The sequence below is a fragment of the Poecilia reticulata genome, chromosome 21 (assembly GCF_904066995.2).
Source record: "Poecilia reticulata chromosome 21, P_reticulata-male-v2, whole genome shotgun sequence".
Classification (NCBI taxonomy): domain Eukaryota; kingdom Metazoa; phylum Chordata; class Actinopteri; order Cyprinodontiformes; family Poeciliidae; genus Poecilia; species Poecilia reticulata.
Genome location: NC_088850.1, coordinates 5854810 through 6431525, shown reverse-complemented (window position 1 = coordinate 6431525; position 576716 = coordinate 5854810). Strand labels below are relative to the sequence as shown.

Here is a 576716-nt window from a genome sequence, read left to right as displayed (position 1 = left end):
TGTGCGCAGCAATCAGACCCTTAATGGTGCTGCGTTTCCTCTCCCAGCGCCCACCCATCACATCTCTGAGGCATTTTCACCTCTCTGAGAATGTCTCAGAATATTTCAGAACTCACATTTTCACTAATATTAGAAATTAAGCTTCTAAAAATCAGCCAGAGAACGCAATGAGTTGAACAAAATCAGATTCAATAGATAGAAATCTCAATTAAATATATTTTGTTAATCTTCAACCTTTGTTAAAACTGATTTGTTATGGATTTTTGGTATTTTTTTATCTGTTTTAATTTGATATTATGTTCTCTAATGGACTGGGGAGCTTCAGTTTCTGGGATTGACTAGTTGCAGTTCCAGCTCCCACCACTAGGAGCCGACGTGAGTTCACAGCAGAAATGCCTGAGGCTTTTCAAGGTGGAGCTGCATAACACCTGGACTCCTGTTTAATTTATGATGAGTTCATCGATATTTTGGTGCATATTAAATACTCTACTGCACAGAATGTTAGATTTGTAATATTTTATCCTTATTTAGTGGGAAAGGACACATTTCACACAAGCATCCATCAGTTTTCTTTAGTTAAAGCTGTTCCAAATCAACAAGTTCTTGTAATATTTTAGGCTCATTTTGAACAATAGAGTTGTATTTTATGTAGTTTATTGGGTCAAACGTTTTGGGTCTCCTTGTTGATGCCTGCGGAGATTTGATTTGGTGTCTCAAATCATTTATCCCTTAGGGAAATAAAATGTACAGATTTCTAAAGAAACCTTTATAAATACATAACACTTAAGAAGCATGAATTAAAACACAGGACTAGAATAACGAAAGACATTTAGCAAACTCAAACCATGCAGGTTGAATGATGGATAGCAGCCGTTAACCATGACTGGCAGCCTTCAGCGTAACCGCGGATTTGCAGCAAACACTTTTTTATAAGGTAAGAATATTAACGTTCATATACTTTATAAGTAAGTGTGATTAGAAAGATATTGTCGCTTTAGGGAGAAGGTAACTTAGTAACCATGGAGACAATGCCGCACCGTCATGTAGCCTAGCATGTTTGGTAAAAAGCTAGTTAGCATCTAGTTAGCGTCTTTTGTACGTTCCGGTTTAAGGGGAAGCGGTTTTTATGACAAAGTAGTGGTGTGTGGTGTGGCGTGGCGTGGCGTGAATTCAGGCAAAGTCGGTAATTTGATCAACACGTCGCAACTTTTGTAAATCCCGCTGTCTGTGAGCCCCAACCAGGTGTGTCACGTTCACAGACAAATTAGCTCGACTCGAACATGTAGAAGCCATGAATAAACTAACAAAAACAACTTTGGAAACAATTTCAGTCGCTCTGTTCAATTCTCCCGTCCTTCACTTTCGATGTCCATCATGGCGCCTCCAATGATTTAGTGACGTAGCTGCAAAGGGTCAATATGGCATTCTCCTGGATATGACAACCAAATTTAATTTGAATAAATATGTTTAAGCTATTTAGAAGAAAGTGACATAGATAAAAAGGATTAAAGAATATAAAGAACAAGAAAAGGATGAGCACCACCTTTCCTGAGTGGCATCAAGCATTGACAGGTATTCAGAAAGTGAAGTTCTTTGAGTTGATTTATGACACACACTGTGCTGTAATATGCTCAGAGCTTTGTGCTTTAACAGAGATGGAGGAACTGGATGATGCTGAAGGCTGGTTCAGATGTCCTGGGATGGAGCGGTACCCTGAGGGGTCCTGAGGTCAAAGTCAACCTGACTTCTTTGGTGCCAAAGAGTCTGTCTGGGATCAGCACCCTTCATTGAAGGCGCTTGTTTCAGCCTGTGGAGGAGAAAGTTTTACTCCTACAGGTATCTTGATATTTAACTGGTCTGCTGTGTAATAAGAAAGATTTATCACAATGGATAAGTGTTAAGCAAAAGTGGCAATTTGAATCTGGTTTATTTCTTAATCCGAGCTTCTGCAGATGTCAGCTTTTTGGTCTGTAAACCTGCAGGTGGAAATTACCATGTTTTTTGTTATAATCGGGTATCTCCGCATCTCTCATTTTAAAAGATTAATGAAATGTTGTACATTGTCTCTATATAAATAGATTATAAACAGCATAAACAGTATTAAATTTATCCAAATGACAAACTGAATGCAAACTGTCTTCATAAGCGCTCAAAAGTTTTAAAAAGGAACGCTGAGACAATAAAGTAAATTAGAACACAAATTGTGCTTTAAATGGCAAAGAAAAACAACAATAAAAAAGAAACATGAATGAAAATTAGCGAAAAGTAATAACACATTTTAGGCAGAAAAAAGGAGTAAATATCCACCAACTTTTTTTTTTTATTAATAGAAATTTTCTTTAAAAAACAACAAAAAATTATATTTCTGAGACTGAAAAGTCAAAAATTTGCTATAAAAAACAGAAACTCTCTAAAAAAACTTGAAAATGCATGAGTTTGAAAAAAACTGCTAATTTTCTAGAAAACAACTCAGAAATGTTAAGATTAATATCAGACATTTTCTAGAAAAAACTGGAAATTCTGAGCTGCGAAAGTTAACTTTTAAAACTCAGAAATTTCCAAAACTTTCTGAGATTAATCTAGAAATTTCTGAGTCCTTCGACCCCAAGAAATAGGTCAAAGAGGAAAGGTAGAAACGACAAGAAGAAAGAAAAAACAGTGAAGTACAAGTATCTGCATGTTATTCCAGCATTCAAATTTACGTACAGGAAATTGATGAGCTACATTTTATGACGGCTGAAGAAAATTTTCCGTGACCTCCACCCTGCTCTCTTCCTTGTTGCTGCGGAGGTTCTGCTTCCCGACAGGTCGTGACCCGGCCTCAGGCTTCTTTCTGATTCTTGATCGTTTGACACGCCTGCCTTACTGCTGTAAGTCACCACCTGGTGTCAAAAAGAGGATGAGTAAAGATGAGAATTCACTGGAAAAGCGCTAGTGCCTGATTGGCTGTGTTCAAGCTAAGAGGAAGTGGTAGCAGGTGAAGTAATTCGCTTGTTGACTGGGATGAATTCCAGCACCGCTCACAGAATACAGAGGAACTGGGCTGATGGCGCAACATCCAGTAAAACCTATCAACTTTAGTGTGTTTCTGTTTTACTCTAGAGTCCCTCCTTGCAGTTTATCACAGATTAGATTACCCTTTTTTTGTCAGTTGCTCTTACTTACGCTAAATCTATTAACGTTTTATATCATCCTCATAAAAGAAAAAAAAGGAGAGTTTGTTTTAACAAAAAAATGAGCAAAAATGGAGCAGAGAAGAGAAATACAGACATGGACAGAATGAAAACAAACATAAAGCTGTTCTCTAAATAGAGAAAATTATCTGGAATGTTCTCCCCAAAGCTCAAATCTTAACTGTTCCAAAAAAAAAAAAGTACAGACTGCAGATTTGATGTGGCACAAACTGGATGCAAAAGAAAGAAGGACTTTTTCCAACTGTTTAAAATTTTAATAACTAATTCAGGGCTCTGCAGCCTGCAAGTCTGGAGCTGCAAGTTACTCTTTGGTCCGTTCACAACGACTATTCATATGTTTGATATAATAACAACAACATGCAGTTCTGATATAAAAAAAAACAGAAATAAAATGTTTCACTGCAAAAAACAAAATCTTACCAAGTATTTTTCGTTTAGTTTCTAGAGCAAATATCTTAGTACACTTTAATAACACAAAACAAATTTACAAGTAATGTTTCATATGAGCTTGTTTCAAGGTGATAATTCCTTAATATTAACGAAAGAGTTCTAGTTATTATTAGTGAAATAATCAGCTAGATACAATCCTTTAAAAATGTTTTGTTCTACTTGCAGATTATTTTACTTACAACTAGTCAATTTTAAGGATTTATTGCCTTGAAGTTCTTATATCTTGCTGAAAAGTTACTTGTAAATTTGTTTGGTCTTCTGATATTTCCACTAAAATTAGAACAAAAGACTTGGTAAGATTTTGTGAATTTCCTGGAGTAGATGAGAATTTGTCTTTTGTCAAAATTTAAATGAGTTGTTAGTGGTCAAAATTCCAGCCGTGACCTTGTTTTTTTGTTGTTTTTTTTGCATTATATTGGACATTTAACCAAATTCTAATGGCGTAACCACATTACCTTCAAACTTTTACTAAAATCTTGAATAATCTCCTATATCTAAGCTTCTAATATTCACTGTGGCTGCACTTTTTAAATGTTCCACTTGAATTCATGATGTAAAAACAGAGACATTTGCTTCCAGCCTGTACTTGGGCTTCGCTTTTTTCACCCTGAAAATATTTTGAAAACAGCTTAAATCTTTAAAAAAGACCAAAGTTATTCTTTCCAGATGAGCTCGAAGAAAAAGAACTGACCTAGATTTCATCATCTCTCATTTCCATCACACCAGTTTCTGATAATGGCCAAACCTTTGACCACATGTGCTGACAAATCAATTACAGTATCCATATGAGTGTGCGGCATAAACGGGGATTCATGTTGCACGTGCGTCTGTTTCCGTCACTTTTTGGACCCGGTTTAAAAAGAAACTCAAACCTGGGCTTCGTTTACTTTTTGCAAAAACAACATTTCTCCATTTTGAATGGGAATAAGAATGCATAATTGGGGAAAAAAAACTCTAACATGATTTGAAATAAAATAAACATTTTAATTCATGCCTGACTTGAACCAAACACAGAAGCTAAAGCTAAACCAGCTGAACAAGCTGAGCAGCTATGACATTTTGACGCTTAGTTTATGTCTAATTAAATTCCTGTTTTCACCTGTTTTGCATCTTTTTATTCCTGGATTTTTGATTTGTCAAACCTCAAATATGCCTAGATGTTTAGCAAACTGCACATTTAAAATTATTTATCTGGCACTGATTGGTTTCCTATTGAGGTCATACGACTGCAGCGGTGTTAAACTCATTTTGGTTTTGGGCCAAATCCAGATCATGAACGCTCTTAAAGGGCCGGTTGTGCCAGAATGTATTGATAAAAACCTGATCACAAACTGTTAAAATATCAATGAATCCTTAAAATTAAATAATATTATTGAACATCTTTTCAGTTCCTCCAGGATTTTGTGATTCTTTTTGTGATTAAAAATCAAAGTGTTAGTGGTACTAATCTGGAAAAATTTGCGCTTATGCAGTTCCATCATCACTCTATCCGGCTGTTATGATTTGATCCAGCTTCTTTTCATGGATTTCTGTGGGCAGTGTAATTTTTATTTCTCAGGGCTGAGGAGGAAAAAGATGCTCAGATGCTCTGAATTATCTAATAGTGGCTGTGAGAGTAACTGGAAAATGAATTCTTATGGGGCTTTCAGTAAAATGTTTTCCCCAAATTTGGTCAATTAACACAAAAAGTTGTTCAACATCTGTTTGCTACTAGCTGTGGAGTTGCACCACCAGCAGCCTTGACATTAAAGCTTTTAGTTAGCCTGCGATATTGCTCTTGCGTAGAGTGTATTTATTACATTTTACAGCAGAAAACAAAAAATGTGACATTGAAGATCCCAATTTGTGCATAAAATGTAGAAATAAAGCAGTTTTGTTTCTGTTTTTTTAAATAGCCACATGGTATGGAACTATTAGTTAGCAATTAGGAATTTCCAAATATCAATAACATTAAGTAGCTCCTGCCACATATTTTGCCAGTGTCAGTTTTCCAAGAGCAGCAACTACGGTACTCATGAGTCTCCATGGCAACCAGTTCAGTACTGGCTCAGGACATTAGCTTAGCATTCTTTATTTATAGCCGTGAACAAATTCAGTGACTGCATCCTTCGAAGGCCAGATTTCTACGTCGATACGTCACCGAATTCGAAGACTCCTCCAAATGCGTCCTTCTTTTCCCCAGATTTGAAGGACAGGTCCAGTTTATCCTTCACGGCCCACCATATCCCATAATTCATTGTGAGTCGGCGTTCAAGCGAAGCGGCAATGGCGGTGAAAAGCGGCAAATTATTTTGGTATATTACACTTTTAGAGACACAAGATGATTTTTACAAAGTTTTTAGGCGAGAATGTAGCTGTGTAAGTCTCAAATATCTGCCCGGTTCATCAATACATCACCTAATTGCAATATTGCTGACATTTTCAGAGATGTCTGCTCCCGCTGCATTAACAGGACCGCCCTCGCCAGCTGCCCACTGGCTGGGCGGTCCAGGTTCGGACTCTCAGGACATTGTTATAAAAACTCCCGCTAGCTTTCCGTGATGAGTGGAAGTTAAATATCGATATTATTTACTCGGGTATTATTTACTAGGTATCTAGTTGTAAAATGTTTAGTTTACTAAAGTACTTAATTTATTCCTGAGCAAATCGGTTTGACTGATTAAAGTTAAGCCTTCAAACGTAGTAGCTTTATTAAACTGTAATGTCTTATCTGAGAGCTGGAGAGTATTAAATTTGTAAATGAATAATTTGAACATTTTAGGATCAAACTAACAGATTTCTCGTTTTACCATGGAACAGCCATCATACAACATACAGAAACATACGCTGTCATGGTTGCTAGGCAACATGAGTTACGCTGAGGCGGATGCTAGGCAGCTAGCTGAAGGCTATTCCTGTCTCAGCTTTTCTTTTCCAGTCGTCGCTTATTCACTGGCTTCCTACTTAATAGCCGAACAATTGACTAGTAATATTTTTTTTTTGGCCATTGTTGGTCATATTTTTCTGGATCTGTTTCAGCTTTGGAAATAAATCTTTCCTTTTTGAAAAATTTTTTACATCTAGAAAGTGTGCTACAATACAACCAAAGAAGAACAAAGAAAGCATGAAGTTCCTGAAGCCAAAAATATTTCCCCCAGTTTAAAAAAATGTGGTGTATGCATTCCTAAATCTACATTAAAATTTGTTTCTGTTCTGTTGACCCAATTAAATGTAGCTGGATAATATTGAAGTCAGATCAGAGAACATCAAAGGCATAAAGCGGCACGCTGACTGAGTTGAGGTTGTTTTAATAGATGTTAATGAAAGCCCGCTGGTCTGGATTCGGTCAAAATGATAAAGGGAGTTATTTGAATATTCGATTTCTTTCCTGGTTTTACTCTCCCAAAAGCCTCTCACGTTTGGACGTCATAAAACGAATCATGTTTGGAAGTTTAAAGAGTTCAGTCTTTGTTCTCGCAGGCATAACTCTAGGAAAACGTCAAACTGTGGACGGCCTTTTGTGGCTCCACATGGCCAGAAACAAACAAACTGTATTGACTTTAGCGAGAAGAGCAACAGACATTGTCTACAACATTTTTCAGAACATAAAGTAGAGTAGGTCACCTTCTGCGTCAACATTCTTGACATACCTTGGCAATGCACATAAATATTCCCTTCTAAACACCATGTCTTTCACTGCTTTGTCAAATTTCAAATCATAAAACTAAACAGCAGATAAAAATAATTGTTTTCAAATGTTGAGTTAATTTGTTGAGCAAAAAACCAAAATCTAAATCCACTTGGTCCTCTGGTTGAACGATGATTAAACTGTGATTAACCACATTTGTTATACAGTTGTGTTCAGTTTTACCAGCCACACACAAAACTAATAATCTGTAAAAGCAACAATTCAACAACTATTGGTGGGTTTTAGATGACGTAGCAGATGGGGGTCAGGAAGTAAATTCAGCCCGTGGATCCAGCTTCAAAATGCCTAAAATCTGAGTCATGTTTGGTTGTTCCAGCCGTTTTAATACAGAGAAAGATAAACGTCATTTTTGTGTTTCGAAGGGAGTTGATTTTAAAAAACTTACAGAAAAAAGACGGGAAAAGTCTATCATCAATCTACGACTAAAAATAGGAGGTGCAGAAAATAATGCCAGAGTTTAATAAATATTGAGCGATATTTTAAAAATTTCTGTCAACTTTAACTCAAAAACACGACGAGCCGCTGAATGAATTACTGCCGAACGCCCAAACACCGGGCAGAAACCCTGATGCTCAGAGGTGTCAATGCTTTTCTGCTTTTCTCTTCACTTCGACTAGTTTCCAGTGCTGCCATTTTCCCCAAAGATAATTTCTAAGTTTTTTATTAATATATGTTAAAAAAGGATGAGCAGAAGTGAATCAGTCCAGACTTGCTGAGCCAAATAAAGCAACACGGTTGGATGAGTGTTGCCAGTTGCTTGGAGTTGGGCGTGGATCGAATGTTGGCAGTGACACGCACAGTTAAAAATGTATAGAAAACCAGCGTCTTAATAAGAGTTATGCGTGCAGTGCTTGCAGGTACAGGCTCTTTAAAAGCTCGGGGAAGCAAAGGTTACTCATCGTGGTATCTTAGGAGATGTAATGGTTTTGCTGAAAGATATTTAACGTGCTTCATTTATTCATTGTGTCTGAGCCTGCGGTCGTTCGCCGTGCTCTGCTTTGAAGGTCAATGCTTCGGCGGCAGCACCGGATCCTCAGTCTGAAGGGAACATTATGTGTTTAACCTGCAGCTGTTCAGATTAGTTTGTGCTGTATTAGAAATTTGTTTTCTTTACGTTACTTTTCTCATGTGTGAGAGTTAGTGCACTATGATGAGTTTGTAATGAATTATCGGTGAACAATGAGGCGTTATGACTTGAGACTCTCACACCTGCATTCATTCACATAAATTCAAGCACGGAAACCAGATTTATTCTGTAATGTAGCACACAGTACTTTACAAAATGATTCACGCTCTTCATCAACTTTTTTCACATTTTGCCATGTTTCAACCTCAATGTCTTTTGAGATGTGCCTACAGATTTTTTGCACAATCTTAGAGAGTTTCCATAAATATGCATTTTCAAGTTTTGTCATGTGAATTCCTAAAAAAAACAAAAAAACAAATACATTTAAAACCAGGTGTTTAAAGAAATAATTTTGTTAATCTTACTTGACTTAAAACAGGGAGTTTAATGTGAGACAATGAGGAAAAAAAGGTTTTAAATATCTGGTTTCAACTAAATCTATTAATTAGCCACAAATTAATTATTTATCACTCTGATGAGCCATTTGGGAACTACTAACTTTTATCTTTGATACTAAAATAACCCGACTCAACAGGGAAGGAAATTTAAAAGTTTTCTACGGTGAAAAATTACAGTGTTTCCTTTGCGTTACCTCGCAGTACTTTTGATTTCCCAGTTTATGTATACTGTCACAAATGTCAATTTGAAATTTCAAATATATAAACATTTAAAGCGCCTGAGTGAAAACATGTTTATATATTAACTCTTTGGTGCAAAAACTGATTAAAGATCGATTTATTCACCAAATGTTTGTTTGTGTAAGACTGACCATTAGTAGCCATTCAGACGACCGACACAAACAAAACAATCAAAACTGTCAGATATAACTTTTAGTATCCAATGAAAATAACTCAGAAATAGTTTGGATGTTTCTTTCCATCTTACAGAAAGTTTGTTTACATCTTAGAAGGGATGGAAAGAGATGGAAACCCCATGTTTGGCCTATTGTGCTTTGCACTTTGCACATAGGCTTTGTGTTGCATTTCTATCCTAAAGAAAAAAATATAAACCTTCCGATATCTCACAAATGGGATGGAAAAACCTCACAAAAACCTTATTATGGTAGAAAGTACGGTGGCCACCATAAGAAAGACTTTAAGTGTTTCTTAGACAGAAACACTTAGACTTTAAGAAACACTTTGAGTGTTTCTTTTTTCACATTACCTGAACTCTTAAGTGTTTCTTAAAGTCTTTAAGAAACACTTAGAGTTCATGTGGCATGAACTGATCAGTACATTATTGCGAGAGAACGCAAAACAACACATTTTCCCCCATGTCACCAAAGGAGGGTTTGTAATAACAAACATACAGAGAGGGAATGGGGAAAAAAACATGATGGATTGGTAATAAAGGTGTTTGTGGGTGGATAAACGATGTTTTGATGCATGTTTTGTTGGCAGAACCAACAAAAATATGTAGACTACACATGCTAATAAACCTTCACAGAGATGCTTTGTTTAAATCCTTGTAATGTTTTTTCAGTCGATTGAGCATCTTGTTATGTTTGTTCATGTGAAGATTCGCTGATAAATTAGCAGTTACCTGCTCTGGAGCTCAGTGTCTTTACAAAAGGCTTATAAGACGCCCGTTTTGTTAGGCCGAGAACCCGCTTTCAGAGGGTTTGGTCTCTGAAGGACAAATCCTTTGTTTACTAAATCTGTCTGACAAAACAGATGTTAGCATTTCTGTCACGCAGACATTTCAGTGTTTATTCAAAGCCTTTTCGTTTGCAGGTCCATGTTTGACGTTTTATCCCCTGGCTTTAGCGTAAAATACCCGGTTGAAGAAGACTGCCTCCTCCAAAATGTGTTGTTTTTAGTCTCTGTGAGAGTTATGCAGATACAAAAAGGTAGATTCTGCCTTTTGTAAAACGTTTTACGGAGCTAATCTTTAAAACATCTGTGTCTCTGAGAGAACACTGGAAGTCAAACAGAAGCATTTGTGCTGGCTAACAAGCAGGCTTACAGAAAACGATTCATTTGCCTCCCATTCAGTTTAAGCTGCAGTTCTCAGCAGCTTCTGTTTCCATATGATCCACCTGAATCAAATTAATGCTTCATTAGGCCTCTGCAGAGCCTTATATCAAAAACAGAGTAACTAATTAAACCTTTCAGGTGCCTTTAAGCAGAAATGCATTTATAATCTGCATTGTAGTGGCTCTCAAAAACAGAGCTGGTGACTTCTGGTTTGGGTTTTTAATAACCAGCGATTGGAAATAGAAAGTATGGGCTTGATTTTGATCTTTAGATTCAGATTAGTTTTGTTTGTTTTGAACCATTTGTTTTTGTCTTGATTTACCGAAAACGACTCGAAGTTTTCAAGATTGTTGAAACCACTGACTCTGTGGTTTTTAAAGTTTTGTTTTTAGTAACTCAATGGATTTGATGAAACGTCAAAATGTTTTTACACTGAATAAATATTTAAGATTTCATGTTTTATTAAAGTACTAAATTTTATGATTTTTAAACCTTTTTTATTTCTTTTGTCTTCTTATGGCTTGGTGATAAATAAAATTTTGGTTTTGAAAATTTTATTAGGGTATTAGGGTCACTGTAACAAAATAAACATTCTTAAAGTGACTGCTATTACGTCTAACTTTCCCCACTATGGAGAGTAAAGGATATTTTTATTCTGTTTTATTTATTTATTGGTAATTTATTTAGCTTTTTGATTGACCCTATATTTTAAAATAGCTTCTGCAAACTATTGAGTCAGCCTTTTAAACCGATTTAGTTTAAAACAAGTTGGTAAATGCATCATTTATTTAAATTTTTCTGTTTCATTACATAATTGAGTTGCAGGTGTCACTGAATATAATAAAATGTTTGATCATAAACGATTTCTGTACGCTTAAACCAAAATGTTTGATCATTTACATATTGTTTGTTAACTTTTTAAGCAGTTCAAACTCATACCTCTCTGACTCAGGAAAACCCCTTTGGTAAATATAACAACTTCAGATTTTTATAATTGGCTGCAAAAATGCACAGTTCTTATTTAGGGGGATTTTGGCTAATTCTTCCTGCATAAGCTTCTTACGCCACCTGCACACGGCGCTTATTCTGTCTGGGGTACACACTGAAATTTCCTTTGTGTACTTTGAGAAGTGTTTATCTATCAGCCCACATGTGTCAAACATAAAAACCTTTGGCGGGCCATATTTGGCCCACGGGCCTTGAGTTTGACACATGTAGTTTAGAGGAAAGGTTATCTTCTGATAACTCAGAAAAATGCAAAATAATCGCTATTGTAAAGAAAAGTGCAAGTTTAGTTGGTTTCATTTTCTGTCGTTGGCTTAAACTTAATCTTGACACCTGTAAATATGTTCTTCCTGATTCCTGTTATTCACAAAAATATCTGACGTGTTTCTGCATTGGCATGAGCTGCTGTGAGATTCTCACAGACTGACTTTCGCTAAGAATACCACACACATCATTTATTCAAAAAAAAGTAAGGCAAAGATGCCTCACAGGATTTAATTACTTAGTTATTGGCTGTTTGAGTAGTAAAGCTGTCTGGCCGGTTAACCACGCTGCAATTAGCTGCAATTTTAAAACCATCATTTTAACCTGAAGAGTGAAAGGTGGCTCTGACTTGTTTTTTCCCTGCTATCCAAGATTTTTGTTACTAGAATAGCTTCAAAACAGCCAAAGTTTCTATCCCCTAAAAGAGGGAAAAGTAAATAAATTCTTGCAGTCAGATGAAAAACTTCTTGTTGCGCTCTATAGCGGCAGAGAGTATGCAGAAATTGTACTCAAGTAAGAGCAGCACTACTTCCACAGATTTTTACTCAAAATTAAAAATTACTATTTGGCAAAATGTTTGCACTTAATTTTTCCTCATTATGTTTTCCTACCGTGTTGCAGCACTGGCTTTTGTCCAACACACATTTCTTCTATTGACTCTTTGCACCTACGTCACTTAATCATTCCAGGCGCCATGATGGACGTCGGAAGTGAGGATCGGGAGTATTGAACAGAGCAGCTGAAGTTGTTTTCCAAAGTTATTTTTTGCCAGTTTATTCATGGCTTCTACTTGTTCAAGTTCAGCTAATTTGTCTGTGAACGTAACACACCTGGTTGGGGCTCATAAACAGAGGTATTGACAAAAGTTGGAAACAGCTAGCTTAGAAACCGACCCATACCTCCTCCCTCCTGACGTGTTGATCAAATTATCGACTTCACACCACATGATTTATGTCACTATGTCATAAACAGCGTTTCCCCTTAAACCGGAGCAGCATTAAAAACGTACAAAAGACAAGATGCTAACTAGATTTTTTCCAAACATGCTAGGCTACATGACGGTGCGGCATTGTCTCCATGGTTACCAACAGTTAGACGAGTACCATTCGCTATAATGCAATATATGATATATTTCTAATCACACTTACTTATGAAATAAATGACCGTTAATCTTCTTACCCTGTAAAAAGTGTTCGCTGCAAATCCGCTGTTACACCGAGGGCTGACAGTCATTGTGATTAACAGCTGTCACCGCTGCGTCTTTTAAAATTCATAAGATAAAATGACATGTTTAGCTTTTCCTTGTCTGTTAGTTGATTAGTGAAATCAACTAAATTAAAGCAATATTGCATTTCCACATGTGTGTTTTTGACAGGCTTTAGAGGAGCGCATTGGTTGTTTTGACGTCCGTCATGGCGGAGCGGGAACAGTTTCAAAGAGAGTGACGTCACGTGCAAAGGGTCAGTAGGAGACTAATAAAATTACCTTGACAGTGGATCAAACATTTACATTCCAGTTTCTGGTTCTGTATCCCTTTGAGTGGAGATGTTTTCTCACTGGCTCAACAGTTTTAATGTGTTTTTTCTTTTTGTTTGATTCTTCTTTTTTATTTATTTATTTAAGCAGTAAAACTGACATTGGGACAACAGTTTGTTCCAGACCGACAGTACGGGTTAAGAGAGGGCGAGAAACAGCACAACAATCAAATCACATATAAAAAACATTTACAGCCAGATGCTTATTCCTCAGAATAATTAAAAACACTTGGAAATTGAGTTTTTATAGTTTAAAATTTACTCAATAAAACTTAATGAATTTTGGGATTAATCTTAGTTTTTCTAGAAAAATAAAACATTGTAAATTTCTGAGCTTGAAAAGTCTTAAATAGCGAAAAATATTTTTTTTAAGAAAAAAAGAAATTTCTTAAGAAAAAAGTGAAAAATTATACTTTTTTTTAAAGTATGAATATTTTTTAAAAGTGTGTCAAGGACAACATACTCTTATTATTTAGATTACTTGCTAGGCTGAGGAGTTTGAAAAAGCTACAGAAATGTTTTGAGGTTCTGTTCTTCATCGTTTGCACACTTCATCAACAATCGGAAAAAATGTGCTTCCTGGAACATCTCGTCAAACTACGCAACCCAGTAAACACACGATAAATGTAACAATATTTTAGACAAAATATTCCCGGGAAACGATTTTTTTAATTCCTCCGTTGTCAGAGTTGAGCCTAACCAGGCCTGTGTTGATGGGGTAACCGAGCAGCATGGCTACAGAATAACAACTAACAAAGGGAGCCATTTCAGGGTCATGAACCCAGAAGAAAAGGACCTAAAGTCCAAGGAAGAGGGCAAAGATGTTTCTGCTTGAATTCATTAAAACTCTACAGTACAACAGAGTTTAAAGCAGCTCTGACGTCCATTTGAAAGATAGTCAAAGCTAGGTCACTCACATGGACACTGTCTTACAATGCTTCAAAGATGGAGTAGTTTTTTCCACTTCTAGAGTTACAAACATGCCATACACTTTCAAAAGATCATTATTTTTGCAACTTTTTAAGGTATTGCAGGTGTAAACACACCATAAGGTATTTGCAGTAAAGGTACATCTAAACAAACATTAGATCAGGATGTTGGACTCATTTTCATTTTGGGCCAAATCCAGATCATGAACGCTCTTAAAGGGCCGGTTGTGCCAGAATGTATTGATAAAACTTGTTCACAAACTGATAAAGTATCACTGAACTCTTAAAATTAAATATTATTGAACATATTTTCAGTCTCTCCACGACTTTATGATTCTTTTGTGATTTATTTGCAATAAAAATCAAAGTGTTTGTGGTGCTAATGTGGAAATATTTGCTCTTATTTATGATGGTAAATATGACTTTATTCCTCACTGCATAGATTATGGATTATAATCTGACTTCAGTTAAGGCTGAGGTGACTGCTTAGAACAAGTAAGAAAGTTTTTGACAATTTTTCAGTAATAAACTCCCAGTTATGTATTGGCGCAAAAAAGTGTAGGGATTTTCACAATAATTCTCAAGAAACTGGAGGGACTGATTGATGTAATTTGGCAGCAAACAGATAAAAACTGCATTGATCTGATTGATAACATAATATTTAAGCACATTTAGTGTTTAGTGTAGAATCTAGAGGGCCACACAGAAAGCTATGACGGGCCAGATTTGGCCCCCGGGACTTGAGTTTGTCACATGTGCATTAGAATATCATGGTAAAGTTTGATATTTTTTGTGTCTTGTTTTAAAAAAATTTTATTCACACACATGTAGGAAAATATTTCAAGCCTTCATTTCATGTAATTTAATGAAGACCCAAAATTCAGAACATTTGGGCCTTCTTTTGCTTGAATTACAGTATTGGTAAAGCAGTACGGGGGAATTTCTCTGCCATAATTTGAGAGCACATGTTTTCAGTTTTCATGTCTTTCTTCTCAAAATTTGTAATGCTTACACTCCGAACTTCTGCTCCCTTTCAAATATTCACTGTGCTCTCTCAAACCTTTCTCCTCGCACTCAAAACTTGTCTCTGCTCGGATCAAATCTACACTTGCAAACCTCTCTGCTGGCTTGCGAATCATTTCATTCTCCTTTTTGGAACAAAACAGCAACGTCGCCTAGCAACCTCTCAGCCAATAGAATGCAAGTGCTGTATTGGGTGCGTTTGTTTCCTTCTCGTGGGTGTGCCTTCTGTCGATTGTAGCAACCTGCGCTACAATCGATATCCATCCATTCCTCCCTCTCCCTTACTCGTGTGTTTACTGAGATGCAGTGAATTTCCACTAAAATGAAAACGTGTGCTCTCGAATTATACTATTCCCCCATAAAATGGGGTTGAATCAACGGAAAATCTGTCCTTGCTTAAATCGCTGTGTTCCAACAATATGTCTAATAGCAATGAAGCAAAGCATAACAACACCTGTGGCCCAGCTGTTCAGCTACAGCATGCTTCAAAGCATCTTTTTTTTTAATTTATTATCTTAGAAAGATATTTTTAATGAAACTATTTTATAGTAAACCTGCGATTTTGAGAAGCATTTTTTGACTGAACCCTTGTGCATATTTTGAATAATGAATAGGTACAACGCATGCAGCATAATCATAACTTTATGTGTAACTGGATGTAAAGGTTATGTACTTTAACAAAGCATTAATTGACAAAGTAGGCAGCAGAGCTGAGCTGATACATGTTTACTAAAAACGTTTAATTTATGGGCAAAGAATTTTCCAGAAATCAAAAGTGTTGAGACGTTTCCAGTTACGTATTTGTTTGCATGTCCAGAGCAAAAAAAACAATTTTTGGTGTTTTTAGTAGAAAAAAAGGTTCATCTTGGACAAAATACTTACAGAATTTTATATTAACTTTTTGACACTGAATAACTCTGTTTCGTAAGGGTTTTTTCAGTATGTAACAAATTAAAATCAGATTTAGATCAACACATGAAAGTCTAGCGGTGTTAAAAACAGCAGTAATGTACTTTATACCATGTACCTCTAAAATGGACTAAACTCAACAACTCGATTTTGAAGCGCGTACTTTAAAATCGGAACTTTTGTTATAGTCCTGGTGTCTTCAGGTTTTGGTTTTCATGTGTCTTTGTATCTTCAATATTTTCTTGGTATTTATTTGTATCACATACTGCCATTTTCTGTTCATTTCTCTGTTATCATTATTGCTAGTAAGGTATTGCCATATAAATTAATTCCTTTGTGTTTCTTTAATTATTCTCTGTTCGTTTGCATTTGAATTTTGTTTGAATTAGCGTTTTAATTCTTAGTTCACCTCTTTTGTTTCAATCATTCACTTTCCCTCAGCTGTCTGACAGAAACTTAGTTTTTTTTTAATAAATTGTTTTATTTGAAGACCTTAACAAGATGGAAGTAACTAGAGGTAATAATATCTGTTTAAACCATTTTTAGCTCTGAGTTTTAAAGAAAAAGTATAAACTATCAGCTTGTTTTCTAAAAACCCATCACGATCAAACTTATGTAGGAGTCTCTTTAATTAACTATTACACATTATATATATATACCCAGGCATTTTAAGTAAATGGCTAGAGGTGCAACTGTATGATTATAACAGAAATAACATACAAAATAACAAATTTTCAATGCAGAATTTTACTAAAGTTTTTAAAAACAGAGCTCTTAATGTGACAGCTTTTTACGTTTTATGTAACGGAGCCTTTAATTCAGAAGCAAAATCTTGATCCATATGATATTAAGTGGTTAACTACGCTAGTTTTTGGTGTACAAAAGTCAAATTATAACTGCAAAGTACAGCTTAGGAATCCAAACAGTTTTCCCATCCTGTTGATGACCTTGAACTTCTTGGATTTAGGACATAAAAAAGACATAATTGCAAAGCACAGTGTGTGCTGTCTGCACCAGATTACTGGTTCAATTCGTATCGATATCGGGAACATTCAAATGTTTGCATCAAACAGCACAAACTTTACTCGCTTATCCTTGCAGATTTATCTCCAGTCACAGCACGTTTCATGCATCCAGCGCGGCAAGATTTGAACCGTTTGGAGCTTTTGATGCATCAAGAGCGTCCAACAAATGGACCAGCAATGGAAAACAAAGGCTAGAGAGATTTTGACGCGTTTGACGCACCGCCACATAGACTTTGAATGTAAACCAGGCCGCGAAACGGTAGGTGTGAAGCAAAATGTTAGGTGACTGCATTCAAAGTTGATGCGTCAGACACGTTTGGTGTGAACGGACCATTAGGATTTAAACATTTTTAAATGATAGCTTTTCTTCTTTCCTTGCAAGTCTGCAAACGCAGACATCTCATTGAAGCCATCATAGTGATGCCAAAGCCAGATTTGGTGAAACTGTGGCTTAAACTGGTTGATATTAATTAGGAATAAAAAAGGGAAGTGAAGTCGACCCAATTAGATGAATGTTAAGAATTTAACTTCTTTTATCATACATCAAAAATCTGTGTGTCAGGAGACTTTCTTTGTAGTTGCAAGAAGAAAAGTCGTGTTAAGCTGCTGCACCCTTGTGATTTACTACAAGGCCTTCGGGCCTGTTAGTCCAACAGTGAGTAAGCCTTTTTCCTGCCTTTTCTTTCTCCAACCTGCTATTACATGCCAGGTGGATAAGCTCCAGGGGTATGCAGGGTATTTGTCACAGTGATCGAGCATGTAAAGACTGTATTTTCTGAATTTATTACATATGCACCAATGTCTGCTGTACTCTGAGCGTAATTTACTGGGGCACAGACGCATGAATTTGGACCAGTGACTGTTATATAATTACTAGTCCATACAACAGAAGAGAAATAATATGTGTGTCTTCTGCAGCATCTTGTTGGGTGAATAAAAGAGCAGCACATGAAAGAGGCATCAGCCCAGACAAACCAGATGACTCAATTGATAGGTGAAGTTGCTGATGGAGAAATAAAAATAAAAGCCTGGCTTTTGAAAACCCAACAAGTGAGGAAGAATGCAAAGAATGTCTGCCATCAGAGAGAAAGTTGTTCATAAAGAAAATCCCAAATAAACCCCTTAAACTGTCTTTATTTCAAAAGTAGGATGTTGGAAATCTCCATATTTCAAATACATTATTTTACAGCGGCGCAGTTGGTAGAGCTGTTGCCTTGCAGCAAGAAGGTTCTGGGTGGAACTTTCTGCATGGAGTTTGCATGTTCTCCCTGTGCATGCGTGGGTTTTCTCCGGGTACTCCGGTTTCCTCCCACAGTCCAAAAACATGACTGTCAGGTTAATTGGCCTCTCCAAATTGCCCCTAGGTGTGAGTGTGTGTGTGCATGGTTGTGTGTCCTGTGTGTCTCTGTGTTGCCCTGTGACAGACTGGCGACCTGTCCAGGGTGACCCCGCCTCTCGCCCGAAACGTTGGCTGGAGATGGGCACCAGCACCCCTCCCGACCCCACTGAGGGAAAAAGGGTGCAAGAAAATGGATGGATGGATGGATGGATTATTTTACAGCTAAGCAAACAAATACATGCCCAGATTTACTGGTTAAAGCTTTAATCATCTTTGACCAAATTACAATATTTGCTTTTAATATTGAATGAAAATTCACCAGGCTCAGATTTTCAAATTTTAACCTACAAACAAATGATGTGTGAGGAGGAGGATGGAGATTCCCGGGTTCAAGTGGCGTGTCAGACGTCCAGAGGAGGAGAATGTTTGAGTAACGTTTCAACTAGATTTAACCGTTTAACCGGCAGCCTTAGTGCAACGCTCAGGAAGAGTGCAGCAGATGTCACGGTCAGCTAACCAGGTGACCCGTCAGCTCTTCAGTTTGCAAAACCACACAGAAAAAAGGCTCATAGACAGGCGACCCCGCCAGAAGCGCACACGGTAAAAAGCTCAGGTGGGATCCACAGGAGGGCTCATACTCTGCTCATTCATTTTTAGCTCACAGACAAAGCTCCAAGCTGCCAAATAAACATAAGTAATCCTTTTGATAACATTTAAACATTGGCGTTTCCGCCCCCACAAACTCACACAGATGTCCGCTACGTTCAAGATGCTTTGACACAAAAGATTTTTTTCTCTTCACAATTTTAACAATAAAGAGGGTTAATTAATAACAAAAAAATTCCTAAAACTTGTTTTACTTACAGGAAAATCTCAAGGTATGCACAGTGCATACAGTCGTACAGCTGCAGGAACCCCCGTCCATTTAAAAAAAAATAAATAAATAAATAAAAATAAATAAATAAATAAAAAAATAATAATATATATGTGTATATATATATATATTAAAACAAGAATCCAGTTTCCGTTATGCTTTTTGGAATTAAACTTTCAAGTTGTAATAGTCTTATTCTCAGTTTCACCAACTTTATTTCTAAATTCATATTACCATTGATCTCTGAAACATTTTTTGTATTTCATATCACCAACCTTAATTTTCAGAGTTCAGAAGAAAAAGTAGAAAACTCTGAACATTAAAAAAAAGAAAGATTTTCACTTAATCTGAGAATAAACGATAATTATATGGTATCTGATCAAACTGCCAGCTGGCATCTAAAAACACAGAGTTAGAATGCAAATATTCACACCCTTGCTTGTTTTGTAAAGAGAAGCTACGAGGGAACTCCCTTATAATTTGCATTTTTCAGGCATTATGTGTTTGTCACCATGTGTTGCCTGTACCTGCCCTGAGCGTGCAGCTTGTGGTGAGCTCTCGATTACCAGGGAATCATCCTCTGCTCTTTCATGTTGCCAGAAGCAAGTTAGCTCTGACTGTTAGAATAACCATACATGAGCCAGAGTTCAGGAAATATCAAAACCCGATACATCCAGGATCTATCAGACGTCCAGAACCTGGACAGCACCCATGTTTTCTTAAGTTCTGTGGTCTTTTTTAATTTGCATTCCTTCTAATATTTCCCTCATTCTTTCTGGATTTTAGAGATGATTGGCTTCCTGAAATCACAGCTGCCACTCACTTTTTAGCAATAAAAAGCCAACTTGTCACAGTTCTGTAGCTGTTTTTCAGATCCCCACCACTAATAGTAGCAGCGGATCCCGTGTTTATAATTGTATTTGTATTAAAATTACAGCTGCGTGCCACTGAAGTGTTGGATTATTGCTTCTAACTCGCTCCAGGGAGCAGCGGGACACCACAAGTTCTGGGAGAATGCTATACGCAAACATCTCAATTTGGGATTAAATATAAACAGTTACACATGTGTTGCTTCTATTTATTGCTTGTCTAATTTATGCTTGCTCTATAATTTTCCATTTAGGTCAATGACCACAGGTTAGCAGCTCGTTTGAATGTTTGAATTCATTTCAAGACTTGCCGCATCCGCTGACTGACCAATCATGCAGTGGATAAAAGCTTGGGGGGAAAAAGCATAAATCTCTCAACTTCAGCAGTTATTGCTGCTAAGGTTGATGAACGAAACAGTGCAAAAACACAACTATTACTGGTCTAATTTCTTAAAATAAGACAAAGTAACTTACAAGTAACTTTTCAGCAAAATATAGGTGTTTGTTTTTTAAGTCAGACTTTATTTTTTCATCAATATTAAGGGATTATTGACATAACCCCCTATCTTGGTGAAAAGTTACTTGCAAGTTTAGTTTTAGTGTCACCACAAGTCATGTGATCAACAACCGGATGTTACTACTGGTGGAAACGACAAAGAAGACAACAGGAAGTGGTAGGAGGAAGATGCTTGATGAGCCATGATTGTTTTTTTTTTAATGAATTATCATGTGAACGACCTTATTCACATGTGATTTTAATCACGTTTTTTATTTAGTGGAAACACTGCAATTGCGAAATTGAGTTTTTTGATGTTTTTGGGTTTTTTTACATTAGTTGAATATTAACAAACTTTTGCACACATTTAATGGAAACGCATCTTCTGTCATCTTTTAAATTCCTGATGAAATCTTTATAATAACATTTACAATAAATTTGAGTAGAGTCTGTTTTAATTGAGCATCTTTCAAACATTTTACTTTGCTGTGAAGTTTCCTCAATTCGTTTGGACGCTAATCACAACCTGTTGATCTTCTGTTAGGTCCAAAGTACTAAATCATGTAACTTAAATATCTAGTGTAAAACTGCCCCTTTTCTCCTTTCTTTCTCCCATCTGGTATAAAGCTACTTTATTAAATTAGATTGTTTGCCTTCTACATCAGGTTGCAGTCATTCAGCACTTTCTAACCACAGTAATTGGTTTCTCTCTCTCTCTCTCTCTCTAAAATATTCCAGTCTGTCTTCATCTCTCTCTCTTCTTGTCCTGCCATGTCTGGAATCAGTGCGACTTTCTCCCAGCGGATCAAAGCGGCAGTGACCGAGTCAAAGGAAACATTGTTAACAACGCTGATACCGTGCCGTCGGCCTATTTTGTACAGTGTTCCCAATAACAGGAAGCCAGGAAAAATGAGTTCTCCCATAATTACATTGAGCTTGTTTCCTTCCCCCACATATAGTGTTGTTGCGCCAAGATCAAACACTTGAATGTTGAAGGCTGATCTCATGTAAGAGGAGGTTTCCAGAGCACAGCAGCAGTAGTTTAATAAACCCAAAAGCTGCTTTATAGGTGGGACCATTAGTACCACACACTTACAAGGGTTAAAACCTCATTTGGAAAAGATGTTGTTGACATTTTCTGCACAAATAGATAACGGTGCAAATGTTTACCTGAGGGTAAACACTGGAGAAATGCCTTCTTTTACTGTAGACTTTCTGGAACATTTTACCTGATTTCTTTTATCTTTACACCCTTGTTTAGTGACGAACTTTACAACAGTCCCAAAAACACAAAATCTCAGGTATTTGAATTTACTTTTTATTACAAATATCTTGGCAGACTTGAAATAAGCAACTAACTTACAAGTAGCTTTTCAGCAAGTTACAGAAGCTTGTTTTAAGTTGCCAATTGCTTAATATTGGTGAAAAAGTATTACTACTTATAACGGGACATTTTAAATCGCTTCTTAAAGCATATTTTTATTTGTTGGGATTTAATTAACCAGGAAGCATGACCATATAACACCAACTCTGGCATCTTTACACTGGCTGCCTGTTTCTTATCGAATAGATTTTAAGATTCTTTTGTTAACTTATAAAGTTTTAAATGGGTTAGCCCCCCCTTATCTTCGGGACCTTTTAAATTTCCGGTCTGTGTCCAGAACCCTAAGATCAAATAATCAGTTATTACTGACAGTTCCTCGGACTCAACTTAAGAGGAAAGGAGATCGAGCTTTTTCTGTTGCTGCTCCTATTTTATGGAACAACTTACCTTTCCAGATTAGATCTGCCAACAGCCTGGATCATTTTAAATCGCTTCTTAAAACTAATTTTTACTCTTTGGCATTTAATTGATGTATTGTTTTGTGTTCTGTTTTGTCATTTGTGTTGTTGTTCTTGTACAGTACTTTGGTGTCGTTTTATACCTGTTTTAAAGTGCTACATAAATAAATTTGACATTGAAATTGACATAATTTTCTGTTGTGATGTTTTATTTTTATTTTATTTCTCTTTAAAAAGTTTTGCATTATTTTTTTTCTCTTTTCATCAACTTATTCTACTGTTATCGTTTTTGTACAGCACTTTGGTGCATTTTAAAGTGCTATATTAATAAATTTGACAATGACATTTTTTCCATGTTACAAGAGAAATAACCTACCAGTGAACTAGTACATTTCCATCTTTTTCATGCTTTTGCATCTTGCTGAAAAGTTGCTTTCGTAATTATTTTTCGTATTTTTTTAAGTGTGCTAAGATATTTGCACTAGATAGAATCTAGACAAAAATACATGGTAAGATTTTGTGTTTTAGCAGTGAACTCCTTTACTTTTAACTGTCTGCAATAAATGATGCAACTTTCCTGCAAAACAACACGACATAAGAACTTAATGTTCACTCCATTAGGTTCAATTGATGCTGGCCAAAAATGAGTAAATAAAGTGACATTGCAAATCAATGGTTCATGAAGAACAGCCTTAAAGTTGAGACCAAGTGGTCCATATAAATATTCTCTCTGGTTTGGTTTAAGGCCAGTCAGCCAAAAATTTATGTTTTAGAGAATTAGATTAGAAAAGCTGCCAACAGATCAGCATCAGATAGGGATTTTTTGGGGGAAAGATTCAGCAGTTGAAGTTGCATTGATGCCTTCTGACACTTCTTACATGAACTCTGAGCAAACCACTCCTCTGCGTTTTAAAGGGAGACCGGGGACATGATGTCAGAATGGATGCCGTTCAAAACCACCATCTTGAAAACAGCTGCAAAAATGCAGGGCCACAAAGTGGTCATTAAATGTCAAGGCAGGCACCCAAGAACCTGCTGTTAGAGGTTGTGAGCAAATCTGCTGTAAGGAAGAGTCCTTCTGAAAGTAGCTACTATAAGTAAGTGTTGAAAAGATCCAGAGAAAGGTTAACGCAGGTGAAAGAGATAAACCTCAAACGTAGAAGCAGAACTCAGTGACGTCTTTTAACAGCTCACTGTTAAAATAAACTTAACAAAATTATATCTGTAAAAATCCAATACAGCGAGGTTAGAACTACTGGCTGCTTATTTTTATTTGGAAAGTTCACATTTGGTGGGGCTGATATAAATACCTTACAAACTTGAAAGTAAATGCTTATTTAAATAAATCAGAGTAAGCAGTAACCAACATACTAGCCACGATATTAGCACCAATGAAAGTGAATAACACAGCTTCTTACGTTAAAGGGGATCTATTATGCAAAATTCACATTTTACACGTTTTTATACTTCCATTTGGATCTCTGCTGCTTATTAAAAATCACCAAACTGCTTTTTTGGCAATAAGTTTATGTTTTTTGGTCTGTGGAAAATTAGCCGTTTCAAAAACCTTTGGAATGTTAAGCCCAGCCTGTTGCCTAGCAACCAAACCAGAGCTCCAGCACGTTTGGTCAGCTGGTTTTACCTCTGGAAAAGACAAGTGTTTATTTTGTTGATTTGCAGTTCATAAACCACTTGCTGCATTCTTGTTGGTTATACAGGAGGCGTTACTTCTGCTTTTCAAAGATGCTCAGTTGTAAAAATCTGTTTGCAGCCATTTTCTCGTACGAGTGTAAACGTTGAGTTGGAGAGACCTGGCCAGCAGCAGCTTACATGGATTTAAAGTGACAGAGACCCTAAAAACAGCTCATTCTGAAAGGAAAGAACTGAGCAGAAGAATTTTGTGCTCAAAATGTCACAAACTTGTTTTTTACAGTCCATCGATCTATCCTAGCCTGTTTTAGGAAGCGTAATACTAAGAGGGCACCTTTTCAGTGTTACTCCAGGTAAATCTGAGTCTTGGCTGTGGTAATTTTTGATTAGTGCAACATAATTGGGTGCCACAGACTTCTTCAAAGGAAAGAATCCCTGCTTGTGTCTGAAAGGACTTAAGTTGTAGCTTTTGTTATAAGCAATGTGAGCAAAGAACTTGGGTTTGTTAGGCGTCTGACGTTTTTTCTTTGGTATTTAGTTTACTGTTTTGCCATTAAAGGCCTTCAACATTAGTGTTTTATATATATTGTAAGTATTAATCATTAGCTTCTTGTTACTAAGATCATTTTATGAGCCAATCCCTGGCATTAAATATTGACAGCCTTTCTTCCTATTTTCAAAATGCACTCGAATTGTTTTTATACAGCAGATTCGTACATCACTCTATAGCAGGGATGTCAAAGTCAAATACACAGAGGGCCAAAAAAACAAATTTGCTACAAGCCGAGGGCCGGACTGGTTTAATGTTTATTAAAACATATTGAAATGATTGCACATAGCCTATTGAACCAAGACCTAACACAGTGTATATTATTTAACGATTAAATGAATAAAGCAATATTTTGTTACGTCTCTGTCAGTAACTTCAAGGGAAAATATTTTTCAAGAGGCAAACAGCAACAAATTTAATTGTTTTTAAAAACAAAATATGTTTCTTAATATCAAGATAAATGCATAAATCAAAGTGCATGCATTATAAACTGAAAATGCATTACTGTGCTGCTCTATGATCCTACCGATCAATGCTTTCAAATAGTAAAGTAAAAAAATAAATCAGTTGTATTCTTTCTCATGGCTTTTATCTGCAATTTTACCTGAATCCATTCAACTGAAAAATAAATAAAAATAAAATAAAATACAAAAATATATGGCACACAGACAAAACAATACTTCATTCAAAGAAAAATCACGTCTTGTAGAAACAAATGTAAAAATTTAACTGAAACTTATAAACTGAAAATACGTTACTGCTCTGTGACGCTCACTTGTCTGAGGCTGAGCCTGATACTTGGAGGTGTCTCATCTTTTGTACAAGTTCATCAATGTTCGGGGTGAGGCTCTGAGCTGATGAATAATGAAGCCGTGTGGGCGCGCTGTAGTCACTTCGCGGGCTACCGTTGCATTATGGGAAATGTAGTGTTTGCGGGCAAAACACGAGCGGGCGGCTCTGGCTTGCGGGCTGGTTCTCATAGTAATTAAATATCATTCAGGGGGCCATAGATAATTGATTTGCGGGCCTGATGTGGCCCGCGGGCCTTGACTTTGACATATGTGCTCTATAGTATTTAGATATCATTTGTTAATCATATTTTTTTTTGTCTCACTTTATCGGATTATTTTGAATGTTTTCCAAATGTTATGAAACTGGAGCCCTGGGATCAGAGCTCTAATGAAAGACTTACACCCTGAAATGCTGGCGTTTTTATCCCATCAAAAGCTCCATGGGAGAATGTCCTTTACCTTTGATTCAACTTTAAAATTGCGATCAGAGAGGTTTTAATACCTTTAAATCTGTGATTACACACGTTCATTAATGCCAAAGGTTGTAGGGGTTCTCTTTGAAATCATTCATGCTCCTTGAGTCATTAAGTCACTTAATGGCCTATCAAAGCAGCTGAAGGAGAGGAGAATAGAGCTGTTGTGTAGCTAACGAGCATGGGAGAGAGAAGCGACAGGAAACAAACGGAAAGCGAGAAGATCTTCTGGATTTCTTTTTCCCCCAAAATACGGGAAGGAGGAATCAGAGGTGAATAGCAATTATCTGCCAGTGACTGTAATCAGGTACAGTGTGAGTGACGCAGTGATTGGGCCAAAGGAGGAAGACGGTGACAGTAATCCTTGGGAAAATATGGACCACAATGAACAGGTTGTCCTTGCAGATGACAGCAGTGACTCCATCATTTATAAGTGGAAAAGGCCAAAAATGATGTTTATGTAGCAGGGAGAAAGATTCAGCTACTGATTAAAACGTGCAATACACAGATCCTGATGTGTTTTACCACTCACATAATGGAAAAAAACATTAAATCTTACTAAGCATTTTGGTCTAGTTTCTAGTGAAAATATCTTAGTATAATTGAAATAAGACAAAACTAACTTACAAGTAACTAACTTTTCAACTCAACGTAGCAGAAAACTTGTGACAGGATTTCTTTCCCCATGTTTTAAGTGAAATAATCTGCCAGTGGAATTAGAACTAGGTTGCTAGGTGACGGGCTGGACTGGCGTTGCTAGGTAACGACGGCAAAGCAACTGGCACTTTTTCATCAATATTAAGGAATTACTGGCTTAAAACAAGCTATTTCTGAAAAGTTGGTTGTAAGTTAGTTATGTCTTATTTCAAGTGTACTAATATATGTGCACCTGAAACTAGACCAAAAATACTTGCTACGGTTTTGTGTTTTTAGCAGGAAGTGGAAGTATAAAAGAACTCGAAGGCCACATTTTTTCAAATTAAAAACCTGCCTGTAACATGGCTGCCTAAAAGAAGGGAAAAGTCATGGATTGGTATCTTTTTCTTCATCCTGATACAAAAAGCATTAAAGAATATGATGGTTTTTAGCTACGAACACAACTGAAAAAGAAAAGTTTTAAAATTCACAACATATGCCATTTAATAAGCAATTTCATGAGAGTTTGTGGTGAAGTTATCCATTTTTATTCCACATTCTCCCACATTCAGAAATAAATGTTCTATTTGCAGTGTGTGGAGGAAACCTTCCTGCTCAATCTCCTCTGGGATCTGAATTGTACTACTTTACGTCACCGCCTGTAAAAAGTGATGAGATGAGCCCTGACATCCTTTAAACAATAAGGGAGACTGTTGCAGACAAAATTATGGCACAAAGAGGGATGAGTTTTTCTGTGTTTTAAGGGTCTGTGGTAAGTCGGCCATTTTCCTGTCAGTTCTGATGGGCTGTAATCCGCCACAGCAACCACACATCGAAAGACAAGAACCCTTCAGTTTACAGAACGACTTCATGGAAGACAAATTCCTGTTTGTTGTTTACTGACGTCGTATGTTTTAGTCTGAAAGAACATTTTGAGTACAATCAAAGCGGAACAAGTCAAGAATTTGCCACAAAAGCAGTTTTTCTGAATGTTTTTATTCAGGTGTCCTATATGTTCCTTTTTCATGTGTCAAACCCGAGGCTCGTGGGCCAGATCTGACCCATCACAGCTTTTCATGTGGCCCTCTAGATTCTAGACTAAACACTAAGTGTCCTTTAATATTATGTTATTAATCAAATCAATGCAGTTTTTATCTGCTTACTGCCAAATTATATCAAACAGTCCCTCCAGTTTCTTGAGAATTATCCTGGAAAGTCACGTAAAAATCAGCAAATTGAGCTAAAAACTTTGAGTTCATTGCAGATTTTTCTCAAAAATTGTCAAAATCTTTCTTACTTGTGCTAAACAGCTGCCTCAGTTTTAATTGACGTCAGATTATAGTCCATCTATACAGTGAGTAATAAAAAGTCATAAATAAGCACAAATATTTCCAAATTCGTACCACAAACACAAAAAAAATCATGAAATCTTGGAGGAACTGAAAAGATGTTCAATAATATTATTTAATTTTAAGAATTCATTAATATTTTAAACGTTTGTGAATAAGTTTTATCAATACATTCTGGCACAACCGGCTATTTAAGAGCGTTCAGATCTTGATTTGGCCCAAAACGAAAATTAGTTCGACACCGCTGACTTAAATAATGAGTCCAAACTAAAAGAATCATATTTTTTCTTTTAATATTTAACTTCTTCTTCCTAAATTTGAAACCATTTTAAAGTCATTTAAATACTCATGATGCTGCAAAGTCACCAGTCTTTTACGAACTAACTTCATAAAACGTTTTTAGCTAAACACTGGATTCATTTCCCACCAGAATCATCTCTCTTGACTGATCCACTTGTTCTCTGCCAGGGTAATAAAGCGGTAACCTGATTAAATGAAACTCTTTTTGTCGTTCAGGAACCTCGGCGTCTAACAGTTCAGCTGACCTGGTTCCTTCGCAGCACCTGAACACATCCTGCATGTCTTGCATGCTTGAAGGATCCCAGGTGCTAGCTTGCATAAGAGGTCTGCTGACGCTTGCCAAACCCAGTTATGCCCGGAATGGGTTTTTAATTAACTCATACAGACACTCTTTATCTATTTGCCTTCCCTTTCCATGAGAGGCCTTATTTCATTACAGCTTATGAAACATCGGCGGGGCATTAAGACATGGAAAGCAAACAATACAACGGATCTATATATAATATTTTTCTACTGTCTTGTTCGGTTGGTATTGGCAGTCAGTGTCTCACCGACAAAATCATTTTCTGTTTTTCTCAGTTGTTGAGCCAACAGAAACTCAAGACTGCTGTTTTGTTAAAATCTGTTAAAGTTAAAGCAACTGCTGTTTTATAATTTTACACTTTTGTCGCTTTTGAAATAAACAGTTATTTAAATGAAACCTATTGTCCAGGGGCCAAATTTGACCCGAAGTGGACGACTGATGCAGACAGACTTTTTTTTTTTTTATTATAGTGACAAATACAATCTAAAAATAAAAAATGTTGGGTACAACACAACTTATTTCTCATTCACAAGCAAGGTTTACATGTTCATTTTAATTGTATGCACTGTAAAACATCTGAAGGTGGTGTTGAAAATGAAAATCCAGCTGCTGCCTTGAAAATGCAATTTAAGTTAACAAGAAAATTGTTTGGGCTTCAACTTAGAAGTTAAAGTTTATGAAGTTGATTTAACAAAAGACAAATTGTCTAAGCATTGTTTTTTAAAGTTCATTAAACTTGAATTGTGAGTTTTAACTTCATGCTGCAATTTAAACCAAATAATTATTTCACAATATGCAAGAAAGAAAAAAAAACTTACCCTCAACAAAATAAAGAGCCACATTTCTCTATTATTTTACTCAAAATATCAAGTTAAAATAACGACTTATTTTACTTTAGAATAATTTAAATTATTGTTTCAAACTGCATGAACAAAATCTCTGATCTGATAATTAATTTGATCAAATTCTGACCAAAAACATTTAGTGTGAACAGGACATTATCCTCAAACTGCATTAAAATAAACATTTATTTAAAATAAAACAAGAGTCAGATCAATGTAGCGCACTTCCGCCTCATAATATAAAAATATGCCGCTAAGCATTCTGGGAAATATTCCCACTCTTTTTCTTCATTCAGTTTTTTAAGTGCTAACCTAAAAACTCTAGTTTATTCAACAAGTAATAAAAAGTTAACACAACTTACTACTGTAAGTTTGTCTTTCACAAACTCACACATTTAGGTTCAAAATCTAATTTGACTTAAATAGTACAAGACGGTAGACGGTAGGCTCAAATGTTTTACAGTGTAGTACCACAAACTTCCAGCAACTTTCACTGACACAGGTAATGAAATCAATCAATTATAAGTTTAGAAAACTTTAAAACCAACCCTGTTTGGTCTGAATTTTTTGTGCAGGTGTGATTACATGATCTTTTTAATGTTTTATCTTTACTTTTCATCTAGTTATTAACTTATTTTTATTTCTCTTTCACACTGTCTATGTAAAGCCCCCCCGGAAAACGTCCCAGTTAAATGAATCTATATCTAGGGGTGTGAGAATCCTTGTTAAATGGCGTTTTAACTAAAACTCTGAGGTGTGAGAATCCTTGTTAAATGGCGTTTTAACTAAAACTCTGAGGTGTGAGAATCCTTGTTAAATGGCGTTTTAACTAAAACTCTGAGGTGTGAGAATCCTTGTTAAATGGCGTTTTAACTAAAACTCTGAGGTGTGAGAATCCTTGTTAAATGGCGTTTTAACTAAAACTCTGAGGTGTGAGAATCCTTGTTAAATGGCGTTTTAACTAAAACTCTGAGGTGTGAGACGTTTAACTGAAGTCCTACAAGGGGTGCAGGTTTTAATGTTTTTATCTTTTTTAACCTTTTTTCTTTTTCTTAAAAAAAAAGTCTTTCTAACTGTTTATTCACTGTCACATGCTGTTTTTATTTTAATTATGTAAAGCACTTTGAAATGCCTTGCTGCTGAAATGTGCTATACAAATCAAATTTGATAAATTGATCGATGCGAGTGAACTCTAAAACTTTACCTCTGCTACGTCTTGGACTAAAGGAATAATCTCAAAGATAGAATCTCGATATCTGGAAAAGGTTCCCTTAAGCAGAAGACGCGTCTTAAAAGTCGTAGCTATTTCAGTTCTGAAGATGTGAGTGAAATAAGAGACACACACAGGTAAAAAAAGAAATCTTTTCAATTCCAGTCACTCCTGTAGTTAAACGTCATGTAATATTAACTTACAGAACAAATTCATGAAACTGTTAATTTGTTAAATAAAAAAGGAACAGATTCAAATTCCAGTTGTCTTGTTAAAATAACAACTTATTTTACTTTAGAATATTATCACAATAACATATTTTACTGGATAAGTTGTCCCAGAAGTTATTGCGATAAACGATAATATTGTTGTTTTGAGACAATTTTCAAGCAATATAAAGGTAATGGCAAAATTCTCAAAGAAGAATAAACTCTAAATTTTAGTGACATTTTAACACTGGAATTTTAAATATTCAAATAAACAATAGAAAAAAACAAAGTGAATTATAAAGTCTTTGTAAACAAATTTGTCCTCCAGGAAAAGGGATAGTTAAGACCAAAACGACAGACTGAAAACTTTTATCATCCAGTTTTTGGCAGAAAGAGAAAAACGATAAATCATGCAAATGAAAATGATTGAACTCGTTTTAATTCTTCTTGCGATTAATTGATTTATTGCTTGTTGTGACATCGTCATGTGTCATGTGTTGGTCACTTTTTGAGAATTTGGTGAACATATTTGCATTCTTCCAGTATTAAATAAAAGTAAACGCCTCATCTTGTGCTCTTATTAGTTATTAAGGTAATCTTTTCGGATCGCAAAGATAATTTAGCATTTTTGAGGAATCTGAAACAGATGCTGAGCAACAACAGGCTCTCTGAAATAACCATAAATGTTAACTTCTTATCAGTCCACTGGGAACTTATTTCCTGCCTTCGTCGGTCCTTATTTGCTTCTTTATATTCAAATATGATTGGTTTTGTAAAATAAGAGCAGTGGCTCCTTTGGGAGCTGTGGGAATTTCTTTAATACCATAAATGAGCAGTGCTGAAATTAAATATTATCTCACTTCCTCTCTCTGATGGAAGTAAAATCTCTGACATTTTACTTCCATCTGTAGTAATCCAAACAACCTAATTGAAGATTGCAAGAGAAGTTTGGTCCATTTTTTAAATTTCTTTTTCTTTTTTTAACCAAGTCTTCCAGAAGGATAAAGGTTTGGTTGTTTGCTGAAAATCCCACATTGAAGAGAAATCAAAGGATATTATTAGAACAGGTGCTCAGCTGTGAAATACCTGAATAAAAGTGTTTCCTTTCCAGAGGAAAAAAAAAATCTAATTGCATAGAAAGACATAAGCTGAGGTAGATTTTTAGCATTCTTTGAGATTCAACCAAAGAATGCTATCATATGTCAATATGTCTCATATTTCTTTTGTCGCATGTTGTTTTCTTCTGTCACGTTCCTCTCTGTTGGAAAACTTTTCAGAAGTGATAAAAATTTTAAAATGCTCTTCTTGTGTCTTACCCCGACACATACACTGCAAAAATGTAAAATCTTACCACGTATTTTTGGTCTAGTTTTCAGCTGAAGCATCATTGTTCTCTTGAAATAAGACAAAAATAACTTATGAGGACCTTTTCTGCAATATACAGGATTATTTCACGTTTTTCCCATGTTACAAGTGAAGTAATCTCAGTGGAACTAGAACTTTTTCATAGCTATCAAATAATTATTGACTTAAAACAAGCTCCTATTTCTTGCTGAAATGTTACTTGTAAGTTAATTTAGTCTCAAGATATTTTCACAACAAACTAGACAAAAAGACTTAGTAATACTGAATAATGCATCTATTTGTTAAATGTCTTCAGTTTATCTGAGATTTAGCCATAAGGAAAACACATCTTGAAGGGAAATCTTTTTTTTTTCTAAACATTTATCAGTTTCTGATTGCTTAATCATCTTTTTATAATACACTTTAACTTTCTTTAGTACCACAAATTCTCGATATGTACTGTCTGTCAGTCCTCCACTACATGTGCACCTGCTTCAAATCTGCATCCTCTCTGCAGCTCCTCCCAGCACGAATCAAAGTCAAAACCAACTCCAGATAAAAGCGACAGCTCCATTCATAAAGATGAGTAGTAGGAAATACATCTGAGAGTTTCAGCCGCCTTTCTCCTCGCTGTCTCTGAAAAAGAATGAAAATCTTCAGCATTTCTGCCAAACTTTACACCTCAGGTCTGAAACCTCACCAAGTCTGAAAACATGAGCAGGAAATTAACGACATTCAAAATGGCCTTTTAGAAAGAAATCTAAAGAGTTTTGCTTAAATCTCAGGGTTTTTCAATGAGCTGGTTTACGATATCCTCTTTACGATATCTACTGTATGGATAATCCATCAGTTCCTCTGTTCCTGACTTATGTGGAAAGAAGAAAAACGCGCACATGGCTGAGGTCAGGAGGTCACGGCATGAAGAAGAAACCGATGGAATCAGATCTTCTTTGTCGGGAAGGAAAAACTCCCGACAGCCCAACCAACTAAATGAAGATGGATCTCACTCCATACAGACACTTACAGTAATCTAACAGTTGTTTTATTGTTCGATTTAGGATTATTAACAAAGCTGAAATGAGAAATAATTCAATAAACCCAAATACGAGAGGATGTCACAACATCCTGCTTCAATCTAGACACTGAGCAGCTGCAAAGCCTCTTCTCCACTTGTTCTGGTAATGATTATCCTCCAAGCATGCTGCATTCACCTGTAATTATCTGCTGCACATCAGGCCTTTAAACGGCAGGCATGCTCTGTCTGCTGTTTGCTACCAGACAGCCGTCTAGCAAGTCATTAAAATGTTTTGTACTGGAGAAATCTAGCAGACTTCTCATGCCAGATCCAAAAAATGAGCCCATTACGCTGTCAGCCGCCTGACTGATTCGATGAGCGCGTTTCCTAGCACCTTTGTTCCCACAAGGAATACAGGAAAACATGCATGACGGATTTGGACATTATTGAACTCAGCTGGCAGCAAAAACACGTCCAAAAAAACGTATTTATGAATTCGGTTTGACTGTAGGGTATCCGACAAACTGTCCCATTCTGGACGCATTGCATATCTGTTTCATATTTCTTGGTTTAAAGACAAAAATCTGGTTGAAAATAACGTGACATGGGAGGCTCTGATTTCATGCAGTAATGCATTTCAAGCAAAAAATGAAACCTTTTATTTTTACTTTTTGGATAAGTGTCGGCTTTGTAAGAATAAGTAAGTGATCGTTTTCATAAAGAGAAAGTGATTTCTGAACATACTTCACATCTCTGATATTAATCACAAAGCTTTTAGGGAAACCAGAGTTTATCTTTTCCGAATGATGTCACAGCTCTTTTCCTCGTTTTTCTTTTAAATTGAATAAAAATCATAAATGCCTTGAAAAGCAAGAACAGCCTCGAGACAAGAAGTGTCACATCCTCATCTTTAGCGAACGCCAACAAAAGCCAAGAGATGTTTTCTGAGCTCGGAACATGTCACTGCTGAAATGATTATCCTCTGCCTGGCAGGACAGTAAAAATTCAATAAAATAGTGTTTTATACCAAGTGTAAAAGGTTTAGGAATAGTAGCAGTAAAATGTTGAAGATTTAAGGCTTGTCTTCTTTTTTTATTAGTTGAGTAAAAATTTCATTAACATTTAATTGAAAGGGGTGTGTATAAGACTGACATAAACATGACATCACACCTGTCATGGACATGAATGACTCTTCCTAAGTGTTTACAACTGTTGCCATGAAGTGTCATTCGGTACAAAATGACACTTTTATTGCAAAGGTCAATTAAAACTTGCATTAAAAGTTAATTAAAAGTGTCCACTTTGCATCAAAAATGTCATTATTTACCGAATAACAGTCGCAAACATTTATACAGACTTCTTGATGCTCATAACAGGTGTTATATCATGTTTATGACAGTATTATGACAGTATTATGACAGTATTATGCACATCCCTGCCAATAAAGTTCTACCAACATTTCTGAAGCAGCCAGACTTTAGCAGAGCTTTTGTTTAAAACTGTGTACACAGGACAAGTTATGCGAGCGCATAATAAACCGCTGCGAGTTAATCATCAGATTGTTAAAGTGATGGCGTGAAGGCACCGAGCGGAAAGTAAACGCTGCTGAGTAATGACTGGAGCGCTGGTGGCTGTTTGGGTTTAGATGGAATCACATCGGGAGTGTTGAAAAGAACACATTCCTCCACTGCTACTTGTCTGCCGCCCAATCGGACGGCTTCTGTGATTCGAACTGCGCCGGGTGTTATTAGCTTTATCTGCACCAGGCCTGCCACTGAACTATGCGGCTCCTCGGTGCTTCCGCTGCCTCGTTTGCAGATGGGATCTGGGCTAAGTTGGCCGTACGTCTGCAGCAGGAGCATCACACCAACAGCAGGGCATCCTGGAATAATCTGAGAAAAGCTGCACTGCAAAAACACAAAATTCCTGGTAAAACACTTGAGCCTGTGTCTACTGTCTTCTCCTCTTTAAGTCAAATAAATTTAGCAAGTTTTAGATTTTGAGCCTAAATGTGCGATTTTGACTTAAAACAAGCTGTTATATCTGGCTTGATAAGTTACTTAAAAGTTAGTTTTGTCTTTATTCAAGTGTACCAAGATATTTGCACCAGAAGTACTTCTTAACATGTTGTGTTTTTGCAGTGTGGATGTTGATGTTAGAGCGCATACAAAGTATTGACCGTTTGAAAGTGACGTCACTATTTGAAACTCCGCCCTCCCCGCCATGATGGAGGTCGAAACAACCAATGCGCTCCTGTAAAGCCCGTCAAAAAACGCACATATGGTGGCCTAATGTCGGTTTTATTTCATTTGTTTTCGCAGTAAAAATGGTCACAAGGTGCTGCGCAGCCGGCTGCACAAAGAGACGAGGGTGAAAACCAAGCTTGTCATTTAATTTTAATAACTTTTAATGAGGAAAGATGGAGAGCAGCTGTTAATTATAATGACTGTCAGCCCTCGGTGTAACCGCGGATTTGCAGCGAACACTTTTTACAAGGTAAGAAGATTAACGTTCATAAACTTTATCCGCAAGTATAATTAGAAATTGATTAAGTATTGCGTTATGGCGAAGGTACGCGTCTAACCGTTAGTAACCATGGAAACAATGCGTCACCGTCATGTAGCCTAGCATGTATGGTAAAAACTGGTTAGCATCTCGTCTTCTGTACGTCTTTAATGTTGCTCCGGTTTAAGGGGAAACTTTGTTTGTGACATAGTGACTTAAATCATGAGGTGTGAATTCAGGCAGTCAGTAATTTGATCAGGAGGGACGAGGTGTGGGTCGGTTTCTAAGTCCAACTTTTATAAATACATCCGTCTATGAAGCCCACAGGTGTATCACGTTCACAGATAAATTAGCTCGACTCGAACAAGTAGAAACCATGAATAAACGGACAAAAACAACTTTGGAAAACAACTTAAGTCGCTCTGTTCAATACTCCCGTTCCTCACTTCCGACGTCCATCATGGCGCCTCGAGTTGCAAAGGGTCAATATTAAAGAATTTAAGAATTTTTTTTATTTTTTTTTTACAGTAGCAGAGAAACTAACCCCCTCCATAAAATGTGTTGATGGTGTATAGTGCAATGAAACAGGTGGCTCATTAAAAGTTTATGCAGCTGCTTTGCTTGCTGGACTTAAACCCCTATTCATCCGTAGGGAGGAAAGGAAATCACACAAACAGTAACCCAACACATTCCTGCTACAGATGCAATTTGAGCTGCAGCACTTTCACAATACACTTCAATCAGCGCTTTTTATTCTCCCAATCTAAAACATCTCTTCTACTTTGTACCAGGGGGGAAACGCAACTTTAGTCTGCTTGACAGATACTTATTTGTGGACAAGGTTTTAATCATGTTTTTGTTTTTCACACTGTGATTCTCACTATGTGCTGCATGCAAACCTCAAACCTCAGCCTTTACTCAGCGCTCTCTTGCAGTCTTTACTCGCTTTGATCGGACGTTGTTGAAAGAAAGATGGAAAAAAAATGTTATAAGTGGTACAACGGGGGGAGGGTAATTATTCTGATGTGGTTTTGTTCTAAATATTTGATCTGTGTTGGTGCAACAGCCGGAGAGACGCAGCAGGCTGTAGCAGCCGAGATTTTCCGGTTACGGTAAATGCGATCCAGAAGAAATCATTAGAGCTGTGTTGTGTCTGCTGGTCTTTGAGGGTGTTTATCACAATTCATTTCTGCTTTGAAGAGAGGAGAATAGCTGGATTTTTATTTATTATTCCTTTTACCAACACATTTTTACAGGAACAAGAGAGAAAACAATCAAAGTACACTGCAAAATCACAAAATCTTATCCAGGTTTTTGGACTAGTTCTTGTGCAAATATTTTAGCACACTTGAAACAAGACAAAACTAACTTAAAGTAATTTTTCAGCGAGATATAAGAGCTTGTATTAGTAATTATTTAATATTGCTTAAAAAGCTTTATCTCCACAGGCAGATTACTTCACTTATATCAAAACATTTTTACATATTTTAAGTGAAATAATCTGCCGGTGGAACTAGAGAAGAAGATTTTGACATCTTCATGGAAAAGAATCATCTTCAACCATTTGAGTTCATTACAGTTCAGCTTTTATGTCTTCAGTGATGAGCATCTGCTGTGTGAAAGAATCAAAAATAGTTTCCCTCCATATGTTTCAAATTTATCTATAAAGACGGATAAATTTGACTAGTTATTCTGCCTTTAACCTTTTTTATTATTATATCTAAGTCTTGATGATGGTCATATTGTAAAGGTGGAAAAAGAGGATTTTTGAGCATCTGCAGTATCTTTATCTTTAAAACATCCAAATGTTTTTATTGTTTCAGAAATATCAGTCTCTGGAAATATCCAGAGTTGGGTTGTAATTTGTTACATTTACTCAATTACATTTACTTGAGTTACTTTTTTTTAAAACGTACTTGTTACTACACTGTACTTTTTACTTTTACTTGAGAGATTTTATTATGAAGTATTTTTACTCTTATTTGAGTAAAATTTCTGGATTTTCTACCCACTGAATGAAAACAAACATGTTTTAACCAAAAATTCACCAGACTCAGACACACAGCTGCAGTTTTGGTTAAAATTTTAAAAGTTTTTTAATGAAAGATTTGGAAAATTTATTTTGCCTGATTTTGTTACTTGTATGAATTTTTGTCATTTTCATCCTTAAAATGCCAAAATTTCCACTTAGCTTTATAATTTACATTTAATTTTAAACTTGAGTAAAATTTCTGGATTTTCTCTCCACGAATGAAAAACAAACGTTTTAACCACAAATCCACCAAACTCAGACACACACCTGCAGTTTTTGTTAAAGTTTTACAAGTCTTTTAATGAAAGAAACTGATTTGGAAAATTTATTTAGTCCGAATTTTGTTATTGTTTGTTACTAATATGAATTATTGTAATTTTAATCTGTAAAATACCAAAATTTCCACTTAACTTTATATTTCATTTTTACATATTAAATTATTGATAATCTGACCAGTTACTCAGTACTGGCGTAGACTTTTCACCAAATACTTTTTTACTCTTGCTAATTTCTTCTATGGAAACTTTTTACTTTAACTTGAGTAAAAAATATGTTGAAGTAGTTCTAAACTTACTTGAGTATAATGTTTGGATACTCCGACCTCTCGTAATGTGTCACACATGTAGTGATGAGGATTATTTTCTAAAAACCTGCAGCACTGAAGGACTCTTTGTAAGTCACATCTGGTAACGTGATCTGTGTTTGGGTTTGCATTGTTGGCATTCCTCCGCGGCTTTCGCTTACTGTATGTCAGTGTTTCACACCGCCGCTCTTCACACACGTCGCTTTGTGCACCGACCCAGCCTGGTAGGAGGCAGCGAGGGAAACTTCTGCGTGTGAAGCTGATGCAATTTATAATCAAAACTAAGATGGATGGAGAGTTTGTTTAAGCTACTGGATGGTTTCAGTAAATGTGAGAGATCTTTTCTGCAAGAATCAAGTTTCTTTGGCCGAATCGCAGCTATCCAAATATTTGCATGGGTGTGTTTTTTGGAGCATTTTAAGTTAAAAAGAGCATCAGGTTTTTTTTTCCCTCCAAACACTCAAAGGGTTTCCTAAAATATCTCTGTAAAATAAGAAGTGTCAAAATCTTTCTAGATCTGCAAAATGTGCTAAATTCTGGGGAGGGAGTTTTGTTTAATTTCCCATGACCCACTGTCAAAGGCCAATTGGGTTTCAGCTAGTCTGCGATCTTGACCCAGAAAGCTGAGAGCAGTGAAGTCATTATTAAACCGCTGGAAGAGCCAAAAGCAGCCTCACTCACTCAGTCAAGCCAGAAAGATGTGAAACAATATCTGAGGTCTCAGTTTCTCCAAAGAAACATGTTTTTCCACGTGTTTATTTAGTTTTCAGCTGCTTTATTAGCAGAAATGAAGATAATTTAAAAAGGTGTAAGAGGAATTACTTCATTTTGATTGTAAATAATTCCCAGGGGTTTGGCAGGGAGATGCATGCTAACTTAACAGCTGGTTCATGAGGTAACAAATCTGGACTACAAAAAACATAGAAAGTTCAAACTTATTATCTAAAATATATGTAAATCATTCTTGTTTGGATGTAAATATGATAAAAAGCATATTACAAATGAGAATCCTTAAGCAAAACGACAAAGTAGCCCCAAAACATGTACACTGTAAAACATTTGAAGGTGGTTTAACTTGAAAATTAAAGTCCACCTGCTGCCTTGAAAATGCAATTTAATCCAACAAGAAAACTGCTTTGGTTTTAACTCCGAAATTAAAGTTCATGAGGTTGATTTAACAACAAATTAAGGAATTGTTTACACAACAGGAGCTCTTATATCTGGCTGAAAAGTTACTTGTAAGTTAATTTTGTCTTAATTGAAGCTAGTCCAAAATTCTTGGTAAGATTTTGTGCTTTTGTAAATTAACTCCCGAGTTCTGTGTTTGTAGCAACAAAGTGGTGTAACATAAACTACTCTATACACACACGTACACACCTCTCCTTTCAGTTTTAACTTCAAGGAGTGAAGTAAAAACACTGGAATGGTGAAACTAAAAATCCAGTTAACATAAATCCTCCAATACCTTGTGATTGTACATTTACAAACTGTCTCCAGGCAAACACAGAAGCTAATTTGAAAGGATGTGCAGGTTGTCATTGGCTTTGACTGCTCAAGATTTATTGGAACTGAAAAATGTGGAGCAATTTCTGACTGCCTGATGATGGCTGTAGCATGATGGGGTAATAAAATTTCTGGTGGGCCAAACCCCGCTGCAGTCCCTTGTTAGCTCATTAGTGGTTGTTTCTTGGTGACTCTTTCAATGTTTGATAAAAATGACTGCCTTGGGGATTTTGTCACAATTTTAAGCCAAACAGTGACATAAGGCTTGGTAAAAACCCACTTTCTGCTTTTAGGTGACTGCAATGAAGACTTACCATCTGTGATTCAGTAACTGAAGCCATTTGTGACTTTGGGAGAAGCTTCACTCAAAATTAAATCTTCTGAACTCTGCTTTTCTGGGCATCATTTCATCTTTTTCTGTCATCCTCAGATGAACTCTGTTGGAACATGCTGCTGCTTATTTCCAGTGGAGGTTTACGTTAAAGGGATCCATGAGCAGTTGCAACAATAGACTTTATATGGGAAATATTTATTTTAGATGTAAAAGCATTGCAGTAATAATAGGTTGTTTAGTTTTTATAAATTTTAATAAAATATTGTCACACAAATGTTGCCATGTTGTTCATGCTCCAATACATTATGGGTAAATGACGTCAAATGGTACGGACTGTGTGATCCGGTAAGTACTTCTAAAGCTTTGTGTCCAGTTTGGCAGCAGCTGTTTAGGGTTTGATCTTCGTCTGGTATTGGTGGTGGTTTCACACTGAGCATCAGTGTTCTAGCTCCGTTAGCATGTCAAGTAGCAATAGTTCTGTTAGCATTTCAAGGAGCAATAGCTCCGTTAGCGCTGCTTGTCTTTGATGTTTCTCCCAGCGTCCGTAGCATTGTGTCCAATTCGGCAACAGCTGTTTAGGTTCCTGCCGTGGTCAAGTCGGATCGGTGGTTTCATATTCAGTACCTGCGGCAGTATAGCTCCGTTAGCATTACAAAGAGCCTCCAGCTCCACCTGGCTCAGCACGGCATTTATTTTTAGCTCATTAAGGTAATGATAACCTGTTAGAGGCTTTGTCAGTTTTGCTCATACAAATGACTCAAAGCCTTGTGGAGAGAAATGTTGAGAGCACAAATGTAGGTCCTTCGGACGTTGTTTTCTTCTCCAGCTCCTCCCACTGTGCTCAGCTTACAGCCAACAGTGACACAGTGTGGCATTATCTAAAATTACAGCAGTCAAACACAATATGAGGTAAAATTTGCCTTCCTGTGTTTACAGATTCCAGTACAGAATGGACCAAAAAATGTCATCAGCCGAGGGGGTGAAAAAAATGGCAACCTCCATGGGTGAAAAATATAACAAAAGATGTACATTTTTAAAGTAATTATGAGTTTTGGCGTATCACAAACATAAAATTTTTTAGTTGATAGGAAAATTACTACACATCTAGGCCAACATGGTCAACTAATTCACGGGTTTTCACTGAATCACAGAGGTGGTCCAACAGTTCATGTGTGCAATGTAACCTTTTTGGACGGAGAACCGTGAAGTCAACCAGACAAGCCTATTTACAGATGAAGATTCCTGGCACCAAATATTGACTAAGTGTTGTGTCAAACTCTTTTAAGGTCACGCCCTACAAAACCCCACTGCCTTGTTTAAAATCCCAAAATGGACCTTAACTACATTATTGTGTCTCTCCTCAAACAGAAAATGTGCAATAAGAGTAAAGAGTTTGTTTATTAAAGATTATGATTACATATTTAGTATCAACACATATGCTTGAACTCTGATACGCTCTGCCTCTAATTTAATGTTACTTAAGTGTTCAAATTTTCTGGGAGTTTCTGGAAACTTTTAATGTCTGTAGCCGCCGCCATCATAAACTGAAGCTCACAGTCAACACAGCAACAAACCAATCAAAGAAAGAGTGAATCAGCGTGAAAAAACTGCACAAATAACTCCAAAATCCCCACCTCAACCTCGTTTTAATAATAGCAGCTGTGGGTGTGAGACATCCAGCGCACAAGACAAGACAAAACATGATACCAGGTTCACAAGAATAAGACACGTTTTTATGATACTGATTCAAGTTTTCATAAAACACAAACTATCTAAAAAAAAGTGCAAAACTAGTTCAAGGAGTTTCAAACAAAGTATTCACTCCATGCCACAATAACTAATTTTATCCCTAATTCCAGCATATTCAGAACATAGCCATTTTTATACCCTCTAAATCTTGTTCGGCTGTATGGAAGAGGATTAGTGCCACTGAAAAACAAAAAATAAATCTGACTTTTTTCTCAGAATTTTTACTTTAAGTGTGAAATTACAGTCAGAATGCTGAGATAAGTCTTTTTTTTTCAGTGGCTTTAATTCTCTTTCATACAGCTCTCTTCTTCAACAACACAATGTTAATTGTTCAGGTTACTATTGGTTGCTTTCACATAACATCCCATTGCTATACTGGGACTAATGGATTAGCATAAGTGGAGCAACCAGTAGCCAACGAGCAGAAAGCACAGAGCAGAAGAGCACCATGAAACACGGCAAGAAAAGGGACATCATCACAACATGCATGACTTTTCTTGAATGAAATGGCATGTGTAACTACAACAGCATATTAGGGCTATTGTGGGCATATATAAAAAGAAGAGTACATATCTGCCAAAGATCTCAGAAATGTTCCCAAAGAAATTTCCTGACCATTTCTGAGTTTCATATTTAAACAAAATTTCTAAGATGAATCTAAAAAGTTTAGATTTTTTTTTTTTTAGCAAATTTTAAACTTTTCAAACTCGGAATTTTTTTTCTAGAAAATCTCCGAGCTAAATCTCAAAAGTTTTTTTTTTTTCTCAAAGTTTTTGAATTTCAAACTCAAATTTCCATGTTTTCTAGAAAATGTCTGAGATTAATCTCAAATGTAAAAATTCTTCAAGCATTTTTTTTACTTTTCAAATTCACAAACCTTTTTTAGATTAATCTAAAAACTATTTTTTGCAGTATTTTAACTTTACAAACTCAAACTTCTGTGTTTTTCTTGAACATTTCTGAGATGAATTTCAAATTTTTTTCTAGTAAATTATTTTGACAGAAATGTGTTCCTTTTTTTCCATCTATAATGACCCTAAAAGGCTGTGGTATAAAACAGCATCATGAAAGCTTAAGCCAAGATATTAACTACTGCCTTGCCATTTTACTTCCAATGAATAATTAAAACTCCAACAGGCACAGCCACTGCGGTAAGTTGATTTGCAGCCTTGTTTTTCATTTAATAATAATCTTGGCTGTCAGCACATTATTTGTCAATGCTATGAACTAATCAAAACATTGTAATAACGCTTCAACAAGTCACAGCAAAAAATAAATAAAATCATTAGTCAAAGGAAAGAAGAAAGACATGCACAGTCTAGGAGAAAATCTCGCCTGCATTCAGTCATCTGTGAGGTTCAGGCCTGTCAGATCATGTCCAGTTTCTGATTTGCTTTCTCTTTGCTTTTTCTCTCTCCAGCAAACTTGTTCTTGGAATGGTTTTCAGAAAAAATCATTAGCAGATTGTGTCTGTCTTTGCTTGTCTACGGTTTCCTCTTAAGTTGGGCTTTTGTTAAGCTTGTCACACTATGATGTTGCTTGTTGGAGAGAATAGTGGAGAATTTGTGCCTGCGGGGTCAGCATACTTCTCGGATTTAATATGTCCCTCTGAACCTGGAAGATAAAAGGATTTAATCATGGCTGAAGCAGCTGGGAAATAATCTTCATAACTCCGCCTTATTAATGCAAACAGTGAGTGTTGGCAACATTCACAAGATTTCAAGATTGTTTGGGCATAACCCAAAACAATTGGTAAAAAAAAAGACTATTCATTGCACACGTTTATTTTTTATTGTTTTGAAATATCTATTCTCTGATTTAAACTTCCAGTTGGTACCTAGAATTAGGAGATTAAAATTATAAATTGAATCTTAAGTTACCATTTTGACTTGATCAAAGTTTTTATACAAAGTTGAGTAATAAATGGGTTTCAAACGTTTTAAACCAGATATCAGATCCTGAGAATTACATTTTAAATGAAATGGAACATAATCTTAGACCAGTGGTTCTTAACCTGGGTTAAGAACCTCTTGCATATTTACCTGCCGCGGAGGTAAAGACACACTTGTGTAAAGTCGTGATGACGCCCCGCTTTGCCATCACTTGCTGCAGAGGATCACGTTACATTGCTGAGCCAATCAGAGCTGCGGAGGAGCCCTGATTGAAGGAGCTCCACTCTGAGCATGGATTTGAACTTGTGTCTTTAATTACTTCAGCAAAACTCACCGTTTTTACCAAATTCTGTAGCTTTCGGTGAGCTTCTAAATCTGCTCCTTAGTTGCATCTTTTCGGGGTTGCTACTGCCTCTAGTGGCATGGGGGTGGTAACGCAACTAATATAATTACATTCCTAAATCAAAATACCGCAAAGTCTTTATTATTTATTATACATTTTTCATTCTCTTAAGAATGTAGAGCTAATTAAATGATCTAAACAAGACCTTAAAGTGGCTCCAGTTTCTCTCGATGGCCAACCTGTTGAAACTGTGGCACATTTTAAATACCTTGGGTCGTTCCTGGACATTCAGCTCAACTTTGCTGAAACACTGACTATAGGTGTTTTCGCACTGCAGGGAACGGTACAGTACGGAACGGAACGATTCCAGTCCTGTTGTGTTTGCATATACACCGAGGTCGCCATCGAAGCTGTACCTGACGTCATTATTTTTGAAACTAAACAATGGTTTCGATGTAGCGGCCGAAGCCTTTTCCTCAGAGATGCGGCGGGAAACTTTTTTGGGGGCGTTTACACGACAACGATCCAACAAAAACGGCACTTTTGTTCCGTTTTTGTTGGATCGTTTACACGATAACGTTCTGATTACGATCTGTGTTTACACAGTAACGGTGCACATCGAAAACGTGTAATGCTCTCGCTGCGCCTAGTTGGTGCTAGGTTCTTTGAAACTTTGAAAGTGGGCATGTGTTTAAAAAAAAGTTGTACTTGAAGGCATGTGGATTTCCGTGAAAGAACACGCATTGTGTGCGTCTGATTAGGGCGCATGCAGTTGGAAAAAGTAGGATAACTTTGCCGAAAAACCTTGTTTGAGCTTTCACGGTGTCTGTAGCGGCCCCGGACTGGAAGCTGTTTATTGTTTTTACCTTGGAATAGCCAACAGTCTGTTACTCCTATATCAATTTGATAAAATAGGAGTTCCCGCACGTCCCATATCCGTGTCCTCTGTTACCTTTTTCAGCAGTTAAAACAGTTTTATCCGTCGCTAACAAGTCGTAACCTGTTTTTCCGAGCCGCCTTCAAACGCAACATGAACGCTGAGACGCTTGCGCTGGGTTTACACCTGTGAGGCAGCGGGAGACCTGCTGCTGCTGCGCAGGTGTGTTAGAATCATGGCAGCAAACCAGCAAAACGTAAATAACTTGGCACAGTTTTGCCCCCAAACTAACCGACTGAGTTTAGTAAAGCTGTTGGATGCAGGTGATGTTAGCTAAAAGATGACTAGCTAATATCAATTCACTACAACATGTGGGTTTCCCTGGCGGGGGCCGTCCTGTGCTGCGTCGTGATGTTTGTGATCAACTGGTGGGCCGCCCTCGTCACGCTGCTCATCATCCTCGCCCTCTACATCTACGTCGGATACGCTTGTTAACAAGTAGCCTGTAGGCTGCTGGTGTTGTTGTCTATGTTCAGCTACGTAGATTCATTTTGCCCCCCAAAATAAGTCGATGCCCCTCCTGTTAAACTCGTCTGGAGCCGGGCTGGTCCTGGTCCGTAGTTCTCTAGATAAGAGCGCTGAACAAGCAGCCGTGTATTTTGCCACCTGGGCGGTGCGGAGCGGTGAAGACACGCTGAGGGAACCGAATCTGATGGGGAAACAGTAACACCAGCATTGTGAGTAGTTTCTTCTTCTTCTGAGGATTGTAGGAAGCAGCTATGTTTTGCCTCATACTATGCATGATATGGTCTGGAACCCGTTTTCAATCTGTGCCGTTGTTAGAGAAAACATTCGGTGGTTTCGTGTAAATGCACACTACAAACGCAACAAAACTCTTCCGTTTTCCCCCAAAATCGTTGTCGTGTAAACGGGGCCTTTGTCTTTCCTCGTTGACCGATCTAGCTCATTCTGTATTCGTTCATCAGCGAGTAAGGGGAGGAAAAAAAAAACCTCATCATTAGACCAGGTGATTGCACTATATTGAGACGAATCTATTGCTATTTAAAACTAATAATAAAAATATTGAAAAGAGCACTTTTTACAAAATACAGTTTAGTGAGAGCCAGCTGTCAACGGAAAATCAGCGTCTGACTCCATAACAACCAGCGGCCAATCAGCTGCTGGTTCTAAGCAGAACCGCTTGGCCGGCCCGATTGGAACCACAGCTCTTGTGGTTCCAAGGTGCCGGGTGGAACCGGTCGGAAGTTGTAATGCAAACACGGTCGGAACCGTTCTGCACCTATTCCCTGCAGTGCGAAAACGCCTTATATTTTAAAGAACTGTTCTCAGAGACTCTACCTTTTAAGAAGACTTGGTAATCATGGGGTGACCCAACTAGATTCTAATTGGATCATCCAACTAGACTCACCCCTATGTCTTGAATTTGGGGGGAAAAATCATATTTTATTTATCACTACAAAAGGGTTCAGTGAATGCGCATATGAAACTGGTGGGTTCGGTACCTCAGAAAAGGTTAAGAACCGCTGTCTCAGACTGTTTCAACTTTTCTGGCTTTCACAGTTGAATTGTACAGCACACACCAGTTTGTTATTCAAAACAATCTCAATTTTTCATGACAATCTAAGTGTTTCTTACAGCAGACGACTGTATCGGCTGCTAAAGCTTTCTTCAGTTTGTTCCAGAGAATGAAGCAACAAGTCATATCAAAACAAAGGATAAAAATGCACAAAGCAATTAAGAACCTGAGACTTTTACAATCATTGTTGAGTTTTGAAACTGGATGTAACTCGTTATTCTGATGCTCTAAAATGTATTTTGAAAAATGCTGCCTTTTTATATTTATTCTTGCTCATTTTCTTTGCATTTTAGGTGCAAAAACAGTCATATCAATCTATCTTCAATCTTCTATGTGATGCTAGCACACTTAATCTTGGGAATTGTGTTTAAACCAGTAAAGCACTTGGTTTTATTTTTGGTAAGGTAATTATGTATTTCAGTGATTAATAAATAATTTTAGTTTTTTTTACGTATTCATGCTCACCTAAGATTTGTAGACTCCATCAAAACAGCAGTTATTTAAAGTGCGAGAGCCATTCAAGCCTACATTATACTTTATTGCTACTCCTTGGATACCATTAATCATTTAAACATCTCATCATAAATGCCCTTAACTGAGTGGTTGTAAAAGAGCTACAGATGGAAAATGTTGGTGCAGAGCTTTATTTAATTCCTCTTCCCATAAATTGTGATCAGACGCTTGAAAAACAAGCTGTCATAATAGAAAACGCCAAAAGTCAACATAACAAGTTACCCCCCCATATTGTTCTCATCCTAATTGGCAAAGGGAACACACATCTTGCTAATTGTTCCAGAGAGGACCTCGTTTACGATTTGCCCACACATGATTACCAACCGTCACTCCTTATTTTCTCTTTTATAGATATTCTGACTCTGAGCTGTGTGAGACCTCGTGTCTCTCTGAGAACGTTTGGGTTTCAGTGTGAGTGATACTCTTGGGAATAGCCGCAGCTCTTCGGCACATGAAAAGCGTCGTGTCGCTGCGGCGATGCTCAGACTGTCTGGCTCTGCCTTTGTCCTTCTGACTCACTGTCATCGCCGGCGTCGAGCCTCCTCTCATCCACCGGCCCTCTCCAAGCTCCTGTCTGGAGCGGCGCAGTAAAATCTTTCTTGGGTCGGACCGCATCACGGTTGTCAGAACTGAGAACTCCAAGTGCTGACTTCCAGTTGAGTCCTGAAGTCTTTCCCACTGCCTGAGCCAATGCATAAGCAAAATATCTGACGTAGATTTGGCAGATGTCGACAAAAAAGTTCTCTCAAGCTGCGAAAAAGTGCAGGATGTTTTAAAACTTTCAGTTCTCATAGATGTCATCATTAGTAAGGGATCTAAAGGCGGAATAAAACCAACATTAATGTACAATTTTCTGTTATCTAAGTGCTTTTTTTATGCAGTTCTCTAAACTTGTCCATGTGAATCATTAAGCAGTGAAAGCACATGATTCTGCTGTATATTTTCTGGCAAAAAAAAAAACCAACTAATATTTTTGTAAATATCTCTTGAAAATTTTTCAAAAAGAGAAAAATGTCAATACCAAAACTTTTTATTTATTGAGACGCTCATATCTGTTGAATTTAATCCATCTCATATATGTTATGTAATCACCCACAGCAGCACTGCACTCACTGTTCCCTACTGTCAGCTGAAATGATGAACACTGGCTCAGTTTAAAAAACCAAACCGTGACCATACAGTATCCTGGTTACAGTGTTCATCGTGGCTCAGTATTCTTCTTCAGCACAAACTGGGAAATTTCTGTTCAGCTACGGCAGCGGTGTCAAACTCATTTTGGTTTTGGGCCAAATCCAGATCATGAAGCTCTTAAAGGGCCAGTTGTGCCAGAATGTACTGATAAAACCTGATCAAAAACTGTTAAAATATCAATAAATTTTTAAAATTAAATAATGTTATTGAACATCTCTTCAATCCCTCTAGGATTTTGTGATTCTTTTTGTGTGTTTTTTATTTTTATTTTTTATGTGTGATGAAAATCAAAGTGTTCTAATTTGGAAATATTTCCACTTATTTTTGACGGTAAATGCAACAGTAATGCTTAATTTGACTGGATGTGCATAAGACTGACATGACCGTGTCATAAACATGAAGGAGTCTTTATGAACGTCTGACTGTTGTCATGAAGTGTCATTCGGTAAATCATGACACTTTTAGTGCAAAGTTGCTTTAAAAGTTCAATTAAAAGTCCATTAGAAGTGCCAACTTTGTATTATTTTGTATATAATGAAAGTAAAAAATGGTCAATTTAACTCAACATTTGGTTAGTTGCTATAACCCAGTATGCTGGATCAAACCATCAACCCAACCCAGTTGAGTTAAAATAACCCAGCGTTGGTTTGGTCCAAATTTGACCCGAGTTGGTTTGTTTTTAGTGTGCATCCATACAGAACATTAATTTAACTTTTTTTTAATACCAGCTGGGTATAGATGCTTCACATTCCTTTGCTTGTAAGTTTAAGAAATTGGAAAGATGTGGTTCTGTTGTTTTTCAGAGAGAGAGGAACTGTCCTTCGTACCAACTGCTACATGTCAAGATAATAAAGCTGTGCACCTAAGTGGACATTGGTTGGACTTTTGGGATAAAGGAGAACAAGAGTCGCTGGCTTATGTTGGCTAAAGCTTTTAAGTTCAACCTGCTCCTGCCATTTTAACGAGATTAACATCTTATTTTCGTTAGTGGAGGTATTTTACATAACGGAAGCCGTGTCAGACAAAAACTGTTCCCAAGGACGTAAGACTGAGACTGTGGTTGAAAATGGATAGAAATTCTCTTAACCTTGCTAAAATGTTGCGTAATGATCTTTTTATTGCGTCTCATCTCATGGATTTCACATGTGAGCCTTTATGATCCAAGCACAATCAATCTTTCTTATTATTAATGATGATTTTATGGAAAAGCAAAATACAATCTTGTGATTGCTCTTCAAATGGCATGCTTAAAACTATTTAGATTGGTTCTTAAATCCACTCTGACTCATTGATTTAGATTTATGTCTCAGTGAAAATACTCATGCCCTTTGACTGACTTGACTTCTTCTGTGGATTAGCTGTTGAAAGGTTCGCATCTGTCCTAATCAGCTGTTTTTCTCGCTGCTTGCTCTCTGTGATGAAGCGGTAATAAACGTGACTCCCTGCTGAGCCTAGAAACCAACACAAAAAAGAACTCCGGTAAGCAGATTTCACTCACTTTGGCCTCAAATCACAGGCTTTTGTTCACTTTCTTTGTCTGAGCGGACGCTGTGGACCACTGGGGAACCGTTTAACCATGAGGAGGAAAAAGAGAGAAGTGTACATGTTACATAACTTTTTCCAAACTGCAACAGATTCCTGGCAAATTTGCTAATTCCCTTTTTTTCTATTTTTTAATCCACTTCCCAATCCATTAAAAGTTGGACAGCTTTGATGTGATTTCCCCTAATATAGTTCAGGCCCATTTGCTTCTAATTTGATGGTTTGTAGCACACTCCATTTCCTCACTCTGAACCATTCACATAGCTTTAATCGGGCACTTTTCTTAAGACTTTGAACCAAAGTCTTGGAGCACGGGGCGTGATTGTGTTGAGAACAAATTCCTTGTATAACTCTGAAATTGCTAATAATAGGGCTGGGAATCTAGATTAAGCAGAGAAATGTGTTTAATCATGGACTCGGGTTTAATAAAAATAGATTTGTTTGTTACCAAGCCATTGTTGTGAATACGCCACAAATTTCAGCAGATCATCAAAATAAATTATTGAAAGCAAGTTCAGATTCAAGCTTTTCCAATTTTAATGAAGTGGACGAAAATCACTAATGTGTCATTTTCTCAATTTAGTTTAAGTTGCACATATTAAGCCGGTCCAAAGCAAAAGGCCTCCACATCTGGCTGCAGTGATTGCTAACTCGGCTGTCTTCTTGTTGCATGACTCAAACTTTTTACTTTCAGATGAAACTCAGCACGCTTTGTGGTTTTTTCACCGTTCATTTGGACAAAACCAGTAAAAAAAAATAGCGATATTAGAATGTACATAGCATTTATTTGATACAACTTCTCCTCAAATTTGTCATTTTTCTTTCTGTCAAAATTAAGCAACTCTTCTGAATTTTGACCAATCTCTATAGCCCCCCGTCGAATTTAACTTCCTGTTTCTTGACGTCTCTTGGTAAAATGCGATGCTACACAGTAAAATTAGCCGTGTTCTTCCTCTCTTTTTTTGCAGATTTTCTGCAGGATTTGCTTATCCTGTGCACACTTTTCATTGTTAACTCTTCTTTTGCACTTTCACAACTCCTCAGGACATGATTTCATTTAAATTTTGTTTCTGTAACTCACCTGAAAATGTTGTTTGCACTTTAAAAATCCTGTCATTTTGGGAAAGCTAAGTGCAGCAATTTCAACTTCTTTGTCATCCAGGTTATGGCAAAAACAGAGTTTAAAAAAATCTCAACTTTAACCGACACTTTTTGAGAAAGGTACTGCAAACGATCACAAAAAACCCCAAAACATTGCAGCACTCTACGGCGCTATGCTAAATATTTCCAAAAACAACTGTGACTCCAGTTTTCTTGGCCTCTGCTCACATCTTTTCAACTCATCAACTTCTTCAGCTTCCATTTGAAGTTAAATTAATATTCAGCTCATAAAAACGGCTTCGTCATTGTTGTGCTTTTTAGCACAGATGGTGAAAAGGCCATTTTGGCAAAACCATTTCTAAGATTTTTTTTTAATATCTACAAAGTTGTGCCTTTTTTTTATTATAATTATTTTCCACCTTGTACATGACACATTTTGCCTGTTTGTGTGACTCGGACATATGAATCACTTGGCCTTTAAGCAGCTCCTGAACTCAACTTGTGAACCAGTGTTGTTTTGAGACATAAGAGCATCAAATAACTGTACTGTGAATCCCTGATACTTCATTCGCATCACATTTCAAGCCTGAAACTTCAGGAAATACGATTCATTCATATGTCTGTTGTGTCGTCTTTGCTCATTTCACATCAGACGCTCGGTCCACTTCCTCTCAGCAGCTGCCTATAATCCACGCCATCTTCGTCTGGCACACAAGCCGTGAGTCATCTTACCTGAGGCTGTTTCTTTTTAGCAGGAGGAATCCACCAGATTAACAGTTTTTGGAAAAGAGGATCTCTGGCTTATGGAAATTGTTTGGACGTGCTTCCATAAAAATAAAAAACTTGCAATTTTAACTGTAAAATTATGAAATAATTATTCCTTCAGTTAATAACTTGATCAACAGTTTGGCATTTGAAGAGTTATGCGTCTTAGACATGCGTTACTGAAAAATTAGTTTAAGATAATCAGCGATAAGAGAGATGAACTTTGAATGAGTTGAACACCTTGTGCAGACATTTCAATTTTACTTATGATCTTTTGACGCCTAATAAAAGTTAGAAGTATTTTTACTGTCTGTTCTCGTCTTTCTCAGGACAACGCACCATAAGCATGCTTTTAAATAAATTAGAATGATTTCATCAGATTTTACAGGATAAGAACAAGAGAAGCCCAAATCTTCGCCATGCCAAAACACATACATGCAATTTATTTGTACTCACTGTTTATTTTTTGCCTATTTTATCTGAAAAAGTATATTTCCAAATACTGTCTGGCTTTTTCACATGAACATTTTTTAAGCTATTTTTAAAATTGTTGCCTAACCAATAACATGGTGACAATAAGACCAAACTTGTTAGTCTCATCTTACTTTATTTTTCTGTTTTTGCATTTTACGAGTAAATATTAAGTGAACTGTAGATGTCTTTTTCTCATATCTCCTCCCATAAAACAAAATGGACCAGTTCAATCATGTTCGATCATTAGCCACATCCATCAAACATCATTGCATAAACTGAAAACATTTCGTTTTTACTTACCTTCCTGTTCCTTTAAGATGCCACACCTTTAAAAAAAAATCATAATTAGTTAATTTTTTTGTGAATTCATGTATGCCTATCTGAATCGTTTTATGGCATAACTTTCTGCAACAGTAAAGTCTTTGCTTCCTGTACACAGACGTGTCTATTTCCCCATGCTGAGATAATTGGCGCTTGCGTTCCTACGTGGAGCCCAGAGCAGGAAAACGCCACGCTGCTACCAGCCTCTTACAGAGCTGGGTTTGTTCGGCGGCGGCGGTGGGTGGCCTGAGCCTCTCAGACTGCAGCAGCGGGCCAAGGGAGCTGATGAGGTCAATGCCAAGCAACACAGGCAGAAGATAAGACTGTGTGTTTATGCAAACCGTGTGAGAAAAGTCACACACAAGTCTGGAAAAGTTGCCTTTTGAAAGCATTCGCCGTTCTTTAAATCGCTCGCTTTGATTGGTTAAAGTAATGAGCAAAGTGAACATTACAGTCAGTAATTTGAGCATTAGAAGGTTTCTGATGGATGATGGGTGGATGGATGAAACCAAATGGTGGACAAAATGAATCAAATTAGTGGTGAGAAAACATATTTCTTTTAATTGAAACAGTACAAACTGTAGCTTACAAAGTTCACCTAGTACCTGCTCTGAATAGTTTGATAGCTTTTTAACCTCGACACTTAACATCTGAAGGAATCACTCTCAGCCTGATGACCGAATCACTCTCCCGGCGAAGCAAGCAGTGAGTGAGCCAGGTCACAGTTGGATGTTACGATACTTGCGGATGAATATCGATTTTTTTTAATAGGAAAGAAAATATCGATATATATCGCAAAATTGATAATATTACACCGCCCTAAAATTTAGCTGGCTAAATATAACTAAACTTCATTTATGTTAGTAAACATTTTATATTGGTAACACTTTAGTTGAAGGGGCGTCTTAAGGCTGACATAATACTGTCATAAACATAATATAACACCTGTTATGAACATAAAGGAGTCTTCATGAACACTTCTGACTGTCATTCAGTAAATAATGACACTTTTAATACAAAGTTGACACTTTTGATTGACTTTTAATGGAACTTTGCAACAAAAGTTTAATTATTTACCATGACAACAGTTCATGACAGGCGTTATGTCGTGTTTATGACAGTCTCATGTCAGTCTTATGCACACCCTGTCAAATAAAGTGTTAACGAATTATTTTTATTATCTTAGAAAAAGATATCGACTGAGTTCTCACACATTATTCCTTACCAAATACTACATGCTTCAGACTCAAATTTGCAGTTTTGCAGTATAAATTATCCGTAAATTTAAAGAATACATTTCTGTCGAGGTCAGGCTCACCCAGATGAGATGCAGATTGGAGAAGCAGATGAAGTAATGGATAGATAAATGGGGAGAGATGAATGGATAACCAAATGAGGAGGAATAAAATCTGAAAATATAAAATACTTTTCCATGCTTGTTCAGATCTGGGAAATACTTAAAGGACTCTCATTTTTATAGCGATACCATCTGGGCATTGAAAAGGGACCTGCTGTGTGCCAAAACAGGTAAACCCTCCTTTCATCCAAATCCAGCATTACACAAGTTTTTCTCATTCAAAAGTTTTTCTATGGATCTAAAAGAAATTATGAAATAGTGTCCAACGTTTTTCCCAAGTTTTATTAATACTGTACACTTTAAAAAAAGCCAAATAATTTTTTTTCACTTTCACTCTTTAAAATTTCTCCCTCAAAGCAAAGTAACTCCTATATTTACTTTAAAAAAAATGCATTTTTCTTGCTCTGACTGTGTGTGCTCCTGTTTTCTGCACATGCCTGTGTACGTTTTCGTTTAGTCTCTAAAAACATTCCTGTCTTGTTCTGCTCTCTGCACTTTCATAAACTGCTCTGAAGAAAGTGCAGGCCTTGTCTCAGCTACGTGAGAATCTAGAGAACTGTTTTATTTGACCAAACATCCTGCGAGAACCGGCAGTGGCAAGCATAACCCTTTCTTCCTTTTGGTGAGGTTTCCTCTCGCTGCGCTCGGCTATCCCTGGCCGACACGCCAATGGAAAGAACGAGGTGGATGAACTCTTGAGATTATCAGTGTCTGTCAGCGCGAAAGGAAACACATGCTGTTTTCTGCGTCTGTTTTAACACGGGTCCATTTACTGTCAGGAGAATTTTCTCTCTCTGTTTGATGGATTCAAGGAGAACTGGTGAGTTTATTCCCAGGGATGGAGGCAGGCGCCTTACTGCTGCTACCTTAAAGTTTTACTCACCTAGGCTGGAGTAGACTACTTTGATGACATTACAGCAGACTCCGACTTTACTCGTCATTAACAATTTACTAAATTGTAATGTTTAAGGACTTAAATCTTGGCTTTCCTTTCACTGGGCATAAAAAAATAATCTGCAAGCCTTATCTTAAATAATTAACCGTAGTCAAATGAACACGCTTTGCAAAATACTTCTCCTTAACATTTATTTATTTGCAATTGAATAAAACACATTACACAGCTTCACAAAGTGTGGAGAAAAACCAATCTGTTCCACAGTTTAACCTGGTGTCATGCCTTCGAGACAATACGCAGGGCAAACCTGACCCACCCACCTCTACTGGTTGCCCGCCTATCAGACACTGAGAAGGGCAAGTTAACCCACGAGAGCGGCGGAGTGAAACGAGACTCATTTTAACGTTAAAAAAAACTGTTTATCAATCACATTATGACTTTTGCTAACATCCGCAAAACTTAGCTACATTCTAGGGAACATTTTTGAGTGTTTGGCTCCAAGATACATTTCTGTAAATATGTTGTTTCATGCCCAGATTTGGACAGATTTTGAAATAGTTCCGGTTGCCCAGCAACACCCATCAACTGTATTTTGTCAGTCGGAAACAGCTAGATAAAATTTTATAACACTTAAAGGAAATGACTCACAAAAAATTATTTAGTAGCTTAAAATCTGTTAATGTCTTGTGTGCTTTCTGACCAAAACCAAAACCTGACGCTGGCTGGACCCAGCTAGCATGTTGGCATGCTAGAATGTTCAGATTACGTGAACGTCGTTTTGAACGTCCACCGAACGTGCGCGATGACGTCTTCTGGACGTCAAAATAAAACACCAGTAGAAGTCCAGCGGACTTTCAGTTGAACGTTCGCTGTAGGTCAAAATAACATGCTATAAACGGTTCTGCCAGTTGTGTAAAAATGCGAACATGGCAGCAATTTTCATTGGAAAATTGCTGCCAAATTGCTGCAAAGTTTTCATGCAACAAATTGGAAACTTGATTACAGCTACTTCAAACACTTGGCATAGAATATATTAATTTCACATTATTAGCACTAGACTACCAAGACAAAATATGACAACCAAAAAAAATCACACTTATTCATGTACTAAAATGACATTAATGAGACTTCCTTTGAACAAAGTAAATTGGTACAGTGTCAATTTTAATAAATCACGGCAAAATCAGCATTTAAAAACCAACCACTGCTTAGAGATAAAGATTTAAAAGAGATATTTACACCAGAACTGCACCAAACTAAGGTTTTTGGTTGAAGTTGGATTTGTATTTGTTTGTTTCCAAAGGCGTAAGTTCGGTTCGTACCAGCGTTTTATTCATTTAATGTAAATAAATGCAACTCTATAACTAGAATATCCCTTAAAAGAGATTGTTTGAAATTGATTTATTTTCGTGAAGAATAAAGGTATATATATTTAATCTTTCAGGTTATTTAAAACACAACTAAAACAAAATGGAGCTTTGTATGTGATCAAATACAGGAAATGATTTGGCACCAGCCATCCAGTGCAGCCAAAACATCAACTTTACCCCCTGATGCTTCTGAGAAACCCTCAGTCATCATCCCAGCTTTATCTCCTGCTGCTTGGCTTAGATGTTGGATGTGTGTCGCATGTGTCTGTGGTAGATTTCAGCAAACTGCACAAACAGGAAAAGTTGGTTTCCTTCCACATGGAGAAGATTGGCACAGGAAGTCGTCGTTCACACTCTGACAGAAGCTGTTTGTACATATTTGGTTTCTCAATTCAGAGTTTGATAAAAACTATTGTGCAGCCGAGAAACCACATTGCAGAAAAACTGAAGGATCCGCCTTTGTTGTGGTCGGACTGTCGGCTCATCGGCCTTCATGAGTGTGTGAAGTTAAACGCTCCTTAATGTGGGAATCAAAAATACTGAAAACACTCTCATTGAAACTCAATTAGGGACAAAGTGCTGGGTTCAGATGTTCTGGAAATTAAGATTCAGTCCACAGTTGTGGTATTTTAGAGAAATTAAGAGGAACTGAGCAATTATCATTAAACACTGATGGCTGACTAAACAAAAGCCTTGATGATTAAGAAGGAACCAACAATAACTTAAAATATTCAGTCAGGACTTTGGGGTTTTATGCATGTTTATCACCAGATTCACAGTTTATTGTGACTTACAGTAGAATGGCTTCCTTTTCTTTTTATCTACAATCTGCCAACTTAAGTATTGGTTAAAATATGGATTATTTTGACTGCCTTACTGTTTTAAAATGACATTAGGAGTTTCATATTGATCAATAACAGATGTGTGCCTTCATGGATAGAAAACAAAGTTCACTCATGACACAAACCGTAGCTATTTTATGTGTGAATTTGTTTTATTACTCACCTGTGAACCTTTGGCCTCCAGCACCAGCCTATCCAAAACAAACATCCTGCACAGGTAAAGGATTAGGTTTAAACCCAATTAACATCATGACATAAATATAAACAACACAATTTAACGTCAACATTAGGAGGCAGTCTCAGCAGGTCCAGATAACTGAGTGACAGCAGTAAGTCATAAGGTGAAGATATTATTATTGTGTAAAAACCTGCTAGATGGTCAAACCCAGCGCTGCTTTACAACTGGTTCAAGTTTGAGCAAATGCCATATAAGCTGCATTCATGGCTAATGAGAGCTTTCCATTTTGTTGGGCTCAAGCTTTTTGGGAACCCAAAGTGAGGTTGAGGTTTTCTGTGTTGACTTGTTGTGCAGTGACTTTAACATTTAGGGGATATTCTGTCGACTGCCAGATTTAGATTGATCAGAGGATAAATATTCTATAGTCCTCTTTGTTTCACCAAAAAGACAAAAAAAAAAAATTGAATCAAGGCTTGTGAAAGTACACTACGTTTCTCAAGCCTTTAATAAGGTCATTAAAATATTAATGCTCCTGATAGATTACAGGAAGCATGTGCTAAGAAGCTTCGACACGGAGCTTTGTGTGTTTCTAGTGAATCACCATTTAGCTCACCACACAACAATGAAACTCACCTTTTAGGTTTTTCTTTGGACATGTCAGTAATTAGTGCTGATGTGATAATTGTAAATAATTAGGATCTCCACATCGGAGGTTCTCACAATGGAACCAAAACCCTCCGTTACAAAACATGGGAGTGTGGAAGGCAGCAGCTAGGACCAGCGCCAGCAGGAACAATAGTTGCTCTGTGTTTCTTTCTTGGCTTTGAAAGCATCACTGGGTTCCTACGGTCGCCTTCTTGTTTTGGAGGCATTCCTCGCATTCTGCAAGTCCACAATTTGCACGGTGGAAACTGATATTATGGACGTTTATTTTTTATTTAACTTTAAAACGAGTGTTAAAAACTAACATTTTGATTTGGACTGTAAGGATTTCACCCAGTTCTAAATCTAAAGAGAAAACTGCTGAAACCAAGAGAGGCCAGTGCACTGTAAAACATTTGAACCACATTTAGTTGTGTCTACTATCAGCGGTGTCAAACTCATTTTCGTTTTGGGCCAAATCAGGAGCATGAATGCTCTTAAAGGGCCGGTTGTGCCAGAATGTATTGATAAAACCTGTAAACAAACTGTTAAAATATCAATGAATTCTTAAAATTAATTATTACTGAACATCTTTCATGTTTCTTTTTGTGATTTTTTTGCAACAAAAATCAAAGTGTTTGTGGTACTAATCTGGAAATATTATTTATGATGATAAATGTGACTTTTTATTACTCATATAGATCGTGAACTATAATCTGACATCAATTAAAACTGAGGCTGCTTTTTAGTACAAGTAAGAAAGTTTTTGACAATTTTACAGAAAAATCTGCAATAAACTCCTAAATATGTATTGGTGCAAAAAAGTGCGGTGATTTGTTGATTTCCACGATAATTCTCAAGAAACTGGAGGGACTGATTGATATAATTTGGCAGTAAACGGATAAAAACTGCATTGATTTGATTGATAATATAATATTTAAGCTCACTTAATGTTTAGTCTAGAACCTAAAGGGCCACATAAAAAGCTGTAGCGGGCCGGATTTGGCCCTCGGCCCTCAAGTTTGACACATGCTTTAAGTCAAATAAATTTAGCGAGTTTTAGATTTTGAATCTAAATGTGTGAGTTTGTGAAAGATAAACTTACAGCAGTAAGTTGTGTTAACTTTTTATTAATTGTTGAATAAACTAGAGTTTTTAGGTTAGCACTTAAAAAACTGAAAGAAGAAAAAGAGTGAGAACTATTTCCCAGAATGCTTAGCGGCATGTTTTTATATCCTGAGATGGAAGTGCGTTACATTGATCTGACTCTTGTGTTTTATTAGCTAGAGGATAATGTCCTGTTCACACTAAACGTTTAATAAAATTCATTATAATGTCAGAAATTCTGTTCATGCAATTTGAAACAAGAATTTAAATTATTCTAAAGTAAAATAAGTCGTTATTTTAACTTGATATTGTGAGTAAAAAATAGAGAAATGTGGCTCTTTAACTAGGTGAGAGCAGGTTTTTTTTTTTCTTGCATATTGTGAAATAATTATTTGGTTTAAGTTAAAACTCACAATTCAAGATTAATGAATTTAACAAACAATGTTTAGACAACCTGTCTCTGTTGCTGAATCAACTTCATGAACTTTTAATTTCTGAGTTAAACACAAAACAATTTTCTTGTTGACTTAAGTTGCATTTGAAAGCAGTTGGTGGACTTTTATTTTCAACTTAAACCACCTTGAACTGTTTTACAGTGTACTGAATTTTTTACTTTTTTTTATTAGCAGTGACTTGCTATTGGAACTGAAACGGAGTGATTCAGAGAAAGGAAACCACCTCATCTGACCTACTGCAGGCACTATTAATTATCCTTTCTAAGCTTTTCCCCTCAATTAGAACTCAGAGTTCCAGGTTGTAAAACTCTTCACTCTGAATTACTTTGAGCCTGTTAAGTTCAACATTTAATTACCCCAAATCGACTTGTGAAGATTTAATTTTGTGGGATTAGTCTGTCCAATTTTTTTCTTTTTGATCTGTGTTCTGGTTCTCTCACTTAGGTTGTCATTTTCATCAATTAGGCAGATAAATACGACCCAAATCAATCAATACAGTCCATATCTTGTTTAATATCACATATGAATGTATTATTCTGAATGCTCATGTTGCATTTTATCTGAGTTTTACGTCACTGATGTGAGACATGCATCATAATTTTGCACCAGAGGAAGCCAGGCGCAGTAAATCTGGACGTAAATTGAAATTTATAATGATAAAACTCCTGAATTTCTGAAAAAATCTGTCTCTGAATCGCTGCTCTTGGCTCTGACTGCATCCCCAAATAGACTTCCCTGCTGAAGTTGCAGTCAATGTTCCAGAAAATGCCCCAACTATTAGTTGTGCTTTCTTTTTATTAGCTTCCTTCATGTTGTTATGAACTTGTGAAAATCACGTCGGCTGCCATTGCTCGACGACTCCATCCATTATTACGTCCGTAAACAATATGCTGCTTTGATCCTTTGTTCCCCTGCACATGCAGGTCGCTCTGGCGCCTTAAACTGGTCACACAGAAGTCTGATTGTGGTCACATTTAACAAGTTGTTTGAATAAACATTGGGATTTCAGTAAAAAAATCTAAACTGAGTAACAATCCCTTCTGTTTTGCTCTTTTTACTCTGAGTTTGGACTGTTTATTTTTGTGCTTTTCAGTTTCTAATGTATTGTTTCCGTCATAATAAGATCTGATAAGCTCAAAAAGGAATAAGAATCACAAACAGTTGAAACTCAAAAAGTGACCATAAAGTGCATTTTCATTTGTCAAAATGCTGAATATAAATAAGCTGTAAAATAAAAACCACTAACCTGATAAGTGAGGTCTAAATTTAACATGTTTTTGTCTAAATGAGTTTTCCAACTGAGCGAAACTTAGAAGTCACGGCTCAGCTTCTCGGTTGGATTCCTAATGAAACCACATGGTTGCTAAACGGCATTAAAAGAAGTGCTGACATGTTTGTGGGATGAGCAGTGGAGCGTTTGTGCCTCTGACAGCTTCCTGTTCTTCATGCAGCTGTTGTGATATGGGGACGTTACGCATCACATCTGCAGGAAAATAAGAAGTTTGATACAGCGTTCTTATTTAAATAGGCATTATCAGCATATCTGTGTGGAAAAAAAGGGCATAATTTCCGTCTGTAACGCGACTGATGTCCATATCTGGGCTCTGGCAGCTTTTTATTTGACGACAATGACGGCCTTCCAACAAACAAAGCAAACTAAATATCTGAAAACCTTCATGCCTATATAAGGACAGAGTCAGTTGTTTAAAAAAAACAACAGTTTTTTTCCCATGAATGTCTCTCAGCTGAGAGTGTTTGGCCTCATGGAAAGTATTAAGACATAAGTTACAATTTGCACAAGAATCTGAATTAGTTTATTAGTTTATTCTGAATGATAAATTGTAAAAAGTGCAGTAAAACCTCAGCCAACTGCTCCAAGTTACCAATTTTGCAGCAACCCAGACTCCTGAGCAAGCATGTGGGGACAGTAGAGAAGAACAACTCGCTTTCAACAAGAATCTGCAAAAATACCTAAATACAAAAACAAGTAAGGCACTGAAGACCTGAGAGGAATAAAAAGCCTTTTTGTTTTAGGGATCCTTTGAAAAATTGTGATTTAAAAAATCTTTTTGAGGAACTTAAAAACAAAACATTCATTCATATGGACAATGTTTATATTGTAGTAGTGGAACAAATGTATTTTTTTTATGAGCTTTCTAAAAGAAAACTAACTTTGTTTTATTAAAAAATGACATTTTGTTAATCCCTCCTAAGCAGATGTCCACCAAATGTTGATTTCTGAGTTAAAACATTAGTATTGTTGTTTCTAAATGAACATGAATTTGTTCTCTTTGCGTTATTCTGCATCTCTTTTGTTACTTTGACCATTTCTCATTTTCTGCAAATAATACAAAATTTTTGTTTGCAATTTCAGAGACATGTTGTCCGTAGTTTACAGAATAAAAGAACAATGTTCATTTTACTCAAACATAAACCAATAAAAAGCTAAATAAGAGAAACTGATCATTTTAAGTGGCTTCTTAATTTTTTAATTTTTTTTTTGCGGTTTGCTTTCAGATCGTTTGGTTTCTGCTGAGACTGAGAGTGAAAGTTCACCTTAGATAAAATGTAACCAAAGTGAGAAAAGCTGTTAGCAGCGATACCCCACACAGCGCTGACCCGTTTCTGCTCCTGCAGGGGATTACATTCCTAACAGGTGACTCAGACGTAAAAATTTAATTCGTCATATTCACCTGGCCGTATAACCAGCCCAGAAACGGTTCCGCCGGTCGTCTTGTTTTCCATCTTTGCACACATTAATCACCTTAAGCAGCCGGTTAGCTGCCTGATTCATGCTGGCGTTTACACCAGTATCTGTGCAAATACACGAGAGGCGTTTGATGCCTCGCCAAATCCCAAATAAATTTATGAAAGCCTAATTTTGAAGCTCATTTAATCATGTTTATTTTTATTATAATGTGCAGATGTTTGAGCTGATTAGACATTAATCCCTATGAATTTCCCAGAATGCTGCTTTAATGAATTACTTTGAAGAGTTCACCTCGTGATTTATCGTCGCCCTCAATAGAATAAATAATTAATGACTAGTCCAGCGTGTTATTAGAAAGGTGGCAAAGAGGAACGGGCGTACATTCACAGAGTTTCTCTACAGACTGACGCAGTATGGCAGGGGTGTCCAAAGCGCGGCCCGGGGGCCATTTGTGGCCCCTGGACTGATTCTGCAATTCAAAAATGATAGATGCAGATGGAGACTTTTCATTTGTAATCGAGGTAAAAATTGTTACCAACATAATTTTCTTTGTGTTTTTGTAAGCAAGCTTATCCAGAGACGTTTACTGAAAATCCAACGTTGCTGCACCCCGTACACTTTTGCCCAAAACAACTAATCTTAAAAAATTTATAGAAAAAAAAGGAAATTTGTTAGAAAAATAATCAAAGTTTTAGATTAATGTCAGAAATTTTCTATAAAAAGTGGAAATTTCTGAATTTCAAATCTCAAAAATGTTCTATTAAAATTTGTCTTGAAAATGTACAAGTTTTCTAGACAAATTTCTGAGATTAATCACAAAATTTCTGAGTTTTTGGAGGAAATTTACTCCTTTTCTTCTATCTACTATGGCCTTAATACACCGTCATAAAAAATCCCTTTTAAGGTTTGGATCTACAAACTCTGTACTCAAAGTCTTACCCCTTTTGCCATATTTTTCCTCAAATTTCATAAAATTGATTATATTTTGCCTGGAAACCAACTGAATTTTAAACTGGAGAAGAATTGAGTTTTTACAAGATAATGTTTTGGAAGCATGTAATCGTCTTCACATCCATTTTCCGATTTAAAAGAATAAATTGACACCATTTCCAGTAGATTGATTAATGACAAGAATAAATGTATCGGCAAATATGATGTAGTCATCATATTTGTTAGCAACAATTTGCTCAAATTCAGCAACTGAGGGTAAAAAATTGATGAAAAAACCATTAGGAAAACTGTGATGAGCTCAACTTTACAAGTTGCTTCGTAAAATTCACAATTTCGCTACGGCTGCAACCAGAATCGTCTTTGTTTGCCCCAGAGGAAAAACCCTGCAGAGGAAGATGAATATAAGCTTTAAAATGTTTTTTACTTGTAAAAGAAAACACTTGGAAATGCTTAGCGGATCCTCCACTGTGTTTAGGTCAGTAAAATATGAGAATGATGCTCTTGTGAACGTCAGGAACTCTTGGGAGTAGAAATATTTTTATGTTAATAAGCTTGCTTTTGCTTAGACAAATTCGGAAAAAGATTTTCACATGAATCTTTTGCCAGGTGTAACCTAACCTTGTTGGGTACCAGGTTGTGGGGTCAGATGGTTTTCCTTTTCAGCACCACCAACCACCCAGAAGAGGGCGCCAGTGGGTTGGATCTTGGCAGGAGGGTGTGCTGACAGGCTCTACAGGACACACCTGATTGGCATCATCATCTCCCAGGAGGAGTATAAGAACAGTGGGCTTCCAACACTTCTCTGCCAGAGTGTTGCCTTTAGTGGTACATCAGCCTGCTGAGTTATTTCCTCAGAAACGTTTTGTTTCAAGTTGTTTCTCCTGGTAGCCTATTTGACCAGTCTCTTGTTACCTTTTTTCCAGGACATCTCCAAGGTTCTCTGGGGAAGCCTTCCCCTAGGCCAACTAGCCTTGGATTACCCCTTCCTGTGACTCCTCTAGTTGGAAGCCCTCCGCTGTTCCTCCGAGTCTCCTCAGATCCACCTGTCCGCCCTCCAACGCCATAACCACCGTCGGTCTACCTACGTCCTCTCCACTACTCCCTCTCTTGGCACCCACCCCCTCCGCTGCACTTTATCTGCTTCCTTCGGTAAGCACAACTTTATCCTGTAGTCAAGTCAATTCCCACCATCTTTATACTCACCATCTCCATTTTGCCTGCAGTCGCCCCCGAGAGTTTCCTGGACCCAACCTTCCTTCCTGTGGCAATCTATCTCCTTGTACATGTTGTAAATAAATTATTGCACTTACTGATCTCTTCGTGTGTGTTCCTGCATGTGGGTTCGAAACCTCAAATCCACCATGACAGAACACTCTGGCCAGACCGAGAACCCCGCAGAAACCATTCGGAGAGCCCTTCAGCAGCAACAAGACTCAATCCAGAAACATGAGTCTGCCCTTCTTGAACTGGGTAACCGTCAAAATGAAACCAACCGCCAATTAGCTGAACTAACCAGTTTTCTTCGTGATCGTTTTCAACAGCCTTCTGCAGCCTCCTCAGCCCGAGAACCGGCAGCACAGTCAGCCCCGAATCCCGCTCCTCGAGCTCCGATCCAGTCCACCTCTTCCGACTATCCTCTTCCAAGTCCGCCCAGGTTTGACGGGGACCCCGGAGGTTCAGGGGGTTCCTCATGCAATGCAATATCCAATTCAATCACACTCCTCATAGATTTGTACAGGATTCTTCCAAGATTTCATTTATAATTGCACATCTCACTGATCGAGCTCTGGATTGGGCAGAAGTTAAATTCTCCTCTTCCACACAGTACGACTGCACCTTTGATGAATTTTTATCTGAGTTCAAACAAGCCTTCAACCAAGACGTGGATAAAGCGCTGTCTTCTCGCGATCTATTAAAGTTGAGGCAGGGACAACGAACCATAGCAGAGTTTTCTATTGACTTTCGTATTCAAGCTGCAGCTTCCGGGTGGAACAGTACCGCCCTCAAGAGCGTGTATGTAAACGCGTTGAATGACCAAATCAAAGACGAACTAGCTACCCTAGATGAGCCGGCGTCGCTAGAGGATTTGATCAAATTATCGATTCGCTTGGATAACAGAGTTCGATCCCGAGCAAAGGAAAGAAGTGGAAGAGGTCCTCCATCTCGGTGGTCATCTGTCTCTAACCGTGCCTCCTCAGCCGAGACTTCCCCGCTCAGTTCATCTGAACCCGAACCGATGCAGATTGGTCACACTCGGTTAACGCCGGAGGAAAGACAACGCAGACTGCGGGCTAAGCTTTGTCTCTACTGTGGGGAGGCCGGGCACCTGATCGCCCAATGCCCCACACTGTCAAAAGCCCAGGTCCGCCAGTAACGGCGAGGGCACTCGCGGACCATCAGGTAATTACCGACTCACCTCGCCTGCTCATTCCAGCCTCCCTCCTGGTTAAGAACCAGTCTATTATTTTGTCGGCTTTAGTAGATTCCGGTTGTGAATGTAATTTGATAGACGCCAGTTTTTGTCGACAGATGGACATAGAGACTGTTCCTCTCCTCGCTCCTCTGCGTGTTTCCGCTCTTGACGGCAAGACGCTGCCTCTGATTACACATCAGACTAAAAGCCTACAACTCATTGTCTCAGGAAATCACACAGAGTCCGCTGCATTTTACGTTTTTCCTTCGTCTAGCTCGTCGTTGGTTTTAGGGTTTGATTGGCTCCAGAGACACAATCCTAATATAAACTGGTCTGACAGGCGCATTGAATCTTGGTCGCTAAACTGTCATTCCTCCTGCCTACGTTCCGCCGTCCCGTCTAACCAGTCACCGGCAGGTCGCCATGAAGCAGACCCCCCAGAGCTCTCCACCGTACCGGTCGAATACCGCGATTTGGCTCAAGTCTTTAGCAAAATAAAAGCGTTGGCCTTGCCCCCTCACAGGCCGTACGATTGTGCCATAGACTTACTACCTGGAGCCCCCTTACCCAACAGTCGTCTTTACAACATATCTAAACCAGAAAGGGAAACCATGGAAAGATACATACAGGAGTCCGTCGCCGCAGGCTTAATTCAACCCTCGGTCACCTTTCTGGGCTACATCCTTGAGGGCGGACAGGTAAGACCTACTGAGGAGAAGATCAAGGTGGTTTTGGAATGGCCGACTCCTGAGACCAGAAAACAATTACAGAGGTTTCTAGGTTTCGCTAACTTTTACCGACGTTTCATACGCAATTACAGCCAGACTGCTCAACCTTTAACTGCATTGACCTCCACCAAGACCCCATACAGCTGGTCTCCAGAGGCTGAAGTAGCTTTCAACAGATTGAAGACTCTTTTCGCTACTGCTCCTGTCCTTATCCAGCCAGATCCCTCTAAACAATTTATTGTCGAAGTGGATGCCTCGGACTCGGGGGTGGGGGCTGTGCTTTCTCAACTCTCTGATCAAGATCATAAAACCCATCCCTGTGCCTTCTTTTCCCGCAGACTTTCCCCGGCAGAGAGAAACTATGACGTCGGGGACCGTGAGCTGCTGGCCATAAAGCTTGCACTGGAGGAATGGAGACACTGGCTGGAGGGAGCGGAACACCCAGTTGTCGTTTGGACAGACCACAAGAACTTGGCCTACCTGCAGTCTGCTAAGAGGTTAAACCCTCGTCAATCCCGGTGGTCTCTATTCTTTTCTCGTTTCAATCTGTCCATCTCCTTTCGTCCGGGCTCCAAGAATGTTAAGCCTGATGCCTTATCTAGGTTATACTCACCGGATGACTCTGAACTTCCAGCACCCATCCTTCCCCCCAGCTGTTCTGTGGCCGTGGTGACCTGGGAGATTGAGGATCTGGTTAAACAAGCACAGCAGTCTGAGCCAGATCCTGGTACAGGTCCCCCCGGCAGAAGCTATGTTCCCACTGCTATGCGAGCTCGCGTTATCACTTGGCTGCATTCCTCCAAATTTTCGGCCCACCCCGGCATTAGCAGAACCATAGCCTTAGCTTCTCGCCGTTTTTGGTGGCCGTCCCTTCACAAGGATGTGAGGGAGTTTGTCTTGGCATGTTCTGTTTGTGCCCGTTGTAAACCCACCCATCAGTCTCCAGCAGGTCTGCTGCAACCGTTGCCCGTACCTAAACGGCCTTGGTCCCATGTAGCAGTGGATTTCGTCACCGGCCTCCCATCCTCTAAGGGGATGACCACCATCCTCACCATTATTGATCGGTTTTCTAAGGCCTGTCATTTGGTTCCTCTTAGAAAATTGCCGTCAGCTCTCCAAACTGCTAAGCTCTTGATCAAACATGTGTTCCGTTTACATGGTATTCCCTGTGACATCCTGTCAGACCGAGGTCCACAATTCTCGGCGCAAGTGTGGAGACATTTCTGTTCAGCGTTGGGGGCCAGGGCCTCGCTTTCATCTGGTTATCATCCACAGACTAACGGCCAGGTCGAGCGCATGAACCAGGAGATGGAGGCCACTCTCAGGTGTCTTACTGTGTCCAACCCCTCTGACTGGAGCTGTTACCTACCCTGGGTAGAGTATGCCCACAATTCTCACACCTCTGCTGCTACTGGTCTGACCCCCTTTGAGATCTCTCTAGGCTATCAACCTCCTCTATTTCCGGCTGAGGAGGCGGACATCGCTGTCACGTCGGTGCAACATCATGTCCGCCGATGCAAGGCCATCTGGGACAAGACTGTCGCTGCCCTTCATCGCACAGCCGAGCAGAATCGTCGCTGGGCCGATTGCAAGAGGAGGGCTGCTCCTACCTACGAACAAGGTCAGAAGGTCTGGCTTTCCACTAAGGACATTCATTTAAAATCTGTCTCCAGGAAGTTGGCCCCCCGCTTCATCGGTCCATATGTTATTGAGAGGGTCATTGGTCCATCTGCCGTCCGCCTGCGCCTGCCGACTTCCCTCCGTGTTCATCCTACCTTCCACGTTTCCCAAGTTAAGCCAGTTTGCTCCAGCCAGTTGTGCCCACCTGAGGAGCCTCCCCCTCCCCGCGAGATTGACGGCCACCCTGTGTATACGGTCCGCCGTATTGTGGATTCTCGCCGGCGTGGGCGGGGCTGGCAATACCTAGTAGACTGGGAGGGCTACGGCCCTGAGGACCGGCAATGGGTGCCTGGCTCTTTTATTTTGGATCCCTCCCTTATTTCTGATTTTCGCTCCTCCCAACCTTCTGGTTCCTCTGGACCGCCGGGTGGCGGTCGTTGAGGGGGGGGTACTGTTGGGTACCAGGTTGTGGGGTCAGATGGTTTTCCTTTTCAGCACCACCAACCACCCAGAAGAGGGCGCCAGTGGGTTGGATCTTGGCAGGAGGGTGTGCTGACAGGCTCTACAGGACACACCTGATTGGCATCATCATCTCCCAGGAGGAGTATAAGAACAGTGGGCTTCCAACACTTCTCTGCCAGAGTGTTGCCTTTAGTGGTACATCAGCCTGCTGAGTTATTTCCTCAGAAACGTTTTGTTTCAAGTTGTTTCTCCTGGTAGCCTATTTGACCAGTCTCTTGTTACCTTTTTTCCAGGACATCTCCAAGGTTCTCTGGGGAAGCCTTCCCCCAAGGCCTACTAGCCGTGGATTACCCTTTTCTGTGACTCCTCTAGTTGGAAGCCCTCCGCTGTTCCTCCGAATCTCCTCAGATCCACCTGTCCGCCCTCCAACGCCATAACCACCGTCGGTCTACCTACGTCCTCTCCACTACTCCCTCTCTTGGCACCCACCCCCCTCCGCTGCACTTTATCTGCTTCCTTCGGTAAGCACAACTTTATCCTGTAGTCAAGTCAATTCCCACCATCTTTATACTCACCATCTCCATTTTGCCTGCAGTCGCCCCCGAGAGTTTCCTGGACCCAACCTTCCTTCCTGTGGCAATCTATCTCCTTGTACATGTTGTAAATAAATTATTGCACTTACTGATCTCTTCGTGTGTGTTCCTGCATGTGGGTTCGAAACCTCAAATCCACCATGACAAACCTAACCTATTTGACAAATGCCATGAAAACCACTAAATTTGTTCATTTTCATGCCAAGCTAATAACTTAATGGGACTTTTTGTGCCGCATATGCTTGGCCAGTTGGCGACACTGAACTCCTCTCTTTAGGCTTCCTATGCCAGTGAAAGAGTAGTCACCAAAAATGTTTTCCTTAAAGATCTGACTGCAAGGAGACAGAAAACTCTCCTAGATGAATCAGGAATCTGTTTAACTCCAATCGGTTCTCGCAGTAAGACTGGTCTTCTTGCAGAAGAAGTCTAGAAAACAAAGATCTGAGTGCAAGGAGACAGAAAACTCTCCTAGATGAATCATGAAACTCCAATCGGTTCTCGCAGTAGGACTAGTCTTCTTGCAGAAAACAAAGATCTGTGCCCTGATCTTTGTTTTCCTCAGCGATTTGACTGCATGGAGACAGAAAACTCTCCTAGATGAATCATGAAACCCCAATCGGTTCTCGCAGTAAGACTGGTCTTCCTCCTCGTCTTCCAAGGGCTCCAGCCTGATCCACTGTTGATGAGACAGTTGTGATGACACCCACTCACCCTCCTGCTGTTGTTTGATAGTAAAGTAAGGGCTTTCCTGGAGAATATCCCCAGGCAGAGCGCTCTGTCCTCGTCTTTGAACATGCAGCGGGTTTACATTAGGAAGACGTGAGAACAAAGGAGTCCAGGGGACGGTGCGCTCCGCTTTCTGAGGCCCGCTTCTCGTCGTATTGTTTTAAGATGAGGAGGGAAACAGCAAGGTGTTATTCAGGAGAGGCAGAAATAAAACAGATGCAGAAAATTCCTGAAGACTGGAGAAGTTTAGACTGCAACACGTGGGGAAGGATTTCATAAGTTTCTCTTTTCATTTCCTTTTTTCTTTGATTTTTTGTATTATAAAACACAACATTAGCGACTATTGGTTGGTCCTGAGCTGAACATTATTAGTGCTGGAAGCTAAATTAGGAACTGAAAACCTTAAAGTTTTTGTAAGTAAATCTATTTTACTGTTGACATGAAATTCACACAGATTGCGAACAACAAATACAGTTAGCAAAACAACAAATTGATCCCCTCCAAAAATGTTATGGGTAAAAGATTGGATTGGTACGGAAGCCCCTATGGGACATGGGGAAAATGTTTCTTTTGTGTTCCCTTGCAATAAGCAAATACACCCTGGTCTATTTTGTATACAGTCACTAATGTCAATTTAAAATTTCAAATATATACACATTTAAAAAGCCTCAGTGAAGTACAAAAAACTGACTGAAAATCGATTTATTCACTGCATGTCTGTTTGCACAAAGTTGACCATTAGTTACCATTCAGACGACCAACACAAAAAGACAGTCAAGACTGTCAGATATAACTTCATTATCCTGTGAAAATAACTCAGAAATAATCCAAATAGTTTGGATGTAGTTGTTCTCTCTTTCTTTCCTTCTCACAGAAAGTTTCTGTTTATATCTTAAGTGATGGAAGGAGATGGAAATCCCATGTTTGGCCTGTTTTGCTTTTGTGTTTTGCACATAGGTTTGGTGCATTTCTACGCTCAAGAAAAATATATAAAACTTCAGATATCTCACAAACGAGATGGAAAAAACTTTAAAAACCTGATATTATAGCAGAAAGTACAGTGGATACATTGAGGAAGACATTCAGTGTTCAGCTATGCCTCATGAACTCATCACTACGTTATTGCGAGAGATTGCAAAAGAAAAAAAAATCCTCAGTGTCCCTTAGGGGGCTCCGTAGAATGGCACAGGTGACAATAAATAATCTACACATTTACTAAATCCTTTATGGAAAAGCCTCTTTTTGGTGATTTCTAATCAAAGGAATGTTTTGCTCTCATTTGACTTTATTCTTCTTTGTCCAAATCTTCTGAAGGGAACTTTAAACAGGCTTAAACATCCATTTTTCTTCAGCAGTGGAGTCTTGTGTAGTGATTTTGCTTGCTATTTCTATGTTTGTGAAACTCTTATGGTGTTTTACTGCAGTTAAGTGCAGTAAAACATGAGAAACTCTCTTCATAGACCATCAGTTAACATTAAACCAGCTGATATTCATTTGAACAGTGGGAAAGCGTTCTAAACACAAACAGACTTCAGCTGATTTAATGGCTTTTTTTCCACATGCTTTTATTCAAATGTATTCCTTGTACCATTCCAATTTATTACATATTACGTAACATGTGACACAGAGCTGATTTGTTTGATAATATGCTTGAGGTCATAGTAGGAGTATTCACGTCCAAGCCCAAAGTCAAGAAACGTGCAGCGAAAGGTTGACGAGGAGTTACAGAAGTACGTATGGATCAGCAAACCTTTAATCAATTCATAAGTGTTTACTTCAAACTAGAGATCATTCAATCAAGGCAGCTTGTTTTCTGAATCAGGGGAAGTCAAAAAATATACTAGACAGTAACATAGAGATCTAACAGTGTGGCACCGTATCTAAAGATTAAAAAGCTCCAATGCCAATTCAAAAAACATAAATGGATGATCAGATGCAACTTTTTTGACAATCAAAAAAGAAATGCAATCTGAAAACACATATTTTTCCTTTTTCCATACTTATGTCCACCTCTATAATACTTAAATTTGATAGTTTACCAGAATAAATAGTAACCATTAAGTTAATTGTCTTATACAAAACCTTTTGTCCCAATTAGGTCAATTCAAGCTAACGCTATGCATGATATACAGACAGCAGCACCGTCCTTCATTTGGCTCAGACATTGTGGAAAAAGGAAGCTAAAGATGTAGAGGTAAAAACTGTAAAATTACTGTGCTTTGACACAACTACAAAAGAAAACACATCTAAGCACTCTAAGAAACTTTTATAAATAAACCCAAATATCTTTTGTTCATAGCTCCTGGCAGAGGACAGAGTTTCCTCCGTTCTGCATTTTTCATCAGCAGGTCTCCCAAGTGAAGATGCAGAAAGCTCTCCTGGAGAGAAACCGCCTTCAGGACGACCACTCATACCAAAACACTGAGTGTGAGAATAAAAACAACTGCGAAGTCTGGCTTCACATGACAGAAGTTATCCACTGCTACTCTCACAGCAGCAATTACCATCCATATGAAGCTCATAAATAGCATCCAGATGTTGAATTAAACATTCCCAGCCTTCTTTTTCAATTGCTTTCACATTCAACTTTTGCAACTGTTCAGCCATCGCCTCTCACAGTCGTCTCTCGACAGCAACATCGTGTTCCTGCTTAGTCATAGCAGAGGATTGCATGATGTCACATGAAGGAGACTGACAACAGATGCAGGCTGAAGTCACTTTTAGATATCTGTCTGCTGGTGCTTCTTGTAAAGGTGAGACAAACATCCATCCTGTTTGTCCAGAAGCTTTTCTGATGTTCACAGCTTCATATCACAAACTGCCTGACCCAAACAACACAACTGGCAAGATAACTTAAAATTTCATAATATTTTTCCAGAGATGTTGAGAGTTAATACTACACTGTAAAACATTTGAAAATGAAAGTCCACCTGCTGCCTTGAAAATACAACTTAAGTCAGCAAGAAAATTGTTTTGGTTTTAACTCAAATTAGAGTTCATAAAGTTGATTCAGCAACAGAGACAAATTCTCTAAACATTGGTTTTTAAGTTCATTAATCTTGAATTGTGAGTTTTAACTTAAACCAAATAATAATTTCACAATATGCAAGAAAAAAACCTGTCCTCATCTAGTTAGAGAAACATTTCTCTATTATTTTCACTCACATTGTCCAGTTAAAGTAACTTCTTATTTTACTTTAAAATGATTTAAATTCTTGTTTCAAATTGAATGAACAAAATTTATGATCTGATAATGAAGGTTATTACCAGAAAAGAAATATTTATTTAAAATAAAACCCAAGAGTCAGAGCAATGTAACGTACTTCTGACGCTAAGCATTCTGGGAAATAGTTCTTACTCTTTTTCTTCTTTCAGTTTTTTTAAGTGCTAACCTAAAAACCCTAGTTTATTCAACAATTAATAAAAAGTTAACACAAGTTACTGCTGTAAGTTTATCTTTCACAAATTCACACATTTTAGTTCAAAATCTACAACTCGCTAAATTTATTTGACTTAAAGGGTAGAAGACAACTAAATGTGGCTCAAATGTTTTACAGTGTACAACTGTGATTGTGAGCAGCTAAGGGAAGTTGATGTGTCACTTTATTTTGAAGATTGTGATATTTTATAGTGCTTTATATTAACAGAAAGGGGTTTTTATTTGTTTTAGATGAGATGCAAACACTAGTGAGGCGTCAAAGTTGTGCTAACCTAAAAACTCTAGTTTATTAAACTCTTGGAGGTTTGACAAAATTAATAAAAAGTTGACAACTTACTGCTGTAATCATAGAGAGAATGTGAGATATTTACCGGTCCTTCCCTCTCAAAGCTCCACCTCTGCGGTTCCTGGTCATTTTGAAAGCATTACTCAGGTAATCTGGTTTTACCCTGGTAGATTCACTGAATCAGAGGTTTAATAATAGCTCAAGAAAACTACCCTTCTTCCTGAAAATACTTCCTGAAGTAAAAAGCAGCCAGCGGCACTATTCCTCTCTATGAAATGCTTATGGGGCCCGTTTTAGTCAGCACCATTAGCACCATCTGCTTCTATACTCACATAAAGCTATTTATTGAATTTCCATTGCGTATCCTCAAATGAAATAAATCTCAATAATTATTTGCAAAAAAACAAATAACTTGGTGACAATTTAATTTATTAGTCCTGAAATAGATGGTGAGAGAATCTCCTGTAGTGGTCAGTATCACAGAATATCTGAAGAAGCCTCTGACTGACACTTGGTTGTATGAGCTGAATATGTTTAACTAATATCTGATGAGCTAAAGCTAAATGTGTTAACTACTTTCTTTTTTAAAAACAACTGACATTGTAGAAAAATAACCTGCTTGTAAATTTAAGTTAATCAATGTTCCTACCATCATATGTGTCAAACTCGAGGCTCGGGGGGCCAAATTTGGCCCGCCGTAGCTATTTATGCGGCCCTTGGACTCCAGAGGAACGCATAAATAAAACCTTTAACATAACATGTGTGCTTAAATATTATTGTATCAATCAAATCAAAGCATTTTGCTATTCTACGATCATGGAACATCAACACTTTTTTACGATAATGATTAAATTGTGAGTTTACTGCAAATTTTCCACCTACATGGTCAGAAACATTTTGTTTTATGTGATATGAACTCCCCCCTGCGTTGACGTCACATCTGCACGAGCCAATGCGGCTCACCTGTTTCCGCTTTGAGTTACCATGACAGCTAGAAAAGACTAAGTCGTATATCAAAAAAGAGAAACACTATGAACATTGTTGTCTTCCTAATATAATGGGCTTTTAAGTTTTCATTCATTTCCAAGCGATCCTGAATTAAGAAGATGGTGGCTTGTAAATATTTGCCACTACCAGTTTAAAGCTAACGCTGCACAACACAAAGTTTGCAGCCTTCACTTCACTCCGGATCAGCCTAAAAATACCGGAGATACGGATGGTGAATAAAGGAGCCTCCCTGAGTTATTTCCATGGAATCACTTCTGTATTCAGCCTGAAAGAGCGAGTTTATGGGAACAGAGCAGACCAGAGCCAGACAGCCGAGCACCTAATCCGCCTGTAAACACTGCTGTAAACACCGTCCTATCTGAGCTCTGAACAAGAAACATGTTTTATGCAAAGGTAATAGAACAAAATAACACGGAGATATTAAGCAACACGGTCATATTTTTCTAAAAGCAACAACTTTGAACCTGAACAGTTGAACCAGAACTCTGACACCAGAGCTGCGCTACAAGCTATGAGGCTTGTTGTGCTTCGTCAAGCTTCGGAAGTAAAAAGCCAGAACCGTAACCTTCCCCATTAGACTCTGACACTAACGACAATAAACACAAATAATATACTTGAATATAAGGTAAAAACATTGTCCGTTAGAATGTTTAGATACTTAAATGGCACATCTTTACAAGAACAATGTCCGAGAATATTGCCTGCTAGCATAATGTTAGCCACAAAGTTTAAGAAAGTAAAACTCACCTTTGTGTCAGTGGCTGTATAACGAGGCGTACATCTTAAAACCGTTCTCCAGCTGATTTGTTGGGGCTTCGGATCGATGTAAAAACTTTGGCCAAGTCCTGCAAGCACCTATTGTAAAATGCCATTTTCAATAGATCTGAAACAACTGAGCCGCTTTTCCCTGAACGCGGAAGCTGACGTGCAAAGAGCCCATAGTCGAACAAAAAGTCACATTTACCGTCATACATATGCGCTAATATTACAAAATATTTTGCAGATATTTCTAAATTAGCTCCACAAATCAGTGATTTTGATCGCAAATTTTTTTTTTTAAATCACTAACTCTCAGAGGGACTGATCAGTTTCAAAACATGTCCAATATTATTTCATTTTAAGAAGTTCTTATCGGGTGCAGACAGAGTTATTTATTGATACTTTAACATTTTAATGGGTTTTTATCAATACATTCTGGCACAACCGGCCCTTTAAGACCCAAAATGACCTGTGGCCTCAAGTGACCTAAAGATCCTAAAGATGGTGAGGAACCACTGACTCAAATTAGTGTCCAGGTTTACATTTACAGTAAGCTCTAAAAGAGCTTCGGTGCTTTATGAATCTGCGCTGCTGAGTCATCCATTTAGTTTACTCGTCCAACCGCCAACATTGATTTATTGCAGTCTACTGGACTCTGAAGCGTTCAGTTTCATATTTAGCATCCCGCCGATAAAGACAAGCAGGTCACTGTGAGATGTGAACCCTGTTTTATGTTCCTGGTTGGAAATAAATGTTGACTTAAAGCTGCAGAAGGTTAGATAAATACTTTTTCTGAGCATCAAAGGGGAATAACTGTGAATCCAAGATGGAATAAGTCTGGGAATATGGGCTGTGTGGGATGATAGCGGGATTAGAGAGCATGAGTGGAGCTGCTGCTGAGTTATATCTTACAAATATCTCCATCCTGTCTTAAATCCTAATACATAACAAGGTTTTTACTGTATGTACAGTCCTGAATGCTCTATTTATTCATGGTAAATGGGGATATTTGCTTTATAAGTACTTCAGTGAATGAATATTACATCCAGTTTATCTGGCTCAGAGTGAAGCCAGAGATTACCTTCTATAAGTAGTCTGAAAAATGCACAAAGAGTGATTCACTTATTGAAAAACAATGCATGCTGTGAGACATTTTGAATGTGGAAAACAAACTTTCTTTACGTCCAGAAGATTATCCTTAATATAAGAGGAGCAGCTGGCAACATAAAGTTAGGCAAAAACCCTAAACATAATGGTTTGGAGCTAAAATGGTTCACGCAAAGCAAAATCATGTGCTGCTAGGATGGTCCAGTCAAAGCCCAGACCTAAATAACATTGAAGACTGACTTGAAAATAACTGTTCCTGATCCAGTCTTTTCAAGCATGTATGTAGTTTATGTTGTATATCCTTTTTTAATTGTATTTTAATAAATACACTAAAATAGTGTAAATTTTACAGCATTCGTTAAAATACACTTTATGTGTTATTAAAGAGTAAATACCTTTTTTCCACCCTCTGGGACTAAAAGTTTAACGCTTTTAGTCTGAGTGGTGAAATAAATATTAGGTGAATTATTCAGAGAATAGGTCTGTGTATCAAGCGTTTGGCATGATGAGGTGAGTGAACCTTCTGGAACACTTAAATATTTTAGTTCTATAATAAATTAACTAAAATACTTGGTTGTTTTCACTTTTCTCAAAACACCAAAACAGTTTCCAAATGAGCTTTAAAACTTCATGTGTGTGTTTGCAAACACTTATAAATCGGTAGCTTATGTCCTTTAAACCGAGGCACGTTTGAGGGAAACTATTTAAATTTATGCGAGTTAAAGGTTTGGTGTCGGGATGAAAGTAAAACATGAACAGGTCATAAAAGAGGAAGATGCATTACGTTCGCTGTCTGTCCAGATTGTAGATTCCTTCTGCGTCTGCCAACCCAAGTATTTTTGACTTTACGGTTAATAAATCTTCCGTTCTCTTTCACACACACTGACATGCCTGTTATGCTAATCGGTGCCATTTCCCTCTCTGTGTCCAGTGAAAGGCCAGCTTCTCTGTGATATTACACACAACCTTTCCGTGTTCAGGTTTTTTTGGCTCGGCGGCACCAGCTCTGTGCCCACTTCCTGCAGGATCTTTCTGCTGCCAGCACATCATTTGTGCTGAAGGTCCAGACCTCAAGTTTGGACATGGAAACTCCACGATGTCAAATGTGAGCTGGAAAGATTTCCAACATGGACTCAACTCATCCAGAACCGAATCAGAACATGTTTAAATGTGAGATTTCTAACAGTGGAGGAACTAAACACTAATCACAGATGATTTTGTTCAGCACTGAATTCATTAAAAGAATATTGCTAGAGATTTGGAAGATCAAGGATAAATAATGTTCCTAACATTGAGTAAAGTAAAAATGTGAAAAGTGTGCTGTGCATTTGTGTTGAGGCCCCTTAATTAATGCTGTTGAAACCAGAAGTTTACTTGCACCAAATTCACACAAATACCTTTTTTTCCTGCTCCCTAAAGTTAAATCCTAACAAACTTCTCTTGTTTAGATTTACCCAAATTGTTTCTATTTGCAAAATGCCACAACAATGAAAGAATTTCTCAGAAATTTATTCATGAATGTCCTCAAAACCAGAGTTTTTGTGCCGTTGTGCTGTTTAATTTGAGTCAAACCCTTCGAAATCTCATCACAATATCTTCCTGGAGTTCTCTGACAGTGATTTAATGCAGTGCATTGTGGGATTAGTAGTTCCTATACCAATCTATTTCTTTCCTGTATGAAGTTCAGTTCTTAACGCCTGGAGGCATAACATGAAATGGTGGAATATGTATTGTTGGATTTTGCAATCTTTAAATCAGATTAAAGTAATTTTAAAACCTGCTTAAGATTAGATGACCTTTTAATGTTAAAGTTGACAAAGGATGGACTTTAAAACTACTTTTATAAAAGAAAACTAAATCAATATAAGGGAAAATCTAATTTTGTCCACGTCAGTGTCAATCATTTGGGTTTAAATTTTGACATTTAGTTAAAAAAATAAAACTTTCTAAATTACATTTTCAAATAACATGCATGTGTCTTATTACCAAAAGTAATTTACAATCAGTATAAGTTCAAATATATAGGTATTAAATCTCAAAACATAACTGTAAAAAACTGAGCCAATTTTTGGGCTCAGTTGGTGGGCTGATCAGAAGCCCACCAACATGAAGCTTCTGATCAGTACAACGTGAAAATCCATCCCAGAATGCACTGGTCTTACAGCTTTTACTACACATTTGATGAATCTACGATAGCAATCAACAATCTTATAAATTTTCATCTTCTCACGTCGAGTTCTGAAGTTCTGAAACTATTTTCTCCTTCAAACAATACAGACTATCAGACTTGAGATTACAGAAACCCAAGGATGATAAAAAACAGAAGTTAATCTATTTGAGATGTGCAACTAAAATACAAAATAAAGATAAATTAGAAATCAGAAAATAAACGACCTCATGCAGCTGCAATGTTGATGAAGACGCATTGAGCTCTGGGGAAAGATTTGAGGAGCGCAGAGAGTTTAGCAGACAGGCCTAATTTGTCTCGGTCTGTGTGATAAATTTAAAATGTCAAAGCCTCGATTCACTGTTGGCACTCAGCTTTTCTGACAGTGGATTCAGGAATTTATCAACCACTCAGCAAAACGGGTACCATGAAACAAAAAGTAGATGGTAGTGTTTCAGTAACTGTGATCGGTTTTGTGATCGGCAACAAGAGACGGTGATCGGCGATCACCGATCTTACACTTTTTCACGGAAATCTGCCGATTATGATCGGTGGCTGATTGATCGGCACACCTCTGATATTTGTATTTATTTGCATATTATTGGATGCCTGTTGCTCGGTGTGGTGCATAGTTTTTGCATTGTCCTGTGTATTGTTCAGGTGTAGTTGGCATCCATTGAAGGCCCTGACTGAAACCCTATGGCAGGCCACTGCTCTCAAATATAAGACTTCCCCTTTCTTGAACTATCCAAACAGCGCCACTTTACTGCATATTGCTGCACACACACTGTACAGCAGATCTCCCTGCAGTACTTGAAGAACAGTGCGTCTCCTCCTGCAGGTGTGCATCAGCCTCATAAAGAGATGTCTGTCTGCGTCATGTTTGCCCTCTGCCCATATCATCATTAATGAAGTGGGATGAGAAAATAAGCGCCGAGGGGGGAAAAGCAACCGGCAGCCGGCCGTCTCAGCTTACCAATTTATGAAGCAGCTTTCATGAGCGCACAGGGGCCCCTGCTGCAGTGCCCGCCGAACACACAGCTATCTGTTTGCGAAGGGAGCTCTCGCGGTCTGCCTCTTCTGGCATGCAGCCTTGCATCCGCGCACTCCTCCTTTGCAAACCCTCGTACATACCACTAGCTGCACTTTCCACCTTTTAACCATTCATACCTCTCCGCAGCCCTACAGCCTCTTTGATTCCCCCTCATTCTTAATCCGTTGCTTGGCTTCGCCCTCGCCTGGAATGTTTTTTCCACAGAGAAAAAAAATATACCGCCATGCATCAACACCAGACACTGAAAATCTCCTCAATTTAGAGTGAGCCAGAGGTGAACAAGAGAGGCAAGTGCACAGAAGTTTACATGCAGATGTAAGTCGATCCGCCTTGGAAATGTTTACCTGAAAATCCCGTGTCATTTTTTCCTTCGGGGCTGCTGTTCCTCTTTCAGTCTCTGCAGAATGGGGCCTTTGTAAGCGAGAGGTTTGCCCTTAGAGCGCCTTCCTGGATACTCTGCTACTTTCTATAGCAAGTGCCTCATCAAATCACCTCCACAACTGCAATGGCTCTAACCTGCAGACCCTCTAAAATCCAAACGATGGCCACCATTCCCATATGAATGTGTCACGCACACTGTAAAACAGTTGAAGGTGGTTTAACTTGAAAATGAAAGCCCACCTGCTGCCCTGAAAATGCAAATTAAGTCGACAGGAAAATTGTTTTGTGTTTTACTCAGATCATGAAGTCAATTTTAACAACAGAGACAAGTCGTCTAAACATTGTTTTTTAGGTTCATTAATCTTGAATTGTACGTTTTAACTTAATGCTGCTATTTAAACCAAATAATTATTTCACAATAAGCAAGAAAATAAACTCTGAAAACTCTGAAAAATAGTTGTTTTAAACTCTGACATAATTTACAGTTCTGTACAGTAAGGTCACGGATTATTATGGCCATCAAAATCTGTGACCAGTGTGACCCTGGCTATTTGGACATTAAATATTGCTACTGTAGGTACGACTCCCTCAAAATGCTCGTATGTGCTTATTTGAATGGTTGCAACACTAAATATACCTTGATATGCATTAACACACATAGTGGAAACCATCTTAGCACCACAGCAGAAGCAAACATCCGTTGTCTTCCATGTTTGACGCTCTTGCTTAGAATTAACTGCTTTGCAAATGCCAATCAATAATGTATGAAGGAAAACTTCACTTAGACATTTCAGCTTCTTGACCTGCAGTTTTTATAAAAATTTCTGCAAACATGGACATTTTTCACAAATAATTCAGTGAACGCCTCTCAAGATGACGCTGTGTTCATTGCATTACAAGCTCTGGTTATATGAAGTTTAGAAAGTTTGAAAAGGCATCAGCAAGCAAAACATTTGACTCAACAAAGTAGTTTCACAAATTTTAACTTCAAATTAAAGAAAAACAATAATGATAAACTTTTGCTATGCTAGCATTAAGATATGGCCTAATGTTGTAGATTCAAGCAGGAAACACTGAAACTCGGTCACTTTTCCGCCTCTAAATCAGATCCTAAATGACGTCTAAACATTTGCAAAGACGCAGCTGTATGTTAGGTGTGACAAAGTTTCAGAGAGCATTGACTGCCTCAGTCAGTCTGCGTCCTGAGGGACGTTTAGTGGTACAGACTGTCCCCAGGACCAAAGGCAGGTTAGGTACTGTAAGTTTACCACGCAGCAGCACTGCTAGAGCCCATCAGATAAAATGTCCCAGGACATTCCTGAGTGCCCAACCGGAGCAAGAATTCCCGCAAAAGCTGGAATGCCTGGACTGGACTGATCCACCAGAGGATTACGTTAAACCTGGTGTAGCCGAGCCAGACGTAAAGGAAACACTGCAGCTAATATCGGAGAGAGATTAATTATTCTCATCTGTATTAACATACCACAAAATGTTCTTTGTGTTGTTTATTTCAAAAGATCAAACGTGGAAATTTGACAAACATGATCCAATAAACTTTATATAACTACACATTATACAATTCCGAGAAAAGGGGAGAATAGTTTTTACTTTTTGTGTAAATCTAGTAATATTCAAGCGTCAAGAACAAGATGCAGCTTAAACCACGTGTCAGACACGCCGTAGCTTTTTATGTGGTCCTCTAGACTCCAAATTACATCAAGACGCTCTTCCAGTTTTTCACAAATCTACATAATTCTCAAAATCATTAAATCTAAAAAAAAAAAGTCCTATTTTACCGCAAATTTCTTTCAAAATTGGTCAAAAACATCGAGTTTAAGTGACTACTGCTTCAGCCTTACTTGATGTCAAGTTGTAGTTGGTAATTGATACGTTGAGTAATAAAAAGTCACATCTAACATCATTTGTTAGCGCAAATATCATAAAAATTCCTTACAAATATTTCTAAATTGGCAGATTTCCAAATCTGCAATTTAGATTCCAAAAAAAGCCAACAAAACACAATCACAAAAAACCATCACAAACTCCTGGAGCAACAGCTATTTATCAATATTGGTTTAATTGGTTTTAGCAATATATTCGCACAATACCTGCGCTGTGAGAACCTTTGGGCTTTTGATGAGGCCCGAAACGAAAAGGAGTTTGATACCCGGGACTTAAAGAAACTTCACATCTATGATATTGTTCAAATAAGACCTTGTTATAGGAATGGTGGGATTGTGTTGTGATGCGCTTCAGTGGAACAAACTTCCGTCATAATTTTGTGATAATAATTTTTTTCAGCCATTGTTTACGTCCTGCAGAGTAACGATGCACGTCTTGTGTCAATGATGTTTTTTAGTGACTTGACGCATGAACAAACTTATTCATGGGTGATTTTAATTACACTCCTTATTTAACCGAAACACCGCAATTGCGAAATTGTGGGTCTTTTTGACATCAAAGGAATATTGACAAAGTTTTGCACACTTTTGTGATGGAAACAGACAGAGATAACCAACGCCATCACTTCAGCAATGAACTCGTGGTGTCCATCCGATCCCCTTTCTTTTATTTTCTTATATTCCTCTGCTCTCAAAAACACTTTTAGGTGAAGGAATGAGTGAATATGATCTGCTGTATTTAAAAAGTTCAGACCGAGACCAGAGAAAGTGCCAAAAATCTGAACTGCCAAAATACTTGAACAGTGTCATCAGCCATTCGTATGTTAGAGTGTGAAACTTCACTTCTAAGAAATGCTAATAAATATTTTAAGATCAAACTCTTCCCACAATGCTCTGCAAGGAAATGGGCAAGCAGTTATGCATAGCAAGCAATTACTTTTATGGGACATTTTCCACATAGATGCAAACGATACAGAGAGCTTGTATTCAAAACTGATGGAAGTTTTGCAGATGGCAGCAAAAGTGGAATATTAACTTCAGTACCTGCAGCCTCTACTGTAATATTTTATCTAAAAAAAACGTCAATTTGTAAAGGGAAACAGAAGTCTTCCTTCTCTGTAGTGTATGCCAGCAACGTCTGGCCCTCAAGCATCAACAGCACCATTGTTTGTGAGCCATGTAGCAGAACTGCCTTTTTGATTTGGCCGCTATCCTCTGCAGTTGCTCCTGCGCCACAGGTAGAGTAAACATAGTTGGTGTGAGGTAGTTTTAGCAGGACCTCAGTGTATTCTACTGAAGGTCAAAGTGCCTGTGAACAAGCTGTTCCCACTGTGAGGCAGCAGTGGATCCTGGCATTGTGACAAGCCAGGATTTGGGTCTGGACCTCGAAAAGAAGAGAGCAGAAACTCTCCTATTTGGCAGCTAAGTTCACTGCTGATTTATCTGAACTTGGGCTACAATTACCAGTCAATAAACTCTAAATTCATATGAAAACTGAACCTAAATTTGATTTAATTTGATTTAACCCATTTAATTGCTTTTCATGTCTCAACAAATAAAAGTTGTAGATCAATACATAAACTGAATATAAAATGTAAGAGTTAAACCACTGCTTGTGTCTAGCTAGGTCTCTATTACATTTGATTATCCCCCCTCAACAACAGTTGCTATTGTTCTAAAATATTTTAATTTCCAAATAATATCAGTTATAGTTGATGGTTAAATAATTGTAATTCATTGTATTACAACAGGTTTGACTGAAACATGAGCAGTTACTAGCTGTGGTCAAGTTGTCAGTATGAAGTATGTTTTTTTGATGCTACATAACAAAAATAAATACATTTTACTTCTTTGAGTCAGCTTCTGTCTGTATGTTTTCCATTGATTTAATCAACAGAATTTGGTAACATTACCATGATTAACGTTTGTTTGACAAGGCCTTCGTGGTCACAGCTAAACATGCGTGACTGACAGCTACTGAAGCAATTTCTATTAAATTGCAGTCATCTGGATTTAGACATGATACACTAATACGATTAGTCAACAGTCAGATGTGCAGAATCGGCCACACGTGTCATGTTCTACAACCAAAGATGGCCGCTCTGATTAAAGGCTGACCCACACAAAGGCTCCTGAAATCAGAACGAGTACAGTGTGTTCTTCGGTTGAAGGGATTGTTATTGTTATAATCAGTGAAATACAGTCATTTTTTTAAATCTCCTTGCCAAACTGAAGACCCTCATTTAGCTTGATTTCTGTCGGGTTTGAACAGACAGCCACATGTTCGTGGTGTGGCTTCACCCCCAGTTCCGCCTACATCTGCTTCCTGTGGATGGTGTGAACAGAATATGAATTAGATTCTGCTACTTATGAGGACTTCTGTTTCGGATTTGGGTCAGCAGCGCCGGTACTGCAGCTCATATCACTTCAACAAATTTGCTCTCTGGCTCAGAGCCAGGACATCCACCCACAATGCACTCCTGTTCTGCAGTCTCCTTCTCCATGTTTGCAATACCGGTACTACAATCTCACATGCGTGGGAAGTTTCTAACAGTACATATTTTGTTGGTATTTTATGTAAAAAAAATAAAAATAAATAAAATGCACATAATCATAGGGGGCATCCGAATTATTTTTATAAGTAAAAATGTGAAATGCTGGTGTGTATTTTGGATTCATCTTTGGTAAAACTAAGCCTGAAGTTTTGGAGTCTGATTTTTTTTCTTCTCTGCAAAGTAGCTCAAGCTCAGTTAGATTGCTGTAAACATTACATTTACACATCTTGCCAAATACATTTAATGCTTTTTTTTTTTTTTTTGCTTAATCTGTAGGTGTCAGAATCTTTTGCTGTTCGGGTTTGTTTTGGTTTTTGCTTCCCCACTTTCTTCCTTATTCATAATTAACCTTAGTTTCTGTCTTTACATTTGGTCAGTTTTTAGTAGTTGTTGTTTATTTAGGTTAAATCTGTTGTTCATTCCCTGTGTTTAGGTATTCTTTGTTGTTGTTAGATTTATGTTTTCCCCAGCCACTTCCCCTTACTACTCACCTCCCTCTCCCTCAGCCTGCCTTCTTCTCCACCCTCATAGCTGCACTTAGTTTGTAGTTAGTCTTGATTGTTCACACTTCCAGTGTTTAACCACCTCTCCTTCACTCTCTCCTCTCCATTTCTTTAAATTTGCTTCACGTTTCCTTACATTGAATGGTCAATTAAGATGGACAGCCATATCTTGGTAGGTTTCCAGCTATTCCATACTCTCTCTGTTTTAGATAATCAGTTGAAAATTAATTTAAGATGTTCAAATCTTGGGATATTTTTGGATAACCTAACCCTACTTAAAACTTCTCCAGCCTATCTGTATCAATAATGCTTTTTGTTCTCCAACAAACTAATCAAACCAGGACAGAACCATTTTATTTAGAGGTGTCAGTGTAAACGTGGATCACATTGCAAAATTTTATTTGTAAAAAAAAAATAAATCCTCCAGTCCTCTTTCGTTGGTCTGTCACATAAAATCCCACTATAATTTGTTTATTGTAGTTAGAATCTGAAAAAATAAACTGAAAAGGTTCAAGTGGTGATAATTTTTTCAAAGTTCTGCATGACACAAAAATAAAGAAATTTTTGTGCTGACCACTTAATGCAAGTTCTAATGTTTGTTTAGTGTGGCAGAAGAATCTAATTATTTGAACAACGTGGTAAGACAGGCTTCAATAAAACAGACAAGTTTATTTTCACCAACTTATTGAGTAAATAAAAATGGCAACCTCATAAACCACTAATAAAAACCACAAGAAAAGCATCTGCAACAGTTATATCACCCGTTCACAGATCCATTTATTTTCTCACTTGCTTGCAAGATTCGTTGGGCAAATATCCCTCTGCCGGCTGACAACCACAGGCCTGTCTCACAGCTTTACCTACTAACTCCCTCCGCCTCCTTCCACTCAACTTATTTAATTTTCCTTCTTCTTGATTAGAGACCAAGCGGCCTCCAAAAGCTTCAGTGTGGCGGGTTAAAAGCTGGCCTCTATTCCCTGAACCCTCACCTCTTGTACCAGGAAGAGATGGAGTTTCATTTAAAATAAATTTATGGTGTTGAAATGAGTGAAGCAACTGCAAAAATACAGCTTTTTCCATCAGATTTATGAGTTGTAACTTATTTTAAGCTAATATTTGTGGTCATTACAATGTGACTCATTTTATTCTAACAGCTAATTAAACAGAACTGCAACAATAAAAATTAAACTGGTTTAAATGCATGCTTCGTGAGGATCAATGCCATTAATTTGAGGCATTAATGATTGATCCAAGTTTGAATTTACAATGATTTTTCTTTAATACATGGATTGCAGCTGCTATCCATTGCCCTCGTATCTTTCCTCATTAAAAGGTATAAAATAAAATGACAAGTTTGTCTGTTTGTGTCCCATGACCATTTTCAAAGTGAAATCGAAGTGATATTAGGTTACAAATGTCTGTTTTTAGACTAGCTTTAAAGGAGTACATTAGTTGTTTTGACACCTGTTATGGCGGAGTGGGCAGAGTTCTCGATAGCGTGACGTCAAAGGGTCAATAGGTCTATTATGGAGACAACAATGTGTTCTGCCATCATCTCTTAAGGTAGCAGTGGCAGCTAACATAGAAGATTTCTGCACAGAATTATCTTTGTATCTTCATACAACTGTACACAACTCTGAGTAGGGCAAAACAGTAAACTCCCATCCCGGTTGCCACATACGCTTGCAATAATATGCCACTTCATTGGTGTTCTGGCATGTCTTTGCTGAGCTTACCAAAGAGTTTCTCAAATTCACAGAGGCAGGTGTGCCAATGCTAGTGCGCTCCTCATTCGTCTTCTGCACAGCACTGCTCTGTGTGAAGCCCCAAAACCGCAGCTTCATTAACGGTTACATAACGGCTCAACAGATGCTCAGTGTGATGGTCCCTTGACCGAGCACTGACGCCTCTCTAGTAGACACTGATGTATGACCCTGAAACAGCTAGGCCCCGAAATCTTTTTCCGATCAAACACATGTGGGAAATTTGTCCGGACTGCATCAGCGTCTCCAAGAAAACAGAGCCTTACTCGTACAGCTTCAATAACGTCAAGCTGTACTTAAAGCAACATTATGGACTAAAAATATACAGAACTCTGAGTAGCTTTGGTGTGTCCTGACCTGACTGCTGCTGCTGCATTTTCAAATATTAACTAGTAAGCTCTGAGCAATTGGTGCAGATGTCTGCTTAAAAACACAAGATTGGAGAGAAAGCTGACATGGTTGCCATAGCAACTCACAGGTGGAGAAAATATGAAGTGGAACTTTTGAAATGAACAACCCGTGAAATCCACACTGAACACAATGCCATGATCATTCCTATTCCACATAGATGCAACAGATTTACGCTAATAGCCTTGTTGCTAGGAAGCTGACAGAAAATTTGGTTTTCTGGCTACAGTTCAAATGCAATATGTATTTGTTACACTGGCATTATATGCAGTTACAATGAGTAATGAGGATAAAGAAAAATTGCAAACCGTTATAGGGTATCGTAGGATTTTCATTCATCCGCTGCCTATGCTGTGTAGAGCAGTGTTTCTCAAACCTTTTCAGGCTGAGGACCACTTGCCCCATTTAACAAACACAAACTTGAATTTGCCCCTGCAATAGCACAACATCTTAATATACAACCTGAAATGAAAATAGTCTCTTAACTCATTGTCTTTGAAGGGTGGCACTGTTTTGTAAATGTGATTAGCCACAGCTAAACCATGAATACATCTACTCAGAGTGTTTTGAGTTATTTCCATAGTCTGAAAGCATGGATTATAAGCTTTCCAGTGATAGAAAACGCAAAAAAAGTTCCTTACTACAAGTGTTGTGGGCACTCATAACATTTTAGGGCTATTTGTAATTTAGAATCATAATGAAAGAAAAATAGACTTGACTTGCGTTGGCAAAAACAGTATTTAGCCCAACATAAATAATTTTATTTTAAGTGTTAAGATGCAGTTAGTCAGCATGGGGTGCAGCTCTGCTCACTACCTCCTTACTATCATATGGTATTCAGCACGGCCGCAGACAGAGATCTGCATGCAGCAGTGTTCAAAAACTAATGTTCTGAAACTCACCCTGAGAAACATTCCTCCGGCATCTTTGGGCTTGTGTATGACTGCCACACACAGTACAATACAGGTTAATAATGTTCCTTCTTGGAAGGATGTAGCTCTATTCCCCAAACATAGGAAAGGTAGATTTGATCTCAAGGTCATCAGATGGAGTTAAGCTTGGAAGGTAAAATATGCTGAAGTCCTGGGCCCCTCTGTTTCTGCAGCCTCAGGGCATATCTGAAGAGTTATGTGAGCAATATCAAACCGTACCTTGCCGAGCAGCCCAGACAGAGAGGGTCATTGTAAAACTACCTGACTCAAGTCCTAAAGGGTCACAGCATCCGACACCCTCCAGGATCACCATGTTCTACTGTAGCCCACCCAAGATGACCCTTAATTCACTATTCAATAAACTGAAAAATGAGGCTTTGCTTAAAGCATATTTGGTTTTTGTTTGTCTCCCTTTCCCCTCTTATTGAGCCCTAGTCATTCACCCTAAAAGGATCCATGATTAGTTGTAACAATAGACTTTATTTCAAAAATATTTATTTTAGATGTAAAAACAATACAGTAATACTGTGAGTTGTTTAGTTTTTATAAATTTTAATATTGTCACACGAACGTTGCCATGTTGTTTATGCTGCAATGCATTCTGGGTAAATGATGTTTAAAGGTCAGACTTCTCTAGCTCCGTCCTTTGTTAGCATTTAAAGAGCTTCCGGTGCTGTCTGTCTGTTGTTCCGCCCAGGGTTTTTCGCTCTGGCGGCAGCGGGATTTAGGTGCTTTGTGGCTAAAAACTGGTATGGCATTTATTTCTAGCTTGTTAATGTGACAATCACCTGTTGGAGCCTTCATCAGTTTTGCTCGTACAAATGACTCAAAGTCTTCTGGAGAGAAATATTGAGAGCACAAATGTAGGTCCTTTGGAAATTGTGTTCGGCTTCAGCTCTCTCCCACTGCGCTCTTTGTTTTTTTCGTGTGGGAAGCTATCCAGATTCATCTCACTGTTTTTTTTATTACAGCCAACAGTGACACATTATCTAAAATTACACCAAACGCAATATGAGGTAATGTTAGCCTTTCTGTGTTTACTCTGTAGATTCCAGTACAGAATGGATCAAAACGCGTCATCAACCCAGCAGGTGGAAAAATGGTGATCTACATGAGTGAAAAATATAACAAGATATAAATTTTTTGAAATAATTATGAGTTTTGCTGTATCACAAACAGAATTTGTTTAGTTATTAGAAAATTAGAACAAATTTAGGCCAACTTGTTCAACTAATCTTGGATCCCTTTAAGGTAGCAATCACCTGTTGGAGCCTTCATCAATTTTCCTCATACAAATGGCAAAGTCTTTAGGAGAGAAATGTTGAGAGCACAAATGTAGGTCCTTTGGAAATTGTGTTCGGCTCTTGCTTTCTCCCACTGTTCTGTTTCTTTTTTTGTCACAAACAGCTATTCTTTTTAGTTAATAGGAAAATTACAACATGTTCACCTAATCTTGGATTACCTTAAATAAACCACTTCTTTCTCAAAACACTGATCTGACTATGCGGTACTGATAAAACTGTAACTGATCACTTTAATTTGAAATGAAAGAAGGTGAAAGAAAGTAGGTCATAGCTTAAAGTGACTCAGAAAGCCAGTGTCAGAATGAACTTTGACCCATGGAAATAAAACATAATGAACTTCTGCAGGCTGTTTCACGGCTCCTGCTTGCAGATTTTATGTACAGAAGCTGCACTGCCAAACGATGCAAAAGGGTGAACAGCAAACCATCGACAAAACGCCCTGGCTGATCTCTAACAGATTACCTCACATTACCCGGGAATCTGTGAAGCAGCTTGTGATTTTGAGGGAACCAAAAATAGGCTAGTAAAAATTTCATTGCAGAAGCTCTGACGCATGAGTTTGAACTTCTTGGTATCAATCATTTGATTCCACCATGTGTTGAATTTATCACATGAATTCAGCTTTTTGATGTCTGTTTCCAACAAAATATTTGCTTCTGGAAGTCTTCATAAAAAAGGACAAAAGAGAAATTCAAACTGGAAAACAATTAATCTAATCTAGGGTGCGTTCACACTGCAGCCTGAAGTGACCCAATTCCGATTTTTTTTGCCGAGGACGTTCACACTGCCAGTAAATGTGACCTGTATGTGTTCTGCAGTGTGAACGGACAAACGATCTGAAAGTGTCCCGCATGCGCAGTAGAGGGCGCAATAGAGTCAGTGTTCTCAGTGTTCTGCCAACCGCCATAAAAAGAAGTGCTCAGTGTTTGCGGAAGTAAACATGGAGGCTAACGGTGGAGCTTAGCTTACACATTTGAAGTTGTTGTCCGGCAGCATATTAACAACTTAATCCTCATATAGTCCGTCATGATTGTTGTTTTTCTTCCCGCTTGCTAGTGAGATTTGTTGAGAATCAGTGACGTTCAGTTCGGATGAATGCGGCCTGAACGTTAAGTCACATTTGAATTGGATACGTATCGGATATGGGTCACATTCGTAAAAGAATCCGACCTGTGCTGTTCACACTGCCATGAAAAGATCGGATACAAGGTCGCATTACGTCAAAAAAATCGGAATTGGGTAACTTCAGACTGCAGTGTGAACGCACCCCTATTCACATCTGCATCAAATTAAAATACATCCTTTCTAACATTTTATGCAAATCACTTCCTCGTTACCTAGGTAGGAGCAGAGTTGTATAGTAACTTGAGTAACTTTTTAAAAATTACTTTTAGCAGTATTTTTACTGCGATGGACTTTTTACTTTTACTTGAGTAATTTTATTATGAAGTATCGCTTCTATTATTTGAATAAAATTTCTAGATTCTCTAACCACTAATGTTTTAACCAAAAATTCACCAGATTCACACACCTGCAGTTTTGTTAAAGTTTCATAAGACTTTTTTTTTTTTTTATTGATTTGGAAATGTTTTCTTTTTTGTTACTTATATGAATTGTTGTCATTTTGGTCCTTAAAATACCAAAATTTCCACTTAACTTTATAATCTGGCCGTCTGTTTATGTAATTTTTAATATTAATTTATTTGATAAACTTTTTACAAAATACTTTTTTACTCTTACTTGAGTAATTTCTTGGATAGATATACTTTTTACTTGAGTAAAAATATGTTGAAGTAGGGCTGCTCTTACTTAAGTGCTATTTTTGTTACGCCACCAACCTCTGCCTAGAAAAGGAATTTTCGTTTCAACCTATGTAACAGATATTAACTATAATAAAATGTTTATTTTCTCAGTTAGCTTTGTTAAAGTTTACAGAAGCAAAAACAGATGATGCTGCTCTGTGGGGTTGTGGTAGACGCATTTAACGGGAAAATAGGCTTTTGTAAAGTCTTCAGAATTTTTTTTTCACTTATCTCACCTGAGCAGTTTCAAATTACTTGAGCATCTGCAAGCTTCATTGTAAAGATAGTAGCAAGATCTAAAGCAATGAGCTTTTTTTGTATCCTTGGCTGCAATGCCAGTCTGTTTTGCCTGTTTCAGTAAGTTTGGCCCCTAATGTCTTCCATACTTTGTGCCTAAATTGAGATTTGTTTCTGGTTGGACATGCTTGTAATACCTCATCTGGAAGCTGTCTGCATGGAATCTCAACAATCTTAATTGCTTCAGATAGAAACAAGCAGCAGCTCTACAGCCATGTCTGCTCCTCACTGCATCTCAAAGGGTTATGGCCAGACACCCTTGAGAAAAGGCTCATTTTAGTGGGTCTTATCTGTAAAATTGTTTATTCAGTTGCAGCCTACAGCTTGTCACCAACGACTGGGCAAAATTTTTTATTTATTATCCTTATAGTAGTAACTTTATTTTATTTTATTTATTTATTTATTTATTTTTGTAAGTTTTAGATCATCACCAATTTTGAGTCTCAGAAAGTGAACACCTTAATTTTTTTTATGCATTTAGATTTATTTTGGACAAGAACAAACCTCCCTTGCTATTCAACCTGGATGTTTTAGAGGCTCTCAATCAAGAAGCAACTCAATAAATATGTTTTACAGGTACCATTATTCTGATCCACAGTTAAAATTGTTGCACAAAAAGAAGAACTTGGACTTTCCCAGCTTCTTGTGTGTTGCCATGAAAAAATACAAAAAATAAGAACATGTTTGGTTAAGGACAGTAAAAGGTCTTGCACAAAGTCTGTCCTGTTTGAACTGTTTCCTCTACAAAATTACTCATTAAACACTGCATGTTATTGAAATTGTCTAAAATGTATGTTAAAATATAATAATAATAATAATAATAATAATAATAATAATAATAATAATAATAATAATAATAATAATAATAATAATAATAATTCATGGTTTTGAGGGTTTGAATGTGCCTAGGCCTTATACACGGTACTCAGTGCTAGCGTGGCTAACACGATTACAGTTTAGTAAAAAGCCTTTTCAGGTAAAATAAAATCTTTAATGTATGTCTGATACGGTACACATTGCATATTGATCTGTTTAGCTAACGTAAGACTAACAGACAGGCTTCAAGGTGTAGAAGTTGTATCGGTACTGCCATTATGCTGTACTTGGCTAAAAGGTTTTCATAATGGATGTGCTTATTATTGACTTTCTTTTTTTTCATTCACTAAACACAAAGAAAGCAAAGCAATAATACTTACGCCAGCACACAGTTCTTTGTTCTTATTGATCCTACGATAGTTGAGTTGCAAATGCGGTCGTGCACAAGCTTTGATCCAAGCAAGGCTTTCCGCTTCAGATTTTGGAAAACTGTGAATTTTAGTTCCACAAACACGATCAGGATACCTGACATCGCCTGTACAGATACCCCACGGACGGTGGAGAACCATTCTTTTGAGTCCTGACGCAAAAACTTTCTGTCGGTCTGCTAGTCCACAATGTACATTAGCATGTGTTTACTACAGTAGCTTGCGTTTGTGAGACAGTCACGCACGTAGTAGCTGCGCGGTGACGTAAAATGGGCATTAGCCAATGAAACGCGGCCCCTGTGGTAAGGTCCATACATAGCACAGTTGTAAAGAGCAACAGAAAAAAGGAGGGGAGCTATCTGTTACTGGTTGCTATGGTAACCAAAAACTGCCAAGAGCAGAGCTGTCAGTTACTGGTTGCTATGGTAATGGCCAACTGTCAAAAGCAGCATGACAGAACTTAAAGCACCAAGTCTGGAGAAAACGTCTTGACTAAACAAAATAAATTGAAAGAATAAATAAACTAACTTTGACAAACTTCATGCCTGGTCAATGAAAACCTCATCGTATAAAAAAAGACAAAAAAGAGTTTACTCACTAATTTTCAAGTTTTCCTTAAAGTATTAACACCTGTGCCTCAATCTAACTCAATTATCTAGTGAATCCTACTAATCCATGGCATCATCAATCAATTTCCCAAGTTGTTTAAAGGGAAAGTAATGTGAGTTTGTCCACTTCTCACCTGGAAGAAAGTATAGAAAAATCCTGATTATTTTGGCAGTAAGCAAATAAAAATATTAGCTATCCTGTCTGACCTACAGGAAAAGCTTAGTCTGATTTAACGTCAGAACATGAGGAATAAAGTCTTTTTGTACAGTACGTAAATATCTGGGTTCAACTTTGTACGTATATTGAAACCTACATATGTACAGTAGTACAGAATGCAAGTCGGTTCATGTTTGTCTTTCTCGTTGCGCCTAAGCTAACATAGCAAGAAAAAAAGTGTGCTGCTTTCAATACATCCTTCTTTAACCTTATGAATGAATACAGTCAGTGCAGAGTCACGCAAACCACTGAAGAAGAATGTTTACACAAGAAAAAAACATTTAAAAAACTCAGGTCTGTTTGATCATCTCGCAGTTGTAGGTGATTCTTTGATGAGCGGGTTGTGCAGGTTTTTGCTAATGCATGCTGAATCTCCACTGTAAGGTACACAGCCTGAACTGGGACATAAGCGAAGCTTTGAGTCGATTCAGCAGCAGACAGTGAAGATTAGATGTGCAGACAGATGAGGATGAGGAAGGGATGTCTTTTCAAAGTGGTTTCCTCATGGGAAAGGAAACACAACATTGTGCAGGTAGCCTTAAAAGAACGCAAGTTGTACTTTTATTTTTCCAATATCACATTTAGCTAAAATTTAAAGATGTTACATAATATGACAAGATAAAACTTCAAATGTTGTAAGAAGAAACATACATAAGCTGCACCGGGCTATAAGCCACTAATATCTCCGCCGCTCTTGGTTTTTCACATCAGTCTGTTATTTATTAAGGACGCAGCCCTCCGTCACCAACGCCAAACCGTGGATTTGTTCATGGTGAGCTTACGTGCAGGGCTTTCGATTTGTACTGCCAGATCGATATCCCTCAACTTAAAAGCTGCATCATATGAACTTCTTCATGTGGTTTCCTTGATGAGGGGGTATGAGTTTGAAGAAATTTCTTCTGATGAAAATTAGCGCTTTCTTCTTTCATTTCCAATTTTGACTTCCAATGATTCAATTCCGGCTTAAGAGCCCCCTGGTGGTGGAAGAAAAATCCACATAAAGCCGCAACGGGCTTATAGTCCAAAAAATATGGTAGTTAGAATTACCAAAATTATTTCTATTTGCAAAATGCCAGAAAACCTAGCGAGAACATTAGAGATTTTTTTTTTTTTTTTTTACTTTCTTTTAATTCAGAAGTTTACACATTCAGTCAGTATCAGGGATAATTGTGTTTCAAACTGTATGACTTGGGTCAAACCATTTGGTTTAGTTTCCTTCTCACAGCAGTTTGCTGGAGATCTGGCCCATTCCTCTTGACAGAATTGGTATAACTGAGTCCTTTCTGTAGGCCGCCTCATTTGCACACACTGTTTCTACCCTCTACTTCTCAGTACTGCTCATTGGTCTCTTAAAGATTCAAAAGTCTTTAGGAAATTAACTAAAATTCAGGAAAACCAAAACAAGTGGGAACCAATAAACCTGACTGATAATCTGAACATGAGTTAAACTGAGGTACCATATCTTCACTGAGAGGTTCAAGCTGAAAATATAAAAGAAATTGTTTGGTGCTGATATATCAAACAGAAATTTTTTTTTGAAAAAACATAATGTAGACTGGAACCAAACACGCACACACTCCTCCATACATTCTTTGAAGACTAAGAAAAAACAAAACCTTCAAATGTCTGTTTTACTGCTAGACATAAACCGTAATCAAAAGAAAATTTCAGTGTTTGTGTTGTATCTGTAAAACTTCTGCGGTCAAACCAAAAGCATGTATGTGGTTTAGCTAAAGAGAAGAGAAAATTACTTATCACAATATTTGAAATTATGTATCAATTTCAATTATTTTAAACCTTTATTTTTAAGTCTTTTCAGCATCCAAACGTCTATGAGGTTCTGTATGGACTTAAAATGTGATAGAAAGCAAACATTGCCCCTCCTTTTGGATGATGTTCAACAATATGGCCATTTTAACTGAATATTCCTGAAAATCAGAAACGGTTGGCACAAGGCCATGTTTTAGGCAAAAGCAGACTTACTTTTCCCAGCAACCTTCCTCAAAGGGTTCTGCTGTCCCAGTCCTGAAGGCACATCGTCGTTTTGGTGGGATGTACCTGAAAAATATCCATAATTAAATCATCTGACTCCTATTTAAATAATAGTAGTAGACTAAACTTTAATCATAAAGTTTGCTTCTGTAACTTTGACTTTTTATTGAATTTCTTTTAAAATCGAACTAATCGGGAGACACCATTGCTTGTTTCACCAACATTTTTTGTCTTCTCTTGAATCCGACTGCTGGATTCGACATCTGAAAAACGTTTTTGAAATGCAGTCGATGCAACTTATGAGACACTTTGTGTTTATTCGATTTCTAATAGTGCCTGTGATTTGTGCAAACCACCAGACGTGTCTACTTCGTTGATTTGGTTTTTTGTAGCTGGAATCACTACATGTTGGTGAGAAATATTTCTCTGTTTTTGCTATCAAGTGTGCACATGTGAGTCCATAATTTTACAAAATCCTCCAAGCATGTGATTTTCTGTCCTTTGTATTCAGTAAGCTAAACATTGCGCTCATACTGGCTGATTGTTGTTAAGATTTCAGGCTTATTTCACTTTGTTGTGCCCTAACCAGTGGTATTTGATGTGGAAGGCTGTTGACTGGAGTTCTTGTGTTTCCTCCCGATCAAAGAAGCATGCAGAACCTATTTGGGTTTATTTATCCTGAAAGTCAACAAGGAGCTACTTCTACATCTGTGTTGATCCCATGTTTGCATGTTGCTGTGTTCATACCAAGAGTTTCATGTTGAGAAACGCTCTCCTGTGAAGATCGAATGTCACGTTAGAACGCAGTAGTTTAGTTTTTGCAGGTTTGTGCTTCATCGTGTTGTCTCGAGAAAGGAGCTGTTATCAGTTTCATCATGTTTATACCTCTAAAAGGTCAGCTTCTCAACAGGTTCTGGTTGTGAGCTGAACAACGAGCTGAACGTGTACAGTATATGTCACATTCCTCCTGGCCTGATGTGGGTAATGTGATCCTCTATCCTTTCAATCAAGGCTAAAAACACATGTTTAGCGATGCCTTCGATTAAAAAAAAACTGGAACATTATTTAATGTATTTGATCAATATTTGATTAATATTCTTGATGATTTTGATGGTGGTGTTTGACAAAGTGCAATGTCTATTGCTCTTTTCTTTACTGTATCGTTTTTTTGATCTAAGGTTTGCATTTAAGTTGAAACAAAACTAAAACCCCTTAAACAGACAGATTTTTTTTTTTTTTATTAAATGTTTCTATATTATGAAACCACAAATTCATAGGTTGGTTATGAAGTATTTATGGGTTTCCCTGCTAAATGAACTCCCAGATAGTTTAAGCAACCGCAGAGCATCCACCCTGCTCTATCAAGGTTTGAGCTGTATATAATTTAATAACAGGCTGGAAACCACTGAACGGTGACTGCAGCCTTTCGACAAGCCCACGTCTGGACACCCATTCTTGTCATGCCTGGAATCGCTCAGTAACTCGGTATTAACAGACAAAACCTGGCAAGAAGGACGTCGGGGTCCAGAGGCCAGGCATTTGCTGGTGTTAAAGTCTTATGACCTCAGATACTCCAGGAATTAAACATTGACAAGCTTTGAGAGCAATCTGGCAACCTGGAGCAGGCAATGTGAAAGAGGGGAACAGAATGCAATTTACTTGCAGCTGAAGTGGTGTGTGTGCTGTTAATCTGTTCCTAAAAGTTAGCAAAATACTGTTTGATTTAGCTACTACGGCCTGCTTGGGATTGGTATCATTTTGAGATTTCGTAACTCTTTTCTTGCCTCTGATTTTTGTTTTTTTGCCCGGAAAACAGTCCAGTGTTCAGTTAAATTAGTTATGCTTACTTGCAGATAATCTATTGACTGCTTACAACCTCTTTGTGGAACCACATCTGAGCAAATCTGTGCAATTTCTTCAACATCTGACATTCAAAAATATGAAATTTCTTAATGCTGAGCATTCTAACAACACTCCCAGAACCTTTGAAACAGAAACGAGCCCAAATATTTTTTTTGTGCCCGCAGCATCACCAGCTCTCCACACCTGAGGGAAGATATCTTCAAATCAGACAAAACTGGTGTAGCACATTTGTGCTAAGTTTGTGCAGCAAAAAATGTCATCTGTGCTGCTATCATTTTAAAGATATTAAGAAATGTTTCCAGAGGTCATGAAAGGTCAACCATCCCTCCCACCTTCTTCAAACCAGATAAAATTGGTGTCAATCAACTCGACTGCATTTGTGCTGGTTTGTGCAGCAAAAATGTTTTTGTGCTGCTTTTGCTTTGCAGATATTAATGAAAGTTTCAAGGTCATTTTTGATTTAGTAAAAGTGTGGGGCCGGTTGACCTTTTGACCTTTAAACTTTCATTAAAACCAGCACAAACTTAGTCGAGTTGATTGACACCAATTTTGTCTGATTTGTGAGGGGCTGGTTGACCTTTCATGACCTCTGGACACATTTTTTGTGTTCAAAATGAGAGCAGCACAACTGAAAAGTTTTGCTGCACAAACATTTGACACCAATTTTGTCTGATTTCAACAGCAACTTAACTCAGGTGCTCTTCCACCATACTTTTTCTTTTCAATACCTTCCTGTAGTTTAAAAAAAGAAAACAAACAACAAAAAACTTAGTAGAAACCTTTGAAACACTTTATATTTTATAGAAATTGGTAGGAGGGTTCAATGTAATTTTTTTCTAAAACAGTATGTTAGAAAATGTTTTAATAGTTGTGATATTATTCACACAATAGAAACACAAATATTATTTCTCTGACTTCCTTCTTGTGTCTTGAGTGACTTTAATTCAAAGAGCTGGACGCTTATTACTCCATGTTTGGTCACAAGTAGCGTGACAGCCCACCCTGGAACGTGATGCAGACTTCAACTTTATGTTCATAATGTTGTTTTTTTCCACTGGGCCATTAATTTTCTGTTTGTGATTTTTAGTCCTTTAACTTTCTCACCAGGCTGCATACATTTCCTGTGGAAAATCGGCATTATAATCGATTTTCCATTTATGCTATGGTAGTCTGTTTGCAGTCGTAACTCTTGTTTTAAATGTTTCGAAGAAAGAGAACAAGTTCAAACGTGCAGCTGAAAAACTGGGTCTGGAAAGTGAAAAGAAAAGAAAGTCTGAGTGTGCTGTTTTTGTAGCAGCAGCGAACCTTTTGTTTAGAGTCCATTGTGAAGACAAATACTCGCGCAAACACATTTAATAACCTTCCGTCTTTTTTTCATCAGCTTTTAATACACAAATGACAGCTTCAACCTCCAACCTTTTTCATGTAATCCTCGAAACTGAGGCTGTTCCTCCTCTAATGTCAATAAGATGAAGATTTAAAGGAGAAAAATAAAAGTATTGCACTATTTCTAGGAGCTTAAATACGACTTTTGTTGGGCTTTTGTCCAGAACAGTCGGTGTATTCTGTATTCATAGTTTCTAAGAGTTATCAGCTGATTTGACCACAAACCCAACATAAACTTTACATTCAGCTCTGGAGTTTAAAGAACAAGCAGATGAGTTCATTGTCCTCTCCACCTGCAGGACGACAGAACAGCATGCTGCTTTTCTTCTTCATAAAGCCATTTATTGATCAGTATTCCAGCAGCTTTAAAGACAGGTCTACCACATCTCTCCAACATGTTGCATCGTATTTAGTTTCCGTAGAAAAACAAAATAACCCCAGTGGATTGAGTTGGTGGTCTTGTCCGTGGACACATGCTTTCCATTCAAACACTCTCATGGTTCAACACATCATCAGGCTTGTGGCTCATTGACAGACATGTTTACCTCTTCATGGATTGTGGAGGAAAATGTGCCCCCTCAGCTCCTTTCAGCTCTGCATATTTGATCCAAAGAGTGGTTGGATATTTTTTTGGTGAAGTGATCCGTGATGCATGCCAGGTGTGCCTCATTACTACTCAAGTGGGAATTGAAGGGTGAGTGAGGGAGCAGCTGGGGCAGGATGGTGCAGTTTTGAGCACCTGCATGGAAGAACTGGAAGAGATAGAAATCACTGAGACACGGACATGTTGACGAACCTTGTACATTCACCCTCCATGTTTATCTGCAGCTCAGGGAAAGATAAATATATAATCCCCCCCAAATTTTCATTAGTTTATGTAGTACCCTCAAGGATTTACGCACGATGTAGAACAGTGTTTCTCAACCTTTTTCACTTTTCACTTTCACTTAGGAAGCAACACTGATTGACCCTCGTCGGGTCAATCAGTGTTGCTTCCTAAGTGGACAGTTTGATTTCACAGAAGTTTGATTTACTTGGAGTTATATTGTGTTGTTTAAGTGTTCCCTTTATTTTTTTGAGCAGTGTATATTATTTATATATTTATATTATAAATAGCAATCTTATAAGTAATAATATTACTATTTATAATAAATAGTATATTATTATAAGGTTTACAATAGGTTTCTCCCTTAGAAATAGGCTGAGAAGCTCGGTCATCCGGGAGGGACTCAGAGTAGAGCCACTGCTCCTTCATGTCAAGAGGAGCCAGTTGAGGTGGCTCGGGCATCTGGTCAGAATATCTCCTGGACGCCTCCCTGGTGAGGTGTTCCGGGACACGCTGGAGGGACTATGTCTCTCGGCTGGCCTGGGAACACCTTAGGATTCCCCCAGAGGACATGGAACCAGTGGCTGGGGAGAGGGAAGTCTGGACCGCCCTTCTTAAGCTGCTACCTCCGTGACCCGCCCCAAGAGGAAGAAAATGGATGGTTGAAATGGATGGACACTTGTAATTACAACTCCCTTACACTTTATGCAAGTTTTTCACTGTTCATTAACATATCCATCCATATCCATATCTCTGCATTCATGTTAGTTCCTAGGGATGATTGGAAAAATCATTACCTGGAAAGTGGTCTCTTCAGGGGTCCAGTCTTCTAATACCGTTTTCATCAAAGGAGTAGTTGAGTATTCAGTCTCAGCTGTCGCTGTTTCACAGAAAACTTCCCCGGCCGGGGAAGTTTGTTCTTTGAAATTAGAGAAAGCATTCCCTAAGACAGATTTCTCTTGATGGGTCCAGTCTTCTAATGCCACTATCAGCGGAGAGGTTGAGCTTTTAAACTCAACGGTCTCCTTTTCAATGCAAACTTCCCCAGCCGGGTAAGTTTGTTCTTTAAGACTAGAGAAAACGTTCCCTAGGACGATTTCTCTTGATGGGTCTGGTCTTCTAATGCCGCTTTTGTCAGAGTAGAGGTTGAGCTCTTAAACTCAACGGTCTCCTGTTCAATCCAAACTTCCCCAGCCGGGGAAGTTTATTCTTCAAGACTAGAGAAAACGTTCCCTAGGACGATTTCTCTTGTTGGGTCCTGTCTTCTAATGCCACTATCATCAGCGGAGAGGTTGAGCTTTTAAACTCAATGGTCTTCTTTACAATCCAAACTTCCCCAGCCGGGGAAGTTTGTTCTTTGGCATAAGAGAAATCGTCCCCTAGGTCAGATTTCTCTTGAAGTGTCCGGTCTTCTAATGCCTCTATCTTTAGAGCAGAGGTTGAGGTTGAGCTTTTGGATGCCTCTTTTTCCTCCTTATCGCCCCAACCCTTCTCAGTCTATGCACTTTAGGATGATTGCAGAAATCATCCCCTTCATCATCAGTATTCTCTCCATCATATATATTTTGTTTGCTGTGGCCTGATGAGCAAACTGCCCCAGCCGGGGCAGCTTGCTCTGGGTTTTGCTGTGAAGTATTATTCACAGCTCGGGAAGGTTTAAAGAGGCATTCATCAAACTCATCGTAGTCATTCTCGTCCTGGTAACTATTAATATCAAATGTAATTCCTGGAAGTAATTTGTTAAAAATCTTTCTCACTCCCGTGGTTACCAAATAACCTACTCCAAATGAGAGGGGGAAAAACAAAGTTGTGATGCCGATTTGTTGCATTTTAGTAATGTTTTTCAAACACGCTGTTAAAGCTCTAAGAGATCAGTGGATATAAATAGAATAAAGGATGATCCCAAAGAAATGATGCTGCCGCTCCATATTTGATGGGTTGTAAACGACCCACTCGAACACATTTGTTCTGTATGGTGCGGAAACGTAAACAATAGACAGAACGTAACGTCTTCCAGCTTTTTCTGTGTAACTGAGAGGTTGACAACAACAGCAGCACAGCGTCAGCAGCCCACATTGCTGATAGTCGGGAAGGAGATAAATGAGTCCATTTACATGCTTTCCTGTAAACTGGTTATGAGTCTGTTGGTTTTTCACTTTTCTTGTATTTTAACTATTAAACCAACTGGTAAACAAATGTTTATATTTGTTTTTAAAAGAATCTTAGCTTCTCTCTCATGTCTCCATCAGATGAGCAGCATTAGCAGCTTTTAGTGACATTATTATTAATAATAATTTGATTGTTTTTGAATACGATGCAGGATTTAAAATGAACTGATGAAGATGGTCTATGTGTCTTGTCTGGCCTGGGAGAGATGTCTGCGGTTCCCTTCTGGACCTGTTGCCCCATCAACCCGATGTGGAAGGCTATGTTCAGAATTTAGGTCTCACGGCATCTCAAGGTGTCAATATTGCAGCCAGTGGGCTGAAGGAAATGCAGCTTTATTTGTAGCAATTCAAGAGCTACACAGCTTTTATCGCTTCGCAAAAATTCCATCAGCACAGAAACTCCAAAGGACACAAAGAAGCAATTAGCGGGGGGACACAGTACCTGCAAGAGAGGGGAGCGGCTGACTGCTGACTGTTTATCCAGGTCCCTCACCGCCCCCCCAGCCTTTATCCAGGTCCCTCACCGCCCCCCACCAAAGAATTTTCAGGCTACTTTGCACTGACCATTATTTTATTATTAATATTACTATCACTATTGTGGATGTTTTGATTTTTATGCGTGTTTCTGTATTTATCATCAAAACTAATTTCCCAGAGAACAAAAAAGTCATGGGAATAGAAATTATTTTCACAGGCGTCTATGAAAAATGCAATGAAAATTCAAGTTAAAAATCAGTAGGCCAATCAGCAGCCAATCAGAGTGGAAAAATATTCTTATGTGCCATTTTCTAGTTATTAAATATTCCACAAAATGACCAGATAAAAGATGTTCAACATGCCAGTTTAAACTTTGAACGATTTGCAAACGACTGAGCTCTGCAACATTAAAACATGGATAGAACTGTAACTACATTAATCATAGCTCTTCTTCTCTTCAGTGTTTCTGTCGGTTTCTGGTGGTGCAGCTCTGTGCTGCCTTCAGGAGAATGGGACATCAGAGTATCATCCATAAAACTTCACCCACATGGCATTTATTGTTCAAACCAGAGCTTTCAGTGGAAAAACTAAAGTTCCAGGTCCTTTTAATGCTATACAAATATGAGACAGAAACATGGATTATATCTTTATATAGACATGTCTATTGATTATAGATTAATAGTTTTACTGGACAGAAATTACAAAGAACAAATCTGGTTCTTATTCAAATCCTAATGAGTCAAATTGAAAGTGTCATAACAGCCTCATGACATTAACACTGACATGAAAAATAATATTAAAGAAATAAATATCCATCCATCCATTTTCTTACACCCTTGTCCCTCAGTGGGGTGAGGAGGGTTGCTGGTTCCTCTCCAGCTAATGTACCGAGCGAGAGGTGGGGTCACCTGGACAGGTTGCCAGTCTGTCGCAGGGCAACACAGAGACACACAGGACACACAATCATGCACACACACACTCATACCTAGGGGCAATTTGGAGAGACCAATTAACCTGACAGTCATGTTTTTGGAGAACATGCAAACTCCATGCAGAAAGACTGGGGCCGGGAATTGAACCCAGAACCTTCTTGCTGCAAGGCAACAGCCTTACCAACTGCGCCACTGTGCAGCCCCACAAATAAATATATCAAATCTAATTAAAAACATAAATAAGTGATGCTACTTACTCTTATGGTCTGTAAGATATATTTATTCTCTCAGTACTAGATGTGGTTTCAACAAACCCATGGCACTTCAACAATATTATTTTACCTTTTATGTGGAAATAGTGTCTGTTTATTCTTGCCATACGGTCCTCTGTATTAATTATTGCTCGAAAGGTCTTGCCATACCAGTTTATTCCTCTGTATTTACTTTAGTTCTTAGTTTATTCTTGCATTTTGTTCTTCATTCATTTCCATTTAGTTTCATTTGATTAGTATTATCCTCTCTTGGTTTATTGCTATGTCCACTTTAGTTCCTGTTGCTACATTTATTTGATCATTTATTGACCATCAGTAATCTTCACTCATCACCTGCTGCGCCGCCTAATCATCATGTGTTTCACATCATGTGTGGATTTTTCACTGTTCAGCGTCAGATTCTCTGTTTTTATGCCATAATTCACATCTAGTTCGTCGCTCCGTTTTATGTCCCGCTTCTCCTGTTTCAGAGTTTTGCGCAATGTGAACGTCTTTATTTTAACCCCCTAAGGTGCAGGGCGGTCGGGAAGCGTATCGATGGGGAAAAGGCAGACTGACGAACCTTTTAAAACAACGGAAACAATTTCTGCATTCTGATTATTGAAATTTAAAAGTGCTGTGTTGTTCTATCACCCCCGTTTCATACCGGACCACTTACAGCTCCGGTGTTAACGCTATAAAATGAACGCTCTCTATCGTGGCATCACCCATGGAGGGATTTCTTGATTTCTTTATTTAAATGGGTTCATTTTTCAGAGGGATACTCAGTGAGGGTATCGTGATTTTAGCTACCAGTAGCAGGAGAACGGAGCTGCGCCAAGAAGCTAACAGAAGCTAACAAACACTGAATAGAAGAAGAGCTGCCATCGATATAGTTGCAGCCAAGCATGGTTTAATGTTACACAATACATTTTTACCAAGTTGCTCAAAGTCTAAACTGGCATTGTTGTGCATTTAAGGTGTAAAGTTTACCTTTGACCAAACGCCCCCCAAAGGCATCCCAGCGCCCCCCTTTTTTAAAAATGTCCACCAGCGCCCCCTGCTGTCCTCTGAACGCCCCCTGGGGGGCAGTACCGCCCACGTTGAGAACTGCTAGTTTAGAATCATAAAACAGGGTTTATTCTGGCGTTGACAACCCGTGAGAACTGCTCACGAACGAAACCGACAACAAAATAATAACATATCAGAACTGATTCTCATACTTTGTATCTTTGTATTGTCTCCTCTATCATTTCTCTGGCGTATTTCTAATATTTATCTTCAGTTTTTACATTTCTTTCTTTCTGTGTGCGTCTCACGGCTTGTATGTAACTTAAATATAAACTAAATTAACTTCTACAATTTACTACTAGGTGGTGCAAAAGTTGGGATGTACATCTCAGTGGAACATTAAGTGTAAAAATACTGTTTGTCAGTTTTCTACCAATTAGCATATCAATAATGTTGGCACCAAGCATGATACATTTTTGGCAGGAAACTTGTCTGAAGCTACAACAACTACATGACATTTCAAACAGAGAATCATCAAGTTTCAAGAACACTTACTACATAAAATGTATTTGTTTATAATAAAGAACCACAATTTCATACCTAATGCTAAGTTTTAGAACCAGAAATTTCTTACAAAAGAAAATTGTGATGTTTTACAATCCCAACACTCAAACAAGTCTATTTCTGGCCACATCAGGACTTTTTATTGACTTCCAGTTAGTTTAGTTTCTCATTTTTTATGTGAAATCAGATTTAGAACCCAAACTTTAACCTAAACCTTATCCCAACTCCAACAAATGAGAGTTTGCCACGTTAGATTGATTGCTGGCATCGCAGCCATCACTGCATCCGCATCCTGTTAATGTCCGGATTGCAAAATTAAAGATTTTTGTCTGTAGTCAGCAATGCAGATCCTTAAAGTTTATTCATCTATACCTACACTCTACTGTATACTGACTTCATTCCTGGATGCTGGAAGTGGCACAATGAACGTCCTGTGCCGGGTCACTCTTGCATGTCTTCTTTTGGCTTCTTTCAGGTGAGCATCTTTAATTTCTGGGCTTGCCAAAATACAGCAGGAAAGAAGCAAAACAAAAAAAAAGGCTTGTGGTAGAAGAAAAATGTTCTTCTCCATCATCAAAGAATCTAAACCGGCTGGTTCTTCTTTGATGAAGGGAAGTTTCTTATTTGGACGAGTCGTGTGGGTGGGGCAGTGTGGCTAAAGGTTTAACAGGGTGGACTGTGTCTTACCTGGAAAATGCTGCTCCTGTGATGAATAAATCCAGATCTTTAGGTCCTCTGAATGTGTGAAACTCTTGTTTCCTAACATTTCTAACGTTATGACTGCCTTGTGTAACCCCCATTTGTTGGTTGAGCTTCTACCAATATTGTGCTCAAAAACTAAAACTCCAAAGCAAAAGCGATTAGGATAATCAAATCTGTTTCTCAGACTATTCTTTTTCTTTCTGTGAAACATAAAACTTCCTTCTTTATCTCATGATAATTTATTTTGTTGTGATATTGCTCTTTGTAGGTCACTATCCCAGACTGAGGAATATTTTTTGGAGATAAAAGATGCATGTTTTTGTTTTCTTGATCTAGAAATGGCAAAAACTGATTTAAATTTGGCAATCAAGTGAAAAAATTTTTACATATGCAACTGGTTCAAACTGAATTGTTTTCCTTTTGTCAGCATTACTATAATCTTGCTATTTTATTTGGATCTTACCAACAACGCTGGCTTGTTCTGATCAGTTTTAGCTGTAAGTCAGCATAAATACTCTGAACTTTATCTGCTCAGAGTCTAAATGCCCTGCATACACATTTAAAACAAGGTTTTTCTAGGTCACGTGTGTCAAACTCGAGGTCCGTGGGCCAAATCTGGCCCTCTATAACTTGTGTGTGCTTAAATATCAATCAAATCAATGCAGTTTTTATCTGTTTACTCCCAAATTATATCAATTAGTCCCTTCAGTTTCTTGAGAATTATCATGGAAATTCATGCAAAATCAACAAATTCCTGCACTTTTTTGCACTGATAATTGGGAGTTGATTGCAGATTTTTCTCAGGAATTTTCAAAACAGCTGCCTCAGTTTTAATTGAAGTCAGATTATAGTCCATGATCTAAACAGCGAGTGATAAAAGTCACATTTACCGTTATAATTAAACGCAAATATTTCCAAATTAGTACCACAAACACTTTGATTTTTGTTGCGTAAAATCACAAAAAGAATCACGAAATTCTGGAGGAACTGAAAAGATGATTCATTGGTATTTTAACAGTTTGTGATCAAGTTTTATCAATACATTCTGGCTCAACCGGCCCTTTAAAAGCGTTCATGATCTGGATTTGGCCCAAAACGAAATGAGTTTGACGCCCCTGGTCTAGGTGACCTGTTAACTTTTAAAACCTCTGAGAGAAACAAGTCCAAATCTAAATCTAATAAAGCATTTTATAATCCTGTTAAACAAAATATGCAACCGTGTTTTCCATGCCAACTCTTTTGACTCTGTAATTGTCTTATTTTGGCGTGTGATTTAAAAACTTCTCTGGGACTTTGGTAATCATTTGGCAGTCTAAAAATCCCAGTGAAACCATTAAAGGAGGTCTGAACAGCTGGATCTGCCAGCTTTAATCAGTTACAGACAAACGCTGCCATCTAGTGCTGGAATGTGCATTTAACAATCTCTCAGTGTCTATTATTCTCATCTGTTTGCTGTGATGGGCCACCTACTGTGAGATTCGTCTCATCAGACTATCAAAAAGAGATTCTCTGCTCCATTTTGATGGTCTGAAAAAGCTTGAATGTTGATGCAGGAGGTTCAAATGTTCTTGAACTTTTGTGTTTTCTCTTTTTGTCAAGTTATAATCGTCACTGTATTTTATTTAGATTTGACGTGGTTGACCATCTCACAGTAGCATACCAACGCGAGATCAAAGAAAATGATACATGGTGATGATGATGCAAAAATTAGCCACGTTACTCTGATGCCCCTAAATGAAACTACAGAAGCCTATAGTTCGTAAATATGACAAACTTTTCATATTTTATTTGTACAATTTTTAATGATTTTTCTCTCCATTTTTGTGTCAGTCACACAAAACACATTGAAATATACTGAAGGTTGAGGTTAGTTACATGTCAGATAAAAAAAGGAAATACATTTCTGAGAATCTTTTCACCGTTGAGGTGTGAATAGTTTGAGGTGTGAAAAGTTTGAGGTGTGAATAGTTTGAAATCTTGTTGTTTTATTTATCCATGGATGGTAAAAGTCTTTCCTTTATGGAATCTCATAATTTTGACTTTAATCTCAGGATTCTTCCTTTTTGTTCAGAATTCTGAATTTTTCTCAGATATCTGTTTTGTTTTTTTGTTTTTTTTTTTGTCAGAATTATGACTTTAATCCAAGAATTCTGATTTTAAAATTAGAATTATTGTTTGTCCTTAATGTTGACTTTAATATTCAGAAATCAAAGTTTGATTTCTTTAGTTTTTTTTTTTCCAGTGGTACTAATCATCTTCCATATTAATTTAGAAATATGGCACTTATTATTCCCACTCAAAGGCATAGTTAAAGTCCAGTCCTGTTTTTTACTTATAATTACATGCAGAGCCTGGTTCTGCGTGTAATTATAATCTGAGATACAGATGAACTTTCTGAACAGTGAAAAGGTTCCCAGGCTGACGCATCCAGCTGGTGGCTTTTATTTCAGGGAAATTGCATCAGTGTGTCTCCTGCTGGCTTTCTGATGATGCTCTCTTGCTGGCAGATGAGAAGAGGAGCTCCACCAAACACAGGATCTGTGGGGAATAATGGAAATGTATACTTCAGCTGAGGTTGGGCTAAGAGGGAGTTTTATGTTTTTGGAGCTTCTACATTAAAATTCCTCTGAGATTTTTAATCTAAGCCCCAACGCTCTCTGTCTGCTTTGAGATATTCACCCAGGAATGTTGAAATCTCTGCCTCCGCTGCTCTCTTGATGTCTTTGTCATCTTTTTCATTTCATGTGGGTTTGCACTTTGCAAACAAGAAACCTTTTGTTTATGCACTGAGCTGATTGGACAACAGAGATGCTGTCATTTCAAAAAATATTTCCAAATGATGTCAATGCAATTATTTACTGTATATGGAGCTCTGGATGCAAAGACAGCCGATTAAAAAACATTTCTAATCCCCGATCAGACGGTGTGACATGGACAATGTCACGCAGGCAATAATTTGTTTATTTGACAAAGTATAGAAAAGCAAAGTGTAGAATAAGAGAAATACGGAAGAGGATTAGGGCCACTGACTTTAATCTCAGTCAGAGGCCCTCACTTTAATCAGACTTATTCCTCAGAATTCTGAGATTTCAGTCGGAATTCTGAGAAAAAAGTCGGAATTCAGAGATAAAAGTCAAAATTCTATTTTTTTTCCAGTGGCCCTGCACTCTGTAGTAATCTGTAAATTGAGTTTTTTCTCCTTCCTTTTTTCGATAAAAGAAATCTGATCGGCATCATTTCAAGATTCTCCACTTTTAGACCTGAAATATCCTCATATTTTATGAGTACTTGACAAAAATGTCATGTTTTATCTGTTTATTGTAATATACTTACCTGTGAAAGCGAAATGCAAAGCAGGAAGGGTCATCACTTAGATTTCCAGAGGTTTTGTCAAATAAACTGGTGAATTTTAGTTAATTATTACATCAGTGCTACAGAATTATTGGTCATGTTTTTCAGAAAGTTGGAGTTGATTTCTTTGAGCTTCGTTTAAATAACAGTTTCCTTCTCTCGGAGCCGGAAGAGATTTTTTCTGCACTCTCAAACGTCCTGCTTAGCAGTAAGCACATCCTGCTAAAAGAGACTAAACAGCCTTTCACAAGTATGGTGGGGATTTTCTGCACCTCAGCCAAGTTCCAGCTTAAATTTCCAACACCCACAGACTCCAGCAAACACTCTGCTTTTATCCGGGTGAAACCTTGTAATGCAAATCCTTCCTTGCTGATGTAAATCTGATAATGCTCTTAGTCTCTTTCTGGGTGGTTGTTTTTATCTGAGAAGATCAGACACTGAAATCTTTCCAAGTTATTACTTAAAATGTTTCCAATAAGCCTAAAGGCAGCTGGAATAAACAAGGTCTGTTGTGATATAATTGATTTATATCCGCTAGATGTTCAGAACTGCAAAAGAATGGTCAGAAAATGTTGAAATATTTTTTACAACCTTATAACATTATTGATTTAGATTCTACTTTTTTATTTGAGCCCATTCACAACCTGCTTTTACCTAAACTCATCATAAGACATCAATAAAAATGTCTGAAATCTTAAAAACACTCCATTTACCCTTTCAGATCCCCTCACTGTCATCTGCAGGGCCCTCTGGTTTGCTATTTTTCAGTTTAATCAGTAACTTTTGCTGTTATTTATTACAAAACTCCTACAGTGAAATAAAACAAGCACCTCTTATTCTGAATAACTTACAGCCAAAAATGTCACTAAAAATGCTTGGAGAAGTATAGTTGGATCTAAATATCTTCCAGACAAAATGGAAATCAAACGACTTGGACTCTTAATGCACCACAGATTAAGCTTAGAAAAAAAAGAAAAACTTTAATCAAATATAGACATTTGTTTTGGAATATTGATCAGTTTGTCTGAAAAGAGAAACTCATAATTTGGTGTTTTTGTCGTGTATGCAGCTCAGATCACCAGAAATGTTCATTTTTGTGGTTGTCTGGAGACAGAAACGTCCACATTTTAAATGTGCAAGTTTCTCCAAAACAAAGCCCCGTCGGTATGTGTTGGTTCATTTTCAATTTTTCCAGTATATGTTGGCTGGATTTTACATGCGTTACCATAATGAATGGACCGTTAAACCTTCCAAAGAAAATTGGGTCGCTGGTTTGTTATTGTTCCTATTGTCTTTGAATTAAGAGAATCAAAATGTCTGGCATCCAGATTGCCAATTAAATAAAAACATAATCTTTTCTGGGGAAAATGTCAGATATTTCCATGTTAATACTTAGAAGGAGGAGCAACAAAAATATGCCATACGAAGAAAAGCTTCTTTGTATGACATTGAAGGTAAGTATCATTGGCTTCCAGATTTATGTACTGAAGATTCTCATTAGTTTAATATACAGCAAATACATATTGAAATGCATAAGTTATATAAACACAGTTAAGGTAACATTAATTGGTGAAAGATTACATACACTCATCTTTTCATAAAGTCTAATTTTTCATGACTCTGTCTACACAGATCAGCATTAATGATAAAATCAGCATTTTAGATCAGCATTAATAATAAAAAATAAACATAAAAACACAAAATGTGTGGAAGAGAGTGTTTGGTGGCTGACTGAACATGAGAAAGTTGGAAAAGGACTGATTCTCTTTGTCATTAAAATCAAAACAGAAAACTGTAAGAAGAACCCCACTCACAAGACCAGGTCTATTTATTTATTTTAGACTTTTGTTGTTTTAACAACAGCTGTCGATTAACCTGAAAGTTACAACTTTGACATTATTATATGAGTCGTTTTACTTAGGAATCGTCCAGAACCCCCGTGAAAACGGTGCTCTACCTTTACCAAGCTGCAGTGCAGACTACCTACCACATGATGGCGCCATAGCGTGGCGTTACAAATGCTTGTTTGCCAACGTCCACCAGTCGTCGCTAAATCTACCCAAACTCCATTCCTTTCTTTGCCAAAATCAATCCCACAATCCCGCACACCGGTGGTGTATTCATTTGAATGGTTAAACTGTGAGGCGTTAACATCGAGGTGGAGTTTTTGGTCTGAGTTTAACCAGTTTTTCACGTATTTTTGGGATTTACACACCTGAGGAGCTCTTACTACAACCTACAAAATGAGTCGGTTGGTATTCGACCCCCGATGTAAATGGTGAAAACAGTAGCTTGTCGGAATTACCATTTGTTTTTATGTGAAGCCATATGTTCCCTGAAGGTGGCGAGGCTAACCTGTTAGCCAGCTAGCTCGTAGCAGCGGCCCAGCTCGTTACTTTTGACGTCTCCGTGTTTTCTTCGCAGTTGAGCTAAATGCTAAAAGTTAAAGCTACTTGTAGCGTCAGTTGGGTAGTATTAATTGCTGTTTTATCAGCTAATGTTCACTTCCTTACTTGGCCTGTTTTCATGATTATGCGAGCTAGAAGTGTATTCTGAACTTTAATTTCGACTTTTATTGCAGCTTAACGAGTCTAAATCGGGAAACGCCTATTCAATTAAAACGTTTAGATGTACCTTTTACATTCTTAGTTGATATTATGTTAAAAGATAGCCTTAATGTTAGTTGCCAGCTCCGGATATGTGAGTTATACCATCAATGATTATGTTTGTTCAACAGTGTCCCTTATTATGGCAGCTGGCAACCATTGTAAGCAACGGGAAGTCTTTAAGGTCAGCTGCAATAAATCCAATGGCTTTCTGCGGTCCTGCCTGCATGTTTCGATGTTTCGACTGAAAAGAACATGAAGAAGGTATGAATACCAAGAACTCTGGTTTAAATGCATGAAATACAGTAAATATGTGTGTTAAATCCTGGTGAAAGTGAAGTGTAGATCAGTGGTTTCTAGTAGTGGTAGAGCCCTCATCCCCTATCCTTTTGTTTTAGGTGGATTTTATTAATAAGGAAGAATTAGATAAGGACAGGTGAGTCCCTAATTTCACATCCGTGGGGTTTATCCAAATATAATCATTCACTCACCGTCCCACAGATTAGCCCTGGAATATTACAGGTAGACCTCAAGAAATTAGAATATCATAAAACCTTTTAAGTGATTGAAATAAAAAATGTAGCATTCACATGTTGCGTAATCTTTAAATGTAGAATTTGATAGTTCAAGATGATATCAAAACACAACATTCAGGTTTTAAAAGAATTGGTGTACATTTTTGATTTGCCATATCCAAGCATTTTCATTCAAATGAAGTAGCAGGAAATTGTTAGAAAAAGATTGAGAAGCAACAGGGACAGCTACAAATTTGAGAATATTTTTGAAGCAAAGTCCATTCAGATGGGGAGGTGTATAAGTCATTTGTTGTGGCTGACTTGAGTTCATTGTAAACATAAATCCTAGATAAAAATCCACCCAGTTACTGGAAAAATAATTGCATGTATTTTGATCCAAGCAACACAGTTTTGTGAAAAAGTTACAACTGGATCCATCTGAAGTTTTGGAAAATAAATAACTTTATTGTAATATTTTAATGAGTTTACAAGAGTATCTTAAAACTCTCAAAACATTTTCTGTGACAATTAACAAATATATTACTGACATAGTACTGAATAGCAGGGTTTCCCTCAGTGCATTACAAGCCTGGCGGGCCACCAGGTATTCCTTGTGCCCCCACCAGGCTTAGCATTATTAATTTATCTTAGATTTTTTTTAATTATTGACATTTTTTTAAGACTTTATAGTTGGTGTTTGGGTATTAATCTTCTGGTCTTCCAAAAATGCACACTTATCAAGTAATATTTTCAAATTTTATTTAAAGTTATTTCTCAACTTTAAATATTTTTTAACTCAAAAACATGGCAGCCATCTGGACAGCTGCCCTGTAGGAAACCCTGTATAGGTGTACATTTGAACACCTTTAATATACATTTCGGTATATTAAAAAAAGATTTTTCATTTTCTGCAACCTTTAGTTAAAAAAAAAAACATTTATAACTACAAATATTATGGGCTTTTAAATTTTGATAACCAATTTCCTGTAGTAGATATTTGTAATTTTTAAACAGTCCCCATTTTATTTCTATTTCTAGACTCCAACATAAGGACAAACATTAAACGTTTGCCAAAAATTGATGGGTAAAAATTTCTCCTTTGAAAATGATGAAAAATACCTAATAATTTTGAAACTCACAAGAAAAATAGATCCCCATAAAAATATGCGAACAAGCAGCTAAAACTTGATATTTAAATCTTTATTTAAAAAGATTGAAATATTAAGTTTGAATAACGGCCGTTTTTAGTCGGAAGTTATTAAGAAGGTCTGAAGAGCAGCAGATTGAAAATTCCTAATACTAATTGTTTTGAAAGCTGAATTTGGTGTTTTATTAGCTGTTGGTCATAATCTATAATTAATATAGTTAGTTTTCAGTGATATTCTAATTGCTTGAGATGCGCCTGTAAGTCATCTTCCCATTCCATCAACACAGAATATTTTGTGGCTTTGAATCTCACTTCCCTTCTGAACGACCGCTGCTTTGGCCCGTCTCCGTGTTTCTCCCCTCAGATTCCCGGTTCATCACACAGTGCAGAGTCTGGGCAAAACACAGCGGCCGTTGCCTTGCAAGAGGAGGAGTTGTTCATCGGTGGAGGTGGGCGCAAAGCTGCACCGAAGGTCATCAAATGTAGGCCGTCTCCGTGGCCCCGGCATGGCCAACAAGGAAAATGAGGTGACATGCTCCGATGACGTGCGGGGCGTTCACTCCAGGCCGCCGATGAACCCTGCTGAGGCTTCCAAGATGGCAGGGGCCAGCTCCAAGTACGCGGACTTTACCGAGGTGAGAAACAGACTTGTAAAAGAACGTTCACCGTCTTGGTTTTCTCTTACACAGAAGTATTTTTTCATTTTCACAAGTTATCAAAGGACCATGAAGCTATGACCCACATTCTCTTTGGAAGAGATCTCCGACTTAAAGTAGCCCTGACACTATGGCGAAGAAATGCCAGCGAGCTGGTGTCCTACCTTATCAGGTAAAATTATATCGTATTATTTGGTGCTTTGGGCTTTTTCTCAAACCATGTAACTCATTTTTAGTTGTTTTTGCTCCTCAGAATACAAGACACAGGAGTGCTGCTTGACTGCTTACCTGTCTTAACTAACAAGTGAGTTACCTTTCATTTTTATAGCCCAACTGTTAAATTTTTACGGGTTTTTTTTTCACAACTGGTGGTTTTAAAATGTAACATGTCCGTGATAGGATTATACAGCTGAAGCCATAAGTTTACATACAGCAAATAAAGACGCATACACATTTCTTTCTCACTCTCTGAAGCTAAATTAGACCAAATTTTTCTGGTTTTGTCAGTCAGATGTACTAAAATGATTTCTATTTGGTAAATGTTAGAAAACATATTGAGATTTTTTTTTTGTGACCATCTTTGAATTCAGAATATTACATATCAGGGAAATTTGTCTTCTAAACTTCAGGTTTCAACTGTACCTTGTCAATATATATTATAGTTATATTAATACAAAAACTGTATATTAAGCCTCCCTGGTAAGGTCTATTCAGGGGTCCTGGAGAGAAGGGTCTGTTGGATAGTCGAACCTCGGATTCAGGAAGAGCAGTGTGGTTTTCGTCCTGGTCGTGGAACACTGGACCAGCTTTACACCCTCAGCAGGGTTCTGGAGGGTGCATGGGAGTTCGCCCAACCAGTCTACATGTGTTTTGTGGACTTGGAGAAGGCGTTCGACCGTGTCCCTCGGGGCCTTGTGGGGGGGTTCTCCGGGAGTATGGGGTACCGGGCCCTTTGATACGGGCTGTCAGGTCCCTGTATGACCGGTGTCAGAGTCTGGTCCGCATTGCCGGCAGTAAGTCGGGCTCGTTTCCGGTGAGAGTTGGACTCCGCCAAGGCTGCCCTTTGTCACCGATTCTGTTCATTACTTTTATGGACAGAATTTCTAGGCGCAGCCGAGGTGTTGAGGGGATCCGTTTTGGTGGCCTTAGGATCGCATCTCTGCTTTTTGCGGATGATGTGGTCCTGTTGGCTTCATCGGAACATGATCTGCAGCTCTCACTGGAGCGGTTCGCAGCCAAGTGTGAAGCGGCCGGGATGAGGCTCAGTGCCTCCAAATCCGAGGCCATGGTCTTGAGCCGGAAAAGGGTAGAGTGCCTTCTCCGGGTCAGGGGGGTCGTCCTGCCTCAAGTGGAGGAGTTTAAGTATCTGGGGATCTTCCTGTTCACGAATGAGGGAAGAAGGGAGCGGGAGATCGACAGGCGGATTGGGGCAGCGTCTGCCGTGAAGCGGGCGCTGTACCGGTCCGTGGTGGTGAAGAGAGAGCTGAGCCAAAAAGCAAAGCTCTCGATTTACCGGTCGATCTACGTTCCCACCCTCATCTATGGTCATGAGCTTTGGGTCATGACCGAAAGAACGAGATCACGGGTACAAGCGGCCGAAATGGGTTTCCTCCGCAGGGTGGCTGGGCTCTCCCTTAGAGATGGGGTGAGAAGCTCGGTCATCCGGGAGGGACTCAGAGTAGAGCTGCTGCTCCTCCACATCGAGAGGAGCCAGTTGAGGCTCGGGCATCTGGTCAGGATGCCTCCTGGACGCCTCCCTGGTGAGGTGTTCATGTCCCACCGGGAGGAGGCCTCGGGGAAAACCCAGGACACGCTGGAGGGACCATGTCTCTCGGCTGGCCTGGGAACGCCTTGGGATTCCTGGAGGAGCTGGAAGAAGTGGCTGGGGAGAGGGAAGTCTGGGCCTCCCTTCCGAAGCTGCTGTCCCCGCTACCCGACCCCGGATAAGCGGAAGAAAATGGATGGATGGATGAAAAACACTTAAAAATATCTATAAATACCACAATAAGTGATAAAAATCAATGTATTTTTAGTGATCTCAACTTCTTTTCTTCAGTTCATTTAAATGAGTTGTTTCATTATTTTATGGCTGAACTGAATGTGTGACATAAATAGATGCTAAAGAGAGTTTACTGTTTTAATGGAATGAATTATTTTACTTTTCTACCTCTTTTATAGAAAATTCAGGTGTACGATCAGTAAATCCCCTTCAGTCAACTGTGAATTGTCATCCATTCATTATTTATGCTTCTTTTTTTCTGATTTTATTAGTCTTCAAACTGAAGCACCATGTCTGTCACTTGGTTGCTGTGTTGACCTGCTGCCCCAAGTCAAAGTCATTCTTTCCAGCAAATATGAAGAGTAAGTCCCTCTGATATCATTAATGTTGTATCACCACATCCATGCAAGAAGTTTTAGTTGTGATTTCTTTACCTCTCCCTGCTAACCATGTAGCAGAAGAAATGCTAGTTTTTGTGAAAAGGAGGAAGGTGACAATCTTGGACAGCTTTGGTCACTTTATTCTGTATTTTGGAGCGTAAACTGAGAGAAAATATTTTAAATATAATGGTCAAAATTTCTTAAGGACTTCAGAGATTGCTTTTCCTTCCATATTTGGGGAAACGCTGAAGCAGAAATTCCTTTCACTATAGTTTTTCAGTTCCACTTAATGAAAGTATTACAACATAAACTGATGTATTAAAACACTTATTCAGTGTTTTTTAACACACCGAATCATTGTGCATAAGATATGTTGTGTGGAAGTAAAAATTTAAAACTGATGTAATTTTGATGTTACCAGAAATTATGACAGGCAGAGGATGATATGACTAAAGTGAAGGAGTCGTACCGTTCGTTCACCACAATGCTACCTGCTGTTTTCTGATTTGGTCCAGGAAAAAACTTCCTAAAGTCCCTGCTGTGAAAACGCCACAATTATTTCCCTGAAAAATGAGTTTTTAGATCTGGCTTTAGCTAATTCTGCTTGCCATTACAGAACCAGTGGGGGCGCTCTTCTTCTTACATTATACAAACCTGTTGTTTACGTCTAAGAATGACTTGGATGGGGTGAAAACCAGTCAGGCCTAACAACTGCATTTATCTGTTAATTATTCTTGACAGACACATAACGGTGGCTTTACACTGGGTTCAGTCCATCATCAGGAAATGGTGGCCTGAACTTTCCAAAGCCGAGAAGAGACTGCAGGACAGTTGCTCAGAGGACAGGTGGGTGTGCCATGCTGATTACCATCTTAAAGAATCTCCAAAGTTGAACCTTTTGATCGTCTTGTGACGCTCATATTTCAGAATGAGTGAGGATTTCTAGTGGCCTTTAAGGTGGACATCTTTAATGTTACCGATTAATATTCAACTTAATATCTTGGCTTCATCACAACTAAATCTAAATTTAGTTCTGTTGACAGCAGCTGAATGTAGAATAAAATGTGTTCAGTTGAAATTAGTGCTTTCCTTAGTTCATACTAAAAGACGGTCAAGACTGTGGCGTGTGCACTTAAAAAAAAAAACTATCCAGAGGTTTTTTGGCAATAAGTTCATGTTTTGTGGTGTCTAGAAAATGAGTTGTTTCAAAAACCTCTGGAATGTAACGTCACAGATCAACAAGCACTGCCCCTCACCTAGCAACAGCAGGAAAGCCCATCCTGCTACTTAGCAGCCACAGCTGAGCTCCAGGATGTTTGGTCAGCAGGTTAAACCGCTGTACAGTGACAGCTGAACAAGACAAGTGTTTTGTTTTTTACTTGCCATCCCAAAATCACTTACTACATTCTTGTTGATTGTCCAGGAGGCTCTACTAATGCTTTTCAAAGATGTATGGTTGTATGACTGTGCATCTGTTTGCAGCCATTTTCACATGCGAGTGTAAATGCTGATTTTTGGGGGAATTTATTTGGATTTAAAGTGACAAGAAGCCCTAAAACAGCTAATTCTGAAAGGAGCTCAATAGCATTTGGAAATCTGATTATCTAAGATTTATTATGTGCAAAAAATTTATTAAACATGTTTTGTGTACCTATAGACCTATCCTAACCTGTTCAAGGAAGCAAAGTAGGCCATCTTCCAAGGTTTCTCTCAGAAAACTTGCTAAACCTGGTGGTTGCGCGCTAAGGCAGTCATTCATCCTGCAGCCCGTCGTGTTTTTGAGTTAAATGTTTAAAGTTAACGGAAAATTGGAAATATCACTTAATTATGTATTAAAAGATTGGAAGATTAATACCTGAACACCAACTATAAAGTCTTAAAAAATGCAAACATTTAAAAAAGACTTTAAAAAAATAAGCTTGGTGGGGGCACAAGTAAAGCCTAGTGCCCGCCAGGCTTAAAATACACCGGGAAAAACCATGGCTTTAAGTTTAAGTTCTGGTAGTTTTCCAGGTCCAAGTTAAAGAATTGGTTGGTGTTGGCAGCTATGAGTTGTCAGCCTATAAGAACCACTAGACAACACTTTGATAACACTTTTGTGTTTGTTTCAGGAATGTCGATGTCATGAAGCAGCGACTGAAGGACTTGTGGAAGGAAGGATCTCGATTATGTTTGGTTTCAGGATCAGTGGGAGAGCTGGCGAAAGTAAGTCCACTTCAACTGCAGTCTCTAAATATTTTTTTTCAGTTTTAATATTGTTTGATGACTTTAAAATGTGTATGTTTTAATTAATTATCATGCTCTCTAATTTGTTTTCCAGACCATTGAATCTCATCTCTCTCAACTGCCCTGACAGTTAATACATGTAGCGCTCTGAGGCATGTGACCACTACTGCTGATCATGGCTGTATTTTGAACTGATAATGTTTGCCAGAGAAATGGACTGGTTCACTCTGCGGACACTCAAACCTCTTAACTGGGACTGAACTTGATCATTCAGACAACTCTCCTCAGCTAGAGCTGGGGACTCCTCTGGAGAAGGGCAGCAAGCCTGCACAGAAAATGACTGCTTCACATTGAAGTGGACCGTCTTGTGAAGGGGCATGTTTAGTGGACCTCATGAGACCGGCCGTTATGATGCTCTATGAAGTGCCAATGTCTTTGTCTCTCACTACACCACTTGTCTTTGAAATGCCCTGTTTTTTCTTCTGTGTGCCTGGTTTCTCTGGAATCAGGAACTTGAATCTCCAAGAGTCTTTAAGTTATTAGTTGTCTTGCCTCTTCTTGTTTTGTTTGACCACCAAATGTCTAAACAAGTTATTCTTTTAATTTTCTTTTAAATAAATTTCCTAAAAAAAAAAAAATACAGTATTGCTTTTCTTCTCACTGTGATTTGTCTATGCATTTTTGTTGAACCAGTCTTCTGTGACATTCGACATCAGTTCTCATAATATTGGATATCTCTGCTCTAGTCAAGTATATGATTGTAATGGTAGAAAAAAACTGGTCCTCCTTGAGGAAAAAAAAAGTCCAGTTTGTGGTGACAGTTTTGGACAAAACAGCAAAAATATACTCAAAGACAAATTATAAACTGAGTAAATGCAACTTTAAATCTCTAAACTTAAGCTAGAAACATTATTGCCAAATGTTTACACTTTAGTAGATGGAAGTGCAGTGAAAGCATATGAGATTGTTCCCACCAATCTTTGGCAATTTAACAGATTACATGTCTAACAACAATCCACGATAGATAAAATTTTTTATGAAACTTTACTTTTTTTTTCTTCAGTCAGAGGCTTCACCTAGTTCGCTGTAATACTGACCGCTACAGGAGATCGTTCTTGCCAACAGCATTTACCTCTGAAGGAAATTAATGTTAAGATACAACTTAATTTATCTCTGTGGTTATAAAATAATTTTTGAATTGAATTCAGTTATTATAGTAAGAGTAATAAATAAAACAATTAAAAAAAAACATTTGGTACCGAAATGTGTATATCGCGTTTCCGGATGTGACGTCACTTCCCCGCAGAGACAGCTGATATTGAAATAAGCACTTCTCCCATAACCTGCCATCAAATACATGTCACTGCGAATATTATTTGAGGTCGCTTTAGTTTAACACCAACTGACAGCATGTCGCAGAGGGGAAGCGTACCGCTCTTATGGCTTTTCATTCATGCCGGGCTCGTCCTCGTTAGCTGTTTCACCGACATGGAAACGGGGCCTGGTGCAGGCGTATCGACGCAGCCGAACGGAGATAAGTTCAAAATCGAGGGAAGAGCGATCGTTCCTGGCGTGAAAACGCAAGACTGGGTCTCTACGGCCAGAGTCTTGGTAGAAGGCGAGGAATATGTGGGATTTTTAAGGTAAGAAATTACTAAAGACGCTCCAGCGGTTAGCTTGTTTGCTAAGTGTTTAGTGTTAGCAGTGCTGGTTAGCATCTCAATATCAGGCGACCGCACGGTTGATGCTGAACACAAATAATGGCTTAAAACTGGTAGATTACTTAAATGTTAATACACCTGGATATAACTATATTAACCATGTACACAAATTTGGTTAATTTCGACATAAACAGCAGCTAAGGCCCGCATGCTAAATGCTAAGTGTGGGCCTCTTGAGAGTAGTCTGTTGTCAACATAGTAACGGTTCAAACCAATGTTTTCTACAAAACATAACGGGTAATGGCTTCTTATTATACAAAACATTTCTCTGAAAAGTTGTTCTCAAATATTGGAGCTAATAAGAATAACATGTTCACAGTACAATACAATACATAACAGTCTTTTTAATTTCTTTTCTCTATGGATACAAACCAAACACTCGTTTCCAGGTGTAGTTCTGTGTTCAGATTGGAGTCGTTTCTCCTCCTCCCGTGACTTTCCCAAAAGCAATTTTTCCATATGTCATAACTCAAATGCAAAATGCACTTAATAGTCAGTTATAATTGAACACAACTATTAAATATGCAGTTAAATAATTACTGCCATGTATGCATGTGTTACCCCAGATACAACAGTTGTCACTCTTGTACAGGAGGTTGGTGTCTTTCAGAAAATTGTGTTCACATTACCTTTCAGTGTTATTTCACTCAACTATTTGGAATGTCTCAAACAAAAACAACACAGTTTTGATGCTATATCTTTTTATTGCTTTAATATTAAGGATACGCTGTGTTGTGGGTGCAGAATGTGTGATTTAAAGCTGTCTTTAATAATATAGAAATCTTTACAAAAATGACTATTATTTGCAAAAATGTTGCCCTTTTGTTTTTTACAGAACTGATGGGAGTTTTGCAGTAAATGACATCCCTTCAGGATCTTATGTTGTGGAAGTTGTTACCCCTACATATAGATTTGAACCAGTTCGTGTTGATATCACTTCCAAAGGGAAAATGAGGTAAGGCTTTACCATAATTTAATCCAAAAACACATTAGTTTCAGCCGTGACCCATATTGAAGCCACGTCTCCTCCACAGGGCGCGTCTTGTGAACTACATTAAGACTTCAGAGGTGATTCGCCAGCCTTACCCTCTTCAGATCAGAGCCAGCGGCCCTCACAGTTACTTCATGAAGAGAGAAACTTGGGGCTGGACAGATTTCCTCATGAATCCAATGGTAATAAAACTAATCAGTGGCTCACTTAGAAATGGCAATATCGGGAAAGCAATAATAGAGCTCAGATCCTGTAAAAGGAATATTAAACCTGTTTGTTTTTTCTGTATAATTAATTATCACTACTTGTGTTTTAGATCTTGTCACATTCAGTTTACATATGAACCTGTTTAGACTTTTGTCAGCAATGAATTGAGCTCCAGGTGAATTCCTCATTTAAATGTTGCTTCTGCAGGTGATGATGATGGTTTTACCTCTGCTCATTATTGTTCTGCTGCCCAAAGTCGTCAACACCAACGACCCAGAGATGAGGAAGGTAAGGAACGCCTTCAGGTCTCCGGTTGGGCGTTTATAACAAGCAGCATTTTTAACTGATGTAAAAGGTATTCTGGTGTGTAAATGTTGACCTGGTTATTCTGATTTGTAATTGAATAACTTTCTCTCAGAGAACTGTAAGGAATAAAATCAATTTTCTAGGCAACGACTGGCCAGGACGGGTAAAATTAGAGAATTGGGCATGAAGAAGAAGAGTGGTATAAGATCTGTCAGGAGACCAAATGTAAAGGTAGCAAGGCTAGAAGCTGAAGAGCAGGGCTCACACTGCTCTACTTCAGTGTAGATGAAAAGGGAAATGAGGAGTTTATTCAGGACCTTCTGGTAGTGAAAAGGGTTTCAGATAGACTGATGAACCTGAAGCTCGAAATTTGAAATAATCATGATCGGTGTTCAGAGTTTCCCTCAGAAAACTTGCTAAGCCCGGTGGTAGAGGCGCTACAGCAGCCCTCTGTGATTTTGTGTTAAATGTTAAAAGTCAGAAAAATTCAAAGGTGTACCAGCAGGCTTCATAATTTGGAAATAATAGTGTGAGGTTAACAGGGATGTGCAGGGACCGCATACTTAATGCACACCTCTTTGCTTAATCCCTCTTTACTGTCACTGGTGTATTAAAAATCCTATTTGAATTAAGCAAACAATGCTCAGTCTGGTGGGGAGGCAAGTAAAGCCTGGTGGCCCGCCAGACTTGTGATGCACTCGGGGGAAACGTTGGGTATTGTTGGTGGTTATTCCCCACAACTGGGAAAAAACAACGAGGGACAGATGGGGGCAGACTTTGTGAAAAGGATGGAAATGGTTCTGAAGAGGCAGGAACACAGAGGGACATATGATGGTGAACTTCAGCCTTTGTAGACATTATTAGTGACTTCAGCCCAGTGGTTTTCAATGTGGGAACACCTTATTTGACTTGTTTTGCATAAGTCTGACATGAGACTGCCATAAACATGGCATAACTTCTGCTATGAACATGAAGGACTTTTCATAAATATTTACACTTCTCATGAAGTGTCATTCAGTAAATAATGACCCATTTAATGCAAAGATTCAGTAAAACTTTGCATTATTCAGTAAATAATGGCACTTTTAATGGAAAGATGACTGAAAACCTGCATTAAGTGTGTCATTGCAACACTTCATCACATTCATGAAGACTCCTTCGTGTTCATAACAGGTGTTATATCATGTTTATGACAGTCTTATGCATGCCCCTAAATAAAACATTACAGACGACCAGAGGATGCTGGTCTGTAGTTTCTTAAATCCTTTCCATGTGTGCAGGAGATGGAGCAGTCCATGAACATGCTGAACCCCAACCCTGAGCTTCCAGACGTCTCTGAGCTCATGACCAAGCTCTTCTCCGGCTCCAAGGGCTCCAGCAAGGCCGGCAGCAGCAGCAGCAGCAGCAAGGGCAGCAGGCCCGCAGCCAAGCGGAGGTAGTACCGCACCAACCTGCTGGAACTGACTCACTACGTCAAAGCAACATTTTTCAAGTGTAACTTCCTCCCTTTCCCATTCGCCTGGGTCTGCTGTACAGTTTTCTCCATCAGTAAATGTTCGGAGCGCACCGTGGTTTTCAATATACTGTCTGAAACGGAGCTGAGTGTTTTGGTTTCAACCTGCACTCTGGAAAATGTTTGCTAAAGCTATTATTCCTACTTCCTGGTTGTATGTTCTACTTGTGTAGTTTTCCCACTGCTGCTAAATTCCTCTATCTAAAAAAAAAAAAAAAAAAGCCTATATACTTATTCAGAGTTTTTCTTTTCCTGGAACGTTTTGGTAATCCGACTGTGAATGAAATTGAAATTTTAAGATGAGTTCTTATTTAAAAGTATAGATAAATAAATTAAAATGCTATATAACCTTTTTTTTATTTGAGAAGATTTGATTTGTTTGGGAGTAAACACTTGACCTCATTCTATGAATTATTATAGTGCACTGTATGCTTACATACTGTACATAATGTGCCTGAGGTGTGTAAATTAAAGCAACGGCGGTTGGCAGTTAAAGAGTAATGGAGGTGTGGCTGATTTTGCTTTTTAATAAAGTGGGAAGTAAAATCAATATTAAAATCATTAACTAGGTTGTTTGTGTAAAATGTCCTTATTTCTTGATATTTAAGATTTTCCACATCTTTTCTACTAGGGCGTAACGCACGTAACGGTTAAGTAAGAAAATAAACATTTTCTTGCCCAAAATGCAACAGCATAGCATTTCTTTAATATACGCTTGATAATTTGTAGCAAAGGATGCTTCTACTGCAAAAAAAAAAAATACTTTCAATGTTGTGATTAATTGATTAATAATTGAATAGCAATTACAGAATTTGAACCAAGTGAAGCAAACACTTTTACTTGAGGAGTACTGAGTAAAATAGATTTATAAAAGTTATTTTTATTTATTTAAAATGCAAAAATGATATATATATATAATCTTTTTTTAAGTACTAACATGTGGTTGGGGGAAAACAACTTGTACGCAAGTGGTTATATGGCTGAAAAACATCACAATATAAGCATTTCCCATCAGTCGACATTGATAATTATTGGTTAGACTTTTGTATTAAATATCCAAAATACTGCTAGACTAATGATGTGACCTTTTCTCTTTTATCTGCAATTTCTTCATGAGTTGCTTTAATTTTCTCCTTTCACCCCTATTTGTTGTTTTTTTAAGCAGTTATGTGTATTTGGGATATTTTAAACAAAAACTAATCAGTAATTTTTGATATGAACTGATATAAAATGCACCCTGTCTCCCGTTTTTATCTATCGTCTTTGGATCTTGTACTGAAATAAATTTTAAGATTTGGTACAATAACAAAAAAGCATTCATTCATTCATTCATTTTATTTTTATACGTTTTTTCGGCCATATTGCCCAACCTTGGAGGAGATTATAAATATTTTTTGACATGCTATTTCAATTAAAAAATAGAACATCGTTTTTCAAAAAATATTGTATTTTTAAAGATGCCCGACTTATTTAGTTCTTGGTTGAATAAAACTGACTTAAAATCTAAATCTGCGAGGGATGCGAATAATTTTGACCCCAACTATAATATTTTCCCACCTGGAAAAAGAATGACCGAAATAAAGAACGTGACTTTCACGCTGCTGAGTCTTTATGAACGTCCGTCTGACTTTGTTTCTTTCTGCGTTTATTTGGATTGTAAGTGTAAAAGTTCAGAGCAGCACAGATTCAGTCACAAATATAAACAAAACAAAAGGCACAGAGTTTATAACTAAATTCAACAGGGACAGATTTACAGTTGGAGCAGTATCGACCCTTTGCGCGTGACGTCACGGTCTTCAGAACTCTTTCCGCTCCGCCATGACGGACGTCAAAACAACCAATGCGCTCATGTAAAAAACGCACATCTGGGGGCCTAATATCACTTTTATTAAGTCGATTTCGCAGTAAAAATGGCCACACCGTGCTGCGCATTCGGCTGCGCAAACAGACGTGGGTGAAAACCAAACTTGTCATTTTATTTTGTAACTTTTAATGAGGAAAGATACGGCTGTGGTGGAGAGCAGCTGTTAATCATAATGACTGTCAGCCCTCGGTGTAACCGCGGATTTCCAACGAACACTTTTTAGAAGTTAAGAAATTTGATGAACTTCATATGTAAGTATGATTAGAAAGATGATATTCAATATTGCATTATGTACGTGTAACCATGGAGACAATGCCGCATCATCATGTAGGCTAGCATGTATGGAAAGAAGTGGTTAGCATCTTGTCTTTTCTACCTTTTTAAGGCTTCCTCTGTGTAAAGGGGAATCGCCGTTTATGACATAATCACATAAATCATGTGGTGTGAATTCAGGCAGAGTCGGTAATTTGATCAACACGTCAGGAGGGAGGAGGTTTGGGTCGGTTTCTAAGCTAGCTGCTTCCAACTTCTGTAAATATCTCCGTCTATGATTCCCAATCAGGTGTGTTACATTCACAGATAAATTAGCTGAACTTGAACAAGTAGAAGCCATGAATAAACTGGCAAAAACAACTTTGGAAACCAATTTCAGTCGCTGTGTTTAACGCTCACTTCCGCCGTCCATCATGGCGCCTCGAATAATTTAGTGACGTAGTTGCAAAGGGTCAATACAAAGTCATCATTCAAACATATAAAGTCTTTTTTACATGATGGATACTGGTAGGGATGTTATCCTTAAATAATCTCACATGTACATTACTGTTCAACTACTGCTTTTTAAAATTCACAAAATGCACAAGTTAGCCCTTAAACACAAGATAAGTTCCCAAAAGCCAGAAGCAGAATGGAAGAAAACATCACCAAACCCAAACAGTGTACGAAATTTACATTTAATCACGGGTGTGAAACTTGGCATATTCTGGTAAATATCTTTATACATAATTAACCAGATTCAGTGTTATTTACTGTATGTTCGGTTGAGGAATGGAGCATTTCTCTAAAACTTAGCAACAGTCATTTTGAATGCATATAAAGAGTTTAACATTAAAACTGATGTGCATCTTGTACAAAAACCTTACAGAACAGTATAAAATAAAATTTTAGATTGGGAAATTTAAACAGTTAAGCATATAAATTATAAATAAACAGTAACAATGTCTATTGTTCAAAGTCAATCTCCCTGTTTTAACACTGTAATTGATGAAACTGCAGAATAAACAAACACTACTGCTATCTATATTTTGTACATGTATAAACACAAGTCAATATTGCTGCTCACTAAAGTCAGGTTGTTACAGATCAGTGTTTTTATATTCTAATTTTAATTTAAAGACATTCTTGATCTTGATGTGGCCTGAAATGAAAACGAGTTTGATATAGCATAAAACAAATTATGAACATCTGGCAAATAAACATGTTTACTGTTGAGTACAGTGGAGGATCCATGATGCTTTGGGCCTCTTTCGCTTCCAAAGAAATAAATATTGTAGCCTCTGCCAGAAACGTGAAAGTAGTAGGGCTTCATTTCAACTGGCTGATTATCCTAAACATACGACTGAATCAACGCAGAAATCATTCACCACTTTGAGAAAGTCTTCTCAGTCATCCAGAATATTCTCCAAAATTACTTAAAAGACGAGAAACAGTGAAGGAGCTGAATGAATTTCTGTGAAATGTTCTTTGTGTATAGTGGGGCAACAGTCTACTTTATTCTCTACAAGTCTGGATTTATGAATAGGATTCCATGACGAAATCTTTTTCTTTTGAGATTTCATCGAGGCCTGGATAAAATCTCCTAAAACTTGATGGAAGAATGTTTTCTGGTCTGATGAAACCAGAAAATAAACATCTGGGGCACAAATTGAAAAGGTACACAAATCAGGAACGAAACATCTCAGTGAAGCATGGTGTTGGCAGCATCATGCTCTGGGGTTGCCTTTATTCATACTGAAAAAAATGTTTTGTTGTGGATAAAATTAACAGCTGAAATAAGAGTTTCTTTTAGGATTAGTGAATGCCACTTTCATTTTTAAAATATTAAGTTGCTTTAAAGTTGAATTGTACAGGATTTTTCATATAAAATAAAGTCAAAAAAGCTTTATTTTGGTTTCATATCCCAAAACCTGGCTGGGTTTTGCACACCTTTGAGAACTATAGCAAAATTATTTGCAATTTTTGACATATTTAAATTCACAAAGTTTATTTTCTTCAATCTTAAGTTGAGAAAACGTGACTGAACTCAACTTTTTGTTTCTTTTTTTGAAAAGTCACAATCACAGATACCTAACATCCCATTGTTGTTATAATCATAGTTGGAATTTTATTCAGAAGACTTAACTAACAGCTGAGTTGTGAGTCTCAAAACAAAATACTTTTCCAGATAAATCACATCAAGAACCAACAAGAAAAGAAATACTGGAAATGCAAGCAGCGTTAGCAGCAATAAGCAAGTGAATGATGGGTAATCTCGTACTAAGAAAGCGCAAATGAATGTGGCGGGATGAAAAATAAGGAGATTTTTCAGATACGTCACCAAAAAAATGACATCTTCTCAAATCAACCTGTGTATCTGAATCAGCATTGAAAAAGATCAGTACAATGCAACAAATACATTAACAGCTGTCATTAACGAGCACTTCAAGCTTTTTGCACTTCTGTAACTTATGCTGGGCCCAGAAACACAGATTGAAGACAACACCTAGAAAAAAATACACTGAATTATCCTTGTTTAATCCGTTTTTCTTGCTGTGAATAGTGGCAGCATCATTAACCACCATGGTACACAAAGTACAGATTCTTCATTCTGAGGTTTGGAGGCATCATCAATCCGTTTCAAGAAAGGTTTTGGTTCCTTCATGCGTTCACATCGGCTCTTTTATACAAAAGTGTTTGAAAATCCGAGGTATGTTCATTCAGGGTAACTTTTGTAAAGCCTTTAACTCCTTCTAAATATGCCCATCTACTGAAAAAAGATGTGCAAATAGCCTTCAAATAAATTCATCTTTTACTACAGTTGGGTGCTTATCTACTTTAATATGCTGAGTAAACTTTCCTTCCAGTCATTTTGACTTTTTCTCATTTTCTACCAACATATAATAAATACAAAAACCACCACACTTCAAATGAATACTAGCAAATATCAGCAAATATCAACAAATATCAACGTCATGTGGGGATAGAACGCATTAACCACCACATCAGTTCATCTTATTGTTGCCTCGCCTCCTCTTCCTCCACTGGCAGAGCAGGAGCATGCGGAAGGTCTTCTGGAAGGTCTTGTTGCACAGAGCGTAGCACATCGGGTTGACGGTGCTATTGACGTAGCACAGCCAGTAGCCCAAGTGCCAAAGGGACTCAGGGATGCAGTTGGAGCAGAAAGCGGAGATGAGCACCATGATGTTGTACGGTGTCCATGTGAGAATGAAGGCCAGGAGGATGGCACTGAGGGTTTGGGCGGCCTTCTTCTCCTTCACAAGCACCATCCTCTTCCTCTTGGTGATCCTGTTCTTCATGGCGGAGTCTATGGGCTTAGAAGCGGTGGAGGATGAAGAGGTGGACGGCTTTTTGACCGGCTGCTCTGGCTCTGGAGGGCACGGTTTTGGACTCGGTGGATTGTCATTTTTACCCTTTGAGCTACCTTTGAACTTGTAAGAAATTAAGCTTTTATGGCTCTTCTTCTGAGGAGTGGAACAAAACTCCTCCTCTGGATAATCTGGAACCTCCCCGTTCTTATTACTCTGTCCCGTCTGCTGCTCTTTGAATGATCCTTGTGGGGTTTCTATTGAAACCCGATGCTCCTCCTCCTCTGATGATGTGTAGCTGTTGAAAGAAGTGGTCTGATTTGCTGTCACCCATGCGTCATCTGACCTGCTGGTCATTTTAGTAACGTTACTTTGAGTAGACGAAGACCAGGAGGCCTGACTCTGGTCTCTTCTCTCTCTGGGGAAATGAAAACAAGACCGAATCATTGCCTTCTGTGGTTTATTCCCCTCTGGGACATTCCCAGTTGTGAGTCCTTGAAGCTCTGCAAGGTCTTTTGTCCGTTTCTGCGTCTCCTTGTAGATCCTCCAGTAGAGGATGGTCATAATTGAGACCGGGATGTAGAAAGCAGCAATTGCCGTTCCAAACGTGATCACGGGCTCCGTTAAAAACTGGATTTCGCACTTGTCGGGAGAAACTGTTCTCCTTCCTACAAAGTACTGCCAGCATAGAATGGGTGGCGCCCAAAGGACAAAAGACACCAGCCAAGCTAGCCCAATCATAATGGCGGCTCTCTTCGGTGTCCTCTTTGCCCTGTAAGTCAGTGGCCTTGTGATGGAGAAGTATCTGTCAAAGCTGATCACAAGCAAGTTCATGACTGAGGCATTGCTGGCCACATAATCCACTGCCAGCCAGAGGTCACAGGCAATGTTCCCCAAGGGCCACTTGTCCATCAGTATATACATGGTGTACAAGTTCATGGACAGCACTCCTATGATGAGGTCAGCAAAGGCCAAACTAAGCAGGTAGTAGTTGTTTACGGTCTTAAGCTGGCTATTTACTTTGAATGAGAGCAACACCAGTACGTTTCCAACTATAGTTATCAGACTGACGATGGCTGACACAGTAGCGATGGCTATGACCTCCAAGAGGCTGTAGGGAACTGTCCCATTGCCTAAAGTGCTGTTGTGGACATCCATTCTCTTCTGTTATTAGTTTTTCCTTAGTAGTAGTCAGTCTCCTCTTTGAGTCCCCATCAAGACGAGTTGGCAGCCTAAAATAAAACAAAAACAACAATGTTGATACATTAATATAGAAAATATGATAAAATCCTTAATTAATCATCAAGAACTTTTTTTAAAATGACTTTTTAATGATTTTACAGCTAAAATAGCTGCCACCAGGTCTGAGTAATTTTAGATTTTTAAACTGTGTTTTTGTGTTCAGAAAAGCCGAGTTTGAGTTACATTTAAGGTGGAAAGGGTTCAACCACAGTCTGACTACCCTCCAGCCATAAAACGTACTAGTATGGTAATTTTTCATGTGCGAAATCATTTAATTTATTAAACACATTTCCAACTTTTGTTGTTTTCAGAGCTGCTATAATAAAAACACTTTACTTTTTAAACAACTTTATAGTTTGTTTTTGCAATATCCATTTTATTTTTACTTATTAGTAAGCTTCTTATTAAACTTTATTTTGATATATGTTGTATTTTATATTTTATTTTATTATACTGTCAGTATTTAACTCTGAAAAGAATATTCATTGGGGGAAAAAAAACTCAACCGGAAACATTTTTACGGGGACATATTTTGCGGCAGTACCTCTTTGGCGGTGCCACTCGCTAATGTGTCCGACACTCAGTCAAAAACAACTGTTATGGAAGGTAGAGTCATGCGAGGCAGGGGAGGCGGATGGAGGAGAGGCGGCCGGGGTGGACACGACGGCGGCGGCCATAACAGTGAGCACAGAGGTCGGGGGAGAGGCGGCCAACACCGCGGCAGGGGCAGGCGAGACCACCGGGGGCGCGGACGCGGTGGAGGCTACCACGCCGCAGCAGACGCTCCCCAGCAGGTGAGAACCGCTGCACCAAACTTCATTGAAGAGGATTGCAACTCTAACTTTTTTTGTCTGTGAGCCAACAAACTCGGTTCTAGATAATATTTTAAGCTTAAAAATAAGGTTGTCTTCAATTCGGCATGGATTGGAGTTTAGTTGCATGTTTTAAGTCCTGCATGTTTTAGATGTTCCCTTGTTCAACACACCTGAATTGAATGAATGTTTCATTACGAGGCCACTGCACAAGTTGAAACTTGTTGAACTTGCTGTTCAAACAGCTGTATTGGAGCAGGGACACATCTAAAATATGCAGGACACTGACTTTTGAGAACTGTTGCCTCCTCTAAATAAATGTAATGTTCATGTAAACACTTTTACAATGAACATCCAGAACCTCAGCCTTTGAAATTACACCTGATTTCCTCCAGCATGTTGAGTCATTTGATGCTTCTGACAGAATTAGAGGATAAACAATAGGGGCACCTTGATTGCAATCATAGAAATAAATGTTGTTACTTGGGGGCTCTTTGATTGCAATCACAAAAATCTCCTTGGTGCATCCACGCCTGCCGTGTGGTGTCTAATGACATGGCTGGGGGCGAGAATGGGCATCCTTTAGCTTGACTTAAAAGAAAGAAAGAAAATTGACTTTAGCATGTTTCCAGAGAATCATTACTATGATAACTGCAGACAAACAGGAAGAGCCACGACTCCAACAAATTTAATGAGTCCACTGTTGACATGGCATGCTGTTTATCTTTTAACAGTCGGCATTGCTTACAGTTGTGAATTACAGGAAAGTGTATAAAGTCCTTTTCAAAAGTGTGGTTTATTATAAAAGAATGATTTGAGCAGATAAAATTTAATCAGTCTTCATTTCTGTGTTAAAACCATAAATGGTCGTCATTTGGTTAAATAGTGGTCGTCATTTGGTTAAATAGTGAAAATGTTTAAAATATAATCAGTTCAAGTTTCATGATTGTTTTGAAGGAACACTACAATAATACTTCCTAGATTTTTTGTTTTCCATTTGACTTTAATTTTAGGTATTTTTTCTCCCTTCTGTTTCGTTTTCCTTCAGCACCAAGACGAGGGGGAGAACCTCGAAGATGAAGACGATAGGACGGCGATGTTCTCCAGAAGAAAGCTGGAGTCCAACTGGGACCGGTACGAGGCGTCGGAGAGGGCGGAGGAAGACGACGGCACGCCATCTCAGAGAGGAACCGACTTCCATGTGCTGCTGGCGTCAGCGGGTAAGAGCACATCACTTTCTACTCTTTCTGCTCCAGTATCTCAGATTGTTCGCTGATGTTGCTGCTGATTTTTTTTTTGTTGAGAAAATCTGTTGTTGAATATCTCCGACAGTCTTTGTTTTCTAATTGGCTATGCTGTGTTGCTCTGTGTGGATTCTGATGTCGGCTTTGCTGCCTTTGTTTTGTTTGGGCCCCCTGGACTCTTTGATTTGGTTAATTATTTACTGCAAATGATCAAGAAAAAAATGTACAGTGCTGCTTCATTGAAGTCAAGCTAACAATGGTGGCAATATTCTTACAGTGGGAGGAAAAAATTAATATATTTGTTTCTGATTTTGATGCAGAAACTTTCTAAATCCGTCATGTTGCCGTTTGAAATGTCAAAGCGTCAGCTTCCTTCACAGATTGTCTCTGCAGGCTGGTTAGATCACTAAATGTTTTTAAATACTTTTAAAAATGAATTAAGTAAAGGGCCAAATTAAACATATAAAACAAATATTTAAAAATCTCTTCTTTTCTGTATAGAAAGTATTCAGACCCCTTTAAATGTTTCACACTTTGTTTCAATACAGCCATTTGCTAAAATCAAAAAAGTTCATATTATTTCTCTTGAACTCAGCATTCCATTTCGACAGAAAAACTAAAATGAAGGAATTTTTTGCACATTTATGAGAAAAGAAAAACTGAAATATCACACCTATAATGTCAAATATGTGACCTGAACTGATGAATAAAAAATAACTCTCAGGTCAATCAGTCCTAAAATTTAACAGGAAAAGCCAAATCTTTATATCACAACTTCTAGGTAAAATATAAAACCATAAATCACAAAAATTTTATTCATTTAGGCATTCGTATCATCTATACAACTGGATGAAGAAAAATTGGTGTAATTTTATTAATTTCTGTGTTTTCCTTGGACCCACTGATACTGGGAACTGCTAACTTTATATCTTCTTCACTCAGTAACACCATCCACACTCAAGATGTTTATTATTAGTTTGACCTAGTTGTGCTCTCACTGATGGGGGGGAAACTGCCTATTTTTCCATCTGCAACCAAGTCAAGCCGATTTCTGCTTCTTCAGATCAACTGCTTGAAAAAGAAACTTTATAGATGATTAATCCTGCAGAGCGCTTATTTTAAAGTTTCCACTAAATCAGGGTAGAAGTAGCTATACATCTTCATAGCAAAAAAATTAGAATTTATTTTAATTAACTGTTTTCATATTTACATTTTTTAGAATTAATCCCCTCATTAATTAAAACAATTGTTTCCTACTAGATTAATATCTTTATTTACATTGAAATGAAAGTATCATTAAAAACTGGAGACTGTTATTTTAATCAGCAGGTAATTATTAATGATTATGTATCCCATAAACCATGTCAAACTTAAGGCCCGTGGGCCAAATCCGGCTCACCAAAGCTTTTTATGTGGCCCTCTAGATTCTAGACTAAACACTAAATGAGCTTAAATATCATGTTATCAATCAAATCAATGCAGTTTTTATCTGTTTACTGCCAAATTATATCAATCAGTCCCTCCAGTTTGAGAATTATCCTGGAAATTCACACAAAATCAACAAATCCCTGCACTTTTTTGCACTAATACATAATTGAGAGTTTATTGCTGATTTTTCTCAAAAATTGTCAAAAACCTTTTTTTGTGCTAAACAGCTCCCTCAGTTTTAACTGATGTCAGATTATAGTCCATGATCTATACAAAAAAGTCATATTTACCGTCATAAATAAGCGCAAATATTTCCATATTAGAACCACAAACACTTTGATTTTTATTGCAAAAAAATCACAAAAAAAATCACAAAATTGTGAAAAGATGTTCAATAATATTTAATTTTAAGCATTCGTTAATATTTTAACAGGTTTTATCAGTACGTTCTGGCACAACCGGCCCTTTAAGATCATTCATGATCTGGATTTGGCCCAAAACCAAAATGAGTTTGACATTCCTGCCATCGTTCTTCCATGTCTGAGTCACGTTTATCCTGTAGAAAATTCCAGAATCGGTAAATTAGGACCGATTACTTCACTTCTCTAATCTGCAGCTCTCCTTCTTGGTCTGCACGCTGTGGCCGTGACCTTCAACCTTTGCCTGCTTTCACACTGTCATTTTGTGCTTCGCATCTTCACGAATGCAATTTTGTTGCATTTGTCTGATGTTTTGCGCTTTGAAGCCTGAAACGGTTTCCTCGCTTTCAAGCCAGATCTTTGCTGTTTGTGTCATCTCCGACAGAACTACTGACGATTTATCTGCCTCAGAAATCCCAGTCAGTGGGGCCTGTGGGAGCTGCGATCGGTTTGCTCGAGTTGTTTGTGTTTTCTCTCTGGCATATGCCAGATTTTCTAAACTGCTAAAAGTCTGTAATCATTAAATTTTTAGTAATGCTGGGTGACTTATTTTACAGCGTTTCCAGTCAAATCTTACAGTGAGACGAAAGATATAAATGCTTTTGTTTTTCTTTCCAACAGCCGATTTATTTTTCATGACAGATTGAAATTGAACAGCCTGTTTCCTAATCCATTTAACCTTCTTGTTGTCTCGCTCTCCAAGCAGCCGACGGCTTCTCTTATGAGTAATTCTGATATTTGCAAAACTATTTCCACACCTCTGTTTGCTTAGCACACATTGTTATGTGTTGCCGTCTCTGTTTTCTCTCTGTCAACATTAAAATATCTCCAAAGGACACAGTGAGCTAACAGACTGCCTGTCTCGGCTCTGGCAGCTGGTTCACTTCAGCGAACTCTGTAGTACAGACTAATAAACATAATCAACTTGTTTTTTCTGGTGTCTTTAAATAGCAGTTTAATAAGTGGCTTCTGATCTTACAGCATTATATTTATATTTTTGTCTTAATATGAATTGTAAAAACTTCTCATGGTGTTTAATGCACCATTATAATAAGTATCTAAGAGGCCTTAAAGACCAATTCCAGGAAGATTGAACCTTTTAGAATCAAATACTCAAACAAATGAAAGTCTATAGGCACTTTAGGTAAATAAACTACCCATCCAATTGGTAGTTTATTTGATATTTATCTACTTACTGTGCATTTTTTTCTCTTTCTACCAAAAACTGGAAGATAAAAGTTTTCAGTTTGGTGTTTTGGTCTCAACCAGCCCTTTTTTTTTCTTGAAGGACAATTTTGTTTCCAAAGACTTCAAAATTAATTTTGTTATTTTGTTTATTTACTTTGGATATTTAAAATGTCTTCCAGTTCCAGTGTTTAAATATTCTTAGTAATTTAAAGTTCATTCGTCTTTTAGAATGTGGTCTTGCATTAATATGTTTGTCATTACCATTATATTAATTAAAATTATCTCAAATCAGCAGTTTATCACAGTAACATCTGCAATAATTTGTTGTCCAACAGAATTTATGCTCTTCTTTGTGTGAATTCATTGAGATTTGCAGACACAGTAAACCTTTTTAAGGTCCCATAACAGCATTTTTTTACTGGGATGAAGGCTTTGACTGGACCGTTTTTCAGTCTGAGCTTCAGCTGTCAGACAGATGGCCTCATGTTTTATCTCTGGAATACTTTGGGTTTCAGAGGAATCTGTGGTTTACTCAGCAACATCTACAAAAACCAAATCCTAACCTTTCCAACACCCAATCAGCTTGCAGTATTTGGTTTAACGTCATAATATACGGTCTGGTTTCTCCTAAATATGGTGCTGATGTATTATGTTTTCATCCATCCATTATATACTGAACTAAATGGATACATTTCATGCTGTAACATCTTTTCTTGTTCACTATTTTTCTAATTATCCTGGATTATTCAAAAACTGACTGTTTTTGTTTAGGTTATTTGTCTTTACATCACATTTTGTTTGAATTTTTTCTCATTTCAGTCAATATTTTACACTTTTTCACTGTAGCAGGGGTGTATTTAATTTTTCTACAAATGGCTTTTGCAGTTCAGGTTTTATTTCATTCTCTTGCTACAGCATAACTGAGTTTGTGTGTTTTTATTGGTTGATTTTATTTAAAAAACTATTTGAAAACCTAGAAGTGAACACAGGTGTACTTTCTTTCTACTGTAAATTTTAATACAGCTCTGGAAAAAATTAAGAAAATGATCAGTTTCTCTGGTTTTACTTTTTATAGGTTTATGTTTGAGTAAAATAAACTTTTATTCTATGAACTACTGACAACATGTTTCTGAAATTACAAGCAATAATTTTAGTTTTTATTGGCAGAAAATGAGAAGTAGTCAAAATAATAAACGATGCATTGTTTTCACTCTTCAAGCAAGTTCATATTAATTTATAAGCAACAATCCTCATGTTTTAACTCAGAGTTCAGAGGTCAACGTTTGGTGGAGTAACCAGCAGGTTTTCAACGGCGTTCAGTGCGGCGGGCTCTTCATTTTTTCCAGAGCTGTACATTAAAGCGTTAGTGTCTTTCTGGTTGTTGTAAATGTAAAGTTGTTGTTTTAAGTTTTTTTGACTCATCTTCCTTGCCTCTGTGTTTTGTTGCATTAGTCACATACAGCAAGAGGCTGCTGCTCTCTAGAGGAGGCATAATTGTACGTGGGCGGTGATGCTTTCACAAGTTGTTTTCTTTTATTTCGCCATATGATATGACAAAAAAAAAAAAAACAAGTACTGGAATCTACAAAACATATACTGTCACCTTTTGGCTGCAGCTACTATATATTACATATTATGCTTCTGCTTTCTGCTGTAAAGTGAAATCTGGCCAGAATGTAACAGAAGTATTTGGAGATTTTCTGTATTTCGGGAGAGGAATGGCCTGCAGCAGTGTTTCTCACCATTTTGTAATGTATCTCATAAGGCTTGCGAATTTTAAAAATCTCAGGGCAGAAAGGTTGAAAGCAGAGCTCTACTTACGGCGATGGTGGAGGCGTTAGAAAGGAGTTTCATTATAGGAAGGTTTTTCAACATTTTAATCAACAAGCTGAAGTATTTTATCTTTTTATCTCTAATGCCAGATTCTGCAAAATGAGAGCTTTAGAGATCCAGTTTAAATTTATTTTTTTGACAAGAGTCTTACACCGAACTCATATTTCCAGAATCAGTTTATTTCATTTTATTAAATAAAATGAAATAAATTTCATTTATTTCATGAAATAAATTGAAATGAGGCATTTCATTATGAAATGAGGAAATGCCATTCTTCTTTTCGGACGACTCTTATGCAACCTGCTCTTGAAGTTTGCTGGTTTGCTGTTGCTGAATATTTAAATGTTTGATAACGTATCAAGATCAGCCCGTTGTTAAAGATATTATTAATGCAAATTAGCCATAAGGTATTCCAGGTTATGCAAAAGTAGCAACAGTGCAGCTGCTGCCGTCTTGGTCAGGTCTCCCTTGTAAAAAAAAAATATATCTCAATGGGATTAACCTGGTTAAATAAATAAAATCATAAAAAAATGATGCCAGTTTTAAGTCGGACATGTGGAGTTTTAATATGTATCCCGGAGGGACTGAAAAATGTTCAATGATAATATTTAATTTTAAGGATTCATTGATATTTTAACAGTTTGTAAACAGGTTTTATCAACACATTCTGGCACAACCGGCCCTTTAAGAGCATTCATGATCTTTATTTGGCCCAAAACAAAAATCAGTTTGACACCGCTGCTATAGAGATTAAGCTCATGTTGGAGAAGCTCTGCTTCGTTACTTTTGATCTTTTTAAACACTTTTGATTCTTGTTTTTTGTGTTTTTTTTCTGGTTTGGATTCTGTGCAGCTGAAAGGATTTTTGCTCTTAGTTTTTTATGTGCAACCATGGCAACAATGCATTTTCTTTTTCTTTATTATTATTATTTTTTTTACAACTGACAGCATCTGATTATAATCTCACTACACCTGAACTAGAACCTCAATTCCCTGAGGAGTTGAAACTGGAGCTTCCTGAATGTAGAGCAGGGAGAGAAAGAGGAAGTTCAAACCATCTTATCGAGGTGGATTAGCAGTGCTTTCCAACTACTGATGATGCCAGAGGCTTCTTCAGAATCGTTGCGACACTGACTGCTACTGGAGATCCTCCTCTAATGCGTTACGGCAACATTTGGTTTCCATTTTCTAATAAATGAAATGGTTTAGAATTTGATCATTAGTCTGCAAAATGTCCCAGTTAAGGTTCATGATTCCACAATAAGAAAGAGACTCTATAAAACCTGCATCTGTGAGAGTTTGAAGGTAAAATTAAAAATACATTTTCAGAGAAGTAAAAGCTTAAACTTCTCATATGTTCAGTCTGTTTTAGCTGACCGTAGCAGTTTAAAACAACTTGTGCTTTTCCAGTCAACTAGAATAATTATACTTCATGTTAGTCAAGTCTACAATCTTACCTTTGTTAATTTGGCGCAATGTTTTTCAGCCGTTCAACATCTGTACGTTGCGTATATCTACCTTTTATCTAAAAAGATTCCGAGAACTAGGAGATCTAGAAAGTAGAGGAACATAACGTCTTTGATGCTAATTGCTGCACAATTGACGCAAAGTTCAAATGTTCACTTTTTCTCAAAGATACTCCAAATAAAAACATGATGTTCAACTGAAAATAACAGAACCAATCATAACCGTTTTGTGAAATGAAGACGCCTACCAGAACGGTCTCTCCTGTTTATATGAGCATTTGAAGTTAGCTATTAGCATTGACCACTCGCTACATTTTCAAAGAGCTTCACGTTGTCACCTGTGACTTTGGTCAAAACATTTTCTGGAGTTTTTCAACTGTTAGGCCAATTTTGATCTGCTGAATCCAAAAATCACATTGGTTTTGCTCAATCAGGTAAACTTTCTGAACTATGGGGCAACATAAGCATCAAAATGCTTCTCAGAAGAATGCTTGTTCTCCTGAGGATCTGGGATCACTGTTCAGGAATTGTTCAGGAATTATTTGCTTATAAGCATCTATGTCTTAACTAAAAGTTACTTTTAAGTTGGTGTTGGTTTACTTTGATATTTGCACTAGAAACTAGACCAAATATACTTGGTAAGATCTTGTGTTTTTGCAGTGACGCTACATATTATAGTTCCAGTGTTTTTATAACCGCTTTAAAATCTGCATTCATTTTACTGTGTGGCATTAAATGACATGAAATTATGTAAGCAAACTGTTTGCTTTAAATTCAAGGTCAGGCACATTTCAGATTTTAAGGCCTCATTGAATGCTTTCATGCATCATCGATGCGTTTTCTAAAACCCTTCCCGGCTGGATTTAATGAACGTTTTGTGTCCTGCGTGATGGAAGGCAGCGGATATTTTTCAAGGTTGAAAACTTGATTAAATATTTTCAGAAAGGTTTTCGTCACCTGGTTCATTTTGGTTTGCACCAGTTTGTTTGTTTCTCATCGGTGTTCCTGCGATGCTGGGGGTTGATTGTGTCGTCGGTGCGCATGGTGCCATCCTGATATTATGAGTCTGTAAGACTTGGGGAAATTGCTGCCCAGTTATTTTCATCCTGGCGCTGTAATCCATCCGCACACATTAACACGAGGATCAATCCTCCTCCCCCGCAGCCGTAGTTTACCGAGGCCGCTAATGGGCACCTATCAAGGCTCAATCATGATGAAACAAAAGGAAATCGCATTACGGCGTCACTGATTTGGCCAACTGGATCGACAAACGCAAGGACGATTTCCTAACCGAGACAAATCTTCCCAATCATGTTGTTAATTAAGATTTTCCAGTTTGGCTGAACAGGTTGGACTCAAAGCGGAGGAATGATCGCAGTCGTTCAATTAGATCCTGGACGAAAATAGGAAGTGAATCATCGCAGGTGTTTGGTCCGTTTGTCTCCAAGTACCGACATGTGGAACAGCCCACTGAACAATCCGTGGAGTTGTTTAAAAATAGTCATCATCTTTACAAAACCCAGAACAAATCCAAACCTGATTTGAATTCATTGCTGTTTAGATCAGGGGTGTCAAACTCCTTTTGGTTTTGGGCCAAATCCAGATCCTCAAGGGCCGGTTGTGTCAGAATTTATTGATAAAACCTGATCACAAACTGTTAAAATATCAGTGAATCCTTGAAATGAAATATTATTGAACATCTTTATAGTTCCTCCAGGATTACGTCTTTCTTTTTGTGATTTTATGTAATTTTTTAAAATAAAAATTAAAGTGTTTATGGTACTAATTTGGAAATATTTGCACTTATTCAAGACAGTAAATGCGACTTTTTATTCCTCGCTGTATAGATCATGGACTATGTGACGTCAATTAAAGCTGAGGCAGCTGTTTAGTATAAATAAAGATTTTTAAATTTTTTGACAAAAATCTGCAATAAACTCAAGATTGTTGGCGCAAGTTGTTGATTTTATGTGAATTTCCACGATAATTCTCAATAAACTGGAGGGACTGATTGATATAATTTGGGAGTAAATTGATAAAAACTACATTGGTTTGATTGATAACATAATATTTAAGCACACTTAATGTTTAGCCTAGAACTTAGAGGACCACATAAAAAGCTTTGGCGGGCCGGACTTGGCCCACGGGCCTTGAGTTTGACACCTGTGCTTTGAATGTTTTTGTTTGAGAAAGTGTAGCAGAAAAAAAGTAGAAGTAGTGAAAGTTGATGCTTGATCTAATGTTTTTTTAAATGAGTGGATTTGTTAGATTTACATGTGATAGTTAGCAATTAGCTTGTATAAATCTGTTATTAAAGGGAGTTGTTTCTCTCCACTGTTTCCATCTGCTGCATTTAGGAAAAAAAAACTTTTACCAAAAGTCACAACAAGTTGAAGTTGATGGCACCAAGATCGTTTTCTGTTTAAGGTGGATTTGTTTGTTTTGTTGGTAATTATACATTTAATTAAGCTGAGTTTAATTACAAAAGTAAATCAAGGTTAAAGCCACTTACTTTGATTATGATCCTGTAAATCTTTTATTTTTTTTTTTTGTATTTAAAAGTTATCCCTCTATTAAACAAGCTGCAGGTTATTTTTACCTCTTAGGCGTTTACAAAAAATAAAACCATGGCAGGTTAGAGAAGAAAAACAGGAATCATCATTAGTCTGCAAAAACCTTATTAGTTCATTTACAAAATTAACAGGGTAAATATTAGTTCTTTAAAAATGCAGATTTTGAACATTTTCTGTTTCATGAAGGGAATTTTTAGGTTTTGCATGTTGAGTCAGAAAGGCAGCTCATTTTTAATTTTAAAACCAACTGCAAGGTGAGCTGCGAATTTTATTAAAAACAATCAGTTTAAGGAAATCTGCGTTTCTTCAGGAGGATCCTTTCAGGAATTTTATTTATTTTTTAACAAAACGTACAGCAATTTAAAAAAAAATTATCTAGTGTCATAATTTGATATAAATTTTAATTTTTGTGCATCAACATTTCATAATGAGCAGAATATTTTTTTCTCCTCTCCTGAAAGTATAATTTTGGGTTTTTTTAAACATGTTTAAACATTCAAAGTGTTTTAATGCTCCTTTCTCTTGAATTATCTCAAATTTATTCTGTACATGATATTATTCAGCAGTTTGGGTAAGTTAAGCGTTGATTAAATAACCTTTTGTTGCATAAGAAAATGCAGTTTCCCACCCAAGTTGAATGACAGTTGACATATTTTATATAAACTACGCCTGCATTTACGATACAGCAACTAAAAATGAGTGATGTTGGAAATCTGCTCTTATGTTTGTCATATACTCACCGCGGCGCTCCAGAACAAAATGGGCGTTTGACCAGATCTTATTATTTTTTTCCCCCTCCCTCCTCCTCCTGTCTGGCAGCGGTCGCTCAGTCTCTTCTCCCCGCGGTGCGAGTCATTTCTCCTCTCAAAGCGTTTGCCTCGCACCTTTCCCGGCTGGCTCTCCCCTCCCCTGCTCGCTCCTGCACACTTTCTCCCTCTGCGCTCTCCTCTCCAACGAGGTGAAAAACACACTTATCAAATACAGGTAGGTCGCCACGCCATCTCGCATCCTCACCAGTTGCTAAGAACAGAGCACTTTTATGCAAACAAGTTTGTCAGGATCATATGAGTTCTGCATCCTGCAGCTTTTTTTTTTTTTTTCCTCTTTAAGTCGAGGTGGCAAAAGCAACAGCTGTTGAGTATCTGCGTGACAAAACCAGTCGAGGTTCTTCGAAGCCTCTGCCCAGATCTCTCGCCCGAAAAACACAAATTGCCAAGAAGGACTTCTGGTTCCTGGGAGCAGTAATCACAGTTCACCGACCATGCCCTCTCCAGATCTGTATTTTGGAGAGTCGGTCGTAAAGTTTCTCCAGCTGGAATTAAAGTGGAGACAAAGTGTTGATCCTCAAGGATGAATCACTTTTTGTCACCTCACTGCTGCTCGGATGCCGATTGAGCTGCTGCTGCTGCTGCATGACATTCCCTCGTAGATGGACCTCTCATGCTGCTTCAGAGCCCCGAGCAACACGCGAAAGAGGAGGTGGAGGAGGTGGAGGAGACGGATGAAACGGAGGGGGGAGGAGCTGGAGGAGGAGCTGATGTGGGTGTCTGTCGTGCTTCAGGAAAATCTGAATGTTTGTTGATGCGATGACAGCGCAGCAGATCTTTATGCTCCCATAAGCTCCTTCAGTTCAACTTTCTTTAGACGGATTGTTTTCTATTAAAACCACAATTATTTAAAATGATTCCTTGGAAAGTTTTGGCATGTTTTGGACAAGAACAGTGTAATTTTAAATTTATTTTAAATATAGCAGATAATGAACTAAAATGTAAACTATTTATTAAAAATAACCTAAAATCTGAAATTATTGGTACTTTAACAAACACTGTGAAACAAAATACAAAATTTGTGACGCTATAGAACAAGAACTTAATAATAATATATATGTTTAAGAAACTCAGGCTGCAACTAACAATTATTTCAGTAATTGATTATCCTGCACTGCAAAAACACAAAATTCTACAAAGTATTTTTTAGTTCCTTATGCAAATGTCTTAGTTTTGTCATATTTCAAGTTTGCTAACTTAAAAGTAGCTTTTTACCTAAAATAATAAAATAATTTACGTATTTTATGTAAATAACTCCTTAAGTTCTTGTTATATTGGCAGATTATTTTACTTGTAACAAGATATTTTTCCCGTGTTATAAATTAATTTATCTGCCAATTAACAAAGTACTTAAAGAAATTATTTATTAACAAGTGTGTATGTCTTGCTGAAATGTTTCGCAGAAACACAGCAAGTGATTTATTGTGTTGCAGACAGAACATCATATTTTGAACATTTGTGTTTTAATCGTCTCTGAAGCGAACATGTTCCCACACGAACGAACAGAGCAGCTTATTTACTTACTAAACCCTGCTGCGCCTCCTCTGCTCTTTCTGGTGCCGATTCCTCGAAATGCGACCGCATGATGGTCAGACTTTTGGAGCAGTGGAAACCTGCAGCAGTTGGAATAATGCAACGTAATGCTGTGATGCAGCAGCAAATAAATAGACTATACTTTTTTCCCCCAAAAAATTATACGTCAGTCACTAAAAATATCCAGGGCAGCTGGTGTCCAATCACTCTGGGCAAATTATTGATCTGCAGATGATGAAATTTTGGTACTTGCAATATAATAACACAGTGAATAATACACTCACTGATGTTGATGTATTCTTGGAGCTCAGAGAGGGAAAATTTAGGAAAGCAAACATTTAGTCACAGATTTATCTATTAAATTAAGTTTTCACCTGCAAGCTGCTGTTATTGCTGCAGAAAAACTTTTTGCAACTCTTGACATTTTTGTAACGATAATAAAGCTGTTCAACATTCAGAAAACATTACAAAATTAATGTTTGTGATTAACCCATATTTTACTCTCTAACATGCATTTACATAGACTTTACGTAGACTTTCTCAATATAAAGAACATTTATATTGGTTTTTTTCTTCCTTTTTTCCCCACATCCTGTTAAAGCATTTACTTGGTCATTGTTTAAATAATCTGCATAAAGCTGGACAAATAGGCTTAACCAGCCAGGCTGTCAGATGGTTAAAAATGTTCCAGTGTATACAAATGGCCGGATCATGGTCACCAGGTGTCCGAATAACTAAGGGTGTTCCCCAGGGCTCAATGGTTGGATCACTTTTATTCAATATTTATTCAACCTATCATTTCTATGCAGGTGGTTATAATTACTTACTGGACTTGAGGTTCTTTTGGGCAGACTTTTAAAACTCTTCTTTCTGCTTTTAATCAGGTTCAGTTGCATCAGATTCAGCTCAAGCTGGTTTTAAATGGAAACAAATCATTACCCGCAGTTATTCCAACAATTAAAACTAGAAATAGGGCAGAAACTGAGATGGTCAACTCTTCTTGAGTACCTGGTTATGCCCAGAGATGATACACTTTCCTTAAAGAGCTCATTATTGTGTCTAAATTAAAATCTAAATTGAGTTACATTTACAAAAACAAAACCTGTTTTACTCGAGTCTGAAATCTCATGAGATTCTCTTTTGGACTTTGGTGAATTGTTTATGAATTAACCTGAACAATATCTCAAGAAACTGGACTATCTGGTTAAATAAAGGAAGTTGTGACTAAATACATGTCCTTATGAATCATTGTGAATCAAAATACTCAGATGTAAAGGCTCGGAGGTTGTTGTGTTTGAATCCAGGAAGCATTTTATGAATTCAAACACAGACTTCTCTGTAGAGAAACCTTTAGGGACTTCTGTTAATGCCATTAGCTCTCACTAAATATATAAGTACAGAAATGACATCACAGCAGCAAAGAAGATGAATAGGTAGCTGATGTTATTTTTGTCTTTATTTTGGGTTCATAGGTATTTATAGACATCACGGTTTTTCTGTTTACACTCTCTTGGTTCTCTGTCTGGGAAATGGGGTCAGTCCTTATGGAGTCCGTGTGGTTTTCCCTTATGGTTAATAAAATCATAATTAATCATGATTAGGTATCAGATTGTTGGTATTGTTTTTAGACCGTATTCCAGTAGGCATGTGGGCTGTATTTGTCTGATTAGGACTTCCATAAACACGGTAATTGTTGGATTTTGAAAATTGGGTTTCTGTAAAGTAGCAGGATGAGTCTGAAAATCGGTTATTGAATCCGGTACACGTCACTTTCGCTGACCTGGGCCTTGTTTGCCTTCTGAACTGACTGCCTTAATTCTTTTGTGGCACAGATTCAGGTGACCAAGTTCCTCAAATGTTGGTCCATTTTGACCACGACCCAAAAAGCAACCCAAGAGCAAACATTTTCAGTCTAGAAGCAGGATTCTACGTCTTTCTTCTCAAACCTTCTCCTCACGCTCACACTTGGTCTCTGCTTGGAGCAAATCTTTTCTTGCAAAACTCAGAATACTCACTCCCTGAGTATTTCAGAAACTGTTGACCTTCTGACACAATCTTGTGGATGAAAGACGTCAGAGTGCAACAAGCAAACAGGTTCAAGACGACAGAAAGGCAACAGCAGCTCAACCTTGAAGCAGAAAGGCTGCAGCAGCAGAAAAAACAAGTTGAAGGAGATGCGGTTGAAATTTCATCGTTCAGAAACAAAGCTGAATACTGAATACTCAGACTATAGTTCCTATAGTCTGAGATTATATGCAATTATATCAGAGCGATGCTTTGTAATACCGTTTAATTTTCAAAACCTGAGCCAGTTATTTAAAAAAACTAAACTAAACGGTACGTTTCATACAATAAAAAACCCAACAAATTAGTCATTTAATGGTGCGCTTCCCAGCATCAATTAACGATAATTGCGTTGTGTACTTCACACCTCCCACACTGCTTGTCTTCTGGTAAGTAACAATAGCAGCACCGATAATTGCGACGCATGAACCTTTCCACCAGCAGCGCGGCCTCAGCCGTCTCTCTGAATATTTCCAGGTTTTTATCATCGACTCAGGCTTCTCATTAGCTGTGGCCATCCAAACGTAAAATTCCTCATCAGTCAGACAAACATCAAACAGTTTGCAGACAATTTTCTGCAGGCGGACACTCGTGTCATTAGTTACCCGGGACGTCGAGCAGCGTCTCAAGGAGCTGTAACTACTTTGGGATACTTTCATGATAATCTGCCTGATGTGGGGAATACATGATTAACTTGATTGATCGGATTGTCTTTTAGTGTCTCCCCTTAATCTGGAATGTGAAAGTAAGTCTGAGGAAAACTAGATGAATGGCAGCCATTAAGGCAAAAGAGAGACGAGCTTGAGAAGAAGGAGATTAAATTATTTGTTGTTCTGTTTTATCATTTGAAAACCCAGATTTATAGAAACACTGAGGGAAAGATGAGCGGGTTGTCTGGGATAATTGCTGTTGACTTGATGACCCGGGCCATCTGACCCGCGTCTGACAGCACGACCCATCTGGGTGAGTAGACAGGGATTTTAAATTACATGGAAACATTGCTCTTTCTCATGCTTCATTAAAAAATCACAAACTCGCATACTTTACCCTTGAAGAATAGATTCTGAATCCCTTGTCTGCTTGTATTAGTGTCTTAAGTTTGTAAGGCTGGGATTTTAAAATGCCTCTTCCCTGTGGGTTTACGATCTCAACTTGATTTTCTTGATGCAACTGAATGGTGGTTGCCGTTTTTAACTGCAGCATTACAGTGAAATATCCAGAGAAAAAAAATCGTCATTGAGTCGGAAATGTCATTTTTACGCCGACACTCAGCTGTCAGCAATTCACCGTGATTCCCTGCTTGTGTAAACTTGTTTGACCTGGCAAGAAAAGCAGTGCAGAAGGTGGAAGCAAAGGACGCGAAAACCAAACAGGACGGAGGAGCAGAGCCAGCTGTCAGCACAGATACTCTGGTCATTTTACAGAGAATCAAATCAAACTTGATTTGAATATCACATTTCAGCAACAAGACTTTATATCATAAAAATAGAACGTCATTGAACACACAGTCAGCAGTTGAACATGACTTTACTGTTGTTGCACAGCAGAAAGTTGATTGTTTCATTAATTATGTTTCAAAAGCAACTCGGTGTTTCAGCTGTTTTGCATTTTTCTGGAAATTTTCTTCCAGGTTTTCTTTCTACCATTTTCTCCTCTTAAGAAACTTTTAGTCTCAGTAATAATCCTAACATTTTAGGAGCTTCTGAAAGTTGCAGTGTAACTTTTATATTAAAAAATGTTTTTTTTACATGTTTATTAAATCTGCCACAATGTTGAGACAGATAATCTTGATCTCCTCCCTGAGCTACTATTACCGCCTGAAGAAATGCAAAAACAGCCAGAGCGAGGAGGAGGATCTTAGCGCTGCCAATCATCCATATGTACTCGCTGCTAATGGCGGAGAAACAACTTATGGTGCTTTCACACCAAACGCTTTTTGACATGTCTGGTTTACATTCAGAGTCTTTGTGGAGACGCACCTATCGCTGCGCAATTTGAAGCTTTTTGAGCGTTTGAGGCACGTCCAACGCTGGAGTCGAAAAATCCTAACTTTCACCGCACAATGTGGAGCGTCAACTAATCAGTAGAGGCACATTTTCCAATGAGAGCTCAGAAATAAACTAATTGTTTGCTCTTTTCCTACAATCTGTGACCAATCATGTTATGACTGCAGAGACGGGAATAGAAAGGATCTTGCTTGGATGAGGATCAGTGAGGAAGTTGGGATGTCGAGTAAATTATAACTTTTACTGTTTGAAAATATTTCCCCACATTTGAGCTACCCAAATCCACCCAGCAAAAACATTGAGTCGCATTAAATAAACGTTAAATAAATGTATTTATTTAGACAAAATATGCGGGAGACAGAGTTTGAGGGACACATAAACCAAGGAGTTTCCTCTCAAGGCCCGACTACAGCGATTTTGATGCATCTACAGCAAAATGTTAAGTGTCTGACTTCAAAATTTACACGCGTCGAACTTGAAGCATCAAACATGTTTTAACGCGTTGGTTGTGGACGCAGCATCACTGTGACAGGAAAACAGTTTATCTGCTATCAGTGGTGGTCATGCTAACTAGCTTTAGCATCCTCAACAGTAGAGAGGACATGATTGACAGCGACAAGACCCTCCTCCTGGCTCTGATTGGTTGTTTCCGTCTCCTACTGTCACAACACAGGGATAGTTTTACCAAATATGTAAAAAGGATATATTTTTATAGATGCTGCAGCTTTAAAGCCCAAGGAGCCGTTCAGATTTTATGGAGGTAAAATTCAGTTCCATAAATTATAAGAATTTCCCTAAAACCTTAGGATTCTTTGCGGAAATGGGTGCATCTGCATTATCAGTCTAGACAGGAAAGAAAAACATCACATGACCTTGAAGAACCCGTCTAACAAGTGGTGCGGTTTTTCAGGGGGAAAAACGTACTTGGATTGCGTGTTTGCGTAGCTGGGAACACGGTGAGCGATGCTATATGTCCTGTAGGCGTGCCTTTACAGAGTTTAACCGTGGCGTTTGGTTTGACTCAGCCAGACCGCAGCATCACTCTCCCGGTCTCTTCATGGTTTAGGTGAAGACGAAAACCTGTGCGACCAGTCTGGATGTGGTGTTTGAATTTCTGCCTCTTCGTTTTTGTCACTTTCCATCCAGTCACGCTTTGTTTGAGTTTGGTGCTTATTTAAGGCGATCCTCAGATCTTTATTTAGATGTCTGAACGTGTTTTCTTCTCATCTTCCTTTTGATTCCATATTTGTTTTTGAAGGTAGAAGGAAAGTATGAATAACATTTATATTTAAAATGTTATTATAATCAGATATGTTCACATATCAGTCAAATAGAGGCTGGTAAAATGGATTAAAAACTGTAAGATTGTCTTCGCTTTGTATCGGATCAGGACTTTCTATTTTTAATGTCTTCCTGGACGTGCGTATAAGTTTTGGATCAGTTTCAAATTCAGCTTCATCTTAATTTTTTTTAAATAGATTATCTTGCATTTTCTCCAACACCCTCTGATACACTGTAAAATTCATGGTTGATTCTGTTAACTGGTTTCATTTCATTTAATTAACTTATTTCAAACAGGTTTTTGTAAACAAGTAATCAGTAGGACAAGAAAAAACAAAAATAATTATCATCTGAAAAGGCTTAGGAAAAAGTGAACACGTGTTTAATCGTACCCCTTATCTCAGTTTAATGAAGTATTTATTAACAAGTACTGATTGAAAAAAGAGACAGTAAAGAGAAAGTCAAATGTTTTCTTGACGCGTTCCCCATTCCTTTATCCGTTTCCTTCTCTACGCTGAGTTTGAAATGTAGCCAAGAAACTCTTTTCCTGTAGAGCAGCGGTGTCAAACTCACTTTCGTTTTGGGCCAAATCCAGATCATGAACGCTCTTAAAGGGCCGGTTGGGCCAGAATGTATTGATAAAACCTGATCACAAACTGTTAAAATATCAATGAATCCTTGAAATTAAATATTATCAAACATCTTTTCAGTCCCTCCAGGATTTCATGATTCTTTTTGAGATTTTTTTCAGTAAAAATTACAAAATAAAAATTTTCTCAGATACTCACAGGAAATGGAAATTAAAAATGTCACTATTGATGTTTTTAATGTCCGAACCCTTCTTATCCCCCTCCCAGCCCCCCGCCCGCCGCCGACACACATAATACTTTGCGGTATTCTGATTTAGTAATGTAATTATATTAGCTGTGTAACCTCCCCCATCCCACCACTAGAGGCAGTAGCAACCCCGAAAAGATGCGACTAAGGAGCAGATTTAGACTATAGAATTTGGTAAAAACTATGAGTTTTGCTGAAGTAATTAAAGACAAAAGTTCAAATCCATGCTGAGTGGAGCTCCTTCAATCAGAGCTCCTCCGCAGCTCTGATTGGTTAAGCAATGTAACGTGATCCTCTGCAGCAAGTGATGGCAAAGCGGCGTCATCACGACTTTACACCAGTGTGTCTTTACCTCCGCGGCAGAGACTCCGCCGAACCCCTGAGACCGACTCACCGAACCCCTGGGGTTCGATCGAACCCAGGTTAAGAACCACTGGTCTAGATGTTGTCATGTGTCATGAGAATCGACTTCTCTTTGCAGCAGACATGCAGACCTCACTGCCTGCTCGCTTCATGGAGGCGAATCTCCAAGTCAGAGAGTCATTTGCTGCTGATCAACTATGTGGTCAAAGCCTTTCATTCGCTCTCTGATTGTTTTGTCTTTTTAATGGAAGAATGGAGACGGTTTTACTTTGAGTGCAACAGAACGGTTCAAATTACTCCCATGTGTCTGCATGGAGCCTTTCTCTCAATATCGCCTTGGTTTTCATACATTGGCTTCATTTCTTACTGGATATTTTGTGGCATTATCCTGAATTTAACAGAAGCCGTTTAACGGAGCGCTGATTGTGCAGAAAAATATCAGATACTTGGATACAGAGTAACATATTAATATAGAAATATTCAATTTAGAGGATATATAGTGGTACAGTAACTTAACCTGCTAACCAGCGGCACCAAAATCACCAAAACGCCTGAAATAAGCAGACCAGAATCAAACATCTGCTTTACTTTGGAGCGAATGCAAAAGTTTGGACTCATAACCTTTGCTGTCAAAGATCCAGAAAGTAAATTATTTTTTACTTAATTACACATAGTGTTAATGTTCTGAACTGGAAAACAAATGAAAATGCAGATTGATGTTTTGTCTACTTGTACTCCAGAGAAAATTAGTTTTCTGGACGTGTTTTAGTACGTTGGTGTCAAAACTGGACAGACGTGTAACTCCTCTATGCTTCAACATGCATCAGTAATGATTCAAACTCAGAGGGACACTGACTGAGTATGACTGAAACTCAGTTACTGACAAATAAACGCAATGGATTAGTGATTACACCATTGTGCATTGCAGAAATAAAAACTGATAAAGGCCGATGTGCAAAATGAGTTAATGTGAAAGTTATTTTAAAAACAAAAGCTCTCTGCTCCACCCTCAGCACGTTGTTGTAGCAGGTTGTAGAAATGACGTATTAGAGCCGATACTACAGCGCAGTGGAAGCTCCAGTGCTACTATTTATACACCTTCCCTTCTCCCAAACTCACCAAAACACAGGATAAATCACCCAACAGCAATAAAAACCACTGCCAGACACCATCACTGTGTTATTTCTATGTAGTTGTTTATGTGAAGCGCACTTATCCAAACGGCGAATAAACAAAGATGAGCTGAGAATAAAAATCTGTGCTTACTTGCAGATGAGATTATCTCCTTCTGTGAGCAGCAGCTGTTCATTCGTGGGATTCTGCCGCCATAAATCCAGTGGAATCGGCAAAGTCCTCTAATGAGTCACAACCCGCTCTGCTGAGGCATTTTGCCTTTTCATTGAGGGAATATGTCCTGCTTGACTCGTTCTGAAAAGCTTTCGGTGGGAAAAACTTCTCTGAGGGCCGAACACGAGTCTAAGTAGTTTTATAGACGCTAACTTCCTGGAGGACTCACTCATTACGCATCAGTGCTGTTTGTCATGTCACAGCAAACCAGTTGTATGTCATCCATACAACTGGTTTCATATTTAGTGTCGGAGTTGATCGACCTGAAAGATTGGAGAGAATATCGGCGTGTTGTTTCAAAGTAGGGGAAGCTTTGTGACGCTTTTGGTTTGGAAAAACTAGCTGGGTTGGTCGAGCAAAATGTGTGGTTTTAAAACTGCTGTTAAGAGTTGAATACAGAATTATTTTGACAATAAAAGGCTGCAAATCTGTCTGCATGAATAGCTGTGGACAGGGGAACATGTTAAGTTTAGTTAAAACTTTAAGGTATTTATATATCCCTTCACAGAATATAAGCCTAATCTCACAAACTGTGGCTTTAGGGATAGTTTTCTTTCCCCAATAATTATTTAAAGAGTATTTTATCTTGTTTCTATGTAATTGTCAATTTATGGCTTATGTTTAATTTTGTTATAACAAGTAGGTTTGTTGTCCCAATGTTGTTGTTTTTTTTTTTGCAGTGGAGATACCAGGGTAGTAAATAATAAGAGTAAACACATATTTCAATATGCATTATTTTTAAAGTTTAAAAATATGCTTTTAAAAATATGTCAATATGTTTATAAAAAAAGCTGCACAGTGGCGCAGTTGGTAGAGCTGTTGCCTTCCAGCAAGAAGGTTCTGGGCTCGATTCCCGGCCCCAGTCTTTCTGCATGGAGTTTGCATGTTCTCCCTGTGCATGTGTGGGTTTTCTCCAGGTACTCCGGTTTCCTCCCACAGTCCAAAAACATGACTGTCAGGTTAATTGGTCTCTCCAAATTGCCCCTAGGTGTGAGTGTGTGTGTGTGTGCATGGTTGTTTGTCCTCTGTGTCTCTGTGTTGCCCTGTGACAGACTGGCGACCTGTCCAGGGTGACCCCGCCTCTCGCCCGACACGTTAGCTAGAGATGGGCACCAGCAACCCTCACGACCCCATTAAGGGACAAGGGTGCAAGAAAATGGATGGATGTTTATAAAAAAAAAAAACAGTAAGGATATTTTCAGTTTTTTGTATCCAGCATCCTGAGTGTCTGTCTGTATCACTTTTAATAAAGTTATAAATCAGTCAGTATAAAAAATTTAAATTACAAGCAAATAAAATAAAAAAATCACAGATATGTCACAAATTTACAGAAAGGCTGAAACGGCAACCGTTGTGCAGGATTTGTTGGTAACAGCATGATATTTATAGTCACAAATTATTGCTAAATAACATTTGTAGTCACATAAAGTCCACATAAAAATGTGCAAAATATTCTGTAATACAACATAAAACAATGACAGAGAAGTTGGATTATTGTCAGAAAAAAGCTATTTAAATATCTCCCCATAATTTTTTGTAGAGCCCTTTAAATCTGACTTTATGTAACAAATTGAACTTGGATAAATTCTGATGTACAATATTACTAAATAAATTCAAATATTATTGAAAAGTAAATTTATTTCTGTAACTCAGTTCACTGAGTGAAACACATTAATTACACACAGAGTGTAATTTTCTGGCATTTAAAATTAAGTTTTACATCAGAGCAATAAAAACATTTTCAATACAGAAATATGGGCTTGATTAAAAGCATGTTTATTATTTAATCTTATTTCTCAAAAGGTGCTATTAATCTAATAAATACGCTTCTTTCAAACAGATTCTAATCTGTTGAATATTATTGCGTTTGAATGGGTTGAACAGGAACACATACTTCATTCAGTTTAACAATTTTTACATTTTTTTGGTAAAATATAGTAAAATAGCTTTAAATTAATAAAACTGGAATCGGGGTTGTAATTATCTGCAGCTAGCAGCAGGACAAATAATCTTACTTTCATGTTTTTTTGTTTTTGACTCAAAGAATCGAATTATGTAAATGCACAAGAGCCAAACTGGCTCTTAACCAAGAGCGTCCAGCAGAGAAGATAGCAGAAATTTATTATGATTGATGAATTTTTAAGTAGGAAGTGGTTGAGCCTCTCGCCTCTAAACAAATAAAACGCCTCACACGCCTAATGAGAGCAGAGCCTCGGGTGGATTGGTGCTCCACTGATATGACTTTGACACAAACACAGCCTCGCCATTAAAAGTTAAGAGCAAAGACCTTCGCTCCTCTTCATCGCCTCGCCTGGTTTGCTCCCAATTTTAATTGCAATTAGCTCCGACAGTGATTTATCGACGCGTAGTGGGTTTCAGCGCCATGTCGTGGTGGACTAATTGGTTTGGTTAAAAAGGCGTGACAGGGAGCGCGCTGGAGGCGCTGCAGCTCTCAGCGGGAACGTCGACTCCACTGGGAAGTTTACAGCTTTCCCTTCATCTTCCTCACCTTTCAAATCAAACATCTAATCAAATTTTATTTCTGTACAGCGTTTCAGCAGCAAGGCATTTCAAAGTGTTTTACGTCATAAAAACGCAAAAATACAAATTACAAATTACATTTTGCTGTTGTTGCACATCAAAATATTGATTAATGTTTCATTGATTATGTTTCAAAATCGGCTCTAACCAGGTGTGTTTTTAGTCGAGATATAAAGGAGCTCGGCGTTTCGACTGTTTTGCAGTTTTCTTTAAGTTTGTTCCAGATTTGTGGTGCATAGAAGCTGATTGCTGCTTCTCCATGCTTGGTTTTGGTTCTGGGAACCAGAACCAGAAGACCTGAGAGGTTCTGGAAGGTTGCTATGACAACAGAGGATCTTTAATGTATTTTCTTACTGAGCCGTTCAGTGATTTATAAACTAACAGTATTTTAAAGTCTCTACTCTGAGCTGCAGGGAGCCAGTGAAGGACTGTAGAACTGGGTGAAGTGCTCTACCTTCCTGGTTTTAGTCAGAACTCCAGCAGCAGCGTTCCGGATCAGCTGCAGCTGTCTGAGGAATCAATCGATGCGACTAAAGATAAACGCATGGACGAGTTTCTCTAGGTTAAAGGTGACAAACTTGAGGCCCGGGGGCCAAATCTGGCCCGCTGTAGCTTTTCATGCGGCCCTCTCGACTCCAAATTACATCAATGACTTCCTCCAGTTTTTCACAAACCCCCAAAATTCACACAAAATCAACAGATTCACACATTTTTTCAGATTTTACTGCAAATTTTTCTCAAAATTGATCGAAAACATTGGGTTTCAGTGACAGCTGCCTTACTTGATGTCAAGTTGCAGTTCATGATCGATACGGCGATTAATAAAAGTCACATTTAACATCATTCATTACCGCCGATATCATAAAAATTTCTTGTAAACATTTCTAAATTAGCACCATAAAATTTGTAATTTTGAATGCAAATCCTGGAGAGACTTGATCACTGTGGAAAAATGTTCAATATTATTACATTTGCTGACATTGTGTTTGAAAAGAGAAGAAATCATTCTCTGATGTCGGACCATTAATCTACAGACGAATGGAGGCGAAAGCAGGTACAGGGGACGAGTCTTCCTCTTCCAGTCACACAAAATGTCAACATTTCATTACAAGTTGTTATTGGAGACTGAGCAGTGGGAAAGTTTCACCTCCTGGTTCTGCTCAGTTACTGGCTGCTCCAGGTTCATGTGTGAAGGTTGTGTGTTTAGGGAGTATCCTAACCGTTCAGAGTAAACCGCTGCGGTGTTTGCACTGCGTGACGGTGAGCAGTGACAAAGTTTGGATAAAGTATTAGCAACACTGTACACAACACAGCACATCCATGGAGACCCGAGGTGTTTGAGATTGTTTCTGATTAGATAAAAATGATCTTTTGCATGAAATATTAGCAGATTCAGAGTCTCTGTTTCATGCATGAATTATAATTCTGTGTCAGGATTTTTTTTCGCAGTGTTTTCGATTTTATTGAGGCATAAAGATTAAAACATTTTTGTAAAAAAAATAATTTTTTTCTAGGTGATCAGTTGTAATTTTCAAGAAATAAAGTTGTTTGGAAAAATACTTGATGTCACAATATATATATATATATATATAACATTTTTTACCTTTGAGAGTTTCTACAAAAGGAGGAAGAACTGGATGTTCCTGAGCTGCTTTTTTGTCTGTCGGCCATATTGGACTTAACAAAATAAACCCTGGTTTTTCCACCAAATACTAATTTCTGAACTCTTCCTGAGTTAGAACATTAGTGTGTTTCTAAATGAAGATTAACTTGTTTTCTTTGAATTACTTGAGTTCTGAAAGTTCTGCATCTTTTTCATTATTTTGACCATTTCTCATTTTCTGCAAATGCTACATTTTTCCATTCACAAACATGTTGTCAGTAATTCATAGAATAAAAGAACAATGTTCATTTTACTCAAACATAAACATATAAAGAGTAAAATCAGAGAAACTGATCATTTTAAATTTTTCCAGACCTTTATGTTCAATGTTCCACAGATCAGGTTTGTAGGCTCGATCTAAAGTAACTCAGTTTAATATATTGATTAAAACATATTAATCAAACGCAAATAAAATGTTATTTGTGTAGCTTATTTCAGAATCATGAATTTTTTTCTTAATTACGGTACAAAAGCTACTCTCAACAGGCAGGTTTTCAGTCTGTATTTAAAGGAGCTCAGTGTTTCGGCTGGTTTGTAGTTTTCTGTAAGTTTGTTCCACGTTTGGTTCTGGTTCTGCAGATGCTTTTAATTGCATTTATTAAGCTATTGCCACTTTATACCTAATTTAAATTTTTGTAATTTTTTCCCCAAACAAGCTGATATGTTTAATTATCTTTAAAAAGTTGTTTTACTCAACGCTACTCAAGGATCTTTTTTTTAATTTAATTTTTCTTCATCATATACGACTGGTTTGCCTGTTTTCACAATGCGAGTGAGATGGAAATAAACACGTTTTAACAAGGTCCATGTTTATCACAAATCCACCTGCTTTGACTTTAGAAAACAGTTTCTGTACATTTTTAAGTTTGAGCCAAAAATTGGTGTGAGATTCAACACAACGCTGTTTTGAGAAACATGTCGTTGCGTAGGTTTTCTTTTATCTCCAGCTTTAGTAGCAGAATCGATTCCTGTGAAAACAGTTAAATAAACATGACAACGAGGGAAATGAGCATCATGAAAATGAAACAGGTTTTATAAACCTCAAACTGTGTTTCAAAGAATCTCTGCCCTGATTTCTCTGTCCCCAACAACATCCCATTTTCTCTCCAAATTCGGCTTTTTGAAGCTCTCGACTGAAGGGTTTGTCCTTCAGTGAAGATGTGCAGTGTGTAAATTATTTAAACAACAAACCCACTTATTGAATCTGCACAAACTCAGTCAGGACTATTTCACCTCTTCACAAAGTTATATTTTCATTACAGCACTACTGAAAAGTTCAGGAGCAAAACTCTTTGTTGTCGTTTTAAATATTGGTCCAAATTACTACAAATATAACCTGAAATCACTTAACGATGCAGAAAGTTCAATTCAAAGGATACAAATTCAGTTAATATCAATTATTTTATTATGTTACTTTAATATTCAGAACAAAATAATTCCAATTCATGGGTTTTATAAGGCTAGTTGATGAGAATAAAAATGTTTTAAAAAGTCAGCCATTTGCAAGAACTTTGAGGTTTCACAGTAACTTCTCAATTTGAGGATTTATTGGTTAATTTATGTTGCAAAATTAAAAATAAAAAATCTTTTCAGATAAGTAGTTGGAATTCACTAAAAAATCAGAAAAATAATAATTTTATTTCACTAACACATTATATAAACTTTTAAATCCTATATTTCAGTTATTAGGATGTTGTTCCATTTAAGATTAAAATATTACCCCAGACCATTTTTAAAACCCGACTGAAAACTTATTTTTACTCATTGGCCTTCAACCTAATTATTTTTAGTTTTTATTGGTATTGAGACGCTGACGATACGCTGCAGCTAGCTACGAGACGCTGCAGCTAGCTTACCAAAGGATTGTGTTTAAAAATAATAATGGCTGAATAACTGAAGACCTGGTCACTAAAAATAAAAACCTGAAGATACCAGTGGAAAGTCTGCAGAACTTTTGTATTTGAACATTATGATGATGCATAACATGCCACAGGAATGCAGATCTGGGTCTGTGACTTTGCTGAATGCGATATGATGGTGACGATGCGTGAGCAGTGCTGCGCCCCACGCTGACTAGCTGCAGCTTAACACCTAAAATAAAATTATTTACGTTGGGCCGTCTACTGTCCGAAAGAAAATGTTTGTGCTTATTGTGTTTCTAAATTACAAACGGCCCTAAAATGTTATTAATGCACACAACACTTGGTAGTAAAAAACTTCCATGTGTTTTCTATCATTTACATAACTCAAAACGTCACGAGTCGACTTGTTTGTGGTTTTATTGTGGCCAATCACATTTGCAAAACAGCGCCACCTTTTCACTTCAGGAGGAACAAAAACAATGAGTTAAGAGACAATTTCATTTCACGATGTATATATTTAGATGTTGTGGGGTTATTTGAAGTCAGGCGGTTCGTGAGTGTTTGATAAATTGGTCTAAACCTAAATATTATTAAATGTTGCATTTCCTGTGTTTTGGAAGTTTGACAGCCATTTTTCTCTTCTTGGTTGGCATCTGTTGCTATGGTTCTGTCGGTCCGACATGAGATGCTATTTCTATGGACACGGATCAGGAGGACACAGGCGGTGTAGGAGGGAGACATCAGCAGGTCTCTGCGTTAGACCGAACAAAGACGCTGAGGGAGGAAGAGGAGGATTAGGAAGATATTAAACAGAGAGGAGCCGGAGCCGGAAACAGATGGAATGTGAGAGTGAGAGACTGAAGTGTTTTCAAAGTGAGACGCAGTTTGGCTTTAATGCAAATTTACCTTTTAGCACAGAAAGTTGGGATTTAGATCACAAGGCTGTTTTTACGGCATCATATAATTATCTAAAAACTGACTTGGTGTGAATAAATAAAACAGATTTGAGGTTATTGATGCCACTGCGAGGTGTAGATTCACAAAGATCACTGTCATCAATAGGAAACAGTAAATGACTGAGTCAAACCAACTGCAGCATTTGCATTAATTAATCCGTTAAATTGTGAAGAGGATCCGGCGGATGGCGCTGACCTCGTTCAGATGTGGTCTGCGTCGCATATGGTGGCTTCTCTTTGAGCGGCCTGAACACAAATGTGCTCTGGACTTCATTCAGCCGTCGCCCACGCATCTGCTGTGCCTCCGCTGACTAACCGGCAAAGTTTTAGACAAGATTTGTCCAGAGAAAAAAGAAAAAAAAATGTGTGAAACAGAGTTTGAATCAGTTACACAATTTATTCGCTTTTCATTTAGTCGGCAGACTCTTTCGTTCAGACATGATCGATTGCAGATTTATCATTTACAGAATATAGAAGTTCACAGGAGTTTTAAAACTATATTTTGGTTTAATAATGTATTTAAATTTTATGCTACTCCTACCGTTTTGTCAAAAGCTGTTTTATTTTAGTATGTTACAATCTATATGTGGCATTTATTGCACACCACAAAAACATTGTAAAACTCTAGTATAATAAAATAAATACGAAGGTTTTATTTTGTGTCTTGCGTGTTTTTAAAAAGTCTAAATGTCAAATATAATCAAACAAGAAATCAAAAATAGAAATGGATTCTATTAACTCTTTAAAACCCCACATAAAACACAACAAGGTATTTTTTAAATATGTTTTTACAAAAGATCTGTGGTGTATATTAACTGTATATATTTATTGGGTTATTTGATTATATTTTAAGTTCAATATAATCAATTAAGGCTGATGCAGCTGTTTAGCACAAGTAATAAAGTATTTGACAACTTTTGAGACAAATCTGCGATAAATTTCCGATTATGTTTTAGCGCAAAAAGGTGCAGGGATTTGTTGATTTTGTGTAAATTTGAAATGATTCTGAATAAACTGCAGGGACTGGTTGCTGTAATTTGTCAGTAACAAGAAAAAAACTTGTTACTGACAAGTTTTTTCTTTTTCTTATGATAGTATTATAATATCATAATTATATTAATGATAATTCATATTTAATTATAATGAAATATTATGATAACATAATATTTAATTGCACATTTAGTCTGGAATTTATTGGGCAACATAAGAAGCTACGGCGGGCCAGATTTGGCCCACGGGCCTCGTGTTTGACATGTAAAGAGCTGATGTTGATGTATTGATTATGCTGACTGGTCTAAACACTATTACTAGTAAATTAAACCAATCAAAACATCAGTAAATTAGATATTTTATTGTTCATGATTATTGGCACCTTTGGATTTCCATCATGTTGATTTTAATTTGTTTTAATTCATGTAGCTGCTAATGAAATTCCTGCAACAGTAATGAAGAAATATGTTGTTAATATATGAAGAAAAACATAAGGGAGGGTTCTGAAGTTAAGAATTACTGTTAAAGATATTTTTTCCCCAAAGATCGTTTACAACGTCTCTGACTTTTCCTCTCATTTCTTCAGATAAATGCATTTCCAAAATGAGCCAAGAATCATTTAAATAAATACATTTACATTTATTTGATCAGCAGTGCAGCTCAGGAATCAAATAACATCAGATCCTTATCATTTCACATCCTTAGCTTTTTATTATTATTCTCTCTCTTATATCATCTGTTACATAATGAAGCCAAGTTTGGAGGGATGCAGCTATCAGGTGACTCATCTGCTCTCAAACTTACGTCTCTGCCTATATCTGAATGTAAAATGAAACTTTGTAGAAACATAAATCTGCTGGAGAAGAAGCCTGACTGTGTGGGCTGATGGTGGGATTTATTTCCAAATAAAAGAATATGAGATAAACGGTGCAAATTAATACCAGCTGCAGCTTTAATCTGAGACATTGTAAAAGTTCACTGAATATTCAAACTCGCGATGAGACGTCATAGTTTTATGCTTTATAGTCGTTCGCCACAGAGTGGGAGTGATTATAGAGCACATGTGTCAAAGTCGAGGCCCGTGGGCCAAATCCGGTCCACCGTAGCTTTTTATGTGGCCCTCTAGATTCTAAACACCGAGTGTGATTAAATATCATGGTAGCAATCAAATCAATGCAGTTTTTATCTGTTTACTGCCAAATTATATCACAGTCCCTCCAGTTTCTTGGGAATTACTGTGGAAATCAACAAATTGCGCTAAAAACTATAGAAGTTTATTGGAGATTTTTCTCAGAAATTGTCAAAAACCTTCTTACTTTCTCACTAACGGCAGCCTCAGCTTTAATTAACGTCAGATTAAAGTCCATGATTTACACAGAAAGTAATAAAAAGTCGCATTTACCGTCATAAAATAAGTGCAAATATTGGAAATATTTTCAGATTAGTGCCACAAACACTTTGATTTTTTTTTTTGCAAAAATTCACAAAAAGAATAACAAAATTCTTTAGGGACTGAAAACATGTTCAATAATATTATTTAATTTTAAGAATTCATTGATATTTTAACAGTTTGAACAGGTTTTATCAGTACGTTCTGGTACAACCGGCCCTTTGCTTTAAATGTAATTTTTATCCAAATAATGCAAATCTGGCCATTTTAATGGACTTTTAATCCAAGTTTTAGTGCAACTTTGCATTGAAAGTGTCATTATTTACCGAATGACACTTCCTAACAGTCGTAAACATTCATGAAGCCTCCTTCATGTTCATAACAGACCTCGTCACATGTTACCATGCAGTCTTCTGAAAACTGCTTTTTCTAGTTACTAAAGATTTATTAGGACTGAAATAAGCATAAAATACTTACTGCAGCCGTTTGTAACCTCTAAGCTACATTATGTTAAAGTCTGATAGCTTTGAGGTTCTTTAGGTTCTGTTGCAAAGATCAACGCCTGCTTTCATGTTATCACAGATCCCACTTTTCACTAAATATTGTTGTCTGTTGACGTCTGATCAGCTTAAGATACCATCTGGGGCTAAAATCGATTTCACTTCTGCCCCAAGCAGGATTTATGTGGTTCGACCTGAAAAGATCAGCTGTTATTGCTGATATCAATCACGCTCATGGCCGAACATAAAGGCATCCGTCGCTGAGCCTTCACTTCAAGCTGACATTCACATTTCCTTCTCTTATCCATCTGCGTCACAGTCGCTGTGTTCTCCGTAACGCCAGCCGGACTCAGTCTGACGGACACAAAGCCCTCCTGTAGCTGCGGCGGGTTGACCTTACTCACTTTTCATACAGCCAAGATACCAAGGACAACTGCAGATGGTGCCGATGAAGGCCGAGTGTAAAGCAGGAGAGTAAAATGAGCAGCAGCGACCGACGGCGTACATCATCTCCCGCTGACTGTCCATCTGCGTACGGCAGGCTAAATTAAAAATAGACATTACTTTAACAAGAAGGAGATCTAACAAAAATTAAATCTGAGCTTCCAGTCTACTGGTCATGTCCTGTATTTGCTCTGAAAGCTACAGAAAGAGCATTCAACTGTTTGAGAAAACTACAGCTCAGATAATGAAATCAAAATCCTGGTACGTACTTTTATTCTTCAAAATAATTTTGTTACGTCCAGCCGATGTTCAAAATTTGACGCCAGCAAATGATTCTGACGCAGGTAGTCACTTCTTGTAATTAATAATTTAAAAATATACATCTTTGGTACATCAACTTGAAGTTTTCGTTTTATTGGTTGGCTTGTGCAGTTTTTTTATTCATCTTTGCACTTCTGGTCTTCCATATAAATAGTAACAATCACATTATGGATGCTGCTGATATTGACCCTTCGCAACTACGTCACTAAATCATTCTAGCCGCCATGATGGACGTCGGAAGTGAGGATCGGAAGTATTGAACAGAGCGACTGAAAATGTTTTCCAAACTTGTTTTTGCCACTTTATTCATGGCTTCTACTTGTTGGCGTCGAGCTAATTTGTCTGTGAACGTGACACACCTGGTTGGGGCTCATAGACGGCGGGATTTACAGAAGCGTCACATAACTAGCTTAGAAACCGACCCAAACCTCCTCCCTCCTGACATGTTGATCAAATTACCGACTCTCCCTGAATTCACGCCACATGATTTATATCACTACGTCATAAACAGCGTTTCCCTTCACACCGGATCAGCCGTACAAAAGACTAGATGCTAACCCGTTTTTTGTGACGGCGCGCATTGTTTCTATTGTTACTAACGGTTAGACATGGACCTTCTCCATAATGCGACATTTCATATCTTTCTAATCATATTTATTTATAAAGTTATCTTGTAAAAAGTGTTCGCTACAAATCCGCGGTTACACCGAGGGCTGACGTCATTATATCCATCGCCGCTGCGTCTTTCCTGATTAAAAGTTTTACAGTAAAATGACAAGTTTGGTTTTCACCCTGTGATCATTTTTACTGTGAAATCAACTTAATAAAAGCGATACTGGACGTCCAGATCTGTGTTTTTTGACCCATTGGTTGTTTTGACGTCCGTCATGGCGGAGCGGGAACAGTTTGTAAGAGGGTGACGTCACGTGCAAAGGGTCAATATTTGACCTTGTCATTTTTCCTACAGTTCTTCTGTTTTCTCAGATTTGTTAGAGCTCGTTGTTTTTTTAGACGTGTCCTAGTTTTGTCCGTTTTCTTTAATAGCTAAAATGTTTCTCTTCTCCTTCTACCTCAAAGAAAGGGCCGACTTGCTTTTTGTTACCTCTCTGTTTTGCATTTAAGAATTTTTAGCTTGCTTTTTGAACAAAGGCAGCCTTTCATCATGCTGTGTAAAAATACCCACAGGCTGCCTTTTATTCCACCCAAAGTGACATCCTTCTGCAGCGCTGCAGAGATAACCACATGCACGAAGCGGGCAGAGTGGTGCTTCACACCTGACACTGTGTCCTTGTTGTGCTGGATGTTGTGATTTCACTCTGAGCTCTCTGCCGCAGCGTTGGGCCTCGTTCAACACCACAAGTTTTCTCTGTTATTTTTTATGAGTTTTAGCACCTTGATTCTGTTTATTAATAACACATTATCGGTGTCTGTGGAGTGTTGCACACCAGAGCTGTTGCTGTTAATGTTGTGAAAGGTTGGAGCTGCTGTAGCTCACACAAAGATCCTGATTGACTTCCGAAACATTTTCAGATATTTTTGCAGCAAAGTGATGAATAAATTGAAACAGATGCTCTGTTCGTCTTCCAGGGGATTCGTTCTCTCAGTTCCGGTTTGCAGAAGAGAAGGACTGGGAGACGGATCCATTCGCAGCCAATCAGGTCAAACTTTCACTTTCATTCACCTACATCAGGGTGTTCAAACTGTTTTATGGCTGCTTTGAGTCTTTGTGCCGCCTTTTCCTTTCAGAGGCGTTCGATTCTGATCATTTTCTCCGTTTTCTTTATTTTTTAATCTCCAGATGTCGGCGGTGGTTTTGGACCTTCCTGCTCTCGCCCAGAGTCTCCAACAAGTTCCTCTCCATCGGAGACTGAATCTGGAAGCTGAACTGGTTCAGGTTGGAGCTTTTTCTTGCGTCTCAGCTGGAATTGAAGTGGCTGAAATTAAATTGTGGCGTAAAAGAAAATTAGGTTATCACTTAAAGGTATTTCTGTCTTTGACATTTTAAAACAACTGTATAAAGAGAATTAAATAACCTTTATGAGAATCTGCTTCTAAGATGGTTTTTCCTTTTCCTAGCTATCGTTAGCGTAGCTCTGTAAGAACATGGTTACTATTTGTTTTTAACTGTGGCTGTAACTTTAGAAAGGTGGAAAATTACTTCCAGTTATCCTGATCTGTGTTTATAAATTACTTTAAAGTATTTACTCTTTGTCTTCGTGTTTCAGGACTCGACACCAGCAGAGCTGCCGGCTGTGAGCCTCACACCTAAACAGGAAGTACCCAAATTTCCTCCTCTGTCTGCTGCCTTTAAAGGCCTCAGCACCGGTCAGAAACCAGCCGTGGGTTTGAACTCCCAGGTTTCCTCTGTGGGCGTTAAGCCTGAGGAGGAGGAGGAGGAGGAGGAGGAGGGTGATGAAGAGCTGGATGAGCTACTTGGTTTACAGAAACCCGGGTCAGATGACGCAGGACATCAGCTGATCTGCAGTCCAAACGAGGAGAGACGATCGCCAGACAAAGGCGAGTTTTATTACCGTCTGTTCTGCAGGTCGATGCTACTGATGATTTTTTAGCACATCAGCATCACATTTTTAAGCATTATTTATAAAAAATGTATACATTTTTACAAATAGTTAAAAAAAAATTATGTTAGTTCTTTCACTATTAGAATTTTATTCTCAATTAAAAAAATAAAATGAACTTAGCCCTGATATTATGTTGTAAAGTAAAACTCAAGATGGCGGCTCAAAGTTTAACTTAAATATTCAAAAACCAAAAATAGATTTATCGCCCAGCCCTTAATGTGAAATAATGTTACTGAGATGCTTTAATCCTGTGTGGATTCAAACTTCCTGCTACCTTCATATTTTCTTCTGAAGGGTTTGAAGAAGTTGCATCAGAAGAAAAAGCTTTAGACGAGGATGTTGCCCCTCCAAAGGCTGCGGAGGTCAAAGAGGCGATGACTGAGGAGGACCTGGAGGACTGGCTGGACAGCATGATCTCCTGACCACGAAGAAGACGCACAGTTTAAAGACTGGAGGTAAAACTGGACCGTCTGCTGTGAGGTTTGCAGGAATGTTTCTTTGGCTGGAGACAGCCGGCAGCATGTTAACGAAGTCGGAGCGTCCCAACCTGTGTGTTCAGTACCGTACGTTTCTCTGCTCCTCTGCCAGTGATTGATGGTCAAACAGGCTACAGAGGACACAATATATCGTATTGCATCAGTTTATTATTTTCCTCCTACATACGTACAAATGGCCGCACAGTTTCAGCCAATAAATCATTGAACCAGGTTTCATAACTCTCCTCTGTTGTGGGGTTCGTCTACTGTGGAGAAGAAGTGCAGGGTGGGCAGGACACCACAGAGTAGGAACACAACCAAACTAAGCAACATTTACACAAGAAATGTCTAGATTTTTTACAACAAATGTTTGTTTTTTTTTTCATTTAAAAGCCAAAAAACCGATGTGATTAAGACCAGAACTAGAGCACTGCTTGTGTTAAGAGGAACAAAGATTCGTTTTTGCATAGTTAATTTTTCCAAAGGCACGTCGGCACTTGATAAACACCTAACAGATTCGTCTCTGGTCCTGAAGGAACCACGTTCGTTTAGCCAGCGTTGAAAAGGCAAATCATTTAACTCAATCAGCACTGATCCATTCCAGGAGCAAACGTCCACTCAGGTTGACGAGAAATTGTGCATTTACGGACATTCAGTCGTCATGCTGTAACCCTTAGCCGTGTTTCAGATGTCTACACACAACACATGGAGGGAAAGGCAATGCGAGTCACAATCAAAACAAAGAGGTTTGCATAAATGAGCCGTCGTGGCAGGAAGTCAAAGGAACTTGATGCACAAATCCGGAGCATCCAGTGAGCCGTAGAATTCAAAATGCGTTCAGGTTCTGGTAACAGGGCGACGTCAAGTAGGGGAGGGGCGTTGGGGGAGGCGCGGGCCGCCCCCCCTCCTAACCCAGCTGGTCCTCGTATTGCTTACGGAAGCAGTCTCCTGCAGGGAAGAAGTCCCAGCATCTCTCCTGGTACATCTTCCACACGTACGACTCCTGGAAGAGGAAACGGGAAACGTTCGGTTGAAAAATTCAGCAAGGCGAGAAACCAGTGGTGTAAAACTTTCATTAAAGTTCATTGACTTTTTTTATTTTATCTGATCAATGCCGCATTTTCCGGCGCATTAAGCGAAACAAAAACAGGTCAGTCAAAGCACAGTGCGTACACTGCAAAAACACAGTTCACTTGAAATAAGACAAAATTTACTTAAAATTAGCTTTGTAGCTACAAATAGAGGCTAGTTCCAGTGGCAGATTATTTAACTTAGAACAAGAGATTTTTTCCCAAAAGATGTTCAATATTATTATTTAAGGATTCATTGATACTTTAGCAGGTTTTATCAATACATTCTGGCACAACCGGCCCTTTAAGAGTGTTCATGATCAGGATTTGGTCCAAACTGCATCCTGTAGTTGAGGCCACAAATGGCCCCCTAACCTCATTTTGGACACCGCTGGCTTAGACCGTCAGTAGCTGCATTTCCATTGAATTTAAAATTGTACAAAATGGAATTATAAACATAAAAAGGAACTTATTCCACAGTCCTGATCAACAAACCTATTTTCTATAAATCGGAATTAGTTTTTTACAAACGGCACATCAAATAAAAACAACTTAAACCTCAGGTGCACAGATATTGTCAAAGCGATCCCACGCATTGCTTCATTCCCCTGCAACATTTCAGCCCACTTGAAATGTTGCATAAGTAAAAAACCCGAGACCGGAGCTTCCTGTCTGTCCTCTGCTGTCTTAGTGTGCAGAGGCACCAACAGACGGAGGTTTTCACGTACCTGACCCGTGTGTTCAGTCTCATCCTTGTTGATTAGGTACATCAGGAAGAACCTGCACAAAGGAGGGCAGGAGTTCATTAAAATATTGAAAATATTCCTGTTTTAAGTGTGTTGCTGCTCTTACAGGTAGTTGGCCAGGTTGTGCTCTTGCAGGGTGTGAGTTTCAAACCCGTGAGGCGTCCGATCAAAGTAGTCGTTCCCGATGCCGCAGATGAAGCATTTGGTCTGATGGAAACAATCGGGTTACATATTCGGATTTTAGAAAGTGTCAGAACTTTTAAGTGCATTTATATATATATATTCTGTATCCCCACTTTTATTTTGAGTACTGAGCAATAAATTAATCGCTAATTTCCATTACAGTATTTTTTGAAATGCAGTTTTGCTTACCAAGATGTCATAACCCATTTTAATTGTGGTTTTTATTGTAGGTGGTTTTTTATTTCTGCTGTGTTTATTGTTTCATTTCTGGTATTTAAAATATCTCCCAGTTCCAGTGCTAAGTGTTGTTTGGTCTTTATTTTATTACTTTAAAATGGTCCCAAAACAACAATACTTTCATTTATTGCAATAATTACTGGGACAATTTATCAGCCAGAAACAAGAAAAATTATTAATTTAGACTATACCCCAAACTCTGCAACTTTATCTCTAACCAACAGCCACAGGAGTGATGATTTGTATTTGAGAAAGTTTATTGTGTCCAGGTAAGACAAACGAAACCGTTTAACTAAAAACAGATGAATTTGTGTGTTTTTAGACTTTTATTCTGAAAAAGCCTAAAGTTGTAAATGTAATTTAATCTGATCCTTTTATTTTTAATTGTAGTGTCTTATTCATACATTTTTTGGTTCTGCATTTCTAAAATATTTGAATTTTTTTTTTTAAAAAGCAGTTAGAGAAACAAATACCTACCAGATTTTCCCACAGTGTATTATAAGCCTGGCCGGCCACCAGGCTTAACATTATTTTATTATTGCCCGTTTAAAGACTTTAGGTATTAATTTTCCAGCCTCCCAATAATGCAAAGCTACCAAGTGATATTTTAAAATTTACTGTAAACATTTTTAACTCAAACATGGCTGGATGAATGACGGCCGTAGCGCCTCAGAGGCTTAGAAAGTTTTCTGGGGAAACTCTGACCTGCACACCAGAAAATCCAGGAGTGTCATTAATTTTCTTTGGACTCCCAAGAAACAAGGAAGCCTGTAGATGCTGGCTTTGGTTTTAGTGCCAAGATGGCTTCCACTGTGTGTTTGAGTTATTAAAACACGCAGTTCTGAGCACTTTCAGAGGAGTTTCACAGGCGAGACGTGAGTCTTACCTCCATGTCCTCCTTGACCTGCTCCTGCTGGTCTCTCAGCTCCCCAAAGGCGTCGATGATCAAACCTGCGGCAGGTTGGGTAGTTCTGATCAGTCAGGAAGTCCTTCTGGATCTGCTCTGATTGGGAGTAAATATTTACCCTGAATGATGGCCAGCAGGATGACGATGACGAAGAAGAAGAAGGTGATGTCGAACAGGATACGGTAGAGTTCGTAGGGATCTCCGGCCGGGTCCTCCAGCTCGTCTCCGATTCCTCCGCCGGCTCTCACGCCCACATACATGTGGAACAAGTAGCACTGAAACCAATTAAAGGACAAAACCATTCAAACTTTCATTATTTTGTTGGAGACTGCTTTACGGTTACGTCATGAATTTACGTTAAGCGCGATTGCGTTGGAAACTGTCGAGGTATTCTAAAAGAATTAAAAGCTTAAACGTTCTTTCTGCTCAGTCGTGTCTTTGTGCCGCGATCAAGGCCAGAAGGACCTGATCGTCATCGGCTCAGAATAAAAGCCAGATGAATCTCTTTCAGCTGGAAACAAAGTGAAGTTATTTTCCAATTTCATGCCTTTTCTTTGTCCTGAACAAATGGAGGTTAGACGTACCGTCATCATGTCGTCACACTTCATGTCGGGCTCGTCTTCGTCCTCGCTCTTGTTGTAGAACTTTCTGAAGAAGTTGAAGGCCACCACAGTGTAGAGGTAGACGACCACGGCCAGCAGACCGACGGTCAGCACAAGCTGAGGGAAACCATTAAACTTCCTTCACCTCCAGTTAAAGCTACAAATATTCTGTCCAGGTGAAAAAACTACTTCACACATTCAGGGCTGCAGCTGTTTACCAACAGGAAGTCCAGTTGAGATTAAAAACGGAGGTCATACTTCTCCTATTTTTGCCAGAAAACAATTCTCCCTTTTATCCACACGCCGGCTAAGCCTACATCCCCGTGGACTTCGGTGAAGTCTTTTACCCACAATTCATTGCTGCATGTAACGTTTTGAATTAAAATGTAAAGTATTTAAATAATTTGTCCTTTCTTTGTATTCAACAAGTCATAACAACACATTTGAAGAGCCAAATGTCTTTTGGAAAGCAAAATAATTGCATGCTGTACATCTAAAATCGAACTGCCTTCTGGAATGATAAGAGAGGAACTCTATGAAATAAACTAAATAACTTTAGTTTGTTCGTTCCCCTCAGGAAGGACCCGGTACTTCCCTTAGTACCTGGTACTTCCTGAAGGAGTCCGTAAAAGTGTCACATACATGTTGAAGATATTTCTGGTTACAAGCAAGAAGGCGGTTACTAAATGTTGGCTCCAGTGTTGAAGCTGTTTATAAATATTAAACATTATCCATGATATGGACTTTTTCAATACGTCTCCATAAGGAGAGATTTTGTGAAAAACTTGCAGCAGTTAATTGTTGATTCCTGAACTTCTTTGCTCCTCTGGTTGACTTTAACTGAGTGTTTTTCTTTTTCTGGGACCGACTCTTGCTTGGTTCAGCCCTAACCTTCATGTTTTGGTTCATTTTGCATAAAAATAAAGTTTAAAAAAGGAAAAATATGCCTTCTGTGCACTGTGAGTGAGTCCTCTCTTCACAGAGGCTGTGAAGCAGACGCCATGTGAATAAACTGACCGACACTTTGTAAATAAACAGAACTGAATATTAACTGTGTCACTGTTTTTAATATTTTCTCTAGTTTATTATTCCTCAGGTGTGAATTTATGAGCCTCAGCTGATCAACTTCTTTTAAAAACAGTCCATCCAAATTATGAGGTTTTTTCAGTCCTCTAAGCAACACACATGCAGCTCTGATGGGTAAATTAATCTCAGAGAAGTTTGAGATGTTATGTAAAAGCCTAATTTTCTTAGTTTGAACCTGGATATTAAGAATAAACGTAACTCCATCCAGCTGCTTTGATTTAGCGACTTTAAGTCTTAAATCGTCAATAAATCAAATTACTTCATTCTTTTTAATCATTTCATTTTGTTGTTCATGTATTTTAGTTTAGACCTTATTTTCTGTCGTAATGCAGTAAAACATTTACAAACACTTTGGCTCCCTCTAGTGGCCGACGCCCTCACCTGCTTGCCGTTGTGAGTGACGGAGGACAGGATGGTGCGCAGCGTCTTGAAGCCCATGGCGATGTCCAGCAGATGTGCAGCGAAGAAGAAGTTGTTGAAGTGTCCAAAGATGGACATGGTGGTGTACCAGATGAGATACAGGAAGTACTGGAGGACGGAGACGGACAGAAGCCTGAATTTAGAGGAAAACATCCATCCTGGCTCCTGAGATGTTGTTTTACACAGATGGATAAAAACTCACGTTGTCAGTCAAAACCACTCCCAGTTTCCAGATGTGGTACTTTGTGTCAATAGAGCTCAGCCTGTTGGGGAGGAAAAGGTTTATTTTAGAAATATCAAACCAGCAGAGTTTATTTTACAAAACAGATTCTGGACTGGAAAACCCGACAATATAATAAAAATCACATCATAATTACTGAATACAATATGTTGGACTTGAGAAATAGCGTTTTAAAACCTGCTGGTGATGTGAAACTATTTCCAACAATGGAGGAGACGAGACAGCATCTACCATCAGTCCAAATTAATTATTGGATATGATTTGTTATAAATAATCCACATTTCTGTATTGTTTTTTATATTCTAGTCTTTTATGCTGTGGTTTCATCGGCTGTAAGCAGAAAATCTTCATAGTTACCAGAAATGAAGGCTGTAATTAAATCAACTCTGAATTGAGTTACTAAAATAAATTAGCATTTAATTATGATTCTATTTTAATTTAATTTATATAGCGTCATCACAGATCCTTCCTCCAGCAGCTGTCAGAACAAACTCAAGTGTTTACATTCCTGTCGATATCCGAATTTCTTTTTTATTTCTCATGTTTTTAAGCACAAATATATGCGCACATTAATGTTAATAACTGCTGTAGATTTGCCCTTACTCTGCAGGTTGCTCTTATTTTTTATTTTTGTTAAACTTCATGCTTCCATTTTCCACTGAGGGACAATAAAGGAGATTTCTATTGTTTTCTAATACGACATGAGTTTGTTTTTTGCTTTTTCTTGTCCTATAAGGACTGAATCGTCTCACCAGGACAGCAGGGACGCCTCCTTCTCCACCGTCTCCACGGTGGGGTCAAAGTCCAGAGCGCTCTTATCCAGACCCAGAAGCTCAGCGATGCGCTCGGCCCCATACATGTCGCCATATTTGTTGATCACCTACAAGCACAGAGGAAGTACAGATCATTACTCCAATCAAGGTAAGGACAGCAGGACAAATATTCATTTAAATATTTCCTGATGGCTTCGTATTTATTGAACGCGCCAAGTTACAAATAAAATTACAGCAAAACAATAAACAGTCAAAGGAGAGGATAGAAGTATAAACTTATTAAAACCCAACCTTTCCTTTCTCAAACAACGTCACAAAATCATCTCATCCTGTTTGAAGGTCAGGAAACCTTCACTCTTCTTTCAGTTTCTGTCTTAATGCAGCACATTCAGTAACTAATGCAGTAATATTGACATCATGTTTGTTTACTTTGAGTCAGAGGTTGTATAATGGAGCCGTGCTGCCACCTAGTGGACATCGTTTTATTAACCGTTTCAGCTGAACTGCTCTGGCTGTCCTTCAGATAAATAATGTCCAAATGTGTCCAAGTTCATTTTTATTAATTAGTCGAATATTCTGCAGAATAGAAAACTTCTATGTCTTCCAGCTAATTTTTAAGCTTCATTTTGTGTTTTGTTACAGTTTCATAAAAGAATTTAACGTAAAAGAGTAGCAAATAAAACCAGAAACCATCAGGACTGGGATATTTTCCAACTCAGATGTCAGCTAGCCGTCTAGGGCTCATAAATAAAAGCTGTGGAACAACAACAGGAAACATCAAGACATTTCCACTGCAATGAGGAATTAAATAAAACCTTTTATTCAGAGCTTCACATTTTGACATGAACCAAACTTGTATCTAAACATTTAAATTGTAGTTTGACTTCTACGGGTCTCGACAGTCAAACACAAGTCGGACGTTCGTTGCCATTCACTAGTCAGTTTTGTTGAACATATTAAAAACTTTTTAAACTACATTTTACGTTACATTTCTCTGCATCTTTACCGAGCTCCCAGAACCTCTCTAAATAAATGTCCCTGTTTATTGTGCAATGGGATTTCCAAACAAACAAAATGTCGTGTGCGTTTGAGCCGGACTCTCACCTTGCGCTTGATAAACTTGTCCCAGTAGTTGTTGGGGAAAGATCTGAAATCCAGAAAAAATAACTATAACTCTGGAGTTAAAGTCAGTAAAACGACAAACGTCTCGGTTGACGTACGGCGTGTTGATGACGAGTCGATCCCACTGGCCCTTGATGTCGTCGTCGGACGGCTGCTCAGTGATGTACAAACCGTCGAACTCCAGCTTCCTGGCGATCTCCTTCTCCCTCTTGAACACCACCAGAGGAACCTGACAGCAAAACACCAAGAGCGCAATAACCAACACACCTAATCGAACCCAAACAGCTGGATCTGCTGGAGGTTCGATGCAAATCTGCACCTTCAGGCAGTAGTAGCCGAACAGGCAGAGCAGCGAGATGACGGTGTGGAAGATGGCCAGGAAGCGCAGCGTCGGCAGCATGTACCCGGTGCTCTCCTGCAGCACAAACTCGTCCATGTCGAACAGCGTGTTCTCGCCGTCATCGTCACCCCAACTGTTCTCCTCGTCGCCTTCCTCCTCTTCCTCAGCTTCACCAGTGACCTAAACAAGAAAATACCAAAAACACGACACGTTTTATGCCATTGAGTTTCACCTCAACTCCTCAATATGTTGTGGAAATTAGCAGCATTTTAGCCTGCAGTTCTGTGAAAAACCCTGGAGAGATTTTTGGATTCGTTACCTTGTAAAAGAGCAGGATGAAGTTGATGGCGAAGCAAACGAACAGAGCCAGGAAACGGAGGTTGTAGAAGTTACGAGCCAGGTAGTTCTGCAAGGAAAACGTTTGTTATGAGCGAGAACGGCTGCTTCACAGCGATCCAATAATAATAATAATAATGCTCTTCAGGTTTTCCCTCATTTTCCTCTATTTTTATTCGCAGAAGATGGATTTTTTTGTAACGTCTTCACTGTGGTCTTCAGTAGAAATGCACTAACCAAAGCTTCTTAATTCAAGAGATTTTTTTGAAGGGTTAAAACACATAAGAGGAAACAAAATGAGAGACAGTAGTTTAGAATAAAACAGAAAAGAATATCCCATTTCTGCGTGAAAGAAATAAAACTTGAAAATCCTGCATATGGTTCTCACCAATGCATTCATAGACTGACCAAAAAATACTTGGTAGGATTTAACGTTTTTGCAGTGCAAAGAATCAGATCCTGCAGTCAAGAGGTTGAAATGAGCTTCCCTGGTTTGTTAATTAAAGAGCTCCTGATCGAAACGTTCTGAGTTTAGTTTCGCTCACCAGTATCTTATTCAGGTAGACGTCAAGAATGGCGAAGACGGTTGACATGAAGGCCGGAGACGCCTCTTTGGGTTGACTGGACTTGGGTTTGGGTTTCTCCTCCACGGCTGGTTCCTTCGCCTCCTCCTCCTTTGGTTTGTCCTCCTTCTCCCGGGTCTCAGTGCTGCAGCGACAAATAAGCGTGTAAACGGGAGACGTCGCTCTGAAGGCGGCTGCCTTCAGTTCTACTTCACTCCTTTACTCACTCTGCTTTTTCCGTCTCGCTCTCGGAGGGAGCAGCCGTCTTGGCAGCGGCTTTCTGAACACAGTTTTATTAGACGACACAAATTTACAGTCTGAGCAGGACAGCAAAACACCAGAGGGCAGCTGAGAAAAGCATCTGTATTTTTTCAGAATTACAACTTTTTTTTTTCTCAGAATTGTTTTTTTTCCTGATTTGAGATTTTTTTTTCCCCCTCAGAATTCCAAATCTTTTGTCAGATTTCCAACTTTTTTTCTTGGAATTCCGATTTTTTTATTTTAGAATTCGGAGTTCTTTTTCAAAATTCTGACTTTAATCTCACTTTAATTCTGCTTTCTTAGAATTCAAATTTTTTTACCAAATTTTGATTTTTTTTTTTTTTTCTTAGAATTCCAATTTTTTTGTCAGAATTCCAACTTTTTTCTCAGATTTCTGATTTTTTTCTGAATTCTTTCTCAGAATTCCAATGTTTTTCTTAGAATTCTTAGTTTTTTGGTCAGAATTCTGAGAATTTTTTTCTCCAAAATTTTGACTTTAATCTCAGAATTCTTACCTTTTTTCAGATTTTTTTTCTCGCAATAGTTTTTTATTTTATTTTATTCAGATTTTTTTGTCATTTTTTTCTGAATTACATTTTTTCTCCGGTTTTTTGGTCAGAATTCTGAGGGGGATTTTTTTTCCCTCAAAATTTATTCTCAGAATTCCACGTTTTTTTCAGAATTTTTTTTTCTCAATTGTTTTTATTTTATCCAAACTTTTTTCATCAGAATTCTGACTTTTTTTAAAAAATCAGAAATCCTAAAATTCTGATTTTAATTCTGAGATTATTTGTTTTTTCCAGTTCCTCCAGTTGAACAGAGGAAGCTGAAGCACCTTTTTGCTGTCTGCAGCGGACGACTCCCCGCTCAGCTCCGACACGTCCCCCAGGCCGGGCTCCACGTGTTTCCCTCCCTCCTTCTTAGGCGCCAGCATCTCCAGCATCACGTCCACCTCTGTGGCGTCTCCTGCAGGAGCCATGGCTTTGTCCAAGCTGCCCGACGACTCCATGGCTTCCACTTTGTCTCCTTCCCCCACGTCGCCGTGGATGCCGAACTGCGTCGGGTCCGGCATGTTGCCCAGGATGTCCGTCACCTTTATGTTCTTGGCTCCTTCAACAAGCCCTCCGCCGAACATGGACGACCAAATGACGTGGAAGAAACCGAACACGAGGCTGAAAATGCCCTTAAAGAAGCCGATGAAGATCATCCACAAGAAGGAGAAGAAGCCGGTGATCAGCTCCTTGATGCTCAGCTTCTTGATTTTCTTGAACTGCTTGCGCGCCGTTTTAATGGTGAAGATCTGCCGGATTTCTGAGAGGTTCTTCTTGACCGAACGGCAGGCGGTGGTGAACGCCGAGGCGGACTCCAGGGCGGCGTCGTCTCCCCCGGAGAGCTCCTCCAGGATGCTGTGCACCTCTTCCTCCTCCTCCTCCTCCGGCTGCTCCACGGCGTCCGGCTCGGAGATCTGCGAGGCCAGCTGCATCTCAAAGATGGTGTCCTCGCAGAAGTTCACAAACATCTCCATCTTCTCGCTCTCTCCTCCCTCGTTCACCACGTCGAAGATGAACTGCCGCTTGGACTCCTTCACCTGCGGCTTTTCCCACTGCTCGCGGCTCGACTCGCTGATCTCGAAGTAAACGCGTTCGATTCGCTTGGCGCTGCCCAGGATCTCGATGCGCCCCAGGTACGGCTCGAAGTAGCTGAGGACGCTTTCGGCCAGGTCCAGGAAGGTGGCGAGCCGGGCGTCGTGCGGCATGTGTTCGGACAGGTTGGTCAGCAGCACGGCCACGTTGAACCCGATGTCCTTGGCCGGCTCGTGGAATCGCTCCACAAACTCCTTGTAGTTGAACATGTCGTTCTCGTCGGCCTCCGCGCACGACAGCAGGAACTCGATTTCTGACTGGTTGTACTGCTTCTGGCTCTCCATCGACTTCTGGAACTCCTTCTTGGAAATGATCCCTTTGCATTCCGGGTCGTACTCCTTAAAGTTGTCGGACGTGGTGAGGTCTTTCAGTTTGAGGAACATGTCGAAGAATTTCAGGATCATCTCCACGTTACTGGAAGACTCCACCAGGGTGTCGACCATCTGCTTCCCGATTGTCCCGTTCACCACGTTTCCTGGAGAGGCACCAAACCACTCTGCTTACTTTACGACTTTAAAATTAAATTAAATAAAACAACATTTTCACCATCTTACCCTCAAGGAGAGACAGCAGCATGACAACCATGTCCTTCTGTAAATCCATCAGTTCCTTCAACAACTCAATCTGACTGGCATCCTTAAAATTAAAACAAATGTTAAGATGTTTTTCTGTTTTTACAACATAATAGCTACTGAAGTAAACCAGACATTTACTGAGAAATCACAAAATAAGATTAAATTAACTTACAAACAGCTTTTCAGCAAGAAATATGAGTTTATTTTTAGTCAAAAAATGTTTAATATTGGTGAAAAAGTTCAAATGGCAGATTATTTCACTTTCACCATTTCCGTATTTTTAGTGAAATAAGCTCACTGTAGTTACTATTATTTGGTTTGTTTACTTAAAACAAACCTCTACATCTTGCTGAGAAGTTTAAACACTAGAAATAAGAGAAAACTAAAATATTTGCACAAGAAACTGAACCAAAACACTTGGTCAGATTTTGTGTTTTTGCAGTTTTTTCTAAAAATGGCAGCAAAAAATCCAAAACAGAGGAAATAAAGTGGTTAAAAAAGGAAAATAAAAATCAATTTTTTTTCTCTTTTACACCAGTTAATTGTAAATTATTATAGATTTATTGATGTTTGCTACATGGCAAAGATTTAGGCAGATTATCGTTGTAGTCGGTGGTTTTCGTATTGAAGTCTTTACATTCAGGACAATTTTCAGTTTGCTTCCTTTTTTCCACATCAAACTAATTACTTGAAGTCAAATCTGAACATCGTTTAGCTTTTACAACACTCAGGCTAACGTATCAACGTACACATGATGTTTTTTTGCAATTTGCGACAAAAATAAAGCCTGAGTTTGGGTTAACCTGTGAAAGCTTCATTTGCATGTTTGCAAACACATGCAGGAAGCCGACGACTGCGTCCCACAGTCTGCTGTGAGCTAAACTCTGCTGGTTTCCAATGCAAGGCCCCTGCAGGCGAGAGGAAACACCATGAGACCCACGGTAAAACATCCATACGTGACTTTATTCAACAGATTCCTACCTGAATGTACTCAGTGAGCGAGTTAAATATCTGCTTGGCGACAGATAAAGCTTTGGAGAAGTTGTGCTTCCCAGTTTCATCAATTACGTCTTTCCCAGAATAATACCAGTAAAAATCACTGATGGATTCCTAAACGGGAGACGAAGAGCAGCAGATGTGATCACAGGAGCAAACAGACGTGATGAAGAGGAGGATGTGAGCGCGTGCGCCACCTGGAGGCGGAGCAGGTAGTCCACCGTGCTGATGATGATGTTCACTGTGGTCGTGTTTCCAGTTTGGGTTCTCAGGAAGTTCTGGAAATCTGACGGAAGAAAAAGTTGAACTTAAAAACGAACCTGTGCTCCGATGCGTCTCGTTTTTAAACCCGCTCCTCACCTCCGTTGTGTCCCTCACAGAGAAGTTGCAAAAAGCGGAACAGATCTTTGGTGAATTCGTCGTTCTGAAGCACCTTGGAGCCTTAAAAACGATTTTCACGTTAATGCACATCCAAAGTTTTAAATCTTTTATTTAAAACTATTTAAAACCATCATCCCTTGCAGAAGTTTTCACACCCATTTTGTCACATTTCAGTTTGACTGGGATTTTATCTGACAGCGACACATAAAACGTTCCGTTCTAAAGTTTTTAGAAAAATACACTTTTTTAACAAATATCCAAAATCTGGTGGAGCAAAACTAAAACTTTACATCTTTGTGAAAACAATATCTTCATGATGGATGGAGGCAAACGAAGCGGATTCTGGAAGAAAATCTGTTGGTGGCGCAAACGACGAAACATACAGCTCCGGAAAAAAAAACAATTATTTATTTTTCTCTGATTTTACTTTTTATCGGCTTTTATTTTGTTCTTTGTCCTAAGAAAATGTCTGAGATTAGTTTTTTCTAACAAATTTTCACTTTTCAAACTCAGAAATGTCATTTTTCTTCTAGATAATATCTGAGATTAAACTCAAAATTTCTGGGTTTTTTTCTCCAAACCTTTGGAGCTCAGAAATGTATTTTTTCCAGAGTGTTTGAGATTCATCAAAAAATATTGGTTCTTTATCTAAAGCATATTTTCAACTTTTTGAGCTCAGAACTATTGTTTTTTCTAGAAAATTTAAAACTAAAATTTCACACCTTGGAGAAAACAGCATCTCCATGACGGATGTAAAGATGGAAGCCAAGTTCTGGAAGAAAATCTTTTGGTGGAAGCAAAAGACCAAAGATACAGAAAAAAATAAAGAAACCACTAAATGATCCGTTTCTCTAATTTTACTCTTTATAGGTTTTTGTTTGGGTAAAATGAACTTTTATTCTCATGTCTCTGAAATTACAAGCAAAAATTTTGGTTTTTATTTGCAGAAAATGAGAAATGGTCAAAATAATGAAAAAGATGCAAATAAAACAAGTTTATATTCATGTAGAAACAGCAATACTGATGTTTTAACTCAGTTCAGAAACCAATATTTGGTGGAATAACCAGGTTTTCAACGGGGTTCACTGCAGTGGGCTCTTAGTTTTTTCCAGAACTGTATATTGTGTTAAGATGGTCTAGTCAAAGTCCACACATAAATCCAATTGAGAATATATAAAAAAATATATATATTCAGTTTCCATCTAACCTGCCTGAGCTTAAACTATTTTACGAAGACAAAATGTGCCAGCTGACTAAAAACACGAGCACAACTGCATAAAATGTTTTTCTGATTTTCATAAAAACTGTTTTAATTTCGTCTGTAAACCTGCTTTGTTCTGATTTGTCACATAAAATCCCCCCAAATCAATAAAGTTTCCAGCAGTAATGAGACAAAATGTTAAAAAGTCTAAGAGGTATCAATACTTTTGCAAAGCACTGCGTCATATAAAGGCAGGCCGGGCATTTCTGATGTTCAGGTTTCTGAGCCTTTAGATTACAGGTGGAAAACTGAATCCAAAGAGCCGATTTATAAAATAAAATAAAATCAACAACGAAACACCAGGACATTTCCTGAAGCTGGAGGAAGCTGGAAAACTTTCACATGCAGGCCGTGAAGAGGCCCGACGAAAGCAGCAGGTTTACAATTCATCTTAACCGGCTAATCCAGTCAGAATAAATCACATCAGGTGGATTGAAATCTGAAAGCCACGATGGAACAACAGGACCGCTGCAGGCAGAAGAACAGAGAGCAAGTTTGCTTGAAAAAAATCTGACATTTTCTAGGAAAAGCAAGAAAATTCAAAGTCAAATATTTAAAAAAAAAAAAAAAAACACTCCAAACTTTTGAGATTAAGCTCTAAGATTTTCTAGGAAAAAAGTGTAAATTTATGAGTTTGAAAAGTTGAATTTTGGAACAGAAATTTCCATGTTTTTCCTAGAAAATTTCTGATAAAAATCTCAAAAATTTCTCATATTTTCAATTTTCAGAGCTCAGAAAGTTTGTTCTTTTTTTTTCTAGAAGATTTCTGAGATTAATTTTTTTTTTCTAACAAATTTTTGGCTTTTCCAACTCAGAAAGTTTATAATTTTCTTAAAGAACATTTCTGAGATTAATCTAAATTTTTTTTCTAGCATATTTTCAACTTTTGATGCTCTGAAATTTTGTTGTTTGTTCTAGAATATTTCTGAGATTAATCTCAAAACGTCTGAGTTTTTTTCCAAGAAATTTTTAAACTTTTCAAACTCAAATTTCATACTTTCTTCTAAAACATTTCTGAGATTGAGCTCAAAATGTTCGTTTTTTTGATGTTTTGTTTTTCAACTTTTAAAGCTCAGAAATTTTGTTCTTTTTTCTAGAATATTTCTGACGTGTATCAAAGAAAATTCTTAGACTTTTCTAGCAAAGTTTTGACTTTTCAAACTTGTTTTTTTTCTCCAGAAAATGTGAGTTTTTTTGGCAAAAAAAGCGGGGAAATGTTCTCCGTTTTTGCTCCACCTCCAGCAGCCCTCCCACGCCGTCGTAGAAAGCAGCTTGTGACGCCATGTGAAAGTTGATAATTACAAAACAGAACCAGCTTTGTGGAATAGCCCCCAAATCCAAAGCAAGCCAAAGCTTTGCTTGAGCTGTGGAAGAGCCCACAGACCTATTTAGTCAAACCTGTTGAAGTGGCACTGAAACACATCTGAGCAGCACGAATCAGGACTGGCATTAGTAAATGTTAACATGGGAGGGAGACTTGAACAAAAAGCAGGATGAAACAGAAAACAGGCAGTGGATTTTGATCTAATGGCCCACTTTGGGTGTTCTCCATCAGCATGCTCCCCTCCCTGCAGACAGGAGGAGCGTCACAAATAAAAGCAGGGAGGATGGACCACATGTATGGAGGGGACATTCAGGGAGGAAGCAGAGCCATATCACGATGATCTAAATTTGCTATTTACCCCGCTGAGTGTTGACTGCCATCGATGGGTTTTTAAAATGACAGGAAGGAGACAAACGGCACACGAAGACATAAGCAAAAAGAGAGGACACCGAGTTACAATATGAATACATCAGCTACGAGTGGAAAAACAAAGACATGCTGCTTAGGACGACGGGGGAAACCAGAGGTCTGGGTTGCATCTAACAAAACAGGAACGGAGTCATGGTGAAAGGTTCGAAACGGCTACAGAGACAACAGCAGTTACGGTGAATTGTTAAATCTCAGTGGAAATGATGATGAGGAGACAGACGGTTTGATGAGACGGGAGGTTTGTGGTGAAAGTTAGAGAGGCGAGAGCTTTGAGTGCTAAACCAAATCTTCCTCATCTTCGCTCCGGTTCCATCAGAATATTAACCGAAGGTGGGATTTTTCTGGGGATTTTTCTGGGGGCTGCGGTGAAAAACTTATCCCTACTTTCATTACACTCAAAAGACGTCACACTGAAAACTTCACTGATTCCAAGACAAGCAGCAAACTGAATCAAAATTCATCATTTTGATTCGTCAAAAGTCCAGGCACTGGCCCACACATTTCAAACACTGACACTGGAAAGGTCCAGCTTTACTCAACTGCAATGGAAAGTTTAAAAATGCGAAACAGGAGAAAATCTTTAGACTTACTTGAACCTTCTTGCGTCACCATGCCAAGTCCTTCTGCCTTGTTTTGCCTCTCGAATGCATTCAGGTCCAGGACACTGAGAGAATAGAGGAGGATAAAAACAGTTAGCTCCACTTCAGGAGGTAGACACATGCTGCTAATATTTAATTAGTATGCTGCTAGCTTCTTAGTTTTTAGCATCCTGGATTCTTGAAGATTTCATCAATCAGGGTCGCTACACATTTCTCATGGTTTTTCTTTTATTCCTTTTTCAAAACATTAATTCAAAACCTCTATGAACAAAATATTTTGTTAGCCAACCAAACATTTAGTTAGCCACCCCAAGTAAAGTTTAAACTAAAGTTTAAAGCTATTTAGTTAGCAAGCTAACTATTTTGTTAGCCAACCAAACATTTAGGTAGCAATCTAGTATTTAGTTCAAAGCTAACATATAGTTAGCAAGCTAAATATCTAGTTAGCAAGTGGAGCACTTAGTTAGCCACCCAAGTATATAGTTTAAAGCTAATAGTTACTTAGTAAGCTAAATATCTAGTTAGCGAGCAAAACACCTAGTATCATAAATACAGTAAGTAAGCTAACTACTTAGCTCCAAACTAAATATCTAACCCTGAGCTAGCTAAATTAAACCAGCCCCAAGCAAGCCAAACACTAAGCTAGCTCTGACCTAGCTAAACATTTATCTCTGAGCTAAACATTAAGCTAACTACGTGCTAGCAAAGTATTAAGTCATTTCTTGTCAACATTTTTTTAATTTCTTGCTTGCTATGCTAGCTTAAGGAGCAAAGCAACTTGAATTTGGCAGCCAGTCAGAAAATTAGTAACAGAAATACATTTTTAATTTATTTTAACTTATATTTTATTTAACAATAATTGAGTAGCAGAAAAAAAAATTCTGAGGAAAAATACAAGATATATAATTTTTTTCTCATCTTCACTCAAACTTTGAGGCTCCCACAGCGCCCCCTGGTGGTTCCCACTTTTAAAAACACAGTTTGCTACCATAAAAGCAACAGAGTTGGTAAGAAAAAAAAAAAACATTTCTGTCCATCTCAAAGCTTTTTGCCCCAACAGTCCCTACCTGCAAGACTGCATGAGTCCTGACAGACTCTTGAAAAAGCCTGCATCTCTTTTGTCCGTCAAGTAGCCGAGCATTTTCTGCGATAAAGGAAGATTATGAGATCATAAAGCTCTGCCATCATGCAGCTCATGGCAGGTTGTTGAACGGAAGCAGAGATCTGGATCAGGGTCACCTGTTGAACTTGCACGTTGCCTCCATTTAGGATGGAGATGCCCAGTTTGAGGGTGCAGGTCACCATGGGGCCCAGACGACCTGATGGATGACATAAAGGTCGAAGTCAGCCGCTTTTTATCCTGTTCCTCTAAAAGCATCTCATGAAAACTCAATCCAATGAAATACAAAGTTTCTACAGAGCATGAAAAAGTCTGGAGTCTGATTTTAGTATTCAACATAAAAAAATAATGAGGCTGAGAAATAAAAGCTTCGTTTTCCAAAACACATCCTAGCATAAAGTCCTGGATCATTTCTCCAGACGTTCAGATGGTTTTTCCCAGGTGGATCATTTGTACCTTTGCTGGCGCTGATCATCTGCAGCACCATCTCTGCAGCCCCACGCGCGTGCAGCCTCGCCTGCTGGTACAGGATCTTCTGCTTCTCCATCTCCTTTTCCTGAGGGGGAAAAGCGAAAATGTGCCTCACAAATGACATAAAAACAGTTTCAGAGCCGCTGCCCCAAGCAGCAACATCCCAGTACCTCGAATGTCTTTTCCCGCCCTTCTTCTTCCTCTTCCTCCTCATCCTCTGCACAGCTCTGACAAAATACAGGGTGGCGATTTAAAACCTTTAATTAATAGAGTCTGTTGCAGCTATTCAAAAGGAAAATACCTTTGCCATCATGTCTGCATATGCAATATATAAAGGATCAACTTCCAGGTAGCTGAAAAAAAGAAAAATCACAATTTTATGAAAACGTATTAAACCAAAGTCAGCAGAGTATTTTAGAAACGTCACAAAAGGAGCAGATAATTTAGAGCATGTGTCAAACTCGAGGCCCGTGGGCCGTATTCGGCCCACCGTAGCTTTTAATGTGGCCCTCTGGATTCTAGACTAAACACTAAATGTGATTAAATATCATGTTATCAATCAAATCCATGCAGTTTTTATCTGTTTATTGTAAAATCATATCAATCAGTCCCTCCAGGTTCTTGGGAATTATCGTGGAATTTCAAGCAAATCAACAAATTAAACTAAAAACTGAGTTTTTACAGATTTTTCTCAAAAACTGTCAAAAACTTTCTGACTTGCACTTAACAGCTGCCTCAGCTTTAACTGATGTCAGATTATAATCCATGATCCATACAGAAAATTCACATTTACCTTCATAAATAAGTGCAAATATTTCCAAATTAGAAACACAAACACTTTGATTTTATTCCAAAAAATCACAAAAAGAATCACAAAGTCCTGGAGGGACTGAAAAGATGTTCAATAATATTTAACTTTAAGGATTTGTTGATAACAGTTTGTGATCAGGTTTTATCAGTACATTCTTGTACAACTGGCCCTTTAAGAGCATTCATGGTCTGGATTTGGCCCAAAACTAAATTAGTTTGACGGTTCTGGTTTAGGAGTTTAAAAAACATTTAAAATGTAAAAATTGTGATAGTCCCTGCCTTTAACTTTGAAATCTCAAAATAAAATGTAGGTAATCTCCTGAAAAGTAGATAGAGTCCACCTGAGCAAACATATAAAATGATTTGAAAGTTGATTTTGTGAAGAAAAATTGGCAAACATTTCTCTCTCTAGACATATAAAACTAGAAGAAAAAAAAAAACCTTCAAGTTATGACCGTGGCTAAGATGCAAAGTATTTCCTTCCCAATAAATCATTAACATTTGTAGTTTTACCATTTGAGGAAAAGCTTTAAAAACAGACTCGTATATTTGTATGTTGCTGTTTTTCATCTCTCACCTTCTCTCCGTCAGAGCGTTGTGGCTGAAGTGGAGGATGAGCTGGTGGAGCGGATCCGGCTTGATCTCAGCCTCCTCCTCCTCCTCTTCCTCCACGATCTTCATCGGGGTTTTCTACAGAAGTCAACAAGCTGCATCACTCATCCCGCAGGAGATTCTCTCACTCGTTCTTCTTCTTCCTCTCATGAATATAATCAACATTATTTATTTAAAGGCGACCTATTATGCTTCTCTGAACAGGTTAAAATAAGTCTGTGGCCTAAACAAATCATGTTTTTGCATCAGATTTTAGTCTGTTTTGAGCTCCTCTCAGAATGTTTTTGGGTCTCTGTCACTTTAAATCCAAACAAGCTGCTGCTGGCCAACGTTTACACTCGCACATGAAAATGGCTGCAAACAGAAGTGTAAGGATACGATCATACATCTTCGAAAAGCAAAATTGGAGCCTCCTGCACAACCAACACAAATTCACCAAGTGGGATGGTAAGTCGACAATAAAACACCTGCCTTTTCCAGCAGCCATTGTACGGCGCTACAACCAGACATCCTGCTGGGGTTGCTAGGTAACGGCGGCAGAGCTTGGTTGTTTGTGACGTCGTTTGAAACGGCAAATTTTTCAGAAACCAAAAAAGGTCAACTTATTGGGCGTTTTCCTGTTTTTTTTAACTGATGTTTTTAGATTCAAAACTGAAGTACAAAAAATGTGAATTTAGCACAACAGGTCCCCTTTAAAGCAGATGAACGAGTCGGTTATGTCTCACCAGCATGCAGATTTTGTTCGCCAGGTGATTCGTGGAGATAATGAGGTAATTTGAGCTGAGCTGCGTTTTTAAAAGCATGCATGATGCAACAAACGGATGCAAGCACACTGCAAAAACACAAACTCTTACAAAGTGTTTTTGGTTTAGTTTATAGTGCAAATATCTTAAAAAATAAGACAAAACTAACTTAAAAGTAACTTATTAGTAAGATAAATAGGTTTTCAGTAAATAATTCCTTAATATTAATGAAAAAGTTCTAGTTACTTAAATTAACTTATAACAAGAGAAAACATCTTATTAGTTAAATAATTTGTCAATGGAACTAGAACTTTTTCATCAATATTAAGGAATTATTTACTTAAAACAAGCCTCTTTATCTTACTAAGTTACTTTTAAGTTAGTTTTGTCTTATTTCAAGTGTACCAAGAAGTTTGCACTGTAAACCAGACCCAAGATACTTGGTAAGATTTTGTGTTTTCTGCTAACATGAAGAATGATCCTCGTCCAAAACGATAATCTTCATAAACTCAAACTAACATGACGGATTGAAAACTAGACCTAAACTTGGACTCGGTAGGAAAACATTTTCACAGTTTGACAGATAAAATGTGACTCTCCAGCCAGCCGAGAAGAGGCGAGCATGCCCACAGAACCGCACTGCACCGCCACACACGTCTTACAAAGTACAGCGAAAAGACAGCTGATGGGTTGGATCCGGGTCCGAACAGCCTCCTGCTGCGGGGTGAGAACCCTCCTTACCGCCGCCGTCAGAACGCCACCGCCTGCTTTTCTGGCCCTGCGCCTCCTGAGCTCATCATGCAGCCTCTGACTCCTGACGGATCTCTGTCTGAAGGACTTAGCATGCCTGCTGCGCGGGCCGCCGGGCGCTTTGGGCGGCGTCCCCGCCCCGACTCGCTCCCAAGGCTCAACAGGCGCCAATCTAAGGAAGCATTCTGCAAACAGGACCGGCAGAGGGGTGCCAACGCAGGGCAGGGGCAGGGGCAGGGCGAGCCCCGTACTTACTGCCAGGTCCTGAACTAGCTTTTCCTCAAAGGAGTACTCCTCTGCCTCTATCCAAAGTCTCTCATAGGCCGGGATGAAGAAGTTGATAGCACGATGCCTGGGGAGGGGGTGAGGGGGATGGAGGGATGAAGAGGAGGTGGAGGGAGGTAGAGTGGCATTAGGATGGGTTCTGGTGAGGGTTCCCTCCTTTTTTGTGAGGAGAAAGGAAAGAGATGTCAGGGAGGAGGAGAGGGTTACAGGAGGTGCATTTCAGGCAGGGTTGTGATGTGGGATCCACTGGCTCTTCTGACTGGTCAAGTTCAGGCATTTAAACACATTTTCTTAAAAAGGACCAACAAATGTAGGAAGATTATTGAATCTTTCAATCAAAACAAGAGGAAAAATGACTAAAGATTTACTGAATTCTTGAACAAAGAGCTGGAAAACATTTCACACGCTGCAAAAGCACAAAATTATACCAAGAATTTTTATTCCAGTTTCTAGATCAAATGTGTTAGTACAACAGATACAAGATAAAACCAACTTAAAAGTACATCTCAGCCTGTTTTAAGTTGATAATTCCTTCATATTGGTTTTATAACAGCGGTGTCAAACTGATTTTTATTTTGGACCAAATCCAGACCATGAATGCTCTTAAAGGGCCGGTTTAATGTTTTTAATGTTTTCATCTTTACTTTTTATTAATTTCTTTTTCTTCCTCTTTTTCACTGTTGATTCTTAAGGGTTAGAGTCCCAGTTAAACGGTGTTTTAACTAAAGTTCTATGGGTAAAAAGGGTGCAGGTTTTAATGATTTTTTTTATCTTTTCTTATTTTATTTATTTCTCTTTTTACTGTTTATTTAATGCTATATGACTCTTTGTTTATGTTTTTAATGATATAAAGCACTTTGAAATGCTTTGCTGCTGAAATGTGCTATACAAATAAAATTTGATTTGATTTTTGTGCCAGAATGTATTGATAAAACCTGTTCAAAAACTGATAAATCCTTAACATTAAATAATATTGAACATCTTTTCAGTCCCTCCAGGATTTTGTGATTTTTTTTGTGTTTTTTTTTAAATAAAAATCAAATGTTTGTGGTTCCAATTTGGAAATATTAACACTTATCCATGATGGTAAATGTGACTTTTTATTCCTCGCTGTAAAGATCACGTACTATAATCTGACATCAGTTAAAGCTGAGGCAGCTGTTTAGCACAAGTCAGAAAGATTTTGACAATTTTTGAGAAAAATCTGTAATAAACTCCCAGTTTTTAGCTCAATTTGTTGATTTTGCATGAATTTCCATCATAATTTCCAAGAACCTGAAGGGACTGATTTTCTTAATTTGGCAGTAAACAGATAAAAACTGCATTGATTTGATTGATAACATAATATTTAAGCACACTTTGTGTCTAGTCTAGACTCTAGAGGGCCACATAAAAAGTTATGGTGGGCCGGATTTGGCCTATAAGCCTCGAGTTTGACATACGTGACTTGTAACCTGCCAGTGGAACTTGTACTTTCTCATCAATATTATAAAATTATTGACCTAAAATAAGCAGCTATAAGTTAGCTTTGTTGTCACTCAAGTGTACTAGAAACCAGGCCAAAAAATACTTTGTAGGATTTTGTGTTTTTGCAGCGCAAATAGCCTAGAATGTTCTTAATTATTGCTTTGTATCAGTTTCTCCAGGCGCGTTCAAGCCGACCAATCAGAATCAGCGGTTGGTTGCTAGGCAGCCACTGTTCCACAGCCTGGCGGATGAGAAGGGGGGGTCTGAAGGCGGGAAGCTTTTGCAACGTCACTTTACCGTCAGCAGGGAGAACAGGCGGTCAAAGCTGGAGGCTTTGAACGCCCTTTCCAGCCAAACCTCCCGATAGCCATTCAGGAAGTAATTATTATTTTTGTATCTGAGAGGAGGGAGGGCGAGATAGTGTTAAAAAAAACAACAACAACACAGAGGAGAGAAAGTCAGCGGGAATGGGATGAGGGCTACCGGTTAAGTAACAGACCCTACGTCTAGGACGATGAGAAGAAGCTGTATTTTATATTATTTTAAAGCCAGTATTTAAATGTTGAAATTGACAGTTAAAAAGATAAATGCTCACCTGGGTAAGTTGTAGAGTGGAGCCATGCGGAAACAAGCGACGACGGCTCGCTTGCGCTGCTTGGACAGCAGCTTCTGGACGACGCACTTCTTGTTCCTCAGAGGCTGCTCCACCTGGGAGGGAAAAATATTTAAAAATCAGTTTAAAATCAGATAAATCACATTAAAAATCTGTGATTTTGTTGACCTAGTTTGCTTAACTGTTTGACACAGGAATAAAATAATAATAAAAATTTAATAATTCATATCTATTAAAAGAAAATTTAATTCAAACAACTTTTAAATTTTGTCATGAATTATATTTTTATGGGACTTTATGTGAAAGCTTGTTAAGTTGAATGTAAATTATATAAGTTTTAAAAAAGTGTAAGGAAAAAGATCTGAAAAGTGTGGCGTGCATTTATATTTACCCCCTTTTTTCAAAACTCCCCTAAAAAATATAGACTGCAATAAATTACCTTCAGTTGTCATTTTATTAAGAGACCCACTTGTGTGTAATTTCATATTCATGGCTGTGGCAGCATCATGCTGTGGGAATGTTTCAAAATGAACAAACTCATGCAACAGTTTTTTTTTTATTATTTCATTGGAATGAATTAAAATTTGTTGAAAAAAGTTAAATGCTATTAAGGCAGTGATGTGTGTATTTATGTCAAAAGCAAATAATAAAAAAAATGCCAGGGTTAAAATCTTGACAGTTAAAAAATTACAATAACTCGTGTTTTTACTGTTTGGTTTGCTTTCTTGTACGTCTAATCTTCATTCAAAATGAGGAATAGACATATACAAGAATGCAAAACTCCAGTTTTGCGTTCTTGTATACGTCTTTTGAACGTATTTGAAATAATTTTTACCTGCTCCAAATTGAAGACGGCTGCAGAGATGCTCTGGATTCTCTCCACCGTGTGCTCCGAATCCGACGGCTCCTCCGATTTCACCACTACGTCTTTATAAAGGTTCAGCTGCCAGTGAACTGCTGGATCATCAGACTAGAATTACAAAAATAATCAACAATCAAGCAAATTGTGTTCAAGGGATTTCTGCTCTGCTCTGCTTGAAATGCTGAGGATGATTTCACCTTTTCCTGCAGGTGGAGGTTCTGGCGCAAATGCTCCTTCACCTCGTCGTCCGTGTCTTTCTGCAAAAACACGGTTTGTTCAAAACACCGTTAATAAATGTCGGAATAATTGATTTATTATTCTAGAAACTGAACCTTAAATATCTTTGATTAAAGAATGTCGAACTTCTGGAATTTGTCTTTATTTTGGACTCAACTCTTAGCTAAAATACAATCATCACTCGCATGAAAAGACTTGGAGGTTAAAAGTAAAAAGTAACCATCTAAGAAATGACTCGAGCAAGAATAAAAAAGTATTTGGTAAAAGAACCGAGTAACTGATCAAATTATCAATCATTTAATATTTAAAAATTACCTCATCACATGGATGAAAATATAAAGTAAAGTGAAAATTTTGGGACCGAAAAATGACAAAAAGTAAAATCAGGCAAAACAAAATGTTTCTAAATCAGTTTCTTTCAATAAAAAACAAAAACTGCAGGTTTTTGGTGAACTTTTGGTTAAAACATATTTGTTTTTATTCAGTGGGTAGAAAATCCAGACATTTTACTCCAGTAAGAGTAGAAATACTTCCTAATGAAATTACTGAAGTAAAAGTAAAAAGTTAACTTCTAAGAAATTGCCCAAGAGTAAAAAGTATTTAGTGAAAAGTCTACTGGAGTACAAAGCAATTGATTAAATTTAGTATTTAAAAATAACACAAACAGACAAAAATATAAAGCTAAGGAAAAATTTTGGGTATTTTAAAGACCAAAATGACCAAAAATAATTGTTATAAGTAACAAAAAATAAAAATTATTATTTTCTTTCAATACAAAACTTAAACAACTAGCAGGTGTGTGTTTGGTTTGTTCTTCATTCATTGAGTAGAAAATCCATAAATTTTACTCCAGTAAGAGTAGAGACACTTCAGAATACAAATACTCAAGTGAAAGTAAAAAGTACAGCGTAGTAAAAATACTCCTAAAAGTATTTTGTTTTTCAAAAACGTAAATGTAATTGAGTAAGTGTAGCTAGTTCCTACCAAACTCTGGACAGTAAAATTTTGACCTCTTTATGAATAAAAGTAACTGCTTTTAAAGTTTAAAAGCGTCGGGTCGGTTTCTTACCAGGCTGTAGCGAATCTTTGCCAAAGAGATGAGCTCCTGGTCTCCCGGTGTGCACATGTTCAAGCCGATGGGCAGCAGCTTCTTGAGCGCAGCTACGATCAGAGACGTCTGGATGGAGTAATATTCACCGCGGCGCCGTTTATGTTTCCGCTCCTGGTCTCCACCAGACTGCAGACGGAAACCAGAGTTGGAACACCACCAGTAGAACTACCCACTGCTTTCTTCTTTTTTTATTGTTTAAAGAATGTTCTCCTTCTGAAAATCACCTTGGACATCTTGGACTTGCCCTCCCCGGTCAGGAAGCCCAGATTGTTGATCTCGTTCTGAATCACAAAGTTTTGCTCCTCACGCTTGAAGTTCTGCATCAGGAGAGAAAAGCAGACGTCTGACGCTGGAGCACGCGGGGTTAACGTGACGCCCGAGCAGAGGGACCTACGTTGGATTTGCACCAGAGGATGAAAATCTCAGCCACCATCCTGAAGAGCTCAGTGGAGTCTGCATCCGGCTCCTTCAGCCACCTGGACCTGGACGGGACAGAGAGATACTTTAACTATACCATCCTACGTAAACTACAGGCCTGTCATGGTGACTAATGTTAGAATTACTGACATAAATGGTAATATTGTTGTTTTGAGACTGTTTTATTATAAATATATTTATTATCTGAGTTGGGTAGTAACGCCAGTTACTTGAGTAACATTTTAGGAGTATTTTTACTAAAAAGTACCTCAGTAATTTTATTATGAAGTATTTCTACTTCAACATGTTTTAACCAAAAATTCACCAGACAGAAATTTATTTAAAGTTTCACAAGTTTTATTTTGAAAGAAACTGATTTGGAAAAAATTTCTTTTGCCTGATTTTGTTATTCTTTTGTTACTTTTTGTTATTTTTGTCCCTTAAATGCCAAAATTTCCACTTATTCCGTCTGATGATGTAGTTTTAAATATTAAAAGTATTAAATTGAGTAATAACTTTTTACTTTTACTTGAGTAAAAATATGTTGAAGTACAGCTACTTTTACTTGGATACTTTATAATGTTAGTAACATTTCATCCTGTCAAAAACAAATAATATTTAATTTCCAGAAGAACCGGAAGATATTTTATATATCCAAATAAAACACAACAACCAAAAACAAAAAACTAAAACAGATATTAAAAAAAACACACACCAGTGAAATGATAAATAAAATGAATTATGATGTTTCCAAACAACACTGCGCTTCAGAAAGCGTTAAAAGGTGAAGTCTGCAGCTGCACCTGTTGTTGTCCACGTAACGGATGAGCATGGGGTAGAAAGCGTAGAGGTCCCTGCAGAGCACCGCGAACTCGTCCAGGATGAGCAGCTCTGCTTCCTGGTTGTCTCCTTTACCGTCGGCCTTCAGCAGCTCCTCCTCAGACACAACCTGCAGTCAGACAGAAATCTGATTATTCCTGATCGAACTTTAACGCATCACAAATCAAAATCAAATTTTATTTGTGTAGCGCATTTCAGCAGCGAGGCATTTCAAAGAGCTTTACGTCACAACAAACACAAAAACAAAACATGACAAATTCGGAATTGATTACGTTTCAAATACGATTCTAAACGGGGATTTTAGTCTGGATTTAAAGGAAGTCAGTGTTTCAGCTGATTTATAGTTTTCTGGAAGTTCGTTCCAGATTTGTGGTGCATAGAAGCTGAATGCTGCTTCTCCTGCAGCAGTTGATCTTTAATGTATCATGGCGCTAACCCGTTCAGTGATTTATAAACTAACAACAGTATTTTAAAGTCTGTTCTCTGAGCTACAGGGAGTGAAGGACTTAAAATCTGGTGTTATGTCTCTATCTGCCTGTTTTAGTCAGAACTCCAGCAGCAGCATCTGGATCAGCTGCAGCTGTTTGATTTGTTGGACAGACCTGGGAAGACGTTGTTGCAGTAATCAATGCGACTAAAGATAAACGCATGGATGAGTTTATCTAGATCTCGCTGAGACATCAGTCCTCTGATTACAAGACCATTTGGTTTCAAGACACTAAAGTTACTGAACTTAACGAGCGTCGTTTGAGAAAAATTTATTTTATCGATCAATCTAGTGTGAAGATTTGATATTTAGAAAATCAGATTTTGTTTTTCCCCACCAATGAACGCAGTGTTTGGGTTTCAATAGTTGAGAGTGATGTCATCACGCCCACAGCCGCCATCTTGTTTGAGAGGCACGTTTCACCGCTTCTACTTATTGGACTTTGAATTCAGGCACCAAACGAGAACATAGTCATAAAATTACAAGAATAAAACTGTAATATTATCAGAATAAAGCTTTATTTTTTGAGAACAAAAAAGTAATAAAACATTAAAATGAGGAATGTTGAGCATCTTGTGAAGTTATACAGAAAATACTTCATATTTAAAAGCAACTGTCGATTTCAAAGAAAGTATTCAAATTCAAAAATACTTTATTAATCCCAAAAGCCAGTATTTAAAATTTTAACAAATATAGTTTGTTATTTAGAAAAGAAAACAAGAACAAATAAATTAATTTTAAAAAAAATTGGATCTGAAATGAAAAAATCCAATTTTATTTTTAAGGCATACTTTACAGAAGCGATTACTAAACTTAGCAGAAAAATATATATATTGTAAGGATGTTACTGGTTCACCAAGGAAGTATAAAACAGCTTGCAGTGCATTGATGGTTCTTACCTTCACCGTCTTCTTCTTCAGTTTCTCCATTGTGGGCAGGAAGTGGGTTCTCAACAAATCAGCTCCGGCTTTGCAGATGATTGGCTGCGAGTAAACTGGAGACCAGAATGATGAGATATAGCTGGGAGACACAGAAATATAACCGGAAGCAGGAAGAATCTGTAGAAAAGCATTTTCCCCCAAAATAAGTTTCTTTAGCAGTAATGTTGTTTTAGGAGAAGAAACAAAAATGGCTGTTCAGATTTTTCTGCTTCTGTTTAATCAATCAGGCTTAAAAAGTCTTGTAAATGTACCCAACTAAACATATTTAGGCTTTAATTTCTTATAGGCTGACAATCTGTTGCATTTACCGATGCCTCCCATTACATGAAGTCAGATTTATGGAAATTACACAACTTGACTGGAGTTAAACGTCACTAAGTGCAGCTAAAAGGTGAAATCTTAGTGATTCACCTGCAATCCTCTTCATCCAGGGAGCGTCATCAATGCCGAGGTTGTTGTTGAGGATCTTCAGGATGTTTCCCAGAATGATGCTCAGGTGTTCAGACGTCACCATGGTGCAGCAGTCGGAGTCCGGCGGCGAGTTCTCCGGGCCTTTCTCCCACCAGTAGGATAAGTAGTTGCACAGCATGGGGAGGACGACCTCAATGACCTGCAGAAAACGGCTGGAGGTCACACTTCGACACAAAGGTCGGGTCAAACTGACAGGGAGAGTGTAACATTCAGAAATTACCAGGTTAAACGTTTGAATATGAAATACAACTCTTGCTAATTTGGCAAATAAGTAAGGAAATATCAAATATTTTGATACCAATTCAGGTTTGTTCTAACTTCAATCTCAGAATTCTGACTTTTTTCTTAGAATTTCAAATTTAATCTCAGAATTAAAATTTTTCAGTCTGAGAATTCTGACTTTTTTCTTAGAATTTCAAATTTAATCTCAGAATTAAAATTTTTCAGTCTGAGAATTCTGACTTTTTTTCTTGGAATTTTGAAATTAATCTAAGAATTCTGACTTCATATCTTAGAATTTTGAATTTAATCTCAGAATTTTGACATTAATCTCAGAATTCAAATTTTTTTATCTCAGAATTCTGAATTTTTTTCTCAGAATTTTAACTGATTCTCCAGAATTCTGACATTCAATTTCAGATTAAAATCAAATTTCTGAGAAAATATTTTTTAGTTGCCCTAATCTTCTTCCAAATGTTCCAATGGGATCAAAAAAGATGTAAAAAATTTAAAAAACGCTCATAATTAGTCCTAATTTTTTACATAATTTCTCAGAAGCAGCAGCAGTTCAGATGAAAAGCGGACCTGTGGCATGTCACTGTAGCGAGCGCCGGACTCCGACACGTCGTTGACGTCCTTGAGCAGCTTGTCGAGGCGAGGCATCTCTGGACACATCTCCTCCACCGTGTCGGGCATGCTCAGGACTGAAACGCAGAAACATCCGTCACCATGAGCCTCGGCGAACATCAGAGATGAGCCGAGGCTCGGCTGGAAACTCACTGGCTCGCTCTCGGGGCGTCTTGGTGTTGAAAACTGAAAGTGGGTTGTGGGCGTTGAGATGAGGCTCCAGGAACGCCACCGGCATCGCTCCCACCAAGGTCGCCAGACTCTCCCCAATCGCTGGCAGATGCCTGAAAAACAGCAAATAAACTCATACAACTGATCACATGTCAGGAAATATGATAAACAGGTAAGAGAAAGCATCACCTAATGTTTGATTTACAGATTCCTAAGATGGCAAATAAAAGCTAAACTGCAAAAAAATTATTTATAGTAAAAGTATTTTAGTTTAGGAAAAAGGATATTTTAACTCAAGAAGTTGGGAAAAGATCTGGAAATGTCTCACTGGCTTTGGTTTGGAACATTATGTGGTTAAACGTTTGTGTCCTCCTAATGAAAATAAAAACACACGACAGATCTGATTCCCTTCTCTTTTCCCCAAACTCGACCAATCAAGGATAATTTTGAACACAATTAATTAAAGGAGCAATTATTTAGTCAGTGATCAAAATCTCACATTTTCTCTCTAGTTTTCAGTTCAAACAGAGATAAATTTGAACTTTTCCCTGATTTTCTAAATGCATAAAAACTTGAAACAAAAACTGACTTGGACTCGTAGACGCACCAAAACACAGATTATGTCCTGAAACACTTTTGTTTTAAGCTTCACAAAAGTGAAATATTTATGACTTAATTGTAATTTTAAAAATTGTTTTATTTCTGTTTAATTTGAGCTCCTTGTTGGCATTAGATCATTGGCTCACTGAAAAAATAGCTATAGTTCTTGCAAATAAAATGTAAATGAGCCAAAACAATAACTTTCATGTCAGCACATGAAGAAGAACATAAATCAGCACCGTTAAAAGATCTTGACCTCTCACCTCTCCACAAAGACATTCTTTCCGGTTCCCAGGCTGTAGAAGCACATCAGGATTCGGTAGCAGGACAGCTGCACATCATCCACTAACGATTAAACACAGATAATAAAACATTAATGATTAAATCACTGAGTAAAGCAGGAGGAGAATCCTGGCAGGACATGGATCAATTTAATTTGGCTCCATTCTGTTTTATCCAAACTAAACACAACACAGTTAAACATGATTCTGCCAAAAAATAAAAATGGCTGAATGTGGGCTCTCTAAAGTTTCTTGCACTGCAAAAACACAAAATCTTACCAAGTATTTTTGCTCCAGTTTCTTGTGCAAATGTCTTAGCAAACTTAAAATAAGGCAAAAGTAACTTACAAGTAACTTTGTAGCAAGATATAGAAGATTGTTTTAAGTAAATAATTCCTTAATATTGATGAAAAAGTGCTTGTTCTATTGGCAGACAAATTAATTTATAACATGGGAAAAATGTCCTGTTATAAGTTGAATAAACTGCCAATAGGGATATTTGCACTAGAAATTAGGCTGAAACTACTTGGTAAGTGTTTTTGCAGAGCTCGAGCTGCTGGTCTTACCGAGCAGGTCCACGTCAAACTCGTGCGTCGTGATGTGTTCAAACAGGGCAGTGAGGATGGGCAGCAGGGCCACGGTCACATAGTTGATGCTCTGAGTGACGCTCTTCATCTGCGCGCGCGACTGCATGAACTTCCCCAGCTTCAGCATCTCCACCAGCTTCTCCAAGTCCTCCGCCGCGTTCTCAAAGAAGGCCTTGAAGCCGACTTTGACCAGCTCTGCGCCGGATTTCATCACTGTTCTGAGGAAAAGTTGGACGTTTTGATAACCGTAAGTCACATGACGGCACATTCCCAGAGCTTTGTTAGTGGAGACGGCGAGGAGGTTTGTGTACCTCGTGTCGAGTGAGTGGGACAGGATGTGAAGACAGCTCACCATGATCGCAGAGTCACTTCCTGAAACAGAAAGACATGTTTTTATCGTCTGCTGTAACAAAGTCAAACTCCAGACAGAGACAGCGGCGACCTTACCAAAGAGAGAAATCCTGTGTCTAACAAGAGCTGCCATCTTACAGAACAGGCTGGAAAAGGAGAGGAAATAAAGGCAGAACTGAAGAAAAGCTGATAGGAAAGAAAAGTGAAAGAAATTAAAGGCGACCTATTGTGATCTATCAGATCGTAGGACCTAAATGAAGCCATTCTTAGATTTTAGTCTGCTCCGTTCTGCCTCTTTTGAGCTCCCAAATCTAAATAAACTGCTACTGACCACGCCTCCACAACTCAACGTTTACAAAATGGCTGCAAACAGATGGACAATTATACGATTGTACATCTTTGAAAAGCAGAAGTGGACAACCAACAACAAAGCAGCAAGCAGATTGTAAAAAAATAAAAAAAATAAATAAATCTTGCCGGTTGGGACTCAACATTTCTGAGGTTTTTGAAATGGCTCATTTTCCAGACACCAAAAAAACCCATCAACCTATCGCCAAAAAAACGTCTTTGCTGTTTTTAGAATAAGTTGCGACCCAAATGGAAGAATAAAAACATTAAAAAAGTTAATTTTCCATAATAGATGCCCTTTAAGGAAAGGTTTTGGGATCACATAAAACTGCCAGACAACTCCACTCCACCAGTTTAAAGGAGAACGTCGTGATTTGTTTGTGGCGATACCTGGTGACCATCTCCTTCTCCTTGTTGGAGGCGCAGCCGCAGCTGCTCAGGTTCTTGCTGGGTGTGGACAGGAAGTAAAGGCAGTGGTTCTTAAATGTCTGATCAATCATTGGAAGTAAAACCTGAGAAGAATAAAAAGAAAACCTCAGCAAAAGTAAAAACTTTCTGAAAACAAGTGGAGTAATTCCAAATCCTCATCCCAACCTTTGCAAAGAACTTGATCTCCTGGTCATGGGGGGACTTGTCAGTTTTCCCACTGGTGGCCATCGCCTCTGTAAACGGTGGAGTCAGCATTTTAGTTTTTACATCTCAGCAATAGATAATATTAGTATTAGTGCTGCAGACTCACCAAGATGGGCGATAAACTCCTGAGCAGAGTCGATATTCTTCAGCAACCTCTTTAGGAACTTGTAGGCAAAACGTTTTTCCATGGATGACGAGTCCTGCTCCATGTCCTTCAGACCTCTGAGACCGAAAGACAGATCAACTCCAGCCATTTAGTTTTTACTCATAACTTCAATACTCCACAAAATTCACACAAGAAAATCAAACAGATTCATAATCTTGCTTGTTTTCGTCACTCCAAATGAATTTGAGTTGAAGATTTAGGAATTATAGACCGAAAAACAAAATAATCTATTTAAAAGAGGCTCACCTTGTGATAGCATAGCCACTTATCTGCAGGAACTTGAAGAGCTCTTGGGCCTTTTCTTTGTCTCTGTACTTCTCTTTAGCAGTCAGGGTATCATAGGGCACAAGCAGCGGGTGAGCCAACCCTCCTCCTGTTCGGTCAAAGACAATTAATTCAAAATTATATTTAAAAAATGCTTATTTTTTAGTAAAGCTTTTTCATTTCGATACCTTTACTCAGAAGTTCTGACTTCTTCTTCTTAGCCCAGATGTTGTGGTAATTTTCTGCAACCACTTCCACCATACTCTGTGGAAATTAAAAAATTAACTTGAACAGTGGAGAGTCGTTTTCCCCAAACCAACATGGGTTGAGACCTACCTGTAACTCTCGGGACAAAGTGACATTGTGCAGGTCCATCGGAGCAGGACTGAATCCGTTAGACTGCACAAATTAAACAGAGAGGAAGCAAATAAGGCAGCAGATGCATATCCTCCTTTTTCAGGCTAACCCGTTTTCAGTCAGAAACTCTACTAGACTCTACGACTCCATCTGGAATTTAAATAATCTTGGTTGTAAATAAGAAAGTTGTTGAACGCTGGATCGCGAGGAGTAGATTTTGGGAATCAACACACATAAAAAGACAACACATTTTGCAATGTGATGGCGTCAGAATCTGAAGGAATTACCTGAGTTTCTGAAAGCTTCCTCTGTTTTTCACTCTCTCGCTGCTGGAACATGGCTTCTCCCTCCTTGGTCCTCTCGATGTTCCAGTTCATCGCCAGCATGCTCTTCAGAGACTCTTTCACAGGCCAGCGGTACGTCTCCCTCTCCTGCAAATTACACACAAAACACTGAACTCATTGTCCTTTGTAAGACTCTATATTAGTGGTGTCAAACTCATTTTGGTTTTGGGCCAAATCCAGATCATGAACGCTCTTAAAGGGCCAGTTGTGCCAGAATGTATTGATAAAACCTGATCACAAACTGTTAAAGCATCAATGAATTTTTAAAATTAAATAATATTATTGAACAACTTTTCAGTCCCTCCAGGATTTTGTGATTCTTAAGTGTTTGTGGTACTAATTTGGAAATATTTGCGATATTTGCTCTTATTTATGACAGTAAATTGCTACCTTTTACTACTGTATGGACTATAATGTGACTGTAATATAGATCATGCTCTATAATCTGACATCAGTTGAGGCTGAGGCAGATGTTTAGTACAAGAAAGTTTTTGACAATGTTCAAGAAAAATCTGCAATAAAATCCCAATTATAATCTAAAAAAAAGTGCAGGGATTTGGCGATTTTGCGTGAATTTCTACGATAAACTCAAGAACCTGGAGGGACTGATTGATATAATCAGGCAGTAAACAGATAAAAACCGCATTTATTTGATTGATAACATAATATTTAATCACATTTAGTGTTTAGTTTAGAATCTAGAGGCCACATAAAAAGCTGTGGCGGACCAGATTTGGCCCACGGGCCTCAAGTTTGACACCTGTGATCTACATGTTCACTAATAAGAAAAAAATATAAGTGTCTCCTATTTGTATCTATTTGACTGAAGATTAAAGTCAGAAAGACTCAACTCTGCAAGTATTTGATATTTTCATTTTCCATCAGTGTATACATCATTTGGAGTGGAAGCCATTCAAGCAACACATTCAGTTGTAAAATGAATGTTATTGATGCCATATACTTTGTGGCTGATCATATTTTCTGGTTGAAAACTACAATAAAAGTCGTGTAGAATGATTAATATTTCATCCTGGATGATAGAATGAAGATCAGATCAAATTCTGCTCAGGGATTTAATACCGGCTCGGTTTTTGCAGGATTTCGATTCCTTTTGGTTGCTTTGAAGCCTGGTTTTTGCTTGCATAATTCATCCTTCAGGAAGTGTCTATTTACTATATAATTTACTTAGTTATGTACATAAAAGTAATGTATTTCCAATACCCCCATGCTCCATCATTTTGTTTTGTTTTTAAATGGAAGTGTAATGAGAAGGAATTTTGTATCTGATCAGACTGAAATTGTGCTTTCGTAACTTTCTCAATACCTCAAAAATAAAGAATTAAAAAAATATATATGTATAATACACAGATTGTAGGAACGTTCACAAATCTCCCCAAAATTTAATTTATTTGCATATATTTTTAATCACACCTTATTTCAATTGATTTCAGTTCTGAAACATGTTTAGGTCAGTTAACTTGTCTGAATTATTCCACTGGTGTATTATAAGCCTGGCGGGCCACCAGGCTTTACTTGTGCCCCCACCAGGCTAAGCATTGCTTATTTATTTAAGTTTTTTTAAAAGTGTTTGCACTTTTTAAGAGTTTCATCTTTCAATCTTTCAATAACACATAATTATCAAGTGATATTTTAAAATTTCTTGTTAACTTTAAACATTTTTTTACTCAAACACGGTGAGTCGTTGGATGAATGACTGCCTTAGCGCCCAACCACCGGGCTTAGCAGGTTTTCTGGGAGAAACCTTCAATCAGGGCAACTATTAGTTGAAACTTTGTGGGACAGAACATCATAACATAAAAGAACATGTAGTTTATTTTCACTCATTGAGAACGTTAACACATAATTACTTCTTTCCTGCAATTTTGGTGAAGACCATCAGCTTTTTGAAACAAACAAGTTGCTCTAAAGCGCTGCAGAGCAGGGAAAATATCAATAATCCCATAAGAAATCAACATAACTTGAGTTTTTTTAAAGTCATATTTGAATTGTTCTGACTTAGTAATAAAAATAGAGTAAAAATCCACAAATAAGGGAGATTCTTTGTTTTTGGAGATGGTGCAACGCTCCATACCTTCTCACTTAAAGATTTATACGGCTTCAGCAGCGGATGGGCTTTGGCCTGCTCGTCCAAACTGTCTCCGTGTTTCCAGCCAGCCGACATCTAAAGATGCAGGTTATCAGAGTCATTACTGCGCTTCTGAGCAACACACACTGCATGGGTAAAATATGCAGACATGCAGTACAGAAAGAGGAGGTTCTGACCTTCTCTGAAGCCCACTTGTCGTGGGAATGCTCTGCATACTTATTAGCAATGTAGTCAAGTTTTTCAGGAAGGGAGATGCTGGAAAAGAGGAATGACTGCTTAAATATCTGTCATTCGCCCAAAGTCAACTGCTTTGCATGCGTTTTAAATAAATTCTTGCATAACATTGTGCACAAACACAAGTAAAATCTCATACTTGGCAGTGTTGATGGGTTTGGGCTCAAAGTTTCCCTGTGCATCCACTGACTCCTGCTTCTCCACCATCGCCCCTAAGCTGGTGTCCACGAAGTCTGGAGGCAAAGCTCCAGCGATGGCACACAGGCACGACTTGGCCATTTTAAACAGCTCAGAATCGTATTTCTACAACACAAACAAAAGGCTTAGGAAGCTGGTTTCTGCCTTTTTGATTGATTTGTGAATGTTGTTACATTACTGCCACAAATGTCAAAGCAGATTCTAACCTGAACTGCAGAAACACAAAATCCTGCCAAGTATTTTTGGTCTAGTTTCTACTGCACTTATTTCAAGTGCAGTAGAAACTACTGCACTTTAAATAAGTGTGTAATAGTGTGCAATAAGACAAGTGTGTAATAAGACACTTGTCTTATTTCAAATGTCTTGAAATAAGACAAAACCAACTTACAACCAATTTTTCAGCAAATATAGGAGGTTCTTTTAGTCAATTCCAGTGGAACAAGATATTTTACCCATATTATAAGTTATTAAATGAGACTTTCAACTACTACTTTTTCCTTAACATTAAGGAATTATCAACTTGTTGTCAGTTTGTTTTGTCTTGTTTAAAGTGTACTAAGATTTTTGCACTACTAATACTTGGTAAGAGTTTGTGTTTTTGCAGTGACAGATCAACACAAAATATTGTAAGTAAAAGTAAAAAGATACATGGTTTTTAAAAGTGTGGCATGCAAATTTTCTCAGCCCCCTTTACTCTGACACTCCAAAATAAAATCCAGTGCCACCAAATTCTATCAAAAGTAAACAGAGTAATTCAATCTCAGTGCAGCAGGTTTATGTAAAGACGTCAAATACTGATTCAGAGGGACTAAACATAAATGCAAGCCACACTTTTCAGATACTCATTTGTAAAATATGTTAACAATTCAATTGTTTCTTCCACTTTATTTTTATTCACAACTTGGTTTTCATCTGTAATCAATCAATCAATCAAATTTTATTTGTATAGCACATTTCAGCAGCAAGGCATTTCAAAGTGCTTTACATAATTAAAATAAAAACAGAAATAATCAGTGAGAAAGAGAGATTAAAAAAATAAAAATAAAAAAACAAAAAACATTACATCATTAAAACGTCGAAAAGAAAGAAGAAGAAATTAAAAACATTAAAGACATAAAAACATGGAAGACATCAAAACCCGCACTCTAACCCTAATTTAGCCATAAGCAACTCTAAACAGGTGAGTTTTAAGTTGAGATTTAAAAGCACCCAGTGTTTCAGCTGTTTTACAGTTTTCTGGAAGTTTGTTCCAGATTTGTGGTGCATAGAAGCTGAATGCTGCTTCTCCTCGTCTGGTTCTGGTTCTGGGGATGCAGAGCAGACCACAACCAGAAGATCTGAGGGGTCTAGACGGTTGGTACAGTAATAACAGATCTTTAAGGTATTGTGGTGCTAAACCGTTCAGTGATTTATAAACTAACATCAGTATTTTAAAGTCTATTCTCTGAGCTACAGGGAGCCAGTGTAGGGACTTTAAAACTGGTGTTATGTGCTCTATCTTCCTGGTTTTAGAGAGAACCCGAGCAGCAGCGTTCTGGATCAGCTGCAGCTGTTTGATTGATTTATTAGTCAGACCTGTGAAGACGCTGTTGCAGTAATCAATGCGGCTAAAGATACAGTATGGACAAAATCTTGTATTTATGACATGAGATAAAAGACACTGTGGATAGTTTGGAGTTAAGGTGAAATCTGGTAAAGTGTGCGCTGAGACAGACCCTGTCACAGACTAATAAATGATCAATCTGGGCTTTGCTTCAGCTGCAAGGCTCACAGCACTTCATTATGCATTCAGTACAAAACCGTCTCACTCAGGAAAGCAAAGCTCGAGTGTCGAGAAATTACCATAAACAGAGCAAAAAAGAAAACACAAAAAGCCGGCGAGAGCCTAATTAATGGAAGCATATTGTTTTTATAAAATATTGAGTTGCTCCCACTTTTTAAAAGAAGCTGCAGCAAAACAAATTTATACATTTGAAGATAACAGAAAGCTAACATACCTTCTGAGAAAGAGAGTCAAAAATTCCCCAGAAGAGTTTCTTTGTGAGCAGCAGCTCTTCCTCAGAGGCCATGCCGAAGCCGCCCATCCCAGACGGCAGGCAGTAGTACTTCCAGTTCTGCTCATAGTGGTTGGTCAGCAGCTGCAGAAACATGCAAGAGGCAAAATCTAATTCAGTGAAATACTATAATGAAAATAAATTAACTTGTGTACCGTGTTTTAACTCGAATTTGTAAAGATAAACAAGGAAACTAGAGAAGCATGAGTGCTGGATATTCTGGAGGAGGGTGAAGGAAATCAGGTGTAAAATGTTCGACGTCGGCAAGAAGAAAACAGATGTGCTTCCTCACCCGGAGAGGCATCTTGCAGTATTCAGTGAGCAGAGGAACGTCGAAGACGAGGCGCCTGAGCAGCTGCTGCATCATGGATGGTCGAAGATGCCTGCAGACAATCAGAGAAGCACATAAAAATTAAAAGAAATCTCAAAGCAGGTTGTGATGACAGCAATAATAACAAAAACAGGAAGAAGAAGTCAAATAACTTCAGTGGGATTTCCTTAGATATCACTTTAAATCCTAGTTTTACTTTTACAATTAATGTTTGGTTCCTGCAGGATGGATAATCGCTGTTCTGTGAACCGCTCACATGTACAGGGTTTCCCCCAGAAAACTTGCTAAGCCCGGTGGTCAGGGCATCAAGGCGGTCCACCGGTGGTCTATCGTGTTTTTCTATTAAAAGATGTTGACAGAAAATATTAAAGTATTACTGTGTAATTATATGTTACAGGAAAACATCTCAAGTGAAATGCTATTTAAACCTGCAACTAGTCTAAAAACAACAAATTTGCAATTCTGTTTAATCCAAATTAAGTCAGCAGCTCCGCTGGGGAGCTGCTGACTTAACGCTGGGGCCCAGCGTTTATGGGGCCCAAGAGCTTCAGGGGCCCCATAAACGCTAATATTTTAAAACAGACCACAGATACATAAATGTAACATTTGTCTATTGAAATTATCAATGATGTTCAATTTTATTCAATTGTTTAGGCATACATAAATTAAAAGATTTTAAATTGTTTAACTTTTAAATGCAAGATTTTAAGGAGTTGGCAAGTTTACTTTGTAAAACTTCAAGGAACAATATTCATAGTTAGATTGTTTTGTTACCATAGCAACAATCAGATGCTGTGAGTTTAATCTTTGAATTTACAAATACAAATTAGTAAACTGCGATTATAACTTATTGTTTTTTAGGCTGGCCAATTAAACTACTCCCTTCTCCCATATTTCACTAACTCTAACACAGAAGCTGTTAGAGGTGCTGATGATTTTAGCAGCTAGAGGGGTTAAGTTAAAGTCTGCACAAGGCCTCATGCAGCCTTGGACCAGCCCTGCACAGTGAGTAAATCCGCTGCACTGCGCAGAGATGTGCAACAAACTGGAGATTTGGCTTTAGTAGTTGTTCCATTTCGTGTCTGTTGAGTTTTTAATTGTCACAGAAACTATTCTGGTTGGTCGAGTTTATGGGACTCGACCGTGCCTGACGGTCACGAGTTCTCAGACCTCTGTGCGGCCGCGCACATTAACTCTAAGTAGACAACACATTTGATATGGGTTGATGCATCGTGTAACCGGAAAAATAATACTAAAATAATATAAAATCAGCGTGATGCGTTACTCCGAGGAGAGCCTGAAAGCTCCTCACCGGGCTGAACCTGCATGATGAGGTTAGCGCCGCTTATCCACAAACGCTCCGGCCAACCGGGACCACAGACATAAACTTTACAGGGAAGACAGACACAGAGCCACATGCTGGGCAGAGCACGTTGAGATGTAAACGCCGCATACAATTGTTCGTTCACAAAGATAAATCATTCTCACCACTCCACAACGCACCTCTGAATTCCCTACAAGTTATTCCTGCGGTTCACATGGAGCTGCGCAACCAGAGCTAACGCGGCGGGTTTTAAACTCTTACCTGGAGTTCTCCAAAGGATCATAATTCCTCACAGTAAGTTGATTTAAATATCCATACAGGTCAGTCTGTGTCCAGTTTGAGTGAAAGGAGGCGCGCGATCCCGCTGAGGTAAAGCAGCGGCAAAGCGCAGAAGCGCCAGCTGTGTGATTAGTCCGTGCGCTGTCGGCTTTGAATGCATAAACTATAAACCTATGTATTATAAACCTATCCTTAAGGATAAATCTGCTCTGCAAGTGAAATGCTAAGAGCAACAGAGACGCTTGCAGCCTGGCTTTTTTTTCTTTTTTCCTTGAAACGTAAACAAGCAACGCTTAGCCTGGTGGCGAGGCTAGTAAAGCATGGCGGGCCGCCAGGCTTATAATACACTGGGAGAAACCTTGCATGTACAACAGCATATTGGGGCAGTTTTAAATAAAAAATGTGAAAATTTCTGCCAAAAATAAAATATAACAATTAGGAATTTAAATTGCTAGTAAAAACTTATGTTTTTAGAGAGAGAAAACATCTAAATTTCTGAGTTTGATAAGTCAAACATTTTTAACTTTTGGAAATTTTTCAAAAAAACAATTTTCTCAAAGAAATTACACATTATTTGTGTAGTTTCAAATTTTGAAACTCAAATATTTCCATGCCTTTTGTTCTAGAAAATTTCTTTAGGTTAACCCTAACCTAAAGATTTCTGAGTTTTTTCTGCAAATCTTTGACTTTTCAAAATTAGAAATTTCCAAGTTTCTTCTAGGATATTTCTTAAATTAATCTCAGATTTTTTCTTGCAAATCTTGCTAATTTTCAACCTATTAGAGCTCACAAATTTCCCATTTTTATTGAGAAAATATCTGAGATTAACCTAAAGATTTCTGAGCTTTTTCTCACAAATTTACAGCTTTTGGAGCTCAGAAATTTCCAAAATTTTTTCTAGAAATTTATTTGGGTTTTTGGTGTAAATTTGCTTCTTTTTTTAATGTATTAATGGCCCTAACACGCCATCAGACACATGAAGCTTCAGATAAAAGTCCTGTAAATCTATTTCTCTTTCTGTTTTTGTGCCAAACCAAGTGAGCGCGTACTTGCAGATGGCCAGCAGACACTCCTCAATGGCGTCCCGCTGGGCTTTAGTGAGCGAGCGACCTTTGGACAGTCGATAGATGGTCTCCAGCGTGGAGTCGACCAGATGTGCGTAGTGCTCCGTGTTGCCGAACAGAGCGGCGCAGCGGGTCAGCAGAGGAAGCAGAGCCGAACCGATGTAGCGATTCATGGCCAGCGCCGTTTCCGTGGTGCTCAGTACTTCCTGTGGGATGGAGAACCGACATGCAGTCCAGTTTTCACACAGACAAGGACTTAAAAAATGTTTTTATACCTGGTGCTTCATTTAAGAAAGGAAAGCAGAAGTTTTCTGAATAAAACTGAAGCTTAAAAGTGAAAAAGTAAAAAATGACTGGAAGTATTTCCAGATATTTTTAATACAAATTAATTTATTGTGGCGATGCAGCTGAATTAGTGACCTGTTTATTAGTAGATTGCAGAACTTTTTGGCTTACCATAAAAAAAAAACAAAAAAAAAAACAAGTGAGACACAAATAAATCTGAAACATTGGACATTTTCAGACAAAAATTCCCATGGTGCTCACACCTGCATATAATTAGATAAAAGTGGTGCCTCGTGACATCTCAAAATCGCGATATTTCACTAATAAATCGGATGTCTGAAAAGCTATTGAGAAGCTTTTTCTTCCCTTGAAGTGACTTAAAGGTATAGTTATTTTAACTTAAGAGTTGTGAATTAGACGAAGGTTCTTTTGGACTCACCGTGTCCAGAGACGCCGAGGCTTTGAGGTCCGGCAGGAACCCGACTTCCAGCATCTGCAGCAGGAAACTCTGGTCCTCAATGCCGTAAACTCTGTCCAGGAAAAGCACCATGGGGGCCTTGTGGTCCGGGCAGAAGCAGGCCGACATGTCGGGTTCTGTCACGGATCCGTCTGCAGTCCAGATTAAACTCCTCAGATTAAACAACTCAGATTAAACACTGCATCTAATGTTTTAAATTTCCCAGTGTGTTTTAGAAAGCTACTAAAGACTTCATGATGAGGGTATGAGGACTAACTGAAAGTAAAAAGTTAATGGTTTAAAATAATACCAAATGATGCATATGCCACAATAAAAACGTGAAAAATAAAAAAGTAACAGTGCAGATATTTCAGATTTTGTTGCTGCTGCCATATTTGTACACAATAATTTAGGTAAAATTATGTATTTATATTGTTACAGAAAAAGGAAAACTGCTGTTTCTTTAGTAGCAAAGGCTAAAAACACCAAAAAAAGTTGATGGATGTTTACATAATACAATTTTTAAAAAATTCTTTGAGGTTCTTGGATGAAAAGTTGATCAAATTATTTTAGTTTCCATTTGGGAATATTCCATTTACTGAGATGTGACCTGTGCATTTTGAGCGAAAACATGATTATAACTTTAAAACTAAACACCATTTCCTGCTACAGCCGAAAGCTTTTTACTCTCACATCTCCAGAAATGACTCCAGCCACTAAAATGTGCCGACCTTTGTTAATCACAGGCATCTTGAGGGGGATGCTGATGATGCCCACCAGGTCTGACGTGGGAACCAGAGAGCGCAGGATGGCTCTGATACGCAACGCTTCACCTTTTCCTGCATTGATAAGCTGTAAAGAAAAGATGAACACTGAAGACTGGATCATGCAAAGTGCAAAAAAGCACAAAAATAAAAATGAAATGAAAAGTAAAATCTCAGCTATATATCTGAATTCCAGACTATAAAGCTTTCCTTCTCTGATTGCTGATTTTTTGTTTTCAAAGTTAGTCATGAATGGAAATATTTCCAGTAAACAGACTACGAACTTTTGTGAAAAATGTGCCGGGAGCCTGTTAATTGATTTATAATTAATTATTTGCCAACCAGCCATTAACTGAGGCGTAAATGTAATTTAATCAACAGTTTCCCTCACATGCATCTCTGGAGCGCAGCGTCCCAGCAGGTCGATGAGGGCGGAGTAGAAGGACATGATGGCGTTGCCCATGTGGATAACTTCTCCTTCCTCTTCACCAGACCTGCAGCACACAAACGGGAGCCTGGGATCAACTTTCTGGCCTCTTTCACAGCTTCTTTTTGCAGTTGTCTTGGTGTGTAACTGCGTTTTGAGCTCCTTCATGCCCGCTGCATTGTATATTTTGCTGATTATAATTCCAAAATGCCCGGCTTCGCCTCAGGCCATAAATACATTCAGCATTAAAGCTCCACTGTGTTTCAGCTTCTGCATAACAATGTGAACAAACACTGAAGAAAGAAGCTGCAGCTCCAGTAAATATCAAAGATACAACTATGTTATTTTCCCTTAAATCACCTAATTAAATCTGTAGCTTTGTAAAAATGTTGCTAGAGAAGATTTTCAGTCTATCCTACTGGGATTTTCTAGATAAATACAAAGCAGTTCATAACTGGGAAGTGTTCGGAGCCGACTGGGAAACATGAGGAAACACTTTTCTTTTTCATTCCATTATAATAAGTAAATACACTGGTTAATACAGACACAAATGACAAATTAAAATATATAAACATTTAAAGAGCCTCAGTGAAGACGTGCTTATTATAAAAACTGAATTTTAAAATGAGAATGTCAAGACTTTTTCCTGTGGATGGAGGACAATCAAGCTGCTTTGGATCTTTAGCAACACAATAAACTCATGATTAAAAACAAAGACTTGCCCTATAAAACAGATCCAGCCTTGATTCCTTTGGAAAACTCAATGAAGAGCATCTGAGCCTCTGATTTCCTTTGGGGTTTTTAAACAATCTGATGAGGTTGATGTAATTGATCAAGGGTGGAATGAGAGCAGCATCTCTCATTTGAGCAAAATAAAAGCTTCTCAACAGCATCTGGTTTTTTTTTAGCTTTAAGCTGACCTTCAAAGCTTCACTCAGGAACTATTTCTAACCTTTAAAAGTGACATATTTTGCTTCTTTGAACAGGATAGGCTTTTGTGCAATACAAAACATATTCATAGTAGTTTTTTGCACAAAATCATTCTTAGATAGTGAGATTTTAGTCTGCTTAGTTCTGCATATTTCCCAGACTGAGCTGTTTTAGGGCACTTTAAATCCAAATTTAAAGTGCCAACATTTACATTCGCACAAAAAAATTGCTGCAAACAGATGCAAACAGTTCATTTTCCAGACACCAAAAAACATTAACTTACTGCCAAAATAATGGCTGGGTGCTTCTTTTAAGAGCTTGGATTGGTTTTAGAAACAATTGAGACTCAAATAAAAATATAAAAACGTGAATTTTGAAGAGTAGGTTCCCTTATAAATAGACCTTTGTCCAAGTCTGGTTTACAAGCTAGAGGGAGCCAGTGAAACTGGAGATATTTCTACCCCGCGGTGGCTCCAGCCGGGCTCTTGGGCAGGTCCAACGCGGGATCCTCAGAGATCTTGATGGCCTCCTTCATCGCAGCCAGCAGACCTTGTCCCCCCTCGCCTCTCAGAGCGGGGCCGAAGCACTCGGGACGTCGGATCAGCAGCTTCACCACCACGTTAGCATTTTCCTCCACGCTCTCACCTACAGCCAGAAGGAGCTCCACATTAATCTTCCGTGCACATTAACGATTCATATCACGCACAAAAGGAATGGACGGAGTCAGCTGGAGCACAGTTATTACTGGAAGTGTTGAAAAGGCTGACCAACATTTTTACTTCTTAGTCCTGGCTACTCAGCAGCAGCTTGGCAGCCTTTCCTGGCAGATTTCTTTTAGTCACAGCATATCCTGTTCTTATTTCTATCAACATAATGCATTTTTCTATTAATCTGTGTGCACAGTTCACATTCACCTACATAATCTATCCTAAATGATCCCTTTTTAAACACAACCACGACTTTTCTAAGCTATACAATTCAATTTCAAGGTAATCACTCCTGATTGTCGGAGCTACACTATTTAATTCACTGAAAGATCATCTCTGAGGGAATATTTGATATGAAAGTTGATTGACGTACCATTGCAGAAGACGACAAATCTCAGGAATGAGAGGTAACGCTCTCCCTCTATGGGGTTCCAGCCCAGGTCCGGGTAACCCTTGGCAACCAGTATGGCACAGCTCTGCAGGCCGCATCCTGCCAGGTACGTCACCACCTGAACACACACACGTCTGGGTAAGACTCCTGGGCATTTCTGACATTATTTACAACTGTGTGAAAATATGGACTTGTGTGTTTCTAATCCCAAAATTATATCCAAAATGGAAACATTTGTCCTGAACCAATAAGTTTTTTGTTCTGATTTATTTCGTCAACTGAAGCATTTTACGTATATTTATGTATTTTTAGACAAAATGCGACTAGCGCAAATTGAATTATGCTTCAAAAATCACATTGTTTGATATAAACAGTCAGCAGGAGGAAAAAAATAAAACTACAAGCTTTGCTTGGTTCACCAATAAATGGATCATGGATGTTTTCGGAGAGTTTCAGAGTATAGAAATAAACATGCACGCAGAAACCAAATACTTTTTATTTATTTATTATGTGAAATTCAAACTGTGCAGCCTCAAAAAGTTTTTTTTAAATATATAAGTACAAATTAATATATTGTATCACTACAACTCTTATTTTACTTTTTATAGGTTTATGTTTGAGTGAAATAAACATTTTTCTTTTATTTTATGAACTACTGACAACATGTTTCTGAAATTACAAGCAAAAATGTTGTATTTATTTGCAGAAAATGAGAAATGCAGAGCTTTCAGAGCTCTAATAATGCAAAGATCCTATTCAATTAGAAACAACAATACTGATGTTTTAACTCAGATCAGAAACCAATATTTGGAGGAAAAAACAGGAGGTTTTCAATGGAGTTCACTGCAGTGGGCTCTTCATTTTTTATCAGCAAGTTAAAGAAATAAACGATTTATCTAATTAGCATAACTTTAATGAAACTCTGTTAGTTAAAATTTGTTATCTTTTATTGAAATGCACCTGTAAGTGTGTCATTTTCACTCGTTATTTCAAATCTTACAACAGATTGATAGTTTGAGGCTAACCTGGCATGTTTAGGTGTTTAAACTTTTGTTATTTAGAGAGATTTTCCAGGTTTGCCCAACCTTTTCTAGGTCAGGTTCCTCCAGAGCCAAAGCCAGACCGTTGTTGTCCATCACTGAAGATGCTGCGACATCCAGAGGAGTGGAGCCTCGCATCGCTTCAGACGCTGAACACAAACAAAAAAGTTAATTTTAAATGAAACAATAAAAGGTGGTAACATATCACATCAGATTCAATGTTTCCGTTTCTACTGCAAAGCCTTGAAAAAGTACTAACTTTTCTTTTCGTGTAAAATTATCCAAATTATTTACAACAATCTGAAAGGTTTGGTTTTATCACCCTGAATCCACCTATGTGTTATTTAATCTCAAAATAAATGCAGCTGTCAGATCATGACAGGATAAATTACCCACAGGAGCCAGAAGGAGAAAGTAAAATATTTATACTTTAAGAGGACAGTCACAACCACTTAGCCACGCTGCGGTCACAGCTTTAAACCAGCAAAGAGAAAAACTCATCCTATTTTTAGCTACATGTCACCAAGGCCTGGGTTGTTTTTTTTTTTGTTTTTTACTTTATTTAAAAATTAAATACTTCACCAAGGTTTTTATTTTATTTATTTTACATGAGATTTACATTTAAGTTTATAATAATTTCATACTCTTTCCACTGGAATATCATAGAATCATCTATTTGTCCGTTACCAAAAATCATAAATTTGGTTTCATTACAATTTGTCTGTAAACCTCTCAAGTTTAGATGTCTTACAGACAAACTAATAATTCTATACCATTTTTTTTTAAAAAGCATTATAATCAGCAAAAGAAAAAACCCCAATATTTTATATTTCATAAATGTTCTTGAAATATAATATAAAAAAACTATGGTCCAAGCACTGATCCCTGGGGGACACCACAATTAATCTTCACTTAAACATCTGATTTTTTTTTTTGTAATTGTACTAACCGTTTCCTATTTGTCAAATAATTACTTAGCCAGTAGAAAAATGTCCCTTTTCTCCCATATTCACATATTTAAGAGTAATAAAGTGTGGTTAGCTGTATCAACTGCTTCCCTTAAATTAATTTATTCCATTTGTACCAAGAAACTTCCACAATATATTTTGTTTCTTTTCTATTGCTGCTCTAATTTAATAATTTTATTCTAATAATGGTAACAGTGGACAGTAAATTGGGAATTTATTACCTTTTCTTATAATCTAAACATTTAAAGGACTTGGACTTTGGCATACACTTAGTCTAACAGTTTTGCCAAACTAAAAATCTGAATTTTAATTTAAAAAAATTAAAAACGTTAACATTCAAATTAAGAGAATTCTAGTCATCTTATGAAAACACAAGAAGAAAATGTGTTTTCACAAGAGCAAACCAACCAGTAATAAAATTATCTTTCCAGATCGTAAACTTCTAATGATTTGTCATGATAACAAATTTTGCTGGACGATAAATTGTTCCAGAAGTTATTGCGATAAACGATAATATTGCTTTTTTCAAAGACCATTTTCAACTAATACAAAGAACATTTAAATTCTAATGGACATTTAACACTGTAAGTGGAGGACATTTTAAATATTTTAAAAAATAAATAAACAAAACAGAAAAAATAAAATAAATCATGAAGTCTCTGAACCAAATTGGCTGGTTGGGGACTTTTGTCATTAGTTTTTGTCTCTCCTATTGTTTCATGATCTTATTTTGAAAGTCACATTATACTGACTACACCCTCCAAGTATTTTCTGCAGATCAAATTATGCTTTTAAAGAGACTTGGCAAACGTCTACAGCTGGGAGTGCCCAACTTCAGTCCTTGAGGGTCGGTGTGCGCCAAGTTTTAGGTGCGTCACTCCAACGCAGCCGATTCAAATGACTAATTAACCTCCTCCTCAACATGTCTTCAGGTTCTCCACTGGTGAACCAATCATCTGATTCAGGAGGAAATCTAAAACCTGTATAACTTTGGAAGTCTCTGATCTAATGTGTTTTGTTGGACAACAACTGTTGCGTGCCGTCGTCAGTCCCACCCTGCCTGTCTCACCGTTTCGCCATCCTGCTCAGTCCACCAGTTGCCTTCCTCTTAACCTGATATCTTGGCTGTACTTGGAAACACAGCCTGTTTATGACTGAGTTTTAACACCGATTAGCTAAAAACTCTTTAAGACAACTTGGCATTTTAATACAAAACATGCAGCATCAGTAAATACCTCAGTTCTTATATGATTTCATTTAGAAATTCCTTATTTTTCCAGATTTCTGCAGTTTTACCAACAACAACAACCTTAAAATAGTATTCAGATCTGATTATCTGTTGGTTCCAGAAATTACAAAACAACACGATGTTAATTTTCAGAATGGGGCCCCAAGCCTTTTGGGGTCCTAAGCAGAGTTTACTTTGGGGTGCCTCATACTAACATGTCAAAACCAGATACTTCATCATTCCTAAGCTACATTATGCACATACAGTACTGACTATTATTAGCTCATAGTGCAAAAACACAAAATCTTACCAAGTATTTTTAGTCTAGTTTGCAGAGAAATATCTTACTGCACTTGAAATAAGACAAAATTAGCGTACAAGCAGCATTTTAGCAAGATAAAGGAACTTGTTTTAAGTCAATAATTCCTTATTATTGATTAAATGTCTTTTATAATTGAGAGATTTCCTCACTTATAGTATGAGGAAATATCTTTGTGTTATTTCCTCCTATTAGTGGAACCAATACTTAGGAATATTAATCAGAATTAAGGAATTATTGACTTTAAACAAGCTCCTATATCTTGCTGAAGAGCTACTTTAAAGTTAGTACACTTGAAATAAAGCATTTACACTACAAACTAGACTAAAAATACTTGGTAAAACTTGTATTTTTTGCAGAGCACATAATACCGGTGTTATTATGGTTCTTGATTTAAATCTTACCCCGCCTCTCGCCCGAAACATTAGCTGGAGATAGGCACCAGCAACCCTCCCGACCCCACTAAGGGACAAGGGTGCAAGAAAATGAATGGATGGATGGATTTAAATCTTACAGGAGTAGCAAACAAGCAAAGATGCTCTCATTAATTAGCATTTTGAAATGGAGAGTGGTATTACTAGGGCTGCTCCGATCAGGTTTTTTGATGCCGATTCCGATACCGATCATCCAGGAGGCAGATCTCTGCCGATTCATTGATAGTTTAACAGTTTGTGAACGGGTTTTATCAATACATCCAGGCACAACCGGCCCTTTAAGAGCAATGATGATCTGGATTTGGTCCAACATAAAAAAAGAGTTTGACACCGCTGCCTTACCCAGTCCTACGCTGCTGTTCTCCAGCAGGTAGCTCAGGTGGTCAAACATGGCCTTCTGGTTCTGCCGGCTGATGCGGCAGAAATAGCACAGAAATCGACAGCAGCTGGCCACCATCTTGGGAAAGGCAATCTCCTGTCGAAAACAGAGACACACGGTTTTAGCTTCACTTTAATACAGCTGGGAGACCCAGAGAGTAAGTTTTTTTTTTTACATATCAATCAGTCGACTGATCCCAGAATTGAGTTAAGATTACGGTAAAGTATTGACAAATGGTGAAAAATGCAAGTAAACTAATGTTTTAAAGAAAATCTCATCAAGCAGCTGCTTAACTTTCAATCACACTAAATCCCACTTGAGTCATGAGCAGATCTTGACGACTAAAGCAACTTCTCTGAATGTCCATCTATCACACAGCCAAATATTATTTTATTATCAACCATAAAAAACCTAATTGTATAAATAAAAGCTAATTAATGATGCAACCTAGATGGTCATAAAATACATATTACAACCCCCGGGAGCTTTATATGGCCACAGTGAGAGGCGTATCGAGTGGCGGACTGGAATCCGTCTCTGACTGATCTGATCGTCAGCGTCAGTCATCGGGTCTTAGAGCTTCCCGGAGGTCCGTCTGTCTGTCAGACTGAGGCTCAATCCCTGTTTGGTTCTGGCATTTAATCCCAGCTGGCTCCTCCAGCTTCTGTCAGCATGCATTCAGAAGCCGCTCTCAAGCCGGATCCAGTCCCTGCGCCGTCTCCGTTACTCCTGTGGTTCTTCAGGGTGTTAGGCTGTTGCTTTAGGTTCCTCTTGCGTCTTAGGATAAAATTTGTTTTAAGTACAACCTAATATGAATTTAAATTTAGCCTTCGCTCATATTTTACGACAATCCCTGATTTTATAGGAGATGCTATGACCAAATAATTAAAATATATTAAATAGCACCGTCTACAATTACCAAAGTAAAAAGTTTTCAAATATTTTTCTTTACTTGGATCATTTTTTGTCTGTACAGAAAACATCCCACATTAAGAAATATATTTTTTAAAAATGCAGAAGTGCCAATGAAATATGTTTGCTGCAGTAAGTAATAAATCAATAAATCAACTATCATAAAACATAGTGAGAAAAAAAAAGTTCTTACTATGTTTTATGGCATTTAGCAAATAGAAATAATTTAGGTAATTCAAATTCTAGCTAAGATAAAACAAGAATATGCTTGTGTATTTGTACACAAGCATAAGCATTATATTATTATAATAATATAATAATAATAATAATAATATATTATTATAATTATATATTAATTATAATAATATATTTCTCAATTTAAAATAATTCTCAATTTCTTACTGTCATTGAAGAGTGCAAAACAATATATTCTGCTATACAATACCAGATCAACCAGCATAACTAGAAATCATCTTTTCCTGAACCTGCGTTGATGGTAGATTAAAGAAAAGAAGAACTTTTCTAAGCTGCTCATTACACATCTGATTTTGTAAAGTTTTAATTTGGATAATTCATCCCTAATCCAGAATCATCCAGTGTATGTAAATATCTGGTTTAAACTGCCTGTGTGTGTGTGTGTGTGTGTGTGTATCAGGTTTTCATATCCTTATGGGAACCCATTACAATGTGGGGTTATGGGGACCACTGCTCTTTGTGGGGACATTTTCTTAGTCCCCATCAGGCAAATTGTTTTTGGGTTAGTGGTTAGGTATGTGATGGTTAGGTTTAGGGTAAAGGTTAAAGTAAGGGTTAGGCTGTAGAAATTAATGGAAGTCAATGTGAAGTCCCCACAAGTGATGAAAACACAACTGTGTGTGTGCATCTGCATGTGTGTGCATGTGTGTGGGTGTTTTACCTGGGACTTGTCTCCACCCAGGACGTTGACCATGACCTCCATGACCGTCTCATGCATTCCCAAAACTCTCATCAGATTGGGATGCTGGTAGAAAACCTTGTTGTTCATGATGTCCCTGTAACCACAAAAACGAAATAAATCTATGCGCTTTACATCACCGTTCATCTCCAGAACCGTGTTCCCTTCGGTCCTCTTACCCGAGCCCATCAATCATGAGCTTCTCTTCCTCCTTGCCCATGCGCACTGAAAGCAGCGACCTGATTTGACCCAGAGAGGCCAGCAGGTTGATGGCGTCCTGCACCGAGGCGGCGCTGATGGTGTACGATTTCTTCATGGCCCGCAGCAGTTCGCCGATGCCATCATACTGCCTCCTCAGCAGACTGAACATGACTCGGACCAGCTCCGGGTCCTGGATGTGGGACTCCTGGGCCCAGCTGGTGATCGTCTGAGAAATCAGCTCCTTCAGGTTGGCTGGAGGAGGAAGGAAAACACATCAATCTCCATCAACTCAGCCACACTGAGAGGCTTTTAAACATGAACAATTGGTTTAAAGTCGTGACTCTGCATCTCAATTTTAGACTGCGCCACTAAAAAACCTTCCTTTTGTTTTGGAGCCTTTAAGTAACAGACTTCCTAGTGTGATTTGGATCTTTCTTCATCTACTTGTGCATCACACTGCCACCGCCATGTTTGACTGCAGGTACGATGTCCTTTAGTATTAATGTTGCTAAATAAGAATGAGCCAAACTACGATGGCACATTGGGGCCATTATAAACAGAAAAAAAGAAGGAAATGTCTGAGTTTTGAAAGTTGAAAATTTGCTAGAAAAAAACTTAAATTCTTGGATTAATCTTAGAATATGTGGAGAAATAAAAATGAGAACATTTCAGAGTTTGAAAAGTCAAAAATTTGCAGGAAAAATTGTTGGATTAATCTTGGAAATTTTCTAGAAAAATACAAGGAAATTTCTGAGCTTGAAAAGTTTAATATTTGCTAGAAAAAAAATTTAATTCTTAGATTAATCACAGAAAATTTCTAGAAAAAACAACTTTTGAGATTTAAAAGTCAAGAATTTGCTAGAAAAAAAATTTAATTCTCTGATTAAACTCAGAAAATGTCTAGAAAGAAATACTGAAAATTTCTGAGTTTGAAAAGTCAGAAACTTGCTAGAAAGAAAATGTACATTTATAGATTGAATTCAGAAATTTTCTAGAAAATTTTTTTTTAAATTTCAGAATTTCTGTAATTCGTACAGAACTAGACAGTTCTGCAAGAACTGTCTAGTTCTTGCAGCACTGCTGCAAGAAAGCACTGCAAGAAATTTGATATTTTCCATCCGAAACAAAAGAACTTACATAATATCCAAATATATTTAATTTGACATTTGAAATTAAACTTTAAATATACTCCCAGAAGCATTCATATAAAACCTTAGGATGTAATTTGGCTACTTTATTCACCTTAAAACACCGCAGAAAGGATAGCACTGCAGCTAATCTCACAAACCTGAAGTAGCCTCTCTTCTCTCTTAGATAAATGTTGTGCAAGTCTCTGTGATAACATCGGCACACCAAAGGCATTGCTGAACTTTGAGAGTTTCAAAGCACAACATCTGTAGCAAACAAAGGGTCGTATTCCAGCAGAATCCTAATGAGGGACGAGGCAGGGAGCCGAACGCCCTGAAGGTTAAACTCCGACAGCTTCACAGCTGCTCTGTGTCATCTAACCCTATTACACTTTTAACAAGGGAGTTTAAACACAAAATAATCCACTCTTGCTGCTTTTTCTCCATTACAAAAGCCCTGAAAGCTTTACACTCACACAAGCATTATGCTGTATTACAACTTCATCTTTGGAACAAAGTTCAACAAACCAATTAATCTGATAACCTAAATAACTAGCAAAGCGTTTTTCAAATTCAACTCAAATCTCACTGTTGGCAGATAAAATTCCTAAAAGTAGGGCCTCAACACTAAATTGTGTTTCAGAATCACCCCTGTTATCATTTGTCACCTCTATGTAGCTCTTCAATTATGCAGGCTAGCTGGGCGAGAATGGAACACAGCATTAAAATTCATAGCCTCAAGTCTTACAGACTCGGCAGATTAGTCTTTCTATTCTATGAACCTGGACAAAGCCACACATTCAGCAAAAGGAAGCAAGTAAAGTGTAAAAACCACTGACCCCTGCCTGAACTGAAGTCCAGCACTTACCAACAAGTATCTGAATAAAAACAGGGATAAAGAAATCTCCATGGCTCACCAGATTTCTCAGATTATTATTTTGGAATCAAAGTGGACTTGATTTGATCTTGAACTGAAGCCGTTTGATGTGAAGCTGGATAAATATTTAAGCATTTACTTTAATGACACAGGCAGACCCTGGAGGATGATTTGGTTCTTTTTCTAACATGAAACCGATCAGGTTTTCACAGATCCCCTTCCTTTTTCCAGTGTAACGGAGGACGAGGGGGAGGGGAAGGAATCGCCCTCGTAATCTGTAGAGCTCAGCTGTTGGATCACCAGAACATTTTCCTCATCAGTGCGTCGTTGGCTTACTCGGGGCGGCCTGTTCTGTCTCTGCGGGCTCCTCCTCTGTCTTCTGAGGCGGGCCCTTGATCTTGTAGAGCAGAGCCAGGAGCCGACCTTTAATCGATGTGTCCTGCTCTTCCTCCTCCTCCTCCACGGGGATTCCTGCCAGGGCAAACGCCTTTCTTTGAGTTTTAATGCGATTGCTCAACATTTACAACAAAATTGCTGCTAAATCAGGCGTAAATAATCTCAATCAAGCCTTTAAAATAAAGACATTTACACTTTGTGTGAAAATACTATTTAGCCCAGAGGTTTGCAACCTGTGGCTCTTTGGAACAATTCCTCCTAACAGCTTTGTTTAAAATGTTTGTTTCTCATCATTTTATGTTATCTAACAAGAATGAGTCACATTTATTGATTACATTGATTTAATTATAATTTGTTGATCTTACAGTCTGATTTTTAATAACATTGATGGTTAAAGTGAAACTTACACATTGCAGATGAAAAAACAAATGCAGCCTAGCAGGTTTTTCTTCAATATTTGTAATTTGTAGTAAATTTCCTCAAAGAATGATGCTAAAAGTACCAGCAATATGGTTTCTGTCTTATTAGGTTGCAAATCATTTTCCATACCACAGATTAAAAATGACCTTTATGCTAAATCCTAAAAGTAGAAATAAAATGGTTGTTATTTAAAAAAAAAAAATACATAGCACAGATGTCTATAAGTTGTCTTTTGTTGTAAAAATCCCGTTACAGTTGCAGCTGTGTGTGGACTGAGAGCAGAAACCCCTAGTTTAGTCGTGATTGTCTAACTGTAATGAGCAGCTGAACTCTACCACAGTGCAGCCGTAATTCTTCATGGAAAGACGTGAGTTCATCCTGGATCTCCTCGGGACAAGGGCAGTCCTCCCCTGCACTGAAGTTCAGCAGAATATTGATCTGAAAGAAACAAGACGAGCTACAGAAGGTTAGAGGAACAAAAAGTTGAGGGAAACTTGAGAGAAGAAGAGTTAATGAGGATGAAATGAGCAAATAAGATGCTTGTGTAAAGACTTAATCAATGAAAATGAAATTTAAACCAGGAATAAGAGTGGAGATCAAATTATCTGAGACACAGTCACGTGAATAATTACTTGCATAATCCCTCAGGAATGTCTCCCAATGACTTGGATTTTAAGAACTGGAGAATAACACGAGGAATAAAGAAAAAAAAATTAAGAAAATGTATCTGAGCACCTTAACTAACATGAATAAATAATGATGCTGTATGATTATGAATCACAAACCAGTGTTAAATAAACCCAAACTTTCTATTTAAGAGCACGTAAAAAAGCTCCATACAGACTTCTCTTTACTATTAAAACATTAATACGTCCTTCCTTATAAATAATAGTTTTATCCATAGTTCCATCAACATCAGACTTATATAATGTTGTGCTTAAAATCTTCCACAAAACATCACAACGACCTTGAAACTTTAAATTGAAAACATAAAACACTTTAAGTGCCGTCATTTCATATTTTCCTGCTCTTAAATGCCAGATGTTGGGCTCGACCGAACAGCCGATTCAATTTAGCTTCACATGCAGTCCAAGCTGCCCTTTGGGTATTCCAACCCGAAATAAAGTTAGGAGACGATGGAAACCGAAAGCATTTTGAGGACTACAAAACCTCTGAAGGGCTCTGACTGATGAGTTTTTAAAGGGTTTTTCTCTGATGGGGAAAAATTAAACAGGAAGAGTTGAAAGGACGAAGGAATCAGTTGATTTAATGATTTATCAGGAGATCCAGCAACTAAAGTTAATGTTTTTCCAGCTAATTTGAACAATTTGGTATGCAGAGTGAAAAAATACTCAGAATTATGAGACTCGAGACAAACATGTACAAGAATATTTCCTAACACATTGGCCTGCCTTTAACTTCTATTAATGAGAGAATATCTGTCAAAATTAACTATTGCTCTAAAACTCCACTAGTAATGAAATAAAAACCTGTCCATCTCTTATTTGATTTTAATCATAAGCTAATAGGTTTGCATGCGTTAAAGTGCGGCACCTGCTCATGTGGCGGCGAGCGAAACTCCTTGGTCTTCTTGGCCGTGACGGCGGCGGACATGTTGAAAGCCAGCATCAGCTCGTTGTAGCGAAACTTCTGGTTGTACTGCAGTTTGGAGACGAAGCGGTCGGAGAAGGAGACGATGGCCTCGATACGGTGCTGCAGCTCGCAGTCGCAGAAGTAGTGCAGCAGCTCGCACATCTGAAACAGCAGAAATCTGATCAGATGAAGAACATTTTTTATCTCTATCTGATGAAATAAAGGTAGTTTTGACTTCATTAGCTCTGAAAGGTGACCTATTATGGTTCCTGGAACAGGTTAGGACAGATCGATAGGCTCAACAGAACATGTTCATTACATTTTTTGTACAAAATTATTCTTGGGTAAAAAAAAAAAAAAAGCTTTGAACTGTTTTAGGGCCTCTGTCTTCTAGATAGGTTGCTGCTGCCCATGCCCCACAACTCAGCGTTTATATTCTCACGTGAAAATGGCTGCAAACAGTTCCGCAATTATACAACCATGCATCTTTGAAAAGCAGAAGTGGAGCCTCCTGCACAGCCAACAAGAATACAGCATGTGGTTTCTGGATGGCCAGTCCAACAACAAAACACTTGTCTTATCCAGCAGTCATTGTACAGTGGTAAAACCAGCTGACCAAACATGCTGGAGCTAAGCTTGGGTCACTAGGTAACAGTCAGAGTTCCACTAGGATTGAAAATTTAGGCTAATCTGCCATTCGGAAGGTTTTTGAAACAGACAGCAAAAGTCATTAACTTGCTGCTAAAAAACCAGCTGGAAAGTTTTTTTTAAACCACTTAAGCTGTTTTTAGAAGCAGTAACAGCCAAGTAGATTTATAATACATCCCCTAGCATTTAGCATTTTTTCACTGAAATAAAATATTTCATCACCTGGTGTTTAACAGACTCCGGCAGGGACTTCTCCAGCAGACCTTTGGCGGCCGGTTTGCTCTCCTTGGTCTCCTCCTCTCCCGCCTCCACAGCCTTCTCCTCGTTCTTGCTCACCTCCTCTTTCTCCCCCGCCACCACCACCTCGCCCCCGCTCCCCTCTTCTCCCTCCTTGGCCTCCCCAAACACGTTGGGCTCAATGAGGAGGAGAATCAGCCTCACCTCGTCGCTGGTCAGCACCCCCATGATGAGCAGCGTTCCGATGAGCTTCAGGATGGGGACGAACTGGTACTCTAGGCTCCCGCCTACCGGGTCTCGGATGTGGGAGCCTCCTCCCTGCACGGCCTCCGTCAGCATGCTGATGGCTTTCTCCTTCAGGACGCCCAGGGGGATCTGGGGGCTGTAGAGGAGCTGGTGGCGTTTGGTGCTGATGATGCCGACCGGGGAGAAGTTAACCCGGGGTTTGAGGGAAGTGCTCAGGCCGACTCCGGGAAGAGAATGGTGCTTGGATTCATCCGGGAACAGCTTGATGGACCGGGTCTCGTCCGTCACAGGGATGATGAATTCGTTGTTCATCATTAGCCGTGCCTCTTTCGCCGTCTCTAGATGAATGCTGGATGAAAAAAATAAAAAAGTGGTGGTGATTTTCATAACTAATCCAATGTAACTGGCAGGATAACTTTTGTAGACTAAACCCACAAGATAAAACATGCCACTATGAAGATGAAATCAGATCAAACTCAGTGTATAAAGAAACACAACCTTTTTTAAAATGACCTATGATGCAAAATTCATATTTTGCACATTTGTATGCTTCCTTTTTGGTCTCCACTGCTTCTAAAAACAACCCAAGTGCTTCAAAAACAATAAGTTAATGGGGTTTTTTGTGTCTGGAAAATGAGCTGTTTCAAAAACCTTACTACTGACAGGCACTGCACCGTTACCTAGCAACCTAAGCCGAGCTCCAGCAGGTTTGGTCAGCTAATTTTACTGCTGTATGAGCTGTACAATGGCTGCTGGAAAAGACAAATGTTTTGTTATTGACTTGCTGTCCAGAAACTACTTGCTGCATTCTTGTTAGCTGTGCAGGAGGCTCCACTTCTGCTTTTCAAAGCTGTACAGTTAGAAAATTGTTCATCTGTTTGCTGCAGGTTTTAAGGGGGGGGTGTAAACATTCAATTGGGGGCGTGGCCAGCAGCGGCTCATTTAAATTTAAAGGCCCTAAAACAGCTCAATCTGAAAGGAACTCAAAGTAGGAAAAACTGAACACTAAAATCTCATTATCCAAGAATAACTTGGTGCAAAAACTGTAATAAACATTTGTTTTGTACCTAAATCAATCTGTTCATTGAAGTACAATATCTTCGACTTTTAAATCAGACTAAAACTTTCTAGGTTTTGGTCAGCTGGAATTACTAAAATTGTTAGTGCCAGAAAAATGTTGACTTTTTTCAAAACGCTTACACGCCTTGAAGTGCCTTGAACACACTGCTCTTTGTGTGTTATGGTAGAAAAATGAACAACAACTAAAACTGCATCTTTGGAACATGCTGCTATGAACAAATTGGCCAAAAAATCTCATTTTTTTTAGCCAACTCCTCTGTTAAGCCATTGAGTTTGGGATCCTCAACCTGAATGAGTCATAAGTCACAGTTAAGTGGCTTAAATGACAGACATTTCTCTGAAAATGGTCCGATAATATCGTGAAAGTGAGTGTGAAATTACCCAAAAATCAGAGAAAAGACTTCAAAAGAGCCTCAGAAAAGTGGGATCACTTCAAAAGCTACAGGAAAGCTCGGCTCATTAGAGACAAAATACACAGAGCTGAGGGAAACTGAAGGCAGAGATGGATTCATAAAAGAAGGATATTCAGACGCAGGAGATGTGAGCTGGCTACATAAATACATCTCTTCCATTAATTTGATTTACTGAGTAAATGTGACGTTGATTGTGTTTACCACTTCATCATGATAGCACTTATTGGCACTGAAGCTGATGTATGGTTGAAACAGCCATACATCAGGATAATGTCTTCTCTATATACTTTGCTGAAATGAAACCATGAGGCGGGTTTTGTTTTTTTATAATCACCTAAAAGAAAAAGGAACAAACAAAAAGAGAAGGTGTTGCTCCACATATGGAGGCGTTGGTCCTCGTTGCGGTAGTCGCAGGTTCGATTCCTGGCCTGGCAATATTTGCCCCTCTCTCATTACCCTCTTTCCTGTCAGACTACTTTCAAGTAAAGGCCACTAGAGCCAACAAAACCTTTAAAATAAATAGATTACCCACCTGATGAGGACGTCGTAGAAGCCTTCTCTGAGCATGCCCGACAGGTACTGGTTGTCGATGGTGTAGAGAAGCTGTGATTGGTCTAAGTGGCTGCAGAGAGCGTGAGCCACACGCGTGTTTCCCAGAGCGCAGAGGGCGCAGTACAACTTCAGAGTGTGGGAGTGAAACGTCCTCAGGTCTTCATGCTCCGACAGCTCCATGATGTCCAAACACCTGCAGAACGACAGAAAAATATCTACCATTCGTTGAGCCTTGATTTAGGGAAACGTTTCGTCTCTCGTTTGACCTCTAGGGTTCATCCTGTTTGGGGTCTATTTCCAAAAAAAACTCATTTGCGGTTGCACTGTTCTGTAGAGATTTAAATGCACCTGCTGTTTTAGGTAATTACAACAAAATTGCCTTAAAAACAGGATTTTGTTTTGCAAGATAATAAAATCTTACAAACAAGATTTAGTTATCTTACAAAAACCTTGTAAGATGAGAATTGTTTATCTTTTGTAATCTTTTTATTTTTTAGATTTGCTGTAAGATCTTTTTTAGTTCTGCTAAAAAAATATATATTTTTTTTATTTAAAATAAAAAAAATGTTTTTGCTTTAAATAAAAAAATAATTTCAGAAATTAAACAAATTTTAGAAATTTCAATTTTTTATAAAATATAAAATTGTGTAAAAATGTGAAATTCTTTTAAATTTTACATTTACTCAAATATTTTTGCATTTTAGCAGAACTAAATACAAAAATAGTATATTTGAACAATGCAATTCCTTAATCCATTTCCACAATGCTACTTTAAGTCATTCGCTTCACCTTTGGCTTTAAACTCGACACAGTGGTGCTTTTTCCAGTTGATCAGGTTCCTCCCTGAAATTAGGTCAGTCATTCAGTAAAATATGTGATATTTCAGTTTTTCTTTTGTAATAAATGTGTAAATATGTCTACATTTCTGTTTTTTTTCTGGCAATCTGGTATCCTGATTGTACATTCATGAGAAATAATATTAACTTTTTGGTTTTTAGCTAATGGCTACAATAAAACACAGAGGAAAATTTAAAAGTGTTTAAATACGTTCTATACCCAGCCCACGATTAGAGGATTTATAATCCATGTTTTTCACTAAATCTCACTTGGATTACTGTAAATCCCACTGTGCAGTTCCTGATAAAACCTCAACGTAGATTGAATCCGATCCTCAGCTGAAGGCTGGGCTGGACTGAGACTAAAATAATAACCCCTGCATGGTTATTTATACGATATGAGAGGCGCACGATGTACCGGAGGGTACATGTGTACATTTGTTTCAAAAATTAAAATAAAGCCCAGCAGCGTACAAGGAGGAGAGTAGCCATGTGAAAAATTGATATGCTCTTTCTTTACTCCCAAAATGAAAGTCTCAGGGACTTTCATTTTGGGAGAGACGGCCACAGAGTCACAATTCCCATCTTGAAGTGAAAATGGATGTCAAAGAAACACTGCTAGATGTTTGAACCCAGTGACACATTTAAACTGGTCTTGGAAGCCAACCTTAAGCTTTCTGAATCATTTTCTCAAGTCCTTGATCTCTTAAAAGCTGAGAATGCTCCAGTAAAACAAATCAACTATACAGATTTTTTAAACCTCTGAGTGTTAAGTTTCAAATCTCTGCCTGGATATTTTTGCTTTTTTTTAATTATTTGCAGTTCTTTAAATGTCCTGTCAATAAATATACTTGCCCATTTATCCATAACAACTGGATCTTCCAATATTTAGAAGTTATTTTTGCAATTTACCATCTATTAAAACCGAAGAAAAACATGCTCTGTGCTACGACAGGAGTGAAATTACCATAATAACCCAATACTGGCTGGAAAGTGCAACGTCTCTCCTTTCAGAAACTGTTGGAGTTTTTCAGATAGGACAAAGTATCGCAGAGTTACGGTACTGCAAATTTGGCTGTGTCGGCGCCGACATGCTCGGTGTAGAAGGGAGAAGAGTGGTCAAATATCCAGACCAAATTATAACAAGTTTGTCGATGACTTCCAGAAATGGTCTCTCTTCAACTTACTGAGATTTTTCTGAATATTATTCCTGTTAATAACTGAATTTTTTTTCCAACTCCAGAAGAAAAGCAGCTCAAATGCAAGTCAACCCCATTATTTTCTACAATGGCTGCATGTAAACTTCTGAAGGACAAAAAACCTGACGATTCAAAGCTGCCCTGAGGAACACATTCAGTCAGATGAGACGTTTCCGTCAGTCTTTCACATGCTACCTGTTCTCCTCAGGTATGTGCACGGCCATCATCTGCAGAGACTCCAGACACTGCACCACCCAGCCGTGCCGCTCACTGACCCGAGCCGCCTCCACGTTTAGGAAGGTGTTTGGCATCCGGCTCCAAAGCACGGCCACGATGGTTTGCACATCCAGACGCGGTGGACACTGAGGAACCGGGTTCCGCTGCTCGCTTCTGAACATGGCTGACGACAGCGGCATGGCATCCTGGGATACGACAGGGAGGGCAGAGGAAACCATCTTTGGTTCCTTCAGTTCATAAAAGTTTGTTCTTCAGAAAGATTAACGTGAATATTTAGCTCTAACGCTGCCTTTTAAAACACTCCTGCATATTAAATCTAATGTTTAATGGAAGCAAATTGAGACAAACCTGTATTTTGACAAATTCAAACTGGAAGAGGTTGGAACTGGTGGGGCAGCAAAACACAGCCGGGAACAGCTTGGTGTTCGGCTCCACCTGGAAACAAACAAACCAAAGTAACGACATGCATCAGTAATGAACAGAGAAGATTTTTCAAATTTATTCCTCAAAATATTCAAACAGCGAAGCATCACTGATATGTGGAAGATCAACAATAATCTGAATGATCAACAATTCTGAGGTCCAGTTGAAAAGATCATTAATAAATGATACAGGAAAAAACAAAAACAGAGATTTTTACTTTTTAAAAACGCTTAAAACACTGAGCTGTGATACTGGAGCTGCTTTTTAAGAACAATTTAATATTAAGTAACCAAAAACAGTCCGACAAAGATGGGTTACGACAGCTACTTGTAATTTCTGAAATTCAAGACCCATAAAATACAATTTATTTATTTTAAAATGAATAAATTTACTTATAAATTTATTATAAATAATAATCTTTATCTGTTCTGTGGATGAAGAGATAAACCAATGGACAAAAAGGACACAGATGGATAGATAAATAAGCAAATGGATAAAATAACTAAATTAAATCAAATTCATTTTAAAAAATTTAATATCGAGATGATTTTTTGCCAAAGATTTACTTATTTTGAATCGGATCAAACTTTACAGTTTTGACAAAAAAGACAGAAAAAGGGAGTTTTTATCAATTTAATGAACAGAGAAGAAAAAGATTAAACATTTACTTTTAATGTTGAATTATTTCATTATTTACCAAAACAACTTTGGAAAGTCTTTAAAGTTTATGCTGCAGAGATTTTACCATCCACCGAAAAACAAAAATAGATAAAAAACATATATACATCCCAATTTATTTCTGTTTTGCCTTCCGGCTGAATTGGATGGATGTGCTGGCGTAAATAAGCCTCCCATTGAAGCGTGTTCCCTGTGGCATCCCGTTTTTACAACGATAGTGTCTTACTAACCTGATACACTGTAGGCAGTTCTTTGCCGTTGGCGGTGAAGGAGACGAGGCCGGTGGCCAAGTCGACCAGACAGCCGATTTCCAGGTCGGTGTTTGAGCGGCTGGAGGAAGACGGGCCGAGTGCATCTGCTGCACACACCATGTAGCAGTTGCTCCTCTGGATACTGCAGCAAGCGCAACAACAGGAAGAGCTCAGAAACTTTGAAACATTCTCAATAATTCAGATTGGATTTGTGTTTTGCAGAATAAAAAACTAAAAATCCCAGGTAAAATTAAGGCTTTGAACAAATATCGAACTTGGGTTTCAATGCTGATCTAGATAAAGAAACTAATACCTTTTTATAATGAGGGTCATGTAACTTCTATAACTTCTCTGTTGTTTGAAAGATAAAACTATATTTTTTTAAGCAACTGCAATGATTTCTGGAATACATAGTTGAATCATTCTACATCAGGGGTGTCAAACTCATTTTTGTTTTGGGCCAAATCCAGATCATGAATCCTCTTAAAGGGCCGGTTGTGCCAGAATGCATTGATAAAACATGATCAAACTGTTAAAATATCAGTGAATCCTTAAAATTAAATATTACTGAACATCTTTTCAGTTCCTCCACGATTTCGTGATTCTTCTTGTGATTTTTTCCAATAAAAATCAAAGTGTTTGCGGTACTAATTTGGAAATATTTGCACTTATTTATGACAGTAAGTGTGACTTTTTATTACTCTCTGACATCAATTAAAGCTGAGGCAGCTGTTTAGCACAAGTTTTTGACAATTCTTGACAAAAATTTGCAATAAACTCCCAATTATGCTTTAGTGCAATTTGCTGATTTTGCATGAATTTCCACGATAATTCTCAAGAAACTGGAGGGACTGATTGATATGATTTGGCAGTAAACAGATAGAAACTTAATTGATTTGATAGATAACATAATATTTAAGCTCACTTAGTGTTTAGCCTAGAATCTAGAGGGCCAAATAAAAAGCTACAGCGTGTCGGATTTGGCCCACGGGCCTTATGTTTGACGTGTTCTAGATAAATCTGCTTTATTTCCCATAATTCAGATACACTGTGACGTTTCATTCTTCACTTTAATTTGACTTCAGTTTCTAGGTATGGTCAGAGGAATGACATTATTGAAGAGAATCTGAACGTTGTTTATTCCCAGATTTAAAAACCAGCAGCTTGCCTCTCGTGGACCCGGCCCCGCTCGTCTCCCAGGGTGATGGTGACGGTTTGCGTCTTGCTGAGACTGAAGTTCTTGCTGTAGTAGTGATAGTCTGGTGTGACCCAGCCCACCCACACGCTGGCCGGGTCCTGTCCGGCAAACACTCTCACCGAGTGGTAGTACTGCAGATTTAAAAATAAAAATAATTCAATGAAATGGGAAAGCATATTGTGAAGATTAAAAAAGGATGTTTTATCAGTAAGTTTAAGAACTAGCGGTGATTTACAGTTGTGATGCTTCCATAGTCAGTACTTCCATCTTCTTTGGGAGGTTGGCTGAAAAAACAAACATGTTTAAATAAAAAGGTTCTGACAGCAGCTGGGAGAAAGGAAACAGATGGATGGATAAATAAACAGATGAAAAGAAAAAATCGATAGATAAATGATAAATAGAAAAGAAAATGGATGGATAAATAGATAAATGAATGAATAAAAAGAAATGGATGAATGAATAGATAAGCAAACGGATTAAAAAGAAAACAGATGGATGGACAAATAAACAAATGGGTGAAAAGAAAAGAAACAGATGAATGAACAGATAAGTGATAGATAAAAAGAAAGCACATGGATGTATAAATAAACAAAAGGATTAATAGAAAAGAAAATGGATAGGTAAATAGATGGATGAATAAAGAGAAAGGAAACGGATGGATGAACAGATAAACCAATGGATGAAAAGCAAATACATGGATAGATAAATAAGAAAATGGATAAAAAAGGAAAACATAAAGATAATAGATAAATGTGTAAAAAGAAAGGAAATGGATGAATAGATAAATTAATGGTTAAAAAGGAAAAAAAGATAAATGGATTAATGGATAAAAAGAAAGGAATCGGATAGATAAATATAAGGATGGAAGGAACTTTTGAACTGTGGAAAGAAGGATGAAATCTAGAAACAGTTTTTCCATTCTCTATTTGCCAACCTCATCCATTCCTGGAAAATATTTCAGTCCAACTCCAAACGTTTCCAAACCACATTGGAAACTTGAACCAAAGTAACCTTAGATTTTTCATTAATTTCTTTATTTAAAAAAAAAAAAAACAGGCTCTTGTGAGGATGAAACCTCAACCTGAGTGCAGAAGCCTCACCTGAGCTTCAGCGACTCGTCCAGCAGCCTGTCTGCAGAGTAGAACTCCACCGGCATGCTCAGCCTGCAGTAAACCATGTCGCTGTTGCTGTTCTGGGTGCCAAACGTCTTATGTGTGACCTTGAGACACGGGGGGCTGTCCACTGTCCCGTCAATCCTGGTAACCTAAGAGGACAAGAAACAAATCCCAAAGACAGTGAGGATGTCCACCAACAGCAATCTGTGGCCACTTTTGCTGCGTTTACTTTGACCATAAAACGTCACAAATTGGAATTTAAACCTGGAACTTAAGGCTTTTATAAAAAAATATATTTTACATATTTGTTGAAACTGTCACTAAGTCATGGCAGGGCAGTATGAGACAGAATCTGTGAAACAAAATCAAGCTCCTCCGTCTTCTCTCAGTGCTACCTAGAAACAACCAATCAGAGCCAGTAGGCAGGGCTCAGTGCTGACAATCAATCTCTGGCCTCCTGGTTTCTGCTACCCAACAGCTTCTGCTTGATAGCAGAGCCTGTGTAAATGCGCAGGCTACTCAGAATAGCCATCATTGACGGCGAATAAACGGTTTCCAGCACGTTCGTGAGGATGATTGACAACACCAAGACCCTCCCCTCCTGGCTCCTATTGGTTGTTTTGGACCCGGACAGCAATAATGCCACAGGTAGGACTGTATGCAGGAATACAATCTTTTATTACATAGTGAAAGTTTTTAACCCCAAGGTCTGAGTTTCAAATCTCCGCCTGGATATTTTTGCTTATTTTAATTGTGCAAAGTTCTTTAAATGTCCTGTGAATAAAAATATGTATGCCCATTTATCCATAACAACTGGAACGTTCAACATTTAGCAGTTATTTTTGTAATTTATCGTCTATTAAACTACGCTGTTGCTCCCTGCAACAGCGGGAGTGAATTTACCGTAATAACCCGATATTGCCTGGAAAGTGCAACGTCTCCCCTTTCAGAAACTGTTGTTGTTTTCCAGATGGCACAAAGTATTGCAGAGTTACTGTAGTGCAAATCTGACTTGTAAAAATGTGTGGGGCGTCACCTTTCAGCCAATAAGGGTTAAATATAAAACAAAAACACGCGACATCTGAAAAACAAGGCTCACGCTTTGATAAAAAGTGTTTCGGCTAGGATGAAGCGCTTTTTTAGCTTTATCAAAACTTAAATGAAAACATGATTTTTAATCACTTCTCATGTGAACAAGCTTATTTACATCTGATTTTAACTGTATTTCTTAATTAATGGAAACACTGCAATAGCAAGATTGTGTTTTTCTACATTAGCAGAATATCAAAAAAACTTTGGCACACCTCTGAAATGGAAACGCGGCTCATGAAAGCTGATGATAATAAGGGATGGTGCTCTCTACCTCGATGTGCATGTGGTCCTGGGGTACGTTGAAAAAGGTGGGCAAACGCTTGCTGAACCACATGGTTATCTCCCTGTTCATGTTGACAGCAAAGGGCTCGAAGCCCTCCTGGAGGCCACACATGGTGTAGTACTTAAACGTGCTGGCGTCCTTTCCGAGGTTCATGCGGCCGATCTGAGACATCCCGAGGCTGCACACCGGAATAAAACCTGCATTAAGGCAAGAAGTTAGAGGACAATTAGTTCTTGTGTTATGTTTTCCATTTCTGAAACTAAATACTGAAAGAATCCGACTGAAGTTCTCACCATCCTCTGTTTCAAAGTCAGCGAAGCCGAGCTCAGAGCCCTTGCTGGTGATCAGGAGCTCTCCGTTCAGAGTGAAAATCATGGATTTGTCCTCCATGTTGATCATGCAACCAACCACGTCGCCCTTCTTCCAAGGCTGCCCAAAGTAACGGCTACCAGCATGCATCCGTCGACCCTGAAGAAACCAAAGCATTATGAGAAACAAAACTGACAGAGACCTCTTGCTTGGATTTCATTGCAAACGATGCGCAGCAGTTTCAGTTTACCCTATATCCATCAAAGACGTAGGCCTGGTCATCCGTTCCCAGCTCCACGTCGGGCCTGCAGCCCGGCCTGGCCCAGCCGACCCTCATGTCGCCTCCGGTCAGGGCCTCAAACTCAAAGTACCACTTCCCGGTCTTCACGGCGTACGTTTGCTCCACGCGGAAAAAGCGGATTGTCTCGATGCTCTGATTATCTAATGCATGCACAACTTTGGACCAGAGAGAAAAAGAAAAGCCGTGTGATTTAAAAATGCAAATAATGAAATATGATGATACTTCCAAACAACAACAGCAGAGAAAAAATATTTTATAAATTAGTTCCTAATTTTAAAGGTTAAATGAGGATTTTTTTCTGGTCATCAGGTCATCCTGAGTTAAATTTGAAATCATCCAGCTATTTTACTTAAATATTACTCACTCTGCATTATGTATAACTTTAGCTACTATTCATTTTGCGTTGATTTGGTTCAAAGCTTTGGTATTCAGATAAACTAGAAAAACACAAAATATTACCAAGTATTTTTGGTTTAGTTTCTAGTGAAAAATTTAAAACCTTTTCAGCGACAAATAGGAGCTTCATAATATCGTCCTTAAAATCGATGTAAAATTATTAGTTATAAGTTAAATAATCTGCCACTGTATGAAGACATTAGTCTAGTTCTAGTTACTCGATAAAGCTGTTTGTGTTGCCCTGACGTTTTTCACGATTCTGCAATCGAGGAAATTCATGCAAAAAATAAAATCAGCAGATCCTTGAGTTTATTGGTCGAAAACACTGAGTTTGAGTCACTTCTTCCTAACTGCTGTCTCAGTTTTAGTTGATGTTAGAGTCTGTTATCGATACTGTAAGTAAAAAACATCACATCTGTCCATTTATCATCATACATCTGCGCAAATATCGCAAAATTTCTTGCAAATACTTCTAAATTTGCACCACAAAATCATTGCAAAAATTACAAAAACAATCATAAAATTCTGGAGGAACTGATCAACGTAAGAAGATGTTCAATATCATTTAATTTTACAAAGTACTTATTGAATTAATCAATGCATTTTGGGGACAATCGTCCCTTTAAGAATATCCGTGACCCAAAATAGAGATCAGCTTTAGATTTAGATAATTAATCAGAATCAGAGTCTCACCCTCCTGGTCTGGAGGGTCGATGTCATATCCGTATCCAACCATCGTCCGAATGGCCTCTCTCAGACTGTCTCTGTTAGATTTCTTTGTGCGTTCATCCAATAAAGCATATGGCACCAAGCGAGGGTTACGTCTGCTCTTCACATCCTGCAGCAGAATTTAATTTATGAACTCTGCATCAACATCTTAGTCTGTCTGAACAGAACCTTAGGAAGGTTTCATTTACCTGCTGGATGCCATAGGTCCATCCTTGTTTGATTCTGTCTTTGGCCCAAACGTTGTGTGCGTTTTCGGCCAGTTTATCAACCAGAACCTCTTGACCTGGAGTCAGTTTCACGTCAGAGAGTTCCAGCGGCGCAGGCTTGTATCCATTAGACATCATGTAGCTGCAAGATTTATCAAGGTAGAATTACAAAATGTGGAAATTTGCACAAATAAGCCAAAAAAGATGGAAAATGTTGACCATACTCTTTTGGTAATTTGATTTTCTTCAGGTCCTCTTCAGCGTGAACATTAACCTGGGCAACATGGCAGCCGAGTGCCAACAGCGTCCTGCGGTAAACGAGAACAGTAACAGTCCTAATCAATACAATACCACTAAACTACCTTCAGCTTTGACTGTCTGATTAAACGGCTCTATAACAGGAAGTTCCTCTAATGAGGTGAGCCAAATCTTTTTACAGTAACACGACTCAGTACTCAACTTGAAAAGCCTCTGGAGCCAATATCTCCTACAAATCAATGCTGGAGCTGCACCAGAAGACGAATGTCATTACAAGTGCTGCTTTAATCTTATTCTTAATCTTGTGCTGCTAAGCATTATGCAGAAAACTGCTGCTGGTAGGAATGGATAACTGGATTATTTAACGGCGTAAAACATACACAACCCTTTTCTAGTGGCGTACAATCTAAAAATCTTGCAAGCAAAAAGGAACATGTGAAATAAATATATAGTTACTAATTGTGGCAATAAGGGAAGGAGTAAGCAATCCGACTTTCCTCAAGTATTAAGAAAACAAAACTGATGTTAATATCTTTGGACCTAAAGAAGAGCGATCCAGAGTCGACGCACAGTTTCAGATATTACAACTAAACCCCAGCGAACAGGCCTGAAATCTGGGAGTAGTGATAGTCAGATCTGAACCTTCAGAGCCACATGAAGACGGTTACAAAGTCAGGCTTCTGTCACCTGAAGAACATTTCCAGGAATAAACGACTAATGTCTCAGCGCGATCTAGAGAAACTCATCCATGTGTTTATCTTTAGTTGCATTGATTACTGCAGAAGTGTCTTCTCAGGTCTGCCTAAAACATCAATCAGACCAAAATGCTGCTGCTGCTGTTCTGACTAAAACCAGGAAGTTAGAGAACATCACCCAGTTAAAAAGTCCTTCACTGGGTCTCTGTAGCTCAGAAAATAGACTTTAAAATACTGTTGATAGTTTATAAATCATTAAACATTTGCTGTTGTCATAGCAACCTTCCAGTCCCCACAGGTCTTCTGGTTCTGAGCTGTATCCCCAGAACCAGAACCAAACGGGGAGAAGCAGCATTCAGCTTCTATGGACCACAAACTGTAAAACAGCCAAAACACCGAGTTCCTTTAACCTTTCTAGACCAAACGTAGTGGCAACGGCACAGCCAAATTTCCAGTACCGTAACTCTGTGACACTTTGTGCTATCTGAAAAATCCCAACGGATTCTGAAAGGGGAGACGTTGAGCTGTCCAGCCAATATCGGGTTATTACGGTAATTTCACTCCCGCTGAAGCAGGAAGCATGTTTTCCTTTAGTTTAATTTGATGAAACTCTTAATAGAGCAAAAATAACTGCTGAATATTGAAAGTCTCAGTTGTTGTCGATAAATGGGCAAATATACACTGCTCAAAAAAATAAAGGGAACAATTTAACATTTAAGTGAACACTGAAGTGTTCCCTTTATTTTTTGAGCAGTATATTTGCTCACAGGACATTTAAAGAACTTTGTACAATTAAAATAAATGAAAATATCCAAACGGAGACTTGAAACTTAGGACTCAGACTAAAAATCCACCTGTTGCATTTGAAACTTAATATTTGTAATACTAATCAACATTTTGATATGTAATGACAGCTTTTGGATAAAAATTTTTATTTCAATTGTTTATTTTTGTTGTTTTTATGATGGAAAGCACTTTAAACAGCCTTGTTGTTGCTGAAATTTGCTATGCAAATAAAATCTGACTGATTTATTGATCGATTGATTCTGTACCCATTTTGATTAGAAATGAATATTGTGATCTCTTGCTGAACTCCAAACGTAAAATGTTTGAAAAGCTATGAATTTTCCTACTTTGAGGGTCACCCGCAGCCTTACTTAAGTGTTTCGCTTGACATCTGCACGTTGTAGTTCTTTTCAGTTTCAGGCAGCTTGCTGAAATCCACAAGACAAGGGTGCTGCCTCTTGTTGTCGTCACGAACCTGTGGAAAAAGGAAACCGTTTTATCTGCAGAAATACATTTTAAAAGCCTGACTCTGCACTCAAAGCCAGGAAGAAGTCAGATTTATCTGCTTTTAGTTCAGTCTAAGCAACTTTACGAGTTGCTTAGACTAAAGTGTTGCAGTGGATTATGTTTTAATTAGCACCTTTACTGTCTGCAGGAGACCTGATTAAGAGAGATTTACTGCTATCATGACATTCACCAAGACTCTCTCTGATAATACACAGAATTACAGCAATGCACAGTGCGAACCAAGCAAACAGAGGTGATGTTAACACATTTCCGCTTGCCAAATATCCACAAAGAGGAATCTGACCTGGAATTATAGCAACGTCACTCTGGGCTCACTGAACTTATTACAGCACATGTTTTATCCCAGGCATCTGTTTGGACCTAAACGTAGGCCTTGATATTTTTTTAGACCTTTTATCCCAGTCTTAATTACTGTGGATGTCACATTCTTGGAATAGAAAAGGGATTCATTAATGTTGGCAGAACGGCCTCTGTGGGAGCAGCCTCAGAGGAATATTATCCTGTGATAACTACAACCGTGGAAAAGAGGCTAACTGCGTGATCAGACTTCTGATGGCGCTTCTGCGGTGATATGAGAGAGAGACAGCGAGAGAGAGAGAGAGAGAGAGAGAGAGAGAGAGAGAGAGAGAGAGAGAGAGAGAGAGAGAGAGAGAGAGAGAGAGAGAGAGAGAGAGAGAGAGAGAGAGAGAGAGAGAGTTACTGATGGTAAAATCATGGAAGGAGACCAGAGTGATGAAGATGTCTTTGGATAGTGAACAAAGTAATTCCCGTTAATGCAGTTTTAGCTAATTTCTATTACCTAAAGCATGTTAGCTGAAGCCCTAAAGCGTTTACTGTATTTTTCCTTCAAAGTACTTTTGAAGGACAGTCAATAGTTTCAAAAACAAGTTACTCCAAAACAATAGAAACCCTGACACAATTTCAACTAAAATAAATCAAACTTTAAAGGAAAACTAGCAGCATTACCCTGATTTTTTTCTGTTTTCTAAAGATGTGTAAATTGCTGAGTCTACAGAACAAATTCCAGTGAATACGTTCGAGATTGTGCAAATTCACAACAAAATTAAATTTCATGGCATTTGATCAGACAAATGAAAGCAATTAATATCCCATTAAAGCATCTCTGAAGTGTACCCACTGCTGTTATTAGCTCATGTTTCGTGACATACGAAATTAGACCGTAATAAATTACTCGATGAAGGAGGACATTAATAACTGGATAAAATGTGGGACTAAAGATACGCCATAAAGTCTAGATGGTTTTCCAAAATACATGAAAACAAAATCTGACAACTGGACAACAGCAGCTGGAAATTTATACTCAGATGAAACCGAAAACTAAACATTCACCAAATAACTTTTAATTTTTTTTTTAATCACTGTTTATAGTTAAATCAGACCATTTTTATGTTAGCAAACAGAAATAATTTTTATAATTCTAAGTGACCTAAAAGAAGAAAGTCTTGATCTGATTTAACTTCAGACATTTAGGTGAAAAAGGTGAACGTGTCTTCTTAGACATCTGGTTTCAACTGTATGTAATCAATATGTGTAGAGCTGCAAGACAGAAACGTTTCCTTTAAGGACAAACATCATAAAATCTCCCACAGCATTGTGGGACATTTAGTCATTGTCTAAATGTGAAAAAGAAAAGAGAAGCACACTTTGCGTCACAAAAAAGGAAACACTGTTATACTAGCATTATACAAACAGTGGAACATGGAAGTGGCAGCATCATCCTACGGAGTTACTTTAATCAGATTAAATCAGTTTTTTGTCTGGATGAATAACTTCACTGAGGTAGCCTCAGTGAAGTTTCCCCCCTTTCTTCAAATCTAACTAAACTGGTCTCAAACGTTTGTGCAACAAAAAATTTCATTTGTGCCGCCATCATTTTCAAGAAATATTTAAAAACAGTTTCCAGAGGCAATCTGACTTGATTGACCTTTGATGACCTCTGGGAACTTTTTTATTAATATCAAATGAAAATTTTTGCAGCCCAAACCTAGCAAAAAGAAAATAAAACTCAAGTTTTGTAACGGCCTAGCAAGAAAATGAAACTAAATCCAAAAAGCTAAATCGTATAAATATGTGAACCACAAATAGACTAGATGTTGAAATTGGATTAAGGTTGTACACACTGATTACTAAATTGTTTTTATGTTTAATTTCCCCAAATGTAAATGATTTTCAGATATATTTTACATGGTCAATGTCATGTCAAAGGTGAGAAAAAATTGTCTTCACAAGGCAATAATTTGCTGCAGCTCCAGTGAATAAACAGCTTTAACTAAAAACAGACCAACACTTAGACCAGGATTTTCCACCTGTACTGAACAAAACAGCAGCCGCCATGTGGGAAGGTTTCCATTTTTCTGGAGCCAATAAAAAAAGCACAGTTATGTTAGGAAGCGGTGTGGTTGGTGGTGGTGGTGAGAATGACCCTCAGACCCAGGTAAGATGATGAATATGATGATTTAATGACATAATGCTCGGTAAGAGTCCAGGACAGGCAGCACGGCAGGAAACAAGCACACAGCTAAATGCCGGTAGCAACTGACTTGAAGGACTAAATAAGAGCGAACACAAACCAGGACTTAGCAGTTCTACTGGAGCGTGACGACAAACGCAGACAAACTTAGACAACGTTAGACAAGGATCCGAGGAGGAACACAGACAACAGGTGAGACTAAATACACACGGGGTAATCAAGGGAACGAGACACACCTGGGAGACAATCAACGGGGAAAGACGCAGAGACAGGACTCACAGGGAACAGGATCACACAGAAACTCAAAAATAAACACACGGAAACACGGATCATAACAAGTTAGTCCACTGGGACTGAACAAATAAGCATCTCCGATAAGTAATGGAGGCAACAGCAATTACCGACCTTTAAGCGAGTTATCCTGCAGATTTCTCAGTTTTTACCAGCCTTAAACCATGAAATTCCTGATTGTGCTTTTAAAGTGAAATGACACTGGATGTAAAGCAAGAGGGATGCAGATCAGTAAACAGGATTAATCCATTCGCTTCATTCTTAGACGAGGATATTATATCCTGACTATTTGCCAAAATATTTTACTTTTACAAAATTTCTTGCATTTTTACTAAAGCAAAACAATTTTGCTTTGATTGAGATTGCACATTTCACTTTGTGGTTTAATATTTCTTTAAAATGGTATACACTCCTAGAAAAAAGCAGGTCTTCTGCGATTTAAACTTCTTATAAGGAATAACTTTTGCTTGATTTATCTCCCTGATCATAATACGTTTCTGCATCTGCAAGCAATAAATCATTTTTCAGACGGGACGACACGGTAAAACATTTTCAGGTTACTGTCTGCAGCTCCGCATCATCAGTCACGAGTTTCAACAACCTGCATCTCGTTTTTCACAGCAGGTTTACCTTGCCATACGTCCAGCCCAGTTCGATCTTATTCATTCCCCAAAGTTCGTGGATGTTTTCTGCCAACTTGTCGCGGATGTTCTCCAGATGAGGCGGCAGGACAATCTGCAGAGAAAGAGAAAAAATGCATTAAAGAAAGTCATTAGGGAAGCATTTATTTATCTTATACAAGAGGAGCTGAAGCGACTTTCATTCATTCTCAGAAATACTGAGCTTCCAAAAGGAGAATAAGCTTTTCAAATATCCTAAAAGCTGAATTTATACTGTACAAACTAACAAACAAAACTAAAATTAGATGCTCTTTAACCATTTCATGCATGAATTATGATCCTTTGTGTCAGTTTTTAAATTTTTTTTTTCTTATTTTCTTAAGGCATTAAAAAAGGTAGGAAAATGTTTTTGCAATCGTGAAAAAAAAATTTTTTTAGGTGATCAATTGTAATTTTCTCCAAATACAAAGTTGTTACTTAAAAAATACATCAGTAGTATTGTTCTTTAGGGGTTAACTGATGTCACAATATTTTGTTTTACCTACAAGAGTCGTCTACAGTAGAAGGAGGGACCGGGTCGGTCGGCATGCTTTTTTGTCTGTCGGCCATATTGGATTTAACAAAAATAATTTCTTGCATTTGTGGCTGATGGCCAGTAGTTGATGGTGTATTTTATGATGCATTAGTGTCCACTTCAGTGGTCTGTGTGCATTTATAACATAAAAATCCAGAGATAGCTGTTCTCTGTAGTGACCACTATGCATGAAAGGGTTAAAGCAAGTTAAAGTTATTTATAATGTTGATTATTGCTTTGACATACATTCAACATGCAGCCCAGTGAGTGGTTAGGCTCACCTGGCTGGTGTCAACCGGAGTGGGAATAAAGGAGGCCTGGGACAGGAACTGGGTGGTTCCCAGCAGGTCACGGACGCCGTCATGGTCCCGCTTGTACTCCTTCACAGGCTCCACATGCATCTTCTCCTTGGGCAGGAGTGCTTCGTAGCACGGAGAGTAACCGGCTGGCGGCAGGAACTTAAAGTCTCCGTGGCGCCCACCCAGCAGGAAACGGGCTCTGAGAACAAAAGTTACACAAACTGTTTATTACAGCACATAAACAATATTCAGGAAGATTTTAGATTATTTGGAAAGTAGCCTTTTTTTATTGCTTTTTAAAGGTCTTTTTTGGGGCTTATTTAAGTTCTTTTTTACTAATCCTTGAAAAACATTGCCAATTAAAATAGACTTCTCCGGGATTCCTCTGACTTAAAAAAGTGTAATTTATTTAACTAAACTGCACACAGTAACTGTATTTAATTATAATGTTGACTTTTGTATGTTTTTAATGCTGCTCTGGTTTAAGGGGAAACGCTGTTCATGACATAGTGGCATAAATCATGTGGTGTAAATTCAGGCAAAGTCGGTAATTTGATCAACACGTCAGGAGGGAGGAGGTACGGGTCGGTCTCTAAGCTAGCCGTTTCCAACTTTTGTAAATCCCGCCGTCTGTGAGCCTCAACCAGGTCACAGACAAATTAGCTCGACTCCAACAAGTCAAATAAACTGGCAAAAACAACTTTGGAAAACCATTTCCAATACTCCCGATCCTCACTTCCGACGTCCATCATGGCACCTTGAATGATTAAGTGATGTAGCCAATACTGGGAATGATTGTCAGGGTTTATTATAAGCCTGGAGAGCCACCAGGCTTTACTTGTGCCCCTACCAGGCTTAGCACTGCTTAATTATTAAATTTTTTTTTAATGTTTGCATTAATAGTCCATTAAAAATGCCAACTTTGCATTAAATTATCATAATTTACAAAATCATGCAAAGTTGGCACTTTTAATGGACTTTTAGAGCAACTTTGCATTAAAAGTGTCATTATTTACTGAATGACGCTTTATGACAACTGTCATAAACATTCATAAAGACTTCATGTTTATGACAGTGTCATGTCAGTCTTATTCACCCCCCTTCAAATAAAGTGTTACCCTTTAGGGTAAAGTTTGTTATTCCGTCTTACTTCACTCCAGCAGAGAAGCTGACGACGGGGAAGAAGAATCTGTCGGTGTTAAAGTCCTCAAACATCCCCTGCACCGGCTGCCCGTTGATCCTGAAGGACATGCTGGGAGCGCCCAAATCCAAGCAGCAACTGACCACGTCGTCCGAGTTCAGCAGGTGCTGGTTAATGGAGGCCACGGCTCTGGGGATCCGACCTGGGAGGCGAGAGCGGATCTCAGTTACAGCAGCAAAGTCACAGCAAATGTAGGACAGAATGATAAGTGAGGAGAAGAGACGGGGCAGAAGGGCGGAGAGACGTCTGATGAATGCTTTAACAGGAGTGACATAAAATGGATGAGCGGGGAGACGTAATGGATCTTTTAGAGGCTTTGGAAGTGAAAAAATCATGAAGATGTGGAGCAGATTTTCAGTCAGCTGGAACTTTTAGTGGCAGGATCTGCATCACGTTTGATGCAGGAAGTTTAATGACAGGCAGTGTGTTTACAACGGCTTAGGTTTGTCCTTCAGCAGAGAAGATTAAATACGACATTTTTCAGTAGAAGTGAGCAATGCTGCATATTCTGGCATTGATTCGTCACTTTTACCAATACTTTTTAATCATTTAAGTTTTATATATCATCAAACTTATGTCCTTTAGATGTTTTTGTAGAATTATTTTGTTAAAACTTGGGAGAGAATTTGGATAAAGTTTATAGGTGTCTACAGAATACTCCAATACATTTTTGACAAAAAAAAGCAAACAAATTTGGGTGCATTTTTCTTAAATAAAGAGTAAAACAATATAATTTGATTACAAATCGAAACATCTTTTGATTTTTTTTGTTATTGTTTGTTTTTAGAAACTACAGTAAAAAAAAAAAAACATTTCAAGAGGAAATCTGAATCTTGATCCAATACTGACTTATAATAATATAGATTTTTTTCAATTTTCTACCTTTATTTGTCATTGGAAAACTTTAATGAAGTACTGAATTATGTTTAAAAAACAAAAACTAATATACATTCATATTTAAAAATAAGTCACTGGTTGTAAATTTCGAATTTAAGAAGGAAAAAAATAAATTTTTTTACTACAAACATGTGAAATACTTTAAAGTTTAGTTGCTTTTTCACACATCCAACCAAACCGGCTTTATACAGACTTAATCAACAGTAGGAAAACTGAGTTATTAAAGAAAGCCCAGGCAGTTTAACCGAGTTCCCCACCTGACCACAGATGAAGTCCATCAAAGCTGTAGGAGTAAAGGTCATCCCCAACGCCGTTTCCACCCCAGCCCTCTCCTCCGCCGGGATACGGAGCGTAGCCTTTGGTGTTGGCCCAGCCCACTCTCAGGTGGGTCGGCTCTCCGGTCACAAAGTGGTCCACCTGGTCGATGACCAACTCGTAGTACCACTTCTTATACTGAGCCGAACCTTCAGCGATGCCCAGGAAGATGTTGGGCCTCATGCTGGAGTCAAAGGCAGAAGATAAGCAGGACTGTATGTTAATACTAGACTATATGTTAATACTAGACTGTATGTTAATACTAGACTATATATTAATACTGGACTGTATGTTAATACTGGACTGTATATTAATACTGGACTGTATGTTAATAATAGACTGTATATTAATACTAGACTATATGTTAATACTAGACTGTATGTTACTAGACTATATTAATACTGGACTGTATGTTAATACTGGACTGTATGTTAATACTAGACTGTATTTTAGGGTTGAAAGATGTAACAATGTCAGTGTGTCCAGTATTTACATCGCTAATGTTTGTTTGTCAATATTCCAATTGTTATGAATATGAATTTTCACATGCTAATGTAACACAATCACCCTGACGGAAAATCCCAAAGTAAGTAAATAAAATAAATAGGTATGTAAGTAAAGTTAGGAAAGTAAGTAATGAAAGTAAGATAAATGAAGTAAGTAAGTACAGTTAGGTAGATAAGTAAAGTAAGTCAGGCACCACAACCCACAAAGTATTAAAAGTCACAGTGATGGAAGCACAGACGAAAAAAAGGAATTAAAAAAATATGCATAAATTCCCATTAATACCGTCTTCACAATATTTACCAATATTATTGCATCAGCAAGATTTTCTAATATCGTGTAGCCTGTAATAACCGAACAACATATTTGATGTGTATTGATGATTTTAATGGCATTTGACAAAATGTAACATTTACCAGTTTCATAATTGTTTATGTTTTTATTTTTTTTTACGATTTAAATCACTTTGAACTGCTTTGTTGCTGAAATGTGCTATAAAAATAAACTTTGATTGATTGATACTGTATATGTCTCTCAAGGAATAATCAAGAATTTTTGTTGTACATAAAGAGACAGTTTCAAAAATACTTTTCTGAAATAAAAGTTTTGATTGAAAAGGAGTAGCTGGAAAGAAAAAGTGCTGTATAATCTACCTTTTCTTTCAAACGTCAATTTGATCTAACATTAGTAAACATCCATACAAACAAATCTTTATAGACACAAAACAAGCAATTTGTGTGTATATATTTATATATGTATATTGAAATAAACAACTTTTCAACGTGTTTATTACCTTTGAACATCGTTGACCAGTCGTGTCTGGAGCAGCAGGTCCCTTTTTGGCAGCAGGTTGTCACAGATCAGATTCTGATTGGTTCTCACTGCCACCCCATTGCACACACACAGAGAGCACAGCACATCCAGAATCTAAAGAGCAAAAAGTCAGAAGAGGTATTTTCTTTTTTCATTCATGCAACACATTGTTTTAACTCAGTAAATGCTGTAACGGGTGTTATAATTAAGTCTCGTTTCTGTTTAAATCCAGAATGATTTTTTGACAATGATGAATGCGATTAAAGATAAAAACCAGACCAATTTTCCCAGCCCACCTTGTGGTTGCGTCCATGCTTGTAGAGAAGAGAGATGATAGATTTAATGTGACCTTTCTGAATGATGTTCAGGGCTTCTGGACTTTCCACCAAGATACAGTGGAGGACTTCTAGGATTCCTGCAAAACAAAGTTAAAACAAATCATCCGTCATTCCATGTTTTATTAATTAGCAGAAAAACAAAGAGACTTGTGATACCTGATGATGACTCCATTCTTTCCAGTTTGCTGACCAGCCAGTCCAGGTTTCGGGAGAACTGGGTGCAGTTGGTCCGGTTTCCACGAATCAGTGCAGCTGAACAAAACACAAAGTTTGACTCAACACAATGTTTTTTTGAACTGTTGGGTGAACATGAAAAGCTCTGAGCTCTATAATTATTTAGGATTTCTCTTGGACTTTCTTTGCTACTTAGACATTTAGAAGCCTTGTTCCATTTTGTTTCAGGGAAACCAGGTTCACTAAATGTCAGCAAATCCACTTTCTGAATACTGATTTTGACCAACATTGGGTATCAAGAAAGCTCTAATTCAGCATGAACACATGAACAGAGCCACACTGGTGACCAAGAGTAAATTATGTCAAAATAAATGACATGAAGGTAATTTTTTTAAAGAAAACAATGGCAAATTGTGATTTCATTAGCAGTTTAATTGTATGCTTGGGCTGCCATACAATCTTGTAAATTGTATGGACTCAACTTACATTTAAGCTCAAAATTATTCAAACCAAATTTAAATTTATTTTTACAGATAATTTAATTTTTCCTATCATGTTTTTCTCTGATAAAATGCCAAAATCTGGTAAGCAATTATAAGAAGCATTTGATTACCATAATGATTTTTCTAGATATTAAGATACTTTTTAAAAATATTTATTAAAATGTCAATGAAAGCAAGATACACTTGTAACGCCTTCTCGTTTTTTTGTAGATACCCGAGTCAAGCTCCAAGAATCAAACAAATAACTGGAAATCAAAATCCTCCAGAGATTTGAATGATTTCAAACACAAATTGATTTTGACACGTTTTAGAGGAACATCCGTAATTAATGTCAAATTATAAAACTGATGCTTAATGAACAAACTAAATAAATAACTTGGACTATTAAGCTCGTTTCCCCTTTATACTGAAAGGAAAGGCAGAACAAGCAAATCATCATGAAAATCTGCCTCCTCAGAGGCAACCCCACCGAGGGGGCAGCAATAATTTACGATTAGCTGTGTGTTTGTGGACTAAACCTGTGCACACACGTGAGCGGCTGCATGATAGGGAATGATGAATGTAAGGGTGGTCAAGGTGAGCCTGACCACCCTGGAAGAATGCCAGCAACAGGAAAACAAAACACCCACTGAGCTTTAAAGATAAAAACAGTGGAAAATTTAGGATCCGATATGGTTCACGTGACATACAAGTTATTTATTTTCAGACAAATGAATCTGCAAAAAGCTGTGAACTTTAAAAATGCTCAACAGAATGCTAGCGAAGGATGAAATGAAGGACTGTAGAGAGACGAGAGAAGGAGTCCAAAGGGGAAAAAAGAGATTCAGGGAGGGATGATAAATACTTCATGTCCACTCAGACTGAACAGGTGCTGACAGGAGATATTTTCTGTGATCCATCACTCACCCAGGAGTTCATAGAGGAGGTTGAGGATGTCCTTCCATGCTGCACCAGCTTCCTCCCCGGCCATCTCTCCGAAGTGGGCCGCACTATCATACAGGTTCATCCGGTCAATGCATTTGGAGAGCAGGGCCAGCATACCCTGACGGAAAATACATACATTATTATGTATAGTTGTTAATCATGAGATGTGGAATTTGCTTTATGTTCAGTATAAACTTGTATTTTGTCATATTAGAAACATTTTATGTAAAAAAACAAACAAAAAAAAACACAAAGTAGTGCTTATATTTGTAGTGGAAGTAAATTATTACAAGAATTCGACATTTATTTGGCAGAAAATTTATATAATCTGCAAAGTGTTGCATGAATAATGACAAAATAAAGAACTGTATTGAAATATGCAAGTATAAACACGTAGGCCTGTCACAATAATCAATAAATTAATTAATTAATTGCATGATCAATTAAAACAAACTCAATTATTTCCATTGGCATAATTTACCATTTATCTCTTTTTTTCACTTTCTACCAAAACCTGGAAGATAAAAGTTTTCAGTTTGGTGTTTTGGTCTCAACCAGCCCTTTTTTTGAAGGACAATTTTGTTTACAAAGACTTCAAAATTCATTTTATTTGTTGTTATGTTTATTTATTTTGGATATTTAAAATGTCTTCTAGTTCTAGTGATAAATGTTCAACAGAATTTATTAAAAGCTTATTCATCTTTTATTTTTCATTACCATTATATCACTTAAAAATGGTCTCAAAACAACAATATTATCGATTATCGCAATAACTTCTGGAACAATTTAATTTGTCATCGTGACAGGCATATAAACAGACAAAGATTTTACGAAAGTGATAGTTTGTTTATTGTTAGTCAAGACATTGAAACGTTATTTTGTTGTGGTTATCACAATAATGCTGTTTTTTAACTTTAATCTTTTTGCTTTTGTTGTAATTATTTTTTAAATAAGATATTTAATTTTGTTTAATCAATTTATCCCATCAATAAATACTAACTGATGGACTTCCTGTAGTCAAGTCAGATTTATAAAAGCTAGCCCTCTGATTGGTCCTTGGGAAGGAAATTAAGCTTGAAAACAGAAAACTGAACTAAAATGAAAAAAGGTCGAAGTGCATCAAACTAAACCAATTCTGCAAAATGACTTATAAAAGTCAGTTTTATAAGTAAAAACCGATTTATAAGTAACTTTTCATCAAGATATGATGGCAACGAAAGTTTTAAAAGCCTTCACTATTAGAAAAATAGTAAATTCTGGAGTATTATTTTGTAAATGGCATTTCCTTTGTTGAAAGCAATTTATGATGATATTCATAAATCATCACAAACTGTAATGGCTTTAGTCAAACCCGTGACTATGTCCATATTTATGGTTTTGTACCTCAGGAGTCTTTATAGACTCCACTTTATAAATTAAACTTAAACGGATTTATCCACAGTAAACAAAAAGCCTTAGTTTTATATAAGATAATTAAAAACTGTAATTTACCAAAACCATCCCTCTAAAATCTTTAAAATATAAAGTATCAGCTAAGATTATTTCCATATTTACATTATTTTTTTTTCTATTTTGATAAGTCATTTCAAGATTTTTCTTCTGATTCTCCAAACTGAGGTTACTTTGAATTTTTCCAATAAACTGAAGATGCTGCCAGATTCTTTAAATCCCACATAACATTATTTGCCAAATAAATAATGCAGAGTCTGGACTAACCAGACTCTGCAGACTGATTCAGCCGACTTACCTCCTCCTTGAAGAGGTCTTGTCGTTTGATGAGCGAGCGAAGCCTCGCCTGTTTTTCCTCGTGCTCCAGATCTACGTCGGGCTGCTTGAAATATTCAATCAGATCGTTCAGCGTCTGCAGCACCTCTTCAACATATCCGGCCACCGCATTCGTCTCTCCGGCTGCAGCGCTGTCCAGTGCCCTGAAAGTCAATAATCAGACTTTTCAACGTTAATTTGATTCGCTTTGGAATCACATGTAGGCGCTGCAGTGTTTTTTACCCACTTTATGAAGTTTTTGAAGAGGAATGTGGTGTTTCGGATGATGCGAGCAGCCCGAGACTCCTCATGCTGGCAGCGCTGTAGGATGAGACCATCATCCATGTGGCCCTCAGAGTGAAGGCAGGCCTAGATCAGAAAAACGTGCATAATGTAAAAAAACAAAAACATTTTTGATTGGAATGACTGAAATATTACCTCAGATTCACAAAAAAAAAAAGAAAAAGCATTGAGAAAAAACATGAAAGAACTCTGAGTCGGTGGAAATCCAGCAGCTTAACGATAAAATAGGGAGAGATGGATATAGTTGTAAACTGGCCATCACCTTCAGCTTGTCAGGCGTTTGGCCAACGCTCAAGCCTGCAGACGCTGCCTTGCATCATCACAAGGTATCATCTCTGCAGGGAGACTCGGCCTTCAGCAGCAGACAAGAGCCAAACTCATTTACTGTCCAAGCTCAAGTGCCCATCACTCCTAATGAGACAATTTCTGCTGCCAGCCGTGTAAAAGTGAAGCCTGGGTTTTAATAGTAATATGAGCTGTATAAACAAGTTTGATGGACTGTGATTTGATTTTGCAAATGTCACTTTTGTCCAGGACTTTTCAGCCTTCCAGGACAATTTTTCCTTGTGGCAAACAAAACCTTTAAAAAAAACCCTGTTCCCCTATTCGCCAGTGGTGGCGCTGCAACAAGCACTACAGAAGGAAATGACATGAAAACCTCTGAAGAAGAAATTAGTGCTACTTTCCTCTTCACAAAATGCAAACAAAAATGGAGTCATGTCAGATTTTAGTGGTTGTAGGATTTCTCCGGAGCCATTTCACTGCAAAAGCACACAATCTTACCAAGTACTTTTGTCTAGTTTTGTAGTGCAAATATCTTAGTAAGCTTGAATTAAGATAAAACTAACTAAAAGTTACTTATCAGCAAGCTATATAAGCTTATTTCAAGAAAATAATTCCTTCATAATGATTAAAAAATACTTGTTCCATTGCCAGACTATTTCACTATTCAAATAAAACAAGCCTCTACATCTTGCTGAAAAGATACTTGAAAGTTAGTTTTGTCCTATTTCAAGTGTAATTAGATATTTGCACTAGAAACAAGAGTAAAACTATTTGGTAAAATTTGGTGTCTTTGCAGTGGATCCCACTAGCACTAGACTCTTGCATTTTATCTACCCAGAATCCCCTGCACTTTAGTCCACTTCCTGCTTTTGGAGCGGTCTCCAGTCCACTTTGCATTCACATATGCATTCAAATTGCACCCGAGTTCAATTCAACCGAACCGAGACTTAGAGTTTTAGGTCAGAGGTCACTTTTTTGGTCCACGTTAAGAGTTTGAATGTTTATTCACAACTCCCCAAATTAGCTTAACTTTCTAAGCAAATGAACTAGAGTTTGGTGGACTAAACTCTGTGGACTAAACAGGGCTGGTGTGAATGCACCCTTATATTCCATCATTTCCAGTCCCTTCTGCTCTGTTACAATACCAGTAACACCATCATGGTACCACACTGGTCTTCATTGAGTGTGTTGCCAAATCTTCCACAAATGTTTGTGGAAGCAGATGACTAGATTTTAGATTTCAATTCTACGATTGCAGATATCCATAGTTACTTTCCACTATTGGTTTATATACTTTATTCACCTGAAATCCACTATAAACATATAAATTAATGGATTTAAGTCAGTGGCGTCCAAACATTTTGAAGTTGAGAGAACTCGAGGACTTCCATTTTTTACATTTTTTTATTAAAACTGGAAAGATTTATTTTTTAAGACATTTATTGTCTTTATTGCCTCGATAATATACCAAATAGACAAGATTTTAATAAAACATAGTAGTTAAACTTTTTGTAGAAAAGGAATCTGTAAATGAATTGTGTTTCTGTGTTATTTTCAAAAACTTTATTGGGGTTTATTATCCTTTTTTTTTATCACGTTTGGCAACACGTTGCACAGCGTAAAGTGTTATCAATGAAAGCAGAAACACAGTTAATAAAAGAAAAATACTTTTCCTTGTAGCTAAATGAAATGAATAAAAGTAAGATTTTTTTGTGTAAAAATATCAAATTAATCGAAAAGTCACTCCATTCTTCTATTGTGGACCAAGGGGCCAAACAAAATCATCTGAAGGGCTGCAAATGGCCCTTGGGCTACACTTTGACATCCCTATTTTAAGTAAAATGTACTAGATAGAGTCAAACCTTTATAAATTGTCTAAATAAAGGCAGACCAAAAGATGAGTGAAATATTTATTCCCACCGTCTGCAAACAAAATATTTACCCTTCTTTTCAGGGGACCAAGACGAGACGATTTGGCATCAGGCGCCAGGTAGGACAGCCACAGTCCGGTGGCCACGTGCATGACAAAACAGACGGAGTCACCATACTTTATCTCGGGGACTCCCATCCCGTCAATATCCCTCTTCATGCCAGAATCGCCTTTTTCCTGGTTTATTCAGAATGAGAAGGAAAACGAGGTTTAGCAAAAAAAAAAAAAAAAAACAAAGCAGAAAGGCCAAATTCATTCACATGGCTGGAAATACAACAAAGTCCAACAAACACGATAAAAAATTGGCATTAGATGATAATCACAGGTTGAGGACATCAGTTTCATTGGAGGCTCGGGCAGGGATCATTAGCTTGGCCACTGCTCAGACGGAGATGGAGTGATTCAATTGATTAATGTCAACAGCAAGTTGGGAGGAACATATTAATGCAATGTTGAGCACGACGAGGAGTTGACCTTCCTCGATAAAGGAGCCGATGGGGTAGAAAAGATGGAGGGATTAGATAAAAATAGAGTAAATAAAGACTATAACTATGAGTCCTGAGTAATAACTCTTGGAGTGGTTATTGGCAGAAGGGTCATTACTCTCTGCTGTCAGGAGTTTTATAAGACTTTAGATAAAAAGGTTCTGAAGGTGACTCATGCAGCTCATTTCTGGGAGTTTTTACTAAGGAAAACAAGCAGGGATTGCTTGCATAATAAAACAAATAGTCGCACAAGATGAAAAACAAAACAAATTCATTGTGTACTATAATCCAACACTTGGAAAGCTCTCGAGAGAACAGCCTGTAAACCTGCAAACATGCACATCATGTCACTAAATAAATTGTTTTCCACACATTTTCCAAAGTCATACACTTTCAGTGGTTAAATTTGAATTAGATGGTAAATAAATCTCGATGTATTGATACATTTCTCTTCACATTCTCTGTGAAAAGAAAAGCGACTTGAATCAAAACTGGACAACATGAATGTTTGCTCTAATCTGCCAACAGTGCAGTTTGTTCTGCAGCAGAGAAAAGGTCAGATTATGATGGTGACACAGTATCTCATTAGAGGCTCCCTGAAACAGTCATAGCTGCAACACAAAAGCATGCTTATGGAGTAAAAACAAGGTCTAGTTAAAGTCTGAGAAGACAAGTAACCTTGGATGGCTTAAAGCAAAAAGCAGTGGCTTTGGTGTGGCACTTCTCTCTGTCCTCCAGAACCAAACCACGGTCTTCAGTCAAGGCCAGATAGTGACCAGTGGAGAGATGACGCAGGCGGAAAGACTGGCCCCATCGAATATGGCTGCCGCTCCAGCTAAGCACACAGAACAGATGTTAAAAGCTCTGAAACATTTTTACATAATAAAATTAGTTAATTCATGTTTAGCTGTACAGAGTTTCTTCCAATCAAAATGTCTTTTTTTGGACAAATTTCACTTGTAAATACTGCATTTTATTTCATATGATCCCAAGTTACCAACACTTGTTTGGTAAATATTTCTGAGTTTTCTCAAAAGGGCTTTTATGATTATGTGCCATTTGAAAGTTTTCAAACCTACGCTCTGTTCAAGCATTTAATTTTTGCAGATTCAGATACAAGCAGAAAATTTTAAGAAGACGAGTTCATATTTGACTTCAATGTCCACCCTGCCCATCGAAATATAGTTATTTTTCTGGAATTTATAATGATTCAAACAGTTGTGATATTTGTTGAGTTATTTAGGCAACAAATCTCAATTGGCTCAATCACAGGGTGAAACGGTATGAAAGTCACAGTAAAGATCTGCGTTTTCTCAGAGATAAACTTTACTGTCCACATAACGAGGAAATATCAGTAAGAGCAGTCTTCTTTTTTAAACCCCATGAAGTCAATCAAGAAATTCATTAGAAATGTAGTCATAGAAACATTATTTTATAAAGGACTTTCCCACAGACAGTTGATTTAAGCTATGTGGTAGCACCGTCTAATTTTAACAATCCTGTTTTCTATCATGCTTTGATAAAAGCATAAAAAACCAGAAATGTCAGACAGGACTACACATTCTGCAGGACTTAGCCAGCTAATTGGCAGTGACACCTAAAGACGGAGGCAGGGGAGCTTTAAATATAGTCTACAGTGCTCGACACATTCAAGAGAGGTGAGCAGTGAAATTTACCAAGCTTGAAAAAGTGTGTGTGAGACATATCCTCGGTCCATTCAGCCATTTTGTTCTGTCTTACCTGATCCTGAGAGGCTCCAGTCTCCACAGGGAGCGGGCTCTTGACGCTCCCTTCCCCGCCTCGTAGTTCACTATTCTGTCAAAACAACAATAAATAGGGGTTTTCATCATTCTGATTGCTCAAATCATATCAAATGAAGAGGTGGAAGAGAAAACACCAGTCACACAAAATGTAATACATTTTTTAATCATTTCATGCATAGTGGTCACTACAGTGGACAGCTATCCAAAAGCCATTTTCTTGTGCTTCTTGTGGATTTTTATGCTATAAATTCACACAGACCACTGAAGTGGACACTAATGCATCATAAAATACACCATCAACTGCTGGCCATCAGCTGCAAATGCAAGAAATGATTTTTGTTAAATCCAATATGGCCGATAGACAAAAAAGCATGCCGACCGACCCGGTCCCTCCTTCTACTGTAGACGACGCTTACAGGCAAAAAACATATTGTGACATCATTTAACCCCTAAAGAACAATACCACTGATGTATTTTTCAAATAACTTTGTATTTGAAGAAAATTACAATTGATCACCTTAATTTTTTTTACAAATTTCTTTCCTACCTTTCTTTATGCCTTAATAAAATAAAAAAATATTGAAAAAAATATAATTCATAATTCATGAATTCATGAATGAAAGGATTAATTAAAGAAACGGAATGAAATTAAAGCAGCAATATTGCTTAACATTATATATCTGTGTATATGTTTATGTCATCAGAGGGCTTCAAATAGCTTCTTTTAACATAAACTTACAAAAATAAAGATAATATAATATGATATAATGCAATATAAATAGATAATATGCATTTATTTATTTTATTTATAAAATATGCTGCTGAATTTTTGTACTTAATCTTTAACTTCCTGTGTTTAGATACAGTGGAAACCAGAAGCACTGCTCAAAAACACCATTAAATTGCTTAATTAAATATTAAAAAAGGATCAAATATTTCCTGTTGTATGTCAAGTAGGATTCCCAAAATATTTTTTTTAATTCATAACTGAAAACTCATACAGTTAGTAGATTGAGTATTATTCAACAAGTTTCTGACAGCATCTTGTGTAATTTCCTCCTGATAGAGGTGGTGTAACTGATTCAGGTTTTTTAGGTTGCCTTTCCGTCACACACCTTTTAATCTCTGAAAGGTGTGTGACCTTTCAGAGATTAAATGTTCCATGTTTGGAACATTTAATCGGAACATTAAATGTTCCACATTAAACATGTTTGCGGAACATGTTCCGCAAACATGAAGAATTGCTCCATGTTTGCGGAAGTATGTTACTGGAATCAACACAAAACACTGATTTTGTTTCTCTGAAGCCACTTTGCAAATAATGTATTGGTATATTTAGGGTAATTTTCAATTTGTAGAACTCATTTAAACCCAACTTTTTAATTTCAAGGCTCATATAGTCCCACTCAGCAACTAAAGACCCCATCTTCATACGTATGACCCCTTTCTCAAAGCTTTGGAGAACAAACATATTCTCTCAAGATGAACTACGTGTGTTCTAGATTTAAATCTCTTCAGCAGTTTATTACAAACCTTTGCTCCTCTTCACTCTTATCTGCTCCAGGGTTCGTCAAGCTCTCGTCGTGACCATGACAGAGACGCATCACATGCCCGCCAATCAAATACCCTTAGAAAACAGAAGCAGAACGGAGATAAACGGTAAATGGAGTGAATTTATTTCATGCTCTTTTAGTGATCCAGAAGCGGTTTACACTAGAGCCACTACTTTTCCCACTGTGTTACAGTTACCTGACATAATAACATCACAGTTTTAAAAGGAACCTATAATTCTTCGTTTAATATATTAGGAAAGGCGCACAAAGCGGTAAAAGTACCTGACCAAACATTCTAGAGCTCAGTTTGGGTTGCTAGGTGACGTGCTGGACTTCCGTGAGGTTGCTAGGTAACGGGCTGGGTTTCTCTGGGGTTGCTAGGTGAGGAGCAGTTCCTGCTGATTTGTAATGTTATATTCCGGAGATTTTTGAAACGGCTCATTTTCCAGACACTGAAAAACATCAACTTATTACTTATAACTTATTATTACTTGTTGCTTATTATTTAAGCGCTTGGTCTGTTTTTAGAAGCAGTAGAAACCCAAATGGAAGTAAATTGGGACATTTTCTGAATACCTCCCACTTAAATCTTTCAAATTCTGAAAGAAAATGATGTAAACATTTGTCTGTGGCTACGTTCACACTGCAGCCTGAAGTGATCCAATTCCTATTTTTTGTGAAATCAGATTTTTTTTGCCGTGATCGTTCACACTTCCAAAATATGTCCGATTTGTATGTGATCTCCAGTGTGAACTGCAAACGACCTAAAAGTGTCCCTCGTGCGCAGTAGAGGGCACAGTAATGTTACATGCTCAGTGTTTTGCCAACCGCCAGAAAAAAGAATTGCTCCATGTTTGCGGAAGTAAACAAGGATGCTAACGGTGGAGCATAGCTTACGATTTTGGAGTTGTTGTCCAACAGGAGTTAGCACATTAACAACTTAATCCTCATTACAGTCCGCCTTGGTTGTTTTTCTTCCCCCTTGTGGCTATCAGGATGCAGAATAGTGACATTTGTCGAGCATCAGTGACATGCAGATCGGATTAATGCGACCTGGACATTAGGTCACATTTGAATCGGATGCGTATCGGATATTAAAGTGGCCTGAGCCGCATTTGAAAAGAATCCGACCTGTGTTGTTCAGACTGTCATGAAAAGATCAGATCAGGGTCGCATTACATAAAAATAATAATAAATAAAATAAACGGAATCGGGTCACTTCAGGCTGCAGTGTGAACACAGCCTAAGATTGTTGCTGTCATTGATGGAGGATGAAGGACCCACCTACAGCCATGTTGCCTGACGAACACGTAGGCTGGACGTTCCAGAGGGTCTGCATGAAGGAGGCGTCTACCTGAATGTTGCCGTTACAGTTCGAGAGATGCTGAAACAGAAAAGCAGGTTGAGCGGGACTTCAGATAGAATGGAAGACGACTGCTGCAGACAAAACAATCTATTACATTTAGCTTTATTTATGCATTATTCATAGCAACATTCAAGTCATTCAGGCCCTGAAGCAGTAAAGCAGCACCATCACACTTCCACCAAATGTTACTGTCAGTCTGATCTGAAATGCTCTATAGCAGATTTAACAGAAAATTTCACTTAGTTCACAGAATATTTTCCTAGAGGACGTCACCAGAAAAGTATGTGCATCTCTGTTGCTGGGGTTAAGCCGTGGAATAGTTTTGCGGAAAATCTTAAACTAAGTAAAAACATAAGATTCAAAAGGGAATAAAAACATAGAATTATTGTAAGTTAAACTGCAAAAAGACTAAATCTAGTTTCAGTATAAATATCCTTGTACTCTTAGAAATAACTTTTCTGCAACACACTGGAGCTTGTTTTATGTAAGGAAACAATTCCTTAAAATTTATGAAAAAGTACTAGCTCCAGTGGCAGATTATTTCACTTGTAACATGGGAAAATGTTTTATTATAAGTGAAACAATATGCCACTGAAACTGGTATTTTTTTTCATCAATTGACTTAAAATGAGCAGAAAAGTTACTTTTAAGTTAGTTTTGTCTTATTTCAAGTGTAGTAAGATATTTGCTCTGGAAACTTGACTAAAAACATTTGGTAAAATTTTGTGTCTTGCAGTGTATAAATATTTGACATCTGATTGAAACCTTCATGATGGCAATTTAGCTACTTTTGTTTTTTGTTTCTTTTTTGTGTGTATTTTGTTAATATTTCTCATGTTAAAGCTATAAAGAGTAAAAATGGTTTATTTGTAATGAACACAGCAGGGTACGCATGTAAAAGCAGAATAGGTTCTGCCAACAACTTTTCAATCTCTCTTTTCATAAACCTTCAGATATTAAAATATATTTTAAAAACAGTAGTAAAAAAACATATTCAATGACTGGATCAAGTGTGCACACCAGTAAAAAATATTTAGGTTATATGCTGGTGTAGATTCCCAGTCAACCAAGATATGCAAGTCCTAAGTGCTTAAGGAGAAGACAACTAAATTTCTCTGGATGTCTCAAAAATTACACACAAAAAAACATTGACCGAGTAATTTACCTTGACAAAGCAAATCAGAATAATTTGGATTCCAAAAACCTCTTCAAATAATTGAATTTTTGGAAATCAGTTTTGAAGTTCCTGAACTGACTGATTATGTCTGTGCAGAAGAGATAAAAGTCTGTATTTTTGCCAGTTTTGCTATAATTCAGTACCTTCATCACTGGAGGCGGTTAGAGCACCCAGCATAAAGTATTTCTAAAAAAGTTTCATATGCTTAGCACGTCACAGTGGCTCCCTTTAGGCAATTTCACTCTCTGCCTCCAGCTCTCCCTCCTGAAATCCCTCTCTCCACTTTCACAGAGCACGTTAATTGGGGTCAGTTGTGGAGCTGAGCTTAGGAGACAGCATTAACTTTAAACCCATCTGTCAGATGAGTAAGTACATCACAAATTGTTTTTAATATGCATAGAGGTGTTTTACAGGTAATCTGGTTTCCAGCTCAGGTAGCAGAGCAAAGGTATGCTGCTTTCAACTTAAATTGTCTTGTCACTCTGATGTTAGCTGGAGCTAGACTGATCAGAGCTTGCATAGCTAATCAGAGAACCAGGGTATGCATGTATATATATGTAAATAAAGTGGCTGCTTTATCAGGTACACCTTGCTAGTACCAGGTTGGGCCTCCTTCTGCCTTAATCCTTCATGTCATAGACTCAACAAGGTACTGGAAACATTCAGCAGAGTGTATTTAAAGCTTCACAGTTTTTCCTCAGGTGAGTTTTAAAATGTGACTTGCCAGATATCTCTCAGTGGACACGCTGACGAGAATCAGATCATCTCCTATGCGGACTTTCTCTCCTTCCGATCTCTGCTTGGACGCCGGATGAATCGTCCACCAGCAGGCTTCTCCTAAAGGCAGAAACACAGAAATACATTGATCAGGTGGAATCTTTTAACATCTCCCATTATTTAAAAACATCAGAGAGGGTAAGATGTGCAGATGTTTCAGAGCACATAGTTATATTTCATTCATATCCGGTACTTACTTAATCTCAAGGTTAATTCAAACTGGTTCATACTGGTTGAGTGTTCATTAGTCATACTGTACCTACTGAATCTTCTTGCAGTCCGACATCAAATGACAGCTTGTCTGTCAGAGACCTTGATGTCTTCAAACAGGTCAAGTACTGGTGAGTGAAAAATGAATTAGTGTTGGGTCAAAGGAAATGGAGCTCTGACGCAAACTGGAAAAATATTAATGTTTTAGAAGAAGGAATGTGAAGTTTTAGTGCTGAATAATAAGTGTATTAATTTATTAGTCAATTAAATCAACTCAGTAACCAAGTTTCTGAATAAGAACAGCACTATGGGAAAAACAGACATGTTCTTGTATAGTTTTTGCGTCAAAGTATCATACAAAAAAAAATCCAGCAAACACCTGGATCTACTTTATACCAGTTTGCAGGACGCATTTAACTAGTCATAAAAAGTATTTCCTTTGAAAATGATCATGGACAAAAACTGAGTAAAAAGCAACAAAATCTAAAAGTTATAGACTTTCAGATTGTCAAAGGAAATATTTCTTGAGACCATTTCTTAACAGATTACAAGAAAGTAATCTTGAATATAAAACAAAGAAATACGAAATGTCTCAAGAACTTTATAACTTTATATGCAATAGATTTATCTGAATTGTTTGTATTGACTCTGCAACTACGTCACTTAATCATTCTAGCCGCCATGATGGACGTCGGAAGTGAGGATCGGAAGTATTGAACAGAGCGACTGAAATTGTTTTCCGAAGTTGTTTTTGCCAGTTTATTCATGGTTTCTACTTGTTTGAGTCAAGCTAGTTTGTCTTTGAACGTAACACACCTGGTTGGGGCTCACAGACGGTGATATTTACAAAAGTTGAACATAACTAGCTTAGAAACCGACCCATACCTCCTCCCTCCTGACGTTTTGATAAAATCACCGACTTTGCCTGAATTCACACCACATGATTTATATCACTATTTCATAAACATCGCTTCCCTTCACACCGGAGCAGCATTAAAAACGCACAGAAGACGAGATGCTAAGCAGTTTTCCCCCATATGCTAGGCTCCATAACGGTGCGGCATCGTCTCCATGGTTACCAATGGTTAGACACGTACCTTCTCCATAATGCAATATTTCATCTTTCGAATCATACATACTTATAAAGTATATAACCGTTAATCTTCTTGTAAAAAGTGTTCGCTGCAAATCCGCGGTTACACCGAGGGCTGACGTCATTATGATTAACAGCTGCTCTCCATCGCAGCCGCATCTTTCCTCATTAAAAGTTATGCAATAAAATGACGAGTTTGGTTTTCACCTTCGTTTTTCTCTGCAGGCGACCGCGCAGCATCCTGTGACATTTTTTTTACTGTGAAATCAACTTAATAAAAGCGATATTAGGCTACTAGATGTGTTTTTTGGAGCGCATAATTTGTTTTGACGTCCGTCATGGCGGAGCGGACCGAGTTTCAAAGAAAGTCAATATTTAACAAAATAGCAGTTAACAGAATTGCTGACAATTATCAAAGTACAATTTATCTCCATCTTCGTCATTTTAGTGTTAATACTCACCATGTCACTGAAGGAGTGACGTAAGAGGATGGCGTGACCGTAGAGCAGGGTCCGGTGTCCGCCTCCCTGACCCGCCTGCCAACAAACAGATTCATAGCATCACCGCGCGTCTCAAAATCTACTTCCTGTTGATTTAGAAGAGGGGGAACAGGAAGCTGGTTGTAGAGCTGCACAATATTATAGTTGGTGAAGGTTCCGACAACGACATAACGAGTGATAAAGTTAAAAAAAAATAACTGAAAAGTGTTAAAGTTACGAACACAGATCCTAAATAATGAGAAACAAGGATTTATTTAAAAACTTCCTCAGCTGTTTTGGCATTAAATCAACTAAGCTGAAGTTTTTTTAACCACTTTACCAGCATTTATGTTACATTAAAGAAAGATTGTTACTAAATAACTGGAACAAAGTTCCAAATTATTTGTGGAAAATCCACCCATTTTTGGATTTGTTTGTGGATGATATCTAGATAGAAGCCGAAATATTGACGCAGAATGCTACCTGACATTCTATTGGCTATCGTCTGGAAAGCAGCCAATCCAGAAGGGGCATTTAATTTCATTGCTACTGATTGGCTGAACCCCAGAAAGCAATATAAAGAAGAACATGAATGCATTATTAGACCCAAGATGGCTTCCACTGTGCGTTTTAGTGTATATTAAGCTATAATTGGTGTTGAATTATTGAAATATGCAGCTATAAACGACTTCAGAGGGGGTGTAAAGAAATGATTTTTTCCTTTACACCGGAGCAAATAATTTCTGCACTTTTGTGTGTGTGCGCGTGCTCTGGCAATAACATTTTATTGCCAATTTCACTGTATCTTTGTGCAACGACAATAAAATAAGTCTATATACAGTGATATTGCAATAATAACTTTACGATATATTGTGCAGCCTTACTTGATTCCCTACTGTTTTTGCATTTTGCTCACAAACAATAGTCTCAAATTTCCACGATATTTTAATGTTGAGAGACAGAGTATGAAGCAAAAATTCAGAAAGAACACATTACATGTAGTTAAATTTGTAATTTACATTTTGTTGAGTTAAATTAATATTTGACTCTCTACCACTGGCAAACAAACATTTGCTCACACAATTAATTTCTTCCATTTCTACCTTTTCACTACCATTGGCAAGACCAAACAGGACATCAAGAATAAGATGGCATTATTGCACAACCCTGAAATAATTCATCTAAAAATGCAAGAAAAATAAAATAACCATTGATTGCCCTCTTTCTGTAGCTTCATAAAGCATATTTTTCTCTTTGAGGAATGCTTAGTATGACCCAAAAACACCATCCTTACAGCAAATCACTGAGGAGGAAACATTCAGATTTTTCAAATGAATCTGTCTAACCTTTCTTTCTCAGCCAGAAAGAAATAATTGGCGAAAGAAGAAACACTTCAAGGTATTTCACTTGTCTCCACCTCAATCCTACACATAATCTGTGATGTGATAAGTAACGATTTTCCACCAAATCCTTCCTAAGGTGTATGAAAACCTTCTGAACGCCTGCAGAAAATATTTTAGCTCCGCAGCCAATGAAGATTTCAATACCTACTTCCTCCAGTGACGTGAAAATTCATCTTCAACTCATGCAATGTGTATTTCCTTGATTTTTGATTCTGTCTTCATCAAAATCAAGTGAGCAAACATACAAAATCTGCAGAATCTCTCAGCTTATCCTCCCCACTGTAACATTTACACTGCAAGTTAATATCTTCCACTTCACCTTTGTGTGAGATATTAAATCCGAGTTGCCATTACTTTACGTCTTTTGAGTAAAGTCTGTGAAACTCGAGGGGTTATATTTTTGGTACTTAGTTCAAAGTGCAAGCAACAGATAAAGGAACTAACAAGAATACACACAACTATGCTCACAATTAAAGATGAAAACAAACACATGATCACACTTAATGCCAACACTTGCTCAACAACAGAGAAATTTGTTCTTTTACCCGAAGAACAAACACTTTCCGGCCTAAACATTTCATACTTCACAAGAATTCAAGTGCAGAACTCCTGGGAAGTTTTCACAGGTTTCTCCCACCAGCGGTACCGCCGTACCGGTTCAGAAACCACAGAAGAAAAAAAGCTCTACCCAGAATATGCATCAAGAAAAGAAAACCAAAGCTGCAAAAACAAAGTATCATTTAGATCAGGAGGAGATCAGAATAATTTCTAATGTTTATTATACATCAGGGGTGTCAAACTCATTTTCATTTTGGGCCAAATCAAGATCTTGATTGCTCTTAAAGGGCCGACTCTGGCAGAACGTACTAATAAAACCTGTTCAAACTGTTAAAATGTCAATGAATTATTAAAATTAAATAATATTATTGAACATCTCTTCAGTCCCTCCAGAATTTTCTGATTCTTTTTGCTATAAAAATCAAAGTGTTTGGAAATATTTGCGATATTTGAGCTTATTTATGACGATAAATGTGACTTTATTACTCACTGTATAGATCATGGACTATAATCTGACATCACTTAAAGCTGAGGCAGCTCTTTAGTACAAGAAAGAAAGCTTTTGACAATTTTTGAGAAAAATCTGCAATAAACTCCCAGTTTTTGGTGCATTTTGTTGATTTTTGCGTGAATTTACATGATAATTCTCAAGAAACTGGAGGGACTGATTGATATAATTTGGCAGTAAACAGATAAAAACTGCATTAATTTGATTGATAACATAATATTTAAACACACTTGGTGTGTAGTCTCGAATCTAGAGGGCCACATAAAAAGCTGTGGCGGGCTGGATTTGGCCCACGGGCCTCGTGTTTGACACCTGTGATTTAGTTCTTGTATCTCTGGGAGAAAGAGCAAATTTCTCTGTTCTTGCTGTGTACAGGCCTTCAGACGGCTCATTCTTGTGACGAACAAGAATAAATACGACATCCACTCGCCAAACACCTGAGGAAACGTGGAGGAAGGTTATGCAAGAAGGAACGAAGTGGGATCTCTGTCACCACAACACAAACAGGAGCACCTACCTTTTTAATTAACATCTAGCAGCAGGGGGAAAGGAACAAAATGAAACCAGTGGAGCTCCTGAGAAGTTTCCAACACTTTGCTTCTTTTGTTATTTGATTCTTTTCTCCAAGCTTCTCATATAAACGGCATCTAATTTCTTTCAAAGTAATTAAATGTAATTTATTTGAAGGTTAGGTCTTATGAGTTAATACAGAGAATCTCCTGGGGTACTTATTCTTATTCTGTTTAGCAACCCAGAAAAAGAAATAAAACCTACTAGTTAGAGCAAACTTTGGATCCATAGAAACTCCAATTAGTTTACCTAGAGCAGGGGTGTCAAACTCATTTTCATTGACTTCTTTCATTCATCTGGTTGTGCCAGAATCTGTTGTTAAAAGCCATTAAACTGTTAAAATATTAATAAATAGCTGGTCCTCCAGGAGTTTGATTGTTTTTGTGTTTTGTTGCAATGTGATGATAATTTATGAATATTTGTAAGGAATTACTGATATTTGAGCTAATGTATGATGTTACATGTGACTTTTTATTACTTGACACCAAATAAGGCTGACGCATCATTCAATTAAACTCAATGTTTTTGACCAATTTTGAGAAACATTTGCAGTAAGACCAGAAAAATGTGGGGATCTGTTGATTTTGGGTGAATTTTGAGGATTTGTGAAAAACTGGAGGAAATTATTGATGTAATTTGGAGCCTAGAGGGCCACATAAAAAGCTACAGCGGGCCAGATTTGGCCCCCGGGCCTCAAGTTTGAAACGTAATCTAAGTTTTGTTTTTCTGTTTTGTTTGTTTTTCCTCAAACACATAATTTTTAAAGACAAAAAAAAAGGTTAGCCCTAAAGTGGTTCATCCCTCTGGTAATTCCTTCTATTTGATTTTTTTAAATTCTTCGCGGTTTATTTGGGACGGACAAAAAAAGATTAATGAAAAGAAGACAGGGAGATTTTCAAGCCACAGCTGAGAGGAAGAGGAGGATGTAATCCTGTAGTCCAGGCCTGCTGCCATGTTGGCAAATGGCTCCCAGGAACTGCTGTGACCTTTGATACACAGCTATGACCTTTGACAGGCGTCTTAGTGCAAAACACGGTCCTGAACATGAAGATCCTGGCTTGTTAGTGTGCATGTAAGTTAGTTGGATCATTGTTGCACACAAAGTGTACTCTATTTAGCTCCATCATTCATTAAATCAATAAAATGTGTTAAAATTAATTAATCCACAGAAACACTGGACTGAAATATTGAAGCTAAAAGTTGCATTGACTGCTGTGAAAAGGGCATTTTGCAGTCAACAAACATTAATTAAGTCATAAAGGTCATCTCTGGAAACTCAAATTAATTTGTCAAAACTAAAACTAGAGCTCATTTAAATGCGGATTTATGCTAATCGAGTACAATTTACTCAACCCTCATAGGCAGATATTTATTTAGTTCCTTAGTTTTTTAATTAGGTCCATAAGTCCTTTTTTTATTTCTGCATCATCTTCTATTACTTTCTCATTCTTAATCCTAATCCTTCAAACTCTTGGCTCCTGTACTCATTTTCTTCCTTAATCCCTTTTTCTCCTATTCCTTGCTCATTTTCATCCTTTGACAGTAACTTACTCAACCTTTCTCTTCAATTCCTCAATTATTTCCTCAACTGTTTTCCTTACATAATCTGTCTTTAATTTTCTCATTTCATTCCCATTTCTTCTTTGCTCAATTCCTTTTTCAACAACATTAATCATTCTTCAATTCTTTACCTCATCCGTTTATTGTTTCGGCAGTTTGTTCAGTTTATTTATTCATTTATTTATTCAATTCTTTTCTCAACCTTTGTTGCCCCAGAAAGGGCAAATTCAGGATATTAATTCCCGTCTTTCCTCCTTTATTCAATTTCTTGCTCAGTTCCTCCAGCTAAGAATAAAAACATATTAGTAAATTTAAAAAAAATGAAAAATTATTTTACTTTATTCTGAAAATATTAACTTTATTCTTTTTTATTATTTTTTTTAGTGCGGTCCTAATATTCTGTTGGTTTTATTTTCTTAATCTCTCTGATCCTTACTCAATTTCTTCCTGATTTCCAGGATTACTAAATCAAATATTCCTGAATTGCTTCCTCAACTACACCAAATGCATTTCTTTCCTACATAATTTACAAATCTTTTTTTCATAGCGTTCATGCTGCATTTAGTTTATACTGTTTTCTGTTAAGATGTTTTCTGAAAATTAGATCAATCAGAAACTAGACTACATAAATAATGTTTTCAATCCCTGAATTCAGAATTGTTTTCAGAACATTTCCTCTTGTTAATGTTTCAGATTTTCAGTTGAAAGATCAAACTCAGAGAAAACAGAGCAACACTCCCAAACAGCAAACCGACGTCTCTGCCAATTTGTACGTTTAATTACGTTTACAGTTTTCGTTTGACTAAATCTCCACAATCTTCTCTTAAAAGTGCAGCTAAAATGAAAAAAAAAACTATTATGAATAAGAAACAAACCTTCGATTTGAAAAGCTGGGACATTTGCACACTGAAGGGGTCAGGCCACACATTCACTCATGTAAACAAAACAAACGCATCTATTTCAAGATTGTCATATTTTGAATTTCACTGGCTTTTAAAAGTTTCCAGGATAGCCAATGGGAGCTAAATGTTTTTCCAGAAAGTTAATTCAACACTCCGATGCAAATTTTGTCACATCCCCATTGATTAGATGATTTCCCTTTAACAAATGCAGCTATGACAGTCGAGAAATAAGCATCACATTGAGTGAAAGTGCCTGAAGTTCGGCCCCTTGGATTAGCGGTCGGTCATGCACACTGGCAACATGATGGATGAACAAACTGATGAACCTACCCATTTTTCATGGTCGGCTTTCTAATAACAAACAAATACAAGTGAGAAGAATGTGTTACTGGGATGAACGGCAGTGGATTACACCAGTGTGAGCAACAGGAGGGTAGAAATGGGGCCTAACAGTGGGAACTGGGGGAGGTGATTTATTAGCCTCGCTATCAGAGAGTTTGTATTCCAGCCAACATCATGTTGTCCTGCCAAACAAGGCCAGCCAACAGTGTTGCACTGTGGAGCACAAAGCAAATCTGCTACCCAGGCTAATAACAATGCAGGTCCAACTCCCCGGCGAAGCGCTGTACAAAATAAGATACTTAAAGAACTGTCTGTGCCAGAGGGCGATGTTGTGCATGAAAGGACAAATGTGGTTACTGTAACCCAGAACAGCCTGCAACTTTTCTTTTCTTTTTTTGTGAAAATATTGCAGGGTTTGTTTTTGTTTCTGTACCCAATGACAGTGCTGCACTTTCCACATCTGTGTTTCACAACAACGTTTGCTGATTTAGCCGATTTATTCCTAGAATACCAGTGGTCTCGTTAAAATATCCAATAACAATTTTGGGTTATTTCGAGGGATTGCTTCGTAAATTGAATCAGACCACGTGTATCCAGAAGGAAGTGTGATTTCTTTTTCTTCAAGCAGTACCAAGCAACTTATTCCAAATAATATCAGCTCATATAAGAAGTAAGCATTGTTTTCTCTTTGTTTTTAAATTTAAAAGAAAGAGATTACCAAACTAATTCCCATCTCATGGTTTCAGGCTTCATTTCAATCATTCATTTTATATTTAAATATTTTATTTTAGATTTTTTTTTTCAACTGTAGCTCTGGAGAAAATGAAGAGCCCACTGCAGTGAAAACCTCCTGGTTATTCCTCTAAATATTAATATTTCTGAACTCTACCCGAGTTAAAACATTAGTATTGCTGTTTCTAAATGAATATGAACTTGTTTTCCTTCAATTATTTGAGGTCTGAAATCTGTGCATCTTTTAATTTTCTGCAAATAAAAACTAATTTCAGAGAAATGTCAGTAGCTCATAGAATAAAAAACAATGTTCATTTTACTCAAACATAAACCTATAAAAAATAAAATCAGAGAAACAGATCATTTTAAGTGGTCTCTTTATTTTTTTTCCAGAGCTGTATATGAGCCTACCCTTCCCCCACCTGTTTCTATGCAAAGTAGCATATAATTATTTCATTTCATCTACAAGAAAGAGCAATTTGGCTGATTGGAAATATTTGTGGTTGCGAAAATAAAGCAGTCTATTCATCTGTCTAATTAAAGCAAACTCATTTAACCTAAAACAGTAAAGCGGCGACTAATTACTCAGATAATATCAGGGTTTTTATAGAACTGTTTAGCACTATACAAAAGGTTTTACTGACTTTCACTGAGTTGTTCTAAGCAATCAGAATTTTCACACAACATATTTAACAGTAGGAAGCTCATTGTTTTCAGTCGCACTTCTGTGGGAAGAGCAGAGAATCCACAGGATCCAAGATTACCTAGACATGCTGAGTGGGCTCAAGCAGAGCCGAGAGAAACGAGTCTCAGCTTTTCAGTTTAAACCAAGAGGGTGCAACAGTGAACCCCAAAAAATATTTCCCTCGTTTGTTTTGAACTTAGTGAATTTTAATTTATCAAAACCTTTCAAAATGCTTCGGGAAGCCTTGAATAATGAAGGGAATATGTTGACTACAAGTACACAAAATTAAGTTTTCATCCGCCGAATGACAATTACTCAAAATGTTTCATATTTTATGTAAACTAGAGGGACAGCATTGTGCAAAATTTCTAAATCCAATTAGTTCATTTTCATTTAAAGTTTTTTCTACTCATGAACAGATTGTGGGGGAATTTTTCTGCCATAATTCGAGAGCACACATTTTCGATCTGAATCTTTCTATCTATTGATAGGAAGATATAGATAGTGGGCAGCGCAGGTTGATACAATCGATAGTAGCCACACAGGCACGCCCACTAGAAGGAAACAAACGCACATAGTAGAACACTTGCATTCTATTGGCTGAGAGGTTGCCAGGCGACGGAACTTCTTTGTTCCAAGTGAGCAAAAAATGTTTCACAAGCGAGCAGAGAGGTTTGCAAGCAGAGATTTGATCCGAGCAGAGACAAGTTTTGAGCGCGAGAAGAAAGGTTTGAGAGAGTAGAGTGAATATTTGAAAGAGAGCAGAAGTTTTGAGTACAAGCATTACAAGTTTTGAGAAGACGTGAAATCCTGCTTTCAAACTGAAAACGTAGGCACGAGTATTTAAAGTTTTAAAAACAAAAGACATGAAATCCTGCTTTCAGACTGAAAATGTAGGCATGAGTATTTAAGGTTTTAAAAACAAAAGACATGAAATCCTGCTTTCAGACTGAAAATGTGCTCTTGGATTCAGGCTTTTTAAATATGTTTAAAAGGTTTTCTTTGGACGTTGGCTGTTAAGAGAGATTGGTTTCTCCCCACTGTAGCCACATGCTTGCTTAGGTTGAAGAATTCCCAAAAGAAAATCACATGAACTTCCCTAATTAATACCTTATCAAGAAGCATTAAAGATACAATCTGTATCTACATTATTGGACTGAATTTAGACCAAGAATTGTTTTATTCATTCATCTTTTAAGGTATCTTATGATGACACAGTTTTTTGTTCCATTTGCATTTTATAAGAAAACTGAATTGAAGACATTTTGTTCCAATTTCTTTAGCAGATTTAATGTAAAATATCAACTATTATTCACTGACATGCAGAAAACTGTAGTTAAGCACCAACAACAGGATTTCTAAGGAGTCATTTGAGAAGTTTGGCAAACACTAGTTAATGTCTGCTGGGTATTTCAGTAAATTCATAAAAAACCTGCACTGTTTATCTGATGTTTATTGAATTTTTAATTACACTTTCCATTAGATTACAATTTTTAGAGCACATTACACATAATGTCATGCACAGGTTTATAGACAAAGCAAATTTTGTCTCTGAAACAAATAAAATAATAATTTAAATACAATTAAATATTGAAAAACATCATCTATTAAAATCTTTTTGAAAGATAATATAAGCTGAGACTTTGTAAGTGTAAAACTCAGGAAAAGTTTGGACGTTTGATGCTGAACAGTCATTTTTTTGTCCCGTCTTGAATATATATTAGTATACCTAATGCACATTCTAAAATCTGTGCTGAATCTTCATTTTCTGACACTTGAAATATAAATTCGTTAATGTGCGACAGCATTTTAAAGATTGTTTTTAGACAAGAATCAAGGCAGAACTTGGCCCTGATTTGAAGGACTCAAAATATCACTGACACATTCAGCAAAGGTTGTTTTTACAGAATCAGTACATTTGCACTACCACAATTTTATTTTCTCTGCCTGAAAGAGTTTATTTCTGAATGCTTTTAGTAAAATTTCCCTAACTACTGTAAAGAGGACAAAAAAACGGACGATTTAACTCATAACTTGGCCTGTGAGGAAGGAAAAACTAATTTCTGATAGATTTATTGGCAAAAGTTTTGATACCCGTTGATCTTTTTTTACAACCGCAAATTTTAATATTGACTGATACAAAGTACCACAAAAGGAAAAATATAAATGTTTTTTCAGACATTCTTATGTATAAAAAACTGAACAGTGTGGTGTGCACATTTGGCCTCCAAAAGCCCAAACTTGGCAGAGGTAACACTTGCTGCAGTTACTTTGGTGGATATTTTTTGTGGACGACTCTAATTTGTGCAAAAATAGCTAAACTTCGTTTGGAAAGGTCTGGGCTTAGACTAGGCCGCTCTAAAACATGAATATGCTGTGATCTAAACCACTCCATTGCAGCTCTGACTGTATGTTCAGGATCGTTCTCCTATTAGTCTCTTTCAGCTTCAAGCGAACTACAGATGGAAATGAGCATTTAGCTAAATCTGGTATATTGTGTACGTAGATATGAATTCTCCCATTTAAATAAAATCAAGTTTTCCATCAGAATTTCCTTGCATTTAAATTCATCCATCTTCCCACCATCTGAGTTTTTCTTCCCTCTTCTTCCTGTCAAGAAATGTATGTTGCTGGAAAATAATGTGAACTGTTAGTTTTCCTCTCTTTAGAACCACAATTCTAATTACTAATTAGGTAACGTTGGAAGGCAGTTGAAAGCGCCTCCGGGTTATTATCGGAGGGTACGCACAATACTATCACTGCGCCTGATCCACAAGAGCACAACCACATCTCCAACACATATCATGTGTAATAAAATAGACAGGAAAGCAAAGCCGAGCCGTGTGATCCAGAGGAGGAGGAGCAGGATGGGGATTCCCAGGTTCAGGTGGTGGGACAGATGTCCAGAGGAGGAGAAGGCAAAGCAACAATATTTGCTTAATTTCTCCTCTTTTGGCAAACGTTTTGACTAAATTTAACGGTTTAACCCGCAATCTTAGCACAACGCTCAGGAAGAGCGCGGCAGATGTCACTGTCGGCCAACCAGGTGACCCGTCAGCTCTTCAGTTCACAAAACCACAGGGAAAAAAGCTGTTAAATCGGCGACTCCACCAGAACCGTGTACACCACATGTGTCAAACTCGAGGCCCTTGGGCCAAATCTGGTCCACCTCAGCTTTTTATGTGGCCCTCTAGGTTCTAGACTAAACACTAAGTGTGCTTTAATATTATGTTATCAATAAAACCAATGCAGTTTTATCTGTTTACTGCCAAATTATATCAATCAATCCCTCCAGTTTTATTGAATTATTGTGGAAATTCACTCAAAATCAAAAAGGAAAATCTCAAGGTACACTCAGTGTGTCCAGCCGTACAGCTGCAGGTGCTACTGGGCAACACTGTGTTTTTATTATGGGTATTAGAGTAAATTTGGATGAAAACATGTGCACACCACACTTTTCAGAACTTTATGTAATACGGTTGGAAAACAATGCACGATTTTCCCTAAATATTTGCACCACTTTACTTTTATTTAAATTTGTGGTTGTACCAGGAGAAAATGTGGAAAGGTTAAAGGTCACTGAACGTTTTTGTGTGTATATTAGCGCTATGCATAAAGTTTGAAGATCGTACTCACCCCTTCGCTGCTCGCTCCGGTGTTAGCCAGCATCTCCTGCAGGGCGCGGACCGACAGCGACTGCTCCAGCACAAAGTTACAAATGCACATGTCTGGAGGAACATACTGCAGGACAGAGGGGCAGAAAGGCAAACGGAGGGCAAATCAAATCACACATTCATTATATGAGCAATGAAAAACGCGTCATGGCTCCAAGGTTAAGTAGTAAAGTTTTATGTTTCCTGAATTTCTTCTTATGTTACATTTGGGGACGCAGTAGGAGAATAGCAGCTTCTCACCGTTCTCCTCTGTCTGATATAAAAATGCTTGGTTAAACCTGAGACCCAATACTTTAGAGTAGAACTATTTTCGAAACACTTTTATGATTTAAAATTCAAAATTTATGTGGGTGGTATCTGATATGCACCGAGTGACCTAGATAGAAAACATCGTCTGTGAATAACAAAAACTAAAAACTGGTTAAAAGCTACTAAAATTATGATCAACAAACAGGGTTTGGTGATTTATTAAAGCATAATTATACATATATAAAATAATCATAGATTATATTGGTCAAATGCAATAACAGTTTACCAAAGTATAAATTATTTATTCTGTAAACAGAATTAATTTAAAAAGGTTTAAAATAAGCAATGCAAGCACATTTATTTACACTCTACGATTAGAAAATTGGCAGTGCTGTGTTAGGGTAAATTTGGCAGAAAACATGTGCACGCCACACTTTTCAGAACTTGTAATTCGGTTGGAAAACAATGCATTATTCTCCCTAAGCTATGCAACATTTTACATGATAGGTTAAAGTTAATTGAGTAATTGTAAATATTAAGTACAATATGAATTATTTTAGATGGCGAGAACATCATACAAAACAAAAATATTGAATTAAAAAATATCTGAATGACTAATGATTAAATAACTCAGATTTCTTACTTGCTGTCATGGAAACATCAGAACAAATGCATATTTTTGTTTTTTCTGGTTATTTGGTGCTCAATCTGCTGCACTTCCAGCAAAGTAAAAATATCTTTAAAAATATTTGGAATGCAATTTGTCAAGATTGTCAAACTCGAGGCTCGTGGGCAAAATCCGGCCCGCCGTAGCTTTGCAAATGAGAATTTTATACTTTAAAGTTAAATATTGGTAAATATTTCCCTTCTATGCAAAGTCTTCATGCAAGTCAGATTTAAAAAAAAATATATATATATATATATATATATATATATATATATATATATATATAAAATAAATGAAGTAAAATCCAGTAAACATAAATGACTCAGTAGAAGCTGGGAGCAAAAACAGATCAGAAAATCTGACAAAATGATGGGTGAGAAACTAAAAAGTAACACAGTGTAAACAATTAAACTGAACAAGCAGGACAGCCAGGAAGTGACACACGGACCAATTTACTTTCAAAATAAAACACAATAATTAAAAGAAAACTAAATCTCTGCAGAAAGTCATTTTTAACCTTTTGGGATGCAAAGTTAGACTTCAGATCCAACTTAAATCCATTAGCTTCAGCATAGTTAGTTTAATTAATTTTATCTTTGCATACTTGTATTGCAGCAAACAGCATTAAATCTGGCCAGATTGTGTATTTTGGGAATTTATGTCTTTCAAAATAACGTAAAGCAATATACTAGTAACATTTCTCTAGCAATTTCTAAGCATTTTTGTGTCCAAAAGATGCACATGTATCACAAAAAAAAAGAAAAAAGAAAAACTCAAAGGTCAAAGAATCTTCAGCTATTCTCAACGTGTTTTCAGGCTTCGAAATCAATTTACAAAATAAATTCAAAACCCACTTAGAGCTCCTTTTGTTTTGTGGTTCCTCTAAATCCTGCCGAACGTGTCGGAGTGCACACAGCTCATAAAGCGCGTGTTGGCGGCGGAGAGATTTACGATCACAAGATTATCACCCCGACATGTAAAGACGGTGTGCACAGATCCCTGCTGGACAGGAAACATGACAAATGTCCCCACAGAGGGATTGTTATGGAGCTAAATTGGTGCCATAAGGTTTGATTAAAAGAAGAAAAAAAAAGTTTGAAACTGAAAATTAGATGTGTGACCTTTTTGGGGTTTCAACGTGATTTTTAATTTTGTACTTTGTTGGTTTTGCTGTAATATTTATTTTAGTTATGGTGAAAGTTTGAAAAAAAAAAAGCAGCAATTATTGAAGAGATAGGAATGTTAATGCTAATAAAGTTCAGATAGAAACCAAGAATTTAGAAAAGTATGACAACTGCTTCATGACAACGACGTATTTGGGTCATTGTAGATAGGAGTAAACTCCAGCCAAAAAATTCAGAAATTTTGAGATTAGTTTTGAAAGTCTCATTTCTGACTTTCAAAACTTAAAAATCTGCTAGAAACAACTTGGATATTTTCAAATGAATCTCACAAATTTTCTAGAAAAAATTAGGAAATTTCTGAGTTTGAGAAGTCAAAAATGTTCAACTTTTTAAGCGATTTTCTCATTTTTTTTTCCCTCTTTCTGTGATGCCCCAGTATGCTGTCATATTTACTGAGTTGTGGCGAAGGTTTCAAAAGAAAAAAAGAGTCAATTATTGGAAAGAAAACTCCTTTGATTTGCATGATGGCATGATAACCGGAAATCTATCATTACTTTTTTCTTGCTTTAGAACAAACTTTATGGCACCAATGTAGCTCCATATTGTCTCCTGGGCTACATTTAAATACCAACTTTGTGAAACTGCATAGAAGAAAACTGACGTTCTCAGACTCTGTGTTTCAAAGTGAAACCCTACTGCTGCAATAAAACAGGATTCTCACACGTTTTCTCCTGCTTCTATTGATGACATTTCTCTATAAAATCATCTACGTTGACACAAAGCTGTGCTCCGTTCTCACCTTGGCTTCAGAGGTGGGTTCCAAGTAACACAGGCGGTTTCCGAGTCCCTCCGCGGCCAGGCAGAACTTGCGATGCTCCTTCTGGATGGTGGCCACGCTCTGGAGCACCACCTCATCGTCCTGCCAGGGAGAGACAGGAGTGTTAATGCCAATAATGTTCCAATAACGACCGAACGGAGATAAACAACATGCCTCCCTGACCGAGAAGATAGAAAAGTATGACGACGACTTCATCTTGCATTTAATGAACGACGACGGCAGCTGAGGGCCACTGTAGGTAGAAAAAATAAAAAAAGGAGGAGTACGTTTCCAGCAAAACACTCAAAGATTTTGAGATTAATCTCTGAAACTTTCTACAAAAGACTTAAACATTTCCGAGTTTCAAAACTTGAAAATTTGCTAGAAACAACTTGGATATTTTGAGATTAATCTCAGAAATTTACTAGAAAAACTTGGATGTTCTGACTTTCAAAAGTCAAAAATTTAAAACTTTTTAAACGATTTCCTTCTCCTTTCTTTCTGAATACGACAGTGAAGGTTTCAAAAAAAAAAAATCCTTCAAAATTTGAAAATGTGCTTGAAACAACTTGGAAATTTTCATATTAATCTAAAAGAAATTTCTAGAAAAACTTGGAAATTTCTGAGTTTCAAAAGTCAAAAATGTGCTAGAAATCCTGAACATTTTTATGTTAATCTCATAAACTTTCCAGTAAAGACTTAAAAATTTCAGAGTTTCAAAATTTGAAAATTTGCTAGAGAAAACTTGGAAATCTTTAGATTAATCTCGGAAATGTTCTAGAAAAAAATGGGAAATTCCTGACTTTCAAAAGTCTCATATTTTTTTCCTTCTTAAGTGATTTTCTCCTCCTTTTTTCATTCCACAATGACCTTAGTCTGCCATCGCGGTAATGGTTTCAGAAAAACCTTCAAATTCAAAAATTGGCTAGAAACAACTTGGAAATTTGGAGATTAACCTCCAAAATTTTCTTGAAAAGACCTACAAATGTCTGACTTTCAAAACCAGGAGAAATTTTCTGGTAAAGACTTGGAGATTTCCAACTTTCAAAACTTAAAGATTTGCTAGAAACAATCAGTAATTACATTCATAGCAACAAATGCACCAGTGGAAAAAACGTATATTAATCAATAACAGAATATTATTTCTAAGACCCCGAGGGGAAGAAGAAAACCTCGACTCAATCAGTCCAGCCAACAATTGAACATCTGTTTCTGTCGGGCTGCAGCGGGTCAGGCTCTACTAAGCAACCAGCACACACACTTATTGATTTTATTAATGTGTGTGTGCGTGTGTGTGTGTCTCCAGCCAACTTACATCCCACACTAATCTCAGTTAAGGGTTGCCATGGTTCCACCTTCTCCACAGCGTTATTAATTCAACAGATTTAGACAGAAACGGCGATAAATGCTCCTGAAAATGTTTAAAACAGCGGCTGAATTAGAAGTGAATGTAAAGTTAGAAATATTTTTGGTTTGATTTAGAAAATTTAAACAAGAGGGAAGTGAAAAAGTGTGCAGAACCAGTTTGTTGTTTCAGGATGCAGAAACTAACTTAACCCAGTCAGCTGAGTGACCAAAGGCTTCACACTTCATTAAAATCGAGTAAATAAATCTCTTTCTATTTGGCTGTTTGAAATTCTGGAGGCCTTATGACCCAGCAGGCTCTGGCACCGTTACTCAACAAACTATCTTTATGCCTGCATGTGAACCAGCTCCAGGGTTTTACATATAAAGACATGAGACGGGCCGTCCGACTTTTAAATAGTTTTAAAGATTTCAGAATAAAATGTCATCTGAAAACCTTCCAGCTGGTGCAGTTTTCTTCCTCACTTGTTTTGAGTTATTTGCTGTTTGCTTTTCAAATCCAACTGACAAGTTAATCGTAAATGCTATTTTCAATTCACATTTACTAAATTTGAACATAATTAACGACTGAAACATCCTGTACAGATCAGACGTAAGACTTAGATCTGGGGTGTACAAACTTTCTGTTGAATTAAAAACACTGAAAAAAAATTAAAAATTAAATAAAATGAAGCAAATTAAGTAGTCTGATTTAATTTTTTGTTTTGTTTTTGTAGAAAAGGGAAGTTACTTATAAAGTGTAAAAATAATTTTGTACATTTGCTGTGTTAAAAGACAAATTTTTACACAGTTATAATTACAGGATTTGGGTCACTTCCTCTCAAAATGGTTGCTATGGTGAGCCAAGTTCAAGAAATAAAATAAAAGTTGATTTGGGTGCAGTAACGTTTAGAGAAAATCTCTGGATAGACGAGTACTTTGTGTTGTACTTAAGAAAAATATGTGAGTAATAATTTTACCCTGATTAAAAACAAAAAAGTTAGATAAACAAATCTGTATCAGTCCTGAACTGCAGTTTGTGCCCAAAACAAAACAGAACATGATTTTAAAGTATCTATAAAATTTAAACCACTGGAGTTCAGCACAACAGTTTTAGCTCAAAGCATATTTGTGCAATATAATGGCCTAATCAAAGTCTAGATCTAAATCCAATTGGGAATCAGTGGCAAAAATTGAAGCTTAAGGTTCACAGACTCTCTTCATGAAATCTGAAACTATTTTACAAAGAATTAAGAAAATTTAAAATGCAAAACTTGAAGTGATAAAACTTTGAAGTTCTAGATCAGGGTGTTAAACGCATTTCGTTTTGGGCCAAATCCAGATCATGAAGCTCTTAAAGGGCCGGTTGTGCCAGAATGTATTGATAAAACCTGATCACAAACTGTTAAAATATCAATGAATCCTTAAAATTAAATATGATTACTGAACATCTTTTAGTCCTTGAAGGATTTTCTGATTCTTTTTGTGATTTTTTTCATTAAAAATCAAAGTGTTTGTGGTACTAATGTGGAAATATTTTCAATATTTATGACGGTAAATGCGACTTTTTATTACTCGTATGGATCCTGGACTATAATCTGACATCAATTAAAGCTGAGGCAGCTGTTTAGTACAAGTAAAAAAGTTTTTGACCATTTTTGAGAAAATTTTGAAATAAACTCCCAGTTTTTAGCTCAATTTGATGATTTTGCTTGAATTTTCTCAATAATTCTGAAGAACCTAGAGGGACTGATTGACATAATTTGGCAGAAAACAGATAAAAACTGCATTGATTTGATTGATAACATGATATTTAATCACACTTAGTGTTTAGTCTAGAATCTAGAGGGCCGCATAAAAAGCTGTGGTGGGCCAGATTTGGCCCATGCACCTCGAGTTTGACACATGTCCTAGAAAGTAATGACTGACAAACGTTTTGAATGTAAAAACCATAAATCATTTCTACTCCTCTTGACAATTTAGCTTAAATTTTTGTAGATTCCCAATCCTTTTTTTGTACATTCTTTTGTAAATTGATGTTCAACAAAACTTCTTGCATGTCTTCCACTTGTTTGCTTTCCAAACAAGATGGCAAAAAATTTTAAACCAGTATAACTCTACATTTTTTTTAAACCAGTATAACTTCACAGTGATTTATACAGAAGCCTGAAATGTTTAAACTCACCATGAGCAGAAAAACAGTTTCTGAACTATTTGATTTTCTCAACAGAAGCTGTTTGCCTCTAAATATTGGAACCGGACACGAGAGAGGCAGACAGAGTGAATCCTGGGGTTCAGTCCAGTCTTCAACCCAGAGAAACAAAATGAACACCGCCTGAGGTCAGAGGTCCCTGAGCAGCTCAAACTTCAATATCAGAAGCAGAGAAAATTGCAAGTATGAATTGTTTATTGGCACTTTTGGCATTTTCCACCTCATTAAAGCAAAGTTATGCACAACCTCTATTTGTCAGCATGTTCCTGTAAAACAGCAGCGGTTGAGACCAACTGGTTTAAAATGTTACAACTAAACCTTAAAGCTCCAACAGAAACATCAGAAACATCAACCTATATTCAAATAAATTATAAAGTGGTTACTTTTCAACCTCAACAATACTTGATAGCCAGCATTTCTATAGCTTCAGTAAACCGTCTAATCCACAGGTGTCAAACTCAAGGTCCGTGGGCCAAATCCGGCCCACTGGAGCTTTTTATGTGGCCCTCTAGATTCTAGACTAAACACTAAGTGTGATTAAATATCATGTTATCAATCAAATCAATGCAGTTTTTATCCATTTACTGAAAAATTATATCAATCAGTCCCTCCAGTTTCTTCAGAATTATTGTGGAAATTCACACAAAATCAACAAATTGAGCTAAAAATTGAAAAATGATTGCAGATTTTTCTCAAAAATTTTCAAAAACTTTCTAACTTGTACTAAACAGCTGTCCCAGCTTTAATTGATGTCAGATTATAGTCTATAATCTACACAACGAGGAATAAAAAGTCGCATTTACTGTCATAAATAAGCACAAATATTTCCAAATTGGAACCACAAACAGAGGAGCTGAGAAAATGTTCAATAATATTTAATTTTAAAGATTCACTGATATTTTAACAGTTTGTGATCAGGTTTTATCAAAACATTCTGGCACAACCGGCCCTGTCATTATCTGGAGCATTCATGATCTGGATTTGGCCCAAAACGAAAATGAGTTTGACACTCATTCAAACTCATTTGAATGAGTTTGAATGGGATAAAGTGGAAACACTTTATCCCATGTTTCTTTATCTATGGGATAAAGAAACACTGAAAACACTTTAAAATGTTCAGTTTCTCTACCTGTGTTTCCATTGGCCATTAAATTGCACAGATGTGAATTACTACATAAATTTGCTTAATGAAAACATAATTTTGAAAAACTCATGTTTTTGATCAAAAGTTTTTACGCTAGCATGAGCATTAGCATGAGTGCTAGTATGAGTGCTAGTATTTTTATGCATATCTCAGTACTAATTTCTTAATAACCAGCTTATTCACACGTGACTTCAATTGCATTTCTTATTTAACGGAAACAGCAATTGTGAAATTGTGTTTTTTCAACATCAGCAGAATATCGACAAAGTTTTGGGAACATTTATAACATAAACTTCAAGCAGAAGTGTTCAGTCTGACTCCAAACTCTCTACTTCGACTTAAACTCCCGGGTTTGGATGCTAACTTCAGACTTGTAAACTAGAAACTTTTTAAATTGTGTTTATAAGTTTAGACCGAACGCTGTCTAGACGGAAGGAGGATGAGTGAGCAGAAATGGCCGACGTAGTTGCCAATAAATAGAATCATATTTGACAGATTTTTCACGGGTCTTATCACCAATAAAAAAAAGGTTCGGGTTCTAATGAAGCGGCCATGTGTGGCTGACATTTTGAGACAGTTTCTGCCTGTGCACTCCTGACTTGGTCCCCAGCCAGAGAATCTGTAGACGTTGAGGCACAGTGATCTTTGGACAGCAGAGTGACCATCTGCTAGACAGCTAGACAGATAAGAAGCAGCTTCATTACTATGTATAGGGCTCTGGTAGGAGGAGGTAAGTGAGGGCTGGGTGGATGTGTGCAGAGGGGGGAACTTGACCCTGGCCTCTCCCTCCCGTCTCCAACATGTCTGCACCAATATCAGTGTTATAACATGGCGAGAACAGGAAAATATGCTGGTTTCTTTCGCAACCGTTTGGTTTCTCTTGCCGCTTTTGGGAGGGTTGACCCTCCAGAAGAAACCACGAGTATTTCTCATCCCGTTTGTTCTTCCCGTTCAGTGTTTTTGCTAGATAACCGGCGTGTGTGTGACAGCAGCAGGTGTGTGTGTGTGTGTGTGTGAGACCTGATGCATCCACCGAACGAAACCCGAGATCTCTCCCGATGCTCCTGCATGCCAAATAAACTCCTACAATTCACCCGCCGCTGCCACCAATGTGAACTTGAGAAAAGTTGAATCTGTTGCTGCTATTTTGACGCACTTGCTTCTCGATATACTTGAGAGGGCAACGCTTGTTAAGTTTTTTTGAAGGGGGTAAAAAAAGGACAGAAGACGGCTTGAAATCCAAATTAATTAGAGGAATTCCAGAAAATCTGTCTCCTTGTTCACACCGTCTTCGAGTGTAATCTGTTTAAACTGGTCTGGCTTGACCGGAGTCGTGTTCCTCATAAATGTCAGGCGGGGTGCTAAGTATACGGCCTGAGCTGGGTGTTTTTAGTGAAGCTTTGCTAACAACATTTAGAGAGAAGCAGATACTGTGTAGATGTGTGAAAACAGGAGCCTGATACTCTGCATCAGAGCCGCAAATTTAGTTATAGAAAGGACTTTTTCTGCTTGAGGAGAGAAATCAACTTAGGTTGGAAAAAATAAGTATACTAATTAAACTTTTAAAAAAATAACACGTTAATGTTATGTTATTGTTAACCCTGTAAGGTCTGGGGTCTAATTTTGAATTTATTCTTATATTTTCACTTTAAAAACTATTTACCTTGCCTTTTTGGTGTTGTTATTTTCAGCACAACCTCAGCTTTGTGATTTTACAGTGTTTGTTTCATTTTGACAAAATGCATTTTCACAGTGGACCAAAAAACTCATAAAAAAACCCAAACGAAAATCAACTTCGGTTGGAAGACATTAATATTTAAACAAATTAAGCTTTAAAAAATGACACTTTAATGCTACATTATTGTTAAATTGACGTTTTGAGTTCAAACTCAGTCAGACTGAATGGAGAGAATCTCTGAACATCAGTTTCCAGAGTGTCAATTGGATTAGGGATTTGACTAGGCCGCTCTAAAACATGGATATCTTGTAATCTGTGTCTGCAAGTTTTAAAATCCCAAAAGTCACTTTTGCTTTCAGTTCAGCAAACTAAAACTTAAAAAAAAATAAAACAAGCAACTTATATATTTCTACAGTAGGAAATTATTGTTGTTCAACAAGAAAAAATTCTATTATAAAATACTTTTATGCACTTTTACTCTCATTCTGTTTTGTGAATTTAATCCAATTAAGCCAGAAAATACTAAAAAACTGCTACAACCTGGATTTGTTTTGTATTTTTATCTAAAAATATTAAATGGTTCCTTGTTATTCTATTCAAAAAGCCACTTGCAGCTCTGCAGCTGCAGGCTGCAGACCCTGAAAATAAATCATTCAGTCTGTCTTCTTGAAGGTTTTCTGCAGGTCACAATAGTACTGAACATTTCTGACTGCAAGTTAAAGGAATGTGAAAACATTTGTAGCTTTTAAAAAGTCAAACTGTCACAAAAGACTAAACATACAGCTCTGGAAAAAATTAAAGAGACCACTTTACTTTTTATAGGTTTATATCTGAGTGAAATAAGAATTGTTCTTTTATTCTATGAACTACTAACATGTCTCTGAAATTACAAGCAGAAATTTTGTTTTTATTTGCAGAAAATGAGAAATGGTTAAAGATTTGTCCTTTTCTTTTGTCCTATCACCTGTTTGTTACAACACATCTGTATTCCCTGACAGTTCCCTGCAGTGGCTAATAAAGTATTCTCTCAGTAAAAGGCTCAGAGAAAACGCTAACTTGTCATTCCTAGCAGAATAATGTTGGTTCCAATCGGCAGAGCCGCCATCGTGTGGCGTGCTTCAGTCTGCTGCTTTAAAACATCTATAAATGGAGGAAAGTGAAGAAAATCAGGCCACAAAAACCGAGTTCACTGGTGTGAAAATGTTATAAGAAACTCTATCAAGTTAGTAAAAATAAAACTACAACAGAAAATGCAATTATCTGAAAATTATTTCAAAAAGGAACAAAGTCTGATTTTTTTTTACTGCAAGGTTTAGATTTTTTAAACACAAAGTCAATTCTCTCTATTTTTTGCTAAGTTGTGTAAAATGTTTTTCCCTGCACTGCAAAAAGATCAGCACTTATTGACAAAGTATCGAGCCGCTCTGACCAAAATGGCCTAAATCAATCCACAAAAACCCAAACCCGACCGCAGTGAAAAGCAAACTTCATCATCTTTGAGAAAATCCAACAAGTTATCACAGTAAAAAAACAAACAAAAAACCAGAAATAAATCCCCACAAGTCTTTACAGAGTTTACAAAGCAGATAAATGATTTCAAAACAAATTTTCCCACAAAAATGGGCTTTGTGGAGTCTCTCTAGGTGAGTAAGAATCAGCAGAGCACAATAGTTCTTTACAGAAAATACTTTCTATATATGCATTATATTATTGGCAATACAAACAAAAAAAAAGTTTTTTACTTTAAAAAAAGTACAAAAACTCACTTTATCTTTTTTTTCTAAACACTTTCTGCTCCAGGATTGAGAAACAATTAAAACATAATTTAGATAACAGATAGCATTATTTAATCTGCCTTTTCAAATGTTCCTCCAACATGCTTCACCCACAATATTTTTGCTTCAGCTGCAAAATCCCTGCTCAGTAGATTGAAAGCCAATATTTTCCCATTATAATTTTAGAGTTAAATTATATGTTGAAAATTAGCAACTGTAAACAAATTTCTCATCATAGATAGTTTTTTACATCAGTGCAGCAGAGTTTTATATCATTTTTATATCATCACATTTTCATGCAGTAAGCCAACAGAGCCACTTTTCTCTGCTCATCTCTCATACCTTGGGCAGCTAATGGATGGATGCATCTAATAATGCGGCCAGCGTCGTCCTTTATGCACAAACATAAGCATAAAATATTTGTGTAGGTGTATGTATAAGTACAAGTGCATAAATGCATAGGTCAAGATGAATAATGCATCACACATTAGGCTACATGTTAGAAAACATAAATTATATTCCGCTGCCAGGCTGCCTCCTGTGTGGCGTCCGCCTAGCAAATTGGATTTTCTGGGCTTACTTTGCATGCATATTGCCTCTAAATAATGAAAGTCTCCACGCATGCAGGAGCAACTCATCCAGATAACCAGAAAGAAACAATTGAGCGAGTTTCTGTTTCACCGTTCATCACCGAAGGCAGCAGAAATGCTGCGTGAAGCGACTCGACGAGTTGTTTATGTCTGAGAGGCGAAAAAGAGCCGAGATCAGGAGAAGTTAAGACATCGACCGGCGTAAAGCCAAGCAGCTAACCGCTAGCGCTGTTTGTGTTTCAGACTTTATGTGCTGCACAATTACCTCCTCAGGAAATACATCACTTTGTAAGCAGGTGTCAAACTCGAGGCCCGTGGGCCAAATCCGTCCCGCCGCAGATTTTTATGTGGCCCTCTAGATTCTAGACTAAATACTAAGTGTGACTCAGACACAATGACAAATTTTGCAGGTCAATAAACTGTTCCTGCAGTTATTGCGATAAACGATAATATTGTTGTTTTGAGACCATTTTTAAATAATATAATGGCAAAATAATAATTCAAGAGCAAACATTTAACACTGGAACTGGAAGACATTTAAAATATCCAAAATAAATAAACAAAACAACAAATAAAATTAATCCTAAAGTCTTTGTAAACAAAATTGTCCTTCAAAATAAGGGTTGGTTGAGACCAAAACACCAAACAGAAGATTTTTATCCTCCAGTTTTTGGTACAGAGAAAAGGAGATAAACGATGAATCATGCCAATGGAAATTATAGTTTGTTTTAATTTATCACGCAATCAAGTGATTTATTAATTATTGTGACAGGCCTAATTGTGATCTTAAGTGATCTTAAATATAATGTTATCAATCAAATGAATGCAGTTTTTATCTGTTTGCTGCCAAACAGATAAAATCAGTCCCTCCAGTTTCTAGAGAAATTCACACAAAATCAACAAATTTCTCAAAAATTGTCAAAAACTTTCTTACTTGTACTAAACAGCTGCTTCAGCCTTAATTGATGTCAGATTATAGTCCAGGATCTATACAGCGAGTTATAAAAAGTCACATTTACCATCATAAATAAGCGCAAATATCGCAAATATTTCCAAATTAGAACCACAACATTTTTATTTCAAAAATCACAAAATCCTGGAAGGACTGGAAAGATGTTCAATAATATTATTCATTGATATTTTATCAGTGTGAACAGGTTTTATCAATACATTCTGGCACAACCAGCCCTTTAAGAGCTTCATGATCTGGATTTGGCCCAAAAAATGTTTGCTAATGATTTGTGGGTTTATCCAGGAGAACAACATGTCTCATCTAGATTACAGCTGGATACTCACATCTAACAGAAAGTACTTTGTTCAAAGTCACATTGTGCCTTTTGAAATTCCAAAAAGACTAAAGGGATGTAATGTTTCATGAAGTGAAACATTATATTTATCCCTCAGCATATTCTGTAGCAGCTAAGTCAGAGCATCTGAAAAACTGAGCTGAGTTACTCTCTCCCACACTTCACCACAACTTAAAGTATCCTTCCTGTACTATTTTGTGTGTTGTTGTATGTATTATTTACTAGCAGTCAGTATCTTACTAACAAAAAGAAACAGTCTGTGTTAATTTATGGTTTGGAGAATAAAAGGGAAATACTCATGTGAGTGAAACTAACTTTAATTCCATCTGAAATAGTAATTTACTGATCCGAATTTAGGTGTTGTCTGCCTCAAATTGTTTTTAAATGATTTATATTGGAGTCAAAGCTAACCTGGTCAGCCATTTTGCAAAAATCCCTGCTGTTTTCAAGTGCATGGCTGGCAAAGCTGATGTATTATGTCGTCAATCTTACAAATATGTGTTTGTAGCAAGCAGCTAACATCCCAGTATAGATGCTCAGAGCTGAAACTGGAATCAGTAAATATTTCTGCAAGGTCAGAAACAGGAAAATAACTTGCTTTTATTTTTGTTCACTCTGTGCAAAACCGCAATGAAACAACACATGCGACCCAAATTATCAATAAGTCGTATAAAAACAAAGAGGAAACATGATAACATTAACCTAGCATTTTTGGATATTTGAGCTACATGAAAACATAATTACCAGGAGCCAGAGATGAAATTAGTGTAGCTGTATGTGTTGAATAGAGGTTAAAACAGCTTTCTTAACCAAATTAGCCCATTTTGAAGCAGCGAATTGAGACTATTGCCCAAAAACTCAACATGTGACAAAATATTTAAACTGAAACACGAATGCAGCATCTGCTAACTCATGAGTGGATGTCAGCAGTACTACAGGGCTTCTGGTTTTTAAACATGCAGGTAGCATACTGACTGTTCATCACTACTCCACACAGCCCCACTTTGAGCCAATGAAACAATTCAAAAGTAGGAAGGAAAAATAAAGACAAATAAAAATCAATTCAGCTCCAATTCAGCTCTCTCGGGATCCTGTAAAATTATTTTCAGAAGATTATGCAAATGTATGAAAAACTAACAACTCAAAGTTTGAAAATAAAAAAAAAACTGATCAATAACGACAACCAACCAACAGAAACCAGCATTTATTTTACTCTCTATTGATTACTGAAGGAAGCCCAGCCACTGACTTTGTTACCTGCTACATTTATATTTAATAACTGTAAAAATACAAAGAGTTTACAGTTAATAATTCAAACAGTGTATCATAGTGGAAGCGCTAAGCATGTCATAAAAGGTCATGTTATCACCAATTAGCTCTTCCTGCAGCATTTAAATGGAAACTGAACAGAGAAAAATGTCGTCACACCTCCTTCATGTTTTATAGGTGGGGAGTTATGTAACCGAAATCCAAATATCCCATGATGCAAACTTAAGTCACCCCTTTTCCAGCGGGGAAATGCTAAGCTAACGCAACTCCATCCAGTCCTGCATAATTTAAACGACCAATTAATGGGATCTCCCCCATTACACTTCTGACATTTCATTTACAAATTAAATTAAAAGTCGTTGCGTTGAACCCAGCTGGAGTTAAATCATGTGTTTCTGTGACTGATGGCGCCGGCGGTCGCCTCCCTGTCCTTCACTCCAAATGACTGAGAGCACACACTGGTCCTCCGCCAGCCTGGCCTGCTAAATCAATACAGAGGAAATCCTTCACATTTCATTTGGGTCCAGCTGGGAGAGCTTCACCTGATGGTTTAGGACACATCCACAAGAGAGGCAAACTTTGCAAGGACATCAGCGAGTGACACGGAGGGAATGCAGCGTACTGGAATAATGATGCAGTGACTCACACAGGATGTTTCCTTTTTTTCTTTCTAAAAAGTTGGCTGTCCATTCAAGAGTCTTTCTTATATCTAAGAGTGTCTTTCCACACTTCCAGATAAAATAATCTGTCAATATTCTATAAGTTAGTAATAATTTCTAACGTTTATTACACAACAGGGGTGTCAAACTAATTTTGTTTTGGGCCAAATCCAGATCATGAATGCTCTTAAAGGGCCAGTTGTGCCAGAATGTATTGATAAAACCTGATCAGATATTGTTAAAATATCAGTGAATCCTTAAATAGTATTGAACATTTTTCCAGTCCCTCCAGAATTTTGTGATTCTTTTTGTGATTTTTGTTTGCACTAAAAATCAAAGTGTTTGTGGTTCTAATCTGAAAATATTTGCGCTTATTTATGACGATAAATGTGACTTTTTATTACTCGCTGTATAGATCATGGACTATAATCTGACTTCAATTAAAGCTGAGGCAGCTGTTTAGTACAAGTAAGAAAGTTTTTGACAAATTTTGAGAAAAATCTGAAATAAACTCAGTTTTTAAGCTTAATTTGTTGATTTTGTATGAATTTCCATGATCATTTTCAAGAAACTGGAGGGACTGATTGATATAATTTGGCAGTAAACAGATAGAAACTGCATTGATTTGATTGATAACATAATATTTAAGCACAGTTAGTGTTTAGTCTAGAATCTAGAGGCCACATAAAAAGCTACAGTGGGCCGGATTTGGCCCACGGGCCTTGAGTTTGACTCATTTGTTATACAATATATTTTCCTTTTAAAAAGTGATCAGAAGCTTTTTATATGACTGTCCCTCTTTGCAACTCTTAATATTTATCAATCTTTATAACTCAGAAAAACGCCACAGGAATATAGTTACTTGCATAAATGTATCCATATCTGCCACGGTTGCTAGGTGACAGCTGGTCTTGGCTGGCGTTGCTAGGTAACGGTGCAAGTGGAACTTGTACTTTTTCATCAATAAAAAGGAATAACTGACTAAAAACAAGCTCCTATTTCTTGCTGAAAAGTTATTTTTTAGTTAGTTTTGTCTTATTTACAGTAAACAGAACAAATACTTGGTTAAATGCTGTGTTTTTGCAGTGCAGATGCCAGTCATTTACATATGAACTGGTTGTTCATGAGGGAAAAAATTACTATTTTTCTGACCTTTGAACCTTAACTGGAACAATTTGCATGAATCAGATGAATTTAAATGAGACATTTTTAGCTACAAACATCCCAAATTTCTGTGTGGCATAAAGTAGAAAAAACTCCAAATGCTTATTGATAAACATGGTAGAGGATCTGTGATGCTGTGGGTTTGGTCTCCTATTGACACCTTGTTGGAATGCAAAGCATTTCTAGGAAATTATGCCATGAACTGGATTATTAAACGATTTTTGAAGCAGATAATGATTAAAAACACTGCACTATAATTTAAGCAAGTTAAGTTATAATCCAACTAATTTTGATTTATTTTGTTTATTTCTTGTCCCATAAATCATGAAGAATAAAATAAATAATCAGTCAAAGTCAGTTTTACTTCTTTATTTCTCTCAACATTTCAAGCTTTTAAAGAAATGCAGTGAGTTTAACGTGGATAAGTCAAAGGGTGAAAGGGTTAGGGTTCATTTTCCTACGATGAATTTCATTGTAAGGAGCATTTTATAAGTTGAAAAGCACTTAAACCTGCCTACAGCTATCACTTTTAATTTAAAATCCCCCAAACATCTGTCAACTTTTTAACCCTGTCTATTACCAGACACACTAAGCTCCAGAAAATTTCGTATATTACTCAGTGGTTACGTTTAAATGCTACTTCATCCCCATAAAAATGGTGTTTAAGTGTTTCGAGTCTTGTGCTGGCATTGCTAAAGCAGCTCCCCTTGGTGTGGTTTAGTGCCAGGCCAGCAGAGCTGTATGTGCTTGGGAAGCATCGTCTTAAAAAAGGCTAAATTTAAACCCCAAGAGTCTCCGGCTTGGTATGCACAAGGCTTCCAGAACAACATAAACTCCAAATAAGCCCAGCAGAGAAGCTGCTGCCGCCGCCTTACGAGCGTCAATCACCTGCGTTTGAGAAAAGGTGCAACTCACCTGCCCTGCTGCAGGCAAAAAGGACTTTCAGTCGACTTATGTATTGTTACAAAATAAACCTAGAAATAAACTCAACTTGGCTGAGTAGGAGAACATGAGTCAGGTTTTTCTGGCGTGTGACTTTTGCAGAATACAAAAAAGATGATAAATATTTCACTAGTTGAAATGTATTTTTATATTTTTTCTCAACTGTTTTCTCCAGTCAGTTTAATTATCTTGATGCCAAAAGCGTCAGGAATTAAACTGTGTTACGTTTGAACTTTTAAATCTTCCAAAAAGAAACAAGCCTGTGACTAAACGGGTTTAGATTAGAAGGCGAAGAAAGTTATGTGTGTTTGTTCTTCTTGTGGTTGGCGGTATTAGTGAAAAGAAGAGCTGTGGCATGACCCAACGTAGACGTTTGGGTTTCAGTCTGGATCTGGATCAGCATCTGAACCAGTTCAAACACACACTCTATTCTCGTCTTTGGTTATTTATTGTTGTCGACGATAAAAGATGGATTCTCATAGAGTTCTGATAAACATCTCAGATGATGAATTAAGCAGCTTTGGCTTGGCATCAGTTTTTTTAGAAATTTACTGTCAGAAAAAAAACTAAATATTTGCAAATCCAACCTTGTTTTTAACTAGTAAAACCGAGTGAAATCGTCTCTCCAGCTGAAAACAAAACAACTGCGACTTGGTTTCTAGAGCATTCTTCTTTCAGGGCTTCCTGTAAAATCCCATTTCTCCCAGCTCTAAGAAGCTCAGGGAAAGACCGCCCTCCCCCTCTGACTCCGCCGCTCTCAAAGCGCTGTTGTCATCAGATAAGCAGGATGCCAGTGTGACAGTAGAATCTGAGAGGCGTGGGTCAGCATATCACTGGCATCACAAATAGTAGGAGCTGTTAAGAACAAGGTCCCAATCTGCTTCCGACAGCTCAGCCCGGCCTTCAGGCTGCTTACAGCACGTGTCAAACTCGAGGCGCGTGGGCCAAATCCAGCCAGCCACAGCTTTTTATGTGGCCCTCTAGATTCCAGACTAAACATTAAGTGATCTTAAATATTATGCTATCAATCAAATCAATGCAGTTTTTATCTCTTTACTGCCAAATTGTATCAATCAGTCTCTCCAGTTTCTTGAGAATTATCGTGGAATCAACAAATCCCCGCACTTTTTAGCACTAATACATAATTGGGAATTTAGTGCAGATTTTTCTCAAAAATTGTCAAAAACTTTTGGTAACACTTTATTTGAAGGGGTGTGCAAAAAGCTAACGTGACACTGTCATAAGCATGACATAACACCAGTTATGAACATGAATCAGTCTTCATGAATGTTTATGACTGTTGTCGTAAACATTCGGTAAATAAAGACCATTTTAATGCAATAAGCAGCTAGCCGGTAGACTACAGCTCTCTACCGTATATATTGCGTATTCCTATTTGCAAGTCACACAAATGAAGCATGTGTTGCTGTTCAGGATGCAACCCCAAATGTATGGAGCCAATGGAGGCACAAATGGCAACACCTCAAACAGTTTTTGATTAAATAATATTAATTTTGGTTATTAGATTTGAAAGAAAAAGGGGGAAGCTTGTAAACCTGAGAGCACCATCTGAACAGTGAAGTACAAAAAATAATGATATGTGCAAATACTGAAGCAACATCTCGAGATGTTATCTAGGATTCAGTTTCAAGAAGGAATCGACCAAAATTCCCACAAACTATTCCAAGAACTACGACTTGGTGCAACCCAAGTCATCCAGTTAAATGGTCGTTCTATAAAATGCTAAGGAAATGTATGTCCAGTTCTGAATTTAAAGAGTTAAAAACATTCAACAAAACAAAAAATATCTCTCTCATTATTTATGTAAATAACCCCAAAAACATTATTTTTTTGGTTTGATTTAACTTCAGATCATCTCTGAAATCTGATTCACTTCTCAAAGTCTGTGTGGAAATAAATTAACTGAATGAATCAGAAATAAAGAAAGAGGGTCAACTACCCCACCACAGAGAGCCACTGCTAGCATTTAGCATGCAGACCTGAGTGAATTTTCATCAGCGCAGACAAAGCATCTGCATAGCATAGCATATATGTTGAACTTATATACATTTCGTAACAGTAGCACCTCTATATGAGCAAATATGAGTTGCAGTGCTCATATAACAGAATATAAATAAGTAATGTCACCCTGGCTTAGTTACAAATCACATCATGTTATTGGTTTAAATCTGAATATCTTAACGCTTCATGGCATCACAAAAACAATCCAGTAAAATATCAGAATTTTACCGTTTCTAATCACCAATTTGATGATTGGTTGTTTCAATCTGGTGTTCACCAGGCAGGTCCAATGTTTGACGCCACTACACTGAATATCTAAAAACAAATCTAAAACATTCAAAACAAAAACTATCAATGCCTTCAAATCCTATTTCCAAGCAACTGATACACTTCAGCAAAGGTAAATCAACCCGCTTGAAAGACAAGGAACATCAAGAAAATTGGTACAACTGCAAAAGAGCACAGAAAAACAGAGTTGAAAAAGGAAGTAAAACTTATTTTCTGATCTGTAGGTTCAAGCAGCATCGCAAAAACAAACCACAAATTCTGGGGAAATGCCTCAACAACTGATATGACCAAGATACTTTCCAATCATATTGCTCCTTTCACAGTAACAATCAGTGTGTGACTAAGGTAGTTAGCATCTTAGCTAGTGCAGAAAGAAAATTAAGTTAATTATTTTACTTCATGGTAACATTTTGGTAACAGCAACCGTTTATCTAAGCTGAGTTTTATTTCCCACTGTGACCAAAAATGCTTTAAAATTTGCCATTTTTATGACTTGCGTGCAAAACAAAGTCTCCAAATTCTTAAAAATTCATGTATTTTTAGGTATGAAAAAAAATCAATGACTTTTATTTTCAAATTGAACAGTTTAGGAAAAAATTAGCTACAACTACCTAGATTTGTATGGCTGTTCAATTAATCGTTTTTGTCACTTTGGGTGTTTCAGATGCTTGTAATTAATACAGTTTTATAGAAGTAGCTTCAATGAAGCTCAACTTAAATATCTAGATAGTGTGAGCATTTGTACTGCATCGTTTTAATAAACCAAAAAGCTAACTAGTGCACACTTTGGATCTGAAATATTAAAATTGGACTAAATGCACATTATTTCCAACTAAATATCAAGACCATCTGCTGACTCCGGACAACGTCGCTCTTCATGCAGCACCAAAATAATAACGTTTTATGAAGCAAGCGAGATGAGCCACTATATCTGTTCCCACCACACCAACACACAAGCTGTCATATCGTTTGCAATGCCGCACAGAGAGAGGGACACTGTAATCAATCTGCGCCAAACAACTAAAATAGTCACCGCGGAGGGCGGTTTGCGTGAAAGGACAACTTAGGTCTGAAACTCTTCTGCCCGAGGAGGTGAATGCGCCCATAAAAAGTCAAAGCAGCGGGGATAAACCTGACGTGCTACTCGATCCACCTGGTCGTGGATTTTAACGCGATCAGGTTGATTATTTCGCCCTTGCACCTGCGGACTGGATCGTCCCCTCAGCCTGAGCGCTGCCGACAGGTGCGCCGTGGCCGCGGGGGCGCAGCGTGCAACCTGCGGCAACTTCCACACTCATCAATTGTGCAGACGCACCAGCGACACTGACGATGCAAAGCAAGAACTTCCGCAGAAATACACTTTGGATGATTTGTAGTGTTGATGGGACTCGGAAACGATTCAGTCTGCTTGAAACGATGAAATATTAATTATTTCTCTCTCTCTCTTTTTATTATTATTTTACTTACAGTTCTCAAGAACTGGATCTCATCCTCCCCTTCTCCGCCCTCAGCCATGGCTGTGAAGGAGCCTCCTCAGACTCTGGAAGCCACCGCTGACTGCCGGCAGAAACGCAAGCTGAGCCTTTCAAGCCGATATTAGCATAGAGCTCATCCACAGCCATATAGGGCAGCCCGAGCGAGCCCCCCGCCCCTCCTCTCCTTTTACAACCCCTCACTCCTCCACGAACCTTGTACCCCCTCCTCTTCGTCGCTGCACCCAGCAGCAGTGCGGAGCAGTGAGCGGCGTGAGCCGGGGAAGCAGGGGACGAGTTACAGAGGGAGGGTGATGCTGCTGCTGGAGCTGATGATGGTTGCTGTGATTAAATGTTTGCAGCTTTTTTATCAAACCATGACGCATTCTGTTGAGTGGCAGCAGCGGGTGAAGTTATGAATGGAGGGTTTGCAGGGAAACGCGTTAACAGGTGCTTCCTAATGAATTAGAACATAATTAAAAAGGTTTATATCAGTAATTTTATTGTAAATATGCGCTAAACTTTGTCAATATTCCTGCTAATGTTTCCATTAAATAAGAGTCGCGATTAAAATCTGGCGTGATTGAGTTTGTTCACGCGATAGGTCATTAAAAACACATCCTCCTACCACTTCCTGTCGTCTTGTTCGTCGCTTCCGCCAGTAGCAACATCCGGCTGTTGATCATATTTTGATATTTCGAAATGTACTTACAGGAGCAGTTTTACTTTTACATTAGTAATATTTTTATAAAGTATTGCCACTCTTGAATAGAAAAAAAATGACATACAGTCACACCTACAGTTTATGTTGAAGTGAGACTTCCTGTTTGTTCACAAGCTCTGTTTTTCTAATATTTTCTACCGGCTGAGCCTGCTGTACCATTTGGCACCGGAAGTACTTCACCTGGTTCTATTTGCCTTAGTTTCATAGTTTTTTATGATTTGTAAAAGAGTTGCCTGAATCTGTTATTTTTCTTTTCATTTTGTCTTTAAAATACCAGAATTCCATCGTAGCTTTACATTTTCTGTCTGTCTGATTACATCAGATACTTTTTTTTACTTTTACTTGAGTCATTTATTTAAGGAGTACTAGTCTTAATAGAGTACAACTTTTGAGAACTCTACTTTCTTCTGATTAGCCTAAACACTCATGAGAATGACTGGTTATCTGGTTGTCCAGCAGAAAGTCACTGATAGCATCTAGAGCAGCGGTTCTTCACGTGGGCGGTACCGCCCCCCAGGGGGCGTTCAGAGGACGGCAGGGGGCGCTGGCGGACATTTTTACAAAAGGGGGGCGCTGGGATGCCTTTGGGGGGCGTTTGGTCGAAGGTAAACTTTACACCTTAAATGCACAACAATGCCAGTTTAGACTTTGAGCAACTTGGTAAAACTGTATTGTGTAACATTAAACCATGCTTGGCTGCAACTGTATCGATGGCAGCTCTTCTTCTATTCAGCGTTTGTAGCTTCTGTTAGCTTCTTGGCGCAGCTCCGTTCTCCTGCTGGTAGCTAAAATCACGATACCCTCACTGAGTATCCCTCTGAAAAATGAATCCATTTAAATAAAGAAATAAATAAATCCCTCCATGGGTGATGCCACGATAGAGAGCGTTCATTTTATAGCGTTAACACCGGAGCTGTAAGTGGTCCGGTATGAAACGGGGGTGATAGAACAACACAGCACTTTTAAATTTCAATAATCAGAATGCAGAAATTGTTACCGTTGTTTTAAAAGGTTTATGTCAGTCTGCCTTTTCCCCATCGATATGCTTCCCGACCGTCCTGCACCTTAGGGGCTTAAAAAAAAAAAAAGACGAGCACATTGCGCAAAACTCTGAGACAGGAGAAGCGAGATATAAAACGGAGCGACGGACTAGATGTGAATTATGGCATAAAAACAGAGAATCCGACGCTGAACAGTGAAAAATCAACACATGATGTGAAAAACTTGACGATTAGGCGGCGCAGCAGGTGATGAGTGAATATTATTGTCTTATAATGGATAAATGATCAAATAAATGTAGCAACAGGAAAGAAACTAAAGTGGACATGGCAATAAACCAAGAGAGGATAAAACTAATCAAATGAAACCAAATGGAAATGAATGAAGAACAAAATGCAAGAATAAACTAAGAAGCTAAAGTAAATACAGAGGAATAAACTGGTATGGAAAGATCTTTCGAGCAATAATTAATACAGAGGAATGTATGGCAAGAATAAACAGACACTATTTCCAGATAAAAGGTAAAATAATATTATTGAAGTGCCATGGGTTTGTTGAAACCACATCTAGTACTGAGAATAAATATATCTTACAGACCATAACAGTAAAGAACTGATCACTTATTTATGTTTTTAATTAGATTTGATATATTTATTTCTTCAATATTATTTTTTATATCAGTGTTAATGTCATGAGGCTGATGACTCGACGACACTTTCAATTTGACTCATTAGGATTTGATTAATAACCAGATTTGTTCTTTGTAATTTCTGTCCAGTAAAACTATTAATCTATAAATCAATAGACATGTCTATATAAAGATATAATCCATGTTTCTGTCTCATATTTGTATGGCATTAAAATGATCTGGAACTTTTGTTTTTCCACTGAAAGTTCTGGTTTGAACAATAAATGCCATATGGGTGAATGATACTCTGATGTCCCATTCTCCTGAAGGCAGCACAGAGCTGCACCACCAGAAACTGACAAACACTGAAGAGAAGAAGAGCTATAATTAATGTAGTTACAGTTCTATCCATGTTTTAATGTTGCAGAGCTCAGTCGTTTTGCAAATAGTTCAAAGTTTAAACTGGCATGTTGTACATCTTTTATCTGGTCATTTTGTGTAATATTTAACAACTAGAAAATGACACAAAATGAGAATATTTTTTTCACTCTGGCTGCTGTTAGGCCTACCAAGTTTAACTTGAATGTTTGTTGCATTTTTCATAGACGCCTGTGAAAATAATTTCTATTCCCATGACTTTTTTGTTCTCTGGGAAATTATTTTTGATGATAAATACAGAAACAAGCATAAAAATCAAAACATCTAAAATAGTGATAGTAATATTAATAATAAAATAATGGTCAGTGCAAAGTAGCCTGCAAATTCTTTGGTGGGGGGCGGTGAGGGACCTGGATAAAGGCTGGTGGGGGCGGTGAGGGACCTGGATAAAGGCTGGTGGGGGCGGTGAGGGACCTGGATAAAGGCTGGTGGGGGCGGTGAGGGACCTGGATAAAGGCTAGGGGGGTGCTGGCCCAAAAAAGGTTGAGAAACACTGATCTAGAGGAAGAATAAACCCCTAAAAGTTGGACTTTTAGAGAATGCCATTACATTCATTGAATGTTAAGTGAAAGGAAAAAGGCACAGATAGCAATACTGTTGGTCCATATCAAGCTGAAAGTCACTGCAAAGGTGAACCAATTAACTCTAGAGCTTTTCATCTTTAGCTTTGTTGACAAGCTCAGACTTCCATAAGTAGCAATGCCTGTTTTTATGACCGCAATATTTTATTTATTAGTAGTTCTATTAACGGTCCTCAATGAAACCCCACAGAGAATCTGCTAAGTATTTGTCAAGAGGAAGATGCTTCAACATTAGATCTGCTTTTGAAACCACTTTTATTGAATTATCAGCAGCTATGCGTTCATTGCTGCAGTAATTCATCTAAAAGCCGTGTTACATTCACATTTAATAAATATTTTACTTGTTTAGTGGCTGCAGAGCTAAAAGTGCCACCATGAGGAATGCAGACAACTAAATGATCACTTCCTGTTGCTCAAATGTAGTCAAATATTTAAATAATTTTATATTATCAAACGTGACGCTCTGATTCTGAAAAAGACATGAAGAAGATTTACTGAGTGTCTGCTTTGGAGATGTATATTTTTCTGGTCCGTTTTATGTTAAATCTACATTCAGTTGCACATGAATCTGTTATTTTGCTGCATTAGAAACATCTGATTGTGGCCACTTTCCTTGGATTTGGATTTATTTTATCCCTACAGACATTCCTGTTGTGGACGCTTGTAGAAAAAGACAAAACAAAATATATACATTTCTTAACGAAAACACAGTTAAGAAAAAGTAAAAACATTTTCATTATGTCAGTTTTGGTCCTCCGTATCCCATACTGATTCCACTGACTGGTTAGCAAAAAACGGTAAAAATATTTTAAGAATATAAATCAAATTGATATATAAAGCATATATATCATATATATATGACAAAACGAATACATATATTCCCCTGTATTCGTTTTGTTGACATTTTTTGTTGTTGCAATCTATAAAGAAATAAGAAACATTTCCAACTGATTGTGAAATAAATACATAATAAATCTCACAGTCTGAAAACTAAATCCCTAAATTACATCTAAAATTGAAAAGAATTTTAAAAATTAACAACCTTTTATTTGATTTTTAAAAAAATATTCTTTAGTAAATTAAAATGCTGCTCTACCACAAACTAATGCATAAACATTCAACAAAAAATAATATTTCTAAGAAAATAAAAGTTGATTTATATGTCAAAATTAAACTTTATACTTTTACCGTTAAGAAATTATGTTTTTTTTTAAACCATTTTAATTACTGTTTAAAGATAAAATATTTCTGTTTTGGGTAAGCCATGTATATACAGCCCAATATGTTGTACAAAAATAATGTTTTTATTTCAAATATGTAGTGAAAAAAGTCGCCAGAATTGAATTTTATCGGGGGGGGGGGGTAATGGCTGTAAAACTAAAAGATTCTGCATATATAATATTAAATAAAACATGAAATTATAGTAATTATTGTCTTGTAGGCGCCAGTCATCAGTCAGGTGACTCTGGGAAAGGAAACGGCCTTCAAATCATGTTTGTCTATACGTCACTGCCACCTAGCGGCCGCGCGGAGCATTTCAGATGAAAATAAACACGATCTTAGGATCCATGGACCTTTGGATGTTTTCATGAAAGTAGAATTAATCTATGTCTTTATAGCTTCACTTTTATTTCTGCTGCACATAAAATGAAGCAAAAAGTTATGTTTATATTTTCAGTTCATATTTATCTAAAGTTACTTGTGTCCAAATTGATCCAAGGGATGGAAGATTTGTGAAAACTTTAACCTAAAGTGGTTTTTAGCATTTCTTTTCATCTAAATCCTCCATTTTCTCCTCTAGCGGCCTCTGATGTTCTGGTCATTGCATTAGGGCACATGAGCAGTTGTTTGTTTGGTTTAAATGACAGCGATCGCGCTGAGGCAGCTGGTCTGTGGTCAGATTAGCTTTCCGTGCAGCACAGCATGGTGCACTGCTGACCTTAATAGAGCCAATGGTCAGTGAACTTCAGCCAAACAGATGTGACTTACAGCCAAACTGTTAGCCGACATCCTTTTCTCAAAGTTTGCTCCTGAAAAACGACATTTCTGCAAGATTAACTTAATGGCTTCTGGTGGAATAGACATTGACCGACTTATTACTAAGGCACTGATTGAAGTCCAGAAGATTACACTAATTAGAGCAAATCCCCTCCGTCTGTTTCTTTTCTCCCCTTTGGGGGAGATTAGCTTCCAGCGAGCTTTGGGAGACGAACCAATGGGAGATGTTTGAGTTTACATCCTGAGTTGGTGATTGGCCGAAAGCTTCCCAACAGAAGGTGGACACACGTCCTGGTCACCTGAGCATCACAGCAGGTACAACAAAGAAGTGACCTGCTTCTGCAAGTAGGGATGCTATTTGGCTGAAGGTAAGTCCAAAGATATGCCATTATTATTTTAATTATTTTGAAAATGAGTTAAGGAGAACCTTCTTTGTAAACTGATGATTCAGGGTAACTACACTGGTATTGTGCAGTTTGATTTAATAAGAACCTGGACAACCAAGACTGGGAGCCTTGCAACTTTTTACTCTTGCATTGCAAAACCAAAATCTTACCAGGTATCTTTGGTTTGGTCTAGTTTCTAGAGCAAATATCTTGGAATAAGACAAACTAACTGAAAATAAACTTTTCAACAAGATATACACACTTGTTTAAAGTCAATAAATCCCTAATATTGATGAAAAAGTACTAGTTCTATCGGCAGATCAATTAACTTAAAGCATGAGGAAAATGTCTTGTAAAGTGCATTAATCTGCAGATGGAACAAGCACTAGTTCATCAGTAACAGAGGACCGAGGATGTGTGTCCACCTTCTGTTGGGAATCAATTAAGAAGTCATTTAATTAAAACAAGCTGGCTACAAAGTTTCTTTTAAGGTAGTTTTGTTTAATTTCAAGTGAACTATACGTTCACATTGCAGCCTGAAGTGACCCAATTCTGAGTTTTTGTTTAATCTGATTTGCTTTTCTTTTTTTGGTTGTTCACACTTCCAAATAAATATATGCGACTTGTATGTGATGTTCAGTGTGAATTACAATCAACCTGAAAGTGATGCAGTGGAGGGCGCGATAACGTCACACATAGACGCCATAAAGAAGAAGAAGTGCTCAGTGTTTGCAGAAGTAAACATGATTGCTAATAGTGGAGCATAGCTTACGATTTTAAAGTTGACGCAGAATAGTGACGTTTGCCGAGTATCGATGACTTTCAGGTCGGATGAATGCGACAAGATCAGATAGTATCGGATATCCAAGTGTCCTGGGTCACATTCAAAATAAATCCTCTGTTGTTCAGACAGTCATGAAAAGATCAGATCCAGGTCACATTAAGACTACATAAATCGGAATTGGGTCACTTCAGGCTTCAGGCTGCAGTGTGAACGCAGCCTAAGATATTTGCACTTGAAGCTAAATCAAAAATACTTGGTAAAATTCTGCTTTTTTTTTCAGAATCTTACCAAGCTGTCAATTTAGTTTCTTAGTTTTATAGTTAAAAAACAAAATTGACAGCTAAAAAAGTGCAAAAACATAAGTTTTATTTCTTATTTCAGGTCTAACAATCGTCACCTACAAACACCAGCATGGAGAGCACCTATTCTTCCTTAAGCTTTTACAAACTTCTAAAAGAGAAGATCTGTCAGAGTTCATCTTCCATCTCTGATGCTCATTCATGCACCCAACAAATGCCAACCTCTCAGCGTGAAGAGGAGGGTTCAGCTGAACCAGAAAAGCACAATCAGGCAGATAAATTCAGCCCCGCAGACTTCAGAGAAACCCTCGATGCCTTAGATGAATCGTTGGGGGACTACTGCCCAGAGTGCCAGGCCTTTATGAGGATGGGCAACCAACAAGCAACAAAACTGAAGCCAAATTACTACACAGAGAGCTGGAATGCCTTACAAATATCACATGGAGTCCAAATTCCCCGTAAAAGAAGGCAGAGAGCAGAAGAGACGTCAACGAATAACTTCAGAGCGACGCCAGGCCAAGCAAGATGGAGAAAGTGCCAAACAGCTGATCATGAAGCAACAGACAGAAGACGAAGAGAAGCAGAAGGAGAAATGGAGCACATACGGACTTCTTCCTCTGAGCTGCTGAAGCCGGTTTGGAGAGTGAAGCTGCCAGCTGCTTCTCCTGGACGCTCCCAGAGGTGGGAGGTTTTCTCTGAAAACCAGGCCGACTCTGACACCGAGCTTTCCGAATACGATAACGAGATGTTAAGTAAAACTGCAGACCAGAAACACGAGAGAGAGGAAACTGAAGTTGTAGTCGCGGCAGAGGGAGTGATGGGAAAGATCAAGGAGGTGGAGGGGATTCTGCGCCGCGTCAGTCTGACCAGCTCAGACTGGACCAGAGAAACAAGCGAGGAGGAAGATGGCAGCAATTTGGCATCTTTAGACGCTTTGCAACAGGTTACAAGATGGCTGGAAGATCAGAACAGAGTATCTAAAATTTTAGGAAAACCAGAAGATCCGACTGAAATGAGTGCAACGTCACATTCTCATCACTTAACCTTTCCGTTAACGTCGCACAGTCTACCAGGAAGAGACGGCGTCTCTCCAATCCCCTCTGCATCCAGCAGTTCAGGAACTTTGTCCCCCATCCTGTCTTCTCCTCTCACATTAAGCCTGACCGACATGACAGACTGGCAAGAATCTGAGAAGAAGAAAGCTTGGATCAATTCAGAAAAAGGTTCGCTGGATGCTTTGGGTAGTTGCTGCAAGAGGGTCGCCACAAACCCAGGAGGAGCGAAAAATGATGAGAAGCTAACGTGGTCAACTCTGCAGCTGAAGGAAGATTATCTGTTATCTTCTGGTAAAAATGCCTCCAATACTTTACAAATGAACAACTCCATGAGAAATTTACCTTTGAGATTAATTAATATTAATTTAAAACATTAATCTATGGTTTGACCAACAGTGTACAAAATTTCACATTTACTTCATTGAACATATCAAAATATAACATTTTTAATTAAAATTTTAAACACAAAAAGGTTAGGTTTAATGTTGCTTTGCAATTTTAGAAGTCAAAAGCTTTCAACTCATGTTTAGCATAATTATGCATTTTATTTTAAAATGTTTCACATATCCACTTGTGCCAGAATGTCTTAAAAGAACCCATTAACAAACTGTTAAAAATATTCACAAATTAGTTGTTTCTGCATTTGATAAGTTCTCTTAAATATTAAATAATACTGAAAATCTTTTCACATTGATAGTCCATCTAGAATATCACTTTTTTATTTTTGCAATCAAAATCACAGATTTACGGGAGCTAATTTAGAAAGATTTCCAAGAAATTTTACATTTGTGCTTCGATCACTGACTATAAATTACGGTAAATTCAAGTAAAGTGAGGAAGCAGTGTAGCAGAAGAAACAGTGCCACCTGCAGGTGGGAGTTAGCATCACTTAAACACGACGCTAACTCGCATAAATTGGCATAACTTAACCGAGTTAAACTATAGGTTATTTTAACCGCCCGGTTAAACTAACCTATGCTAACGTAACAATGCTAACTCGGTTAAGTTACTCGGTTAGACAACCTATCGGTTAGTTTAACCGACCGAGCTAGCATCGTTAAGTGATGCTAACGCGGTTAGCTTAACCGACGCTAATTTTTTGACATTTTATGTGGGAAAATTAGCAATAAACTCACAATTACGAATTAGTGCGAAAAATTCGCGGATTTGTTGATTTTTGAGTGAATTTCCACGAAAAATTGGATGAACTGATTGATGTAAATTGCCAGTATACAGACAAAAAACTTAATATTTGAGCACAGGACGCTTCACGGTTCCTTTAAAGTGTGCAGACGTTTACGTAAAAAGCTACGGTGGGCCGGATTTTTAACCTAAATGAAACGAGAATTAAGTCTTTATTCTTCAGTCACATTATAATGATTCCCACTTACTCATCCTGAATAGAGTACAGTTAAGAAGCATAGAGGAAACCAAATATTTTAAGTCTTCCCTGGTGGTACAGCGCGGGGGAAACAACGTGACTGACGTTTAATGGTTGATCAGTTGAGTGAACATCAGAGGAAAGCAGCACCATGCTGAGCCCTGACTGTCAGATTTACACATCGATTTAAAACACGCTGCCTTTAAAGCTCAGACGGAAGCCTGGCTATCTGCTGCAGACTCCTCTGGGTCGCTGAACGCTCTTACCGGAGGATGTGTAGCAGTCTGAGAATAATCACCCCTCACTGTTTGACATCCCTATTAAAGTGTGTGTTGAAATACCTCTTAAATCGTGATATGAAAACTCATGTAGGTTTGGATTTGACCTGGATCAGGCGAAACGAAAGTTGTTTTATGTCTCAGGAGTGATTGAACGTTTTTGCTTGGGTTTTATTTTGGGTGTAAATGGGTTCAAGCATCACTTTGATGGATCAGGGTAAAGTTAATTGCATGCTCACATGAGGTGAAGGACATCCGTAATGAAAATTCATCAGTGAGCTCTTATGGAGTGGAATAAATGTAACCTACTCCTAATTTTATTTCACTATAGTTACGATTTTTGCCCACAGTAACAGTACAGTTTAAAGAAACGTTTTTTACTTACCATAGATGCGTTTCCATTACAAATGTGCACAAATATTGTACCAATGTTGAAAAAACACAATTTCACAATTGCGGCCTTTCTATTAAATAAGAAACACAATTTAAAAACACACATGAATAACTTTCTTCACGCAACAAATCATTAAAAAACATGTGGCGGCAGTAGACTCCTGCCACTTCCTGTCTTCTTCTTCGTGGCTTGCGCCAGAGGCGACATCCGGTTGTTGATCGCGTGACATGAAAAAAAAAATAATAATTGCAGTTTTGCGAAATAAAAACACACTTCATCCTAGCACCAAAACTATATTTTTAAAAAACGAGTTTCTTCAAAATTGGCGTGTTTTCATTAATCAAATTGCACAATTATATGGTAAATGGAAACGCAGCTGATTGCAATTTACAATCCTAAAATCAACATTGACTAACCTAAAATTTTGGGGTTTGTTAAAAACACAGAAAGCAAAGTAGTGTCCAACAAGAGTACCTCTATCAGAGATTGGAGTTTCAAAATAATACTGTGCAAATTTCTGCCTTTTTTCCCTGAAAAATAAAATGGCTAATGAAAAATCTCTGAAATAATGACATGTATAAGACGGATTGCATGTTGTTGTCTGCAGACGAAGCCCTGCAGAGGCAGGAGGAAATCTGGCAGCAGGAAGTGGAGGAGTCCCTGTCCCGCTGCAGGTCTCTCTTTCATCCATCACGACCAAAACACATCGACTTCCTGCGCATCACTGCTCCTGATGATGAACTCTCTCACCTGACGGTGAGTCAAATATCACTTCAAAAAAATAAAAATAATTCTGGTTCTTACAATGCTTTATTAGGAAGGAGAAAATATTAAATAAGTAGTTTTGTACATCTTGTACAAAAATTCTTAAATACCTTGAACCAAAATGCCGTCTACATTCACCCTGCAGCTACGGAGCCAACAAACGAACCTCTTTGTTGCATTAGTCTCAGGATTTGATGAAAGATATTGCTTTACATTCCATATTTGCACCACAAAATTCTCTAATTTTTCACTGTCTGATGAACTGGAAAACAAACAAATATAGGCAACTCTGGAAAAAATTAGGAGCCCACTGCAGTGAACCCCGTTGAAAACATCCTGGTTTTTCCACCAAATGTTGATTCCTGAACCCTCCCTGAGCTAAAATATTAATATTGTTGTTTCTAAATGAAGATGAACTTTTTTCACATTATTTTAGGTCTGGAAGCATTGCATCTTTTTTGTTATTTTGACCATTTCTCATTTTCTGTAAATACAAAATCTTTGCTTGTAATTTCAGAGACATGCCGTCAGTAGTTCATAGAATAAAAGAACAATGTTCATTTTACTCATATAACTATAAAAAGTAAAACAAGATAAACTGATCATTTTAAATTGTCTCTTAATTTTTTCCAGAGCTGTATCTGTATAAAAACATGTTTATATTTTCTGACATGAAGCTAATGATGCACTAAAAATGTAGAAACATGAGCCGAATAAATTAAGTAGGATTTGTACTGCACTGATATATGATGTATTGTCAGAATGAAAAAGAAAATTAAATAATATACGTCTACAGTTCATAGCTGTTTGTGTTTGCTCATGACCTCATTTGACCCCCAGAGGAAAAACAGAGCAGATTCCTCAGTGGGCTGCAGGCCTGTTGCACAATGAGGATGGATCTCATTTACAGACCGAATGAATCCGACTTCTGCTTGTGAAGCAATCTCCGTTTAAGTTCCACAATAACAGATTTCGAAACAAGATGTTGGATTTAAATTATGAACATTAAACAGCTTTCAAGGTTTCCCCCAGAAAACCTGCTACGCCTGGTAGCTGGGCTCTAAGGCAGCCATTCATCCAGAGGGCTGTTGTGCTCGAGTTAAAAAAAAATCTTTAAAGTTGACCGGAAATTTGAAAATATCACTTGATTATTATGTGTTACAGAAAGACTGGAAGATTAATACCTTGACACCAACTATAAAGTCTTAAAAATGCAAACATTTAAAAAATGTTTTAGATAAATAAGCGATGTTAAGCCTGGTGGGGGCACAAGTAAAGCCTGCTGGCCAGCCAGGCTTATAATACACTGGGGGAAACCCTGGCTCTCTTTTTTTATCCAACATTTTATTTTTCTTATTACCAACTTTCAGAAGACAATATATTTCAAAATGAAATTTAAAGAAATAACTAGAAAAAGTCATTACTTGAAGTTACTTTTGTAGATGATAATGCCAATTTTAATTTTTCAATAAAAATGTGTTCTATTACCTTTATATTGTCTTTTTAATCTGGTCATTTTCATGCAATTGTGGTAAATTAAACTGATTGTTGCGAAATAAAGAAAAATGTGGACATCTTATATTAACCTACACCACTAAAGTATCACATAAAACTTTTTTATGCTGCAGCACATCACTACTTTTCTTATGCTGGATAAAATGGAGGATCATATTCATGCATTCTTCTTTCATGAATTTACATAAACATCAAAGTTGATCTCCATTAGATTAGAAAATCTAAAGTGCAGCTCATTAAAGCTGCTCCCATGTAGAGAAACGTAAACATTGTAATAAAATCCTGGTGTCACTCCTCTGCCTCTAACCTGCTGGCAAACAAAGGTGGAGCCTGAAAAGGAAGAGTAACTCAAACAAAAGCTAGATAAGAAAACAAAACGTTTACATTTTCATTTTGATGTTTTTATATCAATAAAACTGTTTATTAATGATTATTTCAGTTGAGTAGAAAGTGGGAATCTTTTGGCTCCTTGTGTAACATTTTGGCACTTTAAAAACATTTTTCCCTCCTATTATTTCATTGATTTCTGAGGATTTAAAAAGAAATAATTTCCAATTATTTTTGTAATTATTGGAAATCGTTTTTATATTAAGGCAATTCATTTTTTAGATTTTTTTTTTACGTATTTGTTTTAATTTTGTTTCATTTGTAACCATTTTATATATTTTCTAATCAGAACTTGAGTGTAATACAAAATCATTTAAGAAATTTATTTATATATTGTGTATTTATACTATGTATCTGGTTACTGTTTAAGATGTTTTTTGCTTTGTTTGGCATTTAAAATCACAATAATTATGATTATTTGCAGCTTTATTTGAGTTATTTTCCTACTTTTCTTGGCTTTTTTTTGCAAAACCTCATTAAATGTTAGCATTTCTTTAATATTCAAGTGAGGTGAAAGTTAGATATTCAGTTTGGTTCAGAATACAAGATGTAATTAATTTTAATACTTCCTTGGACCACTGCACACCCAGCCAGCTGCAGTTGGCATTGCATTTACCTACCAAATGTTTAACAAGGGATCCCTGGCCGTCTTGTTTGCCCTCCTTCTGCTGTGGGTGTGGCGCTGCTCCATCTGCTCTGCGTGACTCCCTTTAGGATGTCAGGGTGTCGTAAGAGACGGGCTCAGCTGGAGACACCATCTGTCTGCCCTCCGGTCTGCAGGACAGCGACCAGGAGGTAAACAACCACACCAGGTATGGAGCAGCACTGAGGAGGAAACCGGCCAGGGATCAGAGGCTGAAACTGGGACTCGGATGGGATTTTAACGGCATGTGGCAGAGCTGAGTCACTCCAACCAGCAGCGCCATGGAAAAGGAGTTGGGAAATTTTCCATTCCTTCTGTGGATTTCTGCGGCTCATCTGAATCACTGAGAGCTGCTTCCACTTGTAGGAGGAACTTGTGAAAAGGATTCATTGGTTTACTTTTGAAATGACTGAAACAGTAAAGTGAAGTTTCCTTCCTAACGATCCTTTAAAGTTGCATGCTGGAAACAATGAAATAATTTAACAAATGACTTATAATCCTCTCTGAAATCTCAGATTGAATCAAATGGAAAAGCCAAGAACTTTAAGTAGCCCAATGGAGGCAGAAAATGAAGACATACTGACAAACGTTAACGGCAAAATGAAGTCTGAAGATGCTTCTAACCCGTTTAATGGCTCTGAATGCTATTTCACAAAATCTCTGCAAAGTGATGCATCTTTTACAGAAAACCAAACAAGCAAACAGTGCATCCTAAAGGAACTGAAAGCTTGGGTTGAAATCTCTGAAATTGCTTCAGATACGGAGAGTTGGATGTTGAATAACCATCAGATTAACTCTGCAGTTGAAGACAAAGTTAATAGCTGCAAGGAAGTTGATCTATTACTGGACACATTCGGAATAAATGAAGCTACTTCCCCAAAATGTCCCCAAAACGAGACTGAAAATAATGGCATACATTTTCAGGAAGACCGTTTCCCACTCGTGCATTCTGCGGTGGAAACCAAACATCCTGTGATAATTGTGAAACGTTTGACTTGCTCTGTTGAAGAACAGGAACCAGAGTTGGAGGATGTTGAAAGTAAAGAGAAGAGAAAATATTCGGAATATGAAGAAGACGCCTCTGCACGTCTCCTTTCCAGCCCAAATGACGTTCCACTTCATATTAATAAACAAACGGTTAATCCTCCGATTGGGTCAACTCTGACTAGAGCTACTTTCTCTCCAGGATGCCCAACAGACAAAAAGGTCGCGCTCCCGGCTCTGTTCAGCGGCCTGCGGGTCTTAAGGAAGGGAATCGGTGGGGCTGAGAACGGCACATCCGCTCAAATCAAACAGAGTCCTCCGTTTGCACAAAGTCCAGTTTTCACAGAAAAACAGAGTGACACGAAGACCCAGAACGGATTTCAGGACCAGATTACTCCTGGGGATAAAGAAGATGAAGATTTGGTGACTGAACCACATCAGGATGAAATCAGAACCCAATTGGATGGAAATGATGAACGTCCAGAACCTCAAGCAGAAGAAGACACAAAACCAGTCGAGCCAACTAGACCTCTGTCGAGCGCGGAAGCTGCTTTCGATGCCTTCAAGGCCTTTTTCACACCAAAACCTCTGAAGAAAGACTCGACAGAGAGGATCGACCTGGACGCAGTGAGGAAGAAGATGAGAAACGATAAAGATGTGCTAAGAAATATTTTTGAGAGAACCTCCAAAAAAACACTAGAGAAGAATGATACATGTGATGAAAAAGTAAGAAAGAATCTTTACGTTTCATGCAGAAACTCATGCAGAATCCTTTTAGAATGATAAATGCATGCTTTAAAACTTTGCATAGCTTCTGATTATGGCTACAGGGAGCAGAGACTGTATTTTAAGAGTCAAAATAACACTGTGGTTAACTTACAGTCAGAGACGCCCACAGCAGGAGGAGGAGAGGAAAAAACTCCTGGTCGCCTGCAAGCTGTGTGGCCACCTCTCAAGGAAGAAAAGGTTGGCCTGAAGTATACAGAAGCAGGTACTGATCAGTTTATAACGGTGATATTTTTGCCTAATTTAGGGTGCATTCAGACCAGCCCTGTTTAATCCGCTTTAATCACACCAATTCGTTTGCCTAGAATATGTGTCAAACTCAAGGCCCATGGGCCAAATCCGGCCCGCCATAACCTTTATGTGGCCCTCTAGATTTTAGACTAAACACTTAAGTGTGCTTAAATATTATGTTATCAATCAAATCAATGCAGTTTTTGTTTACTGCCAAATTATATCAATCAGTCCTTCCAGTTTCTTGAGAATTATCATGGAAATTCCCTGTCTTTCTTTGCGTTAATACATAATAGGAAGTTTATTGCAGATTTTTCTCTAAAGTTTTCAAAAACTTTTACTTGTACTAAACAGCTGCCTCAGCTGTTTAGTACAGCTGAGGCAGCTGTACTAAACAGCTAAATATTTTTTACAGTGAGTAAAAAAGTCACATTTGTCGTCATAAATAAACTCAAATATCGCAAATATTTCCAGAATAGTACAACAAACACTTCGATTATTATTGCAAAAAAAAAAAAAGTCAAAAAAAAAATCCGAAATCCTGGAGGGACTGAAAAGACGTTAGATAATTTTAAGAATTCATTGATATTTTAGCAGTTTGTGAACAGCTTGTATCCGTACATTCTGGCACAACCGGCCCTTTACGAGCGTTCATGGTCTTGATTTGGCCCAAAACGAAAATGGATTTGACACTCCTGGTCTACAAAGTCCGACTCGTTTGACAGAAACCAAACTGTCTATAAATTTATATCAAGGGAGAAAACATGTTTACATATCAAAGCATCAGTCATTTTCTCAGCTTTAATGAATATTTATAGAAATCAGGTAAGAAATAAGAGCTCTACGATCATTTTGGTGACAAATTCCTGCTCATTCCGCAATGGAACAGTACGGTTTTGTGGACGTGACTCAATGACTCACAGTAATGGCGTATACCGGAGCGTCGCTAGCGTTAGCGGCTAACAGGCGATGTCCAAACTAGTAATGTATACCAGTGGAGAAATTCTACAGCCGCTAAAATCAGACGCCGCTGCATTTTTGTTTACATTTCATGAAGGAGGAAGTTGCGCTGGCCTTCTTCAGAGGTTTTGTGTCGATTCCTTCAGTAGTTGTTTGTGCAGCGCCCCCACGGGCGACGGGTAGGGGAGACAGGTTTTTCAGTGCGAAAACGAACCAAAGCAAATGAAAATGTAACAAATGTCGCAATTTTGGTTCCCAATCGAACCGAGTCAACCGGATTATCAGGTAAAAATATGTTTGCTATTAAATCTTATTAGAGTAGGAGGCCCTGCAAATAAGTCTTGGATTTTCACCCTTTACTGTTAAAATTTAATTTGTTGTATTTTATAGGCGTAAAAAACTAAACGTTTACATTTTCCTTCATTAAACAAAATTTCATCCAGTATATTATTATCAACGAATCAAAGAAAATCTAAAGTGTTGAAATTAGTATATTACTGCATCATTAGTTTCATATTTTTCATGACTTGACGGAATTTATGAAATGTCTGAGCAGTGGTCAAACGGAGCTTCACTGTACACACCCACATCTCTGCAAACAGAAAGACGACAGTAAACACACTTTTTAATTTACCTTTCAGTAATTCGAGTCATCCATTAGCAGATGAATGTTTGCTTAGACTGTTTGCTCAAGATGCAAGTGAGCGGTCATCTTTTTGCAGCGAGAAAGTTTTCTACTTGGATCTTTAGGCATCTGCAGCCATCATCTGGTCACATTATAGACGTTTGTTTGATTGTTGTGGTTTTTTCCAATTATTTCTTTGGCTTCAGAGAAATGTTGACATTTTGAGAGGTCTTGTTTAGTTTCATTTCTGGGAAGCTAAAGCTGCATTTTGTTATTGTATGCTGTTCTATTTCCTGTTAGAGCACCAGGCCGCTCTCCTGCAGCTGAAAAAAGAATGCAAACAGGAGCAGGAGAAGCTAAAGGTCAGTATAAAATACATAAAAGTATCTACATTTTTAAGATTTTCTAAAAATTCTCAATTCTTAGTTTCAGACTGGCACCTATTTGCAACAAATGCAATCTCAAGACTCATCAGAAAATAAACGTTTCCAATTTATAAAAGGTCCAAAGTCTACGACAGTTTTTAGGCTTTTGCAGATTGAGAAAAAGAAAAAGTATATTTTTGACAAAAAAAATTCTCTAACATTTTCTACAAAACAAAAAAAACAAGAAAATTTCTGACTTTGAAAAGTCGAAAAATGTCTTCTTTCGAAACTCAGAAATGTCCACGTTTTTCTAGAATATTTCTGAGATCAAAGTTTTCAGATTTTTTTGGAAGATTTACTACATTTAGTCAATCTGCAATACAACATGTTGTAAAAATATGTTCAAATCAATAAAACCCTTTCTAAGAGGACAGATTGGTTTAATGCCCAAAGGAATATTAAAAATATAGCATAAAATCAAGAATATGTCTGAGTGTTAAAATAGCATGAATGACTACATTTAAGACTTTTTTTTACTTTAGTATGTGGCTAGCACAGACAATAAATAAAAACTATTTGAAAATAAGCTGAGAACATAACATCCATGATGATAAAGTATTTTTTGTTTTCTGTTTTAGAAATACTTATTGCAGCTTTTTGCAGCATAATTCTCCCTTCTGACAGCTTTTCTAATTTCTGCCAGTATCGCTCTTATTCTCATTACGATTTTTCTCCAAAAAATTCAAAGAAAATTTCTTTAAAAAGATTTTTTTTATTAATTAGGTAATAGTTTGGGACTCAGCTCAACAAAGTTTTTCATTCCACAACAGTCTTCAGTTTTCAGCTCTTGGTCCAAGAAAAAATAAGTGTTTTGATTGCCAAAGTGATGCTACTTTCTTCTTTCACAAACATTATTTCCAGGAGGATTATGAGCGTCAGCTTTGCAAACTGAGGGACGAAAACGGAGACAATGTTGCTCGCCTGGAGTTGATGCTTGAGGAGCTACAAGCTAAAGTGTCACAGGTTTGGAGCCAGCATCCAGAGGGGCTCAAAGATGTTGCCATTTCCACAACCGACGGCTCGTTAGACAAATGCTTCCGCAATGTTAGCATCCAGACTGACCGAGAAAACCTCATCAAGAGTCCTGAAGATGGTGACGTTACCACGACAACCTGCTTGAATCTTCAGCAGCCAATGGGAGCCTCCAAAAATCCAGACATGGTTTCCACAGGAGAAGTTTTGTCTTCTTCTTCTGTGGTTTCAACGTTACCTCAAAGTCATCCTCCTAGTTCTCAGAAACAAGACAGTTTGTCTCCTCGTCCACCGCCTCCTCCGCCTCCACCACCACCACCACCAGGTGTCGCTCACCCGCCACCTCCACCACCACCAGGTGTCGCTCACCCGCCACCTCCTCCACCAGCAGGGGGCGTCATTGCCGAAAAACCTCCAAGGAAGCCAGCAGTGGAACCTTCCCAAGCCATGAAGCCGCTTTACTGGACCAGAATCCAGATCCAAGATGACAAGTAGGTTTGAGCACTTAAAACTAAATTGATTGGAAGTTTATTTTGAATATTCAATATTTATTTTTATCAGTTTATTTTATAAACTGATTTTAAGTTAATAATGATCAAAAATAAAATAAGACCCAAAAAATATAGAATTTAACATGGCATTGTTCCAACTTTAACGTCAGAATTCTCACACTTCATAAATAAAGAATAGTTTCTCTTCCTTTAACGCCAACCACACTCTCAGGCTCTGAGCTACTTTATGAGTCACCAAGCAACATTCATTTAAAGTTATTCAAACAAACGCAAAATAAAGGTAATAAAACCCGAAGTTAGTAAGACATCACGATCTTTCAATCAGCTAGACCCGCAAGACTTCCCAGGCGTAGGTTAGCATGGTGCTAATCTAAACCTCAGCTGATAAAACTTACAGCTATTAGCAGAAAGACGCACAGAAACCGAAACACAATGCTACCTGCTGATCAAATAAGAAGTAAACATCTTACAGAGTAGTTTTGGTTGTTTTCACAGTTTACTGACCTGAAGAATATTAAAATAGGATTCAGTAATGACGGCCGAAGCGCTGCCGTTAGCATCCAGATTGTGTCTGAAGCAAACAGGAAGTTCGTCCTAAAGCGAACCCGGAAGCAACGCCCCCCAAAATATAGGTTCCGCTTTGCCACTATTGCTCCCATCTCAACCTCAGAAAAGCATTAATGCAGACAGATTAACATGCCAAAATGCAAACAAAATATAATTTATTCATGTTTGGGGGGAAAAAAAACAATTAATTATATGTAAACATATTTAAAAAATATAAAACAACCAAAATAAATGTGCACCACAAAATAGAATAGAATAAGCATCTTGTTTAAGGGTTCACACAAAAAGTTCTTAAAGTGTTAAAGAACAATATTTTAAAATAAGATTAATAATAATAATAATAATAATAATAATTATTATTATTATTATTATTATTATTATTATTATTATTATTATTATATAGCTTTGGCATGTTGCAGTTTTTCTCTAATAAATAACGACATTCAAGAATATTTTCAGGTTGAGTCAAATAATATTCCAACAGGCTAATGCATGAGGCATATTGGAAACTAACTTCTTAAGTTAATATGACTGATTGATTTACTTTTCCTTCCTTTAGTAACTACTCGCTGTGGAACATGTTAGAGGAACCGCACATAAACGCCAATGAGTTTGAGGATCTCTTTGCTAAAACAACAATGATGGGGAAAAGGAAGCCGCTGTCTCAGGCCTATGAGAGGAAAGCCAAAGCCAAAAAGGTATGAAGTATCCTTCAAACATAAAACACAACTCAGCTTCCAGAAACTGTTACTGAAGATATACTGCTTCTCCACTAGAGGGAGACCATGCCAATACTTCTGAACGTCTCAGTTCTTATCAACAAAAGTCAGTTAAAATCCTCGTGGTTTTAGGTTTTAGTAATTATAATTTAACTGGAATCATTTTTCCAATGTGTGATCTGAATAAAAACTCCAATGTCTTTGTTGTCGTTTTTAAACATTTAAAAACTTTGAATTTCACCAACACATAATTAAAACTAAATTCAAGATGCAAAATAGCTAAATGTGACACAGACAAGTAGAAGGAAACGCTGTCACATGATCTGCAATCGTTACTAACGCCTCATTGATGGTTTCTGATGGCCAGGTTGTCATGGTAACCGTTTGTTTTTAGATCATTAAGCTGCTGGACAGCAAACGCTCTCAGGCTGTGGGCATCCTCATATCCAGCCTCCACTTGGAGATGAAAGATATTCAGCAAGGTCGGTGGATTTTACTCATTTACACACCAATTTAATAAACTGGAATCATATAGATTTGGAGGTTTGAAAGCCTTTATTTTTGTTAATGATGATTTTTCCTCTTTTAGGTAAAGAAAACGGTATATTTAAAATTAGAATATTACATCAGAACAATAAGAAAAACTATTTTTATACTGCAACGTGGGCTTAAAAGTTATTTTCAAAAGATACTTTAAATATGAAGGCATTGAATATGATGTAGATGTGAATTAATACTAGAATTAAATACGATTTGCATTATATGGAGATTATAGTAAAGATTATTCATATTGTTAGCAGGAATAGATTAAAAACTATTTTTATTCAACCAAAACATTAGTTTTTTTTTATTGGAAATAAGAGAGGCATCTCTGAGAATATATTAAAACAATGCTAAAGAAGAATAAATGTAGAAAAGATGAATACTCTGCCTTTATTTACATTTTATTGAAAGCTGGTTTGTCAAAAGTATCCATACCCTTCTCAATAATAAAATGAAAAATCTCATAATTGTTGATGTTTCCATTGATATTTTGACGATTTATATTTTAATATTGCCAAAATGCTTTGATATTTTTTTCTGATCAGAAATATTAACAGCTTGGAACGGTCCAGACAGATTAAAAAATAAAATACTTTAAATTTAAATTGTAAATCTAAACAATCCTGAGGTATGAATAAAATTGGACTTCATAGTAGTAGTTATGATTTTATCCACTGTGTTATTTATTTTATGACTTAATTTAGCAAGTGTTAACTACCAAATCTTTTCTATGGGAAATAAAAGCAAATATGCAGAAAAGAAAAAAATACTTATGAAAGAAAAACAATATTAATGTCAACAAAAATTATAATTGGAGAGTAGTAGGAGAAAATATGTGAAGTTTTCCCACCAGGCTGCGTCAACAAGCTAACAATAAAAGACTTTTTAAGGTTAATGTGGATTTCATGACCTGCTTATTGTGCATCTAAAATATATTAACTACTTTTATTAATTTTTCATTCTTTCAGCTGTTCTGACTGTGGATCATTCTGTGGTGGACCTGGACGCTATCGAAGCACTTTATGAAAATGTTTGTACTACACACGAAGCTTTCTGAATGTTAAGCAAATATTCAGAGTTTTGTTCTAAAATGTAATTTTGCTGATAGAGAGCTCAACCGGATGAGTTGGAGAAGATCAGGAAACACTACGAATCGTCTGAGGAAGATGATGTTAAACTGCTGGACAAACCTGAGCAGTCAGTTTTCATGTTCACTCGTTTTGTGGTCAGAATCAACTCTGAAATAATCCAAGAGCACATTTTCAGTTTGAAAGCAGGACTTCATGTCTTTGTTCTCAAAACTTGTAATACTTGTACTCAAAATGTCTGCTCTCTGAAATATTCACTGTGCTCTCTCAAACCTTTCTCCTCGTCTCTGCTTGCTTGCACTTGGAACAGAAAAGTATCATCGCCTGGCAACCTCTCAGCCAATAGAATACGAGTGTTGTACTGGGTGCGTTTGTTTCCTTCTAGTGGGTGTGCCTGTGTGGCTACTATTGATTGTAGCAACCTGCAGCACAATCAATAGTGCTGCAGGTTACTATTGAGAGAGCACAGTGAATATTTGAGAGAGAGCAGAAGTTTTGAGTGTAGGCATTACAAGTTTTGAGAAGAAAGACATGAAGTCCTGCTTTCAGAGTGAAAATCTGTGCTCTCGGATTATGGCAGAAAAACTTTCCCCATACTATGCTGACATGAAATGTATCAGAAGATAACTTCTGTGAATGTTCTCCAGGTTCCTGTATGAACTGTCTCAGATTCCAGACTTTCCTGGGAGAGCTTGCTGCATGATCTTCCAGTCGACCTTCACTGATGGGATTTCCTCAGTCAAACGCAAGCTGAGCTCCGTCTCATGTGTCTGCAAGGTGGCCATCAGAAAAAAGCCTGAACGGAGAACTTCACTAAACATCAGCTCCCTGTCAAACGAGTGCATCTGGTTTACAGGTTCTGCTGGAGAGCAGCAGTGTCAGGGAGGTGATGGGACTGGTGCTGGCGCTGGGAAACCACATGAACGGAGGCAGCAGGATCAGAGGCCAGGCCGACGGATTTGGTCTGGAAATCCTCCCAAAACTGAAAGATGTCAAAAGCAGGGTGAGCGCAGACATCTGCAGATGAACAGGGACTCTTTTCCTGCATGCTTTAACTCATTTCATACGTTTTACAGTGAACAGTAAAGCAAAACGGTCTTCATTTGGAAACTTCTAAAGCTGCTATTAGAAGACCTAAAAAAAACTTTAGGTCTTTTGAATATTATTATATATAAACCAACAATTTTGACTTGATTTAGAATTTCTTGAGAATAAAACAAACATAGTAGTTTGTTTTACAAAACTGTAAATAAATTCAGTTGTTACATATTACTTACATTTTTCAACAAAGCCTTCTGTATTCAAATATATTATACGTGTGCAATAATAAAAAGGATTATGCCGTGATTTACATGCATGGCTAATTATGTTTACAGAACAATAAACATAACTGCAGTCTATCTATATAAACAGAATATTTCATGTTAAATCACAAACAATAAAATAGACTGATTGGCAAGTCGGCTACAAAAATTATATTTAGACATAATTGCTCAGATTACACTAAGATACTTGTATCTTTAAATTAGGTACGTCATTTGATAAAGAACAAATGTTTTATATTATATTTTATGTTTCTGATGTGGCTCCAACATTTCCTCTCAGGACAACCGGATCAGCCTGGTGGACTACGTAGTATCGTTCTACCTGCACAACGTGGACAAGGTATTGGAAATTAAACTATATTTCTAGTTATGCTTTAAATGAAGCATTTGTGTTTGTGTGTTTTTCTGTGGAAAATGATCAAAAATGGTAAAACTAAATAAGTTTCAAGCTTTTTAAAATGACAGAAACCAGGTGGAGACTTAAAAGTGACAATTTACTAAGCTAAATGCTATTTATTGTTATTAACCGAGCAGGAACATTGAAAGCTAATGTTTTGTGTCCCTCAGAACGCTGGAACAGAAAAGTCCATGTTTCCTCTCCCTGAGCCTCAGGACGTCTTCATGGCGGCTCAGGTCAAATTTGATGACCTCAGCCGAGATCTGAGGCAGCTTGAACAAGACCTGACAAGTACGTGACGCTAACATGTAAAATGTAAAAATATGACTTTAATCATGATATCTGAGGTTAAAACATGACTGACCGACAAACGCATCATGTTCCTACACTGCAAAACATTTGTGCCGCATTTAGTTGCGTCTACTGTCTTCTACTCTTTAAGGCAAATAAATTGATCAAGTTTTAGATTTTGAACCTAAATGTGTGAGTTTGTCAAAGATAAACTTAAGTTAAGTTGTGTTAACTTTTTATTAATTGTTGAATAAACTGGAGTTTTTAGGTTAGCACTTAAAAAAACTGAAAGAAGAAAAAGACAGGAGTGGGAGTTATTTCCCAGAATGCTTAGCAGCTTGTTTTTGTCTCCTGAGATGGACGTGCGTTACATTGATCTGACTCTTGTGTTTTATTTTAAATAAATGGTTATTTTAACGCAAAGCTTGAGGATAATGTCCTGTTCACACTAAATGTTTTTGAGCAGAATTTAATAAAATTCATTATGAAATCAGAAATTTTGTTCATGCAATTTGAAACAAGAATTTAAATTATTCTAAAGTAAAATTAGTCGTTATTTTAACTTGATACTGCGAGTAAAATAATAGAGAAATGTGGTTAAAACCAAACAATTTTCTTGTTGACTTTAGTTGCATGTTCAAGGCAGCAGGTGGACTTTCATTTTCAACTTAAACCACCTTCAAATGTTTTACAGTGTGCCAACCAAACCTCTGCTTGGTCTGGTTTCCCACTGAGGATCTGTTTTTACTCTGGACTGAAAGTCTACAAAGTTTGATGACAGAACAAAAGATTTCCTCTCCTCTTTCTTATCCCCCATGACGCCATCCTGCATGCCAGCCAGCCACTCTGAAGACAATGCTCGCGCTGCATGATTATGATTGACTGCTTTGTTGTGTCCCTGTGAGTTTCTGCGTTTCTGATATACTGGCCTGGCGCCTTCCAGATCCAGCTCCTAATCCCTCTGCCCATCAGATCTCCCATTGTTGTGCCTTTTGTGCCCATGTCGCCAGCGCAGGGAGACTGTTGCCTTCTGCTTATGTAATCTCCAGACCTTCAGTATCTGCAGCATCTCTGCAGAGAAGCATGCATCCTTAACCTGCTCCGTTGTTTCACCTGGGCGCCCGTGTGGCCCTGAGATGTGCGCGGCAGATAGCTTTCTCTTCCTCTCAACACAGCTTTGTCTCAACCCAAACTACCGAAGGATCTAGATCTGCAGTGGCAGCTTCCTCTTGTTCAGTCTGTTTGAACTGCCCTCATGCCTGGTTACCAGCTACGCTTTTGTCTTTCTTCACTCTCCCTGTGAATGTTTTGTTGTGGTTTAGTTTCTCTTAAATCGTTCATCTTGACCCCATTTTCTAACGAAACACACTTATGTCAAGACATATACCGGCTTGAATTTCAGGCTTTGAAAACAAAAACTTTAGATAATGTTTTATAATTTACAAACTTTTTCTACTTCTAATGTAAAATATTTCTTGTACAATTAAACTAAACTCAAGGCCCGGGGGCAGAATCTGGTCCACCATCGCTTTAAATTTGGCCCATATACACCAGAACCATAAAGATAACAGTTGTGCGATTAAATATTATTTTTTAAATCAAATCAAAGCAGTTTATCTATTTGCTGCCAAATTACAGCAATCAAATCCCTCCTGCTTTTGTAGAAATTAATCCAAATTCAATCACTTTTTTTGCACCAATTACACTTTTTCTGCAAAAATGTTCAAAAACATTGGGTTTAAATCAGGGGTGTCAAACTCCAGTCCTGAAGGGCCGCTGTCCTGCAGTGTTTAGATGTGCCACAGGTACAAAACACCTGAATCAAATGGCTTAATTACCTCCTCAGTTCTCCAGAGCCTTGCTAATGACCTAATTATTCTATTCAGGTGTGGTGCAGCAGAGGCACTTCTAAAAGTTGCAGGACACCGGCCCTCGAGGCCTGGAGTTTGACACCCCTGGTTTAAATGATTAACTCCCACCTGTAGGTGGCAGTATGTCTTACTTCTACTACACTGCTTCCTTAGCCTTACTTGATGTCAAGTTATATTCCATGACTGATGTCAAAAGTCAAAGTTACTGTCTTGCATAAGGGCAAGAATCATAAAATTTACTGCAAATATTTTGAAATTAGCACCAACAAATCTGCGATTTAAATTGCCAAAAATAAAAAACAAACAAAAAAATCACAAAATCCTGGACGACTGATCAATGTGGAAAAATGTTCAATATTATTTAATTTTAAGAAGTATTTTTCAAACTCAGACTGTTAAAATATTGATAAATATATCAAAATATATATATAAAATATAAAAACAACCGAAACTTTGAAGAAGCACCTTTTGATTCAGTTCCACTGCCAGACTATTTCACGTGCAAGACATTTTTTCCCATGTTGCAAATGAAATAATCTGCAAGTGGAACCAGTACTTTTCCATCTTTTACTTTTATTGAGTAAAACAAGCTCCTGTATCTGGCTGAAAAGTTATGTGAACTGCAAACGACCTGAAAGTGACCCGCATGCGCAGTAGAGGGCGCAATAACACGAGAGTGAGCTCAGTGTTTTTCCAACCGCCAAAAAAAGGAAGAAGAAGAAGAAGTGTTCAGTGAAGTAAACATGTATGCTAACGGTAAAGCATAGCTTACGATTTTTGAAGTTGTTGTCCGAACGGAACCAGCACGGTAACAACTACGTCCTCATTATTGTCCGCCATGGTTGTTGTTTTTCTTCCCACTTGAGCGTATTAGAACGCAGAATTGTGACGTTTGTCGCGTATCAGTGACATTCAGGACCTGGCCGTTAGGATTCAGGTCACATTTGAAAAGATTGGATACCTGTCCTGGGTCGCATTCAAAAAAAATCTGACCGGTGTTGTTCAAACTGTCATGAAACGATCAGATACGGGAAAAATGACAAATAAAAATTGGACTTGGGTCACTTCGGGCCGCAGTGTGAACGCAGCCTAGTAAAGTCCATTGCCTAGCAACCCACAAGTTCCTCTGCTACTTTTCCCACAGAGCCACAGTTTGTGTAAATGCATCTCACATCAGACAACGCCCTTATTTTCATCATCCGTCTGTGTTTATGTGAAGTTTATGTGACCTCTTCAGTCTGACAGAAGAAAACTTTTTAGTCGGAACCAAAATTCAGACAAAAAGAAACGCGGAGATAGGCCGCCTTAACAGTTTACACAAATCCTAAATGAAAACACTATTCTCTTTTGTAACCTTATCTGGGAGATGCGGATCAAGCGTCAGGGCCGGGGAGCCCGGCTCCATTATGGCTAGCTCCGGAGACTGGCTCTGCTGATCCACTGATTGGACCCAGACGGCTCAGAAACAGGGACAGAGTAATCAGAGCTGGGCAGTAACTACATTTACTCAGTTACATCTACTTCTTTGAAAAATTTACTTTTAGGAATAATTTTACTACGCTGAACTTTTTACTTTTACTTCTGTAATTTTATTATGAAGTATTTCTACTCTTACTTGTGTTTTCTTCCCACTGAATGAACATTTTAACCAAAAATTCACCAGACACAGACACACACCTGCAGTTTTTGTTAAAGTTTCATACGTTTTTTATTGAAAGAAACTGATTTGGAAACATTTTCTGTTGCCTGATTTTGTTATTTTTGTTACTTATATGAATTTTTGTCATTTTGGTCCTTAAAATACCAACATTTTGACTTAATTTTATTATTTGATGTAATTTTTAAATGTTAAATGATTGACAATTGAAATGATCATTTACTCAGTAGTTGAGTAAACTTTTTACCAAATACTATTTTACTCTTGAGTAATTCCTTGGACAGCTACTTATTACTTGAGTAAAATTCCTAGATTTCAAAAACTTCATTTAAATCCAAAATATTAGCACTGAAAAATTGATATAGGCAAATCATAGAAAAATACATAGTTTTACTTTATTAGACAATCATTATTTTTGTCTTGCTGTCATACATTAAATTAGACTAAATGTTTTGTTTGAGGTTATTTTGGATTACAAAAATCATTCCTACTTGCATAATAGACCAAAAATGAAAAACAATAGCTGAGAAGTCATAGGTTTACATAAATTACTTTACTATTTGGTAGTATAATTCTTTCTAATTATTGATTATGTGTTAAATGTTTTGAATATTGTTCATCCTAGATGATTTTGTGATAGCCACTCGAAAACATCGACTTTATTATTCTTAAGCTACAAATATGTTTAACTTTAATGGCAATCATTTTAAGTTGTGCAGTCAGGCTCCCTGTTGCTTTTGGAATAATTGTATTACTTCACTACAATGTTCAGATTGTTTAATGCAGCAATTTCATCTGTGATTTTTAAATTTTGGTTTACTTTCATACAAGCTCCTGCATTCTTGTGTCCAGTCTGGAGGAATCTGCGTCTTCCTTTTAGAAAATGGCGACAAACGAAGCAAAACACGGCATCTTTACTCACGTTGTATTCCAACCACCAGTGTTCATCTAGCCAGCCTTTGCTAAAACTTCTCTGTGGCTCTCCCAATAAGTGTGACGGGTATTTTTGAAAGTGGTGGCGTCTATGGTTGGTCCATGTTGAGGACTTCCGCTTAGCTCCGCTAGCTGTCCGGTGCTAACACTGTTAGCATCCTCAGCAGCGGTGGAAGGATAGCTGCTGCACAGTTGGTCTCCTTCATCCAGATTAATGTTTATTTGTTGGTCGGAGTCTGCTAACAAAAAATCATCCTTCTGTGATTCCATTTGTGGAACTTTTTGTTAAAAAAAACCAAAAAAAACATCCATATTCGCGTAACGTATTCCGGAAGTGATAATGCGCATACACAACGTTCAAATCCTGCTGCGTGATGTTTTTTTTTAAACTCAACATATAACAATAATTTTTTTTTACATTTTGTGTCTTTTGAGAAAAATGCCACAACAGCTACACCATAAAAAATTTAAATTAGATGAAAAAATAAAAAATAAAATATTTCCAGGGGTTGCCATAGCGCCCCCTATCGCTCACCTGGCGCCGCCACTGTTTCTCATTGTTGCCTCATTGTTTTCTTTATACTCTAAGAAATTAATATTGTTCTGGTATATTAAGTTGTACTTTTTGTTTTTATTTTTACTTTAGGATGCGAGAAAAATGTTCAGAAAGTTTGTTCAGAGTCTTCTGGAGAACATCTGCAGCCGTTTAAGGACAAGATGGACGTTTTTGTTCTAACTGGTGAGAATATACAATAAAATAAAATAATATTTTTATATGTGCATGTTACAAAATGTTATTAAGGAACAAATGCTTCAGAATGAGGAAACTGAATAACGAAATGTCAATTTAAATATATTTGTTTTGTCTAAGACAGTCTGTTCACGTCTTTCTTATCTGTTCATTTTGTGTTTTCTCTCATTAGTTGTAGTCTTGAGCTCTTTTAAAATATTTTTTCTACTTATACTTTTGTTTTTTCTCTTTGTAGATCTTTATGTTGCTGTCTCAGGTGTCTGTGGAAAACAAGCGCACATTTTGTATAAATCAGGTTGCTTGTGTCACATTTCTTACAGAAAACAATCATTTTTATCTCTGTGATTTGCAAAGTTTACATCTGTTAATTTTATTTACTTCAAAATTAAGCCATTCAGGTTTTATTTCAATCAATTTTAGGTGCAGTATTTAAGTCAGCTTTCTTCTTTTGCCGTTTTTTCTTGTCAGAATCAATCCAAACAATGTTTTGGCTTTGACTCGATCAGACATTTTTCTGAGGTCTGCAGCAGACTGCCAGAACATTTAGTAAGAGACGGCCGCAGATAATAACTAGAATGACTTATTTTATCATAACAGCGCCGCAGTCTGAACAATGGCCTCACTGTTTGAGGAACGACTGCGTAATTAAAGTTTCTCTGAGGCTAAATGGTCGTCTGGCTCTATTAGACAGACGTTTCATCATTCCCTGTTCTCCTGCATGTATTTCTATAAGGCTTGCAGCAGAATACAGCCTGAAGAGGAGATTGAATTAAATGTTTGTTTCTGTTTTTCTTTGCAGCTAGAAAGGAGCATGCAGAAGCTTCCTATCAGCTGATGACTGTGCAAAAAACGTGAGAAAATTAAACTATTCAATGCAATACTTACTAAAGCAGTACTTATGCAGACTTTTTAAAAAAAGAATAAAATTTTCTGTTTAAATTTCAGGATGCAAATACACAATCTTTGTTGTTTTTGACTGTTTTTTGTTAACATTGTGTTTTATTTAAGTTTAAATTTACCTCTGGTTTGCAATATCTGTATTTTTTTTATGTAATTCTTTGGATTTAGATTTATTTTTCTAATTTGGTAAACTTTTCTTATTTAGCAACAATTAAAAGGAAAATCCTCTCAGATTTACATGCAACTCAATGAAATACAGTTTGTTATAACTTAATGGCAATATTTTAGTAGAACAAATTTATTAGAGAAATTATTCTCCAATATAATATTCACAATCAATTGATGAAATTTACGTATTATTGCAGTTATCCATGCTTAATATGTAGTTATTTAGCTATAAAGTTCTGCAGCTGAGTGAATGAAATGTTTATTTTCTTTTAAACGCTTTTTATGTTGTGAAAATCAACAAATATCTGCACCAGAGGATTACTAATTGATTTAATTTTTAAGAATTATAAAAAAAATAAAGATATCTCCAGTGAAATTTTGTGGAGGAAAAAAAATCTATAAATAATTCAAATAAAAGATGTGATTCTTTTATTTGTGAGATCCTTCAAATTTATTTTAAAGTCTGCGCCTTCCTGCTCTCAGTTTCCAGGATGTTTCTCTGTACTTCGGACTCAAACCCAAACCCGGAGAGAAGGAGGTGACGCCGGGTCACCTCTTCATGCTGTGGTTTGAGTTCAGCGCCGACTTCAAGGCCCGATGGAAGAGGGAGAACAAAAACATCTCAAAAGAAAGGTCTGTGTGTCTGAACGTGTCCTTTTCACAATTACTTTCTGGATTTTATTAAGTTATCCACTAACCTCAGAGGAGAGTTTTCCTTTGACTCCGATTTCTTCCACGTCTGGAACAACTCCAGCGGCATCGCTCTGTTCTGTTTCCATTTTCTGAATGCTCCGGTTTTAATCCGACAGATTAAAAGAGGCTCAGCTGACAGTGAAGAGGATCACTGGAGAGAAGAAAGTAGAAACGAGGAAGATAAACCCCAACAGTCTGGTACGACGTCAACTTTAAGACATTTATTCAGGTCTTATTTGCTTGTTCTGACTTCTAATCCAATATTTTGCTTCCAACAGAAGGAGCGGCTGCGCCAGAAAGAAGCTAAAGTTACTTCACCTTAAAAATTGAAACTTTTGGCTCCTGATACTTAAATATCCCCAGAAATCTGGAGCTGATTCAAAGAGGACCAGGACAGAAAATCTACATTTTCATCAGCCGACCAAAATGTTTGTTTTTTAATGTAATTTAAGTATTAAAAATGTGGTTGGTTCATTTCTATTAGACTTTTTACAAATGTATAATTACTTTTACAAAAGTAAACAACTTGCATGGATTCTCACTGTATTTTTTCTTTCAAAAATAAAACAATATCATGATAAAGTCACGGTGTATTTTCTTTATTTAAGTAGCAGAATACAAAAATTGAGTAGCATCAGGGAAAAAGGAAAAGGAGCATAAAAACAGCTCAATAAATTAGAATACCATTTTAAACTACTTTTTAGTAGTTAAACTGAAAGTGAAACTTATCCACAGAGAATGATCAATTTTAAGCATTTATATCTATTTGCTTTTTATGATAACAGTATAGAAGTAATGAATCCCAAAATAAAGTCTCTTAGAAAGCAACAAAATTACATTTTCATACAGAAAAGTTGTTACGACATGCAAAATAATGTCCAGCAGGCAGAAGAAAATAAGCCACAAAACGTCAGTGCTAAAGAACCTAGCTTATTTTAGTGCTGGATGCAAATTTATTGGTGGAAAGTTGAGTGGCAGGAGGACATGAAACCACAGCCTTGTTTGTTAAGTGAATACCATTCATGGTTTTTGGGGAGGTTCAGATTTCTGAGTGAAAATGTTGCCAGATACCTCATCATTGCTAGGCTACAACTATGCATGTACAATAACTACTATTATTAGCTCATACTGCAAAAACACAAAATATTATCAAGTATTTTTAGTCTAATTTCTAGAGAAAGATCTTTGCACACTTGAAATAAGATACAATTAATTTACAAACAACTTTTTAGCAGGTATGGCAGATTGTTTGTACTTAGGAATATTAATCTGTATTAAGGAATTATTTACTTTAAACAAGCTCCTATATCTTGCTGAAGAGATACTTTTAGTACACTTGAAAAAAGACTAAACTAAGACATTTACACTAGAAACTAGACCAAAAATACTTGGTAAAACTTGTATTTTTTGCAGTGGACATCATACCAGTGTTGTTATGGTTCTTGGTTTTAATCTTACAGGAGAAGCAAACAAGCAAAGACCCTCTAATTAATTTAGCATTTTCAAATGGAGAGTGGTATTTACTGTAAGTGTGGCATATTAATTTAACTATTTGAAAGTAAAATTGAATTTACAATAAAGATAGCAAGTTTAATATCTTTTGTTTCTAAACTTTGTAACAGAAAGTGTAGACAGTCTAAAATGTGCAATTCATCACTACATAATAAAATCAAATGACGCTCTAGGGGGCCCCCTGGTGGTGTTGGGGCCCCAAGCAGCCGCGTAACTCGCATATGCCTTGGGCCGGCTTTGGACTCTGCAGCTGTTCAGTCAGGTTTCATCAAAGATGTCCTCACTCCGGTACCCTGACGCCGTTTTCTTGATTATTTGTTAACGGTCCGGTCATCCAGCTGTGCTTCAGTTCGTGTTGATGTTTACGCAGCGGCACTGCTTCACGCGCTGGACCCGCTTCCTCCGCGTGCTGGGCGTCTGACCCGGACAAAACAGCGTCAGGGTGATGGTGCTGAACGTCTTCGGTCTGCAGGCGGAGCAGGCCTGGAACACGCCGCCGTCCTGGTACGTGTGCCGCGGGATGTAGAAGGAGTTGCACTGTCCGTAGCAGAAGCGGTTGGTGATGGTGCGGCTCAGGCAGCCCTCCTCCTGGATGGTCTGCTTCAGCATCTGCGTCTTGCACCAGTCCGTCCGCAGGTAGCGGCGCTCCGTGACGAGCAGCGCTTCCTGGCTGGACTCCAGGATCTCCTCTGTCGCGGACGCGGCGCCGCGGGAGAGAAGCGCGGAGAGGGGAGGCTGGAGGCATCCGTCCGATTCGTTCGGGTTGACGGCTTGAAATGGGTCGGGCTCAGCGCTGCTCGGCCGCGGGAGTAGAAGAGCCAGGACGGCTTTAAAGATGAGCCCCGAATGGGAATGCATCGCTGAAGCTGAAATAAGAACAACGGAGAGCATTTTACGCACAGCTTTTACGCACAAACTACCCGGCAAGTCTCCAGTTTTGGCCGGGAAACAACCGTATTTTACCCCTCCGTCACGCAGATTTTCCGTATTATTTCCTTACTTTTAAATCCAAAACTTGACATAAAGCTCTGAAGAGCCCACTGCAGTGAACCCCACTGAAAACCTCCTAGTTATTCCTCCAAAAATGGATTTCTGAACTCTTCCCGAGTTAAAACATTAGTTTCCAAATGAATATGAACGTGTTTTCTTTGCATTACTTGAGCTCTGAAAGCACTTTTCCGTTATTTTCTGCAAATGCAAAATTTTTGCTTGTAATTTCAGAGACATATCAGTAGTTCAATAACGATGCTCATTTTACTAAAACATAAACCTATAAAAAGTTAAATCAGAGAAACTGAGCATTTTAAGCGATCTCTTCATTTTTCTCTAGAGCTGTTTAAGCGCCAATTCAGGAAACAAAGTCTGTCAGTGTAACTCCATTTACCTGCTGTGTGTTAAATCCCCCTAAAAAACTTTGTTCCGTTAACAAGATGTTCTTCCTCTGCAGTCCTGGCTTCTCTGAAGCAGCTTTAAGTTTCAGCAGAAGAACACACCTCCCTCCCCGATCCTCACTTTATCTTTCTGTAAACGGGAAAAAAAAAAAAAAACTTCCAGACTTTGTCAATGCAGATAAGTCGTTTATTTGACTTTACAGAACAAAAACAGAAGACAAACATAAACAAGATAAGAGTCGCTGCAGCCTGAAGAGAAAAAGCTCTGAATATTTGTCATGCGGCAGTGAAGATGTTCATAAGCAGATTTTAAATAATAGGATATTTATGGATGTTGAAGAGACACATGAATCATGCAATTTTAACAAAATGTGAGTAAAATTGTTCTCTGTACTGCTGTGAATAAATAAGCAATAATTTAACCTCAAGATCTTTAATAAAAAAAACTTCACACATTTTTTCTGGATTGAGTCTGTAATTATGGGATCTTAGATTAGTGACAGCTTTAGTGGCATCAATCTTAAATCATCTTAAGGATACTTGAATCACTTCCTTTCCTTTTAAATTTAGTTTCGAGTATTTACCAAAACAGTTTTAACACAAACTCCATTTCCTGTTACCAAATTTCTAATGCAAAGTTGCAGATGATTTTAGCATCATCTTTCCAAAAGATTCTGTTTTTATGGCCACTTGTCTATTTTTGAGCTTCAGTTATAAACATTTAGATACTTTAGCTGTCAAACTTATTTTCATTTTGAGTCAAATCAAAAGTCTGAATGTTATTAAAGGGTCAGAATGTATTAAGTGTCTTAAAATGAAATATTTAACATTTTTCACACTGATCAGTCCATCCAGGATTTTGTGGAGCTAATTTAGAAATATTTGTAAGAAGTTTTAATGATATTTATGATGCTAAATGTGGATTTTTATTACTTGCCGTGTCGGTTCTGTAGCTCAACATCAGGTAAAGCTGAGGCAGCAGTCACTTAAACTCAACGTTTTTGGATATTTTGAGAAAACTTTGCAGTAAAAATCTGAAAAAAATGTGGGAATCTGTAGATTTTGTATGAATGTTGCAGATTTGTGAAAAACTGGAGGGACTAATTGATGTCATTTGTAGAGGGCCACATAAAAAGCTACGGCAGGGCCAGATTTGGTCCCTGGACCTCGAGTTTGACACATGTGCTTTAGGCGAATCACCAGATCTTTTCAGATTTTTACATTTAGGTCAATGAAAATGCAGCGTTTCTGCTGAAAACACCGTCCCAGTGATACAATGAATCAAATCCTTGAATGTACAAACATTTATCCGAGAGGAAAATATTTTCCAAGTTTTCCCAAATTTCAGATTGCAGGTTTGCTGGGAGCCGTGGTGGTCGATGCTTCTTCTTCTTCTTCTTCTTCTTCTGAGAAATGGGGAACAGATTTCTTGGCGACCACATTGTCCAACCTTTGACCCTGTAAATAAGGGTTGATGCTCTGTGGAAACAGACATGAGGAATGTTTACGCAACTTCATCAATATTGGTTTCATATTGGTTTATTAGAAAGATTCATTTATTGAGGATGAACTGGTTATTATTGACACCAAAAACTGTGAAAGTTTCACACTTCCCCTTAAATTGTCATTTGTCTTCATTATTCCATTTACACTCCAAGATGCACCAATGCATTTAAATGCTGCATGTGTGGATTTAGAGCAAATCTACAAGAAATTACATTTGCACACACAATTTTTATTTTATTTTATGAATTACTAAAGTTGTTTTGTTGTATAATCATTTCACCCTGGAAACAGATGAATCTATCCAAGTACCTGCCCTGAAAAGAGTATGTTTATAAAATTAAAACATGTTTTAAAAGTAAAAAATATATATATTTAAGGGGAAATTCTAAAACTAGTGCAAGGTTTCCCCCAGAAAACTTGCTAAGCCTGGTAGTTTGGCGCTCAGCAGTCATTTTTACCCGTCATGTTTTAAGTTTAAAAAATGTTTAAAAGTTGACAGGAAATTTGAAAAGATCACTTGATAATTATGTGTTATTCAAAGATTAACACCTGAATACCAACTATAAAATCTTAAAAATGCAAACATTTAACAAAAACTTAAATAAGCAATGCTTAGCCTGGTGGGGGCACAAGTAAAGCCTGATGGCCCGCCAGGCTTATGATATACTGGGGGAACCCTGTAGTGTATCTAAAAATGATTTCTCACACTTAATCCTACAAATGAAAAAATGTCAAAGGAAAAAGTATTTTAAAAAACTAGAGGTAAATATTTTACCCTTTTCCTTCTCTTTGGTCCCCCCTTCAGCTTTTGGTATAAAAGCTCCTTGCTCTGAAAGAAAACACCAAAATATTATTTAACAAAACACAAAATTGTAGTTCACACGTTCTCAAATCAAAGACCAAATGTATAACCACAATTTGCAGGAGCTAAAAATTTTGGACAAGATGTCAATTTAAAATAAAGTCCATGTTTTGCTCAAACGGAGATAAAGAACCTAAAACAAAGAAGCTCAAAGATGCTAAATCATTGCCATATTTTAGACAAAACAATCAGTTTGAAGCTTCTGATAAGAAACATTAAATTAAACTATGTTTAAAAATAATTGTAAGAGTTTATGGTGTCTGCTGATTCCCTCACCCACTTGCCCAGAGCGGGGTAGTCATGCTCTGGGTCGAAGAGGTGCTGGTGTTTCTGAAACTCCCTGCTGAACTCGGCCGTGTCCGGAGCATTTTCCAAGCACCCATCTCCTGCTGTGAGTAAAAAAAAATAAGATACTTTTATGAATTAAAGTGTTGTCAGAGAATAATAGAGACATTTAATGCATTATTTGTGATTCATTCTTTATACCCTCTAGTATAAATCTAAATAATTGCAAGTTTTTTTTTTTTCTCACCGACAGGCTAAATCAGACGTTTTCTGTTTTAAAAGTTATTTAAACACTGTAAAAACACAAAATATTACCAAATATTTTTGGTCTAGGTTAGAGTAAGCTTGTAATAAGAAACAAACTTACAAGTGACTTTTCAGCAAGATACAGAGGCTTGTTAAGTAAATAACTCCTTAATATTGATGGAAAAAGTACATGTACCATTGGCAGACATTTTTCCACGTTTAAAGTCATTTATCTGCCAACAAAAGACACAGTCATCCTCTTTTAAGTTGAATAAAGCAACAAAAACAAAACCTAATCCTTCAGTTTGTGTATTTTAACATTTATTGCTTTTAAAAGTCATTGTCTGCCTGTACATTGGTGGTTCAGAACATAAAAATGGAGGTTATATTTAAAGTTTCTACCCGTCTTTCCCAGGGGGCAGGGGTTCGGAGGGTCTGGGTAGCTGTGGTCATCGCTAAAGTCTTTGGGAACATTGTCGCCTGTCAGCTCAGCCACGATGTTTGGGATGTTTCCGTAAGGACCGAGGTGCTGCAGGCCTTCATGAGCACCACCTGGTGGGCGGAAGAGACATTACAACCATCCACCTTTATCCTACAATTAAAAAAAAACATCTTACTGCTTACACTGCAATATCTAAACAATATTAATTTAAGTGTTCTTAATCGTATTCTGAGTTATTCTAGAATAAGAACAATTTGACTGGTGAAAAATAGGGAAAACATTTTATTAAAATGAGAAAAAAAAAAGAAGTTGTTTTTCTTACCTTGTATGCTCTGAGGCCCGACGATGTTCGTGGCCTGATGTGCAGGATACTCCACCCGGGGCCGAGCGATGCCCAGCTGCTCCATGACGCCGTGCAGCAGCCGCTGGATGTCGGCCTCGGACACCTGGTCCACCGCGGTGCGGGGACTGCGGGCTGGAGCTCTGCCGAGCTGCAGGCACAGTAGCAGTCCGAGCAGAGAGAGCCGCGCCGTGGATCCAATTTCTGTCATCTGCGGGGGCGAAGCGTACACTAAGCATCTTTGGACAAAAGGCACATAACCACCAACAGCTGTTTTTACTCAATCAGTAAATAATTAGCATGAACTTTGACCCTTAACCATAACAGATTGAATGGATCAAGATGTTATCTAAACTGTAGCAAATTATAAAATGGAGATACACATTTATGATGCACCACTCTGTAAACAGCCCGTAAATAGCCAAAAATAATCAGATTATTCGTTAAATTTAACCACATGCTCTGTTCGTTTTTAACAGCTTTATTTTATGTACATTTGAAAAAGAAACGCACTAAAACAAAAACACTAAAATGATTAAAATCAATGTTTTTCATTACCTTGAATGCGTAGACGGAGAAAGCTGCCTACTCCATCAAGTAAGTCACCATGAAAACAGGACTTCCGTTTCTCTTTCAAAATAAAATACATTAGTCCCCACATGTCAGTAACTCGCACAAAAGCCAATTTCTGACCACATTCAATCGATGTTATATTCAGAAAATTGCAAAATTTATGCTTTATCGCTCGGGTTGCAACAATTGATACGCCAACTCGTTAAACGCAGATTTATTGCAACCATTTATATGGTGGCGCTTTATTTTGAAAGAAAATTTCACATTTCCGGTGTTGTGAAACCGCTTCACGGATCAGATGCAGTTGCTAGGAAACCAGAATTCCTGTCTTCTCATTGGTGGCACATAGAGCCGTAAGCATATTTATGCCATTTTGTTTAGAATTTCATTTTTAACTGTTTAACTTAAAAATAATGCAGAAATTCAAACTGCTGATATTTTTAAATAAAAAGCTAGTTGCATTGCTTCTACATGATGTGATCAGACCTTCAAAACCCCATATAATTCAATGCAGAACAGTTGAAACAAAACTTTCATAATTTAAACTAAATTTAAATACTGAAATTTTCTGAATGGGTGAAGAAATAACGAAGGGATACCACCAGGAAGAAATTTAAGTTTTAACAATGTTTAGATTTAAAAAATCTTAAGATTTGAACATTTCACAGAGCAATGTTCAATCATTTGAAAGTGGAAATGTTTAGCAACCTAGAAAGATTTGTTTCAGTTGCACTCAGAGGTGGATCCAACAGCCGATTTTTAGGGGAATGGATGACACTTTTCAGATTCATTTAACAGTTTTACTTCACAATGTGCCATTTTGCATCAGTGCATTAAACGCACTGAAGTTTGTTGATGTAACATGACAAAATTTGTAATCCTAAGAAGTCAAGTCTTTTTTACTGATGAAGTACAGAAAAGCAACAGTCACATAAAAACAATTTATTTAAAAGAAAAAAAGTCTGATACAACAAAATCTGTTCAAATATTTTTCAGAAATGGACAGATACGAGACAACTAGTAAAACTTAGATTGGTGAAGAACGTCTCCTCCAGTTTTTGTGCTGCAGTCTCTCCATGGCAGTCAGAACAAAAGTTTTGTTTGCAGATCTGAAACTTAGATCTACAAACATGTGTTAATTATTCTTTCCACAAAAACAGAAGCATTGTCCATTTTAAAATCATTTCTACCTTCACTAGGCATGCAGGTCCTGAACAGCCGGATGTTGGGAAAGGTTTCCAGACCGATGCTTCTCCTCAGCTTTGAGTCGCCTCTCGTTATGCAGACAAGAGTCGGATCAGAAACTGCAGGCCTGATCTTTGGCTTACTCTGAATCCAGAGCATGGTCTTCTCAGATCGTTTTACTGAGAAAAAAAAAAAAAAAGCAACTTTAATCAAGTAAAATTCTAATTTCTCAGAAATAATTGCTTGTATTTTACCCTTTAAGCTGCGTATCTTTTGGTTTCTTTTCTTGAGCACATCCTCCAGATGAGCAAAGTTCACAAAATATTTCATGCTGTCCATAAGAGTTTTAGGAATCACTCCTAAAATGTGATGCATTTAGAAGAAAGTCAGCCAAAGATATTTTAAATTGATATTCAACCAATATGATTAATTACCAAAAACATTAGGAAACTCTATGAAAGAGCGCAGGACAAGAACTCGAAGTTCAAGTCGTTCTTCTGACATTTCGCTTTTGTTTGGCGGCGGTAAGAGGCATGGGACAAAGACTGTAGCCAGATTGGAGATGGTCATCAAGTTGTCAGAGCATCTGAGAAAAGGAGAAAATCTGTTTATGATAACATGAAAATGTATGAAACTCTTTGGTACAATGACACCCTCCATTTCAAGCCCCAAAAGTTGACTAGTTTCATTCTCAGTTTGAAAGCACTCTGAAAAAAACAAATGGCCCAAAAAAGAACAGATTTATGTCAACATGGTCTTCTTGCAAACTAAAACAAAGAATCAGGAAGTAATAAAATTGACTCAAAATGTTGCATTTAAAAATGACATGAATAAGTGTCCTTTAAAAAAAAAAAAAAAAAAAAAAAAAACGCTACATCAACTTCCTACCATTCCTTTCGTCTTTGCTTTAAATACAGCCGAAAAACCCCATCCTAGTGCAAAATAAAGCATTTTTAAAAAATGTTGTGTTTCAATTAAACCAGTTTATTTTGGTAATTCCAATTTGAACAATGTTCCGGTCAATAGAGGCGTAGCTAATGCTAATCTCACTCAGGGTGCCGAATATCCAAGCAAATCCAGCTGAAAGTCCAACCAGGTTTCTGATTAGTTCTGGTATCAATCATTTGCCCCCTTCGCTGCACTAATGAACCATAAAGGAAGTTAAAGTTGACCAAATCACAGAGTATAAAAAAAAATTATTTATGCAAATGATGCTGTCATACACATTGCTAAGAAGATTCAACAGATGGATCCAGATCTATGAACAAATGATGAGACCAACTGTGGTCTAAGGATAATTTTCCATATTTTTGAATTGTACCAAAATTGTCCTAATCTAATGCAAATTGTGTTGTACAATAACTGGTAAAATTCAAAAAGTAGATAATTTCAAATGCATGTTTAATTCCCAACTAAAATTTGGAGCTCACGACAAAACAAATTTGAACTGCTTTCAGAGAATATAAAGTTTGTAAATGCTTTTAAATTCTATTTGCACTCTTTAATTGTGTCAATCCTTTTGTTGCACAACTGTATGGGTCAAACTAGCCAGTTTTAAAGCCTGTGATGTCATCGTTCAAACACGTTTTAGAGAGAAACTGATGTAAAATCCAGAAGAGTAAATTTCTGATAGTTTCAGCCATTTTTCTTTCCTATAAATGTGTACCAGTGGTGATACTTGGCAAACAAAAAACAAAAACAAAAAAACCTCCACTCTGTTAATATTCATCAATACCTCTGAGAAACTTTGTGAAGGAAGTCAAACAGATACTGCAGGCAGGATGAGTTTTTGGCTGGAAGCAAACAGGAGAGTAACTGAAGGGCGGCCATCTTGTCCTGCAGGTTGGGGAGGCCCTGCGCTTTCAGCAGGGCTACATGAAGCTCAGAAGGGAACAGCAGCTCAGGAAGCTCCCTGCAAAACTGTTTGACGAGGGTAGCGATATCATAGGGGGAAGCAGTGGATAGTGCATCATCCCCACGATTCAATTTCTCCTAAACCAGGCAAAAAAGAATGTTCAACATAGAAAACATAAAAAGTACTGCATATGACCAATTTATATGGTTTAAGTGGAGAATAAATCTTACTCTGAGGATCTTAACACGAGGAAGGGAGCCTGGTTTTCTGAACAGGCCCACAGTACCAACACGGTCCAACAGAAGAGAGCAACCATCCACTAAAAAGCTAAGATAGAAACCAAACAAACCTAAAGCTCTAGATTCAATCAAGCTAATCAATCAGTGTTTACTTTCTATATTCACTTACCAGGGTACAAGACCAAATTCAGGAATGTATCGTCTGGGCAAATTTTCCAGCGGGACCCCAAACACCTTAGCTCCAGTGTAGACCAGTTTCCCTTTCTTTTTCGCAAAGTTCTTTACAGAAATCCCGTAAAGAACTTGGAGGTGAAATCGAATCACGTTACTGTCTGTAATCTTCATTGCAAAAACAATAATCCAAAAGCAGCCAGCAGTTTTCAGTTGATCTGGGGAAAAAAACTAAGAAAATGAACCTGAATAAGGCTTTCTTATTCTAATTATACTGATTCGTTTCACCTGAGACACAGAAGAAGACACGTGTTGCATTCAGGTGACAAAGGGAAGATAGTTGAAATGAGTTTTTATCTTGCTCAACATTTTACACTCAATTTTCACTATTTCATGTTCAATTTGGGGGAAAAAAGTTCTTCAATTATGGGAGGACTTCACTAATGTTTTAAATATAAAATGGGATTATTTATTTGGAAATAGCGGATGCGCGCGCAACTTGAATTTAGGAAGAGGTTGGGAGGCCACTGGTTGCCAGGGTTACCCGCATTAATCTTACTGTTTTGACCGTTTTCGTGTCTATGGTTTTAACATTAGCTGGCATGTTGCAGTCACTGTACTACAACTGTTTATCACAGCGGGATAAAATAAGTTATTCTACCTAATTAACATTAGTAAATGAGATGCGTCTTAGTGACCCGTAAGCATTAAATACGAGTGAGTCGATAAAGAAAATGGCACAAAGTCGAATATTACTAACGAGCAATATTAAAGCAATTTCCGCATGCGCAGTAGAGTGGCTGCTGACAACGTGACGTTGACTGATAATCCCTCTATATGTATTTCATGTAATAATACTGAATTGCTTTTCACCTTAACTCGAGGTTGTTCTTAAATTTAACAAAAATATAATCAGATTTAAAGCTTGATTACACATTATTGTTCAAGAAAACTTAATTAGATATAACCATTAGCTTAGCACAAGTGCTAGCTTCATCTCGAGAGTTAGCTAATCAGTTATTTTTTTATTTATTTTTCTTACATTGTAGTTCATATAGTTTTTGGAAAGAGAAACAGATTGTATCACTTTGAGGAAATGATCTGTAAAACCGTTAAACCAAAGAAAACAGCCAGTGGAATTTATTAAAACAATTTTATTATTCAATTAATAAATGAACAATTTCACTTAAAATAATAATTTTTTTAAATACCATGTTTTCTAAAGGCTTTCAATCAACATTTGTGTTTACATTTTCTCCTAGTCTAATGCCATAATTGATATAACTCATACATTTTTACAGGGTTTCTTTTATATTACTGTAATAACATACATTTTTGAGAACCTCTGCGGATTTTGTACTAACATGGCTTCAAACTAACAATTTTCTGATGCCAGAACTGTTTTTCTTTTGATACAAAACATAAATATATGGTGCAGTAGTCGTATTAGTTATATATTTTTTTGTTTTCAGGAGAAGGGAACTATTTAGGAAGTTTAATTTCAGATACAGTTTTGGGTTATAAAAGCATAACAGCCAAACCATTTAGTCTGCTGTAAAATAATCTCCAAAACTCAAAGTAAATAATAATAAATGAGTGCTGACAGTGTATTTTTTGGTTTTACTTGTGCTTTTAGTCTTTTTAAATGACTTGTTAAGGAAAAAAATGGTTTGTTACCAAACACACCAAATACTTAGAATAGCATTAAATGTAATTTTATCAAAACAAATCTCCAAACCTTTGAATTGCATTTTAAAAAACTATTTATTATTACAACAGTACATGTATATACATCACAAGACACAGTAGAAATAAAGTTATGGAAAGTAAGCTAGTTTGGTTGTTGGTTCTGATTCTGGTTCTGGTTCTGATTGGCGATTTAGAAGCACTTCCTGTGGACGATGGAGGGGCCAGCCTCATCATACTCCTGCTTGCTGATCCACATCTGCTGGAAAGTGGACAGAGACGCCAAGATGGAGCCACCGATCCAAACCGAATATTTCCTCTCAGGAGGAGCAATGATCTGCAAGGAGAGAAGAGAGAAAGGTTTTTACAAAAAGAACATCAGAGCAATTTATAGCTTCCCATGAGAAGTAATGCTCACCTTGATTTTCATGGTGCTCGGGGCCAAGGCGGTGATTTCCTTCTGCATACGGTCGGCAATACCAGGGTACATGGTGGTTCCACCAGACAACACGTTGTTGGCGTAAAGGTCCTTACGAATGTCAATGTCACACTTCATGATGCTGTTGTAAGCAGTTTCATGGATGCCAGCAGATTCCATACCTGAGAAAGTTACACAACAAATGTTTTATGGATTTACAATAAAATGCAAAGTTTAGAGAAAACATTTGAAATGAAATAATTTACAATAGTTCAAGACCTAAACAGCTAATATTCTTTCTTTTTGTTTTAAATATGTAATATTTCAGTCCAACCGAGGCCCCTGAATTCTACAATGGCATTTTAGGGTCATTGTACGCAGAATAAAAGGAGTAAATTTCCACCATAAAAATCAGAAATATTTAGATTAATCTCAGAAATTTTCTAGAAAAAATTGTGGCAACTTCTGAGTTTGAAAAAAATTAAAATGCGACAGAAGAAAAGAGAAATTTTGAGATTAAGCGTAAGTTTGAAAAGTCAACAATTTTCAATATTTGGAAATTATCTGATATTGAAAAGTTGTAAATTTGATAGAAAAAAAACTGAAAAATTCTCCAGAAAATACGTGGAGTTTGAAAAGTAAAAAATTTTCAATTTTTGGAAATTCGCTATGTCTCAAAAGTTGAACATTTGTTACTTTTGAAACTTTGAAAAGTCAGCAATTTTTGATATTTGGAAACTGAGATTTAAAAGTTGCAAATTTGCTTTAAAAAATTGAATATTCTCTATAAAAAACATAGAAATTTCTGGGCTTCAAAAGTCAAAAATGTAAAATTTAAAAAAAAACTTTCTGAGTTTCAAAAGCTGAAAATTTGTAACTTTTGAAAGTCAGAAATTTCGAAGCCTTTTCTAGAAAATGTTAGTTTTTCTAGCAAATTTGAAACTTTTCTAACGTCAGAGATTTCCAAGATTTTTCTACAAAACTTCTGAGATCTCAAAATTTCTTATTTTGTCTCTAGCACATTTTTGATTTTTCAAACTCAAACTTTTTCATCTTTTTTCAAGAAAATTTCAGAAATTTTTCTGGCAGAAGTATACTCCCTTTGTTTTCTATCCACAGTGACGCTAATACATGACGTAAATGGATACATAAAAACAAAAAATTACAACTGAAAACTTGCATGTATATGTAAAATAACAGTAGTGATCAAAAATAATAACAGATTCTGGCTATTTCCAAAAATCTATTTTACCATGTCAGCAAAATAACTTAACTTTCTCCTCGCCAGTGTTTTTGTAAAAGGTTTCTGTTGTTTTAGTCTTTTTTTGTTGTTGTTGCGGGTCGTGGCTCACCGATGAAGGAAGGCTGGAACAGAGTCTCTGGGCAGCGGAAACGCTCGTTGCCGATGGTGATGACCTGTCCGTCGGGAAGCTCGTAGCTCTTCTCCAGGGAGGAGGAGGAGGCGGCGGTCGCCATCTCGTTCTCAAAGTCCAGCGCTACATAGCACAGCTTCTCCTTGATGTCTCGCACAATCTCACGCTCAGCTGGAGAAAAAAATGATAAGATAAGATAAGATAATTTATTAATCCCGCAGTGGGGAAATTTACATTGTTACAGCAGTATGAAGGACAGAGCAGAACCAATATAAAAATCCATATATACATAGTGAAATTAAGTGAATATAGAAATACTGGAACTGTATTGTTTAAAATATAAATACTACTACTACTGAGAGCAGCGGGTGTTGTGCAGTCTGACGGCGGCCGGAAGGAAAGACCTGCGGTATCTTTCCTTCACGCACTTAGGGTGCCGCAGCCGGGCACTGAAGGAGCTGCTCAGTGCTGTCAGAGAGGTGCATGGGGTGGGACGGGTACTCCAGCACGCGCTGAAGCTTACTCCTCATTCTCCTGTCTGCCACCACCTCCACTGGGTCAACATGATACTCCAGGACAGAGCTGGATTTCCTAAAGATCTTGTTCAGTCTCTTCCTGTCAGCAGTGGAGATGCTGTTGCCCCAACAGATCACTCCGTAAAAGATGGCTGATGCCACCACAGCATCAAAGAAGGTCCTGATAAGAGCCCCCCGCACACCGAAGGACCTGAGTCTCCACAGGAGACGCAGTCTGCTCAGTCCTTTCTTGTAGAGGGCAGCTGTGTGGTCAGTCCAGTCCAGCTTGTTGTTCAGGTGAACACCCAGGTACTTGTAGGACCTCACGATCTCAATGTCCATTCCCTGAATGTTCACTGGCACAGAAGGAGAGTGTTTGGACCTGCGGAACCACGAGTTCTTTTGTTTTTCCTATGTTGTTCTGCAGACAGTTCCTCTGGCACCATTCCATAAAGTTCTGAGTCAGTTCTCTGTACTCTTCATCATCACCATCCTTGATGAGGCCAGCGATAGCAGAGTCATCCGAGAACTTCTGCAGATGACAGCTGGCAGAGCTGTACCGGAAGTCAGCAGTGTAGAGAGTGAAGAGGAAGGGGGCAAGGACCATTCCTTGTGGAGCCCCAGTGCTGCAGACAACCTTGTCTGACTGACAGCCCTGGGTCCTCACATACTGTGGCCGTTTTGTGAGGTAATCCAGGATCCAGGTGATGAGGTGGTGGTCCAGACCCGTGTACTCCAGCTTGTCCTTCAGTATCATGGGTTGGATGGTGTTGAAAGCACTTGAGAAATCAAAAAACATGATTCTCACTGTGCTCCCAGTATTCTCCAGGTGAGAAAGAGAGCTGTGTGGAAGGTGAATGATGGCAAACTCCACTCCAATGCCAGGTTGGTAGGCAAACTGAAGTGGGTTGGACTCACTAGGGGGGGGAGGTGGGTAAGAAGCAGTCTCTCCAAGGTCTTCATCAGGTGAGATGTCAATGCAACCGGCCTGTAGCTGCTGAGGTCTTTTGGGTGTGGGGTCTTCGGCACTGGTACCACGCAGGATGTCTTCCACAGCTGTGGGACTTTCCCTAACCTCAAGCTGAGATTAAAGATGTACCCGGTCACATCACACAACTCATCTGCACAGGTCTTGAGAAGCCTTGAGCTGATGCCATCTGGACCTGCAGCCTTCCTGGTCTTTATCTTCCTGAGCTCACTTCTCACCTGAAGTGCTGTGAATGTCAGGCTGGATTGGAGGGGTGGGGTGGTTGTGCTGAAATGTATGTGAGCAGGAGAGATGTTTGGAGACAGCTGTGTATGGAGAGGAAGAGGGGTGAGTGTGGGAGAGGGGAGAGGAAAGCGTGACGGTCTTGCCAGACAGGAAGGTGTCAGCAGTGGTGCCTGAGTAGTGGGGGGAGCAGGGGGGTGATCAAACCTATTGAAGAATAGATTGAGTTCATTCACCCACTTCTGGTCCCCACAATCCTGGGAGTCGGGCTTCTTGTGGCCAGAAATAGCTTTAAGGCTGTTCCAGACTGCGCTTACATTATTCTGCTGCAGCTGGACCTCCATTTTCCCTCTGTAGCTCTCCTTGCCCTCTCGGATCTTTCTCCTCAGCTCTCTCTGCACCGCTTTCATCTCCTCTTTGTTTTCTGACCTAAAAGCCCTCTTCTTCTCCTTCAAGAGGGCCTTTATATCAGGATTAATCCAGAATTTGTTGTTGGAGAAACACCGAACAGTCTTTGTGGGTACGGTGTTCTCCACACAGAATCTCAGTTCAGACAAAAAGTATCACCAGACATTCAACATGTGAAACTCCGACGAACTAGATAATCACATGATAACTTAAATATTGTTTTTCAAGCAAATTAGCTATATCCATTAGCTTAGCACAAGTTTGCTACAGACAGTTTATTCCAGTGGTTGTAAATATATGATTATTAACTCACCAATCAATTTTTTATCTTCTAAGTAGTGGTTGTGTTTAAATTGAACAAATGTAATCAGAATTCATTTGTTTTTTATTGTTTTTAAGCATACAGAATCGGCTATAACCATTAGCTTAGCACAAATTTGCTAGCTTAATCTCAAGCTAATCATTCAAAACTGATTTAATCTGGTGGATGTAAATGTGCATATGTGCAATTTAAAAGGTGCTTTAGATCATTTTTTTTTTTGGTTTATTAATATGTTAAGAAAATAGTTTGCTAATGCTGCATATGGTGGCATTAGCAAAAACATCCATTTGTTTTCTTTTAAGTACATAATGTTTTAAACTTAAAAGTTATATGTTTAGTATAAAGTTTTGGCTAAGCTACATTAGTTTTTATTTGCAAGAAATTTATATTCTATAGACATTGTTTTTAACTTTTTAAAACTATTTCCAAAAATGTATCATCCAATAGTCAATTTTTAGCTAAACTAAGCGACTTGCTAATACTAAATGCATTTCAGAGTAATATTTTAGTTTTACTTTTATAATTGGTAAAACTATAGTACCTGTGGTGACAAAAGAGTAGCCACGCTCAGTTAGGATTTTCATCAGATAGTCAGTGAGGTCCCGGCCAGCCAGATCAAGACGCATGATGGCGTGCGGCAGAGCGTAACCCTCATAGATTGGTACGTTGTGTGTCACACCATCCCCAGAGTCCAGTACAATACCTATTAAGAAAAAAAAATTCTTAACCAAAAAGTTTTCTTTAACTGTGATGTTGTGGCGCAAACTATGGTAGAGTCTCACCAGTGGTACGTCCAGAGGCATAGAGGGACAGGACAGCCTGGATGGCAACGTACATGGCAGGGACATTGAAGGTTTCAAACATGATCTGAGTCATCTTCTCTCTGTTGGCTTTTGGGTTGAGAGGGGCTTCAGTCAGCAGGGTGGGATGCTCCTCTGGAGCCACACGGAGCTCATTGTAGAAAGTGTGATGCCAGATCTAGAAACATTAAAAAGTGTCATGGATTGATTTTGATGTTTCACCTCACATTTACTGCTGATTTGCTTCCATTTCTCACCTTCTCCATGTGAGAAATGGAGAAGGTGCTGCGAATAAATGCTGCAAATCAGCATTTATTTTCAAATCAGCAAATAAATGCTGTTTTGCAGTAAATAAATGCAAATCAGCATTTATTTACTGCTGATTTGCTTCCATTTCTCACCTTCTCCATGTCATCCCAGTTGGTGATAATGCCATGCTCAATCGGGTACTTCAGAGTCAGGATGCCCCTCTTGCTCTGGGCCTCATCTCCCACGTAGCTGTCCTTCTGACCCATACCCACCATCACACCCTGCCAGGAACACAAATTCATTTCAGATACTTAGGATGAAGATACGAAAAATAAACTTTTTCGTTACTGACTCTTTGCACGTTACGTCACGGTCTTCAGAACTCCGCCCGCTCCGCCATGACAGACGTCAAAATAACCAATGCGTTCCTTTAAAACTAGTCTAAAAACAGAGATATGTAACCTAACATTGCTTTTATTTAGTTGATTTCACTTTAGAAATGCTCGGCTGCACAAACAGACAAGGATGGAAACCAACTTTGTCATTTTTTTTCGTGACGTTTAATGAGCAGCTGTCTATCATAATAACTATCAGCCCTCGTCGTAATCGCGGATTTGCAGCGAACACTTTGTACGGGGTAAGATGATTGATGTTTATTTACTTTATAAGTAATTATGATTAGAAAGATATCAAATCTCGCTTTATAGGTGCGTCTAACCATGAGTAACCATGGAAACAAAGCCCCACCGTCACTAAAAAAGGTTAGCATCTCGTCATTTGTACGGCTGTACCGGTGCAAGGGGAAACGCTGTTTATGATATAGTGATATAAATAACGTGGTGTGAATTCAGGAAAAGTCGGTAATTTAATTAACACGTCAAACATGGTTTGACGTGTTAAACCATGTTTGGTCTGGTTGGTTTCTAAGTTAGCTGCTAACATTTGTAAATCCCGCCGCCTATGAGCCTCAACCAGGTGTGTTACGTTCACAGACACATTAGCTAGGAGCCATGAATAAACTGGCAAAACAACTTTGAAAAACATTTTCAGTCGCTCTGTTCAATACTCCCACCACTCATTTCCAACGTCCATCATCGTTCAATATCCACGTTCCTCACTTCCGTCATGGCGCCTTGATTGATTAAGTGACGTCACGTGCAAAGGGTCATTAGTAGTTGCCTCACCTGGTGACGGGGGCGTCCAACAATGGACGGAAAGACCGCGCGGGGGGCATCATCACCAGCAAACCCCGCCTTGACCAAACCAGAACCGTTGTCGCACACCAGTGCGGTGGTCTCATCATCGTCACACATGTTTGGTCTGTTGTGTTGGCCTTCTGCAAAACCCAAAACATGGGAACATACTCAGAAATGGCTCGGTTCTGTGAAGCAATCTGGCGCTTTTTTTGATATGCAGACACCCTTAAGTTGTTTAATCTCCTCTTTAAGCTCTTCCGCTTTGTAAAAAGCTAAAAATGGACTTGGCCCAGTTCACTCAAACAAACTAGCACCTCTATTTTAAGCCTCAGCAGCCCAACTCCTGCTCAGGGTCTCGTTGTTAACCCAGGGCCAGTTAACAGCTGATGCTGTGAGTCTTTAGACAAGTGGCAGGAGGTCTGAGTCTCCTCTCAGCTGTCACGAATAATAAACTCCTGTTTGGATCCAAAACATATGCTCAGACCTTTCTAGGATTTCTGAAACACATCCAAAGTGCCAGCCCTTGTTTTAGACATCCAAATTACACAAAGCATCTATTGACTGATTGAAGCAAACCAAAACTTTTAAACTCCAAATGTGACCTAACATTGCTTTTCAAGCTATTTTACATTTTGTCTGAAATCATTCCGTCTTTGTCTTAAATGTTCAGCTATTCCTGTTCGGTTAGCAAAATTTCCTTTATTTTTATAGTAAATTAGAAATCTTTTTAATTTTAAGCAGCATAATTGACATCATAGTTGTATAAAACTAAACATTCTCCTTGTAAAAGTTATTACAATAATTCACCGTTATTTGAAATAAATAACCGAAAAAGAAAACATAAAGTTGTGGTTTAATGTTGTATATAAAATTCACTCCCTTGTTTTCAAAATGATAAAATCTTGATGATAGATTTTAATAAATGTGTGTCAGGAACGATACTTACTTATTCAGTTATTTAGTCAACATCCCACATCCTACATCCTAAAACTGAACTACCATCCAAATATTTCCTCAGCTTCTTTCACAAACGATCTAATTGAACAAACAAAACCGGCAGCAAGAAAACAGAAGTTCAGTATCTTCTGAACCAGATTATTAAAGATACTCACCAAGCTGTAACCAGTGGGCTGGAGTTTCCTCTGGGATTCGGGGGCCAGGGTGTGAGGGCCTCCTTAAATATGATTCAGCCTGCTGAGGCTGGGGGCCAGTGGGTGGGCTCAGCACTTCACCCAAGTCCAAATTAAGTGTTGCTCAGCAAAAAGGCAGCGTAAAGTGGATCCCGTGTCAGGGATGCCTCCAGAGTGGAGAGATATTTCCTTCGACAGTTTAAAGGTCCTGGGTGAGACATAAACAGCAGCACTTTTTACGGTCCCAATAAACCGTTAAATAGCAGCTTTTATGGTGTGTGAGACAAAAATTTATGATGATTTAGGGTAAATATGTACTTTTAATGCAGGGTCTGGTTTATAAACAAGTTTGGGTGTCATAATTATTATAATTACTTGGATTTATGAACAAAATATCATTGGTAACACTTTATTTGAAGGAGTGTGCATAAGACTGATATACTTTCATAAACATAACACATTATGAAGTGTTATTCAATAAATAATGACACTTAGTGCAACGTTGACAATTTTAAATGACTTTTAATGCAACTTTTAGCGCAATTTTGCATTAAATAAGTGTCATTATTTACCAAATAATGCAAAGTTGTAGATTTGAATGGACTTTTAACGCAACTTCTGGTACAACTTTGTATTAAAATTCTCATTATTTACCAAATAATGCAAAGTTGACACTTTTAATGGACTTTTAATGCAAGATATAATAGAACATTACATCAAAAGTGTCATTATTTACCAAATAATGGAATGTTGGTAATTTTAATGGCCTCTAAATGCAAGTTTTGGTACAACTTTCCATTAAAAGTGTGATTATTTACCAGATAATGCAAAGTTGTCAATTTTAATGGACTTTTAATACAAGTTTAATGCAACCTTGTATTAAAATTGTCATTATTTACTAAGTATCACCTCATGACAACATTCCTGAAGACTCCTTCATGTTTATAACAGATATTATGTCATGTCAGTCTTCTGCACACCCCTTAAAATAAAGTGTTACCAAATAATTTTAGTTTGTGCTGCTGCTCGGATCCTTGTGAATGAAGTAATATTGCTTTAATTGGGGATGTGGATGTTTGCAGGAAATGACTGTAATGTGAGAACATGTCTGAGTAATTCAGTTGCCAGAGACAGGCTGCTTGTGTCATGTCATGGTATGTGTGTGCTGAGTGAGAGGGGACGGAGCGGTGGGGGGGGTGTGCAGCCGAACAGCTGAAATGCAGCGTTGTGAGATGGGGAGGGAGGCTGCAGACCTCCAGAGAGCCGAGGCGACATGTGGGGAGCGACGGCTGACGCTCCTCAGCTCTCATTGGCTCCAGTATCTCCTTTTAGGGGAATGGAGTGTGGCCGGTGCCAGTAGCGGCACGCACTGAAGGTAGGAAGATGGCAGCTCAGGATCCTTATTCGTCACCTTGTACTGCCTGCAGAGAGCCTGTGTTCTCCCCTTGAAGCCCCATCAGGCCTCGGCGAGGGCAGCAGGAATGTAAATACCCCCCACCCGTTACTCTATGAGAGCCCTGAGGTACTCCATTTGTAGACATGTGCAGGAAAAAACACTACTAACCCGTTTGAATGAAAACTCATCTTCACTCTGAACCACAACATCAGAAGTATTCTTAAAGGGCCAGTTGTGCCAGAATGTATTGATCAAACTGTTAAAATATCAGTGAATCCATCCATCCATTTTCTAACACCCTTGTCCCTCAGTTGGGTCGGGAGGGTTGCTGGTGCCTCTCCAGCTAACGTTCCGGGCGAGAGGCGGGGTCACCCTGGACAGGTCACCAGTCTGTTGCAGGAAAACACAGAGACACACAACCATGCACACACACTCACACCTAAGGGCAATTTGGAGAGGCCAATTAACCTGACAGTCATGTTTTTGGACTGTGGGAGGAAACCAGAGTACCTGGAGAAAGCCCACCATGCACAGGGAGAACATGCAAACTCCATGCAGAAAGACTGGGGCTGGGAATCGAACCCAGAACCTTCTTGCTGCAAGGCAACAGCTCTACCAACTGCGCCACTGTGCAGCCATCAGTGAATCCTTAAAATGAAATATTATTTAAAATCTTTTCAGTCCCTCCAGGATTTTGTGATTCTTTGTGATTTTTTCCAATAAAAATCAAAGTGTATGTGGTGCTAATTATTTATTTACAGGAAATGTGACTTTTTATTAGTCGCTTTATAGATCTGATCTGCATAATCTGACATCAGTTAAAGCTGAGACAGTTGTTCAATAAAAGTAAGAAAGTTTTGATAATTTTTGAGAAAATCTGCAATAAACTCCCAGTTATGTATTAGTGCAAAAAAGTGCAGGGTTTTTTTTTTGAGTTTGCGTGAATTTCCACAATTATTTTCAAGAAACTAGAGGAACTGATTGATATAATTTGGCAATAAACAGATAAAAACTGCATTGATTCGATTGATAACAGTGTTTAGTGTAGAATCTAGAGGGCCACGTAAAAAGCTATGGCGGGCCAGATTTGGCCCACAGGCCTCAAGTTTGACACGTTTTCAGTCAGCGTTTATATTCACATTGTGATTCTAAAAGGTTTCACTCAAACCTTTGCGTTTTTATTCTGCCAAAATGTTTTATCTTGCATAAAAAGAGGAAAAACATCTTCCTTTTTCTGTATTTAGAAGAATTAAAATGTTCGAAACAAATGAAAGTGTGAAAAATGGGGCTACTTACTGTCACATCCAGGGAGAAAGAATATGACAATCAAGAGAATTGTAAAGATTTTTGAGTCAATTTATGCAGTAATATAATATTTTAACACAATGGATTCCAATAATTGTGGAGAGTTACTGTATATGTGTCTTAAGTAAAGCTGCCAAGATAAACATTGGATGTTCCACACATAGTTTGAACCTATAATCAGGCTACAGTGAAGCTTCTACGTTTACTTTTTTACAGCATCATCATCATCAGAGAATTCAGATTTAAATTCCTGAAACTCTGACTGGTGGAAGAAACCAGCGCTTTGTTTTGTCAACAGCTCTGTTCAAGTCAAAGAAGCACTTTTTGGCAGAATCCCTGCAGCTTCAGGAGGAAGCTGATCGCTCCTAAATGGGTCACGGCGTTGAGGGACATTCGTCCTTATAAGGTAACGCAGGAAGTCCCTCTGTCTTGACAGCTGCCTCCTCTGCATTTTCAGCCTCACACACTCAGGCAGCTGCTGAGATCAACTGCTGTCCAGCACAGACAGGATTATGTTCTCTGACCGGTTATATAAATGTTTTGTGCAAACTTAACCCACAGCATAACTATGTTTTACTGTGGATTTGATGCAATAATTTGCTAAATCAATAAATACATTGAAGGAAAACTCATCTAACAGTGTTGAAATGATTCATTGTAGTCATTCTGATGAAATCAGCAGAAGTTTTAAAGGTCACACCTGCCTGTTGCAAACAGCTGACAGTTTTTAACAAACCGATATTCTATTACACAGGTGTCAAACTCAGGGCCTATAGGCCAAATCCAGCCCACCATATGTTTTTATGTGGCCCTCTAGATTCAAGACTAAACACTAAATATGCTTAAATATGACGTTATCAATCAAATCAATGCAGTTTTTATCTGTTTACTGCTAAATTATATCAATCAGTCCCTCCAGTTCCTTGAGAATTATTGTGGAAATTTATGCAAAATCAACAAACCCCCATATTTTTTTCTTTATCGATATAAAACAGTTTAATGTATTTGACTTACTTTTTATTGATTATTATACAAACAGATAATAATTCTGTATTGATTTAAATATTTCAAACCTTTACAGTTCCTAAATAACCTACAGAATAATTATTAAACCCTTTAAACCAGACAGCCTCTTATTACCGTATTGAGAACCGATTACTATACATGGTAAAACCCAACCAATCAGTCCTCATTCAGTGTCATTGTGCTTTGAATAAATGACTGGCGTGTTTCACTGAGTGCCCAGATCCTTGCGAAGCAGACGCCGTGAAGAGCTGATAAAGTCAGCCCTATAAATAAATGGGGTGCTTTGAAAGTTTCCATGTCAGCACTCCATTGTCCTGCACAACGAGGGGATCGACTGGACCGCAGACGGGGCTTGTTTGTGCAAATAAGGAGCCCAGGGAGGCATGCTGCTCTGTCTGCAGGGTGTTAATTTGGTATTCCCTGCAGGAAGAAGCCAGTCACATCATCAGAATGGGATTCTGACATTAAACCTCCAAAAGTAGGAGAGAGAAAGAAAAAATTGCCTCGTATCTTTACATTTTTACTGGGTAAAAGTGTAAAAAATAATCTTCATAGTTTGATTGATGGCCACAATTTTAATATTTTCTTCTTTGGGTTTGTCTATAAACACATTTCAGCAAATAATAGCCAATTATTTCTGATTGTACCACATCTGTAATGAAAAAAATATTAAACTACCCTCTTAAGGGGATAAAATATGAATAAATAAGTGTCTCAGCATTTGATGAGTCCTTAAAGTTAGATAAAGTTTTTTTCACACAAATGTAAGTTGGCAGAATACAGATAAAAACTGCTTCTTTAAAATAATTTAGGTACACAACTGAAGTCTCTTGTTATGTGTCTCTGTAGAGTCTGGAGGTCAGGCTGCAAATTAAGTTCTGGTTAAGGCCTCATATGACTTTGAAATAAACCGACTGGCACTTGTATTTATTTATTTGTGGTAGGAAAATCTTCTTGCTCACTCAAACCAGGAAAGCAGCAGTATAAAAAAAAAGAGAGGATATTTTTCTAGTTTTAATCCAGCTTTTCAAATTAGGTGGCACTAAATAACAAATTAAGCTAAGATAACTTCATTCACTTATATGTCAAGTAAAAAAAACAGTAATAAAAAATAAGCAAGCAATGACAGAAAATTATACATGTAAAAAAAATTTTAATGGGTGGAAGCCCCCAATGTTAAAGGATTGTAGAACCGTCCCTGGCCTCCATTTTAACGTAGCTTACGTATTCAACGTATCTCTGGCTGAACCCTACCAACCGTTTCCGAGTCCATAGCAACCGTTAAAACTAGCGGAACCGAGCCGTTTTTGTCTCAGCAGTTTTCCTCTTAACGGCGGTTATTCTGTGTATCTAAAGTGTCCGTTTCTGTCATGGAGGACGAGAAGAAGTCACCGCGTCCAGTTAAGCAGATTTTCGTGAACGACGTCCACACGTATGTTTCAAAGCACGTCGCCGAGGTAAGAGGTGAACAAAGTTCGCCGTTTTGGTACCAGTTAAAGTCAGATAGCTGTGGTACGTACTCTGACTTTATTTTACCTGGGAAGATTATAGGAGAAATTGAAGCTCCTGATGAGTCGGACGATGATGACACAGGAGATGAGTCACCGAGTCCCCCGGACGAACCTGCTTTTCAGGTCGTAGGAACTTCCATCAATGAGGAGAAAGTACAGAATCTACACCAACTGTATGTGGTGAGTCAACTGCTTAAAAGTTGCTCCTATTTATTTAAAGACCAAAAAAAAAATCACGTCGTAAATGCAAACTATTGTGTAAACAAAAATATATATATAATTATGCTAATAAATACCGAATAGTTGCTGATGGCTCAACTGACGGAAGTCGTCAGCACATCATGGATATGAATGTGTTAGTGATGTATTGGAACACTATTTTTTTAATTTGGCTTTTATTCAAATTATTATATTATGGCATAATGTAATAATTATGAACCCAGTTGTTTTTTGGGATAATTGTCAACTGTTACTTTTAGATCAGGGGTTTTCAACATGAGGCCCGGGGCCATTTGTGACCCATAGAATAATTTTTGTAGCCCCCAACCACAAGTGCAAATTGATACAATTTTGGCCAAATTTTGAGGATTTTGTAGTAACAAATGTATGTGGAAAATGTTAGGTACAAAATAAACAGTTTTGTTTTAATATTTAGCTTTTAATCATATCAACATTTTACTCAAAATGTTCAATAAGTTGGTTTAATACAGCAATGGTTTGGGTAGGAAATTTTCAGTGTCATTGCTGCAAATATGAACATTTTCTATGCCAATAAAATAGAAAACATTTGACCCAAAAACATTCCTTTATCAAGACAAACATCTGCAACCATTTTTCTGACATATTATGATTAGTTCTTTTCAACTTCATTGATGCATTTAACATTTAATTTAAAGCTGAAAAAAATAATTCACGGTAATATTATGTTATGTTGCTATTCAAGTAATTAGTCAAAAGTATTTGGTAAAAAAGTTTACTTAAGTACTGAATAACTGACCAAATTATGAATCATTTAATACTTAAAAATTGCATCATTAGATGAACAAAATATAAAGTTAAGTGGAAATTTTATTTTCCATCAATAAAAAAAACGTATAAAACTGTAACAAAAACTGCAGGTGTGTGTCTGTGTCAAGTGAATTGTTGGTTAAAACATGTTTGTTTTTCATTCAGTGGGTAGAAAATCCAGACATTTTACCCAAATAAGAGTAGAGATACTTCATAATAAAAATACTCAGATAAAACAAAAAGTACAAACACTCCTAAAAGTACATTTTGTCAAAAAAAGTTACTCAAATAAATGTAATTGAGTAAATGTAACTATGATTACTGAAAACTCAAAACTACCTCCATATTCTCTTGGCAATAATAAAATTAAATACTAATAATTGTAATTTGGTGTGTTAATTGGATCTTAATCCCTGAAAAACATCAAAGCTTTATCTCTGTTTTGGAAAATGTGTGGATTGAGCTTAAAAGCCTCTTGTGTCATTTCCACCCAGCGATTCAGTGTAAATCCACAATAAATTCAAACTAATTCACCAAACAATAGCTTTACAATTTGAGTGAACAGTTTAAATAAATCATTAAAATGAGTGTTACTCATATCCTGTTGTGTTTTTTTGCCAGTCCCCAAGCAGAGATGAGCTGCAGCAGCTGCTGCTGGAGTGTGATGTTGTGGTTTACTGCGTCACCGAAAGTGCAGCTCAACAGCAGATTGAAGAAGCAACATGGGCATTAGCAGGCAGGAGTTAGAAAACACAACAGTAGTGTTATCGACTGGCTTTCTGATATTGTTCACAAATCAACACTGCCTGTTTTTTTTTTTTTTTGTCTTTTTACAAACAGTCCTTCGGGATGAAATGGAAAGCTTCGAAACCCGGAGATATTTCATCCTCGTCTCCACATTGATGACTTGGACGAATTTTAGGGTTTCAGACCTAGTAAATCCCCCCAAAAAATCTAAATCTAAAAAAAATTATAACATCATTTAATTCTAATATTTCTGTTTTTCTAATATAAAGTTATTAATTTTTTATTTCAGAATAACCCAGTTGTCCCGTTTTTAGAAGAAGATTTTCTCCGAAGAAGGCCTCATCCCAAGTTCAGGAAACACAACGAGCTGGAGAAGCTTGTGCTCAAGATACCCCGAGGTGTACGTGATTTCACTGTTATGATGAATATTTCACTGTCCCACAAAGCAAATTACACAACAACAATGGAGACAAATAAGAAAGCAGTGATTGAACTGTAAAAAAAATATGTATTCTCATTTTGCAGAAAGCATCTAAGCTCAAAGGTTACGTTGTATGTGCTGGATTTCAGTACGGGATGGGAGAAAATCTCTTCCACTACTTTTTTAAGGTAAATATAATAAATCCTTTATGAACACATAATTTGTATTAAAAAAATCTTACCAAGTATTTTAGTGCAAATATCTTACTGCGCTTGAAATGAGACAAAACTAACTTAAAACTAACTTTTCAACAGGACATCGGAGCTTGTTTTAAGTCAATAATTTCTTAATGTCAGTGAAAAAGTTCTAATTCTATTGGCGCTGTTACCTAGCAACGTCAGCCCCGTCACCTAGCAACCCAGTTCTAGTTCCATTGGCAGATTATTTCACTTCTAACAAGACATTTTCCCATGTTATACGTTAATTTATCTGCCAAAGTGTTTTTTTAAATAATATTAAGAAATTATTGACTTAAAACAAACCCGTACAGCTTGCCAAAAAGTTACTTTTAACTTAGTCCTATTTCAAGTATAATAAGATATTTGCAGTAGAAACTAGACTAAAATTACTTGGTAAGATTTTGTGTTTTTACAGTGCATTTTACATTTTTTGTCATTTGCATTATTTTAGGTTTCATGGTTGATGGAGGAGCCAAAGGTTCCCATATTTGGAAGTGGTGAAAATTTTATTCCCATGATTCATGTTCGTGACCTTGGAAGGTAAATTTATTTATCGATGTGTAGTGTTGTTGTTGTTGTTGTTATTTGGGGGAAAATCGGATCAAAACTGAACTGACTTCTAATTTATTGCAGAGTGGTCCAAGGCATCATTAAGGCGAAGCCAAGTCCAAGGTACATCGTTGCCATTGATGAGTCCAAGAACACGTTAGAGGATGTTGTAAAGGTAGCATTTTATGTCAGAATTAAGCTACAATATCGTGTGTGTAAACTGATAAAATGTCATAAAATGTTTATTTAGCCTCTTTATCTTTTAACTCTTTAGACTATTAGTGATGTGCTCGGGCCAGAAAAAATCTGCAAGTTACTTCCAGAAGACGCCATCAGAATGAACGCTTTTAAGGTACAACTTGTATAAACGAACTCAAAACAAATCTTATTTTCAATGCTCTTTACCCTTTAATTTTTTCCCCCCAAAAAATCCCAAAACATGAGATGTAAAATCAAACCTGCAAAACAATTAAAAACGAGATGAATTTAATATTGATTCAACAGTTCAGATTGTTTCTGGTTCCAGCCGGAAGAACTGGACTGTCTCAACGTCAACCTGCAAGTGGAAGGTTCTATAGTCAGCGACTATTTGACCTTTGACTGGACGAGTGAAGAAGGACTGGTGAAAAACATCAAGAACATCGTGAAGGAGTACAAACTCGCAAGACAGCTTCTCGTAAGTATTTAACCCTTCAAATCAGAGTGTTGTTTGTGTCAAATCCGTCTTTATCTAAATATTTGATAGATTACAATCCCTTTTTGATACTGAGCTTGTTTTCAAATGACAGCAGTGGGTTATATCTTTATTTTCTGTAGCCGATTAAGATCTGCCTGATTGGCCCTCCGGCGGTGGGGAAGACGACTCTTGCCATGAAGCTCTGCCAGCACTACAAACTTCATTACATCCACGTCAAAAGCATGTTTGATGAGAAAATTACTCAGCTGGTCAGTGGAAACACAAAATGCAATAGAGATACTCAGTGTATACTGCCCCCTTGTGGAAATGATTAAGCATTTTCTCATTTTGTTAAACCCAAGAGTCAAAGTGTTTTATTGTGAGTTTATGTGACAGACAAACACGAAATCTTACCAAGTGTTTTTGGTCTAGTTTCTAGTGCAAATATTTTGGTACACTTGAAATAAGATAAAAGTAATGACAAGTAACTTTTCAGTAAGAAATAAGTGATTTATACCAAGACCTTTTTCTCATATATAATCCAGGGTGTCTAAATAATTTTCATTTTGAGCCAAATCCAGATCATGAACGCTCTTAAAGGGCCGGTTGTACCAGAATGTATTGATAAACCTGATCACAAACTGTTAAAATATCAATGAATCCTTAAAATTAAGCATTATTGAACATCTTTTCAGTCCCTCCAGGATTTAGTGATTCCTTTTGTGATTTTATTTCCAATAAAAATCAAAGTTTTTGTGGTTCTAATTTGGAAATATTTACACTTATTTATTAAGGTAAATGTGACTTTTTATTACCCGCTGTATAGATCTTGGACATCAGTTGAAGCTGAGGCAGCTGTTTAGTACAAGTAAGAAAGTTTTTGACAATTTTTGAGAAAAATCTTCAATAAACTCCAGTTAGTGCAATGTGCCAGTTATCAGCATAAAAGTGATATTTGTTTGATTTTGTGTGAATTTCCATGATAATTCTCAAGAATCTCAAGGCCACATAAAAAGCTGTGGTGGACCACATTTGGCCCACGGGCCTTCAGTTTGACACGTGTTATAAGAGAATTAATTTGCCACTGAAACTAGTATTTTTCCATTAATATTAAGGAATTATTTACTTAAAACAAGCTCCTATTACTTGCTGAAACGTTGCTTAGTAAGTTAGTGCACTAAGATATTTTCACCAGAAACTAGACCAAAAATACTTGAAAAGATTTTGTGTTTTCAGTGAATATATCAGGATTTGAACTAAGGATGAAAGTCATCCATCAACAAGTTTGTCCAAAGTTATTATTGATCGACTGATGATTCATTCATAAGTGACCATTTTCTTAAAACCTTGACTTTTCTCTTGTATTCATAAAATAAAGGGATATTTTTTTCATAATATGTTAAATAAAAAAAAGCACATGGTTCAATTTTAACATTATTTAGTGTTGGTTGTTTTTAATACTGACTGAATAAACAGAAATTTGTGGTTTTCACATCAGCCTGAACTTTGGAGCTGCCACAGTGGAAAAATTGTAATAAAAAGCACCAGTTAATATTCTAAATATAGAGATATAATAAATGTTTTTATGTTTTCTGCAATATTTCCATTTAAAAGAACCAATAATATGATCTTAGGTTTGCTTTTCTTGTCTTTTAAGTTTGATATAATTTTCCATCCCACAGAAAAAAACTATCCTTTGTGTCTTTTTTTATTTTTTATAAAATTTTGTTTATATTCATTTTAAATCCTAAAAATAGTCATAAAATGGGGATTATTTCATAAAAAACAATACGTCCAAATCTTGTGACATTTGGGACTGTAAACAAGTTTTTTGTTTTTGGCTGGCCTGAGAGTACAATAGCTCCGTAGGTTATAAACATTGTCGACTTCTCACTTTACTATATTATGCTGTGGTTTCTGTTTGTCCATCACCAAAAATCTCAAAGTAGAGCCGCTGAAGCTCCATGACAAACATGAAGAGGTGTTTTCTGTTCACCGTGTTTGTTTCTACGTTTTGCAGGAGACGATAATAGCTACAGAGGAGTATGAAGAAGAAATAGCTGAAGACGCTCAAGTTGCTGCACAGGACCAGCTGGAATACATCCAGAGGACTCTGGAGGACAATGAAGGCGAGTCGACAAAATAAAAACACAACAGCAAAGAGAGTTTTCAGTCGATGAAGGCTGATAAATCCCAAATTCTAAGGCACGCACTGTAAAACATAACTTGAAAATGAAAGCCCACCTGCCGCCTTGAAAATGCAACTTAAGTCAACCAGAAAATTGTTTTGGTTTTAACTCTGAAATTAAAGTTCATCAAGTTGATTTAACAAGAGACATTATTTTTTAAGTTCATTAATCTTGAATTGTGAGTTTTAACTTAATGCTGCAATTTAAACCAAATAATTATTTAACAATAAAAAGAAAAAAAACCTGCTCTCACCTAATTAAAGAGCCACATTTCTCTATTATTTCACTCGTAATATCAAGTTAAAACAACTACTTATTGTATATTAAAATAATTTAAATGATTGTTTCAAATTGCAAGAACAAAATTTCTGATGTGATAATGACTTTTATTAAATTCAGCTCAAAAACATTTAGTGTCAACAGGACATTATCCTCAAACTAGTAAAACACAAGAGTCAGATCAACGTAACGCACATCCATCTCAGGATACAAAAACATGCCGCTAAGCATTCTGGGAAATAATTCCCACTCCTGTCTTTTTCTTCTTTCAGTTTTTTTAAGTGCTAACCTAAAAACTCCAGTTTATTCAACAAGTCAGAATAAGTTAACACAACGTACTGCTGTAAGTTTATCTTTCACAAACTCACACATTTAGGTTCAAAATCTAAAACTTGACCAATTTATTTGACTTAAAAAGTAGAAGACAACTAAATGCGGCTCAAATGTTTTGCAGTGTACGGAAATGTCCTTGAATTAAATTTGACTTTATAAAGTTTTGATGTTGTTTGATTTTTGCTGTTTTTCCAGGTGTTGTGACTGAGGACCTGATTTTTGAGGTTCTGCATGAAAAGCTTTACTCCAAGGGATCCAGGAACCAAGGGTTTGTTCTGGACGGCTTCCCTGAGACTCTGGATCAGGCAAAGATGGTTTTTGCTGGCAAGTTTTATCCGTCAATACAGCTTTTGTCAAATTAATGAAGACGCATCAGTATTATGAGTGAAATGGTAATTTTCATTCTGTTCAGATGAGAGTCAGGAGAACCAGGATGTAGATGTACTGTCCAAAATGCCGTGGTACAACAAGATCGTCACCCCAGGTTCTGTTCATAGCATCAACTAGTCGCTGTAGTTAAAATGCATCAACTCACAATTGCTCAAGTGTGTTTTTTCTTCTTCCATATCTGCATTAGAGTACATTTTTTCCCTCGAAGCACCAGATGATTTCCTGTTCACGCGAGTGCAAGAGCTTCCAGAGTCCATAGCTGAGAAGATGCACTACACCCAGGACGAATTCAAGTCTCGTCTGGGTGCATACCGGGATCGCTGCAAAGCTCCAGGAACCTTGTTGGACTTTTTTGATCACCGGGAACTCCATCCAGAATATTTAGGTAGTCTGCAAAACCATAATTGACCACAAGTGGTCAGCACAGCAAGTCCTTTTGCACCTAATACAGGGTTTCCCCCAGAAAACTTGCTAAGCCCGGTGGTCAGGCGGTCCACCGGCAGTCCACCGTGTTTTTGTATTAAAAGATGTTAAGTAGACAGGAAAAGTAAAAATATTACTGGGTAATTATATGCTATGGGAAAACATCGTCAGTGAACTTCTATATAAACACACAACTAGTCTTAAAAACAACCAATCAAAAAAATACAATTAAAATAAATAGAAATTATTTCCACTTTTCTTAAATCCAAATTAAGTCAGAGGCTCCATCAGGCCCCCCAGAGCTTCACGGGCCCCATAAATGCTAATATTTTAATACAGACCACAGATATATAAAATATTTTAATACAGACCACAGATATATAAATGTAGCATTTGTTTATGAGATTATCAATGCTGCTAAATTTGACATAATGGTTTCAGCATACCTAAATCAAAAGATTTTAAATTTAACATTTATACATAAGATTTTAAGGAGCTGCCAAGTTTACTTTGTAAAAGTTCAAAGAACAATACTCATAGTTAGATTGGTTTGTTACCATAACAACCATCTGATGCTGTGAGTTTAATCTTTGAGTTTCATCTCCGTTTGTTCACAAACACAAATTAGTAAACTGCAGTTATAATTTATTGCTTTTTAGGTTTGCCAGTTAAACTACTCCCCCTGTCCTAGATTTCACTAAATCTATCACAGAAGCTGTTAGAGGTGCTGATGTTTTTAGCAACAAGAGAAGTCCCTAAATCAGGGGTGTCCAAAGTCGGCCCTCATCCTGCATGTTTTAGTTCTCTCCCTGGTTTGACACACCTGCATCAAATGATGGCTCATTAGAGGCCTAAGGAGAACATTGACTTGCTGAGAAGGTTGTTACAACCACTAGGGAGAAAACTAAAACATGCAGGATGCCGGACGCCCCTGCCCTAAGTCATATTCTGCTCCAGGCCTCATACAGCCTTGGACCGACGCTGTATGATGAGTTAAACCCGCTGCACTACGCAGAGATGAGCAACAAATGGGAGATTTAATTCAATGCTGCTAATGTGTCTTTAGTGGCTCTTCCATTTCGTGTCTGTTGAGTTTTTAACAAGGGGACACAGAAACTATTTTGGTTGGTCGAGTTTCTGGACGAGTTTTTCAGATGTCCGGTGGCCGCGCACATTAACTCCGTCTGACTCAGTGGACAAAACATTTGATACGGTTTGGTGCTTAGTGTAACAGGAAAAATAATACTAGTAATAATAATAAAATAATATAAAATCAGCGTGACTGCGAGGAGAGCGAAAGCTCCTCACCGGGTCAAACCTGCACGATGAGTGATCAGCACTGGGTCGTTAACCACTAACGCACCGACCAACCGCGAACACAGACATAAACTTTAAAGGGAAGACGGGGCCAAACGCTGGGCAGCGTGTTGAGATGTAAACGCCGCATAATGTTTTGTTCACAAATCTACATAATTCTCACCTCAAAGCACCACTGAAAGCGCGACTACAAATTATTCCTGCGGTTCAGGTAGAGCTGCAACCAGAGCTAAAGCGGTGGGTTTAAACTCTTATCTTAATCAATAACTCCTCAGAACTGATCATAATTCCTCACAGGGGGTTGATGTAAATATCCATAGCGGTCAGCCTGTGTCCAGTTCGAGTGAAAGGAGGAGCGAGATCCGCGCTGAGGTTAACTTAATCCAGCTATGGCAGCGCGTGAGGTGATTGGTCAGCGCGCTGCCTGCTTTAAATGCATAAACTATAAACACATCTTCTATAACCATAACTTTTAGGAATAAATCTGCTCCGGTAGTGAAACGCTGAGTAACAGAAAAGTTCGCAATCCGGCTTAAAAAATAAAGAAATAAAAATAAAAAAAGCGATTTTCCCCCCCTAAAACAACAAAAAAGAAAAAGAAAAATCGAGAAAGGCTTAGCCTGGCGGTGGCGCTAGTAAAGCATGGCGGGCCGCCAGGCCTATAATAAACTGGGGGAAACCCTGTAATATATATTTATGTAAAAGGAGAAGCTGCTTGTATAAAGGAGAAGAAAAAAAATCACCCTTGGAATATTAGGGGAAAATATAATGTTCTTCTTTTCCCAGACATCACCTCAGATGATTCGGAGTACACATGTACTATGAAGAAGATTATTGAGATTATAGGGGAGCCCAAGAACTACGGCGGGACTCCACAGGAGCAGGCGGAGCAGAAGAGAAGGAAAGAGGAAGAGAGGAAGCAGAAGCTGGCGGCAGAGGCAGCGGAGAGGAAGGAGAGGAAGGAGGCTGCTCTGGCTGAGATGACGGGTCACTACGAGGACTGGGTGAGCTCAGAAACTAGGAGCTTTAAAAAACACCAAATAAAGATTGCTTAACGCCTGTGAGTGTGCTTTTTGCAGAAGAAGAACCTGGGGATGGTGGTGGAGCAGGAGTCTGAAATGTTGGAAGCCAAAGCTCTTCCTCTCAGAAACTACCTGATGAAGTACGTGATGCCTTCGCTGGGCGAGGCCATGCTGGAGTGCTCCAAGGTCAAACCGGAAGACCCCGTCGACTTCCTGGTGCTTACGCCGCAGCCCGTCACAAAACTGGCCAGCACGTTGATCAATTTGTCTTTTTTAAGGTCTGTTCTGCTTCTCACAGGCTGAACATCTTTTACGGAACAGCACAGAAGACTGAATGACATCAGATCTAAACGTCATGAACAAATCGAGACGATTTCTGAGCAATAAACTCTTAAGATGTTATGATAAAAAGTACAGCACTTAATCCTCTAAATTCAATAAAAGTAAGTTTTATGCGACGGACAATGTCACATTTTTTGCAAAAATGTGAAATCTGCATTTGTAAATGTTAATTAAATGGCAGATTGAAGAGCTTATCTTTGTAAGTTTCCTTAGTAACTGTTGTGAAATTTTTACATCCTGCATTTAGAGAAAAACAATTCGAGATATTTGACTAAACCATCCATCCATCCATCCATCCATCCATCCATCCATCCATCCATCCATCCATCCATCCATCCATCCATCCATCCATCCATCCATCCATTTTCTTACACCCTTGTCCCTCAGTGGGGTCAGGGTTGCTGGTGCCTCTCCAGCTGGCGTACCGGGCGAGGGGCAGGGGTCACCCTGGACAGGTCACCAGTCTGTTGCAGGGCAACACAGAGACACACAGGACACACAATCATGCATTTGACTAAACCTTTGAACTCAAAATGATAAGTTACTGAACTAAATAAACAGTTTAAATAACAAGGGAAGCAGCAATGTCAAAAGAATGAAAGAGACAAAATACAAGAAAAACATATGATTGATCTTATTAAAAAAAACAAACAGTGAAAACTTAACAAAATGGCACCATTTTTACTTTCAGTTGCATAAAATATTTTTATAAAAATCTAACCTTTAACATTAGTGTTTATTACTTCCAGGATCTACTCTGACCATTAATGTCTTTTACATACACTTAGCTTTTCTTTTGTTTTGTTGATTAATGTTATTTTTGCCACTCTTCAAAAGAAAAAAGACAAGAGAACATAAGAATGTAAGCTGATGTGCACGACTCAGGACATGGCTATAAGAAAATGGCTGCTTGCCTAAAATCTGCCAAATTCTGGAATCAGAGCAATAATTTATGTTTAAGCGAAACATGAAATATTTTCCAGGGTTCTTAGTTAAAAATGACTAAAACAGCTGGAACTGTGATAAATTAATAAATAAATGTTTAGCTTGCCATAAGGCAAAGTAGTGAAAATGGTAAAGGAGGTAAAAAAACTTCAAAACTTGCAGCATTTTAGTATATGTTCATGGCACTGTAAAAGCAAAACCTAAAATTTCCAAGCAGATTGTACAAATAATATGAACACTAAGTGACTAAAATACACTATTAAAACATCTTGTGGTAGAATAAAGTGCAAACTTTTTGCGGGTTTACTGGTTCTGTTCTGTTTGTGGCTGCAGATGGTGAGTGACTCAGTTCTGACTGAGCTGCAGAGCCAACACTTACTGGAAGAAGGATTATTCCCCCAATGTTTCCAGTAAAGATGTATTTCCATGCTGGATGTATATGTGTTTTACCACCAAAGCAAGAGGAACAAAAGTTCCTGTTCTTGGCAACAACCATAAATACCACAGATACAAGAGGTCAAATCTCAGGCATTCCACTGGTAAAGCATCCGGTTCAACACCAGGTGGCGCAGAAAGATTTTCTTTGGAATAGAATAGAAATCTCCTTTTAATGTCCTAAAGTGGGGAAATTATGGTGTAGAAGCAAAACATAAAAAAAGATGTAGATTCACAAACATACTGTACATAAGTGTAAAATTACAACATAAAATAGTGAGACTGAGTAGAATAATTTTTACAAAATGTTCATATGTGTTTGTGTACATCTTACCTAAGATTTTCTCATAAAAGTAACAGATCTTGGAGGGAAATCCAGACAATTAAAATAAACCCAAATACATTTCTAATAAGGATCTATAAAAATATACAAATATTAAGTGGAGTTGGTGGGTTGATTATTGTTGTACAAACAATAACCAGAAACTGGCATCATGGTTTGTGTCAGTTGGTAAAAGTAAGTGCTAAAAGAAAGTAAAGACTCCATCTTTTTGTATCTATGTGTGCGTTTGTATGCGTCTTTGTAGGAAGTGCATTGTAATTTTCTCCAATGTACCATCTGTTGCAAATAAAGGATTTCTTTTTTGCTGATGTTTCCTGTGAGCTTATAAAATTACCAACAGTGCCCTGTAGTCACTATGCATGGCATGAAGGCTGTACTCTCATTTAGTGGACAAAAATCTGGTTCTAAACTTGTATTTAGTTTTCTATTTTCACCCTACTTTTGAATAATGTCCAAGAAAGAAGAGAGGAGTTGTGGACCAGATGTGGTGTGTGCGTTTATCCCTGTGGAAGAGCTGGTGAGAGGACGGCGGTGGTCCTGACCATGTGGGTTTATCTGTTACGGTTCCAGTCACAACAGCCTATACCGCCACAGTGGTGGTCACAAAAACACACACACGGACACGCACGCATGCAAACACAAACACACACACACACACACACACACACACACATGCCACTGAGGAGAGCACTGAACCCTCTCAGTGTTTCTTGTCGCGTCACACACACATTATATCTAGTCTTCACGCATTTAAGAATAAAGTCCTAAATCATTCTGTTTTATTTTAACATTATTGTCGAAGCTGGATTTGTGAAAAGATGTTTATTCCTTGAATTTATTTTATTTAGTCAAGCAAGAAGTTGTTTCTCCAGTCAGACTTTTGTTGGTATTTCAAGTTCCGTTACGCTGCTCTTGACCGTTGGTGGTTACCATAGGAACCAGTAACCGACGGCTCCGCTCCCTGTTTCTGTTGCCTTTGGTAACTGCTACATATTACCGTTTATTAGGATCAGCTGTGTTTTCTTTACAAGCCAGGGGCGGAGCTATAGGGGGGGAGTGGGCGGCTGCCCCCGAACCGGGCCGGTTGGGGGCCCGGGTCTGGAGGTGCCAGGGCTGGAGGAATGGTTTCAAGTCGCTTAAATGTCTGATTATAGACGGAAAAAAGTGCGCCCCCACCTGTTGAGAAAGGTGTATTTAATGTTAAAGTCATGTTAATGTTAAAGAGTTTGACAGCATAATTTGCATTTGTTGCAGGATAGAAGCTGGCCCTGTGTCAGTGTGAGCTGCTGAATATAGGCATACTTTAGTGTGCATGCAAAGCATTCAACCATAACTAGGCCCCAAAGGTCAAGCCTCATGTTTGACCTTTAGGAGTCAACATGTTCACTGTGTTGTTAGGGGAAAAGTGTATTTGATAGTTTCCTGAATGAAGTTGTGCACAGTCCATCAGATTTCAGGTTTAAATGTCTCAGTTGATACCAATTTATAATTCAAAAAATTACAAAGTAACGATTCCACGTTTGACGATGTATTAAAAAAAACAAGAGTACATTTCTACCAATTTTTTTAGATTAATCCCATACATTTTTTTTTTAAAAACTTGAGAAACTTCTGGGTTTGAAAAGTCCAAAATTTTTAAGAAAAAAGTTTGTTTGCTCTAGCTGATTTTCAACTTTTCAAAATCATAAATTTTCAGGGTTTTTTTCTTGCAATTTTTTTACTTTTCAAACTCAGAAATGTCCATTTCTTACTAGTTTCTCTTGCATACAGCCCCCATACGTAAACGCTTGTAAGACTTCCTGTTGTAATAACTTGTAATAGGATGTAATAAGCGCTGCATAAACAAGCTCTGAATGCTAAGCTTCAAAGTCTAGTTGATCTGTTAGTTAGCAAGAAAGACACTTTCCATTTATTCTGAGTTATATTGTATTAAATTGTTCTCTTTCCAGTTGAACGCCCCTGATTTTTACAACTTTGCAGAAAAACAATAAAATTTCCTCTATTGCAAAAATAAAAACTGTCTACTCAAATAAATCTTTACTCCAGCTTTACTTCAAACATCTTCTCCACTGTATCATAATGTTGCACATTCTTCAGAACCCCATCCAGATCAGTTCATCACACATGCTTTACCTCATCCAGTAACCTTTTCTTTTTGGGTTTATGATCAGATGGCAGTCTTATTAGGAGTGAGCAGCTAACTCAGACCAGTTCCTCTGGGGCTGTGAAGTTCTGTCAGATCATTCTTTATCCTTTTTTTTTTTTAAGCATGTGGGATCCTGCTGCTCCGTCTGGCAGACATTTATGTTTGTGTGTGCAGTTTATGTTTACGAATGTATATTTCCAAAATGAATCTTTTTATTTATCTGAAGTACATTTCTGATTTATTCCACTTAGTGTCAGATTAAGGAGTTAATAGTTGGACGTTTTTAACCAGCTGTCAAATTTGTGTATGAAAATCCCGAATCTCACCCAAAACAAATGTGAGAGGCTAACGCTAGCGGGTGAAATGACTTGTGTTCTTATACCAAAGACTAAAGAGAAATCCTAGAATTGCTCAAATCCAACACAGCTCCATCACTGTTTATATTTTGCAAAGAAAGACGTTGCGCTCAAGTTTTCTTCAGAGGTTTTTGTGTCATCTCCTGCAGCAGTTCTTGGTGAAGTGCCACCACAGGCGAGGAGGGGAAAAAGGTTTTTCCAAACAGTTTGGATCATTTGACACAGTGCAGCAGGAAAGAGAACATCACCTGCTGAAAATGTAACAAATGTGCAATTTGGAGGTGTGTGCGTGTCCTGTGACATGAAGCCCTTGTCAGATTATTGTATCTATTTGCTTTGCAGTTTTGGATTGAATTTCATTCGAGCCGTGGCAGTGGTGGGATGTGACGCAAAACCGGATGGACTTAAAATTAGAACTTTAAAATAAATAACTTTGGGTGCTGCCAACCTGCTGTGATGAGGTTGCATTTTGGGCAGGAGGTTAAGATGGTTTGTCAAACCGCAATTTTACGACAATCAACACACACCAGTGTGTCAGGACACAGATTAATGCACAGGTGTAAAACTCAAGGCCCGTGGGCCAAATCTGGCCCACCATAGTTTTTTATGTGGCCCTCTAGATTCTGGACTAAACACTAAGTGTGATTAAATATGATGTTATCAATCAAATCAATGCAGTTTTTATCTGTTTACTGCCAAATTATATCAATCAGTCCCTCCAGTTTCTTGAGAATTATTGTGGAAATTCATGCAAAATCAACAAATTCCCACACTTCTCTGCACTAATAATTAGAAGTTTATTGAAGATTTTTCTTAAACATTGTCAAAATCTTTCTTACTTGTACTAAACAGCTGCCTCAACTTTAATTAATGTCAGATTATAGTCCATAATCTATGCAGCGAGTTATAAAAAGCCATAAATAAGCGCAAATATTGCAAATATTTCCAAATTAGTACCACAAGCACTTTGATTTTTATTAGAAAAAAACAAAAAAAGAATCACGAGGGACTGAAATCCTGGTGGGACTGAAAAGATATTCAATGACAGTATTTAATTTTAAGGATTTGTTGATATTTTACCAGTTTGTGATCAGATTTGATCACATTCTGGAACAACCGGCCCTTTAAGAGTGTTTATGATCTGGATTTGGCACAAAATGAAAGTGAGTTTGACACCGCTGGATTAGATGCTTTAGCACCCGGGTCCACCTCCACTGGATCCAGAAGGTTTCTGCATTTTCAAAACATTTTGGAAACTTTTACGCTCCTCCATGCAAAATACAGTCAGAGTACGCAGCTAAAGTTATGAAGCTGTCTTAAATCGGTGTAAAGGGAACATTGACAAATTATATTTCTGTCTGGTTAAAGACGCCTGGTAGATTTATGACACTGACCTCCAAATGACTTTACATAACGCCACAACTCAACTTTATGTTGACAGTTAATGTGCGTGTCTGTGGTTGTTTACTGAGTAAAACCAGGACATGAGCAGCAGCTTATGTATGGAACCGAGGCCATTTTAATGTGAACTGACCAGCCTTTCTCCCATGTGCTTAACGGCTGCTGAGTCAACTCACAAGAAGAAGAAGAAAAAAGAAAGAAAGAGTGTAAAGGACAAAAAGCAGACGGCACAGAGGTAGAGCAAAGTGTCAGAGCTGCACTTTCCATCCAGAGCAGCTGGATTTCAGTTAATCTAAACACAGGCACGGAAAAGGAGACAGAATTTTATATTTGCAACTCCTCCCAAAAACACTGGACGAAGCTTAGCTTTGGGTGAGAGTGTTTGTCTGGACTTGGGTCATGTGGTAGGCCAAGTTTTTAGAGAACCAGACCTCATTTTAGTGAGGTTTTATATGAGTTATTCCCCAGCCTTGGAGACTTTTGCATGGTTTATTCTCACAATTTTTAAAGGGTTTTGCTTCCCTTTGCTGCACAGATGATACCGAGGCCCATCGCCTCGTAAAGCCCGGTAACACCTCTGATCTGTCCTGGGAAAATCAGCTACAGATGTGAAGAAAGCTTGAACACTGTTACTGTCCTGTCATCTGTCCAGAAACTGGATTTAGAACGTGTAATAAGAGAAAAACCTATTTTATCCCGCGATATATGATGAAATAACTTTGACCTGAATGAAAACGGTATAAGAGCAGCCAAAGTTGCCAAATTGGTCTAATAATGAGTGTTTATAAAATAAGATGTATCCCCATAAAGAGGAGTTTAAATGAAATTTAAATCACCAGATTCCTTGTTTTTACCGCCGAAGCTCATAATGAAAACCTTCAGTCTCATGAGGCTTTGACAGAAAGTGGCATGTTTAGCAGAGAGAGAAAATCCCCCAACCCACAACAAGCCCACCACTTCATCGCTCCCAAACAGCAGAGATGGTACCGGCACCCAAAAGGTTCAGCAATTACATTCAAATGAGCTGTTTGGAGAAGCAGAGAAGCTAAACAGGAGGGCAGATCATCTTCCACTGTAATTACAAAACCCGAGACGCTGCAGGTAAACAGCTCTCCCACACGTAAGCAAGAAACAAACCTCTTTAATTCAATCCAATTTTATCTTCTTTTAACTCACAATTGGAAATCTGGGACAAGTTCCCTCTGTTGTCGTTTTCCTGTTTGTAAAATGTTTGCAAGTAGAACTGATGCCGCGCTCAAACCAAACGCGTCCAATGCTTCGAGTTCGACGCGCGTGCACTCTGAAGTCAGACGCTTGCAAAGGGTTAATAGATAAACTTATCCTACTGATATAAAAATAACATGTTAAAAATTATTTTAACATGTTAAAAGCTGAGTGGCTTTGTTAATATTCTGTCCTAGAATGTGGTTAGATGGGCCCTTTTTTGTTGTTGAGCTCCTGCTCCTGTAGTGGCCTCTGCACAGCCCTGCACTTTGGAGCAGGTGCGACGTCACTCTTGGTTACCTGAGTCTGATTGAAGCTCCCAGGTTGTTTGTACAGCTGTCCATGTAATGAGCTCTTTGGGGGTCTGTCAATGCTTAGCTAATGTCTCAGGTTGTGTATGTTTGTGGAGGTTAGGTAATGTCTCAGCCAGTGGCGCAACTACACATTATTCAGGTGGATGCAAAAACATAGATCGGCGCCCCCTCCCCCCCCCCCGACCGAGGGACGGGACGTCAGGGTGAAGGAGCGACGCTCACTCAGCACCCCCCCCCCCCCCCCCTCCCCCGAGGCGACGATACGTGAAGGGTAAAACTCGCTACATTTACCTCGTTATGTGCGCGAGGTGAAGGAGCGTAAGGCGCGCATTAGTGTACGGGAAAACATCATCGGCGCGCCGCCCCCTCCAGACGGGGTTTTGGCGCCCCTTCTGGTGCAGAAGAAGGAATGTTGACACGCTGAGACCAGTGGCGCAAAAAGTGGGTATGCAGCGTATGCAACGCATAGGGGCAAATGCGTTGCATACGCTGCATACCCACTTTTTGCGCCACTGGTCTCAGCGTGTCAACATTCCTTCTTCTGCAGGTCTGATGACTGAAATCACACAGAATAAACAACAGCTGTCACACTGGCTTGGAAATAGTCTTGAATCACTGAAACTAGTCAATTAACTATCAATTTAGTGAAAGATTCTAATGCTAATGTTAGTGATGGGTCCAGCAACACCGACGCACCGGCGCATGCATCAAGCCCATACACCAGTGGTCCCCAAACTTTTTCCTGTGAGGGCCACATAACTTTTCCCTTCTCTGGTGGGGGGTCGGAATCAGTTTGTAACAGAACAAGTGTTACACGTTTATCACCTGCGCTGCCGGAAATTGTTGAGGAGGGGGTGGGGAGGGGCGTTGCGCGTTTCTTGATTGATTTTTACCCAGAAAGCACATGGGCAAAAACCGTTAGTGAAACGGTCACTGGGACTGACTAGTATATATTCCATTGAGGGAAAGCAGCATGTTATGTTAACATAAAGGCTCCTTTTGAAGTATAAGCCGTTGCTTACAGGCATTGCTTCGAAGAATTCGACCTGGAATGCGGCGTTTATAACGTGTGTTCATCTGCTCTACCGCTAGCAAACAACCGTACTGATTAAATAACATAAAAGTCAAGCAGTTCCCTAAAAGTCCAACAGATGGCAGCGTCTGCCACAGTCTGCCCGTTTCCTGCCGCAATTGCCTTCCCCTCTGAGCCCCCAGAGTCTGCAGCAGCCAGCACTCCGCCCGGTCCCCCAGAGTGTGCAGCAGCCGGTCCTGGAAACGCCCGCCGCTTCACCTGTTCCGCCTCCTGCATAGCCGCTTCACCTGTTCCGCCTCCTGCGTCGCCGCCCCCCGCGGCTCAAGCTCCGCTTCCTGCGTCACCGTCTCCCTCCCCGCGGCTCAAGCTCCGCCTCCGACGTCGCCGCCCACCGGACCTCCCACGAGAGGTCCACTACTACCTGTGCCGTGGTCGGCCCCCGGAAATTTTTCCGTGTTTCAGTTCCTGTTTGGTTTAAGTTTTGTTTTCTGGACTCTGGCCCTCCTGTCGTCGCCCCTCCACCCAGCCTGTTGGGTTGTTTTTTGTTTGGGACTGTTTTCAAGGATTTTATTTAAGAAAGAAATATTAGATATACGTTTGTAATTTATTACATCATCTTGATGGAGAGGAGGTTTCTTAGGTGTAATTACAGCTACGTTTTTTACTACAGTCAGATTAATCGTATCTCAAATGGGGGCAATAACCAAAAGAAACACTTCTTGGTCCAACTTGCAAGTTGCAGGTTTAGTTGAAGCTAATATTTGTTTTCTCTCTAAGCTCAACTGAATCAAAACAATCATAGAGCCGGTTGTTCGTCTTAATCCCTCACATTAGGACGAACAAAGACAATAAGTTAAGAGACTAATATTCTAATTTCAGGCTGTCTATATTAAGATGTGGTTTTATTGCGGGGCAATTTTAAATTAGGTGAATGTATGTTGAATAGGTTGAGCGATCCTCGGCCTGAAAAGGTTCGAGAAACGTTGATCTAAACCAACGTCTTTGTGGTCAGATCCAAATTATTCCCTGATGTAATCCTCTGTAAACATGTGACGGCACCGTTTTTGGTTAGAACCGGCAACAGACAATTACAGTACCACATCTCGGTTAATCCAAGTGCAAACGCAACATTACATAACTGATTCGGAAACAAGCAGCAATCCTGTTGGCAACTTCGGCAGCAAAAACGTATCAGATGTTAGCTGCAAAGTTCACTCAGTCTTGGAGCAATCACATGCTCAAGAGGGCAGAGGTGCTACATCCCTTAAATAATTACTTTCAAATGGAAAAAAGGACATTATGAAACTGTTTTTTGTCAGTGGAAAAGGTCTGCACACATAAAAAAAAGCTTTCATGTATCCCTCTCAGTAAATTCAGGCTTGTCAGATGTTCCAACGAACACACCTAATGGCAAGATTTATGCTGGCGCAGCAGAAGGAACCGTTCCAACTTCAAATACTTGCTGGAGATTTTTTGTAGTTTAGCTCAAAGTTGTACTTTTCACTGAGTACAGTGAAAGACGTTCACATATAAAAATAAAACCAGGTTTCAGAAACTTTTACATAATACTTTGTAGTTGTTTTCCTCTGTGAATTATTATGTTTACTGGTGTCAGAACGATGATGAGCCACGACTGGAAAACCATAATTAAATGGCTCCTCTGTTTTGCAAACAATGTGCAAAAACACAAAATCCTACCAAGTAATTTTGGTCAATTTTCTACTGCAAATATCTTGTTACACTTGAAAGAAGACAAACTAACTTACAAGTAACTTTTCGACAAGATATAGATATTTGTTTTCAGTCAATAATTCCTTAATATTGATGAGAAAGTTCTTGTTGTATAGGCAGATAAATTAACTTATAACATGGGAAAAATGTCTTGTTGTAAGTTAAATAATCTGCCAATAGAAAAAGTACTTTTTCATCAATATTAAGAAATTATCAACTTAAAACAAATCTCTATAGTTTGCTAAAAAGACACTTGTAAGTTAGTTTGACTTACTTGAAGTTTGCTGAGATATTTGCACTAGAAACTAGACCAAACACAGTGCTGCTCCCTTAAATTATTCTAGTGCTAATAAATCTAAAACCACAACATTTTTAGTTTATTTCTGCCTCTTGTAAAAACAGAAAGGGATTCAGAACAAGTGATTCAAGCTGAGAAAAGTCTCACAACTTCAGGAAAAAAAAGGAAACACATTTTTGTTTTGGTTCAGATTTCTTACTCTACATCGATTGTCATGTTGTAAAACAGAGAAAAAGGGAAATGCCTAAAGGTTACAATTCAAAGGGGGAATAGGGAAAGTCTTCTGCAAACAAGGCATTCGTTTGTTTTCTTCCACATCTGTTTTAAAGTCTAATGCGAGCATTCACATACCAAGTTTAGATAATTTGTTTTACTGGAAAATAAACCAGATGATATTTTGCATGCAAAAGCAACGCAGTACCGTGAATTGAAAGTAAATCATGGGCCACATTTTTGACTGCATGCAGTAAGTTATAATAACAAGCTAAATATAACCAGAGCCTAACGGGAAGAGGTGGCATGTGCTTTTGATTATTAACAAATTCACCCACCTCCCACGAGCGCTGCATGCTTTCAAGTCATGCTTAAAAAAAAAACTTTTCATTGGCGTTCAATGCAAACCAGTCGCATTTCATCACAACAATAGATTACACTTTTAAAACATTTTCTTAAGATATAAATGAATAAACACGACAGACATTTTACTGTCACATTAACCATAATTGATACTTAGATGTTTGTTGCATCATATATTTACAAATATACAGATTTGTGACATTTGTCTTTTTATGTTTCATGTTTTGGAAATTTGTAAAGTACTTTCATTTATTTTATTTCCAAAATGTGATCAGCCAACAGCGACATTACGCAGTGGAGCTGGGAGGGATAGCTGTAAGAGGACCAGGCTTCTGGTGAGTGTTTTTTTTTTTTGTTCTTTTGGAGGTGGAGCGCTATGGTAGGATGTAATTGTTGAGAAGATTAAGAGCAATACATACATTTCCAAACTTCTTCTATTGACCCTTTGCACGTGACATCATGCTCTTCAGAAATCGGCTGATCTGTCAAGACAAGCGTCAAAACAACCAATGAACTTCTTTAAAGCTCATCAAAAAACAGGCAGCTGGTAACCTAAAATCGCTTTTATTTAGTTGATTTTACTTTAAAAATGGTTATAGGGTGCTGTGCGGTCAGCTGCACAAACAGACAGGATGCAAACCAAACTTGTCATTTTTTTGTATAACTTTTAATGAGGAAAGATACGGCTGCGATGGATAGCAGCCGTTAATCATTATGACAGTAATCATAATGACTGTCAGCCCTCAGTGTAATTGCAGATTTGCAGCAAACATTTTTACAAGGTAAGAAGATTAGGGCTGAAACAATTCCTCGAATGATTAGAGCAGTGGTCCCCAACCCCCGGTCCGTGGACCAATTGGTTCCAGGCCGCGCAAGAAATAATGAAATATTTCCGTTTTATGTATTATTTGAGTCTGGAGGTTCTTTTATTTTGAAAATCCTTTAACCGGATTCTCTCGGTTACTTGAGCGCCAACACTGAGGCCACAAGCAGCAAAATGAGTAAGAGACAGATCAGATGTCTTTGGAAAGCTACTTTGCGAAGGGGAAAAGGCCCAGAGAAGAGACAGGAGAATGGATTTATCCCGGACCTGTAGGTGAGTCCCACATTACAAGCCCGCTCTGCGTAACATGCGGCGACCAACTGCTAATGAGGCAATGAAGCTTCAAGCTGCTTCGCCACATAGAGACCAAGCAGGCTGTGGATATAAGCAACACTTCGGGTGTCATTGTCTCCCATCATTCCCAGATCGGACACTCGTTGCAGAGAAACAAGCTCAGGGATCCGGTTTGTCATTATTGTGAGTTAAAATTTTCACGAAAGTAAAATGTTCATTTTTGTGGCGCTTCTGTTATTTTGAAGGGATATATAAACGTTACCATAGCGACCAGAGTCAGAGTGTTTGGGAAGTGGTCGAGAGGAGATGAGTAGAGCTAGTGAGTCTTAAGTCTGGTTTAGACAGCAAGATTTAAAAATTGTCGGCCGATTCTCCAAACCTCTGTGACCACAGAGTTGATAAAAATATAACAGGTTCGATCGGTTCGTGTCTCCAAGGCAGGAGCAACACAAACAGATTCCAGTCACAAACATCGCGATTCCAGAAGAAAATCCACAAAACCCCCAACATAGCATACAGGAATTTAGAATAACCAAACACGGATGACGATGTAGAAGCAATAGTGACAGTTTGTGGAGTCATTACCTCTTACACCCTCAGGGGGGTATAAATAAATTTCTGCCTGACAAAAACACACAAAAGTAAATCACTTATAGCCTCACAGCTACTAGATTTAAGAAGAAACTTTTGGTACCTCTGTAAAGGTAAGATGTCATAGAATGGTTTTCTGGTGTCAGCACCATTGTAGCTTTGACCCTGCCTGAAATATTAGGGACAAAATACAAAATATTTTGCATTTTTTGAACCTCGCCAAAATTTTCTTTGAAATAAACATTGCAAAACACTACCAAAATATTATTTATAGCACAAAAAGTAGTACAGACTTTTAAATCTAAATGTGTAAAAGTATACCAAATTTGGACTCAATCAGATGAATCATATTTATTTTAGAATGGTATTAGTGAGAAATTTCTTAGGTGGAGAGGCCATTTTGGCACATTTATCCAAAAATGTCACCAAACTGTGCCAAATGTGTTTTTTACATCAATACTGGGGGTTTGTTAAAATTAAATAGCTTATTACCATCTAATGACACTTTCTACATATAATATAACCATTGGTCATGACATTTACCCCATTTATATAAAAAATGTACCATTTTGCACAGTATAATATGTATAATAATGATGAACTGAAAGCTCTTTCTTTGACTCCAAATAGAAAACTTTTATTGAAACAAGATAAAACAGTCAAAAATACTTTTTGAAGTAATTTCCAAGAGCAAATAAACAATTTTGAAAATCCAAGACCACCACCACCACCACCACCACCACCAAAAAAAAAAAAAAAAAAAAAAAGTTCAAAAATCAAAGAAAGACCACAAACTACAAGTTTTTGTGGTAGTCCTCAAAGCAATTTCTGTCTGGCTGAAGACAGAGGGCAACGTTACATTTGGGACAGTACAGTGGTGTTTTTCTCTTACTGCCATTCTGCTTGCACCACACACAAATCCTTCGCTTTTCCTGTGCTGTTGCCCCAAAGTATCTGGGAACTGACCCAGGGCATTTGAATGCACCGGGTTGAGCTGAGAATGATGTGCTTGGTTGAGGACAGGCTGTTTCTCCTTTAGACTCCAGTATGAGCTCCTCCATCAGTTTCTCTCTGAATTGCCGTTGGGAAATTGCATTTTCCTCTCTTTTTTCTGCAAGCATTTTGAAAATAATGAAACTATTTACAACAGAAATGTCAATAAAATGGTAAAACAAAGTCTTACACCACTTCATTGTCTTGCTTCTGACTGAGTAGTATTGGATCAGGGCATCAGACAGATCAACTCCTCCCATGAATTTATTGTAGTCTTTCACAGAGTCAGGGACGGGAACATCTTTCACTACCCAGTGCCCTGCCTCTTTGACTCTCCTCTTTACAGTTGCTGCACTGAAAGCTTTGTGGAAGGTGCTGCAGACCGTCACCTCCTTGGTGTCCATCCACTTGACAAATAGGAGTCCGTCTTTTCTGATCCACCGCATCTCTCCCCTCTGTGCAGATCTTGGAAGGTTGTTCAGTGTTGTTTTGGGGAATCCCACACAATTTTGCCGGATGGTGCCACATGCAGCAGTGCTGTTTGAAGCCAGTTTTTGAAATAGGTAAGGACTACTGTAGAAATTGTCCAGATATAAATGATAGCCCTTTCCTAAAAGTCCAAACTCCATGAGGTCCATTACTGATGTGGTGCTGAGGCCTTCTTCCCGAACAACGGCAGACTTCCCCTGGTAAATGAAAAAATTCCAAGTATACCCAGTCCTGGAATCAGCCAAAACAAACAGTTTATACCCAAACCTGGTAGGCTTGTTCTTCATAAATTGCTTGAATTCAATTCGTGCTTTACTGGCCACCATCCGTTCATCAATGCATATTTCTCGCATTGGTTGAAAATGAGTCTTGCAGGCAACTCTGATGTCGTCATAAAGTGGTTTCAGTTTGAATAGCCGATCATACTGAGGTGTTCCCCTTTTTTGCTCATTTTCTTCATCTTTTTTGATGTTGGACAGGTGAAGGGACCAAAGGATGGACTCAAATCTGCCACGGGTCATGCAGCTACGTGGAAATGGAAAATTATATGGCCATTTTGTTCGCCAGAAGTCTGACTTTGAAGGTACTTGTACCAGTCCGCTGAATATAATTATGGCTAAAAATTTGTAAAAATCGTCCACTGTCAAAGGTGACCATTTGAATTTTTTTCCAGCTGCAAGTAAACGCTGTGCATTTTCATTTGTGTTTTTGATTATTTCCCGAATGGTGTAGGCACTAAAGAAAAGCTTGAACAGGCTCAGGGGTGACCAACTTTTTGTAGAGTCAATCTGAAGTCCTGGGTCTTTCTTTGGAGTAAATAATGGACATCCGGGCTCCGTATCAAGTTCCTCTGTAGTGTGCCAACAATCCTCGCCTTGTTGTTGGTGCGCTGAGGAGCTGACTTTCTGTTGTTTCCTTGCCTTTTTGGGTGTGGTTGTTGGTCTTTTTGGGGTTGTAGCTCTTCCACGCCTTGAAGACCTCAAAGGAACTGGTGGAACATAGTCTTCATCAGCCTCTCCTGCACTATCTCCACTGTGGAAACAGAATGAAATATATTGAAGACTAAATTTGACAAAAAATGACATACTGAAAATGAAGCTGCATCACACAGTCTTATAAAATAAAGCAAAGACACTGTTTTGGTGAACTGCTAGGTAACCACTCCCCTCTGTCACTCCCCTGCAACTTTCTGCAGCTCCTTTCTGCCTGTCGGTAAGGAGAACCAGGTGGACTCAATCTTCAATCTCCTAGCAATCAGAGTGCAGCTACTTTTGGTGTGACTGACTTGTCAGTCCTGGTTTGAGAGCATGAGATGCAAACAGTGCTGGAGCATTTAAGCTCAGAACTGTGGGAAAGTTTCAACAAGCTGTGAGAGACAGCCGGTAAGGCTCAATGCTGCTGCTCATGCTGAATTGTTTGTTGTATTAAGTTGTTTAGTCTTGTTGAGGTCAAGTTACTAGGTTGAAAAGAAAAATAAAAAGAAGGTAAATACACTTGGTGTTTATTGGTTAAAGTAGAAAGAAAAAGGAAATGTTGGTTGTAATGTTTGTGAGGGTATTTAACAAATATTGATAAAAATGCTAATTTATTTATTCTTGCTGAATTTACTATAAAATATTTTCTATTTATTATTCTTTTGATATAATTGGTTTGAAAGGGTAGAAGTTTGATTTCACAATGTATTTATCTTGTTAAATTCAGAATGTAATAGATGTGTTTCTGTTTCTTTTGAGGTTTTTCACCTATGAGCTATGAGCTATGGGCTATGGGCTCTAGAGCTATTGAGATTTGAGCTATGTGGACCATCATGAAAATAAAGATGAGTCAATGAAATTAAAGTCTCTGAGTGAAATCCAGTTCAAAGATCACAGCGGAAACGATCCCTTTCAAGTGGGGATCTCACAGTAAACCAAACCAGAAAAAAAAAAAAAAAAAAAAACTTGACAGTGAAAAACCGCAGTCAAAAGACTGGAGGGACATTAAGAGTTTGTTGGTTGGACCAAAAGGGTCCACGAAGAGACAAATCAAGATTAATTCTTTTGGCCTGCTGCTAAAATCAAAATGGCTGACTCAGTAGTGGTGGAGCAGCTGAAGAGCATTAGAACAACGGTGAAGCGTCAATTCTCCCGTTTAGCCAATAGTGTACTACGAATGCACACAATGATGTCTGAGGAAGAGCTCAGGGACAACTTTGCAAAGCTCACAGCAGAAGCCAGTAAAGTTCTTGAAGCCAATGATGATGTTGCAGAACAATATACTGCAGAAAATTCAGATCCAGGGGTGTTAAGTGAACAACAAAAGGCTGATTTGGATAAAACAACTATAGAATGTGAGAAAAAGATACAAGAGCTAAAAAACCTAATACAAAAGACATTGTGGGAAAATTTTGGGGAATATGAAGTGACACAAGCAATTACAACTGCAGAGTCACATGCAGATCATGTGGACACCGTGAACCCAAGTAAAAATGCAGATGCATATGGGTTCATGATAGAACATCTGCAAAATCTAGTAAAGACTGCAAAGGCAGTGCATAAACATTGGAGGTGCTGGGCTCCTCATGCAGAGCAACATGAGTTTCAGAGTCGGATCAGAGCTCTTGAGACCATATTGCCAAAATTAACATTAAGAAAAGCTGAATTTATTGGAGAGCAAACCAAAGATGAGACCAAAAGGTTAAGCACTTCTATGAGTTTTCCTGTGGCACCAGCCATTAGATTAAAGCCTGCTGCTCTGCCAAAGTTCACTGGAGTTCGTAGAGAGTTTCATCAGTGGAAAAAAGATTGGGAAGCACTCCAGATGCAGGGAGAACCTACAGGATCAAAAGAGATTAAAAAATATCATCTTCTCGACAGTGTGGATGAGAAAATAGTACGAGACCAACGTCTCACAACTTATACAACAGCTGAGGAGATATTCCGGGTTTTAGAGAATCGCTTTGGAAACAAAACAACTATTGCCCTTGAGATAGTGGAGGAGCTTCAAAAGGTTCCACTAGTTAAAGGGAACCAGCCCAAGAAGATTGTTGAGCTAATTCAAACTGTAGAAAAAGCTCTGATAGATCTCAAAGAACTTGGTGCAACTGATGCTATAAAGAACCCTCTTATAACCAAAGCAATAGAAAGCAAACTTCCAGACAGCCTAAAGAAGGAATGGCTTCTCCATATAGCCAGCAGAGGGACTGAGGCTGAACAAGACAAACGATTTGACTACCTCCTGAAATTTCTTCAAGGTCAAGAAGCGATTTATGAAGAGCTGGATCAATTGAAGAATGAGGAGTCAAAACCAAGGTCTGAACCTCGTCAAGCCCGAACCAGAACTGCTATTCAGCTAACAGACATATCTCAAGGATGCGTGGTTTGTGGAGACGGGAAGCATAAGAAAAGGTTATATTTCTGTAAAAAGTTCCGTATGCTCAAGTTGTCAGAAAAGAAGGAAGCTGTTAAAAAACTGGGAGCCTGCAAAAAATGTCTGGAGATTCACAACGAGAATGAGTACTGTAAAACTGAATTTTTGTGCAGAAGGCCAGACTGCAAGGAGCAACGCAATGCAGAGCACCATTATTATCTCTGTCCAAGAGCTGATGTGTCCAGAGAGCCTTCAATCCAGAGGCGCAAAGACACTGCAGTGGGAGGGGATGTAGCAGGCCGCTACACCCAAGCCCAAGAAGATTTCATTAAGGGCCTCTCTTCTGAACAGGCAGAAAAGTGTCGTCATGTCTTCTGTAATGCAGTGGCTAAAACATCTGAGTCCAGTCAGCCCAACCTTCTGGGAAAGAATGGTTTGGAGGAGTGGCCTGTCATCATGATGCTATTAGAGGTCACAGCCAATGCAGGACAAAAGATTGGGACTCTAATTGATCTAGCATCAGATACCAACTATATAACACATGAGGCAGCTGATCAGTTAAACCTGAGGAGTGAAGCCATAACCCTGGTTGTCCACGGTGTGGGAGGAATGAAAGTTCAAGTTACCACAAGACGGTACCTCCTAAAGATCCGGGTCAAGACAGAAAAGGGAAGCTTCAGGTCCCACCAACTCCTCTGCTATGGTTTGGACAGCATTACAGACATCCATCAACATGTAACTGAGAAAGCACTTCAGAGGTTCTTCCCAGAAGTCCCCCTCAGTGAACTTGTGAGACCAAAAAAGATACATCTGTTAATAAGTCATAAAGAAGGTCGACTGGTTCCACAGAAGATACGTGCTGTTGGAGATCTTGTATTATGGGATGGACCATTGGGAAAGACAGTAGCAGGAACACACCCTGGGCTGTTTGAAGATGCTACATTCACAGCACACCAATCTAGAACCCACTTCGCCAGATCAATGAGAACCGCTGCAGTGATGTATGAAGAGCATGTATGCTCCTCATCTACCATAAAGCATTTCAGCTCTGCTGTGACCACTCATGATTTTCTTGAATGGTGGAAGTGGGACAGCATTGGTGCAGCTTGCACCCCAAAATGTGGAGGCTGCCGCTGTGGCAACTGCCAGCCTGGTGGTAAAGAAATGACCTTGGCAGAAGAAAGGGAATTAGAAGTGGTGAAGAGTGGACTGACATATGCTGGTGCTGATGACCACAGTGACAGCCATCATTGGCATGCAAGCTATCCATGGCTTGAGGACCCCTCCACATTGCCAAATAACAAAAAGGCAGTGGAGGCGACCTTTCTCAGAACAGAGAGACGACTGGCCAAGGAACCACAATGGAAAAAGGTTTACAGTGCTCAAGTTCATGAAATGGTTGACCGTCAGGCTGCGAAAAAGCTGACTGAAGAGGATTTAAGTACCTGGAAAGGACCTGTCTGGTACATAAGCCATCTCATCGCTCCTAACCCGCACTCTGTTACAACTCCTGTGAGACTCGTCTGGAACAGCAGTCAAAAGTATAAAGGTCAAAGTCTGAACGATCTGCTTTTGAAGGGTCCTGATGTTCTCAATTCCATCCGAGCTGTCCTCCTCAAGTTCCGTCAGGGCACTTTTGCTGCTCTGGGAGACATCAGAAAAATGTATAATTCTGTATGGCTTGAGGAGCGAGAGGTCCATCTGCACCGCTTCCTGTGGCGCGATTCAGAGGACAAGGAGCTGGAAGAGTTTGCAATTACACGGGTAAATATTGGGGACAAACCAGCAGGTTGTATAGCCCAACTTGCCATGAGAGAGACGGCCAATCTTCCTCAGTTCAGCCACATGAAAGATGAGTGTCAAGTATTACATGAGCACAGCTATGTTGACGACATATTGACATCCCACAAATCCCGCGAAAAACTTAAGGACATCACAAAGAATGTAGAGTTGATCCTAAAAGCAGGAGGATTTGAGTTGAAGCCGTGGGTCTTCTCTGGCCAAAATAAAGAAGAGAAACTAGAGACATCACCACAGATGATTGTTCTGCCGAATCAACTGAAGGAGGAAAACAATAAGGCACTTGGCTTTGGTTACATTGCAAATGAAGACAAGTTGCACGTTATGGTGAGAATCAATTTCTCCAAGAGAAAGAAAAAAATTAGACTGGGCCAAGATTTGTTGCTAGAAGAAGTACGGCTCAAAACACCAGACCCATTGTCACGGCGTGAGCTGTTGAGTCAAGTAGCTGGTTTATATGACCCAATCGGCCTGACAACACCAGCAAAGCAAAAAGGGGCCATTTTGGTCCGAAGAGCATTCCAGGAAGCAAAACCAAAGTGTAACATTGTCAAAGACACATGGGACCTCGCCTTATCTGATGAGCTCCACAGAGCTGCAGTTGATCTATTTGAAGAGTACGTACAGCTAAGTAAAATTGCATTTCCAAGAGCCCTTACTCCTCCAGATGTCACTACTGAACCCATTGCAGTCACCTTTTCAGATGGCAGTGAAAACTCATACGGTGCTGTCCTCTACCTACGATGGAACTGCTGCAAACAAATAACAGTTCGGCTAGTAGAGTCAAAAGCAAAGTTGACGCCTCTAGACCAAAAAGGAGATGCAGTCAAAGCAGAGCTTTGTGGTGCGGTCTTTGCAAGTCGTCTTAAAAAATACTTTGAGCAGCATGCCCAGATCAAGATCAGCCAGTGGTACCATTTATTGGATAGCCAAACAATTCTTGGAGCCATTCAGCGTGAGAGTTATGGATTTCGAACTTTCTTCGCTAATAGGATAGGAGAAATTCAAAGCAGTACACGGCTACAAGACTGGTGGTGGATCCCTGGACAACTCAACATAGCCGACATTATCACTCGAGGAGCTGGGCCAAAAGAACTTGATATTAATTCAGAGTGGCAAGAAGGACCAAAGTTCCTGCACCTCCCCGAGTGTGAGTGGCCCATTATGTCTGCAAAAGAGGTGTCTACTGCAGCTCGAGAAAGCATTAATAATATGCAAAAGAAGTCATTTGTAGCAGCACTGACCAGAGCCCAAACCAAGAAAGATCAAAGTTCTGAGCGGAGACCTCCTGCTGGGGCAGCTGTAAAAAACTTGGTGGATGAGAGGCGCTTCAGTAGCCTAGTGTGTCTGGTCAAGACTGTTTCTTTCATATGGAGAGCTGCCAGAAAATTTATATCTGGAAACAAGTCCATAAAGACACCAAAGTGGGAGGCAGTGCCAACAAGTGGAGTCATCACTGCCTTTGAACGTCAAGATGCTTTTAGAGACATCTGTCTTGCTGCTCAAGAGGGAATGACCCTTCCAGCCACCACTACAGACCGCTTGGTGGTGTACAGAGAGATAGAGACTGGACTACTAGTCTGTGGGGGGAGAATCCATGGTTTCAGAGAAGACTGCATGGCGGTCCCCCTTCTACCATCCTATGCATGGGTCTCTAATTTGTTGGCTCGAGAGGCACACAATGAGGGTCATGAAGGTGTGGCTGCAACCCTGCTAAAAAGGAGAAGGAAAGCCTGGGTCATTCAAGGGAGGAGAGTTGCCAAAAGAGTAGTGGAAAACTGTCTCATCTGCAAAAAGTACAAAGCAAGAAGGTGCCAACAAATAATGGGGGATTTGCCTCCTGAGAGAGCCAAACCTGCAGCCCCATTTGAGTTCACAACAGTTGATCTCTTTGGACCATACCTCGTCAAAGATATCATCAAGAAAAGGGTCTCCACGAAAGTGTGGGGTGTTGTTTTCAGCTGCATGGCCAGCAGGGCTGTTCATGTAGATCTGGCAGACACAATGTCAACAGAGAGTTTTTTGATGACTTACCAGCGATTCACAGCAATTAGAGGACATCCAAGAAAGATATGGTCTGATCCAGGAACAAATTTCATCGGTGCCAAGTCTGCATTAAGAGAGCTGTACCAGTTCCTGGATTCTCAAGACAAAGGTGCAATAGTGGAGATGTCAGCTCAAAAAGGCACCCATTGGGAGTGGATAATTAATCCAGCTGACTCACCTCATCGCAATGGAGCTGCTGAAGCTGCCGTCCGCATCATTAAGAAGGCTCTCCGGAGCTTGGGTGTCAATACTGGCCTCAATTACAATGAGCTACAGACAACTTTCCAACTTGCTGCTAATCTTGCCAACGAGCGTCCTATTGATGCCCAGGTGCAGAGTCGTGAAGATGGCATCCTGTATGTATCACCCAACACACTCCTCTTAGGACGGGCCTCTCCAAGTGGTGACATCAGAACATTTAACTTTGAAAGCTACCCTTATAAAAGACTCAGAGAGATGCAGCATCAGGTCAACAGATTCTGGAGATCATGGAGCCAGCTTTCCGGCCCAAATTTATTTGTGAGAAGCAAATGGCACACGTCACATCGAAATGTCGCAGTTGGCGATATTGTTTGGCTATGTGACCAAAATGCAGTGCGGGGCCAATTCAAGTTGGGACGGATTGTGAGTGTTAACCCAGATGCTAAGGGCATTGTGCGGGATGTGAATGTCAAAGTTGTCCAAAGCTCCTGTGTTCCTGTGACCAGACTCAAACCAAGCCAGCCTTTAACTGAAGTCCTGAAAGAACCTGCACAAACAACTGTCCTGCACAGAGACGTTCGGCGCCTGGTGGTTCTACTGCCGGTGGAGGAACAAGTACAAAACTGAAAGGCAGTTCACTTGATTCGGCGATCTCTCCAATTCTGTGGGAAGATCGAGTGGGAGGTGTTTTGGTGAACTGCTAGGTAACCACTCCCCTCTGTCACTCCCCTGCAACTTTCTGCAGCTCCTTTCTGCCTGTCGGTAAGGAGAACCAGGTGGACTCAATCTTCAATCTCCTAGCAATCAGAGTGCAGCTACTTTTGGTGTGACTGACTTGTCAGTCCTGGTTTGAGAGCATGAGATGCAAACAGTGCTGGAGCATTTAAGCTCAGAACTGTGGGAAAGTTTCAACAAGCTGTGAGAGACAGCCGGTAAGGCTCAATGCTGCTGCTCATGCTGAATTGTTTGTTGTATTAAGTTGTTTAGTCTTGTTGAGGTCAAGTTACTAGGTTGAAAAGAAAAAATAAAAAGAAGGTAAATACACTTGGTGTTTATTGGTTAAAGTAGAAAGAAAAAGGAAATGTTGGTTGTAATGTTTGTGAGGGTATTTAACAAATATTGATAAAAATGCTAATTTATTTATTCTTGCTGAATTTACTATAAAATATTTTCTATTTATTATTCTTTTGATATAATTGGTTTGAAAGGGTAGAAGTTTGATTTCACAATGTATTTACCTTGTTAAATTCAGAATGTAATAGATGTGTTTCTGTTTCTTTTGAGGTTTTTCACCTATGAGCTATGAGCTATGGGCTATGGGCTCTAGAGCTAATGAGATTTGAGCTATGTGGACCATCATGAAAATAAAGATGAGTCAATGAAATTAAAGTCTCTGAGTGAAATCCAGTTCAAAGATCACAGCGGAAACGATCCCTTTCAAGTGGGGATCTCACAGTAAACCAAACCAGAAAAAAAAAAAAAAAAAACTTGACAGACACCAATGTTACACTGTGACAACACATTTCTTATTTTGTAACAATTTTTTGGCATAATGGACATCTTACCTCAAAGAAAATGAAGAATCATGAGAGGTGGGGGGAGGTTCAGCTCCATCTGAGCTTGATGGTTCGGCTTTCACTTGACTATAAATAAAAATAAAGTATTTGAAGAATTAGAGGTTTATTACAAAGTAATGAACCAAAGTAAACATGAAATCCTTACTAGTAAAATAAAACATATTTTAGTAAAACATAAATAAACAAATAACCACGTGGTTTTACTTCCTGCCGTTATTACAAGCATATAATCACAGAAATAAATAAATAAATAGAACCAAAACATCAAAATTTTGTGTGAAATTGCGGGGGAAAACTTACACATCACCGAGATCAAGTCTGTCCGCTGTGTCCGGCTCTTCCTTTTCCTCCTCGTCCAAATCCCACCAGCTATCAGAAGAGTCTTCCAGCTCACCATAGCTCCGAAATATTCCTTCCAGCGCCTCCACATCGGGCATCTTCCTCCGCGCCATTGCAGTTGAGATAATTTTTGCAAGAGTTGGCTCCGCTCGTAGCAAATCGAAAAACCGTTGTTCATTCGCAGAAGGCACAAGTGAAATGAGAATTCTCACTGCACACAATACACACAGGGGGAGACAAAGCCCGCCCCGTGGCGGGCAAGCACGTGACACATTTATAAAGCTTCGTGTAATGGCGATTGTTGGTTAAACCAAACATCCAACAAAGTTCCATTAAGCCACTGAGGCACTGGATTCAGTTCTCTTTAACGCAGGCAAAAGAAAGTTCAATATCCAAACGTGTAAGTTGTTGCAAAAGAAAACAATTAGAGATAACTTTTCCTTCTACCTCTCTTGCACTGGTAAAAACCATAGGCCCCAAACCCAAATGCCTGCTGGTCCTTTACCAGGCCCCTACACTTATAGAAAGTGGACCAACCCACCTCACTTCCTGTTTGCTTAGAAAAATAAGAAAAAAATAATAAAACAAAAGATAAATAAAATCAACAATTATTAACCTACAAATAAGTTCTGTAAATAATACAAAAAATATAAATTTAAGGATAAGCTAACAAAATTCAAATGGATAAAGAAAATAAAGAATAAATAGCTCCAACACTTCGTAATAACACAGACGGCATACCGAGTGTTCATTTCACCTCTGGTGGACAGTACGGACTTCAAACTTTATAAAAGTGGTGTTTTTATATTGGTTTTGTGGTTATTTACTTGAAAATAAAACCAGGAATATGATCGATCATTTCCGCCTTACTGTGTGGGGTCTAACTGTACCACATTTCGACACAACCAATGAAAATGTGTTGACGGTCTGTTGCTAGGTAGAACGGAGACACGTGGGGACAAACGAGGAGAGGGGGGGGGGGTCGGATACGGCAAAACACTAGGGAGAATTGATGCTGTGGATTTTACTAAGAGTGTTTCGATAGGTTTTTTATACAGTAAGTATGTTGGTTAGAGTTTGTGGTGTGTGTGCGCTCAGTGAATGCTCAGCGCACGGAGAGCGCAGACATTTAGATCGGGTTCCGGAAAATACATCATGATTTTGCATAGCCGACATCTTGTGCCATGCTCTGAGAGTCTTTCCATTGTCTCGTGAAGCCACAAAATGGCCGTTGTTCTGTCAGATAGCCATGCGTTGTCAGATTGTCATACACGTATGACAATCTGATGGCTATATCTGTCGGATCATCATACGTTGTCAGATCGCGATTCACGTAGGACAAACTGACAGCTATTTCTGTCAGACAATTGTACGCTATGATCACCATATTTTATATTTAATCATCTTTATTAAGCCAGTGTTAGACCGTCATACAGCTGCTAATCTAATAACACTTTATTAGCGACTGTATGACTTCCTGATTTCTCAGTTAACCTGTCTGATTGTCATACACTTTATTATTAGCTACTGTATGACTTCCTGATTTCTCAGTTAACCTGTCTGATTGTCATACACTTTGTTGTTAGCGACTATGTAACATCTTTATTAATACCAATGACATCAGTTGTATAATGCAATATATTTAATATAGAACATTTTACTTCTGTATTTTTAATAATCCACACTATCACTGGTGGGGTAAAGCTGTTTAATTGATGTTACACTTTTCACATTTGAACATGTCACCCATGTCTGTGGCACATTCTTTGTGTGTCCACCTTGAGCAGTAGTCACACTGTATCTGTGAAGTGGACAGAAAAAGAAAACAGTTATGAGTTAGCAAGTGTAATGTGTTTGAAGTGTTAAATTGTACAGTTTAATTGTTTACCATGTCAATGATATTCTCTGTTGCATTATAATGAAGCATGTTGCATGCCACACAGTACTCTTCCACCTTGTCTGGGAACAAATAAAGGCATTTTGAGTGTACTTTACCAAAAATAGTCAAGTACTATCTCTTTATATTCTGTTGACAAGCCATAATGTTCTACTAGTACATAACAGAAAATACTGCAATTTAGTATTTCATATATCTTTGGATTTTTTTAATGCTTTGGACTGTTCCTACATGGCCTATGGGAAAATTTGTTCTTTTTGGAATGAGAAATTCTGTGATATGCTCCTAAGCCATCTTGTGTTTTTGATTGTTAGAATATTAACAAAAACTGATCAGCAGGTTTCACACAGACTTCCACAGTTCCCTGAACAGGGGAACTGGTTCTTTATACCCAACATTAATATAATTTTTTGTGTTCTGACCAAAAACTTCATAGAATCATAGCTGTCCAAAGCTATAAATCTCCGAACATTCATCCAGCAACCTGGAAAACAAGACTTCTTTGTAATTGTTCTTTCACCTCGATGTTGATACAGTGTGATAGCAATGTGCAGTCTGGCTTGGGATACGTCTTTGGGTCCTGTTTGCACAGACTGCAGCCCTCCCATTTGTACATATGTTTCTGCAAACTGAAGAAATTATGCATTTAATGTAATAAAAAACTTACCATGGATGCAAAATTTTACGGCATATTTCCGCAAAGTTTGCCTCTGTCCTCTGTTGAGCGTCAATGGGTAAGAGCCTTCAGAAATAAAACTGAAGACCTCACCCCATTTGAACTCCATGTTTGCTATAAATGAAACAAGAAAAACATGTAAATTGCATCAACAGGCATTTAAACAAGACAATTCATTAGACACTGCAAATTGTTCAAATATATAATAATACCCTGCTGCAGCCATGTAAACAACAAAACACACCCACTCCTGCTACTAATCACGCCAACTGGTGCTGCAATATGACATTTCTGCGAAATATCAGCTTTTAGGACAAGAAATACAAAACTAAGCTAAACAAAATAAAGTTTGTAGTGAAAGCTTCTTCATATCCATCCTTTTTAATTCTGATTTAATACAAAAAAAACCTTCTAATCTACATGTTTATGCATGTGCATCCAACAATGCAATTCTTGAAATACTGCAGAAAACGCAACAGCGAGTTTAAATGCAATTGACGGATCCCAATTTTTATTGACAACACTGGTGGACACCATGTCCTTCCTGACAACGCATGGTGGACACAGGGACTTCAAGTGACTCAAGAACATCTCCTGTCTTTTATTAATTGAGGCAAAAGTCACACAGATAGTGACTGTTGGCTACATAACCCAGGGGCTGTACTCGGGTATGTGATCTGTTAACCAGAAAAGTCTTCATGTTCCAAAAGCAACCTCAATTTGCAAAATCTTAATATATGTAAATGTGAAGCACATATAAAAACAAACTTAACATGAATGCTTTTCATATACATTAATAAAGATAAAGATTTATTTCGAAGGTGAAACACTGGTTTTGCCCCAGTTTCAGTGTGGGTAATACCCATACCAATACGGTTTCTGCCTGTACAGTCTGGTAGCGTGAAGAAAAAAAACGATAAGGAAAGTTAAAAAAATAAACAAATAATTCAAATTCAACATTTAAGAATTGTAAGTAATCCTAATAAGTAAACCTATGTGTCGAAGTCCTATCTGGAAAGCCATCACTGTATCCAAGCTAGCAGACGTGTTATCCAACCCAAAAATATCAATGAACTGGGGAACGTGAATTTAAACGGGGCTTGTTTTGTAGTTTACTGCAGCTGCAGCAGCATTAAATTTGATTTATTTACTTACTTTTTATTGGGTCTTGTTTTTTCTTCTCGCGTATGACGAGCTGACGGCTCCTCTCGATATCGCAGACCTCCTGCAGAATGCGCATGCGTGCGCATGCGCACTTACTACATGTATGCTATTCTGACATGTATGGCTATCTGACAGAACACCGTGATGATCAGCTGATCGGGTGTTTTCCGGGCAGTTGCGTCATCGCCCGAGGACCTTTATATCTCATCAGCTGTTTTTAAATAGCTCTAAAATCTTAACATTTTGGGCAAAACCTTTATGCGGAATAGTTTTTGAAAGATTAAAGCCTCTTTTAGCGGATAATTTAAAAAAAATTTTTTTAAAGGCAAGTGGAGCCTTTGTTTACAGAGCGAGCCGAGGTCAAGTGGCAGCTGGACCCACCAGTGGGTCCATTTTTAACTGAATAAACATAAACATATAAAATAAGGACCTTTACATATAATAATAAACATTTCCACATATCATCTCCGATATCCACCGGACTCTCAGTTGCGCGATATGTCAGCTGTTTAGGATTCCCCTGTTCTGACGTCACCGCGCTTTCTGATTGGCTACCTGTCACATTCAGCAGGTTGTATTCTCGTTCCCAGACAGGGAAAACCCCACAGGCTGTGATAAAAAGTCCAAGACAACCCAAATTGGGTATATTCAGGTTTTAGCGGGAACACCAACACCGCCTTATCTGACGGTTCGCTGGCGACCTGTCCAGGGTGACCCCGCCTCTCGCCCGGAACGTTAGCTGGAGATAGGTACCAGCAACCCTCCCGATCCCACTAAGGGACAAGGGTGTCAAGAAAATGGATGGATGGATGGATGGATGGATATATCAGTGACGTGCAGTCAGGGGAGGCAGGTGCCTCACCTGTCATCATGGAAAATAATATTTAAATCATTTATATTGCTATTTTCACCCTGTGGTTTGTACTATAAAGTACCTATGTTTTACTTAGCTTAGCCAATTCTGATAATTTTTTCTTCAAAATCGCTGGACTTTTTTTCTTGCCACTAGTGGCATTTATTTTTAAAGAAATCCAACAGAAAGGGGATGGAAAGAAGGTGGGTGGAGGAGGACATGCAACCAAGGAGCCAGTAGCAGTGTTGTAGTCAAGACCACCTACCCAAGACCAAGTCAAGACCAGCACCCCGCACTACGTGACACAAAAAAATGATTATCTATCAAAATTGCTTCTCAAGTTGATCTGAAAGATCCACATTCCCATAAAAAAAACTAGATACTAAATACTTAAGAGCTTAAATAAATTTAATCAGTAAAGATCCGTCCAGAAGAATCTGATCGTTCCTGAATGTCATAATACTATATTGCACTTTGGTCACAGCGTTGTCCCATATATGCGACACCTCAGTCAACACCTCCACACAATAATTCAGGGCATTAGTGTCTTTTTTTCATCGCAGATGCAACATGTGTCTCTGTACAGCTAGCTTTGCTAGCATCACGTCCACATAGCTTACCGTTCTTTAAGCTTTCCTTCCAAGTGACGCTTAAAGTTGGACGAAGTCCCCACCGTCTGTGAAAGCAAAGCTCTGCTGATTTTACATGTTGCCACATCTTATTATTTATGCAGCGCTATTATATTACTGACATTAGATAGACACCTTCTCCCGCTCAGAGGAAACCACTGCGCATGTCTGAAGCTCGGTGTACCAGTAAAGGGGGAGGCGATGGGTGACAACAGACACGTAAGTCACGTTATTGCTTGGATTTTACCGCGCCACCTTAAGTCCCCGAACTTCACATTTTAACGGACAAAAAGCGCAACGCGACTTGGATGTAACGAGTAACGCGACAGTTTTGTAGAAATGTAGAAGTGTAGATACTTACTGTAAAATGTAGTGGAGTAAAAGTAGAAAGTACCCATTATTAAATCTACTTAAGTAAAGTACAGATACACGAAAATTGTACTTAAGTACAGTTTTCGTGTATCTGTACTTTATGTAATGTTTCTATCCTTCTCCAGTCCACAAATAAAAAAAAAATAAAAAAAACGGCCTTGTTCCTAATTTTTCTTTAATTTTCACAAATCTGGCAGCGCCTTCGACATTTCTGCTACGTCTGCATTTTATTTCTCCGACTGTTTTCAGTCTTTTCGATGCGTAGAAAAAGAGCAGTTTGCTCGTTGTGTCTATGGGACTCAGCACTGCCCCCAAAGGTGAGGCACAGCACTGCATTGCTTCATCCGGGTCCTTTTTCATGTATTTCAACAGGCAAGGCGTAAATTCATAAATTAAGCAATTTTGACCCCAAAAATGTTGAATAAGAAAATAAGAAAAGCATTTTATGGTAAATTAAAGTGGGCATTTTTATTTTCTTATTTTTACTTATCAAGACACACTTCACTGGAGCTACCGGTTTCCACCAAGTATTCGTCATCAAGCAAGATGGCGGAGCTAGCCAAGCTGTGCTTGTTTCGTCTTTGTTTACGTATTTTCCTTTAATTTAGCAATCCACAGACCTTTCAACTAATTACCAACAGAGGAACTAATGTCATAAAACGTCATAAAAGTTAAGTTTGTATGGGGGAACGCTTACTAGGCGATAGTGAAGATGACGTGTCTTCTGCTTTTCAGCGCTCCAATCAACCTCAAATAAATTCAGCTGTTTCCTCAATATACCACTACTCATCACTGCCATTTCTTTGTTCACAGTTTACGCAGAAAAACCGCATTATTCAGTGGTGTCCAACTCGAACTTTTACTGTTTACTGTTTGACATTTTAGATCACATGTGTCTAATGTTTTCTGGAAGTCTGATGTCATTGTGTAGCCATTAAACAAATTCACAGATATCCGATCATAACATGGTACATTCCTGTGAACACCTAAAACTTTCTTGTACTTGTGATAAAATTTTAGTTGGCACATGAAATTGCTCTTAAATGCATCACATAACATGTTGTTTCCATGAGAAACCCAATTATTTATTGTCAGTGTCACCTCACAAGCTGTAATATATGAAAAATATATCTTAAAAAAAGAAAACAATGTGATTTCTTCATTTTCTTTACAAATCAGCAAGTTCATAAAAATGTTTTCAGAGTTCCCGCTCTGAAATCTCTTTAGGTTTCACGTTTTAGAGATAATAAAGTGCTTCAAATTGGACATCTTTCTGTGTATAGTAAATAAGTAGATACTTTGATTCTTTACAAATTCGTGGTTACCATCCTACTTTTAAATGCTTTTTTGTCTTAACAAACCTCTATGTTACATCCTTTTATTCTGGTACATTCTGAGATAAAGACCTATTAAGATGATCATTTTTAGTTAATCTGGTTGATACACATGTGCCATATGAAAAACTCAAGCATACAAATCGAAAAAGATAAAATTTCACTCAATAATTGAGTCCATAGAAGGCTGCTTTGGTCTTCCTTATTCCTTTCATCATCACCATGTTTTGTCAAATTCGATCGTGAAGTCGGTGTGTTGCATTTTTTATTTAGTCTTTATGGCTTTGCACAATCCAATGAATGAATTCTTGTGTGTCTTCAATTAAAATCAGTATTTTAGCTCCAGAATGGTCATTCCTCAGCTTCTCCATATGAAAACATCGCACTCAGACACTTTACTCAGAGTTACTGTCTCTTGGAGCCAGCAGCAGGCGTCACGGTTTGTTGCTGAGGCTCATGCCTGTACGGTAAGCCAGGAGGTCCAGGTGTACCTGGTGGTCCAGATGGCCCTGTTGGCCCAGGTTTTCCTCTCGGTCCTGGAGGTCCGGTGATACCTGGTAGTCCTACATGGCCCTGGATTCCTGGAGGTCCTTCAACCCCAGGGATGCCATCAGAACCAGAGGGCCCCATATCCCCTTTCTGGCCCCTTTCCCCTTTTTGGCCTGGAAGACCGATTGACCCCTTGGCTCCTTTTAGACCTGGGGGCCCTCTGCTGCCAATAGGGCCCGGTTCTCCTGATGATCCTCTAACACCAAGTGCACCCTTCACGCCAATGGTTCCACGGCCTCCTATTGGGCCTCGGTCACCTTTACTGCCAGAAAGGCCCATGGGTCCTTTTGGGCCAGTCTCACCACGGTTTCCTTTGGGCCCAGGTGGCCCAGGGACGCCTGAAAAGAAAACATCATGATGTTAATTTGAGAATTAAAGTGGAGCCACATTGTTCTGGTTCGGAAAAGGATTAGGGACACTGGAAAATAAAGAGAATTCAGAAATTAGATTTTTTTTTTTTCAGAATTCTGATTTTAATTCTGGTATTAAAATGTAAATTTTAATATCAAAATTCTGACTTTAATCTCAGAATTCAGACTTTTTTTCTCAGAATTTTGACATTTTTCTCAAAATTTTGACTTTAATATAAGACTTCTGACTTTTTTAAAAATCTGGCTGTAATCTCAAAATTTTTATTTTAATCCCCAAATTCTGTCTTTTTCTTGGAATTCTGATTTTTAAAAATCTGGCTTTAATCTCAGAATTCTGACATAAATCATCTCGCGTCAAAAGTCAAAATTCTGAGAAAAAAGTCAGAATTCCAAAACAGAAAGTGAGATTTAAAAAAAAAGCACAATCTGAGAAAACCAGAACCGCTCTGGCTTTCATCTCAAAATCATGACTTTTTTTTCCCCAGACATTTTTCCGACTTTAATCTTCTGAGATCAAAAATCTGAACTCGTTTGTTTTTCTGTTAAGTGGCCCTAATCTTCTTCCGTAGCTCTGATTTTTCCTGACATACCTTTAAGAATAGTGAAATTATTTATGAGGTTGGAGTGAAAAACATCAACCAGCTTCATCTCCTCCATCACCATCGACAGATTCCTCACATCCATGTCTAGACGAACATTCAGCAGCAGGTTCTGCTGCTTCAGAGTGCTGGCCAAGTTGAGCAGTAAGAAAACGGTGGTGTTCATGTTCTGCATAAAGAAGAGAACGTAGTTAAGATGCATAACATAGAACAATACTGTAATACAGGGACAACTGGAAAAAGATACAAACTGAATACATGTCCTTACCAACATCAGTCACTTTAAACTTAAACTTTCTGCTCCGTGAGTCAACAATGGAGCTATTGCTGCAATTATCTTCGCTTTTTATCCCAGAGTAAATATTCCTAACTCAGTGATTCTGTGTATTTAAACACAAATTTTGTGTTCTCTTTCATTTTTCAGGGTTTTTTAATTCATAAAGAGTACCTTTCCCACGGCTTCTACGTTTCGCTTTGTGTCTTTCTTGCATTTAGTCACTGACAGTGGAATAAATCCAGTTAAATAATCGATGCTTTCCATCCTCTTAGAAAGCAGTTTCTTTATTATTATTTTTGCAGATAATTAGTGTATTTCCTTCTTTCTTTGCGTTGTTTACAGCTATTTTTGACACTTAATCCAGGTTTTATGGATGGAGACATTGCTGCCATTAATTTTCTAAGCAAGCAAATTAAAATAAGTCAAAAACGACTTAGAATCCAAAAAAAAAGATTCAATGTTTTCAATGCTTTTGATAATTATGATGATGAAATCAGAGATCTTATGTGTTTAAATCTCTTTTTGTAAAATCCCTGACATATTTTTGCCATTTTTAGTACCTGTAGGTCTTCGGTGTGTCTGCCCAGGCGACTCTTGCAGGAGGAGCTCTCCACGTTGATGTACTTGTACATGCTCTGGACGTGGCTGACAGTGGCGTTGATGCTTGAGGCGATGGTTTCGATCTCCATCTCGATGGAGTTCAGACGGCCATCTAGAGCTGAGAAACGCTCACCTGTCCGGTTCTCGTAGTACCTAAAATAAACAGTTTACATTTAGTCTGAGTTGATCAAAGTATTTCTCACCAATCTGTGAACATATATGGTTAGAAAATATTAATTTTGGAGGGAAAAACACTTTACAATAAAGCTCCCTTTACAGAAGGCTAATAAATAGTTTATAAATAATGTATCCGTTACTCTAAAAACACTTTATAAATCATTAATAACTGTTCATTATGCAATTTAGAAATGCTTATTTTGGCTACAAGTTAGTCTGAAAAGTTTAATATAACAACTTTAGATAAAATATGTGGGTGAACAGATGTCGCTCACTATTTACCAAGAAAAGATTCTGTCTCTTTCACACCCTTAATTAATGCATAATAAAAAGTTATTAATGATTTATAAAGTGCTTACAGATGAATTAATAACCTTAGCCTTATTGTAAAGTGATACTTGTGTTTAATCTCTAATAAATACTAAAGAACGGTTGCAAGATTCTGACAATGCAGTTAATAAAAAAGAAATCTCTGAAGGAATTAAATGTTTATTTATGTCACCTGGAGTGATACTGAAGATCGTGCATGTTCTCCTCGTTTTCATCCATTAGCGACGTCACATTGTCGAGCTGCATCTGGAGGTTCATAACCTGCAGGAATGAATCAAACAGGTTTACAACCTGGAGTGGTATTAATTAAGAAAAAAAAAACAATACTGCTCCACCTTTAACTTTAACTAGCCTCTTTTGCAAAATGACTTCTTCGTCTTTCTGTTTGGTTTCTAAAACAATCAAGGCGCGAAGAGTAAATTAAGTCAGCATGAAGCTGCTGACCCACCAGGGAAATGCAGCAATGGTTGACCTTTACCAAGGTATGCCAGTTTCATGACTCAGTGGTAACATGTGGTGATGATAGACAGTCTGCACACAAAAATGTGAAACTGCTATGTTGTAACATGATATGCCTAAATTGTGATACATGTAAATAAAACACTGACTTAGAGTCATGGAGCAAAGAAAAGGAAACATCTGTGCAGCTCGACTGGTGATTTAAAAATGACTGGTAGTTCATTTGAAAAGTGTACTTGCTTTATGTTGGTTCATGTTGGTTTTCAGGTGAATTTAAAGAAGCAGACACCAGGTTTTTTTTTTTAAATATTAAACTCTTAAAGGGAAATATTAAGTGTTTTCCAGTGCAGTTTTCCAGCATAATCAAGTAATCATACTAACTTCAGTTGTTATAAAAATACTATATACATCAAATATGTCTTACAATAAAATTTACTTCCTAATTGGAAGTAACTTAGGAAGTAAATTTACTTTCTAATTTACTTCTTTAAAAATTCTTGTACCTTTTGAGACTTTGCCTCACTCCTCTACTAAGCCTTCAACAACGTTTTTACCAGCGTTGCTGTTACGGCCCTGGGCCTTGTAGGCTGGGCTGCAGGTGTCTTGTTGTCTGTCTTTGTGCTCCTCCCCTTTGCAGGTGTCTCTGATCAATTGATTGGGAGCGCAGAGTACTTTAACCTGGCTGTCTCCGTCTTCTGCATCGCTTGTCGCCTCAGCGTCCACTCTGCCGCTGTGATGTTTTGTGGCCAGGCCTCAGCTCCCCTCCTGTTGCACTTTTGAGTTTTTCTTTGTTTTGGCACCTCAACACTTCCATATGCACTCATGCAACACATCCAAGCATTTGCATTACACCACTGATACTGATATCCACAATCCATTGTTGTTTTTGTTAATATTCATTTGTATGCACTTTAACTGCGGCATGGTCTATTGCAACAGACATTATTGGACACTAAGAAGAAGCTCTAATAATGAGCTCAGCAGGTGAGCAGCTCCACCAGGTGTTTGCTAATTGTTGTTGGCTAGTCTGAAGGAGCTGAGTGGGGGAGTTGTGAGCTTGGAAACTGCAGCACCCAGGCGTAATGTCCGCCGTGGGAGATTAAAAGATTTCTCAAACATGCATGAAAGAATCAAGACAAAAACCCCAGGTATGTTTTTGATGAGGGAATGACATTATAATGCACCATTAAAATACCAAAAAGTATGTTAACCCTGAAAATGTGCTTTTATAGTGTAAATGGAAAAAAGGTAAAAGAATTTTAATCAAAAAAATTACCTTTTCCTCCAAACAAAAATGTTTTCATCAAACCGTCCGACTTTGAATCTTACCTGTTGTGTGAGGTCGTGGATCACATCCGAGAACATGGCCATTTTCTGATGATCTATTATGATGGTGCTCTGAAGGGAGCGCATTTTTTGGGAGGTGTTGCTGGTGTTGGATTTGATGGCGCTCAGAACTCGACTGTAGTTCTGCAAATTACTCGTCAACGTCTGTAGGACGGCAGTCTCTTCATCCGCTTTTTTTTGGAGGGCATCGATCCACATTGTGCTGATCAACGGAGAGAGGAGAGCATTGTGGAACATTTAACTTTACTTTCTAATTGGGCCTCTGTCCTTTTAAAAAGACAGAGGCCCTAAAACTGCAATTTCATCTTAAACCCACTGTAGTCTTAGATTATAATAAACAAAGCTTGAATAACAAAATATTTATTTACCCACATATCTGTTTAGCATGCAAGAACTATGCAGCACATTATTTTGTTAGCGGTTAGGAGGACGCAGGCTAGCTTTTCTAATCACACGATTAGTCTTTTTAGGTTGGCACAGCTTAGCCACTCTATTTTTAGCGCTGTTATTTTAACTTTATTCAACTTAAAATGAAAATTATTGAGTCATTATAGACTACAAATTACCTGTTAATCCTTTATGAAGTTTTTTTGTGTGCAATAGTCCAAAGCGGTTTTTCTTATTAATAAACATCATACACATCAATGTGCCAATAGGACTAAAAATGGAAACTAGACTATGTTCAGACTACAACCTGAAGTGACCCAAATCCGTTTTTTTTTTTGTTTTTGTTTTAATGCGACCTGAATCTGAACGGCCAGATCACCTGCACGTCATCGATACTCGACAAACGTCACCATTCTGCGTCCTGATACGCGCAAGCGGGAAGAAAAAACAACAATGGCGGATTATAATGAGGATCAAGTTGTTAATATGATGACTCCGGTCGGACAACAACTTCAAAAACTTAAGCTAAGCTCCACCGTTAGCATCCATGTTTACTTCCGCAAACACTGAGCACTTCTTTTTTTTGTTTTTTTATGGCGGTTGGCAAAACCACAGACATGAATACGTCTCATGTCTCCGGGCAAAGCACGGAGCACGCTCTCTATGCGTGACGTTATAGCGCCCTCTACTGCGCATGCGGGAAATTTTCAGGCCGTTCGGGTTCACACTGGAGATGACGTACAAGTCGCATATTTGTGAACTGCACTTCCAAATATTCACAAAAAATGAAATGGGATTTGGGTATTTACAAGTAAATGTTAATTAATATGCAGTTTCTCTTCTGTTGATTCACCTTAGTGCTACTGTTGTGTTGACTTGTTGCGCCGTTGCTTTTACGTCGTACTGATCCTCCGTTATAGTTTTCATCTTTTCTTCCGTTTCATCAATCACCTCCTTCCAACCCTGCACCTGATTGGTGAATCTCTCCAGAGATTGGTTGAGGAGTTTGAGCGACATGAGGTGGTTTTGGACTTCCCATGTTAGCTGGTTGCTTGTTGCTTTAATGGTGGTTTGGGTTTGGGACGCCTGATCCAGAAACTGGGCAATTCAGAAATGAGAGATTCATTACACTCAGAATAAATAGGAGTTTAGCACATTCTTGTTTTTTATATTTCATAGTGTATCTTTTGGTTTTAAATGCAGTTCAGACATAATGGAAAACCTTTTTCTCTGTGGATTTAGCTTGAGATTGATCATACCTGCTCTTGACCCAGTATCATCTTCTGAATGTCTTCAAATTCCCTCTTTAGCCTGCTGATCTCTTCACTGTAGAATGAGACGTCCAGGCAGTCTGAACTGTTCGACACAGACCTCAGATCTGAGTTCAGAAAGGAGGCAAGAGAGAAAATCAATAACAGCAATAGCTAAGAGAACATTACTGACTTTATAAAGACCATATGTGAGTTGGATGGTAAATGTTTAAACAATAACTCAGTAAAAAAAAAGAGCATTACAGTTTTAAAGGAGACCTATTATACTTCCTTGAACAGGTTACGGTAGGTTTATGGGATATACAAAACCTTTTTTATTCTTTATAAAGTTTACAAACAACTATTTCCAAAATATTTTAGTTTACCCTCCATTCCTTCTTGAACTTTTGCAATCTTCTTGTTGTGCGCCGATTCCTCTTCAGACAAATTGTCCACCTTTTTAAACACTAAAGACACAAATATTTTTTAAATTAACGAATGTCACAAAAGTCTGTACATATCCACGCATTTATTTTGCATCCTTACAAGAGAGAATCAGACGAGTTAGACAAAAACATGTACGAAAAACCAACTGACCTTCAGTGTAAACAGGAAAAGGGAAACGTTTGAAAGAGCACAGAGAAGATTGTAAATCAACCCAAAACAACAAAACGCATCAAGTTTTCATTACCTTACAAAACATGGAAAAGTTATTGTTTTACTAGCTGGCCAGGTCTTGGCCCCTCACATATTTCCCAGGAGAGAGCTAACAGTTTAGGGAGTGTGAGCGTTTTGTGTGTGTGAGTTTACATTAGCGAGAATGCAATGATGTGTGGTGTGTGTTTTCATGCTATTCTGCCCATTTAAGCTCTGACCCAGAGGAAATATGTATAAATGCTTCCACATGTTCAGCTCCTGTCATTTATCAACTGTCAGTTGTATTAGACCTCAAGATGACATATTATTTTCACTTATTCAACAACATAGTATTATTTTCTTATGCAGATACTCAGAGAAGTGACACACAGTGTTTGTATGTAGGTTCTGTTTTACTTTTGAATATTTATTAGTTTATTTCCGCTGTAAAGTGCTAAAATCTTTCATGAAATTAGCTGTTCCATCTCCAATGTCTTCTTTATAATAAAAAAATGTTATTTACTTGCAAGCAACATGACATCTCCTACTCTCAGTATGCCAGCATATTTGAGAAATGATCAGGTAAATCGAACAAAATGCGACAGTTGATCTTTTTAATTCAAAAATACATCTACAGTTTATTTGAATTTTATTTATTTGTGTGAAATCAAGAGTAAATATCATTAAAATAATCTTTTTATCCGTATTTAAGTAATGAAATAAACAAACATATTTACCAACACTCTCCAAAGCTGCTGTTGTTGCAAGTTTATCTGACTTTATAGATTACTATCAGATATTTGTGGCTTGTCAACTGGTGTATGCTCTTCACTTACGAATGACAATCTAAAAACAAAATTACTATTTACAGCCTGATCTTTATGATTGTGTATTAGGGTCCTTGTTGACAGAAAAAAAGAGAACATTTCCACCAAAATGTTTAGATTTATCACTTAAATTTTCTAGAAAAAAAAAGTAAAAATTTTTGAGCTCCAAAAGTCAAAAATTTGCACAAAAAAAATGTTTCAAGAAAATTTCTGATGTTTGAAACCTAAAAATGTCCACGTTTTTCTAATGAATTTCTGAGATTTTTCTCAAAATTTCTGAGATTTTTGGCAAAAATGTACTCCACTTTTTTCCCCCCAGTCTACAGTGGCCCAAATACGCTGTTGTAGATCTAGAATAATTCAGGGATACATAATCCAAGTCAACCTTAAATTAAATATTTTCTTATGTTTTTGCATACAATTCATTCTGCAAAGAGAGAATCGGGGGTAAATAAAAAGTAAACCAGAGCTCACCCAGTGATGCCAGAACTGCAACAGTTATGATGAGGAAAGCAACAAAACCATAGAGGACCTTGACAGCCAGCTGGAGAGAGTGGCTTTGCTGGCATCTCACGCAGCCAACTCTTGAACGACCTGAAGACACAATGGGAATATAATACAGAAATGTGGTTTAACCCTTGTGCGTGCGAGAACTGAGGCAAACGTACGAAGACTAAGGAAAATTATACAAGTGACACGGGTGTGCAGTCAGTTGGACCCCATTTGTAAACACAAGGGTTATAGGTGTGTTTAACGTTTTGTTGACTTTAAACCTTCTGATTTGTTGCAACATTAAGCAGCGGTGGTTGGCTCGTTATTCTACATGCTCCATTAAACTATTGCTAAGCTCCATGCCTCTCCCGTTACAGCAGATTTAACTGAGGTGGAGTTGTGTTTGCATATTGTTTTGTTTGTTTCTTGGAGATGGGAAGTAGCTAGCATGTCTGAAGTAGAAGAGCATCAAGTGAGGCTAACGGTGGAGCTTAGCTTAGGATTTTGAAGTTGTTGTCTGAACGCACCAGCACATTAACAGCTTAATCCTCATTATAGTCCGTCATAGTTGTTTTTCTTCCCGCTTGCGCATATCAGGGCGCAGAGTAGTGACGCTTTTCGAGTATCAATGACGTTGGGGTCAGATGAACGCGACCTGTCTGTACAGACTTACGTCTCATTTGAAAGGATCAAATATGTATCTGATTTCGGGCTACCTATACAAGTATCCAGGATCGCATTAAAAAAAAAATATATCGATCTGTGTTGTTTTAGACTGTCATAAAAAGATCATCTATCTCGCTCTCTGGTTACCTAGCAACTCATTCATTCTTTGGTTACCTAGCAACCCCCGGCTAAATAGCTAGCATAGCTAGATTTGCCACTGTTCCTCCTAACTACTTGTGAAAACTGAGGCTACAACAGGAAATGTCATGCCAGCAGTTTGGTACTACTTCTGATATTTGAAACAATACAGTTTAAATAGTAAAGCGGTTATATAATCTATTTTTAAATCACACTGCAAAAAGGAGTCATAGTAGCATTATTATACTCTGAAGCTTACCTCTAAATGAAGGCATTTCTTCCTCCTCTCCCAAGAAGTCCTCATCTGAAGAGTGAATAAAATATGGATAACACAGGTTTAGGTTTTCATATTTTGATATTAATAATGCAAAGAACTCTGGTTTACACAACCCTGTGAGTTTGATTCACAAATACATCCATTAACAAAAACTTGAATCTACAAGAAACTATTGTCACCTCTTCATCGTTTTCACATTATGTTGTTGATCATTTTCTGTTTGTTGTCTTTAAAAAAATAAAGTCCATACTAATAAAGTTTTGGACATTTTTGTAAATTTTTAAAAGAAGGTGTAAAAATTTCAGGAGCAATAATGCCTCAATATTGATGAAAAAGTGCTAGTTGCATCGACAGACGGTTTCACTTATAACAAGACATTTTTCCCATGTTGTAAGTGGAATAATCTGCAAATGGAGCTAGAAATTTTTCACCACCATTAAGGAATTATTGACTTAAAACAAGCTCCTTTATCGTCTTGAGGGCCGCATAAAAAGCTACGATAGGCCAGATTTGGCCCCGCGCCTTGAGTTTGACACATGGGCCTTATAGCATCAACTGCCTTAAAAAAAAAAAACACGGAAAAAGTATGATAGCAATTAAGTTTCATATTTTCAGCAAAAAGTTAGTAATTTTAATTCATAGCCTTGATGAATATTACCTTTGAATAGCTGGTTCTCGTATCCACCGTTGTTGTCTGCAGAATAGAGGCAAAGAGACACAGCAAAGTTAAAGTCTAAAGTTTTTCTACCTCTAACAGGTTTAATTAGTTTGACCTTAAGCATCTGCCTCCCTGTCGCTCTCTCCTACAACACAGCATGTGGTCCCGCCTGGTTATTAAAGGCTTTCTGTGAGCAGAAATCAGGAAAGCAGCTGTTGGTTGCGAGTGCTGATGCTTGTGGGATTTTTGTGTGTGTTGAGAGTCTGAGGAGGCTGTCATCACAACCATTGTAAAAACCAATAGCGCTAATAAACTGCGTAAAGCCAGTTTTTATTAGGGATCCCACAAAAGGGTTGACTTCATGTTTTTATAGCTGCAGACTTTATAAAACATGTCATCAGCTGGACGCTCTCCAACGCCACACCTGAAGCTGTAATGGTGGTTTGGAAACACACAGTTAAACCACAGGGGAGTGTGTGAATGAACAGAACAGCAAAACTCACAAATATTCAGTTTGACAAGCACCTGATGAGAGATACTTGGATACTACAGCCTGGCTAGAGCTGATCTTTATGCAAACAACGTCACAATGGGGCTACCAGACTGCTGGAAATGTGTTAGACATGTAATCAAAATATTTTTTATAGTTTGAATCTGAAATGTTTGACTTTGCAGTCATGTTTCTGAGGTAAATTTGGCATTTTACTTTTTCAGAAACCACAGATACAGCTTTTAAAATAATTAAGAGACTACTTAAACTTACCAGCTTCTCTGATTTTACTTTTTATAGAATTGTTTGAGTAAAATTAGCATTGTTCTTTTCCATTTAGAAACAACAATACTGAAGTTTTAACTCAGGAATTTGGTGGAAAAACCAGGTTTTCAACAAAGTTCAGTGCTCTGGGCTCTTCATTTTTCTAGAGCTGTGTATTTGTTACGGTTAATGCGATAAAGTTCCAATATTACTGTCAATAAATGAAGCATTCATAATTTATCAGAAAATTAGAAGAAATTGTGTCAGAAAGTAACATTTTTTCACATCCATTCTTTTTATTTTTCCGCTTATTGAAAATTAACTTTATTACATGTTAAAGAGACTGGACAAAAAAAATGCAACCCCCCCACCCGAATACTAATAATATCATTAATACTACTGATACTGTCATTAACTGAAATAATAATAAAAATAGTAATAACAACAATAGCAATAAAACATAGCAAACAAATTACATCAGTTATTAATGCAATATTTTAATAAGTATATTTCTCCGGTTAGAGGTTAATAAAAAACAATTACACAAATTTAAGGCCCCGTTTACACGACAACGATTTCGGGGGAAAACGGAAGAGTTTTGTTGCGTTTGTAGTGTGCATTTACACGAAACCACCGAATGTTTTCTCTAACAACGGCACAGATTGAAAACGGGTTCCAGACCAGCTCATGCATAGTATGACGCAAAACATAGCTGCTTCCTACAATCCACAGAAGAAGAAGAAACTACTCACAATGCTGGTGTTACTGTTTCCCCATCAGATTCGGTTCCCTCAGCGTCTCTTCCCCGCTCCGCACAGCCAAGGTGGCAAAATACATGGCTGCTTGTTCAGCGCTCTTATCTAGAGAACTACGGACCAGGACCAGCCCGGCTCCAGACGAGTTTAACAGGAGGGGCATCGACTTATTTTGGGGGGTCTATGAGTTTACGTAGCTGAACATAGACAACAACACCAGCAGCTTACAGGCTACTTGTTAACAAGCTTAACATGCTGTATTGATATTAGCTAGTCATCTTTTAGCTATCATCACCTGCATCCAACAGCTTTACTCAACTCAGTCGGTTAGTTCGGGGGAAAAACTGTGCCAAGTTATTTACGTTTTGCTGGTTTGCTGCCATGATTCTAACACACACCTGCGCAGCAGCAGCAGGTCTCCCGCTGCCTCACAGGTGTAAACCCAGCGCAAGCGTCTCAGCGTTCATGTTGCGTTTGAAGGCGGCTCGGAAAAACAGGTTACGACTTGTTAGCGACGGATAAAACTGTTTTAACTGCTGAAAAAGGTAACAGAGGACACGGATATGGGACGTGCGGGAACTCCTATTTTATCAAATTGATATAGGAATAACAGACTGTTGGCCATTCCAAGGTAAAAACAATAAACAGCTTCCAGTCCGGGCCGCTACAGACACCGTGAAAGCTCAAACAAGGTTTTTCGGCAAAGTTATACCACTTTTTCCAACTGCATGCGCCCTAATCAGACGCACACAATGCGTGTTCTCTCACGGAAATCCACATGCCTTCAAGTACAACTTTTTTTTAAACACATGCCACACTTTCAAAGTTTCAAAGAACCTAGCTCCAACTAGGCGCAGTGAGAGCATTACACGTTTTCGATTTGCACCGTTACTGTGTAAACACAGATCGTAATTAGAACGTTATCATGTAAACGATCCAACAAAACAACAAAAGTGCCGTTTTTGTTGGATCGTTGTCGTGTAAACGCCCCCTTAGAGTCTAAAAAATATAAACTGCTAATGCTATAAATTTTGATCTATTATTTCGAATTAAGCTGATGTCTATCAGAATTATTAAAATAAAAAATTAAAACAGCAGCTCTGCTCGGCTATTAGGAGTTGAATCTTCCAGTGAAGGAGCCGTCACGAGGTTCTGATCAGCCAATCAGAAGAAGATATTTGGAGAATTTACAGGCTAGACGGCTAATGTAAATAAAGAGTGACTGAGAATATAAACAATCTGTTCCTGCTGGATTATAATATTTTCTGAGTGGAGCTGTTTGCAACATAATCGTATTACTGGACAGATTTAGTCATAAATACACGAGAAGACTTCCCTCAAAGGATAATAAAGCTTAAAAAAATCAGAATAATTTCTTTTTTTTTTATAAAAAATTTGAATAAAATGCCAAAAATGATTCATATCCTTCTGAACAATAAGTGGAAAAATCTTTACTGGCGCTTCAGAAACAAAAAACAACAAAAAAACGGCAAATTGTTGCTAATTTGATTATTTATCTTTGGTCATAATCTCTTAATCACCCTAATCTTTAACTCAGATTAAAGTTGCGACTCTATCTGAGCTGCACTAGAATTATTCATTTTACTTCCAGCCTGAACAAATATGCAAGTAGATTTGAAAAGCGCATAATTGATGTTGGGTTTAACTGGAAATGCACGGCTAAACATCTGTTAATTACTACATAATTCATAGTAATTAGGATGCTGTTTGTGGCGACACAAGTGATTAAATTTTTTAATATTTGGGGAAAAGTCACCAAAAGCAAGATAATGGGAACTCGGAGAGCTTTGTATCCTCGTCTTCATTTGCAAACTCAAATGAAAACTGGGAAAAAAAATAAACAAGAAATTATGTTTTGTATTTGTTTGATTCAGTTTTGCTACAAATATTCTATTCTACTCTATGAGCGGAGGTCTAAATTTTGTAATAAAGAAACAAAACAAAAATGGGTGGCATGAGAATACCAGCAGAGGTATTTAGATTCATAACATAACTGAGTATTTTGCTTTAAAACAAACATTTTCACCAATTCTTAAACTACTCCAAACTGTTTTACCTAAAGTAAACAAGTTCAAACAACATAATTTGACAGGTGGATAAACAAAACGGTCTCAGCTGGAGGAAAATTAGAGAACAGAACCAAACAAAGACAACGCGACATCACAAGATAAATCTAAAAATATATATAAATTGTTATTGTTCTGGAAACGTTGCATAAAAGTCCAAGTTTACATGAGACAGACGTGGAACATCTGAGGCCACAAAATAACCCAGCTTACATAACGAAGCAGGGAGGAGGGAGGAAAAACGCAGAAAAGAAGAGAAAAACACAGTTATTCATAAATATGCAGTAAGTAAAGTGTATGGTAAGAATATATTAGTTTGCACTGAATAATATTATTAAAGTTTTAGAAGTTTGAAACAAGCATATTGAGATTTTTGAGGGTTAAATTTGTTTTTTTTGGTTCATTTTTCTATTTGAAAATAAATTTAAAGTCTTTATCCGGGCTTATTCTTCCACTAGTTTCATGTTTACAGCCAAACGTTTCACCTTCTTTCTGCCACCCTTATGGGTTTTGACTGCGCCATGTTGGAAAAAGCTAACGTCCGTCTCGTTAGTGAGGAAGTGGACCGGTCCAAAGCACACAGAGCAGAACTAAGCTAATCTGACTGCAGCACAGCTTGACCAGGTCACACCTTCCCAACCAGGAAAAAAACTGAAATACTTAGAAATACACTTGCTTCAGTGGAAAAGTTGTTTAAACTTTGCTTGGCTTCATTAACTGGCAAAATAAAAGGGCAGACGTTAGGTATGCGGAAAGATTTCTGACCAGAAATATCAAAAATAAAACAAAGTATTTGCATAAAATTTATTCTACAAATCTTAAAGCTTATAAAAATCAAAAGTATCTACATTTATTGGAAATTATTGGGAGTTTTTCCTATGAATTAAATTAAGACAAATCAATCTGAGGCCCATTTTTTTTTAATTTTTTTACGTATTTCTTTCTTCCCAGTATGTCCCCTATATCTGAACATTTGCTGTATTTAACTTTTACTCAAAAGCAAGCTTTGCTAAACTCAAATCTGCTTTTCATTAATTTAATAAACCTGACTAAATACAGCAAGCATTTTCAAAAAAAGACTTAAATAAATCCTGATTTTATTCACCGGAACTGATTAAATTGTGACCTATTGTTTTCCAATTGGTACCTAGAAAATTTGCAAGTCTTGAATCTGGAATAATTCACACATTCTTTCCCAGCAACAAATCTGATTCCTTAATTAAGTATTTCATGTTTAGATTATTATTGAGTGGATAAAACCTTTTTTTAGGCCCTTGTGTCCTTTAGACTCAATGACTTTGACCCACATGACAAAACCTTTGGACGCCCCTGATGTAAGGGAAGACTGAAGACTTTCGTACTCTTGTTTTTATCCCCACGTTTGGATTTAAAGTACAAGATGAGAGTCTTTGCAGAACAAGGCAAAGTTTTATGGCAATAAAATATGAATATGTAACTGTTCATGTTTCTGCCTGTGGCCTCGGGCCCAGATGTTGTAGATCAAGCAGGTCCAGCAGCTATGAAAATATTGAGCCAAGCAGCAGGTTACAAGAGCAGAAAAAGGCCGACATGTAACAGACTGTGAAAGCGTGCCTCTACAAACATCTCCTGTTTCTGTCCTTCATGCCTGACAGATATTTGCAGGTGAACAGATGGTTCTGAAAAAAGAAAATGCTAAACATTACAGTTTTTAACTAAGGGTGTTGCTTTAAGCTTACATGTAAGAAACATGTTTGACCTCACCATGTCAGTCACAAAAAGATCCTAGGAAATCTGTACAAGCAAGCAAAGCGGCTGATTTTTCTTTCTATGTGATTATGTTAACAAAAGCACACAGTCTCATAATAAAGTTGTGAATTTCTTTAGATATATATACTGCTCAAAAAAATAAAGGGAACACTTAAACAACACAATATAACTCCAAGTAAATCAAACTTCTGTGAAATCAAACTGTCCACTTAGGAAGCAACACTGATTGACCCGACGAGGGTCACCGTTGTCAATCAGTGTTGCTTCCTAAGTGGACAGTTTGATTTCACAGAAGTTTGATTTACTTGGAGTTATATTGTGTTGTTTAAGTGTTCCCTTTATTTTTTTTTGAGCAGTGTATATTCGATCATGTGGAAATCATTGTTTGTACGGTAAAAAAAAAAAAAAAAAATGCTCTTTGGGGCCCCCTTGTGGCCGAGGTAGGTCACGGTTTACCGGTAATATGAGCTGCGCGCGCATCCAAACCTCCAAAGATCCAGTGGAAGATAAGTTAGTAAAACAATGTCGCAAAAAGGGGCTTATCCTTCGAGGACAGAGAAACAAAAGAGTAAGAATAAAAAACGAGATAAATGTATGATTTTATTACTTGCTGCGTTTCCATTAACAATAAAACTGCTCAAATTGAAATTGCAAAAATACATTTGCTTAATGGAAACATGACAATTTTGAAAAATCTCATGTTTTTTGATAGGATGAGATGATTTTCCGGCTGTATCTAAATGGACATATTTCACAAAACTGCAGTGGAAATACTTTTTCCAACTCACACGAGTCACGTGATCAACTGGTAGACGAAAACTCACGAAGAAGACGACAGGAAGTGGCAGGAGAATGCCTGTGTGTTGTTTTTTTGTCGGACAATATGCATCTCATAGCATCGCACAGAAGCTCTTCTGTAGAATTGCCGATTACAATTTCCCCTAAAACTCTGCGTACGTAACGTAGCTACGTACGTCTTGTTGGTTCCAACGCCTGAATAAGATGCCGACGTCTCGTCTGCGTGACATTATCTCACGTAAATGTTTACATCCGTCACTATCATGATTTGTAATTATTTACTGCGTAAACAAGCTTATTCACTTGTGATTTTCATGTAATTTCTTACTTAATGGAAACACTGCAATTGTTAGTGTTTTTTCGACATTGGGAGAATATTGACAAAAAATTTGCGCACATCTGTTTTAAGTCAACAATTCATCAATATGAAACATACTCATAACATTGGAAAAAATGTCTTGTTATAAGTGAAATAATCTGCCAATGCAACCAGTACTTCTTCATGAATTATTGACTTAAATCAAGCTCCTATATCCTGTTGAAATGTTATGTTTAAGTTAGTTTTGTCTTATTTTAAGCGCACTAAGATATTAGCACAAAAATACTAGGTGACAGTTTTTGTTTCTGCAGTCTATGCATTCATTTCCCTTCACTTCACAATGGCGTGCCACTTTGTGTTGATCTACCAGCAAAATCCCATTAAAGAATATTGAAGTTTGTATTCATAACATGTCAAAATGTATAAAAGGTTTTGCAAGGCACTATGTTCTGGCAAAAACAATTCTTCCTGCAAAGAAGGACATCCACAAAGTCAGAAGACGGGATCCTCTCCAGATCTGACTGGAGGTCTGAACCACAGCTCATAAAAATTACAATGCTCCCTCTTCAAACGTTTTCTGACATCTCAGCCGTTTGGGTGCCCTCTGACTGGAATGTGTGGTCTCTTCACAGAGCTCTCTGGTATGCACTGCTGCAGTCTGCAAAACTATAGACAAGAAAGAGACTTCTCGTTTTTTCCTCCACAGTGAATCAGGACGGTTTCCATCCTGTGAATGCTTTCTCAGGACTTAACTGGTCTGGACTGCCAGAAGGAGACAGAAAGACAAGCTTGGTTAGATTTTACAATGTTAAAGGGTGGGTATGACACAATTACTGGCCTTCATTTTCACGCAATGATCATTAAGAGCTGTGGAATGCAAGAACTGTAATTATAAAACCAGGATTTTTGGTCTCCAACTCCATCATGGAGAAAATTTGGGGTTTGTCCTGGTAATAAAATTAAGGTCAAGTTTCTGGCAATAACTGAATAAAGTCAGAGGAATGTTTTTTGAGGCCACAACCCTCTGATATCGCGAATAAAAAACTCCTAAATTGATTGGCTGACAGAAAACGTCTCAAAGAACAAAAAATTACCACGAGTTTATTAAACCGAATCGCCTTTCTGCAAGGCTTTCCTTCGCAGCCACCTGCCTCTGCGTCTTCAACAACGCAGAGAGGAATCTGTGAAGCAGCAAGTTTTATTCTGCTTGGAAGAGGCTGGAAACCACATTACGAGTCCTCCTGCTCCGTTTGGCTGGGAAGAGCGCCTTAGATGTGCTTTAATGGAGTTAATTTATGACATTCTTTTGGTTTCAGTTTGACTCTCACCAAGCTAGCGCCCGCTTATGGTTTAGCTTAATGTACAATAAGTCCTTTTTATTTTTATTTGTGGCTTTTTCTAAGTCACAGTTATGCGGAAAACTAAGTATCGCATGAGTGAAATGCTTCAAAGGTGATTTATTATGCTTCCTTGAAGAGGTTGGTGTACGTCTAAGGAGCAATTCAGAACATGTTCATTACATTTTATGCACAACATTATTCTTACACTCACACCTGAAAAACAGAAGTGGAGCCTTCTTCACAATGAACAAGAATGCAGCAAGTGGTTTCTGGATGGTAAGCCAACAACAAAACACTTGTCTTTTCCAGCAGCCATTGTACAGCTCCAATTAGGTGCTACGTGACGGCAGAGTCCTCTGCGGTTGCTAGGTAACGGGCTAGACTTTGCTGCCACTCACCTAGTTTTGGAATGTTTTTGAAATGGCTCATTTTCCAGACACCATAAAACATAAAGCCATTGCCAAAAAATGGCTGAATGTTTTATTATTTTTTTAATCGCTTCGTTTGTTTTTAGAAGCGGTAGAAACCCAAACGGGAGTATAAAAATGTTCAAAATATGAAATTTGCATATTTCCCTTCAAGAACCACCATTGGCATTAATCTTTTGAAAAAGCTGTTAGTGCGGCTTTATTAGATTTAACCCACTCATCAACACTAACCCTGCTCATGGAGTTTTGAACTTCTCTTTTTAGCTCCTTCCACAGCATTTCAATCAAGTTGAGGTCTGAACTTCAACCGAGTCGTTTTAAGACTTCAATTTTTGCCTTTTTACTTACCTGTTGACACTTTCATATACAGTAGTAATCAACTCTGTACCCCGTTTGAAATCATTGTTCTGCAATAAATATGCAGGAACCACTTTGTCTATTCACACCCAAATTAATTCAGCAATATCGTGGATCTGTTTGTGATTTTAGAGAATGCAAACCAAATGGGAAAAACTAGACAACATTTACCAGAACAACGTGCAGGAATTGTTTGCCAGGCATTTTTATGCTCAGTGTTGAGATTCTTGTGCAGATTGATTAAATGCTTTCTCAAGTAAAGTGGTTTGAATCATTCTCCGCATGTTATCATTTTTTCAAGCAAACCACTGTGGATAGCAGCCAAAGTATCTGGATAGTTCAGTCCAGATAGTTTAAGTCTCATTTGTTTAAAGTATTTTGTTTTTGATTCAGATTAAATTTTTTCTTGGTAATTTTTGCAAACATCACTTACTTGTTCAGTCTTTTTTTTAACTGTCCTTTCATGAACACTAATAACATGCTACAGGTTAAAAAGTTTAGCTTTCCAGGAGGATACCACCTCCTACTGGTGCCTTCCACTGGTGACTGTTCTGATGGGGCTTCAAATTGTTTGAAAATGTTCTTATAACTCCTTCCAGATTGACAGGTAGAAATAATTGCTGCTCTGGGGTCACTGTTGACGTGTTTTTAGCTTCGTAAGGGGTTGATTTGCAACCCAACCAGCAAACTGCCAAAGGTCCTCTAAGGGTGTACTTAATTATCATCATTAAAAATGAGCCAGGAGATAGATTTGATGCATTTATGCATGTTTTAACGTTTATTAAATCAAGAACAAAACCACTTGCATTTTCCAGCAGCCATTGTACAGCTCAATTGGGTTGCTAGGTGATGGCGGAACTCCACTGCGGTTGCTAGGGAACGAGCTAGACTTTGCTGGGGTTGATAGGTGAGTGGGAGTCATTGCTGATTTGTGACATTACATTTGGATATCTTTTTAATGGCTCATTTTCTAGACACCAAAATAGTGTGATTTTTTTTAAAGCACTTGGGTTGCTTTTAGAAGCGGTTGAGACCCAAATGGAAGTACAAACACATGCAAAATGCGAATTTTGCACAATATGTCCCCTTCAAGAAGCCTTTGATCATGGCCTAAACAGGTCAAAAAAATTAAAAGATAAATGACTAATTTCTTGCCTTATTTAGCATTTTTCTTCTTCCACTGTAAGACCGTGTGTCTTGTAAGAACGTCAGCACATTTCAAAGCCACTGCAGGCTCTTCTTTCATGCCCTGTTGTGATAAAACACACCTAAATTCACTCGCCCACGTTTTGGGAGGAACACTAACTCAGTTTGTGGGAATCTGGCAGAGGAAAAGCAGATTTTGTGCTCTCCAGAAATTGCCGTGTTTTGCACTCACACACAGTTTTAAAGCTGACGGATATAAGAGTCATGTCCAACTACAACAACTGCGCACTTTCTCAGGATATGAGCTGCCAAGTTTCGGCGCTGATGAGAAGCACATGTTGGCTGGTGCCCAGTGCAGGTGCTGAACTGCATCCCACAGTGACAAACATGGCTTCTCTTAACACGATTAACAAAGAAATCCCACCAAAGTTTGATAAAAAAAAAAAGGAAAAAGAGCAGCTTTACCTTTCATGGTTTCTGTCCTTGGATGCCTGCCAGGTAATGCTGTTCCAGTTTGCCTGAGGACAAGGATGAGGATGATGATAATGTCGTCCTTTTTTTACCTTTTATCCAACAAATTTGTGCTCATTTGTATTCCCAAACATGCAACTTCAACGTCCCAAAATGCATTTATGCAAAACAAAACATGAAAAGAGACGTTCATCTGCATCCAAACTGGACAAAAGTATATCTAATTTAAAAAATATTAATGCATACAAGTTAAATTGTTTTCATTTTTTAAATGAAAATGGATAAAGGCTGCTCTAACTTCTGAGCATGTGTTCAGAGTATGAAAACACAAACCCCCTGAGCAACTACTGAAGAGGAGGGAAGGAGGACGAAAAAAGAAGAGTAGCTTAATAGAAACAAGGAGTGAACAGAGAGAGAGAGAGAGAGAGAGAGAGAAATGTGGGAGGGGAACAAAGGAAGTAGAGAAGAAGGGAGGGAGCAGAAAGGGGACAGGGTGAAAGAATGGGAGTGGGAGGAAAACAGGGAGGGTCCATGTGTTTTGTTGAAAGTCAGGTTTGTGGCCGAGGCTAATTGCTAACAAATGTTGCAGGGTGAGCACCTTGAAAACCCGCGGCCTTGGCCTCTGTGATGGAAAAAAAGGGCTTCTGTGAACACACACACACACACACACACAAACACACACACAGGGTGACACATGTCTAAGCGATTATCCCTTCATGGTACCACTCTTCTCAGGTTGCCCCCGCTCCCGGCGTGTTGGAATAGCGGCAGGTGTTATTCCCGCACCGACATTCGCTCACATCCGGCCGGGCGGCTGACGAAGCAGTTTCACCGGCCGTCTGGCCACTTCTCACTTCCACTCATTTCTTTCTTACTTTCCCTTTTGCTGCAATACGTCAGTCAGTTTGGAAATGTTTGCTTCCAGTTTGTTAGACGTGAAATCAGAGGAGGATGGAGAACTCAAAAAGAGTAGCACTACTCCAACGTATTTTTGAAATGTAGACATCCAGAAGTAAAAAAAGTATTTGGTAAAATTACTAACTCAAGAAATGCTCAATCATTTAATATTTAAAAATCATGTCATCAGATGGACCAAATTATAAAGCCAAGTGGAAATTTTGGTATTTTAAGGACTACAATGACAAAATAAAAAAAAAATAAATCAGGCAAAAGAAAATGTTTCTAAATCAGTTTCTGTCATTAAAAAACTTATGAAACTTTAACAAAAACTGCAGGTGTGTCTGGTGAATTTTTGGTTAAAACATGTTTGCTTTTCCACTTAGTGGGTAGAAAATCCAGAAATTTTACTCAAGAGTAGAAATACTTCATAATAAAATTACTCAAGTAAAAAAACACCTAACAGTGTTTTTTTCTAATTTTATGTGTAGAAAAACACCTGAAAGTTTAGTAAAAAAAAAAAAACAAAGTTACTCAAGTAAATGTAATAGAGTAAATGTAACTAGTTCCTACCAACCATCTGGCCGAACAGCTGATGAAGCAACTTCACTGGTCGTCTGGTTACTTCAAGTCAATGAAATATTTTGTAAATGTTTGCTTCAAGTTTGTTAAAAACAAAATAAAGAAATCCCACTTTTCTCCAGCACCATGTAAAATCTGATTAAGATCTTTTCTTGAACTTTAAAATACATTGTACTCTTAAAAGTTTCAAAAGTTTTCATTCATTGAATGGTCACAAAAAACTGAATTAAATTGGAGTATTTCTTTAGCAACAACCTTTGTGTTGTGATCAGACATCACTAAAATACAATCGCGAAAGTTTCAAAAGACTAAAATTATCAACTTTTTTTAAACTTTCTGAGTTCAGGGCAAATATGGCATCATTGAAATTGTTAGCATAAAGTTGTTTTTTTTTGTCATTTAGACGCTTTTTAACACATTTTCATTCATAAAATGTGGAGCTGCATTGTTTATGCACTAATAATTAACATCCAATTTATTAGCTTCTTTATAAACTACAACATAAACATCCTGAAAGACAAAAAATCCCTTTAGACAAATCAAAAGGAACAGTTCAACACAATTCAAACAAACCTTTTACTGCAGCAGAAATGTGCTGCACATAATTCACCAGGGTCCTCAGATAAATACATAATGTAAGGACTTTGTGTAATCAGAGTAATTAAACTCTCTGGCCTTTTTTGCTTTGTTAAATAAGTACAACCATTTTGAGTTGAGTTTCTAAAAACTGGGAATCCATGAGGGAATTTAATGACCAACATTTCTCTGCCTGGCTTTAATTATAAAGCCTCTAGCTTTTGATTACAACTTGAAGCTGCTGGAGCTGCTTTGCTTGCACACATTCCAGCAGACTAATAGATCTGCATTCCTGAAGTGACACAGATTTCATTCAAATTGATCCCAGAATCCCTTTTAAATGTCGGAATCTGAGCCTCAGTGGTGCTTTCACTGCAAAGCTTTGATGCTGTTTTGTTAGAAGGAAACAAACCAAAAGCTTTTCCACGTCTAACAGCAGCATTTTTAGGTGAAACAACACAAACGTTCACTCACCGGCTAGATAATTAGCTTTGTTGCAGTTAGCTGTTGCTGAACAACATATCATTTTACATTTATTTCCAAATCTATTGGTGTGAATGACAAGTTTGCAAATATTATGACGTAGCCTCAGCATACGATGACGACCTTAAACCCAAACATCCATAAATTCATATATTAGACTTCTGAACATACATTTTTCTTGAGATTATAAAAAATAAACTGCATATGTCCTTCATGTGTGACTTGTATGTAACTGAGTGTGCTCAGGTAAGAAAAGAAAATTACAAAAAAATAGATAACGATGCTGTAAATCCGAATGAATAACAAATACCACAAAACAGAATTAAACAAATCATATCGTATAGCTACATTAAAACCTCCCAGTAAAAGTTTTCATTATTGAATATTATAGATGTTAAGTTTGTCCAAATTTGTTTATTTATTCTTTAAAATTATTTTGTTTAGTTAAGAAGTTGTTTCTCCAGTCAGATGTTTATTGGTGTTTTACGTTTCGCTGCTCTTGACGGTTGGTGGTTACCATAGCAACCAGTAACCGACAGTTCTGCCACCTTTTTCTGTTGCCGTTTGTAACTGTGCTCTAGCTCTGTGTTTTCTTTACAAATATTATACTTTTAACATATATTTTAACCAACTTACAAGTAACTTTTCAGCAAGTTTGTTTTCAGTAAATAATTCCTTAATATAGATGTTCAATTGGCAAATTGTAATAACTAGTATTTTATTTTTTATCAATATTATGGAATTATTTACTTAAAACAATCTTGTTTCTTGTTTAAAAGTACATTTTATCTTATTTAAACTGTACTAAGATTTTGCATTAGAAACTAAACCAAAATCACTTGGTAAGATTTTGTGTTTTTGCAGTGTGTTTTAGCTAGTTGGGACATTTTGTAAAAAAATAAATAAATAAAAAAAAAGCACAATTTGTCCTTTAAGGCATAAAACTGAACATTTAAACCGCTGTCATGGAGTTTTAATTTGTTTGTTTTTAATTCAAGTATGCTTAAACTGGAGTAAAGTATAAAAAAGCCTAAAAATCTTGGATTTTTGACAGAGAAAGACTGAAATAGAATTAGTCTGCAGGGGCTTCTAGAAGAGAGAACAAGAATCTGCATTCTGCAGAAATCATTTCATTACTTTACAACTAAATTAAATTTCTCAACATTAAAAAGTGTCCAAACATTGCGTGCAAACATAGACTCAGAAAGTGCTAGAAAAAAAGCTAAATTTATGTAAAAACATGAGCAAAACTTGTCAAAAAATATCACTGAATTGTGGTGAAAGTCACATGGGTTTTAAGTCCTAAACACATCTTGGCCTCATATCCGCTGAAGCAAATATGAAGTGGAGCTCAGTGTTGTCACAAACAACCAGAAGCTAAACGGGTGAGTCGTTAACACCGGACTAAAAACAGAAAGCAAGTGACCTGTTGTGATCAAAACACAAACATTTCCACACACTCTTCATCTAGCCAAAAAAAAAGAAACACAGAGACACCAACACTGAGATCCAGCTTTAACTGCAGCCTAACTAAAATTACAGATTAAAGCAACAGATCAAATTAGGAATAAAAACTCAATCTGAGTATCTATTATTTATCTGAATATATTCCAAATGACAGCGAGAGGAAATATGAACATTAAATAAGTTAAAATAAGAATTTTTAAGAATGGATTTTCTGCCACCCGGTGGTAAAGTTGTGTATAGCGCTGCCAAACATAAAAACATTTTTTTACCCTGAATTCGTGATCAAATCTACAAGTTTGTTAGGTTGTTCATTCCTTTGAAAAGGAGCAAGTATAACAAACAGACAATGATCCACATTTGCAGAACATTTGTGGCAAAACAACAGCGTTGATGCCAAAGAAGTGGTTCTTTTTGCGCAGATATTTCACTTTACAAGCAGCTCGTCGAATAACATTTTCCTGAACCGCCTCTCTGTTAACTACGTGCATTTGGCTCATTGCAGAGTCGGAAAATATGAGCAACACTGACTCATGTAGCATGTTCTTAGAAACAACACACAGCCACTGTTGCAGCTTTAGGACGTAAACTGTGTTTTAAAAAATTAGATCATTAAGAAACACAAATATGATGCTTTAAGTCTGTAAAATAATGTTAAAAAGTACTTTGTTTCTTGTAATCGCTGTGCTTTTAGTCCATGGGCAAATTACTTTTGTTTCCCCAACATTTAGCATTAAATAATCTTATTTTCTATTTTGTAACAATAGGTGAAAGAAAAAATCTTTTGTGTGGAAGGATGTCTCCATAAATGCACTTGTGAAATAAGGGAAACTTCCTCTCAAATATACTTGAACATATTGAACTTTTTTACATATTTTCAAGTTACAACCACAAACCTCAATTGATTTTTGAGGTATTTTATGTGACAGGCAACATGGAGTAAAACATAATTATAAAGCGGAAGGAAAATGATCCAAGTTTTTTAACATTTCTTACAAGTGAAAGATTTAATATACTCCTGAATAAAATTCAGTCAGGTGTATTCCACTGAGGAAGATTAGGGACACAAAAAAAAAAATCAGAGTTTTATCTCAGAATTCTGCTTTTTATTCCTTTTTTGGCCCCAATCTTCTTCCGTAATATTCCACTATCTACAGTTTATTGGATTTTAACTTTGTTTTTTTTTTACATTTTGCCTTTAAAAAGATGGGCAAACCAAAAATAAATAAGTTAAAAAAAACATGCTGCCTCTCAGAACAACATTTAAATTCAAAACTACTTCACTGACCCAAATTAAATGCATGTATGTGTAACAGGGTTTTATTGATGTGAAGTTTGTCAAACTTTGCCTATTTACTCTTTGAATGTATTTTTGTCAAGTCAAGAAAATGTTTCCCCAAACATTTCTTGGTGTTTTATGTTCAGTTATGCTGCTCTTAACGGTTGGTGGTTACCATAGCAACCAGTAACCGACAGGTCCGCCCCCTTTTTATTTTGCCGTTATGTAACTGTGCTAAGTATTGGGATACATGCTGTGCTGGTAGCTCTCATCCAAATGGAGGGGAGCTTCCTCGACACCGAAATGTTGCACCGTCAGTCCCGTAAGGGCTCGCTTCTGCCATCCAATTTGTGTTATTGCGTGACATTGCTCCAAAATTTCAAAACAGGGTCAAATCCTAAACTAAAATCACAATTTAATCCAACAAATGTGACCACAGTTTGTCGGGGTCACACGAACACCGCAGTAAACTCCTGAGGCACATAGGATGGCTGACAGCTGTTAACCAGTCCACAGTTCGTACACCAATCTGCATTCACTTACATACATTGTCCTGCTCCTTATGACATACATTGTTTTTTCTGAGTGTTGGTCGCGGTCCGCTTGGAATAACTGAATACTGTTGATCTGGAAGGCTCAACGGCATGTTGCTGTTAATCCAGGTTTACGTTAGGCAAAGAATGGCACAGTCCATCTCTGCAGAAACTCTCAGCCTCAGATGTAACAAATCCACTCACAAAAGAGTTCTTATTGGTCTTTTGTGAGCAATAAGAACTCACAAAGGTTCTTAATGTTGCCAGAAAGAATGTCTCTTTCTGGCGGACATTAGCCAGAAAGAGAGTCAGAATTGGTGGCTTCCTAGGCACCAGTTGGGTAACATGCTCACCCATTTCCCCTTTTTCTGTTTTCGGGCACAAACTTTTCTTCTGACTGTTAGTCCTGGCACCCTGTTGTGCCAGTCCATTGTACTCAAGAGCCGCTGTCTCCCAAGTGTGGATTTCAGCTTTGGTGATATTTTACCAGCTGAACTGCTGAACTGTCTCCAATGGCCATCAGCTTAACCGAGCTGCATTCAGCCGTAAAGTTTATTTTTATTTAAACTTCAGTAGTTTTCTAGTTGTTCTGCTGAGATAGTGACATCACGCAATTTGATGTCACAAAGAGCAATGCATAAAAAGCTGCACTCTTGAATTCTACGGTCATAACCGTTACAGAACCTGGAGAGAAAGGAGAAGGATTGTATCCTAACAAGAGACTGGAAACGATTTGTACAGACAGAAAGGACCAACGATGAGTAAAGCAGTAAGATTTCATCTTCTGATTCCGAGGAAGAAAGAGACCAAGATTTGTTAGCAAGAGAGAGACAGAAGCTCCGTGACATCATGGAAGAAGTCGACAGGATGTCATTTGAGACCAATTCACTCATGAAAGCAAATGAGGAATTAAAAATTGAAGTTTTAAACCTGGAACAAGAAGCATTTGAAAAAGATAAGCTTGTTCGGGAGAAAGATGAGGAATTTGAAAATCTGGTTGACATAAACATTACATTAGAAGAGGATAATGCCACACTGGGGAATAAAAACACAGACTATGACAAGCAAATTGCCACCCTGGAGAAGAAATTCAGGGCTCTGGAACAGGAGAACATCAACCTGAAGCTACAAACCAACACTCTGGAGGAGGAAAACAAAGTTCATGCAGAGGAAGTCTCCGACTTGAGGCAGGAAAGGAGGGTTCTTCTGGATAAGACAAACCCTGTCTTGGAGAAAATAAACACCGCCCTGGAGGAGAAAACCACCGCCCTGCAGCAGGAAAACTCTGTCTTCGAGCAGGTAAACCACCTCTTGGAGAAGGAAAACAACAAATTGGAGCTTTATGTGAAAAAGCTGAACAAAACAATTAGGGGAACAGCAAAACCAGCAGCCCTCTGATGAGGAAACCCACAAAGACAGCCAGTGGGTTTCAGACCAGCCAGAGAAGAAGCTATATCTATTCAGACGTGCGATCGGAGGCGTTTGCAATACACTTCTGAAGATGTATCAAAGAGGCACTCTAAGGTATTGGGTTGAAAGACGGTACTTCTAAATAAAGAAGTGAACCTCGAGGGGTTCATAGCGAGTCCTGTTTTTCTCCAGACAGGCCTCTAGGGTTCATAGAGAGTCCTGTTGGTCTCCCAGCCTGCTTCCACAGCTTGGTAGCGAGTCCTGTTGGTCTCCGGGCTGACCTCTAGGGTTCATAGAGAGTCCTGTTGGTCTCTGGGCTAACCTCTAGGGTTCATAGAGAGTCCTGTTGGTCTCCCAGCCTGCTTCCGTGGCTTGGTAGCGAGTCCTGTTAGTCTCCGGGCTAACCTCTAGGGTTCATAGAGAGTCCTGTTGGTCTCTGGGCTAACCTCTAGGGTTCATAGAGAGTCCTGTTGGTCTCCGGGCTGACCTCTAGGGTTCATAGAGAGTCCTGTTGGTCTCCCGGCCTGCTTCCGTGGCTTGGTAGCGAGTCCTGTTGGTCTCTGGGCTAACCTCTAGGATTCATAGTGAGTCCTGTTGGTCTCTGGGCTTACCTCTAGGGTTCATAGTGAGTCCTGTTGGTCTCTGGGCTTACCTCTAGGATTCATAGTGAGTCCTGTTGGTCTCTGGGCTAACCTCTAGGATTCATAGTGAGTCCTGTTGGTCTCCGGGCTGACCTCTAGGGTTCATAGAGAGTCCTGTTGGTCTCTGGGCTAACCTCTAGGGTTCATAGAGATAGAGAGTCCTGTTGGTCTCCCAGCCTTCTTCCACAGCTTGGTAGCGAGTCCTGTTGGTCTCCGGGCTGACCTCTAGGGTTCATAGTGAGTCCTGTTGGTCTCTGGGCTAACCTCTAGGATTCATAGTGAGTCCTGTTGGTCTCTGGGCTGACCTCTAGGGTTCATAGTGAGTCCTGTTGGTCTCTGGGCTAACCTCTAGGATTCATAGTGAGTCCTGTTGGTCTTCGGGCTGATCTCTAGGGTTCATAGAGAGTCCTCTTGGTCTCCCGGCCTGCTTCCGTGGCTTGGTAGCGAGTCCTGTTGGTCTCTGGGCTAACCTCTAGGATTCATAGTGAGTCCTGTTTTTCTCCAAACTGGCCTCTAGGGTTAATAGAGAGTCCTGTTGGTCTCCCGGCCTGCTTCCATGGCTTGGTAGCGAGTCCTGTTGGTCTCCAGGCTGACGTCTAGGGTTCATAGCGAGTCCTGTTGGTCTCCGGGCTGACCTCTAGGCTCATAGCGAGTCCTGTCGGCATCCCGGCTGACCTCTAGGGTTCATAGCAAGTCCTGTTGGTCTCCCGGCCTGCTTCCGTGGCTTGGTAGCGAGTCCTGTTGGTCTCCGTGTAGCGTCCCGGTTGAAAAGATGGTCTCTTTAACTGATGGTTCACGTTTCTTTATTCAACTGCCTTTATACATGAACACACCGTAAGAGCTACAAACATACAAACAAAATACCATTAGCAACTCTTAGTGGTTCCAACCTTTCACTTCAGCCTATAAACCTCACTTTATGTAATATCATTAAATTTACAATACATGCATTTAATTAACTGCAACATTTCTGTATTACAAATGAACTAAAACATATTCTAACTGTTTGACAGTTAATCAAATATTAACATTTCATGTCGAAACATAGAAATCACGCTCAATAAATATAATTCAGTCATCAAAACACCCACCTTGTTCCCTCATCAACCAAGCGCTAGTTAATTGATTGTCTGGACCTTAATTGGACTATTCCCTAGTTATCTCCACTCAACCGTAACTCGTATGCTCGCTCACTCTTTGCACTATGTCCAAAACAGCCAACCGTCAGTTACTGTCAGAAATTTGTGTAGATCGCCTAGCAACCTTGTCTCTCCAAAAAACCCTCTTTAAATCAAAACATTGGTCAAAAGGCAACGAACAACTCCCGGCCAAATGAGGAAACAACATCATAAAAAAAAAACACAATAAAACAAAACAAAACAAAAAAAATCAAATATATCAATAAAGTCATTTACACTCCCACCAAATCATTAGAACTTAACTTAACAAGTGGAGTGATAAGGATTTCTAATAGTTAAACAGTCTCTAATAGTAGAGAATACGCATTCTTCACGCACCATCTGAGGAAATCCTCTGAGCAGCTAACCGAGAGCTTATTAGTTAACTATAATGACAACATAAAATAACACAAACCAAACAGAAATAATCAAACAGAACAATCATGTTGATCACATATCAGTTTTCAGCTTAAACCCGAACCAACCTGTTTTAACAGGACAAAAACGAGTGAGCCACAGGAGACGGTGTTTCATGATTAATTTTTTTGCCATGTTTTGTTTTCATTTTTACCTGTTGTTATTATTATTAATGTTGTGCATTTTGCAGTTACAAGTGTTAACTGCTGCTAAAGTTAACTGTGGCAAACTGCTCATTTGGAGCTATTGCTTTGTAGTTTGTTTTGGGTTATTTATTACATTTTATTTAATGTACAAGGGCAGAAACCACCAACTTGAGTTCCTCATTTGTTAGAACAAATCCACTGAACGTGAGTGTGTCTGTCAACTTACTGGATATGAGACGAACAGAGGTTACACATGTTGTGCAGAATCAGCATTAAAGGGTAAATATACAGCCATGGATCCGTGGCAATGAGCTTCTGAACCACAGATCCCAGCTGTGCAGAAACAGGACTGCAGCTGACACATTGTGAAACAATGTGTTGCTTTGTTTTCTGTGTGTGTTCACCCGGTACTGGTGTGTTATTTACAGGAAAGTCCAGCCTGTGGGATGACACAGCCTGAATGTAGTGGTTATCTGAATTAAAGGATTTTCCCCCTCCTTAAAGAGACAGCTACAACTACTAATCAGCTGGTAGAAATGTGCCTCCGTTTCGTATTTTAACACATCGTTGCTTCCATTTATTTTGTCCTAAACCTTTTCACTTAAGTGTTTAAGTGTTCCCTTTATTTTTTTTGAGCAGTGTATATTAGTATTATAAATAATCCCTATATTTGTTTACCAGTCCCTCCTGTATTCAATAAGTTAGAAAAATATTGAAAGGTTAATTTATTTTAGTAATTCAGCATATGGATAAATTAAACAGGATGATGTTTTAAAAACTTTATTTCTGTTATTTATGATGATTTTCTGTTTATCGCCAACAAAAACATGACATTTAGGATTTTAATATTATATTAAACTAATAATAAAAAATATATTTTAATACAAAATGTGTTTTTACTAAATTTAATTTTCAAGTTATAATTGATCTGTATCCATTTTTAACAGAGATTTCTTCTTTCTCTGATGCATTCTCTTTATTATACATTTTTTTCTAATATATATTGAGTAGAAAAACATTCCTGTTACATTAAATTCTGACATTATAAAACCGTATTCTATTTGTGAATTACCAGCAAAGCTCTTTTTATTTGTGTTACATGCCAAATATATGAATAAATATTGCATATTTTCACTGTGTAAAACACTACTAATGTGAAACAGCCTGTTTAAAGTGGAGTGAGAAGAAAACAGAAAGCGTTTTTTACATGATGAGTCAGAGTGAATCAGATGTTTTGTCTTGCTGCTCAGCAGCATCAGCTCCTGCCAATAAATCTAAAAAAACTTCTGGAAACGTCCTCAAGCTTCATGTCTGTCAAATCGCTGGAGAGAGATGCCGCAGGTACAGGAAAAGGAACTTACATTTCAAAATAAAAGAATGGTTTTATCTGAACGGGGCGTTTTATCCAAGAGGAATTCAAACATATTGGCAGAAAATACCTGATTTTGAAAAATAGCTCATACTAATCAGTAGGATGAACTTTATTATTATTACAGGCAAATATTATTCCTTCAAAGTTACTTTATTAAAATTATCATTTGTGTTTTATTTCATTTATGTGAAGAAATCACCTTGTATTGGTTTGTAATATGAAAACAGCTAATTAAATATTAATTTTGGTGGAAATTATATACTGAAACAACTTAAGTTAGACGTTTGCTGCTTTGCCTAAATTTTTCTGGGCTCATATTTATCATGTATTAAAATGACAATATGGTTAAAACTTTGATTTTCAATAAAAATTTAGTAAATATTATTTGTGCATCAGAGTTTAGAAGGTATATTCACAGTGATAAGAAAGAAAACAGAGTTAACTTTAGGCTGTTTCCACCAACAACTGTTACATTATAATTTCAGTTTGTTACAAAATTATCTTAGGGCCAATGTAGATAAAAAACCAACTGAGATTAATTTTATTTTTTTAAATTCTAGTTTAAACATGGCAACAATCCTACATACTTTCGATATATATATATATATATATTAATTATAAGTTGAACATTTTACAAAGAAATGTACTAAATTTCCCTTCGGTTGACCCAAATTATAAAACACTTGAGTTGTATTTTGAAGGGTTCTGCAGGAAGCGTGCTCTCTCGTGGGGTTTTTGAGGCAGAGGATGCTGCAGCAGCCTGCTTTCTCTCTGAATCACATGTCTGCACCGTCCTGTTATCCTGGTTGGATATAAATACGGGCTGCATCGCTGCTGCTGCTGCAGCTTCAGAGGCGCCACAGTCCCAGCAAAACTACCAACACAGGTGAGTCCGAGAGGCTTTCAGCCGTTTCCATGTGTCTGCAGCAAACTACTGCACTGCAGGACGTCTGTTGTTCTTAAACATTAGATCCTAATTGGTGCCGTTTGTTTTGTTGCATTCAGTTAGAAAAGAATTGTGCAACAGTTTTCCTAAGGCTTAATCTGTAGTTTGGTGTGAAAATGCTGACTTTATGTCTGAAGTCTGCACATGTAATCGTGGGTGTGACCTCCATCTCTGGATAAAAACAAGAGCAGATGACGTCACCCTGTTGTTGATTTACCTGTAATGTAGCCTTTAGAAGGTCATTTAGAGTATAAACATCAAACATAAGAACATTTTAGATATTTTTCTTTTCAAAGTTGCATTTGGTGAGATAACAAAGGATGGTATCGGTTTTCTTTTGCTACAACGTATCCCAGCCTCTTGTGCAAACAGTCGTCATATTTTCTTGATAAGATGTGACCCTGTTCTCGGTTACTCTATAAGAAGTACATCCTCAGGGTGCACAAATCCCAAAGCATTAAAATAAGGTGGAAATGAGGGCACATCTGCTGCTGTCCCTTTTTTTTTTTTTTTTTTTTATAAAATGGAGCTCAGATCTTACAGGATTACTAGATTCTTATTTCTTAAACAAGCGTCACCAGGATGAGAACGTGAACCCATATGTAATAAATTAAAAGCATAAAACCAAAACAAACTCTTGGCTTTTTTATTTTATCATGCAACTATATTTTAACAGTGAATTATGACATAAAAATTTAATAATAGCAAAACTAATCCTTCAATTTAAGTAGCATTGCATGGAAAGTATGTATTAAAACATGAAATCAGGTTTACTAGTGCAACTTTAAGTTTAAAATTTAAGTAAGTCACATTTTACGTTTGATAGCAGTATACAGTATTAAAGTAATTTTTTCCCTAAGACATCTTATTTTATCATCCTTTTTTTAACACTTGTGAGAGAAATGGTTCGACTACACTAAGTTTCCTCTAAAACTAACAAACTATTTTATCAGGATAAACAAAGGTATTTCTTGTTTCTTGAGGAAACTTGTGAATTTAAAGTTCATAGTCAGTGCAGTGGTGGTGTTTTAAAAGGTAAGATGAACTTTCTAGAAGACCTTGGAGGCAACATCTGGAGCGGAAGAGTGTCGGTATTTTGATTGTGCAACCAGAACGGCTGCAGCTGCAAGTCGGGGAAAAAATTAGTGATTATTATGGTGCTTAAGCTTTAACCTTTTATTTCAGCATTTTGACATTTTTCACCTTGATATATAATTTTGTTGCTTCTGTCCCATAAACATTTACTGGGTTTCAGCGGCGGTTTCTTTGATTAGACTTCTTCTTTCTTGCAAGAGGTTTATGATTGTGTGAATAATGAACTGGTTTGAAGTCCTGACAAACGGGGTAAAGAAACTGGGAGATTTGAGCGTTCCCAGAGCCTTTCCAACTGCAGATTAAACAAATCACATAAACAGATGTTTAGTACAGATGTTCTCTCATCTGTACAAATATATCACAATTCAAAGATATCAATAAGAAAGCAACTGAAATATGTAGTTATGCCTAAAAGTCTCTGAAAATATCTCTTTTTTTGTATATTTTGTATCAAATGAAGAGATTTAAATGTCACCCTGTGCAACAATATGCTGCACATTTTGTACTTTTCTCATTACCATAGAAACCTGAGACCGTCGTGGGCGAGAAAACGACTGTGGAAAAAAATAGTAACACAGCACTTGGTTACATAAATTGAGCAAAAACAATGTTACTGAAAAGCTTTGAACTATTCTTTTAATAGATTTTTAAAACAACAATTAAGAGGGCTAATTTAAATGTATTGACCCTTTGCAACAATTTATCATTCGAGGCGCCATGATGGACGTCGGAAGTGAGGGACGGGAGTATTAAACAGAGCGACTTAAGGTGTTTTACAAAAGCTGTTGTTGCCAGTTTATTCATGGCTTCTACTTGTTCAAGTCAGGCTAATTTGTCTGTGAACGTAATACACTTAGATGAGACTCACAGACGGAGGTATTTACAAAAGTTGGAAACGGCTAGCTTAGAAACCGACCCATACCTCCTCCCTCCTGACGTGTTGATCAAATTACCGACTCTGCCTGAATTCACACCACATGATTTATGTCACTACGTCATAAACATCGCTTCCGCTTAAACCGGAGCAGCACTAAAAACGTACAGAAGGCGAGATGCTAACCAGCTTTTTCCATACATGCTAGGCTATATGACGGTGCGACATTATCTCCATGGTTACCAACGGTTAGACGGGTACCTTCGCCATAATGCAATATTTAATATATTTCTAATCATACTTGCTTATAAAGTATATCAACGTTAATTTTCTTACCTTGTAAAAAGTGTTCGCTGCAAATCCGCGGTTACACCGAGGGCTGACAGTCATTATGATTAACGGCTGCTGTCCATCGCCGCCTCTTTCCTCGTTAGAAGTTACGCAGCACCCTATGACCATTTTTACTGTGAAATCAACTAAATAAAAGTGATTAGGTTACAGATGTGTTTTTTTTTACAGGTTGTAAAGCTCGTCAAAAAATCTTTGGGCCAATGTAGATAAAAAAAAAACCCCAGATTCATTTTGTTTTTTAAAATTCATTGGTTGTTTTGAAATCCATCATGGCGGAGCGGGCTTCGAAGAGAGTGACGTCACCAGTAAAGGGTCAATATCTAGAAGCTTCCTGGAAAATTCTGGCTGGATATTTGACCACTCTTCGCAAAATTGGTGTTGCTCATTGCCTGTTCTTAAATTTTCTCCCAACTCTGTCCAAGTTTCAACCGTCTAACTTTTTAATAGGAGAGAAGATGGGAACTTTCAATATTCCCTCACAGATTTGAGTATTTCGTCCAGTTTTATGAATAGCTGTGTGTCTAGCATTGACCATAAGATCAAATTGGAATTGCAAAAATAAATTTGCTTAATCGAAAAACTCCAATTTTGAAAAGCTCATATTTTTCGACAAAGCCAAAATTTAAGAAAGAGAATTTTAAGAAAGAGAAATAGTAAGCGCATTTTTGTGTAAACTTTTAGCCTCTCAAGTTCTGCCTCCTGTGCCTGAAAGATTTTTTTTTTTTTCCTCTCTGGTTCCTGTGTGTGTAAATTTGACAGCGGCATGGCAGAATGTCCTGGAACAACACTCCATCCAAGCAATGGAAACTAATCCCTGTGCCCACAAAACCTAATGTTTCCTCTCTTTCAAATCCATATTTTAATTCTAGCCTGTAAATGCAGTAAGACAAATAGTCGTATTGCATTTTTACAACACAATAAGACTATTTGTAGGTAATATTCTTGAACAGGTTCTGCACAAGTGGGAGTAGAGAAATAACAACCTTTAGACAGGATAATGAAGTGCAAGTGTTGAATTTTGTTTTGCAAAACAACCAGTCCTGCTTTTAAGCTAATTATAATCATAAAACTATTTATTTTCCTTGTTAATACCGTGTGCCAGGCTGGAAAAAGTAACCGTGGGTTTCTAAAAATGTGCAGTTGTCTTAAAAATGAGCATTTCTCCTGTGCGTCTTTCGTTCTGATGGAGGCAATAAACAAAGTCATGCATGCAAAAAGAAGCTGCACTGAAAAAGCTGCAGGAATATGAGAGAAAAAGCAAAGACACACAGCCTCTGTCTGCTGAATCTGTCATTGTTAATAAATGGGCAGCTGACCAAGCACACATCAGAAGGAGAAGAAGATGGTAAACAGAGAAAGGCCCTGCTGTTCTTCTTATATAATGCTTTTCCAAGCCTGATCGGAGTCACAGGAAGGACTGATTAGAGGTCAGTTTGGTCACAACATCTCAGAAACTCGAGATAAAATCAAGCATGAGTTATTTTTATACTTCGCTGACTTAGAAAGCTCGTTTTTCTGCTGCGTAGGTCGCTGTCAGGTCGCCCTCTGCTGGATACTTACAGTAACTACACATGTTTTAAATAGTAAGGGACTCTGCATTAAAAATAACATTTGTTTCCAGCTCTCTCTCTCTTTCTCTCTCATTATATCCTGCTCCCTCTGAGGGTCAGAGAGGATGTTAATGATGATGTTGATGATGAAGAAGAAGAAGGGGTCCAAAGAGACGCTGGCTTTGTTGGCCCTTTTTCTGGCCTCCGCCAACTGCATCCTGCCTCCGTCCACCGAGGAACTGAACAGTACGTTTACAGATTTCACTTTAATGTTAATTTACTAATTTATAAAAAAAAAAAACGGACTAATTTTACTTTTAAATACTTTAATTTAAAAGTTATATTTATACTATATATTTATTGGATTAGTGAAATGAATGTTGAATACCTGCGTAAAAGTTGATTTCCTTGGCATCAATGATTGGTCCTAATAAATAGCTGTAAATTATTACTTTTATATTATATCAAACAAGGATGAGGGTGTCCAAAGTGTGGCCCGGGGGCCAATTGTGGCCCTCAGAGTGATTTTGTGCGGCCCTTGACCACAATGCAAAAATGGCACAAACTTGTTTTTCTAACTCAAGTTTGGAAATTGATGCAGTTTTTTTTTTTTAAACTTAGCTAAATTTTCAGTGCCTTTGAAAGTCTTAAACATTTAATAATTCCTTAATAATAATTTTAAAAAGTTCTAGTTCCATTGGCATTTTTCCCATGTTATATAAAACAATCTGCTGGTGAAACAAGTACTTTTTAAATTAACATTAAGGAATTATTGACTTAAACAAGCTAATATATCTTACTGAAAAGTTACTTTTAAGTTCATTTTTCTTATTTCAACTCAACCAACATATTTGCACTAGAAACCAGACAAAACATAATTAGTAAAGACTGTTTTAGCAGTCTGTATTAGACATTTCTGCCCACTAGACGGCATCCTAGCCAAATCAAAGAAGGTGCCCAGAGCAGGACTCGGTTAAAATAAAATCCACAAGAGGTCAGAGGTTGAACACCTTTCGCATGTTGGTTATTGTTCACAGATATTTCCCTCCAGGGTGAGAAGTATCTGGATAAACAGATTGAAAACGCCATCGATGGCGTGAAGGAGATGAAGACCGTGATGCAGAAATCCTCCGAGGACCACAAGAAGTTTTTGGATGATCTGGAGAAAACGAAGCTGCAGAAAGAGGTAAAGAGACAGATTTATGAGGAGTTTCTTTTCTATCAAGCAGACTTTTTGACTTAATTTTTAAAAATAACAAAAACACCTCCTTCAAATATCTTTCCAGTGAGGAGCATTATGCCTACTACATCTTAGCCATTCGTATTTATTGATTTTATTTTTTACTTCCATTTGGGTTTCTGCTGCTTCTGAAAATAGTTTAAGCGCTTAAAAAAAAATCCACCCACCCATTTTTTGGTCATAAATTAATATTTTTGTTTAGAAAATGAGCCGTTTCAAAAACCCCACAAGTGTTTAGTCACATTCCACGGGCCCTGCGCCGTTACCTAGCAAACCCAGTGGAACCCAGCTATGTTACCTAGCAACCCCAGTGGAACCCAGCCACGTTACCTAGCAACCCCAGTGGAACCCAGCCACGTTACCTAGCAACCCCAGTGGAACCCAGCCACGTTACCTAGCAACCCCAGTGGAACCCAGTCATGTTACCTAGCAACCCCAGTGGAACCCAGCCTCATTACCTAGTAACCCCAGTGGAACCCAGCCTCATTACCTAGCAACCCCAGTGGAACCCAGCCACGTTACCTAGCAACCCCAGTGGAACCCAGCCACGTTACCTAGCAACCCCAGTGGAACCCAGCCTCATTACCTAGCAACCCCAGTGGAACCCAGCCATGTTACCTAGCAACCCCAGTGGAACCCAGCCACGTTACCTAGCAACCCCAGTGGAACCCAGCCTCATTACCTAGCAACCCCAGTGGAACCCAGCCTCGTTACCTAGTAACCCAAGCAGAGCTCCAGCTACTTTTGTGTGATACTGCATATTTTAGTATTGATCCAATACTAGGTAAACATAAGACTGGTTCTACCAATACCAATCATCAGGCCTCTGGTCTTTAGGCGTTTTTGTGATTTTCCTTTCAATTATTTTGTTAATTGAAAGGAAACAATCACGTTTAGTTTGGGCTGTAGATCTACCCTAACCTGTTCTAGGAAGCATAACAAGTCGCCTTCACTGCAGGAGGCGATTCGTGCAGCTGAGGAGATGGAGGTCAAGCTGGCGAAGGAGGAGGAGGTTTGCAACGACACCATGAAGACTCTGTGGGAAGAGTGCAAGCCCTGCCTGAAGAAGACCTGCGTTAAATATTACTCCAGAACCTGCAGCAGCGGATCCGGACTGGTTGGACGTCAGGTTGGACATTTAACAGATAAACACTGTGAGACTGAAACTAGTTGGGTTGGTAGGTTAAAATGTCTGACCCGCTCCTCTGGGCTGTTCAGCTGGAGGATGTGCTGAACAGAACGTCTCCGTTCTCCATCTGGATCAACGGGGAGAGGATCGACTCTCTGGAGCAGGAGGGCCAGCGGCAGAACAAGGAGTTCAGGAACCTGGAAGAAAGATACTCAGAGATGGCAGACGGAGTGGATAACATCTTCTCAGACAGCATGAAGGTGCTTGTTTATGTCACAGAATCACAGACAGGAATATGGATCTCCAATGGCAACATATAATTTATCAATATTTATCAATGTAACGCATCGCCTGATAGAAACTGTCTTACTAGTTTATGGCTTTCTGGAACATGATTCGAGGTCATGTCTGTGCCACATTAAAAAGAAACTAGTTGAACAAAATGTTTTACAGTGTAGTACAACGGGGACATTAGAAAAATAAGTGGAGTAAATTTCCACCTTCTCCATTTGTGAATAAGTTGAAATCTTGCATATTTGGGAAGAAAAATTGTTAAACATAGAGGAGAAAAATTCCTGCCAGGAACATTTTGCTAAAATTAAAATGATACAACTGAATTTTTTCCACCGAGGCACCTTTTGGAAAAACTTAAAACGTAACTTTTCCCACAAAAACTCGAGAAAATTATGCTGAGTGAAGATTTGATCTTAGCAAGTAATTTTGTTTCTTGTGCAAATATCTTAGCACTTTTGAAATAAGATAAAACTAACTTAAAAGTAACTTTTCAGCAAGATTCAGAAGCTTGTTTTAAGTAAATAATATGTCCTGCTGTAAGTAAAATAATCTGTCGATGGGACAAGTAATTTTTCATCAATATTAAAACAATTTTACTTAAACAAGCTTTTACATTTTTCAGAACGTTACTTGTGTGTTAGGTTTTTCTTATTTCAAGTGTACTAAGATATTTGCACCAGAAACTAGACAAAAATACCTGGTATTTTTGTCTAGTTTGTGTTTTTGCAGTGCAGGAGAGCTTTGTAAACATGTTAGATGACATGCATTGAAGCCTTGTGTTTCAGTTCACCTGTAACTTTACCTGAAGTTTATCCAAGTACTGCATTTGTTAAATTCCCAAAAACTTAGCAAGATGTTTATATTACTGGAAAATAATTAAAAATGCAACTGATGATATAAAATAATATAAAATTTAGCTTTCATGCTCAAACATAAAAGTCATTCCTTAAGGAGGAACAGCACTGGGAGGTTTAAAAGAAGAAGAATTTAAGTTTCTGCAGGGTTGCCACATTAGAAACATTATTTCTTTAAAGTTTACATTTGAAATGAAGGAGCTCACCTGTGTTCGTTCCAGGTTGCCGATCACATCAACCCTCCCGTTTTCTTCTTTCCCAATTTCCTGGCTCCGGCCATTCGCCGCGCCAGAAGCATCCACCTGCTTTTCCACGATCCGTTCCACAACTTCCGGAGCTTGTTCTCCCCCATGACGGGAATGGGCAGGAACCTGTTCGGCCCGGTGGACTCCATGATGGACCTGGACTCCGACGCCGCCCCAAACGAAGGTACGTTTTCACACGTTGGTTCTCAGAGGGTCTAGAGATTGTTTTCGATGTGCTTTCCTGTAGGAGGGACTCAAATAAAAAAAGGATGCAGACACTGGTATTATAAACTGAAACAAAATTGTTTTGTTAATGTAGTTTTATTCTATTTCTACAGTTTTCATGAATTATTACAAAGATATTTAACTAAACCCTTCATTATTTCTTATCTAGCTATTTAGCTGTATTTAAATAGATGATAGCTAAAAAGCTAATAGGTATTAGCTATCAGCTAAATAGTCATTTAGCTATATCTAAATCTAATAGCTATTAGTTAAAAATTAGTTTTAGTTAAACAGATAACAGATATATATTTAGCTAGTGGCCAAATAGCTAAATAGCTATATTATAAATATTAACTGCTTATCTGTACTATGAACATTTTGGTGTTAATATAATATAAAATAAATACAGGAACAATATTGCCGTTACTGATACTGATATTGATACTTTTTATTATTTAAGTTTCATAAATCAACCTTCTAACATTTAGCTGTTTTTGTGGTTCTTCCTTTTAAAATGTTTGAAAGAATTTCAACAAAGTTTATGGGTGTCTGTTAATGTTTTAGTTATTGATATTTCAAATGTTTATAAATGGGTTTTATTGATGCATTCTTGCACAACCGGCCCTTTAAGAACATTCAGGATCTTAATATGGTCCAGAATGAAAATGAGTTTGACAAAGAAGTTTCAAGTTAGAGGTCAGATACATTTTATGGTTTCTTGTCCAAATTTAGTGGAATATTTTACTAATAGTTAATGCAGCGTCCAGTTTTTGAAAATTATTTATATTTGTTTTGATTTACTCCACTGTCAGCTTCAGAAGTTTATCTAATATGAAAGAAAAGCCAGTTTGCTGTGTTGCTGAGCTTTACTGCTGACATTTTAAAATCTGCCCTGTGTTTGTCGGCTGCAGACGGCAACGTAAACGAGGACGTGATCATCACGAGGCCCTTCGGCAACGGCAAGATGACCTGCAGGGAGATCCGTCGCAACTCGGCCGGCTGCATCAAGTTCCGCAACGAATGCGAGAAATGCAAAGAGATCCAGCATCTGGGTGAGAAAGCGACAAAACTTTTAATACACATGGAAATAGATCGGAATATCTGCAATAAATAATCAGAACTTAGAGCTGAATATGACTTGTGTTTAAGTTAAAACACAAAAATTAGGATTTGCGGTCCTGAGCAGGGCCGGATTTACAAGGAAGTGGGCCCTGGGCTGGAAACCGTTTTGGTGCCCTACCCACTAAAGAAAAAAAATATTACAAATGCAAATTACAATACATTAAAAGGTGGTTATATACATATAAACTGATGAAACTAACTAATAATGGTACACTTAAATTATGTCCTGGGGAGGAATCAAAAAATTTGTGCAAATTCATAATTTTCAAATATTTCAATGTTGTTTATATTCACAAAAATCCCAAAATGCTTTTACAACTCACCTGATATGGGTCTATGACTCCTTTTAATAATTTATTTAACTAGGAGAGTTAGTTTTAACAAACTCTTATTTACAATAATGGCTTGGTGGGGAAGAAAATGTTCATAGGAAGATCAAGGTGCACATTAGCAACACTATAGAAATTATAAAACAGTACAAAAGCATAGGATAAAATTCACATTAAAATACCTTTAAAAGTTCCTATGCAGTTTTGTAAAAGAGGAATTCAGTAAAATAAAAAATTCTGTGGGGTCCGCCCCCAAAAATTGTCGCCCTGGGCCACAGCCCATGTAAGCCTTTCCTTTTCTAAAATTAATACAAATAGAAATCTGTTCTCAAAATCAGTACTCCTACAAATTTACAATAATAAACAGCAGCTAAAACAGATTTCTCATCTGGTTCTCGTTTTAAATCAGTAAAATTCACAAAGGGTTTAATAAAACTCCAATAATTTCCATGGTTTTTGGCTGATTTTTTTTCCCGTTTATCCTCTCACAGACTGCTCTGGGAATAGACCCCTGGAGGGCCCGCTGAAGGAGGAGCTGGAGGAGGCGCTGGCCATGGCCGAGCGCTTCACGCAGCAGTACAACTCCCTCCTGAAGAGGTTCGAGGAGCGCGTGTTCAACACCTCCTCCCTCCTCGACATGCTCAACAGGCAGTTCGGCTGGGTGTCCTCCCTGGCAAACAACACCAAGGACGGCATCTTCAGCGTGAAGGGGGTATGGAGCTTTCTGATGCTTCATCAAGCAGGACAATATGGCTGAAACATGCATCACCATATAAGACTTTCATGTCAGCCGACGTTGATAATACTTTGTTAATTTTTGTTTTAAATATCTAAAATACTCCCAAGCTAGTGGCGTAATATTTCCGGTTTTTTCCAGTTTTCATTCCATGTTTATTTTAAAGCAGTTATGAGCCACAGTGGCGGAATCTTAAACTGCTGCTCTGCATGTTACTCAACAAGTTGTTGCTAGGTAACCACAAGTTGTAGCTAGGTAACCAAAGTTAATTCCACTAACTTTGCTTAGCTAAGCTATGCTGAGAATGCTGCACAAATTCTGGATCAGAGTTCAGTGAAATTATTGAAAATACTATCAGACGTATTACCTACTGAAATTGGTCACATGCCAATAGCCATATATATTGTTATTGATTGATTTGTTCAGCCCCATCATTAAAGAAGCATTCACACCAGCCTGTTTAGCCCACTTAAGTCAAATTCTAGTTTGTTTGGGACCAGAGAACACTCCAAAAGCAGGCAGCGGACTACAGCGCAAGGCATTCTGGGTAAATTCAAACAAAACAAATGCATTAGCCTAATGCTAGTGGGAGAAATGGCTCGTGGTCTTTTGCCAAAGATGTACAACCGCTAAAATCCTTTTTTTTTTTTTGCTTTCTGCAAAGAGAAATGTTGTGTGGATGTTTTCTTCTGAGATTTTTGTGTCACTTCCTTGAATAGTTCTTGGTGCAGCGCCTCCTACAGGTGAGGAGGGCAACAGAATTTTCTGAGTTTGGATGGTTTGACACAGTGCAGCTGAAAATTTAACAAAGGTTGCAATTTTGCTCACCAATTGAACCCAACCTGCTGCTGCAGCCTCTGTTAAAAAGAGCCACTACTTCATACGGTCCAACGATGTTATTTAATTCACTGAAAACACCAATGTTAAAACATTGGGTGATTTTAATGATGGAGGAACTAGAAAAAATATAAAAACATTTTTTTTTTAAATCACACCAGGCAAAATGAAATGCATCACGAATCCGTCTTTTTCTGCCTGAGTCACTATTTCATTATATTCCCAGTTGATTGGTTTCATCTGCAGTAAAGATAAAAACAAGAAAAGCCAGATATCACCCTTTTCTGTTGGTGCTTCAGGTGATCTCTAAAGGCGACACCGAGGAGAGGCAAGGCGGAAAGACGAAGGATGCCGACACCAAGGTGACCGTGCAACTGTTCGACTCTCCGCCCATGAACGTCACCGTGCGCGGCGACATTCCCTGGACCGACCCGAAGTTCTCCGAGGAGCTGGCTCAGAAAGCGCTGGACCGCTACAAAGCAACCAGCATGTGAGTGGCGTGTCTTTACCAACACGTTGTTTTTTAGAAAGTAAATTAAAATCCCCACCTGTGAAATTGTAATTTATCTTCATTTCGTTTTTTCAGTCTCGCTAAATAAGTTTCAGCTGCATTCCTGCCTGGATCTTCGACGAGAAAAACGCTCTGAATCCATGGAAACACACCTGGAAGCTAACGCTCCCAAAGCTAACGCTCCCAAAGCTAACGCTCCGATCCCAAGCTTCCTCTTCCAGTCCTGCTTTTGCAAAAATGTAAAAAAAAAAAAACAACGTAAAACCTGTAAGGTTTAAACGGTATCATTAGTCCTGCTGTAAGAGAAGATGTTCAGTAGAAAACAGTCCTACGTTTATCCGTAGTCCCTCCTACATCCAGGAAGGCCTTGCATTTTATGCTAGCTAGCAAGGCCCATGCTACAGTAAGTGTTTCGTGCCAATACTTTGTGTTAGTAGGACATAAATGTCCATATTTACTTCTGCTGTTCATGTGTTTTAGAGACTTTGTATAAATCTGGGGGTCTGTTTCACAAAAAGCAAAATACAAAAATGCAGGATAAGAGGAGAAAGCTGGGTCTGATTTCTTAATTGCCATTTTACTGCATTTTAATGCTAAATAATAAATGAAAAGCATTACACAGCACTGGATGGAATGATAGATTAAATATGTTAAATTACCTTATCTGGTGAGTGGTTTAGAGATGCTGAGTGTGTCACTGCTTTTATGAATGAATGAAAAATCTCATCTTAAGGTTTTGTGAAAAAGCTCCAAATCTTTATTGCTACTGTGCTCAGATAGGTTTCTAAACAAGGACAAAGTGGTTATTTTTGTGAGTTAACTCAGTAAATTTCAGATTAAAATTTTAAAGTGATTTCTTTTCAGCTGCTCTTAAGATAGCAATAAGGACACTTAATAAAACGTGGTAAAACATATTTGGTTTTTGACTCTTACAGTTTCTGCTTCTCTGAACAGATTCTTAGCAAAAGCATTTAAATATTTAAGAGGAATGACAAATTTTCAACCACTGGATTAAAGCAAAAGAAAAAAAAAGTTAGATTTGTCACTGGATATTAGGCCAATTGTAGATAGAAAAAAACAAAACAAATTTTCTCCAAAAATTCAAAAAATTTCAGAATTAAGCACAGAAATTTTCTAAAGGAAAAAAAAAAAAGTAAATTTGAGTTTGAAATGTTGGAAATTTGCTAGAAAAACTCAAAATTTGAGATCTTAAATTTCAAGAAAATTTGAGTCTGAATATTTGTAGAAAAAATAGAGATTCATCTCAAACTTTCTAGAAAAAAGGGAAATTTCTGAGTTTAACAAACAAATTTGCTAGAAAAGCTCAAATTGAGCCTCATTTCAGAAATTTTCTAGAATTTTTTTTAATTCAAGTTGAAAATTTGGTAGATTTCAATGAAATCTAGAAAAAATAAAATTTGAGCTTGAAATGTAAAAATTACTAGAAAAGCACAAATTGAGTTTTTTTAAAACATTTTCTAGAAAAAAAACCCTAAAAAAATTGGCAGATAAACTTAAAATAGAGATTCCAGAAATTTTCTATAACATATAAAGTTTGAATTTTACAAGTAAAAAATTTGCCAAAAAACAAAATCAAATTGAGAATTTTCTTTTCTCAGAAATTTTATAGAAAAATCAATGAGTCTGAAAAGTTGTGAATTTTGAATTTTCCAGGTCAAAAATTTGCCTCTCCCCATTCTGAGACAGACGCCATAATTTAAATCAGTAGCTTTCTATTGTCCTAAAAATTTCTGGATGATGCAACAAATGATCAGAAGGAGCCATGTTTAAAATATTGTGCCGTTTTTTATTTTTGTGTAAAAATCACACAGCTGCTAGTTAATTCTGCAGAGATACAGTACATCCATGCAGTTAAACATCTAGGATCCCACAGCCAAGAGAGAAGGAATTAAATAGAATATTCTTCCGCTGTTAGCCAGCAGTTAATGCAAATTTACATGTGAGTCCAAAAGTGTGTATCATATACAATATACAACACAGATCTGGGGAGAAAATGGCATCTGAAAGTTCACAGACTTTATATGAGACCGATTGCTTCTGCCTGTCTGGATTGCCTTTTTTTATTTTGTTTTTTGTTTTTGGGTTGAACGAGGAGGGAGCCGTTGTGCGAGCAAACATTAAATATTCCTGGGAGGGTTTTTAATCCGGTTTCCAAACGATGCGCGCGCACAAACACACACGAGAAATACACCATCATCCACAACAGCAGGAGGAAAAAACAAAAAAAGAACGAGAGTTCAGTCGCTATGGAAACCTGAACACCAATCCAATCAGGGCGAGTAAGGCTTTAGAAAACAATGCTTCACCTACAAAACATTCAGAAAATGAGACATTTCCAGATGCTCCAAGTTTCCAAGTAAAAAAAAAAAAAGACAAGAAGAAGCTGGTTAGAAATAAATCAAACACGGACGCAACAAGTGGATGAGTTCAAAGTGCATTTTGGTCGTTCAGGTCTCCCATATGGCCGACTGGTCTCCACCAGGAAAGGGTCACATTTCGCAGATAAAAATAAAATTAATCCTCCTCTGGAGCCGAGGAACACAGTGAGGAAGGAAGCTCATCAGTACCAACAGAAAAAGGCAGACAAATACCACAAACATACAGCAGATGGAGTTCTGGAAGAGCTACGATACAAACCGGGTCACACAGCTGCTACGACCGGAGAACAAACAGCTAAAGTCGCTCTGTGGAAATGATTCGCACATAGTTGCATAGCGGTGCTTCGCCCGACTGGAAAACAGCTCATTTTTACTTTACGTCTTTATTTTACAAACACGAGTCAACTCCCAATCAGATCTGCGAACGCGTTTCTTCATGAACCAAAAAATAAAATAAAAAATCTTCAAAACAGAACGTCTGGTCCTGTTATAAACGACTTCCCACAAACCTGCAGCTTGAGGAGAAAAACAATAAAAAAGCTGAAATGTTTTAGATGGAAAACAGAGTATGAAAAAAGAAGAGGATGTGCAGTTTTCGTCTTCAAACCAGAAGTGAAGGAGCAAACAGTTCAGTCTTCAAGAGTCGAAGCATTCAGTCACAACAAACCTGAAAACACACACACACACACACACACACACACACACATAGATCTATATACGTGGAGCTGACTGGCAGCAGCAGGAAGGACTGAATTCATAATCACAGGATGAGACGCAGCTTTCCTCTCAAATTTACAAAAGTGTTTCAGCGCCGCTGCAGATAGAAAAATACAGGAGTAAAGAAAAAAAAAAAGTTGGAAACTTGCTGAAAAAAACCTCAAATTTTGAGATGTCAGAAATTTCCTAGAAAAAAACCTGGAAATTTCTGATGGAAAAAAATTTGAAATTTGTGATTTTTGGAAATGTTCTGTTTCAAAACTCCATTATTGACTTTCGAAACTTAGAAATTTCCACGTTTTTTCTAGAAAATTTCTGAGATTAACGTCAATCTTTCAGGTTTTCTTTCCAAGCAAATTCAAACTTTTCTGCTTTTCTAGAAGTTTTCTGAGATTCCTTGGTGGAAATTCACTCCTCTTTTTGTTCCGTCTACAGTGACCCTGACATGCCGTCGTTGAAACCAGCTCACTTGGGAAACATTTTATTCGGTTCTTATAAATCAAATACAAAGCTGCCAGCGCCACAATTTGTCAATTTGATGAAAAAGCACCAAGAGAAACTTTGGGCGGTCCAATTTTCAGTCTTTATTGCAGCTGGTAGATATTTAAAAACAGTCAGTTCTCTTTTAATTCTGCCTAAATCTACAGCAGGTGTGTTTAAAATAATTTTTTCGGGTTTTTTGAAGTGAAGTTCAGTTAAAACAATGTGAGTATTTTATATCTTACAGGCTGCAGCTGACTCTCTCCGTCTTTATTTAGTTACCCTAGCATTAAAGCTAATGCAGATTAGCTGGAGCTGAAGTCAATGTTTTATTAAAAACTATTTTCTGAACCTTTAAATTTGTCAAGTAGAAAATTGATGTTGGAGGCAGTCCGTCCCCTATTATCTTCCCCGAGAACAGAACATGTAAAGCATTTCTGGTTCATTTTGTTACCTAAAATAAAACTGCATCAACTCAAACTGATATAATATCTTGCTGTTTATGGAGCTTACTTACAGTTTCTCTGACCAGTAATAAATTACCTGTTGCATTTTCAGAGCGTGTTTCACATAGGAAGACTATTGGTGGCGCACCACCTCCAACATGGATTTGTTTTGTGAATTAACACCCGTTTCTGTGTAAATAACCGTCAAATGTAAACCTGACAACTGGTAAAAGGAAATAAGAATATCATTTTAAAGTTTTTAGTTCTTAAACTGTCCAGTAGCTAATCCAGATTTATGCTAAATGACGACGCCAAGAGAGTTATCTACCCACGGTAAGATATTAACTGCTTATGGTGTTTCCACAGAACCTTACTCTAATTTAAATTTTTTCTTTGGTCAAAGTTTTATTACGTATTTAGAATAAAAACTGATCAGATTTTAAACTATTTCTGAACATTACTGACCCAGATTTATTTATTTTTTACCGTTTTCCTCAAAAAGTAAACAAATGTTTTTGTTTCCTTAAATTAACCAAATTTTAAACTGCAATTGGGACTTACTGGTGCGAGCCTCTAATTAAGCTGCTTTTAGAGGAACAAAAACAAAACCAGTCACACCAACACAACGATTTGTTTCTGAAGACGGCTTCTCCATCGTCAGAAACCAGGTGTTTCGTCTTCACGTTTCGGCGTTTTTTTCGTCATCCTCTTCAGAAAAACAAACAAAAGTAAAAAAAAAAAAAGATGTGAAAAGTGCCGGGTGGTGAAATCTGCTCCTCTCTTCTCCGTTTGTTGGTAAGAGTGTGCGACAGATCAGAGGGAGAGGGTTTCGTTTAACGGGACGCCCGGCGGCCTCCGACCGGGGAAATGACGACGGAGGGCGAGAGGAGCGCAGGGAAGGAGAGCGCCGCGGAGCTACGGCCGAGTTCTGCTCCGCGTGTTCGGCTAGAGGTGGGAGAAAGGCCGGAGCTGCTCCAGCTGCACTTCCAGGGATATCCTCTCCTCCAGCAGATCCTGGGAACATCGACAGGAATCAGCAAACACTTAGGATCGCCACCAACAAGCAGTAAAGACACTAAAGAAAGATGTTTTTGGATTCGCATCAGTAATAACGCTCATTGTGACTGAAAAGCCGCCATTTTGGAAACTTTCCGTTGCAGAAGTCCTAACTGGCAGTTTTACCAGAAGCCTCGTTTTGTTGAGATTTCATAATCAGTTTCACTCGTTTTATTTATTTTAGACGTTTAAAATGTCGGCGACACTTTAATGTGAATAAGACTGAGACGACACTGTAATAAACGTGATATAACAAGTTAAGAACAAACCAGATTACAACTGTCATGAAGCGTCGTTGGGTAAATAAGGACGCTTTTAATGCAAAGCTGCACTAAAAGTTGCTTTAAATGTCCATTAAAAATCTCAACTTTGTATTATTCAGTAAATAATGACACTTAATGCAACTTTCAATGCAAAGTCGCATTAAAAGTGTCGTTATTTTCCCAAAGATGCTTCATGACAACAGTCTCAAAATTACTATATTATCGTTTATCGCAAATAATTTGTAGGAAAATTGATCATCCAGTTTTTTTTTGTAATGTTTTTACCTTCAGTTGTTGCTGTAGTTCACTGTTGAGTCGAGCCAGTACTGTGTTTGTCTCCTTGTTCCTTCTGATGGAAGCTTGAATCGCCTTTTTGTCCTTTCCAACCGATCTAAAAATACAGAAAAATTAGTTTTTTTTCTTCCACTAAACTTTCCAAGCTGCAGCACTGGAAGCCTTTTAACAGACGGAGGGTTCAGACCTGGGGATGGAGGGCTGAGAGGTGAGGGGCGCAGCGATGGCGCCGGCTTTCTGGGGTCCGATCTGCTCGTCTTCGGGTCGGAGCTCGTCCTCAGACTTCAACCGCCGCCGAACGGGCTTTGGTGGCGGAGCCAGAGGGCCCGACGAACCCTTGGCCTTTTGGGAGAGTAAAGCACCGTCACTGACTGGGATTAACGGTCTAGTTAAAGCACTGCGTCTTAAATCAAATACACACAACAGTGTAAGTATCTTATAAAAGCCTTTGTAGCTTTTATTTGAACTTTATAGGTAATCGATTATATATACAAAACAAGTTGATTACAAAATTCTTCTTGGATGAGATTTTATTCTGCTCACTGAGCTGTTTTAGAGACTCTGTCACTTTAAATCCAAATAAGCTGCTGATGGCCACGCCCCCAAACGCTACGTTTACGCCCGCATCTGAAAATGGCTGCAAAAAGATGCACAACTATACAACCGTACATCTTTGAAAAGCAGAAGTGGAGCCTCCTGCACAACCAACAAGAATGCAGCAAGTGGTTTCTGGATGGTAAGTCAACAACAAAACTCAAGTTTTTTTTCCAGCAGCCATTGCACAATGCAACTGATGATCTGTATATATATATATATATATACAGATCTATTTATAGAGATAAACTAGATAGATAACTCTAGATAGATGCAGATCTCGATAGATATAGATTGATAGAGAAAGAGACAGATAACTAGCTACCTATCTAGCTAAATTATCTATCAAATTATCAATTTATCCATTCATCTTTATAGCTATCTACCTAGCTAGCTAACTAGCTAGTTAGCTAGATAGAGCATTTGGTCTCCTTGGAGCAAAATGGCTCCTTTATGTTATAAAAATCTCATCCATCACATAAAATTCATTGTTTCTGATCAAAATACTTTAGTAAGTCGCTGCATAGAGTTTAAGAATCGACTTACAGAGTTGACTGTAGCCGACGTTCTCTCATCTGCTGGGCCGTCACTTTTCACTGTTCTTAAAGGGCCGGCTCCCTCTGATATCTTGTCCGCCTGTTGGTGCAAACAACAAAATCAGTACTTTCAGTAATTACACAGGAAATTGAGACACTACTTAAAACATTTTCACAACAAAGCAAAGAATGAGAATAGTTGCGGCCAGGTGCGAGCGTACCTGTCCCGCCTCGCTGTGCTTGTCAATGTCCGGCAGGCTGGACGGCTGCTCAGACGCAGCAAACGCCTGAAACTGGCTGAAGTCGGCGAAGTTGGGTTGCTGAGGAATCTGCTGCGGGGAGGTGGTGGTGAGAACAGCGCCCCCTGCAGGGACACCCTCTGCCTCCACACGATGCCCAGTGAGCGGTACCGACGACTGCAAGCGGGCGGGACAGGAAATGGATCAGCGGAGGCTTTTGTAACGTTAGCAGGAAGTAAAACCGGTTTGTTTTTGGTCTTTCAGCGCGGTTACCTGTGTGGGCAGCGGTCGAGGCGGCACCGCAGGAGGAAACGCTATCGCAGACGGCTGGGGCTGGCCTGGTGCCGCCGGGGCAGCGAAGGTGCGATTCATGTCCAAAGACGACGAGCGAGAGTGGGACTGCTGGGGGCGAGGAGGCGGAGGGGGCGGGGCTACGACCTTCAGCGCCTCTGGAGACGCACCGGACTGAGACCTGAACGCAAAGGGATAAAATATTTACACTTTATCCTTCAATTGGCACCAATCCAAACAGAAACCGGAAATAAAGCCTCACTTGAGGTCCATAAGCGATACTAAAATTATTCTCCAGCCTCTAAATAAATGAATGTATTTATTGACAATTACAGATGAGATTTTGCCAAGTTACTTGTGTGAAATTATGCCAACAAAATGAAATTATTGTAAATGACAGGATAACTGAAAGTTTTGTTCTAAATTATAAAATAAGACAGACAGACCTTTGCCTGGTGATTGGCTCCTGATCTGACGTGAACGAGTCGGAGCTGCTGTAACCATCACCTATAAGAGAGGAAATTAATAAAACACGTTTCCCACAGGAGAGTTTCAACTCATTATTATACGTCATGATTTATTACTGTTATTAATGATGTCTGGTGATGGTATAAAGTAGCTAAAATGCAACAAAATCTGAAGCTGACCTGACTGATGAGAGAACAAAACTCTAATTTAACAAAAAAAATCCCCCAACTTTAATAATCAACGTATAAAATATAAGTCAACCTTTTATTTCAAATATATAAAATGACTAATTTATGAAACAATCAAAACAAATGATCTAATTAAATGCGTAAAAACAAAATATACAGAAAAAGTATTAAAAAAAATCTCTAAAAAATTTCTCACCATATTTTCTGGCATTTAGTGAACAGAAATAATTTTGGTGAATTTAATTGACCTAAAACAAGTTTAGTTTAATTTAACTTTAGACAGTGAGAAAAAATTTTCTTTTTATTATTAGGTGAATGAACATATGTAGTTCAGGTCTTTAATCAAACGATAGATTTCACTTCGTTACAAAACCGTGTGAATATCAAGCACTTTCCAAACCTTGAAAATACCTAATTCAAGCATTTTCAAGGATTTTAAGCACCTGTACGAACCCTGAAAACAAAACAGAAAATAAATAACCACACCACGGATCCCTTTGTTTCAAAACCGGTTTGACTTTTCAATCCCATAATTAGTAAATAGAGTTAATCTGTGCTGTTTATAATAGTTTCAGTATAAATAAATAATTTTTTTAATCCATTCGACTTCTTTCTGGACGACTAAATTTAATTAAATCCACAAATTTGTTTGGATTTTAACAAAATTTGTCATCAATGTGATCACTTTAGTGAAAATGACTCAACAAGCCCATAAAGTACCATTTTTAACCAGAACTACAATTAATTTGTCAGATTAAGAATATTGACTAAAACATTAAGAAATAAAAGTTGCCTATTTTAATTTCTTTCTAAAGTCAGGATCCTTCCTGAGGAGCTTTAGCGCCACCTTTTGGCCACTCACCGACGGTGTTGGCAGCCACAAACTTCATGGAAGGAGGCAGTTTGGTTTCTTCGGACAGTTCTGGGGGTTTTGCCAGCAGCGGACTGGTAGGATGGTTATGATCTGGAAAAATACAATGAAAAGGCAACAGAAAATATGTTTTCATAAAACGATAAATTCAAGAAATGCATTTCCCCTGCAGTGCTGTAGAGTAGCATTTGCTCTTTTGTTCTGTTTTTGTCAAACACGAATGTTTAGATGGATGGATAAAGAATTAGGTCAAATAATAGCAACAGTTCTGCACAGTGGCGCAGTTGATAGAACTGTTGCCTTGCAGCACGAAGGTTCTGGGTTCGATTCCCGGCCCCGGTCTTTCTGCATAGAGTTTGCATGTTCTCCCTGTGCATGGTGGGTTTTCTCCGGGTACTCCGGTTTCCTGCCACAGTCCAAAAACATGACTGTCAGGATAATTGGTCTGTCTAAATTGCCCGTAGGTGCGAGAGTGTGTGTGCATGGTTGTGTGTCCTATGTGTCTCTGTGTTGCCCTGTGACAGACTGGCGACCTGTCCAGGGTGACCCCGCCTCTCGCCCGGAACGTTTGCTGGAGATGGGCACCAGCAACCCTCCTGACCCCACTGAGGGACAAGGGTGTAAAGAAAATGGATGGATGGATGGAATAGCAACAGATATTGAAGCTAATATCTCATTAAATTTAATACACGAGAAAATGACAAACATCCGTTTAGATCAGGGGTGGGTAATCCTGGTCCTGGAGGACCGGTGTCCTGCAGCGCTTATACGTCTCCCTGGTCAAAACACACTTGAATCCAACATCTGAATCACCTCCTCAGTGCAGGCAGGTTCTCCAGAGTCCTGCTAATGACCTCATTATTGGACTCAGGTGTGTTGAAGCAGAGACATCTAAAAGTTGCAGGAGGCCCACGAGGCCTGGAGTTGCCCACCCCTGGTTTAGATGTTTCTTGGCAAGCCTCATTTTCCTCAGTTAAGGTCAGAGTTCAAGACTCTACAGCAGGGGTGTCCAAAGTGGGTCCTGGAGGGCCGGCATTCTGCACATGTTTTAGTTCTCTCCCTGGTTTAACACACCTGCATCAAATGATGGCTCATTAGAGGCCTAAGGAGAACATTGACTTGCTGAGATGGTTGTTACAACCACTAGGGAGAGAACTAAAACATGCAGGATGCCGGCCCTCCAGGACCGGCTTTGGACGCCCCTGCTCTACAGTTCAGAAAGGCAGCATCATGGCAGAGCAGCAGCATGATTTGCTTACAACTTTTCTGGTTGCTGCATTGCTTTTTGGAGCAATTATTCACTCTAGTTGCAGATGATGTGCAACTTTAAGGATTTTTGCTTCTTTTCTTTTTACTTTTGGACAGCTGTCATGTGTAACCGTGGCAACAACGTGTCCAAATAATACCTGAACTGTGACTGCAAATAGAAAAAAAAACCGAGCCTTCAAAATCATTTTCTCCATTGAAAAAGCTTCAAACTTGAGTCAAAAAAATTTAATCACAATTTTACCCTTGGAAAGCAGAGAAACAAAACCAGAAACCAGAAACCAGAAACCAGTCGTACCGCTGCCCGTCCTCTTCAGCTCCATCTCCTGCATGTGAATCTTACTGGGAGTCATCCGGATGGGAACTGGGTGAACGATGGCCGTGTCCTGAAAGACACCCAGCCACATAATGAGCTCCAGGCTAAAACAGGCAGTTTGTTTCAATTTAGTCGATTACAACAACCACTTCAGACGCAAAGTGTCATTTTACGAGCATCAATGTTCGAGCACAAGATTTATTTTCGAAGTATTTAAGGAATATCCGGTTTGCTGGAGGAAAACGAGCCGATTTCCTACAGAAGTTGAATCAGAAATCAACATGCACAGAGAGGATGATACAGACAGAAAAAGATCCAGGAAGGGTTAATGTCTGTGCATTACTCTGTGAAACCGTGCATGCCAAGTGATTGACTTACAGGGTCAGCTGGTGCAATGTTAGAGTCAAATTGGGTCAGAGTTTGTGAGCTGGAGGAGCGCTCGCTAAACGTCTCCCACTGCTGCAGGAGACAGACAGCAAGAAAAAAAAAAAACAACAAACATGTCAGTCAGCCGGAAACAGTGACATCACACTTTTATTGAAAAATCCTCGAGTTTGGGAGCGACTGTGGAGGCTAAACTACCGTCACGGTCCCAAAGAGGGCGGGAAGAGGTGCTGAATTAGCAATAATTATGTTTAATGATGAGGAAGAAGAGATGAAATCTTGAGCAATTAGGATGAATCAAATGCAAACCAAGCAAAGAGCAAACAGAGGTTTGAGTGTAAAAGTGTAAGAATGCAGAGGCGTGATGGTTGAACCTCGCTGCTCTGGTTCATCTCTGGCCAGGCCTGGTTGAGCGAAGGCATGGAGGGCGATTTGTTGGGGGTCACCTCCACCGGCGAAGCCGAGTACCCGACTTCAGCCGCCGGCTCAGGAACTTCTGGACACGAAAAAACCAGGAAGTAAAAAACTCAATGAAATTAAAACCCTCATTTCCTGGGATACAGAAAGACAATTTAAATCTTTAAAACATTTAACTTATAAAACAAATCACATAAAACGGAGGTTTCTGACTTCCTTGTCCTTCATATGAAGAAAATCATAAATAGCTACAAAATCTAAACTCCAGCTACCAGCAAAACACTGAATCACATATTTAGGTCATTAACAGATACAAGTTTCAACATTTGTTACATTTTCAGCTGCTGCCGTTCGTTTTCACACTGCATTGAGTCCCAAACTAATTTAAACACCAGTTCCCCTCCTCGCCTGTGGGGGCGCTGCACAAAGAACTACCGAAGGAAACGACATGAAAACAAGCGCAAATTCCTTCTTCATAAAACGTAAACAAAAATGAAGCAGCTCCAGATTGTAGCAGTTGTATGATTTCTGTTTTGGTAAAAAATCCATGAGGCATTTCTCCCGTTAGCGCTAGGCTAGGCTCTTTTGGTTGTATTTACCCAGAATGCCCTGCGTTGTAATCTGCTACAAACTAGAATTCGATTCAAGTGGACTAAACAACACAACTACGACATTGTTTGCTTTTGTTTTCAAGAATGTATTTAATACAAATTAAAGGGGCTCCTTTAATCTCCTAGCACAGAGGTGGCCAAACTGCGGTCCGGGGGCCATTTGTGGCCCTTGGACTGATTTTTTGCAGGCCACAACCACAATTCAAAAATGATACAAAGTTGGCTCGTCGATGCAGATGGAGACTTTTAATTTGTAATCAGGGTGTTACACAGGGAAATGTAAAGTACAACACAAAGTATTTGTCTTTTTATAACCAAGTTTTAACAAAAGTTAAAATCAAAGCAGCAAGCGTTGTGAAAGAAAGTGACCCAAATCCTGTTATTACTGAAAATAAATTCATTCCATCAAAACTAAATGTCTTTCTTCTAATACAGCAAATAGGCAAAAATAGTAGTAAATAGTTGATTTATGCCAAAAACCTCAACCTTAGAAATTTTTTTAGATAAAAACTTTCATAGGATTAATATCAAGAAATTTTCTTTAAAAAAAAAACATGGAAATTTAAATGAAATATTTAGAAATTTTCTAGAAAACTTCTGCTTTCTTGAGAGAAATTTACTCCTTTTTTCTGGATTTTGTTTTTTGATTAATAGAAATTTTCTAAAACAAAAAACAAACAAACCTGAATTTTAAATTAAAATTTCAATATTTTCTAGAAAATGCCTGAGATTACTCACAAACTTTCTGCTTTTTTGACTGAATTTTATTATTTATTTTTCTTATCTGCAATGGCCCTAATATGTAAAAATCGCTTTCAATATTTGGATTTACAATAAATATCAAGCTACTTTATGCGCTTGATTTTAGGTTGCTTGTTTCGGCCGGCGACTACTTTGGCTCACTTGGTAAAAAGTTTGGACACCCCAGTCTTAGCATCATCGAGTCTTTGCTTATAAAAATGCACATCAGCTTAAACAGACGAGTCAGCAGAATATGAGCAAACCTGCTGAGTCGTCCAGATCAATCAGCTTCGGCATGAGGCTTTCTGGAAGTTTCTCTGGAAGGTCGTAGCCGTTTTTTCTGGCCACGACGAGGTGAAAGGCCGCGCAGAACTCGTCCAGGGTCAGAGCTCCGTCTTTATCGAAGTCCGACAGTTCCCTTCAAATAACAGGAGAAAAGCTTTTCGGTTTTAGGGCCCCGAGTTTGAGTGCAATGCTGCAGGAAGCATCAGCAATAATAACAACTCACCAAATATGTGACAGCTCTAAAATCGGTAGCTTTGATTTAGTGAAAAACTCTTTCGCGGCTGAACCTGAAACACACAAAAAGTGACGTTTAAAACACTTTTTTTGTTACAACCTACGGAGCCCCATAAGGGACATGGGAGAAAATGTTTCCTTTGCATTAAGCAAATACACACCGGTCTATTTTTTATGGAGTCACAAATGTCAATTTAAAATTTCAAATACAAACACATTTAAAGAGCCTCAGTGAAACGTGTTCATATATTCTTAACTCTTTGGTGCAAAATAGTGACTGAAAATCAGTTTATTCACTGCATGTTTATGTAAGGTTGACCATTAGTAACCATTCAGACGACCAACACAGAAAGACAATAAAAACTGTCAGATGACTTTATTACTATGTGAAAATAACTCAGAAATGGTCCAAATAGTTTGGATATATTTTTTTTATTTCTTTCCTTCTTACAGAAAGTTTCTGTTTATATCATAGATGTGCGGTGAATTTCTATCCTAAAGATAAATATATAAAACTTCAGGTATTTCACAAACAAGATAATAACGTACATGGAAAAATCTCTCGAAAACCTGAAATTATAGCAGAAACTATGGTGGCCACCATAAGAAAGACCTTCAGTATTCAGCTATGCAGCATGAACCGATGAGGACAGTATGGAGAGAGAAGGCAAAACTATAGAGAGAGAAGGCAAAACTATAGAGAGAGAAGACAAAACTACTGAGAGAGAAGACAAAACTACAGAGAGAGAAGACAAAACTATAGAGAGAGAAGGCAAAACTATCGAGAGAGAAGGCAAAACTATCGAGAGAGAAGGCAAAACTATCGAGAGAGAAGGCAAAACTATCGAGAGAGAAGGCAAAACTATCGAGAGAGAAGGCAAAACTATAGAGAGAGAAGGCAAAACTACTGAGAGAAGGCAAAACTACTGAGAGAAGGCAAAACTATCGAGAGAGAAGGCAAAACTATCGAGAGAGAAGGCAAAACTACTGAGAGAAGGCAAAACTATCGAGAGAGAAGGCAAAACTATAGAGAGAGAAGGCAAAACTATAGAGAGAGAAGGCAAAACTACTGAGAGAAGGCAAAACTATCGAGAGAGAAGGCAAAACTATCAAGAGAGAAGGCAAAACTATCGAGAGAGAAGGCAAAACTATAGAGAGAGAAGGCAAAACTACTGAGAGAAGGCAAAACTATCGAGAGAAAAGGCAAAACTATCGAGAGAGAAGGCAAAACTATCGAGAGAGAAGGCAAAACTATCGAGAGAGAAGGCAAAAGTATTGAGAGAGAAGGCAAAAGTATTGAGAGAGAAGGCAAAACTATCAAGAGAGAAGGCAAAACTATCAAGAGAGAAGGCAAAAGTATTGAGAGAGAAGGCAAAAGTATTGAGAGAGAAGGCAAAACTATCAAGAGAGAAGGCAAAACTATCGAGAGAGAAGGCAAAAGTATTGAGAAGTAACAAAAGAAAAAGTCCCCCATGTCCCCTATGAGGCTCTGTAACAAACTTTATTTGAGAGTTTGTATGTTTTTCCCTACCAGGTATTAAGCCAGTGAGGTCCGGTTGAATGGTTTTGAACTGGTTGATGTAATACTGTCTCTGCTCGTCTGTGATTTTCCAGGGATCGTCGTAGCAGCTGGACTGTCGCTGGATCTCGTTGGTCGTCGCAGCCGAGGCCACGGTTCGTATCGTTGTGCTTTCCTACAGGCCACACAACTGTAGTTAAAAACCAGCAAAAGCCTTTTATTTTAAAGTCAACACTGAAGAGAAATTTCAGTAAAGGAAAATGTCAGTGCCTTGAAACATGGAGCCGTTTTTTATGTCTCAAAAACGAAAATAGAAGTGAAGTCTGCCTAAAATTAGACGCAAGCTTTTATTTGAAGAGTTAAAATAGCTGCTGAAGTCTCAGTTCAGCAGCGCCGGCTGACAAGGCAGAGCCAGAAAACGCCGACTGATCTTTAAAGACACAACTGTGGTTTGCATTTCTCTTCTTTTATGTTTGCAGCAACTGCTGCCACCGGCTTATCTGATGGAAGACGTCTGAGCTGCATCTCTATATCTGCAGATATTTTCGTTTCAAATACATTTTATATCAAGAGTTCCTGTACATTTCTGTGTAGATATTGCATTTTTAGATTCAATTTTCTCTGCTTTGTCTTATGAATTTATGGAAATGATTCCTACAGTGACCAGGTTTTAAATACCAATAGAAAAAAGATAAATGGACACAACAGTTCTGGTTGGATATCACTTGGTTTTAAACGCGTGTTGTAGTTCAAGAAGCAAATTTTCTTTATTTATTTTATTTTACAATGAACAAAAAATTTCTGGAAGGATTTGGATTTTACTAGAGATCTATTTTGATTTTTTTAAAATAATTATTAAAGAAGTTTTGCCTCTACAGAAACAATTACACAATACAAAAACCCCTTCATATAGAGGCTTTGTTCAAATATACAAATACAAATTATTTAATAGAATTAATTTAGTTTTCTATATATAGAGAAAATCCAGTAGGGCTGCAAAATATTGAAACATTTTGTGCATATGCATTAATATTAGTTAATGTCTGTATAGAAATAAGACTAGAGAAAAATGAATAAAAAGTCTGAACACAACTAAAACTTTTGCCTGATAGAAAAACAACCTACATAATATATATAAAATTAAATAGACTTGCCACAACAAAATGTAAGACATACTTAAGGCCAAATTACATTTTAAGGCCTTAAATTAAACTAACTTATGCACTTGTATGTATTTATTCATTAGATACACAGTAAGATAAACTGAATAACAGCAGTCCTGTTTGCCTGCATCATGGTGCTAATAGCATGAGCTAATTTGATTTTTTTTTCTAAACAATATACCTAATGGATATTAGGAGGTGAGATAGTAATAATATGCAAAATCATACAAGAAAATAAATTAAAAACATGACAATAAAAAACATTAGCTATGGATACAAAGCTATTTTTAAAGAGTCAAAATAGAGTTTTGTTTGTTTTTTTAACATAGTGAAGCCAGTTATAGACTGACTGGGTTCCAAATCTTCTCAGAGAGACGATTTCTACACAGATTTAAACAACATTGAGGGATCCTGACATCATGTAAAGTGACGCCTGGGTCTGTTGTGCTTTAAAAGCAGTCAGATGAGTGGCGCTGCCCTACCTGGACCGATGACGGGTGCATTGCTGGGAGCGTGCTGGAGGGCGGGGTGTCTGCTGTGAAACTGACCCAGCTTTCCTGGCTTGGGGGAAGCGGAGGAGGGGGCGAGTGAGACGACCACATGCCATCACCGGTCACTGGCCCTGGCAGGGAGGAACCACAGGAAAGGACGTTTAAAAAAAAGAAAAGAAAAATCCTCCCACGCTCGGATTAACACACACGCGGCTGAAGACAGAGTTCTGCGGCCGTCACCTGTTTGTGGTTCTCTGAACTGCGTCCACACAGCTCCGGTTGCAGCCACCACTTGTTGCCTGTCTGCGTTCCCTCCGCTGTGTTGCCGTTTGTGCTTTCTCCAAGAGTGAGGGGACGTGGGGGGGGACTGGTGCGGGGAGATGACTGGGGATGTCGGTTCGGGCTGGGAATCATGTGGAAGCAAATCGGACACATCTTTAGCTGACAAAACGATACAAATCTGTATAATCTGTAGTAAAACACTATTTGAAGTGATTTAATCAACTGTACTACATAGTGAAGGATGCTAAAGGTGATCTATAGAGGTTTTTTGAACAGGTTAGGATAGGGCTACATGTTCATAAAAATCATTCTTAGATAATTAGATTTCAGTTTTGAACTGTTTTAGGGTCTCTGTCACTTTAAATCCAAATAAGCTGCTGATGTCCACGCCCCCAAACTCTAGTTTATGCCCGTATCTGAAAATGGCTGCAAAATGATGCACAACTATGCAACCGTACATTTTTGAAAAGCAGAAGTGGAGCCTCCTGCACAACCAAGAAGATTGCAGCAAGTGGTTTGTGGATGGTAAGCCAACAAAACACTTGCTTTTTTTTTTTCCCCAAGCAGCCATTGTACAACGCACACTCAAAGAAATCAATAATTGACATCACGTAATTATTTTTATTTCAACAGGTTTCACATAATTGTACTATGTTAACTGAAAGCAAAACAGATAAAATAATCTAACATTATGATTTTATGTTTAAGATCAAATCAACAAATTGACAAAAGAAAAGTTAATTGAACTAACTTAACTGTTTTGTGTTAGTCTGACAAAGCAAACACTCTTTCAGTGCTTACAGCAGTGCTGGAATCTCACCCGGGTTGCTAGGCAACGAGCTGGAGCTCTGCGGGGGGTTGCTAGGTAACGAGGCAGCGCCTGCTAATTTGTAACGTTACATACTGGAGTTTTTTTTATTTTTTTTTTAAATGGCTCATTTTCCAGACACCAAAAAACGTGGGTATTTTTTAGAAGCAGCAGAAACCTATCAATACAAAAATACAAGATCTTACCAAGTATTTTTTTTGTCTAGTTTTTAGTGCAAATACTTTAGCAAACTTCAAATAAGACAAAACTAACTCACAAGTAACTTTTTAGCAAACTATAGAAGCTTATTTTAGGTAAATAATTCCTTAATATTGATGCCAAAGTACCAGTTTCATTGGCAGATTATTGAACTTATAAGACATTTTTCACACGTCATCAGTTCAATGATCTGCTAATAGAACAAGCATTTTTTTCCCATCAATATTAAGGAATTATTTACTCACAACAAGCCTAAATGTCTTGCTGAAAAGTTACTTTTAAGGTAGTTTGTCTTATTTTAAGTGCACTACGATACCATATTTGCACTAGAAACTAGACCAAAAATACTTGGTAAGATTTTGTGTTTTTGCAGTAAAATGAAAGTACAAAAACATGCAAAATGTGAAATTTGCATAACAGCTCCCCTTCAGGGCATTCAAATCAGGTCAAAGTGAATCATCTGCTTCATTTCAGATGCAGGATGTTAAAGCAACCAGTGAATAAATTTAAAAATGAGAAGAAATAACCGGCGTGTAAAAGATCTACTTGGCTGATTGGAAAGTCAAAACACTGAGAAAGCAATTTGAGCAACAAATCATCTAACATTATGATTTTCCCACAGGAAAATAAGTAGTAATACTTCAGAAGCTTATCTGCAGCGGCTGCAGGCTCGAGATGTTGCATATCACTCTTCAAAATGAAGACCACACTAGTAAAAGTCATTAAGATTTACTATCTGAGAGGTTTCATTGGCAAACAGCTTGAGAAATAAGAGTATTTGCTGCCTGGTTACCAACCTGAGCATCTATGCTGGGCGCCAGGGGCTGGATGACCTCGTGGGCAGGAAGTGAAGTGGAGGAAGGGGGGCCTTTCTTGTTCTGCTGACCCCGGCCCGGCGGTCTGGGTATTAAAGCAGTTCCGGGCGCCGGGTACAAGCCTTGGCTGTCTGCGTCCTGGTACAGGGCAGCGTGCCTCGCTTCTGCCTCGTTCTTCCCCACCACGAACCTGGGCAGCGGCAGATCTTTGACTGTCAAGAAGTAAAAGGAAAAAACTAATCAAATCAAACCAAATCCAGGTGTTTTAACCCAAAAAGCGATGATCAAGTCTCTTTCCACAGGCGCTAAAAATGTGTCCGTAAGTAGTCTTCTGATGCCTACAACTGTATGAGTCATACAGTTGTAGGCATCAGCTGACAATATTATAGCTTGTAAAATGAGGGAAAGCCATAAAATGCGAGCAGTGAGGAAATTTTTGCTTCCTCAAAATAAAACGCACTGATCTGTTCAGCACAGCTTATTAGTGCGAAATTAAAAGATTACAGTAAAATATGGAAGCTAATATTTGCTCAGAAGTGTTCAGAGTTGCATCTTAAGTGTTTTAGTCTTTAAATAGAAACGGCAATGAAACAGGAGGAGAATGAGAAGAGGAGAGCAAAACCTGCTGAACCATAAACGTGTTAAAAGCGACCATAAACGTGTGAAACGCATCAAACATAGTTAACCTTTGGATGATAAAGTGAGAAACATTAAACAAATTGAACATAAAATCTTAGAATTCACAAAAATTGAGCTACATCGGCTCGACTGCAGATCATAATTAAAACATCCGACTCCTTTTCCAGTTGGTGCAGTTCGCTTTCTCACTGCACCGAGTCAAACGAACCAAAAACCTCTTCCCCTCCTCGCCTGTGGGGGCGCTGCACTGAAAGTTACTGACGGAAACAACATAAAAACTTTTGAAGAAGAAATAAGCGCAACTAAAATGGAGTAGCATCAGCGCTTAGCGGTTGTAGGGCTTTTCTTATGTTTAGTAAAAGATGACTCACAAGGAGTTTGTTTTGGTTGTATTTACCCAGAATGCCCTGCTCTGTAGTCCACTTCCTGATTTTGGAATGATTTGCAGTTGGCGTTCAAACTGCAACAGATTTCACTCCAATTGAAAGTGGTGGGTGATGTATAATTGTAATGAAAGTATAGAATCAGAAAGATGTGGGTTAATCGTAACAAATGTTTTCATTAGAAAAAGGAGATTATATCCCAAAGGCTTGATTGACTTTATTAAATCAATGTTAATAAAGTAAAAAAGTTGCATTAATAAAACAACCTGAGTTCGTATTACCTCTACCTATTTGGATATTATAGGTGAGAGACTGAACATAATCTATATTATCATCACGTTTTTCAGAAATGGCTGATATTCCTGATATTGTGCAGATTTAATTTCAGAGGTTAAATTGAGGCTTAAATTTCTGCTCCATTATCAGTCTGGACAACTATTCTGATGATCCGATTATAGAAATAAACTGAATAAACCCAGCAGACCTCCTACTGTACATGTGCAAATCAAAACATGTCTCTTTCCGCTCTTGAAGAGCCAAATTTAATTTAGAAATATATATATATATCCATGATGCATTCCGTTGCCTCTAGTTGTTAAAATATATGCGTCTTAGTTTATGATATAAAGAAACGTCAGAAAAGAAGTATTTTCTGTAAAACTTGAAAAATAAATGAGTTGAAACAGTTGGAGAGGCTGGAAGCTTCCAGGCTTCTGCTCTGCCAAACATTTACTTACTGAGGGACAAAAGTAACGTTTTTAACCAGAACTCCTCTATTCAGTATCAACTGAATCAGGAATCTTAACTTCAAAACGCCCACAAAGTTGATAACCTTCATGAGGTACAATGTGTCCTTTTATAGCAAAAGGAAGTGGTCGCTTCGCTTCCTCAAATGTTCAAATTATGAAATCATCGTCGCATGTTGCAACATTTCAGGGCCCAACATGCAGCTCAGAGTAAGAGTGAAAACTTTGGGTGCTTTATTCAAACAGGAAGCCATGTTTCAAAGACGTTCACGTGTTGATGTTAGAAATATGTATTTAGTTGCAGACGCAACCTTTGCTACAAATGATAAAGCATGAACAAAAGGAATACTGTGCTGCTGCATTTTAGGCAATAAAATGTTTATTTTCTTATTTAAAAAAGGAATTGAATTGTTTATTTGCATCTTAATGTATTTTTAATATTGTATGAAAAAAAAGGCTTAAATGAAATATTTTTTTCCAGAGTCGTCAGAATAATTGATAACTAAAATCACTTAATTGCAGCTATACCCGTCACAATAAGACATTTAGCTGGATGATGATTATTGCAATAAATTATAATTGTTTTGAGACCATTTTCAAGATATAATATCATAACTAACTGTAATTTTGTAAAGAACATTCACACTAAAACTGGAAGATATTTCAAATATCCAAAACAAACACGACCAAAATAAACAGAAATAAAAACCACTTATAACAGAAACCATAAATAAAATTAATTAAGACGTTTCTATAAACAAATTGCCAGTCATCATGTTTGACGATAGATCAGTTTTCTCTTTTTACTGATGAACATTACAACCATTCCCTATAAAGCTGAATTTAAACGCTACCAGCTGTTTCAAAACAAACCGAGGCGACTCGACTTACAAACTGAGAGACTTTATTTTCCACAAGCAGTTTACGTTCAAAGCAAACATCAATGTTTACTGTATTCCTGCTCCATATGCAAACAGCAGAGGCTTTAATAAAAGGCGCCGCGCTGACAACGAGAGTATTCAGGTTTGGACTCACCTGAATTGAGGCTTTCCACCCTGAGCGGCAGCCCAGACTGGGCGATGGCGATGAGCTTCAACGCGATGTAGAACTGGCTCCGTCCGAAGTGACCCAGCCGAGTGGCTCCACACAACTCTGTGATCTGAACACACACACACACACACACACACACACACACACACACACACACACACACACACACACACACACACACACACACACACACACACACACAGAGATAAGGAGGAAGAGTCAACACTATATTCAGCTAGACTTCCCTCTCAGAATTCACACCTTGGACAATTCAACTTCTGTTTCTACCCAAAAACAATGACTGTCCAAACAGTTTCGCACTTTAAAAAAAAAGAATTTGTCGAACTGTGACTCTATTTTTTGTTAGCGCTCTCGCTAGCAGATGATCAGATGTCCTAAACCTGATTAGGCCTGTTGCAAAAAGCAATAAATCAATTAATCGCATGAAAAATTAAAACAAGCGCAATAATTTCCATTTGTGAGATTTATCGTTTTTCTCTTCCTACTAGGGCTGAAATGATTTCTTAAGATTCGAGTAGCTTCATTATTAAAATTCTTCAAGGAAAATTATCTGCCTCGAAGCTTCGTTAAGTTATGTTTATTATTTTGCGCACCGTGTTGCGGTCGGGTGATTATTTATGCTTCCGTCTCTCGAAAGCTAAGTGTTCGCAGCATAACGTCCCATTTTCAAGCTCGGCCTGGAAGGATTTTATTGATTGATGATAATGTTGGGTTTTTATCGTTTTTTGGGGGGACCAATAAGCATCCTAAAAATAACTGGTGTGATGACTGGAGTACGGCAGCCTTTCACTTCCTGGTGGAGGTGAAGAGCGCAGCAGGTGCATTTATACAGGTGAGCAGATAGACTGAACACAGCAACTACAGCCCGGTGCTGTAGATTTTAATCAGAGTGGATCACGGCGGTACGGAGCTGGTAGATGAGTTTCTGTGTGACTAAGGAACCAAATCCAGTCGCCAACAAGGACACAAAAGCGATAAATGGCTGGCAAGGTGAGAATTCACCTATTAAATTGACTGAAAATGAATACATGAACTAAAAGCTGGAGTATAGACATGGTCAATAGGTTTATTTGTGAGCCTGCCTCTTTATTATTAAATTGAATATAATTTCAGATTTTTGAGTAACTTTTCTTCAGGTTAACTTAGAAAGTTAGCCATTATTGTTACAGGTTAATTTTCTAAACTGCTGAACATTAATTGTTAGGGATGGTCAAATATGAAAAATTGGACTGATGTTTGTATATGATAGTGATAATGCCGTCATGTTATATTTACCAATATTTTATTTTATACATTTTTTTATCCAATTACTCAATTAATTGTAAGAATAATTGATAATAAATTACTAAAATATTTCTTTCCAACAGCCCTACTTTCTACCAAAAACTGAATGATTAACATCTTCAGTTTGGTGCTTTGGTCTCTTTTCTTGGGGACAATTTTGTTTAAAAAGACTTCATAATTCATTTTATTTGCCGTTTTTGTTTTGTTTATTTATTGTTAAATGTTCAGTAGAATATAACGTTTATTCGTCTTTGAGAATGTGTTCTTGCATTATTATGCCATTACCAACGTATTACTTCAAACTGGTTTCAAAACAACATCATCATCGTTTATCGCAAAAACCTCTGGGACAATTTATCGTCCACTAAAATTGGTTATCGTGTCCAAACTTTGTTGTTCTGAAAGTCCTTCAGGGTGGGCAGATAAGGAGAAATCTGAAAAATGTTTGAAATGTCTTTCGCCAGAAACGGCGTAGATACACACAACCAGAAATGCAAACTGTAGCCGAATGATATCAGGAGGGTTCAGCTTTGTAACATTAGAACAAGCCTTCAAGTGGGAGTCCTTCAGGACTGGGAACCGCCACAGCTGACTGATCCCGCTCCTGCTGACAAAGGACCTAATCTAAGTGTGTGTGTGTGTGTGTGTGTGTGTGTGTGTGTGTGTGAGAGAGAGCATTTAAAGCACCAGTCACTTTTCTCAGCCTGTTACAACATGACACTGCAGCATCAACACTGCGCCCAGTGTGGATTTTCAAACTAGAGAGGGATTGCAATTCTTCCACCACACAGCCTCCCCTTGTTGACCTTGAGAAGGATGCTGACTCACAAACGGCAAATACTGGCCTGCTGAGCGACGCCGAGTCACACCAGAACGGTCCGCTGCAGCTCAGACGAGCTGCTCAGGACTGAGGAGTTAACAGAGACCAGGAGCTGAAGATGCTCTCTCAACGCCGCCGTGTTTGCACCTGCGCACGGCAAATCGTCAGGCGGCGCCACTAAGCTAAAGGAAAACTCTTAAAGAAATGCATGCGGTCAGAAATTCAACATTATTTGCACAGAAACAGACAGGGTGGAGGCCGCAGAGCCAAGCAGTTGTTGCCAAAGAGCGTTGCAACACCAGCTTTGTTTGGTTGTTCAAAATTAAAACCACAAAAATGATGTATATTAAACGCAATGCCCAGAGGGGAACAATTAAAAATAAAATCTTAAGATGTTAAAATAAATTACGTCTGAGCGAAACATAAAGGATGTTTTAATTTGGGAGATTAGATTGAGGATTAAAACATTTCTTTAAATGGCTGTAACAAATAAAAGCAAAAATCTACTGCATGTTCTTTGTTATATTAAAGTCCATCAGAAATAAAATTACAAAAATATCCATATTTATGCCTCAAACTAATCATCCCATACCATTATTATTACTTTTTTTTTTTTATTAAACTTAAAACAATCAATGCACATGGACTGGAAATATTAGTTTTGAAGCACATCATGAATAGAAACATTGTTTTTGTACGATTCAAATTCAATACCGACATAATCGGCACATCTCTAAACGTCCCAACATGTTTTAAAAGCATGTTGGGACAATTGGTTTTTAGTAAGAAAGATAAGAATATTACAGACTTAAAACCTCTCAAAACATCTCACAGGATTGGTTCAAGTTAATCCTCCCAACAGTTGTAACCCGTGATCAATATTTATTAATGCCACCTTTAAGCAAAATACATAAAATTTCACAACTAGATCATAAAACCAAAATATATTTGAGGGTTGATCGGCGGTGAAGACTCTAAGCTTGCAGCCGGCTGTTGCATTAAGAAGTGCACACGGTGACATGAAGCCTGTGTTCAGCATGTCGGCTCAACCCTGACAGCAGGGAGGCAGATATCAGTGGAAGGAAAAGGGAGGAAACACCGAGCAGTCAGCCTGATGGGAACATTACATCTTACAATGGATGAAAACCGGAACAGATTATCGTTTGTTGTGTGACAAGATTAGGTTGATGTCAAGGAATCAAAGATCAACTTTAGCAACGGTTGCTAAAAATTAGGAATGAACTGGTTACTTGTGTCAATTCTTCATCACAAACGTCTCACGGTACAAAAATAATGACGGTTCCTACACTTTTCTCACCTGTAGGAGAGATAAATGTGGTCGTTTGGAAATGTTTCCAGGTGTGAAAAACATGGAGAGTCATGGTGTGGCTACCAAAGAGGCATCACTCAGATTAAACTACAGAAAACGACGGTTAGAAATGCCTGACTATTTAACCAGCTTATATCGGTTTATTACAATGTTATTCCACAAAACAAGTATGTATAAATGAAAAATAGTAATGAATTTAAGGGATATTTAGTGCACTTTATAGTAAATGTGGTTCAAATTTTAAAGTATTTTAAAAACTGTCAAATACAAACTACCGCTTATAATAAATAAAATAGTTATATTCTTTAATACCTATGTTTATAATGAGAATCGTTACTTATTTCTGCTCCTTGTTTACAGTTGAGTGATTCTGTCCAACTTATAATGGTGGGAAATGGGCCATTACTGGAAAAGGGGCCCCTAAAAAAGTTCAGCTTGGGGCCTTAAAATGTTTTGATCGTCTATGGATACTAATAAAATGTAAGGGATATTAAAGCTGCTTGTGTTTCCATTTTATCCTTTTGAATTTTAATTACCAGCCATGTTTGTTGACTTCATGTAGCGTTACCGAGGTTCGCGGGTCTGTGTAGGTTTTATTTTGTTAATCTGAAGCTGAGAAGTTAATTTATAGCCGTGTAGTTTGGCTAACTTTAGCCGGAGGAAGGTGTGTCTCTCGCTGCGCAGCTTTGCTAACCTGCCTGGCTAACCTCGGGTCATCGCTCTGACAGGCAACACCGTTTAATACATCTTCCGTATAAACATCTATTTGTGCGGCGTACGAGGTGGCTGGGAGTTTAAGCAAACTGCTACCTGGCTGTGGTTAGCTTACCTGCAGGACAACTTCACTGGGGAGCTGGGCCGCCCGGAAAAGGTCAAGAACTCTCCCATTAGAAGCCACTTTTTTGGTGTTGTCCGTGTCGCAGTAGACGAAAAGATCCGAGTAGTATTTCTGCTCGACATCACTCAGCGTTAAGCTTTCCATCGTCGCACCGAGTGAAGCAGGAAAGCGGACTAGCTGGCCGTTGATTAGCCCCCTTAGCCAATGGCTGGGGCAGGATCCGAAAACGGATGAGACTTCAGGATCCCAAGTCGGCTAACGGTGAGGTTAGCAGTAAAACTGTGCTCCGCGAGCGTCCCTAGTATTGTATCCTGGTAAACGACGCTGACCCCTGCACGGCTACCCAGCCGATGATAGCTTTCACACAGTTAGTTAACTTGTTGGGCAGCCAAGCCAAAGTGGCCAACCGCTAACACGGCTACCTTGAATCAAAGTCAGCGGCTCGAACAGAAGGCTAAACTAGCAAAGTGCGTCCGCCTCCTCGATGTGGGCATCAGCCGCGTTGATCTCGAGGTACAGGACTTCTTCTCCCCCGGATCTGCGACAGGATGGTGGTTCCGATCCCGGCCCGAGGTAGACTCCTCGGCTGGGCCGTTAGAAGTAAAGTTTCAGGGTCTTGGGGCTCCTTCCTCTAGTAATCATAGCCGCCATTCCTGCCGTCATTGTCAAGCTGGCCCGGAGGCAGAGCGCTTTTTCCGGTTTACCCTTCAAAAATAATGGCCGTTTTGAATATCTGCATTTTATTGCAAAAAGGGAGTAAATTTCCGCCAAAAATGTCTCAAATTTTCTAGATGAAAACGTGGAAATGTCTGAGTTTGAAAGTCGAAACTTTGCTAGAAAAAAAACAGAACTTTTCTAGAAAATAACTGAAACTTTCTAGTTGAAAATTTCCAACTTTCAAACTCAGAAATAAAAGAAAATGTCACAAAGATTTCTGAAATTAATCTCAAATTCTCAGCATTTTCTATAGCAATTTTTCAACTTTTCAAATAGAAAAATTTCCACGTTTTTTCCACACAGATTTCCAAGATTACTCTCAAAACGTCAGATTCTTTAACAGCTATTTTTTTGACTTTTCAAACTCAGAAATGTTTTTCTAGAAAATGTTTGAGATTAATTTAATAATTTCTGATTCTTTTTTGGTAGAAATTTACTCCTCTTTTTTTCTATGTACAATAAGCTGTCATACTTTATTTACATAGCACTTTAAGGAGCTACAAACAGTTATGATCATACAAACAAAACAATTGTAATCTACTTTGAGTCATATAATTTCTACAGCTTCTGTAGGAATGATTTATGTGATATTTCATGCTGTTTGCCAAATAAATCTTGACAAGTAAGGGTAAAATTTCCATGGTTTTCTGTAAGAACACTGAATTAAACATAGCCAGACCAAATTAGTAAATCAGAGAAATCATAAATAATTAAATAGAATAGATATAGAAACAATCTTGTCCTGCGACCCTAATACACCATCATACTTTAAATATTCACACAAAAAGTGCTAAGGTTGGATCAGCTGTTAACAACAAAGCATGATTTGGTGAATAGTACAAATGTTTAAATAATTAATAAATGTGGTGGGCTTTAACTGGGCTCCAAAATCAAATTCTACTTTGGGCCCCATAAAACTTTGGGCCAGCCCCGGCAGTTCCTCTCCTTCACTGTTATTCTGGTAACATTAAACAGATCTGAGTAAATATAACTCGACAAATTAAGCACAAATATATCAAAATAAATGAAGAGATTTTGTTTTGAAAGGACCATGAGCCAACTTCCGGTATGAGCCTCGGCTTTATGCATGTTACTCTTTAACTTGACGTTTCCAAACGTCACTGGGCTCCTGTTTGGCCTGCAGGGACCCGGATGAGTAATTTCAGAATAAAAAGTGTAGCTTTCCCCCTAACTTTATAATTATTATGGAAAATAAAGATTATGCTGGATTTTTGTCCGTTTTCATAAAATTATTCCAGAAAGATGTCAGAGGCATCAATGATACAAAAATAACCCAGGATTCTCCTTGTTCGCTGCAAAATAAAATATTAATAATTTGACTTATATTCTTATTAACTTTGTGGTAATTAAGGTTGTCCTTATACCCTAATGTGTTTAACTTTTTGATGTAGCAATTCTGGTATGGTGAACAAACCATAACGCAAAATGCAAAAGGGCAATTGTGAATTAATTAATTAAATTAAACCACATTTTGAGCATAAAAATATGCAAATAGAGTAGAACTTTCATTCAAGATGGAAATATACAGTTAAAATGTACACATACCCTTTCAGATTCAACAATGTAATTTGTAGCCCAAAAATTGATCAAGTATTACATTAATATAATTTTCTTAATAAAATAAATAAATTCTTTCTTGTTGACAAATGCATAAATATGAGACTTAACCAACTTTTAGCCCATTATGAACCAGATATCGTGAAATTATCACATCCTGTGTTCACAATGAAGTCAGATGAGTGGTGATGTGTTTGCTGTGACCGAGCCGGTCAAATATGCTAGTTCTTTACTTACCGTGAATTTTCCCGTCAGAATCCGTCTAATTCTGACTGTTCAGATTGACCAGTCCTGGTTCAATAAATATTAACATCTGCCTTTCTAGAACAGAATAGCAGTCCAATGTAAAACTGATGTTTCGCACACGGAAGATCTGAATCAAATGATTTGGATCCTAAAAAGGAGCCGGAATTCCCATCATTACAGCCTGTTATCGTGATGCTTTCATGTTACATTCGGTCCGGAATGGAAAAACCATTAAAAAAGGTTAATTTTGACGCTTTTCAGTGAAAAGTAGCTAAATTTACGCAAGTCAGCACTTTGAGGTTCTTCATAGCGCTTCAATCAGCAAATTTATTCCAATTTGTTGCATTTTTTTCTTGACTTTACTTTTTCCTGCCGCTGGGATTGGAGATGGGAAAAGCTACAATGTGGGGTAGTACATAGTTTATCACTGAACTTAAAGTTTTTTTGTATATGTTCCCAGATAAACAGATAAAAATATAAAACACAAACCCCATTTTTTGTACTCGATTTCAAGAAGCAGAAATTCCGAGCACCCGCTGAACGCAACAGCAGTCTTACCGGGTGCCGACTCTTCAGAAAGTCCTGCATCATCTCCTTACAGGAAAACGTACAACACCTAAAAAGGTAAAACTCTTTTTTACTACTGTCATTTTTGGGGGTTGTTATGTGTAAACATTTTAAAATGTTTCGTATCTGACATAAAATCAGTACAACCGACAGAAAATAAAAAAAAATAAAAAAAAACCCTCCCTTATTCGCACCGGCAGATCATTTGTCTGAGGCACTGAGCGGAGAAATCCGTGTTTTGCACCCGGAAGTCACGGGGGGAAAAAATGGACCAGGTTTTGAGAATGAAGCCGCGCCTTAAAATTACTATTTACCTTTGATAATTAAAGAGGAAAAATATTAATTTGTGTCTTGTGTTGGCTAACTGTGGGTGCTAATCCTGTATTTCCGCATTAGTGCCAGTCCGCCCTGGTTAGTTCAAGTTGCAGCTTGTTGACGTTGATCTCAGCTCTGCAGTCAGTTCAGGGTAGCGCTGCTCTGGGGATTTCATGTCTCATATCCACATCTAGAAAAATCTCATCAAATTTATTCATATGTTTTTTCCACTAATATATGTCCTTTTTGTGTGTGTTTTTTCCCCCCATTCAGCAACAATGAATGTGTCTCATGAAATAAATTTGCTTGTGGAGGAGATTCAGCGACTTGGCAGCAAAAGTGAGTCCAGACTATGATCCCTGGCATGGCAGGATGTTGATGACTTGCGTCTGGAAGTTGTTTGCTATAACAAACAATAAGTTAAATAATATAATCATGTGACACTCAAACCATTCCTAGACTTGGCAAACATAATGAGATAAGACTGTCTGATCGAAAAACTGACCCAGTTAGTCAGTTATTTGCCTTAAGCTCTAAAGCATGTGGTGTTAACACATATTTTTTCGCATTTTGTCATATAGGAAGCACAAATGTCATTGTATTTTATTTTATTTTATTACGGTTTTGTGTGAGAGATTAACACAAAAACCTGAATTTATAAAGTGGAAGATGTGTATCAAGGATCCACATAAAAAATAAAAATCAACTTCAACTCTTAGCCGTTTTCTGGTAATACGTAAATGTTTTAAATGAGCCGTTTCAAAAACCTCTCGATTGTTAAGTCACATTGGAAGATCACTGCGCGTTACCTAGCAACCCCAGCTAATTCCAACCCGTTACCTAGCAACCGAGGCAGAACTCCCGCATGTTTAGTCAGCTAATTTTACCCTGCCAGGGTAAACGATATGGATGTAAAGTTTTATCACAATGTTTTGATGAAAACAAAAGCAATAATCATAATTACTTCTTTTTTTACGTAACTGTATTGCCGTGACTGCAACAGTCACTGATATTTATTCATACTTTCATTGAACAAACAGTGGAGAAAAACTAAAGAAAAATAACAATCTCAGCAATACGGACAGTTTTGTGGGGTTTTAAACATCATTAATTGGAATTTATAGTGACGACAATAAATCAAAATTTTTTATCACGATAAGAAATTTTTCACGATAAATGATAATGCGATAACTCCTATTACGTTTAGCAAAATAGTTTCTGTTAACACCAATTCTCATGGCATGACAAAGATTTCAAGCTGAATACATGTCTTGACTTTGATTAGGCCATTTCAGGACATGAACATGCTTTAATACAGGCCACTGTTTTGAATGTCTGGCTGTATATTAGGTTTTTTTCTGCCTCATTCTCAAGTCTTTTACCTCCAACATGTTTTTACCCTGTATTCTTTATTTAGCTTCATTCAACTTCCCACAACATGCCGCTGCCACCGCCATGTTTTGCCATGTTTACGGTGTGTTCAGGGCAATACGTAGTCTTGGTTTTCCACTAAACAGGAAGCTTTGATTGTAAACCAAAAAGTTCAAATTCTCTGATTGCTGCTTTCCATTTTGTGATGATATATCGCATTAAATCCCAGTGAAATACATATTTGTCAGTATTTATAACGAGACAGGATGAAAAACAGCTCAAAACACTGGTTATTCACTGTATTTTTCAATATTCCACCATGTTTACCTGTAAAATCTTTCATACCAACTCTCTTTCAGATGACAAAGATCAGACCAGCGTGAAGTTCGGCGTCTTATTTAGCGACGACCGCTGCGCCAACATCTTCGAGGCGCTGGTGGGGACGCTGAAGGCGGCCAAGAAGCAGAAGATCATCGACTTCCAGGGCGAGCTGCTCCTGCAGGGCGTCCATGACGACGTGGACGTCGTCCTGCTGAAGGAATGAAGCCAAATTTTGAATTTAACGACCCTTTAATGAGCCGAGGGTCTGATTGAAACCTCTGAGAACGCTGCGTCCCTGCAGCCCATCTGTCCAAGTTTTTCTCTCTCTTTTTCATTTCAGGTCCGTCAAACTAAAATTCATTCACACTTTGCTGGCATTTCTGCATTATTTCACTTCAGCGTGCCAAATTTTTAGGCCCTACAGCAGCTCTGGAGTGTTTTCGGTTCTTCAGACAAATATTTCTAGATTTTTTTGTTGCACATTTTATCCCTTCAGCTATAAAGTTTGTAAAATCTCAAAAGACGCATGTTCCAATTTGGAAAATTAACTTTCTGCTTCCGACTCCTACACTGTCTTGATTGTTAATTCAGGAATACATCCTACAGATTTAACATTAAAAATGCACAAACCAAGAATGTAACATACCTTTTTTTTTTTAGGTTACGTCATCTTTCACTGCCTTTTTTTTTGGCTAAAGTTAGAAAATCCCAACCAGATGCCTTTCTTGAGCGTTTCAGTGCTCAGAAAACCTGTTTATAGTTCTGACTTCTTGTCCTGTAAAGGCAGCTGTTTTCCCATCAGATCGGAAAAATCCTGTGCATCATCTGTTGTTAAACCCCAGCGTTGCTTCAACCAAACGGCGGTTCTGCTTACTGTTTACATGCGCCGCTTCTACTACCTCCTGTGGACTTTCAAACACGGCGTTCAAAGCACAGCGACTTTTTATACAAACTTTGACCACAAGGAAAGTTAAAAGTGCATTTCAGTGCTGCTCTTCTCACTCATTACAACAAAAACAGGTTTTTAAAAATGTCACGAATGAATTTTCTCCCACAGAAAAAACTGCCTTTTTTGTGGGATCTTGTAATGAACAAATGGAGAATGTATTTCTTGTGCAGCCTTAAGTAGTGGAAAATGTACTTATAATGATTCTCAGGACCAAAAATGTGCTTGATAACTGTCCCATGGCTTTATCTAGTGTTAGAAATTGAGATTTATATTAATCTTGTGCTGTTGGTCCAACAAAACCTTTGGATCAGGTGTGGCTACTTTTTAAAATCCTTGCTCAAGAAATTATTTGGAAATAAATCCTTAAATAAAATTTGATTGCATCTTATTCCTTTGCTTTATTAGTATAAAATAGTTGCACAAAAGTTTGTAAAAGTAATTAAAAAGGATTATGAAAGACGCCTGATCTGCAAGTTTTACTCGACCCGTTTCTCTGGTGTTGAATCGACTTCACCACTTTTTTTTGCGTTTTGGTTCTGGTTCAGTTTGATGTTTATTTAATGACGAAAACAGCTGGGGGAAAAAAAATCCAGAAAAGCGGAGACATTATCAGAGTGAATGAAACCGAAAAGTCTTAAAAGTTGTGGGAATGATGATCCCGTTTGTGTCTAAGTGCGACGTTACTGTATGTTTGGCTCCATCATTACTACCAACAGAACTGAAGTTGGTTCTGCTGTGGAACAAAATAAAGTCTTTACACTTGAAGACTTGAGTTGTGATTCTTTTTCCTAAATCTCTGAATTGTTTTCATAAATTGCTTCTGGCCTCTTAAATCCTCTGTTATGGATCAGAGGAGATTTTGGTCATTTAAGGGATTAGAAATACTTGCACCATGTTGCATTAGAGTCATTAAATTAAAAGATTTTTTTGTTCTTGGTGCAACTTGGAAAGTTTATACATTAATCAACCTAATGAAAAAACAAAACAAATATATAAAACAAAACTGACTTTTTTTCTTCTACCCTGCATGATTTTAAACTTAAAAGTGAGAAAAATAATCAAATGCATGACTTATGCGTAAATATGTGTGTGTATAATTTCAGATTCTTTTCTTTTCAGTGGCCCTAATCCTCTTCCGTAGAAAAAATTAATTTTGACCCTCGGTGGAAAACGTTTGGACACCACTTCTTTATCCATTTATACTCCGTTATTCTTTTCCAAATTGCTGTCACCTTTGTAGTTCTGCGTGTTCCGAGCGGACTTGAACGCGGCACGTCGTTGACGGCCAGCGGCGGGGGGCGGGGCGGGACCAGCGGACGTCAGGGGGTGGAAGAAAACAGCAGAGCAGGAATCAAAACAAGACACGGACACGCCTTCGCTCTTAAAGGTTATAGCAGCTTATTTCTTCTACCTGCTGCAAGCAGCAAAACGCGCGGCTGGAGGAAACCTCCGCCGCCAAGCGAGGCGCAAAACAGAAAGCGCAAACGCTCCGTCGAAGTCCGCAAATGGAGTCCACAGAAATGCCAGACGGCGCTGACGGGAGGCGCTGATAGAGGTCGAAAACCCAGCCGCCGACGTTGCGAATCGCGTAAAATGCCCAACCAGAAGAGCAGCAAGGGGAAGAAGAGCAAACGCACGAACAGCAGCGGGGACGAGCAGGAAAATGGAGGCTGCGCGGCAGCAGCGGGAGGCGCGGCCGCGGCGGCGGCGGCTGCTGCAGCTACCGCTGCGCCCCGGACGGAGCGCTCCAGCGGTAAGAGATGTTGGAGAAGTTTGGAGATGTTGCTTTCCTTCCAGGAGAAACTCTGGCTTATCTGCACCGCTTAGGCACTCATGCGCTGCGACCCTGCCGACGTTTTCACCCGTCCGATCACAAATGCATGAACTAAATTGATTGATTATAGGCAAACAGAGGCGTCACTGCTCGAGGCCTCGCGTGAACTGTTTGATTTCATAAATAAGCTAGTCGCTGTTCCTCAAACTCAGCTGGTGACACTGATTTTAGGGCCACCGCGGCTTGTTTGACTCACACAAAACTATCTTAAATCACATTAAAGTGCGCGCATTGGGCAGGAAAGCGGCCAGTTGGACTCATAATCCATGTAAAACTTTAAAATGCTCTCCTGCGGGCCTCAGCCGTGTTTCCTGGCGCACACCTTGTCCGCACTCAGGTTAAGCTTGTGGCCTTCTTCCTCGCCAGTAACGCTGACACCTCACCGCTTGCGTGCGCAGCCAAACTCCACTGACAGCAGCTGGAGAAGTCATCCCGCTGCAAGCCGCACAAATATGGCTGAGGACGAGCTGTCCGTTAGGGGGCTGCAGCAGGTCGGAGGAAAACCACAAATCAGCGCATAAACAGCGGAATTAAAGGGAGTGAAATGCGACTTTGCGTCATTTGTGCCGTCAGATTTTCAGCTGAGGGGCCAAACGATAAACAGGTGCAGCAACACAACTTGTTGTTGATATTTCTGAAACTTTTTCCTCATTTTGTCATGTTGCAAACGCAAACTTCAATATATTTTTTTTCATTGAGATTTTATATATTTGAACTTTTTGTAGCTTTACATTATGTTATAAAGTTATTCCCTCATCAGAAACATGACTAAAGTGTTGCCTTGATCCTTTCATGCATGTTTGAGGAATTCTTTAATCTCCATGGCAACCATTCAGCTGTGAAAAACGCCTGGTTGGACCTAGCTCCGCCTTCGAGGACACAGCTCCTCCTCTGAGCTTTCTCATAACACACCAGCTCCTTCAGACTAGCCAGAAGCAATTAGCAAACACCTGGCGGAACTGCTAAGTTTGTTTTAAAACGTTCTTAATAGGGGGAGCCATGTTGTGATGACTTCCTGGAGGCGGAGTTTCAGAAAGAGCAGGAGCTTTTAAAGAGACAGAGCCCCAATTTCAAGGCGTTAAATTACAAAATCTAATTTCTTTTCCGTCATATTTGACATATAAAGCATTTTCCTAACAACAGAAGGTAACATAGTTACTTGCTTGTGCTATAAAATGACACTATGTGTCTGGAAAATGTATATTTTTCACACATAAACCCTGAAAATGAATGAAGCTGTCATTATTAAAGTCTGAACGGGTTTATTAATAGTTTAGTATTATTCCATCTAAGACACTGTTGGGGGAGAATCAAGTCTTGGCATGTTTGCATTTTCAGATGCACTGATGAGCGTTCAGTGAGATTATATTATAATATCACCTAATTCAGCTTTAAGCTCCACAGATAACTACTATTGTTCACTAATAATCTCCAATCTTCACAGAACATCTGGATTCATAACTTATCCACAGTTTGACTCCGTTTACTTACTGAGCGACTTGAAATCAATTGGTTTCATTGGGTTTCATGTCACATGCTTGAGACTTTTTAAAGAAGTTGGTTTGTTGCCTGAAAGCTCAATTAAACGAACTAAAGTTCATGTTTGTAACGATATAGGAGGAAAAACATGTTCATACTAATAACATTTATGCCCCACAGATGTCGGCGTTTGGCTTCACATGGTGGTTATAAACACTCAATACATAATAAACGGAATCACAACAAATTCACAAACCTACAAAACAACAACAGACAGAAGCCCAGAACAACTCTGAGTAATTTCTGAGCAATTTGGGATAAATTAGTTTTATAAATTTGCTCCACTTCCAGAGGGAAGCGTAAGAAACTCCTCTATATGGCGACAATTTGTTGGAGTTTTTGTTTTGTTTACTTTTTGTACAACTCTCCCAGCATCCTTTGCTGCGTGCTGATGATCTGATCTGCCACACTGATGAGTCAGTCCATTTGTGTCCATACCAGGTGCACATGTTAAAAGTTGAAATACTTTAAGATACTTCTATACAGTCTGAAATACTTTCACTTATATTTAATTTCCTGATTAAATACACAACTTTAAAAAATTTAATCTACATTAAGAATGTTTTAAATTCGTTAACCACTTCCATGGTGTATAAATATTTAGGTCAGGAGTGACCAAAGTGCGGTCCGAGGGCCATTTGTGGCCACTGGGCTGATTTTTGTGGTCCCAAATTGCAGCTCAACAGTGACACAATGTAGCTAAAGCAGATTACCTTTTATTTTTAAACATATTTTTACAATGGAAATTGTTGATTATAACAGAATGCACTTGTCTTTTTATAACGAAGTTTCTATCTGGAGACTTTTACTGAAAAGCCAACTTTGCTTCACCAGAATCAGTTTTTATTTAACTTATTTAATTCGGCTAAATGCAGCGAGTGTTTGGAAGGAAAGTGACTCAAATCCTGTTCTTATAATTGAGAATGAATTTGTTCAACTCGGCATGAAACGATTCGTAAACTAAAAGCCTTTCTTTTAATTTAATTCTGCAAACGTGGAAAATCCTTTCGAAATTTGGATCTACGATAAGCAATATTCCTTAGCAACAAAGAAAAAAGAAATCTGACTACTTAATTAACATTTTTAACTTTTAAAGTTTTCTTTTAAAACATGAACAAGTTTGGACACCCCTGACTTATAGATACTTTACAAAAAAAGAGTTATCTGCTCCTGTATTCAAGTTTGCTTGATTATTTTTATTTGTTTTAAAACATTACTTTATCTAATCTAAATTTCTTTGCAACGAACAGAAAAACATTGACAAATCCACAAAAACCATAAATGTTAGCTGATTTAAAACCTTTCCGCAGTTATGCATGAAAGCACTTGGGCAAGATACTAAACCCCATAAATGATTAATACATAGATAAATATAACTAAGACATTTATTATTCATCTGAAACTCCCAAAACGATGTCTGAGTTTTGAACGAGATCACATTAAAGTTTTCTTCATTAAGAAAAAAGAACGACACTGACGACACAACGCTGGTGTGTAACAAAGACAGAGAGCTGACAGCGCACCGGAAAAGGAAGAAGGAAACCCAACACACACACACACACACACACACACACCCCTCATGTTAACATCTCGTTGAAGCCGTCTGCCAATGTTTGTTGGCCTTGTTTTAAAAAAAGCTGCTGACAGTCCTGAACGGCCTAATTCAATTCTAGAAATAGATGCTATTAGTGACATTTTCACCATTTTCTGTTTTTATTTTAATTCAGCTTATGATGAAAAATCTGCTTCAAAGACTCAGGATGAAATGACACCCAGTATGAGCTTTATGTGATCCATCATTGGAACAATAACAACGATGTTCATCAGAAGAATAGTCAATTTATCTCGATTTATCGTTTCAGCCCTAATCAAAATTAGATGTTTTTTCCAGAAAATTTCAAATTTAAGTATTGGGATTTAAGTTTTTACCAACTGGTTGCATTTCTTGAGTTTTAACATTTAGTTGATGACTAAATTAGTTGGTGGTTATTTCAGTAATTGATTTATCTCGAGGGCTGCACAGTGGCGCAGTTGGTAGAGCTGTTGCCTTGCAGCAAGAAGGTTCTGGGTTCGATTCCCGGCCCCGGTCTTTCTGCATGGACTTTGCATGTTCTCCCTTTGCATGCGTGGGTTTTCTCCAGGTACTCCGGTTTCCTCCCACAGTCCAAAAACATGACTGTCAGGTTAATTGGCTTCTCCAAATTGCCCCTAGGTATGAGTGTGTGTGTGCATGGTTGTATGTCCTGCGTGTCTCTGTGTTGCCCTGTGACAGACTGGCGACCTGTCCAGGGTGAACCCTGCCTCGGTACGCTAGCTGGAGAGAGGCACCAGCAACCCTCCCGACCCCACTGAGGGACAAAGGTGTAAGAAAATGGATGGATGGATTTATCTCGATTAATCGTTTCAGCCCTAATCAAACTTTGACTCTGAAAATGTCAGCTCTAGAGTCATGCAGGCTCCGGATGTGAACTGTGGATGTTTTACCAGCTGGCTGCTCTTCTGTCTGTCCCCTCAGAGGTCCAGTGCGCCTCCCCTCTGGGCTGCAGCCTGGGCCGCTCCGTCGACCTGGAGAAGGACGACCACCAGCGGGTGCTCTGCAACAACGAGCTCTGCCCGTACGGCAACTGGATGCACCTGCAGTGCTTCTACGAGTGGGAGAGCTCCATCCTGGTCCAGTTCAACTGCATCGGCCGCGCCCGCTCCTGGAACGAGAAGCAGTGCCGGCAGAACATGTGGACCAAGAAGGGCTACGACCTGGCCTTCAGGTTCTGCTCCTGCCGCTGCGGACAGGGCCACCTGAAGAAGGACACCGACTGGTACCAGGTGAAACGCATGCAGGACGAGCGCAAGAAGAAGCCGTCGGAGCGGAGCGCCGGCAGGACTGGGGCGAGCGGGGGCGCCGTGGGGCCCGGGGACGGTCCGTTTGAAGAGCCCAAGAAGAGCAAGCCAGCAGCAGGGGCAGCAGGGGGGAAGTTATCCCAAAGGGCCTCCAGCCAGGAGTTACCTCGTAGACAATCAGTGGACCGCCAGAACTCCATAGAAAGAGGGGGACATGCGGCGGGAGGACTGTCTCCGCTGGGTCCCCCTCAGAAATCCCCGTGCGACTCCCCAGGACTGTCCCCTCCCAGCGGGTTTAACTTCTCCCCAACGCCTGTGCTCGGGTCCGGAGGAGCCGGGCTGCGAGGTTCCCGCCAGCTGGGCGAGTTCTTCAAATCGGCCGTCCACATGGACCCCCAGAGGAAACACCTGCTGGCCGGCGGCGCTCTGACTCGCCCCGCCGGTTCGGCTGGCGGTCCTCACCTGGACCCCGGGTCCGTCTTCCCGCTGCAGCTGTCCTTCGCCCTCCCGCTCCACCCGCGGCTGACCGGCGGAGGGGACGGGGCCCACCCTCACCCGGTGCAGTTCCTGAGGAGGCTGGACCTCTCGGAGCTCCTCACCCACGTCCCCCGCCACAAACTCAACACGTACCACGTCCGCATGGAAGACGACGCCCAGGCCGGCCAGGGGGAGGAGCTGCGCAGGTAAAGGTTAAAGGGCTTAAAGAAACGCATTTAGAAAACGTCTCTAAACTCATCCTTACACGACGGCGTAGTACAGCCAATGTAGGTAGGAAAAAAGAAATAAATGTACTTCTTTTCATAGCTGCACTACGCATTGAAGATAGTGTAGTATGCCGTTCTAAGTAGGAAAACGAGAAGTCTATTTCTGCCAAAAATCTCAGAAATTTTCTACAAAAAACAAGGAAATTTCTGAGCTTTTAAAGTCAAACATTGGCAAGAAACCCTCAGAAATTTTAATATTAACCTCAGAAATTTTGGAGAAAAAAAACATGGAAATTTCTGAGTTTCAAAAGTTGAAGGAATTCAGAAAAACTAAATTTCTTGAAAATTTCAGAGATTAATATCAAAGTTTCTTAATTTTTTCTAGCAAATGTTCAACTTTTCAAACTCAGATATTTCCAGGTTTATTTTCTAGGAACTTTCTGAGATTAATTTGAATTTTTTGTGACAATAATAAATCCAAATTCTTACAATAAATTCATCAAGATAAATGATACCATACATACCCAACCTTACTCTGTATGCACTGTACAATGGCTGCTGGAAAAGACAGCACATGTTCCGTTGTTGATTTACCACCCATAAACTATTTGGTGCATTCTTTTTGGTTGTGCAGGAGGCTCTACTGATGCTTTTCAAAGATGTACATTTGTATAATTACGTATCTGTTTGCAGCCATTTTCACATGCGAGTGTAAACGTTGGGTTAGGGGGCGTGGCCAGCAGCAGCTTATTTGAATTTAAAGTGACAGAGACCCTAAAACATCTCATTCTGAAAGAAGCTCAAAATGGACAAAAACATACTAAAGTCTTATTGTCTACAAATGATTTTGTGCAAAAAATGTAATGAAAATGTTTTGTATCGCCCATAGATCTATTCTAACACGTTCAAGGATGCACAATAGGTCACCTTTAAAGAACCTGAGTACCTTGCTGACTCTGTTGTGTGTAGAAACACTGCAGCATGATCAAATTGCTGCTGCAATTCACTCTACCCTTCAACATAGAAAGTACTCCTGGGCTTGTACTTCTGTGTATGTTTGATTGGTTGTTGACAGTGTTTTAGACACTTAGTATGAAATTACCTCTAACAGGCTGCTCCCTTATAATAGCAAAAATAAAGGTTGGGAGACGACAGGGAGACGTAGAGTCAGCCAGGTTCAAAGCAAAGGAACTTAAGGTGTTAAACAAAAACAAAACACCGTTTTCTTTGTTTTCCGGTGTACATTTTTTCAGCTTCTTTCCTGTTTCCCCTCTACACATTCCTCCTTTTATCAATACCAGCTTTTGGGCCGGGGAAAAAATGTCCACATGGTTTTTGTGTGCAGTGTGTATGTAATCCAAGCTGCAGCAGCAACACGAATTTATTGAATGAGTTCATATCAGAATAACTTTGAGGTTCCCACCACCAGGTTGATTTGTGTTTGTCTTTTTGCCCTTTGGCGTTTCCGTCCTGCAGGTTTATCCTGTCTGCTCTCAGTGCGAGCCAGAGGAACGTGGTCAACTGCGCTCTGTGCCACCGCTCGCTGCCCGTGTTCGAGCAGTTCCCCCTGGTGGACGGGACGCTGTTCCTCAGTCCGTCACGCCACGACGAGATCGAGTACGACGTCCCCTGCCACCTTCAAGGTCGGGTTTACGAGTCTGTATCGAGTCTGTACAGTTGCAAAGTCTGATTTTTGCCACTTCCTGGTCACTTTTACTTGATGAAACTCCAGTAAGATGTTTTAATCTTGCTGGTTAGGGATGCAAGTTGTCATTAATGAGTTAATCTAAAGCTGATCAATCTTATCTATCAACTAGTGATTAACTAATAAGCAGCCATTTCTTAAAAACTTGAGTTTTCTATTTTATGAAGGGTTACATTTTTCAAAATATGCTGAATTTCAAATAAAACTTATATTTTAACATTTGTGTCAGCTGCATGACTGGATAAACAGAAAAGTGTGGTTTTCTCACATTATTAAACTGATTCATATTTATAAAATATATTAAAAAAGAAACTTCTTTATTGCTGAATAGAAAAATAAAAGATGAAAAGAATAAAATAGAGACATTCATACAGCAATACCATTTTTGCTCTTGAAGAAAAATCAAACTTCCTTATTGGTATCATGTTCTTTTTTCTGTCATCACATCTTTGCCTTCGTAGCAAATCAATACATTTCTAATCAGAAGTTAAGGTTATAACTTAAGAAAGGAGTTTGTTGAGTGTTTATATTTCAAAACATAACTGCATAAAGTACAACTTGTGTCTCACATTGGACTCTTTGGAGCGTTTCTGTTTCCTGTTCTGGGTAATCCGCCATCTTTAATCCTGTATCTACTATCTGCCGGTGTAGATCTGCTGGATGGCGGCCAAACTAACACCAAAATAAGGTCTAAGCCAGTGTTTCTCAGACTTTCAACCCATTTAACAAACACAATCTAAATTTATATACAACCTGAAATTAAAATATTAGTCACTTAACTCACTTATTGTAACGAGCAGGTCTACTCTGGGCATTTTGAGTTATTTTCATATTGTGAAAAGTGTCTTTTCTAAGCTTTCCAATGTTGTCCAACACATTTGAAATAAAAAAAAGAAGTTGTTCTTTACCACCAAGTGTTGTGTGCATTAATAACATTTAGGCCTATTTGTAATTTAGAAGCATGATTAAAGAAAAATAGACTTGAGTTGCTTTGGCAGAAACACTAATCCTCATTGCATACATTAAATATAATTAATATAAACCCATGTATTTATCTGTTGTACTTAATTAATTTAATCATTTAAAGTAGACTTACCTGTTGAGGTGCGAGCAGAGCATCATGAGGAAGCAAAGTCATAAAAAAAAAAGAACAGTTCTCTTCAACTGTGACAGTTCTACTGTACTGTTCACGGCACAGAGCCGTTCAAATTGAATCGTTCGTGAACGATATCAAAACTCGCAGCAGGTATAACTTAGCTCCTCCGATCTTATAAGTAATCCTGGAGTTGTCTTCTTTCCATCGGTATCTTCAGTTTTTCTTTGGAGTGACCCGGTTTTAAGCCACTTTTCTTTTGTTAATTTTAAACACAATCCTCCGGTAAGCTAGCTATAGCTTCGCACTTTGAGCTGACGTCACGGCAAATAAACGGTCGTTTACATGCAGTACCTGGCGGGCCACTAGGGGGCGGCCGAGATCACAGTTTGAGAGAGGCTGTTCTAAGCGGCTATTGGAGCCGCAATTTTTCTCAATGCATATTAATCTAATAAACTATCGATTTACCATTAATTATATGTCACCGATGTTCCTTGGAGAACCATGAAGCTGTATGTATCAGGAAAATCTCACTCTGCGCTTCATGTTTCTCCATTTAGATAGAAGTTGCTTCTTTGTGGTCCTGCTTGTCTCAAAAAGCAAACTCTGCCCTGGTGGCAACAGTTTCCATGGAAATTCATGCATTCAGATAAACTTTCACTTGCAGGACAGTCTCAGAATAAGAACGTGCATCATAAAATTACTCAAACTGTCTAAAAAAGGAAACAAACACTGACCCATCAGTCAGCGCTGTGCGTGGAGATGCAAGATTTTCTGCCGACTTCTGCACAGTCCCAACATGAATGCGAATCAGCGCAGCTGCAGCATGGAGCGTCTTTGATGTGCTGACCCACAAGCTTTGATATTCTTGTCTTTGATATGCAGAAGCATGGAAGGGTTGTTTATTCGAGGGGTTTTTCTTCCTTCTGTCTGCAGAACCAAAGGAGATGTGAAAAATGCTTCATACAGATTTAACATGGTCTAATTTAACTAAAACACTCGGTGGTTGTATGAATAATGTCGCTATTTTTTCACATTTCAAGCAAGAAATGTTTGAATTTGGTCTTTCTTAAAGAGAAAGGTGAAGAAAACCGAGAAATACATCACCAGGATTTACTCACTGCTTTGTAGATTTATTTCTTTTAAACATTTAGTTGGACAGAGGTGGGTAGAAAACCCAAAAACTGTACTTAATTAAAAGTAGCATTACTTTGTATTTTTACTGAAGTAAAAGTAAAAAGTAGCAGACCAAGAAATTACTCAAGTAATGAGTAAAAAGTCTACTGTGATCAAATTATCAATCATTTAATATTTAAAAATTACATCATGAGATAAAGTTATAAAGTTAAGTGGAAATTTTTGCACTTTAAGGACGTAATTTATATAAGTAACCAAAAATAACTAAATCAGGGAAAAGTAATTTTTTTCCAAATCAGTTTCTATCAGTAAAAAAACTTATAAAACTTTTAACAAAAACTGCAGCTTTGTGTCTGTATGTGGTGAATTCTTGGTTAAAACGTGATTGTTTTGCATTCACTGGGTAGAAAATCCAGACATTTTACTCGCGTAAGAGTAGAAATACTTCATAATAAAATTACTCAAGTTAAAGTAAAAAGTGAAGCGTAATAAAATTACTTCTAAAAGTAAATTTTTCCCAAAAAAAAAAGATTACTCAAGTAAATGTAATTGAGTTAACGCAGCAGGTATAACTTGGCTCCTCCGATCTTATAAGTAATCCTGGAGTTGTCTTCTTTCCAACACTGCAGTTGGGATATTTTAGGAAATTAAAGCTTTTTTTATGGAAATATATAATGAGAATCCATTCTGACTATCATCTCTCCTGTAACAGTGTTTTCTTAGGTCTACAGTTTTAATAATCATCAAAAAAAAATTTCAAATATGACATAAAACATGGTAAAAAAAAAAAAAAGATACTTTAAACATCTTCTCTTATTACCTTACCTTCTCATCACCTTTTCTGTCTATTAATTTTTGTTTGGCTTTCAACAGGTCGATTAATGCACCTGTACGCCATCTGTGTGGACTGCTTGGAGGGCGTCCACAAGATCGTCTGCATTAAGTGCAAATCACGCTGGGACGGGAGCTGGCACCAGCTGGGCACCATGTATACCTACGATATACTGGCTGCTTCACCTTGCTGCCAGGTGGGTAAACTGACCACACAGCAAATCAATATCTATGCATCTTCCACCCTGGAAATCTGATTGGTAACTTCCGTCATACATAGATTAGAGTTTTGTCCACACTCCATATCAGTAGATGACAAAATGGCTGCTTTTGTTGCTTTACCGCATGAGATGATAGAAAAGAGGCTAATTTCCATGTCTAGTCCTGTTGGTTTATTGTTTTAATAATAAGAAAAAAACGGCTTCAGACTACTGCACTAAAAAAACTATTCATAAAGGCGAAAGGGGGGGTAATTAAACAGTTGTTTGCAATTTGTAGTCTACAATAGTTCAATAATTTTCCCTTTAAGTTGACTAGTTAGCATAACGGCGCAAAAAATAAAGATAAGCCAGGCTAATTGTTTAGCTAAACAGCTACAAAATGTGGCTTTCTTGTTGTTTTACAACCAGCATTAATAATTTATTTGTTTCAAGTTTTTTTTAATGGGATGTCACATTTCAATTAACATTTACATGAAAATACATGAGGAGATAAAGTGGTTAATTTTCACCTCTTGTCCCGTTGCACATATTATGCTTAATAAGAAAAGGCCGTTTGCAATTTGTAGTCTATAATTGTTAAATCATTTTTCCTTTAAGTTGAGTAGAGTTATCGTAAAGGCGCTAAAAGTAGAGTTTGATTCACTAATGTCAAATTAGTAGCATGACTTATTTTATGGCGCTGTAATAAACCGTTGTAAAACGCTGACATCATGCTAGCTAATGCTAAAACGGCTAGATTATTACGGGTAACCAAGGCAACCAGCGAGATCACCGGTTCGGGTCTTGCTGCGGTCGAGTTGCGCGCGCATCCGCTGCGTTTACAAATAAGCCACGCTAAGCTAAACAGGCTAATTGTTTAGCTAGACTGTTAAACAAATCTGCTAGCAGTGTTAGCTCACCTGTGTGTCCATTTCATGTTTGTCCTCAGGCTCGGCTCAACTGTAAGCACTGCGGCAAGCCGGTGGTGGACGTCCGAGTCGGGATGCAGTATTTCTCAGAGTACAGCAACGTCCAGCAGTGCCCTCACTGCGGCAACCTGGACTATCACTTCGTTAAACCCTTCTCCTCATACAAAGTACTAGAGGCTTATTGACAAACGTTTCAACACACGCTAGTTCAGATGCTTTTTGTTCTCATTTTCTAACACAATTTAGGACAGATCTTTAATTTTCTGGGGCCTTAAAGGTGGTTTTATGATTTTAAGTTGTCCCTTTTATAAAAAAAAAAAAAATACGACGGAAGAAAGAGTCGAGAAGTGTTGATAAAGTGTGGAGCAAACACATTTATCTGAGACAAGTGAATGTATCTGTAAGCCAAATTTGCTTTTATTTTTTACCAAAACCAATCTTAAAATAAAGAGAAAGATTCACACTGATGGTGCTATGGTTCGTTCTTTACATCTTCAACCTTTAGCAATCATTTCATTCATTTCCACACAGTTCGGCAAACTAAAACCAGCATCTGCAAGCCAATCACATTTAGGAAAAATGGAGTAGATCCATAAGTAATCTACAGGTTTTTCACCCAACTATCCAGATGCTCACACCCGAGGCTCCTGGGTTACAGGAATATCTGCTTCAAAACATCAACTCTTACAGCTTTTATTCTGCCAGTGTCGAAGTTGCTGCTTCATCCTCTCTTCTTGTCCTTGCACGTCTCTGTAATCCTCGTCTCGTCTTACAGCAGCATCTTGCTGCCTCTGCTAACAAACATTATTCAGTTCAGTCACCTTTAGGTCGTTTTGAGTCTATTTCTGGTTATTTTGCATGTGTGTGTAGTGGATTAATCTCACTGAGGTCATCTTGTCAGCTGGTTTGTGGGTCTGCATCATCTTAATATGTGAATGTTTTCATGTTTGTTCTGCTTGAGTTCAGTATTTTCCTGTCATTTTAAGACTCGCTGACCTCCCAACATGAGAACCCAGCTGCCTGCGTTGATGAATATGACCTTAAACTCTGAAGCTGCTGTAACATTCAGGCACCGTTTAGTTCATGTGAAGGCGTCTCTCCCATCACTGCTGCACCACTTCCTCCGTTGTGTCCGTGTTGCTAACAGGAAGCGTTTTACGGGCTTCAGCTCTGGTCTTTGCTTTCTGCGCCAGCTCCTTGGCGGACGGCGGTCGGAGGACGCACATGGCCACCTGACCTTCTCGTGTGACCTTTGGCGTGGAGACGAAGGCCGTCATCACGTTCATTTGCTCCACCATTTCCTCCAGAGTTTTGTCCTGCAGAGAGAAAAACTTCATTAGATCTTATCAGAAAGTGTTCCTGCCAGAGATGGGTAGGAACTGGTAACATTTTACATGAGTAACATTTTGAAAAAAAATTACTTTTAGGAGTATTTTTACTGCACTGTACTTTTTACTTTAGTAATTTTGTTTTGAAGTATCTCTACTCTTGAGTAAGATTTCTGGATTTTCTACCTACTGAATGAATAACAAACATGTTTTAACCAAAAATGTACCAAACACAAACACACACCTGTAGTTTTTATAAAAGTTTTATATTGAAAGAAACTGATTTTGAAATTTTTTCTTTTACTTGACTGTGTTATTTTTTTTGACTGTGTGGAAAATTAATTTACTTAAGCAGAACCATGAAGCAGTAAAATAATAATAATAAAGTAACAAATCATAGTCCAATCTGTCAGTGTCACTGCAAAAACACAAAATTTTACCAGGTATTTTTGTTCCAGTTTCTATTGAAAATGTTAGCACACTTGAAATAAAATAACAGTAACTTACATGTAACTTTTCTGCAAGATAAGAGCTTTTTAAAATAAGTAAGTCCTAAATATTGATTAAAAAACGTTCCAGTTCCATTGGCAGATTATTTCACTTGTACCATGTGTTAGGAAAGAAAAGTTACTCATAAGTTAGTTTTGTTTACTAAGAATTAGCAGTAGAAACTAAACCAAAAATACTTGATAAGATTTTATGTTTTTGCAGTGCTGGAAAGCCTCACAAAACATTTTCTTAACTTATTTACAACATCAGGCTCATTTCAAAATGTTAATAAAATTCTTTCTTTGTTCGACATTAAATGTTTTTTCTGATTTAATCCATTTAAGGGGGTGAAAATTAATCTTTGTGATTTAAAGGCTAAAAGGAAAATAAATTATCTGTCAGAAAAAAATTCATTCAAGTAATAAAAAAAACAGGCATTTGCTAATAAAAAAGTGATTTTTTTTTCTTTAGACTCAACATGTCTGTCCATAAATTAAACCCAAACTTTTAAAACGACATAAATATTTATTTTTCTGAGTAAAGCTCACCAGGCTGTCATTGTGCTGGTGGCGTTTTCCGCGCAGCGTCATCCTGACGTGATGTTTCTTCTCCAGCCAGCTCTCCGCTTGTTTCAGCTTCGTGGACAGATCATGGGACGCGATGCCGACCGAGAAGCTGAGCTCCTTCACCTGGGTAGGACCTGCACAGAAAACCTGAGTCAGAAAACCTTCAGTACGCTCACTGAGCCTACAGACATCTTCACTCTAGTGAAACTGTCACTGATCTCAACTCGTCACCATTTTGGTGCGTAACAGGAGCGTGAAATAGATGAGGAGCTGAAACCCTGCTGATAAAAATCTGGAAGTAATTTTTATGAAATAGTTTTAGATTTTTTAGTTGTCAGATAATATCGTTTTGATCGAGGGTTGTTCCCGTTACCCGTATGAAGTGAATAGTTGTGATCTTCTGGACATTAAAGTGATTTAGGTTTCATACTTGCTTTCGCCTTATTTTTCTCTCGGAGTCTCAGCTGCTGCTCGTGGAGATGTTTCCCGCTCATCAGCTGGTACAGCGGCGGCTCTGTGTTTTCCTTCAGCAGCACCAGCTTCAGATTCTTCTCATTCATGATTTTGATCACATCGGCGCGATGCATCAGCCCCAGGTTCTCCCCCTCCTCATCGATCACCTGGATCTCCCTGTGAGGGATTTTCCGCCCGACGCTGCTGATGGAGGCGTTGGCGCGAGGATCCTGCTTCTTCTTCTTTGCTGCTGGAGTCGGTGTTTCTTCAGGAGCCTCTGTGGAGAGCGCAGATCGTCTCCAGAATGAAGAGACGACGGCGTGTCTTTCATAGAGTCCGGCTGATCTCAGAGCTGGTGTCCAGTAGCCGGGCCCGCCGCTGCAGCCGCACACGGCTCTCACTGTGTGGCCCAGAAGCCACCGCACGCAGCCTGCAGACATTTCCTGCACAGAATAACCACAGTGAAATGTAATTAATGAAAAAAAAAAAATCAGAGCAAATTAGTGCTAAAGGTATAAAGACGTGGAAGAATAACACAACCACAAACCACTTCTCACTGACATCATTTCCATTTGGAAACAATATCATAATATGGTCGATAAATTGTCACAGTAATTATTGTGATAAATGATAATATTGTTGTTTTGGGACCATTTTCAAGTAATATAATGTAAATGGCATAACTCACCCTCTCAAATATCAGTAAACTTGAATTTTGTAAGGATCAATTAACACTGGAACCGGAAGACATTTTAAATATCCAAAATAAAACGGAAATAAAAAAATCACACTCACCCCAAATCATAGATAAAATGGATTAGGAAATCTCTGTAAACAAAATTACCCTTCAAAAAATATGACTCATTAGACTCATTTTAATTTACCATGTTATTAACTGCTCATTGCGACAAGTTTAGTGGTTGGGACATTTTTCCAGTTATCACTTCTGGTTATGATGGTTAACCGAGTTATTTAACATTTGATCCGCCAATTGACTTAAAAATAAAAATCGCCACTGAATTTTATAAAAATTAACATTAGCTGTCTGATTTCTAAATGCAATTGTACCCATATAATGATTACAATACAATGTATAGTGAACAAAATGATAAAAACTGTCTATTTATGGAGACTTTGTTTTTAAATTGTCCTCGAACACTTAAAATTGACCTACAGCAAAACCCCGAAAAAAACAACAAATAGCGTTTCAAACAAACCCTATTTAAAAAGCGGATAATCTGTCCAATTTGCATAAACTACTACTAATACGTTTGTTAAATACATTTGCACGTTTTACCTCACTAGTAGATTGTTTTTCAGTCCTCTGTGAGCAGCTGCAGGGTGACTGTGTCTACTTCCGCCTTGCACTACTTCACGGGACCAGGCGTCAGAAAAGCGCTCTGCTGCCCCCTAGCGGCCAGGACACGGAAACGGAATCCAAACTTGGCAAAACAAATGCACGTTCTGCAGGTTTCAGACGTTTTCTTGCTTCAGCAACTCAAGATTTAATAAGTGGGTCAAAAACAGACTGGTGAATAAATAATGTTACCATTTTAATCAGGTTTGTTAGAGCAGAGACACATTTAAAAGCTGCCTTAAGAGATTAATTGGTTATGATCAGGGTTTAAATAGCATACATGTAAGCTTTGTTGCTAAAAAAGAAGAAAAAAAAGAAAGAAAAAAGTACAAAGCTTAATGTTTATTTTTTTTACAGATATTTAAGAGGCAAAAAATATTTTATTCCAACTTTAACTGCAACGTTAATTACAGAAGTTAATACACATTTATGAAAGCCAAACTAAAAATATATTTAAGAAATTAGTTTCCTTTTGGAAACTTGAAGGCTGGACCAAATGTAAATTGTTTATTTATTTATTTTTGGAGGGTTTTTTAAAGCAAAATAAACATGTCATAATGGGTTAAACTCCAACAAACAAATAAAAGTCCACGCTTGCTCATAAAAATAAATTTTATAAATCAGGCTTGGAAATATACAAATATTTCCAATCAGACGAGCAAAAGCATCTGGAGGATTTTGTAGTTGGAATTAGCTTGTTTCTGAAGTATTACCAACACAAATACAACTACAACATCACCTTAAACATAAAAACATTTTACCTTGAATTATCACAATAAAATACATTTTAAAATAGCTTTGATATTTTTCTAATTTATTTTAAAATCAAGACTGATTCAGGAAAAAGTTTAGTTTCTTGTCTCTTACTACAGAAAGTTGGCAAAGATTGTGGAAGTATCATTGTTTCACTTTGTTGTTTTGAATGTATTTATTTAAATATAACCAACTTTTGTAAGTAAATATAATTTGATTAAATAAGATGAGATTAAAAGATGTTTTTTCTGTCCATACAGACACAAGAATTGTAGTTTTTAGCTCCATTTGTTTGAAAATATAGAAATAAAAGTTGCAGTCTTGCTTGAAATATCTAATTAAATGGAGTTTCCTTTTATTTTCCTCGGCTCTTTAAAGACAAAGAGTTGATTTTGTGCCTCCATGTGAGATATCAATCAGCTCATGTAAATCAAAATATATTAATGTCACTCACATGGAAAATTCATGGTAATAGAGGTCAGAGCTCCGGTTTTCTGTCCGGTCAAAGAAACAAAACTTGTAAATAAACAAATTAAGCAGAGAGATAAAGCAGCTCCGTCTGCCAGGATCTGAGAAATAAACACATGCAAACCAGATGAGAATCCATCACAGTTACCTGGAAAACAGACAGACAGTTACTAGATACCAGCAACCAGAAAGGAAACAGCAAAGTGCAAATGTAAGGTGGATTTAAATGATCCTGTACAGGTGAGAGGCTGGAAAAAGCTCCATGAATGAAGTGGAAATATATTTTAGAAAACATTTTCATCTCTCAGGCTGAACTATAAATACCTCAAGTTTGACAGGAGAGAGACAGAGGACTTTATATTCCAGTTTAACTGCTGGAGAGATGGAAAAAAACAACGTAGGCATCAGAATATATACTCTGTAACTTATTTTTTAAGACAATAGATAGTTTATTAAAGGGAAAATACATTAAACTAAAACAATATTTTCATATTTTCCTTTTCACCAGCTGGTATTTGATATTTTTAGAGCAAATTTACACTTAAAAATGGATAAAAACAAGTGAAAAACATAAATAAGGAGCAGAACATAAACTATTTAGAGTATTGCACAGACATTAGTGAACTGAGAGAATCAGAAATCGAGAGCAGAGGCGGGGAGTTAATGAACTAAGTTGATAAAATTGAGTTTATGTGAAATAATAAAGAGGTAATGAGAATAACTGAGAGCATTCAAAGGAACCTGAACCCGAAAAAGCTTTTGGTTCCTTAAAAAAATAACACAAAGATCTAAATAATTTTATTAAAAGGATCAAGTTTCCTGGACCAAAACAAAAATTAGTCATTTATTTATTTTCCATTTGATTTCAGATGTTATCCAAATGTTTGTATCGTAAAGGAAATAAGATCGAAGCAAACTGGGTTTCCTCAGTCACAATCATTATTTATTCAGTTTTTCCTTCCAATAAGCTTTTGTTTCTAAAGTTGCATTATTACTTAACATAAACATAACCAAAAATTAAACTCTTCAAAATATTTTTACTTGAGCAAAAATAAGAAGTATCTGACCAGGAAATTACTCAAGTAAGAGTAAAAAAATAAAACGTCTACTAAAGTACTGAGTAAATGATCAAAATTATCATTTAATATTTAAAAATTACATAATTAGACAGATTAAAATATGAAGTTAAATGGAAAGTTTGGCCTTTTAAAGATGAAAATGACAATAATTCATAGAAATATCAAGAAAAAAAAATCAAAATAACAAAATCAGGCAAAATGAAGTTTTTCCAGTTTCTTCTAATAAAAACTTCAGGTTTGTTTCTGGTGAATCTTTGGTTAAAACATGTTTGTTTCTCATTCAGTGGCTAGAAAATCCAGAAAATTTACTCAAATAAGAGCAGAAATACTTTAAAATAAAGTTGCTCAAGTAAAAGTAAAAATACTCCTAAAAGTATTTTTTTTCCCAGAAATGTAACTATAGTTACGACTCAACTCTGACAAGAAACGACCAGAAATATTGTTTTGATCAGAATTAATAAGTAACAATTTATTCCCAATAAAACTCTGTGTCTCATCAATGTGCTGATAATTACATACAGGAAGTTCTGGGTGTTTTTCTAAAATATTTAAACATATTTATGTTTAATGTCAAATTTAAAAATGCTGAATAATTACTAATAAATTCAGATTTATCCTACTGAAAATGGTAAAAACTGGCCTCAGGTGTACAGGATTTTTAAGGAAGTATTTAACTCAGTTTGCTAAATAATTCCTGACAATGAAATTAGTTAGAAAATCTTTACAACTGGAGAACATATATATTTTAAAAATGTGACTTGTAGTAACTGGAAGCAGCATCGAGTTCAGAAAAGGGTAAAGTGGCTAAAACCAGGAAGTTTTTTTCCCCATAAAACTGAATTTTTTATTTATATATTTTTTTCAATGAGTAAAACAATTTTGCTTTTGTTGTTTAGATACATTTAAATCAACTTCCGTTCCAGGAATTTAAAATGGAGATTAGATACTGAATACTCGTAAACAGTTTCGCGAAATATGAAAATTTGTGAACATTAGACTGAGATGATATAATTTTTAAGTAATAAATGGGTATAAATGAATAAAATATGAAAATATTAGACTAACTGTAAAACATAAACCTTTAATTCTCCAGAATAATGTTTCTGTTCTGAGTATCTGTCCTGCCAAATGTTATTATTTCTCTGCTGCTTTGCATGGGACAGCAGCGCTGTCACCGCTGACGACATGTCCCAAAACTCAAAATTTGCAAAACAAAATATTTGCACAGCTAACCATGCAAAGTCTGAGCATTTCCTGATGACTGAAGAGTCCGTTTCTCCTCTGTGCTGCATCTGTTCACTGCTTCTCTACCAGGAGGAGGTAAGATAAGAAAAGAGTTAGTTTTTTAGGTAAATCCACACGTTTTTATTCATTTGTTAATTGCATCTGTGAAAGGAGAATCATTTTTTTCATTGCCATCACAGCAACATGCCTCCTCACAGCTGGATTAACTTGGTTTTGCTGGTTGGCTGTTTCTGGATTGTTGCTGCTGGTAAGTGTGAAAAATCTACAGGAAAAAAATAATTATTTTACATTTTATGAGACTTAATTTATAGAAAAATACAGATGAATGAATTATTGCTGTTGTTATAATAGCTTTAAATGTGAAATGTATGATGGTGTTTTCTTCTTTAAAAAAGATCCAAATGTCAGACCGATAAAAGAGCAACAGACAGACAAAGTCAAATCTTGTTTAAGAGACAAAAACACAAATTATATTGTTGCTGATAACTTCTATGGAATCATCAGTGCATCAAAGCACTTCAAGCAAAAGACAACAGGTGAGTCAAATGTTTAATTTCTGTTTTACAATCCATCTGTGCCACATTATGAGATGAATTAACAACCTCCTGAATATGGATTATTTTTCAATAATACTGTAACTTATATGACTATTTTTGCAGCTGCAGGTTTAAACTATATTTTTAAAATTTCAAACCAAAATATGTTTGCAGTGTCTTCTTTTAGGTCTGAATTTTGATGGGCTGTTTAAACTATTTGTGTTTTCATCACCTATAGATAGTTTATTCTGCTGTAAGACACTTTCCCAATATAACAAATATTTCTAAAATGACCAAAATGCTTAGTGCATTAATGACACTTTGCCACTTTGTCATTGCTCTATGAAAGTCATTTCTTGCAGTGGTTAAAGCCTGCAGTTAAATGTCAGTGTCATTTTATTTATATAGCATTTTATTTTACACCAAACATCCACAATCTGATATAGAAAAAGATGAATTTTTCTGAGGCAAGTTAAGTTTTTGGAAAGGCAGGAAAATGTATAAATGACATTTAATCTCAGAGCTTTCTGACTAAATTCTGGCACCAAGTGGAGCTGAAGGTGAATAAGTTCACTTTCAAACAGCAAGTCATTATTATGAATTTATAGTTTTATTGCATTGATTTGATTCTCAAATATTGTTTCTTTTGAACTGAAAGATGCTGTCAGACGGACCTGTGACACTACAGTTTATAACAACTGCAACAATAATGGTGAGTATCTGAAAACTCTTACAGTTGTCAGTATTTAAATGCTTCTGTTGGGTTCTGTAGATTTATTGTATCAAAGAGCAAGATACTATTGTGTTGGGAGTTTTGTATTTATATAATTAATAACATTTCTGATTATGTTCTTTTTGTTTCGGTTTAAAGACCTGCCAAACGGCTTGACATGTGAGAAAGTCTCTTCAGATATTTGCAGTAACCTGGGTGAGTATCAACCAGAAATCTGAGATGAAGCAATTTCCTGTTTTTCTTTGACTTTCTGACCTCCAATCTAAGAAAACTTTGATGTGCAAAAGGATAAGTTTTCTCTGAGACAAATTAACATTTTAGGTTTTTGTGAAGATGAATAAAAAAAAAACATGACTGAACTTCAGTGAGTTCAATGAATGACCTCTGTGCTTTCTCAAACAATTTTCTGGTAACAAATTAAACTTCTAGTTGACGTGTTTAGTTTCACAGAACAAGTTATTATGGATTTTTGTTTTGTCTTTCATCTAATTTTATTTATTTTTGATGATAAATACAGAAACAAGCATAAAAATCAAAACATTTACAATAGTGATAGTAATATTAATGATAAAATAATAGTCAGTGCAAAGTAGCCTGTAAATTCTTTGGTGGGGGGCGGTGAGGGACCTGGATAAAGGCTGGGGGGGGGGGGGGGCTGGGCCAAAAAAGGTTGAGAAACACTGTTTTAGACCTTCTTTAGTTTTGTAATTTGACCGCCGTCCAGCAGAGGGCGCCGCTGGTCATCCTATCACTAAGGCGGTTGATAACAGAATTAAAGATGGCGGCCATACCAAAACGGGTAGAGATTAAAACACTTTAAATCTGACGGAGAATCGCAGAAACTTTGCAAAATCTTCACACCACTTTTATTTTTTTCTCACTTTGTCACATTAAAACTGCTTGTAAACAGAAATCGGATCCATTCGGCTCATTGATAATTAAGATTAATAAAGTTTTATGTCACTATAACCCCGACTACCTGGATTATTTAGCTAAGCATGTTAGCAGACGTGGGTAGTAACTAGTTTCATGTAGCTGAGAAACTTTTTGGGAAAAAAAATGCATATTAGGAGTATATTTTTAATTTAAAGTATTTTTTATGAATTATTGCTGCTTTTACTTGAGTAAAATTTCTGGATCATCTGCCCTCTGTGAGTAACTTCACTGAATGAAGAAAAAAATTAGTTTTAAACAAAAATTCACCTGCTGTTTTTTATTAGTTTTTAAGGGGAAGAAAACTTTGAAAAATGCCTATTTTGCCTGATTTTGTTATTTTGTAATTATGAATTATATACATTTTTTATCTTTAAAACACCAAACATTCCATGTAACTTTGTTTTGGAATGTCTGATGGTTTAATTTTTATAAATTAAATGATGTTTGATCAGTCGCTCAGTAGTTAAATCACCATTTGACCAAAATGGTCAAATTGATCAGAGTTTAATGTTTCATTTGGGTTTTATTTGCAACAGAAAAGCAGAAATTGGTGCATGATTAGCAGCTGGTTGCACTTAGCTTTATTTTGGAGTATCATAGGAAACTAAATAAAATACAAAAAATAAACAAATGAGGAAATTGTCCAGAAAGTCATTTTACTCCACTAAACTTTTATTAGATATAACTGCTCGTTGTTGACGTTTCAGTTAAAAACAGAAAAATACAATAAAAATATTAGCTTTGAATTAAACAGTCATTAGCTGTTTGAGTAGTAAGTGTGACCCGAGAACAAACCATCATGTTTTCTTTGCTGTGTTAAACATGTCGGCCATGTTCCCCATCACTAATGATGTTTTACCAGCTGCTGGATTAAGAGTAGCCGCCTTCAACTAATAAAACGAGTCAAACACGAAGGCACTGCTGGACCTCCACTGTGTTTTTAACGCTAATGAAAGCATGGAGGGCCGGGATTCCTCCATTTCCATCTCCAACTTTATATTCAGAGACCTGACGGGTCATTAATGTGATCTGAATCTCTTATGACAGACCCTGAAGGAAAACACACTGTGGCATGTGAGAAATCAGAGGCTCAACTCCAGTGTGGTAAGATCACTGGTTTTATTGGGAAATTCTGGAGCATTACTCAAGGGAAATGCCTTTCAAATGTTTCCAATCCTCTCTGTCAGATGAAGGTGAGGTTATATCTGTGACCAGTGCTAAATATGGACGCAGTGACCAGAACACGTGCAGTACTAACCGACCCATCCACCAGATAACCAACGACCAATGCTCCAGCAGCTCAAATAAAGTTGCTGAGAGGTATAAATGTTTTTGTTGGTGTCAATTTGACCTGCAATGAGATGATTCTGGATTAAATCTGTAATCCTTCACTTGAACGTCCATCTTCAGATGCAACGGAAAGCAGAACTGTTCTATCACAGCAGAAAACTCTTTGTTTGGAGATCCCTGCCCGGGAACCTCCAAATACCTGGAGGTGGGGTACACCTGTAAATGTAAGTGAAGGTGGAATGTGCTATACAAATAAAATTTGATTGATTGATTAGGTTTATTAGATTAAAATTAGTTAGATTTTTTTAACTCATAACATCCATTTAGACTAGCGGTTCTCAACGTGGGCGGTACCGCCCCCCCAGGGGGCGTTCAGAGGACAGCAGGGGGCGCTGGTGGACATTTTTACAAAAGGAGGGCGCTGTGAAAATAATTTCTATTCCCATGACTTTTTTTGTTCTCTGGGAATTTATTTTTGATGATAAATACAGAAACAAGCATAAAAATCAAAACATCTACAATAATAATAGTAATATTAATGATAAAATAATGGTCAGTGCAAAGTAGCCTGCAAATTCTTTGGTGGGGGGCGGTGAGGGACCTGGATAAAGGCTGGGGGGGCGCTGGCACAAAAAAGGTTGAGAAACACTGTTTTAGAGCAAACTCTTTAGGTTTTGGACAGGAAGGAACATCTTTGATTAAACTGCAGACTCAGAATTTTCTCAAACAATTTTCTGGTAACAAATTAAACTTCTAGTTGACGTGTTTAGTTTCACAGAACAAGTTATTATTATGGATTTTTGTTTTGTCTTTCGTCTAATTTTATTTATGTTCTGTTTCGGTGAAAAAATCAAGCATCCAACTGGAATTGTGGCTCTGTCACTTCAAGCATTTGCAGTGAACTGAGTGAGTATCAATAAAACTGAAGCGTCTCTCAGTGTGAAGCTGCTTCTGTAGTTTAAGTTTATTCTGAGTAGATTAATGTTGTGTTGGTAGGAAGGTAAGAAGTATTTGCACTTTGACTTTTCATTTATAGATGACTTGAACATAATTTAAAACATCTCATTGTGCTGCAGGCGACCTGCTTATGTTCAGTAGGATGAACCTCCTTGGGTCCCTGTTTAAACTGGGATCAGCTGTAGCTGGATCTATATCCAGTTCTCTAGTGACTTGCTAAACTCTGTTCTAAGAAAACGTTGCTGTGCAAGAAAATCTGTTTTTTCAGAGACAAACTAACATTTTAGGTTTTTGCAAAGGGAAAACAATGTATGAATGATCTGATCCATGGGATGCATCTCCTCCTCTCCCCAGTTTGCACTGGGATTGAGTCCAAGCTCCTGTTGAATTAATACATATTTCTGCCCCTCATTCATTTGTAGTCTAAGAATATCTGTTTGGTTGGCAAAAAGATCCATTTTCTCTGATTAGAACAAACTCTTTAGGTTTTGGACAGGAAGGAACATCTTTGATTAAACTGCAGACTCAGAATTTTCTCAAACAATTTTCTGGTAACAAATTAAACTTCTAGTTGACGTGTTTAGTTTCACAGAACAAGTTATTATTATGCATTTTTGTTTTGTCTTTCATCTAATTTTATTTATGTTCTGTTTCGGTGAAAAGTTCAAGCATCCAACTGGAATTGTGCCTCTATCACTTCAAGCGTTTGCAGTACCCTGGGTGAGTATCAATAATAAAACTGAAGCATCTCTCAGTGTGAAGCTGCTTCTGTAGTTTAAGTTTATTCTGAGTAGTTTATTGTTGTGATGGTAGGAAGGTAAGAAGTATTTGCACTTTGACTTTTCATTTACAGATGATGTAATAATAATAAGTCATTTACAGCAAAGCCCTTGTGCCATTTGTGACATGTTTATCCTTTACTGGGTAAACTTTTCTCTCCAGTTTAAACTGGGATAGGCTCTAGCTGCTCGAGTCTAAACTTCTATCAAATCTATTTCCTGTTTTTCTTTCACTCTCTGAACTAAGAAAACTTTAATGTGCAACAGGATCAGTTTTCTCTGAGGCAAATTAACATTTAGATCCATCAAAACAAATGTGGATGAGCTGCAGACTGAGCTTTCTGACTCCACTTCCTGCTAACTAGTAGAGCTTGTAGTGAATCTATAGTTTCAGAGAGTAGATATTTGTTATGGATTTCTGTTTTCTCTTTATTGCATTTATTTAACTCCGAATTATTCTTCCCTTTGACTTTGATGATAACAAACAGCTGATCAAATAAAGTCGGCTTGTGGATCTTCACTTCCAAACCCCTGCTTCACTGGTGAGTTTCTGTTTCATAAGTTTAACTTTTGTCAACATGTAAATAGTTCTGTTAATTTCACTTGGTTTATGGTGAGTAGCTGAATTGACATGAGTTTATTCAAAAGAAAACATTAAACCCTTTCAATCTTCAGCTTTAAATTAGATCTGATATGAATCATTTTACAGGTTTTGTGCTGCAGCAGTCGACCTGTTGGTGACCATTAGAAGCATCTCTCTCTCTCCAGTATAAACTAGAGAAGGGATCTTGGACTGCTGTCAAATTACTGATTATGTTTGAACCTTATCCAACTGTATTCTAAGAATATTTTGACATGAAAAGGGAAAACCTTTCTCTGAGCAAAGCTAACATTTTGGGTTATTGAAAAGAAAAAACATTTGGATTAACCTGCAGGATCAGAGTTTTCTCACAACAATTTCTGGCAACAAATGGAAACTCTAGTTGACCTTTGTTGGTTAAAAGAGCAAATTATTATTACCCTACTTTTACTGTCTTTACAGCATTAATTTAATTTTTGGTTATGTTCTTTTTTCATTTTGGTTCAAAGCCCTGAAAGACGATGTTTCAAATCAGACTTGTAACACTCTCACTCCAGGCCTCTGCACTAACCTTAGTGAGTAGCAACCGGAAATACTGAGAAGCTCTCAGTGTGAAGCTGCTTCTGTAGTTTAAGTTTATTTTGAGTAGATGTTGTGTTGGTAGGAAGGTGCAACGGGATGTTTTTTTCTGAGAAAATGTAACATTTTAGCTCTGCAATAAAACATTGTATGGATGAGCTGCAGCCTAAGATATTTCTGACATCACATTCTGCATCTGTTCAGTTCCAAATACCAAATCATTATTATTTATGTTTGCTCTTTATTGAATTTATTTAACTGAATTATTCTTCCTTTTGAATTTGGTGATAACAACCAGATGATACTATCAATAGGACTTGTAATTCTTCAATTTCAAACATCTGCAGTAACATTGGTGAGTATCTGTCGATATTCAACTTTTGTGAATATGTAAATACTTCTGTTAATTTTATTACGTTTATGGTGAGTAGCTCAATTGTCATGGTCGTTTATAAAAAAGAAATATTTTTTCCTTTCAGTCTTAAACTTTAAATTAGATGTAAAAGTAATAATTACTGCATTGGTGATTCACAGGATGATTGGCAGATTGTTCCTTTATTCTTATTTTATTTCCACTAAAGTCTATATATTAATATTTTATGTCTAACCAAAGTCAAATGTCTTGTTTGTGCACCAATAAAACTGATTCTATTTGTGACTCTTACAAATGACTGTTAAGTTTTACAAGAAAATTCGGATTGCTAATAAAAGTAACTTCTTAATTTTTTTAATCCACAGGAAGAGATAATTGCATAATATTTTTGCAGAAAGACTCCAGTAATCAAAGTGAGTAACTTTTGAACTTTAATGTTCACAATATCTTTTATAAAACCTTCAACAGCACTTCTTAACACTGTATGTCTATTTTTAATCCACAGAAATATTGTGGAAAAACTGGCCACAAGCGGAACGAAACGATAATAATCTCCTTCTTTACATCCCAAAACAATCTGTGAAAAATGATAATGTGACACTTTATGTTATGGGTGGAAACTGCAGTAAGACACCACAAGGTAATTTTAAACAAATCCCCTGCTTGAGCATGTTTCTATGAAAAGGTAAATCAATGAATTGGGAGTAAAAAATATAATACAATACACTGAAGCCAAAAATTATTTTTTCTACAATTGGTGAACATAGATTACTTTTTCACTCATTAATTCAGATGTCTGACTTCAAAGAAGAAGTCATTTATATGAATTTCCAATTCCTTTCGTTTTATTAGGTTAATGTTGGGTTTGTTATTTTCTGAATATTGCAGATGCAGCATGTATCCAGAAAGGACCCGTGTACACAAAGACTCTTTGTGGAAGTAGTGCAGGATATGATAAAACCTACTGTGGAACGATGAGTGAGTATCTTCTAGTTAAATTAAGACACCGTAAACGTTTCATTTATATTTATATTTAGTTGAAGAAGTTATGTTAATCCTGTTGTGAACACTTTCAATTATGTAACATTTTAACTTAGTGTTGATACGACTCATAATCCCACTGAAGCTCGTTAACACATTTAACAAGCTTCACAATTGCTTTATTATTTTGTTATAATAAAATGCATTCATTATATTTTTTCATTAAAATGTTTTTTTTATTATTACAAAAATAATGCATATAATTATTATAATAATTAATATTAGAATTAAATATGTTTTCAAATAATAAACAAAAATTAAGTAAAAATAAAATAAAATAATGAAAAAAAAATATAAAAGAAATAAATGTAAAAAGTTTTTCTTTCTTGAAAGTTTGGTATTAAATGTGTTTTCCATTATCTGCTTTCATCACCAGAGTATGAGGACAAGTACACAATAAACGCAACTAAAGACATCAGGTGTGTGAACTGTGACAATCCGATCAAACAGCCTGATGAGAAGATCGAAGTGAACATTCCTTTGGAACAGCCTTTGGAAAACGAGGACGGAGGAGTTGATGCATCTGGAGCTGCGTAAGAAACTTTACGTTATTCAGTCAATTTAAATTTACATTTTCACACAACCAGACACTCCTCAGTAGCTAAAACTCCTGAAGAATACAAATTTCTTTGGAAGACTATTGTGCTGAAGTTTAAGTTTACTAAGCACATTCAGGGCTTCCACAAAATGTTTGATCAAAATCAAACAGAATCTTAATATTCAGAATATTTTCTTTAGATTTATTTTGTTTTTCTCATAATCTTGCACCAAAACAGTGCTTGTAAAAAGAAATAAAAAAAAGAAAGAAAGAAAACAACAAGAAAGAACTACAATACAACAGATTATTAGGGCCATTCTAATTAAAAAGTAAATAAAATTACAAGAATAAAGACATAAAATAAAATGATATTATAGGAAAAAAGTAGTATTACAGTACAAGAATAAACTTGTATGAGAACAGTCAAAATAATACAATAATAAAGTCACAATATTTTAAGACTTAAATCTTAACATTATGACTTTATTCTCATAATTTCTTTTTCTTTTTTTTTACTTTTCTCACCGTGGCTCTAATTTTATGTTATACTATAAGACTTATTTCTGTGTTAATTTACTTTCAAGAAAGTCCATTAGAGGTTTCCAAACTTGCCTTTCCTTTAGTTATATAGGTCAATCTTTACAAGCTAACAGAAGTTATCTCACCTATTTACATTTTTATAGAAAATATATAATTTTTTTTCTGCTGTACAGAAGTTCCACTAACCTGCAGCAATCTAGTCTTTCAATAATATTATTATTATAATTTACATGGCACAAACTCTTTTTCTGCTGTGATTAACGATTTAAGACAAAATGTCTGCTGGCTGTATTTATTATCATCAAAACTTTACAAAACAAGAAATCAGATGGTTTCTGTTCAAGTCTGTAAGTGTACAATACACAATAACATAAACATGCTTCACTCTTCACAGTGAACTGGTGAGTAAAATGAAAGATTTAATATCCCTAATGAACGGGACGTCAGCTAAACTGTCAGTGGGGAAAGGAGTCGAGGGCATAATCGTGAAAAAAACAGACCCTGAACAGTTGGATGAAGTTTCCTTTGCCTACAGAGACCCACAAGACGACCTAAAAGTAAGTTGATTACTTTCATTTTATTCTCACATCTAAAAAATCTGCTGCAAAAACTCTATAGTTTGTTTGCTTTAGTTTTTTAGATTTATCTTTACTGATGCAATACAGATTCAAACTTGAGCGGTTTTGTTTATTTATTTTTTACAAAAACGTCTGTTGAAATTATAGACATATTTTCCTTGTTTATGGCTAAGTGGATTATTAATAGGGATGCTCCGATCAGGTTTTTGCTGCCAATTCCGATATCGATCACCCATGAGACCCTAAATTATACATGAGTCAACTAAGTCTGACCACACTGCCTATATCAAATGATGTGTAGTAAAAGAGGGAAATATTCATTCGAAGTCAAATGCTGGTTGCATCAAAATAAACAATCCTGAGTTACTCAATCAAAACTTCCTGGTAGCATGGCTAGCTGATTAATGCTGGTTCTGAATAATTCTGCAAAACCCAGGAGGCAGAGGAGATCGATTATTATTTCTTTATTTTTTCATGAATTATCTCTCGTTTGAACATAGCTGAAGTTTAAATATGTGAAACCTTTGTTGTTGTTTACGTTACATGCTGCGGCTTTAAGCTGACGTTTCGGGTGGAGCAGAAGCGGCGCTATGTGAAATATCACTACCAGTAGCGAATAGCGGCGGTTCAACAGCGAGAGCAGAACCAGCGACTTACACCACCAGCTCTTAGACTTTAATTATTTTTCAGGTTATTTGTTTAGCTTTCTGGCCGTCATGCTAATCCGGGTGAGTGTTTGTAGCTGTGCGCTGCTTTACCTGCTATCTGATCGCTCCGTCCGGATGCCAATTTTTTCCTGCGTTGAGCCTCGATGTAGTAAAAACTCCGTCAAGTGCTTGTTTTTTTAAATGTCATAATAGATTCGTTGTGTTGATGCATTTTGACGTGATTCACCTGCGAGGTAAATTTTCCGCCCCAACACGCAAACATCCCCGTTCACATTCAGAGCGTTAAAATTCCACACCACAGGATTTGTTGCTTCGCGCTTGCGCAGTGAGAAGGAAAGAGGAGAAAAGGCAGCGAAGTGAGATAAATGTGATCGTTTTGGTGATCGGCAACAAGACACGGTGATCGGCGATCATCGATCGGACACTTTTTCACGGGAATCGGCCGATTATGATCGGTGGCCGATCGACCGGCACACCTCTAAAAGCACTTAAAATAAACAAAATATTATAGACATTAAATCTTTTTCTTACAGATCATAGAAGACAGTGGAACTCTGGAGACATTTTCCAGATCTGTCACCTTGTCTCAAGAAGCTTTTCAAATAGCGGTCAGCTCAAACATCTCCATACCGTTTGCAGTTGTTCTGCGGATCTTAAATATCAGTCAGGTAAAGGTTTGAAAAGCATTTTGTTTAATAATATATTCATTTTTTAAAAAGGAAGTTGCTATGTTTCTTGTATTTCCTCCAGGATGAGAATAACAGCACTTTACTTGGCAACGAAGTTCTCGCGATTGACATGGGAGCTGAAATCAAGAACCTCACTGACACAATAGACATCAATTTCAAGCAGCTAGCTTTCGTGAGTTCATTAATAAATCTGATATTTAAATTTTAAAATGGCTGTCTGAGCAAAAAAAAAAACAAAAAAACAAAACAAAACAAAAAAGCACTTGGTTAATGTTGCTCTGTTTTTATTTGCAGGATAAACAGATTCCATCTTGTCACTCATGGAATGGCAACGGTAACTTTTAAATGTTTTATTCTGAATAGGACCAATTAGTAACTACTTTCTTTGAGCATTTTCATATTTTATACACTAACAAAGAATACCAAGAGAAAAATAGAAATTTAAAAAATATATTTTTAAGACAAACTCTTTAAAAGACCTTTTTAGTGAGTCCATCGTTTAATTAAAACATGAGAACTGATGCGTAAATATGAGTATTTACTTTAAAAGACATTTGAATTAGGAGTTATATTGACTTTCATTTGTTTATAAGAGTTGAATTTCATTTTCCAGTAAATAAAACATTTGCAGTCAACATCTGGTGGCGCGTTCAACCAAAGCAGAAAACATTTTCAGTCTCACCTCTTTAACTGAGGTTTGAGTATTTAGGAAAACCAACAAAATAAAATAAACAAATCTACTTGCTGACAATATTTGGTCTCTGACTGCCTGAGACCTGAGTTAAAACTGCAGCCTGATTATGATAAAATGTTTCAATCTGACTTTTCCTGGTTTTATAAAACATGTTTCTTTTCAGAACCTGCAGAAAACGTTTAATTCATCGTCACTATTCTGACTTGTTCCCGTCTTACAGGAAGTAAACCAAACTGGACCGATGAAGGATGTGAAACGATTGTGAATGGAAACGACATCCAATGCCGATGTTCACATCTGACGTTTTTTGCTATCTTGATGGTCAGTTATTAATCATTCATAAAAACATGGACTCAAACCAAATATCAGCACCACCCTCGAATACAGTCTCCTGTTGACTACATATTCCCGTCACCAGTTTTAAATCATGTAATAAAATGATTTTAAAAAGAGTTTTTTAATGTTTTTGCTTCTTACAGTCTCCCATAAATGAAACCATCTCCAGCTCTGACCTGAACACCCTCACCATCATCACGCAGGTTGGGTGCGGCTTGTCCATTTTCTTCCTCGGTATAATCCTCTTCATGTACTGCCTGATAAGGTAGGAATCAGAGATGAATACTCATTTTCAATATGTTGACGTCATTAAAGCAGGTCTTGGTACCTTATCTCGAAAATGTCAAACTTTTATGTATTCTTGGTGCTCGAACCTTTAGACTTTGTAAAGGACTTTAAAGTTTTTGTTCAAAAGTCAAACCTAAATGGATAAGAAAATAAATAAATATCTTCCTTTGGCAGAAATTGACTGGAAATGCAACCAAAATTCAAAGAAAAGCATGAAAAAGTTTGTTTTCTTTAAATTGTGAAACCAGTCCACTTAAAATTACTTTAAGTTATATCGACTTAGAAGCAACATAATTGGACGTGTAGAAGAGCTTTTCCACATTTCTAAACTGAAACAGGTGTCATATACTGTGATAAAAACATAAAAATACAGATAAAAATGGAATCAAAAAGTTCACAAGTTGAAAGTTCAACTATATATAATGATATATATATATGTCATATATATATATATCATTATATATATATATGATATATATAATGAAATTAAAAGGAAAAGAAAGTGAGTGTAAAAGCTGTAACGATTACAAATGCAGTAGCAGTAAATAACACAGCAGTAATAGTAAAAACTCTTGAATCAATGGAGTTGCTGTCTCATTATGGTTGATGTTTGGAGTTTTATGTAAATAAGTTGGCCATTTGGTCCATTGAAACGCTGTGGTGAGTTATGGTCTGAACTATTTACAGCAGGTAGATGTAAATGTTGAATAGTGGCTTCGTTGTTGGAATCCAGCTGAAAACTCCCTCAAACAAATGTAGCACAGCATGCAAATGCATCACCCGCATTTTTATTAGTATATGTAGAACAGTGTTGCTCAAACTTTTTCAGGCTAAGGATCACTTAATTCATTTATTAAACACTCACTGACTACCTAACGCGAGACTTCCTCGCAATAATACATCTTAATATGTACAACTTGAAATTAAGACATTATTGTCTTTGTTCCTCCTAATGTGAAAGGTAGCGCTGTTTTGTAAATGTGAGGCCAGGGTAAAACCATGAATTACTACTACTATGCAGGAAATTTTGAGTTATTTACAGACACCTTGTTTTAGCAATTAATTTTATTATAGGTGTTAAGAACCAATTAGTTAGCATGATGCGCCTTCTCGCAACATAGCGTGTAGCATGCTATGTATCGTAATAATGTTCGAAAATAAAATTTCTGAAACTCACCTTTAGAAACTTTTCACCGGTATCTTCAGCTTTTCCTTTTAGTGGCCAGGTCTTAAGCCATTTATCCATTATTATTTTTAAAACAATCCTTCGGTAAACTAGCTGTAGCATCGCACTCTGGCTCACGTGACGGCAAATAAACGGTTTACGACGGTTACAACGGCTGTTTGCAGTACCTCGCAAACCACTGGAGGGCGCCCACGGACCACAGTTTGAAAAAGACTGACCTATCGAGACCGTATCAATACGGAGCCCTCCAGGGGATTCCTGCATATAATTCAATAGCTATTCACTTTTGCTATATGCAGATTTTTAATTTGTACACTTCCACATATTTTTGTTGCAAAGTCTGACAACACAAATTTGATGTATAACGTGAAATGTGTGCTTGGTCAATGTTTTTCCATTATTGTAAAAATGTTTCTGGGCAATAATTCTTATATGTTTTTATTTCTGCTGAAATGGAGCCATACCGGCAAGGAAAATGCATTTAAAGTTCAATATAGCTTGTTAAAATAATACATATATTCACCAGTAAATCTGCAAATGCATTTCCCTTTCAAATTAGACGTAATTTTAAAGGCTTTTCTGTAGTGTAAACTTAAAATTACACTTTTAATCTTATTTCCCCATAGTATGAATAACCTTTTTAGTCAAGAAAATTAGCTTGAATTCAAGTCTTTAGATTAGGTTAGAACTTGAAAATATAGTTGTGAGGTACCAAACTGCACCACATCCAGATGGTACCAACGTCTGTCTAACTACTTAAATACTTCAGAGGTGAACTAAATAATTATGTTAATTATTGTGTCCTCACAGGAAGACGAAGGCCAGTACTTCCACACAGATCCTCATCCACCTGGTTTGTGCCTTGTTCCTGCTGAATTTTACCTTCGTCATCAATCACTTTGTGGCAAAGCTGAACAGCGATGTGGGTTGTCAGATAATGGCAGCGGTGATGCATTACTCCATGTTGGCCACTTTCAGCTGGTTTGCTGCACAAGGCTTCCACCTCTGTCTGCAGCTGTACAGAGGAGGGAATATCGCAATAAAGCGCTACCTGCTCAAAGTTTCTGTCACCACCTGGAGTGAGTTCATCCTTCGATAATAAAGCTTGAACTTCCAGGACTTACCTGGTGATCTTTTGAAATCTACAGGAATTATGTGCTTTACTTTTCTAGAGCTTTCATGGAACTTTGATTACATTTACCAGGTACTTTCCGTCATCTGCCATTAAACTTACCAGTTACCTTTATGGTAATTTGAGCAAGCTCCAAACTTTTTATCACATGGGCCAAAATGGTTATGTCGAAGGAGGTCAAGGTTCACCAAATTAAGAGTTATTATCTTAAATGACCTTGTCTACTATTACTTATTATCTTTGAAAACCTTTGTTGTATTGAGTTTTTATTAGTTTAATGCAGCTTTTTTGGCAGATTTTGAGTAAAATTTGATGGACTTTTGTGGTCCTACTTACTATGTAATCAACAAAAAGCAAAAAACTTTATTAAAAGATAAATACTTTGTGTTGTACCAAACATTTTCCATCTGAATCTATTTGGGAGGCCAAAGTCTTCAACTGCGGTTAGGGAATCACAAATCAGTCCAAATTGGAGGTTATTTTACAAGAACTTTGCTATAACATAACAAGAACCTGGTAAGTTTAAGTTTAAGGTAAATATTTGTGAAGTTTCATAAAAGTCGCATTGAAGTACTTGGTAAGTTTCAGAAAAGTTGCTGGGAAGTACTTGATAAATTTCTGAAAGGTCCATCAAAGTTTCTGGAAACCAATAGCATTATTATGTAGCACTTTGTCATAATTTAAGATTATTTGTAAAGCAGATAAATACACAATTTATGAGATGAATTTTGCTACTTAATCTTTATATGCGACTGCTTTTCCAGTTCTACCAAGCATAGCGGTGCTTATTATCGGCATCCTGAAAAAATATGGGAAACAGACAATCTACACTGACAATCCTGCGAACGACGTGGCAATGTGAGACTAACATCATTGAACGACATATAGTCTTATTTACATTGTTATTATGTCAAACTGATTAATCTTACTGTTCACAGGTGCTGGATTAACGACAATAACGTCCATTACATCGTCAACGTTGGCTACTATGCGGTGGTCTTCCTCTTCACCTTCACCACAGTCGTCATCATGTTATCCTGGCTCTTTTGTATGAAGAGAACCAAAGCAGCGAACCAACAGGAAACAGGAAGCGGCAGGAAAGTGGTGATCATTCTGGGTCTGTGCTGCCAGCTGGGCGTCACCTGGGGTTTCGCCTTCTTCGCCTACGGTTCCTTTCGGATGATAGCCACCTACATTTTCACAATCCTCAACTCATTTCAAGGTATTCAGCTGAAACATGTCGCTAATTCCTACATGGTGCATGAAATTCAACTTTTTTAGCTCATAAAAATGGTCGAGTCTGCCACTTTTATAAGATAGAAATGTAAAATGTTGTCTTCGATGTTTTTATCTGTAAAATTTGAATGTTAACCATTGCACTGTTTTATTTTCACTGGTAAAACAAATTCAAAATATAGAACTTAAAGAAACTTTAAGATTTAAAATAGGAAAATAAAATGGGTGAGTGTGTGGTAAATAGTACATGGAGGAATAAATTAATTAGATAAACTGTTACAAATGTTAAAGTTGTTTTATACCTTAAAAATATTCAGGAGAAAGATATATTTTCATATATATTTGTAAAAAGCATATATAGTATAACTGGCATTTCATATTAGTCAGTATGAATAATTATTCATTAGTTTTTTGTTTTAAATATTTGACATATTATCAAACTGGTGGTGTGACTTTTCCTGTTTTATTCAGTTTCTACTCAACGTTTTTAATTTAAGCAGTTATGAGACACAGTGGCTAAAACTTAAACTGCTGCTGTGGCAGTTACTCAACAGGTTGCTAGGTAACCACAAGTTACTTAACAAGTTGTTGCTAGGTAACCAAAGAGTGAGTGAGTTGCCACCAATCTTGGTCTTTCCTCTGACTTAATCCCCCAGAATGCTGCGTGATATCTGATTGGAGTTCATTGAGACGTATTATCTATTGATATTGATCATATGTCTATCACTATATAAAGTGTTATTGATTTATTGTCCAGCCCTAGTACATTGATGAAAATGTTGAACATTAACCACATAATACAAATAAGTGTGAAGGATTTTTAAAAATAATTTTATGTTAGTGAACTTGAAGCCATTTCATACCTTTAAAAATGTGGTGGAGAAAGAAATATTTTCTAAACTATAGGGAAGAGATAAAAGCATTAATATGATCCACTATAGTTTTTAATGGACTTGATAACGTTTTATGACACTATCAGGACATAAAGGGGAAGTTGTATTCGCTAAAAATAAACACTACAGTGATATCTACAGAAGATGTAATGAATATTTGATTGGAAACCCATGTTTGCTTTCAATGTTTCCATTGAGAATATAAAGCAGAAAATGGATTTAACAACCAAAGATTCAAACTACACAGATTTTTAGATTGTGGATAAAATAAAAAGTGGTGAAACATCAACAAAGTTATGAGTTTGTTGGATCTGAACAAACTGACTTTTTCACCTGCTGAATAAATGCATAAAAATGTATAAAATTCAACAGCCTATGAATTTAGTAAAGCTGATAAAGTTAGGGAATGATCTGGAAATATTGTTTTTTTCCTATTAAAATCAAAATTAGTTAGAGTTCAAGGAAAAAGAAATTGGAAAAAAAATGTTGCCGTTTACATGCATAGCTTTATGCAATTTAATCCTTTATATTTTTCTGATTTCTCCCTTTATCAATTGGACAAATTTTGTAACAATTTTTTTAGTTCTACTGAGGGGGCCTACTTGTCTTAAAAAGGTGGTTATAAATAACAGGTATCATCATCTTAATATTTTTATTTAGTGAGAATCGTCCTGTCTTTGTGTCTGTCAGGGTTCTTCCTGTTCATCTACTACTACAAGACAACCCGAGTCGGACCAAGCAGCGCCAAGGCGAAGGGAAACTCTGGAAGCACCAACACCAGCATCAGTACTCTTAAAACTGGACTGGAGTGCGTTGTGAACCCGTATGTGACTTTTGACAAACAAAAAGACACGTAATCTGTGGTGGGACAGAGAAATCAAAACTGGAACCAATAGAAAAAGTGTACAGAGTATCCATGTAAAATACTGTAATTCTGTTTCCCGATACTGATTTTATACACTAGGATTAAACACATTTTAATGAGATAGACATTTCTAAAGATTTCAGGTTAATCTTAATCATCCTCTTCATGAGGCTGTCTTGGGAAAACAGAGTATCTTCAGTCAGAGGCTTTCTCCGATTCGCTGTAACACAGACTGCTACAAGAGAACTTTCCTGTCAACAGCCATAATCACCATCTACAATAACTTTTTGGAAAATCTGAGCTACAATACTTAATTTCCATTTGGGATCAATAAAGTATTTTTGAAATGTAATTTAATAAAACCAGGAACCTCTGGCTCTGTATTAAAGCCCAACAACATGTAGATTGTTTTTATTTTAAATGGGATATTATTTTTATGCTTTTACCTGTAAGAATGCTTTGCTCCTTTTAAAACTCACTTTTACATTTCTGATGTTCTCCATTATTGTATAGATTTTCTGAAAATGCAATAAAACATCAAGATACCTTAATGGGAAAGTTGCAGCTAAGATTCATGGTATTTTTTTGTAAAATTTTGTTTTTATCCTGAACAATGTAGTGTAGATTATTGCTAAGATATGTACTAGTATAAGTGTATGTTTCAATCTTTCTGTGACTATGCATATTCAAGTGGAAATAATAAAATAAAAACTTCCATAACTTCTTTCTTCTCATGTTTGTTGTGCAGATCCTCCAACTCTTAAGTGTAAAAATTAATCATGAAATCAATCAAAGTTATAAATATAAAGTTATATACCATTTCTTTGCTTCTTTATCCGGTTCCGTCAGGTTTTGCTCCAGTTCAACGGTAAAAACAACTGTTCAAACGAGCAGGAGCTCTGGCTCGGGTTGCTAGGTGACGGCAGAGCGCCTCGGGGGTTGCTAGGTAACGGGCGGAGTGCCGCTGGGACTGCTAGTTTTTTGTCCTTTCTTTTTAAAACGCTACGGCTGTTTTTAGAAGCAGTAGAAAACCAAACGGAAGTACATAAACGTGCAAAATATGAATTTTGAATAACAGGTCTAGTTACGACACACAAATGAAACCAACAGAAGCCAAAATATGAATCAGCAAAGGAAATTAGCCAGGAAATCCCTGATCTGTGGCTCTTAGCGGATATTCCACTGTTTAGTGGAAATAATATGTAAATGATATGTTAACAATGTGTAGTTATTTTTATCCTGCCTCCATCAGGAGGCTCCTTATAGGTCAAAATGCAGTAAAACTGTGAGCTGGTTTCAGACACTAGGCTAGTTTTAGCTGCTTTTGTGCATTTTTTTAAGCAACTTTTTATTCCTGTCCATTGTTGTTCTTTACCGATATGGCCAGATATTTTTGCCCAAAGAATTTTGTGGCATAATTATTCATTGCCAATAATAGTTTTTAATTTATTTTAATGTCTTAAAGTACAGAATTGTCAACTGATCACCTCAATGTTGCTACAATTCAAGTATTGGACTATAAAACAGATTGATGTAATCTTCTAACACATTGAAAACATGCAAATAGAATCTATAACAGACCAAAACTTGGAAAAGTTAAATAACTAGCATTTAACTACCAGCTATTGCCAAAATATGTTACTGATGGTTTGTTGGTTTGTTACGTTTTTAACTTATTTGTTGCGTCCCTGAGTGTTTAAAAAAAACAATTTAATAAAAATGTATTATTGCGAAAAATCTAAAACATTTTCAACAAATTTTTTAATTTCTCAATTTGAAAAGTCAAAAGATTTGCTAGGAAAAAGGTTACCATTACTGATGAAAATTTTAACGTTTTGAAACTGAGAAAATAGCTTAAAGTTAAAAATTTTGAAACTTAAATTTCCACGTTTTTTCTGACATTCATCTCAAAATCTGAGTTTTTGCAAGTAAACTTTAGACTTCTCAAACTTAGAAATTTCCACGTTTTTCTGAGAAAATTTCTGACAATCTCAAATTTTGAGTTTCTTTCTGGCAAATTTTAAACTTTTTAAACTCAAATTTCGTTGTTTCCTAGAACATTTTTTGAAATGAATCTCAAAATTTCTGAGTTTTTTGGCAGAGGCGTAACATGTACATATTCAACATCTAACTAAACTAGAAGACTGTTTTCAGACTACAGGAGAAAGTGGAAACAAGGTATAATCTCTAAGGAAAATTAAATAAAGCTCAATTTTTATTAGGATATTTTTTTAAGTTTTGTTTTAAAAATTAATAATATTTGAGTTTTCAGATGCTACCGTTAAAAATACATGTAATGTTTTCATTGTTTGTGCTGAAAAGGCCAAATTTTTACATTATTTTTAAACACAATGCACCAAGCTTTGTTCACAAAGAAACTTAAACAGACAATTATGACTATTTGATATTGTGGAAAAAAATAAAAAAAGTAAGCGAAACATATTTATATTTGCTTTATTTTATTTAAAAAATTTAGCCAAAAGTGTTATGTCGTTAATTTCTATATTTACAACGTTTGATTACAAGAACCTGGGATCTAAATGTGATCTGAGTCATATTGATGTTAAGAAAGAAGAGTTTCATGAATTTTCTTGATGATCCTGGTAAACAGGTCCCTTCCCGGTCTGAGCGAAGCCACAACTTCCTCAATCTGTTGGATCCTACAAATAAACCACAATTATTAAAAATTAAACATGTTAGTTGGTACTGACAGAGTTTGAAATGTTACAGTGATACATTTACAACAGAAAAATTCTCAGATCAAGGGTTATCATTTGTATTTTAAGTTTTTTCCTACTTCAACAAACTTAAATCAATGTTGTGGGAAAGATTCAGGTGTTTTAAGGCAAGAAATAATCTAAAAAATGCTCTGATTTCTTCAGATTTGTAACATAAATGCACTTTAACTGAATATTTGAATTACTAAATCTTTACAATTAATTGATAAGACGATAACCATTTTTATCAGTTCTGATCAAGAAGTTTTCTAAAGAATAAAGTCTATGAGACTGTTTTTCCAGCCAAGGAATGGAAAATTATAATGAAGAAGGAAAATGAACTAAAGCCACAGGTTGAAAATATTTTCTCAATGTAATTTCTATCCATAAATTATTTCATCATTTTACTAGTTTACTGAATTTGACCTGTTGATTTCCATCTCTGCTTCACTTACGTTGCGTTTCCGATCAGGTTTTTAAAGCTTTGCACATGGAAGACGCAGATCTGGTCAGTCAACCCGACACCGAAGACGACCTCAAACTTGGAAAGCTTTTTCAGACTGCTGAAGACAACGTGGATTCTAGAGGAAGAAGACAGACGCAAAAAATAGTGTTTATGTTTCCAGAACATATAGGAACCGGGTCAAAACTTAGAGATATTATGTAACGCAACTTTGCTTTTAAAATGATGCAAAACACATTCATCCATCAAGACAGAAAATATGGCAAAAAGTAAAACTGAGCATTTCCATTTTTTTAAATAAAATTCTTCATATAGCCAAATTCTACAGTCTGACAAAAACAACCTATATATGTAGGTGTTTGCAGTAAACTGGGGGTTTAAATGGTTGATGCTGTTTGGTAATGGAGGCGAGTCTTACTGGGTGTGGGAGCAGCTGATGTGGAGGATATCAAAGCGAAGATTTCCCCACATCTTCAGGAGCCGCAGCTCCTCTCCAACCAGGCGGCAGCGGCTCACCACCAAGCTGACGTCTTGGAGAAGCTGCAGGGAAACGGACAAAATACGTCAACTTGCAGCTTTAATTCAACTTAGCAACAGATATGGAAAACTATTTCACCTGCCGTTAAACATATGGACCCCCTTGCAGGGTGACGTCACGCGCACAAGATCCTGCCCCCATCTCAGTCTCCGTGTTTAGCTATCAAACACCGCAGTGTTAGCTTAGCTAACAGCAGCGATAGCTAATCTACCATAGCGTTCACTTATTGCTAATCGCATCAAGCCTGAAAACATAAAATTGTAACGGACTGAATGTTCTGTTCTTTGTGCGGAAAACGTTTGAGTGTTTCTTATTTTCGGTGTTGAATCCTGAAAAGCGGCGCTGTTGACAGTTGCTATGGCAACGAGTCTGCGCGTAGCGTAGCCGACGTAGAAAACAGAGCAAGAGAGAAAAAAAAAGTGGTTTTGAGTTGTTTTTCTGCGCTAATTTCCCTTTCCTGTGGTGCACTGCACTAAACTAATAATACCTACATCTCCAGGTTTCAGTTTGTTCCACCGCGGCAGCGCGACGATAATGGACTGGGCGCAGTCCATGTAAAAGAATCGTCTTTTTTTTTTCCTCCAGCGTTGTGCGCATGCGTGGAATTTCCGGACATACACACCGTCATGCAAGGGGGTTCATATGCTACTACTATTTTAATCAGTCTAATCATTTATAACCAGAAAAGAGCGAGTTAAAGCGAATTTTTCCTACTTTTGTCTGTTTTTAAAGTTTAAGCAGGAATTATAACAGCTGAATGTAACTCTTAAAAACAAACGTGTGTTTTCACACCAACCTTTGGGACGTGCCCACTGGTGGGATATTTCTCCACCCAGTCAGACTCTCCCTCAATGAACTGGGAGACTAGTTGATGAACTAGACGAGCGTGACACTGCGACTTCTCATCTGGTAGGGGAAAAAATGTATATAAAGTTTTAAACAAAATTAGAAACAAACACGATCATGGTCAGATTAAATTAATGCAGGGCCAGATTAGAGATAAACAAGAGCAACACAGATTATTTTCTCACCACTGAGATTAAACTTGAAGCTGATGTTTGTTATTTTCCTCTCAGATTTGCTGTCAGCATCGTTTCCTTAAAAAAAAACATTTAGATATTAGATGAAGCTTCCTAATAAAATGTTTTTAGTAAGAAGAAAGAAAATAATGTAAAGAAAAGAAGAGGAAGAAAATATGAATGATCAGAGGGACGGACAAATGGATAAAATTAATTTTAATTCCTGTTAAAAATAGAAGCTATTCAGCATTTGTTTGTTTTTACTTTAATCTGTCAGTAAATAAGACAAAAAACATCAAACGAAGATTTATGTTAAATTTAACTAAATTAAGATTTTTTAAAGAAAGAATGACAAATGTCTTGTTACCAAGAGTTCATTAAAAATATATACCGGTATATATAAAAATTCCTAAAAGAAAAATAATAGGCTCAAAATATTTTAGATGTTTTGTACTGAAGTCAGACAATGTTTTATCATAATGTTGTGTATTTGGTTCAGTGTTTAGCTGAAAAAAAGAAGAAATTCTGACAGTAGAATTAATTTTTCATTAAAAGAAAAATTTGAATTAAAAATTCTAACCCGCAACTATTTTCACCTCAACAGTTTTGGCCCCCAATTTGTGACATATTACATACAGTACATTTAATAACACAACAGATTTTCCTCAACTGGTCATGGTAACCCCATTTCAAAGATCATCGGTAGGAATAATTTAACTAAATATTAAATATTTAAGCATCAGACTATGAAATAACTAAAAAAATCTCACCTTTGGTCTTTTCATACACCAACCGCAGGAACAAGGTCTTATGGAGGAAAGTGAAAACTGAACAGTTGTCTTTCTTGTCGTCTTTCTCTTCAAGCCTCCATTCATTCAGCCTGATAAAATAAATCAAATTAATCTTCAATATTCTCTGACACAAAAGCATGAACCCCCCTGAAAACAGACGGACATGTTTAGCGCTTCGATGTAGTTTTCCAGCTTCCTCTCTTCAGCTTTCAGCTTCGTTAGTTCACTTGAATTCTTCGTTTTCTCCAAATCCAGTTCAGATGTTTGTCTAAAACAAACCAAAAGTATTTGTCAGACTTAATGAACAACATTAAAACTGAATATGTGCAAATCTTTATGAAGCTAACTCACCTTTCATGGTCAGCCAAAGTCTCAGTGACCTTTGACATTTCTATAAGAAAACACAATTTCATTATTTAGGTTCAAGTAAGTTAGAAAAAAAACAAGTAGATGAGATTTATCACAAATTACCTTCCTGTAGTGATTTTAAACTAGGTTTGTTTTCTGAGCCTTTTTCCACAACTGCATCCAGTTCTGTAGGAAAAGGAAAACACATCAACCTCTCCTTTCTTATGCCGTTTTCTCCCTGAGAGTCTAATTTCAAAGTATGAAACACAAAATATTTCACTTTTACTAGAATAAAGCTAAAGCTAGAATGAAAATCGGTGTGTGAAAAACTAAATACACTGATTATTTAAGTAGAGTTCACAATATGTTGTTTGGAGCGTAATAATTGCAGGTTGTTATTTTCCGATGTGTACCTGCTTCCAACTCGCTGATGCAGCCATCCAGAGTTTGAATCATCTCATCTGCCTGACTGATTGTTCCCTTCAGTTTCTGCTGTTCCTCCTGAAAAAAACAAAAACAAACAAAAAATAAAATAAAATCCGTTTCTGAACACACAACCTTAACGATATTGTTGCAAAGAGTCTCACCAGATTAACTCGAACAAGGTTTGCGTAGAGCTCCTCCTTCATTTCGTGACTCTGAACTTTGCTGTTTTTTCTGAAGAAGTTGTTTCTCTCCTTTAGCTTAGCGCCGAAAGATTTGAGCTGGTGACGACAGCAAAAAAAAAAAAAAAAGTTACACATGGAACAAGGATTTTAGTACCTGAGCGAAGCTGCCCCTTGACCCCCGTCTTCAAATCAGACAAAATTGGTGTCAAACGTTTGTGCAGCAAAAATTTTCGTTTGTGCTGCCATCATTTTAAAGATATAAAGAAAGTTTGATTTCATAAAAATGGGGGGGCTGGTTGACCTTTACACTTTCATTACTATCTTCAAAGCCAAAGAAGCACAAACGAAAATGCTTGCTGCACAAACGTAGCACAAACGTTTGACACCAATTTTGTCTGATTTGAAGAAGGTGGGGGGGGCCAACTTCACACAAGTGGTTTTAGGCTGCTCTTGGCAGTTGGTGGTTACCGTAGCAACCGGTAAGCCATAGCTCCTCCCCTATGCTGCTCTTGGCAGATGGTGGTTACCGTAGCAACCAGTAACTGTTTGCTCCTCCCCCTCTTTCTGTTGCCATTCTGCAACTGCTGTGTATTAAGATCAGCTCCGCGTCTTTTGCTTATATTTTAGACAAATCCAATCATATACAGTGTTTTTCATGAGTAATTTTTCATGAGTAAACTGCTTAAGTTGTAAGCAGTTTACAACTTAACTGCTTATCGAGAGATATTGCTTTGTAGTTTGTTTAGGATTATTTATTATATTTTATTTAATGTTTAGGGGCAGAAGCTGCTGGACTGACGTCAACCAATATCCTCTGTTGTTCGAATAAATACAGTAAACCTGTAATGAAGTCAACCTACTGGATCTGAGACGAATATAGAAAGGTTACACACACACACACACACACATAAACCTGATTAAATTGTGGAAGTTCACTATCGGATTCATGAAACAAATAAGATTCATTCTTTAGTACCTTTTTCTCTGTGAAATGATTCACTTCCTCCCACAAAGATCTATTTACAGTCTTAAGAGGTTTTCCTAAATCTTGCATTCGATACTTCAGCCTGGAAAAGGGACAAATACAAAAACATTGAACCTTGAGCAAAGTGGTATGTTTAACTTTGTGTAAAAAAATAAAAAATAAATTAAAATACATACCCTTCCACTTTTTCTGTGAGGGTCTTGACATCTGCCTCATAAACCGTTTGTTTAGGACGGCTTATATGTTTATCTTTTAATAAATCCAATGCCGTTGCATTTGAGTTGTCCAGAAGCTGCAAAAACAAAATAAATCATAACAATCAAAGCAAAATTTAGCTTTGATTACGTAAATGTGAATATACAAACAAAAATGAGCCGCACTCTGCCAGGAAGGACGCTCTGCCGAGGATTATGGATGACAAAATCTATGCTGAAGAGATTGAAGAACTCCAAAACTGTAATTGTGCCATCTTCGAGTTTCTGAAACCGAGACAATAATGGATGTATACTTGATTTCAAATTGAAATCACGTTTTCAATTTGAATTTGTCAAAAAGGACATACTTTTTGTGCATCGCTGCCGTAGTCTTCAAGCTGGGATTCAAACAGGCTGTGTTTGAAAGCTAGAAAATATTAAAAAGGTGAGAATGACCAATAAGAAACAACAGATGAGTAAGAATATCAATGCCTTCATTTTAAACTGTGACATCTTACTTGACTCTGATGCAATTTCACATCTGCTATTTGTGTTTGTATGCGAGTCGATGGTCTGCGTACGAGCAGCGGCCATGTTGCTTTCATAGTCAACATCAGACTCAGATGCCTACGGAGAAATTAAACAAGAAACAATGAGCAAGAAGTGATTTTTAGACCAATAAGATGTAGAAGAAGAAAAATTGCTTGTTTTAGGGGTGATTTCTAGGGTAAAATATCTGATTCCTACAAAGGATGCATTGTTAAACAGTCTATGGCAGGGGTGGGCAACTCCAGGCCTCCCGGCCGATCTCCTGCAACTTTTAGATGCGTCTCTTCTTCAATACACCTGAGTCAAATAATGAGGTCGTTAGCAGGACTCTGGAGAACTTGACTGCACTGACGAGGTGATTCAGGTGTTGGATTCAAGTGTGTTGGACCAGGGAGAAGTCTAAGAGTTACAGGACACCGGCCCTCCAGGACCAGGATTGCCCACCCCTGGTCTATGGACTATATAAAACGTGGTCATTCCATTTTGTGTACAAAATTGTTCTCACTTCTGCTCAGTTCTGCCTATTTGACCTCCTAAGGTCTCTTGTCACTTTAAATCCAAAAAAACTGCTGCTGGCCACGCCCCCTCAACATTTACACTTGCCCTTGAAAATGGCTGCAAACAGGCACTTTGAAAAGCAGAAGTGGAGCCTCGTTCACAACTAACAAAAAATGCATCAAAGTTTTTCTGTTTTAAAACAACAAAACATTTCTCTTTTCCAGCAGCTATTGTACAGCATACAGTGGTAAAACTAGCTAATCAAATGTGCTGGAGATTTGCTTGGGTTGCTAGGTAACAGTGCTGGGATTCGGTGGGGTGGCTAGGAAACGGCGTAGTGGCCCTTGAATGTTAGTTAATATTTGGGAGGTTTTTGAAACAGCTCATTTTCCAGACACCGAAAATCATTTAATTACTGCTAAAAAAAACAGCAGGGTGTTTGTTTTTAGGAGCAGATGAGACAAAAATGTGAATTTTGCATAATCAGTTCCCTTTAAGAACTTTGTGCCTTTTGTGGCGCCTCACAGTATTTAAGATCTTAACTGAAAAGATTCTGAGGCATTTTGCTTTCATTGCCACTTTGACTTCATTAATGTTGCTCAATATAATATACATATAAAACTTAAAAGATTTAAATGGCAATTTCAGGAACCTAAAAACAAAATCTTAATTTATTTCCGACATACCGGTTCAGTGAACTCTGTGCACATCTTCTTCCGCTTCTCATCCTCCTCCGTCTCGTCTTCATTTTCCACCAGAGACCTCTTTTGTCTCTGGCTGCTGGACACGAAGTCATCCATGTAAGCAATATCTTCCTCCAAAGGCTGGAACGTGGAGAACTGATCGGACGAGTTGTCCTTCTTAGAGAACTTCTCAGGAGTCATGGTGTCAATCGTTTCAGAAAAATCTTCGCAGTCCACCAGTTCTTCATCGTGAATATCAGTGATTTTGTCAAATTGGCTCAGCTGATTGGGAACGCTGACAGTGAATGTCTTTATAGGTTCTTTAACAGCAGATTTATTCAACTCATCTGCTGTGTTTCTTTTAGGGAGTTTTGGTTTAAAGCCTCCCACTGACAGCCTTGACATCAGCTGTTTCGTCTTTAAGCTGAAAGGAGTTGAAATGGTTGCAACAGAGAGTGGTGGTTCTGCTTCTGCATCATTGGTATTCGTTTCCAGTTTGGGATCCAGATGAAGCAATGAAGCTGTGCAGATTTCCACAGCAGCAGGATCAGGAGCCGCATTTATCAACTGGCTCAAGCGTTTCACTTTGGACTGGAGATCCGCTAAACTCTTTCGTCTGGACATCCGCGAAGACAGAACATCGGCATTTTGATCTGAGTTACTGGGTGAGCTTTCCATCTTCTGTGATACGGCCTGTGTTTCTGCTCCAGGTCGATGTTCATCAGACACAGATTCCTTGAAACTTTTTGAATGAGGGTTTTGTTTGGAAGAAACACCTTGAGATGGATCACCTGTAGATGACGCCAATGGATCAGTTTGATCCAGGCTTGCACAGATTTCCTCAGTGTCGGTTTTGGTTTTATTTATCGGCTTGCCCACATCTGAGCCCAAGCTTGAGGATTCATTTTCAGGACCAGTGTCGGGTTCCTGTGTTTTACAGAGGGAATGACTTGAGTCTGGACATGATGGTGTGTTTCTGTTAGCCTCAACCTGGGCACAGCTCGTCTGAAACAGATCGGATTGTGTTGATGGAGACGGATTTGAATCCAGACCACAGTTCCCACTGTCCGTTTCCTTCATAGTGAGGGTATCGTTCATGTTCTCAGAGTTTTGATCTGACATAACAGGGTGTAATAGGGGATTATGGACAATATTTACACTAGGGCAGTGAGTCATATTCATAGTTGCATTATTTGTTGTGAATTTTGTGGTTTTCTCTCCAGATTTCGGCAACAATTTGACGTTGTGACGTAACGCTAGTTTATAATTCTTCGAAATGCTTTTTGTGTCACTTCCTGTCTCATCCACAAAGGTGTTGCTTATCCTCTCTGTGTCAGTGGGAGAAGAGTCCGTACTCTGGTCGAAATCCGTGACGATGCTTACAGTGTGGCTTCGGGTAATATCCATAGTAACATCATTTGCTGCCAGCCAACCCAGTTTCTCTTCTTTAGCAGACGGCGAGTTGACAATTTGGTCTGACAACACATTTGAATTCACAAGAACCTTCCCCGTCAGAATTTTTGTCGATTCCATGTCTTTATCGTTTACCCCAAACCTTACAGTTCTCTCATCATCAGCAGGTAACGCGTCCAGGTTTTGGTGTGGAAGCAGGTCTAAATCGTGTACGATGTTCACAGTGTGACTTCTGGTCACCTCCATGGCTGCCTCATTTACACTGAACCGCACCGTTTTCTCTCCATTTGAAGGCATGGTCAAATTTGGGAAAGACCGCAGTGACAAATCCCTCCTAATATTTACTGTGTGGCTTTTGGTCACATCCATTTCTGGGTCGTTTAGCCCAAACCTTACAGTTCTCTCAGAATCAGCGGGTAAAGTTGCGTCCAGGTTTTGGTGTGGAAGCAGGTCTAAATCATGTACGATGTTCACAGTGTGACTTTTTGTTATATCCATGGCTGCATCATTTGTATTGAACCTCACCGTCTTCTCTCCACCAGCAGGCAGCAAGTTCTCGTTTTGGCTTGAGGCCATTTTTACATCGGTGAAAATCTTGACAGTGTGACTTCTCGTCACATCAATTGCTGCATCATTTGAAATGAAACGCTCAGTTTTCTCTTCATTTGAAGGAATGGCCACATTTGGGAAAGACTGCAAAGGCAAATCCCTCATAATATTCACTGTGTGGCTTTTGGTGACATCCATTTCTGCAACACTTGCACCAAACCTCTGTGTTCTCTCACATTCAGCAGGTAAGCAATCCTCTTTTTTATGTACAAGCACATTTAAATCATGAGCAATGTCCACCGTGTGACTTCTCGTTATATCCATTGCTGCGTCATTTGCATTGAACCGCACCGTTTTCTCTCCATTTGCAGGTAAGGCCACGTTTGTGAAAGACTGCAGAGGTAAATCGCTCAGAATATTTACTGTGTGGCTTTTGGTCACATCCATTTCTGCATCATTTGCACCGAATCTTACGGTTTTCTCTCCATCTGCAGCCAAATCCTGGTTTGGAAGTTGGAAATCACTGCTAATGTCCATCGCGTTGCATCGAGTCACATCCATGCAGACATCAGTCGCGTCAAATCTCACGGTTTTCTCTCTGCCGTCATCTTTAGACCCAAACTCAACCTGAGGAAACAGAATTTTCCATTAAATTTTAATGAACAAGGTAATTACTGCATTAAAAAAAGTTGACACTCAAATATATTTTACTTAAAACTTTAATCTCACCTGGTTTCTTTGTATTATTGTCTTGAGAGAGGTCTTTGTTGAAGTTTCTGCATGTAAACATAAAAAAAACATTTAAACAGAAATCCAGTTTACATTAAACTGGATTATACCACTAATTGTCAACACTTCTAATGTTGACAATTAGTGGTATAATTGTTATTTCAAATGCTTGTAGACATTTTAGAACATGTTAGTTTTTACCTAATAATAATAATAAATATAAAACTGTCTGCCATTACATCACCTGTATAATCTGATGCTCCAAATCCTTCTTTATGCTGATGATGCAAGTTCCTCTCAGTCTTCCCATGAACACGTTGACGGAGCTTAGCTTCAGTGGGTAAAACAGCCTGAAGGGACTCGTGTTTATGTAGCATTTCTTCGCTCACTTCAGCTTCCAAAATGCGTCCTGTCTGAGCTTCAGTCATGTCCATGTTGTCTTCCAGATAAACTGTGAATCCATCAGCCATCATTGTTGGATCAACGTTGCAATCGTTTGGTGTTGATAAACTGAGTAAGGATGAAAATTTGTCTGTTGCTAAATCTGTGGCTATATTCGTGGTGAGGCACTGAGTCATATCCATTGTGACGTCGTCAGCATAGAATCTGATGGATTTCTCCTCGCATGAGGGCGCCATGTTGACGTTTTGGAGTGGATTCGGTTTGATGTTAGTGGAGGTGTGTACGGTGTGACTCAGTGTCACGTCCAAACTGTCGTCATCAGCAGAAAACCGCAACGTTTTTTCTCTGTAGTCATCTGGAGCTGCAACTTTATCCTGTGTAGAAAGACAAAGTCAGCAAAAAGGATATTTTATATTAACAACTGTAGCTCATAAACATCGAAGTATTTAACAATTTGCAGACTAGCCGTACAACTACAGCTTTCTAATCACACAATATTTATTCAAAGATATCTGCACTGCAAAAACACAAGAACTTACCAACTCTATCTGATCTAGTTTCTAGTGAAAATATCTCAGCAAACTTGAAATAATTAAAAACTAACTGAAAAGTAACTTTTTAGTAAGATATAGCAGCTTGTTTTAAGTAAATAATTCCTTAATATTGATGGGAAAGTACTTGTTCTATTGCAAGACAAATTCACTTAAGATTAAGACTTATAAAACAAGATTTATTAAATAAAATACATTTATCAAGTATTCCAAGAATTCCAGTATATTGCTGGAAAGTTACTTTTTTGTTTTATTTCAAGTGTATTAAGATATTTGCACTAGAAACTAGACCAAAAATACTTGGTAAGATCTTGTGTTTGTGGAGTGTTCATTCACCTACTCGTGAATATTTGTTTATAAATATTCAAATTATAAATGGCCGAGAACATAAAGCAGTGTTTCTAAAATCACTAATGACTTAAAACACAATAAATCTTAATTTTGCTAAAAAAACAAACAAAACAGAAACGTTCAGGCAGCATAAAAGTCTTGTTACGGAGAAATACAGGATGTCAAAACACCTGTTTTTCTCTCAAAAAGTGAATTTCTGTCTTAAGCTACAGCTTTTATGCTGACAGATACAAATTTAATTTCTGGGATTTAGACGAATAAAATAAAAAGCAGCTTATTTACCATCAACTGATGCCTTTGTGGCTCCATGTTCAGCTTTGAGGAGGTTTCCAAACCTGGAGAAGTAAAATAAATCACATTAACTATCTGTTTTATCACCGAATGTACAATGGGAGACAACCGTTGTCTTCTTCTGTAAGTGCAATTAAATAAACAGCAAAACCACTTATAATAGCAGAGGACTGCAATAGAAGCACTTAAAATGATAAACATTTTGAGTATTTTATGTTTGAAACTGTTTTGAGGATCAAAAACCCATTAAAGTTTAATCCCTTCCAGATGTGTCAGTTATGAGGATCAAGATATTTTAATGTTTAAACTTTTTGGTTTCCAAAATGATAAAATTTTATTTAAGTTTTAGGTTTTATTTCAGATTTATTTTAAAAATATGGAACAAACTTCCAGAACTCTGCAAAACAGCTGAAACTGAGTTAAATCAAGACTAAAAACCCGTTTAGAGTTGCTTTTGAACCAAAACAAATGAAACATTGACTAACATGTTAGATATGTGTGATTTCGGTGACGGCACTCGTCACAATATAATGTTCATTAAAAACAGTTTTAAAACAGTTAAAAAACAATGTTCTTTATTTTTAAGGACATATAAAGTGGATAGATAATGGTATAACTAGGCCTGTCACAATAAGAGTGTTTCTGGACGATTAATCGTCCCAGAAGTTATCGCGATAAACAATATTGTTGTTTTGAGACAATTTGCCAGTAATATGATAATAATGGCATAATAATGTTTGAACACATTCACAAAGATCAATAAACTTTAAATTCTAATGAACATTTAAACACTGGAACTGGAGGACATTTAAATATCCAAAATAAATCAACAAAACAACAGAAACAACCAATACAATGAATTATGAAGTCTCTGGAAACAAAATTATCCACCAAATAACCGTTTAGTTGAGACCAAAACTCCAAACCGGAGACTTTTATCGTCCAGTTTTTGTAGAAAAACAGTAAATCATAAAATTGGAAATTATTGAGTTTCTTTTAATTTATCATGCGATAATTGATTTATTGGTTATTATGACAGGCCCAACTACAACCACAACAATTTGAGTTATAGTATATATTTTTTTATTTTTACAATCTATATTAATGCTCTTACTCCTCCAACTTTTGTCTATTATCTCCTTACTAAAACCAAACTAGAGGGTTTTTTTGTACCTTTATGATCAGATGACTGTGGTCCATCAATGTGCTGCTGTCCTAATGCAAAGATTTCCTTTTTCTGACTTTGACGGAGACGCTGCATTTCTTCTGAAGGAAGGAGAAACTGAAACACATCATCTGATCCCAGGGCTGTTTGAGCTCCAGTCATATTCGTGCTGAAATCCCCTCCAGGTTTGACAGGAGCTGCCGGGTCGACACCGCTCCTGTTTGGGTAGTTCTCTCGGTCGATGTCATCCGTTGGGATTTTGTGCTGCAGCAGGGAGCGGTCGGCGCCGGCGATGCTTCCCGTCAGATTCTGAGTGATGTCCATAAAATCATCTGCAGTGAACACAACCGTTTTCTCTCTGAAGTCGTTTATTAAACCTGAGCAAACCTGGAAAAAAAACACAAAAAAACCCACAGAAATTACAAAATGTTAACGTCTGGCTGCTTTCCAAAAATCCACAAGTTAAACTTCTTTAAAAAAAAAAAACTTCAGAGAGCATCTCTGAAACTCACCTTATGGCTTTCAAGAGGAGTGAGTACAGAAAGGTTTATTAAAGATTTCTTGGCTGAAAAAGAAAATAAAAATAGTAAATTAACTGTTGAGAAATCCACTATTGAGCTGATAAACCAACTTACAGTGCAGATACTGTTTGTATAATTTTCAGTTTACTGAAATGTTTTTTAAATACCTATTTATATTTTAACATAACAGCAATATCATTCCCAGCTGTGGAGTCTATTATTAAATTTTATGTAAATTTTTAGGCGATTGTAGATAAGTATATCTGTTATTTGTTCCTCTTTTTAAAGTTGGATGTTGAGTCTAAAATAAAACATCCATTCATTCATCAATAGGGGTTATACATGAGCTTTGGCTAATATTTTACATTAAGAAATGTAGCTTAAAAAAAAAAAGAAAAGAAACTATGAGTTTAAATAATGTTTGCCCAGCTATATGCAGCTCTGAAAAAACTTAAGAGGCCATTTAAAATGATCAGTTTCTCTGATTTTACTCTTTATAGGTTCATGTTTGAGTAAAATGAACTTTGCTCTTTTATTCTATGAACTACTGACAACATGTCTACTGACAAAAATTTAGTATTTATGTGCAGAAAATGAGAAATGGTCAAAATAACAAAAAGATGCAGAGCTTTCAGAGCTCAAATAATGCAAAAAAAAAACAAGTTAATGTTCATTTAGAAACAACAACACTAATGTTTTAACTCAGGAAGAGTTCAGAGGTCAACATTTGGAGGAAAAACCAGGAGGTTTTAATGGGGTTCAGTGCAGTGGGCTCTTAGTTTTTTTTCAGAGCTGTATATTCGCACTAAAGACCCATGTTTGTTACTATTTTGGTTATTGACACAATTATGTGCAAAACTACTCATTAAGCTTCAAGAAAGACAGAGATGTGAGATTTCTCACCTTTTCGGTCGTTCGACTCCAGGCTGTCACAGCTCTGTTGCTGGTTCGTTCCTCTGGCTTGTGACTGTCTTTCAGACTTTTCGTACATCTCTTGAGTTGGAAAGAGACACTGAAAAGGATCGTCGTCGTTGTCGTCCAGAATGCAGCCGTTCTGAGCGTCAGTCTCGTCCATGCTCACATCATCGTCTGGACGGAAACCACTTCCATTAAAAGATTCTCCAGTATTCCTGCTGCTGCTCTGAGATTTTGGCACCTGATTTTCTTTGTCAATGTCCGCAGCCAGAGATGATTTTATGTCGTCGGAGGTTAAAAGTGTCATCCCGGTGCTGGATGGACTCAGTTTGGAGAGGCTTGAGAGGAAGTCTTTAAAGCCAGGATCCAAAAGAGGAGCCGCTGTGAAAACGGTTCTCGTTTCCACACTTGAATCTGCTTTTTTATCCAGCAGTGATGCTGACGCCTGATTTGCTCCTTGTACAAAATGCCTGGGAGGCACTTCTGTGAAAACATCGGCTACGTTCCCCCCTCCTGAGAGCAGCAGATCGTAGTTCTGATGGTCTGGATCTCCAAGCAGATCTGCATCACTCTTGATGTTTATGGTGTGACTGTGAGTCACGTCCATGTCGGCGTCCTCTGTGGAAAACACCACTGTGTTCTCCCCAATGCCACTGCCGCTGTCAAAGTGGACCTAGTCAAAGCAAATGAACTCAATGAATATTTACTAAACATAAAAATAAATGAGAAAATAATTCCTTTCATAATAAACTATTTTATATCTGATAATTACATATCAGCTTATTTCTTCAAATAACTTAATTTTTTTGATGAATTATTGTAATGAAAACTAACAAAAATCCTCAAATCTGTTTAGACTAGTCGACTCATACTGAGAAAAAAAAAAACAAAATTACAAACCAGAGTGAATTTGTCCCCCCACTTCTTTAAAATCTAACAAAACTGGTCTCAAACGTTTGAGACCTTTTACGAAATCAAACAAATTTGGTGTCAATAAACTCAGCCAAGTTTGTGGAGCAAAAATTGTCGTTTGTGCCGGTATCATTTTAAATATAATAATAATAATAATAATAAAAAGTTTCCAGAGGTTGTGAAAGGTCAATGAAAATCTGTTCATGTTGGGACTGTGAATTTCATTTAAAAATGCTGAGGTGCTGCACAAACCAGCACAAACTACATCGAGTTGATTGACACCAAATGTATTTATTTTTGCAAATGTGAAAGGGGCTGGGAGGATTGACCTTTCATGACCTCTGGAAACATTTCTTAATATCTTAACGATAGCAGCACAAACAAAAAAATTTGCTGCACAAACATAGCACAAAAGATCGAGACAATTTCATTAGATTTGAAAAAGGTGGAAGGGGGGGTGGGCATCATCACTCAGCTAGATTACAACCCCTAATTGAATCACAACTACAATCGCCTTCATATTGTTTCTCGGGAGTCACATAACCTCACTTCTTTACAGTAAACTGTGGGTAGATCAGAGAAAATACCTTTAAATCATTTGTTGTTAGAGTTATGAAATATCTCTACAAGTACCAAAACTACAAACTAAACTAAATAACCAGCATCTGAATTTCACACTCACCATTATTCTTTGTTGAGACGTATGTAGAGGAGCATTCAGCAGGGTGTCTATGCCTACGTTCAGAGAGCTGAGTTACTAAAAATACTAAAAACAGACAAAAACTACTAACAAATAACACAATATTCCTACCCATGATCTGTGGGCTTGTGTCCTCAGCTGTCACCACCTGAACCCTTAATTAAGACAACAAAACGTGTACACGCTCAAACAGACGCAAATAAATTAACTGATATTTATTAAACTGCTCTCTTTACCTGTTTTGTGTTGTTGCAGTGGCTGTGATATAAAACAGAAGCACAATTACAAACAAATAGGAATAAAAGGGAATAATGTATAATTTTCCTGCATACCTGGTGCCATTAGCTCTTGAAGAGGGTTACGTGCAGGCGAAGCATTCTTAGCATCCCTATTAAAACCAAACGAGCTGATTGGGTAAAAACGATTTCAACTTGAAACGTAGAAGGTGTTTTCTTCTTTCACTCACTTGGCAAACAGCAGAACGTCGTTGGCTGGAGCAAAACTCACTCTCCTCGAATTTCTCTTTTCAACCGGTTTGGCAGTTTCCACCTAGCGGAGATTAAAAAAAATAAATAAATAACTGAACAAAACGCGTCTTTTTTAACAGTTCGTATCATTATTATTTTGCAACATTTAACATGCTGCAACAGAATAAACAAAACCTGGGCATTTCAACTACCTCATTTTCTTGTTGCTCTGAGTCCCGCAGTAATAATGATTTCCGTGGTGCCTTTAAAATCTGAAAATTTTAATTTAGGAAATTAATTTTACATGTGAAATGTATGTATCTCATGTTTTTTTAATACAAACACAGGAGTTCACTCATAACTTATTACAGATATTTCTACAGTGGTCAAGATGTGAACAAGGAACCATGAAAAATGGATGAATGACAGAGAGATGAATGGATAAAAGGTCAGACGGATGAAACAGGAAGTTTCACACCCTCTCTTTTGCCTTAGCTAATAAAACCTGGAAGGATTACGTGTACTTTCTGTAATAAACTATTTGTAAAACTTACAGAAGAAATGCGTCGCTTGGAACATCCGCTGCCTTCACTGTACCAAAACACACAAATTATTATTCGGTCAGTTTGTTTTCTTAATTTAAGTCTTTATCTGTACAGAAAAATGTTATGTAAAAACAATAAATTCAACATATGCTTGATATTCTGCAGTTATATCATGGCTAAAATGTTCAATTCATCTCTTATTGTAGATGAATAAATAAAAAAATTCTTATATGCAAAATCAATCAATGAACTCCTTTTACACATGTGTACTTTTAAATCTTGTACCTGTAGGGAACAACCATAAATAAAACTCTAAACAGAAATATCTTTTACTTACACATTCTTTCCTGCATCCACAGGTTCCATCTTTACCTGTAAAAAATATTAGATCAATAACTAGAACATAAATGTACAGATTTAAATGGTTTGGATGGGCATGTTCATGAACAAAAGGCCAGAATTTTTTTTACTGATAACTCATTTAATTTAAAAGGGAATTTTACTGTACATTAATAAAGTTATTTTATAGCTTTTAAGGAATGATCACACCTGGAGTAGGTTATTCTTCACAAGAAAACTACTTGATTACGATTAGCAAAGTCTTACTCTCCTTGCGAAAATACAACAAAGTCTGTTTTTAAGTGTTTGTATCATTTAGGTCCAGCTTTATTAAAACTCCCCACTGTTTAAAACTGGTTCAAATTACATTATGTTTCCAAACACCGCTTATAGTTTGTGCAACCTTTATTCACATAGAAGCGCAATGTAAAGGCTAAGCTACGTTAGCATCCTACTAACCAAAGATCAACTTCAGATCAAACCGATCTTTCAAAATAACCCCATATTCATTAAAAACATTGAATTTAAGAGTCGGATGCTAACATTAGCGTCTTTGTTGAATCACACATAATTAACATAAACATAACCTAGACCTTGTGAAAAACATTGAGAGAATCTTTGGCTTCATTTTATATACATAAAGAAATGCATGTTTCAATATTGCTAACATTTTTAACAGAAACAGTTGTTGTCACTAGCTTTAAAGTCAACAAGCTATTGATAAAATGCCCGTCAAACCAGTATTAAGCCACGTACCTTATTCACTGTAAATCAACGTCTTCGTTCTACACCAGATACATCTGTGTTAATACTTACTAACTATCGTAAAAACGTTTTATGAGACATTTGTTTTTTGATAGTGCGCGATTCTCCAACCTAAAGCTAACGTCTAAAGTTTTGAATTTAGCCGCCTCCACACATGCGCAGTAGCTCTGACAGTGCTCGTCTCGCGGCTTCTTTTTTTATTGTAGCTATTAAATTATAAATATTTAAATTATATAATATAGCAAAATATGTAAAAAAATTTACATAAGATTTAGCCTTAATAATATTTTCTAAAAAAAAATAAAAAAAAAAAAAAACTTGTAATTTATTTACACCGGAAACAGTTGCCAAATCGGAAATGACCATAGAGGGCGGGACATATTTGAAATTTGTGACTGTTGTTGAAAACCTCTCACTGAGTCTTCTAACAGGTAATTGTTTATTCTCTTTCTTTGGTTGTTAATTAACGTTTTTGTATGTTTTAACAGTGTTTATGGGTTACTTTATACCTGCCAAACTGTAAACTGACCCGGCGTTTTTGAATCGCAGCAGCAAATGTTACATTTATGTCTGTCAGTTGACTCGGTTTGAGCAACATGCCGTTAATTGTGTACTTTCGGATAAAATTATTCGCGCAAAGTGTAAAAGGGTACATATTTAACTGATAGAAATGGCCGGTTTGGAGGATTAAAATGTGTTATTGTGGTGCCACACACATATGTTGAGTCTTTTTTTCTGCACTATTTATTTAGCGGTTATCTTTGCTGTATCTGAGAAATATCTTCAAATTGTATCGGTAGTGTATTTTTTTTAAATGTCTGTCTAATGTGATATTCCTTTAAGAATTAGGATTTGTGTTTTTTTCTTGTCTTAAATGTGGTAGTAGCCAAAGAAAAAATATATATTTTCCCATCATCCTAATTTTTTTAAGCTTATTTTAATGTTTCCTCTTAATGCAGGTGTTTTTATTATTATTATTGGCATTGACGTCACTCTGAGGAAAACGTAATGTCTTCAAAAATTCCAAGAGGTGAACTTTTTATGATCTTTTTCATGGATATTTTGATGTTTAAGTTTAAATTAGCTTTTGTTGAAGTAATGCTAATGGATATCCATATTTACAGGTACACATTTACCAACAGAGGCAAGAACCGTTCAGAAAACAGACTCAAATATTAAAAATTCAAGGGAAAATGTCCCAAGGTAACAACAAAATTAAATAAAAAAAATCTCTAAATTCAGCTAGTTTCATTTCATATTTATTATAATTTATTGTGTTTCAGGAAAAATGTTGCTCCTAAAGTTCACAAGGGGTAAGTCATGCATTATATTACATGATGTTAATGTTCAGCAGACACTAGAGATTTTTATTGTGTTCAACATATTTGTATGTCCCTTTTTTGTTCTGCAGAGTTTCAACCAGATATGGGCAACAGGTGGAGCTGAAGGAGCAAAATCAGAACCTGGTGGCTGCAAAGGAGGAGCTACAGAAAAACCTGTCAGAGAAGCAGGTAAAGAACTAAACGAAGCAAACATTTATCGTCTTTTAGTTCGTGTTCTTTTAATATACATTTTATATCACAGCAAAGAGTTGAAGAGTTGGAGCTGCAACTCGACGAGCTTCAGAAGGAGAATGTAGAGTTTCAGAAAAACCTGCAGGACTGTCACACGCTCCTAGTTTCTGCCAAGATAGACCCAGGTGAAAAAGATCATTTTCAATTTAAATCTTTAATTTTACCCTTTGTAACGTTGCCTGTCATAATAAACATGACTTTAATGTTTTAGTGTTAGGGGAACGAGTTGGAGATGCAGCGAGACTGAACGAAGACGAAAGGAAAGAAGTTATGGTATGTTTTTATTAATCTCCCTTTCACTTTATTATGTGTGTGTATAGTCTCACAAACATGACAACATGCCTACAACGGCGCATAACTGCTTAAATTTCAGAGTGTTTCCACCGATCTGCTGAGGGAATTAAAGGCTTTTGGGGACTTTGCATCACAACAGCGTACTCAGCTTCAGGCAAGTCTTCGTCTTCTCTCTCCTCTATGATCCTGTCGCAACGTTTCTGTTTAGCTCGGCTGAGGTTTTAATGTCATTTTTAGGAAATCCAAGCAACAATGGAGGACGTCACTAAAGCGCGAGAACTTATGAAGCAAGAAAGAGAGAATTTCTCTCAGGAGGCTGCTGAAATGGAGAGAGCTCTGAAAGAGGCAGAAGAACTCTTAGCGTAACTAAAAATATATATCTGTACATATTAATGTGAGATTTTATGTTGAAATAAAAGATTAATGTTTTTCTACAGTAACTCACTTTGGTTTAAGATCAGATCATTAAGAAAATTCTGTTTCTAAACCTCAAAGCATCAAAAACGTAAAACAAAAATCTTGTTTGTACAATGTCGTTTTTTAAATGTACAAAATGTCACATTTATGTAAACAAAAACCAGTAAACATGAGGGAACAGTTCCCACGAAATCACAATATTATTATTATAAAATGCTAACAAAATTGATTTGGAGAAAGCCGCCAGGCTAGCATACAGAGATCTTTCCTCAAATAAAACATAAAGATCAGCGTCGATGACATAAAAAGAGCATAAATGTTTTCTTTCTACGCTAGAAAGTCAAACAGTTTCAGTGTTTCTGTTAAAACTAAATATTGTGAGTGAACATTCAAATTATTCTTTTTTGTTTTAACTTATCAAAACAAAAACGCATCTCCAGCCTTCCAGTTTATTAAATTTTATGACATAATTACATCTTTTTAATTTTTTTTATTCATTTTCCCTAGATTTCTTTTTTTAAAAAGTATCTTTTTTTTCTTTTGTTTAGTCTTGCGCATATGTCACGTTTTGTATTTCCTTTAATGACGAGCAGTTTGTTGCATTTCTCTGCCATTTAGTGCAACATTAGTTCTGCTCAGCTTGTCATACCGAGTTTAAACGTTAGAGGGCAGTATAAGGCTGTAAATCACGAATCCATTACCTTTTCTGAAAGACGTACAACTCGTACCGACTTTCCTTTGCTTTGTTTTTAAGAATAATTAACCCAAACAGCAAACCTTGGATCATATTTCTGTTTAGATCACATCCAGTCACTTGGATTCATGTTTCAAGCGCACAATGTTCAGTCTAAGTTAATTCTCTCACTCTCTACTATCATTGTTTTTAGATAAACTAGTTCACAATTTATTTATCTTATCAATCAAATAGCAGCAGACTGACTAGACTAAGCAACACAGAAAGAGATTTATCACAGTCAGGACCAGTCTAACAGGGACGGATCCAAAAAGGATGGCAGGCAGGGGGTGGGCAGTGAAGGTCCCTCCCTGAGCTGCAGCGTCAGGGGTCAAAGTGCACTTTCCAAGCCGTCACACTCCAGTGAGCCGTTGTGGGAGACACGTTCATCCCTCCCTCTCCTGAGAACAATGGCTGCTGTCAAGCCAAATGGAAGAGCAGCAGCTTCATGAGGTCACCTCAATTTCATTTTAATCGATCAGCTGAAAAGATTTGTCATTTATTGAAGAGTGTGGTTGAAATGTCAGTTTGATTTAAATACAGATTACAGAGACAGTTTTTAACCTCTTATCTGTATTTTGCTTTATTTCTTGTTAAATAACTCCATCATACCTACAATTTGATGTTACGAAATTTATCGCTTGTTTCACTCAAGACTCAAAGTTGCTAAAAAAAGATAAATGTCTCCTGGTATTAAACAAAAAATGACACTTTAATTGGGAGTTTAGTAAATTTAGTGTAGAAAAAGGCCCACAGCATCACACATCCTCCACCACAATTACCAGCTGACCTGAGGTGAAAATAACAGATATGGATTTTTTTTTTTCTTTTTTTGTATATTTAACAAAGTAACAAAAGTGGCAAAAAATACAGCATCAAAAAGAAACCAAAGAAACCAACAGTTCCTGCAACTCTAAATGTTGATTTTTTTTTTTTATTGTTATTTTTATTTTATTTCACTTTCATAAATGTTTCTTTAATCAAATGGTGTAATTGTACCTCCAAACACTAACAGGACAGGACAATTTCAGTCATCAAAAGGTCCAAATTTTCTGATATTCTTTGATGATCTCGTGAAACCAGCAGCAGAAAAAACAGAAAAATATAACAGTTCCTGACATGCACTCAGCTTTTGAGGTTGTAAAACATCATCAGTTGGAGTTTACCACACTAAATCACAATTTTTATTATTATAATCTTTTCCCTGATAATGAGAAACTATCCAATAATTATATTTTGCTAAAGGGACTTTCACAAATAACGTGGAACTTGCATTTGCATTGCAAGAGTCGTAAAAGATCGGTTTTCCAATATTAGTGTTTTGTTGGAAATGTTTTTTTAAGTGCTATAAAATCCCTATAAACCAAATCCAGGTGCAAATCTGGTCAGAGTATTTCTGATTGTGTTTATTTCTATTCTTTGTTTTTGATCAAATTCGGCTTTATGATGTTTGTTTTACTCTGCAGTAAAACACGAGCCGTGCATTAAAGCTCTGCAGGGATTTCTGAGCAATTGGAAGAAGAAAAAAACATAATAGCATCAAACAGAGACTGAAATATTAGATCACTGAGGATCTGCAGCAATTATTTTGAGCCAAGTTGTTATTAAGAACCATACGGGCGGTTTAATGGATTCTGTTTCATCAGAGTCAAGCAAACAAGGTTAAACCCTCTTCAGCTCAAAGACTCATTCTGTCCGATTTTCATTTTAAATGTTTTTCATCGCAGACATATTGGAAAAACTGTGTTTCTATTAAGAATTAGCATCGTCTCTTAGCTGGTTGTGGTGCAGTGTGTCTTCATTTTTCTGCAATTTCAAGTTTTCATGTGGAATAAACAAGAAACGTTCCAATATCTTAAAGAGCAACTTCCATTTCCTTTTAACATTAGCAGCTATTATCTCTGGCATACTGTTGCATCTTACTCAGCTAAGAAAAAGGCAATAAGACTCATGTGAAGTCTTTAACTCAAACTTATTTTTATTTTTGTCCCACATCATTAATCTACTCAAAGTGTTGGTTCAGGTAGAAATTATTAATAAATTATTATTAATTAAACTAACACTCACAAAGTTAAAATGTTGTAGCCCTCAAAAGTTGTAGCAATTTTAATCAAATTTTGATTACATTTGGATGCTAAATTTAATATTTAGCAGCCAAGTTGTTTCTACAAGCAAAAACAAATTAAATTTGACTGATAAAATAATATTTAAACACATAACTATTATTTTGAAGTTCTATTTCTGTGTCTCTTGGTTCTGGAGGGCCGCAGAAATAGCCATAACGGGCCGTTTTTGTCCCGTGCACCTTGAGGTTTGACACATATGCTGTAAATGCTTCAAATCTCTTTTGGGGTGAGATATTTTTGCTTCCTATCAACATTTTCATGTTTTAATTTTAAAGTAATTTAGGTCTAAAACAACCTCTCTCGTAACAATATTAAAAAATATTTTTGTGTCGAATAGCAAAGGTTTGATTCAAACCACAGCAGATCTTTAAAAATGTCTTTTATGTTCACATGACTTAATTATGTAAAGTAAGTTTATTCTTGTGCTACGTAATGTTTTTGTACGTCTTGTAAGGTGTAATAAATCACTATTTTTGTAAATTAGCCGTGCATGTTGTCACTTTAGAGCTTTAATCCTGTAAAGTGGGACGTTTAGCCTTCGGCAAACGGGTTTTAAATCTGTTTACATCCTTGTCCAGGTGCAGTATTTCACCTGAGTAACCACATCAGTGTCTACTGCTGACAACAAAAAGAAATGAGGATCTAAAACTGGGATGACCAAAAACAACACAATGTTTTGTTTGTTTGATGGTTTAAATCCACATAGAGATAAAAAAAAAAAATGGTGATTCACTCCAGAAAAAGTTTAAATTGTAAATGTTTTCAAACCTCATGTAAAAACTGTCACTTTTACATGAAACGTTAATTTAGAATAAAACTGCAATCACTCTTGTTGCAGTAATGAGTGCCTAGCATATATATCTCTGATCAGTGATTCACCTCAGGTCTCCCGCTCTGACCTTGGTGAGGTAATTTATCCAGGCAACTACTCATCCATGTCTTCTGATAATTATCCGAGTGCTGCTGCAGTCCAACTGTGACGGCTTCAGTCCAGTGCAAACAAAGCTGGGCTGCAAGGAAACGACTTCAATAAAACAATCACTGTACCAAATGGCAAAAATAATAGGAAAAAATGAAGTCATATAAATATGAGTCTTATGAAGATATGATGAAGGATAATTTGTGCATCGCCATATTGTAAAAGGAGTAAGTAGATGGCAAATAAAAGTCTGATAAGCAACTCGTATAAGGGCTAATCAGTTCATCCTCAGCCAACATCTAGGTCAATTTGTAATCAGTGGCATGGTTCTAAATTTATACCTGCTCCATTTCCATTTTAGACTCTTCTTCCATCAAAATGTATCCAAATGAGAGTAAGTGTGATGCTACCAAGGGGGTTAGATTCAGATTATGGTTTGTTAACTTCACTTCATTTTCACCAAATCTTAATATGATTTCCCACACTGTTTAAATTTCTTCATTAACTTTTTATTTTGCTCAGATGTTAATTTTACATTGTTTGATCAAAGGTGTGAAGTCTAAAAATACACACATTTGCGTCAAGACAAGCTACTTCATACCAGAAATAAATATTTTTGATTAATTAAAACAATTTGAGAGAAGATTTTTAAGAACAATCTTATAAAGTGTAAATGCTTTGATGCCTTATCATGACAAATGGAAATGATCTCTGACCATTTATTTTTATTTTGACCGTTGCTTTTATATTTAACTACTCTGGTTACAGTTATAGCAGAGTATGGACTCCTTTTAGCGTATGGACACGCGCTAAAAGTCAACACCTTTTTGCCCACGTTGGAGGGCAAAAAGGTGCCTGCTGACAATGACTACCATTGGTTTTAGCTGGTAAGTTAAAGCCCCAGACAGCATAGGTCCTAGGATCATTGGGACACTCAAACCCCTCCACCACCATAAGGTGGCAGCCCAAGGCGGGATGTTGTCAATGAAAAGCGCTAAATCTTAAAATGTATGCCTGCTGTATAAAAGAAAAACGTGACACTGTTTTGACAACAAGCTAACAAGGTCAGGAAAAACTTAAGAAAAAAATAGCGAGGGAAGTAGTTCAGTAATTCTCACTTGACTTTGACAACAGTTACATGTAGATGTGAAATTTTATGTGTTTCGGTTCAGCTACAAAATAAAAAAGGCCGATTTAGACAGATCCTCAGTAGAGCAGTGGTTTATTAAATTAGCTAATCAACCGCATTGTTAGCTTAGCTAATAGCAGCGGTATTTCTACCAAAGTGGCGTTGTTTCAGTTGCTATGACAACGAGCCTGGGTGTAGCGTAGCCGAAACAGACAAACGGAGAGCGAGAGAAAAAAAATGTGGTTTTGAGTTATTCTTTAGCACTAATTTAATAATGCCTACAGCTCCTGGTTTCTTTTTGTGTTACCGCAGCAGCGCGGTTATGGAGGCCATGTTAAAAAAAAAATCGTCTTTCTACCCCCCAGCGTTGTGCGCCTGCGCCAAATTTCCGGATGTAACCATGCAGGGGGTCCATATAATTAGAATATTTGTGGCTAAACAGAAGCGATGTCTCCTCACAGTTGTTACCATAGTGTCCATCACCCCTACCTCTAATACACTGAACTGTACCGCAGGTCCTCTGTAAATGAGTAAATGCTGTTCGGGGGGCTTTGGAGCGCGTCATTATTGGACTTCCCTGGCGGATAATTAGCTCTGCTGGCATGTGCTCCCAGAGGGGTGGATGTGGGGGGTCCAAGTCCCGCCCCTCACCCCTATTTCTCCAACACACATTTAAGGACTGTGTGTTGCCACATTCTCTGCTCATCCTATAGGTAAAACACAACGGCTCTGACTTGTTAAAATAGGATTTTGCTCAGCAGGAGACCCGGAGAGTCAAACTTCAAAGATAGGGACAACGACACAGACCTTCCACTCGCAAAAATATTTTATTTAATCTCTGGGGTGACATAACTGTACATCCACACATAAAACAACAATAAATGACATAGTTCTTATACAAAAATAAGGATAGTTACTATGAACCTACAAATATGTTTATTTGTTTTGTTTTCTTTATTTAATTATTTAACAATTTAAAAAGAGCATGTTACATATCGACATAAACAAGTTTTTAACCAAAAGGTAAAATCGGTATGCCATAAAAAACTGAACATCAATCAATCATCCATATAGATCCATCTGAACACTAAACGGGCAATGTGTAAATATAAAGACAATAATAATAATAACAAAGAAAAATATTGTTTCATCTGTTTTGGTTTTGGATTCTTTTCTTTCGTTTTATGACTGTTTCGTAATTCATATGTAAGAAATGGAATGTTTTGTTTTTTTAAACATTGTAATGAGTGATAAAGGGATAATTTAGTTTAGTTTGAGTATGAGAGACATTAATGTAAGCCATTTGCTTCTGCCTGCACCTTTTCAGTCAAATTGTTTAAATTGTTGCAGCGTTTTAAAAATAATAAGCTCACAACTACTTTTCTGTTCGAAAAAGAGCAGGAAGAAGTGAACACTTATTTAATCTTATCCCTTATCTCAATTTAATTATCAGTACTCATCAGAAATATGTAATAAAAGTATGTTGTGGTATTCATATGCCAGTTAATTTAATGTGCTAAAGAACCAGCAAAACAAACAAAATGACTACAAACTGTCTCATAGCAGGACAATGAGAGTAATAATTATTACTATTATTAATAGTAATGGCCTTTCCAAATTGCCCCTAGGTGTGAGTGTGTGTGTGTGTGTGCATGGTTGTGTGTCCTGTGTGTCTCTGTGTTGCCCTGCGACAGACTGGCGACCTGTCCAGGGTGACCCCGCCTCTTGCCCGGAACGTTAGCTGGAGATGGGCACCAGCAACCCTCCCGACCCCACTGAGGGACAAGGGTGTAAGAAAATGGATGGATGGATGGATTAATAGTAATAATAATAATAATAATAATAATAATAGTTAAAAAACAATCGCACATATGGCATGCGAATAATTAACTTATTGCCAATGTATATGTACCATATAATGTACTTACATGATCTTAGTTATATAGTAAAAACTAATTATGATAATAATGGCATTAAATAATAATAATCTACTAGTGGTTATAGTAACACAGAAGGAATGAAAAAATAAGGCATATAATTAATGGATGGTTCTTTCATTGGGGTTTGTTGATAAAATCTTATTGTGTTTTTTGTAAGTTTACAAACAGGATTATTTTATTATTCAATGATTATCCATAATAAGACCAACAACCGCCACAGAAATTTGAGCTATCATCCAGACTTTGTAACATACCAAGTGCTGGCGTCCATTTTGGTTCAGATCTGTAAGGTAGATTACTTCACTGTAACTTCCTGCTGAGTATGAATTATTTCAAACATCTGTAGTCACCTTAGCATTCAGCCTGAAACCCCCTCAGGTCTGTTTGTTTCTGCAGAAGACTAACATGTACCAGGAAACCCACTAAACCCTGAGCATTGTGGCTGAGGTGCCTATTCTCTTGTACAATAATGATGACAAAACAGGAATACTGACCTTGAACACATCCTGGGGCATGCAAGCCACAGGAGAGGAAAACAATAACAGCTTTTTCTAAAAATACAAGGGCACAAAATGGAAGGTTTTCAACTTTCACGGAAAGCCAGTGATGTGAAAAAACTGCTGGCTCGTTTAAATCAACATTTAGTTTTTAAATGTAATATATTTGAACACAAGAAAGCCCTGCAGCGGATCAGTTAATGACTCCGTCCTGTCGCCATCACTCCTTTAAGGCTCCGATCACACTGCAGCCTGAAGTGACCCAATTACGATTTTTTTTTTTTTTTTGTCTTAATGCGACCTGTATCTGATCTTTTCATAACAGTCTGAACAACAGAGATCGTATTTTTTTCCGAATGAGACCCAGGACACTTGGATATCCGATACGTACCTGATCTTTTCAAATGTGACCTGAATCTGAACTGTCAGGTCGCGTTCGTCCGACCTGAACGTCATCGATACTCGACAAACGTCACTATTCTGCGTCCTGATACGTGTGAGCGGGAAGAAAAACAACGACCATGGCGGACGGTAATGAGGATTAAATTGTTACTGTGCTGGCTGCGGTCGGACAACAACTTTAAAATCGTAAAATATGCTCCACCGTTAGCATCTAAGTTTACTTCCGCAAACACAGTATTTCTTCTTCTTCCGGTTTTTGGGACGGTTGGGAAAACACTGAGCACGCTAAGTGTGACGCTATTGCGCCCTCCACTGCGCATGCGGGACACTTTCAGGTTGTTTGCAGTTCACACTGGATATCACATATAGCTCTGGAAAAAATAAAGAGCCCACTGTATTGAAATCCATTGAAAACCTCCCGGTTATTCCACCAAACATTGATTCCTGAACTCTTCCTGAGTTAAAACATTAGTATTGTTGTTTTTAAATGAATATGAACGTGTTGCCTTAGCATTATTTTAGGTCTGAAAGCTCTGCATCTTTTTTCTTATTTTGACCATTTCTCATTTTCTGCAAATAAATACTAAATGTTTGCTTGTAATTTTGGAGACATGTTATCAGTAGTTCATAGAGTAAAAGAACAATGTTCATTTTACTCAAACATACACTTATGAAAAGTAAAATAAGAGAAACTGAGCATTTTAAGTGGTCTCTTAATTTTTTGGAAGTGTGAGAGACCACGCATAAAAAATTTGATTTCACAAAAAATTGTATTTGGGTCACTTCAGGCTGCAGTGTGAACATAGCCTATGTCAGCTTCTCAATCACCTCCCAACACACCTCAAAGACACAAAGTGCACATCTCTGCGATCTTATCAAGCACCCTGTGGATGTGGGTGCTATTTTGAAGTCCAAGCGCTGGTGGTGGGATTTAGGACTTAGGAGCGTCTCCTGGACAAGACCCAAGGCGGCTGAGCGTCCAGACTGCTGGGTGGGCGGAAAGCGGCCACCTTGACCCACACCCTGGGCCCGCTAACAGAGACGCAGCTGCCACCTTGGTTAAGTGCATTCCCCAAAGCCCAGGCCTAAATCCCTGCTTGACCCTGACTGATAAACTTTGCTATGGATAGACAACGGCAGGCGTTTTCACCTCTAAAACTAGCTGTATGGGTTTTACGGCACTAATGTGTTCTGGGATCAGAATATTCAGATTGGGTCATTGTCAGAGTTGGTGATGTAGGAAAATGCAGCATGCTTGATCATCCTTACACTTCAAGTATTAAGCTGGAATTTTCTGTAAACACCAAATTCTAAAATATTTTGTGGTAAATTTCTTCTATTTAGTACTAAAACTTCATTTAAAGCTGCAGTATGTAACTTTTATTAAAAATATATATATACATATATGTATATTTTAATATTTTTGTTGAAACTGTCACTATGTCTTGAGATAATCTGTGAAAAAAATCTAACTCCTCTGTCTTCTCTCAGTGCCTAACTAGAAACAGTGAATCAGAACCAGAAGAGTTTTATCGCTGTTAATCATGCTCATTTGTGTGCTGCTTTTCCTCATCAGCAGATCCTGTTGTTAATGCTAAAGCTAGTTAGCATGACCACTGATGACGGGAGATAAACCATTTTCTTTAATGTTAAGTTGTTTCTCTGCCATTAACACATTTAACAGCGTGTTCATGATATTGATTGACACCACTAAGACCCGCCTCCTGTCTCTGATTGGTTGGTTTCTTCAAACTGTATGGGGCCAAACTGCTGTTGGGGGCCACACAAACTCAGTCCAAAGGCCACAAATGGCCCCCGGGCCGCACTTTGGACACCCCTAGGGTAGAGTATCCAGAAATTGTACTCAAGAAAGAAAAGCGATACTTCATAATGAAGTTACTACAACGCAGTAAAAGTACATTTTTTGCAAAACGTTACTCAAGTAAACGTAACTAGTTAATACTCTGAGGTTTCACACATGTATTTTTAAAATTAGTACAAAAACTTTAATTATAGATACTTTTTTTTAGCTTTTGTGTTCTAAAAAAGTATATTTAAAGAAAAAATGTAAAAGCATTAGTTTCTACTGCTTATTTTTATGTTTTTAACTTTAAAAGCATTTAAAATCATTTTAAAGTTACAATAATTTAGACTATTGAATAAATGGAAAATTTGAGGACAGACAAAAATATAGATAAAGTGGCTTTTAGAGGCTCCAGGTTTGGCGTTGGATGAATCCCATAGACGTCTGAGCTGCATCGTCTGAGTGGAAGCACTAATTGGTTCTGACCGCTGTGGACCCGCCGCCCGCATGGACGGGATTAGCACGTTACGGGCGCCACCGTTTCTCACTGAGGGCTGATAAGACTCATGGAAAAACCTCTTTGTAGGTGATGTTCACATGAGGCCCAGCAGAGGATGCACCGTTAGAGGCTGGCAAACAGAAGTAGAAATTATTTTCTGCCTTAAATCGTCCAAAGTTTTTCTGATGTTCCAGCAGATTCGAGTCGGAGAATTTGTCACCAAGCAGTAAAACTATTGTTGTACTTCACAGCTTGTTCATTTGCTTTAGTATTACTGTACACTGTAAAACATTTGAGCCGCATTTAGTTGTTTCTACTAGTTGAGTTTTAGATTTTGAACCTAAATGTGAGTTTGTGAAAGAGAAACTTACAGCAGTAACTTTTATTAATTTTGTCAAAACTCCAAGAGTTGAATAAAGTGGAGGTTTTAGATTAGCAATTGAAAAACAGAAAGAGGAAAAAGACAGGAGCGGGAACTATTTCCCAGAATCCTTAGTGGCATGTTTTTGTATCCTGAGACGGAACATTGATTTGACTCTTGTGTTTTTATTTTAAATAAATGTTTATTTTAATGTTTGAGGATAACGTCCTGTTCACACTAAATGTTTTTCAGCAGAATTTTATAAAATTCATTATTAGATCAGAAATTTTGTTCATGCAATTTGAAACAAGAAATTAAATTATTCTAAAGTAAAATGTTAACTTGATATTGTGAGTAAAATAATAGAGAAATGTGGCTCTTTAATTAGTTTTTTTCTCTTCATTTTAACTTAATGCTGCTTTAAGTTAAGTTAATGCAGCATTAAGTTAATGTAGCATGTTAACTTATGTTTAGAAAACGTGTCTCTTGTTGTTAAATCAACTTTGTGAACTTTAATTTTTGAGTTAAAACCAAAACGGTTTTCTTGTTGACTTAAGTTGCATTTGACGGCAGCAGGTGGACGTTTATTTTTAAGTTAAATCACCTTCAACTGTTTTACAGTGTAGATAAAATAATATATTTTCTAGCAAGTAAAATGATCTTTGTATCTGGAAAGATGACTGATTTCAGCAGGAGTAGTGACGAGGAACTGAAGAGAAAATCATAATATTTTCTGTATGAAGGAAAACGGTTCGTATGATCCTCCCAACATGGCCGCTTTTCATCAAGCAAAGATGAGACAGTCGGAGTCGACAGGAAGAAAGACGCTGCAGAACACGAGTGTAGACTTTTCAGATTTATTTTAAAGAAACCAAAGTTATCAGACTTATACATTACTTTTATGTTGGTCTATGATGCAGAATAGAAATACAATACAGCTCTGAAAAAATTCAGAGATCACTTAAAATCCTAAGTTTCTCTTATTTTACTCTTGGTTTATGTTTGAGTAAAATGAACATTGTTCTTTTAGAGCTACTGACAACATGTCTCTGAAATTACAAGCAAAAATGTAGTATTTATTAGCAGAAAAAGAGAAATGGTCAAAATAACAAAAAGAAGCCAGAGCTTTCAGAGCTCAAATAATGCAAAGAAAACAAGTTCAAATTAATTTAGAAACAACAATAGTAATGTTTTAACTCAGGAAGAGTTTAGAAATCAATATTTTTAGAATAACCAGGATAACAGGTTCAGTGCAGTGGCCTCTTAGTTTTTTTTTAGAGCTGTACATTTGAAACAAGAATTTAAATTATTGCCTAAAACTTCTTTTGTTTCAAAAGACATTTAATTTATTTTAATTTTATTTTGTTTCTTTTTGCCTATGTAATTTTTGGAAAATGTGACTTTAGGCTATTATTTCAGGAAGGTGACGATATGGAAAAGTTCAGGAAAGCTTACGTTACTTTTTCACAAAACAAACAAACAAAAGAACAATCTTCATCAGAACCTTCAGAGTCGTTTCTGACAAATCCGTGCCTGATTTGAGAATGGTGATTGTTCGTCTCCGCTCATGTATTTATAACTTCTTGTTGCTTCATCTGCCTTTCGGTCTGCTGCCGTTTCTTTGTGTTTCCCTCAGAGTGTGCCAGCAAACCAGAGGAGGCGACCTGCAGCACAATGCCTGGACTCAGCGGTCCCTCCCGTCTTATCGTGCCCTGCAGCTTGCCCGGATTGGCTGATATAGATTGAGCGGAGAGACGCCGGTTCCTCCTTTGGGTCTGCACATTGTTTGGTCTTGGCCTTTATTTATTTCGATGTAAATCAGTTTGCGAAAGTGTTACGTCCTGTCCTTGTGCAGCGGGCGGCGGACTGGGCTGGTACAGGGCTGGAGGAAGTCCACTCCATTGAGATTGGAGTTTCTGAAGATTGTTTTCCAGGCTGTTATTGATATGAGTGGATGACATCATGTAGCCTCACCCGTAAGGTTGGGTTTGTGAGAAACAAGTCCCACACCCAACTCTTATTCATTATTTAACACCGGGGAGACAGAAACTATGTTCGTGTTTCATCCAACGAGAGACTTTGATTTGAGGGGTCACTGAAATGTCACGGAGGAGATTTAAATTTGCTAAATCACAGCAGCTTGTTAGCTAATTTCATCAAGAAGACCTGAGTTTTATGTTTTAACATCCCTCGAATGTTAAAAAAAGACACTTAACCCGACATTTAATACCACTGAGCACTTTGTTTTCTTACAGACTGGTTCATCTGGCTGACATTTCGGGCTCTGAATTGTTCGTCCTCTTTAGACGTTTCGTAGTAAAATTTGATAAGTTCATTTCTGTGAAAGCTATTTTTAACCCCTGGAGTTCCACAAAGCTCAATATTTGGCCCATTATTATTTTCATTTTGATGCTTTCACTAACATTTTCACATTTAAGCATTTATATTCGTATCACATTCAGTTGTACATCTATCTTAAATCATATCAGCTCCGTAGAAGTAGAAGATTCTTAATTCAATTATTTTAATGTCCAGTAAAACAGAAAAAAGCCATCGGAAGAACCGATGACCTTTCACCTTTAACTTGTAAAAACATCTCTTGATTTTGCTTTTTTTTTGCAAAACAAAAAAAAAAACATTTTCTGGCTCTAGATTGGGCAGGTGTTCGTCCTGTTTAGACGTTTCTTAGTAAAATTTAATAAATACATTTACTGTGTATTTACATTTTACTGTGAAAGCTGTTTTTAACCCCTGGAGTTCCACACGGCTCATTACTTGGCCCATTGTTAGTTTTGTTACATATTCCTTAACTAACAGATGTTTCTCAGTCTTTTAATAATATAATATCTTTAAACCTTTTTTTGTTCAAATTACATTCAGTTGTACACACGATTTGTTAAAAGTCAGAAGATTTGCAGATTGATACTAAAATTATTTTAATTTGCAACAAAACAGAAATGATTGGAAGAACTTAACCTTTCATCTTCAACTTCTCATGTAAAATACTCAGACCTGATTTTAAATATTGGACTTTGTTATCAAATATCTAATTGTTTGTGCTTTATTCTTTTATTTATTTATTTTATTTGACATGTTGTTTGTACCTGATGTGACTCCTGTCTGGAGACCAAACCTCTCCTTAGGGACATTTAAGTTTTACTTTACCTTCATAACAGAAATATTGCGTCTATAAATATATATTTAATATTTATAATGTCTATAAATAGTACAAAGGCCACCTGGGACTGTTTGTCATTGTTGTGCTTGTTTAATTTGACCTGTAAACACACTTATGCTTTGGGAATACGCTGAAGCTCAATGGTAACATGCAGCAGCTCCAACTGTTTGGTTGTTTGCTAGCTGTCATTTCTACAGTTTGTAAACACAATGCACAAGTTTCATTTTTTCTTTTCTTTTTTTCGTAAACAAGACATGTTGTTTGCAAATTAAGTGGCATGCCCTTTTCTCAAGCATAATTACAGATATTTCCTTTGCAGACAATATTAGTAACACTTACGGATGGATATTATTAGCTATGCTAATAAAGACAGCATGCTGTATATATAAGGTTTTATTTAAAAAATAATCAGATCTTCACAAGATTTGAAAATGTTTTTAATCTAACCACAAAGTTACAAAAACGAGGAAAGTGATATCAATATTTACTGAAAAAAAAGGAAAAGCTGTGTGATAACAACCAGGACCAAAGTACTTGTATTATAGAAACAAACAACAATACACACACACCTAAGAGTATTTTGAATAGACTAATTAATGAAGCTGTTGTGTTTTTTTTTTTTTAACTGTGGGAGGAAACTGGAGTACCAAGAGAGAACCAGTGGAAGCACAGGGAGAGCAGAAAGACTCCTGGCTGGGATTCGAACTCATGACCTTCTCGTTGCAAGGCACCAAGGCTTCCATACAGACATTTTATATACAAAGACAAAGAACGTTTAGTGCAAACTGAATTATGTCTCTGTACAAAAATCTGGGATTTTTCAATTAATGTAGAAAATGAAGAAAACTTTTGGATGTGGAGTTTTACCCACAAATATGAGATAAAGGTGCTGTTGGAGAATATTTATTTATTTATTTATTAGAAATGCTGCTATCAGGCAAACAGTTCTAAATTAAACAACTGAACCACCAAATTGCTGAAAGCTGGATTAAATTATGTGCTTCACATTATTCCGCTTAATTCACACATTTTGATCGATTGTTTTTTTTGTTTGTTTTTCTCTTCTTAATAACCTCTAAAACTGATTAAACACTGTCTCGCTTTCCACACTATCAACAATAATCCAAGGACAAACTAATTGACTTGATTTAATTAGATTACTCGAATCAGAGCTCGTGTGTCCTTTCCCGGATTCCGTAGGCATTCCTTCACTGTCAGTGTGCAGAGACGGCTTCGGTAAACCCCCAAATCCTGCTCCAGCTGTACATTATGGAAGAGATTAATAACGTTGAAGTCGTTCCGTGCACAGAGTCCGAATACCTGAAGCCGTTCCGGGTGCTCTACAATCAGGTGAGTTATCTGTTGTCTTGTTGGAGGATGGAGGATGCTGGAGGCTAGAGGCTAGCCCAACCCCCCATTCATTTAGCAGCTACAGCAAAGCTAAGACGAGGAAGGCTAAAAGCCCGAGCTTTGGCATCTCTGCTCATTCTCATTAAATTAAATTAAAAGGCCGGGAAAATCCAACCTCTTTTGCTCAGTGTTGCACTCGCGTTGATTCAGTTGTCACCTTTTGTTTGTTTGATTTAAACTGGCGACTGTTAAGCTAACAGGCTAATTGCTAACGGTAGCTCACAGAGGGCTGTTTAATTTCCAGGCATCACGTTAACGTCAGCGCATGCTTTACATTATACATTAGTTGGCTGAATTCAGTGTTTTTGCAGTTTGACGCGACAGCAGATGCTGTTTTTAATGCGTTAAATGTGTTTTCTGACGCAGGTTAGACTTGTTGAACTCAGATGTCAAACTAACTCAGTCTTGTTTTTGAAAACTCAAATATTTTCCACGTTTTTTCACTTGATTATCATGTATTTTGGGTGTTTACAGATCGCCTGGCTTTTGTTTTTACCCTCTTTATGTATAATAAAGCATCAATGAAGTCTGTTGTGTTAGTTTAATGCCACTGGATTACAGTAGAGTACAGTATAATAATGAATGCTCCCCCTGAAAGAAAGCCAAGTTCAAGTCTGTGTGTCCGTATGGTCTCAAACAAAGCGAGAAGTAGACAAACACAAACACAGGCTGCTGTCCAGGATAAATCTATTTTTAAGTCACAAATTAAGTTAGCTAATTTTCTGCTTTTGAGCTCAGGGGATTTCTAATTTCTAAAAATCTTGGTATTGAGTTGTGGACAAGAATTGATGAGAGTCCACATCAAGGTATATTAAGGCTTTAGGGTTAAAAATAAGTTTTCAAATTCCCAAATAAGTAAAGCATAGAAAAATTTAGTTTTGGTCATTCCCATCCTGTTGCTGCTTACTGCCAGTCAGCTGGCTGAAGGAATGCTAAAGTTTTGCAGGGTTTCCCCCATAAAACTTGCTAAGCCCAGTGGTTGGATGCTAGCGCAGTCATTCATCCAGCGGCCCGTCGTGTTTTTGAGTTAAAAATGTTTAAAGTTGACAGGAAACTTGGAAAATATCACTTGATGATCATGTCTTATTCAGAGATTGGAAGATTTACGCCTGAACACCAATTATGAAGTCTTAAAAAATGCAAACATTTAAAAAAGACTTAAATAAATAAGTAATGCTAAGCCTGGTGGCCCGCCAGGCTTATGATACACTGGGGGAAACCCTGCTTTTGCTTTGCATGCGTGGATAAATGAAGTAACACTAAAGTAGTTAGTAATGATGGCTAATTGTACTTGCTGAGCTCTGCAGTCCAACTTGTGGCTTTTTGAAATGTTCATGTGGAACATGCGCCCAAAGTGAAACAGGATTGTCCTTGTATTTGGTGTTTGGCTGGTTACACACATAAAAACCAAGTCGATTGGATCTAATTTGGAGGTGACCATCTGAAAGCCTAATTTATTTAATGTGTTCACCCCATCAACAAAAAGTCTACTGAGGAAAATCTTCCTCGAGTGAGTGGTTGAGGGCAGGGCCTCCATGCCACCAGGGGGCCCCCAAGAGCACCAAACTAGCATGATAGACAAATATACATACATTTTAAATAACATTGAATATTACAAACTCAGTGCTACTATACATGGGAAAACAATTTCTATATTGTTTTGATAAATAATAATGATTCATCTGTTGCTGTTGATGGCTGCTGCCATCGTTGGGGAAACATAAGATAAATTTAGTGTCATCAGCTAATGTTACTTTCAAATTGTTAAAATGAAATTAAACGATTGCATTTCAAAATCTAAATGATTTTGTTTTACTTTTGTTACTCCTGTAAGATTAAAATCAATATCCATAATTTCACTGGCATAATGCATGCTAATTACAAATGATGCTAATGATGGTAGGTGAGTAGCTTAGGAATGATAAATCCTGACATGTTGGTCTGCCCCACCTTAGGGCCCCAAAAAGGTTTGGACCGGCCCTGGTTGATGTTCAGCTGACCACCAGTTGGTTGTTGTCAACCTTCGACAGAAAACTTAGCATCTCTAATTAAAGTTTTTACTTATCGTTTATATTTTTCTTCATGATGAAGCTACACAACCGATGTTAAAACTGGGTTCTCCATCTTAGAGGTTGAACCTCCGTCAAATAAATTAAACCAAGATTATTAATTTGAATTACTAATTCACCTCTGAACTTTTCAGCCTGCGAAAGGCTTCTCCCCCCTTTGTGAAATGGGTTAATGAAGCAGAACAAATGCAGGGTGTATTATAAGCCTGGCGGGCCACCAGGCTTTACCTGCGCCACCACCAGGCTAAGCATCGTTTGTTTATTCTCTATAAGTTTTTTTTAATACACCAGGAACAGAGACGGCAAAGATCGGTTTTTAGAGTCTTTTTGGTGAAATGGTTGGTTTCACAATTGCATTTTTTAAGATTTTATAATTGTCATTTAGGCATTGTTAGTAATGTCTTCCATTAACACACATCTACCTAGTGATATTTTCAAAATTCCTGCCAACTTTAAACCTTTTTTAACTCAAAAACATGACAGGGTAGATGTTTGACTTGCTAAACCCAACCACCAGGCTTAGCAAGTTTTCTGAAATGAGCGCTGTTTTAAAACCAATTTTGAGCCAACATCCGGTGTTTGTTTGTTTTTATTTCTATCTCAACTTTCATGTTTTTGGAAGGATTGATGACGTCATTGTGGGGAAAAACCAAAAGTTCATTAGCCTGGATCTAAAAGTCTCTGGAGGAGCTTTACCTTCTTCCTACATTCATGGAACAGGAGTTTGAGTTTAAGTTGGTGGCCTTCAGCAGGGATGATTTAAGTCTTTTTGTGTCATTGATGCACAAAGTAAAGGGTTTTTGAGGAGATATTTAGTTTGATAAGCTAAAACAGGATATAAGGGTTTGAATATGATGAGAAGGCAGCAGTTGCATAACAGAGAGAGATGATGCTGGGTCTCTTGTTCTTACCAACGTTTCATCTTCATTGTTTTCCCATTGGAGCTCAGGAAGAGCTGTTCAGAGACTTTTCTGCCTCCTTTACAGAGTGTGTCCTCCACAATCTTTTTATGCTCGTCGCCTGTACATCTGCAGCTGAGCCGGTGACCAAATCTGCTCCCGCTTCCACGCAAACTGTGGAAGTGGGTAATGGTTTGTGCAAGAGGCTCTCTGATTCATTGATGTCTAGAGGTGTTTTGTCTCATCTCCCTCTACAAAGCAGGTGATTGTCCCTCGTTGACTCCGGGAAACCCCTCTTATCCGTCTTACCAGCACTGTCGCAGAATCACAAGTTGCTACTTAGAGCCGCATAATTGCCCTCAGTTTATTCATCATAATGATTTCGGTGATTCATCTGGAACTGTTTGTCTACGCACAGGTTCTGCACAAAACTAAACTGGTATAGTGTTTATTTTTTCAGAGAACATGTGATCAATTTTTTACTAAAGTGATATATTCATACAAGTAGATGTTTATGCGAGACGGATTTAGTAATAAATCTATTCTGTGATAAATATGACAGTGTATATCAGGGCTATTGTGATTAAAAAAGGTCATTTTCACCAAAAAGCTCATAAGTTTTCTAAATAAAACAAGGACATTTCTGAGCTTGAGAAGTAAAAAAAAAAGTTGCTAGAAAAATCTTTTGAGATTAATCTCAGAAATTTTCTGCAGGAAAAAAAACGTAAAATATTTCAGTTTCAAAAGTTAAAAATTTACTAGAAAAAAAAAAAATCTGAAATTTTTCAGAATAATCCCAGAAATTTCATAGAAAAAAACAAGGAAATTTCTGATCATGCAAAGTAAAATTTTTTGAAAAAGTTTAAAAAGTTTGAAATTTTGCAAAAAAAAAAAGAAGAAAAAAATCTGAAAATTTTACATTAATCTAAGAAATTTTATACAAAAGCAAGGACATGCCTGACCTTGAGAAGTAAAACAAATTCAAGGAAAAAACTCAGAAATTTTGAGGTTAATCAGAAATTTACAGAATTTTTTTTATTTTAATTTCCAAGTTTGAAATGTCAAGATTCTGCTGAAATCAAAAAATCTGATTGAAATTGAAATTTCTCAGACGTCAAAGTTTTGACATCTGAAATCTATAATCTCTGAGATTTTTTGGCAGAAACTTGCTCCTCTTTTTTCTTTTTCTTTTTTTAAATACATCTACGGCAGCATTTTATGAGACTGAAGCTAAAACACGAGGGGAGAAATTTAAAGTGCTGTTGTATTCGAGGACAGCAGTCGAGGTTTTTCTCTGCCACAGCTGTCAGGTGTGTGTGTGTGTGTGTGAGTTTAAGAGACGGTAATTAAACTTTAACTACCTAAAGATCAAGCCTGTGCATCCCTCCCTGTAGTGGCCGTTCTCACAGGTGCCTTTCAGAGGCCGCATTATTTCCATGTATCCTGCCTCCTCTCCCTCCGTCTCTCCCCACTGGCTAATCTCTCTGTCGTAATCCATGTCGGCCGCGGCTCTCGGTCTCCCCCGGGCCGTTTGCGCTCTTCCCGCCCTTCCTCTCTCAGCAAGTGGCCCAAGTAATGAGGGAAACCCCACCATCTGTGTGCTCTGCAAACCAGAGAAAGAAGAGAGGAAATGGGCTGGTTTCACCTCGCACCCTGCGTGGGAATAGACATGTAGTCACATTTATTAGATTTATTCTGATCAAACCTGAATATATCTGATTGATATTATTTGGTCAGACATTTCTACAATCCCGTCGACTTCACGTCTTGAAATCCTGAGAAACGAAACTCCCATCTTTGTTCTGTGCGTTTGACACAAACGGCTAATTTAACTAACACTGAGAAATGTGAGCAGGAGTTATGATCATTCGAGTAACGAGAATGTTCCACCAGTTTTATTTTGACGACTAATTGGGAAAACAAATGGACACATTCTGCAGATTTTTTAATTTAACCGCTTAAACCTTTTTATGCAATATTAGAAATGCATTAAAATGCAAGTAATTCAGTTCCTTTTATAAATTCCATTAACTGAAACATTCTTCTAACAGCAACACGCAAAGAGATATTTCTGCTTAAATTGACAACAATACAGTGTAAGACTGATATGTTGGTTATTTTTTGGATTAATTGATTAATAATTGGCTAACAAAAGGTGCTTAGTAGAAGATTTTTTCTTATTTTACAGAATTTGAACCAGGTAAAGCTAAAACTACTTGATAACTTTTGTTTAGAACCTAATTACAGACAAATGTTTCTTTTTGATCTTAAATTCAAAATTTATATACATGTGTTTTGCACAGTTTTGGCTTAATTTCTGCTCTTAGAATGTTCTTCCAGCAAATAGCATTTATTTGAGTCTTTATACTCCATTTAACAATTAATCAATTACTAAATTATTTGATGATTATTTCAATAATCAATTAAACATCATTAATGCAATTAAGCGCTTAATCCCTAGTCTACTTCTGTATTTTTTGTTGTTTAAGAATAAAAAGTCGCAGATATCAAATTCCCATCTGTTACTTTTGTAAAAATCACTGTTATATGCAGTAAAATAACATTTAAAAATGTAAGCTATGCTATTTTTATATTTGAGTAAACGCTATCAAGGCTCTGGGGTTTTACAAAGATCAGGTAAATATCATTTATTATAATGTTTTCATTAGTAGAAAGCCATTTTAATAAAACATAAAATAAATAAAGCTTAAATTTCCTGCAGACCAAAACTGACAAACCTGATAAAAATAAGTGTTTGGATTTGATTGAAAACTGATTTTTTTAACAGTATAAACAACGATTTGATCCATTCAAGTTGAATTTCTATTTCTGGTAATTTTTCATCACATTTTCTTGACTAATCAACTTGACTTGGTTCGGTTCCGACTCGTTTGTGTTGGACTTTTTTCAGCTGCAGTCTGAGTTATAAAACAAATATATTTAGGACAATGAAGACCTGGAATTTGTAGCAAGTGTATTTGTCAATATTTAATATCTTGGCAGTTTTGGTCAAGTTGTCATGATTTTTGTGTTAAAAATGTAGTTTACAACTAAAACCTTTTTTTTTTAAACAAAAAAGTGAAATTAGCTTGAGCATATTTGAATTAAGTAAATGCTGGGAAAGTAAATGATTTGACTCCTGATCCCCAAACATCTCTAAAAATGCCATTAAATTGGTGTTTGTTTGTTTTTTGCTTGATGGATGAAACTCCTTCTATTGGTATCAATGTACCTCATGTTACTCATGCATTGAAATGCTTGATGGTTTTGGTCCAGAGCCATTCGGATGTTGGGTTTCTGAGGTTTGGCTTCACGTCCTCTGCAGGAATTGGACCATCTTATGGACTTGACAGGATTTTTAGGATTGTAATTACGTTGGTAGAGTCGGTAGTTCTGCTAAGGCTTCAGTCTTGTCCTTGGATTAATTTCTGGGAGTGAGCGTTCACTGCCATCTCTGCTTGTCCTGCATCGTCTTCTTCATGTGATTTAGTCATTGTTGGAAGCCTTGAAGCCTGATTCTCTGCAGAAATCCGACTCTGGCCTCGTTCAGCTCGCCGTTTTCTCAGGTGTCGCTGAACCACAGCCTCACACCAGGTCTCGTGTTGCTCTGGTAAAACGTTCTTTGCTGCGTCTCACTGAGCTTGTGGGAGGAGAGGAGGTGTAGCCTAAATATGAATCAAGGTCATATTTCCTTAGGCATTGAAAATGTAGGCTAACTTACCCTTTTTATGATGGCATGCAATGTGGAAAGAGCAACATCGGCTAAATTAGTGTTGAATTTACAGGAGCTACAGGGTTATTAATGCATCATATATTTAAAGCTAAACTCTGTGTGGTTTATGCTAATTGCATTTTCAAATGCAAAGGTCTTTTTTTTCACGTTTGTTTTTTTAAATCTGAAAATAAATTCATGATATTCTTTAATATTAAATATTCATGGTGTAGGTGACAGATTGTACAAACACCTTCAGTCTGATGTTGAATGTGTTGAAGAAATCCAAAAATAGCAGCACAGTTGCTTTAAATTGTATCACTAAAAACCTCAGATGTAAGACGCATGTAGGTAAATTAAATATGTTACATTCAAGAAAGTACTTCCTGTTGACGCCTGCTGTGTAGCAGTATGCCTTGTTTTACATGGAAAAACAACAATGTCTGCTAACGATGCTAACTATAGCTGCTCACGATGATAACTATAGCTGCTAACAATGCTAATTATAGCTGCTAACGACGCTAATTATAACTGCTAACAATGCTAATTATTGCTGCTAACAATGCTAATTATAGCTGCTAACAATGCTAATTATAGCTGCTAATGATGCTGCTAAAAATGCTAACGATAGCTTTTAACAATGCTAACAAGTTAGAACTGTTAGTACCAATAGCTGCTAACATTGGGATTAGGTTAGTGTCCTACATTTGCTAAACTAAATGGCTGTTTCTGTTTTTTTGTGACTCTTTTAATGAATTATTTCCTCTCTAGTTTAAAATCTGGATTACCTGGACTGCTCAAAGTTAAACTGCAGAATTTTACGTTTTTTGGAATCTTTTTGTTTTTGAAAACAAAAACTAATAATTTTAATGTTGTTGTTTTTTTGCCTTAAGACATATTTATAAATGGGAGTTTAGTATGTGGACTAGTAAAAGCCCATATTCTAAATATCTAAGCAGATTGTAATACCATAAACCCCAGTGTTACTAAGTATAATGAGCTTTAATGGTATCAAAAAGTGGATACTGTCTGATTCTATTTTATAGATATATATTTACAGATAGTATTAATTGATGAGCTGCTTGAATTTGTGGTTAAAGTGACAAATTATAAATATAAACAACTATAATAGTTTTATAAAATAGTTTTTCTCTCATTTATATTTAGTTTTAAGGTCAGGCACCATCTTAATGATGATGATGATGATGATGATGTGACCGTAAACTATTAAAACATTGCAGAAGCTGATGTTTCCGTCGCTGCTATCAGACGCGTCACGTTGCAGTCATGAGGAATTTGTCGCTGCCACTTCCAGACATGAAAAGTTTCACTTTCCAAGGAATTTCTAATTTATGCTCAGAAAAATGAAATTAACCTCAATCTGAACATCAAGTCTTCCTTTTTCCACAGCTATCCTGTTACTCACTACAAACAATAAAACAAGCAGAAAAGACCATGAAGAGCTGATTTCAGGAATCTTTTATTTTGCTTCATGAACTTTAATTCTTGTGTTTTTTTCTTTCTTCTTCTTCTTCTTCACAGAATGGCACAAAGAAATCCTGGGACTTTATGCAGAGTCACGACAGGTAAAATCTGAATTTTCTCCTGTCGAATGATCAACGCCGCTTCGGTTCGCAAAGATGGAAATGAGTCGGCCATGTTTGAGCCTAACATGGAGTCCCATTTAAATATTGAGCTGAAAACTTTGCTGTCGGTGCTTGTAAAGCTCTAAAACATGATTGTTATTTTAATTAAGAAACATTAATTAAAAGAAGCTCTTCACTGTAAACCAGGGGTGTTCAAACTTTTTATCAAAATAATAGTCAAAACTACTTGCAGGCTAAAAATGTACAAAAGCAAAATTAAATCAAGCAAATTAATTTTTTTTTTAGGAAACGGGTGTTATTTATTCCAAATCCAAAATTTAAACAAGATTTTGCACGTTTTTGTATTAAACGAAAGGATCTTGTTCATTTTCTTTCAAAACGTTTGCTGTATTTAGCCAAGTTTAGATAAAAGCTGATTTGTGTGCAGCGACGTTGCTTTTTTTAGGAAAAGTCTTTGGATGAACTTGGTTCTTCTTATTATAAAAGCTTAGTTATCAAATTATGAACACTTTCCGTTATAAGAAAGTCACGTCAGATATGAATTTACCCAAATTATACATTTGTATCATATTTGAATTGCAGTTGGTGGACCGCGCCAAATCACTGCCAGGGCCATAAACGGCCCCCCGGCCTTCACTTTGGGAACCCCATATAGCTCTCTGTGATCTGGAAATAAACATACCTGTTAGTTTAGATTAATTTTAGAAAGTTTTTCTGCTACACAATTTATTAAACAAAACATTATAAAATCCAGATTCTCTCTGAAATGCAACTTTAATAAATCTGGTATTTTTATTCCTTTATGGCTGAGTGGTTGAGTTAAAGATGGCTGTTTTCAGGGGAAGTTGCACCTGCTTTTTTGTGTTTTTTACATGGAATAAAATGACAATAAAACTGTAAACTGTAATAAAAATCTGACACTTGGGTGCCAAAGCCACAGTGATGCCCTGAGGTCACTCTCGGGTCATTTCTAGCCTCTTTCCTGCACTACTGACCCCAAACAGAGATTGTTGTTAAAGAAACGGCACCCCTGAGAGAAAGGCGGTAAACGTCCAACCTGTGTTTCTAACAAAAGATTTCCCCTGGCGACAGGTAGCTATTCACTAAGAGGAAATCCTGCCGGGTTGTTACAGGGAAAGGAACCTGGGATTGTTTCTGGGTTTTTGTTGAATTGAGTTGGATTTATGTTTGCGGTGCTGAATTGTCTTTTTCAAAGGAAGAAGCATTTAAAAGATGCATATTTAAATTTTGTAGAAATCCCCAAACTGAAAGTATTCAGAGGCCAAAATGTAACTTTTTTTTTTCTTCCATTAGAAATGATTTCTGTCTATTTTACGTTTTCCTAAATATTTCCAGTGATTTACCTTTTTGGGATTTTTAATTTCCATTTCTTACGTCTCTATAAGATGTTTTTATTAAGACTTTTCTTCAGCCAAATGTCATGGATGGTGTGCCAAAGTCTGTTTTTGAGTAAAAACGTAATATAAAAAAATTATTTGTGTTGTACTTAAGAACATATAAACATGCAACAGAAAATCTCATCCTAAAATAATTACAATAAAGTGTTGGAGTGCCAAATTTGTGCCATTATTGTATTGCAGACGAGGGCCGCACAAAATTAATCCAAGGACCACAAATGGCCCCCGAGCCACAATTTGGACATCCCAGTTTTAGATGTTTTAGTTCCCCTGCAATCAAATTACAACTTCTTTAAATTTTGACTTTATTCTAATTAGTTTTCCAGAGCAGCCAGAACACAAGCAACACCTTTGTGTTTTTTTTAATTAAAAAAATATCATAATCATTATTTCATGTATTTTTTTAAAATTGTGATGTTAGGTTGTTATTTAAGAAGATGTTGATTACAACTATTGCTCCCTGTTTGTGTACTTTCATTATAAAAGTCCTGTTTATGCAGATAAAGGTTTCAAAAATAGTTTCCTTTTCAGCATTTTGTGTCATTTAATCCAATATGTGAAGCTTTAGAAGAAGTGAAGACACTATAGTATTATTTACTTGCAGTCCTTGTACTGACCTTTAGGTGACGCATGTGACATTTAAAGTAAGTCACCTCGTGATGCAGGGAACATTGGAAATGTTTTAGCTTGCAAAGTGAAGATCTTTGCAGGATAAGTTAGATAAATTTGCAAAATGGAAATTTATCAAAAACTCTCCACGTCCTGGAATCGACTCTGGTTTCTTTATTCCATGTTTTGCCTTAATAAGTAAAACAAACATGGACCCGTGTTCTCCTTCTGATATTGAAGAGATTCACAAAAATGCATTTTTTTTTTTTATCGTAAAAGGTTTCTCTTTTTAAGTTGAACAAATTGTTTGCTGAGATCCTATTAAGTACGAGAGCTGTGCTTTGTTTAGGCCAAATTAAGCATTAAATTTGCCTAAATCACGTTTAAGCTGAAGCAGAAAGTCTTTGGAAATATTGGAGACGACATCAGAGCCCAAAGTTAATCAATAACTAATTAAAGTTAAAATGTATAAGTTATGCGACGGCACCTCCCGTTTATAAAAAGTCTGAATTTGAGCTACAAAGACTTCAAAGCGACTAGATGGTCCATCTGTCTGTCAGTGTCTATATTTGACTAATCGATTAGATCAATGAGGAAATATTGATCTGAGAAATCCAATCCCGGCCCAGTCGGGGGGTAGAGCGTCACCGTGGCAACCATCAGTGTTGCCCTTTATTCGGTCAAGGAGAAACACTGAAACTGGGATCTGAGTGGTGCGTCGGGCTGCTGTTTGAACTGAAACTGGCCTGAAATTTCTGATCAGCTTCAGGAAAAAGCAACACAATGATGTCAGTAAAACAAAATAAAAAAATACCAAGAAAATGTACTGACATTTGTGTTTACAATTAATTAAAAAAAATATATATATATATAAAACATTTTTCCAATATGTTGTGTTTTTGGAAGTTCGTTTAAAGGGTTTCTCTTTCTGCTTCCAATCAGCGAGCGTCAAACGTTGGTCACAAGCGCAGCTCTCTCATGTTCTTCTGGGAAACCAGCAAAGTGGAAAAGGTTGTTTTTGTTTCTGCGCTTTCAGCGAGGTGGCAGAGAGGAAAGAAGTGATTGAGAAAGGAAGTGAAGCTGCTGGTGTGAAACCCTTTTAAAAAGGATCAAAAGCTTCACAATTATCAGCAGAGACAAAGTTTTCCTTTTCTATTCTGTAAAAACTGTCCAGGCCAAACCGGAATATTGTGTCTAGTGCTCATATCTTAGTTTTGTTTAATTTCAAGTGTACCAACTTAAAAGTAGATATTCAGCAAGAAAATTATTATGATTTAATTTTCGTTTGGGATTAATAAGTATTTTTGAATTTGAATTTATTTGAATTGAAGAAATAGGAGCTTGTTTTACTTCAATAATTCCATAATATTGATGAAAAAGTTTGAGTTCTACTGGTGCCGTTACCTAGCAACGCCAGCCAAGCCCAGCCCGTCGCCTAGCAACCCAGGTTTAGTTCCACTGGCAGATTATTTCACTTATAGTACAGTAAAAATGTATTAAGTGAAATAATCTGGTACTTTTTCAACAATATAAAGAAATTATTGACTTAAAACAAGTTTTTTTGTCTTGCTAAAAATGTGCTTATATGTTAGTTTTGTCTTATATGAAGTGAACTAAAATATTTCCAGTAGAAACTAGATGCAGATATTTGGTTAGATTTTGTGTTTTTGCAGTGAAGCGACAAACATGATGCAAACAAACGGCTTGATAGTTCAGGTATTACCTGCTACTCTCCATGTCTGTTTTGGGGCGTTTAAAACGCGTCTCCACATGTTTCAGTTAGTTTAGATAAAAATGCAGATCATCTCCTGACTGAGTGTCTATTCAGTCACAGCAATCCCCCACTCGGTTTTTTGTTGTCTTATCCACCGCAGTGTCACAAACTGCAGACCCATCTGTCCCGTTGATAAACATTTAGCTGACATGAGGTATTTTTTTGGCGAGCAGAGAGCGCAAAACGCGTTTTTCATCATCTGAAATTTAAAAATGCAAACAGAAGTTCATCATCGTCTCAGGAGTTGTTGTTGTTAGAAACTTTTCACAGCAATCTCCTGGTTTCCCTTTGAGCATGGGAAAGACGGGGCAGGGTTTCCTGCCGCCTCAGACGCATCCGCTTTCCCAACGCCGACCCTCGGCTTCAGGTTTTCACCAACACACACACACACACGGACAGACGGACAGACAGACACGGCAGTGACCGTTGACCCTCGCTCTAGTTTTATGTCCATATCCTGGTTGCGACGAGTTGAAATCCCAGCGATGTGACCTGCTGCTCTCCGGATTCCGATTCTTATTTTAGTATTGTTAGTCCGGCTAATGACATTTATTTTAGTATCGCTTTTATTTTTAGGAGTTTAGAACAGGAAAACTCCAATATGAAGATAAATTTGGAAACCTTTGTCATCTGATGGAGCTTAATGAAGACGTTTATAAAGTTTGTTGTCTGAGCAGTGTTTTATACAAATTGTTTAATTTTAAATACCAGTTCTGGGATGAAATGTCACACTGGAAAACACTAAATCTTACATTTTGGTTTATTTTATAATGCAAATATATTGGTGCACTTGAAATCGGTCAAAACTAACTCATTCAGGCAGAAATAGGAGCTTGTTTTAAATAAATAATTTAGCTTATAACATGGGGAAAAAATTATTAGAAGTGAAATAATCTGCTAGTGGAACTAGAAAAAATTCAACAATATTAATAAAACAAGTTATTACTTACTGGGCACCCCTGATGTTAAAATTTAAATGATAAAAGGAAGTTGTAATGGCTGCAATTTGCTTAAAGAAAAGAAAGTAAGGTGATAAAATCAAGCCTGAAATCTGGGCAGCATGCAGTGAGATTATCACTGCAACTATAAGGCTGAAAATCGTTTTCCTGAAAAGAACAAAACTCCTCAGTCTGACTTACAGCTGCAAAGATTTGAGCTTCCAACGCGGAAAAAGATGCAAACAAATAGATTCAACAAGAAAATACAAAATATGAGGGAAACTTTTCTCTAAATAACATTAAAACGCTAAAAACTGCAAAGAAAAAACTTGAAATTGCTGAGCTGTTTGTGAAGGGATGCCTTTCATTTGTTACAACATAAAATGCTTTCAGATTTTATGATGAATCCATGCTTCTGAAATGTCGGCGTGTTATATGGTGACTTTTCCTGTATTTTTCAGCGTATCTGTGCTGCTCTTCAACACCACCTCACACTGTTTTGTCCTCGTCAAGCAGTTCCGTCCAGGTACCTTTTATTTATTTTTGTCACTGATCTGAATTTGGACTTTTGAGCATCCGGTGTGCACTTTCACTTTTAAAACAACAACATGTTTAATCGGCTTCTTTATCAGAAATCGCTGCAAGCTTTAAATTCAGGGAAGTCTGGGCCGTGATTTATCCCCTCTTTTAATCTCGTTTAGATAAAAACCACAACCCAGAGCACGGTTGCATTTTTAACCTTAAATATAACAGTTTGATGAATTCATATCCATCAATCTCCTGCTGTCTCGCACCTGCAGCCGTTTACATGTGTGAGTGGGAAAAGGCCAAGACGAAGACTTCTCAGGGCGCCGAGAAGACCGAAGAGGGCGACGCCTCCGAATCTCAAGAGGGCCAGTCGGCCCCGGCCGAGGAGAGCTCTCCTTCGTCCCCGTGGCCCCCGGCCTCGGCGGGGGTCACCTACGAGCTCTGCGCCGGCCTGGTGGACAAACCGGACCTGTCGCTGGAGGAGATCGCCCGGCAGGAAGTGCTGGAGGAGTGTGGCTACGATATACCAGCCTCCAAGCTGAAGAGGATTACTTCGTTCAGGTTAGCGCCGCTTTAGACGTTTCCTCAGAAATGAGGGTTTGGAATCAGCTGCTGCTTCCTCCGAGCTCCTCCCGTAAATCTGCTGGCCATCAGAGACGCGTCGGAGTGAAAGACGGTGACAAGCCTAACAAATGCAACCCAGAAGTTGGAGGCCGTATGAATAAAGTGGAAAACAATTCCTCCTGTTCACGGCTGAGGAGTCGCTTCCTGGTGTAAGGAAAAACGGTTTTATACGCAGTAAAAATAGATTTTCCATTCTTCTGTGTGGAAATAAGAAAGAATGGTAACAACAACTGAACTAGGCAAAGAGTTATAGACTTTAAATAACAGCTGGACTATTGTTCAGGTGCTGCAAGAGTCTCAGATTATACAGGAAGATGTTAAACAATATTTAACCAATATATATCGGCTATCATTAGATCTGTTGTAAACGATTATGTTAGTAGACGAGTCATCTTATCGATTGTGCTAACAACTAATCAAATAAAACATTTCTCTAGTTTCTATCTAAAGAGGTTTTATTATGCATAATTCACGTTTTTGTACATTTATTTTGGTTTTTACTGCTTCTAAAAACAGCATCAAAAATTAAAAACATCTAGCCTGTTTTTGGCAGTAAATTAATGTTTCATCAGCTGGCACTGCGCCGTTACCTAGCAACCCCGGTGAAGCCCAGCCCGTTACCTAGCAACCCCAGTGAAGTCCAGCTCGTTACCTAGCAACCCAGGCTGAGCTCCAGCACGTATGATTTGGTGCTAAAAAGGTAATGAAAATGTTTTTATCGCCCACTGAGCTGGCCTAACATATTCAAAAAAGCATCATGGGTCACATTTAAGCTAGTAAAAAAATATACATGAAAGAAAAAATTCTTCTAAATAAACAATTTAGTTCATTTTGTAGCTTAAAATTCAATATGTTTAAAATATGATTTCAATGTGCAAAAATAGATGAGAAATGAAGCATTTTATTTTTAATACTTGGTGATTTTATTCTTGGTGTAAGAAACTGTTTTAGTATTTGGAATAATTTTTTTCCCCTAATCTGAGGGAAGTGTAAAACGGGAGGAAGTAGCAGTGTAACGAGATAAAATATTAACGCTAGCTGTTGTTAGGGGAACCTCTGAAATGAAACCCAACTAATAACTGCTGGAGCTTCTTAAAATAATAAGCAGTGTGAGTGAGTTGGAGGGAAACTTCAGGGGAAACCATTCATCACTGTCAACATGTTGGCTGCCCGGCGCTGCCAGGATGTGAGCAGCCCCACATCCGACAGTAAAACCTGGACAGGCGTGACTGAACGCTAACGAAAATATGTTTTTGATTTGACTTGAAAACCTCCTGCAGCTCAGCTGGTGTCGTCTGGGTCCATTGTTATGTGCGGGCGGCTTCCATTGTGTAGGATGGTGTCATCTTAACCCGCATGAAGCCCATAAGGGTCTTTTTTTTTCTTTTCTTCTTTCCATTTGGCAAACATGCACAAAAACGCAACACGGCTCAGGAAATGGAAAACTCCAAACAAAACTTAATGGGATTTTACTCCACAGTTCCTTGGAAAAGAATTCATTGTTATATTTGACTTAAATGGATTTGTTGTGATGGTAACAATATTGTTGTTTTGAGAGCCTTTTCAAAGATCAACCATCTTTCATTTCTAATGCATATTTATCGTTTGAACTGGAAGACTTTATATTTCCAAAATTAAGCAAATAAAATGGATACCGAAGTTTTATGTCATCTGGTTTTTGGTAGAGAGAAAAACAATCACACATTTTAAGATCATTTTAATTTATCATGCGATTTATTGCTTATTGCAACAAGCTTAATTATTAAATTGAAAGAAAATTGGAGCATAGGTTGTTTTTTTTTCATAAAAATGGAGCAGCTCAGACATAACCAGACATCATTTTATTATTTTTTTAAAATAAACAATACTTAAAAAAAAAATAAAATTTAAATAGAAATTTTTTTTTTTTAATTGTCAAATTTTAAAATAAAATTCTGAAAACTGGGGCATGTCTTGGCACTAGCTTAACGCATGCATACATGCAAATTTTAGCTTATTGTTTTGCAGACAAGCTAAACAGTAGAATACATGATGCTGCCACCACCGTGTTTTAAAATGGCGGCTGTTTTTTAAAGCATTTTCCATATTAACAAGCAAAAAACAAGTTTACTTTCATTCACTTCTAAGCACCTTCTGCTTCTTGCTAATGTTTGCTTTGCTAATTTAATTTCTTTTATGTTTTAGGACCAAGAAAAAAAAATAAGTAGAAAAGCATTCATTCACGTTAAGTTTCTGAGGAAATGTGGGAAAGTTCAAGGGTTTTTCCAAACTACTGATTTTCAAGTTTGTTTTGTCCTCTGCAGATCAAGCGTGGGTGTAATAGGTTCGAAGCAGACCATGTTTTACGCCGAGGTTTCCGACGACAACTGCGTGAGCGCCGGCGGAGGCGACCCGCGCGAGGGGGAACTCATCGAGGTCGTCAAAGTCCCGCTGCACGAGGCCATGACGTTTGCCTATGACGAACGTATACCCAAATCCCTGGGCCTCATTTTTAGTTTCATCTGGTTCCATAATAACATGTCTCCCAAGTACAAGATATCCACCAATGTGTAACTAACGTTAGTTAGCCACTATTTCTATCATTTACTGCATATTAAAGTCAAACACACTGGTCCGGCACACCCTCTGCTCCCTCACTGCTCATCATCCTGTGTTGCCTTTTCTGCTTATTGGTACACAAAGCAGGGTGGGCTCCTTGTTTTGTCCTCATCACTTCTTTTTTTTAAATTATTTTTTATGCATTTTAATAATTCTCCTGTGAAGAACCAGTTTGGCGCTGGTGCATCTTCTCTTAAATCGATTTTTTTATATGCTAATTATTTATTTTTCATGTGCCATCTCTTGTTAATGGCTTCATATCACTCGTCATATTTGCCTGCACAATTAAAGGAAGGCTCTGGCGCTCTTGGATGTTTTCTATTTTACATCATTGTAGCCATTTTTTAGGTATTTTAATTAGGCCTGTCACAATAACAAATTTTGCTGGACGATAAATCGCCCCACAAGTTATTGCGATAAACGATAATATTGTTTTTTGAGACCATTTTCAAGTAATAAAATGGCAAATATTGAGCTTTAATTTTTTATGAACATCTAACGCCAGAAATGGAAGATATTTTAAATACCCAAAATAAGTAAACTGAAATACCAAATAACATCAATTATAAAGTCTCTTGTTTTTCAACAAAAGGATTAGTTGAGACCAGACTCGATACTTTTGTCATCCAATATTTGGTCAAAAGAAAGATCAATAAACCATAAAAATGGAAATTATTGACCTCATTTTAATGTGTCTTGTGATTAACTGATTTATTGCAACAGGCCTACTTTAAACACCTTTGTAAGTTGGGCATGGGCTGGTTTGAGATTCCCACCAGTTTTATGGTATTTTCGCCAAAACTGAAAGCAAAATGTGTAAAGAAATCTTACTGCTTCTATCTGAGACTGAAAAACGCCAACGGCTATTACAACTTCTCAAACCACACTGAATACAGTGATGATGTTGATTTTGATACATAAAATAAACATAACTGTTCATTTTTCACGACTGGAAATATTTCCACATTTACCTTTGCTGCGTGTGAAGGAAAGTCAAGCTCACTGTTAGTGTTTTAGCAACATGTAGGGGAGGGGAAGTGCTGCATTAGCTCAACCTCTGCTGAATAAATGTTGTAACCTTGGATTACGGTAACAATAACCGGCCCATGCCTACAGTAGAAGGCAGTTAAACATCTCAATAATGCAAAGACTCACCATTTAGAAACTTTCCCATTTATAAGTACCTAAAAAGCAACATTTTAACTATGAATTTAACCCACATTTACTCGGCATTCACCCTGAATCTGAACCAGACAGCAGAGAATCACCCAGTTATGCAAAAACACCGAGGCGTTCAGGCAAGCCATATGTAATTCCTTCGATCCCCGTCCTTTAAGCAATAGCTGTTCTACCACCCGATGCTGAAAAATCTTTTATTGACCTTGAAATTAGTGCCAGTCGAGATCTAATCAACCCTCGATCACACAGGGATATCACACCCAACTTTACTCTGAGGGTACGGAAGCACAATCATGCTAGAAAATTATGTACAGCAGAACTTTTTGAATAAAATAAAGGCTATATATGTAATGTATTTTTCTTTCCTTCTTTGCTGATGACACACAGTTTAAGCTCTAATAAAATTAGGCTCATTTACACTCAAATCCACTCTTAGCATCTTTGTTTTAAACCTTTGTAGGTGATTAGTGGGAAGAATGGAGCGTTTTTCTTTTACATAGTAACTTTAGGAAGACATTAAATAGCATTTCCAAAAAAGAACATTATTTCTACTCACAAGTTACAAGAAAAACCTCAAACTCTCATGAATACACAGCTAATCTCTGAACATCAGCAAATTGCTAAATCTCAGGTCCAACTATTTCAACCTTATACTTTTAACAAACCTTTGAATGTGACAATGACCAGCATGTCATTATTTATAATCCTGAAGCATCCCATTTCAGAATCACTTCCAGCTTGTGTATCCGAAGACAACCGACTGTCCTCTGTATTTTCATTAAAGAAGGGCTGGTACTTCATTAATTATTTCATGTGTAAAAACAAAATAACTCCCACACACGCAAGTGTTAAAATAATATGCAAGATCTGAGACGACGGCCATAGTGTTTGTGCAACACAGTGATGTTGGTGTAGAGCAGATAACGCGTCTCGAAACGAGGAAAAAGGCAAAATCAAGTAACTGACATGTTGTTAAATGCGGTGCAACAAGAATGCCTTTTGGAGATATAAGGCTGTGTGAAGTGCAACGTTAATAGCACTAATTTATTTGGTGATTGTGTTCCTAGGAAGTTGTACACAAAAACAAGATATAACAACATTAGCTTAAGTCTAATGTTGATTTTAATTCAACATTTGTAGTTTTTTAAAAATATTTTTCAGTTTTGTTTGTTGAGTTTCCAGCTTTTTAGCAACAGCTGATGCAGCACAAACTTCTCTTTATTTACATAAAAGGGTAACTGAGTCCACACTTAATTAAAAAAGTAGACCACTAAACCCAACTTAAAAATAAAGTTTAAACCCCTTTTACACAGGATTAAAACCGCTTTGGCTTTTTACCGCTGCTTTCCTGGTCATCTCATCACTTTGCTTCCAGCATTCGGATCATATCTGTACTGCGATGTAATTTAACGGCGTGCTTAACTTCCCCTTGCATGTTTACATCAATGCTAAACGGCGAAAAATCGATTCTTTTACATGCCATTGTTGGTGCGGTAGAACAAAATGAAATCTGGAGATGTAGATATTAACATGGTGCAGTGAGCCACAGCAAAAGGAAAAATAATGCAGAAAAACCGTTGAACAACTCAGAACCACTTTTAATTTCTCGCCGTAGCAACCGACAACAACGCCACCTTACGTTTCAGAATTTAACACCAAAAAACACTCAAATATTTCACATCAGTCTGTTGCAGTTTTATGTTTCTATTGTGATATGTCAGAGCTAGTGTTTAGGTCACTTATTTTATTTTGTGACTGAGCCGAAACGCACAGATGTCCTACGTCACATCCACATGTTAAGATAGTCAAAGTCAAGCTAGCATAACTGAACTACTTCCCTCTCCTTCGCTCATTTTTTCGGGATTAAAACTTTTCCTAACATTGTTATCTAGTTGTTGTAGTGTTGATAGTTAGTAGCAAAGCACTGCGTCCCTCTTTTCTTTCATATATCAGGCGTACATTTAAGATTTAGCACTTATATTGACAACGTAACAGCTAAAACCAGTGGTAGTCATCGTAATGTCCGACGTTTGTGCCGTTTTCTCTCGCCATTTATCGGCTCACCTGCATTAAGGAGCTTATGGCTCCTTAAGACGCATCTCATTCGCTAATGTCAATTTGGTAGCAAAACTTTGTAGTGCGCTGACAACATGCTAGCTAACGTTAAAACAGCAAGATAAATGCAGGTAACCATGGAAACCAGTGAGTTTAAAGGCTGTCCGGCTCTTGCTGCAGTCAGGTTGCGCGTCCGCTGCGTTTACGAATAATTTCCGCACCTCCACCATCCACCATCAGTTTCAGATCCAAAGAGGAGGAGCAAACACCGTAAGGATCGTTGGCTTATCAGCATTGATGCAGGTAGATTGATATTCTGGACGAGCAAAAGCGACACTGCCAATCAGGATTTCGTGCTCAAAACCTGTTTTCTTTCTCAATCATTCTGAGCAGATCACACAATAACTCTGAATGCTGACTGTTATTTAGAAGCTGTGATGCGGTTATCATACAAAGGTTACAACAGACTCACAGGTAGCTGCTTGCACTTTTTCTCATCCTCTTCACACTGGCGATTACAACGAATAGATTTTACTTTTTAACTGCAAGCAAATGATTCGCAACTCTTCTCGTCTCCCATCAACCTATGTGTAATTTGGAGGTGTGTGTTCTTCACCCCGGATAATGCCTTGTACACACGTAGCCAGGTCTTTGTAAAAACAAATATCTCTGCCACGTACAAACAGAATCAGTTTCAGAAAGGGTTTTCATCCACATGAACCCACACAAATATGTGATTCAGTGTTACTTTAAATCTGCCAAACCTATAGGGGGCAGTGTAGCGCAAAGCTAAAACCTACATCAACCAATCGGATTGCTTCAAAACAATTTGTGTGGACAGATAGATACTTTTAACTAGTGTATTAGAATATAAAGTTAATAAAACATAACACAACGTTGTTTGGGAGTCATGTCAAAGTAAGTATGTAGATATATTGGCACATTATTTTTGCAGACTGCAACGTCCATGACCATAAATCTCATGCAAGCACGAATACGGAGTTTTCTCAAATCTCCACCTTGGTCTGAGTTTTTTTATAAACTGTTTTTAGTGATATTAAACAGAGTTTTTGATTGGATGAAAGGCTAAAACATACAAAAATGTATTCATTTTTCCAGATATCTGGCTACTTGTGGACAAGACCTGTGTTGTGAATGGAGCCTTAGCGGTTTTAGTTTTAGTTGGTCCACTCTCAAGTTGTAAGCCAACAGAGAAGCGTTTCTGATTTGTAGGACCAGTGGACTACAAATATGGTACATCAGATTTCAAAATGTCTTCTTTGCATCATGTCTTTTTTCAGATTCTAGTCTGTTCAGCCTTAACAGACATAGCAGTGCTTCTCCGCCCTGAAATCTTACTTATTTCTCAATAATGATTATACGTTTGATTAGTTTCTAACACCATTTAGTGATTTATTTTCTTCCCAAACTGTGCAAATATGTGGATTTACGTTGAAAGCCGTATGTTGAGTCGCTGAGCTTCCATCACGATATTATTTTTGCATTAATTTTCTTAATTGATGACTTGTTTGTTCATATTCTCTAACTTTAAAATTAAAACTCTTAAGCCAGATCACCTAATAAGTCAAACTTTCTGATACATGTTGTGGAAACTTCACAATCAGAATCCACAACACGACCTGTTCAAAGATGTCACAATCGTAAGGCAGCTGTGAATTTTACTTCACTTCACATTATAACCAGCAATATTTATCTCACCTAAAATGTACTTTAGAAAAATTATGCAGCGTATTAAAATCGATAAATAAAAAAAGCTAGAGCCATAAACCATTAGAAGAAAAACATTTTAATAGTATTCACCTCAAAGTGCAAGTTTACTTTTGGTTTAACGTTGAGAATCTAGTCATATAAAATCCATTTAAAGGCCAGTCTGTAACTAAATGTGCCTATCAAATGTGGACAAAGTTGACATTTTTTTATGGATGTGTTTTTAATGCTGTGAGAGCTAAACACCAGCTAAAGTCAGTAGAAAAAGATAAACAACTTTTAAATATTAATAGAAAATCTTGTAAGCACAATTTGCTTGCATTTTGTGAACTTTCTTTTCAGAACAGAACAGCCAAAAGACGAGTTTGTGCATCTTTTAAAAACGTATATGTTCAGATTATAAATAGATATACAGCAAATAATGTCCAGAACTCAAGTTGATTTAAAGCTGCGTTCGGATTTACTGACGGCTTAAAAAATAATCCAATCATCAAAGGACAAAGCATCTGCAAAGCGTGAAGGTTATGTAACTGAGAGTCAATTGTTGGCAAGAATGAGATTTCAAGAAAGGCGTTTGAGCATAATGGTGGCACTTCAGGTTCGCCTGGTTGAGCCTGATTCACCAAGAACGCAGTTATGCTTCTGAGCCAAATGTTTGGCTGTTTTTCAGGATTATAGTTTTGCAGAACAAGTGGAAATGAAAGCTATTTTTAAAAAAAGTGGAGTTGTAAAAATGATAAATACAAAAAAAAGTGTAAAGCATATTTTTCCTTTCAATTTAATGAAAACCAATGCATCGTCGGTTTGTTAAATATTCACTAAACTGGTCCAACTGAAAACTTTTCTAGGTTTTTTTTTTTTGCACTTCTGTCTTTGCTGGAACAGTTTATCAGATGTAAACTAACTACCTAAAATTAATGTGTGTGGAAATTTTCACGCTGTTTTTTTGTATAATAATGGATATAATGGATCTGAGCAGCAGCAGGTAAAAATTAGCCCGTTGTTCTTCGCTACACTTCGCTACGCCACGAGTGTAACGGCGTAGAAAAGCAATGGCAAAGGCGCACTGAGATGGTTTTAGGCAAAATGTCTACATTTGCACAGAAATATAACAATAGAACACTAAATAATCAATTTAGGCAATTTATCAAAAAGTGATTTGGAGGTTAAAAGTGTAAAAAAAAAACAACAACTAGTTTTTGTCAAAAATTGAATAAATCAGTCCAACTGAATTTTGGGGAGTATTTTATTTATTTATATGTTTACTATTTTCCCTTCTGGTACATTTTACTGGATGTAAACTATTCACGTAAAATTTGGAAATGGTTGTAAATTTTCACCGTTTTTAGTGCAACAATAGCAGTAAAAAAATTACGCTTTGGTTCATTAAGCAAGACTGGAAGAGCAAAGGAAAGCAATGGCCAGATTACAACTGACATGGTTACAGGCGAAGTAACACAAACTAAACAAATTTACACAAAATGTCAACATTTGCAAAGAAATATAAAGATAGAACTTTAAACCGCCTACGTAGGCAGTTTATCGGTTAAAAAAAACATTGATTTGAGGGGTAGTTAGACTTTAAGTAAATCTTAAAACATAATAAATACCAAAAAAATTTAAACCATTTGCTGATTTTCAAAGAAAATGTTGTCAGCTGTCAAAAAATCACAAAATTTGTCTAAAATTGGCAACTTTTGAGGGGTAATTTTAATTTATTTACTTTTTTTTCTTTGCTAGTTTAGTTTACCAGAGGTAAACTAATCACATAAATTTGGGAATGCTTGTAAATTTGCCCAGTTTTTTGTGCAGCATAAAGAACATAGTTGACTCATTTGGCAAGAAAACAAATAAATCTACTTCCTAAAGACATCTATCACCTTCAGACGCCTAAGTTTCCTACTTAATGACGGCATTAAATGCACTTTGGACAGCTTAGAGAGAGGAAAGCCATATTTACTCTACAGAAACATACAGTACTTAATACTAAATAAATCATGTATGAGCTGGATTTTAGCCACTTTCCCTGCATTTCTACCTCCATCTCTCAGGCCCACAACTGAAGTTTTCCTTTTTTGTTTTTTAAGGCATTATTTTGCATCTTAATTCTCCAGCACACCTATAACGAGTCGACACTCAGTGGTTCTCAGTGGTCACAAAATAAAATCATCAATAAAGGAATTTTATAAATGTACATGCTCTGTTTGCTTCTTTATCTGTGATGCGTTTTAGTTTACTTTTGTTACGGATTTGTGCATTTTCTTCACAACTTCTTACTGTGTTTCTCATGTTTTGAGGTGGAAAAATGTTAAAGGTGCTATGTGTAGTATCCTCTAAGAGAATATGTGTTGGTCTTAAATAAAGCCACTGTTCAGGCCTGAGCAGTGGTTAATTACCTCTGGTCATTAGACAAAACAATGGAATCCTGAAAAATGCACTTTGATTGTTGGACGAAGTGTGCAAAGTTGGTCATGTTTGCCTCTTTTCTTGCTGTCTGGAAGCCAAATTTCCAGAAAACGACTCTAAAGTGGCTCATTGTGACTTCATGTTGTAGCACTTGTTAATCTGTTTGGTAAAATAATGTTCAGTGAAAAATCCTACACACAATACCTTTAAGTGAAAGACCTGTTTGGATTTTTTTCTTATTGTAAACATGGGTCAAATGTGATTTTATTTTTATTTTTTTCTCATTTTTCTGGTGTCTCACTGAATTTGTGTTTTTAAAAAAAAAAAACATTTTCATAAAAAAAGCTATAAATACAAAACATTGCTGATTTATTAATTTCTGTAATTTTTATGCTTTGTTGAAAGTGTATACACATTGTGGGCGGTGTTTCTGGTAATGCTTATGTTTGTTAATTTATTACCTAAATGTTGAAATATTTTCATTTCAAATAAAAAACAAAAAAATAAAATAAAAAACTTGGTACAAACATACAGTGATAATTTAAACATTGCATGTGCACTAACTGTGTTGAAATAAACTGCATAAGTTCAAATAAAATGTGTTTGATGCCCAAAATGTCTGTGTACCCTATAATTATTTATAATTTACAGAAAGTCTCTATATTGTTTTCAAACACTGAATATTCTGTTTTTCTAAAAGACAGAACTCTATGTGTTAGAGGTGGGCGATTTGGATTTAAACTTTTATCACGATATTTTCAGGTACTATCGTCATAACGATAAAAATTACAATAAAAACTATTACTTGCGTTTTTATGGCTGTCACAGCCCCACAAACACAAATACTGCTGGTGAAAAATATTCCCATTATACGCTTCTTTAAGACGCCAGTCACAAAAGTTAATGTGATTTTTATCACTATACTGATCACAATGACTGCATTTATCAATATTTATTGATACTGTCGTTGAATAAACAGTGGGAAAACAATAGTACAACTAACAATACGGACGGATTAGTTGTTTTTTTTAAATGAGGAATTATGGCAACGATAAATCAGAATTCTTATCGAGATCAATGATAAACGATACGATAAATGCCTTTTAAATACAAAAAAAATCTGTCTCTAGCCACTTATACCTCCATCTTAAAATGTATTTTAAAGGACAAACAAAAGACCTGAATTCTTCTCTCTTACGTGAAAGTCCAAATTGGACAACCTTTGAAGACTTATGTGTATTATTCAATGGTAACTCTTTTTCAGTAGCTAAATATAAAAGTGGTGAAAATTACCATTAAGTGACATTTAATACAACAATTTTAACAAATAAACTCCCTTCTTATAACTCATTTTTAATCAACTATACAGCTTGAAAAGATGTGTAGCTCTAAATGTGAATCAGAGATAAACATCTAAGAGAACAAGATAGTTGGAGGTTTCTGTGGTTAAGATCTTCAACACATCACTGCTTTGACATGCATCTTTCAGCGGTTTCTCTGTTGATACTAAAAGTGTCTTAAAGAAACAACCTGAACAGATAAAAGCAAGATGTGTATCGGAAAAACGGGACGACTCAATCGCTCAAAGAATCCCACCGCGAAGATAAGACAGTGCAAGTGTAAGTTCTGCAAAACCAGATCTTGATAGTCATCTTGATAACTTTCCCAGAATTGAAAGTGGGATTCACTCATATGGCCAGAGGGGGATTTAGTCTGGAAGAACGTTATCAGTCTGAACATTTGTTTTATGAATGTAAAGAAGTATTAAACTTATGGGATCAACTTCGTAACTTTCTGTCTTCTAAGACAATAAATTTGGATTTTGTTTCCTTACAAAACATTCAATTCGGCTTATTCATTAAAGATAAAAATCTGGAATTTTTAGTCAATGTTCTGATTATTGCAACAAAATATTATATCCATAAATGTCGTTATGCAAAATTCTCCCTCTCAATCAATGCTCTTAAAAATAAACTCTCCTTTTTTAGGAGTTGTCTAAAAAAGATGCATAATTTAAATGCAGTAAAATTGTATGAGTTAATGAAAGATTTTAGTTTGCAGCCCCCTAACGTGTTTTTTTTTTGTTTCTTTCTTGTGCCTTTGAAATCAATGTGATTTGTTAATATTAGGAGTTGTGATCTATATTTGTTTGTTTTGAAATGTTGTGAGTTTTTGTCACTGTTATTCTTATATACTAATAAAAAACAAGAAAAAAAAGAGCGTTATCAGTCTCATCGTTGTAGCAAACACAAGAAAACACTATTATGTTCTGAGAACATCATCAGAAAAAAAGGACAGTTTATTTATGAGTTCAACATGTATGAAATGTTTTCAAGTTGGTACAGTTAGCATGTAGCATTAGCTTCTGGCCGGAGAACCCCATTAGACAATGTGTTACTGACTTTTTTCAATACTGTTATGCAATATGTATGTGTTAGCAAAAATACTGCCTCTTACCTTCTGATTTAGTCAGCCAGTAGGTTTTAGGGTTTTTTTGCAGCAGTGAGCTCCATGGCTAGGCTGCTGGATGGTTCCTTCAGTCGTTTTTCTTGACAGAAATGTGGTCATTTTGTGTTTGAGGAGCAAAGCAGCCTGTTAAATTTGCCTGGCAGCCAATCAGAAGGTTAGATTTTATTATTTACAACAAATTCAATTCAGTTCAAAATTCAGAAATCCTTTATTAATCTCAAAGGGAAATTAAATAATATGTAATTAAACATTTATTAAATACACCGGTCGGGCAAAAAACAGTCATCTGTTGTACGCTTCGCTTCGTACAGATGGGCTGGACTCGGGTTTTGAGGAATGATTGCTTCTTGGAGGTGTGGACTCTGTTTAAGTGTTAAAATTTTTCACAAATGCTAACATTAGCCGTGACGTAAGTAATGCGCCAGTTGGACGTTACAAAGCTTACCGGAAATTGCCTGCGCTGTAACCCATAGACATAATATAAGAGTAGACCCCGCATTGGCTGCTCCGGCGCAGGAAATACGGCGGCCATCTTGGAGCGGTCGTCCCTCCTACTTGGCTCAACCAAAACAACAGAAGATGCCTCAGCACTGAGGGATATTGTTGTTCGGATCTATGGACTATTGATATGAGGGCTTCACAAACAACATTTCACAAGTAAGATGAACATATTATTGTGTATGTTTTGTGATTAGAATATTACTTTACTGTATTCATGTCCACCAGCGAGATACCAGCTAATATTAGCTACAGTGCCCCGCCATGAAGGCTAACTAAGATTCCGTAAATCTAAAAATATTTAATTATTCTCTAACATTGACTTAGATTATCTGACACAAGAGCCTATATTAGAAATGAAACAATGTAACATATATTATAGAACATATTATGTGTTATAACATTCACCAGTAAAGTTTACACAGGTGGTAAAGACTATTATTTATATGCAAGTCTTTCACTCTGTCAAAAGATACATCCCAAATCTTCAGTTTTTATTTTGAAGGTTTCATAAAGACACGATGTGAGGAAGAAGGGGGAGATATCTATAAAGAGAGACGGATTCACTGCAGCCACCGGGCTCCAAAATCCGATATGAGTCCAAAATCACATCGGATTTTGGACTCAATCTCAGCTGCTGAATCTCTCTGAAGCTAGAACTCGTCGGCTGAAAAACATATATATATCTATATGTATGTATCTACATATATGTATGTAGATACATACATATATATATATAAACATGTATCCTATATATATTATTCAGTATTAATCATTATTTATTTATGTCATTATTAATCATTTATTTGTGTTTGTATAGTTATATTAATATGTATTGATATTACTAAATAATTTATTAAATAAATTATGAACGGTTGTGTGCTTTTTAAAATGCTCATCCTACATCGATATCAGAATAATCCATTCATATTCTATTGTTATAGCCACTAAGCATATGTAAATATGCTGAACTATATATTAAAAATATACTTAAAAATACAAATATTTATAAATGTAGCTTTGATAGATGTTTGAATATGGTTTCCAGTAACAAAAAAGCGTGTTATGATCGATTAAATGCGCTGATACGTCATTGTGCTGCTAAACACTTACCGCTGAGTGGAGTGGTGGACCGCTCCAAGATGGCCGCCCTAAATCTCGTCAGCGACAATAGGCGAGAGCGGTCCAGGAGGCGTCTATTCTTTTATTATGTCTATGCTGTAACCAACCGTCCTCCTCCGCGAAGAGAGACGTGTTGAGTCAAACAAGATGGCTGTTGATGTTAGTTACGTGTTTAGAAACGTGGCCATCGCGGACTTGAACGGTCTCGTTCACTTCCTCCGCTGAGTTTACTAAAAACTACAGGCGGACTTTTTTTTTTTACAAACGAAGATCTACAAAATGTTGAGAGTGTTTACTTGAGTCAATTCTTTGTATAACAGCTTTTTGACGTATATTTCTTCTTCTTTTTGTTCTCTAACCAGTCTAAGAGTAGTAAAATGACTTTATAATAAATTTACAGCACACTTTTCAAGCAACAAGTTTGCACTTTTTTTTGCTTTGGTCTGCCTCATAAAACCTCAAGTAAATACTGTAAAATGTGTTACTTTTACTTGACAAAATGAGGGAAAGTATTTTTACAAGGCACAGCACTCTCTGAGGGTTAGACAGCTACACAAACATTGTTTTGTGGTTTTATCTTTTAATTAAACTGATGAGAAAAGTCTTTATTCATCTTTCTTCCTCATAACTCTGGCACAAGATACAAGCCGCAATCAGGGCCAAATCCTAACTGATGGTGGTGCTTTCTAGTCTCACTGGAGCTTTAATTCAACCAAAATGTGTCGATTCTTGCTCATTCATTAATTTTTAGAAAACTAAGTTGAAGTTGTTAGTGCAGTTTAAACTTTTGAAGGGATACATTTCATTATCTCTTGCTTTGTCCAGTCCTTTTGTGTGAAGATTCCTTCCTTGATGTTTTTTTTTTTTACTCGAGATGTTTTCTTAGCCGCCTTACTTGTTCAACGGCCATTGTCTACAAAACTTTTACCTCCCTGTTGATGCAGATTTGCCTCCACCAACTCGCAGAGCAAGATCTGCACCTGTGGAAACATAATTATAGCAATTATTCAGGAAAACACCAAGACGGTGTGCATTTTATCTTCAATTCTTCTCATTGGAATTGAAATCTGGACAGAAAATTGGCAGCAATATTCCTACTTAATTTTAATGCAGTATTTTTGACATTGCATTATGAAGCTTCAATCTGTAGATGCATGTATATTTTGTAGTTTCTGGCACAAAAACCTAAAAAAGTAATGTGGAAAAATCTTGAATAATGCATGTAAACGCCCAGGTTTATCCACTTTTCCTGTTCTCCCAGTATAAAAAAAGATTTTCAGAGCTACCTCTTTTAAAATGTACCACCTCCATGCCGTCCCAACGCCCTGACAGTGATAAGGTCATGCATAAACGTTCTTCTACTTCTAAACTTGTTTTGCTGGTCATGCTACACTTGACAAAACACAACAGACAAGATGGCAGGTTTTTATTTTATGTTCACGTGAAGCTTTTGAACTCAGCACCACTGAGAGTCAATAAGACGAGAAGAGAACAAGAACAACAGGTTAAAAAAGAAACAGAATTAAAAAAATTAAAAGAAAGATGTTGAAATTCACATCAATTATTTACTCCAGTTGGTGTAAAAAAGAAGTTAAAACTTAATTGTATCTTCAATATTAAGTTTTATTTTTTTAGATATTTTATTTCTGTGCACATGAGAAAATAATAATTGCTATTACTGCTTTCTCTGCATGCAAGACTGGAAATAAAATACTTTCATATGATGAGGTTGTTCTCGTGCATCAGCGTCTGAGGTCATGCATGACTGCTGGAAAGTTTGATCTCAGAAATCTTCCAGAAAAATCTTGGACATTTCTGAGTTTGAAAAGTCGAAAAAGAAAAACAAATTGAGATTAATTTCAGAAAGTTTCAAGAACAAACTTGTAAAATTCTGCGTCTAAAAAGTTGAAAAACTAAAAAATTGGAGATTAATTTCTGAAATTTTTAAATAAAAACTTTTCAAATTTTTCAATTTGAAAAGTTTAAAATTTACTAGAAAAGTACTCAGAAATTTTGAGATTAATCTCAGAAACGTTTGAGAACAAAAACAAAAAAAAAATTTGTGACTTTTGGAGATTGTCTGAACTTCAAAAATTGAAAACATTTTGACTTTTATAAATTCTGAAATTTCCGTGTTTTGTTCGTGGAAAATGTTCTTTTTCTAGCAAATTTTTTTCACACTCAGAAAATTAAAATTGTTTTATTTTTTTTTAAATTGGAGATGTTTTGGCGGATATGTTCTCCTGTTTTGTTTTTTGTTTTTATTGTATCCACAGTGGCCCTTTAACCCGCCGTCGTATTCTCGTGTGAACAAGTGAAAGCTAACTGTGGATGGTTCACCTCAGGGCTTCGTCTGTCTGGTGAGCGGCAGCCGGCGCGCTCCGCTCCGCGCCGTGCCGCGCCGCGCTGCGCTCCGCGCCGCGCTGCGCTCCGCGCCGTGCCGCGCTCCGCTCCGCGCCGCGCCGCGCCGCGCCGCGCTCCGCTCCACTCCACGCCGCTCTACTGCTACCTTCCTGCTTCTTGCTGCTGCAGTGCAGCTGGTGATCAATGAGCTGAAACTAATACGCTCCTTGGAGCTGAATGAAACCGCAGCCTGCCTTTCATCTGATCCAACATGAAGATATTTATCACAGCAGATTTAAGGCGAACATTTCAGAGAGAGAGCAAGTTTGATTTCCAAAGCAGAGCCGCTCATTTACTCCGTTACATCTCTAATGAGGCTCATCCCTGAAGTGATCAACAGTTTGCGTCGTTCCTGTGTGGGCGGCGGACATGGGCGGATGGGTCTTTCCTTAAATTGCCTCTCCGCTGCTTTCATGTTGTAACTGGACACACGGGATGGCCGAGGCCTCCAGAGGCCATCTGGATGTGTGAGTGTGTCTCTGCAGCAGATGGATTACCAGGCCTCTCCTTCTGAATGCGCTCCATTCACAGGTGGGGCCTAAAACCTGCTGCCCCTTTGATGCTCAAGTCAAGATCCAATAACTACCTTTGCAGCAAGAAGCACAAAGCCGGGACGATTCCAGCGGCCACACGCCATCTGTATGCAAATCAGATCCTAAACACAAGGCAAGAGGCTGCGCTTTTTAACCTGGGACGTCCTTATCAACATATGTGGTTTATATGCTTTTACATATGGCAACTGTTTAACCTTCCTAAAATGTTGGCCTTTTTTTGCCAAAAGGGATTTTTTTAAAAAGTCAAATCAAGTTTATTTGTATATCACATTTTTATGAAGACTTACGAACATCACAAATACACCAAAGAGTCAACAACTGTGAAAACCAGTGACAGTCACTGCATTTTGTCGCTAAAATCATCAATACACGTCAAATATGTTGATCAGTTTTACATTATTATGGTTCAAAGCCAACTCTGAACAGGTGCAGATTTTAGCCTCCATTTAAAGAAAGTCAGTGTTTCAGCTGTTTTGCAGTTTTTATGTAAGTTTTTTTTTTTCAGATTTGTGGTGCATAGATTCAATAAGAATTGAAAGATTCAGTATGAAATCTGTCAAATTTATGAAATTAAAGTCGAATTAAATTCTCTTTAATCTGAGAATTTTGACTTTTTCCCAGATTTCTGATTCCTTTCTCAGAATTCAGAATTTTTTCTCAAAATTTCTCTTTAATCTCAAAGCATCTCAGTCATTTATTTTCTTTTCATGTTGTTTACATGCATATTTTCATTGCTTGTTAAAGAAAACAAAGTAAAAAGCTCAAGAGAACTTATGCTTTTTAACTGATTTCTCCTTTTGATCATTTTGGTTCCTCAAAAGCTTCAAGAAAATCTGAGGATTTAATTTTATCTTTGAGATTAAGGAAAAGAAAGAAAAAATAAGAAACAATGAGAGTTTAAATATCCATACCCTCTTAAACTCAGAGTGATTTTCAGAGCTCATCATTTTTCCTTTGCTAGCTGCTAAAGGTTCCCAAACCTAAACAGGAAAATCAAGACCATCACTTTAAAACGTCAATAACTCGTCCTACCGGTTAACACCTCCACTCTGCTTTATTTCTGTCCTTTCTTATGAATAATTGTGTGTGTGGTTACAGGATGAGGTTCAGGTTTCCTGGAGCCCAGCGCCTCATTTCCAGTCGGTGTGTAAACGTCTCTCAGTTTTCTCTTTCGTCGCAGTGGCAGCAGCTTGAACTGGGTGAAGTCTGAGCTTGAGGAGAGACAAAAACGCGCGTGGTGTTTCCAGCGGAGCAGAACATGAGGGTGAAACGGGGGTTTGTGTTGGCTGCACGTCTCACACGGCGGAGACGGCCTTTCCTCACACAGCCTGATCCCGGATTCTGACACGCGATTCCCAAATGCAGTTTGCTGAGTTTACAGACAAAGCATTGAGTTTTAGCACCAATAAGTTGATTCCCTCATATTCATGTTAACTGAATATGAGGCATCAGTGGAAGGATGATGCATCACTCTGATGAAACTAATTCAAATGTTAATTATTGTATTTTAGTTGTACATTATCCTGTAAACTCCTGTTATCATCAGGATTCTAAGTCCTTGTGTTTGAGCCTGAAAAAGCATTTCAGTAAAACCTCAAACTCTGCTGGTTGTCACAACCGCTTTTCTACAGAAGAGGATTAAGAGCACTGAAAAAAAGCTGACTTTAATTCTGAATTTTTTGTCTCAGAATTCTGACTTTTTCCTCAGAATTTCTACATTTAATCTTAAAAATCTGACTTTTTTCAGAATTCTGATTTTAATCTCAAAATTCTTCTGACTTTAATATCAGAAATCAGAATTTAATTTCATAATTGACTTTTTTCCTCAGAATTTCCTAATTTAATCTTAAAAATCTGACATTTTTGAGAATTCTGATTTTAATATCAACATTTATCTGACTTTAATCTCAGAAATCTGACTTTAATCTCATAATTCTGACTTTAATCTCATAATTCTGACTTTAATCTCAGAAATTCAACTTTAATTTCAGAATTCTGACTTTAATCTCATAATTCTGACTTTTCTCATAATTCTGACTTTAATCTCATAATTCTGACTTTAATCTCAGAATTCTGACTTTAATCTCATAATTCTGACTTTAATCTCAGAAATCTGACTTTAAATTCAGAACTCTGACTTTAATCTCATAATTCTAACTTTTCTCATAATTCTGACTTTAATCTCAGAAATCCGACTTTAATTTCATAATTCTGACTTTTCTCATAATTCTGACTTTAATCTCATAATTCTGACTTTAATCTCAGAAATCTGACTTTAATCTCAGAAATCTGACTTTAATCTCATAATTCTGACTTTAATATCAGAAGATCTCAGTCTGAACTCAGAGTAAAAGTCATCTTCTTCTTTACATGAACAGATGATCTTGAGTAGATTAGAGAACGGTTAAACCATCAGTTGTGATAACGTGACCAGGAAACGTCAACAAGGTGAAAACAAACGGATAACAGTTGGAAGGAAACATCCGTTGTGTCGCGGCGTCATTTAAAGTCCAAAAGCCTGAGTTGGCGTCGGGCCAGAATGACCGACACTCATTATGTCAGATCCGAGTTTTTCATAAACACTTAAATGTAATTCATTACCAACCGGTCTTCAGCATGTCACATCTCAGTTGTCATGGCGATTTTATTATGTGCAAATCTAACACCCGATCCAGATTTTAAATGGCTGATGTGTGATAATAGAAAACAGATCAAGTTTAAAACAACAACGTGGGTTAACTGTAATCATCTCTGTAATTTCATGGCTTCCTCGCATCGTGTTGCGCTAATTAGACCTGCAGCAGGAAAACTCTTCTTCTGCGTTCACTTTCTCCACAACACGCTGAATCGTTGCGACCGGCCAACAACCTTTGCGTTGACAGGGTTGTTTATCCGCAGCCGTGCTGGAAAAGCTGCATTCCTCAGCTGTCAGGTACGGTGCACACCTTAGCTTTTTATCTCCAAGCTCTAAACCGTTCGTTAAGACTTTCTTTGAACTTAGACCAACAGTTGTTGCTACTATACAGTTTTTCTTTTCAGAGGTCATAGAGGTGGATAAAGCCAGAATGACTTCTGTTTTTTATCTGCATTTGCAGATCACTGGAGTTGCTTGTTAAATAAATCAGAAGTTATCAGTTAAATCATAAATTTACCTCTTATACTTATAAACCAATGGAAATTCAACATACCAATGGAGCAGTACTAAATATAAGTAATCTTTAACACTGTGAGAGGCGTAGAGCTGGCATTCAACCAACAACCTACTGATTATAATGTCTGATCAAATGTTTTCAGGTTAAATCATGATAAGTATTTTAAAGCTTTTACCCCCACCGTCACCGACACCCTCTAATAAAGATGTGCAAGGTAAATTTACCTAAAACAATACAACGCAATAAAGCTTGAGGTGAAGATAGAAGAAGAAATAAAAACATGAAGGTTGATTTGGACTCAGTTTGTCCAGCTGATGTTTTTCTTTTTGCACTATTTTCATTCATGTACTCATTCTTAACCGTTTCACTGAAATGTTTAAATCACAATAGTTCGATTATGCTCAGGCAGTAATGTTGTGTGGTTTGATTCAGACATTTATACACTTTCCTCAATCTGAAAGTGAAACTGACCGCATGACCTATTTTCTGATTTTTTTTTCACAAATCATTATTTGACCACTTGGAGGCAATCGTAGAGCGATAAAATTTCATTTCTAGATGCTAATTTCTGTCTTGCATAGAAAAAAACTGTAAAAATAAAAGGAGACGACAACATCAGGACAAAAGTAACATAAAATGTTACAAAGTGATTTCCACAGCCCTGATCCCGATACATGGAAATATTCAGAACAGGAATGTATTAGAAATGGAAACAATACTTGATGCTCCATTAGATCCTCTTCATTCCGTCATATTTTCATCCATGTTTTGTTTCATATTCCAGCATATTTGGTAAGTTAGGAACGAGGCTGACAGCATTTAGAAGTTGAGGATTGCACTATTTGTTTGGCTTTGGGAATCAGAACCATGTTCTGATTTTGGTTTGTATGTTTATTTTTGATATTGAAGGTTTACATACATGTTTAAATACGTAATTAAAGATCAAAAATAGATTAATTCTTAGTGGAATATTTATGGTTCTCCATGTTTGATTCTTGTTCTGGTTGTTAAGTAGATGGTAAGTTTGTTCTAGATTTGTAAACTAACGGGTTTCCCCAGGTCTTGCTCCGATATTAAAAGTATAAATGTTGGTTGGTTCTCCATGTTTGATTATAAAACTAAATGTTGGTTCCAGTTGTTCTGGGTTGAAAAACTGGAAGCAGTTTTCATCTCCCCAAAGTGCTTCAACTGGAATTTCACCCATTTCTCCGGTAAAGTTCTAGATACAACATGAAGCTAAATGTTGGTTCTCCATGTTTGGTTCCTGTTCTGTTGTCGCCATCTAATCCACGGTTTATAAGTTCACAAGAGTTTAAGGAATTATCGTCTTAAAGAAGCTCCTGTATTTTGCCGGAAAGTTGCTTGTGAATTAGTTTTGACTTATTTCTTGTGTACTAAGATATTTGCACCAGAATTTTGTGAGTAAATTCTAGAGGTCAGAAGCAAAGATTGCTAATTATTCAGCCCCTTTCAAAGGACATATGTGTGTGAATTAACCCACTAGGGACAAAAACTGCTACTAAACAGTACCGTTTATCCACGCCCGCCATAATATTCCTTTCAGTTGCAACCATCTGCCGTGCAGAAAACATAGATTTCACTAAAATATTTAGAACTTGGTATCCTGTGACCATCAGAGGAAGCTGATGAAGCTTCCCGATCCAATTAAAAACGAGAAAACATCAGCAAACGAGCGTCGTCTTTGTGGGCAGTGATGTGAAGTGGCCATTAGAGCTTGATTAAAAACAGCGGGCTTCAACCTTGACCCATCCCTGCCTCCATCACACCAGCAGACACATGCGGAGAAGTCCCCAAAAGATGCTTAAAGATAAAAGAGAATCGACCCGTCAGCCGTATGTACAGAGGCTGCAGATCTGAAAGGAGAAGAGCCATGAAAAATGGATGAGAGAAGAAATCCACTTCACCTCCCCCCCTGGAGGCTGGTGCACCCCCCACAGTGCTCCCACTCATAATCCTCTCTCCTGCTACACACATGCACACTCCTCACCCGGCGCATGCGGTGTGTGCAAACAGAAAGACAAGGTAGGCACACGCAGCCCCAGGCCCTGTGGTAGGTGTTAGGATTCAGGGGACGCACCAGTTTGCTGCTAATATTAGTGTTTCGTGACTTTACAGATATGATGGGATAAAGCTGAGGCTCATTAAAGACGATCAAATCTGAAGTTATTAGAAACATGTTCTTATGCAGCTTTAATAGATCAAAAAAAAAGATGAAATTCTTAGAAAAATGCTTTAGTGTTTGATTTTATTTATTTATTTCAATCAAGCAATCAGTAGGACAGAGAACACGTGCATACATCACCAAGAACAAAATCATTTGTTTACCACCACTTTTCTGTTTGACAAGGTGTAGGAAGAAGTGAATATTTATTTAATCCTACCCCTTATCTCAATTTAATGAAATATAATTCTTATCTAGACTGGGCTAAAGAGACAACAAATAAATTATATTACATAGACAAAATGGTAACAAACTAACTCGTAGCAAGACAAGAAAATCTATGGATAATAATAATAATAATAGTAATAATGAGAATTGTAAATAACAGCCAGATATTAAACATCAGAATAATTACCAAGTCCTTGTCAATGTACACCTAGAAATTATTATTAATCTGTGTTGTATAACAATAAATAATAAACTGAGAAAAATAAAACTAATGATAGTAAGATAACAATAATAAGCTAATAATAACATAATAGTAACACAGAAAAACTCATTTTTGTGTTAATTTGCATATAGTTTTTACCATGACATGAGAACAATACTTCATAAAGCTGAATTTCCCATAAGTCACTAAAGAAATGTGGAACAATTTCTTTAAATAATGAGATTTTACCAGGAAATTTTAACAAATAATTTCGATTTTACGTTAATGCCAGTGTTGTAGTTTGGCCGCCATCCAGAAGAGGGCGCCGCTGGTCATCTTTAAACGGAGCCGTTGATAGAAACAAGATGGCGGAGTCATACCAGAACGGGAACGAGAAACGGTCCCAACAGCTTCCGGTGTGGGATGCAAAATGCGCTTTATGCAGTCTGTTTTGAAATATAAACACTAGTCAAGTATTTCTATGTAAATGTGTGTTTTAACCTATCAAATAAACAAATAACTAAAAACTGATTGGCTAGTTCCAGGAGCAGAAATCTTTCGGAAACTTACAGAAATCATCTGTGGTGACTGCTATAAAAGTTAAGAAAATAAGAAGTTAAGGGTACAATTTGTTTGCTAAAAGCCAGTTTAAGTAAATTTTTCTAATAATGTATTTTTAAAAAAGCATCTTTATTTTTTTTATTTCAACTGTTATGTCATCTTCACTTTATGTTAGTAACCAAAATAAACTTTTGTCTTTATTGTAATGGCAAGGTATCAACATTTAGCTCTCCTTTCTTATAAACATTTATGAAAAATGACTAAGATGTGCTTTATACAATGCTCTTATTTTGAAATGTAATCGGATGTTCTCTGTTAAGCCAGGCGGGAGGAGAAGCTATGGAGACGCTGCTAACGTCGGAAAGGCTAACACAACCTGCCTGCCTGCCAGCCGCTTTTATATTGAAGAAAAACTATAACTAACTGTAGTAATAGTATGCTTATAAACAGCCTAAGTTATAGATATAATGTCCTTCGTTTTCGTGTTTTTGACTTTATTTTTCGAACTGATGTGAACCAATTTACGTCAGCTGTCGACAAATTACGGCACTCCATGCTAGTCCGGGGGAAAAATGGCTACAGCGAAAGTTGGGAGAAAATCATGAATCATGAATTTTGAATCATGCACCTAAAAATTAACCAAAATATGAAAAAACTAAAACTACTGTTATAACCAATAAAAGCTAAACTAAAGATGAACATTAGCTCATAAAAACTAGCAAGCACACCTTAAAAACTAAATAAAACTAACTGAATTAGACAAACTAAAGAAAAACCCAAAACTGTTGTCATAACCCTGTCACTGACACATCATCTCCCTCACTACCCAAGATCCTTCATTAAGTGCGATCCGCCTTAAGCCTACTTACATGCGCGTGTGAAACGTTCCAGTCCAAGCGTCTGCAGCAGCTCAGGCTATCTGCAGCATCCTCTGGGGCCTATCTGACGTTTGGCAGTCGGCTGATGAGAGCGAGACAGTGACATGCAGAGAGAAGGGAGGGCAGCTGTCACCTCCTCTTTGATTGGCAGCTTCTCATCCTGCACAGGGACATCCGGAAAAATATCTCCTACGATTGGATTCTACTGTAGAGAATGGCATATTTTAAGAATCTATGCCAGTCGTGTGCAAACCTTTTGCAAAAATCCTGAAGTTGAAAGTCCTCAGGGACCAAAATTAAGATTTTCTCTCCATTAAAAACACCAAAATAAGTGTTTCTGTGAATTATATCACCTGAAACACTGAGTTCCTTTAAAGCAAAACCCACCTGTTCAGAGTTGCTTTTGAACCATAATAAATGAAACATTGACCAACATATGCTCACATCAAAATGTAATGTTTGTTAAATCGTTGACTGTTTATTGATGTAAAGCCCCTTGCTGCTGAAATGTGCTTTACCATTAAACTTGATTCTTACATAAACTAACATTAGTACGACATTTGCCTCAATGTTTACATTTATTTAACTTTATTGAACCAATTGTTTTGTATTTTCTTGGTCTCTTGAAATCCTTTTAGCTAATTTCCAGCAACGAAAATTATAATTTTCTCTTAAAGCCTTCAGTGTGTTTAGTCCCAGTGAGTTTCTGAGTAAAACATCGCTGGATATTTGAGGCATGAAATAAAAATAAAAGAAAAAAATCATTGTGTTGTTCATTTTCTGTTTCAGATCTTAACTTACCATGGATTTTTCATCTTTAAAAATTACAAAAAGTGTCCATCTGCATCCGATTTAACATACTTGAGGGCCAAATTTGCACCATTTTTAACTGCAATCAGGAGCCACAAATGGCCTTTAAAAGCTAATTGGAGCTAATTGATGTTTTTATATAAATTAGTTTGTTATATAGACTGCAGTGTTTTCTTGTAGACGGTCCAGCGTCGGCCTCTTAAAGGTGCAGATTTGACTCTTTCTGGCTCTGAATATTTTCTTGTCTGCAAACGTGGTGGATTTTCTCGTCGCCTCTCATCTGAACTTTTACTGCGTCTCTTATTTGCTAAACAGGGAACACGGTTGCCACAAAAGGGAGTGCTCGGGCCAGTGGGTGGCTCCGGTGGTAGTCAACACGCATCATGGGTAGATTCTAGTCATTGATGCGGTTCTGGGTTTAAGTTCTGGTCTCGGATCATTTGCTGCATGTCTTCTCCTTCCCTCTCCACCCTATTTACTGTTCAGTAAACACCACTGTGGTGCTAAAACTCTTAAACAACAAAGGGTGTTCTTGTTCTGCAGCAGTGAGGGTTAAAGCTGCCAAGACGCGGGAGCATTTCTCAAACAAATCACACCTCCAGCTGTGAATCCACATGCACAACAAGCTGCCATGACACAAAGACGTCGTCTTTGTGTCAGAACTAGCATTAGCTTCTTTAGCAATCTGAGCTGCACTGGCTCATCTGTGTGATCCGTTAGCTTTGACCAGTCATGTTTCCAGTTCAACACAGTTTCTTCATTAGACATTCACCACTAGAGCTGCAATTTTGGAAACATTCTGACCCAGAAGTTGAAACATCTCGGTCCTTGTAAAACTCACTCTGATCCGCATGCGGGCCCGTTTCCTGCTTCTAACACATGAACATTAAACTTCAGCGCTGCCTGATGTATCCCTCATAAGCCTTAAAGCCCTAATCTCATTCCTTCATGTTATTGTTCTTGTCGATGTGGCTAAATACCTGAATTTTTATTTACTAGAGTTTTGTCTTGGTCCCGGATGAAGTGAATATGCTCCTGCAGGTTTCAGCTCCTGGTTCGTTTCTGAACTTCCCAGGTGAAGTTTGGTTCAGACGGTGGGAACGTGGAAAAAAACCTTATTTAATCCTGAATTTGTTAATTCTGGAATGACCTGACCTTAATATTCCAGAAAATATTGGAGTATTAATACATTTAAATTGGCTCAACTATCTTTTTTTTTTTGAGAAGAAAAGCAGTCAAAGATTCAGAGAGGATTATAGTAGAAGCTTAATTGGCCAAAATTCAGCGTGACAAGGATTTTCGTC

The 576716-nt window shown here is 37.6% G+C and overlaps 22 protein-coding genes and 3 long non-coding RNA genes across 46 annotated transcripts; 13 read left to right on the top strand and 12 right to left on the bottom strand.

Moving 5' to 3' along the window:
• Positions 1 to 35322: 35322 nt before the first annotated feature.
• On the top strand, positions 35323 to 40170 carry LOC145549784 (uncharacterized). Its single transcript, XR_014085631.1, has 2 exons — positions 35323 to 35653; positions 40074 to 40170. It is a non-coding gene; the product is annotated as an uncharacterized LOC145549784 (long non-coding RNA).
• A 70664-nt stretch (positions 40171 to 110834) lies between these two features.
• Positions 110835 to 118854, top strand: katnbl1 (katanin p80 subunit B-like 1). 2 transcript variants are annotated; one of them, XM_017302050.2, is made up of 10 exons: positions 110835 to 111064; positions 111524 to 111656; positions 111791 to 111828; positions 113419 to 113689; positions 113767 to 113882; positions 113964 to 114014; positions 115982 to 116071; positions 116831 to 116935; positions 118201 to 118294; positions 118410 to 118854. In XM_017302050.2, the coding sequence occupies exons 2-10, from the start codon at positions 111648 to 111650 to the stop codon at positions 118440 to 118442; spliced, it is 807 nt and encodes a 268-aa protein (XP_017157539.2). In that variant the 5' UTR covers positions 110835 to 111064; positions 111524 to 111647; the 3' UTR covers positions 118443 to 118854. The 2 variants fall into 2 exon arrangements, with proteins under 2 accessions (XP_017157539.2, XP_081458492.1); XM_081602366.1 differs by having other exon boundaries at positions 110836 to 111037.
• Positions 118855 to 119592: 738 nt separating this feature from the next.
• Positions 119593 to 123623, top strand: emc7b (ER membrane protein complex subunit 7b). The gene is made up of 5 exons (XM_008397383.3): positions 119593 to 119958; positions 120872 to 120991; positions 121071 to 121209; positions 121442 to 121522; positions 122821 to 123623. The coding sequence occupies exons 1-5, from the start codon at positions 119726 to 119728 to the stop codon at positions 122977 to 122979; spliced, it is 732 nt and encodes a 243-aa protein (XP_008395605.1). The 5' UTR covers positions 119593 to 119725; the 3' UTR covers positions 122980 to 123623.
• A 1058-nt stretch (positions 123624 to 124681) lies between these two features.
• Positions 124682 to 142353, bottom strand: chrm5b (cholinergic receptor, muscarinic 5b). Its single transcript, XM_008397381.3, has 2 exons — positions 141443 to 142353; positions 124682 to 129730 (listed from the first exon to the last, which is right to left on the bottom strand). Exon 2 carries the CDS (start codon positions 129654 to 129656, stop codon positions 128175 to 128177), a length of 1482 nt encoding a protein of 493 aa, XP_008395603.1. The 5' UTR covers positions 129657 to 129730; positions 141443 to 142353; the 3' UTR covers positions 124682 to 128174.
• Positions 125039 to 170874, top strand: aven (apoptosis, caspase activation inhibitor). Its single transcript, XM_081602365.1, has 8 exons — positions 125039 to 125168; positions 130347 to 130534; positions 131601 to 131772; positions 163215 to 163285; positions 163426 to 163521; positions 163853 to 164144; positions 164504 to 164664; positions 169882 to 170874. The coding sequence occupies exons 1-7, from the start codon at positions 125156 to 125158 to the stop codon at positions 164629 to 164631; spliced, it is 960 nt and encodes a 319-aa protein (XP_081458491.1). The 5' UTR covers positions 125039 to 125155; the 3' UTR covers positions 164632 to 164664; positions 169882 to 170874.
• ryr3 (ryanodine receptor 3) lies at positions 164834 to 289957 on the bottom strand. Of its 10 annotated transcripts, none has more exons than XM_081602355.1 (107): positions 289823 to 289957; positions 271944 to 272063; positions 269067 to 269171; positions 264002 to 264022; positions 258153 to 258227; positions 256648 to 256726; positions 256336 to 256448; positions 254353 to 254452; positions 253049 to 253142; positions 251493 to 251567; positions 250431 to 250587; positions 249280 to 249444; positions 246997 to 247118; positions 246733 to 246913; positions 244968 to 245103; positions 243541 to 243636; positions 243343 to 243461; positions 243027 to 243160; positions 241672 to 241913; positions 240467 to 240659; positions 239299 to 239515; positions 238454 to 238558; positions 234885 to 234988; positions 232999 to 233082; positions 232757 to 232916; positions 232533 to 232677; positions 231393 to 231598; positions 231127 to 231301; positions 230822 to 231030; positions 229444 to 229607; positions 228579 to 228627; positions 228314 to 228474; positions 227125 to 227287; positions 226142 to 226228; positions 225752 to 225978; positions 223502 to 223714; positions 221216 to 221825; positions 220307 to 220507; positions 219088 to 219190; positions 218273 to 218407; positions 215911 to 216184; positions 215714 to 215828; positions 213849 to 213981; positions 210603 to 210706; positions 209500 to 209635; positions 208881 to 209064; positions 207454 to 207556; positions 207030 to 207150; positions 206281 to 206450; positions 205542 to 205762; positions 202851 to 202941; positions 202502 to 202642; positions 200446 to 200609; positions 200249 to 200327; positions 200058 to 200147; positions 197909 to 198052; positions 197601 to 197663; positions 197453 to 197528; positions 197247 to 197373; positions 196941 to 197056; positions 196796 to 196863; positions 196592 to 196713; positions 195950 to 195999; positions 195814 to 195874; positions 195482 to 195720; positions 194898 to 194979; positions 194017 to 194147; positions 193822 to 193940; positions 192958 to 193156; positions 192505 to 192599; positions 191082 to 191227; positions 190256 to 190343; positions 190086 to 190178; positions 189820 to 189987; positions 188711 to 188770; positions 188487 to 188621; positions 187634 to 187746; positions 185278 to 185638; positions 183759 to 183871; positions 182673 to 182724; positions 182542 to 182598; positions 182357 to 182456; positions 182020 to 182099; positions 181848 to 181924; positions 180772 to 180845; positions 180111 to 180125; positions 177147 to 177227; positions 176984 to 177072; positions 176772 to 176900; positions 176594 to 176698; positions 175770 to 175851; positions 174408 to 175690; positions 173539 to 173591; positions 173294 to 173456; positions 172732 to 172818; positions 172392 to 172592; positions 172171 to 172301; positions 172055 to 172097; positions 170930 to 171057; positions 170139 to 170199; positions 169898 to 170044; positions 168413 to 168547; positions 167947 to 168103; positions 167808 to 167872; positions 166608 to 166708; positions 166484 to 166535; positions 164834 to 165688 (listed from the first exon to the last, which is right to left on the bottom strand). In XM_081602355.1, exons 1-107 carry the CDS (start codon positions 289868 to 289870, stop codon positions 165593 to 165595), a joined length of 14832 nt encoding a protein of 4943 aa, XP_081458481.1. In that variant the 5' UTR covers positions 289871 to 289957; the 3' UTR covers positions 164834 to 165592. The 10 variants fall into 10 exon arrangements, with proteins under 10 accessions (XP_081458481.1, XP_081458484.1, XP_081458482.1 ...); XM_081602358.1 differs by having other exon boundaries at positions 185542 to 185638; XM_081602356.1 differs by lacking the exon at positions 264002 to 264022 and adding an exon at positions 261157 to 261171.
• Positions 289958 to 294624: 4667 nt separating this feature from the next.
• Positions 294625 to 321015, top strand: fmn1 (formin 1). Of its 2 annotated transcripts, XM_008397379.3 has the most exons (19): positions 294625 to 295563; positions 296747 to 298010; positions 300380 to 300528; positions 304949 to 305057; positions 306969 to 307030; positions 307955 to 308556; positions 309704 to 309842; positions 310258 to 310345; positions 311375 to 311436; positions 311515 to 311603; positions 312142 to 312271; positions 312351 to 312497; positions 313100 to 313159; positions 313387 to 313507; positions 318615 to 318707; positions 319519 to 319570; positions 320271 to 320420; positions 320597 to 320678; positions 320759 to 321015. In XM_008397379.3, exons 2-19 carry the CDS (start codon positions 296777 to 296779, stop codon positions 320801 to 320803), a joined length of 3414 nt encoding a protein of 1137 aa, XP_008395601.2. In that variant the 5' UTR covers positions 294625 to 295563; positions 296747 to 296776; the 3' UTR covers positions 320804 to 321015. The 2 variants fall into 2 exon arrangements, with proteins under 2 accessions (XP_008395601.2, XP_008395602.2); XM_008397380.3 differs by lacking the exons at positions 294625 to 295563; positions 296747 to 298010; positions 300380 to 300528 and adding an exon at positions 303155 to 304792.
• On the bottom strand, positions 303697 to 306287 carry LOC103457339 (uncharacterized). Its single transcript, XR_014085687.1, has 2 exons — positions 306005 to 306287; positions 303697 to 304684 (listed from the first exon to the last, which is right to left on the bottom strand). It is a non-coding gene; the product is annotated as an uncharacterized LOC103457339 (long non-coding RNA).
• Positions 321016 to 321063: 48 nt separating the features above from the next.
• grem1a (gremlin 1a, DAN family BMP antagonist) lies at positions 321064 to 323479 on the bottom strand. Its single transcript, XM_008397377.3, has 2 exons — positions 323377 to 323479; positions 321064 to 322858 (listed from the first exon to the last, which is right to left on the bottom strand). Exon 2 carries the CDS (start codon positions 322848 to 322850, stop codon positions 322338 to 322340), a length of 513 nt encoding a protein of 170 aa, XP_008395599.1. The 5' UTR covers positions 322851 to 322858; positions 323377 to 323479; the 3' UTR covers positions 321064 to 322337.
• Positions 323480 to 323548: 69 nt separating this feature from the next.
• scg5 (secretogranin V) lies at positions 323549 to 327726 on the bottom strand. Its single transcript, XM_081602804.1, has 6 exons — positions 327623 to 327726; positions 327047 to 327275; positions 326685 to 326834; positions 326028 to 326140; positions 325665 to 325718; positions 323549 to 324862 (listed from the first exon to the last, which is right to left on the bottom strand). Exons 2-6 carry the CDS (start codon positions 327273 to 327275, stop codon positions 324728 to 324730), a joined length of 681 nt encoding a protein of 226 aa, XP_081458930.1. The 5' UTR covers positions 327623 to 327726; the 3' UTR covers positions 323549 to 324727.
• An 838-nt stretch (positions 327727 to 328564) lies between these two features.
• On the bottom strand, positions 328565 to 331367 carry LOC103457338 (inactive Rho GTPase-activating protein 11B). The gene is made up of 7 exons (XM_081602803.1): positions 331086 to 331367; positions 330908 to 331004; positions 330558 to 330814; positions 329257 to 329408; positions 329077 to 329181; positions 328828 to 329001; positions 328565 to 328759 (listed from the first exon to the last, which is right to left on the bottom strand). The coding sequence occupies exons 1-7, from the start codon at positions 331259 to 331261 to the stop codon at positions 328665 to 328667; spliced, it is 1056 nt and encodes a 351-aa protein (XP_081458929.1). The 5' UTR covers positions 331262 to 331367; the 3' UTR covers positions 328565 to 328664.
• A 1465-nt stretch (positions 331368 to 332832) lies between these two features.
• actc1a (actin alpha cardiac muscle 1a) lies at positions 332833 to 340487 on the bottom strand. 2 transcript variants are annotated; one of them, XM_081602801.1, is made up of 8 exons: positions 340377 to 340487; positions 339253 to 339404; positions 338221 to 338349; positions 337802 to 337997; positions 337561 to 337722; positions 334544 to 334735; positions 333192 to 333373; positions 332833 to 333110 (listed from the first exon to the last, which is right to left on the bottom strand). In XM_081602801.1, exons 2-8 carry the CDS (start codon positions 339379 to 339381, stop codon positions 332967 to 332969), a joined length of 1134 nt encoding a protein of 377 aa, XP_081458927.1. In that variant the 5' UTR covers positions 339382 to 339404; positions 340377 to 340487; the 3' UTR covers positions 332833 to 332966. The 2 variants fall into 2 exon arrangements, with proteins under 2 accessions (XP_081458927.1, XP_081458928.1); XM_081602802.1 differs by lacking the exons at positions 339253 to 339404; positions 340377 to 340487 and adding an exon at positions 339141 to 339192.
• A 4899-nt stretch (positions 340488 to 345386) lies between these two features.
• On the top strand, positions 345387 to 355761 carry LOC103457335 (adenylate kinase 7-like). The gene is made up of 18 exons (XM_008397374.3): positions 345387 to 345578; positions 345666 to 345812; positions 347262 to 347376; positions 347481 to 347575; positions 347677 to 347787; positions 347913 to 347996; positions 348499 to 348587; positions 348681 to 348771; positions 348871 to 348948; positions 349123 to 349272; positions 349413 to 349541; positions 351293 to 351401; positions 352269 to 352397; positions 352486 to 352557; positions 352651 to 352848; positions 354990 to 355207; positions 355283 to 355441; positions 355524 to 355761. Exons 1-18 carry the CDS (start codon positions 345492 to 345494, stop codon positions 355557 to 355559), a joined length of 2097 nt encoding a protein of 698 aa, XP_008395596.2. The 5' UTR covers positions 345387 to 345491; the 3' UTR covers positions 355560 to 355761.
• Positions 355762 to 366876: 11115 nt separating this feature from the next.
• On the bottom strand, positions 366877 to 406425 carry scara3 (scavenger receptor class A, member 3). Of its 5 annotated transcripts, XM_081602258.1 has the most exons (16): positions 406034 to 406424; positions 395951 to 396022; positions 395836 to 395871; positions 395160 to 395204; positions 394079 to 394198; positions 392528 to 392608; positions 392151 to 392269; positions 391745 to 391989; positions 390487 to 390706; positions 388871 to 388959; positions 388152 to 388344; positions 387306 to 387483; positions 382599 to 386682; positions 381435 to 381557; positions 380759 to 380829; positions 380562 to 380671 (listed from the first exon to the last, which is right to left on the bottom strand). In XM_081602258.1, the coding sequence occupies exons 4-13, from the start codon at positions 395173 to 395175 to the stop codon at positions 386201 to 386203; spliced, it is 1743 nt and encodes a 580-aa protein (XP_081458384.1). In that variant the 5' UTR covers positions 395176 to 395204; positions 395836 to 395871; positions 395951 to 396022; positions 406034 to 406424; the 3' UTR covers positions 380562 to 380671; positions 380759 to 380829; positions 381435 to 381557; positions 382599 to 386200. The 5 variants fall into 5 exon arrangements, with proteins under 5 accessions (XP_081458380.1, XP_081458381.1, XP_081458382.1 ...); XM_081602257.1 differs by lacking the exon at positions 395951 to 396022 and having other exon boundaries at positions 406034 to 406425; XM_081602254.1 differs by lacking the exons at positions 387306 to 387483; positions 388152 to 388344; positions 388871 to 388959; ... (7 more) ...; positions 395951 to 396022; positions 406034 to 406424 and adding exons at positions 366877 to 370591; positions 378520 to 378597 and having other exon boundaries at positions 378832 to 380671; positions 382599 to 383346.
• An 11326-nt stretch (positions 406426 to 417751) lies between these two features.
• On the top strand, positions 417752 to 430269 carry clu (clusterin). 3 transcript variants are annotated; one of them, XM_081602627.1, is made up of 10 exons: positions 417752 to 417903; positions 421954 to 422079; positions 422871 to 423019; positions 424032 to 424202; positions 424292 to 424462; positions 425572 to 425779; positions 426732 to 426872; positions 427763 to 427983; positions 429144 to 429334; positions 429431 to 430269. In XM_081602627.1, exons 2-10 carry the CDS (start codon positions 421959 to 421961, stop codon positions 429441 to 429443), a joined length of 1386 nt encoding a protein of 461 aa, XP_081458753.1. In that variant the 5' UTR covers positions 417752 to 417903; positions 421954 to 421958; the 3' UTR covers positions 429444 to 430269. The 3 variants fall into 3 exon arrangements, with proteins under 3 accessions (XP_081458753.1, XP_081458752.1, XP_081458754.1); XM_081602626.1 differs by having other exon boundaries at positions 417753 to 417903; positions 421905 to 422079; XM_081602628.1 differs by having other exon boundaries at positions 417767 to 417903; positions 421948 to 422079.
• LOC145549793 (uncharacterized) lies at positions 425671 to 426786 on the bottom strand. Its single transcript, XR_014085643.1, has 2 exons — positions 426698 to 426786; positions 425671 to 425836 (listed from the first exon to the last, which is right to left on the bottom strand). It is a non-coding gene; the product is annotated as an uncharacterized LOC145549793 (long non-coding RNA).
• An 872-nt stretch (positions 430270 to 431141) lies between the features above and the next one.
• reps1 (RALBP1 associated Eps domain containing 1) lies at positions 431142 to 455003 on the bottom strand. Of its 2 annotated transcripts, XM_081602622.1 has the most exons (19): positions 454851 to 455003; positions 450552 to 450675; positions 447731 to 447960; positions 445865 to 446027; positions 445616 to 445755; positions 443983 to 444145; positions 442441 to 442504; positions 442196 to 442350; positions 440538 to 440659; positions 440158 to 440238; positions 439762 to 439849; positions 438189 to 438290; positions 437117 to 437177; positions 436653 to 436851; positions 436362 to 436556; positions 436151 to 436240; positions 435198 to 435352; positions 435002 to 435107; positions 431142 to 434411 (listed from the first exon to the last, which is right to left on the bottom strand). In XM_081602622.1, exons 1-19 carry the CDS (start codon positions 455001 to 455003, stop codon positions 434343 to 434345), a joined length of 2460 nt encoding a protein of 819 aa, XP_081458748.1. In that variant the 3' UTR covers positions 431142 to 434342. The 2 variants fall into 2 exon arrangements, with proteins under 2 accessions (XP_081458748.1, XP_081458749.1); XM_081602623.1 differs by lacking the exon at positions 440158 to 440238.
• Positions 454985 to 461688, top strand: abracl (ABRA C-terminal like). Its single transcript, XM_081602632.1, has 4 exons — positions 454985 to 455120; positions 457915 to 458024; positions 458556 to 458621; positions 460013 to 461688. The coding sequence occupies exons 3-4, from the start codon at positions 458561 to 458563 to the stop codon at positions 460195 to 460197; spliced, it is 246 nt and encodes an 81-aa protein (XP_081458758.1). The 5' UTR covers positions 454985 to 455120; positions 457915 to 458024; positions 458556 to 458560; the 3' UTR covers positions 460198 to 461688.
• Positions 461689 to 462210: 522 nt separating this feature from the next.
• On the top strand, positions 462211 to 474200 carry heca (hdc homolog, cell cycle regulator). Its single transcript, XM_081602625.1, has 5 exons — positions 462211 to 462676; positions 466812 to 467817; positions 469315 to 469481; positions 472647 to 472801; positions 473754 to 474200. Exons 1-5 carry the CDS (start codon positions 462517 to 462519, stop codon positions 473916 to 473918), a joined length of 1653 nt encoding a protein of 550 aa, XP_081458751.1. The 5' UTR covers positions 462211 to 462516; the 3' UTR covers positions 473919 to 474200.
• On the bottom strand, positions 474127 to 478017 carry mtif3 (mitochondrial translational initiation factor 3). The gene is made up of 4 exons (XM_008397331.3): positions 477867 to 478017; positions 476547 to 477012; positions 476099 to 476250; positions 474127 to 475049 (listed from the first exon to the last, which is right to left on the bottom strand). Exons 2-4 carry the CDS (start codon positions 477007 to 477009, stop codon positions 474837 to 474839), a joined length of 828 nt encoding a protein of 275 aa, XP_008395553.2. The 5' UTR covers positions 477010 to 477012; positions 477867 to 478017; the 3' UTR covers positions 474127 to 474836.
• A 2866-nt stretch (positions 478018 to 480883) lies between these two features.
• On the top strand, positions 480884 to 487747 carry LOC108165765 (uncharacterized). Of its 3 annotated transcripts, none has more exons than XM_081602629.1 (9): positions 480884 to 481546; positions 481651 to 481718; positions 481867 to 482007; positions 482666 to 482719; positions 484724 to 484780; positions 484864 to 484996; positions 485087 to 485190; positions 485822 to 485872; positions 487191 to 487747. In XM_081602629.1, the coding sequence occupies exons 2-9, from the start codon at positions 481655 to 481657 to the stop codon at positions 487325 to 487327; spliced, it is 741 nt and encodes a 246-aa protein (XP_081458755.1). In that variant the 5' UTR covers positions 480884 to 481546; positions 481651 to 481654; the 3' UTR covers positions 487328 to 487747. The 3 variants fall into 3 exon arrangements, with proteins under 3 accessions (XP_081458755.1, XP_081458756.1, XP_081458757.1); XM_081602631.1 differs by lacking the exon at positions 487191 to 487747 and adding an exon at positions 486587 to 486951 and having other exon boundaries at positions 480892 to 481546; XM_081602630.1 differs by lacking the exon at positions 484724 to 484780 and having other exon boundaries at positions 480889 to 481546.
• Positions 487748 to 487791: 44 nt separating this feature from the next.
• Positions 487792 to 499638, top strand: LOC103457293 (adhesion G-protein coupled receptor G2-like). Its single transcript, XM_081602624.1, has 16 exons — positions 487792 to 487857; positions 488160 to 488216; positions 488600 to 488647; positions 488740 to 488874; positions 489123 to 489212; positions 489652 to 489808; positions 490748 to 490910; positions 492133 to 492267; positions 492350 to 492460; positions 492583 to 492622; positions 493203 to 493303; positions 493462 to 493583; positions 495603 to 495871; positions 496689 to 496782; positions 496863 to 497146; positions 498744 to 499638. Exons 4-16 carry the CDS (start codon positions 488844 to 488846, stop codon positions 498908 to 498910), a joined length of 1764 nt encoding a protein of 587 aa, XP_081458750.1. The 5' UTR covers positions 487792 to 487857; positions 488160 to 488216; positions 488600 to 488647; positions 488740 to 488843; the 3' UTR covers positions 498911 to 499638.
• A 1718-nt stretch (positions 499639 to 501356) lies between these two features.
• On the bottom strand, positions 501357 to 519074 carry knl1 (kinetochore scaffold 1). Its single transcript, XM_081602444.1, has 32 exons — positions 518918 to 519074; positions 518160 to 518194; positions 517832 to 517868; positions 517490 to 517549; positions 517277 to 517359; positions 517143 to 517198; positions 517047 to 517068; positions 516922 to 516965; positions 516793 to 516845; positions 515187 to 515871; positions 514275 to 514327; positions 513771 to 514149; positions 512589 to 512641; positions 511247 to 511778; positions 511003 to 511049; positions 508315 to 510900; positions 507100 to 507208; positions 506950 to 507008; positions 506768 to 506866; positions 506564 to 506679; positions 506379 to 506469; positions 505382 to 505498; positions 505208 to 505295; positions 504918 to 504980; positions 504798 to 504837; positions 504610 to 504714; positions 504426 to 504535; positions 503668 to 503733; positions 503433 to 503542; positions 502517 to 502638; positions 502091 to 502216; positions 501357 to 501578 (listed from the first exon to the last, which is right to left on the bottom strand). Exons 2-32 carry the CDS (start codon positions 518186 to 518188, stop codon positions 501482 to 501484), a joined length of 6237 nt encoding a protein of 2078 aa, XP_081458570.1. The 5' UTR covers positions 518189 to 518194; positions 518918 to 519074; the 3' UTR covers positions 501357 to 501481.
• Positions 519075 to 519253: 179 nt separating this feature from the next.
• On the top strand, positions 519254 to 521234 carry knstrn (kinetochore localized astrin (SPAG5) binding protein). The gene is made up of 9 exons (XM_081602445.1): positions 519254 to 519357; positions 519886 to 519956; positions 520051 to 520129; positions 520210 to 520239; positions 520338 to 520437; positions 520511 to 520625; positions 520712 to 520773; positions 520874 to 520948; positions 521032 to 521234. The coding sequence occupies exons 2-9, from the start codon at positions 519935 to 519937 to the stop codon at positions 521158 to 521160; spliced, it is 612 nt and encodes a 203-aa protein (XP_081458571.1). The 5' UTR covers positions 519254 to 519357; positions 519886 to 519934; the 3' UTR covers positions 521161 to 521234.
• Positions 521235 to 535971: 14737 nt separating this feature from the next.
• On the top strand, positions 535972 to 560969 carry nudt14 (nudix (nucleoside diphosphate linked moiety X)-type motif 14). The gene is made up of 5 exons (XM_008397328.3): positions 535972 to 536149; positions 544432 to 544475; positions 549697 to 549761; positions 550036 to 550324; positions 552691 to 560969. The coding sequence occupies exons 1-5, from the start codon at positions 536069 to 536071 to the stop codon at positions 552938 to 552940; spliced, it is 729 nt and encodes a 242-aa protein (XP_008395550.1). The 5' UTR covers positions 535972 to 536068; the 3' UTR covers positions 552941 to 560969.
• The last annotated feature ends 15747 nt before the right edge of the window (positions 560970 to 576716 follow it).

Bases quoted from the DNA above. Each gene is read 5' to 3' on its own strand.
- heca (XM_081602625.1), top strand. From the start codon at position 462,517: ATGCCCAACCAGAAGAGCAGCAAGGGGAAGAAGAGCAAACGCACGAAC. The intron at 462,677-466,811 runs GTAAGAGATGTT...CTGTCCCCTCAG, and splicing joins CCGGACGGAGCGCTCCAGCG to AGGTCCAGTGCGCCTCCCCT. The intron at 469,482-472,646 runs GTCGGGTTTACG...GGCTTTCAACAG, and splicing joins CGTCCCCTGCCACCTTCAAG to GTCGATTAATGCACCTGTAC.
- LOC103457338 (XM_081602803.1), bottom strand. From the start codon at position 331,261: ATGAAGATTACAGACAGTAACGTGATTCGATTTCACCTCCAAGTTCTT. The intron at 331,005-331,085 runs GTAAGTGAATAT...TTTCTATCTTAG, and splicing joins GAATTTGGTCTTGTACCCTG to CTTTTTAGTGGATGGTTGCT. The intron at 329,002-329,076 runs GTAAAATACAAG...TTTTTTTCTCAG, and splicing joins AAAGATACGCAGCTTAAAGG to TAAAACGATCTGAGAAGACC.
- reps1 (XM_081602622.1), bottom strand. From the start codon at position 455,003: ATGGAAAGCTTAACGCTGAGTGATGTCGAGCAGAAATACTACTCGGAT. The intron at 442,351-442,440 runs GTGAGTTGTTAT...TGTTATTTGAAG, and splicing joins TTAGAGCTGTCACATATTTG to GGAACTGTCGGACTTCGATA. The intron at 435,108-435,197 runs GTCTGAACCCTC...CTGTATTTTTAG, and splicing joins TCTCAGCCCTCCATCCCCAG to ATCGGTTGGAAAGGACAAAA.
- clu (XM_081602627.1), top strand. From the start codon at position 421,959: ATGTTAATGATGATGTTGATGATGAAGAAGAAGAAGGGGTCCAAAGAG. The intron at 423,020-424,031 runs GTAAAGAGACAG...CCTTCACTGCAG, and splicing joins AAACGAAGCTGCAGAAAGAG to GAGGCGATTCGTGCAGCTGA. The intron at 426,873-427,762 runs GTGAGAAAGCGA...ATCCTCTCACAG, and splicing joins CAAAGAGATCCAGCATCTGG to ACTGCTCTGGGAATAGACCC.
- LOC103457293 (XM_081602624.1), top strand. From the start codon at position 488,844: ATGGGTGGAAACTGCAGTAAGACACCACAAG. The intron at 492,623-493,202 runs GTAACTTTTAAA...CCCGTCTTACAG, and splicing joins TCACTCATGGAATGGCAACG to GAAGTAAACCAAACTGGACC. The intron at 497,147-498,743 runs GTATTCAGCTGA...TGTGTCTGTCAG, and splicing joins AATCCTCAACTCATTTCAAG to GGTTCTTCCTGTTCATCTAC.
- nudt14 (XM_008397328.3), top strand. From the start codon at position 536,069: ATGGAAGAGATTAATAACGTTGAAGTCGTTCCGTGCACAGAGTCCGAA. The intron at 536,150-544,431 runs GTGAGTTATCTG...TCTTCTTCACAG, and splicing joins TCCGGGTGCTCTACAATCAG to AATGGCACAAAGAAATCCTG. The intron at 549,762-550,035 runs GTACCTTTTATT...TCGCACCTGCAG, and splicing joins CGTCAAGCAGTTCCGTCCAG to CCGTTTACATGTGTGAGTGG.
- emc7b (XM_008397383.3), top strand. From the start codon at position 119,726: ATGTCGCAGAGGGGAAGCGTACCGCTCTTATGGCTTTTCATTCATGCC. The intron at 121,210-121,441 runs GTAATAAAACTA...TTGCTTCTGCAG, and splicing joins ATTTCCTCATGAATCCAATG to GTGATGATGATGGTTTTACC. The intron at 121,523-122,820 runs GTAAGGAACGCC...CCATGTGTGCAG, and splicing joins ACGACCCAGAGATGAGGAAG to GAGATGGAGCAGTCCATGAA.
- aven (XM_081602365.1), top strand. The intron at 163,286-163,425 runs GTCAAACTTTCA...TTTAATCTCCAG, and splicing joins ATCCATTCGCAGCCAATCAG to ATGTCGGCGGTGGTTTTGGA. The intron at 164,145-164,503 runs GCGAGTTTTATT...TTTCTTCTGAAG, and splicing joins GAGACGATCGCCAGACAAAG to GGTTTGAAGAAGTTGCATCA.
- knl1 (XM_081602444.1), bottom strand. From the start codon at position 518,188: ATGGAACCTGTGGATGCAGGAAAGAATGT. The intron at 507,209-508,314 runs GTATGTCGGAAA...ATTTCTCCGTAG, and splicing joins GCACAGAGTTCACTGAACCG to GCATCTGAGTCTGATGTTGA. The intron at 504,981-505,207 runs GTACACATCGGA...CTTTTCCTACAG, and splicing joins CATCAGCGAGTTGGAAGCAG to AACTGGATGCAGTTGTGGAA.
- grem1a (XM_008397377.3), bottom strand. From the start codon at position 322,850: ATGCATTCCCATTCGGGGCTCATCTTTAAAGCCGTCCTGGCTCTTCTA.
- fmn1 (XM_008397379.3), top strand. From the start codon at position 296,777: ATGGAGAGCACCTATTCTTCCTTAAGCTTTTACAAACTTCTAAAAGAG. The intron at 311,437-311,514 runs GTTTGTACTACA...TTTTGCTGATAG, and splicing joins TCGAAGCACTTTATGAAAAT to AGAGCTCAACCGGATGAGTT. The intron at 312,498-313,099 runs GTGAGCGCAGAC...ATTTCCTCTCAG, and splicing joins TGAAAGATGTCAAAAGCAGG to GACAACCGGATCAGCCTGGT.
- katnbl1 (XM_017302050.2), top strand. The intron at 111,829-113,418 runs GTGAGTCCCTAA...TTCTCCCCTCAG, and splicing joins GAAGAATTAGATAAGGACAG to ATTCCCGGTTCATCACACAG. The intron at 116,072-116,830 runs GTAAGTCCCTCT...TATTCTTGACAG, and splicing joins CTTTCCAGCAAATATGAAGA to ACACATAACGGTGGCTTTAC.
- mtif3 (XM_008397331.3), bottom strand. From the start codon at position 477,009: ATGTCTGCAGGCTGCGTGCGGTGGCTTCTGGGCCACACAGTGAGAGCC. The intron at 476,251-476,546 runs GTATGAAACCTA...TTTTCTGTGCAG, and splicing joins GAAAAATAAGGCGAAAGCAA to GTCCTACCCAGGTGAAGGAG. The intron at 475,050-476,098 runs GTGAGCTTTACT...TTCTCTCTGCAG, and splicing joins ACCAGCACAATGACAGCCTG to GACAAAACTCTGGAGGAAAT.
- knstrn (XM_081602445.1), top strand. From the start codon at position 519,935: ATGTCTTCAAAAATTCCAAGAG. The intron at 520,626-520,711 runs GTGAAAAAGATC...TTAATGTTTTAG, and splicing joins TTCTGCCAAGATAGACCCAG to TGTTAGGGGAACGAGTTGGA. The intron at 520,774-520,873 runs GTATGTTTTTAT...CTTAAATTTCAG, and splicing joins ACGAAAGGAAAGAAGTTATG to AGTGTTTCCACCGATCTGCT.
- actc1a (XM_081602801.1), bottom strand. From the start codon at position 339,381: ATGTGTGACGATGATGAGACCACCGCACTGGTGTGCGACAACGGTTCT. The intron at 334,736-337,560 runs GTACTATAGTTT...TTTTTTCTCCAG, and splicing joins CTACTCTTTTGTCACCACAG to CTGAGCGTGAGATTGTGCGA. The intron at 333,374-334,543 runs GTGAGCCACGAC...TAACTTTCTCAG, and splicing joins GTTCCAGCCTTCCTTCATCG to GTATGGAATCTGCTGGCATC.
- LOC103457335 (XM_008397374.3), top strand. From the start codon at position 345,492: ATGGAGGACGAGAAGAAGTCACCGCGTCCAGTTAAGCAGATTTTCGTG. The intron at 347,997-348,498 runs GTAAATATAATA...GCATTATTTTAG, and splicing joins TCTTCCACTACTTTTTTAAG to GTTTCATGGTTGATGGAGGA. The intron at 352,398-352,485 runs GCAAGTTTTATC...CATTCTGTTCAG, and splicing joins GGCAAAGATGGTTTTTGCTG to ATGAGAGTCAGGAGAACCAG.
- chrm5b (XM_008397381.3), bottom strand. From the start codon at position 129,656: ATGGATGTCCACAACAGCACTTTAGGCAATGGGACAGTTCCCTACAGC.
- scara3 (XM_081602254.1), bottom strand. From the start codon at position 378,983: ATGGCGCGGAGGAAGATGCCCGATGTGGAGGCGCTGGAAGGAATATTT. The intron at 378,598-378,831 runs GTAAGTTTTCCC...TTTTATTTATAG, and splicing joins AGACTTGATCTCGGTGATGT to TCAAGTGAAAGCCGAACCAT. The intron at 370,592-378,519 runs GTAAGATGTCCA...CTGTTTCCACAG, and splicing joins GATTCTTCATTTTCTTTGAG to TGGAGATAGTGCAGGAGAGG.
- abracl (XM_081602632.1), top strand. From the start codon at position 458,561: ATGAATGTGTCTCATGAAATAAATTTGCTTGTGGAGGAGATTCAGCGA. The intron at 458,622-460,012 runs GTGAGTCCAGAC...ACTCTCTTTCAG, and splicing joins TCAGCGACTTGGCAGCAAAA to ATGACAAAGATCAGACCAGC.
- ryr3 (XM_081602355.1), bottom strand. From the start codon at position 289,870: ATGGCTGAGGGCGGAGAAGGGGAGGATGAGATCCAGTTCTTGAGAACT. The intron at 195,721-195,813 runs GTACACAAACCT...ACTTTTCCTCAG, and splicing joins TCCCACTCACTCGACACGAG to AACAGTGATGAAATCCGGCG. The intron at 168,548-169,897 runs GTGAGGGCGTCG...GGTTTCCCTCAG, and splicing joins TCACTCACAACGGCAAGCAG to CTTGTGCTGACCGTCGGTCT.
- LOC108165765 (XM_081602629.1), top strand. From the start codon at position 481,655: ATGCCTCCTCACAGCTGGATTAACTTGGTTTTGCTGGTTGGCTGTTTC. The intron at 484,781-484,863 runs GTAAGATCACTG...CCTCTCTGTCAG, and splicing joins AGAGGCTCAACTCCAGTGTG to ATGAAGGTGAGGTTATATCT. The intron at 484,997-485,086 runs GTATAAATGTTT...GTCCATCTTCAG, and splicing joins TCAAATAAAGTTGCTGAGAG to ATGCAACGGAAAGCAGAACT.
- scg5 (XM_081602804.1), bottom strand. From the start codon at position 327,275: ATGACAGAAATTGGATCCACGGCGCGGCTCTCTCTGCTCGGACTGCTA. The intron at 326,835-327,046 runs GTAAGAAAAACA...TCCGCCCACCAG, and splicing joins CGGGCCTCAGAGCATACAAG to GTGGTGCTCATGAAGGCCTG. The intron at 326,141-326,684 runs GTAGAAACTTTA...TTTTACTCACAG, and splicing joins CTGCCCCCTGGGAAAGACGG to CAGGAGATGGGTGCTTGGAA.